The sequence below is a fragment of the Rhopalosiphum maidis genome, chromosome 4 (assembly GCF_003676215.2).
Source record: "Rhopalosiphum maidis isolate BTI-1 chromosome 4, ASM367621v3, whole genome shotgun sequence".
In the NCBI taxonomy this organism is placed as follows: Eukaryota; Metazoa; Arthropoda; class Insecta; order Hemiptera; family Aphididae; genus Rhopalosiphum; species Rhopalosiphum maidis.
In genome coordinates, this window is record NC_040880.1 from 4,111,405 (window position 1) to 4,678,112 (window position 566,708).

The 566,708-nt window shown below is 29.2% G+C and overlaps 13 protein-coding genes across 28 annotated transcripts; 10 read left to right on the top strand and 3 right to left on the bottom strand.

Annotated features, from left to right (window-relative positions):
* The first annotated feature begins 30,739 nt into the window (after positions 1-30,739).
* LOC113556210 (head-specific guanylate cyclase) lies at positions 30,740-268,852 on the top strand. 2 transcript variants are annotated; one of them, XM_026961037.1, is made up of 14 exons: positions 30,740-30,866; positions 42,893-43,035; positions 87,304-87,374; positions 116,069-116,148; positions 129,999-130,159; positions 141,816-142,012; positions 150,572-150,774; positions 161,239-161,378; positions 165,731-165,910; positions 209,716-209,854; positions 229,242-229,408; positions 258,891-259,034; positions 264,914-265,068; positions 267,096-267,291. In XM_026961037.1, exons 2-14 carry the CDS (start codon positions 42,916-42,918, stop codon positions 267,289-267,291), a joined length of 1,953 nt encoding a protein of 650 aa, XP_026816838.1. In that variant the 5' UTR covers positions 30,740-30,866; positions 42,893-42,915. The 2 variants fall into 2 exon arrangements, with proteins under 2 accessions (XP_026816838.1, XP_026816830.1); XM_026961029.1 differs by lacking the exon at positions 30,740-30,866 and adding an exon at positions 40,376-40,503 and having other exon boundaries at positions 267,096-268,852.
* Positions 268,853-403,023: 134,171 nt separating this feature from the next.
* LOC113561132 (ets DNA-binding protein pokkuri-like) lies at positions 403,024-418,434 on the top strand. 3 transcript variants are annotated; one of them, XM_026967366.1, is made up of 6 exons: positions 403,024-403,556; positions 415,723-416,095; positions 416,230-416,697; positions 416,850-417,074; positions 417,146-417,395; positions 417,489-417,810. In XM_026967366.1, exons 2-6 carry the CDS (start codon positions 415,744-415,746, stop codon positions 417,808-417,810), a joined length of 1,617 nt encoding a protein of 538 aa, XP_026823167.1. In that variant the 5' UTR covers positions 403,024-403,556; positions 415,723-415,743. The 3 variants fall into 3 exon arrangements, with proteins under 3 accessions (XP_026823167.1, XP_026823168.1, XP_026823166.1); XM_026967367.1 differs by lacking the exon at positions 403,024-403,556 and adding an exon at positions 405,989-406,078; XM_026967365.1 differs by lacking the exon at positions 403,024-403,556 and adding an exon at positions 410,605-410,787 and having other exon boundaries at positions 417,489-418,434.
* A 7,810-nt stretch (positions 418,435-426,244) lies between these two features.
* On the bottom strand, positions 426,245-427,532 carry LOC113548749 (phosphatidate cytidylyltransferase, mitochondrial). Its single transcript, XM_026949793.1, has one exon. The coding sequence runs from the start codon at positions 427,257-427,259 to the stop codon at positions 426,309-426,311; it is 951 nt and encodes a 316-aa protein (XP_026805594.1). The 5' UTR covers positions 427,260-427,532; the 3' UTR covers positions 426,245-426,308.
* A 43,076-nt stretch (positions 427,533-470,608) lies between these two features.
* On the bottom strand, positions 470,609-474,279 carry LOC113554758 (maltase A3-like). Of its 2 annotated transcripts, none has more exons than XM_026958734.1 (10): positions 474,012-474,279; positions 473,438-473,596; positions 473,134-473,313; positions 472,906-473,060; positions 472,517-472,642; positions 472,230-472,447; positions 471,970-472,162; positions 471,384-471,808; positions 471,178-471,321; positions 470,609-471,097 (listed from the first exon to the last, which is right to left on the bottom strand). In XM_026958734.1, exons 1-10 carry the CDS (start codon positions 474,190-474,192, stop codon positions 471,028-471,030), a joined length of 1,851 nt encoding a protein of 616 aa, XP_026814535.1. In that variant the 5' UTR covers positions 474,193-474,279; the 3' UTR covers positions 470,609-471,027. The 2 variants fall into 2 exon arrangements, with proteins under 2 accessions (XP_026814535.1, XP_026814541.1); XM_026958740.1 differs by having other exon boundaries at positions 470,609-471,113.
* Positions 474,280-480,321: 6,042 nt separating this feature from the next.
* LOC113560640 (helix-loop-helix protein 2-like) lies at positions 480,322-495,443 on the top strand. Of its 2 annotated transcripts, XM_026966642.1 has the most exons (5): positions 480,322-480,629; positions 485,541-485,679; positions 490,225-490,525; positions 494,047-494,149; positions 494,276-495,443. In XM_026966642.1, exons 2-5 carry the CDS (start codon positions 485,565-485,567, stop codon positions 494,417-494,419), a joined length of 663 nt encoding a protein of 220 aa, XP_026822443.1. In that variant the 5' UTR covers positions 480,322-480,629; positions 485,541-485,564; the 3' UTR covers positions 494,420-495,443. The 2 variants fall into 2 exon arrangements, with proteins under 2 accessions (XP_026822443.1, XP_026822444.1); XM_026966643.1 differs by lacking the exons at positions 480,322-480,629; positions 485,541-485,679 and adding an exon at positions 488,731-488,920.
* A 3,090-nt stretch (positions 495,444-498,533) lies between these two features.
* On the top strand, positions 498,534-499,458 carry LOC113547970. The gene is made up of 2 exons (XM_026948576.1): positions 498,534-499,041; positions 499,118-499,458. The coding sequence occupies exons 1-2, from the start codon at positions 498,534-498,536 to the stop codon at positions 499,456-499,458; spliced, it is 849 nt and encodes a 282-aa protein (XP_026804377.1).
* A 16,375-nt stretch (positions 499,459-515,833) lies between these two features.
* LOC113549222 (T-complex protein 11-like protein 1) lies at positions 515,834-521,548 on the top strand. 5 transcript variants are annotated; one of them, XM_026950419.1, is made up of 12 exons: positions 516,010-516,025; positions 516,204-516,234; positions 517,627-517,736; positions 517,803-517,955; positions 518,047-518,167; positions 518,249-518,362; positions 518,439-518,558; positions 520,193-520,316; positions 520,389-520,522; positions 520,589-520,773; positions 520,843-521,009; positions 521,075-521,277. In XM_026950419.1, exons 3-12 carry the CDS (start codon positions 517,657-517,659, stop codon positions 521,275-521,277), a joined length of 1,401 nt encoding a protein of 466 aa, XP_026806220.1. In that variant the 5' UTR covers positions 516,010-516,025; positions 516,204-516,234; positions 517,627-517,656. The 5 variants fall into 5 exon arrangements, with proteins under 5 accessions (XP_026806223.1, XP_026806221.1, XP_026806220.1 ...); XM_026950422.1 differs by lacking the exons at positions 516,010-516,025; positions 516,204-516,234 and adding an exon at positions 515,834-515,965 and having other exon boundaries at positions 521,075-521,548; XM_026950420.1 differs by lacking the exon at positions 516,204-516,234 and having other exon boundaries at positions 515,902-516,025.
* Positions 521,549-524,349: 2,801 nt separating this feature from the next.
* LOC113552144 (probable dolichyl pyrophosphate Glc1Man9GlcNAc2 alpha-1,3-glucosyltransferase) lies at positions 524,350-527,874 on the top strand. Its single transcript, XM_026954858.1, has 8 exons — positions 524,350-524,881; positions 524,999-525,271; positions 525,865-526,066; positions 526,147-526,368; positions 526,430-526,535; positions 526,610-526,743; positions 527,201-527,340; positions 527,406-527,874. The coding sequence occupies exons 1-8, from the start codon at positions 524,823-524,825 to the stop codon at positions 527,761-527,763; spliced, it is 1,494 nt and encodes a 497-aa protein (XP_026810659.1). The 5' UTR covers positions 524,350-524,822; the 3' UTR covers positions 527,764-527,874.
* A 942-nt stretch (positions 527,875-528,816) lies between these two features.
* Positions 528,817-536,941, top strand: LOC113549702 (troponin T-like). Of its 5 annotated transcripts, none has more exons than XM_026951129.1 (12): positions 528,826-528,905; positions 530,117-530,170; positions 531,256-531,273; positions 532,021-532,047; positions 532,670-532,697; positions 532,810-533,154; positions 533,256-533,477; positions 533,857-533,949; positions 534,054-534,134; positions 534,527-534,605; positions 536,412-536,548; positions 536,638-536,941. In XM_026951129.1, exons 2-12 carry the CDS (start codon positions 530,145-530,147, stop codon positions 536,734-536,736), a joined length of 1,155 nt encoding a protein of 384 aa, XP_026806930.1. In that variant the 5' UTR covers positions 528,826-528,905; positions 530,117-530,144; the 3' UTR covers positions 536,737-536,941. The 5 variants fall into 5 exon arrangements, with proteins under 5 accessions (XP_026806932.1, XP_026806930.1, XP_026806931.1 ...); XM_026951130.1 differs by lacking the exon at positions 534,527-534,605 and adding an exon at positions 534,198-534,276 and having other exon boundaries at positions 528,828-528,905; XM_026951131.1 differs by lacking the exon at positions 532,021-532,047 and having other exon boundaries at positions 528,817-528,905; positions 536,638-536,736.
* Positions 536,942-539,290: 2,349 nt separating this feature from the next.
* LOC113548180 (ATP-dependent RNA helicase DDX54-like) lies at positions 539,291-543,807 on the bottom strand. Its single transcript, XM_026948918.1, has 12 exons — positions 543,646-543,807; positions 543,386-543,565; positions 543,136-543,309; positions 542,339-542,547; positions 542,117-542,263; positions 541,827-541,995; positions 541,531-541,741; positions 541,230-541,459; positions 540,939-541,139; positions 540,103-540,434; positions 539,738-540,033; positions 539,291-539,562 (listed from the first exon to the last, which is right to left on the bottom strand). The coding sequence occupies exons 2-12, from the start codon at positions 543,554-543,556 to the stop codon at positions 539,360-539,362; spliced, it is 2,343 nt and encodes a 780-aa protein (XP_026804719.1). The 5' UTR covers positions 543,557-543,565; positions 543,646-543,807; the 3' UTR covers positions 539,291-539,359.
* Positions 543,808-544,000: 193 nt separating this feature from the next.
* LOC113548181 (GPI mannosyltransferase 3-like) lies at positions 544,001-546,069 on the top strand. 3 transcript variants are annotated; one of them, XM_026948920.1, is made up of 2 exons: positions 544,001-544,259; positions 544,434-546,069. In XM_026948920.1, exon 2 carries the CDS (start codon positions 544,505-544,507, stop codon positions 545,993-545,995), a length of 1,491 nt encoding a protein of 496 aa, XP_026804721.1. In that variant the 5' UTR covers positions 544,001-544,259; positions 544,434-544,504; the 3' UTR covers positions 545,996-546,069. The 3 variants fall into 3 exon arrangements, with proteins under 3 accessions (XP_026804721.1, XP_026804722.1, XP_026804720.1); XM_026948921.1 differs by having other exon boundaries at positions 544,001-544,255; XM_026948919.1 differs by having other exon boundaries at positions 544,002-544,245.
* A 1,067-nt stretch (positions 546,070-547,136) lies between these two features.
* LOC113560394 (mitochondrial import inner membrane translocase subunit Tim17-B-like) lies at positions 547,137-552,145 on the top strand. Its single transcript, XM_026966247.1, has 3 exons — positions 547,137-547,285; positions 550,346-550,526; positions 551,581-552,145. The coding sequence occupies exons 2-3, from the start codon at positions 550,380-550,382 to the stop codon at positions 551,914-551,916; spliced, it is 483 nt and encodes a 160-aa protein (XP_026822048.1). The 5' UTR covers positions 547,137-547,285; positions 550,346-550,379; the 3' UTR covers positions 551,917-552,145.
* Positions 548,636-549,843, top strand: LOC113560393 (protein artemis-like). The gene is given in 2 exon segments (XM_026966246.1): positions 548,636-549,005; positions 549,008-549,843. Coding segments are annotated over 2 exon segments (1,206 nt in total).
* Positions 552,146-566,708: the final 14,563 nt, after the last annotated feature.

Consider the following 566,708-nt stretch of genomic DNA (forward strand, 5'->3'; position numbering starts at 1 on the left):
TCTGTAAAATATTGTGGTGAATAAAATGTATTGATTTTCAATAATTTATTTTTAATGAAGAGATACGATAATATAAAGTTGTTTTAAGTAATGTGTAATTTTTTACGAAAACTGAATGTATAAGTCATTAATGCATGATAATTTCAAATATAAACTAGGTATTCACTATTCTCACAGTTGTATTAAAAAAAAAATAATAATAATAATAATTACGTATCCTTCGTATAAATAAACCTATTTAATGTAATTTAAGAAATATTAAATTAGCTAGGTATTTATTTATTTTCTTCACTAAACAAAGCAAATGTTCACTTACTACAAAATTGAACGTGCACAAGTCTCCAGGGATTTTTAGATATAATCTTTGAAAATGGTTTTTAGAAACTTGCAAAGCACGTTTTCAATATCGTTATAATAGTAAAATAAACCGGAAAACCAAATCTCAAAAGAAAAATCTCTACTCAGGGAAGCATACGCCTATATTTTTATTTAAAAAAAATTGTATTTATTTAAAGATTAAAATCACAAAATGTATATATATTTAATATACATTCAATTAATTATACACATTTTTTTTACACTATTTATTTAATTTATCAGGTCATAATATACTCGTATAAAATATATCCCAAATAAAAAATTGAAATAAAGTACTCAGTATATAAAATTATAGTAAAATTAATAATTAATCAGAAATATTCTAACTACATTACAGAAAAAACAGTTTTTATGATACGAAATGTGACACTTAATGACGATAATTTAATTATATTATAAATTATCAAACTTAAGTTACAACATTTTATTTAATTTAAAATTTAAAAGAATTGGTTTCTTCTTTTCAACAATTTAAACCATGATGTTATTATGTAAAGAATTATGTCAATGTCAGTACAATAAGTTAACAAATATCAGAAACATTAAAGTAATTAATAATTAATAAATACATAATGCTGTGAAGTGATGTTATAAATAATACATTTTATTTTTAAGCTTTAGGCCTGAATCGTACACAAATATCTTAAATATAGATACTTAATAAGATTTTAAATTATTGTTGCAGTTTAGGATTAAATTGATCCTGAGTTGACAAACCATCGTCTAAATCCAAAACCATAAAAAAGGCGTAAACCATATATTTTTTTCATATCCTACTGATAAATATGTATACTGTATAGTTTAAAGAGTATTTAACTTTAAAGGGCGCTAATAATAATGTGGCATTTTTACATAAGTGGTCTACGGGTGAAATATAATTTCTCGAAGCAGTAAAGCTTTTAGTCTTTTAAGTTTTAAAGTGCTACATTTCACGCTAAATAAAATATTCTTTCTAATGTTTCTATATTTGATTAACAAATTACAATTTAAATAGTCATTGTAATATATTACCTACATTTTAATAAATCCGTGAATTCGATTGATGTTTCAATTCATTATTGGTTTGGATGCAATTTTACAAAGTATAATGAAAAGTACTCAAATGAATTACATTTTTAAATGTTATATTTACTTTTAAAGATAGGAATTTCATATATTTATCTGATTATTTATATATTTATGTATATTTTGTCTTTTATTTGATATATTATTATCAATAAATTGGAGATAAAATTTGGTTTAAGTTTTTGTGATATCAACTATTAGTGCTCAACCTTAGTCTTAGGTGTCTTACTAAACAATTATATTTTTGCACTAATAATACATATTATACTGTACCTATTGGCTATTATAATTTTTGCGATATTTTTTAAAAATTCTTTCGTGTTATTACTGCGGTAGCTATTCGTTTGTTCGTTGTGATGTGTCTGAGTCACTATTATTTGGTTCAGTGTAGGGATGTTTACTTTTAGGTTATTATTTCATTTTTGTATGAATATTATCGTTAAATATTTATATATTATAATAATAATAATTAATAAAATAAAGGTACTTTTATAATATATTATATAGATACATATTATTATACTTATATGTATATAATGTTTTTTGGGCGTTTAGGACAAGTGAGAATTCATAATTGACTATACAATTCGAAAATGTAATCAAATTCCAAAAAAGGATTAAATAACCTCAAAAGTAGTGGTATAATGATTTGAATACCAATTCAGTTTAGTGAATTGTATACGATTTATGGAGGGTTGTATAAACATTAAACAATCACTAAAAATTCAATGAATCAATAACGAACTAATAGTCCCTTAAAAACATAATTTTATGGCCCATGATTGGTCCATTAAATTTTAGTGAATTATTAAATGAAAATAATTTAATGCAATTCACTCAATGTTTTAATTTTCAATGTAGACTATTTTATTTTTTCAATATACAGTTAAACCACAAAATTATGAATAATAATATTATAATGTTTTTGTGTTTAGTGTAATTGGTTTATATATTTATGTATAAATCTGTAGGTATTTTGTATTTCTATAAAAACAAGTGATTTATAAATGAGTATGATTCGTGGTTTGTGATTTAATACGATAATATTAGATATGCGAAAATTATAATATGAACATTTCAACGTTTTCAACTCACTTTAATAGTTGTCGTCCCTTGTGTAGTTGTTATATTTTATCGTCGAAAAATTAAAAGAAAAATATTAGGAATTTAAAGACATTTTGAAGAATGATGATTTGTTAATTATTATTATCATCCACGGTAATTGGCAAGCGTGAAACCGGTGTTACCTGGTATTGATACAGAAAATACCTATAAACCATACAAGTTAAAGCCGCTATTGGTACCCATACGAAAGTTCTCGGAACATTCCGACCAAATATTGCATAATAAAATAACTCTAGGAATTGTTTCACGTTTCTGGGATTTTAGAAATAAGTAATTAGACATGGGATTAGATTCAGCTAGCAGACGGTGCATAAATAATATTTATTAAATATATCTACTAAATCCTCGCTTGCAGACTTTAATACGTTATTGAGTGTGTACTCTATGTGTTATTTTTTGTTTAGCATAACTCTAATTTTTTTTTTTTTTTTTTTAATGGATGTAATAGTAGCATATGCGTATAAGACACTCGTCGTTTTTGTACTTGAAAAATAAATTTTATTGATTTTTTCATGATTCAATACCACTTTTTTTTTTAAATTATCAATTCTTGATTTTCTAAATAATTACAATCAGGATAATATTGAGTTCAATACAATATTGTAATATCATATCAATACTAAATTATTATTTTTATTTCCGTATAGTAATAATTATATCCTTTTTAAAATTATTTATTTTGTGGTAAACTTTAGTGTCAAACTATTTCGGCTTAGTTAACTAAGTTAAATAATATTATACAATTAATAATTAGGTATGTATCTAATTATTTGTTTAATATATGTAAAAAAAAAAAAAATCACCAGTTTCATATATAATATTATGCATAATATTTTAATTTATAAAAAAACAATAATTTATAATAGTACCTAATAGTGAGTAATTAGTAACGACATATCAATATATTAATATTTTATACAGAAAAAAAATTGTCATCGTTTTTTTACAACCATATAAATTCATAAAAGTAAACATTTTCACGACCAAAAAATTTTAATATTATAACAAATAATACAATTATAACCATCGAATGATGCAGTGAATTTTTTTCTATAATTCACATTGAAATCCAGAGTAACATAAATCAACCTAACCACATCTCTCGTAACTAATAAAAATTGATTAAATGAACTATGTATCAGTATATCAGTATATCGACATTTTATACAGAAAGAAAATGGTCATAATTTTTTCACATTCATAAATTGATAAATGCATAAAAGTAAACATTTCTATGACAAATAGGAATATTATAACAAAATAGAATACAATTATAACCACCGAATGATGCGATGCATTTTTTTCTATAATTCGTATTGAAATCCAGTCTAAGGTACTCAACTTAACCTCATCTCTCTTAAATATTAAAAATAAATTCAATGAATTTGGGTTAGGTTATACTGGACTCAATAATGGCGACGCACTTTCATTTTGGACCACTGTGCGCCGCATAAGAAACTCCTTATTGTGTATGGCGCGTGGCGCAGCCGCAAGTACAAACCGCTCGGAAAATATCCGATAAGCGTTTTTTGGTTCTTCTCCAGAACCCGCGTGGTTTTTTCAAACCGTCGGCACACGTCTCGCGTGGATTTTCCAAATCGTCGCTACACGTCTCGCGTTCGTCCCGACATGCTTGCGAGGCCATCTGCGTCTTTGAGGATGGAAGTGGTTTCCACAAAGAGCGATGCGCCCATGAAACGATGATCGGCGATGGTAGCCCGAACGCAATTATGATGTGGTTGACTTCCAAATCGAGGTTGTCGATAACTGATCGACACCATTTCTCGTGAGCGTTCATTGCTGCACTAGACATTAGGAGTTAGGACACAATAAGCTATAAAGACACTATACGTAATAGGAACTGCTCGTATTGCAGAACATTAATAAACTGTTAATGATTTGAGACGATAAATAAATTCCAAAACTATTGATTTTATTTTCTAGTTTATATTGGCCAGCATAATTAAAATTAAATATTAACACATGCACAAATAACAACAATTTTTATTTTAATAATATAATATTATTATTTTATTTATTATTTTTATTATTAAGAAAAACTTACGAATGTTTTTCAAATTATTATACGATAAATTTTCAAGATACTATTTTAACCATTCTTAAGCATTTATGGTACATAATAAGTGTTACTCAAAGTCCTAACGTATCATTAATGGTTAAAATGATTTATTGATGTGTACTATTATCTATGTATTTATCTGTGTGTCGTTATTGCTTTCGAATAAAATAAAATCAAGGTAATAACTAAAAAATTTATAATTACTGAACGAGAAAAAAAATTGAATAATGCATTATGCACCCTCACAAAATATTTAACTGATCCACTAGATTAAACCTTACCCTTGTGATTGTGCATATCATCATATTTTTTACTATTATATAAATGTTTACTAAAATAGTTACAGACATTTTAATAATTTATATGAATTTAATATATTTTGAGTAAAATTATTGTTTTACTATCTAAATAAAAATGTTTAAAATACAATTAATATAATAAACAATTTTAAATAAAATGTTTGAATTCATTTTTATAACTTAAAGTTTAATATTATTGTGTTCCCAGTACTATGTTGGCCATGATGGTCTAGTGCCTAAATAGTTACGGCACTGCAATACAAAACATAATATAAACAAAATTAATCAGATTTTGTGTTCAGGATTTCTTAACTTGGAAAGATCAACAGTCGATCTAAATTAGTTGATCGTCAACTATATAAGTAATTAGTATAGAGAGTTATCGAATAACTATTTTATATATATTATTACTAACTTTTTTTTATTAAAAATTATTACATAATTAGTCATATTTGAAATTAATTGAAGAGCATAACGATGTAATAAATAATATGTTTAGCTCCATGTAAAAATATAACATATAAATTATAAATGTACTTACACACAGTTTATTATATTTATATAGGTACATTTTTTCTAGTGAACCATAATATGATATAATAATAATATTATTACTGTGTTGTTTACCATGGTCAATATAATTGGCATATCCCGTAGTCCGTATTAGTATTTATTATGTACAGGTTAGGTACATCATTAAAATATATATTATATTATACGTTAACTTATTTTTCATTCAAATGCATTGTACGACTATAGACTACATATTCTTAAATAATATAATAGGATGTGGTCACGGTGTCATTATTGACACGTTGTTATTGCCAGTGTGCAGTGTCGCTATGTTATACAAACATATAATAATAATATTATGTATTTTTCTTGAGGTTATTTCAACAAAAACAAATATTTGATGATCATAAATTTGAAATATTTTCTTTTTAAAAATTAAAATACTTCCTAGTTCTTATATATAGGAATCATAAACTCATAACTCATAAATAATAACAAATTTTAGAGAATTGTTAAACGAAATTAATTATCGGTATTTAAATTATATTGATCTTAGTACATTCTAAAGTTGTTAAATAAAAACATTTCTCAGTGTTTAGTTGGAGTATTTATATTAGTTATATGAAAATATAATATTATAAACTATGTAAAAATGTAATGGTGCTATAACAGCTCATGTTAATACATATATTGTTTCTATAATTGCGCGTTGAAATAATTATGAACTCGACATTACTCTTCATAAATGTGTGATAAAGTTAGGTTAATTTAATCTAATTCTTGAGGTAATTAACTTGTGCATAATTTATGAACTTGTTACAACTTGAATACTACGTTTGTATGATATTTTAACAAAAAGTTATACGATTAAAAGTGTAACTTGTAAGTAGTAAAATAAATGATTATATACATATATATGGCATTTTAGGGTTTAATAATATACAAATATTAAAAATGAGATATGAAATACAACTGAAAAACTTCTTAGATCATTTTGTAAAACTCAATAAATAAATTAAAATACAATACTTTGGTAACAAAAATTATTTTATAGATATATAGATTTTATAGATTTTATATTTACATATTTCAATAAGTATAATAATAATAATACAAAAATATAATTGAGATGAATATAATTTTCATCAAAATGTTGCCTATAACAGTTATTAATCAAAATCAAAAAAATTAAAATATATATTATTACGTGAAGAACTGTGTAATGAGTTTTGAAAATGCGTAATCATAATGTTATTAAAGTGTCATCAAAATTACATCGCGGAAAATAAAAAATATTAATCTGTTGGTACTCTATTTTTTTTTTTTGTATTTAATGACGTTATATTGTGTGTACATAAAATATGTTTTAAAATACGTTGTATATAATATATATTTTGGACAGATGTATTATGACTGGGGAAAAAATGTACTCATACTAAAGAAAAACATGTTAAATTCCATTTAAGACGTTTATGCATGTGTGTATGTTATAATCTTAAGCTTTATAATATATTCGTGTTGCAGGTACTAGTATAAATTCACAAAAACTCATCTCGCAACCCGTTGGAACTCCTTTAAAAGTTTTGCGTATTCAGCTGAAATGATAGAAACGAATGGAACGCGAATAAACAGAAAAAAAATAATGCCGTTAGCACTTTTCCTATAATATATACGTACATATATATATATAATAATAATATAATAATGCAGAGACGCGTATATTATATCTAACCTACAATGTATTATATAATAAAGTAACCGTCGTTACAACTGTGCGATTTTCATCATTTTGGTAGGAGAAGAGGAGTTCCTATATTATGACGTCATTACAATGGAAATAAACAAAATTAAAATTCAAGATACGATTTTTTAAGGATCGACCGCGAGGTACGGTTTACGATTTTAATAGGGTACAGTGTAAGACATATCTACTGTTTTGCAAGTATAACCCCGCGAGTATGCGCCGAAAAGTTTGAATGCAACATAGACGTCGATTATACCTATATATATAATCTTATATAGGACCGGAATTTTTTTCACATCGTGAAACAGCCAACAGGTATAATATTTTATTTAGACGGTTTATGGTTTTGTTTAGTTATTTTTAACTCTTAATGGAATTACTTAAAACACTTTCATTACTTAAATAATGGATAAATAAGTATTGTTAAGAGGTCGCCATAACCGCGTGTGTTGTCATTGTCTTACTAACGTACATTATAACAAATTTGCGTTCAGAAGAATACATTTTGTGATGTGAGCTTTAATATTAGAGTAAATTTACTTATTATCAAATTTAAAAGTAAAAATATTATCTAGAAAATGACATATGCATTTATTGATATTATCATTTTAAATTGAGTTATGAACATTTTAAATTTGTAATATTTTACATAGCTATAACTCACTTTAAAATGATAATATCAATAAAAGAGTATGCCAATTTCTAGATAATATTATTACCTTTAAATTTGATAATAGGTAAATTTACTCTAATATTAAAGCTAATATTACAAAATTTGAACCGGTCATCCGAAATATCCATGTCCTATATTACCATATACGTAAATAATATCACCATGCTGTATATTATGTAATATTATCGTATTTTGATAAGTTTAATATTTTAATAGAAGTGCTAAAAAAAAAATATTTGATTTAGTTTATACATACAAACTAACGTAAAGGTGCTAACGTAGTCTAAATGTTGTTTACAAAATATCTATACGAAAAACGTTATTTATAACAAAAAAGGGTATAGAGTTCATGTTTTGAATGGAAGATTGAAATCAATCAAATAAAATATAGAAGTGAAAATTATCGGCAATCGATCAACGGAAAACTCAGGATGAGATGGAAGTGGGTCGTGATAAAAAATTTAGGGAAAATCCGGAACGTTGTATAAATATAGGAGATATATGATAAAGACTGATGGAATTGTATAGTAGTGGTTGCTGAATCTTAGAGTCCTATCGCTATGAGTTTACTTTAAAGTCCACTAAACTGTTAAGAAGAAGAGACGCATATTCAGATTAAATACCAATAAAGTTTATACTGAATAAAATCTACATTAATAATTATATATTTATTTATGTTCTTATATTTAAATTAAATTTAGTAAATCAATAATAATTATTATAAAAGTGAACCAAATAATGATCCAATATACTTTACACTGTCATATCAATAATTAAATTTTACTATATATACAATTCAATACTTAAACAATAAAATCAGCTATGCTATTTTTAGAAATTTAGTTGAGCTTTAAACTTTTATAAATATTTATTTCTATTAGAATAACATAATTGTCTAGATAATTTGTATAATTGTTTTCTATTCTATTTGTATTATTAATATTTCAAAGTTTTATTTTTAATAAAATGATTAAGTTTGGTCCTTTGTAATTTACCTATAACTGTGGTTTCAGAATAATAGTAAGCTTTATGTGTATGTATATTCAATATTGTATACTGCATAATATAAACAAAAACACACGGCCAATGGGCCAATGCCAGTGCTTAGCCAGTTCAAGCATAACCCAAATTGGTTAGGGGACGTATATGTATTATTCAATATAAAGCTCTCGATACAGACATACATTATTTTGATGTGCGACATCGCTGTGTCATAAATGTAGTAGTATCATCATTGTAGTGTACACGTCACGTCCGTTGAATACAGTGCGATAACGTCAGAACGACAATTATTGTATCGATACAGTATGTGAGGTAGAATGCAGATTCTGATACCAAACTAAATAAACTTGGGTATGAAATAGTACTTAAATTTAATTTAGTCCTCAGAAAAAATTTGTGGATTAGAACTTAATTATTAAGTGCATACACTGATTATGGAAGTGTACAACCGAAAACAAGTAGTTTTTGTATTTTTATTTTATGAAAATCATTTGTCGAAAATATAGACGTTACTGAGTACATTTCTTTACTGACTCAAAACGCTCAAGAGGAAAATTAATATTGACATTGATAACAGTTTTAAATAATAAAAAAGAAAATTTTAAGGTTCAGAGGTTTAAGGATAAGGTTTCAGTTAAGAAGGTTGTGTAGAAGCATAAAAACTACATAGATGATCAACCGTAACATTTCGTTATTTACGTTAAAAATATGTGAAAAATCTTCAGATTATAAAGTTTTTTTTTAAAACTAAACCCAAAATCTTTTAAAAAATCTGTAGTATATTTGAACATGTTGTACAATATATTATATCATTAATTCTAACCCTAACCTTTTATCGACATTTTTGATATATTATAATAACGGAGTTAACCCATTTATAGTTAAATTCCTACAATACTTGCAAGTACACTGTATCAGACCCAATGTTACAACGGTATTATATTCTGCTATAATGTTTTTAGACTGTTACATTCTTATATTCATACCAAAATAAATCTTGGAACGCAAAATATCAACTTCAATATAAATGTATATAAGTACTCGATTGACAAAGTTTATGATTGACTTGTTTTAAAACTCTAAGCCATAATAATTAAAATATAAGATTACAAAATATAAATTAAAATAAGAATAGGAATAAAAAATTATATTTATTTATGGTAAAAAAATAAAATAAATAAATAAAATTTTAATAAAATAAATGCTTATGTTTAAATATTTTTATCTGTATCGATATTAATTTTACAGGTTTATTTAGTCATATTATTTTTAAAATATAAGTATAAAAATAAAAATATAAAGGAGGAAAAGGAAAGTGAGTACCACTCTATTTTACAGTGAGTGTTGAATGGGTCATTGTAATGGATGTATTAAATTTTAATGCAATAATAGATCATTGTAGACGAAAAATTGAAAAAACTGTGTTTATGTATATTTAATATTTTTCAAGCAAATATGCTTACTAAATAAGCTTTACATTTTTATTTGCAATAATTAAAAAAAAAAAAATTATGACTCATAGGCTATGAGTTGTTCAGTTAAAATAATTTGAAAATTGTATTATATTATACACAACATTTTGATATAGGCATTTGGTTAACATTTCTAGGATCAACGGTTATTTTTGTTGAGTGAGTTAAGTACACCAACACATCAAACACGATTTTCTGTAAAAATTCTCATCTTTCCTTAGTTGTTAGTTGTTTTTACTGATTATACCTTTTAAAATATAGAGAATTCTCCTAACGATTCAGGGTGGTGGGTCGACAGATGATCATACTGTTATGAACTAAGAGACAAGTTTTGGTGCTCGACCGACGGCGAATGATTGCGAAAATGAAATATGGATGGGTTATAACTTATTAGTATTGTGCAAAATCGAAAGGGTGAGGCCACTACCGCTTATACAAATCAATACAATTACATGAAAAGCGAAAGAAGTGTTCTGATTGATTTTTTTAACGTCATAAGACAACACATCGTGAACGCTCCCATGATTTTTGCATTAAAATATAAAACAGCAGGACTATTCAAAATATATTTTAATCAATATCATTCCAATATTCCAATATGCTTAGAAGATCATAATAACAACACAATTTTCCGGTATCTCGATGTACTAACTTAACCTCTTATGGCTAATATTGTTATATTTTGTCATTTTAATATTACAATCTGCAACACGTTGTATCGAAATAATAATTCTTAGGTAATCGCGGTATCATTAAACAATGATATAACGGTATCACAACTCACGTCTTATACACGCCACGAGAGTCGATTCGCAGGTGGCCTGTGCGCACCTGTACGCGCCGACTCCCGAAGCTAATCGAATCCAGTTTAGCTGACTCATCACTTTTGTATATCATCTGCACCGTCGACCGTTGCAACTGCCGACGCGCCCGAAACCTACTGACTTTATTGGAAGACGTGTACCGAACGAATATTCGTTATGAGTTACCGTGATCGTTGCCATGCTGATGACTTTTTAATATTTTTCGTCCGTCGAGATTAGAATACTAAATATTACCAAGTGCGAACACACCTCGTTCAAATCCCGAAAGTATACGCCATCGTCCGTACCAGACGATGAGAAATAATGGCCGAAAATAATATTCTCACACGTGAATGCCGAAAGACTTCGTTTTATTTGTCTAGATTGCAGTTGATTTGTTAACTAAATTTTGTGATATTTCAAACAAAAATAAACACGATTCAGTAATGTATTAATATGATGTTTAATCTTATGCACAGGATAATAAAATATGAATTTACAAGTTAAGTATTGCATTTCTGATAATTTATTATTTTTCACGGTAATTACACTATCGATTTTAAAAGCGATATTATTATGTTTTTATTTCAAATTAAAAAAATAAAAATCGTACAATTTTATATGATAATTGAGTTTTCTTGTAAATAAATTATATAGGTATTTGTTTAATATACCACTACTTAATGAGTAATCATTTGAAATGTTATTGAACAGTCTACAAAATCGAGTATATAAAAACGGTGTTTATATCAATATAGGTACAACTAAAACATTATATAATGTATCATGTATAAAAATTGATTTTTCTAAGTATTATTTCTGGATTAAGAACAAATTCATGTTGGGTACTTAAAATTAATATATTTTGTTAAGAAAACTTTTACCAACCAAATAATTGTGATTTTAATTATGTACAAATGCCTAAAATTTAATTATGATATTTACAGTATATTTTAATTATGATCATAATTCTAAGAAAGTTATAATATTAAGTTAGTGAATAGTGGGTAATAATGGTTATTTAATATTTTATTAATTGAAAAACTTAAAACCGTCAACAGAAAATTCGTATATTTGTTACTTTTTTTAAAAAAAAGTATTTATAAATTTAAGATTGCATTACCACTTTTAATAGCAATTTAGACATTAAAAAGTTTTCAGAAGAGTTAAAATATTTATGAATTGTTGTAAGGGAATGAAGATGTGTTTTTCAATTCAGCGGTGTAACCAACTAAAAATTCAAACAATTAACCACAAAAACAATTATTTGTTGTAAACAAATTTAATATTTATTTATTTACAATAATTCATTAAAAAATTAATGTTATAATTGTATATTTTAATTTAGTAAAGAAATAATAATACATTTTAATTTTAATTACTAAAAAAGCAATATTGTTAAACTATAGATAATAAGTATTGTAATTATATATAAGTTCTAAATTTAGATTTAAAAATTAATATTATTTCTTAGCCTAAAATTGGTAATAAATACATTCATTTAAAAATAAAATAAAATAATTAAAATATATAATATGTATTAAAAATCATTTGTTTCTTAAAGTAAATGTATTGTTTACAAATAAATACTGTGAAACAATTTTCTAAATTTTTCAAATATATTTATTATTGTTTATATAAAGTTGATATGTTTTGCTTAATAAATTACTGTTGATACACAGATTGGATAGTTTTTCATGAGATTGATACTAAATGAACACATTACGTAACTGAATTTATTAAATAGACAAACATTCATCAATAGTGTAATAATAATTGTTATTTTGATAAACACATGTATCTAATTTACGTTTCAGGAAAATTATGTTGATAATATTTAGTAGTGAATTATTAAATATTTAAAGATTTTGTTTTTAAAAATCATTATACAAATGTTTTATCTATTTATTTTTTGGTTTTTTTCCTGTATACGTTTTATGTTAACGGTAAAATGTGACACTATCGTGGGATTGCAATTTTATAAAAATGACAAATCTTCTACCAATACCGATTAATGTAAAAGCAACGTTAAAAATACATAACCATTTTTTAGTCAAAATTAATCACAAATATACTTTAAAATTAATTTTGGTTTATTCAGCGGGTAATGATTAATTTTCTTAATTATTGGAACTGGTCGATATTGTCATGATACTGTTTACCGAAATATAAAAATCAATGTTAGAATTTTTGAAAAGGTAATTAATAAAACCGGACCAATATAATAACTAATACGAAACTGAAACATTTTAATATGCATTGAATAAATATAAATATGCATTTAAATATTTTATCCAGACAGAAGGGTTTCATGAATTATTTATCCAATGTTTTAATATAATGGACAAACTATGTGCGTTGTTTTGTTTAGAAGTGTATGCAAAAGTACACAAGATAAAATTCGTGTGTTCTGCAGCAACCATTACCTGACAAACTAAAATTTATGTTCTTTAAACAATTCCATATACAATTTCATACGTGAACATTTTAACTGCTGTTCCTGTATTTTTATGTACGATATTCATTTTTATTTTTAAATGTTTCATTTTACGACTCACTACTGCAGAGGTAATACTTTTAATGCCATTTGTACATAACAATATAACGGTGACTTAATGGCTAATTACATGACGTATTTACGCCATATATTTATAAATTCTGTGCAACTTGTGCATGCGGTTATTTATTTGAGTGCAACCGCGTTCTGAAGTCAAATGGCGAATATCTTCATTGTTGACAAATACTTCCGTATAAATAAATATCAGGAATTCAGGAACATACAAATTAGTATATTGTTATGGGATCGTTAAGGACATTATTCGTAATTTCATGCCATCACATTAATTATATTATGTACCTATACATATTTAAGTATGCGAATATTTTAGTTTAACATCGTATCTTTAATGGGACGTTCCATTTAATGTTCAATATAGTTTTTAAAATGAAACTATTGACTGTAATTTTAATTATCGGGTTACAACACGCCCATTATGGATTTTTCGTCATATTTTCAATAACATTAATGATAAAATCATTAAAATAAATAAATAAAAATGACTTTATAATTAATAGAAATTTTACTGGTCGACTAATGTATTTGAGTCTGACTGAAATAGTGATGCGTACAATAATTTATATAAATAAAAACCATAACATTACGAATCTGGTAGAATTACACGTTAAGCTTTTAGACAATAAAACCGCCATACCATAAGTATTTGAACGGGAAGACAAAATGATAAAATAACAAAATATCGCTACTCGTATTTTATAAATTATCATATCAGTCACACAACGACGGAAACCACTAGCTATATACTGCTACGTATATTAATTATTCGACACTTTAGATGGTGATAATCTCATCTGTTTTACTCCATTATAATTCTCCGAGTTTTTCGACGTAGGTTTACCATGAAATATATAATTTAATTATTATAATATACTGTGTATTATTAGAGTCTTGAGAACACAAAACGACGCACATTGCGTTTGTGTGGCACTTTTTTCTCAGACCTATCGTTCTTACTCGGGACGCCATATTTTCCTATTCGTTTTAGCAAACTTAAAAAATCGTTGGACGTTTGTTTCAATTTCGCTGTCACACTGTTTTTCCCGCTCCGCTCTGGATTGCCTCGCTAGCCGACCTCATTTTATCGATCTGCATCGATCGGATGCCGAATGTTGTACCCCGAATCATCGGAGAAGTTTTTAATTGTTTTTCGCAACACGTGATCGAGTACGATCGCATTATTCGCGATTATATTTGTACCTACAACACTTTTCGACAACGTTTGTCAAGATGATGATGGATGGTAATCATACGAGCTGTGTTTACGCGTGCTAAAACAAATACTATTATTGTGTTAATATTTAGTTTTGCCACATTTGGCGTATCGTATTTTGCCGCATATTGATTTGAATTCGACCCATAACGGACAATAAGTAATCGATTGTTATAGTTTTATATTTTTATATAACTATCGCCTTGATCTATAATTAATAAAACTTGTAGGTTTACTGCAATATTATTGTACTATATTCATATTATGTGTGTATGATAAATATGTTTACATTTATTCGCTATCCGTTTGTATTATCTGGAAATCGTTATCCTTATTAGGTACCTACTCTATTTTAACACACCCAGTTTCGTTACACAACATTGAACATAAATCACAATAAATGTATTTACATTTTACCAAGTTTCCAGGAAAGTAAAAAAGAGCTATTTAAATATACAAGTACCATCAGCAAATAGTGTACATCATATTATACATTGAATAACGTACAAACTTAATGTGATGAATATTATATCTTTAAAATAATAGAATTTAATTGTAGTATTGTAACACAATATTCAATTAAATTAATATAATAAATGTTTATTTGATAATTGTAACTATTTCCATAATAAACATTATTTGATCAAATTTTAGCGAGACTAATAGTTATAATAATAATAATAATAATAAAAATAATAGTCAATACGTTCTTAGATAAACTATATTTATTCAATTTTATTAATTTTTATTTGGTACATACATTTAATTAAGTATGCACAAAAAATAATTTAATGTATAATATTAATTATTAATAAATAATTTATTTTGTTTTAAGAGAAATACTCATTTAAAGAAGGTTAATTAATTTTAATTTTTAAACAAAATAAATTCAATACAATATTATTTTACATTTTCTTTTAATGTATTTGCTATATCACTGAATTAAATTGTCTTTTCTTTAATATAATTTCAAATAATTTAAATATTATTCTTTTTTCATTATTATTTATTAGTATCATTTAAAGTAAACATAAAAGTTTTGAAAGTAGTAAGTTAAGTTGTCTAAGTTTTAGAATGTTAAAACCATCCCGCAGCGTATTTATATCCATAACTTCGAAATTATTTTTTTGTAATGATTATTCAAATAATACATGAATATATTTTTAGTATGTACTGAGTATAAGTATTTTAATCTTTAAAGTATATAAATAACGAAAATAAATAAACTAGCATAAAATAATTAAAAAAAAGATTATGAAAATTTTTTTATTTGAAATATACCTAATTTTTTACAATGATTCAAGAAATGAGGACCATTTGAGTTGGACCAATTAGTTTTAGTAGTTATTGACAATATTATTAAGTTTTAAGTAAAATAATTATAAAATAATTATGAGAAAATAAGATGTTTATATTATATTACCTACTTACCTATGTATAAAACATAATATGTAATGTATACTTTATAATATTGTTCAAATTAGAAATTAATTACAATAATCATTAAAAATCGGTATTAAATTGTATAAATTATATTATGTTAAGCGATAGTTTTTAAATTTGAAGTAAACACAAATGGATACAAAATATATTTTTATTACGCTTTAATAACAAATATATTATGGTTTGAAATTGCAGTCATGGAGTTATGGATACGCGTGTAAATTTTTGTTCTTACATATTTTGTTGAAAATAATTCCGTTATTTCAGTCTTGTAATTTAGTTTGAGGAAATGGGTATTTGTGAATCGTTCTTCCTTCCATGTATGTTTTTGGTTATTGTTGTTTCTTCGCACGAACTGAAAACTTATACATTACATTATAATGAAAAACAAAATAACGGAAATAATTATTTCCGCTAACATAACTATAAAATGTAATATAACACGTACACAATATTAAATAAGCTAAGGCGAAAACCACAAATATTATGATTTATTCTTATGTGTAATAATTTATTAATACTAATGGTTTAAACGTTCAAAATATATTATGTGAGATCTCAATAAGAAACAAATTGGAAAACCTGCGTTACAATACATGTATAGAAAGTAAGTATGCTAGTATGCTATAACATTATACCATATCTACTTTACTAGTGAATTAATATCGTTTTAATGCATTTTAAGACAACGAAAAGCAATTAAAATATTAACTGTTTATAATGTTTATATAAATTTTAAATACAATTATTACGCGTATACTTTTGATTGAGTGGGGTTGTGAGGAGTTAATATTTTATGAATAAAGTTATGATGTACATATTTAAGAGATAATATTATGAACTTTAAAAGGAAATGTCATATTTAAACAGATTGTATGATAGGTATTAAGTACACTTAGTTCAATAATGTAAATCTAAGTAGATTTAAAAATCATTGTAGTAAATTGGAATATAGAGAAGATTACAGTAACTATAGCGAATCATTTAGAATAATTGCAGATAAATAATTTAAAATAATTATTTTTAGAGTAAATAAAATTATCAGGATTCTAAAATGATGTTTTAAAAAATAAAAAAACAAAACCCATTTAATTTATACAAAATTACAAAATAAATATGATTATATTCAAATCAATATTTATTGAACTATTTTTAAAGCTTAGGAGAGTGAACTTTAAGTATTTATTATTTTTTAAAGTGGTGTTTATATATTTTTAATATAGTTTTTAATTAATACGTGTTCTTGAAATAACCTACATAAAATAGTATGTAATTCAATTAAAACCATCAATTTAAGTGAAACGTCGTTTAATTATTTAATGCTCAAGGTTAAATTTAAATTAAACTATTATAAGATCATAAAATGTATTATTATTATTAAATATACATTTTCTGTTTGGATTTTTGTTATTATAAAAACAAAATATGTATATCATTGTTAAATAGGTAAATGTATGGTTTAGATATTTTTAGCTCAAATTAAATGAACATGATAACTTTTTAATTAAAGTTTCTAAAATAATAATATTTTTTGTTAATTGTATTTCATATACTCGTACAAAATACATGGCAATAAATACACATCTAAAAAAAATAACTGTGTTTTATAAATATACTTAATATACACATTATAAAATAGAGCTAACATAGAAAAAAAGATTGACCAGTTGAGGTATAACGTACCACAATAATTGTATGTATCTCATTGACACTTACAATTTTTTGATGATTCATTACACATTATATTCGTATTTATTATTAAACAAAGTTGAATGGATACTATAATAATCAGTTGTCATAAATTAATTATTAGGAAAAGTAATTGATGTGTATTTATATTTTTGATGGAGAACCCTGGGGAAAAAATAAATAAATAAATTTATGCCATGCAGCCAAAAAATTGGTTCATTCACATGTCACGTATGGTCTTTTTCAATAAAACGAAATAAATCCAAAAAGATAGGATATTGTTCTCTACAAACTGAAAGAATAGTACAATTAGTACAAGACGTTCGGAACGTTCATAATTATTTTTATCAAATGATCCGATTTTAACTTCCGACCCGTGACCACAACCCACGAGTTTACAGAAAATTACAAAAATATAGTGTCAAACCATTGTCGACTTATAAAATGTACCGTTAGAAAACGGTTGTCCGTGCACATGCAGTTCTCAGTCCGCAGGAATCGCGGGAAAGTTTTCAATAGTATACTCTCGTTTATGAGGTGAGATTTATACGGGTTATGGTTGAGTTGGTATGGCGTATTCGAGGTGCGCTGGAAATCGACTGTATCTTAGCTCTAAGGTACCCTCTACCGCCTTAGAGTGCACGTTCCACTAGTACGTGGTGGATCAGTTCCCACTGTATCGTCGGAGTCGTCAGTAGTTATAAATCTTCACCACTCTTTTATAGCCCATCGAGCTAATATTATAGAAGGTCCACGATTGTGGGTGACAACCATAAATGGCAGTAGTACACGGGAAATAATAACCTTTTGTGTTTTTGATGAAAACTGCAAGACATATATAGTGAAGGTTTTCATAAACGACAAAGTTTAAGTGTTATACGCGTGTCCACAAAACGTGTAATATGATATAAAAACGAGTGCAATGGAAAATATTTCGAGAGTTCGACTATTCCGCGGGTTTAGCAATTGATTTGTGACGAGCTCTAGATTCCTAAGGGCGAGTCTTACGGGTCGAGTGACAACGACGAAAAACATTATAAAACGATGACAGTGTAGGTCGTAACGTTGTCGTACGAAAGCTCGTTTGCGGCAGGCGAGTCGCGGTAGGTATGTATAATAATAATAGTATAGCACGGAGCGCGCGACAATGAGCTTTTCTTCGAGAGACAATTTTGTCCGGCCGACGTTAAATTAATCAAACCGCTTGCCAAACCGAATTCTTCGACAGCGCAACGTTCTACTCTCTGCAGCGTCCACCGATCCGTGATATCGTCATGGTCTCGACTCGCTCATTTCTCCTTGTCTTTTTATTCTTCTTTTCTCCCATACAAAACCTCCTACAGGTATAATATGTGTGTATGCATAATGACCTCTTCAACGACAGGTCCTCTTAAACGTGCATTTTACACTTTTTTACACTATTAAGATTCCTCGTATTTTCTTCGGCGAGACGTTTGCCGGAACTATCTCAGCGCACTAGGTTCGCCGTCCCTTCTGTTTATACTCCACGGTAATCGTTGATTATACTCGTACCTATATAGTATTATTGTGATGACCAAGCAATATAATATTTTGATTGTTAGGTACGTTTTTGGATATCGAATTTTATATTGGAGGTGTGCGTATGACGGAGAATATATTTTGGAAACGCGTAAAGCACACAGAGTTAAACGATAGGCAGTCGTATAATATTATAGAACACGGTGTCGTCCTCGCACGGTCTTTCTATATTATTTATTTTTAGCTCGGGACGTACGCCTTGCGGCGAGACACATTCTGTTATCCGGAAATTTGTCACCAGACAAAAACTAAATTCGGCAAAGGCATTTTCCCGGGAATGCGTAAACGATTATCATGTGGTGTATGATTTTGCAGGTGCTGGAACCTAGACGAGTATCGGACTGGTATGGTCCACTGGCCGTTAAAACTTTAGGGTAATATTATTATTATTATTAAATCGTTTAACTTAAGAGGACGTAGAACCCGCATGTGTTGTCTCCGTCTTATACATGCGCAACATAGCAAATTTTCGTTCACTATTTTCAATATTGTGCTGTTAGTTTTGATACTAGAGTAAACTGATCTATTATAAAATTTAAAGGTAAGATAATTATCCAGGGCCTCGCGTAGCCTTTTATTGATATTATTATTTTTAAGTAAGTTATGATCATTTTAAAATGTACAGGTTCAAAAATATCATAACTTACTTAAAAATAATAATACCAATAAAAGGCTACGAGGGACTCTGGATAATTATCTTATCTTTAAATTTTATAGTAGGTCAATTTACTCTAATATCAAAACTAACAGCACAATATTGAAAATAATGAACGAACATTTGCTATGTCACACGTGTGTAAGACGGAGACAACATATGACTTTGTACGCAAATTTCAGTATTTGCCCATCACGCGCGATTGCAGTGAAAATCGATATAATAAAATAAATGATAAGTCAGATACATTTCACAATGCCTTTAAACAGTTTAAACACTATATTTTTAATGTGTATAATGTAATACATTAATATTGTTAATATACATATGAATATTTTTCAGTGTTATTTTATTCAAAGCAGGGACGATAAAGCAGTATAAATTTGTCTGTAAAATATGATAAATGCACGTGTTTTACTCGGGAAAACATTTTCGGTATACTGAAAGGGCTAGCGCTCTAAATCATTTATATAATAACAATAAAATTCTTCCATTGATTGGAAGGTTCAAAAATAAATATATATTCGAGAAATATAGAAATTATGAAACAAATTTTTTTTTCTATATTTTTCTCATACATATATTCATCAATAAGAATCAACTAAAATACAGTTGCGATTAATGTTACTTTAAATTTTAATTCAATATTCACACTTACAATTTATGTGCAAATATTTTTTTTTCTTTGTAACTAGAGGATAACATAAAATATTTAAAGAACTATCTATAGATACTTCTTCATACTATAGAAAAAATGTTATCGTTTTAAATGTAAATACAATCAAAGAGCTCTTTGGGTTAACGTATATATTTAAGATTTCAAATTATTTATAAATAGTGACTATTGTCAAAAAACAAAAAAAAAAAAATAAATGTAAAATTGAATACAGTTTTTATTTTTTATTTTTTATTTTTGTTATATGTTTTCTCTGCAGTTTTACTTGTAATATAAACTACAGCTCAAATACGTTTAATCGACTATAAAAAAAAAAAAAAAAACTATCGAGTGTTGATTTCAAGTGGTTCTGTATTTCGATTGATCGGTGGAATAATATATTGCAGGTTTTCGTACCCGTACGCAAACGAAAAATAAATTATCCACTGACTTTTCGGACCGGCCTCGGTAGCTAATCAGTGAAGACTACTTTGAACGTGAACAAATCTCAGATAGCTTTAAATCTACAGTGTTTTTCGTTCGTTTAGAAATACAATAATAACATCGTAATTATTTTGAATACGTTCCATACTATTATTTGTTATTGATATGTTCATCACCTTCCGATGATTAATAATATATTATAAAATATATTGACGCGGTATGATGCGTAAATACGGGTGTGATTATGTTTTATTGATTCGGCCCCCTCTCGTCCGTTCTACATACACTAGAAAACGAAAATTCCTCAGGTGTATGCGAACATCGGCCAATCATTCACGTGCTGATATAAAGTGTAGCGACAAACTATTTTGACGAATAGGTATTATACTGTAGGTATATTATATACGCATCTGAAAAACACCGTTTTTCGAATGAATAGGTGGCGGTAATAATAATAAAAGTAAAATAAATCCTTTTCGAAGAAAATTGCTTATATACGAAAAAAAGGTAAACGGATACAATGGAGTTCATAATACAACTAAATAGTTGATCAGGGGTGGCCAAGCTTGTTTCGGTAAATATATACCTATAATATATTTTACTTTGGAGATCGGATTTTATGTCATTTTGAACAAGTACATAATAAATAATATTATAGACTATATGGTATTAACAACCATTATGTTAAAACTGTATAGGTTTAATAAAATTAAAACATTTATAACTACTTAAATTGCATTAATGTAAGAACTCTGTAGGATATTTAGTACAATGTTTATTTCGATTAGCAGTTAACAAATTTTCTTTGGATTTTAATCTATTTGTCAGCGTGTAATACACTGTAATGTCACGCTTCAATTTCAACTTGACATCGCGTTAATTTGTTTTAAAGTTACATGGGAATTTATTGTATAACACTTGCAATATTAATTCACAAAAAACAGTCTTAGCTTCACCCTCACAAGTCGAGCAAAAAATGAAAAACATTGGAGATCAACTTTGAAATCATTCACAGTCGACCGATTAGTCAGTATTATCACTCAACTCCTCCGTTGTTGATAATAATATTAGGATGAGTTAGTTATGACTATAATAAGAATAGACGTTATTGGAACAATAGTTAATTTAATTTAACGTAGTTGGTTCTATATTTTTAAAACGCAAAATATAGTGTAAAATAAACTTGCCCGTTTACATATTGTATACATATAGACATATAGCTTGGAATTCATGAGAGAAATGAACTCTCCCAGAATTGTTTAAAGTCTACTCTACATTTTTATGTTAAATGCCTGTATACCTATGCAATATTATTAATTTTATTTGTATTATACAATATTATCATATTTTTATATAATTCACATTATTTTAGTGTTATAACTTCAGTATAAGGGTCACTACCCTATTACTAACCTATTATTTTGCTATGAAAAAATGCCTCAATCTATTTTTCAGCTTAATTATAACTATGTATGTACAATAATATTAGTTTGTATCATCGTTCTGCAGTCGGTGGATGTTTTAATATTTTTGAATGCTTATTAATTAGCAGATACTTGTTTTTTAATCTTGAATATATAGGAGAAATGTTGTATTTAATTGATATTATGAACTATACATAATAACTCGCGTTGTTCATACTCAATTATTTGTTTTAAATCCTGGAATATAACAAGTATACTAACAACTAGTTTACAAATTTAATTTATTATTATTTCAAACAAAAACGTAACCAATTTAATATTATCGTTACACATTGTGGTATTATATTATAATTAACTATTTAATAAATTAATATTGATTTAGTATTAATTATGTTTTCGTTAATATGTTTAGTTGTAAACAAATAGCAAATTTAACTTTTGAAATTATATCAAAAGTATAAAATTATGACACAATTATTTCAATGTAGCGCAAACATTTTTTTTCAAAAAGTTTAAAATCTACCTTACCACTTTTGTACATGCGTTTCCCAATTTCTAAAAATGTTTAGTAAATATATTATACAGTCAACGAATAAATTGTGTATAAAATTGTTTCTTTCGATTCTGTTGGAGATAATCTCATTTTAAACATTATAAAAATCGACTGCTTTATAAACAGTATAACATAAGACATAACAATAGACAAGATATAGCGTGCGTGGTGGGAATTAAAAGTGGTCAAAAAGTAATTTTCACTAGTCGATATATCATTCTATAAAATGACCATCTAAAAAGAGTATTTACACTAAGTTTCTGGATAAACACGAAAACGTATTATTATAAACTAACAAATTTTTAGTGTTCACAAGGTCGTGTGTATATTAGTTACGCTCCAATTTATGGAATCTTATCTCAATCATCCCATACCACTATATGGCTTTATTATATAAATAACGAAGTGCTAAGTTATAAATTATCACGGTGATTATTAAAAAATATGTTCTGTACATCTTTTTCTACAATTTCAGACTAAAATGCAGGTGTAAAGTATCAAGTTAACTTTGTAGTATGCTAAAACAGTATATGAAAAATTGATGAGAACTGAATGTTATCGCTCCACTATATATCGTATATAGTTTATCGCTCCACCATTGTGGACTGTTCTTGAATTTGAATTATTTTTATATGTTCACAATTAAAAAACGATCAGATAAAAAAAAAATAATAATAATAGATAGTTTACAATATTTATATTAGAAATTACTTTTTTATTTTTTAAACATTGTTCTTGTGTGTATGTATAGATCATATCATATTTCAGCAGTCCTAAAAATTGTAGACGACCTTCAACAGGGCAACAACCCCTATGTTGAGAACCGTTGGCATATAAAATCTAATATCTATACCTAGTGTTAACTTATTAACAATATCAAATAACAGCACTAAAATGAAGAGTTTATCTTTTCACCTGTCTATCTGTCATAAACATTGCATAATGTGTACCGCACACAGGGGTTTGAAATTTTAAACTTCAAAACATTCACAAAATATGAAATTAATATTGTCATATTTGACAATATGACAGACCCATGCGTACAACCTGGCAAAACCGGGCAACATGGCAACAACAGGATCAAGCTTTTATAATATTATGTGCTACGCGTATTTTTGTTATTTAATAAAAATGTCACTTATACTATATTTAAATTAATTGAATAAGGTATTAAACAGAATAGTTAAAATTTAGTCAATAAGAATGAATATTGTCAGGTTAATGGTTAGTTTTTATTTATTTTTGTTTAAAGCGACTGAATTGATCAAAATAATTGAAAATTATCCTCATTGTCACAAGTCGATTTATTAATAATTTATGAACACTTGAAACTCATTATGAAACTTGAACATATTTTGGAGGCAGGATTTTTCTTTACGGGATGGTAATTTTTAATATTGAGTAGACTTAACTATAATTGCTCACATGTTAATAGTATACCAATGCCGCGGGTGAATAACATTTGAAATTTTTACAGTAACCTTTATACAATTTACAATTTTAACATGGTTACTCCGTTCAAGAAGAGCCGCAGCCCGCTCTTGTCCCTTGGTTATGCCACTATTTGAACGCATTGCATAACTTTAGGACCATCAGCACTTATTAATTTTTTGTAATGCTCATTTAGCAAACCTTCAAATATCAAAAAATCCAAACTAAGTCAAAACCAAGTTACAACGTAAAATCATACGGGGGAATAACACATACAAATGTTTGACGCATAATATTGTTATTGATAGTTGATACCCAATCGATTTATTAAATTGTGTCAATTTATATTATTGTTGTTTTTCGAGACGGTAGTGTACCTATTTTGCCTACACAATGCTCCGTGCGTCGACGTAGAGATCGTGTATCGGAAACTCGTCTTGCTTCGATCACCTCGGTTAAGGTAAGTGTATATTATTGTAAATCGGAATATACATGAAAACGATGACAAACCAACGTGAAAAAAAAAACGTAGGCGTTGGACCTCCGTTCACCGCGTGTAAAAATATTGACATCTGACGTGTCATCAGTTGTACTGTGAACATTTATATCGATTGTTAACATTATGTATATAGGATTTTTGTAATACATCGAGTGTTTAAAAAAAAAATAGTAACAAAAAAATACCTGATAGTAAAACCATTGATGTGGTTTGACCTGTACGTCATAATGAATAATGGTTAGATAATTTTTTTTTTTAAATTTTTGATTAAATTTTAGAATCCTGTAATGAACTTTATATTATTATTAATGTTAAATGCAGCACAATTGACGTACCTTCACTACTGATATATTTTATTTGTTAAAAATAAAATATATTTATTATAATATGGTACTGATCGAGGTATTTCTTTGTAGTAAATAGGATAAATTTATCGTATAGTATTATGGTCTTAATATTGAACAGGTTTCGTATAATATAATATACAATTCCCATAAAAATTCAAATTATGTTCGCATACGGATCCCGTTCAAAACTATGCCCTCGGGACCTGTTTTCAGTATATTATCTTAGATTATCACGATCTGAAGTATATAATAGTTATAGTAATTATTTTTTTCAAGAAATTGAATATATTTCTGAATAATATGTAATATTAAGATTATAATCATAAAAAAAGGGCTAATAAATTATTCTGTTATTTTATTGATCATTGTATAAATAAAATAAAAGCATCTTCTGTGTTACGAGAGAGTAAATGAGCGTCTTATTGTATAAATTATTAAAGAATAAAAACAAAACATGATGATTTTAAATAATTTTTAATTTTAATTTTATTTTTTAAACAAATATAAAAAATAATAAAATTGTAAATGGTTAGTCCATAGCAGATTTTACAATACTTTTTTTATACATTTATCAATTAATTTTTAATGCTACACACCAGAATATTATTATATTTATATTATTTAGTCATTATTCTGTTAAAGCAAGCAAAATTAGATACAATTTTTTTGACCACCTTTATTAATTTATTATCAATATTACTGCAATGAATTAGACTAAGTGTTCCCAAGTGTGTTATAACATAACCGATCAATTTATACATAATATACGTTTTCTATCTATTTATTGCATTAACCATATTGAAATATTATCATCATAATTTAACAACTATATAATATTATATATACCTTTATTTAAATATTTATTAAACGCAAAGTATTTAATGGAAACATAAATTTAAGTTTTTTATCGATACGTTTAATTTAAAATAACATTTCTTATGTGTATATTTTTATTAAATGACATTACAAGTAACGTTAATATTTTATTATTGTTATTATTATTATTATTTTTTATTAACAATGTTTAAAAAAAAGTTATAACTCAGGCAAGACATATTATTATATCAAATAAATGAATACGTTACACAATTTCATCAATAAATTACAATTGTTTTAATTGTATACATAATTGAAAGGATTTTAATTATTTTTTACTTTCATATGTATTTAAAAATTAATAAAAGAAATTAAAGAAGTATAGGCGAATAAAGCGTTTAATTTATTATTATATATATTAAATATATCAAAAAATCAGTAATTTTTATTTTTAATCAATTAATTAAAAATCCAAATAAAATACTTTGTAGCCATAAATAAATAATAATAATACTAATAGTATATATTTAATATCGTGTCTGTTTCTAGAACATTTTATTAATTAAACCCATAAATATTATACGCTGTAACACACAGGTATTTTTTTTGTGTGCAATTAAGTTATTATAATATACAATATTCAAACGCAACATTTATGCAAATATATTTATAATAATATGTCACGGAGAAAGAACCACAAACGATTATTTTTATTTCTAATATGATAATATTAGATGTAGTAGGTTATTGTAGGTATAGCTAGAATATGTTATTATAATATTTTTCTTGCAAAACACATTCAACATACTATGACGTTATCTGAGTTATGTCTGCATGCTTGTATTTATTTATAATCTATTACTATAATTAAATTATTAAAAACAAATAAAATTAAAATGTACTCAACACTCAATTACATTACATAGATTATTTAGTTGATGTATAATATAACGAGCATAAAAAAAATAATATTGTAAAGTGCAAACAGTTAAACAAAAATATTAGACACAAATTGTTACATACTACAGTTATTAAGCCATATAGAATTATACGATGTTATTATCGAATGTACCATGCCACACGTTGTATAACAATAGAAGTTTAATAAATCTTTTAAATTTGAAAAGCTGTCGGATGGAAATGTTTTTTGTTTTTGGCATGCATGGGTTCCGTTTAAATGTTAAGTACTATTGAATTTGTAAGCAGAGTGATCGTATTGTATATAACACAACTTTTTATTTAGGATACACAGTTTTTTACTTTAATCCGGAAACGTTCATGTATATTGTCTGTAGAAAATATTGTAAATCTGTCCGGGGCCGAATAAAATAGATTCTATATTATATTATATGAAAATTAGATTTGTTATTACTTTATTAGTTTTTATGAAATTCACGTAATACAATTAATTTTAGTTATTCTATAATAAGTTATAATAACTTAGTAAAGGTATTGCTTAACTTTTTAATATAATAAATATCTATGCTAAGTAACATAACGGTTAATCAACTTATAATTTTTATTAATAATTAATTAAAAAGTATGAGTTTGTTAAAATCAAAAAAACAATGGAAGCGATAACTTAATATCAATTATTAGTTCCATACAACTGCTATTACTAAACCAATATAAACTTACGAGTATTATACATCTTTGTTGACTTTACTGAATCAAAAAATTCGTAAGGTTAATAATTAAAATTATAGTAAACAACAATGTTTTTTGTTTTATGCATTATACCTACATATTTGTATCTGTTTTCTAAATGAAATTTTAGGCTAACCAAAAAAAACGTCAGAAAGTTAAGGGAAGTATAATTCAATAAATTCAAAAAAGGTAAAAGAATGTTGGGTTACAGTAAAATATTAGTTTTCAGTTTTGTACGTTGTGTTTTACGTCTCAACATCTAAATAACACCAAAAAATATTGTTTTTCATGAACGAGGCAACTTCCAGATTCAATTGACGAAAATTGTCTTTTGTTTCATGGATAACTTTTTGAAAAGATAAATAATATATTTTATTGGTGAACCTGATATTCGGTTTCAAACCATTCAAAGCAATAGATTTTTTTTTTTGAAATATACAGTGTGTCAATGTAACTTTAAATTCGGTCACTTACATTATAAGTTTTACAATATTTGTTAGACGTCAAATACTAAATAAAAAGCTGTTATACAAAATACTTATTATATAAGTACCAATTGTTTATATTTTATAAATAGTACTAAAATACATTTATCTTGAAGATAATTAATGGAAATATTAAGTATTTTTTAATTTTAATTAGAAAACGTTATTTAAACAATATGTGTATGTTAAAAAATTAATTAGGATACAAAAAATTTAAACATAAATCTAGGTATAATATCCATTTTTGTTTATATTACCTTGTAAATATTTTGTAAATAATATTTTTCTAAATTTGAAAACCAATAAGCTTTCTGGCATTAAAAAATAAATGCAAAAGTATTTTTTATTTCTGCTGTAAACACTATAATTACTACTATGGCTTAACAACTCTAAAAGAAACTGTCCCTAATATTATTATACCAATCGATTTATACAACTAAAAAAAAAAATCATTAGATTCTAATCACTCTACTATATATGTAAGTGCATGGGTACTATGGATTTTAGTTCTGAAATTGAATAATAAAAGATTTTCAACCCTAAAGAATTTTGCTTATTTTTTTGTTGTTCAAATATTATATTGTTGAACCCTCACGTATAATGCACATATTTATTTACGATTCTGCAGGTATGGAGAAAATATTATTTATTCTGTGTTATTTGCGGACGGATGGAACAATTAAAAATTACTCAGCAAATAAATTCATTAAAAAAAAAAAAAAACGGATCTAATGTAATCTATTTCTGATTAATTTAAAATATGTATATTATTGACAAACACAGATTTTGAAACAATTATACGTCAAAAATGTAAAACTTTTTTAAATTAAATTTTTTTTTTCAATACAGCACTAGTAGCATACAAATGAAGATTGTGCATTTCTTATAAAACTGATTCTAAAACTAAAACAAAATTGTCATTTATCCATCAATCTTCTATACAATTGTATATTTAATTTAAAAACAGTAAGGATATTATACTATCATAGGCACCAATGAGCATTAGGTACTAGAGTGTAATAATTTAATTATGTATATCGTACGTCTTAATTTTGTATCATCCAAACCGATCTTAGGTGAAAATTAGTTTGGGTGGACTTCCTCAGCTGATAATACGATAGTTTTTAAACACGTTATAAAACCAAATCCGAGCATTCTGACAAAAATACCTTATACAATTATATTTGATATGAAGCTTATAATATTAAATATTATTAAAGCCAGTTTTAAGATTTCTAACGTTTAATTACAGCTACTAGGTGTAGCAGGTGTAATCATTCGATTCAATTATATTTCTTACTAATTTATCTTTGTTATATTTTAAGTGATTCACTGAGATTTTTTCTGTAGTTCGCTGGTCCAATTCGGGCCTGTAGCCAATAACGTATGTTTCAGTTTTCAGCTTCATTGCATCGCTTTTTATTATACAAGTAGATTTTTCAATAAATGATTTATTCGAAAATGTTAATGTATTTAAATTTGAGTGAACCGTTTTATCAATCTCTAAGCAATATTAGTTTATTAGCATTTTATAGTTTTTAAGAAATCCTAAGTTCAATAATATTATTAAAATAAAATGACTATATGTATATATATATCATAAATTATTATACGTATAAACCAAAATATTACATTTATTTTATATTTCACCGATATCATTTTATCTTAAGTGCATTGGTTTAGTTTAATAATTACTCATATTAATTATGAATTATGATTTATTAAGTACCTATTAACATGATTAAAATGATAAAAAAAATATTATATGTTCTATAATAAATTTACTGTAAAAATGTTTGCATTTCCTTAAATAGCATAATAAATCCAAAATATACACTCAAAGAAATCAAAAACTTGGAAAAATGCATTAAATCGGTATATAAGGGGGCAGGAGACGCATGTACGACGAATCACCCTTTATAATATTATTATTTTATTATATTATTGTTATTATTATTATCATCGTCACACGTGTCCGTCGTCCAAATAACGGCAGTGTGGTAATGGGGCTGCAGCGGTAGTGGACCCACACGCTCCGTACGCCGACAACAACTGTTCGGCTGGGTGGTGCAGGGGACCGGCGCAACGCCGTCGACGGGTGTCGTGCCGCCGCCGCCGCCGCCTGCCCACCCGCGCGTTTCGAAAAACAGTGTGCTGCCGAATGGTTCATGTACGGTCGTACGTCCGCTGGTCTCGGTTCGATCCGCTGTCGTGATTGCCGCATGGTCACTCGAATCACTACCACCGCCGCCGCCGCCACCGCCGCCGCCGTAGAGGTAACGTATATGTACAAAATACTGATGTAGTATTACAATGCTTTAGAACAGTACAATTATATCGTAGTAATAGGTAAAACATCATTGAGTCGTAATACATTAATTTAAACGATACTGTATAGTCACGAGTCCAGTCTCGTGGCCAACACAAATTATATTTTTTATTGAGGTGTTAGTAATAAAATTGAGTGATAGTTAGAAACAATAACAATGTTACATTTATTTAATTTTTTTAATTTGTATTTGTACACGTAAAATACAATTGTCTTAATACATTTATGAAAGAGTAAAATGTATCACATCTGAACAGTATCACATACGTTATTAAATTATATTAATAAATTTAATATTTTAGTATAGTTATATAACATTAAGGTATATTATAGAGGCAATTTATAAACCTATAATTTATTGCATAGCTAAAATCTCATAGTGAAAACGTAGTATTAATTCATTTTTAAAAATGTATCGTACAATATATTCACCGATAGAATATATTTTACCTATCGTATAGTGGATATATATGATATAAATATGTGTATATATTTTAACGTCAAAATAGAGTTGAGGGCATAACACTGTTCAGTGGCGTACTTAGGGTTAAATTTTAAAGGGAACTTCCTTCTAAAATTTAATCTTATTATAAAATAAGACGATCTTTCCTTAGTATACGTTACTTACCCTGATTTTCACACAAGCCTTACGATTTCATCATGATCGCGAATTGAATATTGTTTTTACTAAAATCATCGTTTGTTGAATTATGGTTTCTCCGATATCCCACGGAGTCGTAGTATAATGTATGGTAATTTATTTAGAGGTGTTATATATGTAATATAGGTTATATTGGCACGTGGAGTCTCGCAGTACACCTATTCATATACCCAGTTCCGAGAATTCGAACTCTAAACTAAAGCTAAACCCTTACCAGTCACCACCGATCTAATGCCTATTTACACTTTTCAAAACTACTTCGATCACCATCACCGCATAAATTGTTATAGCAATTTCTCGAAAAAAATATCTTTCTTTAGCACGATTTTAAACGTTTATTAAATTAGACATAAGGTTTACTATACGTGTTGATAATGATCTTATGAAATTAATAAAAATATGTGTCCAAAATTTTAAGTAATAAATATCTATCCAACCTCTAGCATTCTAATTATTGACGTACACCGTACAATAAAGTAATATATATTACAAGTAGATATTTATTACTTAAAATTTTGGGCACACGTTTTTACCTATACCTAATACAATATATATGAACTAATAATTACCATAACGAACACAACTTTGTTGATACAATAATATAATATTTGTAATATATATTATTTATATTATATTATTGTATCAACAAAGTTGTGTTCGTTATGGTAATTATTAATCATCTATATTATATTAAATATATATAAATGATCAATTCTTATGATATTATTATTATGTTTACCCTACCCGCTTAGATTACACGTGCTCGATGATTCAACGTTGACTTTTCTCACTCAGGTGACATTAATAATTTGTTAAAAACTTTGGCCACGGCCTTATCTGTATTATACTCCACATTGATTGTATTTTACCGAAAGTTTTATATAATAATTAATAGGCCAATATAACTATATATTATTGTACTTAAAATAATCATTTGTATCGTGTGATAATTAATAAATTAAATTAATATTGCTTGATAAGATTCAATTTTTTCATTGTTGCCGAAACAATGGATATATTTGTTATATATAAAATGATTCCTCGCAGTGATTATTGAACAAACTGCAATGCCTGTTTTCACATTTTTGTTTTTTTATACCTATAATGTGTTTCCTTATAGTATGCACGAAATGTCACTATGGTTGTGCAAAATCATCTAATTGTATTATTATGTTTAGAATCTCAGTTCATATCATATTCGGTATAATATGAAGTTTTAAATTTGGATCGCCTCTATACATATAACTGTATAGATTATCTCTAATATGTATTATTTGTCAATTATTAGTAGTATTGTTTAAATATTTCTATAGATTACAGTTTTATGATCTGAACAATTTCTACATTTACATACAAAATATATGGATAGTTTTTAATAGTGCACCTGTGGCTTCCCTATAAGTATTATATACAAAGTGTTTCATTAAAAAGTCAAATAAAAAAATATTTAAAACATTGCATAACATTGTAAATATATGCTTAAATAACCAAAACGTGATATTGCCAATATTGGCATAAGAGGAAACACCTGTACACGTCGAAAAATGAATTTAAAACTAATCACAAGACTAACTACCATAATCTAAAGATGTTCATCAAATTTTTATATTCTTAATTATATAATATATTTTGTATTGCGTCAGACGTCAGTTGCAACAAACAAGTTGTTGTTAAAATTAAGATTTATAAAATAAAAAAATAATTTTTTGGTCTCTATATAAACGTATAAACGTATAATATTTTGTGGCTTTTTGTTAAATCTATAAATAGTTTAATTAAATTATACAACTCAAGTAAACGTTGTGAGAGAAAGTAAATATAAATCAGTTAATGATTATTTGCAAGTTTTAATAGTTGTTTAATAAATAAACTTCTTAAATACATCACAATAATTATAATTTTATAATGATGTTAGATTTTCTATCATTTAGAAGTATATGTTTTAAAATTGTACAAAATGCAATGTTCTTTAGTTGAAAAAAAAATAATATGTATTTTAGTAACTTATATTTAAATCATTTTTAAAGTGAATCAATTATAAATTAAAAAAATTATTATGGGATAATTTATTATTTAAAACATTTCTAAAACAATTTTCGCTGTTTGCCTTGTATTATTCGACTGTGGAAAAACAAGTTTTTTTTTAAACCATAGTTTAAAAACTGTTTAGTTTTTTAAATAAATGATAAGCCTCCTTCGTCTATACAAATGTTAACTAATGTATTATGATTTTTTTTGGGAAATGGCGTTTTACACTTGAGTGAAGTAAATAATCCTAGTGCAAAAATATCTGTACTTAATGGAAAGTAGTTTGACTACTAAATGGAGAATATGAAGCCCATGAAAGTATATTCAAGTAGACAACGCTATTAGATCATAGTAAATTGTTTAAATAAGTATGTGTATTGCACAGCGTAAAATACAAATAAACTTGTACGTGCTATGTGATAACGCTTAAAGTAGACCATGATGTCTATATGGTTAGAAGAATGATTTATACTAAAATAATATATCTTATGTACTTAAATATCTTAACATATATTTTCTTAAACAATAATATAGATATAGGTAATCAAGAATTCCGTAACACATAATAGGAGATTTAGAAAATATATTGTTTAGTCAAATTTTGATAATTTAAGAAGAATTAAATTAAATTAATTTATTTTCGAAATTGTTTCAACACATCAGTTGACTTAAAACATAATAAAAAAATAGAAACTACAGATTATTGAGACTATATGGTTGAACCACGTTATTTGTTTAAATTTAATTTAACAAAACCAATGAGAGAGAGAGAATAAGTGGTATAATAGGGTTCTTGTTAAGTGTGCAAAATATGAGCTGTTGTATAAATGGCTTGTATGTATATAGTGGTTTTCGTTAATTCTCAAATACCTAGTCTACGCTATTTATTTTAATATGCTATTCATAAGTTTTCGTTGAATGCGTTTTGTTACAAATACCAGACAAGTGTATTTTTAATATATCACACGATTATGTTAAATAAATATTTTGATAGCTCTTGGCGCTAACAGAATACAATTGGAATTCTCAATGATATGTAACATAAATTTAAGTATATACTTGTGTATTTACAATGATTTAAATAAAAGAATACATTTCTATTGTATCAACATTTGTAGACATTCAAAATGGTTAGAAGTAAGTATAATAGTTTAAATTGCAATATGCATTTTTACCACTTAAAAGTATTTCAATGTTCATAAGTAAAATCGTTGAAAAGACCCAAACACATACTTTAGTTATACCTTATACGTAATGTATTACATACCTGTAAATATTTATATGTACAATCTATAATAACAAAAACTAGCAGTTTATACAATTTTAAAATTCTTCCATCATTGAACATTGAATTATTGAACATCAATTGTTTATGATATTACACTAGTTCCATTTAGTTTTTATAATAGCTAAAATAAATATTAAAAATTATAACTATCCACACATAATAAAAATGACATAAATAAACATATTTTTTCGTGGAGATTATAATAACGTTTGAAAATAATTATAATATAATCTGAACGATTATAGTAAACATTAAAATTTACTTTGGTGAAGACGCTTAGACTTACAAAACAATATTACAAGCATTGAATAATGTTATTTATTCATTTGATATATTAATAATTAAATGAAGAGTTTGTTTGTATCTACATACACTCTGTCGTGAGCGTTATTTGAGGTGTAGTGCATATTATATACCACACGTATTACAGTCGGAAATTTTAAGCTTGTTAGCTTCCGCGGTCGAACACATTATGTATGTTACATAAAAGTGGCAGCGATTTTAAAATGTTTATTTGATTGCTTTCAATTAATTTAAAAGCTCGATACCAGCTGTTTTAGACGGCAGTCAATCGTTTATTTCTCCACGCGAGTTTATCAGTTTATTTTACGTATTATATGATATTATAAAAAGTTTAATGAGCAATATTTTTTTTTTACCCGCAATATATAGGTGATATATGTTTTCTTAATAAAATGTTTATTTTATTTTTACGTGTAATGCAGTATATACCTGGGTACAAACAAGTTATTAAAAAAGTTGGATTGCTTTTATATCTTGAATTTTATCTAATTTTTTTAAAAGTATTAGAATTGTAATAGCACAACATTTGATGAATATTTATAAATTAACTTTTAATTTAATGTTTTTTAACAAAAATAATAAGTAAATAAACGTGAAATAAAAATATTTATACATTTAATTTTTACTAATTATTTAAATGCTTATAAAATTAAAATTATGTATTATATTTTTTAATTACATTATATTTTTAACTTTTTAATTATTTATGGCTTAGAAACATAAGAGTTAATATTATTCAAGTAAATAAGATGGTAATTTTATACATTCAGAGTTCAAAATTAATTATTTACTTCGGAAAAATTGTTATGACTAATTTATAATCTGTCAAATATAGAGTTTTCAGGAAGTTTTATTTTTCCGACAAGCTAGAGACTCAAAATTTCATAAGCCTGTTATTCATATTTTGTTTAAAACTATTAAAATGTATTTAGAGAAGTTTTGTTTTAATAGATAGACGCTGATCAGTTGAATATAATAACTAACAAATAATAATTAATGTCTCAAGTAAAAAAATTATTATTTATGATATAATCAGAGACAATTTTATTTATAATTTTAATAATTATTAATGAATAATGAAATAAAATCAATAGTGGATTTATGTTTTTATTTTCTTAAAAAACAAATCTTCCTAGTTTATAGTTCTTATTTGATTTGTTGCAATAGCCAACGTTATAATAAGAAGACTCTACCCTTGAAAGTATTTTCTCATTTTGACAAACATACAACACTGCACTATCCCATGAAAATCTCCAGATAAAAAATTAAGGAATTTAAGTATTTCAAATATTAACAAAAGAATTATTGAAAAAAAAGTTTGATTCAAAATCGTATTGGATTTAAAGTTATTGCAATTTTTATAAATAAGATTTTAAATAAATTTATAAAAAACACATTTATATAACCAATCCGTCAAATAATTTTCACCTAAAAAAGAAAGGATAAAAGAAATATGCTGGTCTTAGTAAAATTCCAGTATAACTTTTTGATTTAAAATTGTAAGAATAGTCATTTATACTATTAAAAATATAACCTAACCATAATGTTTAGATTATGTAAAGTTGGATCTCATAAAACAGGTGACTTTTATTTTATTGTTATTTTGCTATACAAGGTAAAGGTAGAAGTAAGATGAATCACTGTTTATGTAGAATTTGTAGTAATTGTAGTAATTTTCCGTTCACTGAGTATTACAATTTAATTTGGAATAATTATCGTTAGCCCATTTCCACCAGCACGCGCGCATGTGTTACGTCCGCCCACCACCACCCGCGTTTCATTGGCCCGGAACGATATATTCACCAGACACATAAATCATGCAAATTACACCGCCAAGCATTGGCGCTGCGCAGTTCAAATAGCGATTAACCAAAACGACACACATATAATATCATTTACGAAATTATATTATTATAATAAATGTCCAATATACATCTTGTTAAATAATATCACAATAATAAGAGAATATTATTTTCAACTAAAATAATTTTTTATTACACTAAAAAAAAAATATATAATCGTTAATAGTTTATTTTTATACAATTATTTGATAGATAAACACAAAATAGACATTTAGGCATTGAATATTTTTTTTTTAATTGAATTTTATTTATTTTATTGAATTTTATTTGTTTTTATTGTAAAATATGAATTTCAGTAATATTTTAGTTTTATTTTATACTTGCCATTGCATTTTTTATTTCTAGTTAATCGTTATAATCTAAGAAATTTCAAAAAGCTGTGTAGTATGTACCTTATATTTTTTTAAATATTTGATTGATGTGTTTTATAAAACGTAACAATGTGTTGAAAATAAATCTAGTATTAATAATATATTAATTAGTTCAAGTCAAAGCTCAGTGGTTTCATTAATGATCTTTTAAAGTCCCTTTATTACTTATTATATATTTTAATTTTTTAGAGTAAAAAAATATATATAGTGTACGTGCTATATGAAAATAATCTATTATAATGTAACTTGTATAAGAAAAACCAGGTATAAAATTAAGTGTAAATATCGTCCATATACGATGGAATCTCTGTTAGAGAAAGATAGAGGTAGATAATGTAATTCAAATCATAGAGATTTGTATAATAGTTGTGGTTAAAATTTCAAGTTAGATTTGAATTATGATAACTTACCTAATGGCTAATGCACTCACGGCTCACACGCAGATGCATCATGTAGGCATGATATGACAGTTGAGTGTGATTTAATTGTTATAAAATAGAACCTAGTGTCAAGTAACTTAATGTGGAATTCCGTTCACCGTTGCAATGTTAATTAGTGATATTGACATACCTCATTAACTGTTTCCGGAATTAATCAAAAGACAGTTATTCTAATGAAAGAAAATTATATTTATTAAGTATATGGTACACCATGAAAAAATACGGACTAATTGTATTTTTTAAAATATTGTAAAAAAAATAAAATTTATTTTTATTTTAAGTTTCATCACTTCAAACTTTATATAAGATTAAAATATAAATACATTTATGCATAAATATTTAGAAGTTTAAATTAAAAAAGAGCTATTTATTTTTATTTTTTTATTTAAACATAATAATAATAATTATTATTTTCCTTTAAAAATTTTCAAAAGTTTTCAAAAGCTCACATAAGGTTCTTCATAATTAATTTGAAATATTGCATTGAAGAATGAACTATAGTTCGAATTCACAAATGTTCAATCATAATGATATGTTATTTTTAAGATAATTAATATATTGCGTTTATATTTTTTTACTTAATAATATTTATAATTCAATGAATGTATAGTAAAATATTATTTAAATTTTTTACAAATACAAAAATTTTATATGCTTATAAATAACTTAAAGTTACTTTACATTTGACTTTTTTTATAGTCTAATAAACATATTTTACGAGGAACCTTTTTATTTATTTTTAAAGGTTTTCAATTAAGCATAAAATATTTTATTAATATTTATAGACAAAAAATTAAAGTCAATAGTTTTTAATGTCTATAAATTACTTAAAAAAGCCATAATATTTTGAAAATTATTTAATGACGAAAATTGCTAATAAAAATATATTTGGTGAAAATTATAAGTATTCACTAGCTGTTATTTGGTTTTGAATGAATTTAATAAAAGTTGTTGTTGCACGAATATATTTTTAGTTTTTCAGTTTTTTTTTTTATTAGTTATTTTTATTATTTGGAAAAGTGTATGGAATTCTATCCTCGAAAATATTAAAAAGATCTAATTTCATATAGAAAACAACTGTCGAAGTTAAAGATTAAAGCATTTTTTCTGTAAAGACATATACAAAAAAAAAAAAAACAAAAATTATTGCAAAACCAATATATTATTTTATTCATTGTTCCGTGCAGAACCTATAGTATTAAATTTTAATTAATATTAAAATAATATTTGAATATGTCATATAAAATAATATAGAAATTCAGAAAGACTTGAGTGAAGAGACATTGACACTACCAACTACAATTAACTCTAATAAATTGTTAAAGTAGGTACATTACATTATATATAATTTATTATTAATAATATTGAAAAAAGACACGACAAAAAGTCTCATGGTTGAAACACTTGATGGTCTTAAATAATTTAAATTTTTAAGTACTGTTTTAGTTTGTTATCACAATTTAATATTTGTTGTGATTTTCAGGCTGCAGCAAAATAGAAATCTGTGAATTCGTGAAACTGTGTTTAGTGTATATACGTATAACTATAACTGATTACTATTATATACCTACAACTATATTGTAGGTATTTGTGATCTCACAATAATCGCGTGTTTACTAATATTATTATGTTTAGTGCATATGATACTACAATGCCTATACAATGTATATATCTTGCTGATTAGGTACCTTCTATTAGTATATTATTGTTACGTCGTATTATATCCTGCAGAAAACAGATAATTGCCATTAATAATATTAAATAAATTAATGTATAGATATTTATGCAGGCTGTTCGCTGTCATTGTCACGGAATATTATAAGATTCATATTTTCACGCGTGTTATCATCGTGTGTACTTAGAATCAAGAATGTCGTCGGCAGGATATACGCTGAAATCGTATTCGAACGATTCGAGGCCATTTTACGAGTAACTGGCACATCTTAGCAGTTACTACTGGCTGCAGGTCGACCACCACTTTGTTGAGACATCTTTCACTGATTGCCCAAACCTTTTTCCAAGGGTTAGACGTTACGGCGCTCTGGACGTTTCCAGTAAACCAGCGGAGCAAGCTCTCCTCCGTCCGGGGCACGACCGTCCGAAAACTTATAACGACACGTCATTTTTTTTCGTGAATTGCCGCTGTAGGATTTGAAAGTCAAAGTATTTTGTCGCGTGTGCGTTTCTAGCGGTAATCGTGTGAAGAGAATCCGCAAGTCTGCCGTCGGAAAAATAGTCCAATGGTGTTGGACATCGATCGCACTGTAACTGAAGCTCATCGCGATATCGTCGCGCCTTTGCAGTTGTCTGCGTGAGTGACCGCGTGACATTGGCAACATTGCGCGCTCGTGCTTGTACCACGGTATCACACATTCGTGGTATTAACTGTTGACCACAACGGAAATTTTCGTAGTAAAAATATACCACGAAAATCGCCATTATGCACAGTCATTTATTTTGTTGTCTTGTTGTCGTGTTGATGGCCCGTTTTTACCGTTTTATTCGTACTGAGTACACGATTATTCGCGTGTTATAACCGATATGTGTTTGTCATCATGTTTCCGCCGCCGCTGGTTATACATATATTTGTTCTATGCCGAAATTCTCCGCTTCCACAAGTTCTTAAACTATGTAAGTATGCAAACGATCAGAGTATTGATTTCATTAATGATTTATAATATAATCGGCTATAATTACTATTATTATAACATTAATATTGTATTGCGTATTAAATGTTATTGTTTATATACGTACGCCGTAAGATGTTATTAAGGTGTCATTTATTTGTACGAGTCCAACTAATTATACGCCCCCATATTAAAAACATTGTTAGACAATATGCTGTTCTTCTCGTTTTTTTTTTCACTCCATCGTCCCATAACTTTTCTATATCCCTCGTCAATGCTGCTGATAACCTTCCATTAACTCACTGGAAACTTCACGAGAACAACGTTCGTGTGTAAGCCTCTCCTCTATCGCGTTAAAATTAGTTCAAATTATCACGGTTTCCATTAATATTGATTGTACACAATGACATATTAAACGAGCGTTTGGCAGCCGGTCACCGCGATACCATGTCTATCTACATCGCAAAGCCATCGTGTCGAAAAGTCACACGATTTGTTAAATATGATAAATAGTACGATAGTATAAATTGGTAAAAATAAACATTGATAATAAATCGTGTCTGATTTTATTTAATTATATCCTTAACGTGTCGCGCTTTTAGGGGTGGTCATTTTTGCCTCATTCCTAATCTACAAGAACAATTATATCATATATAATATATATATATATTATACTTATATAAATATATTTAGATACAGTTTATACCCACAAATAATTATTACTTTATTTTTAATTAATAATTATACAGTTTAAATGTAAAACCAACATTAAAAAGACTAAAATCCTACTACTATGTCATATAGAAACTTTCAAGTGTATTTCATCATTGAGTAATAGGTCACTTATTGTTGTAGAGAAAATCGTTCATTTACATTTTAATAAGAATTAAATTTCATCAAATTTTCAGTTTATTAACGATTATTAAAATTGTCATGATATATTTTTGAAATTTATGAACTGCTATCATAAAATCATATAAACAATCTTTTAGTAAATTTCTTTTATCAATAATGTGGTAAAAATATTAAACATTTTAAATTGGCTAAAAATGGTCATTTATTTGGAAAATTAAATTATGACTATAAGTAAATAATATTAGATGAATATTTATTTATATTAGGTTTCTACGGCTATTCCTATATTTAATTACATAAAAAAAAATATATATTTCTCCAAAAACCAGTGTTCTCGTTTAAAAAATATTGTCATTTTACTGTTTTTTGTTAGATTTTCTCTAACCTTAATAAAAATACAAAGATTTTTTAACTTTTTATGTTCTAAAGTACCAAATACATCTAATTCAATACCATATATCACCCTAAATGTTTAGGATTGACCATTTCCTAGTTCAAAACGTGACGAACAGATACGAGTACAAAAAAATGTAATATATATATTGCAATATATAAGTTGATATATATTCTTCACTCCTTTAAACATAAAAATATAATTTATCTATGGAGTTATGAGATAATAACCGTGATGATTTCATTATAGAAACTATAATTACCTATTGTAATATGTAAATTGTAAAGTGTTGAGTTTGCATTGTAGACAATAGTAGTCAAGTTAGTATAATATTATTTGAATCAAAAATAATTATTATCTATTAATTTTCATAATCAAATGAGGAAATTATTATGTATTATTATATGTTAAATGAAAGATTATTGCGTCTATAGTAATCGTTAACATGATTTTGTATTAGCAAAAAAAAGTTTAACAATTTATAATTATTGTGTACTATATTATAATATTTATTTTCTATAAATGTGGTCAATCATTAAAATATATTATATAGTATATATAGCTATTGTTATATACCTATAGATACTATAATATTCATCATTGTTTCTGCCGGTGTCGGAGCACGATAATATTTAGACATAATTTTAATAAACAATAGCGCGCATCCGGCAACATTTTTTCTGTTAAAACTACCTAATGTAATAATGTTTTGTAATTTATTTTTTCCATCATTATTTTTTGAACTTGAAGCCGACGTTGTTTCTTTGTCTTTTAAGCATGATTTGCCACTGGGTGGATTATAATTTACTATAGGTCTCTAAGTTACAGTACTGCTAGCGAGGCAAAAACCAGGGTTGTTACATTGCCTCAAATAATCATTCTTTAAATGTTTAAAACAACATAGTAGGTAGTTATATCCTAATTAATATTATAAAAGTGAATTTTTCAGTGTTGCATTTTCGCTATATATTTGTATACCAAATGTATGTCATATATAATAATATATTAATTATGAATTATAAATTAATATTTTGAATACTACGATATTAACAAATTCAGTAGATAGTATAATTTTACCTTATCGTTGAGTGTACCTATATATAATATATGTGTGTGTAATAAAATTAGAATATTTTTTATGCAGATTTAATCGTCAAAATTGCAGAGATGTTTTGCCCGTTCAGCTCCGGTGCTCCGCCAAGAGCCAACGTAACACAGACTGAACAACAACCACCTTTGAATCTGAAGCATCTTAGCGAAGCTGTCAGAACTCTTACTTCGCCACCGGTGAGTACAACATTGACGATTGTATAATAATATATTTTTGTACAATATACGTGCCATGTGTATTGTGTATAGTGACTATACAATATATGCGTATGAGAACGAGGGTAAAAAAAATAGTTCATCTTTTTTGTACATAACTATGACTGTTGCACACAGAACAGAGTGTATAGTTAATGTACACAATAATATTTCTTATCCGTTTTCTCTATTCATCATCATCATATTATTACTATGCTATCGTGGATTCCCATAAGTATTACGATAAAAAAAAAATATAAGAAGTTTGTTAGAGTTCATCATAATAATTACTATATTATTGATATTTAAATGTTTAATTATAAACTTCGAAACTGACTGAAATATGTATTACTGGTTTTGGAATCTTAGTTGTGGTAAAATGCAACACATGCAGTCCACAGGTGATGAGAGATTATTCGTTATATTTTGCTTGATACTCAATTTATCGTTTTAAGAATACTGAACTTTAATATAGCCACTACATAATTCATATTTTGTAAAAATATGAAATTAATAAAGAGAATTGACAAGACTAAAAAAAAATAATAATAAAATAAAACTATTAATATTATACTTAAATACTATGTGAAATATACACTACACCAACCATCCTATAGTAGGGACAGAAGGCAAAGAAAATAAAGAATATATTTGATTCAAATAGAAAATTGTTTATTAAATTTTACCAAAATATTAAAATCCCTTAGGGTCATCATAATTGTATATAGTTTGATATTCATACGTAATTATTGCGATTTATTTATTTATAATATGCATTTACACATGTGAATTCAAATCAAAACCAATAGGTGATATCTTAAAATATCAAACTGTTTAAGATTGTAATTATTTTTTTAATTTCTAATATTCTTAAAATATATTTCATCGTAACGAATGGTTTTTAATGATTGTATAATATAAAAATTGACAGTGCTCTACGATAAATTATAATTTATATTTATTTAAGCAAAACTTAATAGGTATAAACAATTTCTATTGATTTCGCGGTAAGAACTTTAAATTGGTTCCGAATTAAATCTGTGTTTTCTGAGAAGTGAAATTTAGATGAACAAAGAAAAATGTGATGTTATGTTAAAACCAAAATCATATACATACATAATGATACTAATATTTTTAGATTTTTTTTTTTATTTTGTTGATAAAGTATTTAATTATATTGTTTTTTTTATGATTTTTATCAATCACTTATTTATTTTATCGTGTAAATAGACATAATATTGATTTTAACACTGTAGTAAAGAATTAAAAGGTTATATTTACTATTTAGAAATTTAGAGATTGATATTAAATATCAAATTTTATATTTTTACATATTTTTTTAAATTATACGACTAAATAGTTTTTTCGTGAGCTTGAAATAATAAGCATTGATACCTAACCAATATGTTTAGATAAAAATACAATTTTAAAATATCACAAATTAGAAAAATTTGGGTTTTGAGCTCACGAATTTAGTTAAACTAATACAAATGCTTGAATTTTAGCTAAAATATGCAGCTCAATTCTGCAATTTTTGATTATATACATATGAGGGGGCACACTTATTGTTGAATGTTTTGATATACTTATCCCGAAAGGTATATTCATTAATGGTTTTAAATTAAATGCGTGGTGGTTTCCTTAATGTATTATTATTTGTTGTTTATACAATGTCACTAAAATCATTCTCTGCGCGCTCGAAAATACGTAAAACGACAACGACACTGTATAATATTATACCACGCTATTCTTCAGGTAGAGGTAATGGATTGTTAGGTTTGCGCGATGTATGTTGTACACTTAGGTATATACATTTGCTGTGCCGTGGGTTAATAGACACGCCGAAGAAAATTGTTTACAATTAATTCGCCATCACTAATGTTGTTATAAAATATGATATTCTGTACCCGTCTACCACGGCGGTGTTCGTATATGACGTGTCAATTTTCAAAGCTCATGGTGCCGTACACTATTTACAAGTATATATATGTGTACTGCGTGTTATAGATAATAAAAGCATTTATAAAATTTACAATGACGTCAGGTGAACAAGTTGAGTGAGAGGGAGAGAAGTTAGCGCTGCATTTAATATCTATACACAGTTTTAACACTGCACGTCGACGGGTGGCGGAAATGGTGAGTATATAATATAATATACCGAGTAACATTGTTACGACGGTGAATACCACACAATAAACATGTTTGGCATACGCGTAGTCGTTTCCGTGACTGTAATATATACCGTCAAAAATAAGAAAAAATAGTATTAAAAAGCATTTACCATTTATACGTAAAGGTATAATAATATAAGATTATGCATACCTAATAATAATATGCGCCAACTGATGAGTTATACTTCTATCGATACCCTTGCAGTTTTAGAGGTACCATGTATAAAAACTTATTGTATATTAAAATGTATACAGTATAAATATACGTATTATTGGATTTTTTTTACTTAATATAAATTCTACATCACCAAAAAATGTTTGAATAAATTACATTTTCGATTTTTATCGTTATAATTACTTAAGCCATTATTTTTTCAAAAGACAATATACATATTTAATTATATATGTTCGTACACTTCATTGTTAATCTACAGCTAAACAATGTTGTGCTGCGTTCACAAACTATGCAATAAAAAAATATTTATAAAAATATATACTTCAACAGATACAATGTCTGCATACATTATAATTTATAAGAGTGTATAGTGACAATATACTTTGTACACTTACCTACAGCAGCATTGCAGTAGGTAATATGTATATTATAGTACCCGAAATTTACGTACATAACATACTCATATATTGTATTTTTCGTTAGTAAACTTTTTATTATTATCGATTTATATTTTCATAGGCTAAAATTAGTAATTTTACGAAAATATTTCGTATCAAGCTATTTTGTGTTTTTAGTCTAAGTAGGGCTAACCCACTACAGTGAGTGAACCTTGTGGGTTAAAAAATCAATCTAATTTCACACACCTTTCAAAATATATACTGCTAAGTATATTTGATGTTTATAATAAAAAGCTTTCGGATGATTTAATGAAAAAAACTGTATTTTTACATATAACTATTGAGAAAAATAATTAGTTTTTCTTTTCTGGAAGTCATTATTAATGATAATTATTATAAAGTTATTATTATTTAGAATTATCTCACTTCAAAAATAAATGATAACTGCAAAAAATAATGTATATTAATAAAAAAACTTAATATTACTTATCTCAATTCCATGGATTTAGAATAACTTTAATAATTATTCAAGCTAATTTATTAATTCATCATATTATACAGTGGAATTTAGTCATTACTAAAATACTAAACCTACATAAAATATAATTAAATTACAAATTTAACCATTTATTTTTGATTAAATAGGTACCTAACACAAATAAAATATATAACATAGTTTATTGTGTTTTTTAAATGTTTTGTTGGATATAAATGTATGGATTGTAATTTATAATCAATCATGAATATGGATCAAATATTAATTGTATTACAAAATAAATTTGAGTATGTAGGTACTTAAATATTATTATGACATTGGATTGATAAAAGTTTTACTTATAAACATTAGTTTGTGCATAAAATATATATTTTTTTTTGTTACATCACACTTACTCATATATTATTTGTTGAGGAATATTAAACCTACAGCTTAAAATAAGCACGTGATCTCTGTAAACTTTTATCGCGATCGTGGTGATTTCCCACATGTTTTTATGCTTTATTGATAAATCGCGTAGAACATTAATTTGGCTAGATATATTAGGGGTTAAGGATTCGGTGGTCTTATCTGAAATGTCTGTTATTGTTGCGCTAACAAAGGGTATGTGTGCAATCAATATATGGAATAAAGGAATAATAGTGGGGAAAAAAAGGTCGTCCTTTACGTGCTGGTGCTGGTAGAGAGAGTATAGTATAGTTAAAAAAGCAAAAAAAAAAAAGGCGTGGTTAGAGTTATAGTGTAAAACGTGTGTACCTAACGTTAAATATAATTCTAATGTTTCTTTCTATATAAGCTTACGTTTTTTAATTAGATTAGTGAATTTTATACGAACTACTATGGATTTACTATTTAATAATCTATGGTGATAACTAAAAGTATATAAAGAGGGAGAAAGGGTAGTATTTATTTGCGCTACATTTTTCTTTAGTTTATAAAATATGGCCCTATTATATCTTAATATTACATGTGAGTATAATGATAGATTGAAATGTGATTTTATAAGTATGCAATAGAATAAATTACTTTTATACTATTTTTATTTATATAAACTATAAAAGACTATAAATCGTTGCATCAAAATAAGTATGATTTATTAATAATTGTCTAAAAATAAAAGAAAACAATACTAAGCTATTATTGTATTAATATTTTTATTGGAAGAAAAAAAAATATTTGCAATATTATTTACCTTATTATAATTTTTAAATATTAAAAATTTTCATCAAGTACTACAGATAGCTGATCAAAGAGCATTACGTTCATGATATCTTTGAAAATAAATAATAAAATTACTGTGCTGTAAAATAATAAATTATATAACTTGCTGGCTGAACCCATACTGCATTACACATTTATTATAATTTCATAATTTACAATAAATAGTTTAATATTTACAATATTTTCATGGACAGAAATTATAAATTTATATACATTTATTTTATAATCTTTTAATACATTTTAATAAATATTATTTAGATCGTAGAAGTTTGTATTGTTCCAATGTATAACTTCATATACTTATAAAGCATTATCAATTTTTAATTTAATACAAAATATTATTTTGAAAAGCCATTTGGTTAACGTCAACTATCGTGAATATAAAAAAAAATTAACTAATGATGTGAATACGTGGAATATTAGCCACTATTGGCTGACTTAATCAATACTACGAGTCGTTACGTGATTGCAGTGATATAGGAAAAAAATAATACGCGTCTTATCATTATTTTGTATTATGTACATGCATAATAAAAAATGCATCTACAACTATGGTAATATTATTATGTAAAACTGTTGTTTATTCGAAATGATATTGGTAACAGTGCCATTTTAGACGTTCAGATGTAGTTAATTTATTGTGAGATATACCTATCACAAAACACATAGATTAAGTCTGAAATTGTATTGTTTTGATTACTTATTTCCACATAATATATAATATTATACTATTATGAGCAGCGCTTGTCAATGTAATAACGTCAACATAAATGGAGTAATATTACGTAGGATAAATTTTATTATTTACTATAAACATATTTTCAGTCTATATATATAATATATGGTTATTATTTCTTTAAAATTCGTAAATGAAATATTCATGAGAAAATAGTTCGGTTGGTAAGTTTTTAGTTAACCGTATAGTAATGTATTTCCTAATCGGCTCAACAAAAACGTTCGTTTCGTAACTTTTTCCTTGTACCATACATCTATAGCATCCCGAAAAGTTTATCAAGAGAAACAACTATCTTTTAACAATATGTTGAAAAGAAGTTTATGTTGTTTATGCAAACACACCTTACTTGTACTCTGTCTTAAACCTCATATGGATCATAATAATAATATTATACTAGAATAATATCTACTTTTGTTAAGTAATAATATAAATATATATAATATACATTTATCGGGTTATAATTTTATTTATTATGTTTTATTTTTAATAAGTCCACCATAATTTTGAGTTAAGTTTGAATATTAGACGTCCAATCGGAAATATTATTGTCAACTATCGAAAGCGAAAGAACTGTCGGCGTGTATTAAACATTAAATTACAAAACATAGCATACGGGATTTCACTTTTATTTGTAAATTGTACTACGTAGATTCATCTTAAAAATATTGTAACTTACAAGTCCACGCAGGTTTGTTCGATATTTTTCGTAAACATCAAACTGTTACAACAGTTAACGGAAATTTCATAACAGTTTTGATTTAGATTTTTACGAAACGTCTTTAGAAATTTATAGCCAGAATATATTTGTTCATTCTAGCGAACTTCTATGAAACTTCTTAACCGTCATCTCGACACATTAATATTAATATATGTGTTTTAGTATAATTTAATATGATAGGTACATTAAATTTCCCTTTTCAATATTTATTTTTTAAATAATATGCGTGTACTAAATCTAATGTTATATATTTGAACTATTACATTGTTTAATACTAAAAGGTTTACGACTCAAAAATATAAATTTTTGTCTTAGCACTTTTGATCATTTCAACACGGAAAATTTTACAATATAATATACTCTCTCAAAATGTTTACAGCCGCTTACGGATTTTTCGTATTTCTTAAGGAAGGTATGTCCTGTAATTTTTTGTGAACACTAAACCATAATAAATATTGCAGTAAAGGTAGGTACACATATATGCATCCTCGCGCTAAAGGATTTCACTATAAACCATGTACAGGATATCCCTGAACAATATATTGTACGCGGTAGTAGTCACCGTAGTGGTGGAAATAACAAAAAAGGATTGTTAATGGGTTGTTTTAGTATGCTTGATATCTAAGTATATTTAATGCTAATTGTTGTTTGTGTGCGCATTTATGATAACACGATAAATTGAATAGTTATAGACTACGAAATCGTTATTATAATATTTATTATATAATTTTAGTATTGGGAGTCAAATAACTGGCGGAGGCGATCCGTTTGTTTCATAAAATATTATTTAACCTGTCGGTGTACGGTACTCGATCGTCGGACGATCAAAAAATAATCGCTAAAATCTGAATAGACAAATAGGCCGCGATAAAATAGGTGATTCGCATGACACATAAATGATTATACCCAAGAACGGGGATAATATTATGGGGACTTGTTCTAAATGTTTATATGAGCGACACAATAATATATTAGGTGTAATATCTCTCGGGGGGAGACTAAGTACGCGGATCGGTTATATTATCCTTGCCGAATGCCACGACATGATGTGTAAGGCACACGCGGACATATATTTGCATATTAAACCATGGACCAAACAAGGGGAAGTGTTATTTTCTTCGTCTTAACCTCAGTCTTATATTTTACCACCATTACTACTTTTACTATTCATACCACTGCTGCTATTACTACTACTACTACTACTACTACTACTACTACTACTACTACTACTACTACTACTACTACTATTACTACTACTACTACTACTACTACTATTACTACTACTAGTACTACTACTACTACTTCTTCTACAACAAATACTACTAATACTTCGGATCCGTCTCATGTTCTAACTACAGCCACCGAATGTTTTATTACGGTTGCTTTAAGTGTAGCGTCAGATGCCGTGTATTTAGACGCCGCTTTTTGAAAGATGACTAGCAATATAACGCTGTCACGATACGTCATATTATTATTATTATTATTATTATTATCATCGTTGTCTTCGTCGTCCTAAGAAGCACTTTGAGATTTGTTTAGTGCTTTTACTGCGGTAATAACAGCCATTAGTCAGTCCGCGAGGCTATTTGAAATCCGCAGTGAAACATAAGAGGTTGCAGCGTAAAGTGTATTAGCAACTTCGACCCTGGGCCTGATTATCGCGGTTCTATAACATCCTAGTGGTCTTACAGTAATTAATGACAAGAATGGTTTTGTTCTACGTGTACTATGTGCATGTGGAAGCACCGATCTAATTGTGTGTATTTGTACTAGAAATCGTACTATTTTTAAAAAGTTTGTACAAATATTAGGTAATTAAATTAATTGTATGAACTAATGATGTACAGGCATGACAAAAAATTCTGAAACTAAATTACAATATGCGTGGTGAACGTATCAGTTAGTATTAAGTAATACAAACTATACAGGTTAGGTTACGTACTACACAGTTTATTTACTATGTATGAAGTTGTAATTTATATTTAATAAAAAATTGCTCTGACTTCTCATAAAGTCATAATATAATTTGGTTGAAATTTCGAAAACATATTCCTAAGTCACGTGTAAATAAAAAAAATATACTCATTCGTTTGAAAATAAAAAAATGAAACAAAATGTGGTTAACGGATAAAATGTTTTATTGAGATCGGTGTCACGCAAAGTTTAGCCTTTAACTTTTAAAGTTTTTGATTTCTTTTTAAATCTTTCACACCACATATCAGCCTAGACATGTTTACAAATATATTAACGTAAGTACATGTTATAAAACTGCTGTTTCAAGTAGTATTTCTGTTATTGGTTTTTTTTCTTTTATTCTAATTCAATCTTTATATTCTTATTTTATTTTTGCCGAAATTATTAAACACATTTGCTGTACACCATGTTTTTATTAATGATATTTATATGTTTGAGTATTGTTTTGCTATTTTGAATTATAATAATTGTTTGTATTTATAAACAACAAAAAATTTAAAAGTATATATTTATTTATATAGAATATAAGCTTAATTGCCGGAACATACATACTTAGTATCTATACAAAATACAAATAATTTTTAGATCTTAACGGAGTGATGAATGTATTGATTTTAAAATGATGTGTTTTTTTATTTTTTTTTTTGTGTGTGTCTATCATTACGTTTTGGAGTAATAGTGCTTTGATTTTTGACTTCAGACCTTCTTTGAATAGGACAATTTATCTAGTTGGTACTTTGGGGGGTCAAAAGTAAAAAAATTTCAGTAGTTTTCAAAAGCAGCAGGAAAAACCCGTAAAAAGTAACGGATAAACGGGAATTTTTACGCATAACCACTTTTCGACAAAATCGATTTTTTGATTTTTCTGTAACTCATTGTTATCATTGTAAATTCAGCAAATAATTTCTTTTTATATCAATAAATCTACTACTTTTAAAAAAATAACTTCGAAAAATTTCCGATTGAAAGAATGGATATCAGCTGATTTGTTATGCTCTACCCGACATAAACAATTTTTATCTCTAAAATGTAGATCAAATCCAAATAATACTAAATTATCCCTACACTATAAAAAATATAAAAACAACTATATAAAAATCTTGAGGCTTGCAAAAAAGATTTATTATGAGAAAAAATTTAAGAGCGTTTCAGATAGTCCTAAATTAACCTGGAAACTTATAAATGAAATTTCTTGCTCTAAAATTAATAACAAAGATGACATTAAAACTGTAATCTATAATGAACAGAAATACGATGTTAACAATGATCCGAAGAAGGTGTCAAATATTTTTAATAATTTTTTTATAAATATGGGGAAGAAATTAGCTGAGAGCCATAATTTTTCTGCGAATAATTATGTCTTAAATGGGAATAATGAATTGTCTTTCAATAGTCTTTTCTCCAAGAAAATAGTAAATATCGATGTTATCAATATAGTTAATAAATGCAAAGATGATACAGCTGCAGGAATAGACAAAATAACAATTAAATTATTAAAATGTATTATTGAACTTATTGTCAACCACTAGTATATATATATATATATATATATAACGTATGCATACAGCAACATTTTTTCCCAGACAATCTTAAAATAGCATTGATTAAACCAATTTTTAAAGCTTGAGACCGCAAAAATCTAAATAATTATAGGCCAATATCCTTGCTGAATAATTTTGCTAAAATATTTGAAAAAATAATTAAAATTAGATTAATCTCATTCCTAGAGAAAAACAAACTGTTATCTAGAAATCAATATGAATTTAGACCAGATATTGGCACTGAGGATGTCTTATTTAGTACGACCCAATTTATTTTTAATGAGTTAGATAGCAGTAACAAGGTAATTGCTATATTCTTGGACTTAAAAAAAACATTTGATACCGTGAATCACAAAATCTTACTACAGATATTGCCAAATGTTGGTATTAATAATCTCAGTTTAAAATGGTTTAAAAGTTATCTAAAAAATCGAAAACAAATGGTTATAATAAATAATATAATAAAGCAAGAAGGTGTTGTTGAATATGGAGTCCCTCAGGGAAATGTATTAGGTCCGATTCTATTTTTATTATACATAAATTTGGTTAGTGATTTATGTCTTGATGGATTAGTTGTTTTATATGCAGATGATACATGCCTACTCTTTTTCGACAAGTCATGGGATGGGGTTCATAAAAAAGCGACTGTTGGGTTAACCAAAATTTATCAATGCCTATACGACAGAAATTTAACGCTTAATGAACAAAAAACCATGTTTATGACGTTCTTGATTTATAAAAGTTTTCTAAATCTTAACCCCATAAAAATTCATTGATGTGTCGATGGTAGCAATTGTAGTAACGTGAGTAAATGTATAGTTATAAAAGAAGTAAATAGTACCCGATATTTAGGTATCATATTTGATAAAAACTTACAATGGAATCTTCACATTCAAAACCTAGTTGGGAAGTTACGCACAATAACTTATAAATTCCATAAATTAAAAGGTTTAGTGCCCAAGCAACCAATGCGTGTCATTTATTTTGCTCTATATCAATCAATATTCCAATACGGAATGTTAGTATGGGGGGGGGGATTGGGCGATACTATTTTAAACAAACTGTAAATAAATCAGAATAACATAATAAGAATTTGCTTAAATAAGTACTCCCTGCAAGGTTCTACAAATCAAAATTACAAGGAGTTGGGAGTTTTACCGACTAGATTTCTCTATAAAAAAATTGCTATTTTGTTCACTTTTAAAAGGTTCAATCAAAATAAAGATTACAAATTGTTGGATTGTAAAAGAGAAAATATATAGTACAATATACCTGTTAGATATTTTTATAAATCTTTTGGTTAATCTTTTGTAAATTATCTAGGGCCTGTTTATTTTATTATGCCATGCCAATATAAAAAAAATATTCACTGTTCCAAATTTAATATTAAAAAAAAATGTATATCATTGGTTATTTTCTCAATTAATCTAATACCTTCATAATATGTTTCGTTATATTTAATATGTAAAATTATCTCATTATTAAAATTTTTCAATTGTTAATATTATTTTAATTTCTAATGTATTCATCACTTTAGTTTGATAATTATATAATATAAATTATGTTTTTAATTATTAATATTACTCTTTATGTCTAACACAAGCTAATAACTTAAAAGAGATAGATAATCATGTAAAATATCTGAAATTATTTGTATTCTATGTAATTTATGATGAATTAAAAAAAAAAATCATTATAAATACTTGAAATTTACATTAAATGTTTATATTAGCGTTCTCTAGCTATTATATTTAAAATTGTTTTAAACTATTTATAGACCATTGAAATTTTCAATTTTTTTAATATTTATTTTTGAAATGCCAATAAAAAAAAATTGGCTGTCCAAAAAATTTTTAAAATTTAATTCAAGGTTTATAATAAGTTGTTCTTATTGTAGTAAAAAAAAAAAATCAAAAATAGTTAGTCAACATTTTTGTTTATAAGTATTAAAAGTTCAAATGTTTATAAAATATGTCAAAATTGTAAAAATTTGCAAAGAAATTGGAGTTGAAAATTCATAAAATTTTTGTGATTTATATCTAAGGTTAAAATACCCAACACAAGGTTCTCCATAACATTTTCTTCAAATAACTGTAAAAAAATAACTCCAGCGTCAATATAGAAAAAAAAATTATTTTTTTACGAAATTAGTAAAATAACAATATATTACTATTTAAATATAGGTAATAATATAATATATATTCTACTAATTATCCTAGACTGATAAATCATCTCCGTTCAGATTTTTTTGTATACAATGATACCTATCATTGCATTCAAATTGAACACATCCATTATAGAGACCTAGTCATCTCGATCTCTACTATACAATAGAACGATGTCCACTGAACCACTTTTTTTTTAAATTAATTTAATTTACTAACAAAAGCAGTTTTCACCTATTTTTTGATTGGTTTAAAAGATTTATTTCTATTAAATTTATCGTGTTCAATAATTTTTGTTTTCTAATTTATTCAACTGTATATAAGAAAATAATATTATCCAATATTTCTTATTAAGTTATGATTCATATTATATTTTTTATATTATATTTTTATAAGTACACTATAGCAAAGTTAAGATAATATTAAATATATATTAATTTTAAATATTATTTATTTATTAAACCAATCTATGATGGCAGTTATATTATTTTATTAAATCAATTTTGATTGTTTAAATATTAGTACTTAGTATTTTAATATATTTATCCATTATATACATATATACATATAATATATTATACGTGATAATAAGAAGACAAAAAACTTTAATTTGCCTCATATAAAATGTATAGTTCAATATTATCTTAATCATAATTTTGCCATTGTAATATATCGTTTAAAAAAAAAAAAATGTTAACTACATAACTTTATTTTTTCAGCTGAGATTTAATACTGCATTTTATAAACATAATAATTTTATATCTAACTATTATAAATATAAAAAAAAAATCCAGTCAATCCATTCATGTTTATTGTTAATAATTTTAATTAAATTAATACTAGTTATTATTATTTATATTATAGTTCTCAAAAAATAATATTAAGTTAGAAATATTTATTTTATATGATTTATCGTCGTAATAATTTGGGAAATATTTACACGCTACAGTATTTGGTGTTATAATACAAGACAATAGTATTATGCTGCACACTTGGGTTTTTATAACTTATTATATTAATATATTATTGTTGATTTAGCTAATTGAAATTTGTGTGTACCCAATACGATGTAATGCATATTAGACACGTGTACATTATGAGAGGTTTCGGTAAAAACATAATATACCTATGTATACCTACAGATTCTATGCTAAACTCAATAATAATGTACTATATAATAATGGATAAATCATGTTTATTACTATAAATATTTAAATTAAAAAAAAAATGTCCAGTAAACTGCTAACTTACTCAATAACCAAATATATATGAATTTATTTCATGGTAGTAGAAGAAATTCATGTGATAAAAATGTAAAATGTATTTTGACAAAATTATTACTAAAATTAAAGCAAATAAATTTATTTTACTCAAATAAAATATCAGTATTTAAAAGATAGTTAAAAACATAATTATGTAAAGAATTTAAAGAATTTAATTTTTTTCACAAACTACAAACTTGGAAATTAAAATTTACGCATAGCATGACAATCACTGAAAATACATCAAGGAAAAGCTTAAACTTTTAATTTATTTCAAGAATTTATGATTGACTAAAAATATGGTCATGTTTTATAAGATGTAGTATTGAAATATTATATAATATAATAAAGTCCTTTAAATTAAAAATTATATATCACGGAGTGACAATTTTCAATATATATTATATTTTGGGTACTTTTTAATATAAAATATTGACAATTAAAATTCTGTTGTTAGTTATTTATGTCATGTATCTTATATAGCTTCTAAAATTAAAAAAAAAAGTGATTCTAGATTTCAAAAATAAAAATAGGTACCTATTTATAGAAATAATAAAAATCTTAATACCATAAAATAATTAAAAAACTACTGCAAAGCTACGGAATCGATCAATGATAGATAATATCTATTATAACCTTTAAACAAAATGTTATTTCTCAAGTTATATAGATTTTACTCTTATATTACAATAATTGTGTTGTATTTTATGCATTTTTAAACCTATACTATTATTCATAAAATCCTACTTTTTATTTATGCGTATTGTTTGAAAACATTCGTTATTTCTTTTTGTGTTTTATTGTACCTCGGAGAATTCTCATATATCCTTAGAGTACTATTCATCCACCAAATATTTCGCATTCCACCGTTGGTTCGTGTTTGGTTTTATTGATCTCTATTCCTCATTTTTGAAAAATTAACAGCGTACTTCAAAATACCGTTCAATTTTCTCAAAATATCCATTACAACGTTGTAATAATTATAACCACTTTATTTTATATAATTTGAATATATAATCTATATATAAACATATATATATATATATAGATAATATATATTATTTTAAAATTTGGAATTGTAACTATTATACATCATAAAATATATGATGTGAATTTATGATGTTATTTACCAATACAAAGACCATTTCATGTTAAACAATAAATAAATAGTGGCTGTTGAAAAAATTAGTTACACATTATTCATTGATTCATATTGTTTTCTTATATTGATATTAGCAGTAGACAAAATGGCTCAAAATAAGTGGAGAGATGCTTAACAAATCAGATTTCTTGATTTCATTATAACATTCTTCACACTTTATTTAATACATTTTTTTTTTAATTTAGCAATTGATCAACTCACACATGATATACCATACACATACACTTATCAGTTATAAATAAAACAATGTCAGAATTTACATTTAGATATTATAGCATATAGCTGCATCTTAACTTATTGTCATTCATTTCGTTACTGTTCTGTAATTATTTTTTCTGAGATAAAAATATAATCCTAGTAAAAAAAAATTATTTAAATTTAAATGAAATATTTTAAAAATATAAAAATATATACTTCATTCAAAAAAAATATTTTAGGAGAGATGATGTTATTCTGGACTTTTTTGTATAAAGGGATGAAAAATGTAAGTTTAAAAAGTAGAGAGATGTCATCTCCTCTATATCTCCCCTCACTTCAAGTACGGGATATAAGATAGTATTTTTAAAAGTAATTTATATTAAATATTACTTAAATAATTAATAAAATTGTGCAATTTATAATAATATAAAATTTATTATTAACTCGCAGATAAAATATTTTTTTTAAATTTCTATGATAGAATTCATTAAGACAAAATAAATTAATACCAATTTAATTTTATTAAAATATGTTTCATAAATAAATCTTGTGACAATTTTATTTATTTTATCCTATTCATACATAAAATTATATATTTATGAACACAATACTAGTACATATACTATATAAGAATGAAAAATAACAAACTTGAATAAATATTTTGAGAAAATAATTCATTATTTAATTTTGTAAATGCATTTATTTTGATCATTCAAAGTACATGAATACCATACACATACTATATATTGAAAAAAATATTTTATCATCCAAAAATTACGTCGGTACTCTATACATAGTATAAATATTAAGAGGATGTCAGCGCACTGTTTTTTCTTTCTCTAGCCCACGCGCAACATAGAAAAAACGCATTTACGCAGTCTCCGTAGAACTCGCTCAATTTTAGTTCTAGAGTAAATATACCTATCATAAAACTAAATTTTAATAATATTTCTGAGTACAAGACGATAAGTTTTTTCCATTATTCCCAATAAAACGTTAATTATATCGATTAGAAATAGCTATAAATTACAACATTTTTAGATAACCTTTAACTTTTCAAAATATTTTTTTTTTTTTAAAAACTTATCGTCTTGTACTCAGAAATATTGTCAAAATTTAATTTTATAATAGGTATATTTACTCCAGAATTAAAATTGAGCGAATTCTACTCAGACTGTGTAAATCCGTTTTTTTTATGTTGCGCGAGGGTTAGAGAGAGAAAACAAACAGTGCGCTAATATCCTCTTAATAACAAACTTTGGAGGTTAATTTATTTAACTGATTTGTTATATAAATTTATAATTTACAAGTCACCTCATACGATGGAAATCAAAAGAACACATATTAGCATAATACCAAGTATAATAGTATTATGTTTAAATTAAAGATAAAATATAAAATCAAAACAATTTAGCACAACAACAGACTTCATGTATCAATTATATTTTACGCAACTACAGAAATATAGGTGTAGAAAAAATTAAATTATAAATAAAAGAATCGTATATTATATTACTCTGATGTATTTTAGTCATTGAATAGGTCACTCTAATAGATGTATTAAAGTTGAATCCAATAATTAATCATCGCTTACGAAAAACGAGTCTGAACATTACGGTGTAACAGTCTTATTTTGATATATTTATAATTTCATTGTATAACACTTAGTAAGCCGGATGGTAGGTTGATCTAATATTTTCCAATAACATTGTATATTATAATATATTATTATTGTTAAAATTTTGAAGCAAATACAGACGTACCATAGAACGATTTAAATAAGTTCATGGATTAAAATTTTCCCAAAATATTTATAAACAATATATTATATTATAATTTATAACAATAATTATAAAACTATCATGTATAATATATAAACATATGTATAAAAATTTCGTGTCACAGTGCTTGTCCGGAATGAACTCCAAAACTACTGGACAAATCTTGATGAAATTTTTTACACTGTGTGTAATTTGGTCCTAATTAAAAGATAGGATAGTTTTTATCCTGATTAAGGCTCTCAATATTTTTGCATTGCAATAATTTCGAAAAAGAAAGTTATAGAATTATTAAATTGTTAATTATAGTTAACATTTCTTAAAAATAATTAAGTAAATAATGTATATTTTGTATATTATTTTTCATTCTAATATACAACAAAAACAATTATAAAAATGTAAAATAGTCTCAATCTATAAAATAATGTATCTAATATAAAATATAAATAAATCTATAAGTGTATAATATGGTTGAACTATTATTTAAAATAATTATAAATTAAAATTACTCAATCCAACTAATAATATATTAATTATATTATGAATTTAACTACTATATAAATGTGAAATGAAAATCTTTGTATAGGGTAAACTCTGGAACTACTATTATCAATTCTTTTTGATTTTTTTTTTTGAACGGAAAAGTATATCATGGAGAAGGTTTCTATCACGATAGCAATTGTCTAAATTAAAAAACCTCCGAGTTATCTACTAATTAAAATAAACATACATTATTAACGTGTTAATTGTATAACACATAGGCGTAAATTGGGAGGACTTAAGGAGGCTTAGCCTCCTCCACATCTTTTTAAGTTTTTCAAGAAATTTAAGGTTATTTATTAGAGAAAATTGCAAAATTTAAAACGTAATTCCTAATCAGAATTTATTTATATGTGTAAATGTGTTATGTGAACATTTAAGCTTCATGTACGTTTTTTGTATTGTAAATTTATAATAAAATTAAAATGATTGAGCTATACGTTAATATTTTATAACGACAACGATAAAAAATTATGTATTATACATTTATACGCTGTTAAGTAAATAATTTTGAAGTTTTTATATACTTACATCTTTAATATCTTATATAATAAATGTTATAATAAAATTGTAACATTTATATGTAGAGATGCGTGGAGCGAAACCCTCCGAGAGCCTGTTCTATGTTTATAATTTAAGCCCCCCTTCTAATAAGGCAAATTTACACCTATGCATATACATATACATGTTCTCGATGCATTCTGAAACTGCTCAACCGATTTTGATGAAATTATGATCAATATGTGTAATTTTATCTCCGTCATAAGATAGGATAGTTTTTATCCCGGTTAATGACCACAATATATTACCTTTTTATTATGTTTAGGGCTGTGCGATTATTTAATCGACTATTTGAATAATATATTATTTTTAACGAATGATACATAATAGGTTAATCGATTAAAAAAGTGTAACACTAGACGCGGGATAGTTATGTAAAATTGATATGTCAGCGATATCATCTATACACTAAATCAGAAAAACAAAAATAGTTTTTATCCTTTCGCTAAATATTAGCATTGTTAGTATTATAGGCAACTAAACTTAACGCGGGTACATTACTAACGGACGATGAAGTGCACGGGGACAGCTAGTAGCTATATATGGCTGTTTAACATACAATAACATTTTCAAAACAATATTTTTGGCAAATTTAACTCAGTATACTGTATAACTAATAGTAAAATAAATACATTTTATAGCAATATAAATACTATATATATATATATATATATCATTAAATATAAATTTAATATAGGATGATTGTCTTCCCTTGGGATAGTTTTTTGTACTTATACCAGCTATACAATGATTTATCATTGAACTCAAATTTACACATACATCACAGTGACATTTTCAATGCTGAGGTGCACTTAACATCCACTATAAAACAGAGCGGTTACCTACTTTCCCCTTTTTTAAATTGCATTGTATGTATAAAATAATAATAAACGTAATGGCAAAATGTTCCAAGTCCCTAAAACATTACTGTTTTATGAATAACAAATATAAAACCGTTAAAGAATTGTTATTTTTCGTTTAAATATCCAATTTCGTCAAATCTTGGACTTCAAATGACTAAAAAATTGCGCGTATGCATTTTTGATATTTTTAAATTGCTTTATGAAAAACTTATGAAGAAAATAGTTTCTTTTATTTATTTCCAAGTTTTTTTTTATCAAACATAAATATTTTTAACACCATGTATATTGTGTATATAAAAATTAAAAAAAAAAATTAAGTTACAATAGAATGTTTCAAGTTACTGCAATAAATATGTTTTTAGTTAGTCCAATATAACGATAACTGTATTTGGAGGAATATTTATTTCATGTTTGAATATCCTATTCAATTTCGTTAACATTTAAAATTTTTTTTTAGTAAGGTATTTATCTGGAAATGTATATTATTAAAGTTTAAAGTTTTAGTTAGTAAAATTTTAAATGATTGTGATTTTTTTTTTAAAAATACCATTATAATTCTAACATTTCTAACTTAAAATAGTTATAAAAATGTGAATAATATGTACTTTCGATATTTTAAATTTCAATTTACATGGAACATTATTTTATATTTTCTAATATTTTGATTTATAAAGAAAAATTCAAAATACATAAATAAAATAAAAAAAAAAAAAGTGGGAAGTGAGTATCTCTCTGCTGTATGTAGAGATGGAGAGTAGGTAACTGGTCACTATAATGGATGGATTAAATTTGAATGCAATGCGGATATCATTGTATACGAAAAATGATTCTGAACGTAGATGATTTGTCAGTTAATGATAATTAGTTGGATATATTATATTATTACCTATATTTAAATTGTAATATATCGTTATTTTACACGATTTCGTTAAAAATTAATTTTCATACGCTCATAAAATGTTTTTTATATTGACGCTGGATTTTTTTTTACAGTTACTTGAAGGAAAACTTATAGATAACCTTGTATTGGATTTTTGAACCTTGTATTAAATTTTAAAGATTTTTGGATAGCCACATTTTTTTTTTATCGGCATTTTAAGAAAAAAAACTTAGAAAAATCGAAAAATTTCAATTGTCTATAAGTAGCTTAAAAAAGGTCAAAATATTTGATCGTGAATAGATAACCATAATATAAACATTTTGAGAAAATTTCAAGTATTTATAATTATTCGTTTTTGGGTTACAGCAAAATCAAAAAATCGATTTTGCGTAAAAATTCCCGTTTTTCTGTTATTTTTTCAGGGTTTTTCTCGACGCTTTTGAAAACTACTGGAAATTTTTTACTTTTTACCCCCCAAAGTACCAAATAGATGAATTTTCATTTTCAAAGAGGGGCTGGAGTAAAAATCAAAGCATTATTACTACTCCAAAACGTGATAACAGATACACAAAAAAAAATAAAAAAAACACACATCATTGTGGAATCAATACATTCATTACTCCATTCAGAATCTAAAATGTTACGACAAGTTGAACATTTCAAGCCTATAAATAGACAAAAATATTTGAATATTACTAAAAAGTCAAAATATTTTGAAAATGACGCATGTTTACGTAATGATTTTATAAATATTTTGTGAACATTTGAAGTTTCTAGGGTTTTCATTAATGAAAATATGATAAAAAACAAAATATTGTTAAAGCTTGTTTTGTGTAATATTCCCAGTTTTTAATTTTCTGTAGTGTTCTATACATACATTATCTAGAATTATCAAAACAATATTTTTATCTCATCATTAAAAATCTAAAATGTTTAAATATTGAAATGTAATATAAATCCAAGCATGAATGCACAACTACTGTGAAATACAGTCGAATTACCGATACAAATATTTAATCATACAATGCAACCATAAATTAATCCATCTATAAATAAAATATTGTTTATCATAATTTTTGTTACACTACTTATATTTTATTTATAATATAACCGTTATTAAACATAAAAAAGAATCTATATACTTTGAGGTCACATTGATCACTATTTAATAGTATTTTTATAATCACTTAGATTCCGAAAACACATGTTGTATTTGAAAATAATAGATAGTTATTAGTTTATAACACATAATAAAATTTAATAATTATTTCTATTTTTTTCCTTATTAAATTACTCTTATATAATTTAATCCCAGTTTGGAGAAGTCTATATACGTTATATTTGTTTAGAAATATACAATAGATATAATTTAGCTATGTGCACGTATAATATATTTGTCCTTTCTGTCTTATAGCTAATTTATCAATTTATCATAGAGTTTGCGTGCTCAAAAATACGAACACGAACAAACATGTTTTCCATAAGATTAACTTCTAGCTCTATTAAAATCAATATCCTACTATTGCAAATCAAATTAATCAGTAAATCTAGGACTTGATTGATTTTTCATTTTTCATAGAGCATCAGAGAGGCGTAATTTGTATTAGTTGGCTAAAACTATGCGTGCGTCCTAGAGTAGAAGAATCACGGTAAATAGTATTTCTTCAATTTCAAACTTTCAGAATGAAGAGGATGATAAAATATATTATAGAAGAATACCATGTGTTCAAATCGATTACAGTGACTGTAAAACCTCTAAAGTTATGTACAAAAAATAATGATGGTGTTATTTTACAAATGTTATCGGTTTTCAACTTTTCCATTATCCAGTGATCTTTACGTGCGACACGTACTCACGTGTATCGATTTTTAAGATAAGCTTGTTATAACCGGTCATAACTTGACAACATGCCGTATGAAAATGAATTAATATTCTGTGAGATACCAGAGATTATCAAAAATTGTAATTATTTTCCTAGAATTTAAATACTATACAATTATTAATGAATCGTTTAAAACTAGTATTTATTTTAATATGATTAAACGTAAGTTTTATTAATATTATTAGCATATTTATAATAGATATTAAATCAGGTATAATAGAACAAATAAACCAGCTAGATATATCTTGATCTTTTAGAAGTTATTTTAATATTATTGTATCTTTGCCGATTTTTTTTTAATACCGTTACAGTTTTGATCGTAAATTGCCTATTATAGTATATGCGATAATCTGCTTAATAAATTTTCATTATTGGTTTTAAAAAATGTGTCTTATGAATAAAAATAACATTATATTGTTTTAAATACATGTTTAAGATAGAATATAAAAAAAAAAATTCTAAAATTTACATTTGAAAAAAATGGGTAGTCTAAATAATAAAGAAAAAATATTTTCAATTGTATCATTTCATAGAAAGATATCGTTTTCAATTAAATAAAGAGCTATACATTCCATATTATATTGCAGTTAATAAGCGATTAAAATAACAAGAATATCTGAGGTTGAAAGAATATAAGAGGATTACGATGGTTTTACGTAAAAGTAGATTTTTAGTCTTTCACATTAAAATATGGTTATCTCCTTTATTTCTGTGTTCCACCACTCTATTGTTTAGGTTTTTTCACATATGGTCCTTTATGAACATCAAACATATAAGCCTTTATTAATATGAGCATAGGTATGATTATAGTTTTGTTTGTAAAACATTTGACGATAACTGTTTATATCACAAACATAACCATTATGCATGAAAAATATATATTATCAACGTAAAGTTAAATTTAAAGTCACTAAAAGTAAAGTATCTGTAAAAAAATATTACTAAAACTTAGATTTTTCCGTTTTTAAAAAAGTCGAATTCAAAAAATATGGACTAAAAAAAGAAATTTAAGAAAATAATCTAAATATCATAATAATTATTTTACCCTTGTAAGTGTATAACTAACAAATATTGTATGTTTCATATGTAATATATGTATATTACGTATAGATTAAACATTTATATAAATAGTATAACAATTGTAAGATGTTATAGAATTAATAAATACACTTTTTATAATATAATATTTTTTTCTTTTCTATTATAATTTAATTTGAAAAATCCTTGTAGTAAGCACTTAAGTATATTTTAAATATTATATTTTAAGAATTATTGGACAATTTTGAAAAATAAATACTATGTGCAGCATCGATATACTTGTTTCAAAGTTTTTGAACTTAAGTGATAACGAATTTGTATCATTCTAATATTACCAATAAATACAATATTCAATAAAGTTTATATATTTACAATAATTAGTTGACTGCGGGTTTAATAATTTTAATAACAAAGAAATATTTTCTATAGTTTTATATTGATTTATAATTATCCTTCTAATCGAATTATAATAAGTTATTGATAATTGATACATAATACAATATAAAGTTATATATTTTTATATGTTTTACACTGTTTTATAATTACTACGACATAAAAAAAATTAATAACAAAAATAATATTAAAATTTAAGTATTCAATTATAAAATATTTTAGATAAATATCCAAGGGGTTGACAAATTGTAGGGGAGTTGATAATGCCTTCTAGAATTGAAATAAATATTATTCAAAATTCTAATACGATTAAAAATATCTATTATTGTCAATTAACTTATTCTTATTCTTTCGTTTCATTGGATAAATTATTGAAAAAAGTACTAATCTAAAGCAAATACAATATATTTATTTTACATAATAAATAAATAACAATCATTATCTGACATACATCAATAAATAGTTTTTAAATTGTTGTATACACATTATTTTTAATTAAATTATTAAAATTCTTATAATAATGATTTTAATTTTTAATATTTTAGTTACAATATAATATTGATTATTGTAGAAATCATTACTGCTTAGCCAAAAAAATATTATGATTATTGATATTATACTAAATAAAAATTACTACAATCATATTTGTTTACTAAATAATAAAGTTTTTAACCATCATACATTTTGAATAAAACAAAAATTTAAACGCCTGAAACATGTATGTATGAAAACATAAACTAAATAACCGTCACTGTTTCTTACACAAATCAAATATTAATGACGAAACTAATAATAATAATAAAAAAAATTATGTACATTTTATATTATCGCGGTCATGTGCACGGTACTCATTTGAATTGTTATTTTAAAATATACTAGTTATATAATATTTCATTCTTATTACAATCATTGTGTTACAATGGAATACCACATTGGGTTCAGTGTATACGTAGATTCTGTAGAAATTTATGTTGACGTATATAATTTGACAATGTAGGTACATGTCACAATCATTTCTTGACGCAATACACAAAAGTTTCTAATAGCTGGAAGAGGGTTATATTACAAATATTTATGTTTCAAAAATTAATTTTCTACATGAAAAAAAATGCTAGAGAGGTTAACTTAAATCTAACATAACTTTTCATTCACCGCTTTAGCAACACTGGTTCTTGTGATCATGTTTCCGATAAAAACAATGTTTTTAGAAAAATAAAAAATGATTATAATATGACTAGATTTATAATAAAACATTTGTTTTGAGAATAAATAATACCCGCCATGGAATAAAAATGACAATAATAAATAATTTTGTTAATTCAATATTAATATAATGATTATTATGGAAAATAATATAATAAAGGTAGGTACTTCCGTATTATCTCGACTACCAAAATATTTCCAAGACTACCTATCATGATCACCCGTGTTATCTCCACTATCGTAATTTATTAAATAATAAAAAAGTATATATTTTAACCTATTCTAAAACACGATAAAATTTAATTAATACAAATAATGAATTGACATAAAAGTATAAAACATCTAGTAAAAAAAAATATAATAGTATAAAACATTTAGTTAGGTATAATAACTTATTTAGGAGAGAAATAGGTTTTAATATCCATTAAAATTGTGTTAAATAAATAAATGAATGAATTGAAAAGTGTGTGTATTTTGATTTAATTTGTATATTTAATGACTAATAAATTATATTTAAAGAAATTAGAATAACAAATATGCATATTGGTTGTCTATTGTTTTCGTTTATTATTATTATTGTTATTAGAATGAATGAAATATATTTAACTTAAAATAATTTAGCAAAGTTACGTATTATCTCTACATTTTACAGTTTAATGTCTTGAATTACCTACCCGCTTAGCTAATAAGCATAATATTACGGTTTCGATTAACAATATGTGTGTAATAAACAATAGTGTACTGGTTATTTGGAAATGTCTTACAAGCATCACAGAAACAAACAATTGTTGTCCATAAATTTTGTACTTGATTATAATGTAATGGCCAACAAAAAAGAAAAAACCTCGAAAAACGCTCAAGGTTGATAAAAAACTTCATCGACTACAAGTATTATTATGTTTTGTTTTTATTTTATCGTAGAACCTTATATGATTGCGATTTGTGAATGAAAATATTATAAATTATATTTTATATAAATATATAATATCATAATTATAAAATAATATAATATAATATAATTGATTGACTGGTTAAGCAGTAAAAACGTCATAATATATAAGGTGTTTCATTCGATTATTGAGTAGATAATGCTTTTAAATTGAACGGGAAAATAATATTTTATGCTTTGTTCTCATTATTACTTATGAAAATTATTGTCCTTATTTTAATTATTAAAACACCACGCGTACGCCTCTGAAGTTGATTTTTTTCTATTTTAGTAAGGTTCTTATAGGATTTTAAAAGTACGGAAAAATAAAAACACAAACAAAATAATATGCTAATGTAGTATGGTGATTTTCGAACAGTTGCGTGTTCTCTAAGTGTATGATTTATAATAATAGTAATTCAAAAAAAAAATGTAAAATGCCATTAACTATGTTTATTCAACAATGATAACATACATTTACTTGGCATACATTGAAATTTTAATTGAATAAATTGTTTATTTTGTTCATAGGAGATTTTTGTAAAAATTAAAAGCCACTGTTATTAATTAAAGACAATATATTTCAAACATCTTCTTATACGTTATATAAAATTATGTGATAATCATAAGAAGTCGTTCAATAATAAACTATATTTTGAAATGTGTATAGTTTAAAAATTAAAACTAAATTGCGGAATGTTTAAACTAAATCCCAATACATTAATTATTAGATTAATTATATTAATTAAATTATTTTATTCATTTTTCTTTGTACTAATTTTATTCCAACTAGAATCACTTTTCAAATGCATTGATTTATTATGACATCAAAATAATTTATTATAATAATCTGCTTACCACAACTGTCACAGGGACCAAGACAGTAAAATATAAAACATATGCATTATTAAATCAAGTGCTTGTTAGTCATTATTAATCAGATCATTTTTACTAATAATGTTATAAAATATTTATCCAACAATATCTTAATAATATTGACTGATGTAATTATAAAATTTGTCATTTTCCCTTTTCCTCGGTGACCTTATGATATATATATATATATACATTTTTTCATATTAGGAATTGCCGATAAAACAAAATAGTCGGGGGAACTATAAGCAACATAAAAATAGAATTTAAAATTTAGTCAAAAATAAATTAAATTAATAAAAATAATAAATAATTATATAAGATATATAATACATTTTTATATCTAAGGTGAACGTTAAAATTGCACAGCCAGTCTATTGCCTTTTCATCAACCTTATGTAGTCAACTTATGAAATTTTTATATCGGGGGTGGCGAACCTACGGCACATTGGTCAAATTTTAATGAAAAACGTTAAAATATTGAAAATATTTAATATTGGGTAAATTTATAAAATTTTGGTTATAAGAAAGTCAAAGAAATAAATTGTATACATTTTAAAAATTATAATTACAAAACAATATGTGCCTACCTATAATAAATCTGTAACTTTATTTTTATATTTAGAAAATATAATTTTGTTTGAAAAATTTTTAAAATCTTGATTGAAAAAATTTGGCACTTCAGCCAAAAAAAGGTCAACACCCATGCTGTATATCAATAGGATTTCTATGGTATGTGTGATAGTCTGGATTTTACCACAGTCATAGTATATTCCTCATTTGTAAAGGAGGTAGTTACATATTTTATTCTGTTCTGTATGTATAATTAAATAATATAGGTGCCTTGTGTTATAAACCTAATGTATTATCTTCATCATTTTAATCTGACCTAGACATTACTAAATTCAGATTAAAATAAATAATACTAATAATAATAATCTGCTTTATAATTTATGCTAAAAATAGAAGAGCTCATTATAAAAAATAAGTTTGTATCACCTAAAAGTACTAAATTAAGAGTCATGTGAAATTAAAAATATTTTAAAATGTTGTATTTAAGTATAATGAAAAATTTCGAAAATAAAAATTTGTTTAGTTGAATTATTAAAGGAATAAATGGGGATAGTATACTAGGTAAATCGTGAATAGTGAATCATCATGTATAATATATGAACCACAAGCAAACCCATCATACCAAAATGGACTGGACGTTGGCTATCCCTCCTTTATCTTTACCAAATAATATAGTACTGTACAGGATCATACTTAGACCCGGAATATATTTATACATCATAGATAATAGCATAACTGTTGTGTATAAATGTCAGATGAAGACTTCCGTGGTTTGCGGTTACCTGTATATTATATTATTATAATGGCAGACACTAGACACGATAATAATAATATCAAAATTTAAAATAGTGTGTCTGCTCTATATTTAGTTGCTCGGAAGCTATACTTATGGTCCACACTATTCTATATTTTTTTAGAAGAGCATTGTTTTTTAGTTATTTCCTTACGATCTGTGGTATTTTATTATTTTGATGACAGTTAATAACGGTAAAAATGAAAATATTAGGAAGAGCGCAATACAGTTGATGACGCATATATAGTTAAAATTCACTAGGGTATTTTTATGCTCTAGAGAAAAGTAAAATATTCGATTTTTTATGTACTTCATTATGTATCCAATTTGCTGGAGACAATAAAAATAATCGTTTTACCATACATAATACCATACTTATTACTTACACTTCAGTAGTATTTTGAATACTTTTTTAAAATATTAATTTTGCTTTTATTTTTATTCAGACCTTAATTATTAACTTTTACAATAACGAAATTGAACTATACTTAGCACCTCTAAACTTTTATCAAGGATCTAAAAAGTTTAAAGCATTTAAAACATTCTAAATTAAATTATATTTAAAACTGTTATTGAATTAAGTTTTTTTTTTTTATATATAGACAATTAGGTAGCATTACTATTAAAATTATTGAATATTATTAATATATAAATAACATAATATTCTAGACAGTGTATAGTAATTCTACTAAAATAATAATCATTCATTTCCATATTAAAATAGTCTAGAATTCCAATTCATGAATATGTTAAAATTTTATCGTAGAATTTAATAAATAATATAGTTATTGTGTAAATAATTAAAAATTCCCAAACAAAGACTAGTAAAAATATATTTTGATTAACTAATGTGTTTTACAAAAATATCTTGAATATTATTATTTTTTTTTTTTTTAAAGGGTGTTTGAATACTTGTTCTATGCTAAATACTTTTAGAAAGTATTTTATCCAAGTATGCAAAATACCAAGTTATTATAATATTATGAATAAATACTTGGGATGCGTCTATAAATTATATATATATATCAATGTGACCGTATTATAGGTAATTTATATATAAGAATGTATACATCAAATTGTTATTATATTATAAGCATTTAAATTGTGTGTGTGTGTGGGTAATTTGTAAACGAAGCGACGACCTGCAAAACGATCTTTCTTCTTCTCGGAAAGGGTTAGAAACTTGTAAAGAGAGTTATTAGACAACCGAAGAGAATATTAAACGAGTATACATTATACATGGACGTATAATGTATCGATAGCCATAATAACACCATAAGCCGATTACGGGTATGTCCACGCGCGCACGGTCATCGCGGTCAAATCTTATCCGAATGGCAAACGACGTATTGCGAGCGTATTATGATAATATTAAAAGGTCGGCGGCGGCGGTCGCGTATAATAACGGGTTGGCTACGGTCCGGCGACGACGCCATTTCAGAGATATTGCTCGGCCAAGTTTTGTGCGCGTCCAGTAATTCGACTGCGCGCGGTGTCGTTACTGTTATTAATATTATTATTATTATCATCATCATAGAGGTATGGTACCTAACCTACGTATCGCGCGTGTTTCGGACGCAAAATTACACATAGTGTGTATGCACATGAACTGATGTCGCCGCCTCCGCTCCCTCATTACAATATCATACACACCGTCCAGCTTGGCCTTTATTATGTAGGTAATTACAATTATTATGACGTGCACAGCAGGCTATTATGTGCGTAGAGCATAGTGCCACGCCGCGGGTGTGTCTGATGGTCAGAACAAAATTGTTATGCGCGTACATAGTCGTAATAATAATATAATAGTATAGTAAGTAATTACACGCGTACCTGTGTTATAATATTATATAATATTACATATTTATATGAGAAAGTGTGCCTATATAGGTAGCTTAATATTATTACGTGCAGCGGTGCAACTTGTGTTGTGGTGGTGGGAGGAGCTTACGGTGCACATCGGGTAAGACTGCAAGTGATGCGGGAGGGCGCGGTTCGGTATGGGTATGTGACTTCCGTGGTAAATCCGGCACGACAAAAACATCAAGCGAATTCGTTTAAACGCAAAAATTCAGACAGTGGCAGTTCGCCGCTACTGCACTACATGCTGTCATAAAATTGCAGTGTTTTTTAAAATGTTCGACATAGTGACCCACGATCATAATCATTCATGATACTGCCAAGCGACCGACCCGTAAAAAAAATTCTAGTCGTGCCGTTTTATGCGCATTGCGATAATGTGTTCCACATCATATTACATAATATAATTATTTCGTTTAATCTTTTAATCGTATTATTATTATAATTTGCTTGCGGCCCGTCAAAAAACGTCGACCCATAGGTTGAGAGCCCCTGATGTACTTTATCTACATACCTACATATAATAATATTATCGTGTATAGTACGTTAGTACAGGATTTCCGGTAAAGTAACAAAGAGAAGATAATTAGAATTTAAATTATTCTGAAATTGACACAATGGTGTTATTAAAAGTACCTACAGCTTAATAATATAATATTACGTATACAAACAAATTATTGCAGACCGCGTGATCATAAAACGGGCAGTAAATACAATAATTAATAATACATATTACATAACAATACATATTTTATAGCATCATTTTTTGTTTTTGCCATGATCGTAATGATCAACATTTTTTTCGATTTATACGATAATTTTAATTTTGCGAAAGAAAAAAGTGATATTATCGTTGTAAAGTTTGAGTTTTTAAAATTAAATTTCAATTAATTTTCATCCGATTGTAACGATCAGATAAGTATAATGATTTTGGTTTCAAAGAATTGGAACATGACGAAGAATATTGACCACAATGCGACACTTCAATTTTACACATCAAGTCTGATTTAATATAGCTACAATGAAATTAACGTTTTATATAAATTAAATTAACACCAATTTATATTAATCGGTTCGTGTCACCCTCAATATTTAGCATTATCTACGCAAAGTATGAAAAGTTTTGAATAATATTTTTGGATTTCGATTATAAACATTGTTTTTTTATATAATTATTATTATTAATTAGGTACCTAAATGTTAATAATATAGTATAATCAGTTTACATTCGATCTGAATTAAAATTATAAAGTTTCTATGATGATACATTGTACTGCGTGGACATCATTATTTGCATTCCATGTACTTATCGATGAGACTCGCAGAGCTATCGAATATCGTCTGTTTTTTTTTCACAAGGCACGTTTTTCCAACAACTGGTCCTATTCGCGATCAACCGATACAACAATTTCGTTCGAAAACCGTTTAATCCCGTCATCGGCGACGACCGCACTACCGTTTGCTGTATCTCTGTCCAGAGTAGGTATATACATAAGCGCGATACGTCCGAAATCGATGAAATATTGGTATACGTATTGTATTATTATGTGTATAGCTTGTTCGAAAATGCGCGTGTAAACATTGTTTTTTTCGCCCCTATTAATGTCTTTCAGTTATTTTTTGTTATTTTTTCTGTTATTCGTTTTATAATCCAAGTGTATTATGTTGTGTGGCCCGTTCAAACAAAAGAAAATCGATATATTTTATATAACTCCCGATGTATGTCATTTCTGCAGTTCTGTAGTAGGTATATTTGTTTTGCTTTTAACGCCTACGTCAAATCGTCGTTTTTGGTGTTGATTTTTTGCCCGTATGTGTTCAATTTTTCGATTATATATCAATAACACTAAACGCACGTCGCTTATCCAATCATCTCACAAATCTTTGTTTAGCAATCAAACTGCTTTCCCGCGTACACAAACGAAATAAATGAGTTTTGTATTGTACAATCTGCTAGACAAACTATTATTATTCCGTTTGAAAAATTAACGTGAACTTAACTATTTTATACATATTATGTATAAAATTATACTTTCCAATAGACTTGTTAAATGTTTAAAGTTAGCTATACAAAAAGATATCTATCAGCCATCAGATATATTCAAATATATATAAAGCTATACCGGTACAACTTAGGTTTAGTACTGGGTTTGGTCAGTTAACTTCAAAAACTACCGATTGATCTTGGTAAATAATTTCAAGATAACATACGTAATAATTTGATCAATATTTCAATGCTTATTGTATAGCTTAGAATTTCATTTTAGGATTGGTAAATTAGGTCCCAAATGACCCTATCTCAGTTAATTGGGTTCCAGGAACAAAATGATAGTAGGTATGTGAATCTTAGGAAAACACAAAATTATATATTTTTTAGTATATAATAATCTTTATTAGAAGTCAAAACAATAATAGGTTTATTTCATTGTAATTATAGTATAAATTGTATAAATTATTAATTAAAAAATGTAATTCTAATCAAAATTAGTTTCACGTATTTTTCAATTTACGTAATATTAATAATACGGTTTAAATATAAATATAATAATTATTGCAGTATGCATACGATAGGTAGGTTAAGTTTGGTACACTATTTACCTACTACTTTATTTGACGAGATTCAATTTACCACTTTCAAAATGCACAAAAATTATAGCGGACTAAATTTACTTAGTCCCTTTTATATAAACGAGAAATGATAAATCTTAGGATAAAATACCTGTATATTATGACTTAAGTCTGGAAAATAAAAAAAGGTTAAGATGAAATGAGATAAAGTTGAAATTAGTATTTTAATTTATTATTCTAAGTTATTTATATTATTATTTATATGTGTACTAATAAGTATACTTGAAATATATATAATATAATTTAAATAAATACTATCGATGATATACAACTATAGATTTACTTAATTGTTGTATAACTTTAGTAAGAGGTATATTAACTTCATTTTTTAATTAGGTACATACTTTTTTAATTTTGTTTTAATTTTAACACTTTTCGTGTTATTACTACTGTGACATTGATAAGTACATAAGACATAAAAAAAATGTAATTAAATTACGCTGTTAAATGTAATTTATACTATTAGAATACACCATTAAATATATTTTAAAATTTCAGCAATTATAACAATAGTAAATAGTATCATATTTTTATATGTATATTTATCTGTTTTGATAAAATAAGCTTAAATTAATTATGTGGAACAGTATTCATAATATACATATTTTGTTTTTTTTTTTATTTTTGACTTAAACCATACTAGAAAAAGTATTCTATAATCATCATTGATCGTTTGTGAAATACCAAATAATAATCTTCATTCTTCATACACTAGAATAAACAATATATACAAATATATAGTTTTTCATCTTTGCATATTGACCTGTAAACAATTGTTTGAATTATCTAAATAAAAAAAGTAAATCAAGTGGTAATTATTGCTTTTTGTACAATTCAAATTACACTATAGTTATAGTTTAACACATTGCGGCTAAGATATTGCAACTAAGTTTTGTTTTAAATTAATTTAATTTTGCTATGAACGGTCAGATTAAGTTAGATTTAATATTTATTGAGTCATAAATAATTTAGATAATTATAAAAACAAAAGCCAAGTTATTATTTGTTTTTCAGTATACTATACTAATTGAGAACAAAAAATGTTAAAATATTTACTTGGAAGTCGCACTATAATATGACTATTCGAATATTATTCACCGTTGGTTTTTATTTTTTAAAACTAAACTGCGTTTATTTATGGCAACATAAAAAGTGTATATTTTAATTCATGGCTATTTAATTATTAATTAAATTTAGGTAGTAGGTACATCAAGGCAAATTATAGAACTACATAACCAAAAATACAATTATAACCTAATTATTTTTCCTAGAACATTAATTTGAAACATACGTTACTCGTATACATACTGCCAATAGAAATATTATAAATAGGTAGTAATAATACTGCAAATAGTACATTGGAAACAATCGTATTAAGTCCACAGTCTGCCTGATAAATTTCATTAAAAAAAAGGTATGGTAGTTGGGTTTTTGCTTAATCATATCATTCTAAAATATTAATATAGTTAATAAAAAAATTGATATTTTCGAAATAATGAGATGAGTTGAATCAAAGTCTTCAGACGATTGAACGCGATATCGTGTGTCATCAAGACGGGAATAGCCATATAAAGGGACAAACTATTTGTATTATCGCGATAAAAAGGATTCAACGACACAACGGAAACGGTAATTAATGACGACAGCCGTTATTGTAAATACATTGGTTGATAAACACAATTTTAACAAAATTATAAATATATATATATATATAAGGGACGTTGAGCCATTTTTACGGCACGAACATGTCGAGGGGGTAAACGTATTTAACGATCGGCTGACTGTTGTAAAACGATACATTCCGTAAACCTAAGCCGGCCTATAAACAATGGACCGGTAGATGGTAGTACATATTGACAAATTGATATTCGTCCACCTAAGACCTTCTAGTGGAAAAGGGTATAGTATCATATACGTATATATGTGTGATATCCGCCCTTTCAGTCGACTACATTTACTATCATTTGCTACGAATTTTGCAGTGCGTTAGAAAGAAATCGTATACAAACAACTGGTGTTGTTTTTTTTATCACCCTTTTAAACTATTATATACATACATATAGTCTTATCGTGTAAATGCTGTATGCCACACCTACATTTGTTAAGTATTTAAATATAATAGTACTTGTGTTAACTTCGCTGTTTGAAATATTTGTTCATTTATGTTGTCTGCTATTAATTAAAAAAGGAGTAGGTAGGCAACAGCTCTGCTTTACAATCGTACCCCGTCATCAAGAAGTAATAGTCACTGTAATTTACGTGTTAAATTTGTTGTATATGAAAAATGATTCTGAACGAACACGGTTTATCAGCCTGTATATTATTTATTTAGTATAATTTATTATATATTTATAATGCTGTGATAGTAATTTATTTTAATTTTAGAATATGGTTAGTTGAATCAACTTTAGTCCAGATCATGAAGTTCAATACTTTATTAATATTTAATCATTATAATAATATAAATAATTAAATCAAATATTTATTGTTTTTATTGATTTTTGAATCAATAACGACTTACTATACGATTAAATTTGTGGTATAAATAGGCAATACTATAAAATTAATTAAAATGTCGTTAAAATTAAAATTTAATAATATACGATGTGTAAAAATTTCAAACCTCAGCAATAAGTATTCAACCTTCCCCCCTCCCGAAATTGTTTCGTGATATATATTATGTGGTAGTAAAATAACCCATACAATATTATAACACAATTAGAAAACAATTTTCTAGCTTAAAATTTCTCCCGAAACCTAACTAAAATTAATTTCCAGTTCCGGCCTTATATTTATGTACTAAAAAACTTACCTTGACTTATTTTTATGAAAATATTTTACAAAAATCTATATATTTATAAGATAATGAGTAATGACTTTAAAGTGATAAAAATCGTGTGATTAATTATTTAAATGTATGAGGTTTAGTTTGGTAGAATTGGTAGATATTAATGAAAAATTCAAAGTTTCGCGTGTATTTAAGTGGGATGATAGTACCGTATTTAGCTTTCATATGACTATAATTAAGATTATTATTATATTATGTGTATTTACCATTGTGCATCAACCACAAATAAATTATAAAAACTTAATATGCCTTAATTATTCTAGTTTAAAAATTAAGAATTACCTAAAATTATATTTTAATAATAATAAAAACCATTTAAAAGAAAAAAATGGTACTCATATTTATAATTTATTTTATAATATATTATAATTTTATTACGCTAGCCATCAAGTGGTACAGAACCAAAGACGTTTATTTTTATTGTTTTTTATGTTGTTAAGGGTATACAATTTTATAGATCAATTTTTATGGTCTGACATATATATATTTAAAATTACATTGTATTTTCTTATTGTACTATAAATTATAATATATAAACATTATGTTATTTGTTTTTATATATAGTACATAAGACCGTTTTAAATGTTTCCATATTTATTTACTTTATATAATCAGTTGATATAAGAAAATTATTTCTATGTACCTTAATGCACGATGGTTTTTTTTCTAGATATTATGTTCTAAAACGTATTATAGCAAATAATAACAAATAACGTTACAACTTATAACGAAATATAAACTTTTATTATTAAATTATGTATTAATTTTATATAATTTTTAAATATGTTATTTATAATTTGATTGACAAATAAATGTCTAAAAATTATAATATGAAATATATTATACATATTTCATAATTTAATTTCAATAAAAAATTACCTATATTAATTAAGTATTGGATATTAAAATGACGAAATGGAATGCTAATATTTTCAGATGATAACATACCGAGTACTGACCTTTTTATTTTTTGTTCTTTAGTTGACTACCTACTGCAACCTTACTCTACAACTCGAGTCAGATGACAGTTTTAGTACCCTTGACAAATATTTTTTTTTATCATTTTCGATCACGTAAATACGATTTTTTGCTATCCAAACTTTAATGGCTAAATAAAGTACATAGACACGTATAATTAAAATTATATACATTTTTAAGTTTTTATTGCTAGGTTAAAATATGTCTTTTATGATTCCTGCCAGATACTTAACTCAAAAAAATATGATATAGGTAGTCTAATAAACTCATTAGTCAAAAGCTATTTTTATAAATAAAAGACACCATCATATTATACGAGTATTAACTACCTATGTTTGTTATAATACTTAAAATGTACATAATAGTTGATAAATAAGAACCTGCTAGTGTAAAAATTAAATATTGTATGATCAGAATTGAGAAGAATGATACAATGTTTCACGACTAGATACATATAATGCATTATAATATTGAAATTTACATAGTGGAGATGCTTTTGAGTTATTGACAATAATAATGAAATAATCAATATTAATTTATTTGATATTATGAAATAAATTGTTTTGTTGGCACATTTTCACCTTACGAAAATTTATTACTTACGAAAAAACACAGAGCTAAAAATAAGCTTAAAAGAAAAATTCTTATCGTATAAAATTGTGTTACTTGCCATATACTTGTCTTAAATGAATAAAATAGGATATTTTTTAACTCAATACTATCTAGTGAAGACGGTTAAAAATAGTCTTATAAAAACTGATTTTATTAGTTGTGTTTAGAATTTGATTTATGTAAATAAATTGAAACGTACATTGTGTATTGTTTAACAATTCATTCTTACAACTATTAAAATCTTTCAAAAATGAATTATTATAAATCACTAAAAGTTGCGTGTAAATCTTATCTTATTACATAATATTATTGTTCGTCGTATAAACTTTTTTATTCTTAGCTAAATATTATAAAACTATGTAAATAATTAAGGTATATAATAATATTAATTAAATTATAGAAAAAAGACAATATAGTAATAATCTCATTAGATCTTTTCACTTAATTTAATCATTGTCACACATTCATTTATTCTAGCTTAAAATATGAAGTAACGCGTTTATAATAGTACATTAAATATTATCTCTCTCTATGTATGTATATATATTTAAGTTATATACGCATATTTATTTTTTGGGTGCAATTTGTATGCAGTTGGCAAAACATTTGTTCTTAGATGAATATTATTGTATTCAATATGTACATTCAATTTTTACATAACTACAATGAAATTTTTAAATTATGAGTCCGATTTTACAATTTTGGTTTATTACAACAACTTAATTTTAAGTGTATGATTGAATTACACAGACTTGGTAAAAAGTTCATTTAAATGAAAATAGAAATTAGTATTTTTTCAGTTAAGTAACTAATTTATACTATTTTGGGTATAATCGTTTTACAATAAATTGTTGTATAATTTTTTAAGTAAAAAAAAATATAATTTGTAATATATCAGCGTAAACATCTATTTGTTTTTGTAAAAATTTATATACAGTCATATAAATTATTTTTCTTTAAGTACCTAATAATTTATGTTAAAAATAAAATATTATATTATAAATTAAAAAAAAAAAAAGAGTAATACTTTTAAATAAACAATTGTCTCTTACAAAACAGATAAGCATTTCCTTCTTATAAAATAAAAAAATCGTATTGTCCTTCGTCTATTTTACAAGTCAAAACCAACGAAAAAAAAAACACATTTTGACAGCTTCATTTTTTTTTTTGCTACTATTTAAGGTTATTACGTTATGACTCAATTATTTTTAAATTTTTATTTTCGTGTACAGTTCAATTCCCAATTATTTTATCTTACTAACGTTGTATTTTTAATGATTGATATAATACAAGTCAAAGCATGATATTATAAATGCTCAAAAAATATAACTAAATATATATATATATCTTACAAATAAAAGTTACTGATTTTTGTTTTTAAGATAACAGTAAAAACGTTCGTTGTATATTTAAATATTATCTATAGCCCGTCTCAAATTGAACTGTGATATTAATGTATTGTCTAGACTTTATAGAAGCTTGTGGTATTTTTTTTAGTTTAAATTGAAAATTATATTTATTGTTTTAATACAATTTACAATATATCAAGAATTTTGGAATCGGGTCGTTTAAATATTAAAGTGTATATATAATTATCTATCTATATATATATCACAATACTACACATTATGTATACGATCGATACATCACACTGACTACAAACATTTAAAAGTTACGTTTAAATGAATATATAATAATACATGTACGAAATATTTTAAATTGCCTCCTGAAAACTTATTTACTAGTTTCATAACAATAAATATAAATTATTATAAATCAAACTTATATAGTTTGAAGTAAGAATCTAAATATTTTTTTAATATTTCACCGTGATAAGAGTTTAAATAATTGTCTATGTAGTGTGAATAGTGAATGGACATGACTATCAAGTTCAAAACATAACGATAACATTTTTGCAACTAAACTCTGATACGAAAAAGATACAGAGAAAACCTGCTGTAGCCCGTGATGTTATTAATCTTTCCATGATGATGTTAAAAAAACAGTGGTCCACTAGTTTGCATTTCTAATATTATAAAAATCACATAAATATTATGTTTTATGCAGATACTAAACTTATAGCTATGCAATTTGTGTAATTCATAGAACGGAAACGAGAAGATATAGTTTGATAAAAGATTATAAAACTTTGAAATTATTGAACTTATAGAACGAAAAATTAATTAATGTAAGTGATACGAAAGTATTCGTTTAATTTACAGAAGAACTAATTGAAATCTTTAATATCAAATATCCCTTTAAAGTTTGATGTTCACAAACAATGCAAATCAATATTTTCATAATATTTGTGTTGTTCAATTTAGTTCTTCAAATTATACTAATAAAAAATAAACTTTTATATCAATATTGTATAAATTGTATATACCGTGCCAACTATAGTACAAAAATACAATTGTATATTTTAATTTTTGTTGTTATTTTGTTTTAACTATTAATGTCTCAGACTTTTATAATACTAAACACGTTTAAATATAAGATAAAGTTTATTTTGAAAAATCTTGGGAATTATACTGTACCATCGATTTTGTTTTTTCTTGACAAAAAAAAAAACTTTTTTCATGCTTTTATTTATCACGGACACTGGCAAATATAAAAAAAAATCTACAAAGTTTATGGGTAGTAGAACTGAAAGTAATTTTATATGCATTACAATATTATAAAAAAGTCTCACTCTCGGCATAAATTATTATTTTTTTCATTTTACACGGGGAGTCTGGTTGCTCCAATTATTTTGTCTTAAAATATTCGATAGAAACCTACGTATATATAATAAACAAGTTTAAATATATATAGGTATATATTTAAATGCCACTTTTTACATTTAAAAACTTTATTATTTTTAATATATCCAATTTTAATAAAACAAAAACAATAATTCAGTGCATATTTAATACGTATATATTATAATTATACATAAAACAATTATTCCACAATACAGTTTATTGCACAAATGTTTGTTTTGAAGTAAACATTGCTTACATTGTTATATTGACTATTAGTTTATATCTTTTTAGGATTAAATTGTTGAAACTGAATTTCGGGTATCTTGAAAAGGCGTGTCTTTTGTAAAGTGTAAAGGATCGGGTTAGTTCGACTTATCCAGAATTATAGCGGAAAACTTTAATCATTTTATTTTATGACTTTCCTATACTATACATTTTTGTTATAGACATAATATCAGCATTGAAATAATGCTATCTTGCTGAAAAATACAATTTTGTAAACAGAACTTTTTTAATTTGTGTAGTAGTTTCAAAACGTTTGATATTGAATTCATATTTATGTATGAGATTGTACCAAATACACGAAGTCAATGGTTTTGTATCTGCTCGTTTTATTTGTTATTGTTGATATACAAATTATTTTTTATTAGAGCTGACATTTAGAACATAAAATAAATAAAAAGATGATTTGTGTTTTATTTCTATAGAAATGCATTATTTTGGCCTTTTAAAATCTATAATAATATCATGTTGATTCAGAACAATAAACATTATTTTTATTTTTATTTTAATTGTTATATAATAAATATAAACAATATTTTTTAAAATTTTCAATTGTGAATGTTGGTTATAAGGGACCACGGTTATTTAATTTTTGTTGATCAGTATTTAATATTTATAAATATAGGTATATATTAAATAACTGTTTCGCACAATAATATATTTCAGTACAAATGTATTACAAAATTTTTTCTACATAAAAGCACCTACATCAATGCCGTCATTCATTTACCAACATAGTTTATATACAAAACTAGGTACTTACCAAAAAACGTTTTATAAACTCAATGCGATGACCGTAACAATGCTCGAGATATTATACATATTATATTATACGGGTACAATAAAATATTGACATCGTTTCTGTGTTCTGTGTGAACTCGACTTGTGGGGTATGGGTTGCATATAATGTTGTAGGGATGCTCCACTGCTACTATTGGAGAGGATTTACAGTTTACTTGAATAATATTGCCGATGCTTACAATAATAATATTACGAGAAAGTTCTACGACCATATTATAGAATTATATTGTGATAATAGTGGTATAGTTAAAACAACCGTTTTATTATTGAGATACTCGTCTATTCGACCAAATAAACGAAATGAATATATATATTTTTGATTTTTAACATTTCGTTATTTTCTGCTACTCTATTATTCATAAAGAGTTTCCTTTATAAATATTCTTATTTATGCTATTACCATAATACCAAATTAGAAAATTAAATCTATTTATGTACCTATTACGTGTAATAAATTAAATGTAAAATTGTTGTTTACTTATTGCATCAAAAATATTATTTATGTATTACATTACATAGAGTTTGACTTTTGATATATCAATAATGTAATAAAATATGACCTAACTTGGAATACACAGTGTTGTATTTATAATATTTTTTCAATTACAATTAGTGCATACTGAGCACCATCGACTTCTTGGAATTATTTTTTTTAATGGAATCAAAAGGCCGCTATCTAATTAGACAATTAGACAATGTTATAAAACACTACGTTTCTTTAATATACGTTTGCAAACACGATTTTCGTATCTAGTGCCTAAAGTTTTTTAGGGACCATTTCATTGTTAGAGCTGACTTATGTTGAACATTTAATTATTTTCCGTAAATAATATTACCATAAAATGTAAGTTCGCGAATAAGTAATAAGTATAATTACATATTATAATATTTTTTACATATACAAACATAATATTCATAACTTACAGTACCTAATCTATATAATATTATGTGTCCATATGTTTCGTGTGTCACATATGCAATTAACTTCAATAGGAATAAAATATTAAAACATAAATTTGTTCGTAAATTAATTATAGTACAAATATCCTTAACGTTCATCGTGATCGGTCGTGCTAGTCGACTAGAACGTACGCTTATTATGGTATTGTCGAGGAGTGTCATACGGGTGTCATATTAAAGACATCGATGAGTTATGTTATTGGACATTGTTATACGACAAGTACAAGTTGTTCGCCGAGTTGATTGACAGGCACATATGGCAAGAACCGGTAACGGATTATAATAATAATAATTAATAATACACAAACGGCACGTTTGGTGCGTCGTTTAATATTATGTTTGTGTCGTATACTCAGACACACACAATCTAAACATCGTATTAAATTATGTATATGTTATATGTATGGCCCGGTAAGTGGAAGTTTGCAATGTGTTACCCGTAGGACAGACGAAAACAGCACATGCAAATCGTACACACGTATACGGTTAGCACTTCGCTTTTTGTCACTGCGACAATGCTAACGGTTTAGTTAACAGAGTACATCCCTTACTTTCGGGACATTAGAAATCAATGTTATGAAAAAATGTAAGATTAATATGATGATTGAAGTGACGAATCGCAAAATTCGGTGTGAAAAAGGTATATTATGAACGAATGTCTTAAAAATTTTTCAATTTCTAAAGTATTAAAAAGAAACATTTAATTTTCTTGTATAATAATTCCTAATTAAAATAAATAATTAAATTATTTCTGGTATGGTTTTTGCATTAACGTGCTCCATATCGTTAATATCTTAGTGACTATTTCCGTTTCGTTATTATACAAAATAAAAATTATAATATAATAGATATGTAACGCCATGTTTTGGGGAATATAAATTATGTCATCGCTTTAATCATCTTTTACGATAAATTAAAAATGGTATTTGTCATCGTATTCTAGCTCTTTTCAACACGAGAAAAAAAAGTAAAAACTTTTAGTTCACCAAATCGTTTTGTTGTTTTGATAGTGAGACTGAGAGTGAGCAACTATCTCTATTGAAAAATGTACCCAAGTTAGTTTGCATACCGACGGTTTATTTATATAGAAAGTCAGAAATCTTTCAGAATTATACAAAAAATCAATATAACAAGAATATCAAACATAAAATTATAATAAGAGGCTCTTACTAGTTGTCATGTCACCAAATCCAATCCGGGACCATTGGATGTTAACATAGCTGCAGCTCAACCTACAAACAGTATTTTTAATACAATTTATAGTTTCTTGACCAAAATAAAAATTATATTAAGCCCTCTACTTTCTATTCTCTATAAAACTCTATAATTATTATTTAAATCAAATTATTAATACTTAAGTTACTTATGTAACATATTATAATTTAGTTAACATTTACCGGTATTATATTATTATATTTTTTCTTTCTTTCTAAGTTATGTATAATATATACACAGCTATATTATGCAATTGCCAAATATTTCGACGAAATTACTTAATTATTGACTTATAATAGTTTTATACTAGAATTTAATAATAATAAAAATAAATGATTTCCCAATGGATGCTTCAATTGTTCAGTGAACGTGAATGGAGTTTTAAAAAAAGAACAACAATGGTTGTGAACGTAAACAAGTTCAGTTTTAAATTGAATTTTTCTAAACATCGTTTAAATTTAAACATGTATCTTATGTACTTTTAAAATTGTATAACTATAAGGTCTTCTATTCTATAAAGTAGGTTTTTTTCTCTTAATCTTGTTATAGCTATTTTTCATAACCTATTTATAATACTATGTTGGCATATTAAATGTGTTATTTTACAAAAACTATCCGATAATATATACATGGATTTATTGGATATAGATGGGCACTTTAATAGATATTTTTGAACCTAATGTTTTAATTATTTTTGAAATTAATTATGCCAACTCCGCGGTTTGTATTACAATAAATAATAAAGGTTGGAACCTTTCAATAAGCTTCCAAAAATGTTGAAGATGAACTTATTTGACAATGTTGTTGGTTAATAAAACTTCTAAATTAGAAGTTACACATTAAAATTCCATTAAGTGTTTACCGATACCTTTATAAACTCATAAATAAATAAATATGAAATTAACTGGAATAAGACTTTTTTTGCTTATTTCAAAGTGAATATATTTAAATGTCTTATAATTTATGGTTTTACCAACTTCGTGTTCAATGGATATGATTGACAGGTCATTTAATATTGACCTTAAATATGATTTAATTAGTTTCAGCTTAATAAAATTGCATTCATTAGATGCTGATATTACGGGCAATGAAAAAAATGTTTGATATGCCGTTCATGTTATGTTAGGAAACTACTACCCGATAGTTTTTTGAATGTTCCATTATTAAACTAGTAAACATTGAATAATGATAAATGATGTAATTACGATGTTAATATAATAAATATAACTGTTAAACATCAAAAATGCACATGATCATTGCTAATAAATTCATTAATAAGCTGCCTGGTTTTTCTGTATTATCAAGTACTCAAGTGCTGTGTTATTTTTAGCGAGACTTTCATAACGAGAAAATAATATAACATTTTTATTACATCATTATTAATATAATTGTCAATTTAATATTGTTATTTTATGAAAAAGGTGTATAGATGATAAATAATTTAGTTCATTTTTAATAAAATATATGTAATAAAAAGACGTAAGTATGAGTTGAAAATGAATAGCACATTTTTATGCAGTAATTTATTTTTTATTTAATATAATTATCATTAGCACTTACTCAGTGATTAGCGACTTGGCCGCATACCTTGTTTTATCCTCCACCCTCATTCTTAGATCTGTTGATGGATCTAGGATTATTATATATGAACGTCCTAAAAAAGATATTTTATTTATATATGTTTATGAATAATTCAATATACGTTATAATTGCATACATTTTGATATCAGTAAATCAATATGATGCTGTAACGTTATTTCACATTTGTGAAAATGAATAAAAGGATGGATTATAATTTTACGATTAGCTACACCCTACAAAATTGGTCCATTCAAAGGGTAATCGTTGAAGAATTAATGATTTATTATTGTATAAAAAATAATAATAAAAAAAAATTGTCCATTGCGCCTTTCAATCGTTACCGAATTTGTTACTCTTGGGGGTGTTGCATAGTAAAAACATTCCCAAGAGGGTCAGCCAATTGATGTTGGGTTGAGTTTGCAAACGCCACGTCATTGTTCGAATATTCGTACACTCTCGACATATATCCGAAAACCTTTAGTAGTTTCAATAAACTACCAATCGAGTTCTAAGGAACCCTTTTGCGTTGAATTTGAGAGAAATACTCTCTTACAAGATGTTTTATATATGTATATATTATTATGGTATATACAATACAACAATAGTGTGTATAATGTATAATATAATGGAAATGTTTGATCATAAAATGTTGAACAACGAGTATTATAACCTATAGGTACCTATTATACTTTCAAGTCTAGCCCCACAAAATACATACACAAAAATAATTCAGTCAATACATATATGGTATAATATGTTTTTTAGTTTCGATTAATTTTTCATGATTTGATTAATATATATATATATATATATATCATATATATTTACAGTGATTTCATATTAAATTTACGTATATCGATCATATTTGATGAGTATACTCCGTTTATCGGAATAACGGGATATTAATAATGAAAAAAAAAAATAATAATCTGTCATAGACATAACCGTTATTTAATTTTTGTACCCCACGGATCCATTTAAAAGCTAAATGGAGTGCTATTAGAGAAACCGCTTTCAACGGATTAATTAAATAAATTTTGACCCACCGGAGGTTTGCCGGCATAGCTACCTCGTTGTTGTCACCGTTTCATCAACGTTTTTTTTTTTTCATTTTTGGTTTAGTGTTTTAGCATAGTAATTCCATGTTATTTTATTAGATTGTGAACTTACAACTAATTATTGTTATTCAATAATAATTTTTATCGTTATTTGTTTCAGAACGATGTGATTTATTCGGCTTTCAAGTCCATAGTCGAACAAACCGAATGTCCGGCGTATAGTAAAATACTGTGAGTATCTAACTTATCTATTATACAATTTTGTAGCATATGATTTTATTTGGTTTTGAAAGTAACACAAATTATTTTAATGAAATACCGGATTTTATATTGTGTGGAATGTGATACAGCCCTAAATATTTCATTATATTATTATATTAAATTGTAGTGGAGCAACACAAATAATAACAATAACAAAAACATAGCAAACAGTTAGGTTTTTATTTGTGCCAATCGATATTCCGCGTGGCTTTTACCCGTATACGCGTCGAGTGACCACTTAGGTATACACTCGTTCTATGCCTAATGCTTATGACAGACTTTGGGCGTATGTTCATGATTTTGTTGGATTTGTAAACGACGGTGTTTATTTAATAATTCGACATCCTTTACACAGTAGTCACAGTATTGGTCATGTATCGAAAAAAGCCGTTTGATTTACGAAAATATCTAATCTTACTGAACTGTGTATAATAATATATAGTGCGATATCAGCGCCACGACAATTTCGTTATTTGGTATTTGGAATTGGATAAGGCACAAGTGTACAACTACGTATAATGATATGTAAATTGAATTAAATTCGCTTCTAGCAGGTTGACACAATATACATTTCAGCTTTTCGAGAATAACCATACAAATAATATTATTATCGAAATAACTCTTAAACACGAATATTTTACATCACTATCCACTTGTCCGAATATTATTTAAGGTTTTTATTGCCTTTAATACTTACTATGGGTAGTCTAAATTATAATAAATGTATTGTATTTTAATTTATACTTGCCTGGTGTTATATCGATAAATCAATCAAATTTAAATATTAAAAGTTTCACAAATTACCAACATAGGTACTGTCAGTTTAATCCAATTGGATTATAATTTCAAATGTTACAAGTAGAAGGCCATATGACATCAATATGTATGTCAATAAGTTTATTGTATATAATAATAGAAAATTAAATTATTGAAACAGAATTTTAAAATTAGGAAATGCACTATAATGTACTAACTTCAGAGATATTTAATTTTGAAAATAATTAAATTGCTTTATAATAATTGTATTATAATATGAAAAAAATAAATGTTTTTATACAGTTTGATTTTTAAAATATATGGTATTTTTTCACAAATAACATAAATAATATAATATAAACTTACCGTATATAATACAAATATTTTTTTTGTAATATAATTTATTTTTTCGAAATATAAAATCATTTATGACCATAACCATTATTTGTAGTCTGATGAGATTGATAAATTTATTAATGTTAGATAAATTACAATTTCTATAAAAATATTATTACTATAATATAAATTTTTTTTTATGTATATAAAATATCAAAACAATAATTAATAATTTATGGTTTTAACTGATAAAATATATATTTATTAATTAAGCAGTTTTTTTTTAAAATCTAACTTAAGAAGATTAAGTACATACTAACCACTAGATATATTGTTTATTAGAATATGGTAAAATTATAAATTAATTTACCCATATAAATAAAATAAAATATATGGTTATAGAACTACTTACACATCAATTGATTTTCTTAGAATCTAAAAAATATACTACATCATAGTCGGTTTTAAATCACAAATATAAATATGGTTTAGGCCTGAGCATAAATCATGTTTGATATTGTAAACAATTTTGTTTCAAATCTAGGAAAAATTGTTCGTTTCCCCATAACAATAATGGCAAACCAAAAGCTCATTCTAAACACATTAAGATTTTTACCCAATTTATTCGGGTACGCAGTTTTGCTTAGTCATACTTGTTTAACAGTATCGTTATACACAAAATAGTATAACCTCGAAGCAAATGGATGTAACAGTAAAGTAAAAAAGAAATACGTTGTATAAATTGTATTTCAAACAGAGGCATCATTTATGGAAGGACAGGGAGGGGCCACCACACGGATATTTGTCATGCCCCTATAGGTTTATAATGGAAAAACGTCCGTAAAGCGAATCTCTACACACCGTTTGCCAAGTACCATCAGTTTTCATTTTTTTTTTTTTTTACTTTATACCAGATGTACGCTATTGAATTTAAGTGAAACTATTCGTCATATAAGCTCATATTTTGTAAGACTAAAGAATATCTTTTCATAAAATCATAACGCGTAGCATTATAGTAAATTGACACATTATATAATGATTTTTTTTATATCGCGAAAAATTGAAAAAAAAACAATTGACCGTGAGAATCAATTGATTGAATATTAATACTTTAAAAAACTCTATTTTTGATTAGCTACATATAAAATTATTGTTTATTATCTTCCTAGTCAATAAAAATACACAAATATAAGTGAATATTGAAATGTTATTGTCTTTATCTAAGTGCCTATATTATAGTTTATGTTCATCAGGCTGAAAAGTGTAAGATATAACGCAACTGTGTAAATGGTGAGAACAATTTATAATTAACGATTAAAAAATAAAAAAAACAATCTCTGCCGTTCAATCCTTGCGAGTGTTCCTCACTCCTCAAATTCGTCAAGAGCTGATGAAAGAGCGTGCGGGTGGACCGTTAAAACGGTGGATAGGTATTATCGGCGGTGCAGTGGTAAAAACGTTTTGTTTGTCCGGGAAAAACTCGAGCGCACTCACTTAATTACGTGGTCGTGTTATTGAGCCCTTCAATTAGACCTCTTTTTCTCTGTCTGTCTCTCTCTCTCTTTGTCTCTTTTATCTCACTCATTCACTCTCACCACTGCCTACGTCTCTTCTCTCTATTCCGTATTGACTCTCTGTCTCTCTTCTTTTTATATTTCTCTCTCTATCTATCTCTCCACTTATCATGATCACCCACCACCGTCGCTACTAAAACCGCTAAACGTTTGGGTTAATTACACAGTTATAAACAGCCACCATCGCCGTGGGTGTGTATGCCACCGCTGTTAAACTGTGTCAACAAAACTTTACGGGAGATTCATTAGGGTGCACATCATTTAGAAAACAGAAAAACAGTGATGACAGAGAAATAATCATAAAAAAAAAAATACGAAAAACGATATCAAATCGTTCTTAAATTCTACCGAAAAAACCGTTACCATACTTAAACTCTTACAATAATTGTTTCCATTTATTTTGATCTAGATATATTTTATAACTACTCTCATTATCACCGATATAAAGTACGCCTATAGCTGGTTATTTCATAATATAGTATTATCGTTCCTGAGAGATACCGCAGAATGAGCGTATACTTGTTCGGAATTATTTAGTGCAGTATAAATTGATACTCAACTTTGTTTTATAGTATATAGGATGTATGATTGAGTTAATACAATAATTTAACAATCTTATAATCTGATATTTTTTGACAGAAAACAAATAATTAAACCTGTTTTTTTTTTCAAAATACCTTTTTTTTTTTTAAAATTTCGAACTCCAAAATCAAATGTTTGTTGCTATACTCATATCATCATCCAACATTGTACTTAAATATTATTTATATGTTTTTAAAATATAAATGAGCAAAATAGTGGACTGAAATTTGATGACATTTTGTATATCACCACACATTACACCTCATCATTAAATTTTAAATTATTTACCTTTAGTACATCTCTACACGCATTTCCCATAATACTATATAGATACTTACCTTTAGGGCTCATAATAAATACTTGCCATAAAATTTTATTTTATATTTCTGAATATATATATTTTACTTTTAATTTATAATATTATTGTTTTATTATCCTAAATCGAGCGAGGATTTAAAATTAAAAGCAATTGTGTCGAAACACACACATAAACACAACATACAAAATTAAAATATAGTTTTTCTTATATTTTACCGATAATTTTACCGAATTAATTAACAGTATTTTAAAAGTTTAAAAACAAAATCATTTTGTTTTAATTGTAATGATATTATGATAATACATGAAAATTGTTTTCCGATCATCATAGGTATTGATAGCCAATGAAATATAAAACTATGAATGTGTTTGTTCACAATATTTAAAGAACAATAATTATTAATATCGTAATAGTACCTATAACGACTATAACGTACACCAATTCACAAATACCGCCTTCCAATAACATAACTAATGATGTTTTTGGGAAAACGTTTTAAAAATGTATATACGTTTTTATGTTTGGATGCAAAACTATTCAAATTTGTTATCTAACAATATTCTTTCCATTTCAAATCATCAACTAATCCAAAATTAATAGAATTCGAATTCATGTTTGTACGTATACTTAGGTACCTAAACTTGAGAGTGTCCCACGACGATTTACCTGTTTGAAGTAATGTAGATTCCATTATCCCATCGCTTTGAATAACTAAACATTTGCGGAACATAGCATATTAATTCATCCACGAAGAGACCTTTATGAAATAGATTTTAAATTGATATTAAAAATGTATTTATTCTTCGTTATCTGCAGTATTCATCTTAAACTTAAATAAAATAATATTGTAACGCATTTATCGCGTTGCACAAACTGTAGGTTGACACATTTTTAGTGAATAATTATTATTTTTGTATAGTTTAAAATGTTCATTTAGATTATTTAAATGAAGATATTCAAAGTTATTTATTTTGAGTAAAATTTATTTATGTCATGGAATTACGTTATTAAAATGTGACTTGTTGACAATGAGTTTAAGAGAAAAAAATGTGTTGTAATAATATCTGATCTTAGCATCTTAACATACTATTCCAATGTAATTTATAAATTAAATTTTCTAAATTTTTGAGACTTATATTAAGAGTTGAGTACTTATTATGAAACAACTATATTATTGTATGAAAAGTTACACAAATCAATTTACTATAAATCCGATTATAGATTTAAAAAAAATCAGTAAAAAGTAAATCAAGCAAATAAATAATCGTAAAAAAAAAAAAAATGTAAAATACAGTATTTTTTGGACTCATTTCGTACTAAATAATGTTTTATATTATTTAATAAATTGAAATCTTGAATCCACCCTTGAATTGTATATTTAAATGTATACATATACATGTATATACTACCAAATTCATAATTTAACCAGTTGAAATTTAAAAATAATATTCACAGTGCATATATAATACATTTATAACTAACTATGAATAAAATAGTAAGTACCTACTTTTTTACTATAACTTTAAGAACAAAATTCAAAACAAATTATTTTAATTGTATAATATGAATTTGAAGCTTTATTGTAATGTTCTTTACCATCACTAAAAACAAAAAAATACTTTTTGCCTTATCAAAAATTATATTTTGTTCTCTATTAAAAATAAATATGGAAATATTGTGGAATATAAGTTATTGTACGGAAACATCTAGATTAAAAAATTCAAGTTTAACTCAATTATTTTATTTCATTCCACTTAAAGATATATATTTTATAGAAATAATTAAAATATATATAAAATATTGGCATACACCTTATACCATTTTACCAGCTGTATTTAATAAGTTAATGCTTTTCAAGTAATATATTATCAAGAAACTCACATTTTTTTTTAATAATGTAAAATTATATGCGGTATGAATGATATGTTATAAAAAAATATATTTTTTTATAAAATCATAGGAGTGATATTTATGGAAAAAAAAATGTTTTTTCTTTAGTCATAGAGTGTAAATATACTTACCAAGTTTAATGTATACATAATTTCTACTGAGTACACAATTGTTGTTAATGTATTAAAAACATACTAGATGTCGGGTGATACGAATAATTATTTTTCTTAACCTAATTTGGTGTAATTTTGTGTTTTATTTGAGAGATTGTAATAACATGTCAGACAAAAACTCAAATAACTAAAATATTTTTTTTGATTTATTTTTAAATAGCCACAAAAAATATGATAAACTATTGTATATAAAACAAAAACATTGTAAAGATATTTTGTAAATTATATCACGCCAATAAAATATTTAAAAAAAATCAGTATAACAATGCTACAAATGTGTGTTGAATTATTAAAAAGTTGTAACAAAATGCAACAAGTTACTCTTCCCGGTGGGATCGAACCTATGTCATGGCCGAATCCCGAGTCTTACAACGGATTTCCCATAAGGCTTCGGGGTATTGGTTGGTTTCTGCAATTTTCTAGAAAGCTATAAAGATATTTCAAAAATTAAATAATATCATCTTAAGTACCATTTATATAAATGGTGTCATGATATTTTTTAACGCTCTTTAGGTCACGAAAAACGTGATAACAAGCAAACTTAAAAAAATCATAATTTTATAACCAACCTAATCTCCTTGAAATAATTTTCAAAGATAAATCTCAAACGTTTTTCAACGTTAAAGCCCATTCTAGTATAACAAGTCAAGTGATTCAACTTAAATATCTAGGCCGATAATATACAAAATCTCTTCTTTTATCTCATTAAATTTTCTATTAACTAATTCTAACCTCGTTAACTTGAGTATTAACCTTTAAATTTTTACGATCGTTACAAGTCCTTTGATCTACATAAAGTGATAACGTATATGTTATGCGTGTAAATGGATAATACAGCTATTTCAGCACAAGTTTTTCCTCTCTATAAAATACGAATTATTAATCTAAGATACACAATTTGTAAGAAATCTTAAAATAACAAACTCAATAAAGTAAGTTGACAACAAGCGCATTGGACATTCAAATTCTCCGATAGTATTTTATAATTGTATCGATTTATGAGGACACTTTTGGTAATATATTTTTTGGTGATACATTTAGACAATAAATAATATATTTAATTTATTATATACTATATAGTATATACAATCAGTTAATATAATAATAATAATACGACGAGATTTAAATAACGAGTATTCAAATATTTTAAAGTACCTACGCACGATAGTATACAAATAAATTGTCAACTGGAAACATACATTTAGAAGCTTAACCATTTGGAAAATGCAAAATGAAAAATAAAATATACACAAATTCCGCGAAACAATAAATCATTGTACGTTGAACATACGGATGTATACTGGAATGAAACGTACTAAATTATAAAATGAGAGAAAAGAGAAGAAAAGTACATTAAAACGGATAGACGACCAAGTGGGGTGTAAAAAAAACAACAGCCGTACGTGCAAGGATATATATTTATTATACCCATATGATAATATATGTATGAATATTCTATGAAATATTATTCTCGTGAAGGTGTGATTTCATAAAAATCGTTGGGTGTATAATATACATTTCAGGCTCTATTGACAATATTTTTATATTGTATCGGGTAAATAATTTTTCGACTGTCGTATCATTTTCTCTGACAATTATTTTTGTACCTATTTATTTCTTATTCCAATATAATATGATGTTAATATAATACAATGTTTTACACATGTCTGATTTTTTTCTTTCGTGACATTTCACGCATTTCTAAGTTTTTTAAACGAAAACATATTTTCAGTTTTTTATTCTGTAACTAACTACTTGAATTTATTTGTTCATGAATGTATAAAACTTATTTAATATTGAATTATTATTATAAATATTTAACGATGATTTTACGAATGGAGAAGTGAAACTTTTGGAAGCTATTCAATAATAAACGTTTTTGGTTTTTTTTTTTAAAAATGACTAATATTTACGATTAGTAAAAATGTTCATCATTCTGTTACACAAACGTTGTGTAAAATACGTTTGATAGACGTACTCACTTGAAGTCTTGAAATTTTATGAAAGCTAATAAATAAACAGAAAATCGCCATGATATTTTCTGCGAAACATTTTATCTTTGCAACATAAATATAATAAGAAATTATTGAGGTTTTCGACTCGCTTTAACACTGGAGTTCAATACATATACTTTCACAATATTCTGTACGTTTGATCTGTGTGCATTTGTTTCATATATTTCACGCATCGTCAGCTCTGAGGCAGTCTTTTAGTTTATAAATAATACCCATCATACGCGCAGAGAGAAACGATAATTTAATAGTAATGCATTAAATATAGGTGATTTTTATAATATTGTTTATGGTTTTCCTTGGAAAGATGGTGTCGTTCTCTAAACCAATATTAGGTATTGAAATATGATAATATTATTGATGGATACATTGCAATTACTGCTTTTGATAGTAGTTATGCAAAGTTTTCTCTTTTGAAACGTATTACAAGATATATAATTTTGTTTACACATAAAAAATGCACAACTTTTAATCAAAACAATAATTTTATTTTGTACTTCTTACATTTTTCCTTTTAACATTTTAAACATTAGATTTTCATACTTAGGTTATTTAAAATTATTTGTACAGTTGTTTTTATAATAAAATCGGTAGTTATTTTAAGATAAGTTTAATAGTTTGATACAAAAATAAAGGGTAAGATATACAAAGTACTTTGTAGTAAAAAATTTGTAAGGCGCTTAAATAATAATAAAAATATATATATATATATACCTATCCATATTTTTCTAGCTATTATTTAATAATAATGTAATTTAATTATTACATTATAGATATTGTGAATTAATTTAGAAAATTGTAAATATAGAAACACAAAAACTGTATATGATCATATAAAAATTGTATGGTACACATTATTTACGCTTAGTTTATCACCATCACGTATCATTTTACTGTTATATTATAGGATTCTATTGTTATGGCTCGTTCATCGTGGCCATTGTTAGCTATATTACATTATTTCAAATCTTAAACCAATAGTCAATTATATTTAAATTTAAATATATATATTTAGATCTGCACACCATTAATCATCATACTGTAAGTACCTAAAGCTTCAATTATTATTTATTATAATTATTTATTTTTTAATGTGTTACAATCATTATTGATATTGTATAATTATTGTTATATTTGGCTAAGTTGAGAGTGCCTTTGTATTATTGAACTGTGTACTTAAGTTCGTTTTATTCTGTTGAACAAGAGGGCCATTCACTCTTCTATATTATTTCCCATTTTTTTTACCATTTGCCCATATACAGTTGAAATTACTGTTATCATTATTATATTGTACAAACCAAACATTGTTGCCATTTTATATAATACTTAAGTAGGTACACACAAACAAACAAAAATACATGCATAGTATATACACAGTCACATAACTCCAGAGCCCATCAATATTTCCCCAGACATCCCAACTGCAGTTATACTGGTCGATGCATAGATTCACATGATGAAGTAAAATTGACCAAACATACGCCTTGTTAGTACTTGGTCCTTCCAGCAAGGATAAACTAAAGTAGATAACACGATGTAATCAATCGATACATTGTATACAAATACATAAATCGACAAACAGTTAATTAGTAGGTAGGTATTGAATTGATTTATATTCAAGGAGATTAATTAGAATAATAATTTAATGTAAAATCTAAAGTATTCCAATATCAATTAAAGAAATAAATTTAAATTGTTTAATACTGCTTAATTATGTCTTCTGTTTTTCACTAATTGCCGTTTGAATAACTTGCAGGATAATATGATCTTAGGTAATAATTTTTATTTGTAGTGGTATTTATTGACTAATGTTATTTTATATCGTTTAAAATTATATTCTAATGTTTTTAAAAGTATCGGACTAAATTAGTATAATGTTATGTTATAATATTATATTTTCAATCAAATGATTATGTTTCACAAACGACATGTACAGCGACGAGAAGATTTTGTGTTTCATTATTTTTTCTCTCTGTTCGGTTTTCCGAGTTGTCCACCGTGGGGATGTACTCACTTTAATGATTGTGCGCACGTTGTATATAGTATACACTCCACTGGGACAATATTCGTGTCCGTAAATATATTAAAAGGCGTTGCGAAATAATATAATATGTATAACAATGGAATCAAACAAATAATTGGAATTTCAAAACGGTGTTTTATTTTTCAAAACTATTTGCTTTAGATATAGAACGATCGAGTAATCAAACTGAAATGCAATACTAAAAACAATTACAACAACCATCCGGTAGAGAAACAATAACTTTGCGTGACGGGACCTACGATAAGTATTAGATTCGAGTATTTCTAATCGGGTATGGGATTTTTGGAATTGACGCATTTAAGATTAATCGCAGACCATGTATTTGAGTATGTAAGACAGTGCACGTACATTTAAGGATATGTGATGTGTGTTTGTATGCTCTTTGCTCTGTTTTTTTCTTGGAATTAGGAAATGCTGAAAAGGAAGTTTATTTATCAACATCACCGATGCTAGAATAAAGATATTATGCAAGGTTTAATAATAAAAAAAAAAATTCTATACTAGAGAAAAGCAATAATAAAATCACCCAATATCCATTACATTGAAAGGTATATCCTATCTTATATAAAATACGCTCATGCTCACAAATACACATATACGTGTCATGCACAAGTCACAAGGTAACGTATTCAACCAACATATTATGTTTAACTATTCTTATTATTTTCAAGAATTTTGACATATATAGGCAGTTAATGTTATATTGATTCGAAGTTTTCCTTTAAAAACAAAACGTCCAGTTTCCTCCACATAATATTTTAAATTTAAACATGAGTTATTTTGTAAATTTTATATTTTTACTAATAATTTTCGAATAAAAAAAAAATGCATAGTTTAATAATATCCTTTTATTACATTATCTAATATATTTAATCTCAAAATATATAATTAATGTTTTGTACCCTATTAGGTAATACACCTATTGGTAATTAAATTAAATTAGATAATATATTAAGCAAGAGGTTGACCTAAAAAATGTTTTAATATTTTATTATCTAGAATCTGAAATAAATTGTTGATAATAATTTTTAATAAATCTATAAATAGGCAAGTACTCTTAAACTCTCGATTATTAATATTGAACTCTATTTTATAACTGTGTGTATATATATATATATATTAATATTAAAATCATTTTTAAGTATAATAAAAAAAATAGTAACTATAATTAAATTCATACAAGATAATAAAAATTAAATAAAAAAATATTTTTAAACAAGTCATGTCGATATTTTAAACATTTTGAAATTTTTCGTAAGATGATACAAGAACAAAATTGAAAAATCCTATAAAAAAACGCAGGTGACCTTTTCTTTAATAGAATGCTTTTATATTTAATGTACCATTTGCCTCCTTATGTTTTCTTTTAGGACTGAAACTAAACTCAATTATATTAAAAGTATTTTTTATTTATCAATCTATCTAGTTTCCAATATTATCGTAAACAAGATTTTAGGTTTTTATAAGCAATTTTTTTATTATTATTAGGTACTATAATCATATAAAGCTAAAAAAAATTGAAAACTTTTAGTTATAATACAACAATTTAATATAAAAGATATATGTTGAATAATTGTAAAATAGAGAAAAAACCATATTATATAAACGAAAAGTGACAAATTATCATAATAAACATTCGTTTTTGTTACAATCTTTAATATTTATGATAAATTCGTATAATAGTTACGGTTTAGAGATGTCTTGGAAATCAAATAATTTGTTATTAGATCTTAACACATACACTATTAGCCTGATAACTCAGTACCCCGTTAATTATAATATGAATTTTCAAGGTGTTATTTATTATACGCCAGGAAATACTGTTCTTTTTACCTAAAAAATAACGGATAGCAATCAAAATTCTAGAAAATTTACTTTTTGTAAAAGTGGTAATGATTTTCTTGTTCACATATTATATTTTATATTAACACGCAAAATCAACGATTAAATAACCACATTAATAGCTTAAAAGCGTAATACCTTTTTTTTTTAAAAAAAAAAAAGATAAAGTTTTGAGGTATTTTGAGCAAATTTTCAAATAATTTTAATTTATAAAACTATTTTATACGGGCAACTATTATTGAATGGTTCAATTATATTACTAGGTCTCGATAGTATATGTGACCTAAATAAATTACCTACATTTTTGCAATAAAATTTAAAAGCAATAAGAATTCTAATATAAATTATATCTAATTTTTCTAATTAATTAATAATATTTGTAATGAATTTTATTTTATACTTAAATTGAATATTTTTTTTATATTATACTATGTTCTTATATAATATTATAGGTACCACTTTCATACAGCAAAATTAACAGTAAAATTCTATTTTTATGAAAAAGTTTATTCATATTTTGTTAAAACAAATATAAATATTTTATCGAATAAACAGTTTTGAAATGTTATTAAGAATTTATTATCAAAATTACATATAAATCATAAACGAAAAATTGTCTGGAATTAACTTAATATTCGCTGCAAATAATTTAAAATTAGAATAATGTCATTAAAATGTCAAAAAACTAAAAATAGATCAAACGATGGGGAATACAAATGCATTATTTAGAATCCTGCATGGTTGTATAAAAATTTGTATTTTGAAAAGTATTCTGTAATTCTAAGAATTAAAATTAATTCAATCAATATACGTAATAAATTCTTACCCTCATCAAACTGTGTTAATCATTAAAATGACTTCCTGTTTTTTGAAATCTGTAGAGTAGACAAAAAAATTAAACAAATGTATAACTAACATAAATAGGTCATATACTTTAGAGTTTATTGTAATGTTTTAAATTTATATATTTATATACATATATAATACATTTATGTATTATAATTTCATTTATAGTTTTCAGCGTCTTTTATCATTTATAAAAATACACTGTCGCATTATTGTTATTGGGCAAACTGTTGTTCCTTACATTTGCTAATAACTACACGATACCAGTAATTGTGTTTTGATATAATATATCCGTTTTCTGTATTTCTAGTTTCTATGAATGGAATAAAAAGGTTTCATAATTATCCGGTTGAATAATTAGGTAAAAAGTATATTATTATTTAATGATTGTTACACGTTATTTCATGTAAAAAAAAATATCACGTTGATATGTATGGATATAATTTTAAGTTTGTTGATGAACATTGACTGATTGACTTGTAATTACAATACAGACTGAAATATAATTGGTTTTTAAAGATTCTATTTTTTCCCTAAAAACATAAATCGTACATCAATCGATGAAAAGTAATTTTTGTATTGCATACAATTTTTATTTTTATTTCAAAAGAATGTCTATTTCAAATAATCATTTCTGGCTATCACAGAGAATGAAAATTATCTAAAATTCCTGACATTTTTACGGCTAATGTGAAAATAACCTCACGTTAAATCCATATGTAATAATACCTGCATTAGAATATAATTTAAAAAATTGAAAACTTAAAATAGTTCGTAAATAATTACCTAGTAATAATAATTATATATACATTTATTTGCATTTCTTCACATAAAAAAATTAGGAAGAAATGAAATTATTTAAATTTTAATTTTCACAGTAAATTATAATTATTATATAAGTTATTTGATAAAAAAATGAAAATATTAAAATCAAGATCGATTAGTTATATTTTTGTCTACTCATTTTAAATCGTTCAGAAATAACTTCAGAAAATAAATCATGATATTTTTTAATAACACGAGCATATTGTAAAATGCCAACTTAAAATGCCAACTATTATCCCTACTGTAAGGTTAGGTTAGGTTACACATGGTTAGGCATGCCAAACATTGCAGTGGAAATTATTTATAATTTGTACTGTAAAACTACCTGAGCAACGGTTAAGATCGTCAATTGTGATTAGTTAATACATTTACAATAGAAAATTAATTAATATTTAGTATAATTGTATTTGTTTATCGATTTGAGGTGTAGTGATATCAAACAAAAGATGAATATTTAGTATTTTATATTCATATTAAACAACCCTGCCATAGACTAACAAATAGAGGTATAGTTATAGGATGGCAGTATTGTGGTAAACAATTCCCACCCGTTTCTTGTTTTTTTTTGGCGAAAAAAAAAAGAGGTTTAATTATGTTAATTATTGGATACTACTAATAACCATTATATCCCACACAATTGGATGCATCAAAATCACTAGAATCAGAAACGGGCGATCTTGTTCAGAACACGCCAGGTTACTGATGTTAAATCATTAACATATAAAAAACAATTTTAAGTGCGTTTTTGTAATTTTAATCGAATAAAAATGTTCACCTTTTACATTTAATTAATTTATTATAATATAAAAAATAAAAATTATAGAAATGTTATCTCATCCGTAATTTTGATATTGATGTACAAAATAAATATCATTACAATCATATATATATATATATGGTATAGATATAACCATGTCAAGTTGACATTTCAAATTTCTATTAATAATAAAACTATAATGCTTTTAATCATTAATATTACATGGGAACTTGAAACTTCTTGTAGAACTAGATTCGGAACGACGTCAATTACGACACATTATAATAACTAAAATTTTACATATATTATTTATTCTTCTTTTTCTTATAATTTTTTTTCTTCGGTACTGTCTTTGCAGTCATTTCAACAAATACTGATATATCCGTTCGTTCTAATAATCATTGTTACCCGTCAACTGGTGGGGCTGGTAATCTTATATGAATTCGGTCATCAGTGATATGTCATCGTCGTACATACTTTCGGACAACTGTCGTATAAAGTATTGATTAGTGAATAAAAACAACCAGCTGGTCAAATATAAATGTTGACTATTACAACTAAGGGAAATGGAGTAGCTAAAACGTCCTCAATACCATAATCGTTATGAGCTATGTACCTTATTCGATAACAAATAGTAATAATGAAACAATAATATTTTCATATTATTATTGAATGTAGATTTTTGTATAATAAAATAAAGGCTACTTATTACTTACATTTATAAAAAAAGTAAAATTACTATTGCATCTTTTTCAACTATCGAACAATTTAATTATTTATGACTGTTTTTTTATTAACTTCAAATTTTCAAGATAGAAAATTAAAAATGTAATCGTCAAGTGCAAAACGTGGACTGTTGACAAGGATCCGGAATCGCTTACGTATTTTGTTGGCTTTCCCGAAATATATGTGTCGTGCATATAACAGTTATCGAACGAGTTTTACCATCATATTGAATGTAGTTTTAAAGCGATTTTACAAGTTTAAAATACGTGGCGAACATGAACCGTAATTTTCGGGAAAATAATCACGATTTTTGAAAGTTTTCTTGATAAGAGCTGTTGGATTTGTTGAATTTACCGATAATTATATATTATAATTTATAATTTACATCTGAATTAATTAAGTAATATTTCAGTTATTTTTAGTATATATTTAAAACTCAATATTTTCTATTTCCTTTTCGTATTTAATATTCTGTATTTTAAATATTTTCATTATTAACCATCATTTTTTTTTTTTGTTTCGTTGTTTTATGATTATAATTCAATTAATTTACATTAATCTATGATAACAATTATATTTATTTTATATAGTATAAATATTTCATAAAGTTGAATATAAATAAAAAATATAATTAAATCTAAAAATGTTTAATGTTAATTCGTTTTAATATTTTATCTTACACTATGATATGCATTCCTGTTTGAAATAAATTTAAAAAATGCATCACCTATTTGACATACAATTTATAATTTATTAGGTCAATTATTAATGTATGATATCATGTTTTAAGTATTATTATTTTATTATGCATGAAATTGTTTATTTTAAATTTTAACTATTTTTGATACCTATGTCTAATTGAATGTTTATATATATAATCCATTCTTAACGACAAATATAATTGCAATTGATAATTTTGAAAACAAGGCTTTAATTATGATATTATAAAATACAAAATCAAAAGTTAAAATATGTTTTTATTTAAAGTAATCAATGCACATTAACTACTGCTTAATCGCATTTATTAATAGGTGAAATAAATCACACAGAACGTTAAATATAAGCATGACATATTAATATGTAAAAATGGTTTTGACATTTCCATGTCTTGGATTTACCGGAATAATAATACTGCGTGAATACTGAATGCAAAATAGTTCTATCCCGTGTATGCAAAGCACTGTAAAATATTTACTTGACATTTGTATTTTTAGGAAGCTTCTAGGATAAGGTTAAAAAGTGATTTAAGAGAAAGTGCTTGAAAATATATGAACTTTAAGAGCACATCTTTCAGATATAAACATCCGGATTTTTGAATTTAGATGACTTCAAATGGATTATAAAAAAAATAAAAATAAAAACCAATGGAAATGTGATGTTAAAACACTGGAATCAAAACGGAAGGGTGACTGCAGGTTGATGATGTGCCTTGGCAGCCTTTGACAAAACATCCCGAGGGAATGGAAACTGCTTATAAAATCCACCCATGCAGTTGAGTTGAAATTTTATTTAAGAAAAATAATCCGTTTTCCCTTGAAAATCGCATTGTTATTTATTGTTTTGATTCATCACGTTTCTAGAACCTTTGGGCATAAAACATGTGTATGCGAACACGCATTCGCAGTAATTATAACGATCGGTTCACGGGGAACATGTTTCACTACAAAAATATAAATATCATATTGGTAAATCTGTTTCGACTATGAATCATTTGTGTGCATTTTGATTGGACGATTTTAATGATAAAGAATATTGAAGTTTTGGTATTAATTATCTAAATGCTTTCAGCCATCGCATAGCCTTTTCGAAAGCTTCTACGCGCAACTTAAGTGTTGCATGATAACGAGACAAAGCAAGCAAATAATTATTATTTATTGCCCGTTTCTATAATAGAGACGCATGCGAATGCTTTTAGTCGAACAGGCACAATATTATGATACCGTTCGTGACAAAACAAAGTGCGCTCATTATTACGTGCATAAAGCTTGTGATTTAACAATGATTTTAATTTACATATTATATTACTATAGATACTTTATTGAATAATCAATATCATAATATTTGTATTAATAGTATACAAAAGATGTATTAGAGTTGTATATCGTTATTCACCTATCCCATTACTTACTAAACAATTTTTGTTATTGTTATTACGTATCGTATTATAGTTTGTGTATATTATTTGTTTGGTGAAAAAACATCGTTTTCAAAACCATTGTGTCATTATTTTTTCACGAACAAAACAGTTTAAAAGTTTTAAAAATAATTGACTGTTTCGTTACTATATTATTTTAATTCGTTAAAAATTAATATTATTGTTGGGATTTAAATATTATGTGTTTATTTGTATTGTAAAGTTTTAGATAGTTGAATTATGATTATTGCAGGCCCAGTTTAAGTTATTATTTGAAGTTTAATTTTAAGTCTCCAGAATAAATAAAATGTTGGCGTTGGTGGTATATAATATATATCTTTCCTGCCGGCTTAGAAGTTAAGTTCTAATTTATCACATTTTCACAACTAATTGAAGTCGTAAATTTTGGTCGTTTGCTCGTTTTGGGCTTCACACTCATTCTCTTATAGATAATACAATTTTAAAAGTCTAGAGCAAAAAGTGTACACGCAATAATATGTAATTACTACATAACCAAGATTTAATACTCATATCGCAGTATTTAATAATAATAATAATAATAAAACAAGTAAAACGTATATAATAACTAAATTAACGTGGTGTGTAATTGGTATGTAACATAAAATTATATAAATTAGTATATATCTATGCATTTTATTTTAAGAGTTTGACTTTTACACATGTGAATGAATCTTACATCAAGTAAGGAAAAAAACATATTTCTTATGCTGTTAGTCGATTAGATTAACATAGTCGAGTAGTAATATTCTAGAAAAATATAAATACAAATATTTTTGGCTAAATTATTTTGGAACCCTCAACAAATTGAACAAATCAATGAATTTGAGCGAGTTCAGAAAAGATTTGTTGGACATTGAGTTATAAGGTATGCAAGGACTATCATCTAAAACAATGTTAAATTGTTTTATAATTGTCCCTTGAATATTTTTCCCAGTGCCGTTTTATTTTAACTTTTGTTTTTTTTTTTAACTAAATTTCTTAGAGGAAAATAGTCATGTTTTATTTTTTCTTAGCTTAAGTCACTTAAAAAAACTATAATATGGCTTTAAGCGTTCTAGGCGCTTAATATCTTAAAAGTTTTTTGGACATTTTTTAGTAATTGCGTTGGTGTGTAGACCTAATTTTTCATCTCTAGAAATATAGAAACTTCAGTCAACAGATTGCAAATCGACCATCACTGATCTATAAATTGTTTAAAACGTACATATAAAAACAGGCAAATTATATTTGTTATAGGTATCTATAGAAATATTTATCTATTATAAATCGTTTCATTTTATTATTAAACACAGTCCAACATGATTATTCTGTTGATGGAAAATGTCACATTCATTTCTTTGGTTTCTTAACATATTCTTTTGCAGGTTGGTGTATGAGTGGCGAAAAATATGAGTTTAGTGAGAAATATGATTCAATTATTGTTAAATTTTTCTGTAATATTTCAAATCTAAATGAGTTAAAGTGACTATAACTTTATTGACTGTTTAAAAACAAAGTACGTTAATTTTCTGTTAATGCATAAAATATACAAAATTATTCTATCCACATTTTATCGTTTTTTTTTTTTTTTTTTTTTTATATTATATTTATACAATAATGATCTTCAGTCATATACTCCATAACAACTTTTATACTTTGCCCAAATGTATACAAGTATTTCTATGATTCCATTTTCCAATATAGGTACATAGAATAAATCATGAATCTCTTATAGATGGTTATTACTAATGACTCATTAGCATCTATTTGAAATTCGTCAGCACTTTTATCATTTTTGTATAGCTTCAATAGGATCTAAAATTACTAGACTTATAGCATAATTTAATACTATTACAGAAGCAATACGATAAAACGGAAACATTTAGTTTGTTTTTATGTAGCTCATTCTAACTATAAATATATAGAGACGTAATATATATCATATTGGCTATATTATAGCATTGTAATTGAACAGTTACGTCAATTAATTTCAATTTAATTAAATTTATTGTTACACTAGTATTCGTTGAACTAAGCAAAATATAAAATTAAAATTTATCGTATTTTTAAAAATTCCGATTATCTGTCCAAGACTAGATATATTATATTATAGAAAAATTATACTGTGACTTTGACGATGTCAAGCGAGTATAGGATGAAAACTGTGTCGGTTATTGAAATCAAATTAATCTACATAGGCGAGAGTTGTTTTTAAAAACGATATTAGGTTGTCATGATGATAAAATCGGAGAGTAGTATATAAAATTATTATTTTGTCGTTCGCGATCCCTCCTCTTACCATGGTCAAAGCAAAAAAAACGACATGAATTATCATTATTATTATCGTTCGAAATCGACTCGACAGCGTTGTCTGGCGTGACCAAGCGTAACCGCACGTACGAGGACACGCTCGACGTCAAAAGGTTTCGGTGACCCTCGAATAGCCTCCGTGCTTTAAGCTCGGTATTCTATACAAATATAAATGTACTATAGTGCAGCAAGAAATATTATATAATATTGCGAGCAAACGATAAATTGCCGTGGCTGTTCAAACGATTTCCGCCGCAAACGCGCGTCATCCCTGTTAAACATATTATTGTATTTTAGACGCGTGTATGCGAACGCCCCCGAAATACAGATAATAATCACAATACGATCCTACGCAGATAATGTGAGATTAATTTAACATTGTTCAGACATTAAATAGTAATGCAGCTTTCTCTCAAAACATTTGATGGTCGCGATGATTGTAGCAAATCGATAACATACTTTTAAACAATGAATTGGTATTCGGGAATTTTTAAGAATAAATCATGTATGTTATATTATATTAGGGGTCACGAGCTTCGAAAAAAAAAATATTCTATACAAATACATTTTATCATTATATTTTACTTAATTTAATTATATTCGAGTAAAAAACCAATTAGTATGATTTTAACTAATGTGCGTACGTACTATTATCGTAATAATAATATAATGTATTTCGGAAGTTAGTTTGTTGTTTAGGTATGTATTAAGTATATACTTTTTTATTGAATAATTACTCGTGCGTTATTTTAGATTGTATTCGATTTAATAAAACTCATACTTCACATTTATTATTTTATTTTGTGGCATGAAAAATCATAGTCTAATATTATTGTAATGATAATTGATCATGACATAATTTTATTAATTTTGAAACTTCGTTATAATGTTGTCGTAATATCATTAATATTGTAAATTATTGTTGTTTTTTTTTAATATTTTAAAATTCACTGTGAATACAGAATAGTTATAGTCATTATATATGTGTTTATATTATTATATTACGCTTAATACAATCACTTTAGTATCCATGGTAACGGATTTTATAAGGGCATGACGGACAAATGGTCCAGTAGCAAAACCGTGCATCTTTTATATTTATAAGCTAGGAAACCTTAAAAAGTATATTGTAATTTATCATTATTATTTATTCCACAACCGCATTTTGCTAAAATTATAGTGTTAAGAAAAAAAAATATGATACTCAATAGATTACAATTTTTAAATTTCTGAAAGAACTATTCAGTATATTTATATTATTATCTAATATATTTGTATATATATTTCCTCTTAATTATTATTGTTATCGATCCGACTACATAAATTGTAGAAAAAACATTTTTCTCTCACTCTATTATGTTATCGATACATCACGATGTTTTATGTGTATACCTATACTTGTTTGACGCATAATAAATTAACATGGTATTAGCTACTTATATTTTTTACAATACATCTGGGGCGTAATTAGACGTTTTTACGACGGGTTGTCCCAAACTTAACCAATACAAATATTTAACATATAATATAATGATTTTGCTCTGCTCGTAAAAAATATATAAACATATATTTCGTTAAAATAAAGGTATATACAAGACACTACCATTTTTAGGCCTACTCGCTCACTATTTTACTGAGGTTCACAAAATAAAAACCTATATTTTAATCTCAAACAATTAAATAGGAAATATTTTCATTTACGTTCTCCAGGCTGTTTGTGTTAACTCGACATTATCCAGACGATGTCCATTATCATCAAACTCGATACTGCCTGTAATTTATAACTTCTGAATATATGTGCAAATTCCTGGACACTGCTACCTTTTTTTTTTTGTGTGTGAACACCACCAAAAGGTCATCAGTCATTGCCACAAATTATTAATTAACGGCTACCGAAATATTACATAATAGTTTACACTCTGAAGCGGTACTCGACAAAACGTCAACAGAAATATGAGGCGCGTTTGTGACACACGTCTATATTAATGTCGGTTTACAACTACCGATCGATGGCTGCAAGGGTTCGGGTATTCAAGAATCTGGCAAAAAAAATTTGGCTTCCGGAGTAGATAAAAAATAAGGTGCGTTTATTTTTATTCACTGTCTTTCCTTAAAAAAAAAAAAGGTATCACGAAAATGGCGATTTTAACTATAAAATATATATATATATACATAAATAGGACTTAAAACTTATTTTTATTTATTTTTAAGCATAATATAACTATAATAGTAAGGTTGGTGGGTAATTATCAGGCTATAGCTAGTCTGTAGCATATTGTCACTAATATATCAGACGTCAAGACGATTTTATCTGTATACATTCATTGCAACTATGTAGAAAATTATAATTCTTTGTTTTGTCGTTCGATACGGCTACGTAGTGAGCTAAAATTGTGACAATATGATATTGAACAGGTTTAATGAACAAAATAAATTGAACGAAAACCACGCCGACAATAAGACAAGTATTTACTGTTATTTATATTATCCCGTATGATGCGTGCGGCTCAGTATTACCGTTAATATGTTGATTTTTATACGATATAGGTACGTTAAAAGAAAATAATAATTAAAATAATCAATAAAATTATTAGGTGAACGCGTACCTATATATAATTTTGTATATACGTTGTACCTAACGTGAATTTGGCATCTAATTATCCCCAAGGGCGGTTGTGTCCGAAACAGATTAGATGGTGATTATAAATGCAAAACACAAGGTCGGCTATCCTCGACTATTTTATTTATGAAATGTTATTAGTGTTATTAACCGACTATATACGAGCACCCGGGGTGTGCCGAATGCTGATCGAATAAAACCAAAAATAATTCTTCAAACGTGCTGGTTTGTCATTATAATTTCTCTATCAAAGTATCATTATTAGTTATCGACGTTATCGTTCCTTTTTCTTTTCTTAGAAAACGTGTATACTTATTTTTTTTTAACTAAATCAAAAGAGCGTACCAGTTGACCGACTCAAGAAATATTATACAATGACATCGGCTTCCAAGGAATGTTAGAAATTTAAAGAGTATTTTATTTTAAAGGCTTACATTACCAATAAGTGTGATTTGCAAATAAAGATGTAAAAAAATATACATGGCTATGACAAAAAACTTTTATGGATAAAGAAAAGAAAATACAAATTTATATAGAACATAAAAAGTCGATACTCTAAAAATGCTGAAGCTCTATATTTGTCCTGATATTATTATCTTTTAAGAATGTTTACTGAATGAGTACGTTTTTCCGCGAATTTGTATTTGTGACGTATACTTCAAGTGGCAGCTACTTTGTGCTCTCTTCTTTGATATCACGATTTCATGATATTTATATTTTGAATTCTTGTAAATACCGTTTTATTTAATTTAAAGTAAAACTTATTTCGAAAAAATATTAAAAAAACATTCAACACATTGTAAATAAAATAGATCCCAATATATGTATCCGTACAATGTTAACACCAAGCTTTGTTGAAAAATAATATCATATTATCGATTGATATATTGTTGCCATTTTTCATTTTATTTCATTTAACCTTAACCCTAACCTTAAAACTTAATTTTTCATCGAATTTTTACTTGTGAAGTATAGGTACTATCGCAACTATCTTATTTGTAAAATTACATTTTAATACTTTTATCTTGTTTTTTTCCATTTAAATTCCCATACTTATCTAAATATTTCATTTGAATAAGTATTAAATTTTTTTTATTTTTGAATAAATTGTTTTCCTGAATTTTAGGTGTATATGGAAAATAAATGAAGCTTAAAAAGTAGTTCGCTCCAAAGGTTATCGTTCAATAAAATCTTTAATACCCAAATTGTGTATATTAAATTTATGTCTATACACAATATTATGAATTTTTATTTATTATAAAATATAAATTGCTATTATCGAAATGTATAAAATTTAAAGCTCCACACTTCTATAAAAATTTAATTAACCTATATCAAGACAATATAATTATTTTGTATTTGTTTAATATTCCCAAATCAGTGGTTGCGATACATACAAGTTAAACATAATACATCAAGTATTCGATTGAATTATGTAAAATAAAAATAATATATCGTTGATATATTTATTTACTAAGGCTCCTAAATTAATTTGAATTATAAATGTTCCTATAAATTGTGAAATAATAATGATAACAATAATAATTGATAACTATATTATCCTGTTTACATGACAATAAAACGGGCTTTTAGCTTGTATATCGTACCCACCATAAATTCAAATATAGACACCTGTTGTTGGGGGAATATATTCTATCCTTGTTAATCATAACAAATATATATATACATAATATTATCTAATAAATTTAATTTAACTACTACAACAAATAAATAAAATATATCATGCAAATTATTGTAAAACCCGGTCAAATTATTAGCATCAGATCAATTTTATCTTTCGACTACTAATCTCACCGATGTGCAACGGCGACTGTAACTTTAGTTTCTGTGTCAACATTATAGATTAGCTTTGATATATTATAAACGAGATAAGAATATATATTCAGGATATATTACTCATGTTTAATAACTGATCTTATTTTTTAACTATACATTGTATAGTTTATACGCAATTAACAAATTAGATCAGTTATATTATACATGAGTAATACATCCTGAATATATATTTTTATTTCGTTTATAATATATCAAAGCTAATCTATAATTCTGACACATACAGTTAAAGTTATCGTAGCTCATCGGTTAGATTAATAGCCGAAAGATAAAATGTTCGTTAGAATATTAGAGCAACGCATAATCGTTCGGAACGGAACCTCTGCTATTCACATGAATTAATATGTATTATTTTATTCAAATTAATGTTGATAAAATTCGATGTAATTGACGACTAAATTTAAATCATTAAATATTACAATATAAATAATTATTCTTCAGACAGATCGATTCAATGTTTTTATAAAATAAATATAACTAACTAAAATTTATATTTTATTCAATTTACTTTTGTCAATTATAAAATTGTAGTTCGCTTTTTCAATCGTAACAATAATCTTTTAATATTATATAATATATCGTAAATAATTGATTGTTGAGCTGGAAAAATTATTTCGTTTGTAACAATTGATTTATATTTTTTAATATATAATAGTAATAAATAATAATGTATCTAATGAAACACCATGGCCACGTGCTTGTAATTACGGTAGTCATATTTTATAGTTCATATATAATACGTCTTATGATTAAATATATTATGTATTTTTCTTAATAATAAATTAATTAATTTTGTAAATTTAAAATCTTAAAACAAAATTTGTTGTAAATATATAATATTAATGTTTACGACATTTATTAACCTTTAAGTATTTTATAATTTAGAATATTTTATAAACGTTTCGTTTAAAAACCTTAATATTTTTTTTTGCCATTATAATGTAACTTTAAGTTACGTTTTTAAAAACTGGTTTTTTGTTAGTAATTATTTTTTTTGCTGTTGACTAATGTAGACCTTTAATAATTTTAAGATTAAAACGACTATCATTTTTTCATCCCTCGTCATTATAAAAAAATACCCTCCACTACCTCTTTATAATTAGTACTCTACGCATATTAACGTTGGAGAAAGTAATAATAAATCTTTACCTAAACTAAACCCCGTTCAACCATCCATGAAGATTTTCACCTGAAAGTCTAAAAAAAAATAAAAACATAAAACAAAATGAGAAGAACTGTGATTTTAGATGAAAAAAAGGTTAGGTTACTATAATTATTGCTATAACTAATGTAAAAAGAAAAAAATAAACTCTGAGCTCTAAACCTTATAATCTGTGATATTTGAAAATTATATTTTTAATATTTTTTTTTTTTTACGAATATGATTTAAATAATATGTGTTTAAGTCATATAATTTTTTGTTTGGAAATTTAGAAAATAAAAGTATACACATAATAATATAGTTGGACATTATATAAAAGCTATAAAATAGCCAGCGTCACATTGTGACCTGTACGATAACAATGTAACCTACGCATGGGTATTTCCATTACACGGCTATTGTATCATATAAATTGGGTTTATTTGTGTACAACAATTTTTTGTTTAACTATTATTAGTTGTTATAATATTTTATTTGGTTCAAATCTTCAACAATATTTACAATCAGAAAAAAACGGTTCAGGTGAAACTATAGTAATCGGTAGATAGGTTAACAAGGTTTTTTTTTAAATAACCCAAAAACATATTTTTATTTTAAATTATTACTTAATTCATTACATTTGTTTTTTTACAGTTATTAATTTTAGTTTTAACTTTTCGGCTAGACTGTTATTATTTATGATTTTAAAAATATAGGTGCGTATTACTGCCTACTAAAATAAACAACAATATTATTTTTGAAATACATTTTAATATATTTACTGTAAATATATTGGAATGCATAAATGTATCATAATTTTATATTTGTGAGATCTTCCACATTGATGGTTATTAAAATAGTTAACAATATGTACACAATTTAAGTCAATTCAAGGTATATATCTAATGAATTCATTGAGATAAAAATAAAAATAAATTACTATTTCCTTTACAAATAATGATCAATATAATATTTTAAAATAATACAATGATAGAATAATAATGATAGAATAGTTGATTGATGTGTATGGTATTTTTTAAATTTATATACTGCGAATTTTAATTTAAAAAAATATCAAATTATAATATTTCATATTTTTCATTGCAATGTATTGCCTTATTTATTTTATGTGCAATATTAACGTCTTTGAAATATTTAATACCATCTTTGAACAGTACCTGTATTCTGTTTATTTTAATCATAATACATGCAAAATACATTCAATATAATATATATATATATAATATTTATACAAATAAAACTACAAAGAATTTGATACATTTAGATAGTTATTCAAATTAAGATTTTGTTCAGTGTATCATTTTAATTTTAATCCACACATTTTTTCTTTTCATTCTAAGAATCATTTTTAACTACCAGTTAACCTGTTTCATTGTTGTAACCAATTTTGATGAATATAATATTTTTTGATATTAAATAAGATTTTAAATAGAAATATTTCTCAATAATACTAAGTTTAGAAGAAATACATAGTATAAATATATTTTCTTGACACTACTTTACACAAAACAAAAGAATATAACTATTATAATATCATATTATATTACATTAAAATAAATTTCAACCTACCGTTCAACCATGCCACAAAAAATAATAATAATAAAACGATCGAAATGTTGTTAAAAATGTATCAACATTTGCATTTTGAAATTGCTAGAGAAGAAAATAAAAAATATCCCATTTTGTTTCCTTTTATTGTGAACTTCTTATAAACTATTTGGAAATATTTTAAAATAAGGTGTCGATAGTAAAACAATATGTTGAGAGGCAGATGGAAGTTGTTGAGCTATTTTACACACAGAAAGGCAATAAGTATTAATCGTAAAAAGAATGTAAAAAAAATGTACATTAATTTTAAAACCAATAGGTAGTGCCGTCACTCCTACGCTTGGAATCTTAAATTCTTTATTACGTACTACTTATAAAGAATTTATATTGTCCTACAATCCTACAAATTTAGTAAAATTACATACACAATATAACCGTGCTCCTATGCTATAGATCAACTTATTTATAAGTTTCACCATAATTATCTTTTGTCTCTGATCCACAATATTACTTACTATTCAATTAGGTTCAAAAAAAAAATATAAACATATATAGAAAATAGAATAGTTTTTATTTTTATTATTTTGTTATTTCTTAAAACCTTTTATATACCTACACGTATACTATTCCTTTGGGATTTTTTCTGTGAAATTTAAAAACATATTTTTTTCTATAGGCATTTTATTCGTTGGTATAACTCAATTCATTGTTCAATTATTATTTTTAGACTTCAAGGTCTAGCACCTACATACTAGATTGAATTTCTAAAATGTATTTTAGAAAATTAAATAATATATTTTATATCTATTTTAAAGTTTATTTTGCATCAATATTATTATTTGTTGGATTTAAATCCAACGAAAATGAAAAATTGTATTACTATATTCGTTTTTAGACATATTATCATATTTTTAAACAATTCTATATTATAATATTACTTAGTTGCTTTTTTGGATCAATCCTAAAATATAATTAGACACAAATATTGATCGTTGTAGATTTATACGTTTGTTTATAATATATTGGAAGTGAGTACTGTAAGCTTAACCTTGCGGACGATTGATGACTCACAATAATTATTTGTGACATACTTATGAGATGATAGTATATATTGAAATTTGTTTATAGACACCATCTTATCGTGTGAATTGTACATGTATATTACTTATTTATATTAATATAATAATAATAATATATATATTATTATCTCTGTTATACATTTTCCATGATCGAATTTACCTTAATGTTTTATAAAGCCTGGTGACATGTTTTGTGTATACGAAAACATTGCAGTGCACACTTTAGACATGATTAATTATCGTTAAATTAAAACCAGGAAAAAAGTATTCAAAGAAAAGGCAAGGAAAAAACTCGTAAAACTCAAATAAATTACACTTAACAAAAAACAAAAACAAACAGAGAAAACATCATTCATATTAATTGCATTTATGACGCTGCTACACTTTTAACTGTGTGGACGTCTTAGAGAAACTTAATATGTGTGGGAAATTTTAGAGAATGGAGAAAACAAGGGTAGACGACTAGAAAGATATAGAGAAAGACAGGAGATAAAAGAACCAACGAGCCTTTGACACTGATTGATGAGCGTGTTGTTCTCCTTCTTGTTTATCCGCCATTTCTTTTGAAGAATATTGTGCGTAGTGTACTACAGTACCACCTAGAAATTTCAATAACATCCGTTATATGTTTATCTTGATCTGGAGGGTAAAAAATAAATATATATATTTACATCGAATTTATTGCAAAAGATTGTTTCTGTAGCACAATAAACAGCTAAAGAATAGATTGACAAAAATGGGCCAAAGTAATTGAGAATTATTTTTTTAAAACTTATACGAAATTTTTAAATTTTATATTGATTTTAAACTATATAAAATTATAATTAACATTTAAATATAAACACACAAATATTAAAATATTATGCTACATGATTGAATCGTTTTAAACAATCAAAATAATATCCGATTAAAAGTTATTCAGTAGCTAAAATATGTCACGAAACTAATATAATTAAAATAAATTATCAGTTTAAAATTTGATTAATTTAAGATTAATCTTCGACAAGTGAAATCTGCAGTAAGATATATCAGTATACCTTATTTATTTAAAAAAATCTATCTAACCAAAATATATAACGTTTGAATAATATGATTTGTACAAGGAATTTTTCATAACGACATAAAAGTAATATCAAGCTTATTTTTATAATGTTTGTATACAAAAAAACAAAATCACTACAATTAAACATAACAATGAGCAAAATATATAGTTATTATATTTATAATAATTGAGTAACAATAAATAATTAATTGTTATTACTAACTTTTTTACAGGGACGAGCTACCACAAGACTATTCAAGTGGTGATATTAAGTTATTGGATATTTTGTATGATTCTGCACAAATCGTATTTGGTAAGTAAAATATGATTATACCTATAGTTATACTATTATTAAGAATATTATATAAAATATATAAAATTTATTAGTAATAAACTCATATAAAAAGACACATAAAGTAATAAATATAACTTATACTAGAATCGTAAAAAAATATAAGTTTGTATCAGCCAAATATTAAAATTGTATTTGAATAGTTAATTGAATGTAATTCTATAATACTCTAATATTTTACTATACAAAATTATGTAATAATATATATTACTTCATATTTTATACAATTTTAATGGTGTACGTAAACCTTTAAATTATTTTGTTTAAACTCAAATTAGGAGGTTGTGGTAATTGAAAAATAGCAAATATTTATTTAAATCTATATAAAATATTGTTTGTCGTATTATAGGTATATTACAAAAATAATATAATATCCATGTTTTATGAAGTATTTTACACTAAAAACTTATGTAGATTAACATGAGAAAAGGTGTTTAGAAGTGATTTGTAGCGAGCCCAAAATTGTATTTTATTTCTCTGGCACTATTCCATAACAATAAATAGCTTAGTGAGTTGATAATATGTTCATTTAAATAATCCTTAAATTAATAGTTTTCGGCATTAAGATTAAAAAGTTTTTTCTTATCAAAAAATTAAAATTGACGATCAGATTCTAACTCGATTTTTAATCAAACAACACTCATTATCTTAAAATGTAATAATGTTATTGAAAATTTATATTTTATATAATTTACAATCGAAATAAAATAAACATTTTTTTAAAAAATTATTTATTTTATCATTTTTATTTTTATTATTTCGAATGAGAATGAAAACATTCATTTTTAAATTCATACTCTGAAGCAAAATATTTTTCTTAGTAATTCGATACATAAAAATCGAAATTAGGACAAGTAGTTTATGAATTATAAGTTTTAGTTAGGGGAGTGCAGTGGTACTATACGAAGTTACCATGCAAAAATTTTATTTCCTACTTCGCTTACCTAAACTTTAAATACTTAAAGTTTAGAAATAATTATTGTTTAACGATAAAAAAATCACCCTATAAGATATACTCGTAGGTAGTTATAATAGATATACATATAAATATGTATATTGATTAGGCTTTAATTAACACATTTTTTTAGAAGTGATATTAGTCTACAAAAAAAAAAAGATTTTCTTGTATTTTATTTTATTTTTTTTATCGATGTTCAAAGCTAATTTACCTAATATATACGTAGGTAATTCATTTTAATAAATCTATTAAATATTTTGAGTTGATTATACTAAGTATCTATTGTAAATCGTATTACATTACTTTTTGTTTTATATTTTCGGTTTTTTTTTTAATAGTCTGATAATTTTTGATTTTCAAAAAACATACAACGAATTTTAGAGTGAATTATAGTTTATAGTGTTTACACTCATATTATGATATATCTATTTAAATATTAAAATCAAACACATGTGAACAATCCTATAATATCCTTTGTGTTTTGGACACGAGTAGAAATAATATAATTGGTTGTTGAAGAGAAATCACAAATCAACTGACTACGGTGATTAAAGATTCAGTAGAATAATACAAAATAATGATAATTGTTTTCTAAGCGATCTCCTAAAATTTTAGTTAGTAAATGTATATTAATTACATTGCATTATTCGTTCTTGTTATTTATTGTTGCTGTCGTCAATATAAACCAATATTGTTGTATTCGAAAAAATTTGCTAGGATTTGTTTACTATAAACGGATATTGAAAACCATAATATATTACCACCATTCGACACCCAAACTGATCGAAAAACTCAATCATAAAACTATTCCAGTACTGTAGAGAACGTTAAATAAATTACGACGTCGATCCTTAATGGGAATCTGTCGTAATATTTTTTCACTATTACTATCATTAATTTGTTGTTCATCGTTCCTTCTAAGTTCCAGTAATAGTTATTTCTGATTTGTGACACAGACGTTAAAACTAATTTCATTTTGTTAAAGTTATCTTTCGATAAATAATTTTTTTACATTTCCAAAAAGTATACTTGAGAAATTTCCACGAATATAAGGCTATTATAAATCGGTTTTTAAATTTTTAATAAAATAATAACTCGTTGCAAGCGGTTATTATTTGCAACAATTGTTTATTTTATAAACAAATTTGATCATACTTAACTTTTAGGATTACATGTGTAATTGATCAATTTATCGTATTTTTATGTATTTTATAAGATATTATTTACTAAAAATTCTACATAAACTTGATGAATTTTTGCAACATAATTAAAATGCAAGAAACAGTTTATAACATTTGTTTCTATATCTAACTATTGTCTTAACATTTTTAAGATTTTGGTCTCTTGGTAATAATGATTTTAAATGAAACTAACTTATAGTAGATATAAATTATTTTAGAATAATAGTTATACTTAATACTAAATTATGAATATAATTTAAGATATTGTCAATAATAATATTATGTTTATGTGTTGAGTCATCAAATGTGTTTTACCTCATAACACATAATAGACACATTCGTTTTAAATATAATGACATATTTTAAATAGATTGATTTTTCTGTAGTATTATTATTGAAACCTTCAAATAATTATATTACTAAAAGGATGTACTGCGATGCTGTCGAGCTAATTCATCAATATCTGTATTCCCGATAGAAACCAATAAGAATTTATCGATTTTTTATTTGATATATTTTATTCCATAACTATAATATTATTTGTTATAGTCAGTTTATATGACAAATTTAACAGTCGTAGAGGTAGGGCTACGATTCTTCATGATTTTGTGTTTAATGCTCACTTTAAATCTCATATAATAAATCGATTGGAGCGATATCTTACATCGTATTTCCCGTATTCCTTGATCTAAGCCCTAAGTTATAATATTTTAGATTCTTGGAATTTATTATAGTTGTACGGTACAGTTACAAACATTTGACACTATTCACTTGATAGTTATCATCTATTAATTTGACACCATTTAGTCACTAATGTCTTAATTAATATTACGATTAATTGAAAAAAATTATATTATGTTTGACATTATATAGGTAGTAAGTAATCTTGAATTTATCCAATTAATACAATAATAGTTCTGTACAACCATTATAATACGTATTATACTGTTATAATCAGCCGATTCACCACACGTTGCTGTATTTTTTTTTTTTTTTTTAATGAATGAGAATACTGTTTAATTTATTGTTGTCATTCAAACATACAATTAAAAGAAATTCTCTTATGTTCGTATATTATAATAGACTCAAAAACTGCTCAACCAATTTTGACGAAAGTTTCAGAGATTGTTCTTAGCGATATCAGGAAAGTTTAAAAAGTAGTTTGAACCACGTTAAAAAATATAACAAGTATACCAAGTGCTACATGCAATTCACCATAGGCGGATTGCCCATCTCGGTTGAATTAGTTCACAAAGCGAGGCATATCGATACCGATTTTTCATTGAACTGAGGTAAACTAAAACCGAGATACGTCGATGTATGTAGAGCACCGTATTTTATATTTGTTCATTTTTTGTCAATACAATTTGGTTTATACGCGTGTGTGTGTGTATGTGTGTGTATAAGTAAAATTGTTTAATACTGCTAAATACGCTTTAATGTTACCGATGTGAATAACAAATCGATAAGTCGAAGCGGTAATTACTATTTATATTACTTATTTATCTTCAGTATTTTTGTTTATTATCCAACCATAAATATCAACATTAATATATACATTAACATAATAATATCACATGTAATTGGTGTACACCTTATTTCGCTCTTAAGTACAATTCTATTTTTTTAGGTCTTATTATTAATTGTAAAACAAATCAAGCTAACGAGTTTAAAAGAATAATTTTATAATCTTGTTTTAAGTTTGGTATTTAATACATAACTATGAGTACTAATTAACATATAATTATGGAGTAAAGATATATTTTTATTCACGATAAATTAAAATAATTATAAACTTAAATCACTTAAATCCTTAATAGAACCTATAAATATTATAGGAACGCTATATAACTTGTTGTCTGATTTTTGATTTGATTACCACCATAAATATATATAATATTATAGATATTATAAATTATGTAATTTAAAAACATAATATTAATATAATTAATGATAATTTTAAAATAAAACTATATCATTGCAATTGTCTTATTATTCTAAGAACTAGGAGTACGAATTAACTATTACATCATATATATCTACTTTACTCAACGTTGTAACAGTTTTAGTTCATTATTTTATGTAACTTCATAATGTAAGTACGTGATAATCTTACTATGATGAAAGACACATATGATTTATGAATAGAAGTAGAAGTGATGGGACACTGTCCTAATTTGATCCTTAATGGTACGTAAACTGTATAATAATAATATATATTACGTTTTCAACATTTCTCGCTAACTATAAGTTTCATCAATTTTTCATTTTAAAGTTTATGGACTAAAACTTTTGTAAACCGTTAGTGCTATCATTAAAGAACTTGATTCATTACTTTAAACTTAAAAATGGATATAAGTGTTTTTAATTGATATAAAAATAATTGTTTATAGTAGTTGTATTTTATTGTTGTTATTAAATCGACATCATTTTTTATTAGTTATGTTCGAATAAATTGCAAAAACTATAGCTAATACCGTAAGATTGACTTATTAATACAATTGGTTAAAAAAAATAATACATCTTTTTTACATTATATTTAGGTAAATAACTGAAACAATCATTTTCAATATGAACAATAAATTGTTAATATAATTATAAAATACATAGCTTTCTACTTTTGAAATTCAAACATTTTTTTTATATATTAATTTGAAATTATTTATCAGTTAAAAAAATTGAAACATCAATATTGAAGCTAAAAATAAAATACGAAATGTGTTGTGTTACTACTATTAAAGTAAAAGATGCAAAATTGAAAATATAAAGTGTTTAAAATGAAGGATTATAATCATTGAACTTCTTTCTGAATCCTCTTACCAGCAGCTTTATGAAATAATCTTCCAGACATTACAATCCGTAGTCTATTTTATTCCAATGGTGAAAAATAGCATGCATTGAACGTGAATATGTAGTTAATTTAAGAACTATTGTCAAGTGAATAGTAAATACTTTCGTGCATTCACTATTCATTATAATTTTTGTTGCATTTACCAATTGTATTAATATTCAATTAAATTTAAACAAAAATTAATCAACATTAGAAAGTTAGTTTACAATGTTTACATTCATGTATTTATCATGGTTTTAAATAAACTAACCGTAATTCAAACATTAAAAATATTTCTAATCGATCTATTCGTTGATATAAATAAACTAAGACAATTCCACACAATCCTATATAAAGTTATTCGATTAAACTGGATATTATTAATGGTATTTAAATACATTAAATACATTTTATATATTTTATTTTAATACATTAAAAACTTAATCATGGAATGTATTATAATATGCTTTTGTGAATCGTTAATAGTTTTAATATTTATATTTAAAACTCATTATATTACTTATATAATACATGTTAACAATAAGACGTATATTATGGATTTTTTTAAGTCTATCTAATATATTATTAAACATTTATTATGTTTGTAGTCAATAATTTATTCTATAAAATATATTAAAGTGCCTTAATAAAAAAAAAAGTTTTAAATATATAAAAAATAAGAAGAAAAACTACGTATACAAACAATTGATAATTCAAATGTTTTGATTTCATTTAATGATAATTTACAATAAGTTTGCACAAAACAAACTAAAAGTTTTTTACACTAAATATTAAGCTATACCTACCTTAAAATTAACTTAGGTAAGAAAAACTAAAAGGTAAAATCTGTATTTGGTCGAATAAACACGAACAATATCCGAAACCGAACTTTGCCCAAACTTTGCTCATTGGCTTATACATTTTGGTAAAAGTGTACGTCCGTCTTAAACACTTGATGCCGAAATACCGGACTATAATAGGTAATACTAGACACTAACAAGGGTAATAAAACAAAGTGCTCAGAACAACTTGAAATACTTTGTTAAGTTAATGTTCAAAGTAAAATTAATTTTAAATTAAAATAGATTCATTATTTTATTTGATAAATTAATTTGATCATTGGAAAATTATTGTTTAATTTTTATGAAATTGTTCATTTGTGACAAAAACATATCTCAATGGTTTTCATATCGTACCAAAAGTTGTATAACGATTAAAAGATAATTTAAATGAAAAAAAAAAATTAACAACATACTACGTGTATTGCGCATTTAAGGTTGCATCTATAAGCTTGATCTTCCATCTTACCATTCAATAATATTCATACAAATTGCAAATACGTAATTAAAATAAAATTTAGAAATATTTATGATATGTGGGAATAACATTATTTTAGGACTGCAATAGATTATTTAATTCGTGAATTCTATGATTTAAAGGTTGCTAATATACTCGTATTTCACGTTTATACTTAAAGATTTTTTTGTCAGTTTATTGTCATTTTAATTTCCTCAGTAATCATTTAAAATTCCAGTTTCCATATCTTAATCTATCGAAACTTCTCATTTTGGATAGACGAATCGTCGTAATTTCCTAATGCCATAAACAATATTATATAACGTTAAACGTATAATACATAATATTGTGTACGAATTGGTTCTTTTAATATAAATGATTATCTCCAAGCGATACAATCTTAAAATAATTGTTTATATTTCTTTTTTTTTTTTAAATTATATTATTGTATATTTGACCCCTATAATTCAATAAGATATTCATATTTCTGATCATATAAAAAGAAAAAGATTAATATATATAATAATAACGTTGAACGCCTTAAAAATTATACCAAGTTATTTTAAGTCAAATAATGAGAAAATATGATACAATTTTTATTTATTTAAAATTTAAATTATTTTTTTTTTACTTCTGCAATTAAATATTTTAAAGTTTTGAGCTTTGAGGTTGATATTTCAAATAGTAAAAAAATTGATTTTAGAACGTTAACACAATCAAATAAATTATAACTCAAATTATGAAGATAATGATACAAAAACTTACGTTAGCATAAAAAAGATAAATTTAAATTTTTTTGCTTGTAGCTAATACTTCATTTTAAATCAATGTACCTTTATATGCCTAAAAAAAAATCACATTCTCTTATTTATAATATTCAATATATGGTATAAACAGCTTTAAATAAACAAAATGGTATTTTTAAATTCTCATAAAACTTGTATTTATGACCTACTTTATTCAAGTGGTGTATATATTGTAGAATTAAATTGTATTTTTCTTTATCGAACATTTATAGTTGGCTGTAAACATTTTATTAGATTTTAATAGCTAAATAAAGATAAAAGTTGTTTATCATTTTTATGTACTAAATTCATTAACTAATAAAACTTATCTTGACGTTGGGTAAAATTAAAAGATGCCTTAAAAAATATTGTATACTTCAATACTTAAATTTCGGAATCAAAAAAATACATAATGTTTTGATAAGTTCATAAAATTAAAAAAAAAATACTACTATAAAAGTTATATTCTATTAATATTTTTAATTTTATTTTTAAAGTATTAAGAAAAAGAGACCTATAACAATAAAAATTACATAATTATAGTATATTTATTAGGATTTTTTAATTTATCTCTATTTTTACCGTATATAATATTACCAGTAAGGTAAATTTACCAAAACAATTTTACATGATAAATTTGTAAATTTTCTTTACAGTTTGAAAATCAAGTGATCAATTAATTTATTTGATTTTACATGTTGTATGTGTAGATTAAAATTATAATACAAATTTGAAATTTTATGAATTACTAATAACCGATAAGTGATTAAATATATGATTAATGATCAAAGAATATTGTTTCATTTTATATTTTTCTTATCTTTTTCTATAATATTACAATAATAATAATTGTTACAAAATGTAATGGTTATAAATGTATCAATTCACCATAAATTTGTAAATTTTTTAGTAATATTGTCCGGTAAATAAATATATTATGTAAAGTACACAACACTAATTTTGTTTAATTAGATATATAAATTATTTATTTAAATTAAATTAAGATCACAATATGCTTAAATTTGTTTTAGAAAATAAGTTTTGCTTCTAGAGATTAATATTTGTCCTCCTTATGTAATTTCATCCTACAGCTGTCACAATTTAATTGTATTTTTACATAAAATTAAATATTTTTTTCATCACAGATCCTCTTCTCAACTACAACAATATAAATTATTATTATAAATTCTAAAAACAACCGTGTTTTTTTATATAACGTTTCTATATCAAGACAGCGATAAAACGTGATGTCTATAATTATTCTCAATAATATAATATATAAGTGCATTCGAACTTGAGGTGTACATAATTAACATGGATTATGACGCGTTTGTCGTAATTGTGAAATAACGCATGGACAATAATTATTAAAAGGTAGCCTCGTCTTATTTAGGTTTGGTGTGATAAATTCAATAATATACAATAAACATATTAGTATATTACATATAATCATCATTATAGTTCATAGTTTAATAATATTTAAAACAATTAGACGATTCGTATCCATTATAATAGTATAATGATCTTAAGACAATACGACAAACTTTATTATTATTTCCCATTATACTTGCAGTATACGTCATTATGATGTGTTTAATTGCGTTTTATACGCACCGTTTTCAACTATCATAAAGCGAAAATTCCCACTTTAATGGGTAAGAGTACGATTTACTGTGTTATGAACTAAAGCTTAACCGAGTGTGGAGTTGTTTAGTTTACTTATCAGCTTTAGACTTTGTGTAGTTTAACTATATCTGCATGTTCACAATGGATTAGATTTCAATTGGATCGTATATGCATTATGTGCAAATAATGTTCGATGTACGAAATAACGTTTATCGTAATAAACTAGATATTATATATTAAATTTAGTCTTAAGTAATAATAGCTGAGTAATATCGCAAGTATGGATTTATAAAATTATAAGCAAAAATACTGTAAAATATATATTTATAAGCGATATTTCAAAACTATTTTGTAAAATAAGAAGCTTAATAAATAAAAACAATTTTTGTAAACAGTTGTTTATTTTTAAAAACAAATGTAATTTACGTTTAATTGAATTTTTATGAATCAATTATTAGTCATTATAGTTTGTTAACATATGAATTTTTATAATATAAATAATTATTTTAACTTAAAAATAATAACCAATATGAGAAACAGATGTAAACAACTACACAATTGAACTTTGGATAAATATGATAAAAAGAAAATACCATAAAAAACGAGCTATTTTTTTTTTTTTTTAGGACAATATGGAAAAAGAGGAAGTCAAGTTTAAACAAATATTATAGTAAATATATCTATAATAATATATCGTTAGTGGAAGGGACACAACGTGTGTCAGTTTTCACATGTTCGGCCAATATTTTCGTACTAATAATATGGTTGTCCTAAGTATCTACATAGATTTTAGTAGGAAAAAAACATGTATAGTTGGGTACCTAGATATTTTAAATAGATATTTTCATGAACATGGGACGGTCGAGTTATCGACCATATGACTGGAAAATCTCGTTGAAACACGCAGCAGGTGCCCGCAGTGACAACCTGACCGGTCCCAAAAAGCTTGCACCACAGACGAAGCAATAAATAAAACGGTGTCATTGGTGGTTGTAGGGTAAGCGCCGTTTTCAGATTTGTTGATTTATCGGAAACTAAATGGCAAAACAAGATCGGTAGACATAATCCGTTACCACCGCTGCAGCAGGGAACAGCATCGATAGTGATGAGGTCGCCAACCGCGCACGCACACACACATACGTACAAAAGCCACTGACTTTTAATAAATATTTCGTAAAACAAAATTTCGTCACAAACTCCTGCTGCGCGACGGTAAAATACCTATAGTGTACCATACTACCCACCAGTAACCAACTTAAACCAATACGGTGCCCCGTTCTGACCGTAAAATAATTTTACCTCTTAGCTTCCGCCATTATACCAGAATCCATTTTTACGTCGACTGGTCTCTTGCTATCATTACAAAATATAAAACGATAAAATTATGAATTTTGGTTTTTCTGATACGACAATAAATATGATATGATGATTTACGTGCTAGTGAAACCAGCAAAACCGGACAAATATAATATGAATATTACGTATATTATAGCAATGGAAAAAGATTTAGATGTAATGATAAAATATTTTCGATACTATCGATATCGCTAGGTGAACTAACCGATACGTTGAATTCGGTATTATCGATAATATTAAGCTCCACGTTTTGTAAACTATAATAGTAATGTTTATTCTACGTCGCAAAAACTTTGATTTGAAACAAATTGAAATTGTTCTACTTGGAATAAATTCAGAGAGCACTATCAGAAACTCAAAACAACAATACCGATCAAGACAAAATAAAATATGCTTAAATCAAATTGAAAATAGTTTCAGTTTGCATTAGCTATACTAAAATACAAAGTATATCATGTATAGATGTTTTATTTTTAAAAATATAGTAGTTTCGTTATTATTTGTAAGGATATTGGACAAATTTAGATATATATATATATATTAGAAATTATGTCGTTTGCCAATATTTATATTTGAAATACAATAGTATAATATAAGTGGGTACCATAATAATATGTTCTGGGGTCGTGATTTTGGCATACAAACTTAAGTGAGGAAATAAAGAACGACAAAAACTATGCAACGTTGTCGACTTTGTATAGTTAAATATAGAAATTACGAATTTTACTTCCCGTTAAAACATTCAACAATTTAGATATTTTTCATCAGTAACGATAAAGTATAAACACTATAAATAAATGAATTTATTTGCGCAATTTCATATTCAAAGTTTTTGATGAATTTGTGCTTTATAGTTTTCACTTTTAATTTATACTCATTTAAATTGAATAATTAAGTAAACATAACATGTTAATATGTTAAAGTCATTATTTACATAATGATAAACAATTGTATTCATTTTATATTATTACACCTATAAATTATTATCTGTTAATCTATTATAAATTTATATAAAAGAAAATTATACAAAAAGTGTTCATTTTATTTTATTATTTTGTAAAGTTATTTGGAATGTAATTGTATATGTTGTATAAGAAACGTATGAGTTATATACATATCTGAAGTTAAATTTATATATCGCATAACATATTTAAAATTTTTTATTTCTTACGGAGAGAGATGACAATCATGTGAGTTATTATGATTATTAGCCTGAATCACCTATATTTATATCAACAACACCATAATTATTTCCAGTAGATAAATAAAATTGATTTTATATCGAGTTGGTGGTGTCATATATTGAATTCATCTGGTTTTATTTGTTTAGTGTCTTTAAAGACATTTTATGGCAATGATATAAAATACCTATATATACGAAAATAATTATAATTATAATTACTTGTTATGTATAAGAATAAATCACATTTTTTTATGCAACCGTTAAAAAAAATTATTTATTTAGTATAATTTAATGTCAGTCAAACAAAATATGATATTTTTAAAATTTATTATTTGAGAAGAGAATAATTTTTCTAGTTGTTATGAAATTCATAAATACACGATAATAGATTCATATATATATATATATTTATATATATACATGATGTGTCATAGCATTTTATTAATTTAAATTTAAATTTAAATTTATATGCATATGAAAACATTTCTGTTAAATACAATTGTTAGTTACACTTGTACTTTAGCAGACGGTGTTTTTGATTTTTCAAAAATTAAATACCACTAACGAACTAAGGTTTACTTTTTTTCAAAAAAATTCAATATTATAAAAATAAATGAAAACAGAGGTAACTTTTAATTTAGTGTCTGAATAAATAATTACTATAATATTATACATCCACTGTCTGAGTTATGTTTACATGTACAATATATTATTACATGAATTCAAAATTATTATGCGTTGTCTTGTGATATCAGTTATATTTTCACAATGGTGTAATAAAATAAATCAAACAATATTAAAAATAGTTTTAATAAACAATACAAACATTGATAAAAGCACAGATGTTATTATGACATTTACAGCTTAAAGTTTTTAGCTATGTGATTGAATGTAAATGTTTTACTATGATATAGAATCATTATCTTATTAAATACCACATATTGAATTTTGATTGAACCTATAGTTTAAAAAAAAAAATAACTATATACATTCAATATACAATTAATAAACAGGATATTCAAGAACATATACTTTTTAAAAGGATAGAAATAATTGAAATTACAACTTAACTTTGAATAAGTAATACTACTTATTTAAAATAGTTATATAACAATAAATATACTATACAATTTACTCAATGCCTCAATAATCTACGGTCAGATCATATAAATTCCGAACATAAAAAATGTTAAAATTTAACAATATATTTATTTTTCATTAAAATAATTACTATGTATAAAATATTAAAAATTATAAAAACTATATTTTTATAATATTTTTAAATATTGAATTAATTAATTAAAATATTTACAAATAACTAAAGTTTTCCATATTTTTAAATAGTCTATTAGACTATTACTTATAATATTATAACATTAACTTAATGTATAGTATTTTATAAGCAACAAATCAAATAATATTACCTATAAACTAGTTATTAAAATAAATTCAAGTTATACAAGAGAAACATTAACTACAATTTTTAATTTGTATAATATAAATTATTGGTTTTTATATTCAAAATAATAAATTAGTTAATTTAAATTTATTAAAATAAAAGAACTAAACTTAAAGAAAAACTAAAAGAAAATTGATGAATAATTCAGATTTTTTTCAAACCGAAATGTTTTAATAAAAGTATTATTTTTGTTTAAATACGGATTTAATTTTTATTCCAAATGTTCGATTCAACAAATTATGCTACAACTATGAAAGCGAATTTTTATTATAAATTGTATGAAAAAGTACTACGTATTACAGTTTTCTGCTAAATTAAAAAATGAGAGAAGAACATCAATTTTATATTGAGTTCAAAAGTATAAGCTTAAATTTGAAGTGCTTTGATTAAAGTAACACTCCAGCAAGGGTTTATTAGAAAAGATATGTATATTCTCTACTTAAATTCTTGAGAGGCCTTAGAGGTTTATAACTATACAAATAAAAATAAGTAAGTACTTATTCTAGGCAACCAAAAAATAGATGGAATTAAAAAACAATTTTTATGTTTTAATTTAATTTAAAATTATAATTATAGCTAGAGGAGTTAGATCAAATGCTAATTTTGAATTGTATTAATCCATCAGAAAGTTGGCCAAAAACCATAAATCATATTTAAAAAAGTTTTATTTGTATAATTATTTCAAAAAAACAAATTATAATTGTCACGATGAATAAAAATTCATAATATATTATAATTTATAAATAATTATAATAATTGTACGCGTATTATTTTCACAATAAAACAAAAGGCAACGTCTCATATTGTGCATTTAGGCAGCAATCATGACTTAAACGCGTGTTAGCGTTTCTTTCAAATCTGTAAGCAAAATATTCTGACACGCGCTGATAACTCTTATAAAAAATAAATGCATATTATGGTATGGTTTACCATTCTTGCTGGATTTCAAATCATTTTCTGTGCCTTTTGTTATTATTATTATTATTATTATTATTATTATTATATGCAATCTACTTTATTGCACTATTAATATACATTTTTTTCGTTGTGATATTACATTTAAGAAGATAAAATAGAGAAAACTATCTGCCAATGACGTTGTGAATAATTTATTTAATTTTTTTCCCCGCCCGGCAGGTGACGGTGCCAAAGTAATCGAAACCGTGGGCGCGACGCTCATACAAGAATGCCACGACGACCGGCAAATTCGAGCGCTGAAGAGTTTGGGCGGCAATCTGTACCATTTCTTGACCACATTAGATGGTGTGCACGACGTCCTACAAATGGGCGATGACAAGGTAAGTAGTGCTAATAATGATATATTATTATTGTTTAATTTAATACCACAACATTATGCGTAATCGCAAAGTTTCATCTAAAGAACAAAAAAAAAAAAAAAAAAAATGATAATAATCTAAAAATTTACAATAAACAAGTACCTACACTACTTGTCTAAGCGTTAAAAATGCTTAAATGCATATGATATTTTGAGCCTTATTATTTGTTATAATAAGCTATTAATAAAGTATTCGAACGTCATAATATTATTCTGTATTAACTATCCGTTCAATTATCATTATAATATAAAAATGATTACCTAATTAACGATTATATAATCTAAAAAGTTGAACTTATTACTTCAATTATTTCTTTTCATTCGTCGATGCAAATAATCAAATCATTTATTAAAACTCTTTCGGATAAATAAAAACGTAAACATTTTTTAAATAAGACATGCATGTAGAAAACATTAAATAACATAGGTATTTTAGTGTTTAGATTATAAATAATATGTTGTTTATTTTGTACAAAATTTGGGATTGAAAATATTGAAGAAGTATGTAAGATGTGTCACGTTGTTAGGCAAAAAAAAAAAATTATATCGTGAAAAAAAAATAAGTCTATCGAATACCTTCTTTAAAAGTACATAACAATTTTCAAGTGAAGTTGCGAAAAGTTTGGTGTGTAAATAGACAGCTATAGTATACACATTTCTTAAGATTGAGATTGTTGATTGACAAACAGTCAAAATGTCAGAAGAAGGAAACTCAACTACTTCTCATCTAAAAAATAAATCGATTTTCTTTAATTATTGAAACATTGTCGACTAAAATATAATAGCAGAAGTTAACCTTAATTTTTAGACAAAATATAATACACTTTTCGAAACTATTACAATATAGTTATTATTATTATATTAAACAAAACATCCGATAGTATAGCTCAACAATATTTGCAAAATTAACGATGTAATTTTTTTTTTTTATTTTCAAAAACTCAGTTTCCCGTTATTATTATTTATAATGTAGATAAAATATAAATTATCATATTTTATATTGCTTTTGGTGATCTTCAAATAATGAGATCTAGGAGTTCCAAAAAAAGCATAATTTTAATAATTTTAATAACATATTTAAGTCGATTTTCAATAATATTTTAATTATTAGTCTGCAATACCATTTATTATTTTTTTATTACAAAACACTTTTTAAGTACATAGTATTCAAATTAGTATTAGTATGTAGTACAAATTATCAAAATAAAATAAAATTAAATGTATCACATTTTATACACATGAAACTAAAATGTAATATTAATATACAGAGTCTGGGTTTATCTTTGGAACGGCTGAACATATATTTTCAGATAGAATAGTTAACACGGAGTGATTTAGGCTACTATAATTGTATTCCAGAATTTTTTTTTTATATCATGTTCTTTGCGTTAAAATTGGAAAACTTTTTAAATAGACGTTTTAGCAGTAATTATCACATATAAACAAGTAAAAATGGGTATTATTGTCACAAGTTGGCTATGTAAACAATTTATTATCCAATCAACAAGTGGCTTTTTATTTAATTTACAAAAAGTTAGCATCAGAATTTCAATATATTTTTATAGAATTCTAACTTTTGTCCCAGGAAAATTAAACGACGTGGAATTAGGTAAAAGCTCGTCTAACTCATTTCGTATGGTTAACATTTTGTTGTTTATATTCTTTGTTCATTTTCCTGGATATATACTGCTCAACTGGATAAAATAGTTTGCTTATGAATTTATTACACTTGAAATTACTGAAATACATCGAGTGATGAGTGCTATGTTCTATAATTAATCATTTATTGCACGACCAAACATGGAAATTACAGCTGATAATACTATTATTATATTATTATTACTTCACAATATTATTAAACACATATTATTCTATTTTAATATCATGATATAAAAGATAGGTAAAATCGCTGAATTTACAATATTTAATAATACAAGTAGAGTTATTAAAAAAATATGTATACATCAAAATTGTATTATATTGTTAGGTGATTATATACATTATACATTCACCTATAATATTTATAATATGCTGTACGTACTACACCATATTCATTATTATCTTATATTGTCACAATGTAAACATATAAATAAAAAAAATCAGTACGCTGATGCACATCATTATTTGTATATTGTTGTATAATTATCAGATTATTAAATTTAGTTCATTATAAGCTTAATAATATACATAATTCATAAAATATAAATAGGTATATTCATCTGATAATCTTTTTTTAAATTACCCAATATTCCTTCCCTATATATTCGTAACCATATCACCATAGTTGTTTCGCGTGCTTTTCCTATCACGGCCTTCCATGTGTTATTCGATAAGCTGGCCATTGTCGGCTGGTATAGTATAATATAATGGACTTTTAATGTGACTTACATATTTAATGTCCACTCTTTCAGGTTGTGGGTTAGGGGTTGGCGAGGGCGCGAATGACGGTTTTTCGTTTATTACATTTTAACGTTCTTCACACCTCCAACGTTCCTTACACAGTCGATTAAATTCCATTTTGTTTTGCACTGTGACTTCGGAGCAGCGGCGACAGGGTTCGTAGTTATACTTACACATAAATGTATACTCACCATGACTGGTGCTGTTCGCTCATTATTTCTCGCCGTGACGGAGAAATGTTAGGTAGCAAGTACGGTTGTTAGTGCTGCTGAAATTCAACAATATCCTTTAATTAAATCCAGCTACTCGACAAACGGGAAAGCTGCACCCCCTCCCCTTCTACGAAGTGACGAAGTACTAAATATCTTCAAAGAATACCTCTCCACTACTCGTCCAAATAAATTATTTCCGACTGCAATATTATATTGTTATAAGAAAGCTCATAGTTTGTTGCCGCACACTTGTGATATTTTTCCTGGACATTTATACATTTGACCCGCCAACGCAAAAATATTTTACGTGACCCGAATATGCCCGTACGCCTGATCCTCTAAACAAGTGCAATGGCCCTGATGACAGATTATCAATTGCATAGCTTTCTCATAAAGGCATCTGCCTGTTAACATTACTCTCTCAGAACAATATTTTAGTCTGCGCGGGATCTCATATAGTAATCTCTAAAAATAATATCTGGACAGAATGCTTCTGCGTTTAATATAACAGTCATCAGTCATAAATACTCGTATCATAATGCATTATTTCAAAGAGCACTTTCGTACACTTAGAATAGTCCGAATGATCAATAATGAACCATTTGGGGTTAAAGGATTTAGAAGCAATAAAAAGAGTAATGTGTGTGGTATAATGATCAAGCGCTATGTAACATAAGCGCGTTCTCCAAAAAAAAAAAAAATAACGTATCTACCAACAGCGTTATTGACGTATTTATCATCGAGATAATATATTTTTTTTATAAGTATTGTAAATCTTCTGTATAACGAACGATATTTTATTTGACTCCAGTAATCTGAAATGTTGAAATAAAAAATGAAAATTCTAGAAAAATATGTTGTATTGTATAAGGAATAGCAAAAATAAAAATGATTGGTATATAATAGAAATTTGAAGTTTTTAATCATATTTTTAATTTATTTTGCTATGGTTAGCAATCATTCACGTTTTTATTTCTACGTTGAATAAGTATTAAAAAATACAATATAATACCAATTTATATTAAATCTATCTATAGATATTGTTATATAATAATTTTTAAAATCCTTTATAAAATAATTTTTCAAATAATTTTCAAAGATTGACTTTTTTTTTATATATTTCACGATTAAATATTGCCAGGGAATATTGGTATAATATATGATATAAAAAAAAAAAAAAATTAGGATCATTTTCATTTATTTAAAAAGCCAAAAAAGATATCACTGTGTCTTCAGAACTGTATAATAATTAATACTATTGTTATTATTAATGTTATTTGTTTTCAAAATATTTTTATATTTTTAAATACATTCTTATAAAATAAACAACTTATGCATTTATAAGTGTTTAAATATTATTTTAAATTTTTATTTTTAGAATTGTTATTCTTAAAACTTGTACACAACCTCTGTCGTAGTCGGTTTCTATAATATAGACATTATGGTAATTTGAATAACCTTTATTTCTTCAATAATTTAAGATTATAAGATAAATTAATACTTTGATTTTTTTTTTTTTTAAGATAATGATGAAAATATCACATATTTTTTAAGTTTGTGACACTTAATACAAACTCATAACAGCTGACACGACACTTACACGATTTACATGCACTTAAATGTGTACAATACTCACAAAACGTTCCAAAAAATGATTTACTGAGTGCAACTATTATTTGTAAACAAAAAAAAAATATTATCTTATTAAGAACGGATTCGGATATTTCATAACAAATTTCGTTAATTTGTTATGGCTGATTGATTGAATAAATATTTTTTCTGGTAGTTATTTCGCACTGCCTCAATATAATCAATATTGATAATATTTATTTCAAACAAACTATTAGTACAGTTAATGTTGTATGGTATAATGTATAAATGACTAAATTATTTACTTATTTTATGTAAATGACTGAAATTGTAGTTAGTTATTGATACTGGCATACCACAAAAGAACTTTATAAGATATAATTGTATGTTATAAATAATTGGATACTATACTTTTAAGAAATCGTATTTTGTTCGATGCATTATACTTTGTAAGTAATGTAGTTGTTGAAACAACCTTACCTAACACATCATTCTACTTTCTTATAACTATTATTTTTGTCTTAACTATCATCACTGTGGAACTACAGTCAAAAACAAGTTAAATAAAACTTCAAATAAAGTTAAATAGTTTTAAATGAGTTTAGGTTTTTGGAACACGTCCTTTGATTTTATCAAAAAAAAAAAAAAAAACTAAATTGAAACTCTAAACTTCCTGAATCAACTAAATTGCAATGACAGAAATACATTAAAAAAAAAAATAATAATAAAACAAATTACAACTTAAGGTGTACCTATTTGTACAAAATGTAAACAATATGTTTGAAATGAGTTATTATAATAATGAAGTTATAAAAATCTAAAAATGTATGAAATATCTTGATTTACATTGAAACGTATTTTATCCAATTATTTTAAGTGGGTCAGTAAAATTGTTGTTATAGACTATTTTATATTTATAAGTAATATGAAATCACAAATTTTTGGCATGCTTAATCTTAAAAATACTAAACATTTTAACCTAAGCCGGTAATAAAAATAATCAACCATTGAATCTATATATATATAAATATATCATTTATTTACTTAATTTTGTATATACTATATATAATATGTATTATGTATATATTGTATATATATAAATATAAATATTATATAATATATTATAATATCATGTTATTAACGTAATATTTCAACTGGATCACGGTCCTATTGCATTTTCACTATTCCTCAGACTACAACCGTGTTGAATAGGGTTCTTTTTTTTTTAACGAAACCGTCACTCCTCCCTGTCACATATTAAATTCTCTACACTTCATACCATCCACAACTGTAGACCCATCGACCATAGAAATACGATGAGCCACATTCACGAAATTGCAAATGATTCCGCGCCTCGTAAAAATTAATAATTTCCATACCGATGTGGTACTCTATTCTATGACGATCATCATCGTGTATCATAAGACTATAGACAGAAATAAATTCAGAAGAATATTGTTAGTGATGTCCATAACGATGTACATAACTGTAAAATATTATGTATTTACATATTATACATCATTTACGAAAATCCACACTTTACTTCATTAGATTGCACGCTGAGTAGGTACTAACTATGCAATTTACCCGAATTTCCAAGAAAATTATAATACTATAACGTATGGACGACCTGAAGGAAACTGAAATGTTTGACCGTTATCAACTGTTTCAATAAACTCATTGTATAGTATAATATGTTGGAAACGAATATAAAACGTACCTACATAAATACATAGTTCACGACATAAACTAACAAATAACGAACAAAGATAAAACTGGCGTAGCACAAAAATGTCTGAGATTGGTTTTCAGTGAACACATATTTTATGACTAGAATTAAAAAATAAATGTTTTTCTACATAACTCGCTTCGTTTTTAATATTTCAAAAATTTAAAGGCTTAGACGAGAGTAAAAGGTAGGTTAGCTATTACATTATAAATTTTAAATCTAAAATCAATAATTAAGTTTAGGTTTTTGCAAGTAAAATATAATAAACCTGAAAATCAATGATTGTGTATAACTATATCGTGTAACTATTCATAGTTTATAATAAATCATTATTGTATTAATACTAAAATAATATTTTATTTGTGTAGGTTTTTATTCAATACACAGTGTTACGATGTATTCTGATCAAAACGTTTAATATAATAATTCGTTAATTTAAACTACATGAAAATAAGTATTATTTTAATCTTAAAACTAAGTTACGAAGAATAAATTATAAAAAAGTAATATAATTTTATTATGTATTTTTATTTGAGCAACACGTCATATTTAATTTAAATAAGGTGCTCATTATTTTATGCTTAGTATTTAATACGTTATAATCTAAATTATAAACAAAAACAAGTATAAAATATACTATGAATCATAATAATATTATTATAAAAATGGTTTACAGTTTAGACTGTTGTATATTATATTATATTAATAGCTACAATTTTAGACTTAATTTAATATAATATATTACATTTTGGAAAATTAAAAATGTCCGTTTTCATTTAATTAAGGCTACAAATTCTTAAGCGTATCGTACATTCAATGTAAACATTGAATATTTTATATCATATTATATTAAAACTTATTTAGTACATTTTCAAAAATAATTTGAAGTACCTACATTTGTTTGATTCTAACGGGTTATTTACCTTGAACCTACGTATTTAGTAAATAAATTAATAAATATATAAAACAATGTCGAAGTAACAAATTATTTTTAGGTTATTATACCGTTTGATGATTTATACAACGCAAAAACAAGAATGTAGCCAAATTAACGCCCATGTAAAATTATATTGTCTGGGATTTTACGTTTGATGTTGCATCGGTTAAAACGTAATACTATTATCTTTGTATTATTTTTGATGAGTCTGACGTCTATAGGCATAATAGGATTATAACATTTCACGTCGCAAACAGCGCGTCATACTACTATACGGTATACACATCATTATATTATATAATACGTCATCAAAAGTTCCAAAGTCGTGCAAAATAATATCGCGTGTGTTTTTCACAATAATAATGATAATAATAATAATAATAATAATAATATGGACTAGCGTACATAAAATATAATTACACGAAACGTTGCAGATCGAGCAATATTACTGTATTTTCTTGTCCTAGCCGGACTTCCACTAGAGCCAATAGATAATCTATTATTATTGTAACTGTAGAACATTGACGATTCGGTCTCGAGGAAATCCCGGGGACTCGTGAAAGTACGTTTGATTTGCGGACTCGCGATATTATGATAAATTTCGTAAACGGCACTCACCAATACTATTTCACACAAATAAGAGTGTATGTAGCCGGTTTGCTTCTCTCGCACTTACTCTGCCACCAATGCCTTGCAAGCACCTTCATCATAATCAACCATTGACTCAGCTGTACATTGAATAGATTTTTTTTAGCACTACACAGGTCATCAAGGCCTCTTGCCCGTTAACCATCAAGCTTCTCCGCTCACCTCGATATCTTACAGTTTACATTGGCGCGTTGACATCTGACATATCTTTCTTTACTACAATCTTTCCAACAACCACTAGTAGACCACTAATGCCTTTAGTGTTTCTTATTTTTTTTTATCGAGTTTTTACCTAAACTATTTCGTATTATAAGTATTCAACTATCAGATCACCTGTTATTGTCAGCAAACTCTAATCGGTTTACCTTTAAGTAAATTCGAATACTTGATTTGTTGTACGACCTTTCAGTTCAATATTTTTCCATTCATAATAATCTTCTTTTTTATTTCGTATAGGTCCGTGAATTTTCCAAAAAAGATTTCTTTCTAGTACCTGTTTATTTTATCATATCATTTGATAAATTAGACAATTGATTACGAGTAAAGAATTACTGGAAATTTATTTTTTTTATTTTGGTAGATATACCGTAACGTGTATATAGTTAATAGTATGTGGTAAATCACGTCTTATCGCGTTAAAATGTTTCAACATTTGGTAGGACGAAATAGAGATTAAGAGACAACGAAGTATGCAAAAATGCAAGAGGAACATTTAAGGCAAATTAAGAGTAGTAAGCGCAATTAGGGAATCATATTTTTTAAATATGAAAATGGAAAACTAAATTAGTGTAAATATTTTATTATTATAATAGTTCAGATATTTGACTCCACTTTTCTGTTTTCGTATTTCATAAAAGCTTTTATAGTCTGCAATTTACAAATGTTATTTTTATAAATACTATCTTAAAATTTGAATTATTGATTTCTATCAATTATTCAGATATTTTACTTTTGTATAAACGTTAAAAGAGTATAAACTGTAGTCGTATCCATATTTAGTTTACGAGCAAACGATCGGTGAGACACTATATTTGTTTATATAGTATAATATCATACAATATTATTGCTATTAAATTTTAATAATCGTATTTCCCAAGACTGTCAAAAAATATCGTTATTGTTACTGTGTAAATTTAACAAAATAGTTACAATAATAACATATTATAGTGTAATATGATTTTGGTCTACCGAAAGGGATGGTAGCTGTTTCGTTAAAACCGTACGATATCACCACCACGCACCACTTCATTGGAAATAATTTTTATGGTACAGTTCTTTCCCTAATGGGAATTAAAACCCATAGCGGTTTTTGAATTTATTTATTTAGTACTTTATATACTGCGTTGTACACATATGTACTATTATATATTAAAACGTAATGCGGAATCTACCACAAGCTACTATTATACTGACACGCTGTCTATCTGCATACCATATCCATTGTTTTTTTTCACCATTTCAAAAGTTATTTTTTTTTCTTCTACTGTTATATACTTTACAAAAAATACACCACATTCTATACAACTAGTGGACGTTTAAAAAATATATATGAATTTTTCTGAGAGGAAAAATAATCGTTGTTAGAATACTCTCACTGCGTCACACACACACATTTACGTAAAAATACTGTAATATTCATATCAACAGTCTCTTTCGTTATCTGCTTTACAGTCAAGAGTATCAGATTGTAATTTATACAATTTTGATAATTGTAAATTTATCTTAAATTATTTAGAAAAATATATAGTTTGTAATTTTTAAACAGAACGTTTCCATATAAAGTATGCGTTTATAACACATATAAAAGTGCGTACACACACAAATATTTCAATTAACAACAGTGTTTAGTAAAATTAATTAATTAATTTTTTTTTTTTTTTTATTTTACTGTTTTTATCATTGGTTATTATTATTCATATCTGTTGAAAAAAAAATACTTTTACGGCGTAATTTTTGTTTTTCTTTAATGTCTATAAAAAGTATTCTAAGACAAAATAATATGCTATTAATTTGAGATTTATGTTAATAGTCTGTTTACAAATATTTGCTACTTATATTTAAGTTATGATGTTTAAAGTATGAGACTTTTTTGTTTTGACTTATTTATTTAATTTTCAATTTAACTGAAAAAGTAAAATCAATTGTAGTTATTTTATACAGAGAATTTTAAATTACATTTATAGAAATAATAGTTGGTTTAATTTAATTCAAATTTTTATTTTGTATAATTTAATGTAATATAAATAATAAATTTAAACTTATTAAATGCATCGTTTTTGTATATATTTAGGTATTCATATATTTGTGAAATAAAGTTTTCGGAAACATAAAATCTAAAATTGAATCTAATTCATGGTCAGTAGTACATATTTCGTGATTTAATTATTTATAACTTTATAAGTAATTATATTCTACATTAAATTATTAATGTTGCTCACTATACTAGGCATAATAAAAATGATTTCAAAACAGATAAAAACTCAATTTTAATCGTGTTTGAACATAATATATAAATTTATAATACGTATTAAAGCATTAAAAACATTCTTTATATAATTATGTTTTTTTTTTTTTTGTTCAATGAAATGCCAAAATTATTTACTTTCAAAATGAATATACCAAATATAAAATTATTGGCTTATTGGCTGTTTAATATGTATTATACTATAGATAGATATGTATTCTTTATAGTGGATTTGTATACATTCCTGTACACTGTTTTACAATGACCAATTAAAAATATACAAACAAATTTGCTCGAAATACGACCGTTATATAATTATTTATTCATCGAGGTTGAATTAATTTAATTGGAACCGTTTGATTTTATTGTGTTTACATTCAGATCGATTTTCGTTCCATTCGGAATGTCCGTAAACATTGTTTCTATTCTATAAACCGTACCCCTATTTGAAACAACGTATTCAATTATCATCCAAAGAGACGCTTTCTGTTAAGCTTCAAGAAAATTCTTATTTTCCAGCCACCGTCATCCCCTTAGCTTTAGATACATATACACTGACGTCGTAGCCATTTTATGGCTCGAGGATTCGAATCGCATTTCTTTCGTACGGATGCAAACAATTTGCCACACAATTCAAAAGTGCTTCATCGTTTATCACTGCAATGGTTGATAACCATTTTGAGGATCTTATTAGATTATTCACCGGTAACATTGTAAAAGTTTCGCGTCATTATAATTGTTATGGGTGTAAAAAAACAAGCTTCAGACTAGCGAGTACTTATATTATTATAAATGTATCATTTAACGGCATAATCGACCGAACAGTATCATCTCAACGATTTGATTTTCCTATTAAAGATAACAGTCAGTAGGAGATATTAATATAAATGTGAATAATGTTTATATGTTGTCAAAAGCGACATTTCAAAGATAATTGTATTTTAATTTAACTATGAAAATATTTCTGCATAACATTTACATGATGTAATTACCAATATTTTATAATATAATATTGTAATACCATTCTAAAATTTTTCCTTTCTTATTGAATAATTTATTACATTAACTCGATTGTTATATATAATTTCCAATCTTTTAAACAATAAAACTATAAAATGATTTAACAAATGAACAATTAATTAATAATTTAATTTTTCCATCTGAGACAATAATAATTTAATGATAAAATTAAATTAATTATTTCTTAAATACTTTTAATCTTAAAGGACATAATATTGTTTTTATTATTGTCAACGCGCCAAACAAACATTTTTTTAAAAGTCGTTTATTATAACATTTCTTACAAATAGTAATCCGCGGATGGTCGTTTTTGGGCATTAAATCTTATTTGAATTTAAAATGAACAATGTTAGCATAGAAATAAACGTGAGTACAAAAATAATGTTTATGAGATTTGTTTTGCACCAAAATAATAAATATTTAAAATGAAACACAATTCTATTCAAATATTTAAGAATATATTTCGAAACAATATAATTTAACTCATTTATGACGAGTTAGAAATTTTGTACTAGATAAAAAATGAAATTTTTAAATACATTCAAAATATTATTTATTATTTATAATATTAGATTATTTATTTTTCAATACACTCATTAATGTTTTATGTTATTACAGGAGGCCAGCTCGGATTTAACGTGCCGGCCAGGCGATGAGCCAGGTGTGTTGGACTTGACCCTTCGGACTAGTAGACCAGATGGAAAGCGTGTGGCCCACCTGTTGACCGGCACACTGTCCGGTGTCGCAACCAGGTTCTACGGGTCACGACCAGATATCCGACTTGGCATGCACCCAAGTGACCCGTCATTATATAGGTAAGTCGCTTTGTACTCAATAAAAGTTAGTGAAGCAAGTTTAAACAATTTGACAAATAGATTATCTTATAATTTATCGAACAATTTATGAAGAGTATGTATATATAAATTATTGATAAATTGTTCGATGAATTATACTGTATAACTATATAGTTGGTGAATAAGTATATTAATATGTTATTAAGGTGTTAAATTATATTTTTTTTAAATACAATTTCGATAACTTAAACAGCTTATATCAATAATTCATAATTCACAAAATTATTTTGTCATAGTAAATACATTTTTTATATGTCTGTATGACTGTACTCTAATTTAAAAATCTTTGACTTTTGATAACTATTGTTACAAATTTCATATTAACACTGTATTCAAAAATCTATTTTTAATAGGTATAAATAACATATTTATACTTTTGTACTCTCCATATAAAAATAATAATTGTTTTTTTTTAGTTTATAACTGAATTTTATTCGAAAAAAATAATTGCACGAAATAACACTTTGACTTTTTGTTATGACAAATGTGTAGAAAAAAATAAGCTTTACTATCTTTCCAACTATAATAGGTAGTAGGTAGTATACCTAATTAGCTTTATTATTTAAAAAAAAAATTAATAAGATATTATTACCTAGATACGAACATCTGTAAATAAAATTATGAAGTATATGTACGTATATAATTAGAAATATAGACAATATAGACTGTTGTCAATTAATTATTTATATTAATTATTCGAGTAATAAATTTGTATTTAACATAATCGTTTATTTATTTGTATCATTATAATATGATATTACATTATATCACAAATTTACATATTTATAAAAGTGTATATCGAAACGTTATTTCAATAACGTATACTAAAAGTAAAAATAAATACCTCGATAACATTTTGAAATAATTAAATAGGTATATATAATATATTTATCAGAAGTATTTTGAAATGTATATTCCACAATTACAAAACTATAGTTAAATACATAATATGTAGTAGGATTGGGGCTTCCAATAATCCATTATTTCCATTTAACCTTGCACATAAAATTATGATATTATTTTTTTTATTTGCAATGACCATCCCTGAGGGTTGGTGGACTTTCCCATAAATTATTAACACAAAAAGCATTATCAAACTCGCAGTACATTATTATTATTATTATTTTTTTTTCGAAAATTGAAATCGGAGAGATGGAATTTCAATAAACACAAAAACCAATAAGGGAATTTATCGAATTTTACTGTGAAACCACGTTTACAAACAAATAATGGGGTGAGCATTGAAAAAAGAGAATAAAATTATGTATGTGACACACATTTTCAAATTATAGTACACTAAACTTTTGAAGTTTTTACCATTCTGTTATTCATGTTTGACTTGCAACAAATTTCAGTAAAAGTTAGATTATTGATTGATTTTATGGTACAATTTAAGTAGATGTCTTTATTAGCATAAGAGAAACACTACTTGAATATTGTAATAAAAATATAGATAGTTACTAAATAGTTCAACGTAATTATTTGAAATTGTTTAATATATATTTTGAGAATTAGATGATTCGCCTTTTGTTTAAATTATTAATTTAATATCATTAAGTTTCCATTAAAGGATCGAAAATAACTAAAATCACAGAATAGATATCGGTCGTCAAATAGTTTCTACCAATAATTAATATTTTTGATCGAAATTGTGTAATATATTTTTTTTATACAAATGCTTACAATACTCAATACATAACCTACACAATATTTTCTAATTTTTATATAAAAAAAATTTAACAAATTTAGAAGTTTATAAATAATACTCCAAAAATGTAAAAAATACAATTGAACCATAAGAGTTTACTATGGATACCTAAGACAGTAAGACCCAAAGGTTCGAATTGTTAATCATAATATGGATTCTTAGCTATATTATAAAATATATTTTAACATAACCGAAAACAATATTGAAATACAATTAGTTATTTAATATTACAAATAACAACATACTATTGATTGATACATTTAATATTTTAGATATTATAGATCAAATGTATTAAATCGATTTTCTGAAGAAAAAAATAGTTTTTGAAATTTTATTGTCGGTAGTAAATTTATGCCAATATTATTTTGAATAAAAATTATTTCAACTGTCGTATACAGTCAGACCTTTTTTATCTTAAAATACCAAAAATGTTGTGTTAGGAAAGCATGTTTTTATATAATAATATATACGCATAGCCTATACAAACCTCGTAAATCATTTTAAATATGTAATTCCTAGAATATTCATATATTTTCAACACGTTATGATGATAAGAAAATGAATAACGAGACAACATTTGGAATAATAATGGTGACTTCAGTAATACTCGAATAAATTACGTTATACGCACGTAACAAATCCTATATTATATTAAAACATAATTTTCTATTTTATGCATCAGATAATATTAATTTAAAATTATTCAATAATAGATTTTCTTAAAATATTGTATTACATATATTAATTATAAAAAATGTATAATATTATGTTCAGATACAAAAGTCAATATTTCTAAATTCTCGATGTTTTCAACAAAATATTATAAATATCAATGCATATTATTAATAGGTTTGATTCAAATTTGTTCACTCCTCTCTCATATTAGTTAAATATTAATATAACTATTATTAAAATCATAAAATATGAATAAATTTGTATAATTTTATTTTGATTGATGTTATCATCATAGACACTTACTTTTTAATATGATATTAGCCGACTACTAAATGAAAATTTAAATAAAAGTTATGTAACAATAACAACATTATAATACTTTCATATAAGCATAAATCAATTTAAAATCAAAAATAATATTATTATATAATATCCTACAACCTACAAAACATAATTTACTCATATTTATATTAATATATTATATTACATTAATCTGAATGATTCTTGGTTCGTATATTTGATATTAAATTTATTTGAATATCGAATGACAACGTTCAAAATGTATACAATAATATGCTCACATATGATATGACGTACGTGCAGAGTGGATTTGTGCTTATTATTTATTTTATGTTTTGGTTGATATGGATGCATGTTATAATGAACTGGATAAATAAGAACTAACCCAAGAATTTCCCGAAGCTATGAGCCGATAAAAATAAAAAAAAAAAAAATACGAATGAAGTATGGAAATGCATTTATATGTGAGCACGTCCAAAACTTTCTGTGGGGGCACAATAAACTTCACGGGATTCATTATTTTACAGGCCCATTAGACGGCCCTACCCGCTAACGTGTTGGTATTATAAATGCATTTTCAGATTCATCAACGTCACAAAAACAGCGGACTTTGAAAGCCAAAACCTCCCGTTTTTTCCGATTTTGGCCCACCAACCTACCTCCCAAAACTAGGTCATCGTTATAAATTGTTAAACGTTTATGGCTGTCATTGGTTGACTGGTCAGTAAATAATATTTTACGATCTTTTTGTGCATAATAATATTATAATAATCCAATATACACAAAAACTGTTTTGTTTTTTTTATTTGGAACGTGATCAGAATAAAGAAAATTACTATGAATAAAAACTTATTGTGACGACTTATCATCTTTAAATATATATATATATATATATATTTTCACAAAAAATGTTCAATAAACGATTATTTTAAATAACATAGAATAAGTTACTATTCCACGCTATTTCAAGTACTTATTGACGTTATCGAGTTTTCAATTCATTGTATGTAATATCTTAAATGCTAATATACATATTAAACAAAAGTCATGAATACGTTTTTTTTTTTCAATTTTTTAAATATGAACTTTTTGTGAATACTAAAATTAAATTAACTTTTACTTAAAATAAATAAATAACAGATAATGCGAAATAATATTGTGTATTATTTTAAAGATTTTTATGTAATAAAATTGCTAACCAAGTATTCAAGTCTGCTGTTTTTTATGTAATAATGGTGTGTAGAAAATGTATTCTATAATGATATAACTTGGATCTAAGAGGTGGATAATGGATTAAATCATTTAACGCCGTTTTAAAAACAACATAATTTTAAAGATAAATATTTCGCATTGTGTTCTGAGATATAATGCCATTTTACAAAAATACATCAAATAACAAACTCTTATACAATTAATTTAATATTTATATTACTTACTCGAAAGTAATAATTTACTAAATGGACTGATATTTGTACAAATAAATACATATTTACTAAATTCATAATTCAGTTATTATAAGATTAAAAATATTTATTTTTATTTTTGCAATATTTTGCTTTGTTAAAAACAGTTTATACTAATACCAATTGTAATTTTATAATATAAATAGTTATTTTTTAAATATAGAAAAATATTCTAACACAATAATAAATATCTACTTTATATACAAATAAAATTTAACTGGATATGACATAAATATCACGCGTAAATATGTTTTTTTAAGACTTTGATTAGATCTTGGTGGGAAAAATATTAAGCTACGTATAAATAAAATACAATTGAATGAAAATCAAGTAAACCTGATTAGAGGGAATTCATTGATTACAAGTCTGGCTCGTGGCCAAATACGATAATATATTATATGTATATTGTTATATAGGAGTACAGGACACATTGGTGTGTTATTCAATATACTGGCCTACCGTTGTTTAATTATTTCAACCATAGATCATACGATACATTCAAGTTTGTTAATAACAAAATTAACTTATATTCTTGATGAAAACCACTGTTTTAGGTTCTGAGTGGAGTGATTTTATAGTCATATATAATGTAATATTATTATATATTTCTTATGTAACTGTTAAGAGCCACTTATTATAGAAGAAAAAATTCTTTGAATGTCAGATTCAATATTATTTTTGGTAAAAAATTCGTGTATGTAGTTGGTACTTTGGAGGGTCATAAGTAAAAATTTCCAGTAATTGTGACTAAAAAGAAGTAAAAATATACATTTCTACGCGAATTCACTTTTTGGAGAAATCGGTTTATTTATTGTAGCTTAAAAATGAATAACCATAGGTACTACCTATTTTCACAAGATATTTTATATCCAATTTTGATTTTTTTGAGACATCTATACAAGCAATATCGATTTTCGTTTACGTTTTTTTTTTTTTTTTATTTTATTATTGTATCCATAACTTACCGTTCAGTCAAAAATATAAAATAAATTAATATAAGGTTCTTCATACGTTGATATGATAGCTTTTATAGATTAGATTGCAAAGTATAGATGATTTTTTTTTTTGTAAGCATTTTAGTTCATATTTTAACAAAAATAAGACCGAATTTAGTTTTTTTATTGTAATTTAAAAATATTAGTTGTGAGGTCTGGAAACATTTACGCATATTAGTATAATACTATATTTGTCATGCACAATGACATTAAAAAAAAATTTAGATTAATGTTATGCTATTTTATTTCTTATTTAGTATTTATGCCAAAAACCTTTCTATAGTAAGTCAATATTGATTTAAAAGTTAATAACAATAATAAATTATGTAAATATAAATTATTGTGAAAATAAAATACTAATTATAAAATATATTCAAATTTTCCGATAAAAAATAATTGAAATTAATAAAAATAGATAATATATAACACTTTAAATATACATATTATGTTTTTTTCTTTACATACATGTTGTACAATAAATTAAAACATTTCATAACTTATAACTGTGTTAACAGTATAACTTATTAAAATATAGGGGGATTTAATTAAAATACAAATAAATTATGATTTTTCTGATATTTATAATTAAACATTGCTAAAATTGTTTACACATCACTACTAAGTATTAAATCATATTATATTAATTTTCCACGTAAGAAGAGTAATTTGTTTGGAAGGTGTAAACGGTTCCTTTATGAACAAGTTTATTTATTTATTTTGCATAAGTCCCATGATGTCTAGAACACATTCAGTTGTAAACAATATTTTTATTTATAACCCTGACATTTTTAACCCTATAAATTTATTAGTGAAGGTGTTAAACCAGCTATTTCAAAATCAGAGGTTATGTAGTTTGTTCCTTTGGGAATACTATCATAATAAATCGTTTTAATGTCAGATTCATCAGTGGCGATTGCAGGTAACAAAAAAACTTATGTTTTCTGCTTGAACCACTAAAATTTATAATTTTGTGAAATTGAGTTTATGAGTACACGTAGTAATGCAGTGTTTATGAAGAATATATTTTTATTCTAACCGAAATTGCTATTGTATGCAATTATATCATTGTAATTATTTTTTTTTTGCGTGTCATTACTTACAATCACAAAGCTGTTCCTAATCAGTTTCAATAATTTGTAACTTATTTTCCATTAAAATTAACTGAAACTTAATATTTACAATAAAAGCACAATTAACTGGAAAAATTAATAGCACCTCCTTTAGTTGGTTATATTAGCTCTAAACTGTATTATCTGTAAAATTGTTTCAGCAAGTATTTGCAAGTATTAACTGCAATTAAATGTTCTAAATATTTGATACTGACTATCTATTGAGACTCAAGTAGGCACTGATGTCTTTAATATTATTATTTACTAGTTAGTTTTGAATTTTTGAAGAAAAAAAATAATAATAAGAGAAAATTATCAAAAATATAAATGATAATTTAAATTTATTAATAGGAAAGTAATATTATATAATATAATATACATAAAAAAAATGCACTAATGAAAAAATAAAATTATTATACTTTTATTCCAAAATAAATATATTTTACTCTTTAGAGGACGCTATACCCGCATGTGTTGTCTCTGTCTTATACACGCGTAACATAGTTAAAAACTGTTTTGCGCGGGACAACTTTACTCCCTCGATATTTATATCAAAATTATCAAAATTATAAATCCCATTGGGAATAACTTTACCTGTGACGTAGCGTTTTAATTTTTTTGATAGTGGTAACCAATAATTATAATAATTACATGAAAAAAACCTAAAGTTCTCAAACCGATAACTTTAATTTCATTCATGTTATCAAAAAAATTAAAACGCTACGTCACAGGTAAAATTGATCCCAATGGGATACATAATTTTGATTGTTTTGATTAAAATATCGAGGGAGTAAAGTTGTCCCGCGCAAAACAGGTTTTAGCTATGTTACGCGTGTATAAGACAGAGACAATACATACGGGTATAACGTCCTCTTAAACTTTAGCGAAATATCATATCATGTTACACTATAGATGTAATTTAATTTAAGCTATACTATTCGATAACAATGCACTACTAACAAACGTAATTTTATTGATAAAATATGATATTTTATATATTATGTATTATTCATTATTTTAAATCAGTTGTCATATTTCATGTCGTAACAGCGAAATAATAATTTTATAATCACGTAATTTTAACATTCGAGTAGAAAAGCGGAATATATTTTGAACCGTTCGTATGAAATAAAAATGAAATGTTTAAATTGTATTGTATTGTCTTTACCTGGAAAGTTAATTAATTTATACAAAATGTTAGTTTGCGATTATAACAGACCGGTCACGTTTACATAATACTATGTGCATATTATAATATGCAATCAAATTAACACGATTCATTGTAGCATTAGTAATTTGGGTACCCAGATTAAACTTAGTAATAGTGTTACAAGTCTGAAACACATGGGATTCAACAAGCTCGTCGCTGACAATCTTTTGTTATACTGCATTGTGGACCCTACTAGCTATAAAGCAGAAGTTAGGCGACCATCTCTGACGGTTTCTCTCGAGTGTCTGCGTAACTTATACGACGACAAAAGGGCAGTTTTCGCTGTTTTTGGAAAGTAATTAACGTTTAATCTTCGAACAATCTACTCCGTCAGCTCTTCGATTAAACAACACGTCAACGCTGTTAATTGTTCGAGCACACGAATACTGCTTTCCCGTGTGCAGACTATTCAAAGTGTGCCATTAAAATATTCATTATCGTTGGTTCTAAAGATTTTTTCCGGTGGATTACACTCTCAAACTTCACTATAGCCTCGACGACGTTTCTATTCCTATCCCATGTAGTGCACATTAAGCACAGTGCCTACCCTGCGGGACCATATGTTGCCATGGACTATGAGGAGTAGGTTGGGTCAGAAATATCGAAAGAATAATGTTGGAGTAGTCACGCAATAGTGTTGTTTGATTGCTAATGGTTTTGTCCATCATAAAAGATGATTTTTCACACAAATCCCTTTAAACAATAAACTATAGGTAATACATTGCGTCGTTAAACTATGTTTAAGGCCATCAGTCTGCATAAAAGGAATGAAAGTACAAAGAAATCGTTGAACTAATTATTTCACTTTAACACATATACGTTTCGTCATAGTAATATATAATGAGAAAGTACATCGACTAGAATAGAATTTTGTTTTTAAATTTGATAATCCATTAAGAAATATTATAAGAACATTTTTCAAGGTCACAAAATTGAATGACTTATACGTAATGCATATTGGGTAAATAATTTGTTAAACAGTATATCCAAATTTGATATAAAAATAATATATAATACTTTGATAGACGATTTAATAGAACAGTCGTATACAATTTTCCAGGTACACAATAAAGACCACAGTTGACACTGAAGACGTTAAAGACTCTGCTCCATTTTTGTCACATCGAGCCAACGACCTAAAAATGGGTGTAACGAGCTTCTGTAAGGCTTTTCCGTGGCACTTGGTGTTAGATAAACGACTAGAGTTCGTACAATTAGGCTCAGGGTTCATGAAACTTTTCGGAAAATGTCTACAACAATTCGGTAAGTACAATATTTGTTACATTAAAAACCATTATAATCGTAATTATTACGTTTCGATAACTTGCTTTATTGACATTAATTATTAATTAATCAACATAATCGCGTATATTAGTGTGTTAAAATGTAATGAGGTATAAAGAAAATATGTTTTTTGTTTATTTTAATAGTATTGTAAAATACATATTAAGCTTACAGTGGGTAAAAATGTGATTTATGTTTGTTTCTTTGATAATTTGATGGTAGTAAAGGTTTGTTTTCTGATGTATAATTAAATATATCAGGAAAAAAAAATAATACTTAATACCTCAATTTTGATAAACATTTTTATATGATATTTAAATGTACATTTTTTATATAAGTCTTATGACAAATTATTAATTACCATAGCTTAAGTTTCACTACCATTGTAGTTTTTCAGTTATATATTTTTTTTTCAAAAAATAGTTACATTATTACATTTTGCTATCAATTATTATAAACAAAAACTTCAAAAGTTTTAACATAGTATTATAATATACAAATAATAAGCGACCGGTTAATTGGACAAGTTTTACTTTTTCTCAAAGGACAATTCTTCGTATCTTTTCAATTTATGTAGTATACATTGTTGTTTTCAACATTATTCTACACTAAGAAAAGACGAAGTTATAATACACATAAAATATAATATGTAATAATATGACTATACATAATAAAAAAGGGTCCACTGATTTAATTTTGAAAGAAGTCTATGTTATACGTAACATGAGATATCTTTTTTGAGAAATATGATCTAGCAGCAGTGAAGTTTAGGATAGTTGCATCGGTAATTTAACAATCGACGCCTTTCTAATGTCAGATATAAATGATTCACTGGTTTGGTTATTGTATTAAGCAGCCATTGGGGCGGTTTAAACATGAATGACTTAAATTGAGTTTAATTTTCTATGAGCTAATAAATACGTCAACTGGAGGTAGAAAATACAAACCTAAAATCGATTTAGGTAATATTCGCGATGAAATAGCATATTGTGATCGGTAAAGTCTATTGTTGAATATACAATCAGTACCAACCAGCGTTTACAGGTCATCTACCTATAAGACCTACAAATCTAGGCATTTAGTATTTATAATAGATTTTTCAGTGTATGCGCGTGTAGTAAAGGGTAAGAACTGCAGGTAAAAATGACCAGTGAAAAAATAATCCCCTCCCCCCCAAAAAAAAAATAAAAAGGTACTACAAAAAATATATACATTTAAATAGTAGGTTTAATACTATCAAATATTTATATATCAAGTAAAATTATTTTTACTTAAACGCATAATATATATTCACAACTTTAAGTTATAAAATGCCGTCATGACGAAGTGATGATAATGTAATTCATCTTTTTTTATGAGACTTGGTAAAAATATTAACAACAATAAATTATTAAAAAATTATTTAATGATAAAATAATCAATGTAAAAATCAAAATTTCTTTTATGCTAATTCACATTTATTTTTTTTGTTGTTGATTTGTATTTTATCCGACTTATATAGTTTAGTAAAAATAAAAATAGATAATAATGGTGTAATTGACATGAATTATTAAATAAATATTTGCATTTAATGTAAGACTAACATTATTCAGTAGTTATATAATATATTTTATATATTTAAATCAGTTATTGATTATTTTTTTTTAATAATAATTCTTATTGACTTTCCCTTTTTATATTTATTCCTCTTGAGTACATTATTACCAACCCTATTTAAAAAAACTTAACATAATTTGTTTAATTAAATATATTTAGTAATTAAAATTTGTAATAACAACCTCAATCAGCTCAAACTTATTAAATTCATTAAAAAATGTAAAATGTTATTTTTTTATAACATTAAATTGATATAAATTTACCACGAGTGAAAAACACATAGATCTATATATGTTCTCAGTTAAAATTAATGATTCGGAAAAATTACAAAAAGTGTACGTTTCATATAAACTCAAGTACATCTAATAGTTTATCAAGATTTTTGATATTATATAAGTGTTCGCTATTTAGTAAATTTGTTACTTTTTTTCATTAACAAAATAAGATTAAAAATTAGCCTATATATATATATATATATATATATGAATCATAATATGTTTTTACTTGTTTTATGGTAAAACAATTATTTTATATTAGCATGTCCGTTGTTTACTGATACTTTACCAAAGGTTAACTTAGTTGAGACACATTTATCGAAATCTATTCATAAAATCTATATATTTTTTTTAACCTTATTTACTTATACCAATTTTAAGCTATATTTTTTTATTTAAATGTTGAAATCTTCTAATATAACTTTTAATTAAATGTATTGGTTTTTAATATTTTTAACATTAGTATTCAGTTTAAAAATTTAAATAAAAATAACACAAAATGTCAATTAAATAAAACTATATATTATTACTAAGGAAATCACTTTTTTTTTTTTTTTTAATTAAAAACAATCAAATCATATATATATTTCTGAATATTTGGTGAACATTTAAGAAAATTAAAAAAAAAACTGCTTATCATTAATCTCACTAAATAATATCCATTTTACCAAAGTAGCTATAAGAATTGAATTTCAAGAATGTTTTTTTTTTTAGAGCTTAGTTTATACATAATATTTTAACTGAGCGTGATGGTTATTTTTCGGAAATATGGTAGTGTAACATGTTACGAGTCATAAATTGTTTATTTCGTTTGACAAATGTGAACGATATCTTCATATAAAATTACCTTTATTTTTAATGCTGTTGTATTATAATATTTAATATGGATTTGAAACACTTCTTTTGAAATATTTTGCTTTAAAAATATTAAACTTTTGTACAAATTTACAAAATAGGACAAAACTATTCACGCTTTTTCTAAAGGAATTTCTATTTTTTAATGGTAATATAATTTGACCAGGAAGATCTCAATGATCTATTATAATGTATCTTTGGTGTAGCATTGTAGCGTGATGGAAGTTTATCTGAAATATTATTATAGTCGATTACACATCGATAGCCATAATACCATTATGGCGTATAACAACAATTGAGTTTGGGAATTCTCAGGGAAAATTGTCCAAGCGTTTTTTACGAGTGGTTCGAACGATCGTTTTAAGAATCCCATGATCTGTGAACGCACATCCGGTCCCTAGAGATACTTAAAGGTTTTAGTGTCATTCGATTGTGGAATTGGACTTTACTGTAGTACGCAAATGTCGCTTCAATGCGTCCAAAGTATGAAAAAATGCTGATATACCTGTATTATATTATATCCTATAGACTAATCGTATATTAAGAATTAATATATCATACTCATATTTTTACCAGGAAGTTATAGATAGGTATTTTTATATTTTTTCTTATATTCGTTCTTTTCATCAATGTCTTATAATGTATAAATTTATAAATTTTAACTGTAGTATTTTAATACTATATAAGTCATAGTAAATAAATACCACTCTTGACATTATTGCCTCGGCGGCACAACATTAAAATTATATTCTAATTTTTCAATCACACAAAAATCAATTAAAAAGTACTAGCTTTTCCCACTATAAAAACGAGTAAAAAAAAACTAAAAAAAAAAATCTTGGTTTGTTTCTTATTGTACCGTTTATTAAAATAAACATTAAATATCAGACTAGTTCCACATTTCTAAATTAAAACTCAGGATACAATCCGGATTGTCATACTATTGACATTAATATTATGTAATTAAATGAGTTTTAAAAATATCTATATTTTCTAATTATTTTCCAAAATTAATGTAAACAATATTCTCATTTATCACTTGCCATGACCATTTATTTATGTTTATATTTTTATAACTACTTAATGACTACAGTAAATCTTTACAAAGATTGTTTTTCTACAATCTAATTTTACAAATCAAAATGAACTACTTCAAATTGATCCAGTTTCTTTTTATTTATGAGGTTTTATTTTTATTGTAATATTATTAATAAAATTAATTTTATAAAAAAAAAATTATATATATTTCATATTTATTTAGTATCATATAATATGCGTATTTATTGATAACAAATTTCCCAATAAATATATTATACATAAAATTAATTTTATAATATTGGTAATAAAAACATGTATATTATACATACTAAAAATAGTACCTGTGATATGTTTCATTTTCCGGCAACAGTCTTGGGTTCATGAAAAACATATTACCATTAGTTTCGATAATAGTCTTCATTATTTATGTTTGTATTATTATTAGTTATTACTATTTTTAGATAAAAGGTCGGTTACCGTTATTTTTTTTCCACGTAATAATAAATTATTTATTGTTAAAGAAATAAAATACCCTTTTTAAAAGCTGAATGGTTTGTTATTTATACATATTTTTTTATAAAAATTCCAATCGATCACATCATATATTAAAATGTAAATATGTAATAATGTAGTTATGCACTCTACTCCTAATTTTATTGAAACTGAAGATTTTATCAAATTTACTTTAAGTTAAAAAGATATGAATATACACATATGTGCTTTTTATAAATTATAAAACGTCATCCAAATATACCATTCTTAATGATTACAAACAAAAAATATTTATGCTTTATAGAATTTATTTAATATTTTTAAAATTGAAAATAACAATCTAAAAAATAAAATTATTTTACTCTACGGAATATTTTAATGGTACCTTTGTATAATTTAAAATTATAATATTCGTTTAATAATCACTAACGTAGTTGTTACATAAAAAATAATACCTTCTTGAACTTTGTTTGTCAAACAAGATTAATTATTTAAAATGATAGAATATTAAATTATTTTCTATCAGAGTATGCCAGAAATCGATTTCAATATTGCAATATTTCATTGAGATTTTGTGATGAATTTTCCTACAGAGTAAATGAATCAGCCAAGTTATTGACGACCAAACCATAAATAAATTAAGCTATGGTTGATGTACTATCTATTATTTGTTTCGTCTTTTAGTATAACAAGTAGTGGCACTTTTTAAGACAATACTGCTGTCATAAGTCACTATGTCGAAACTCTAAAATTATAGATTTTAAAGAAAAAAGAAAACAGCTTTTAACTATAAATTAGTTTGTAGGGCATAAATAATAAGTTTTTTAAACAATAAAATATGGTAGGTATATTATTATATGGACTATAATATTATATAACTACAAAAAACTATTAACCTAAAAAAAAAGCTTTTTATATATATATATATATATATATAAATATATTTTTAAAGGTTTTAATGTACTTACTAATCATAAGTTCAAATGCATCAAAGTACAAAAACATGTATTTTAAATTACTGCCAAAATATTTCAGATATTATTCAGTTCATCAGTGTGTTCATTATACGTGATGTATAATTTGTGTCTTAGAATTTTATTTATTAATATACATTGTATTGGCATTTAGATACAAAATATTAAATAAACTAAAAAAGGAATTTTCTATTATTTGTATATTTTATAAAAATACTAAGAAGAAGAAAAGGTACAAATATAGTAATTTAAAAATAAAATACTTAATGACACTTGTAAAATAAAATTAAGATGTTAATTATTTATTTTAATTTAATATTATATAACTATTTGTTTCTTGTATAAACTAATTTATGTACATACTTTCTTCTAAGCTACTTTAAATTAAAATTATATACATTTTTAAGAAAACCATAATAATTATTGCGGAAATTAAAAAATCAGAAAATATTTTATTAATAGACACTAAACGTTGATTTTGACTAAAATAGAGTTATGAGTCAGGTAGTTTTTATGACAGCATTATGTATATAAATATGTGTTTAGTTATCGTTTGAACGGTGTTTATCTAATTACTAATATATAATAAAACCCATGTACAAGATTATTAAAGGTCTAACGGTTTCATTGATATTTTAAATGTAAAATGTATTAAATATATGTTCATTATAATAAAATACGTTTTAACTAAAACTTAAAATTTGCAATGCCAAAGCTGTGTAGTTATACTATTTTTTTTTTATAGTTTATAGAACATAATTTACATTGAACGAAATATTTATTTACTATTATAATTGTTTCCGGGAAAAATGCAATAGGTCAATTTTTTTCAGGTAAAAAGTTTGATGTCCGTCACATTTTTCCACGAAATTATAAAGTACCTAGTTATCGTAAAATTAATAAAAATACCTTTTATAAATTCTGAATAGTTCGAAAAATATTGATATATTATTATCATGTGTGATAATAATAACTGTAAAAGTTTACAATAATAATATATACTATTTCATCATCTTGTTCGGTTTTTCAGTTTATAAATATACAACAAAAATGAATCATACTCAAATAAGATTGATCTAATATATAGATGGTTATTTCGAATTTATATCTAAACAATAGAGTTTGAGATTAAAGAAACCCATATATTAGGTTTTATTATAACTCTTTAAAACTAATTTCAGTGTAGTTTCAAGAGTGCATAATAATATTGATTGTATAGTGGATTCCGACTATATTTGGGTGAAAAAAATAACATCAATCACGAAAAATATCATTTGATAACCAATTTTAAATGTACTGAAATAAATGTACACGTATTTATGTAACTTTCATTATAATAATTACAATAACGATTACATTTTTATTGTTTTGTTAAACCTCTAACAAAAGTATTTTGAAATATGAATATAATATCTTATATAAATATTATTATTGCTTTGCACTTCTTGAATTATAATATTAAAGTTTATAAGAAAACCATTATTTATCATTGAGATGTGTCTACAGGCTACAGCAGTATATTATCATTACTATCATTATTATTTATTACTTTATTTTGTTTTTGTACTTTTCACGTGTTACATTACGTCTTATATCATAAAATAATAATTCCATAGTGATAATTCCTGAACAGATGTCATAATAGTGAAAATCGCTTAGATAAAAATGGTAATAACAACAGAATTCCGTTTGTAAAAAATAAAATATTATTACATCTAATTCTATGAATATCGACTAAACAAAGCACTATAGTTATTATAACGAATCAGTGTAATATTATGTCTAGCTTCTATGGCGCTAATACCGTATACTTATTGTATCAGTGATAATGAGATAAATATCTTGTCGCTGTATTATCTTAACAGTGATAGTCTACGGTAAGCTTGTAACTCGTAAGTTATAATGAACATAATATACATAATAATATAAATAGTCTGAAATATTTATTACAAATATCACTAAAGTAAAATTAATAAAAAATATATATCGGTTGCAGTTCTAGTTAGTTATCAGCTATGTTCTACTATTTATTATTTATCTTGTACTAATTTCAAATGTGTTTAAATTTTTAACATCCTTACCTTTTTAAACTAAATTAAATGCTACAAATGTTAACACGATTCTTTACGAGCACTTCGAATTCGATATTTGTTGTAAAAAGTATAAAACTTACAATAATATATTACTTTAATATTTTACGAGTACATAAAAATATATCATTACTACATCAGCCATCTTGTGCTACAATAAATGTGAAATACCTAGTCTACCGATTTATATCAGGTTTTGTAAATTAAGTGATTTTCAAATAATATTTTATATTATTATATATAATATAATTTATAAAGAATCAACCATGTTTAATTATATAATATTGGGAGAATTATATTTAATATAAAAGCTTAATAATTATAATAAATATTTGAGCGTACCGTATTATGTACTCGTATGTTGTCAAATTGTTGATAATATTTTTTTATACATATATTTATTAGGTACTTAGGTTACTATTTCAACGTCTATACTATATGCGTATACATTTCATTTCTGGATATGATGGAGAAGATATATTATTTTTATAATATGTAGTAAAAATTAAAAACACAAGCTTTCAAAATGATTTTGAACCTTATTCATCTATCCTCCAAACTCCATTCAGGTGGTTTTATATATGCCACATGTAGTTACATAAATCGTATCCAAAAGGATAATATCTTATTTTTCAGATTAAAGTATATTAGGATTTACGTAAAATTTTTATGTTAAATGAAACTGGAATGTATAATATAATATAAAATACACAAACTTACGTATAATTATACGCGAGGAGAAAGACTATTCAGTGAAAAAACCCTAAAATATTAATATATCTTATACTATATTTATGAATTTTTAGTTAAGAACCATGCTATTTACGAAACGATTATTTAAATTTAATTTTTAATTTGAATAGAACATTAAATTAGATTGTTTTAGATTCAATAATACACTGTGTTTAAATAAATAATTCTCAGTAACAATGGAGATATTTAAATAACTTTTAAATTAATTAAATAAAATTGTGAGCATTTCTCATGTATACTATATATTATTAATTTCTTTGTGCAATCTAATATAAATTTGATTTAATAATAAATATTCATGAAATATTAATAAATGATCATTAGAATATGTACGCATAATCGTCTGAAAACATATTTATTTATTGAGCAATTACTTATCCTTTACCACGCTTTATGACGTATCTATTGTTCATAATTATTTATCTTATCATTTAAAATTAACGTAATAAAATTATAATATAATGTGAGAATTTTTTGGCTTTACTGTTTTTCATTTTTATAATCGATATTTTTAAAGTCAGTTTTAAGTAAAACAGGCAACAGCAAAAAGCTAAGTAGCATTTGGCTTATTTTAATCAGTTAAGGCAATTCAAATGAGACGTGGCTATTAAATTTTTACAATAACAAAATATTCTTCCCATCGTTTTAGCTTTTAAGCGTTTATGAGGAGTTTAGACTAATTTATTCTTTTAGGCATCAAAATTTTCTATATTATTCAATAATCTTCTTTATTTACTCTAGATATTTTATTTAAATGATCTAAATTTCTTTGTATTTTATAGAGCCGACGATTTTGTAGTCTTTCTTGTGGAAATATCTTATTAGGTTTGGAAACTGGTAAGTATAATGAGTCGTGATATATTTACCAGTTTCTAAACCTAATAAGGTATTAGATACTACGATTCATTATATTATTCTATATTAATAAATTTAGTAACTATACATTTTTTAAAACCCAAATGTAGTTATCTTTAAAAATAATTTTTCAAATTTTTTTAATTAATAAAATCAACTTGTTCACAACCATAGTTTTATGGTTAATTCACTTTTTCTATAATAATATTAAATTTCTGAAATACTTATTTGGTGTAAAATAATATTTTTAACAATAATATCTATTATACCACCTTTAGAACAAAATAAAAACTTCAATATTAGTTAACTAAAAGTTATTATTACTGTTAGATTAAAAAAAATATATTCAAAAAAAAAAAATATAACGATTTAGATTAGTTTGTAGTAATATAATCTAAAAATAACATATTTCATAGCAAACTATTAGAACAAATTGCTACCTGTAGTATATATTATAAAATTAATAATTTAATGGTACATTAAATGGTATATGATTCATGTCAATATTAAACTTTAATTATCTTATAACTAAAAAAACATACTTATTAATTTAATTAAAACTTACTTTTTTGTTGATTTAATAAGAGTACTTAAATATTTATAATGATTAAATTATTCATAATTGAGTTTTAAATTACAAAAAAACTTAAATATTTTGAATTGATTTTAACATCAGGTTTAATAGGATTTTATATTGTGAGTGCACAATATTTTTCAAAGTATATTAGTATTATTGAATAAGATACAATAACATTAGGATAGAGAAAAGTCAATTTTTGTAGAAAGTCACTCAACATAATTAATTTTTTAGAGTTAAGTATTTTTAGAAGATTATTATAATTAATTGTATTTTTATTAAATATGGAATTGTATAAAAAGTAGTATACTTGTTGATAATATTTTATAACATTTTAATTGATTTAATTTTACTTAACAATTAGTATGATTAGTAAATTATTATTTTGAAAAACCCTCTTTAAAAATAAAACAATAAATAAATTACATAAGCTCACAATGGTTCATTAATCTAATATTAATTAATTGTACGTTTTATTTGAAAAAAAAAATCCTATACCAATATTATAAGGACGGCGTTATATTTAAGCAAAAGTGGTACATCGTTACAGCAAAGGACAAACATAAATGATATTATATTACTGTATTTGTTTTTTTTTTTTATTTAAATTTAATAATTTATGGTATTATTATTTCTTGATAAGTGACAACTCAACTTAATATATTATTTATTCATGGGTAGGTATAATTTATTATTTCATAACATAACAACGTAATAACATATTGTAAACAATAATATGTTTCATCATTACAATACAATAATATAATGAATTATAAATTATGTCGGTATACATAGTATGTAACGAATTATTTTTGAAATTTCTCAATCATAATGGCGTTAGTGTATTACAGTATTGTAGTCACCCTAGTATTCACTGACAAAATAATAATATACAATTCAATGAGTTATGGGTTGTTTTTTTTTTTGTGTGTTCTTAGGTCGATCGATTCACACGTATTTCAAGATCAGAAGACCGAAAAACGTTCGTCTCTCGTTCGACGGTATCGTGAACAGGGCAAACTCGCCGTTCGTGTTGACGCTGTGCCTGCCCGAGCCGCTTAATCATAATTCTGCTGAGGTAAATAAGTGTGCACTTTCGTGCAAATATATAGTTGTAGACTGCGCGCCGCCGTTACTTCGTTTTTTTTTCGTCAGAACTTCAGACCTTATTATAAAAAATTAAACATTCACATACTGTACATAAGTACAACCATTACTTTATTGAAGGTTAGGTTTTTATTATAAAATGTAATCGATACGTTACACGCGAGACGCGTACGCAATATGATGACGCGTTTTACAGCTGTTTACGTTCTCGGTATTTTCGCTCCAGATCTTCTCTGCAAATCAAATACCTGTCAACGCGCTCCCGACGGGATCATCGGATTAAGCTCTGATAAGTCATTACGGCGGTCTTCTACGGGCATAGATCTAGTGGGGGCGCGTCGAGAAAATGTCACCAAATCAAATAAATATATTATGGTTTGCCGAGAAAATGGTTTATCGGCTTAACTATAGCAGATGCAGCTGCACACTGCGCAAATACTGTTAGCTAAAACATGCTTGTTTTTAACTTATTGTATTCAAACGTAATTTTTTGTTTGATTGTCGTCGTAGTAAGAAACTAAGAAGACGATATTATGTTTGTATGATACCCATACTTACCCACTGCAGCTTCCATCTATATACATGTTCAAACGGCGAAACGAAATCACGAAAAATCTTGACTACTTACTGCACGGCGTCTTTGTCAGTACTTACTAGATTTTAAACACTATAAACACCATTTTTATAGAGAAAAATATTTTCAATTTAACGTCATTATGATATTGGCATAACGTTTTTCCAAAATCGTTTCTCTGCCTCATGCATATAATTAATATTATATAATATTTATTATTTTTTTACAACATACATGTCTAATTAAATAATACAGTAAATTTGTATTATATCAAACGTCACTATCTCGAATTTTTGTTATTTCAAGCTGCATTAAAATCCTCTTGAAACCATCATTCACTTAAAATCAATTTGCTCTCGATAACTCGAAATAAAGTTAATCGTTTTTCGTTATCTCGAGTACACAAATAATATTTTTTTTACTGTAAGAACAAAAAAATTCGTATAGAATACAGTGAAATGAAATATGAACGTAATTAAATGTCCATAGAATACATTTTTACATTCTTTTAAAAACAAAAATATTATTAAATAAACTTTAATGACAGATTTTTTAAAAAGAATTAATTTGTGCATTATTGAATATTAATATAGTATTAGTATTTTAAGTATTCAAAATATGAATTTTAAACCAATTTTTCAGTTTGTTTAAGAATGTTAATAAAATGTGATATTTCGAACTTTTTCTTGTTTCCGTGAGATTCGACATAACGAGAATCTACTGTTTTCTATGCGAAATATTTTTTGAAATATTTTTTTTTCATCCAGAATTCTGAACAAGCAGTTAATTAGTTATGATAACAATATAAGCGTTTTAAGTTTAGATTAACGGAGTACCCGAGAAATATTAAGTCATAACTGCGTTCATCTTAATTTATATACACCTATTACAGGACTCAAATAAATATTCTGCTTTGGAAAATGAAACAAAAAATTATGTTGCATTAAAAAATTTAAATAAAATATTGTTTTAAAAATACATAAAATTATATGAAAAATAATATCATAATAAACTTTTTGCTATAATGAGTGTATAATACTTAAATGGATCACATAGTATATATATATATATATATATAAGTAATTTTTATACATGGGTAATATATTATTACGCAAAATATAGTGTGCTCAAATGTGTGTAAGTGTGTAGGTTTTAGTTTCTTATATTTATATAAGATAATTATCCTCGAAATTGTCTTGAATACGTAATTAATCTGGTTTATATTAAAGTAACATAGAGTATATAAACGGGTTAATCTGCAGATTATTCCCAAACTTTTCCAAGGTAAAGAACAAATTAATGGGTATCTGGGGTCTGATAATGTTGTTATCATTTACCAAAACTGCATTTTAATTAACAGTAAACCTTCAAATCGGAATAAATAACAACATAAATTACAATATCGATAAGTTACTTGTTAATCTGATTTGTCACTTTTTTCGATTAGGACAGTAAATATTTTATTTTTTTAATATTATATTACATCGGAAATATATTACTCAATGCAAAATGGCTATACAAAAGAGTTAGCGTTATTACCAGGTACCTACCCCATTTGTACATTATAAACCTTTGAATAATATTATTTATATAAAATTTATGCAATATATCGGTATGAAGATTTAATATCCTCATTCCTCATATACGTGTAATGTATACACGTAATACACGATTTATATATATTGTTCAACAATTGCTGGTGGTACCTACTACATACCTACATAATACATAATAATATTACCTTTTTAATAATTTTGTAATTTATTTTTTTTTTTATAAAAATACAGTAAAAAAGTCTATTATTAAGTGTAGAGCACTTTAGTTCTATCGCATAGTAGTTATTAAAGGTAAAGTGTTTATTTTTATTTATTATTATTATTTCGCAAAAAATCAATCAAAAACAATTATTGTTCGTGATAATTAAAAATTGCAATTCAACTTTAGTAATAACTATGTTTTCTAAGTAGTCATTGCAGTGCTTATAGAATTGTGGTTGAGTAATATGTATACATAAATATAGGATTCTATAAGCAATAAATAATACGTCGAACTACACAAGATTCGAAAATCTGTGACGTTGAAAACTCGTCTAATTAGTGTTCTAAAACGTCGAACCATTAAAATACGCGCCTAGGTATACACGTGCGGTTGTGTGCGCGATGGCTGCTCGGTTATTTAACATTCACCAAAAACCCTCATTTGCATGTATACGTGTACATAAACATATAATATGTATTGTACACTCGCCGAATATGTGTACATCTACAATGAATGTTTCAGTATATTATATATTCGCTAGCTGTGAAATAATGACGTGCGATTGAACGCCCTTTGGCGTTTTCTTCGTTCCATTCATACGGGTAGGTAGAGGTACTACCCGTAATTTCGACAAGGACGATGAAAACGAGTGAAGGTATTATATTATTGTACGTACGTAGATCGAAAACTCTCGAGAACCTACAGGTAGGTACTCCATATTAATAATATGTGTGCAGTGTACACTGTTATACACACAAAATGTATAACACGCGTATAAAATAATATATATTATAGTGCACACTCAATAATATAGGTAGGGTTTTTATTTGCGGTAAAAACGTCGTCGTGGTATGTAAAACAGGGGCTCTTCCAGCCCCGCAGTACAATAAAATATACATATACATATATTATAGTCAAACGGGTCAATTATTCAAATTCGGGAATTTCGAAAATGCATTTACGTTAGAGCACCGCGTGACGGCAATTTCAACCATTCCGCGGCGGAACCGAACTCTAAATTTATTTTGGTTTTTTTTTTTTATGCGTTTCGCGCTTATCGCTGTTCCGTTTGCATATTATTACCGCGCGGCGATTGATGCCCACGACGGTTTGTGTGTTGTAGTCAGATGTACGCGTAGATGTGTCGACGTGTCGGAATTTCGCGATAAACGGCGAATCATTAAAATAAAGTCGTCCGATTAATTTACTCCTCGGCGAGGCGCGTACCTACGTGATTTGGTCGTATAGTAGAAGAGGTTGTTAGTGACGAAAACGGGAAACGGGAGAAACGCGCTATAGGAGATCGTTATGGGGCACTATAAACAGAATCGGGTTCGCGATGACATGACGCGCAATATTTGCTGCGGTAGGTGCCGATCATGTTATTGGCCCAGAAGCAGCAGAATAGAGGGAAATAAAAAAATAACAACATAATACCCCATTTGGGCTTAATATTATATTTGTATGTTTTGAGTATGACTCAGACGGCGACAATGGTTTTCGTAATAAAATATTATGTAGGCGCAACGTCTATATACATATTATACACTTTTCTTGAGCTACGTTGTTTGCAATATTGACCAAATATGTGCACACGTGTCTCCTGTTGAAAACGAAATCTTATACTTATACGGCGAAAATGTTTCACTCGTTTTATATATTATATTGTTATATCGATGCGGTGAGAAATATTACGTATTCACGGACGCACGTCCAAATCGTTAACCGACGTGATATATATACAGTACTTATCACTTTATAAGCAAAAATACTGTAGATGAGCGAATACAAATTTTCAGTCATCTATTATACACACAACAACAATAATAATAATATTTCTATACGGATTTATCGACGAATAAACTATACATATATTTACTGTGACAAATTTGCGTTTTCTACGATGATAATAATAATAAAATTAAGAAAAAAAAATGTTGATGTGTTCCATAGTTTTTATTGACAATTTTTTTTTTTTTGCATTTACTAAGGGTTTGGAGTTCAAAGGACAAATGGTTTTGTGCAACGAGTCTGGATCGTTACTGTACGTCGGTTCGCCATTGCTAGACGGACTGGACAGTCTGACCAGCAGAAGCCTGTTCATTTCAGACATACCATTACACGACGCCACCAGAGACGTGATATTAATTGGCGAGCAAGCTAGGGCTCAGGTATGAAACTCACTTAATATATTCGTGTAAACTTAGAATAATATCCGATTTAAAGGGAAATAACTGAAACACGACAATAAAAATTCTATCGATTAATGGCGTTCGACAGATAAATTAAGAACATTAATATAATAATACTGATAGTTATTAACACAATAACACGCATAATTTATAATATGTATTTGCTCGGATCGCATATAATATTATCTATATCTTAGTATAATATTATATAATATTTAAATTTATACATTTATGCAGCGATAATACACCTGGAAACTATTGAACAGATTGGTGTCTAAATTCGCACACATATTCTTTTAGATTTTTTTTTTTTTTTGGGGGGGGGGTACTCATAGATTAATTCTCTAACCCTTATGGGTTTTCATAAGGTGACTTATACACAAAGTTCGTTTTGGGTCACAAAAATTGAAAAATTGTTTGTTTATAATATACAATCTAATATTGGTTATATAAATAAGAATGGACTTTGTATGATATATATAAATTATAAATCATGTTTGTATTATTTTGTAGCTATTGTTTACACAAAATCACTCGACAGATATATTTTGAGAACGATTACAATTTTTTTTAAATATATTAGGAAAGTTAGAAAGAAGTTTGAAATACGTTAAAAAAATATACCATTATATCCAATCCACCACAGGTGAATTGCCCATCACGGTCAAATTAGTTCACAAAGCGAGGTACTTATCCGGAGTCTCTTTGCCTGCGGAGTAGGTATACTTAAGTAGAGATACATGTATAAAGCACCGTATTTTATATACTTCATATTTTTCTTGGGTGGAATCGGGTTATACAGCTAGTATCATACAAAATACAATATACTATAATATATTATATTGAGTCGTTATAATATCACGTGCATCCTAACGACGATATTTCCGGTGAATCGACTTCAGAGTAAAAGCAGTTTAAGTACTTCGGAAAAAAAACGTCAACGACGACTACCTTGGTGCGACAAAACAGTCGTAGCGGGTAGCATAATGTTACGATTTATAAAGAATTTACGTCGAAAAGCCACTTCAACTGATCCGCAACAACAACAACAATAATATAAATAATCGCAATAATAATGATAATAAATGTAATCATGACGATGACGATAATGATGATGATACAATGTCTTGCCGGTGTTTTTCGTACCCCCTCGTCCAGTAACTATTCCCACCGGCTGATATACTCGAACATTAGTTCGCCAGCTAAGTTTCATGTATTTATTCCGATAATGCAACTGTATTGGTGCATATTTTCATTATTTATTTTAATTTTAAATAACCACCCGCCGTATCGAGTGGAATTACTCAATAAAATATACATTATAAGTTATAAAATTTCTAGTTTCTGAAGTCTCTGCGTTGCTTTGAACTAATTATATACTTATACTATGTAGGTTCGAACCAAACTGTCGCGCGTCGCAATCGCTTCGAGATAACGTGGTATAATGATACAGCTATATACATTTACCTTATTAAAAATAAACGAATTCTAGAAAATATTAAAACTTACCACTGTAGGTGGTGATATTATCGTACTCAATTAATGCCCAAGTCAGTTCAGTTTGACGAGTCAGTATTGTTGTTTTGTGTATACCTTGCAATCTTCAAACAATTTGTTATTATTATATTAATATTATTTATAAATAATTATAGTCTATAGACTATATGAGTATAATCATAAACATATTTGTAGAAAATAATTTTTAACTTTGCTTCATTTTTGACCCGATCCGTATCACTTAGGAAATACAATTATTTATTTGTTTTTATTTTATTAAAGGGAGTCAATGAAAATATATCCAATTTTTAATTTTCAAATTGTTTTCATTATATTTACGTTGGAATATGTTTTAAACACGTAAGAATTCTAAAAAATAAAATTTCAGTGTACTTTCTTAATTGTTGACTGCTATTACAGCTGTATTTTTATTGGATTTGGTAACTTGCAGAATAATGATACACTACGATTTGTTTCTGTTAAGTTTTAATTCCACGGGTAAAAATTTAAAACAATTGTTGTATAAGAAATCACATTATTCACCTCACCTATAGACGTAAAATGATTTGCACAATACGACTTTTATGTATAACACTTTTGTATAATTACTATCTCAAGTAAATGAGTTAAGCTTATTAAATTTAAATTTTTTTTTTTAAGGATAGTTTAAAACAGGTAAAAAGTTTTTTTATCGTTTAAGATAAATAATTGTGCTTTTATAAAATCATAAAAAACGTCATTTTTACTTGGGTTTATATAATATATCATTTATAATTATAGTAAAGGTATACGATAACGGCTTAAAATAATTGTTGAAAAAATATATTGTCCAGAGACATATAGGATTAAAGTTGTATCCAGTATTTTATCAGTCACTACAGTTTATGAAATGATATTTTCAAATTATATTCGATGCGGCTTCATAACTGAATATGGATCTCGTTTTTATCATTCTGAAAATATTTTATCAGTTATTTAAATTCAATACTAATTATAATATTTAAAACACACGAAAGCGTATTAAAAAAAAAAAAAATTGTATTAACTTAACTTATCACAGTTATATTATTCATAAAGAAATCCGTATCGTATAATTCGTATAGACTATATTATAGTAATTGTTATCGTATTCATTCATTATAAAATAGTTAAACTCATTATGATAATGTTGTTATTTTATATCGTCGATAATAATATTATATTATTATTATACTAGCTGTCCCTATGCACTTTGTTGCCCGTACAAAATACAACCGTGTAAAGTTTGGTTGACTAATGCTAACATTTAGCGCGAGGATAAAAACTATTTTTGGTTTATACCTATAGTTACTGATTTGGTATATAAATGATATCTCTGACACATCAACTTTACATAACTGTTTTACCTGGCTTTGTCCGTGCAGTATGTTAATACTTAATTATTAATTAAAAAATGGTTACTAAGTAACAGTAGGGACGCACTAATAAAGGATTTTTCAAAATTCGACTTCTAAGGGGGTAAAAGGGTTTTTTTTTATATAGCTATAGATATATGTACTTTTGAATTGTTTAATAATTGTTTGTTATTTCTTCTAAGCGGTTGCTAGCCGCTAGGATGCTAAAAAAAAATATATATATATAAACATATCTAAAGTAATTAGACTTATTACACGTTTATTTTAATTATTAATTTTGTAATTAATAATTAACTTTATCGGACTAAATGTATGCCTATGACCCTCACAAAGAATATGGCTTTCTATTGGTAAAAGAATTTTCAAAATCGGTAAAGTAGATCCAGAGATTACACATAATAACTTCAAAAAACGACTTCTCTTAATATAATATAGTATAGATAACGCTTACCTAGTAACCGTCATAAAAAGATTTTTGAAATCGGTTTGAGAACATTTTACGGTGGTGTGAACAACAACAGCGAGACGTCGTATAACATGATATATATTCTCGATTGCTGGAGATCGTTTGTAACCATTAAACAGCTGATGGCCTATGTAAAATTAACGCAATTAGTTGGGGGGGGGGGGAAGCGGGCTGCTTATCGTCGGTGTAATAATATTATAATGGACCGCCAATTGGGACGGCTCATTTGTCGGTAAATCGTACGGAAAATCTACGCCCAGAAACCAATGACCAGACGCGCACACGACCTGACAACCTCCTGCTCGTCTATTTATGGTTTATTTTGTGATTTTTTTTATATATTTTGCCTACCGTGATTTATACGTCTATCCGCATTTGATTCGCTGCACCGCTAAATATATATATACAATATGCACATACATTATTACAGTAATAATCTTATTACGATCGTACATTCGTACGTCCCGTTAAATCGCGCACCGTCGACAGACAAATTGAAAACGTCTCCATGTAAACGTTATCGTAAAGCGGTTCCGGAAAACTGGTATGAGCGCTAAGTCGTCGTATATGCGCGCCGTTTGCAGTTAAAGGATTTACTGACCTACATAAAATAAGCTATAGAGATAAAGGGTTAAAACTCTTTAAGGATCCTTTAGACCTTTTCAGTAGACGACTTCAGTTACGACGGGGTTTTGTGTTGATGATGGTAGTGGTGGTGGTGGGGTCGTGGTCGTCGTCGTCGTCGTTATAGCGGAAGCGACTCGGACTGAGGCACTCGGATACAGTCGACAACTCCATTATTTACGGTGTCTGGAGCCAAAGTTACTTGACGGATACAAAAACGTTATCTTTAAAACAATAAGCACATTATATACTATTGTTGTTTGCAAATAATAAATACTAATATACCTACGACGTAACTGTTCGTTTGTTTAGGTTAACAACGTTAAAATTAATGCGTGTGTGTGTTTTTGTATAACTCGATTGTATACATTTATTTTCATACATTATGATTTATACAATCATACTATAATATTGGTTGTTCGCTCTATTATTTTACGCAAACTCAAATGTATCTCGAATTAATCAATATAATAAACTCACCAGTTGGTACATAGTGAGCAATCGTAAAATCATAATAACTCCTAGTTGCCTTAAATTTAATTACTAAATATTACAATATTATTATTCACCACTGTCTTTTTAATTACGACGATGAAAAAAAAAATAAATAGTAACCATAACAATATTAACACAAAACTTTAGAGGAGGTTGGCTGCTCGGTGTACGATTATTGCTTGATCTCACTCTTTTGTTTTTAAAAGCAATTAAACATATAAAACCTTTAATAAAATACTATTTTCTCCGTAATAACGATTACAATTTTATTGCAAATTAAAATCTATAACGTTACGATACTTTCCATATGATATACTGTGTGTGTATGTTTATACCTTGCCATAACCCGACTCCAAATAATACTGTGTAATATAATATTTATATTTTATTGTAAATGTAGGTAAATTTATGTAAATTGAAAATATATAATTCGATAAAACTGTAGCATAAACATCCTTAAAACGACCTATAACACCACACAATATAAATAGTGTATGTATATACGTAATAGTTTGTAATACATGTATTATATAAATATATATATGTATCAGTTTCGAAGAAACTCGAATAATCAAATATCAGCAAATAAGATTCAAATACGGTACATATAATCCTTATTGGCATGCATCGTTTCTTCCAAAAACACGTACTTTTTTTTGTCATCAATATTTTTTTCTAAACACAAAAAAAGAATAAAATATGTCTTTAAGAATCACTACGTCATACGAAAATACTTGGTTTAATTCTTATTATTTGAAGCGAAAAAATATTTTCGGTACTTTGTAATGTTATTATAACATTACATTAATCTTTAAAATTAGTTATTATTATCTTCATAACCAAATAGCATTAAAATAAAATATATTTATAAATTGGCCTTGAATACATTATTTATGAACTATTGTCTGTAAATTGGTATCTATTATAGTTAGGAAAATATAAAATTAATTCATAATATTTTCTTATTAAAAACGATTATTGTCGTCTAAGACAGTATATCTGAATGAATAATATTATTTAATTAGGCCGTTTTAAATTAAAATATCGCATAAAATTGTTGAAATGGTTAAAGAATAAAAAGCATACTTTTTAGATGAAATAATAAAAGCCTAATGTTTACTTTTATAAAAATAAATTTATATTTTTTTCTTTTAAAAAACGATTAACATTTGTTGCAGCATATTCAATAAAAAAAAATATTATATTTTAGCCTGAAATATTATATCAGTCCTACAAAGATTTTTATATAATAATAAAAAAAAAAACTTTTCTAACCTAATAAAATAATAGTAAAGTTATATTATTGTCATTCACATGTCAACGATGATTTGTAAAACGCTTTATAATAAATTGTTTATACGTACCGTCACAAAATGCAATAAACGTAGCACGTAGTGTATCACCGGTGATGTATTATTATAACGTAATAATAACAATAATATTGCATCACAGTAACTAGGTACATTAAAAAAGTGCGCAGACTCGTACAATTTTACTGAGATCTAGTAATTTTTGGATGAAACTTTGTCGTGCCCGTATTTTGTTCTGTCGGAGTAAAAATCAGAATTTCGTAATGAATCAAACCGTATTGGAACTGTTCGACGCGATGCCGCTGCGGGTCAAGCACTAAGCCGCCATCGATTCGTCCGGTAAATGGCTGTTAATTTTAAAATCGATCAAGTAAGGAAGCCACACAGAAATTATTATCGTACAAGACTTGTACCAATAAATTTGAATTGACAATATTCCGTTAATAATAAAAACCTAATAATAAGGCAAAAACAACGAAGTAATTCACTATAGAATATTCAATGATTAAGCAATTACTACACGTATATATATATATATTATATAAATAATATATATGTTCAAAACAAATGAACAATTACATATATTATTATTATTATAACGTTATGAGTGAATAAATGCAATTGTTTTATCATTCTAAAATTCTAATTATATATATATATATACATCCAATATTGCGATAACAAGAATAAATAATATTTATTTCAAAAATAAAAACCGTATTGATTGTTTAGATAACCTCGCTATGTCCGGTCCAACACGAAGATAGGTGGTTTTTTTCAACCGAGAAACTTGCTGACAACGTTTTGGCACCGAAACGACACGTACCGTGTGCCACCCATTGAATTGGCTCGTTGTTTATTTATTAACACCACCAACGGTGGTCACGATCTTTGACTCATCAAAACGTGTGCTAAAAATAAATAAACAAATTAACGTTAGATCAACAGTGTAAACAATTATAAATGCTCTTTTCGTCTTAGTGGTCGGTCAGTTGTTAAAAGTTTGTACTATGGCTTAATAGCTTAATTTATTAATCTATACATATAATATAATATTATTGCTGACGATAGAAAAAAATAATAATAATACTCAGAAGGGGACTCGCATTGCGTTGAAACTAGTTACATCTTAAACAATTAGTAGTCATAAAATCATAGATAAGTGTATAACAGATAGAAAATAGCTAGGTCTATACTCAATCGTTTAAAGAATAAACATTTATCGTATTTCCTTAAATAAACTTAAATAGTTTAATTTTTTTGTATTAATTGAATAACTGCATTATCGAGGAAAAAATTAGCTTTAGTATGTTCGAAGAATCACTTTGTATATCAGCTCCTTTGATAGCATACGGCTTTCCAGCAGTTAACCAATCGTATGAAATAATTATATTCACAACTTTCATGTTTTATTTCGAACTCGTTTTCCAGCATGTATAACATATTATATATTGTACACAGTTGAAGATACATCGATGTAAACGTTGGTAATAAATAATAATGTACCTATATGAATTTCAAATACGCATGTCGCATTTGATATTTTACAAAAAATAAAATAACTGAACTTGTAGTGTTTCTCGGGGCTTGCATAATATTCCCATTTAAACAATAGGGTAAAATTACGGCGAACATTTCCCTTCGGCGTATGCGAATAAGTGATCGTGTGTTTGCCTATGTAATTTGACAGTCGAGGTCGAGGAACCAATAATTGTCTAGTGTTCAAAGATTCACGTTTGTAAGTCGAATACGATAAAATATCGTGCGTGTTATCTGATAAGACGTATAAAGCGAATATGTGCGATTTCCAATATTGCTACTCATATGGTTCTGCACCGAAAACAATTGTTGATAAGCGTACTTACCTATAATTCGACGTCCATCAGACGTGATAATTACACAAGCACATCGGTACACCCCTAAATATCTTTTGTACTCAATATTAATTATGACTATGCTTTTAAACTTTACATTTTTTTGTTTTCGCCTGTCGAGTTATTTCTTAACAGACGATTACTCGACTTTTCTTTTTCATTTTTAATAACACCACCGTCAGTTTCTCTGACAATTTATTTTATATTTTGCAGATAAGAATAATTCAATACATTATAAAGTGCGAATATATAAGAAAAAAAAATATATGTATAATATTATACGTTATAATATAATATAATACCGTTATAAAATGTTTACCGTATTCATTTAAAATTGAATAGAACTCTCCATAACGTTAATAACTAATTTTAGATAGATACAAGTATAAATAAAATTAAATTCATAATCAAAATAAAATACCTGTAGGTACGAAAAAAAGTTGCAACATCGCAAAGTTCTAAAATGGATTACCGAGTTCTTGTTTATAATATATATATATACAATAAAATGAAAATGATATTTTTAAAATAATTTGACAGTTGTTTCGTTTTACTCGATACAACTCACAAACTTTTAAAGTATTATCGAAAAATTCTTGACATTCTTTTTTTCAATTTGTCTGATAAAAATAATAATTCCAAACAAACTAAAATTAAAATTCACAGTATATATTGTGGTTTTAAAATGTCTTTAAAGAATATTTATGTATTTATTTTTATCTTCGCGGAACTATAATATATATAGTGTTCATTTAATTGCGTTAAACGAGCTACATCTGAATTATTTTCTTAATATTTTAAACCAATTTAATACATTAACGAATGACTTTAAGTGACTTTCCGTGTACTGTATTTTAGTATTTATCTTTTTCTTAACATCTGACATATTATTGTACTTATGATAAATACTCGAAAATCACAATATGACTGAAATAATGTCGAATTATCTTTAGTGCAAACCTATTTATATTACATAGTAGAGTTAATAATTAAAAGTCAACATTTTATTTCGCGTGTACAAAATTGACACTGCGGTGATTGTTATTATTGTACAATATAATGTACTGTGTATGTATATTGTACATGACAATGTAAACAACATAATACCATGTTTAAATTACTTTTATGAAAATTGTTTGTGTATAAGTACAAAACATGGCCACCATATTTTTAGTGGAGACTTTTAAACAAGTCACCGCCACACCAGCTTACCAAAAATGTTCAAAACTGAAACAATAACCTTTTGTGATACAACTATATAATATTACGTAACACATAAAAATGACGGACGACGTGCATTAAATTTACGATTTCGAGAAACCCTACGAACGCAAACGTCCACATAATATTATGCCGACAATCAATGCCATTCTATAACCCGAACGTTTACATTGACCAACCAATGAGATAAACAACTGTACTTGCCTCTGGGTAAAATGTCCAATTTAAGGGTTTGACCATTATTATGAGCATTGTTATATACGCACATGGTGGTTCATAAAGAATATACCCGTCCTTATTTTTTCATTTAGTAGTAAATTTATTCAAATTATTATGATTTTTAGATATACTTAAATATTATATTTTCCAATCTTTGAGATTTTTTTGTACTACCTAAAGCGTATCGTAAATTATTTAGCAGATATTTTTTCTAAATATTTTCATAGGTATAATTGAAAAACCTTTAGAAGAAAAAAGGCACTTTTTAACATACTTTAGGAATTATCTCATTGTATATATAAAATATGTGCTTAACTACATAATCGATGTACCTAACCAGAAGTTTAAATCTTTGTATTCACATTAGAAAAATGATATATATATATCATTTCATCTGATATTGTGAAATGCAAATAAATACTCTTTTAATATATTATATAGGTTAAGTTTTTCTAGTTCACTATTACTCTCTTTTCTGAGAAGTTAATTTTTACTTCTAGTGGAATGGGCCTGATGGTAATCCCTGCAACCGTAGAGCAATCGTAACGATGGTGGGGGAAAATGGAAAAGTATTATTTTTTTTTGCGCTGTACCGGGGTTCGAACTCATGACTGCCGCGTCATGACCAGCCGTGTGACCGTCGCACCACATCCCCCCACCACAACAACCAATTAATTATTAAAAGTCAGAACGACGTGCATATCATAATATACAATTTTAAATAATACAATCAACAACGCACACATCGCAATAGCATAATGGGATAAACGTGTGTTTATCACATCAGAAGACTGTTCCGACACGCATGCGCCGTCACGTTAAGGCCACCTCCCTTGCCACTACCCGGACGTACGTATATATATTATTATTGTTTTCGGAACGAATTCGAAGGGTAAGTTATGGAGGTAGGCGTAGTGTGTTTGCATGCGCGTGTGGTTAAAGGGTTATGGTGCAAACCCGACTTAGGCCACAATCTCTCCCCGAGTCCTTAATATTCCACCGTTCCACACCACCACCTCTGCAAACACCACCACCCACATTGCCCGCTGATCGACAGTGGCAGAGACGCGTACACGTGGCTTATACGAATATAATAATATAAACACGCCGAGCTTATAGGTACAACGGATTTTTAATTAAAACGTCAAGCCCGCCAATGTAAAATATGCATACGCGCGAGCGCACTTCATCGCAGTTGTTTGTATAATATTGGATATATCATTATGATTTCCTTTTTTTTTTATTTTTTTAAACATATTTCTTCCCGTTTCGCTAGTCGGTCCGTCTTTCGCTATCAATTCTACCGGAACGCATTGGAAACCGAACAACGCGGAAAAAGGACGAAACCGTGCGAACCGCGCGACGAGAAACCATCAATATGATAACGTGTGTATGCCAGTACGTGACCGGCGAACCAACCACGGATCGAAGAGTCGCGCAATAAATAATATCATAATATTATACTACACGTAGCCATAATATATTTATTATTGCGAGTGCTTTTAGTTGGGCTTTTTCGTCCGATATAATGATCTAATTTCACGGCCGTTGTTTTATTAAACCTGCGTCCACTACAGACCTCCACACACAAACGACCCACCAATTTGTATATGTATATATATATATGTGTGTGTGTGTGTGTGTGTGTGTGTGTGTGTGTGTGTATATTTTTTTTCTATTCTACCGTGCAGTTTATTAAACGTTCGTGACAAACCGTTTGATAACGTCGACGACGCCACTGTAATACACACGAAACTACTACATTACATAATATAAGTCCAATATGCTTTTTGACGTTCTAGCTGCACTTTATTATTCGTGATCGCTATTACACTCGCTGCTACAGTACGCTACGTGTCATCGTGCAACTTGAACTAGATTTTTTTTTCATCTCGACTTAAACTTTTAAAAACTATTTTGTTTTAGTCACTCACAGTGCATTAATAATAAAATGGTTGACTTTTTAAAGTCATATTCTTCGGAACACATTATCGGAATTGCTTTCATTTAGTGATGGTACGATTAATAACTGCATGATCTAGTTGCAAAAATATTGTTCGTTCCGCAAGGGAAAAGTATTCTCGTGTTCTCTTTGTCGAAACGACGGAAATACATCAATCGCCGTACAACTATCGCCATTGGCAAATATTGTCACCACTTTTTGACACGCCCCGATATTGTACTTCATATATACACTGGCGCTCGTATTCTACGACGTCCCGTTGTCCTTCAGCGATAATTTTCAAAGAATTTTTGTTTGTGAGTTTAACGTTGCGGGTTAGGGATAATTCATAAATAAAATAATAGGTACATAAACTGTAATAGTTTACAGTGTTTTTACTGACCGATTAAGGTGTTGGCAAAAATTCGTTATCACATATAGAGTTACGCGCAAACATGACTTAATATATTATGTTTATTTATGCGCATTAATTTTCTTTGTTTGTGTTATGAAAACATTGGTTTAACGATGTGCGATAAAATTTCTGCAATATAAAACAGAACGAATAATGGATAATTGTGATTTATTATTTTTTTTTTAGCATTAAGACTCGCTTGTTATTATTATTATTATTATTACTGTTTTATACGCGAATTATTTATATAATTTAGACATATTAATAATATGTACAATCGTTAACCATATTGGACGTGAAAAAAAATAAAAAAACAGATATTTGTACAGCCTTAAACGATATATAAATACGATTTATGTTTGCATATCGTATTTAAATTAATTTGGTTTGTTTACATTCAGGTGTGGTGTTAGAATATAACGTGTACATAATATTATAATGGTTATAAAATAAATACGTGAGTTACGACAACGGTTTTTGGGATATTTATTATGAACAAGCATATAAACAGACAAGTGAACGACGTTAAGCAATGACACCCTTGTGCATATACGTGTTTAAAATTGGTTTTCCGATTCGTTGGACTGTGAAACATTTATCAAAAAAAAAAATTTGATTTTGTTTGCGATTTTTTAATACACAACCATTTATATTATATTTTATGGTGAAAAAATATAAAACAGAAATAATGTCACATTTTAAAATATATAGTACTGCAATATATCATTGTAATGCAATACAAATGTTATTTATTTGCTTACCTTAAATATTATATTCATATTTTGATGACTTGAGTTGGACTGCATAGTCAATTTTTGTTATTTGTGAAAACTCGTCTAGGATAATAAAATCGAATCAAAATATTTATAACACCCATTAAATACTGTAAATCGTTAGTAATTTATTATTGTCTTACGATTTCTATATTTCTATATTTTTATATTACCGTTTTAACCGCCACTACAGTAAATATATGCACGTTTAATAGTTTAGTTCAAATTGATAAAATTAACCCAATATTTTAGGTTTTTTGAAACTAATAATAATTAATAAGGTGTACGAAAATAATACTTGTTTTCAAAAGTGTACGAATTTGATAAATTGTAATTCAACACGAATTCATCAACAAGCATTTTCCGTGAGAATTTTAGTTTTTGAACATTTCATAATTATATGGAATTATCACCACACGTCTTTATCTCGGGCTAAAAGTTAATTTTGAAAATTACTCAGTATGAAAAATATGTTTTCTTTTAAACGATATACACGCGTACACGCATAACACTATAATATTATATTTAGTATATTTTTTAACAGTACTGCGAGTATTTTAATATCCACATGTGCATCATGTGCGTGACGTAGTCTCGATGATTTGTTTGACGATCAAACTATTACTATATTACGTGATATTATGATGCCTATATTGCTTTTGTTTTATATATTATGTACATGCATTTTACAACGCGTTGTTGTGTTCTATTTGAATTTTTAAAACACATATATGACTTTGGCACGCCTTTATTGTTATATTATTCACGACTGAAAATGTGCGCGAAATTCTTACGAGAACCTCTGAGTTATAACGTCGGTTCGATAAAATTCTCGGTGAGCACGAATACAAAATAATATGTACATGTTTTTTTTTGTAGTCGCTTAAAGTACGCAAATAAGATGGCGTAAAATCGAGAATAAAATGATAAAACAAAATACGGAACATATTTTTAATCGTTCTAACAAATTTTTGTTTATGCATCGTCGTGTATACGACTAACCTCGTATGTTATATCATTTGTCCGTTTAAACATTTTTTTATGGAATTTTCTTGAATAATAATTGCACTGCGTTAGATTTTGAAAGTTATTACAATACCGACAGTCCAATACATATTTTTATTATCACTATACCGCAATAATAATGCACCCGACCGATCGGTGTCGATTATTCGGTATTGATGGTCTATTATTATTATCGTTGCGAGACTGACTTTATTGCTTTTGCACAGACGATACAGAGTCTGCGGTAGTTAAACAGAAAATCAAATCATAAATAACCATACAGTGTATTATGGCTGTTGCGCTACAACGAACGGATTGCGTATTTGTTTTCCCCGCAGCTACAAAGAAGACGTGTATAGTTAAGCTGGTAGGTGTACCTACTTTGTAAACGCTTGCATAACTCCTATACACATACTGCGTGTACAGTGAAATTTGGAAAAATCGTTTTGATCATTCGAATACTCAAACGACGCGCATATACTGACTATATTGTGTGCAAGCCAAAAAACCAATACACATAATTAAGACGTAAATACATTTGTATGTACGTATTTTGTGGACTCTATAACGCAACATAAACATCAATCAAAACTACAAACAACCGACCGTGTGGGAATTAAAATTAATAAATCGTATTACGTAGCTGAATATTGAATTATTCTACTCGATGTTTGATATTTTAACGAGAAACATAACGTTTTGAGTGACGCGACTATTTAATTTTATTAATATTATGATTAATAATATTATTATTACAATACAGAAATATTTTTGGTTGTGTATTTCGCTTAGTGTACCTAGTTATTCGAATAATTTTTAAATCGCTCGCACAAAGACAAACGTGAGACTTTTTTTATTTATAAAAAATGCTTTTTTGATAACAATATATCGTTAGACGGCGTGATGTTTAGGCAATTTCGGTACATCTGCGTGTTGGTTATAGCTACGGTATCCGCGGTGTAGTATCTATTATAGGTAACCGAATGTAATAATAGGTATCTTAATCAAATAATAATATGAATATAATAACGCGGTACAAGTTTGAATATATCTCCTGTCCAATAAAAAATTCGACCAGATCCGATAGTGGTATACTCTCAACAAGAGTACTTATATATAACGAACGTATTTCAACAATACACAAACAATATATTATATTTATTTATAATCATAAATACTGAAATATCACGTATTTCACATTTTTTCTTATAATATACTATATCATCGCATTTATCCGACCGTCCAAATCTATTGCAACCATGACTAATTTATTCCTCTTTTTCGATTACGATTTCTCTCTTATTTTAGTACGAATTAAATTATTATATTTCATCAACTAATAAATAATATTACGAACTTCACAGTAAAAAATGTTGAGTCACAAACGCACCATCAACGTTAATATCATCGAATATTGTCAAATGGGTTACCAAATAAATCAGCCAACGTGACATCGTCATAATTCAAAATATATTTAGTAAAAACACCACTCTAATATGCCATTCGTATTTTGCAATTGATCTGCTTGTTTGTAGTATCTGTGTCAACTAAAATACAATTTCTATTGTTTGATATGTTTTCACCGGGGATTGTAAACCAAAATCAATTCATATTTTAATTTAGTTGAATAATAATAAACTATTTATTAATGAACAAAAGCTGCAGTTTTAATGGTGTATTTACTATATAGGTATGCCACAAAATATTTCATCGAAGTTTTAATTTGTTGTTTTGCTGATATTAACATTTATTTTTGTATAATTCGCATAATAATGATTTTATGGTTTTGTTTTAATATTGTAAACATAATATTGTGAATAACTTGCTACTTATTCAAAATCTATACGCGTAATTTATGTCTATAAATACACATGTATACATAATATACCTGTAGTGTTATTGCATGGAATATCATTTGATCACTATAAATTTGCGAATATTTGAACAAAATATATTTTATATGAATCAAATTTAAAAATAATAATTATATTATATTCAACATTACATTTCACGTTTATTATGACAAATTTATAGTATCAAATTAAAATTAATTAAGCGTCGAGATCAATTTTCAGAAATTTACATATCAATATGGATTAGGATCTTTTTATTGTAATTAAATAATCTCATGTAGTCTCCTCAATAAAACTCCTAAAAATCATAAAATTCATATTTCTTGTTTCAAAAAGAATACCTATTATGTATTACGTAATTATACGATATACACAACATTTTAGTTTAAATTTCAATAAATGGATTATTAATTAATCAGTCTTTGGGTGTATAATAATTCAATTTCATGACCAAAATGCATTATCATACACAATAATCAATGCCTACGGCATTCCAATGTCTAATTAATTTCACGGAAATGGGCATAGTACTCCAATAATACTATACAGTATACACAAATATACAAAAGATTTAAAGTTAGTACACATTATCTAAACAATTACCTAGGTATATCAAAGTAATTTTATCATTATTTTGCTCGATTAAAGTTATAATTTAAGTTGTAAAGTGTTCCCGATTCTTAGATTCATGTGTTTTAAATTGTAAAACTAAAAACGTGAAATAGGTTTCATTACATTTAAACTTAATTTGTGGGATTCAAAATAGTTCAAAGATCAAAACAACCTGTATTCTTGAATATTGTCAGGTTTACGGCTGACTTGCTATCTTTGACACCGTGCAGTTTGGTTTACTAGAAACATTGACAAATTCAAGTAAGACGATCCGCAACATTTGGAAATGTCTCTGAGTTACATTTGGAGATAAATAGAAAAAGGTACAAATCGACCATTGTAAACACGAAACATAATAATGTTTGGTAGATTTATAGCACGTAGGAACTTTACATTTTAGTTTTTATGTTCAGATTTTCATTTTGTTATTATATTGACTTTAAAACTTTTGAATTGAATTGTTTAGATAAATAATTTAAATTATTAATTTATTTAAAAATATGATATATATCTATTTATTATCTTACATAAATACTATGAATATTTATATATTTTATATGCATATGGCATTATTCGTAATTATTATTATAAATAATATGTAATGTGCGTAGTTAACAATTCTCTAAGACTATAATTCGTTCGTTTATTGTTGTGTTCAGTATTTGAAGTAAATATATAAATATACATTTACGAAATAAATATATTATTTCTATTGAGTCTAAATTAATGTAAATGTAACAACGAAATGTTGAATAATACAACTATCATTACAGATGGATTTTTTTTTTCATTTTAAAAATTAATAATAAATTTAATAAAAAAATTTACAAACGTTAAACCTTATTTATTATTTTATTTATCTAGTTTAATAACAATGATATTATAATATAAATATAATATGATTAAAGCATTTAAAATCTTTGGTTTAAACGTAAAACATTATTTATTTTCCCAACATATAAGTTAAATTTGACTTCAAAATAATAACAATAATAATTATTATTATTACAATCTAAGTACATTATCATTATATATTCTTGGAAATATCAAATATGTATAGTATTTAATTTAATTGTTTATATTAATTACAATTATTCAAAACATATTGAAAGCAAAATGTTTTGAAAATTACATGTTGTGTTAGTATAACAAAACTACAAAAGTATGAAAACATATAGATATATAGTAAAATAAACTAAAATAAATACATTTAACATTGAATTGCAATCACTCTGAACTGAACAACGTCGCATATTATCTAATATTGGGTTTAATGTGCAATCTAATTTTACAATATAAATACTTAAATTTTATTTTTTTTTTTTTTTATGAATACCAAAATATTTTAAAATTAATAATTATTTAGGTGATATGATATTATACTAATTTAATAAACATTTAAATACATTAGAAGAGTATCAATAGTTTATTTTATTAAAACAATAAACTAAAAATTAAAACTGCCCAACATAATATCATACATAAAACAAAATCGGATTCAATATTAATTAAAAATAAAATTAATTTTTTTTATTTGAAAAATAAATATATTAACAATAGCAGAAATAAACTGGTAATAATAACCAAAGTTTTAGTCATTAAATCAACTACTCAAGTATTCAAGTTTGGTGGTTTCTTTAAAACATATTCATTTTAATAAGTTTCATTAAATTTTAGAAAATCTTGAATAATGTTTCACAAAAAAAAAAAAAATAAATAAATATCTATATGCTAATCATTGCATATCTATTAATTTTTATACAATTCATTAAAAAGTGTAAAAAAATCAATATATTATGTCTTATCAATAAATAAATATATGATTTGTATTATATAGAATTTATTATTATGCTCGTTCACGCATTTAATATTAAATAATTTATAATTATTGACTATGAAACTTTTTCCAAGTTTGTGTATTATTAAATTGCTTTTAGGTTACCCAAATATTATAAAATATTATAATTATTTCGATGAATAATGAATGTTTAAGAATTTTTAGGTAAATAAAACAAAAATGTAATTTGTTATTTTTCTTCCAAATATAATTTAATTAGCGTGTTTTAAGACATTTTCAAGAGGGAATTGTTTTAATGTGTAATTAAATTAATAAATGTCGTGCCCAAAACCTATTATTATAATTATGACTGTTTTTTTTTAATGAAAAATATAAACAGGATAAACATATTATGATAAGGTATTCCTAATGATTTTATTTGATAGTTTTAAACGAAGAAATTTTTTTATAAAATGCGACATCGATTGAAAAATTTAATTGAAAACAATTTAAATGGTCTAAGGATCAAATAAAAAAAAATTTGACTTTATTAATTTATGTTTTGATACATTTTAAAAACAAACCACGGTATAATATGTATTTATCAATATTCATTATGGTCATAGAATAATTCAAAATATTAATTTCTAATGGGTATGTATTAAAATTTAATTATCAATTTACTTCGTAGACTCATCTATTTTAAATTTGCATCGATAAAGTTTAAACAATTAGCAAGGAAGTAAAAAGTAATGATTATAACCTTTAGTAAGCATTAGCAGTAAAGCTAATATGATACAAAATTGATCGCCGAAATTTAAATATCTAAACTCTTTTAAACGATATTCGATAATATGCCAAACACGTATTGTCATTAATTTACAATAATATTTTGTCAAAATGTCAATAATAAATAAAATTTCCAATTTGTCTATATTATTACTTTGTGTGAGCGCGTACGTGTTACAGTTTTTGATTGATTTCTTTTTCAACTCATAATGTTTAAAAAGATTATAGAGAACATAAAAACTCAAAAACTGATAGCTATGTTTGTCAAATGACAAAGTAAGTACTTCATATTTAAATTTGATAAACTTTTTTTTAAATATATCTAATTTTCTATAAGAAATAGTGCAGATAAATTTGAAACAATAGTAATAATATGATATGCCTATCAATCAATAATTTAATGTTTTAAATGTGCATTTTTTTTTTTAATACCATCCGATAAATCAGTGAAACATTTCGATTATTCCTTTAACCCGAGCAATTGTTCTGGGAAAATATAATACAAAATACGAAAACTAATACACTTCATTCGTGCAGTCTATATAGATGCACGTCTTAGTATATTCATCAGAATAACGTCTTATAAATATATATTATGTAAGTATTTCATGAAATATTGAATATGAGATACTATAATTCATAATAATTTACAAAAAAATTATTGGAAATTTTCCCAGTCAATTGCAAAGCCAATAACTAGTTATGTTCAATATAATTGAAATATGTAAAAAAAAAATGCTTCTCGTATATTACTATAAAATAGACTCGCCAAACAAATGTCATATTTCCGGTCTGATTTTTGTATGTGACGGCATGAAAGGACAATGGTTTATGATTAGGAATTTTTTATAGTCACATAATATAATTTAATATACAATTATTATAAGTATATTTTTTTTATAATTTTAAGAAATTAAAGATTGAAACTTAATATTAATGTATTTATGTAACTGTGTAGTTATATTTTGCACTTGTTGTGTTCGAGTTTGAAATTATATAGTGAACTAATTAATTAAAAAATAAAAAGAAGTATTGTTAAACTTAAAATAAACAGTGATTTCGTATTTATTTATAGTTATCAGTACAAAATAATAAACTTTTTAACATTTCTATTTTTTTAAATGCATTACATTGTTACATTTTTAAATTGTTTACTTTATTTTACTAATGAGTAATAAATAAGCTCAATCTACTAAATATTTATACATAGATTATTCTTTTATTTTAAAATATAAAAAATATTATAACAGTAGGTAAGTAAACCGAGTTTGTATCAAACTTAAATAGATGATTAACATCAGAACTTCGTAAAGAATAAAACAAATAGGTTATAATATTTGTGAAAAGAGAATTTGATATATCAATTGTTTTACGTAGATTTTATATAGGAAATTTGTATTACGAGTATGTGTAAATATAAAGAAATTGTTTAGGTATACGAAAAAAATAATAATAGGAGTTTAGAGTTTTGGCCCTAAACTTTAGGGGGAAAAAAATATTTTATGAACTCGGTGGAACGTTATACGAATATTTATTTTATTATATATGCCATTAATTCCACGTATGAAACTCAACAATTTCGAATACAAAAAAAAAAAAGTCTGAAATCCAGTAATAATAATGTTATTGTTTTAAAGTTAATTAGCTAATTAAAAAATCGTTTTTCTTTACACTTGATAAGACAAAAAGCAAATTTGGTAATTAATAAGCAATAAAACATGGCATGAATTATATGATGAGGAAATTACACAATGGACAACGGTAATGCCTTTTGTAGTTAATAGGTCTCTGTGCCTTTTGCATTTCGAACTGAGCAGTAGATTTTGTTAATTTGGAAGGGATATTTGGATAATTAGTTATATGTGTTATATTAGTTTGTTAATTACGGTTGTGAGTAGCGTGACAAGTGGATATATGATTGATTTAGGTTAATTTATAAACAAGGAGAGTTGATTTGTGAAATTGGGAGAGTCATGGTTGTTTTGATAATTACTGGACTGATTAGTAGCACGATAACTTTGCTTGGCTTTGGAATAGGTTTTTGGTATATTTTTAGAGTATAGATAGTTTTTTATGTACAAAGGTATTATATACGAGCACATGGAGACAATATACTATTCTGAAATTTGATTAGCTGTATAGTCGCCAGTCGGATACAAATCTTAGTTTTGCTTAGCTTTTATTGTAGAATATGATTTGTGTTATATGTATTATAGTATTTTATTATATGTATATTATACAGACACAATAATCTTGATAGTTAGCGAGATGCTGTATTTGACACAATATTCACCTGAATGGCCGGTTTGGTACTTTTTGACAGTTTTCAGTCAAAATAAATTCAATGCATTTAATACACGTAGACAATAATATAGTTGATAGTTTCAATAGATTTTCGTATGGCCAACATTTTGGAAACGTTGACAATATTACTATAGGTACAAGGTATTTTAGTTTTAAAGATTGAAATAGGTTTAAAAATATTCGATTGCGTTTATCTGGTTCTTCGGAACCGAAAAACTGAGAAAAGACACAAATGCATTTTTGAACATGGTTAAATTAAACATTGACTACTTCAGTGGTCTTCAAACGGCGGGTCGTGACCTATTTTTGGGTCACGTAAGCTTTAAAATTGGATCGCGATAAGTCTTTTTTTTAGTAATTTTAAATAATTTTATCTTTTTTACAAAGCTTACATGAGTCGCGAAAAATGTAGGCTGTTGCGAGTCCAAAAAGGTTGAAGACCACTGGACTACTTAAACGCGGCTGTGTAACCGTAATGTTTAAGCTCTTATTTTATGAAATCGTTATTGATTTTTAATTTTTCGTCTTTTGGTTGGTGTTCAACTTTTCTGAATAAACCGGATTGATATTTAAGCCATCTATCTGAATAACATTATCAACTGAATTCATTAGAAGCTTAGAAACAGTTACGTTTTGAATACTTTGAAAAAATTAGTGTAGTATTTTATAGATATTATAGTATTGAGAATGGTTATTATACACGTCAAACTTATTCAAATAAATTAATATTGGTGTGATCGTTTTCTATGTTTCTTGGGATATCATAAAAGATTACTTAATGTAAGTTATCTAAGTTGTATTTATGAAGTAAAATCATATTGCTTAGAAGACAAGCCATATGAGATGTTATGTTTTTTAATTTTTTTAGATGAGTCCGAAAATAGCTAAATGTCGTCCCTTTTTGTATATAAAATCTGTGAATAAATCTGTTTGTAAATTGCAAAGGTTGCTTTTTAGATGGAGTTTAGATTACTAATTTTAATGATTGTTATCGGCTGGTAGATAACTGGTTTATTGACTATCAGTGAGAATTGTGGTTTATTAATACATGGCATGATTCAATTTAATGATTAATGACGATTTAGTTAAACGAAATATTTTTTTTTTTATGATATTATATAATTATAAAAGATATATTGTTGAAAACGTAGAAAATAAAATACAAATAGGGCGGCCGTAATAAATACAAGTGAGCGAAATTAACGTTAACACGGCCATGGCATTCAAATTACATTTTTAAAGCGGAAAATAATTCAGGAAATCAGAATAATTCGTTTCTCCTAAGTTCCATTCAATAAACGTCTATGAAGTTGAACCAGGAAATGCTATTATTTTTTTTTTTTTAATTACTTCGTAAAATTCTAAAGAATAAACGTATAATTTATATAATTATATATAATAATAATTAATATTATTAGAATATAAACTATTTTAGCAATTTTCCTTATACGATTTTGTTTTAAATTAATTTAATTTAATACATTATACAATAAGTACTATGATCGTATTGTTATCAAATAAATAATGATGTATACTTAAATTGTTTAATTTATATACAAAAGATTATTACTATGTCGAACGGCGCTATCTCAAACTACATTGAAATCCTCTTGAAACTACCATTCAACTTAAAAGAGTTTTGCTCTCGATAACTCAAAATAAAATTAATCGTTTTTCGTTATCTTGAACACACAAATAATTTTTTTATTACAGAATGAATAAAAATTAATCAGTAAATTTAGTATAGTGAATGTGATTCCACGTATTTGTAGTCAATATTAAATGAAAAATAAGCATAAATTAAAAGTCCTTACAATTAATTATTAAATTCTTACAAAAACAAAAGTATTATTAAACAAACTTTAATAACAGATTTTTAAAAAAAAAATATTTATTCATTATTGTAGTTTATTGATATATATATATATAATATTACTATATAGTATTCAAATTATGTATTTTAAGCATTCAAATTGTTTTTCAATTTTTTTAAGAATTTTAATAAAACTCAATATTTCAATGTTTTTGATATCTTGAACTTTTTCCTCCCCCCACCCCTTTAAATTCGACATAATGAGAATCTATTATATTTAATTTGATAATACAAATATACTTTGTATTGTGTTCATATTAAAATCACCTACATCCTATTTATTAAATTCCTGTTCATATATAAAGTGTTATCTACTTAATAAATTTAACTAAAAAAAGACTTACAGTGAAGAATTTTCAATAGGTATGAACTAAAACAAATACTGATATAACTAATTAAACTGTGATGAAACGAAACGTCCGTCTTTCGTTATAATAACATTGTATTTATACAACTTATTACGAAAAGATAACGTTAAACATGTTTTAATATTTTATCAATAGTATATTATAATAATTAGTAAAACAGTTAAAAAAACAAAAATCATAAAAACGTCATAAATCATGACGTTCACTTCACAATAATAGTCGAACATAAATGTATTGGGATTATACAACGTATTTCAAGTAAATATGATAGTGATGGCTATCTGCTTCATTTTAAATAATATTTTTCACACAGTTTCAAAATAATATATAAAAAACTTAAAATTTTTTGAAACAAAACTATTTATGGAGTATTTTATCATCTATATAATATAATATCAATCATCCTTTATTTATCAGAATAACAGCTGCTCTTGACATTTAAAATAATGAAAATAATTTTGGGTGCCGTACCCTGAGTTGTATTGGTATCGCACTATTGCATAATATGTATTTAAACTTAAACGGCGGTCGTCGAAAAAGTCGCAGGTAATTCGCACTCGGCACTAAAATTCTATTATGTCCGCGCACGTACAGCAATAAGTTGACGGGACGATCATTAAATTGTATCCATCAAATGCGGTATCGATTCCATATCAATTCTTTCGTGTATTTTAACATGTGTGCGTATGACACATCCAAGATTACCTCTGCCAAAGTTGGTCGGTTTGTGCTTCTTCGTAATTCGAATTATTACGGTAGTGCGTCGGAGAACCGGACGGCTACCCGTCACCACGTGCTCTTATTACGAAACGTTATCGCAATCAATTCCCATTGCTGTCAAACTCACGGGAATCGTCTTATTTAATATTTTATTTATTTATTTTTTTTTTTTTTTTTACTCTCATTCAATTCAAATTACGTCTTCTTGGCCGTTTAATCTCACTTTCACGGATTCGTGTTGAGTTTAATAATGGAATTTGAACGAATAAAATACAAATCTAATCAAAATCGTATAAAACCCGAAAAATGAGTTGTGAGTTATTTCCAATAGACCAAATAATACTTATAAGTTGATTTTAAAAATAAAAATATCACTATCTACGTACGTTTATGTATGGAATACTTCAGTAGTAGGTTTTAAATAAATAACTCAACTGGGGTACCTATATATGTTTAAAATTCGATTTAATGTGAATTCGATATTATTTCTGACTTCATTTATACTTACCAGGCCAGAGTATCACTATGATTTGTCACTATATTCATTGAATAAATACACAAATAATGTATTAATAATCAATACCATATTAATGTGTGTATAAAAATTCTTGATTGATAAATTTTTTTTTCTGTTGTTGTTAATATTATAATATTTTTGTTAGGTATCTTTTTATTCATACCGTTTTTAATAAAATAGTTTAACGTATAGTTACAAATTTTTTCAGTCGGTCACCGCAAAACCTTTAAGTTCTCACTATATAGTGAACCATAACATTAATTAATAAATATATTACACGTCTGTACGTCTAACACATACGTAAACCCATGACCACTACCGCTACTAATATAGCGTTATAATACCCATCTCAACAATGAATAAACGTTGTTCGCACACGCCATTATTCCACGGCTCGACAACATTGGCTGTGCGCGTTGACACACATTCACGTTTTAACCTCGTTTTACTCGACTCACCGCCAGAAGTAGGCGTCCGATAAGTCGTGACCAGGGTTTAACATATTATATTAAAACATTAATCTCGCGTGTGATCATTGATCCTATTCGTCCCGTGGTTTACCCGCAGTCGCGGCCGATATGGTGTTATATTTTAGCGACTTAATAATAATAATAATAATATAATGTTATTTTTATGCTCTACCGATATTCAATAAAAAGTCTTCAAAATCTTTTAGTCCGCTTTTTTTCGTGTACATACGAATTATTGTCGTAATAATATTATATTGTGGTGTAACGCGTCAACCACATTCGAAATGTAGACATTTTGTTAGGCATATTAAATTTGATCAGGCTAGCTGCCAGAAGAAATTTAGGTGATGTTAAGTTTTTTTTATAAATAGTTCAATGAATATTATAGGTATGAATAACTGTCCGAAAATACTAAATTGTTATAATGTTTCTGACACTCGTTATCAAACTTGGTCTATAAGAATATTTACATTCCAAAAACTACTCATAGTCAGCTGGCACGTGGAAATATAACGACGAAATTTAGCTAATTTATTTATACATTTCAATTGTATTGGTGTCGTCTTTTAATCATAAATATATTAGGTATTATTCGTAAATCATATTTTATTATTTCCATTGTTATCTATATTATATTATTTTGTATTTAATTTTACTCTTGAAAATGTCTTCATTCCTTGTTATTTTACTAAGTCTTAAGTTCACTATTATTGATTATTGGTCCACCTAAAAATAAATTAATTAATAGTTTAATCTGTAATATTATGATGTTTAAAATAGTTATCGATCGGCGACTGACCTAGATTTGAACAACAATAGTATAGATAAATTCCTAAAAAATATGTCTATGGCTGACCTTTTAAATTTCTTTTTGTTCATATAATTAGCAACAAATAAGAAAAAAAAGAAAAAAACAGTTTTTTTTTTCTTAAAGAAGTATTTTTTTAACGAAATTAACTTACTTGACGAGATTTCGTGTTGAGTTACGTGAATTTTATCACAAACATAATACTATTATTTAGTGTTTTAGTAAAATTAACTGTTTAATTCACACGTAGTTTTAAACCCGTCTTTCAAAAGTAGTTCTCTAATTGGATTGTCTAACATTCTATTTTACGTCTTTATAATCTAAATTTTATCGCTATAAATATATATATATTTATATATTAATGTATAATAATGTTTGTGTTTGTATAAACATGGAAAAGTCGCTTTTGTATTGTGTTATTTTAAATATCATCTACTTGCTCGAATAATTAGTTCTTATATTTATCTTACAAAACATAACATAATATTTATTTATTTATTACTGACCTAAGTCAAATTACAAGATAAAATGCAACAAAAGATTTGGATTATTTTATATATTATGTAGAAAATTAACTAATCTCCTGAACTTACACAGAGATAAACTACAAAAATAAAATAATATCCTAAAATATAAAAAAAAAAAAAAATATTCTTGTTTTTATTTCCTGTAAAAAAGGAAATTACAGTATTTGAAATTCCATTCAAAGTTTTAAATTAAAAATAATGAACATGTTTGTCATTTCCAATAACTTGAAGAGCAGATATTTATCTTTAAAATAAAACTAATTGAATATTCAAATATGAAATAACAAAGTTCATAAATTATAATATTAACATTCAAATGGTGTACATGATAGTAAAATAGTTAATTTCGATTATATAACACCTATATGTATTAATATTATATAATTTCTTTATATATTTAAAAATATACGATAAGCATTAAACAAAAAAAAAATACAAAATATATATATTAAGTTTAATACGTAATACAACTTTACTATACCTACACATTTTTAGTGAATGTCTATACATATTTTAAATATTGTAATATTTCATACGAACGACCTTTAAATAGTAGTCACAATAATACTAAAAATAATTGATTCACCGTTGTATTTTGTACCAATGGAAAAATTTACCTATTACGGAAATGAAAATATAGTATATAACACAAACTCCACGAGTTTGGTTACAATTTATTTATTTTTATTTTATATTAACCGTAAGTTTCGATATTAAATTTCCAACTAGTATCATTCAATAATAACTATGATTACAACTAACAATAATACGAAATCATGGTCATACAATTTTATTAAAAAGTATAACAGAAAAATCTATTCGAAATTTTATAATAAAATTATCACAATATTTGTAAAATTACTATTTTTATATGTAAATAGTATAGAGTTTACCAATACCTACTTGTTTCAAGAAAAAAAATTGATTTTTATTTCGTTCGAAAAATAGTTAAAAGAACTTAGAAAAACAGTTTCGTAACAATTGTCGAATCTTAAATATTATAGATTAACATTATTAATATTTACTTTGATCGAAATTCATTTTTTTTCCTTTTGGCTCCTTAAATAGTGATTAATACTACGTAAATTTTATAGGTTTTAGAATTTCGGTAGATGTATTAAATATTCACTACGTTTAAGTAAAAATCGTAATAATATCGTTTTTGAATGCACTTGATATTATGAGTCAAATATTCCTATATTATGAAATAAAATAAAAATTAAGCAACATGATAACTAATATTGTCATTTCACACAAACACAAACTGCATGTATATTAATCTTTCAGTAATTATAATTGGTAAAAATGATCCAAATAATAAGTTTGAGAAACACTAAATCCAATATTATATCTATTTTATATTATTGTAAAGCTATTTTTAAAGACTTTTATCTTTAGTATTACAATTTTAACATCTAACTAGAAAAATACTTGTTCAAATTTTGAATTAATTTCACATAAATAATTATCCATTAAATAATTTAAAGTAAAAAAGAGAATTCTCAACCGAAAAACAGAAGTATGCATCGTTACATTACAATCCTTAAATAGTATATTATTTAAAGTTATCAGAATAAATCGATTATAAAATTAAAAATTTGAGTGCAAATATGTTCGTTTAATTATCGTATGTATTTGTGTGTAAATTATTTACAGTGCGTTCCTACGATGGTAGCACCGTACTAACTACAACTAAAATATAATAAAATAATAAAAGAGTGGACGAATTATTATTATTATTATAGTACTGAGTGTCGTCTCTCAGTTTGAGTTTCCCGAAATTGGTTGGCATCAGTTTTGCTAAGTAAGTCGTAAAATATACCCACAGCCATGTCCACCCACCTACTTGAACCACATGTCAGTGATCTATTATAGAGTTTACCCAAAAACTGTTTTTACCACGACTATAGTAGTGAATAAAAATAAAAATCGAATATAAGTTACAAGTAGCAGTATATTCAACGTATACGAATATAATTATATTTTAAAATATTTTCTAATTAATCGTACAAACGATAATATTATAGTACGTGACTGTTGACTAACAGTTATGCACTTTTGGGCAGCTAATATAATTCAAATAATATAATAATAGCTACTATACGCAAAATAAAACAATACAGTTATTGTTTTCCTATTTTTTCATGTAAATAAAATATTGATGATTTTCTTGAAATTTGAAATATTCATAATAAATTATATGAAATGTATTCACTATAAAAGATTATAATAAACATATTTTAATTTAATACTAAATAAACAAGATTAATTAAAATATTTAAAAAAAATTGTCTTTCGGATTTATCTACTAACGGTGCACCGGATAAATATTTAATTTTTATGGATACAGAAAACTATGATTAGTTTCGCCAAATCAGAATATTGATAAAAACTCAATATAATATGAAATGTATCTGACCTAGTTTATGATACAACACATTCGTCCTATGAACTAAAATGGAAATTTCATAAGTAAAATAGATTTATTGAAATTGCTCTACTTCCGATCTGAACACATCCGGTGTATCCCAGTGTGGTATAAAATAACAAACTATTTTAGAATAACATTTTTTTCTAAAGAAATAAAATTATTATTATTCAGTAACGGTTGACTTGATTCCATTTAAACTTGTTGCTGTTTATTTTTTTTTACTCCCACGGATTTTTGATCTAAGTGCAACACAGTTATATATAGTATATACATATTTATTATTTTAAGTAGTTTTATATTTATTTTTTTTTATTTCCCAGTGTTTAATAAATTCCTTGTTTTGAATAATTCATGTAGTATATCTTCCATAGAATGTAATTAAAAAATAAAAATAAATTAAGTAAGAAATTACTTTATGTTTACATAACATACGCATAGTATGATGTTTTCGTTCTATAAATGTACTACAATGCAATCAATATATGTTCATCGGAATCTATTTTGTAGTGTTATTTAATGAGAACGACCTGACCTTTAATCAAATATAAAGTTAAAAATATTATGTAGAATAGTTAACTTCAACATGTGAGTTGTAACCAAGTTTTAAATAACTATATATTTTTAATAATATATTACATTTGATTGCACTAATCAAATAAAATCAATATTACTACAATAATATATTAATTAAAAAATATTCCTTTTTCAATCATATAACTATAGTACTATTAATAAATCAATTTTGTTTGTTCAAATATATGAGACACAATAAGTAGGCCACAAAATTATTTAATATATGGGTTTTTACTAAAATGTATTGCGAGTCCATTCAAAATGTCGACTACTCCGTTTCTAAGGTACTTATTTAAAAAGAATAATAAAGATTTTAAAACTATTATACTTTACATAGGTACTTGCAATTTATTTTAAAATAAAATTATTAATAATTGCCTACGGCAAGAAATATATTCTATTAAATATTAAATATATTCATAGCTATAAGTTTGACAGTTTGACAATTCACTATAATATTAAAGCTAATAGCAAGAAATTAATTTTCAGAATTCAAATATGCATATATAATATGTTGTACGTTAGTTTAAAACACATCCGAGTTAGCTCTGAATACCTATTTAGATAGTATAAAATTGTATCCATATGAATGCATGTCTATTCAATAACTGTTAAATTTTGGTTAATTAAATTCAAACAATTAATTAGTGCATATAACTGGTAGTATAATATACCATTAATATATTCTGTCATAAAAAGCCATTTGTAAACACTTTTTTTCATTTCTTTTTAAGTGTATAACGTTATCATTCATGCAGAAATATTTCCACCTTGAGATTTTTTTTTTTTTAATTTTTATTTAACACTTAAATATTAAAAGTTATCACATAAAACACTTTCCATTATAGTCAATCAGCTTTATAAACATGTTGTATATGTGGTTTTCAGTCAAATACTTCACCTACTCTTGAAAAACTAAACATTCATATTATATTTAATAGTTTAAGTAAAGTTCTCAAGAGTTGATAAGATAACTTCACTATTTCCTTCAACATTAAACGACTAAAAATTTACTGTTTTCATATCGGATTTAAGCAAATAGCAAGACATTATAACTACTACTACTACTACTACTACTACTACTACAAAAAAATACAGAAAATAATAAATTTGCGTGGAAACCTTTTATATTAAAATAAAGCAAACACTAAATTCAAGTATACTTATCCATATATCGTATCGTCGCTTACCCTGTCACAACCATCACACACCTCACTACCAATAACTTAACAAAAATGGGAACATTTCTCTCAGTCGCCATGACGGTGGTGTTTTATTACAATCATAATTGTGTGGTTCCGTCATATTTCCTTAATTGTCCTGTCCTATACAAATAATTTAAATTGTTAAAACGTTATTTTTACTAATTATACTATTCAGGTTTTATAAAATATTTATAAATTACTGTGTTAAGTCTACGACACACTTCTGTCGATTCGAGTTTTATTTAAGTATACTTACTCGAAACTTCACACGCTGTTTTATATTATACAGTTTTTAAACTGAATATTTTGATGTTTAAAAAAAAAAATGTAAAATGTATTAAAATATTAATTATGCATTCTGTGAATTGAAATAAATTTCAACTTCTCGAGTTATGTTCTCATTAAGGCTAATATTCAAAAATCAAAAGAAAATATTTTGGCAGTAATATGATTCTCAAAGTGAGTTTATTCTAAAAAGTTGGGTAAAAAAAAGTCCTTATGGAATAAAATATCAGTCTACTCCAAGAATAAGATAATAATGAAACGTTGAAACGTTATAAATGAAAAGAATTCGTTATGTTCAGAAAATGTTCGCACACTAACCTTACACGAGCTGAAACGATGGATAAATAGTAAAAGGAAAAAATGTAAAACGTATCGCCAAACTGTGTGTATATAGAGTATACGTATATTATATAAGACCGTAATAAGTATTCAAACATTCTTACGCATATTTTATTGTAATGTGTTTTTTATTTTTTTTTTTTTTGTTCGATAACAATTCGAAGAGCTGTAAATTTCGGATAAAGGACTAATGATTAACATACTTTTACGCCAAAAGGGATGTCGAACGAACGAACGGATAAAGCCTCAATACGAATATAATAATACTCGGGAACCTACAGCCTCTAATAGTGGGCAAAAAATGGTGATGTAAAAAAGAGGAAAATATTGAAATGAAAAGGGAAAAAATACGGTTCGAAAATATAATATATTGATAAGGGGAAATGTAAAAGACCGTGGTTTAGCGATCGCGAATAAGAAAAACGGAAAAGAAAAGAAATCGGTGAACGAGCCGCGATTACAAGTCGTGGAAGATGATGATTTGTCGGCGAAGTAAAAGTGCATAATACTGTCTATCACTGTAATATATATATATATATATATATATATAAGTATATAAGCATAGGCAAGTTGGTACTCGTCGGAGGAGGAATCTTTTGGGATTACTTCTCTATTCAGACCGTACACGCTCAAAAATAACTCAACATTTGCCTCGCCTTATATTAATAATGCGGTTCTAGTGCTTTTGAATCGAGACATTATCAATGCACTTGTTTTATTCATGATATTATATTCGATAGCGGAAGGTTCACGCGTACAACCGGCGCGCTATTATTAAACTACACGACAACAGTGTGTGTGTGTGTTAAAATCATAATAATATACATTTATACATTAAATTATTATAATTCATAGTTGTATAATACCTATCTGACCAATTAAAAACGTTAAACCGTCACCGTCGTCCGTCGGCGTACGGTTACACGTCAAAACCGTATATTATTTATAAAATGTTCAGGCGTACGTATTTCTGGCAACTGAAATGCTACCGTCATTTTAATAAAAGCAGAAAAATAATGATCCATAAATATTTTTATAACATTTTTAAAACGTTATTTAGTATTTTGCGTTCTATAATATTTTAAAAACGTCTAATAAATTAATAAGTTTAAGAATAAAAAAATAATAATAATAATAAAATAATATAAGTTTACACGCAAAACACTTAAATATTACTACCCCAGTCAACTTTTGTATTTTTTAAATAAATGTTTTTATTTAAAGCACTTCAACAATAACACTAGTTTCTTAACTTTTTTATAATTTGTATTAGTTTCATAATCCAAGGCAGTATATTTCTATGAATGTTTTAATATAACGTTATAAAAAAGCCTATTTTGGTTTAATGGTTTTTCATTTATATGTATTTTTTTTTTTTAGAAGAGTTGAGATGTGTAGCATAATCGAATAAATATATACACTACTACTTAACACGTTTTCTTATCTAAATAACCAAACTATAAAGTTTAAAAAATGAAAATAAAAATGCTGTTTTTCCAATCATTACACGTTTTCTTCATATTTCTATAAAAATATTTAACTATATAATATAGAATCAAAAATATGAGATACCTTGAAAGAATAGATAAAACTGGGTTCATTCATTTATTGTAAAAATATAGGTAGATAAAATAAGCCATTATAATAAATTTATAAATTATTAGTAATTACTTAAAATTATAATATTAAATAATAAAACTTTTTATTTTCAAACAAACTAAAAATTTATAAAAAAAAAAATCCATAAATTACACTTATACAAGTGTATAATATATAACGATATATGTTATATTATGTAAGTTTTAATAGTACCTATCCGTAATATTACTGTAGTTTTTTTAAGCTTAAAAATTAATTTTTCGTACGTAAAAAAACATATTTTGAAAGTATAATGTTCGTTTTAGTACCTATCCCCCAACACATGTTGTGTTTTAATATATTGTTTTTAAGACTCGTTTTTATTCAAGACTGTTGCCTATTTCTCTTGCCAAAACTGAGCAATTTTAGCAGGTCGTGTCAACCGAGTCGAATCATTTCACTCGATTTCACTCGCACACACACACATCCATCCATACATATATACATACATACAAACATACATACATGCATACATACGTACATGCATACATACGTACGTACGGATATTACGCGCGTGCTTGTGTGAAATCGATCGCTAGTGCGGTACATATTATTATGGTTCGTCTTTAACGCAAATCGACGACATGTATTTTGCACACGGCACACCATGTACGTCTATATTATAGTATTATTATATATATCAAATACGACGGCTCGTTTTGCACGCTCTCGATATTCTATTTTTTACTGTCGTACGAACAATCATGGAAAACCGAAAAATCGAAATTTCCGTACGAGTGCGTATATAGTGTACCGAGTGCATCACCAACGTTTGGCAGAGTCGCACGTAATTTCAATGTATAAAACCGTCAGAGTTTCCCGAAACACTGACACTATACGGCTGCTATAATATTATCCCCTTTTGCAGCATGTGAGCTGTTCTGCGAATCGAATATGCGTCGTGCAATCAGCCAGGTCGAGAATGGTATTAGAGTGGATCGCTATTATTTCCTGACTGTCGACTGCGTCGTTATCTCTGGCAACTTTGTTGTATTGCCGGACGTCGTGTATTACGTTTGCTGAGTACAAATACGTGTCCCGAAAATCGTATGCACTTAGCGTTTGGACTTAAAATATTTGTAAATAACTAAAAATTTAAAATAAATGTTAATGTGTTCAAAAACTAAAGACAGATTCTTTTTTTTCTGAATACAAAATTAAATACAGTCGATTCTTATTATGCCGAACATTGCTATCTCAAACTACATTGAAATACCCTTGAAACTTCCATTGCATTACAGAGTTTTGCTCTCGATAACTCGAAATAAAATTAATCATTTATCGTTATATCGAGTACACAAATAATATCAAGTTATTCAGTATAGTTATTGTGATTTCACGTGTTGGTAGTCAATATTTGTAGTTATTCGTCCGATATAGTGATATGAAAAATAAGCGTAAATTAAAATTTGTCCTTACAATTCATTTTTTACATTTTTACACAGACAAAAGGAATGTTAAACAAACCTTAATGACAGATTAAAAAAAAAAAATATATTTATTCATTATTGTCGTTTATATTTTGTATGCATGTAGTATTAGACAACTATTAGAACTTTAAGTATTCAAATTATGTATTTTAAGAATTTAAATTATTTACCAATGTTTTAAATTTTTTAAGAATTCTAATAAAATTCGATACTTCAAAGTTTTGAAAATCCCGAAATTTTCCTGCTACCATTGACATTTGACATATCGAGAATATACTGCATATACGTCGTATTTCAAAATAAATTATACTTAAAATATGATAATGATAAAGAATAAAGATACGATAATTGTAAGAATTTTTTTCAAAAACTTTAATACTCTGGGGATAAATTGTGTTTACTGTTAAAATATTATCCAGTTCATCATGATATTATGAAATAAATGAAACTGTGTAACACTCAGTTTTGGAATACTTGAACAACAATAATACAGAGCATCAGTTAATACAAAAAACCATATTATGCAAACGAACGTGAAACATTGACACCGCCCTTACTACATTATGTCAACCGAAGATATGTAATAACGATTCCGGAGAATAATATTGAGCATAGTGTGACGGTCCTATGGATTGTTGTGACCTACCAAATCATTACACTACGTGCCACCATTATTTCTGGCAGCTGTTCTCGATGTGAAAAGAAATGTACATGTAATATTGTATGAAACGGCGTGGCGTCTTGCGATGTACGAGTATATTACTGTAGTCTGTAACAAACGCTTTCGCGTTTAATTCGTGTAAGTGTAAATGAGTCCGATACGTATGACAACATAATTTGAGTGCATTATTAAGTGCGTAATACCGGACCTTATATTTTTGATCCTAAAAAAAAAATAAGCAATGTGAGATCTATATTCGTTCAATAAAAGTCATAATATGACTGAATTACCTACATGAAAAAAAAATAAATAAATGATAATTAAATTCAAACAAATGTCTAATATTAAAATTTAATATATATTATTATCGGTAATAATTATTAATTGAGGAATGACTCGTTTATCGTTTGGCTTCGTGAACTATTTATAAAATATCGTATCCGTGTAACACGATATTATGTCGTAATATGATATAATATATCTATATGTATGTAATTCCGTTACAGTATGTATACAATATTGTAGCTCAAAATTATTTATTTATTTATTTTTTGTATTTACATTCGTTCTAACCTTACCGTTTGAGAACATTTGTCGACGTCATTACATACTAACAATAAACACGACTTACTATGATAAGTTATTTTTTACTTAGCATGGCACCTGACCATATACGCTCTTGTAATTAACAACTAAGTTATTATCTATACATACTATTTACATGATTGCAGAAGCCATACATTTTAATATCAATATTGTCTTTGCCCCAAACTGTCAGATCATAAACGTTTTTGGCCCAAATATTAATCGTCCGAATTCACGCAATAAACGTTTGGCGTATTTTAGTAATTAAACAGTATCCTAATTCATCATCGATAAGGTATACACACGTGTTTACCTCGATCAACATGCTGGGTTAATCCGAACCTTATTAACGTTTTCTTTGATGTCAGTGCGTGCAATAAATTACATGTACAAGCACAATAGATAGGATACACACTTCAGCGATGGCTTTCACTTTATTGAAGAGTATGAGATAGCTAGTGTGCGATTATGAATAATTTAAAGTATTTCAAAAAAATAAAAAGTTAAAAAAGACTAATTTTTATTATTATTAATATATTAAGTTCTAAAATATTCGTTGGTTACTTTTTAATACGCTATTTTTTTAATCTACGAATTTCTCGGCAATATCACGTTCTGTGTTGTGTGTAATTCTAAAAGACTTTTACACTCGTCTAATGAAATTTTAGAATGGAATTATTTTTATTTTTCTTGATAGAGTATTTGAACAAAAGTCGAAAGTTTTTGGATTTTTATACAATTCTAATATAGTTTAAATGTAAATTCATAGGGCTTTTTTTATTAGTTCTTGATTTTTAATTAATTCATAGTTCTCAAGATATTATTTTAAAACAGTTTATGTTTAACTCTTATACTTAGAATGTAAATATATGACGTGATTTTTTCCACTAAGTTTAAATCGATCAGTAGCCATTATTATATTTCAAGGTTCCGTTTTAATCATTAATTTACGGGGCTTATAATTCATCTTTGCTGTGTTTATGACGTATCTTTGAACTTTCGAAAACTGGCTGAGTGAATTAATTTTAATGAACCTTAGTCTCTATCAATATTAAAACTATATACATTTCACTCCGCGCGTTTGAAACGTTTATGATACCTACGTATTTACGAATTGTCCGTTCTGAAGTCGCTACCCACGATATTATAATAAAATAATAATACGTATGTAAATACGTTTTGCGCTTATAAGGCTATTATTTATACATTAACAATTATTAGTTAGTATTAACATAAATACTCCTTAGATTTAACTTCTTCTCGCCTCGTTCTCATCGCAAACATCAGATGTTCATTGGTAATTATTTTAGTTGAATCCCTTCGTTTGAGACGAATTGTATCTTAAACATTAAATCACGTAATGTATACACTGTGTTATTATTATTATACTGTTATAAAGCTTTGTTTCGACTCAGCATTTTAAGTTTTTTTAATTATAAAAAAGTTATTTATATACTATTTTTATTTTCAATTCGACGTAATCAACAATTAAAATATGCGCTAAAAAAGTTCCCCTCTCCTCATTTATAAGCCAGTAAATTATGAAGTATTTAGTCAAAGAGATGTTTTTAACTTTAATTACGGAATAACTTCAAACTAGACACTTCTGAACATGTACTTTATGATCTCGTGTTAATAATTAAGTTTGACCAGATTTATAATAATTATTGTTGGCGCCATGAAATCTTTTGATAAACGTCACCTAGACAGCTGCCATCTGCCGTAGTGGCTCTGTCATTTTATCAGTAATTATTACAGATTCATAAATAATGTAATATATTATAGCAACTAAATATTGGTGAACAACAAATATCGATTTTGCTAAAATATTATTATAAATTATAATTTATAATATACGGTAATACGCTTTTAAAAATAATTATATTTATATTTTCATTATTTTATTTTTTCTCTAAACATTGAAATAATTTCAATCACACAAATTGATACTTTCGACGTGTTTTAATCTAGAAGACAAGTATTCACATCACACAGACAAGCTTAAGTTATATATATTATGCCTGAACCTTTAGACGTTAATAGTTTCCGTAATCCCCATTTTCGTTTAACTCGCAGAAAACAAAATGGAAAGCAAAAATGAATGGAAAAATTCCATAGTTTTCTTAGCACGTCTCTCAATATTTAATGAAAATAATAATGTTTAATTATGGTAGTCCGTTTTATGTTTGAAAATAATTTTGATTACAATTAATTACAAGTCATTAAATCTCAATACTGCAATGTTTCAAATTCTCTAATAAATGATTCTTTTGCACGAATGGATCTATAGATTTTTGTTATAGTATTGCGTAAAAAATAAAACACAACACAAATCTGAGAAATGAGACGATACCGCCGTTTAAGTAAGTTTGCGTTCGTTTCGTTACCTCAAAAAAGGACCGTTTGTCGGGTCCACCATGTTTCGTTTAAATTCTAAGTGATATTGCAATCAATATTCTTTTGAACCCTTATAATGTGCGCACTCGTTTGTATTGTTTGTGAGCCAGTGTAACATGCCAGTGGTTGAAAAGACTAAAGGCCGTCATGATAATATACTAATGTTTTCACGAAGGCGGCGGACATCTGACGAAAACGGTTGGTTCCGAAGAAAAATCTGTATCAACTCGGAGACGGTCATATTACAATTCTTAGAAAATAATGAGTGCTCACGAATTCCACTCGAGAGGTAATCCAGTGATTACGCGTAAACTTTTAAAGGCCACACAGAAACGTTTAAACGTAACCTCCCGTGAATAATACATTTGTGCGATAAAAGAAAATACTTTGTATGATACATTCCTGTTCCGTATAATAGGCAATAATTATTGAATAGGTGCGTTCTGTTAAATTGTATTGCGTCCAAACGAGAACAATTATAATGGCTTTGTTAATAATTCAATGTACAAACACATGTTATTATTATAATAACGACAACTTAAGGGAATTGGAGAACAATACTGAGTTCGATTAAACAGATAAGAATTATGGTGGGCGTATTATATCAGATCGTACGTGTATAATAACAGAGAAATCGAATCTGCTGAACAACAATTTTGTTTCGAAACTCGAGTGGAATCGAATTAAGTATTTCCCCACATCCCAAAACAAACTTACCTAACCGCCTCTATCACGCCACCAAACTTCAAGTTTCTTTTTCGTTTTAACGAAACAATGAAAAATATAATCACAATTTATTAGAGTGATAATTTTAATAATTTTAAAGTAATCATTATGTTTGGTTTTTTTTTTTTTATTATAATTATATAAATAAAGATACGCTTGCAAGATATTAAGAATGTTTAAAGTGGTAAAACAGAGTAAAAAAGAATTATGTTGTAAACCCAATAGAGTGCAAATATATTTATTCTAAACTGTAATGAATTCGTCATCATGTCGGGGAAAGAATAAAATCAATAAATATTAAAATACATTATTTTTAAATTTAATCTTGAATTTTCATGTAAAATCCGACTTATAAATTATTATAAACATCGAAGCTTGTACAAACGAAAGTATAAACAGAGTATGTATATAGTTTGTTATAAGTAGAAACAACTTATGTGTAGATATAGGTCAAAACAAAATTTTGTTCAATAATCAGGCGTACTTATTTTATAAAACATAATGTATTCTATTCTTGTAGAATATTATGATATAGGACTTATAAATAAAATAATATTTAAAAAAAATGAATAGAAAAAATCTGCTTGTCAAGTTTGTTGCTTATAAGTTATAAATCTTTTGATGCATTAGTTATTAATATATAGAACAATATATTGAATGCATTAACGTTTTTAACAGTTTTATAATAAAATATCCTTTTTTTTAAATAATTAAGTTTATTTCTCTAATAAACTAATAAAAAAACTTTCGTTTTTCAAAACTTTAAAAATGCAATTTATATAAATTATTTTATGTCAGGATTATTTAAATCTTTACTGAAATTTAACTATACTAAATAACAACTATTTTGTTCTTAGCGATCAAATTAAATCAGGTCTAACTCATTCTTATTATATAACTAATTTTTATCTTTTCGTGTTACATTATTAAATTATATCATGTACAAATCTTAACTTTAATGAACTCTAACAAAAATAAATCTGCCTACCTATGTAATTGTATTAAACAATAATATATTGTATGTTTGTTACTTAATTTAAAATGTTTATGTTTTGTGAGGAATAATTGTATGAATAACTTAAATTTTACACGATTGTAAATCCATTGACTAAAATATCTAAAAAAAAAAAAGTATTTCGTTTTAAATAAATTATATATATATTTTCAAAATATTAAATTTACCATTTGATGAGCCAGTCAAGAAGTATTTGTTAAACATTCAATACACAAAAGCAATTTTTGTATTTCTATAATTTAATTGCTGTTTAATGAGATTGAAAAAAGTTGAACCAGTATTATCTCTATTAAGAGACTGAAAATTCTCTCGCTAGGCGATTACCTTAACGCAAATTAATAATGTATTAGTTTTTAAAAATCGTAAATCAATAATAAATCATTGTTTTCATAAAATGAATTCCATCGAGTTTAATTCTCTTCAAATATGATTTTTATAAAAACGAATCAGCTGTTTAGTTCATAATATATGTATTTATTACAATATACACGCCATGTAAAATTGTACAATATTATTTGTATAAATATTATAATTACGTCATAAAACAACATGAACATTTTAAGCTACAAATATATACTTCAAAAAGAGTGATGAAAAAACTGATCCTATAAAAACCAAATACTTCATCATTCCGCTTAGGATTTAATAACGATTTACAATTATTAATATAAAATATGTTCTAGTAGAATTTTACGGATCAAACAATTCACGATTATTTAAGGTTCTAGGAATGAAACCATATTATATTATATGGCGTTTCAGTTCGAATAAAATAAATACAAATAATCGGAATTAAAGTAATTTGCAGTAGGTATTTGTTTTTATGTCAACCGGGGCACATGCAACGAGTGTTTTTCGCTTACAATTTGCATAACTATGATTTAAATTACAATATAAATGCCTTTGTATTTAAATTGTATCCGTTCGGCAAAATTGTCCAAACCGCGTGAACGGTTTATCTAAATTTGTTAATATGACGTATACCAGTCCGTAGGTATAGGGTAATAGACTTTGACCACACGACAACCGATTTTTATTAATAATTACTCGCAATTCATTTAAAGTAGACGATATGATAGTTATTTAAAAATTGCATACCATTTAAAATGTAAGTTTATACGTTCAGACGTTCTTTTTTTTTCACTGTGAAAAAATAAAACAATGCGCATTGCTGTTTATTTTGAATATAAATATAAAGAAAAATTTAATTTATAGTTTGATCGGTGTACATGGAATATAATATGTTTTAAAATATTTATAACACGTGTTTAATTCAGGTACATTGAGTTAAAAATGCTTTGATGATAATCGCAAATATTCATGAGTGATGTTCACTTGAAACGTTTTGCACTAAAACGCAAGTGTTTAAATGTCCGTACAAATTCGTTGCAATCAGATAAAATTTTCGTGAGTAGTATATTCGATTATAAGTATAGAAATGTAATTTATTCTCTGGCATTTAAATATTCTCACACATTCATATTTAAAATTTGTATTCGATTTTTCGACGAATTTATTTCAATGATTGTACAGGGTTTAATTTGAAAAATTATTAACTACGATACTCTCGAAATCGATTACAAAACAGTTATATCGCGTAAAATATAATAATGATGGTGGTGGAAAGATATAATAATAGAATTTGGAAACTCATTACTATGGAAAACGTATTAAATTGTGTGAAATGTCTGCGCCGAGGTGAAATGACTATAATAGCATTATAAAATATCCGTGATAATATTATACTATATATGTATATCACCATATCGTTGTATGTGTAGTCGTGCATTAAAATGCATAATACAACCTACGTACTGTATATGTCACGAGACTACGCGATGTTATCGGGCGGCCTAATTATTTTCTTTGATTTTTTTGTTTAAATATTTCTCGAAATATAATATACTCGCATAAAAAAATCATATGCATCAGTGCAACACAGTACAATGGTAGGGCAAACACTTGTTGAATATCCCTCGCCCACGCCCTCGCCCGACTGGCGCTTGTCTAATTAATATTTTCTTCAGACAGTGACACAAACTTTCATTTTGACTCGACGACATATTATATAAAGATATATATATGTGTGTGTGTGTGTGTGTGTGTGTACGATATGTATAAGTATATTATCATTTATGTATACGATGCGTGCATAATACTGCAAGCGTATTTCATAAATTATTTAAAGAACTACCGGAAAAGCCAAACTTGATAGCAGCTATTATAATACATTATTATCTAATGGACTGCAGATTTATAACGAGTAACGGAATATACATACTGTGCATACACGAATATACCAAATGTATATATATATATATATAAATTAGCTAATTAACCGTTTATATTATTATGTTACGAATATTTTTCATCGGCATCACGATAGTTATTAAGTTATTATTATATTGCAGACATGGTGACCTAGTAATCCTTGAATGAGATATATTATTATAAAAATCGTTTCTGTGCATAGCGTTATAATAGTTAGGCGATTATCGAAACGAAAAGACGATACGCCAAAACGATTTGACGTGAAACGCGGTACTCGTCTTTTAAATGTGAAAATATTCACTGTCTTAAAACGACGAGCGTCCTCGCCGGAGAAACTGTTTAAAAATAGCGTTTGAAAATACTGACCGCGTTTGACTGCAAAACACTCGTCTTGATGGACGTAATAATGCTTTAAAAAACTGTTGTCTCCGGTTTACGAATGAATTTTAATTTTACATATAATTTGTATTATTAGATACTTGGTATTTGTTAAGTTTAACGAATAATCGTAAAACTGCATAAATTCTTTGAGTGATCATCGCGTTTTTTGATACCAAACAAGCCAAGCAGTATTATCGAAAACTCGCTATTAAAACAATATGGAGACGTTGACCGTTTTGACCTTTTATTATAGTTCCATAATCAACTTAATATTACTTCGGTAACCCTTTTCTCAACCTACTGACCAATTACCCCATACCCTTACAGGTTATAAGTAAAAGTGTTAAAACTTATTACAAAAAGTAATACAGATTTTTTTCTCGAATCAAAATTTTCTTATATAAGCCGTATGTACTTCGTTGTTTCACAAGAATCGTGTTTTTACCTCTTTTTTGAGTTAAAACAATAAAAGGATATTTTGGTCAAAATTAAAAGAATAATTATTCATTTTGGGTGACTGCAAGTTCACCACAAGATTAGCAACACCTAACCGGTTCACATGTATGTGTGGATTAATCATACTTCAAGTATAATAACTGTCCATCGTGTTCAATTGTTTTTTTTTATTATTATTTTTAAACATAATAAAACATGTCGGATAAAAATATTGTAGAAGTACATAACAATTTATTATTTAACGCTATTTTCAAAAAAGCTGTAAAAACTACTCGCCACGCTTACGATGAGTTATTCAACATAAGTATTAGATAGTTATATAATATTGATAATTATTAACAGTAAAATAGTAGTGTACAGCGTATACTAGTACTGAAGTTTCATATATGACTCGAGCAAGTACCGTATACAGACCAAATGCGTCACAAAGGGAAAAAAATCAACAATATTCTCAAATAATGACGTTAAATTAACGCATATACACTATTGCACTATACACACGGACATTGTAAACAATATTATATTATTATATACCCGGAAAAGGAATTTACAGTGAAAATTTAGATGGAGAACACAAGAGAGAAGAAATAATGCCAACGAAAAAAAAAACAGTAGATAAAGCTTATTAAAAATATATATCAGGGAAACATCATACGAATATACTTAAAATCATTGAAACAAACAATTAATTGTACTTGCGTATCGATTTTTTTATTTTTCCTTTCCATTTAAATGCTCAAAGAATGGGAAGTCGTTCTAACGCGTTTTCACCCTCCCGCATGTTATGCCGATCTAGACAGCGGAAAAAGTTGCCAAAAGAAAAAATAACACATTTTTTCATCCCCCCACGTTTTATGAGATTAGATTATATTTAATGAAGCATATTATATATTTGTGTTCGTTTTGTTTTAATGCACGCCCATAAACATTGATATGAATAACAGATGAGATATTCAAGACTAAAATATAACCCTTATAAATATTATGTGTGTTTGCATATTAAATAGTTGTACAACACATTATTTATAATATATCATATTTTATGAATACTGAAATTTGAGTACAATGTATTTTTTTATTTTTCTCAAAAGTAAACAACCTTAGAAAAAAAATCAAACAAAATACAAATATCAAAATATATTTCAAAAGTCACATAATATAAATACGATTAATATTTTTCTATGATTTTTTTTTTTTTTAATTACAATGAAATATTTTTTATTATTTATAGTTGAAATAAATAATTCTTGGATTTAGGTAGATAATTTATAGTTATTTTTATTTTCCAACCAAAATAATACGTTCAGAAGTTTAAATCATTGGGAAAATATCTTACATTAACAAAATTCTTATCACTCGTCACACATAATTTATAAGTTATAACATTAGATTAATATTATAAAACTGAAAAATGTTTAAAAATAAATAAAATAATAATCTAAAATTCAGAGGTATTTAATCCAACTATAAATATTGATTTAACTTAAAAAATGTTTTTAATCTTTTCGAATCATGATCACAGTGTGTATTTCTTACAGGATGGGCTTCGGAGAAGAATGGACAAGTTGAAGAGTTCGATCGAAGAAGCCAATTTGGCCGTCGATAAAGAGAGAGAGAAGAACGTCAGTCTTTTGCACACAATTTTTCCACCAAATATCGCCAAAAGGCTTTGGCTCGGTAAATACTAGAATAGTTTGTCATTTTCATATTTTCTTGTTTATAATTAGTTAATTTAGCATCTGCCCAAACCTTACCCTCTTTTAGAAAAAAAGAAAAATCATAATCATAAACCTTTTATGTTGTTCACTTTGATATACAATACTACTTTTGTTTATGCTTCAAAAGTATTTGTTTTATATATTTCAATACTTAAATAGTATTTAGAATACATTTTATATTAAGTATTTTAAATTTATTATTAATACTGTCTGGGCTTATAAGTTTTGAAAAATCAAATACATTTAAAAATCAAAAGAAATATTTGTCATAAAATTTAATATAAGACTCTTTAAAAGATTTTAATCTATTTAAAAAAAATTTCTCCTGAAAAGTTGAATTAATTTTTATGGCCGTTTGAAGCAAGCATTTTTATGATTTTCGATATTTGTCCGTATAATATTTATTTATAATCAAACAATTTTCTTTGTTTTTTGTAATCGAAAAACAAATAATTGAAAATATTTGAAACTTTTACCAAATATTTATATTGTGACTGATTTTCTATACACGGTAAAATTTTAAAATATTTTAATTCGTTTTAAAACGTTAATAAATGAAAAACTATTTTCTGTAAATATGGATTAAAAATTAATTTCCAAGTTGAAATTCTCGTAAATGTAATGAGAAATGTCGAATACGTCTTTTTTTATATGTATAATAATCATTGAAATACATTTTTTTTTTTGCATATGAAGTTTAAATTTTTTAAATTCTCCAAAATCTCGAAAATTTAAAAATTACAAGTATTTTTTAGAATAAAAAATATATGAAATATTAAATTTTGAATGCTGTAGTATGAAATGTAAATACAACGTTACATATAAATAGTCTATAATAGAAATCAAAAATTTAATAAAATATACAAGCTCAATTATTTGTTATACATATTAAGAGCTTAAATATGAACAAAATTATTACATATTTTAACGGTGAATTAGTGATATTAGTTATTGTGTTATAGTTCAAAAAACATTATTCGTAAATACATAAAACTTATATATATATCATACATTTTACTATATATAGTGAAAATTTAGATTAATTTTAAGACATTATCAGTGTATACTATGAATATTTTTACACTATTTTGTAACATTTACAGTAAGGTATTAGTAACTCAAAAGTTAATAACAATAGTAATATAGTAAAAATATGATTAATAGAATTTTTTCAAAACATTTAATGTTACTAAAAGTGAAATAAAAAACTTTAATAGCTATATCGAAAAACATATCATGAAATATACTTAATGATATTGGCTGACCGCAGTCCATTCACATTCACATTCAAATTTAACACACCCATTATAGTGATGCACTTCATGTACAGCAGAGCAATACCAACTTGTCTACTATTTGTTTGTTTTCATTTTTCAGTTCAAAATTAAGTCTATAATAAAAAGTTTTAATGATACTTAAATAAGACATTACAAATTTTAATTAGTAACAAAATTAATATTTTTAACTACTTTTATAATTAAAAAGTATTTAAAATACTTTCTGAATGAATTCATGTGTGCCTTATTTAATTATAACATTTTAAGTGTTTTTTATACCCCTTTTTTTGCCAAATATTATAATATATATATATTACTTCTATGACAAGTTGTTTCTGATCAATAATGGGTTAAGTGTATTGATTTTGGGTTGGGGTGACATTTAATACATTAGGAACATATTATAATATATTAAATAAATAATAGTATATTTATTTAAAATCATAGATAAAACTATAGATATATTATAAGTATCTAATTATTATAAATACACAGAAATGGTGTGGATTAAAATATATATATTTTATTGTACTTTTTATAAAACAATACAGATACAAATACTAAAATATTATGTTATTATAGTTATACATGCATATAGTTAAATATACTTACGTTGTATAATATAATTTGTAAATTTTAATGCCACACATGTGCAATGTTATTTTTAACGCATTGATGATAGTGTTATAGTTTTTAGCTTTGTTAAACGTAATATTTTATATAATTTCGATGAAAGAAATGTAATTCCAAACAATTTTAAATCCAATAAAAACTCTCTGAATTCAAACGCTTCCGTTCTCTATAACAAATATACGAGACAAGGAATTAGATTAATATAAATTAAATTAAATTGTCTTTAAAATTTTCTAAGATGTATTCTTGAAATTTATAAAAACAGATGACTTTCAATATAAATTAATATACTATCGTCGTTCAAAACGAAGTAATAAAATATGCAAGACATGTATGAAACATTAAAGCGACGATATATATTATACATTACATACATTATGTAAACAAATTTATTATTAAATAAAATTATCCTTCATTATTTTATTGCAATACACATGAATATGTCAAGACATATTAACATTTAAAACATGGCGTCATTCGTGACCTACAATGTTTACTAGTATTATAATGACACTAGTAAATATTTCTTATATAATTATTATAAATTATTTTTATTTACATACAATTTAAAACCACACAAGATATAGACATTAAATATTAATTATGAATATTATTAATATTAAATAACTATATTTAGTTAAGTTATTATAAATTTACTTATGCCATGTATTATTTTTCAAGCACGCTGCATTTGAGCCACGACGTTTATCTTAACAATTATATATTAAAAATATAAATATTATGTTTTGCTATTCAAATAGTAAATGAAGTATACCTTTAGGAGTTAAATATCATTTAAATGTTTCACAAAATGCGTTATGTAAGAATAATATTATGTGTTGACTCTACTTCAATCTGTTCGTATTATTCATATGTAACAAAGTACTTAAGTACATGACAACCTAATACAAAAATATATACTTTACTATGCTAAGTCTGAGATTTCAACTCAAATGTTTTTCTTTGTTGGTTTAAGAATTTATACAAGCATTTGGTACATTTTCTTAGTACTTCTTAAGATGCTAGAGGTTTTTTCTATCTAATATATTTCAATATTTCAATATTGTTCAAATATGATGACACGGCGACCTGCATAGACAATTTAGCTACACTCCGGTCTTGGGAGTATTGTTATAATATCACATAACAATATGTTTATAGATTTTTCAATTATTTTATCAAACTATAGTACATTTATTATATTGAAATAAATGTGAAATTAAAAAAAAAAAATCATAATTTATTTTATAAAGATTACACTTTGCTTAGCCTGAGATATCAATTTAATGCAGTATATGTTTTAAGAAATGTCACATTCATAAATGCATTGATAAATAGATATTTTTAAATCTAGAATAATTCGTTATTGTTACGGTTTAATTATAAGTTCATTTTTAGTCAAGTTTATATTTTAAAATAATATAATAAATAAAGTACAACATTAATACTGTAAAAAAACGTAAAAATTATAATTTAATCATTAATCATGTACGCTAGTCCTTAGAAAACACGTGGGTATTCAAATAAAGTATTATTTGATATTAAACGTTATGAGATCATATAACTACGAATAAAACAATATTAAAAGTAGTTGTATCGAATACAATTTTTTGGGAATATTTTATTTAAGAATTGAATAATATAGATACTGCTTAATGCTAAACATTGTTTGTTGACCATCAAATTAAAAAAAAAATAGAAAAGGTAGGCAAGTGAGTACCGCTTTGCTGTGCATTAATTGCCGATTGAGAAATTATTATGTGCGTGTTATATTCAATAAAATATAATTGTACACGAAAAACGATTCTGATCGGAGACGGCCTATATTGCAAACTATATTTCATGATATGTGTTTTTGATATACATAGGCTTTGCCTAAAAATTCTCGTTTTTACTTAATTTTTTTTTACTTTTAACCCCTAACGTATGAACTAGATTCAAATTACTGCCAGAAACAACCTTTATTTTGAAATATCGTAGCATTTTTACTGTCACAAAAGTGATTAAAAATAGAATATAATACATACATTATAAAATCAATATATTCATCGCTCCGCTCACAATTAAAAAAAAAATTTAAACAATAAATTTTATACCGAAATTCACTATCAATGGTAATAATTATTTTTAGTAATATTGTTTTGTGAGTGAAAAATGTCCACATAAGCGCGATAGGTTTGATAAAAGTATCCGTTTTGGATATCTTACGTAGGCATCTGGTCGCTTACTTTGGGTTCGTATATATCTAAATGCTAATCGAAAGTAATTTAATCGATTAATTTATTAATGTTAATCGACTCTAAACCAGATTAATAAAATACAATTTAAAATGATTATATTACATTACACTCGATCAAAATATTGTATTAGATGTATCAACCCGAAACTAAAATAGTACCGCATTACAACTGTTACGAGAATATCATCACGCCTACTCCTCTTTTCGATCATTTCGTCAAAATTACATTTTTTTTTTTTTTTTTAATGTAATTTGTAAAACTTTAATAAAAAATCATATCATTTTAACATACTAAAACTAGGTACGCAATAGAAATAAAATATATATCATGCAGCACTCTGGGCGCGTATTTACTATAATATACTACCCGTGTAAAGTTATCGCATGTCTTGTGCGTGTAACCCGTGGCAACGAGAGTGGAAATAAAGAAAAGAGAAAAACCGCTCCAACAGAGGATATTTCCTACGTATATATGTATATATAATAGGCGGTGGAAATGGCAAGGATACTGCAGAGCTACAACGGCTTAGTCGTGTTCTGTGCGAGTGTATTATAATAATATATCGTTATAGGTGCCATGTGTACAGGATGATTCGCAAGGCATGCCCAAGTCCATTTTACCATTTAATTATTATGCATTTTTCGTATTATCGTTTCTGGAATATGTTACCTAAAAGAGGGTCCTGCGCTGATACTGGCTTTTATTTTCAAATAAGAATCCGCTCCCTCCACGCTAACCCTAAAATATAAATGCGATCTAGGAAGTACTCAATATATATTTTAAGATGATAAAATAAAATTCTTATTTTGAGTATGAATTTATGTATTACCGTAACCGACTACACTATGTGACATAAAAAATCTTTCATATAAAATCTGCATTTGAAAATACAGCCTCATATGTATCATTAAAAATTTCAAAAACCAAAATCAAAATCGATGCACGAGTTTCGTCAAAAAATGAAATTGTAAGAGGTGAACATTCTCGATGAATCGCCCTGTATACGACTATTGGCTGGATCGATAAAAACAAATTCTAAGACGCTCCCTTCGATTATCGACAGTGTGTTATTGCGATATATAATATATATAAAAGTACTCCATCCAGTGTGACAGAAGGTCGAAAAACGCCAAAGTGACGCGTGTATCGTCTGAGCGGACCTAACAATATATTATAATATATCTAGTCGTTGAGTAAGAGTGGTACATTTGACGTGGCGGGGTTCATTCGTGTTTGGACAATAGACATAATGTCATGTGCTCTCTCGTGGCATCAACAAAATTAATACCTGCCTTCTTATGACGAAAGAGTTGGCAATCAATATATTTTAATACTTCAAGCGTCGTTTGACTTTTTTCTAACATACCTGCATCCGACGAACGGTGAACGGTCATGAGATTCAAACTACGGTATGGTAAAACGTTTAATTTGTATGGTACAGTTTGAAATAATAAAAGTAAAAAAAATAAACCGAAATAAAATTAAATAATAATGAAAAATACCTTATCGAATTCAAATTATCGGATTCGATCCTACTAAAGTTTTGTTATTTTGATACATCGACTTAATGTTTTTATACTTGTGTTTTTGGTCCAACATTTATTTGATTCTAAACGAATCGATGAATGTATAGATTTTACAACGACGTGTGTCTTTTTTGTGTGTACATATACATATACATATACATATATACACAAAAAGTATTCGAAATAATGCTTCGATTATCGGCTTTGAAGAATTTCAGATAGCAAATTTAATTTAGATTGTACTTTGACGAGATTAAAATTGAGAATTCCCAGTATTTTTCAAAAAAACCGGAAAAAGTAAATCAAGGACAATTTTAAAAATAACTTAACTGTTTTTATATGTATAGACTTTTGACATTTTTAATGGTTTTTTTTTTTTTAGTTGTATTTCTATAAATGTCGATGAAAAATTATTCACTTGGTTAAAAAACTTGAGAATTAAATACATGATATCATAAACATTTGTTTATAGATGTGTAAAAATATTTAAAATACATTGGCACGATTTATTTTTATAAGCACTTGAACTTTAAATTGTATTAATCTTGACGATTTTCGACAAAATTTGAAAATGGTATTAAGATTGTATACATTATTAAATGTGCAATTTTTATAACGGAGGCTTGACAATTTAATATACAATTTTTCATAAGTAATTTATACTGAAACTTAAAAAGATATATGCTTTTTTTAATATTAGCATTTTAAGTTTAGATTTGGATGAAAATACATATTGAAATATTAAATAACGATATTCATTAACTTGTTATGTTCGAAAACATTTTACAAGCCTATGTGGCTATGTATATTAAAATATTTTATATGCTCAATGTTATTTTGAAAAAATAACAATTTCTTTGCAAAAAATACTCCATCCTATTGTACATTAGTAAAAATAAATTATTTTAACTTATAGCAATATAAAAAAAAGAGAACTAGAAAATATATACTTAGTAATCCATAATGATATAGGCTACTGGCTGATTGACCGATTCCGCTCAAATTCGTTTTTCTATACAATGATATATCATTGAATTGAAATTTAACACATCCATCACAGTGACCCACTCGACACATATAGTACAGCCGAGTGGTATTCACTTGCCCACCCTTTTTATTTCTTTCATTTCAAGTTTTCGATGGACAATAATATATTATTTGGTAATATCTCTGTTATTTTTTTTTTGTGTTGTGCAGCAAGAACGATTTTAAAAAGAAATTATATATATTTTTGACTGATCAACAAATTTGATTTACATTTCCCCATTCCAGCACTGGATTTTGAATATTATTCGATTTTGAATAGTTAGAATGACAAGAGGAAGTGAAAAATACATCTATACGTCTGCAATATTCAATATTGTGAACTATTTATACATTTTAATAACACACGCTGATCCGTAAATAATTGATCACAGTGTCTCCGCAGAGTATGCTGCTATAGCGGTATATATAGTCTGCAGGAAAATTAATAATCTTCCGTCACTTCACTACCTATACATATACCGTATATATGTATAATATTATATATTTATTATTCGATAAATGTGCGCGTCTTGCGGTAAAACGATCACGTCGCAGCTGCGGTTAATAAGTATACAGAGAAGAAAAAACCAACTCGGGAAACGTCGTCATTATAACACTAATAACGCCGATTTTAATTACAACCATAGACTTATCAGTCATATTTGACTCAAAGATAAATCATAAAAACTGTCGGCCCTGTTTCAGTTTATCATACCGCGAACGCTCACTAATAGCCAGCGAATTTAAGGTTTTATTTTTTTATTTTTTATTTTTTTGATAAGAGTTTTCACTGCCTGTAAAAATGTGTTTATCCGATAAAAATGTATTAATTTTAACGGTTCAATTAAAACAGGCATACACTACATACTACTAGTTTATATCGACAATAAAACAGCTATAGTATATTTGGAACTTCATTCAATCATCGAACCATCGTATAAAGTCTACTATTTCAACATAATATATGATTATTTGTATTATTTAATATTTAAATTGGATTAATAAGCATGCACGGGATATTTTGATCTAAAATTTGAATCACGAAGAGGTAATATTGTGTCATATTATAATATGTATATCCATAAATCATACATAACTATGTCACTCCCCTAAAGCAAAATCAATATAGCAGTATAAATATATTCGAAAAAGAACTTAAGGCAGTGAGATTATTTTCCGTCATTAAATAATAACGTTGAAAACAATCATTTATAACCTTCGTGACTTTATCGTCTCGAAAACAACGTTATTACGCACTACAATAATACTAACACAAATTCCAAATCCTGATTAACTAACTAGAGCTCCTATTTTCCTCTGACGAACGCAGTGGCACTAATGTCACCAAATGACATTTAGAAACCTTTAGATAAATTTTGTCAACGAGTAGTTAATTTACAGTGAAGACGTAAGCAATTAATTCTAAGATTCACATCTTACCTAGATAAATAATTTAACGAATAAAACTAGATAAATTGGATGACACTAATTGCTATTAATTAATTATTACGTTATACATTTATAATATTACTTCAGAGTTCACTAAATTAAATAAACCACGAACTTATGGCTAATAAATACTTATCTTACCGATCACCATTAATATGTATTGTACCGCATTATACATTTGCATTTAAAACGTGTCCATAATATAATTTTAGAGTATGGAAAAACAAATTAATTTTTTGTTAAAATATTAAGAGAACCGTTTTGCTGACGTTCTACTATTTACGAGAGATATTTCTCAATTCCATACGAATTCAAAATAATTGATTATTAAATATTTATTTATATGTATACTTTCGCTACTAAGCTATTCATAATAATTAATCAATAAAAATGTCAAATATAGTGTTTATGTTTTAAATTATTAACATTTTTTTACTAAAAATTGACACATAAATATATATAATGCAATACATTTGTTAGAAACATAATGAAATATGCATAAACATTTAAGTTGAAATTTCGAAAGTGTTTCGAATAAAATATAAAAAGAGCATAATAATTCCTGGAAAAATTAATATTATTTAAACTGGTGGACTTTGGTGTTAATAAGTAAACAAGTTATAATAGCTATAACTAAGCTACTTATACGTCACGTGGAGAACATAATAAATAGTTACACATTAAAATACAGGTCACATAAACCAAAAACAATTTTCAAACAATATTCGTTGTATGATATTATTTTATCTCCTGGCAAATATTACGTACGTAAATCAAAACATATTACTAATTTAATATTAGCATTGTGATACTACCATATATGCGTAACTAACGATATATTATGTTATACTAAGCAATAAATAATTGTACGCGAATTATTACAATACGATTTATAAAATTTATCCTTATTACGACTTACTGTTGGTACTTTATAACCTCATAATATATTAACGATACATTTTTTTTTGACGTCAGTTCTTTAAATTTTTATTTATGTTGTGTTTGTCTATCAGCGTTAAAATAATACAACCAATAAAAGTTTTAATGATTAAAGAAAACAAGAAGTGGAAAAACACTAATGAGAAAAAGCGAATATTTTTATTTGTTTGCTTAATGCTTAATAATTATCAGTTATGAATATATTGCGTAACAATTCAGTCTACAGGTAATTTACGGCTCCCAAAGTATCAAAAAAGTTTGAAAATATTTATAAATAAAAATTAAAAAGGAAAAAGTAGGTGACCACTGCAGATAAATCATTGTACACGAAAAAAGATCCCGAGTTAAAATAGTCTATTATATAATATAATATTGTATAAATGTATTGCAATTAATTATTATACTAATAATTTTACTATTATTAAAACAGGTCAAACTATAAATAAGTGATATCATACAATATTAATCGAATTGTTTGTATAAAATATAATTATATATGTTAAGTTTTAAATGATCAAGTAAAATATTTTTTTTTTTTATTTTAAACATTAATTCCCATTCAATTTTGAACTTTAAGCGTCTAAAAATGAAACAAGTTTATACATTTTTTTATTATTATTTGGTTCCAGTATAAACTACTTATGTCAAAGTTTATAATATATTTTCAAATGTCTTATCTATAGACATTAAACACTATACATTTTAAAATACAAAATAATTTTCGAATTTTCGTAATCAACCGACCCCCACACAAGTTTAACTTCAAATTATTATAAAAAAAAATCACGCATTTTTAATATTTTAAAATTATGTACTTTTATATTATGAGGACCTTTGTATTCAATTTTCAATGTTTAATCTAAAAATCTAAAATATCAAATATTTAAGTATAGTACTACATTATTATAAAACTAATTATTTATAGAGAATTCAAATAAAAAAATATTTCAAAAATGTCTAACTCTAGTTTTTTACATTTATAAATTATACCAAAAAAAAAAAAAAACAATTTTATTAAAAACTAGTGTTTTAAATTAAATTTTTTAAATTTTTTTCCAATTATTTTAAAAACAACGGCAATTTTCAAATTTTATTTCTTAAAAGTATGAAATAAGTTCAATTTGCTATCGATGTTCATTTTTTCTCTTATATTTCTATATTAGCATATTGTGTATACTGTATACACCCACATACAATTTTTTACACATATCATTGTAAAATCAACACATTTATCGCTCTATTCATAACTTAAAACAAAAACGAAATTCTTTTCTCGCGACAATTTCTACTCGGGTTTGATAAGTATACAAATAATTTACGTACATGGTAATAATTTTTCTCCGAAAAAATCGTAAATTGTCATAAATACCACACTGGTGTGCAGGCACCACAGAAACTATAAACACGATCATAATATTATTTTACTATGCATTTTGAATTGACACATGTTCGTCATTTATCTTATAGCTGTGTCCAATTAATAGTAAGTATGGTTATCGCAGCTACAGCGGCTGTAGATAGGATTCTCTGAACAATAGCTGATGACGTCTGAAATAAATCGCCACGAACAATTGTCATTGTAATGTCGAGAAACGTATTTGTGTTATAATTTTTAGCGCAGCTGGTTGGATAATGAGCAAGAGAACCGCCATTGTCAGAAGTCACAGTCATCTCGAATATATTTAAATTTACAATATTTCAATATTATATTATAGTAGATAGTGACTCGTTGATTATCCGACTTCTACTTTTTTTCGTTGTCGTCGGATTTTTTGATGTATTACCGAATCCGGTTAAGTGTGCGAGCCAAATCACTGCAGAGCGCCGCTTAAGGACTTACTATTGTCGATTTGAAAAATGTTAATTTTTCGTTTCACCCCATCGTCATTGTTCCATTACGTAATGATATGGGAGGAGTCATTCTGACGAGCGGAGTTCGTTTTTTCTGAAATTTCGGAAAAATAAGATTCTTAATAATACGGCCACTCCCTGAAAATCATAAAATAATAATGACATTCACGAAGTCATGATAAATTACGAAAATATGTGATGATATTATGTTCATAGCTCATATATATCTGTTCCGATGGAACTTAAAACATAAAATTAGATAAATCGATAAAATTATACAAACAACTTTTTACTTCAATGATATTGCTGTCAAAGACACTGAATTATAGTAAACCGAAATAAAAGTTAAAAACGTACAAAAAAATAATTCAAGTAAAATATTTAATACTACATACCTAGCCTTTTTTACAAGCTTCTGTGCGGTTAGCCCTTTTCTCGCCTCACTATTAGACGTTACAGCGTATGTCTACAGATTGTGAAGAAGGTAATCGATTTGTCCCGCCAGCCAGCCCTTATTTCCATTGCCGTCCGCGAGACATCCAACATTGTGCAAACGTAAGGGTTCAATAACATTTCGATTGAATTTTAATCTCGAGGGTCTTGGCCGGTTGCGAACGAATATTAGCCGCAGAGTTCTCCGCTTGACCGTGCATACACGCGTATAGCCCATGCATTTACATTATAATGTTTATTATTACTAAACCAAACATAAAAATATTAATATTGCGCATTGCGTTTGATCGTTAACGCCACAACTATTTCGGTATATCCCAAACTAAATTTACTGTATAGCAATATGTAGATTTTTGATATTTTGTCGTAAAAAAATAAAGTTAAAGGTTATTGTAAGACAGTGGACAATAATTGCTTCAGTCAATGTATGCGTTTTTAAAAAATAAAATATTATTATACTGACCTTTTATAATATTATATCATATATTATATATGATTGTACATAATTATTAGAGAGATGCTTATTTTTAATATCGAAGACCTAATTATACTTAGACAGAATTTGGAATGTAATGTCTCAAAAATATTCAAGTATTATAATGCTTAATTTATCATCTATCATATTTTTATACGTACGAATAGTAATTGAAAATAGACCACAGATTCAAAAATATGTAAAAGTTAAATGTTGTAAATTAACATGTTTTTTTCGAAATAAATATTCTTTTTTGGAATAAAATATTCATGTATTGATAGTTTAAACCAGTAAAAGCTAGAATATATATATATATATATATATATATATATATTAAAAACTATATTTTTTTTTTATATAACTGGTCTTACATTTTTTTATAAATTTAATACCCGACATTATACGCCTTACAAAATAATATTATCTAAAATACATTTTGAAATACAACAGTCGTCCGTTAACGTTTAACGTTTGACGTTTGAAATATCGCTCACAGCCGTGTACAATAATATCACTCGCCCTAGAGTGTTGTTGGTCGAGCAGTGGTTTATTTTACAAAAATACAACGCCCAGACACACATTAAGGTCCAAAAGTATATGTAACATCATATAATACGATTGAGATTTATAGATTTTATTTAATTTTTTTACGTTAACGTCCGGTACAGTGTACCATCACGCCACTCGGTAGAAGGTGTATTTGCGTGCGTGAAAACGACCATGGTATTTTATATTATCATTATTTACACACGCCGTAAATCAGAATTGAGTCGGACGCTCTAAAACGACGTTGAATGTATGCCGCAAAATGGTGTCGAGTCTTCTTGGTTTTTATACCACCCACGTTGAAATATATGTATCACACACACACACACACACACACATATATATATGTATATACTGTTATATAGATATATTATATGTACTTGTACGCCCAAAAAGTTTACTGCACCACATCTCTCAACGCGTATGTGTGCGTATACATATATATCCGTGTGTGCGTACCTATTCGAACGCTGACGTAATGCGTTGTAAATATTTATGTGCACCGCCGGAAGAATCCAAGTGACGTTCTTTTTCGCGCGCGCGAGTGACCGTTTATATATATGGGTTTATTCTGAATACCAAATAACCAATTTGCCCGGGTTTGTTTTTCCCCGAGTCCCGAACTGCCATCGGAATACACGGCCAATAAAAAATATAGAGAGAGAAAACAAAACAAACGCGAAACGCGCTCGAGTTCATTCCGATAGAGTTCGTATTTATACGTATAATATATGATTGTATACGCGTACGGATAAATAAATCGTTGATCGATTTAACAAGACGACGGCCGCGGATGTGTGCGATCGCGTAATAATCTGCGCGCCGTGTGTTCGAATTTTCGCGTGCGTCGCGGATAGAGCACTGTGTCGTCTTTGTATATTCTGTCCGCCTCGCGTGTTTTCCGTGCGAATCCACTCGAGGTTCTCACACGTGACCACAAACGGCACTATAATTTGAAATGTACGCATAATATACATGTAGAGGACGATTTGCTTGCCATGCTCACCGGTGGGGCGTGAGCTAATTATACGGTACAACAAGAAGCATCCTCCGGTGGTAAAAACTTATTTTATTCAATTAAAAACCACTCCGTTCCACTGTGAAACTTCAAAAATAATTACGATTTGAATGAATTTTGGTCGAGGTAAGCATAATCTTTCTGTATACTATACCGAGTGTTCTGGAGTGTTGCGGTTTTGGCGACGTTTATACTGATTCAATTATTTGCGTTGCGTTATTGACACATTTTCGAAAACATTTTTACTCTTGAACGGTTCATGTATTTCATGAAATGAATTTCCATTTATTTGTATTTACGTGTACGTAATTTAATTATTATTATTATTATTATTATTTTTACTTTTTTTAATATAATTTTTAGAAGCAATATTATAATTTATTAAACGATGATAATGAAAAATGGCACCATAGTTTTTTTTTGTAAATAATTATATCATTACAGTACAATTTTATTCATACTTGGAATTTTATAGGATATTACAATTATTTTTAATCATTAGGCCACAGCGTTCTAAGTTTGAAATTCGATTCAGATTTCAAGACGTATAAAGTTGTATACTGTATCTTAAATTTTTCTGTCATTTTTAGTTGTTCGTCTTTCTTATCACTTTTCAGTTTATCTCATAGTATTAATAAAGAAGTTAAAATATACTTTTTTTAGATTTATGTCTTATATAATATTATATTGATAATAGTAATAAATAACAATTGTAATGAAATAAATTAAGTGTGATAATTTGTTTGTAAATACAAATTTAAATACATATCATTTTTTTTTAAACAAGATCTTAAGAAGCTCAACATTTCAAGGGTTAATATAAGGTCTTTGACTCATAAGGTATGGACATTTTTAGGTTTTAATTTATTTATTTTTACCTAATGATGGTTTTTATAAATTGTTTTTTTTTCACTTATTTTTTGCCTCCTACATTTTTTTATTAATTATTAAATCTTAATCAATCCTTAATTTTAGAATTAGTTTTGGAACTTTTAGAAGAAAAGATAACATTGCTTAAAATTGGGTAAGTCGGAATACTAAATATAATTTGTAATTATATGAAAATATATATAGTAAATTTTCTCAAGTAATAAACATCACAGCTAAAAATAATCAATTATTATTATACGTGTTAACATCGATATAAATTAGTTCATTCGACTCTGTTTCAGAGTCATACACGTATTTTAACGATGATCATATACCCTTATACCTAATAACGTGGGACTTTAAGGGGGATTACACAAAAACGTTATTTTTAAGAAAAATTTAATATTGTATATTTTTTAATAAAGTTTGTAACTACGGGTTTATAAAAAAAAAAAATCTTAAAAAACATATTTTATACAATAAATTATATTATACACGTCATATTTAGTAGTCAAATTAATTACATTGTATACATTTTGAATACTGTTTAATCCATTTAAATATTTTTTCACTCTATAGTTTTGAATGTTGACCCGCTGTTAAATTAATTTTTTAAACCGCCACAAACGATGTGAAAAGAATCCAATAAGACAATCGTATTGTTATTTTAATTGTTCGACTTGACGGTTTTTATAACGATTTATGGTTTAAAAATAAACTCTACCAGTTTTTCTTTTACTCTTTTTTATCGTAAACCTATCCCAGTATAAATATTATTCATTAAAAATCTATTCATTTAGCTATTAAATGCTTATAAAAAGAATTATCAATATTTAAATTGAATAACAAAGTTTATCATTCGTATGGAATAACAAAAAAAAAACCCATTCCAGAAATGCAGTTAAATTGCCTATTTATATCGCCTTGCGATCATATTCATTACATAATAAATGAGAATGTGAATTTCTGTAATACAATTTTATTTAAATGCGATTCTGACAGAATGATGATGCACACAAAATTTAAAAACTGAACTTAATTCGTTTTCCCCAGAATTTAGATAATATATTTTTATTGTGGAATTACCTAGGCGGTTGATTATTTTTAAATTTTAACATAATAATATAATGGTAGAATATAATACTATTTCATAAATAATCGTCTTTTAATATATTTATTTTTTTTTTTTTTTTTGGAAACTGTCGATTGCTTATACTTTATTTTTGTTCTCAATTTTGGAAACTAATATCTATTTTTAATTATATTATTATTTGCTGCGATAATAATGGTTTTATTATGTCATAGTACTATTATTACATTAATAATTCCATAGTATCAATATAATAATATTGATAATAATTGTGTTTGCTGAATGTGTATTATTGTGTTCAGGGAATTCCTTATATTTTTTTTTCTTTTGTCATCGTTTATTCTATTGTTGGAAAAACTAGTTTGATAGTAATGAAAAATCGCATGGATTCAATTTCATAATATTGACAGAATAAAATCGATATTAGTAATAGATACAAAACTGACTGCCTTTTGTGGAATTATTATTGATATGCATCAGTTCATCACTGCAATGCTTTGTCATGTTTAGAAAAAGTTTATCATAATCACAATATATGTTTTACTATTTGTTTTTTTTTTATTAATAGAAATATCAAATAAACGATCTTAGTAAAAAATATATTTATACAGTAGACGTCGCTTATAAGGCTCATTTTGTGACCACCACAAAGTGAGTCTTATAACCGAATGAATCTTATAGGCGAAGTAGAAAAAAAAATTAATTACGTATTTATAAATTTTATTTTACTACATATTTTGCTTTAATTTTAATACTTTAACACATATTACATATCACATACTTATTATTGAATAAATTTAATAATTCTGATAAAAAAAAAAAAAAACTAAAATTATAATAGGTAAATATTACATATACAAATATTATAAAAATTATACATTAATAAAAAATTATAAAGGATGTATGTGTAATGTATTTATTATTTATTTTGAAAAAAAATTGTAATTTTAGTTTGTTTTTATTTTGTTCTGATATTCCGAAAATATAATAACGATAATCGTTGCGATAAATGTGAACTTTTAACTGCAATAAAAATTATTATACGTTATAAGGTACCAACAAAAACTAGAAATAATCAACACGAATATTATTTAATTTTTCAATACCAATTTATTTCTAAATTATAACCAAAATGTTTATTTTCTACTATTTATTTTACGAAATTTGAGTCTTATAATCGAAGTGTTGAGTCTTATAACCGATTTTTTTTTTTTTTTTTAATGTATTTTGGTACTTCTGGACCGTTCCAGACGATTTTGAGTCTAATAAGCGACTGAACCTTATATCCATAAGTCTTATAAGTGGCGTCTACTGTATATATTATAAAACCAAAAATTGCATATATCCAAACTAACAAAATTATTAAAATAATATCAATAAGCACGATATATAAATAACAAGATATGAATACATAAAATAAACACGAATTTAAAATGCATAAGGAAAACAATATGCATTGAAATCATTGATATAACGCAAACTTTAGTATGATTTGTTTGTTGCGTCAATATGTAGGTAGGTATGTATTGTTCGATATCTCATATTTTAGATTCTCAGCGGAGCGATGAATGCACATTGGTTTACATGTTTTTTTTATGTATAACAATGTTTTGTTTTGAATCTTCAAGTTGGAGAGTTTCTGAAAACTTTTTAAAATAATAAAAAAAAATTACTTAAAATGGGAATATCTATGGAAAAGCAATTTTTATCAAAATTGATTTTGTGTTTTTTTTTTACTCTAGTTCAAAAATAAATAATTTTAGATAATAATCATTCAATAAATATTTATATTAGCATCCTCTATCTATACGTGATGTCATAGGTTTTAAAATATTTTATATCTTATAGATTTTTTTATTCATAAACAATTAAAATTTTTCTACCGTTTTTCTTTGGATTTGTAGATTATCATAACGTTTTTATTTGTGAGTCAAACACTTAAAGAATTAATAAATCGATTTTACTTTTCTTCTGAATGATGACTGATGAGGTATTTACACTTAAAATCTACTATATAGCTGAAGCATTTCCAATGTTTTTTTTGTTTTTTTTATAATATGTATGTAGGCACTTTTTTTTTAATTGAATTAAGTGTGTTAAGGGGATGAATGGTACTATTAAATTTAATTAAACTCGTATAGGGAATTATTATATATTATATAGTTCACTATTAATAATATAATATGCTAATGTTCATTGTACTGATCTAAAAAATTATAAAAAATTTTGGATAAAATAATAGTTGGAGTTACATATATGCTTTTTTAATTTATTTAATAAATATAAATATTAAAAAATCATAATATTTTACTGATAATTATTTAAAATTAATCCTGAAACACACATTATGTTTGAAAACGATTTTTTCTAAAATTGTTTATAACTGAGAAATTAAGAAAAACAATTACTATAGTTATTCAAAACTATAAGCAATAGATAAAATATTCGGTTTAAGTTTCTTACGAGTTTTAAAATACTTTAAAAAATCAAAAATATTATTTAAAATAGACTAATAGTAAGGGAACTAAATAAATTCCGCGAAGATACAACGTAATGGAATTATGAGAAAATTAGTTTTTAGTAAAATTATATATTACAACTGTTATTCGAAATTTTGGAAATTTTTTCAATTAATTCAATTAGTGACCATACCATAGAATAAATAATGTATATTTATATATGTATATAGATTATCTGTTAGTATTTAATTTAAACATTGGCAAAAATCAAAATGATAAAAAAAAACTTGTTTGAATTTTGAAGTCTTGATCTGAAAGATCGTATAGATTCACAATGATAGTATTATTATAACATCTCTGTTATAATTTATAAGTAAAAAAAAATATATTTTTTTAATATCATATTATGTGTTGTAGTAACAAAACGTAGTCGAGTTTTGACAGTTCTGAGTTTCTGACTGTAGTTTTCCATCGCGTTCTGGAAAAACTGTAAAGAAATATTGTGGGAGTCGATATATAATGTACCGATAAATCGTCTGATCGATAGGTGGCTTACTTTAAACTTTTCGATTTTTTGACTACGCGACAAAATAGTTCACTAGAAAAAAAAATCATTATCATCGTAAAATCCGTTGCACTCGTCGCTTCGCTGGGAATCGAAAACGTTAGCTAAACACTATTGCGTCCATATCGGCGGGGGCGTCTGTCTCGAATAATCCATACTTATCGTCACAGCGCAAATCCCACACATACAAATCGTCTTCCGAATGGACACACAAGCCTCACGTCACACTTAAACATAATAATATTACGTCTTCTGCACGGGTTAGGATTCCGAATGCGAATATTATCGGTACACGCAGACCGTCATTGTCCGGAGCTCGCGTCGGCATGTATAAGCGTTTCTCTGATTATATTAATAATAATAAAAATAATAATAATAATTAATAACAATAATAACAACATAATAATATTATTGTACATTTATACGCAGTGTATGCCAACCACAGATTAAAGTCCCGACTGTCCCTCGGGACTGGACGAACCCGCTTGGCCTACGTTGTGACGCGTCTGATCGCGTATATTATAATTCTATTATCACGTCCATGTACAGTATATGTATATCATGACGACAATACCTGTGCTGTTGTCGTAATAACGGAGCATCGTTATTATTGCTTCTGTAATGAAGCGGACTAAATTTCGAAATTGAATGGCCGGCGGAGCGTATTGTCGATATACTCACGTCACTCACTCGTGTGCATTGCATAGCTTTCTTTGCAGTGCATTAAATCCCAAATGCGTTTTTTAATGACAATCGCATTACTAACGATGATTATTTATTAAACTAGAATAATTAATGTTTATTCTCTATAGATGATGTATATGTATTATTAAATCGGAACAAAATTTCAACGATATAGTTTAAATTATAATCAAAACATATGACAAAAAAGTATTTAATGGTCATACCATTTATTTTGTGGTTTTCAGGAGAGACCATCGAAGCCAAAACGCACGACGAGGTTACCATGTTGTTCAGCGATATTGTCGGCTTCACGTCCATCTGCAGCACCGCTACGCCGTTCATGGTCGTCAACATGTTGGAGTCCTTGTACAACAAGTTTGACGCTTACTGCGGACATTTGGACATATACAAGGTGAGTAACAATATTAAGATCGGCGTTTAATTTAAACTCAGAAGTGGCTGACTTCTGGGTAACTGAAACCGTTATTAAGTAAATATTATGGTGATAATGAGTTAATTTCCGAATTAACCGATGAATGGAAATATTTCGTTATATTAAACGAATCGATATAATTTTTTAAACACTTATCCGAATAAATATGATACGATAGTAATGTATTATTTCTTAATTCAGCATATCACTATATTAATTCACAATTCCAAACACCCTACGCCCAACAAAAATTAATATGTTACTGTGGTAATATAATACTGTGCTTTTAATTTAGCATTGTTATTGCCTATTCCAATGAATACGTCAAACTTTTATTTTTCAAAACTAATTTTATGAAGCCAACGAATGACCTATTATCCGCCATTCTGTAATAACAGTATAATAGTATTATACGGTATGCGTATTATAAGCTGTTAACTTTATTTCTTATAAAAGCGTATATTTCATCGCTCGTGATGAAATATAATAACGTGACACAGAGCCATTTCAAATGAAGTTTATTGCACGTAAAATGTGCGTCTTTAAGAAATGATTCTGGAAATATGTCTGGGAAAAACGGCGTAACAATAAAATGAGATTATAATTTAGTTCAATAATACCATGATCGATATTCAAATCAAACGTATTATTCCAGTTGGTGTTACACATCGTCGGGTATACATAGAGTAAACACAGTCCCTTTAGAACGGTTAACGTTGCGTTATCGTGCATGAAAGAAGTAATTTGCGTAGAATGGTTCCCGAAGGAATTCGACGGCCGACGTGACGGAAAACATTTTTAAAGTCCGTGCGATATTTTATCGGGCGAGAATGTAGAAAAATTGCTCGTGATTTTACGTGAACCCACTGTGGAAGTGTACAAAAAACACGCGCAGTCAATCATCCGAAAAGTCAAAAATAATAATAATATAAAATAACAAATCGATGTTTTTTTACGGTTTTTATTATAACTGATGAGTATATACAGAGTAGTTATTTCGAAAGTAATTTAACTCATTTTCTCAAAAAGTGTTTATTTTTTTAAATTCTTTTTTACATATTTAAGTCATTACAAAAAAAAAAAAATGTATACATTTATATTTGCTATTGGTTAACCGTTATAGTTTTAGTTTTTAAATAATATTATTAATTCAATATTCCTAATTGAAATAATATATCCCGAGAATTTGGATGTATAGAATCACTAACGCTAACACATATAACTTATAAGTGAATTTAAAGTTTTAGTGAGCAGATTGTTGGACACACATTTTGGGAGACGTCAATGGACTACTGCACTCCGCATTTATAAACTTTAAATACTCATAACTAATAAACTACCACCTCCTCGTTTGAAATTTTTTTTTTTTTCATAATATTGTTCCGAGAAAAATGTTTTGCTTTGGAGTACAAAATTAAAAATATATAGTACCTGTAACATTGAAAAAGTAATCAACTTTGAAAGCAACTTTTCCAAGAACTTTTTTGTCACAAATTATAATTATATAGAAAATAAGAAATATCCAAAAACATTTAGATTTTTCGAGAAAACGAATTTACTTAAAAAAAAAAAAAAATGAACTCGTATAAAAAATTAAAAAACACGTTCGCACTAAAGGACACGCGAATATTTTCGGGGACAAAATAAATGTGGACATCGATCAAATCGACGTGAAGTTTCTTTAGTCCGCGGTCAAAATGTACACAAAAGGTTGAACTTACTTTACTCGGATAGTATAACGTGTATCGGGTATGTTGAGTGATTGCGCGAAGGATACTTCTTTTGCAGAGCCGAGTCGAATATCGACGGGTTCTATAACAATGTATGAATATCCGATAGCGATGCTTCCGATAAACCTACACACGAATCAAAACCGTTTTTGGGAAGGGGTGGTGGTTATTTTGAAAAATTTAAACGTTCTTTTATTATTATAATTTTTTTTTTTTTTTATATGACGGTCAGCCCCGACATGTGCCGCTCGCGTAAATCGGCGACCCGCCAGATTATATAACGGCAGAACAAACATTTTAGAAGCAAGACATTACATTATACAATATACCAAAGTGTCCGATCCGAATTCATCGCACGCGCGACGAAAACTTCACCCCCAAACTCCTCTAGTCGCCCCCCCCACCGCCCGACCGCTAGACCATTATTATTACCAGTCCCCGGGACATTATGGTGACGGCAATATCTCTGCCATTCGCCTCTCTCGTCTTCTCTCGCTCGCACGCTCTCGTTCCATTATCTATCTACGTCCCAAAACGCATCATTTCGTTGTTTTTGTTGTTATTATTATTGTTATTCCGAAACTGTATGGCGTTCGTAGTATAACATAACGACCACCACACGAGATGAGTCGAAAATAAGTTAAATTTATTTGATTTTCTTTCTGTTGTTTGAATCGTTTCCGCGTCGTGTTCGTTTAGTAGTCCGCGTAATCGCACTAAGAAGTTTCGGATAATCACGATGCGATCGTTCGTCGTCATATTATATACATGTTTTTTCTAAAATTCGAATATTGTTATTAATATATCAATAAACACACATTTCGTTATAATTTTATAAAACTTAAGGCTTCGCATTAGTTTTATTTGTAAATTAATTTCTACACAGTTATTAAACCTATCGTATAATATAATGCATTAAAAAAAAGAAACTAATCATAAAAATATAAAACCGAAAGATATTATTTGTACGAGTATTTTGATTATATATTAAATATATTTACATACTGATGAATAATTTTTGGGGACGAATAATTCTCATGAAACGTTTGCGTTTCAACCATTTTACCAAAAGCTTAGGTAAAATATTAAAAATGGGGACGCTAACTTATATTACGTTTTCGAATAATATAAAGTTTGTCGGAATGAAAAAACATTTTGAATTTAAATTTAATTTATATATAAAAAATATATTATTATAATATGTATATTGTATTTGAATTTTTGTAATTTAATTTTTTAAAGTAATAATAAAAAAAAGGAAATTATTAAAGTAAAATATATGAAAAACTTCTATAATGACTGAATTAATGTAAGTAAGTAACAACCTAATTCTAAAGAAAAAAACATTCTATATTTCTATGAAATTAATTTATTATATTTTTATACGAATAAAGCATTTTAATTCATTTAAATTTACATAAGCTTACACTGACAAAAAAGTATTCTATAAAAATTTAAATTAACAAACAGTCTTAATGTAATGTTTAAAAATAGTAGGTAAACAAACAAATACGAATGAAAAAAAGTGATTGAAAGCTATGGAAATTAGTTTTAATAAATTAATTCCAAGTATAAATGTTAAAAGACAATTATTCGTTATTTCCTTAAGAACTGAACTTATTTAATCATCGGCACGTTTACAATTACTTGTTAGACAACATTACTTCAAAAATAAATACGAAATCTATTAATTTTATTTTTATGGAAAAAGTTATAAATTTTCTTTATCTCATAAGAGTTTTACAATACATCCCATAGTTTGAAATCAGGAGAGTTACAAATCCTTAGAATTTATACTTGGTTGTGAAAAAAGGATGAAAATAAACAAAAACGGATTGATATTTTTTGGTTGTAAAAACGTGAGTACACAAAAAAAAAAGCAATCGAGTGTAACAATTGAAGAATCTGCCGAAAAAATTCCATGGAAAGATTTCCAAGCATTTTAACCGAAATCAATTTCTATGCATGACCACGTACTATTATTTGATCGTATATTTTTATATACATAATACATACACAATGTATTTACTAATTTTCCATTCATTAACCTTTATAAGGACGTGATATTTAAATATTTACTCGATATGAAATTGATATGTTCTATTTGTTCCAGTGGAGTTTTATCATAAATCCATTATTGTAATTCATAATTTATTGTTTATTGGATTACGACGTCCGAGCGGCAAAATAAATTCAAAACCATAACAACATTCTCCTGCTAAAAATCGAATCATTGCCGAGTTCTACGTCATTTCCTGCAAAATGATTAGTGTTTCCCCGAACTATTCCCCGACTATTATCAATGTTTAGCACGGTCCACACAAAACACTCATTAATTGTTAATACTGTTATAAACCGAAATTTGGACCACTAAAGTTATTTGAATAATAATTTACCTAATGTACAATTGATCTCCAACAATCCGTTGGGTATAATAGAAGTCGAATATTATATAACATATATATATATACTCATAAAATTAATTATTATCACATTAATATTGTGACATTAAATAATATTATATTTGTAAACTCCCTTTGGGTATTTGAATACATATATATATATATATATATTAAAACGAACTGTATTTTGTCCGTCGAAATCATTGTAATAGTTAATTTACAACACACGAGAATATTAATATTTTATAATTCAAATCGCTATTAAAACTTAATCGTGTTTACCTAATATATTTGTCTATACCTAATATATTATTAGGTAATATGTACCTAATAAGAGAATAAATATATTATACGGTGTTAAAGGTATAAACTATACTTGCAAGTACATTATGCATATACTATATGGTACGTATTTAAATAGACATTCATTGTTTCGATGTTAAAATAGTTTTAAATATCTGAACGATGAAGAAATGAAAAAGTATAGTGTTTTGTATTCGTAATTCTCCGTTTGTCCATAATACGCTCACTATAATACCAATGACACAAAGCAAAACGTTAACTCTGATTTGGTTTTCAATACTTTCTTTATAAGAAATAACACGGGTGGAATTAAATTAGTAATATGATTCTCCAGGTAAAATAAAGAAATAAATAGTTATTACTGCGATTCGAAGCGATGAATTATTCATAAGCAAACCATATTTCAACAAACAATATTTACGAGTACGATAATATTTAAATGCGTTTTGGTAATTTTTCTTTGGAATAGAAAAAAATTGTTTATTGAAGCATGATGGCTCTTCGCGATACGTGACATAAGATTTTTGCGCGGAATTTCACGGAAGCTTATGCCGAAATACTAAAAAAAAAAAAAATGCAATACAATAATCATAGACAATTAATTCCAACTTTTCGGTCAGTATTCATAGATGCAATAAAACGCAAATAGTATATTTGTATGACATATTCACTACAAGATAGTAGTAATAATGTTCAATGTCTAATAATTTAATTGAAATATGATTATAATTCATACAATATATTATGGAAAATATTTTCATCGTCGACGGTTTGAGTATTTTTTATTTTATGTTTAATAACCAATTGTTTTAGTTCGTAATATAGACATTAAAAAAACAATCATGACATCTATCCCTTAATTATAACGAATACAATTTTACGTATATATATATATATATTTTGCGCATTGCATTTATCATAGTTCCGTGATAAGTCGTTTTATTTAACAAGTTGGGCGTAGACGCGTAGAACGTTTAAATTAAATATATCGATTAATCGCCCCCGTGCTTTCGTTAATTTGACGTTCCAATAAGTCAAAGTAAATACTGAATTTCAAATTTTCAACCATCACATTTTTTTTTTTTTTTTATATCAATCGATTTTTGTTTCAACGCCGAACACCACGATTCGATTTCGTGGCTGAATCTCGTCAATATATCACAGTATTCTCGGCGAATTTAATTTGTATACGTTCGTAGGTCACCTGTTTCTAAAATAAATTGACCACAATTTTAGTGCATCAAACGAAATATTTTAGCGTATACAGCGTGATATGAGAGATAAGCTTTATTTTTCGCACAATATCAATATAATAAAATCCGAAATAATCATTCGATGGACGAATAACGCATCGATGGGTGCCTAAAATATAGATATAACGCGAAAAAAATTATTCGATGTGAGTGATCAAAAAAAGAGAAACTGATGTTTGATCGCACTGTGATTATCAAGTATAACACTTAGTTTTGTACATCTAATAAGTTTTCTATTAATTTCGAAACGTAATATTAATAGCAATAATACAGTAGTCACTCGATCGTAAACTGTTCACGTAAATAGCCGAAAGTGCTGCTGCTGCTGTAGGTCTTGTCGTTTATTATTTCGTTATTGAAGATATTTTATGTGTTCGCCGGGAGAGTAAATGGATTCGGAGTGTCGGAAACTGATAGTTGATGGTTTATATCGTTGCGCGTAGTTGCGGTTCCTCGCGCAGTTAACCCGAACGGTCACTACAATAACAGAGATAACGGGTACTAATGACCGTATTATGTTATATATATGTGTGTGTGTGTGTGTGTGTTATAAATTGCATATATGTAGTTAGTAATGAAACGCAATATCAACACTCTAAAGAAGAGATGATAATAATAACAATAATAATAATGATATTATAGTCTAAATAATTACGCGCACTACCGTTTTAAATTATCCACTTAAGTCGGTCTATACTTGGCATACGTTTGCGTTTATCCGAAATTATTCGGCAACAAAATCTAAGTAAAACGTGTTAACTGTGTCCATGCGTGAAAATATTATATTTTATTATTATTATTATTATTATTATTATTATTATTATTATCTAACTCTGAATGGGGAAATAGATTTTAAGGCCATTATGAAGCGAAGATGATACTTGTTATAAATTTGATTAGGTATAATATAATTTGTTATTGTCTAAAAACCATGAAAAACCTACGAATTATTTGGAATTTTTCCACGGCCCTATACATAATAGTTTTATATTCATATATACTCAGTTATTAAAAATAAATATTTACAAATCAATGTCCAAAACACTTTTATAATTAGCACACATAGAACGCATTCGTTATTTTTGCATCGTTCACGGACCCATTTGGAGAGTCAGTCGATCGACCATCACAGGACTGTTCAGCACTGATTTCGTTGTACCATTCAAAATCAGTAACCATACATTGGCACTAAGTGGCGAAAAATAAGTACATTGAATGGTAGGTACAAACTTCAGTAATTTCGAGGTCCTGGTAACATTTATCTTTGCTGTTTCCCTCGATCTGAATCTGGCAGGTGGTTAAGTTTGGTTAACAAACTATGGCCGACTTCCATCACACTAATTATAAGTACAAATTAGGCCAAACGAAGATTAAGTGAAGACTTTCGCAGATGCATCCGCAAATGGTATAAATGTCTACAAAACGAAAAAAAAACGTCTAAATTAAACTCGAAAACAAAAACGTTAATTATTTAATAACAATCGTAAAAGTTAGTTTAAAAATAAGGTGACTGGCGGCTTAATATAAATCTTCAAAAGATTTTGATTTCGATTTTTTTCCGAAAAATAATTAATCCGACAAATTACCTATTTTTAAATAATTTTTTGCTCTTATTTGTTTGTTTATTTTCATAAATAAATACGTTATTATGATTATTAAAAACACGGTTTATAAATTGTCCATTGACATTAAGGACATACGATTCGGGATTTATTCTTTAAAAGCTATCGAACTTATTTTGCATGTGATTTGAATGTAGCCATTCCACTTGGCGGGTGAATAACTATTGAGAGCTGAGACTCGAGTCTTCGGGATGGTATAATACTATTATGTACCATATATCATATATTACATAAACACAGCGTACTCGGGGAGATTAATGTGTCCGTATAGGCGTGTGCGTGTGACGTGTGCGTCGAGTGTTAGTACGAAATGCGCTCGGAAACTTAATCTTCGATAATATAACGATGCCCGCGTTCGTTCGATGTTTTAATACCGCTCGTCGAAATACAATATTATGTATACTCTTGAAGAATTTATTATTCTATATATTGCGTCCATGTGTGATTATTGGTGGAGGATCACATGGTGCGGGGCTCGAAGGGACCATTTCTCCACCCCCCCCACCACCTCTTCACAAGACAAATACCTAAAAACGTCGGTAGGATTCTATTGTAATTTCTTACTCGATATAATGGAAGTTGAAAAGGTTCTACCATATTTTTTGTATTTAAACCACAAGAGAACCAATATCAGTATTAACATCATAATATATAATATATTATGTATTTATAATGCTCCGTTATGTTTTCTCATAGTCTAATGCAATATACTTATTATATTGTGTTCAAATGTACAAATTTATATTGTATTTGTTCAAGCCCGTTGGCGATCAGTCCACAGATATAAGCAATTCTCTGAGTGCAACATTTATTAGTCTTATTATTTTAAAAATCTGAAAATATCTTATTATAAATATTAATTTTCAACTTATATAACAACATGACATATTATGTTATAGATATATATTATATTTTTTTCCCAAGGCGACTTAAGCGTAATTGATGCAAAGACCTATTACAATAAAATAAAAAAATGAAAAAAAAAAACAATTACTAAACTAAATAAGTCCTTCGGGATTTAATTCAAACTGAAAGTGTCATCTCCGGGTGGCTTCTTTTCCCAAATTATGTTTTTGATGCTCTATTATATATTATATCAAAAATAAAATTCAATTCAATCACATTAATGTATACTGAAAAATAATTATCTCAACAGTGAATGAGTTTTAATAATTTAAAACAATAATGTAACTTAATAATTCTCTTAGTTTCTCGTAATACTCGTGAACTCGATATTAAATTTTTTAGTTGATTTATCGCTAATAAATAGCTATATTAATATAATATTATTATATACATAATATATCAAAAATTAATGTGGAACTAAATACCTAACCGTAGTGTCGTTACATTTACGCATTTGTTTAAACACCTATGAGGATTCGAGTAAAGTTTATTGAAATATTACAAACTTAAATTTAGTTCAAAAAATATTGACATATTATTAAATAATAACATAGATAAATAATGGATACATTTTAGTAAACTAGTACGATCGTTTTAATAATATTAGCATAAAATATTTAAAATAATAATAAAATTTGGACAATTAACATAACAGTTGGACAGGAATACACGGTTCAATATAATTAAACAAAACGTATAATGTTAAGTACCTGGTTGAGTTATTATTCTCGTATAGTCACTATAATATTACGAGCGAGTACATCTATACAACATTATATTCGATTACCGACTATACATTGAACAGATCGTTTCACTGGATATTCCGCAACGGCGATACAAATACATAATACTATTACGTCGTATCACATAATAATGTAATAAAAGTGACTACTTTTCATTCGGTATTCGGTCTATTGAAAAAGATAAGCGCGCTCAGGATCCCGTGCGTAATCTCTGGATACGACTTCCTGTGCTCGTGTATTGTATGGTTTAGCCTCGTAAATGGCGGGCAACGGATGTCCGTTATTTGTCTTCGGGAGATTTGTCAAGTCCTATAAACCTTGATCCCGGAGTCGAGTGCGGAATACGTTCGAAAAGTAAAATAGATAACGCCGTAATGATCAGATGTAAGAAAAAATAAAAATCAATAAATAGGTCCATGCATCGCGGTGGCCGGAGAATTATTGTCAAAGTTACGATACAAAAGTAACTAGGGATTTGTCGTGTAATGCGGTCATACGTGACTTTTGCGTCTTCATAACTTATCTAATCAATATACAACAAGCTGCTAAAAATAAAATAAAATAAAAAAATTTCGACAACGAAAAGGTAGGTTTTTTTTTTTATATTTTTTTTTTTTCCGCTCGGGGCTTCCGCTTTCCAGAACCATCAATCTTCGAGTTTTGGTACTCGGCAAACTACTTTTAATTTCAAACTTTTTTCTGTTTCGTACCATTACAACAGCGGTACCCTATTAAACATAGGATGACTAACGGGTGTGTATACGCATACCGCACGCAACGCCACTCGACGACCGCGATGCGAGACGGGACGGGGCGATCTATATTCATTATCGGTCGATCCGCGGGCCCGTAAATCCGAGCACACCTGACAGATAACGACGAATGTGTTGTATTATTTTTTTTTTACGTTACAATTTTTCGCCGTCTGGCGACAATATTATTACCGGACGGCGGGCGTTACTCGTGGCAGCGGTGTGCGTGTTTTGATTTAAATGGTTGCCGTGATGATTCGACATCAGACGCGCTTTGAATAATTTCACAATCCACCGCTCACGTTTTACGATAATATTATTATAATTACTATAATCATCCACTACCTATACATAATAATAATAATAATATAATCAATAGTCTCGCGATCAAAATAATAAACCATTATTCGACCACTGCGGCGGGTCTGGCGCAATAATATTTAACAAGACGAAAACTTTAATTGATTTCACTGTAATATTAAGCGAGACGAAATTATTATTATTATACCGCAGTCTATTCATCACGATACACAGTGCAGTTTTTATTGCCCTAATAAAATATATCCTTCGAAGGACATCCCTCGGGAGGAGACCCGGAGAACGGCCGCTGTAGAGATGAATTCATCTATAACATATAAAAATGGGCCTATTTGTATATACAGGATATATTTTATTATAACTACTAAAATTAGATACATTGCCACATTGATATGTTTAAATAAATGAATATTACATTTTTTAACCTTTATTTGTTTTTCGATAAATAACCTTTAAATATTATTTGTTTACAATAAAAAGAAAATTATAATTATGAAGGCATACTCGCGTATAGTCATGGAACATTCGCAATAGAAGAAAACATTACTAGAAACAACGGTCCACAATATTTTATTTGTTTAAACTATTAATTGAAAAACAGGTTAGTTTAAGTATTCTCGGTCATTTGAGAAATACGTGTTTCAACATTCGAACAAATCGTTTTTGAAAATACCTAATACTTATATTGTGTTTACAATTGGTTGCATTAGTGTAAGACTTGCAGAACAAATTGTTTTTATAAAAAATAAATTAAATGATATTTAAACAATAAGTGTAGTCCGGAAGCCTGGCTCGAGAAATTTGCGGGGAACCTGCGACTCGTACATTTTGGAACTAATTTGGAACTACTTATATTATAATATTGCGAGTTGCAGTAAGCTCGATCGGCGCGAAACCGGATCTCGCCGACATTATTTATTATTTTAATTTTTTTTTGTTTCGTGGTTCCGAACTCCACCACAACCTCATTAAAACGATTGCTATAAATATCGTATTATTGCGATTTACCCGTGTGAAGATAATAATAACATCGACGATCGACAATCTCGCTGCATTGTACCTCACGTTATATCATCTTATTTGTACTCGTATTGTGCGTGTTTCTGTATGGCATGCTAAAATCGGTGTTCGAAAACAATCGGGAAAGTTAAAGACCGCGACGGACTATATATTAGGTATATTATACGCAACTATGCGGTGTTCCTGATAATATATCTATATATAATAGGGCCGCATCCGCCGCCCCATAGTTTGGGACTCGTGTATATAATATATATATATATATATACAATACTATTGTTATATTATCGTCGTCGTACCGAAAACACGGCATTTCGTTTCGCGCCCACCGCCATTACCTAATAATAACCGTGATAAACGTGTTGCGCGGTCGACGGCGAGAGCGGTTCGAAAACTTTACGCCGGACACTCGGCGAAATTTAATAAGTACAATGGCGCGAGTATACGCCTAAGTTTCGACACGAACTTCTCTGTGCATATTGTAATATTATATTATCGGTCGAGTCGACGTCGTCGATTACGCTCGCCCGTATACTATTATATCATTATAATAATAACTTGGCGTAATACGTTATGCGCGCATAGCAGTTGTCTCGCCCCCGATCATCGCGATGACGACCCCGCGGCCAGTCTCCTCGGGACACCACTCTAAATAATCGAACGGTCCACTTCCGGGTCATTGTAAATCACTTAAACATATATCCGTACGCTGCACTCCTTCCGTTCGAAACTTTTTTCGGGTTCTTCGCGCGCCCGGCCGTCACTCGGAACTCGGGAAACGCGAAGAAACTTTGCTGTGCTCCTCCCTCCTCCCCCACCGACGACGGCGAGACAGGTCCCAACAGACGTACGTACACGACGTGTGTACGGGTTGTTTTCTCGAGACGAAACAAACGGCTCGCGTGCAACAACTATACTGCTGTTTAACGCCACTTGTCAGACGCATCGCGCGGAGGCGTGCGCCGCGTTCGAAAACATATAACGAGCGCGCGCGTGTGTCGTCGACTTTTTGTCTCTCGATGACGATAAAGTCACCGGCGACCGAGTTTACGCTCGGTCGCGTGGCGTTTCTTCCGCCGGGAAAATAATACTGAGAAAATCGCGTCGGCACACACGCTCCATTCAAACGGTTAAATATTATTTTTATTATTCGTAATGTAAACGTTTTTCGCGTAAGATAAAAACCTTTGTTAGAGTGAAATAATTTCCAATCGATAATCTATCAACTGCGGACAGTATGATAAATTTGAAAACAACAATATTTTGTTTCCGGTTATCTAGTTTTGGCGTTATATAATTATGTGGCCCCCGAAGTACACGCGTCATATTAATACGTTAGTTTCAGACGTTCAAAACGAGTAATATATAGACTTATTATGTAAATGTCTACATAACATTATTAGCATACTGCTCTTTGAATATCGTCTTCATTACACAATATTTCAAAACTTACTACTTAATCGCAAACAATAGATACCTACAACTTACCGTAACCAACTGTAACATTAATAGTGTTTATCTTCAGTGCGAAAAGTGGCAACTCGAGACAAAAAGATACTCTGCAGATGATGAAACGGGAATATTGTTAATTTGCGGATACTGTTAAAAATATTATAAATTACGATAATACACTCAAAGGATTATAGTGTATATTATTATTCTGTTATTGTGCTAACTTTCCAACTAATAACTGACGATACGGGTGGGTGGGTTATCATGCTCGTAACTATTCAATGACTCAGCGCTTATAATTTTCATTAAAAGTTCGTTTTAACCTCAATAGTCATTCTACATAATATTATTATTACAGTCTAGCAATATTGCATTACTGCCAAACAGTTTTCAACATGCTGATGGATAAAAAACTAGTCGTCTGTAAAAAAACTTTGAATCATTTTCTTTAATCTTTACTTTATTAATGTAATGAATAATATGAATATATGAATTATAGTAATTATATTGATACAAATCCTCAAAAACAATAACATTTTAATATTTTCGAGATCATAACTTACTATATTATCATATTTTTAATTTTTTACAAGTAATGGTCAGATTTTAACTGTCTTGTGTTGACTTATAATTTCAATCGGTTATTTTTTATAAAAATATAGATTACTATTCTATATAAACGTACACACACACTAGCCGGTGTTCGCGCGTGTGCCTAATAATTTAACGACATTCAGTAATTACATATTACACTGATATCAGTATAACTTTGATGTTATACTTTACATATATTGACTTATTATAATATGATAAGTTTATGTGTAATACGCATTACGTTAAAAATGTACGTTTAATGTCAAACGCATTATATTCAAGCGAAAATAAAGTATAGAAACGTTTAAACAAGCTATATAGAGTTTTTATTAAAAAAAAAAAAAAAACAAATAAATAAACAATAATAAGACTTTATGCACAATATAAAATTTTGTTTACCGCTCAAAAGTACAGTATTAAATCTTGTGCATCAAAAACATAATACGCGTAGGACGCGGGCGAGTAAGCGCAAGAGATAAGCGTTATGATAGAATGGGAACAAAAAACAGACTGGAAAATACGCTATATTAAAACGGAGTCGGGAAACTCACCGTGCCGGGGCGCATTTATATAATGATCATTAGCGACTCCTCGCAAAAGTCGTGTCGGTAACCCGTAAATTACAACATTATTCAGGACCCGGCCGGACGGCGAGGGGCCGACTGGCGTAATGTATGTATATTCGTGTTATAGTACTGCTCGAGCATGTATACTTTCAGAGACAATGGGTGCAACGGGAGTTTAAAAAAAAAAATACGCATAAATATATCTCATTATCAGTTATACGGCGCGAATAATATTACACACGGCGTGGCGGTTCGGATGCCTAAGACCATTGCGCGGGAAGACACACGACCTCGTGCAGTGTGTGTATAGTAATGATTTAACCGTTTTTAACTGAGCGGCGCTGTCGTTTAGTTTTTTTTGTCCATTGGAATGGCGTCACGTGATCGTGTAACACCTTTTCGGCGATGGGAATATTAATAACAATAATATATTTAGTCGAAAACGATACGGCCAACACGGCGGCGTATTTTACGATATTATATAGTCTACGGGGAAATAAATGTATCGGATTATTACCTATTCGTAGGGACCCGAACGTTACATCATTAAATTATGTCGCCGAACAAACATATTATTATTATTATTATTATCTTTTACACGTCGGAGGCTGTAGATATACCACTATTGCTGTTATTCGCACGCACTACGCGTAACACACGTCATATTTTTGTATCACAATATCACACTTATCGGACTCTCTAACAAGACTCGTAACAACTGATACGCTTTCGTCGCGGCGGCGTCGATCACTGCGCGATGAACAAGTATTGGGGGGATTCTATACCTAATTTAGGCGAGTGGTACCGGCACGGGCGATATGGTAATGGTCCGTAGGATAAAGGTTTACGAGTTATAGATATTTCGATTTTTAACTATACAAGCCTTTTGTCCCGTATTTATTTTGGTAAAACAAATTCACTGTTTACCGGTACCTCTTATCTCGAATCGTATAATTTATACAATACCGTTTAAAACTGACATCTACACCGCTGACTGATCGAAAGTCGTATTTCGAACAAATCGCGTTTTTAATCTAAACAATTTATTCGTCGTGACCCCGAACGATCGATCTAAATAGTTACATATTTACACGGTAAACGCCGTACGAGTGACGTATTTATGCGTTGTCGCTGGTTTTATAGAAATTTGAATTATACGATATTATCAACACGACGAGTTTGTGTAAGAAAAAAAACGCATAATACATTGATAGTACTAATTATACAAGTCGTAGAACATATGAATTCAAAATATATAGGCCATACATGGACCTCTGCCTACATTCTATCATAACTAACTAACATAAACTAAATACCAATTATTTATTATAATAAAAGAATTTAGTATAATGTACCGAAAATTTAACCCGTTTCCATAGTAAATATCATAAGGACGGCTAATAACCACGCAGTTATGCTTTAAAAAATAAAAATAAATGAGGAGTTATTTTTTTATAATTAAAAACAATTCATCTTCGATTTTTGTTTTTAGTATTTATGTTTAAATTGTATAATAAATAGGCACATAATACTATTATATATTATGTTTCTATTTAAAATATTTTTACTATTAATAGAATCAATAAAACTGTATTTTACTGATAAAATAATGTATTTAAATATCGAACTTGCATTCAATTGTGTTATTTAAACATTTAGTCGATAAAAAGTAATAATTGTCATATATTGGAATTGTCAAATACTAATTTATATGCATCTCATGTATATCGTGCATAGTTGAATGCAATAATGTAATTTATGCAATTAAAAATATTTAAATGACAATGACTAATATTTTACATATAGCCAGCTATGTAGTATAAAATAAAAATCCCACTGCAATTGAAAGTTAATATATTATACGGTCGATTTGTACTTATTAAATTTGACGGACTGTGTACGTGACTTTAAGATCTGATTTTTAAAAATATCTCAAATAAATATTAATTGAACATTGTTCTCTGCAAAATTAAAGAATTTATTACTTTTCTCTTTTGTTACTTTCTGATAACAGTTGGAATTACTAATTGAGTTAAATCTCCTCCGTAAAATCCGCTTTCAGAGAATATGAACTATTATAACATACTGTGATAGAACAATATTATGAAGAAACAAAATTTCATCGTAAATGTTAATCTCCGAGTTCAAGTATGGATGATTCCATATTTTGAACACACCATACAATCATAGACGTTTTCGTGAATATTAATAATAATGGTAATGCCATTTTTAAGTTTTTAAAAACTTTTATATAACCAGATTTTCTTGTTTTAAAATAAGACACAGATGAGTAAAATATTCATAACGTTTGGTAATCTGAAATTCCTATTAAATTTTGATGAAAGTACAAAACAATAACAAACTAAGTTTGGACTTTAATTAAATACATATTTAAAAAACGATTTATTGTTAAAATTTAATTTATTTTTTATAAATAAATAATATTAAATACTTACAATAAATATATTTATTCAATATAATATGGTAAAATGTATATGCAATATTTAATCAACGTATAATTCATAATATGAAAAGGCATCTTGTATTTTGGTTATTAGCTAAAATTAGGGTGCGTTAAGTACCTATCTACTGTTATGTATTTACGTAATATAATACACATTTATGGTATATTATAATAATGTGTGTAAAAAAAAGTAATTAATCGATTATAAATCATTTTAAATTAATGTTGTTATGGTTCATAAATTTTAGTAAATTCATAGTATCACTTATGATTAATTATTAAAATTTTAAAACACGCAAGTGCAATACAAATTTAATATTACACATGTTTCAAAATATTTATATTAAATTTAATGAATGTTTAATATTTTATATTGCATTTCTATATTGAAAACACTTCATTACCTACAGCGTTTTACTAATAATAAAACTAAACACTATTCAAAATCATTTTTTATTTGATTTGTTTTTAATTTTATAATTTATTTTAAAATGTAAAAATAAAATTCCAAACTACTTTACAAAACTTAATTAATGACTTAATTAAGTAATGCAGATATTTAATACCTCGTGTACTTTTCTAAACATGTTATATTGTGTTTTAGTTACAGTTTTAAATTATTATTCAAACAATATAGACGTAGTTTGAAACCACTTAGGCAGGTACATATAAGATAAACAGAGATTTTCGTCATAGCTTAAGAATTGATTTATAAATACATTATTGGGGATAAACTAAATTTACTGGAATAATTTAAGTTCAATATCGAATGCTGTAAAAACTAAAATTAAAACAAATATTTACATAATATAACATTTACCTTTATGTATCAACAAACAATTTCAAAGAGCTTAAAAACATTAGGGAGTGCACGAAATTAATCAATTTTTCAATTTCATTTAAGTTGGTTTAAAAAAAAAATATACACATATTTATTTTTATTTCGAGTAATTTTCAATTGTGTAAAACCTTAGAAAACTATAATATAATATAATATAATGGAAGCATAATTATTTTCTCATCTGATCTGTTAAGAATGTTTGATTATTATAATAATCACTGTATGTAAAAGTTCCATCAATTAAAGTTTCTATAGATATTCCGCAAATAGTTTCTTAACAATAGGTAAACGTAAAACAATTTAGTCGTTTTTAAAACTCTTGTACTTATTAGATAAACATTATTGAATCGATCCTACTTAAGGGAAAAGTCTATGGATTTTATTTTTATGTGACTTACGGGCCACGTTAGTCATTTAAACACAGTTTATTAGCATAACACGATCAAATATAAAACGAGACATGAAGTCTACAGCGGTGTACACCACACTCTTACGATGCATCATCTATATCAAATGTGATATGTGAAATACTTATAAAAACGAATTTATAAAATATAATATATCCCATTTTTTGTTTATATTCACCGTGATCACACGACTCGTCCTTAAAAATATCTGTTGGTATTTCTTATAGTACAGTTTTTTTTTTTTAACGACGTTCGTCGCTTATCACGAATCTACTCTGTAGAATAAAAAAAAAAACACTACGTCAGTATTAATATTGTAATTGTATTGTACGTATTCTAATTTTATCGTGGACTTGTACCTTGCCCGAATTAAGACTGTATTTGACACGGAACGAATGTTTTCCGCGATGTGCCGTCATTTCGTGTCACGCGGGACCCGTTAAATTTGAATTATCGTGTAAGCTTCACGCCGAACAAACGTATAATGAGTGTATAATCCATGTCGATCGGACTTGGATGGTACACAATTTTATACTATACGACTAGAAAAATAACAATTATAAGTGTGTTTACAATAATATCGGTAAAACGAAGCGGTTTCGCAACAAGAATATTTAACTTTCACGACTTCGTGTCTATCAAAGTGTCAGCCAAGTATTTATTGTACCAATAAATCGTACGCTTCGATCGAAAACGTTTTTTGACATAATATTTTGGACAGTAATACTGAGCGGTTTCACGTGATATTCAACTCGTCTACTACGTCGTAGTTATTTATTTATACTCCCGACCTAGAAGATCACTTTTAGTAATAACTATTCCCGACATCTGTAGTAGATACTCTCAGCACTCTCATATATTCTACACCATAACTTTATAAAACATTATTGATATTAGCATACCTATCTACCTATATTTGAATTAACACTTACATATCGTAAATCGTTATCAATAATGTTTAACCCTATAATAAGATATTGTATGAAACTTTGTCATTCGCATCGCTGTGATTTCCAATACACACGAAGCGTATTATAAAAAAAAAACTTATTTATACATTCGTCCGTCCTCTAACTTTTTGAATAACATTAAGTCTATATAATGCATATTTTTTTTATAAATATATATATATATATATATACTCTTTATATCTCACGAAATACACTATCATTCACGGTGTACAATATAATATACTGCACTTGAGGGTTACCGTCGTGTAAGTTGTATCCTGAATACAAGACACAACTTCCGTTCGAGTTCGCATTCAACGCGTATCGAAATACCATGTACAGTATATATGCGTGTGTTATTATAAAGTCATGAACTAGACAAACAAATCGAACCATAGTCTACAATAAGCGTCCAAATCGAATAATATAGGAACGAAAGAAATTCAAATTATTGTATATATTTGAACGAGCAATGGCCGTCGGAACTTTTATAAACTTTAAATAACATCTTTGCGGGAAAATAAAAAATGTAAAATATTAAACCCAGTTAAACCGTAAACTCGCTAAACTTTTTTAATATAAATAAACATGCATAATAATATACAGCTCAGATGTATATATCATATAGAACGTATGTAGTACATATAATATTATGTAAATTACATATTAAATATTTCTTACAAAACAAAACCAAGAACGCATTTCGAAGAAAGTCTAGTCCAAAGAGAAAATAATGCGGACAGGACGCGGTATTCGGTGAAATTGATGAAACGGAAAAATATTACATCGGAATCGGTATACTATATTATGATACGCGCATACAAACTTTGCAGAATCCGTAACGTTGATTTGTTACCTATAATAACAGTACACGATTCGGGTGACCCACATATTATGGGAACGCGACGATATTCAAATCTGACATTACGACCAAACTGCAAACCCACGGTTGTGTGATATGTTATATATACACACGGTGTATTCAAACGACTGTCGTCGATACGTCACCCATACAGAATTTTTCGATTGGGCACAAAAGAAGAATATATACGATCTGCTTGTAATATTACGGCTATGCGAGTTTTCTGTCGGAGGGACAACGTTTTTGAAAACCAACCTGCCAAAGTCCTCTGAAATCAAAATTTATGATATTACGGTATCGTAGTACGACGAAAACCACTCGAAATCCATTTTGTCGTAAGCAAATAATATATTATTATAATGTTATTGGTCGCATTTATATATCTTGAATACTTAGCATAACAACTCGCAAACATCTGTTCGAGAATGAACGACCAGAAGAGAGAGGGTTATCCTACCACTAGAAAATTTTGGATAAATTAAGTTTTTATGTGTAATATATTAACCAATACTTACTGCTTATAAACAACCAATATATTTTAATATTTTAACATTTATATATCTTATGTTTACTAATAACCAGATAGTTTGCGCATTTATGCTTTTAGTCGTTTCTTTTTATAGCAGTTTCAAAGCTCAAAAGTTTCACGAATCACGTATACGTACAAACAATGCACTTTCAACAAGTTTCTCAGAAGTTTTGAAAACCATAGAAAAAAATTAATTGTAAGGATGTATATGTATAAGACAATAATACATTTTTTTTTACCAAAGTAAATCTGTTTACATACGTAAACTCTTCTCCATTCATAATCGATTTTCCAATGCGGTGGTTTTTAATAATATTAGTATTTTATAATTTTTAAAAACCTTAATAACTTCAGTTCCTTTTTAGAAATGTTAAAAAAATATATTACATTTTTTTTAAGTATTAAACTTCATTATAGTACCTATATCATTATGTATTATAAAATACATATTATATCAACCATACAGAAAATAACATTATATTTTATAAATGTTCAAGTTATACGTTTGGAATTAGCGAAAGTTTAGGTGCTTTTTAAATTATTAAATTTCGAAAAATGCTTGTACTGTTTGTAGTACATATTTTTGAAATATTACATCACAATTCGCAACGTTATAATTTAATACTATATAGTTAAACAATTAAATTATATGATTATTCCCGATCAGCAGCATTACACGAAACAATTCAAATCGTTAGACGATTAATTGAAAACAAATCTAGTTTACTAACACGAGTTCTTTCGAATACGAATCCCGATGGCAGACACAAATAATATAAAAGTGTTGGAAACAAACAGCTATAAAAAATATATTATATCTATATTATATGGTTATTGTCCGTAAAACAATAATTTTTTTTTCCCTTTCGAATCGTCAGCGCAAACGTGACGATATCGTAACAGTATTTTTTTATCGTACAATAGTAAATTATACATAACAAACAGCATAAGCAAATCATTTTACGTATCGTTTTATCCCGACCACATTGATTTTAGTGTCCTACCGCATGCTAATATATAATATCATATTTTAAGTGATGACGACGATGAAGTCATAGGTTTTTTGTGTCCGCAAACGCGTTGAAAAAAAACACAGTCACCGATGACCGCGTACAGACTAACTAAGTTAAGATTATTATTACGTAGATTTCTTCGTTTTCAGCACCGCAGTCGGTTAGTAGGTGAGCACGAAAATAAAACATTCTTTTAAATGGATAACATATGACAAAATGCGCGTTTTACTGACGCAAACATATTTCAAACGTTTAATACTTCTCGGTGTTGCACGTCGTTCGGTCAGTACCGTTTTAGTAGACACGATAAATCACAATAATATATACGGTATAGGAACTATTTAACTGAAACACTCTTAATTTAAGTCCGTCTGTTTTCTGTGCGTCGTACGCTGTCGTACGGGAATTGCGAAACTTTACAAGATAAAATCGAATTGATAGTAGTTAGGTATTTATGTTTTTCCATTCATCGATAATGGCGCATGGACTTTATTTTTCCCCCAAACGTTCAGACGATAAATACTGAAAACATCGAAACATATCGAACGACATAATATTATCCGAAATAATTCGTAGTTAATAATTTTATTTTCCTTGTCGACTCATTCGGACAAAAACATTTCAACTCGAATACTACTCGGTTCTTCTGGGTCGGCAGTATTGTTTTTAATTTGCAATTTTTTTTTTTTTTTTAAACTTTATTCATTAGGCCTGTACCAAATTAACAACACTATTCAGCTCACAAACAAAAACAATCATTCGTACTTATTGTCGTCGTTCCTGTATTTTTTTGCTATTCTAAAACGCGAGTATTTTAAGTTTTATTTTCTTTGTAATATTCACTCGAAACATGTTAATTAATTATATTAACGACTACCCGACTCGATTATGACGCGGCGAATATGTACTAAATAATAACAATATTAAATTATTTACATCAATTACTATGTACAATACAACATACCTATTGTGTAGTTGTGCAACTAAAATTTAAAGTCATTACCTAGAATTTATCAGCAGAATAATAGTATTATTATATTACTGCTAACTTTTTAATGCGACGACGGACTACTCGTTAATTAATCTAAACGTTACTTAACGATTCATATTATAAAAAATTATTTCTGAATACTTGGCAATATAAATCGTATTACTGTTAGTAAAATTCTTTCAATGCAAATGGTAAATAATTAAAAATACGCTTTAAATAAAGACGTACTAAAAGTATAATACGCATCACAACCATAATTATTGTGCGGAGTCTGCAAGACTTGCGTTTTTTAAAAAAAAAGATAACATTAACTTGTGGGTACGTTCGAATTTAAAAACATTAATTCAGAGTATGCGTTGTGCGACCTTAAAATGGAGTTGACATAAACTAATTAAAAAACGCTATGTATTCATGATAATATTATTTTATATACCTTTTATACTCTGACCGTTACGTATTCGATAATCCCGAATGGAGTACGTTTCCCTCCATGTACCATGGTTAGACAATTTATCGTGTCGTTCTTCCGATCGTTTCAAGTCAATTATTATTCCATTTTCCATACACTTTTATTATTATTATAATAATTAGGTATGTTGCAAGTAGGTACTTCGAAAATAAATGTAGTGAACGCGCCATTTAAGAACGTTCTTGAATAGTACACACGAGTGTCTGAATATTGCATAGCTAAAACGCCGTTTTGGAATTTTTATTAACTATATTATAATATAGAACCTGTAAAATAAATAAAATAACAATGAGTGAAATTTCTTATCGTAAAAATCCATTTAAAAAATCTACGAAGTAACGATCGTTAGGTATAACTGTCACACGATATAGAACGAAATACAACGTTTGTATTAAATGTTCAAACAATTTTACCGGAAATTAGTGTTTAATTATAATATCGTTATACTTTTTCACGCGAACACGTACATAAGATCAAAACAAATCACGATTTATGCGTTACTGTTGAATTATTATACATATTTTAATCGTAACCAACCTTCAATAACTCGGCGAAAGAATGAGTGGAAAAATCGTATTTCAATCCGCTGTCGGAAATAATCGTTTGCTGGTCTCGATAAATGATCGTACTCCAGAGTTGAAAATTGAAACGCATACAGAAAATTATTGTAGTAATATCGGCGTTCTTAAAATTAAAACGACTAATCGTTATTTTTTTTATTTGTTCAACTCGTAATGATATTGCGGTGTAGGTACGCGTGCTCTTATAATACGTCATTTTTACAAGTTCGTCGTCGGTTATTAAAACATCGTTATTGTCACTGTTTCGTGAACAATTGTGATAATCTCGGCACCGTAACTCTACTATATACGTCTGCACATAATACATGAATATATTAATTCGGAAACGGGTGTACACACCACGCGTGCGTTATAATAATATAATAATATTTCACTATATGAAATAACCGTTCGAGCATTATTCGTTTGCGTTGGCGTGATAATATATATATATATATTATATTATATTATATTATATTCAATATTCGTGTTGTGTCGTTAACATTTTAATGTTTCCGTTGTTCCACGCGGTCGTTACGCGGGCCGAACGCGCTGTTAACGCGCAAAACAATAATAATATGTGTATTGTATTCGCGTTCGTTTCGAACATAATAATAACCGCTGCGCGTATAACAGTTCCGTAAAAATTTAGTCTAATGAGCTGACATACATAAAAATGATGTATGGTCAAACATCGCGTACGACCATATCGGGCTCGGAATGGCCTAATGGTTTCGACTTGACGAGAAATCATCTGCCGAGCAATTAATAACGCCTAAAACGTTTTACGCCGCCAAATGACAACGGGTAATGATAGGTACCTAGCTACCTAAATATTGTGTAAAATATAATGTATTGTTGTTTTTGTCGTTGTGTTTCATAAATCTGTGGCACATTTCAAAACTCGACGGAGTGCAAAAAAAAAATAATAATAATAATAATAATCGTTTACGTCGAAATACGTAAATAATGTTGGCAAAAAAAAAGTTTGATTTTCTTTGGGCAGCAAACGATATAATATTTATTTTTATCAAAACGAACTGAACGATTTGAGCAACCGACCGCAAAAAGAGAGAAAAAAGAAAAATTAATTTAACGACTTCCGTATTATAATACGCGTGTAACCATCGTTTGTGGCGCCATATAGTTGGTGTACAGAAGATTCGCACATAAAAATATATTTATAATTATTGTATATTATTGTGTATAAGCACAAACCACTGGCCACAGTAGTAGTAGTTGTGCAAAATAACCATCGGACTTATTTCAAGGGAAACGAGGACGCAGTCGTTTAAGTGACAATATTATTACTATAATGATAATAATATTATGTCACTGATATCCACGAAACTGTTTCCGCTTCGAGACCTCTTCCCCCCCCCTCCTTCCACTATCGATAGTATAACGTTATTATTTTATAAAAATAATAATAACGACGCGGAATAATAGCAATGCGATCGCCATCGACGCCGGCGTTTGTTCGAAACCAAACTTATCGAACCAAATTTGTTTTTACACCTCATAATCTAGACGGTCGGTGAGTATTTATTAAAAGAAAAAAAAACCATCATTTTATTCACCTGTACGTACAATAATATTATAATAATATGCGTTGTAACCTATATATAGAACCATTAATGTTGTTATAAAATTGCAGACGTCCACAGGGAAAATAATAAAAAAAATAAAACAATAATATGAGCCATAACTAAATAATATAACGTATCGAAATATTCAAATATTATTATAAAGTGAATTCCGTTTAATGTGATCACATCGATGAAGGTATTTTTATTCTTGATATTTATATTGTTTTATAATCGATCTTAAATACCATTTCGTTTACTACATTTTTTTTTTTTCAAATTTTGTCAAACACATTAATAGGCGTTTCTTCCTTTGCCATAAATAATCCTCCAAAATCTAGCACGGTTTATTCTCGTTTGATTTAATACAATTTTTTCTTTTCTTTTTACATTCGAGTGTTTTCATTGGAGATAGAAGTTTCGTTTTTAATTAAATTTCTCCATAAATGTTACAATTTTCCTAACACAATTATTTGTATAGTTCTTTTTTTAGTTTCAATTAATTTAAACGATTGATTACATTGATATTTTTCTTTTAATTACCATTCGTTAATATTATTTTCAGAAACACGAGTACCAAACGATTGAAAACTTTTATACGGAACGTATCATCGTATCGCGTTGTTTATTAGTCTCAAAAATATAATAAAAATGTACGCACATAGTCCATACTAAATAATAACTAAGTCAAACTAAGTATAGGACCCAGAGAAACGTTTAACAAATTATTAGACGAATAACATAATTAATTTCGAATATAAATATTTTAAACCATCGAGGAAAAAGTGTTCATAAAAGTAAACCAGAATTAAAAAATTTAAACGATATTATCTATAGATACACAGTTGTTCAAATTAAATATATATTTATTACTGAAAACATATTATTTAAATCTATGAATCGAAAGCATATTGTCATATAATCCTTAATCAGAATGGCCCAACAATATTTCAAAAAGTTTTTAATATTTATTATATCTGCCGTGGTATAGTATACCCTAATATTATCATGTTTTAATAGAGAACGATACACATTTAATAAATTTTATTTAAATAAAGCCGTCGTGATAGGTACTGTTTACATAAATATAATTTTTCTCATATTTTATCCAACAAATTTACTATATACACTTCAAAATGAACTGTGAAAAGATCTGTGAATGTCAATATCCATAGACTATACAAACATTATATTTTTTAGACATTTATAAACAAAAAAAAATACACGATAATATATTATACTATGACATTATTTTAAAAAATTTCACATTTTATATTATCATTTTATACAATTGTTACATTCGACTATAATTGCTATCATAATGATTATTAAGATGGCTTATTTATCTTGCGAGATTAGAGTTTATCACCTAACAAATTTGAGTGTGCTCGAAAAATGTGATCCTTATTTTTTGCTTTTGGAAATGAAAAATGTTTTTATCTAAGTGAACATTTAACAACTTTTGACTCTTCATCTTCGTTAACCCAGATTTTTTAAAGAAAGTTTTAACGTAGTATAAACAAAAAAAAGAACAGAAAAATAATCTTGACTTGTAACCCATAGGACCATACACCTCGTTTTATCCTGACTTTTTTTGAAATATAATTTGTGAACTATGAGTATCGAAAAACCGAGTAGATTAAAGTATATTTTTTAAATAATCGCAATATTCAATGAACAGAATAATAATTTAAACTTTCTGGAACCGTTAAATAATAAATAATACGATTATTCATCGATGTGTATTATTCACCGGCACATAAATTGCGTGATAAGTTCAAATTTTATAATAACGTTTTGTTTTTTTTTTTTAAATATTATGAAGCTGAAAAGCGTATTTTATATTATTTTCGTTAGCATATGCGTACAATAAAGTTTTAAAAAAATTGTCACCAAACCTAGGAAAAAATCATACAATTTTACTTCTTTCGTTTAACTTTTGAACAATTTCAGTATTTATATATATATATATTTTTTTATATAATTCGTAAACGTTTACCAAACCTATTTCCTTCACGACATAAATATTTTTAACCGCAGCACGTTTATATCGAATAGAAGGTTAGCGTGTAGCTAATTTAAGTGTACCTACTTTATACAGCTCTAATTTATAGTTTTAAAGTGACTAAACTGTGAAGAGCGACAAAAAAATGCTATATTTTTCTGGCACGCCTTTTTATCAAAATTACCTCAAAAGTAAAAAAAAAACAACAATAATAATAATAATTTTAATAAAATTGTTTAATATTATACGTTTATACAGATTGGTTTGCGTTAAAAAAAAAAAATCAACTCGCTTTTCATAATAAAACGCTCGTACGACGAATACAACTATATTATTCTTACGATAGCTTAACTACATGTTAAACAGTTTAACTATACAACATTATTATGACTACGCGTATGATTGTAATATCCGATGGTCACTACATATTGTACATATTTCGACTAGAATTTATCGTTAATACCTATTAAGCGTTAACCGAACGCGTTTTGTTTATTGTTGTAGTCTCTCAACAACAACTGCATTGTGTGACTACCTACCTGATGTAAATTATGTAACTATGTGTTGTACTTTGCCATAGTGTTTTTCATCACACTAATGAGGGTGTTGAAATGTTGTCCGACCGCCCAAAAACAACGTCTGTCGAGTTTTGTATAATAATTTGTCATGGGCGCGCGCACGTGTGCAGCGAATAGTGCTTTCGCTGCACCTGACAATTTATTTGGATTAAGCTCAAGACGGACGGTATGCGTTTGGATCGAACAAAAAAAAAAAACTAACCATAAGACTATTTATCAACGCGAAAATATATTATAGTCACTTGTACGCGACGTGGGCATATAAAGGAGGTATACCGCACACGCAGACAACGTTATACGTAATATTATATGCACAATATTATCATCATTTACGTATTTACAGGCGATAACCGTCCGATCGGGACACCGAATCAAGGGTGGATACAAGGGGGAGGGGCAATGTGGGCAATTCCTCCCACCCCCCCCCGTTCACGAAAAAAGTATCATATATTCCAACAGAGTTTTTTTTTTTGAAATAGATGATGTCCTTTTTTAGTTGATAACTAACAAATTACCCCTCCCCCCGTTTAGGGTCACTGTATCCGCCCTTGCACTGAATGTTCACGACACATCGACATCATTATTTTATGCGTTATTAATTATAAACGAAATAGGTAGTACGTTTTACATAATAATAATATTATACGTTTACCTCGCACGCCTTTTACCTTTGCGGCTCTATGTTCGCACGCACAACGAGGCAGACACTACCGACGAGTGGGACTGCAGATTAACATTATTTTAATGAACAATCGTCGGGCACTATACACCGGACAAAAAATTTCACGCACGCAACAATGACTGTCGTTTTTTATGCGTTTCAGCTCTTACGAGTACGCGTATATTATGTCGGGTACACGTGACGATGAAGATAAACGTTTCAGGAAAATCGGTAAACAGTGCGTCTGCGGTGTGTGTGTTTGAGTTGTACTAGTCTCAAGGCGATCGACTAAAATAATATGATAGTATAATGATATCGCATGCGTGTGAACGTAATATGTTTGTTAAATTATATGCGCTGCCAAACAATAATAATAATATTAATATCGTCGTTTCCGCAAAGATCGTGGCGACGAGCGATGGTATCGCGGACATCCGCGTAAATAATCTATCATATTATTATTATAACGATATGATCGCAACCCTGTGGCACGATACGCGTTACTGTTTTTCTTACATAATATGATATTCTAGCAACAATTGTTGTTTATCGTGTCCTTTGTCCAGCACCTGGCGAATACCTACTGACGATGTGCACGCGAACGGATATAGTATTTTCAACGATTTTATTTTTATTTCCGGATTTCTAAGCCAATTCCGCTTCGTTTTCGATTTTCGACTCGTTCGATATTACACCTTCGCGCGCGATATAAACATTCGTCGCGTTACCGGAATAAATTGTACTATGACCAAACCCTAATAAAACAATTCGCATTCAAATGTTTTATGTAAAAAAGGACGACTGGTTCTGTATTGTAATATACTGCATGCTACTAGTGTTTATAAAGCCACATGGTACACTACCTACGAATCTGATTTTTCTTTACAATTTTATTATAATATTATACGAACAATAATATCGCACGTTTATTTATGAATAATACAAGATCGAGATAAATATCGCGAGCAAACCGTAAAACTGTATGCTCGGCTCCGTGTTAATAATTATTTTATTTTATTTTTTTACATAATATTTGACTTATAAATTCGTATTTTGCATAATTTTTATCACAACACTAAGAAACTCGTATTAAAATAATATTTACATTTTAAAAGGTTTTTTAAAAACGCAATAAAATTAATTTCCTTACGATTACTTTGGTAGGTAAAACACTGATCGTAAAATATAATTTATAATAATCTGGAAAAAAATGTACAAACCTAAACATTTCATATTATTGTCGTTTGTCGAGAAGATCAATAGTATTGCGTGTATATATTATAATATGATCGTTTTAAATTGAGTGTACTTATATTACAATAATAATATGGAGTTTTACTTTATTTTAATTTGTATTGTACAAATATAATAATACTATAAACGGTGAAAGTCGTTTATCAGTTAAATAAATTACAAAAATCAGACCATTAAAATGAATACAATTATTAAAAGTGAGTTTTCGAAAAACTGTTTATATTATAATATATTATAAAATAACATTAAAAAAAAAGTAAAATGAAAAGAAACACTAAGTTTTATAGCATAATAATGTATTCATTTTGTAATGTATACAAGTAAAACATATATCAAAAAGACTAAGACATGATAAGACTTTTACGCTGCACACTTAAAAAAAAAAATGAAATAAAATAAAATAAAGGTAAAACAAGTAACAACTTACAGACATATTATTATAATGACTGAGTGTTATAAAATAGCAGTCACCGACACTAAATGATATGAATATTACGTTATCCCATTACCATTACATTATAAAGTATTATATTTTGTATTCAAAAACGTCCGCTCAACACGCGGGTAGAACACGCGGTATTCGATTAATTTTCTCATATTTTTGTTTGTTTGTTTGTTTTTAATTTACAGGTAGAGACAATTGGCGATGCCTACTGCGTGGCTTCGGGCTTACACAAGTTCAGTTCGATACACGCTCAGCAAATCGCATGGATGGCTCTGAAGATGATCGAAACGTGTAAAACTCATCACACACACGACGGGAAACCGATCAGAGTAAATCCATGTTTAATACACGATATATTTTACATTTTTTTTTTTTCTCATAACCTTTATACAATCGATATCCTTGTGAACGTTTAGCTGAAAACGTTATGATATTACACGTCGCACTATACCGATGACGGTCTGTCCGCATATAGCCTGCACGGTTCGAACGATAGCGATTCGGGGTTGCGAAGTGATTAAAATATTTTTTATTTCAACACATATTTTGTTTTAAAAGGTTTTTAATATTAATGTTCAAAACGATTAGGAGTATCGATAAACATTTTTTTTTTTTTTTCATCGTTATAAATAATTTTTTGTCATAAAATGAACTATTAATTTTGTATTTTTTGTTTAACGAAAACGCATTGACATACTATAAAAATAAATAATAATAATATAAATATTAAAATATTTTATAAATATAAAGTATATAAAATTATAATTTTAATTACAAAATAAAATAAAAGAATGTTTAAATCAACAAAACACCATTTTAAATATTTTAAAATAAATAAAAATATACTTCTTTTTTTTTTATTTTCATTTTCGTTTTTGCAACCCCGTGTAACGATATAAAAGTATGAAAATCCTTCCACATCGGTTTCCAGATCATTTAATAGCCTAGGTTTAGTTACGACTGAATTAGTTCTTGGGTGATTTATTTGGCGCAACTGTTTAAATATTTTATTTTATCGTGACGCATAATGACACCTCGAAATCGCACGTAATATATAATATTATATAATATTATGATAGGTAATATCACTACTCGTTCCCGAGCGTTAAACGCGTATTATAATTGTTCGTCAAATCGAGTCCTAACTGGTCGCATTACGCGTAGTGCGTATACTAAAATATTCTCTGGTTTCCATCGAAAGGATAAAAAAACGTACTTCACCGACAGACTTATGAAAACACGGCGTTCCGGTTAGGTCATTTAGCTACAACGCCGTCGTGAGTACTGCATTTTTAAGGCGTCTCGTCGCTCCGCACGCGTATTATAATACGCGCGTTTGCACTTAAAAAAACGCATTGCTCATAAGTATCACATTATCATTATTATTATACCGTTGGAACGACTGCGACGGTAAAAAAAAAATGTTTTCGACACGTTCGCCGCGCGGCTGCCCAAGTACCTCTATACAGGAATTCGAAAAATCCAAAAACTGCATCTACAGCGCATCGTTTTCGGTTTGCCAAAACTCTGTGGTCGGACCCACGCCAGTGCGGTGACGGGGCGGGCGTCTCGCGTGCCCGTTAAACCGTGTATAGTAGCTGTATTACTATACATTATTCGTCGGTTTAATATTTTATACGTTGCACATATTTACAGTGCGTGGCTCGCGTGCGGTCGTCTTTCTCGTCCCGCGGGAACATAATATAATACGGGTATCGGCCGTAATATTATTATTATTATTATTATTATTATACGTAGGTACAGGAGTATTGTTCGCTGTTGTTGTTCATAGTAATAATAATATTATATTATATTATGCGGTACGGTACGCCGCCGCACCGCGACGCGCGCCGCTAACCGGATAATAATAATATTATACAAAGTAATATACGACTCGTTTTCGAGCGACGACTCTAATCGTAATAATAATATCGCGGCGTTGTATATTATTATTATTATTATTATACGCGGGTGTATACCTGTACTGCGCGAGGCCCATGCCGTGCCGGTTGTATTGAATTTTAACTACGCGCGTTCGGTCGGTATCGTAATTTTTTGTCGTCAGATTTCTAGTGAAAAAAAACCCGCTCGGCGGCACCCGATCGTCCGACGAGGGTACGTAGATCAGGTGTGGCCGGCGTGAAGTGACTCGCGAACCACCAAATACATTAATAAATATGGAAGAGCCAAAATGTAACAAGCAAAAAAAAAAAAGTCATACACAAATATAAATATAAATAAATTCATATTAAAAAAAAAAATGTTTGTAAAAACGTAACGATAAGACGCGAGCCGCAAAAGTCTATGACGCGAGCCGCGGTTTGGCCACCCCTGGTATAGATATCATAAATAATACGTCGTCTTATAAAGCCGCCGCGTTTACCACCTCAACCTACACGGTCGTGTCGTGTTATCGTACACACGCGCGTCACGACGTATGAAATTACTGCAGCGACGACTTTTTTATCACCGGACAGTCGTTTTCCGAGTAAATGTCGTGGTTGCGTTTTCAGACCTCATATTATATTATAAATTGTTTACGCGATTTCCAATCGCCATTGTAACGCGAAGTTTTTTAAGAAAAAAAACTCTAAATTTTTCACTTGGAAATGACGACGACGTTCGTTTTTTTGATTTCATATTTTACGAAAAAATATAAATTGAAATTTCAAACACGACGTCAACTGCTAATTATACCAAGTCATATTAGTGTTCATAAAGTTAAGATGTGACGGAAGTAGTGATGAGGATCAACATCGCGCGAAGTACCCGGCCGTTACTAGATGCAACTCGAATCCGCTTATCTATAACGATGTGAATGCTTTTACGACTAAGTGCTAAATAATTACTAATTAACTACCGGTTGGATATTCGTTATATTATATGAGCAATTATTTAAGCGACGTAAAAAAATATTATCGAAAACACATTAATTTACCGAAAAACGACTGTGTATAGCGATAAAGTATAGTCGGCCTGTATGCTTCCGATCTGCGAGAACGCGTATCCGGTATCGACGAGAAGACCCTCCCTCGTGTACAATGTGTATATATATATATATATATATATAACATAACAATTCGTATAATATGTAATACATGGCGCGTACCTACGTGAGTTTCCTTGCGCGGCCGGTACAACACGGCGATCGACCGTCGGATCAAGACCGTTCGTTTTGTATGGACAACACGTGTGCCCCACAAACTCGTGTATAATACATTTTGTACCTACTCTCAGATTGTCCTCTTTTATTTCCCGTTTGGCGTTGGCAAACACCTAAATCTTAAAGACTTTACTGAATAGTTGAGCGCGCCGGAGAACATTTTTTTAAAAATAAAAAAGCTAAAAAAAAACACATAATAAGTACGTAAAAGTACGGAATGTAATTATTGCGAAAACCTCGTCAGTGCCCGTTCGAGGGAGTCGTTTTTTTCTCGTTTCACTCAAATCGAATTCTCTCGACACGAGACACGAGACTTATATAATCGAGTGAACGGTAAAGGTATCACGAACAGACTCGGTGATTAAGAAAAAAGTTACCGGAAGACGTAAAAAACCGACGTTAATTTTTAACGCTAAGAGATTATTTTCGACTTTGGGACATTCGCTAGCTTAGTAAAATGAATGACGGACAACGACTGCGGCGACAAACGAATAAACGAATAAAATAATATACACGACCGCTCGAGTGCAGTGAACAAACCGTCGAAACGCGTACGTACCATATTATTGTATACATATTTAATTATTATTATTCGAGTAGACAATACACGGACACGTCGCATACTTAGAAAACGTCAATTCAGATTAAATTCAACAGCGATTGAACGACCAGAATAGTGGATTTCGTCTGCCGGCTCGACCGCGGTCGCAGATAAAAACGTCGGACACGTATCCCTCGGGGATTTCGGAAAACCTTTGCGGAATAAGAGTCGACAACGGTGTGTGGGCGGCGGCGGCGGCGGGTATAGCCAGAAACGCTGTTCGAGTAATAAATCGGGTAAAAGTCCGAGTATAATATAGCGATTACGGTGAGATAGGGCTGCAAAACACAAAAGATTGCGGAAGAGTAATAATACATAATATAAACGTATATGTACATTGATCATGGCTGAAAATGTATATAATAAATATCGGAACGGTCGCGTACGATTCGGATGCGAATTCTTCGCATATTTCACGTTATCGTCACATTAACGCGGCTTAAATATTATAAAATTTCGTTTAGCTTACGACATTAAAAACTCGTTGACAACGCGGACGGCGTTAAATACCTATACGCCGCCGCATGTCATTGTAATTGCTATTTAATATGCGTGAACATTATACCATATACCTAACGTTGAATTCGGTGTGTAAGTGCGTTTTAATCGAACGGACGCCGCACTAATCGCAATAATAATATTATATTATACAACGTCGAACGTTATACTGTGAACTTTGGTGAAAGTTCCGAGAAAAAATTGCAGACGAACCTATTTGGCGTTACGCCACTTTGACCGGGTATATTAACATTTAAATATTGGTACCTACGCGGTCGTGTGTATACGGTCACTGGTCAACCCACGCGGCGTATAATATAATATTAACGCACGTCTGGCCCAGATAATTCCCGCGAGTGCAGTCTACGACGATAATTAATAATATACTGTAATAATAATTAGCAGTGCATATTATCATTATTATTATTATTATCATCATCATCACCGTAATCGCAAAAATGCGATTCCGCTCGCGTTTATTTTTCGGTATACATCGCGAAAACACTAAACGATATTAATACTGTTATTGCGGTACGCGATCTGCAGGCGCGCGTGTGTGCGATCTATTATATTATATTATTATGAAACGTCGAACTTGTACGAATATATTATAACCGGAGATTACGAGCTTAGGGAATTAAATCTGCGCGTAATCTTTTAATGCTCCAAACTAATAGTTTTCATAATAATGGCGCTAAAGTCTATTTTAATAATATCAGAATAGTACGCGCGCTCAAATACTTAACTGCGGTATAATATGCGATATCATAAATTATGCGGTATGTTATGACTGTATACAGTATATTGGCGTCGTAAAACGAATCTGCTAAAATAGAAACTGCGCGTGTACCGGCCGAAGAACCCGTTTTAATCGGCTAATATCGTTATTGATATAATTTTTCCGGTCCTTCCCTTTTTTTATTATGTTTTCATTTTACGATTCCGGCCAATTTTTTTGTATACCAAAAAAGTTATTATTTCTCTGGCCGACCTATTATTATAATTGTTTTATATACTTTTGATTGGTATTCGAGCGCGGCTTTGGTCTGAGCCATCTTGAACCTCCACTACCCCCAAGACCGTTATGTTAGCCGTAAAACTGTAACCAAAGATTTTTGTTTCTTTTTTTTTTTTTATGTCTTTTTACGTCATTATGAATTAAAACGTTTTCGTGTTTTAGATATGTATAACTCTACTATACGTTTTGCGTTGTTTCATAATATATGCACTGCTGTAGTGCCATTCTTACACTTAAAATTAAACTTAATTTATCATACAATTCCCGTCATTGATTACAAACTTAGTAATCCATCTTTACTCCATCTATTACCGAAATTAAAACTTTGTTCGTACACCGCGATACACATATTTATTCACACGATTATACAAAAATTATACATTTTATTCGGGCTTAGTAACTTTTATGTAGGTACACAGGGTAGGTAATAATATGCTTAATTGCTCGTTTAGCGTTATGTTTTGTTTAATGATATTTTTATTATTTTTTTTTTTCATTTTCGGTTTGCGTTCTAATTACGTTTAAACTGTCAACCGCTTATTCAAAGGATAACATTTTTCAACTCTGGTTCTGGAGATATAATTTGTTTTTCGTCCTCTTTTGGAGAACAGCAACGCCAGACCTAACCTTTGGAACAGCAGTGTATCGTGTATATAAAAACACGAAAATGTTCAAAATTAAACACACAAACGACAGTATACTCGCAATGCACAAACGTATATTTTATTAAAACAGGTGAATGCGCGTGCGTGCGTGTGTTTACGTGCATTTCGTATTGCATATGCGTGCAATACGATCGAAAATATTATACGTGTTTCGTGTTGTACATTCGCAAAACCGTAAACGAAAAACACGCCGTGTGTCCGGTACAACTCGCTATTACGTTAGTCCAGTTCGGTAGACTCATTTTTAATCGTCTCGTTTGCAGATGCGGATCGGATTGCACACCGGATCGATATTGGCCGGCGTGGTGGGCGTAAAAATGCCGAGATATTGTTTGTTCGGCCACAACGTGACAATCGCCAACAAGTTCGAGTCTGGTAGCGAACCGCTCCGGATAAACGTCAGTCCGACTACTCACCAGTAAGTATATAGTATACATTCTATAATATTATTAAACGTTTATTTCCTAGTTTCCTGCTCACTTCTTTTATAATAACCATGGTCGGACATGACGTGATCGTCGAGTTTAAAATTATTGTGGCGCGGGTGTACCTAATATGGGTGACTCGAAGACAGCAGAAAAGAGTTAAATACGCACATTTCTATTTCACCCGAGTTGCCCGAAAAAATTTATTTATTTGCCGAATAACTATACAATCGCGATTTTACATATTTATATTAATAATAATTATTATTATACGATGGGTTAGCCCCGACACATGTTTAATATAATGATTGAGCGTAAGACGACTATTACTTTTCATGATTTTACTAGTATTTTATTTTAGACATTCGTTGGTTCGAGAATATAAAATATGATATTCCTACCTCCTACCTACGTACAACTTTACAAAGTCTCCTCTACGGTTTCAGCAACGATCGAGATGTCTGTAAAACGTTTTATTTTTTTGATAAATCGAACGGTTCGGCATGAATTCTGTAAGAAATAAAACATATCTATAAAAATAATAAATGGTTTATATATGTGTGTGTATACGATATCTTTAAATAGCCGTTTTCACTACCCTTCAGGCCGCACGGATTGTGGAGAAAAAAATATCACATACCAGCATAGACGCAAAATTTTATTTTTCCATCTTTCAATTCGATATCGTTTTACCGCTCGGTCCACTTGGGTCATATATTATTGCACACAGACGACTTGTACTGTCCTTTTTTTATCATTCTCCTTATTATTATCCTGGTTGGTCCCGCGGATATTTCAACCAGCCGACGACTACAATCCAATAACTCTCTCATTCTCTCTCTCTCTCTCTCTCTCACTCTCTCTACACACACACACACACATATATATACACGAGTATGTATTCCTTTTAAAGTGCAGAGCGTATTTCGGCTTCATCACGCGCAACTTGAATAAATCTCTACACGAGTGATTGATACTTGGAATTCCATCATTCCGCCTAATTTATTTATATATATATATATATATATATATATATGGCACCGTCTTCATTTATATATATATTGTTTATTCGCGTAGTATATAATATATTGCAGTTAAACAGTTCTAATCGATACGATAAATTAATATCGAGGTAGCTTCTATCTGCATACGGTTCTCGAATTTCTGAATTATTTAATACTTTAAGACGTATAAATGTATGTCTACGATGTAACATTAAAGGTCTCCCAATTGAATATTATGTTTGTTATATATAGACACAGGTATACTGAGTACTCGGAGCTTTCGATGTGTATAGACGTCAAAACCTTTCATATGACCACCGTCTTATACGTCTTGTATTCGTCCGAAATTCATAAAAGACTATAATATTCGCGTGGCTCAAATTATATTAAATATGAATATATTATGCTTTTAATCCAAACGCATAAAGAATATTGTTTGATAATACGCAATACGTATTGATATTGCGTTATAATATTTAATACTGACGTTTATCTTTCTCCTTCAAACGATTTAGTTTTGATATGAGAAAACCCACTACCCTTAGCACCCCAAATAGGTTAGCGGTCGATCGTTTCACAAATGATTTCTTGTAAAACTTTGTTTATTTACCATCGGTTGAAGTCGTAGTTTCAATTTGATTTCTGAAATTTATTATTTTTATTTTGGTTAGGTTATCTACACTCGTATTCTCTTACCGGTAAATCTTGGACCGATCAGAGATAAATATTATTTAAGGACACCGTGAACTTTGTGTTCTCCATCAATATTTATCGCTTTCAAAAGTTCATAAATCATAGTAGATGTGTATGTACACAGTTAACGCGTCGTATTCGTATGTATGTGCGTAACCCATCAAAATCATGTCGTGAATTTGTAGCAAAAATATTCCCAAAACGTATTCAAACGTTGTACCATGTTATATCATTATCCTCATCATAAGCACACAGTGAGATGACGTTATAGTATATTATTATGAAATACGTTATTAACGCGATCGCGTGCTCGCTGTTCGCAGACTGCTGATGAAGACCCCCGGGTTCTCGTTCGAGGAGAGGAGCCGGTCGTGTCTGCCCGTCGGATTCCCCGAGCACATACCGGGCACGTGCCATTTCCTGTTGTCGTACGCGCACCCCGACTTGTCGCCCGACGACGCCACCGACTTGGACGCTCACGTCACCGCCGGCTTGCGACAGCTCACCTTGGACAGCTGAACAGTTCCACCACCACCACCTACACAGCCGTCACCGTTTCCTCGTAGATGATTACACTATTACACGCGCACCGGCGGAACGACGTCGATTCTTATGAAATTATATTATATTATTGTAATTTTTTGTGTTTTGTGTTTTTTTTTTTTTTTTTTTTTTGTTGTTGCCCACCCGTAGAATTGCACTCACCATAATATTATGCCGATGCGAGGAAAAACGTAAAAAAAGAAAGACAAAAAAAAATATTTTTGTTTGATTATTATATAATATCACAATAATATGTGTATCATAGCTGTAGAGTTCAGCCCTCTCTCTCTCTCTCATATATTATATTATATGTATATGTATATGTATATATATATATATATGTTATTACGATATATAATATCCTTATCCTGTCATCCCGCCAGTCGGATCAACACCGCCGGTTAAAAGCACTCGATTCGTGCATCACGATTCCTACACACACCTCGCTCACCTGAATATAATATATTATAATTACTGTGACATCGCCCGTCGCCGACGGTTAAAATCACGTAAGATGTACGTTATTGTTTGTACAGTTAAATTATTCTCTCGCCTAAAATATTTATATAAACGTAATATTATGTGATCAAAAGCACAACAATTAAAATATAATCTCCGACAGCGGTGATGTTATTATTTCTTTTAAATTTCTCCGTTTATCTCTATATAATATACGCATTATATATATTGAACGCAATATAAAAAAGTCTTTTGAGCGTGGTCTCTTTTTCCGTATTTACCGGCGGCGCAATATCCACTGCGTCTGCGACGATAGACATTAATTTTTTTTTTCTTATGTATAAAATAGAATAATAATAATTATTATTATTATATAAAACGGTTCCGCGATATAATAATACAAAGAATCGGGGGAAAAAAACCATTTTAACGAATGCAAGCGATAATTTTATTCTATATAATCGTTTTGGAAAATACGGCCCAGTGAGACTGGTGGTATTAAATACCCTGTATATCCGTACGCTTTGTTCCACAGTATGGCGGGCAAAAAATTACTGATTTTAGAATTTAAAAAAAAATCGTTTAAATATTTCTGAAACTTAAAGGATTGAGAAAAAAAATCAGTCTCCTCTAATATTATTCTCTAACAAATCTCTTGAGAAATGAAATTTTTAAAAGAATAAACAAAAAACGAATATAATAATAATATTATTATAATATGATCAAAGTAGACCAAGACCAATTTTTTGTAATTATTATAGCATAAAAGAAAAAAATACCTTTAACTAATGAATGGCGCCAAATAATGATGTTTATTAATTCAGTAAATTCAAAAGAACTTAATCTGAAATTTCAATAACAACATTGAACCTTATTTTAATCAATAATATTAAATTCGTAGTCTTATTAAAATTATTTTTAATTTTGTTTTAATTAAAACAACTTCTGCGATCAAACGCTTTTATGACAAATCAATCAGTACAATTATAAATCAACAAATATAAAAAAAAATATGAGCACGATAAAAAAAAAACAAAGCATTAATTTTTTTTTTTTAAACCATTTAAAAATTATAAAAGATAAATAACGATTGAAATTCAATAAAAAATTTCAACAGTGACAAAATTATTACATAGAGTATACGGTTGTGCAAGGAACAATAGATACACCGATCAGATGAATTAATCATTTTTGTATATAATATTTCCGAAAATAAATGTCAGTCATTTTAGCTCTTGTTTCACGTCCTCTTTTTTTTTTAATCTCTTAAATCTTCCTATGGTGTGAAAAATAATTAATATAAACAAAAGGAAAATAAATCTCCTGAAAAAAAAAAACTATTGTGATCAACGTTATTTCATAACGAGTTTTGTGTTCCTAGTGTTTAATGTTTCTATCGTTTATCGTTTTATCACGTGAATATAAATTGTAGTTAAATTAATATTACGTATTAAGAATAATATTATATTATATGTTATAACAATAATAATAATAATTATAATGTTCTATTGGATATTTTATTGCAATTGCGTTATAACACTAAACTTAGTTATAATATTCTATCGATAAGCTTATGTATACACATAACGTACCTAATATCTATATTCTATATATATATATATATATGTATGTATTTTAAACGTTTGCTTTTGTCAAAAAAAAAAAAAACTATTGCGTTACTTGACTAAAAATTATTAACACTATTATAATATTATTGTTTTTTTTTCTTTCTTTCTGTACTGGTGTAATATTATTATGAGCAACTTGAAAAATATGTAATTGCGTTTACGATTTAGATTATCATGTTGACGCGTTTGTAACACGTATAATATTGTCAATTATATGTTACGTTATTTCCGATTGCTTTTACACACACACACACACACACAAAAATTGGATCTATCGAAAATCGTAATCTGCAGTTGTATAAACTGGAGAAAAAAAAAATTATTGATATTACTATGTATAATAATACATACTAAGATTGTTATTTCTTTGTATGTATATTGTGTTATACCTTTATATAATATATATATACATGCGCTATTTGTTTGCATACAGAGTGTTTCGCAAACGGTTGTTACTGATCTCAACTGGTGTGACGGTGTAGTGTTTACATTACACTGTTATCGATTTAAGACGGTAAACATTGGTGGGACACCCTGTATGCCAAAATAAATTCGAATTTCGCCAAATAAACAAAATAAAATCACTTTCGTTCAATCACGTTGTGTGTATATTGTTATACCTGTGCGTATATGTATATTATAATATGTAAATATATATAATATAGTGCGCCGAATTACTCGATCTCTAATCGGACCAAAACCTATTGTCCCACGCTCGCGCCGTCGACGGTAACGACTACTACCGTAATATTATTATTATTATTATACAATACGGTGTTTGTTACGTTCGCTGTACGCTGATAAAACCGCCGGATTTTTCCCTTCCAATTTGTGCGGTCAATTTCGTTTTTCGTTTCTTCGCTTATTATACACCAATATTTGTACTTGGCGTTGCTGCGACACGAAATCAATGCGACGGCGGCGGCGTGGTAGTATTGGCTTTTGAAAGAGTAGTAACCTATACACGACGTTACTGTCAGGACGACAAGTCAACGCCGCTGATTAATTTATTACGGTCGTTATCGATTTTTATTCATTTTTTTATTATTTTTTTTAAATTTTTTTTATTCATAGAATTTTAATTTGTAATTTTTTTGCAATTGGCGCTTTGTTAGTATACAATTTAGACCTACTCGTGTAAGACCACTGCGCGTCGTATTTTGAGTGGAAAAAATGCGCATTTTTTTTTAGAGTGTCTGATTCGTAACTGAAATATAAGACGTAATAACCAAGAAAAATACTTCCCGTAAAATCACTTGAAACGTCTGTGTCCCCGAAAAATGAAGAACCTACTACGTTCCTAGGAAAAAAACCCGCGTTCGTTAGGGGTGAGTTAGGGCAGATTGAGGAGATTGTGAGATAACAATGGACCGAATATAATAATAATAAAAAAAAAAAAAAAAACCCAAAAACGTATAGAAAAATACATACGTAGAGAATACTATATAGTAAACGGTATTGCTGGTTTATTGCAATCGATTTCGTCGGAGCTCTATATAATATTATTACAGTCGAAAACTATACTGAGAAAATTGAAACGTTAATGTTCGTTTCCAGAGTAAACGCCGTGTTCGATTTCCACGTAATACGCGTGTAATGTATTATGTATTAGAACCCGCGAGTTCGACGGGGGGCGACTTGCGAAATTAACTTTTTCGCGATTAAAAAAATATAACGGATATTACGGCTTCCGATGGCTCGGAATCGAATACGAGTCGGTGTTCGTATGAGTGCATAACCTACCGTATACCACGCTGTAACATGTTATTGCGTAGTGTTTTAAAAACGGACGGCTATTGAAAAAAAAAAAAAAAATCGTAAATATTTCGCGAACTCGACCATTCGACCAACCCGTGTTCCCATTACTGCAGGTCCCGTCACTCGACTATTGCGAAAACCGTATAGGCTCTCCACCGCAGACATACAGTATTATAGGTACCAGCGGTATGTACACTGTCTATAACCTACATAATAATAACAATAAATACCGACATACGTATATATATATATATATATATATATATGTATATATTATAAGCATCGTATATCGGGATATCGTATATGATAAATATTATAATGAGCGACAGATCGAACCGAGTCGTTTCGACTTTCGCGAGAACAATGATGTATAGTAATAATAATATAGACATAGTGTAAATGCGACGTGAATTGTGCAAGACTTCTCGGATTGCACTTGATGACAATTATCACGGACGTGCGCGACGATGAATATAACTTTATCTAACCTACTCGCGTTTAAAACGCAAGCTGCCGCGATCACATGCAGCAGTATTATATGTGTCGCACACAGGCGCGTATACAAAAAAAATCGGGGGGGGGGGGTGTTTAGCAATACAAATTGTGCCGCAACATAATACAACAATTTTTTCTCGTTACTCGAAAATATTTCCTAACCCCTCAACCCCCCACCCCTGTATACGTGCCTGGTCGCACACGTCGGCGGAGGATTACAATAATAATATTATTATGTTGTATCTCACTGTATCCGTCGGTAGTGACATTTTTTGTACGTAACAATAATAAAACGTATGTGATGAGCCACATGTGCTCGTTCACGCCGCAATCGCGACACTACACGATTTGGCCTGATTCTGTTCTAAATAATTGTTTTACTTTGCATCGATTTTTTTTCCACGCAGTTCTCGCGATCAAAGTGAGATCTCACACGTCAATATATATATATGGTCTGTTGTACATAATATTCTACTGACGCAGTATTATTAAATATTATATTTCAGTGCGTTACTCGCAGCCGCTATCGACGTTTTTGGAACGTTATCTATTTGATAATAATTTGTTTAGACCAATCTCTTACACACTGTAAATAATAATGCATGCAAATAAACAAACATACTCGCCGCGTATAAACTATACCTACGATTTACTAAAAATGCTCACCCCAATTTAAATTATTTATAATGGATTTATTAAAAATTTTAATTTTTGGAATTTCTGTGTGTGCTCCAAAAGACTTATTGGCCATGTAACGCATCCATAAAAATGGTTTTGTTCGAGTAAAACTTATGGAGACAGTTTTCTCTATCATCAAAAGTTCATAAAAGAAAGAAGAGAACTTTATCTATGTCGTAGTGGTTATTTATTTATTGTTTACTTAAAGACAATCCAAATCATTAATTCATAAAGCTTCTTAAATTCTTGGTTTTTTGTTTTTTATTTGTTTATTACAAATTTGTAAGTATTTATTTAAAAAAAATATAAAAATGCTAAGACAAAAATAATGTTATCTTTTATATAGTGTAAACAATAATTTGAGTAATCTGATATAAATAATGTCCTAAAGCCCCAAAATTTTTCCCACTCGAAACTGTTTTTCTATACTACTTTGTTAGTACCCAAAAACCTTTATTGATTCTGACATGGGAACACTTTTAAAATATTTAAATATATTTAATATATTATTTAAGACATACATTTTAATTCTTCTGAATACTGTATGAGAATTGCCTATAGCAAACCCCTCAAATAGAGAGTATATGATCCTCTCTTAAATAAAGTCATATTATTTTCAAATTATAAATATTATATAGACTTTTGTATCATCTAATCAATTTTAATGGATATACGGGGTGATCCATTTAAAATAAGATACTAATTATTTCAGAAAACTTACGATTTTGAACCTAATTTTTTTTTATATATAATTTCATGTCGTTACATAACATTTTTATTCAAAAACTATATTATTTTTATCATTATAATTTTTTTAAGTTTTTATTTTTTTAATGACAATATACATTTTTAACATTCCAAAACCGAATATTATTCAAAGTATTTCGGTCTATAAAAATCAAATTTTGAACAAGTTATTATTAGTTATATTAAGTATTTAAAGTATATACGAGATGAGTAAACGCTATGTGTAATACTCCTATACCTCAATTATTAATGAGCTGTGACCTAACAAAACTACTAGTACACGAGTTGTGTCCCGATGGAAAAAAATATTCGGGTACACAAGTTATGTACCCGAAATGTAATGTAAATATATATTTTACTTCTTTATAATATTGTATTGTCGTAATGAGATATTGAAGTGTACATAGTAGAACTGCGATGATTATATTTATAATTATCTTGATTATTGAATAATAAGATAACACATTGTATAGATACACTAATGAATAACGGAACAATTCCAATACCATAGTTAAATTCCCCATGAGAATATGAATTAAAAGCTGTCGCTTCTATTTCTGTAAAAGTTGAATCGTGACGAAAATGTCATGAAATAGGTTTATTTGCAGAAAATAAGGACGAATCTTCCGAAATAGGCAAATTTTTAAAGTACATTTTTGGTTTGCCATTGCTCAACCAAAATAAAATAGAAAATACATTTTTTTTATATTCAAATCAGAAATATCTACTGGATGACATCATCAATTTAACGACATATAAATAACATTTTTTTAGTCAAATCAAAATTTAAATGCATATACAAATAACAACATTTTTAAATTTGAATTTATAAAAATAATTTCACTTAAATTTTTGCACAATACACAATGATTTATACTTTTAGTTGTTGTTAATTTTAAATATGATAATATGACAATTTATTTCAATTTCAATTTTTTATTCATTTATGTACATGTATTATTATTATTTAAGAATATTATTAATAACTAGTAAATGACGAAACAAAATGTATTATTTTGTTAAAAAATGCAATTATTATATATTTATCTAACATCGTAATGGGGAATGAACGAATTTCTTGATTTGTGTATATGTAAATTTTTCATCGAGATACAACTCGTTTATCTAAAATACATTTACCAACACAAATCGTGTAACTTAAAAAAATACCTAGGGACACAACTCGTTTGCAGTTCCCTAAGAAACTCCACTCTACTTCACATTACTCCACTCTGTATTACTGAGATATTATTTTAATACAGAAGTTGTGTTGTATTTTTTTTATCAAATGTGATGTTCGTCGTATCAGTTTACTAAAAGTTTTTTAGATGCATGTTTATGGATCATCTGGTTTTCATCGGGTTCGGTTGAAGTTTCCATCTCCTGGAGTACAATTTAAGGATTTTTAGGTCTTCTTAAAATATTTTATCGTATTTGGATTTTTCATTTTCATAATAGATATAAGCTTATCTATTAATCATGTATCAAAATTTTATAATAATATATTTGTAAAAATTTCTCACTGTACCTATAATAAATACTAGATTTAATGTTACATATATTTTATAATTTTTTAAATCCATTTTAAGAGCGTTATGAGAAATCAGAAATTATTAGTTTGTATTTAATGTTGTATATCAAAATGTTCAAAAAAATCATCTCCACTTAACAATTTATAGTGCAAAAAAAATATTGGTTCTCTTTTGAAAAAACAAGTCTATATCACTTCGGGATGCTGCTTGGAATAAAAAAATTTAAATAATAAAAATTATTGTTCTTAAGTATACTTAAAAATTCCAAAATATAAAAATTTGAATAAATTCATTATTGAAGGACAAAATAGGTAATATCATTGAGTGAATCATTCTGTAATAGTTTAATAATTTGTGTTCCATATTTGAAATATGTATATAATATCCTACTTTCTTTTTCGTTGACATAATTTTATTTAAACTCCGGATCTATGAAAAAAAAGCGCCAATCTAAAAAAATTTCTAAAAATCAATCAGGAGTTAAAACAATAATGTATTGTGCACGATAATAATTACTAATGATTTTAAAAATTATACACGGAGAAGAAGTTAAGCTATATACTTGAGAACTATTAATAATTTTCACCTAAAATAATATTTTAAACCAAAATGATTAATGATACAGGCACTTATGTCATGTGAGTTTGTCATTGAACATTTATTTTTATACCTTGTAGCTTAAATTGACATCATTGGACATTTACTAAATGTTTCACATTAATGTTAGAACTTATAACCCGAAACCGATTATCAGGTTACAGTCGTTACGGTGCATATTATAATATACAGCACACACCGCCAATTAAAACGTGCTGTCTGCAGCGTTATTATTTAACATATCAAGTTGTTTTAACAGAGTTTGTATCGGCCAAAATTAAAATTTTCCGAGCAAAAATCAAACACAACGCGAGAAAACAAAAAAAAATCAAAAAATCTGAACGTTTCACACGGTGCTCCTCGAGTTTAACTTATTATAATGTGTATAAAATATAGTTATTACTTATCATTAGATAGTTTGGATAATGGGTAGTTCAAATCTCTGCGTGTCGTCGAATTGATCTAACAAAAAAAAAAAAATAAATAAAACACGCCCGAGCCACGTCGATTGGGACGTAACGATACGACATCATAATACATATTATTATTATTATTATTGTAATGGGAAAAGAGAAATTTCGACGTTTGTTTTCGGTTTTTTCGACGGTGTATACAGACACACACACACGCACATACACACACAGTGCACTGTATGGTTATGCGAAATTAAAGGAAACACAATGTTATTTATGCGTCGTTAATTATTACATTATGCCGAGACGTTTATGTTGAAATCCGTTTCGACCCGTAATAATTATAATGTGCAGGTACTTTACATATTAAGGTGAATATAATATCGTTATACACACACACACACACACACACACACGCGTGTACATCTCGTACGAAAAACGGAGCACACCTCAAACCGCATTTGCATACATACGCAGTCGCGTTTGACATTTTATTTTAACATTGTGTTTGTCCGACGTCGAGGAGACGCCGAAGACGTGCTATTTTTTTAAACGTCCGACGAATATTATAAGCACACCGATTGTCAGGCACGTCGCCCATGGCATACGTACGGACAATTAATAAACCTACACGCATTATAATATATAATAGTCTTTACCGCGTATATGGTAAGGACGACCGTCTATACGCACTGAACCCACAAAATGAACGCGCGCTCGGGTATAATCTGTGATTTTTTTTTTCCGGTTCTGTTTCACTGTCAGTCCGGATAAACACGAGTATTTATAGGCAGACGACATCCACAAAGTACAATATATCGTAATATACAATATTTTTTATTTATATACGGTGTAGCGGGTAGATAGGTGTATCCACCCCGTAACGGCCAAACGCACGACGTCTGAATTTTTTTTTTTTTAACGTATAACCTTTTCTTTTGTGTACACTCGAAGGAAATGTGCAGAGTAGACGGGGACACGCACAATGCGCGTATACCTATTTCAATATACATTATACATTTAGGCGCATAAAGGTCTTATCGGTTATTGTTATTTTATTGTGTATCTTTTACAACAAAAACACTGTAACGCATTATGCAAATGTGCAGAAATTTCATTTATTTTACTCGCGATAACGGCGGGGGCGGACCTGGAGTAGGTCAACTGGGACATATTATTTCGTCCTAGTCCCAGGCCGCATTTTTAGACCTGGTCACCCTCCGAAATAATGAGAAAATTTAATGCGAAAAATATCCCAGCACGTGACAAAGCTATATATTATATCCATGACTTGTGCACGTTAACATTGATAATGGCAATAGTGATGTGACTAATCACAATTCGCATAATATCGTAATGATCATCGGCGACAGCTAATAATTTTAAACGAATCATATTATCGGTATACTGTGTCTGTCCTTTTTACTTGATGATATTTTGTCTATCGCAATGGAATATTAATATTAAACTATTGAAAATTACATAAAACTAACATAATAATAATATTATGTACTTGTAAAATACAAAAGTACCTATATAAATAGCAAATAATATCAAATCGATCAGTCGTATACTGCACATTATTATCATATACATAAATCATTGAGCACAAAGCTAGGATATGAAATACAATTATACAGAAAACATAAAAGAAAATATTGGGATTCTTGTACGAGTGTTCTTGTTGCTGTGTAAACAAAGTCCGCGATAAATAAATTTGCCCTAAGCGCAAAAAAAACTATTAGAGCCAACCCTGAGAAAATAGCACTCCCGCAATATCGTTATAATTATTAGTCGCGTATTATACGTTTTCATTACAAAACGGTCTATGTAGACGCAATGCGATGACTAACCTAACCGTTTGGCTGAATAATTGTGTTTCGGAAGTAAACGCTTCATTTCATATACCAATCAACCGCATTTGTACGCAAACAATAACCGCCATGTATCGTCTTCTCTCCGTATACATAACAAACAAACGGGTAATTTAATGTAATATGCCAGTGTACCAGTGATGTATTTCGCGGGGCGGTAAACGAGGTGACTACCTAAGACTTGTGTTCGAATATCGAACTCGTGTAGTCGTGCATTACTTATAGTATGATCGCGTTGTACAATTGACAAAGTAAATAAAGTAAATATTGTCGTTTTGAAAAAAAAATATTCAAGAATAGACAATTCGTCTGGGACGTATTAAAACTAACCCCTCCCCTCCCTCCTTGCCCCGTGATATTAGGTACTGCAGCACCACAGCGGTAATGTGTTGTATTTTATATTACGACATTATGTACGGAAAAAACGGTGACAGGATTGTATGCGTATACGTTTTGAGTGCACATCGCGAGTTCCCAGCGTATTCCGATGAATAACATACGCATTATTATGGTGACTGTACTATACTCGACGGTACGGTTTTATTACTAATGACACGCGACGGCGGCAGTTCGCGCGTCATTGCAAATAGATTTTAACGTTTCCCGACAGAGATACACTTTCATCAGACCTCCGAGGTGTGACGACTATAGTGTCAGGTCGTGTGTGTGTGTGTGTGTGTGTGTGTGTGTGTGAAATACACTGCACCGCCCGTGCGCGTGTGTAATATTATACACGAACTTCGGGACGTTGGGAATCGGTCGGTTCGGCCCGCGATAATAATAAAATGTAAAAAAAATACGCAATAATATTATATTATGATATGTGCAAATAATACGAATGACGGACGAGGACGAGAAAGCGAATGCGATTCGTGTGACACTCGAGTACACGATATTGTGTTTTTACATTTTTAACCGTCTCGCGAAAATGGGTGTGTGTGTGGTTCACGTGATCGTCGCGGGTTCCGCTCTCGAGCGGGTAGTTTGTACACGACGTCGCATCATAATCGAGTTTTGCCGTTGTAGATAGTGTGAAGATTCCGATAACCGTAAGCCACTACGAGTACTCCGGTCGTTCGAAAACTCCATGTACGTCCGCTTTAGGACTGCTATGCGGACAAGTGTGAAAATACGTTATGATATTTCACCTGAAATTCGTCGTCAAATATTACATAATATAATAACCTATATAGTTATAGGCAACATATTATGTAATTGTTTTTCTGTAACAAGTGTTGTACGCATACACTAGAATAATGTTATGGATAAATTATCGTTATTATTTGTCTAAAGATTTTTGAACGAGAAATAAAATAACGTTAGCACCGTTATCGTCATCTGGTCCGATTGATATAATTTACGCTATAAAGATATATTGAACAAAATAAGTCGATTTAACCGCATAAACATATTATTATAGCTATACATTATATTATTACCATGGCCGATGCAATGCATCCCAAAAAAAGTCCAAATTTCATTTAAGACCTCAAGTATATGAAATCGGAATCGACCGCTGAATGAACCCATCAACTTGACGGATCAAGGACGTAATCGAGACGACGTAATTCACGAAATATTGAAAATTGAGATAATACGTGGAATGTGTTATTATCTGTATGCATAGAATCATCAGGACACGTGGACATTTAAAATAAAATATTTGATTTTAATAATGTGGTTGGACCAAATAAAATGACCAATAAAAAAATCTACTGCCCCTTACTTCCTATCATTTAAAAAAAAATTAAAACAATATTTTAATAATATTATTTTATAGCCTTTTCACACCACGGAGAATCGTGTATTTTTGAAACGATGCAAGTCGAAAACCTTTACACGCACCTCCCCCGAGCTTAAACGTGATATTTTTGTTTTTGAAATTTCGTATCTCACCGAGTCCCTTCCATTAGACTTATCGGTTTATCCATCATATACATACATAACTGGCAGCGTAAAAACTGTTTTTTTATTGTTTTCTTCGAATTTCCTTTTATTGACTTAAGCCGTTTCTGAAAAAGACGGTTCAAATATAACAGGGATGGCTAACCTATGACACTCGAACGCCCTTCGAGTGACACGTAATTCGATAATTCGAATAACGAATAACAAAATTACCGAAAATTTGGTAAACCGAGTTATTGATGACATTCATAATCTTCTATTATCTCACCATGTCTTTTATAACCGTATTTTTTTTTTTATTTCGTTCGTCAACGAAACATCTCACTCGACTGTTTTGAGTGGTGCGGCGGACGAAGACGGGATGTGGTTTTTTTCTTCGTAATTATCGATTTTATAAAGAAACGCTGGTTAACAATAACCGATCACGATTTTTTACTCGACGAGCAGACACAAAAAAATGTTCACCGTCCGCTCTGTTATATACACATTACTATGAACGTAACACGTGATGACGTTAAGTCGTCGATTCGTTTGTCGTTTACCCACCTATAATACGCATACATAATGTGACGGCGACACACTATATATATATGTATGCGACGCTGGTATCTATATATTATACAGGTATATACTGCAGCCGCCGCAGAGTGGTTATAATATTATAGTGCCTATACGACTTCCGGGCGGATTTCACGCGCGTCTGTCTGTATCTCACGCGAGAAATCGACGGTCTTCGCGGATCAACACACGCGCGCGGTACCTATACTGCCTATAATAATATACTCGTTCGCCGTTTTGTATTGTAACACAACTATATGCATACACACGGCTCAGCTACTTCCGATCGACGAAGCCGATACACACTGAGCGAACACAATATTATAATATACAGTCACAACAATATATTCTATATTTTCTTCACGCGAACCAACGCGCGCGTATAATTTACGTACCTATATATATATATATGTGTGTGTGTGCGCGTGTGTGTGTGTATGTACTACATTAAATGTGTATATAATAATATACGGTCGATCGTATTACGCGCGAGTAAGTGTTTGCCTTTCACCGGCGTCGACGCTCTGCGACTCTTTAGCGCGTTCTATAAGGCGACCGAATGTGTCTTACACACACACACACACACACTCACACGCATATGTATATCAATATATTATAATAGTCGTATTATACTTGTGTTTAAAGAGTTTTTTTTTTTATTATTATATTTTATCCGTTATGTAACGACGACGGGCGAGTTGGCGTCGGCGGAGCTCAGCCTTCACTTTCCTCGCGGCACAATAAGTGTCTTACACACCGCATGTAGTTATTATGCGAGCACGTCGGTGTATAATATAGTCTGTGTGTGCGTGTGCTTGTTTACACGTGGATTTGTCGACTCACGAGAGAGCCGAAAAGTCCTTAAAACCATCGCGTTATTTTGTTGACGACGATCACCATAATGTACGGACGATGGCCCGGCCGTGTAATACAGATTCCCGACGTGCGATGAGTTTCGTAAGAACATGACATGTCGTCTGCTTGTGTTGCGCAATGTATGTATAACGTTATAATTTTCGGTACTCGGCAATCGCGCAATAGTTTGTAGTGTGTATATTAAGTTCCGTACGACGCCCAAAGATAAATCGACAACATTTGTGGGTTGAACTTTTTTTTTTTTTTTTTCATCAAATCTATATCACGCCACTGTAAAAAACACAAACACACAATGACTGTACAATAAGGTACGCGTCCCGAGGTCGCTTAATCGTCGTACCTATCGCGCTGTCGGTGAACGAATTCGTTTTTACCAATAAACATAATATAATCAACGACTATATAATAGGTCGATTAGAAAATCGGTTGTACTGTTGCACAGGTATTCACCGTCGTTAAAATATCACGCGCGTTTGGCAAATCGAAATGCACATAGTTAAACGACTCGTGGACTTGAAATTATACTGAAAAAAAACCATCAGTACAGACCACATCGTTCGAGAATATTATTGTACGTACATAAAACCAATAGTGATCGTCCTTAATAACCCAAATTTTACACACAATAATTCAGTAAGAATTTTAATGAATTTATATTCTATAGTTTGTGCTGACAAAATTAATAATAATAATAACTGCGGTCAACTATTAGATAGCAAACTCTGCAGATGAACGTATTTTAAATATGTTTTTGAAACGCCTCCGAGATCACTCCGTCTGTAAGGCGAATACTTTTTCGTCCGGTGTAGAAAGTGATGTACGAATCTCGAGTCGTTAAGCTAAACGACAAAATGTTTACATGCTGGTAAATAAACCGCTTCTTTTGGAATGAAAGTCGTTTCGGTCAAATGTTACGTATAGAAACGGTCGTCAAAATCCTCTCCCGCGGTTGGATCACGACAAACCGTTTACGCGCATTGTTATTAGTAAATAATTACGCAATTTAAAACACATACCTGTATAATACGAATGCACATATATATATATTATAAACTCGATCGTTATTGTTCATTCATTATATTATTATTATTATTATTATTAATTCTTCTCCGGCTTCTTTCTGCGCTCGATAATAATAACAGTATTGTTGGTGAAAACTATTATCATCGTTGCTGTTATTACTATTACACCGAAATCGGCGACGCTAAAGATTATGGTCCACTGTTGTTATATATATATATTACGAGTGAGACGTACACCGCTCTTACGCGGAAAACGATTCTTCCGAAACGTTACACCATCGACCCTAAGCTTTATTCGGTAAAAACGACGACGGCCCATTAAGGCAATAATTGTCTGTGTTTAAACTCATTTTTGATTACACCTTAATGCACGTAAATAGTGCTCGATGTATAATGACAGGTCGTCCCGTGAAAAAAATAATATATCGCTTGTTTGCAATTCTCGCGCGTAGAAACTTGTAACTTGAATACCTACTTTAATTAAGATTCTGTAAATTTACTTATATTTCCTTTGAACGTCATTTTATGTAAAACGTAATAGCCGATTTTTACTCAGCTAAATATTATTTACGAGCAACAAATTCTATCCAGATTCTATCTACTTGTATATTATGGTTATTGTATGACTTTTTATGTTTATTGATCGTTAAATTTTTATTATATTAAGATTGTAATATAGCGTTGTTAGTTCTGTAATACAGTAATATAAAAAACTTCAACATCTAATATTATAATCAAATGCACAGGCTATAAATTATATTAATTGTATAGTTGCATGAGTTGCATGTTATGCAAATATCTAGTGGGTATTTAGAGTTAAAAACATATTGTCTTATACAACTTTGAATTTCAATGTCAAATATATCTGAAATTATTCACCAAATTTACCAAAAGCCTGATGGTGATATATATAAGGCTAACTATGTATATGTTTTATTTACACATAGAATGTCGAAAATAATAAATATAAATATACATAGCTACTGTATACATCGACGTTCGTAACTACTTTTATTTTATTTTTTGTAAAACTATATCTCAACAATAATAATTTCCGGTTCATAATAGTATTAATATTAAATTATCCCTATATAAATTAAATTGCCAATTAGAAAAACAAAAAAAAAAAAAATAGAGTACAAAACTAACGATAATAATAAGATAATTAAAAATGTTCTTCGTCTTACCTATACTAGTCGTCTCTTATAATATAATATCAAATACAGGTATACGGTATAAATTTAATTTGTACAACAACTGACGACGATGTTTTGGTGGTCGGCTGGGGGGGGGATGGTACAGATATGAGATATGCCCATTTCGTCTTGTCCTCGACCAAATAAGTGGTTCCGCCGCCCAGAACGACTTTGCTACCGGCGTATCCAAATAGATATTGTTATTAAATTATTAGTGTAGGATGGCCGTGTTATTATAATCAGACGACACCTGCTTCGTGTTCGGCCGTCTAAAAGTGGTCAGGTGGATATAATATTGACAGACAGGTGAGCGCGTGTGTACAACGACGTAAACGATTCAGCAGCAGCTCGGGAGAAACCGGAAATAGCGGAAACGATTGCGCCTATAGTCATCCCACGGGCAACCGGAAGAGGGTTTAATACCCATACATAAACATAAATTATATATACAGTATATACACGCTTGTGCATATACCTGTTTCTGCATAATGTACAGCGCGAACAGCTGCAGCTGACACATGACCGATCATCCGGCATTTCCGGTGTGCGAAATTCCACTTTATTCGGCTCAGATCAGACCGGCCGGTTACAACCATGGTGCCACCACCTCTAGATACGAAATTACAAACTATACATAGTTACGTCATTAGCTCGGATCACCACCAATCTATAAATCGCCTACAACTACGGTTGAGATATTTAATTTTTTATGGAAAAACAAGAATTACCAAACAAGTTTATTTTTTTGTTTTTTGATTAAAAATATAAATCAATATCCGCGACAAGAGTTACTACTTTTTAGAATTCTATGTTTCTTCGCTAAATCAGTTTCTCCACATAATAAATCGTTCCTGCTGTGTGTTGCAATATTCCGATTTACTTAAAAAACGTCAACTACAATATTATACCAATGGCTGTTACGCCGACGTGACTATACTTATGATATAGGTAGTATTTCGAGTGCACATTTTTAATCTTACATCCGATTCCGTCACGTGATCAGTAATATGTACTTACATTCACGATCACTTTATCGTTGTCTATGTCAATATTTGTATCTTATGATTGTTGTTTACATTGTTTAGCATCGTGAAAATATTTCATTTTTCCCTCGTTATATACTATTATTCCTACCACACCGGAGAATATTAAAAATGTGCAATTATTCAAAGCAGTAATCGTCCACAACGCGCCACTAATAGAGTTTTAAATAGAAAATAGTCGAAAATTCAAAAACTTAAATCAGTATAATAAGAATAATTATTAGCCGTACGATATAATATGCATGTATCTATCTATAACCTATGTGAATAAAGAATTAATATACATTTGCATGGGTATTAAAATTGGAAATTACTCAAACAATTTTCATAAAATTTTGCTCACATATTCCTATAAATTCGGTGAGTGCTCTCTGCTTCATTGCTCAACCACTATAGGTGACTCACACAAGAATTTCGTTTTGATTCACGGAAAATGTACATTATTTTGTTTACCTATGTAATATTGGTTACAGAAATAAAATTGAAAAAAAAAATGGTATACACTAGCTAGCTGACCCGCAATGCATATTACCGTGGGATTATTTTTAAATAAAATAAAATAATATTATACATAATTTACTTTTTGTTATTCAAATGCACATCAAAAGGCAATATCTTCGTGTTTGTAGCTTATAGAATCAAAAACTTCTGGACCGATTTCGACGAACATTTCAGAAATCGTTTTCAGAGGTATTTTCAGAAAATTTGAGAGTATTTTGAACCACGTTCAATAATTATACCAAGTGCTATGCCCGTTCCGTTTAAACTCGGGTTATACAGCTTATATTAATATGATATTACAGTTGCATTATACATGTATTACAATAACGTCATTTAACTATAGAGTTAACAATATCACCAACTATCATATTATTTTCAAATCAAAAGTTTATGTTTACATCAATTATTGACTCCGGCGATTATCGTTTGGAGAACCGTTCAACTGTACACCGTATTTTTGTAATTATTTTGGTACGTGCGTGTACGACACAGATTAATCGAACGATCGTACGGTAATTTAAATACATATGAAAAAAACGACTTTAAACAAACAGATATCGCTGCTCGTATAATTACACGTTATCGTAATATGCTATATATAATAAACGTGTGTCTGGTATACAAAATATGTATTACATTTTTTTCGTTATTCATATTTGACGGACTCTCGGAAAACCGAGTCAGATAACACTGCCGGGTCAATCGTAATTGAATAACAATTCAAGCTTTATGTATTGCTACGTATTATATCGTATTATATGCGTGTGCAATCGCAGGTCAAAATCATTAAATATCGACAAAAGTGTCGACGACGACGTCGTTTTCCTCTCTTTTTTTTCCGTGCACTGTACATATATATGTATATATGTATATACGTCTATCACGTCATATTATATTATATTAAAACAGTTTTGCATTTTTAACGTCGAAACGTCGGCGCACACACACACACGAGTGTAGGCCCATCCGTACGATTACACGACCAATATTGTTATTGCGACGACGCGTAATATGCTCCGACACATAGTCGTGCAAATTAATACATAACGATGAATTTACGTATATTATATCGTAATATGGCGGGTACGATGTGCGCGAGTTCGAGCGATGGCAATAACAACTGCACAATCGTTGTTACTGGCCCGTCGAAGTTTTCGGTGAACCGTATCGCCAAAAGAAGTATTCGTACTGCGCGGTACACACAAAAGTATTTTGAAATGGAAAAAAAAAACATATAATGTTATTGTGTACAGCGGACGCACACGGCGGCAGTGGCGGACGACCGACTATATACGCGCACTTTGAGAATTATAATAATAATAATATCAAACAGGACATCCTTTAGGCAGCCAACCGGCTGTGATGCAATATCTTCGGTCGGGCCCCGTAGCAGGAAACAATTGGCCGTCTCCGTCATCCGTCTCTCTTTAACTCGACAATTGGCCGTAGTTCCTCTTTCGGCGCTCGTTTCCGGCGCGCGGCGATGACGACGACGACGACGAAATGTCACATCGCGAGGTAAATTCATCGTCATAGTGTATCTGCTACCCGTACAGAATACGCCCGACCACAGCGGATAATACACGCGCGCATATAGGCGTATACATTAATATTATAACATTTGTGCTGTACGCTTTATTGCTCGGCAGCTTTTGCGCATCGCGCCGTGTCGATGTAATAATTATAATAATAATCGTGTGATGATTGTGATGATATGTGAAATAATATAATATAATATAAACAGCGGAAGGCGGGACACACGAACGTTTGAAAACCTCCGCGAAATGCACACGCTCACGCGCGCGAACGCTCGCCGGCGACGACGTCGGAAAGACCTTGGCAACGCCAATCCGGTCCCGCGCGGTTATAAAAAAAAATTAAACAAATGAATAAGTAAAATATTATTAATATATAACATTATGCGCGAATACGTGTACGCGCGCGCGTCCAATATACCTTTGCGCCGTCGTTTTTATCATATTTTAGCCATAACTCCTTTTCCCGTTTCGAAAACTCATCTCATCGGTTCTGTAAAAAGTCGACCGTAATAAAAATGTATCATACCGTTCAGACGTGACGCGTGTTCCGCCAGAGTACGATCGGGACGTCCGCTCGAAAATATTAATGTCACGTCGTCGTTTTTGACGCTTAGAACGTTTTACACTAGATGTCGCTGCTGTTCTGTAAAATACATTACTCTGCGAATTCTTCGTGACAGGTATTACCTATGTTCTTTTCTGATTATGTCTTGTACGCAGCAGAATTACGAACTTATAATACGAACCCACCGAGAGACCGGAAGGCTGCTATCACGTTTAATTGTTCAAAGCTATCGCGGTAAACACAAACAACAAGTGAAATGCCACTTGTCTCGTGTGCATTGTGCAACATTATTGTACACGAACGCGAAAACAAACCGCTTAAAAATGTTTCCTATTTTACGAGCTATTCATAGACAACAATACTCACATTATCTGAGACTAGTCGACTTGCTACATACGTTTCGACACCAAACAATGACGGTGATACATCGGAAAAAAATAATTATTATTATGGCCGCAAATCGGTAATTTCAAAACCGAGTAACTGCCCAAACTAAGTAAATAACAATGTATATACAATAATATGAAAGACGATAAAACTATAGACTAATCGAATGAATAATCGAGTTCTGAATCTCTGGTTTCGAATAGTTAAGTGCGAGTCACCAGATAATATTTCCATGTATTGGTCTCGCGTTTAAGGCCGATCGGACCAAGTCCGATGACTAAGACGGTGATTATTTAAGTACAGAGTTTTTAGTCTTTGCGTGAGCTAATATTAACACACGTTTTCGATGTGCAACCAGACAAAACGACAAAACGACGCATTTCTTTGTATACATATAATCCGTATACATAAAATGTATATATATTGAATAAGGTATATATATACCATGTATACTCATTGACGCCTAATTTAGAGGAGTATTAACTGATTAAAATCATTAAGATTTCGTTTCGTTTATTGTCGTGATTTCATCGATGTTTTCCGATCAGAAATATAAAACGAATCTCTGGATTATGAACTGTGTATAGTCAGTTTTAATAAAACAGTTGCGAATTCGCAAATATTTTAGAGACTCTTCGATTTTTATTCGAATAAGATGTGTGTCGAAGGCGAAAAATAAGTTAGCAGTTATTTATTGTCTTACAATCGTGGGAATGACTTCAGATGCTTGGTCCGTAGTCAAAGTGCAAAAAAGTGTACCAATAATAATTTGAGTCTTTATAAAAAGCTTAGATATATTATTTCTGACGATAAACCCAAAAATTGTGACGTGACCCGTTTTGTATGTACCGTTTAAATTTATAATAAAAAATAAAAAAAAAAACAAATTTTTACTTATGAATTTGTTGAAAGTACGAACAAATAACCTTATAAATATAATATAAAATACAATAAACGCACAGTCGCGTTAAAAACTTATAGATATACGAAAAATACTGATATAGGTTTATATACACTTGAAACCCAATTCAATTAACAACAAAATTGGAAATATAAATTTACACATTGTAAATACACATTGAATTGATTTTTCCCAGTTAAATTTTCACTGTACGAGATGGAGTCTCTACGATAAAAAAATTAAGTTTTAGAAGTTATTATTATAATATTATTATGTTTAACAAAAAGGAAATAATGTGCAAAAATCGTTTTGCAATAATTTTCGATGGAAATCCTCCAGCCGTCCGCCTCTTGTTTGCCCGCGACGAGGACAGAGTGATGAAAACGAAGCAAGTACAACTGTGAAAATAGTTATATAGTCTACATTGTAATTAATTTCGAGTCCGGGAAAGCAGCAAATCATAACAATTTCCGCCATAGCCATGAGATTTTCTAAATACGATTTGCTGCATTTCTCAGATTCCACGAAATGTATAGTGCCGTATTCAAAAATTTAACACACCCTTGAACGCATTACAAAGACATTATAGATAAAAGGAGCAGTTGAATGGACCCGCTCGGCGAAATAATAAATCAAAACTTCGATAAGCCGCACTTTCATATGAGTGCTGCAGGCGCGTTAAAGTTGAATTCAAAATCGAAACTTCACTTTAGTCAACAATCGAGTTTCCGGCAGCTCTGCGACGAGTACCGTCGATGTTATATAAGCAAACACGATAAACAAACGAGACCTAAAATATGTTATATACCTATGAATTTATTACATATTATTATATATGTATACAGCCCGAATCCTTTGCCTTTCGTCTGTAGGTTATCCTGCTGTAGGTATGTATCACGATTTCACGGTAAAGTAACGACGTCTGCGGATAATTAAAAAAAAAAAAAAAAAATCGTAATGGTTATTACTTATTACACACAATAATATTATAATATCAATTAAAATATACTATTATCGCACGTATAATTTAAACACATTCGTTTATCATCGCGGTGTGAACATAATTCATGTGGCGTTATAAAAGCGTTATTAAAAAATTGTATTTTTATAGGCAATTCGCTTGCGGCGGACAGTAACGTTTCAATTTTTCATCAGACTATAATAATAATGCATATACAGGGTGATTCCTCCTACGTGTCTGCCCACGGTACTCCTTTTTCGAATCCGCCTCCCGATTATACGCTTTAAAACTCTGAAACTATCGATCGAAACACTCGATGATGATATATATATAGTTACTAATTAATTATTCAACTACAAAACTATTTGCATAAATCGGCAATAGCGATTTAAGAATTTCGTGCGTTAGACAATATAATATTACCGTATTATATAAATAATAAAAGATTTTTTTTCGATTAGTTTTTTAACCGAAATTAAAATAATATTATGACTCTGTAAAAGTTTTCCAAAAGTTCATAAGTATATATAATATCAATAAGAAAAAAATAAATAATATGTTAATGGGAAACAAACGGCGAAACACTCTGTATAATATACAAGGTATATAGTTTTATAGCCGAATTATTGTATGTAGGAAGTATACCTACCTATACAGTTTTGTTTATTCGCACATAAATAATGTATAGGTAATACAATTTCAATATTAATATAATTATTATTGCACGTGCGTCGTGCACGTAATGCATATAGTGATCATTTGAACCACTTAAATCACATAAATATATTAATCTTGTACGATATCGTAGTAGAATTAGCTTTCATAAAACACTTACATTTTTACACTGTACACCTACTGATATAATATGTAAATTCAGTCTATAATATAATCACCGTAAATGTAATTTTCTATGTCGTAAGTACATAAATACCATTATAATATATAATTATACCTATGTTATTAAGGAACTTGATTTGTGTTCAAACGATGTACCTATATAAAACACTATTATGATTTTTAAAGACATGTAAGTACACACGAAAATATTTATGTTAATACAATGTAGTACATGACACATCGCCACCGCTGTACAGTGAAGAAACACTAATTTTAGATTGATGATAATGATGATGATGATTACATAATAATATATAGTTTATTAAAATTTAGTTGATGCTATGAAAATGTATAGCCGTTATGGGACTGTATATGCAGAATAATCTTCTAGTCCCCGAGCCTTGGCTTGGCAGTGAATTAATAAAGAAAGTCGATTATAATTTATAATTAAATCGAATGCGATAAATAATGATTAGGCGTAGTTATAACACAAATATGTACACAGTGTGCATTTTTGTTTTTTCGTTGCTCTTTTTTTAATAGACTAGTGTACTATACTGTCTATGGACTGAGTTACAATGATTCGTAACTGTAGACAGTCGACTACAGAAAATATGATAATAATAAATTTCTCATATGAACGTCGGCGGAGCGTTGTTTAGTTTATATTTTATAAATATTAACTGCTGTTGGAGACGCCGTAAAATCGTACACGCAGATTAGCCGAGCAGAGACAACAATGACATTATATCGCAGCACAATAATTACACGAACAACACAATACTATAATAGCATGTGATATTGTTTTATTTCCATGTACATAATTGCAAATCCGTTTCTACTGTTCTGCTGAGCAGAGAATATAATATATTTTTGTACAATTTAATATTCTAATATTCACGCGTACGTTGGTAACTCGCTATTTGGTTGTGTGTGTGTGTGTGTGTGTGTGTGTGTGTGTGTGTGTGTGTGTTTTTTTTATTTCGTCCTTTGTAAAATAAAAATAAATTTACACGTCATGGAGTGTTGGAGTACGACGTGTAAGAGTAACGCGTCCACCGCCGTCAATCCGATTATTCGCCTACGTGTTTCGCGAATAAAATAAAATAATTTAGCTTTATAGGATTGCTGCAGAATATACCGACTGAAACTCCGATAATATGATACAGCGTCGTGTTCATCACACAATAACAATAATGCAACTAATAATAATGGTCAATAGACATATAGGAAATACAATGGCGATCGTGAAATTAATAGTAAACGTGTAGAATAATGTTACGAATAATACCCTAGGTCAAGGGTGCTCGCACGAAACGAATTATTAAAATAATGTCTATGAGTATGATGGTACACAAGCTCGGACGGTTGGTAAACGAAATATCCGTACACCATGCGGTGAGTGTGTTTTATCCTTCTAGAATATTATAATACGTCCAATAATAAACATGTATACACATCGGTAAAGTGATGATATAATTCGAAATACTCGTGTAGTCATACTTTATTCCTTTTAAAAAGTGAAGTGATCGGTGAGGAGGCGACAAGACGAATAGATGAGTAGTTCAACTTGACCAGTGTTGCACACCTGTTGTATATGTACGACATATTTATATTTTTTACAAATCAAAAGTAATATATTACATACAAATATGTGATAAACGTTTAAACATTTTTAATGTTTACCTTTTTTTAAGTCGTTAAATTGAAAAATTCATTTTTGTTTCTGTTTGATATTTTTTAAAGCGTAGTTATCTGAAAAATGGTGAAATGCATAAAATAAAAGCTCTCAAAACGCAAATTAAGGTGGCTAGTCCCTTTAATTACACCGTTGTTGAAAGGATATTTTTCTTTCATAAAAATGGAAATTGCAATAAGGGAAAAAGTACCAGGTTTTGTTTACCAAAATCCAAACGAGAAAATATGTCGTTGATTAATATTTTATACGAGAATAACAATAATGATGATAAAAGGAAGATAAAAGGAAGATGATATTTTACATTATAAGAGTACTTCGGTTTAGGTACAACACATAAATAAAGATGATTAATATTCGTTGCATTTTGTGGAAAATTCGAATAATAGGTACCTGTTAGTTCGAAAAAAATAATCAAAACAAAAATGTACGATAATATGATATTGTGGCACACCCAGATAACAGAAAACAATTGCAGATAATGGCTCGACGTTATGACGAAAATAAATATTAAGTGACCCGGTCGATTGGCGCCAGTGATGTATTATTTATTGTCGGGTGGTGGGTGTATCGCTCATTTCCTTGAAATATTAGAGTCTTAATTTTATTTCACGTAGGTATTCATAATAAAATTGTGTCTATAGCATAACAATTACCAAATCAGTCGAATAAAATATAAACGTACATCACTGATAACATTTAAAATATGATATTATAATATCAATATAACACCCGTGTTCCCAAATCAAAAGATAAAAAAGATAGGTAAGTGTCGATTGGATCATTGCGGTGTACGTGTTCTATTTATATCCATTGCTATATTATTTTTCAATAAATTTTGGTAAATGGACAACTTATAACGAACCGTATATTTAATTATCAAGTATCTTGTGCCAAAAAAAGTTATTCACTTATGCACAAATGTTTTCGAAATTCCATAATTTTTTTCCCCAGTTATATTCGAAAGACTAGATTTAAAAAACACGCATCATTGTAAAAATCAATACGCTCGTCGACCGGCTCAGAATCTAACACTTATAACACACCGAATAATATTCTATGCTATCCTGGTATGGCAGACTTATGTCATACATATTTTCCAACTTCGACGATTGAAAATTATAAACAAAACTTAACAATTAATAAATAATCACAAATGATAAATAGTTGTAAAGATTATTCTAATAATATATAATATTTTTAACTCGTATATAAACAACAATTTACATTAGAAATAAATAAAATATTCTAGAAATAAATTTTACATTTTTAATAACTCGATCGATTTACACAACCATTGAAATTTTCAATTTACCAAAATGGTTAACGATTATTATAATGTTGGTCATTAACCCACTACGAATAGCTTTTATAAAAGAAAAATGCAATATTTAAATATAATTATTGTGTATATTTTCGATTCAAATTCTTTTTGGTCATTAATCGCTGTAGATAACTTATTTTTTCAATTACGTATACGTTAATAATGTATTAACATTTAGTTGGTTTTTAATAGTCTACATACATATTTTGTCTCAATACAGACATTTAGTTCTCACTTAGTCCTTATTCTTAAAATTGTAATTCCCTACGAATCATATTTTTTAATTATAAAACGTTCTTCTCTATTTAAATATCCAATTTTTTCAAAAATGTAATGTAAAATTGCTGACCTATTTTTTATTTTATATTGTTGGATTTCCAGTTATTTAAATGTTTATAAATAGCTCGAAAAAGTTAAAATATTTTGAAGATTATATCATAAGTCCATATTGACAATGATAAACATGTTTTGATAATTTCAAGCATTTATAATTTCGTAGAAAATTTTTTTATCATTTTGATTTTTTTAAATTATTAAAAAATGTTTGATCTTCTCAAAGTTTGAACCTTCAAACTGTTTTGAACTGTTCAAAAACTAACAAGATACTCTTGCAAATATATCGAAGTTGAAGGTTTCCGCACATGTCATAGATAAATCAACACAATCGTTCATCAGCTCAAATCTAAAACAAATGTGGATAATTTTAGATAATGAATTCCATTCTATATAATTATTTAGTTCTCATATATTAAAAAATAATTATAATTAAAATCTCACATTATAAAATCTATTTTTCTTTATTATTTTTATAAATATTATGACATTTTTATATGAAAAATCTCTACTTATCATATTTTATTTCTATAACCAAACCTAAAGTGTTGATATTAAATATGATAGTGTTGAATACTAACCCATTCCTGGGCACGATAGTTAATTCCTCTATACATGATTATTGGTCGGTCGACCGCTGATGTATTACTTTTTCCATCCAATATGGCGAAAATTCACTTCTTCATACTATTCATGTTTCGAGCTGACGAGCTCCGATCCCAAATTATATATGATATGATACCTGGTATGGAAAGCTGAAATTAGCGTCAGTCTGTCACGTACTTAATACTGACACATGAATCTTGGTTCTAAAATGAAACTTTTAGTAGACCCAAGCGAATAGAATAAAAAATACATGGATGCTGAGTTCTATGTTTTTTGACGGCGTTGTCTTCGTTAATACAAAAACCTGCAGTTTAAATTTAATAAGATTTCAATTGATCGTTAATTTTTTTTTTATCTCAATAACGCATTAAGCATTTTAAATCAAACCAGATAATAACTAATCTATAATGTGTATAGATTTGTTTTACTGTGTATTCTGTTATTACTATTAGAATGACCTAAATAATTTTTCTAATAGTTTTTACTTATAAGATGTTTATTTTATTTTTTATTATAATATACACAGCCACACAGGATCTTTCAGATTTGAGTGACAATAACAACGGTAGTGATTATGTAGGTTTGAACGACCCTTATGTATAGTAGTTTACAACATGTATATAAGTCTTACAATTATTAAGCTATTTATCTTATGAAATTCTTAAAATGAGTTAAAAGTAAATATATACGAAATTTTATACATCGCGATTGCTAGTTGCATTTATTTAAACTTATTCCAACTCTCGCAGAATGGAAATGTCTTAAAAATAAAACTTCAAATGATAAATGATCATGATATATCATATTTTATGTATATGTGAATTCAGATCCCTTTGTATATTGTTTTCATATTAATTGTTATAATACTATACATACATGACATGAATAATATTATTAAAAATTATATTATGTTTAGTCGAAAACATGAAATCTGACATAATGGTTGACCTTTTGTATTAAATAGTTTATTGTACTAATTATCGTACGATGTGTTAAAGGCTATGACAAGTTGTTTTGTAATTACTGCAGTACATATAGTTTCGAGTTTTAATATTAAAACGTGTATGATATGTACGACCGTTTCTTGGTGCGATGATTCTGTTGTAATGGCCATTTGTATTTTTAATTATAAATCTTAATCGACAAAATAATAAAAATAATTACACGCTTGTTTTAGCGTTGATTGTTTGATATTAATTGGGAAATCATATAATAAAAATATTGAAGACCGACGAAAAACACATAACAAAAAAAAATAAATAATTAATTTTTTATCATGAAAAAAAAAACAAAATAACATTTTATTAATATAATAATAATAAATTGTACTTACATCACAGCTAGTATGACATTTTGTCGCATTATCTATTTAATATTTTAATAGCACAATCTGAATTTATTTCCTATGTTAAATATTCAACCGATATTGAAGGAAATTGAATTTGAATAGTAGTAGAAAGAAAACTAACGTTATTGACATTATGAATTTATATAACATGTTCACATACGTAAGCCCAAAACATTGGCGTTAAGAGGACGTTATACTCGCATATGTTGTCTCAATCTTACTAACTTACTTCACAGCAAAGTTGCGTTCAGCAGAACACATTTTTTAATGTTGCTAACATTTAATATTGGAGTCAATTTACCTATTATCAAACTTTAAGACAAGAATATTATCTGGAACATGTCATATGATTTTATTAATATTATTATTTTAAAGTGAGTTATAGGCGTTATTATTATGTAAAATAAGTTAGATAACTAAATAACTCACTTGTTTGAAGCAATAATATTAATAAAAGCATATGACATATCCTAGATAATATTATCACCTTTAAGTCTAATAATAAATAAATTGACTCCAATATTAAAGCTAACAACATAAAATGTGATCTGCTGAACGCAAATTTGTTATGATGTACGTTATTAAGGACAGAGACGTGTTGTCTACGAGTATAACGTCCTTTTAACTATCTCATGATAATATATTAACGACATGATTAATAATACATCTAGATGAAGGAACGTCTAGGATTTTGCTACTCCACGCATAGGGAAAAATAATGAACGATTATTGACATGTCAGTCTTTCGTAGACTATTAAAGCGTTTTGTGCGAGACATTATAATACAAATATACCCATTATATATATTAAATACCAATGCAGCGGCGTGACTAGGATTTACAGTCCTGTGGCAAAAAATATCAATAAGCTCTAATTTTTTAAAAAAAAACGCATTTACCTTATTCTCTCAAAAAATTATTTGATTTTCTTGAAATAGAAAAATATTCAAAATTAATTAAATGTTAATTATGATTTTAATAAGTGTTATACGTTGATTTGGGAAAAAATATATTATTAACTGTCAATACTACATAAGTTATATTTTGAAAAATTGTCAAAATGTCTTCTTTCTAACTTTAGTTTCCATCTGTAAATCGATAATTTCTTTAAAATATATCTTCCGAGCTAAGTTCTTGTTCAATTGAAAATCTTGCTAACAGGGACGTGAACCATAATGATTTTTACGGTTTCGGTTTCGTTTCAGTTCTTAAAAAATGAAAAATTCGTTTCCTGTTTAGGTTTTATACTTCTGTAGGAAAAATTCAATTGTGTTTCGATTTTATAAAAATATTATAAAATATTAGTAGTGTTACAAATATTCGCCCCGTCTGCAATATTGCATAATTTTATGTCTGCGCGCGTCACGATCAATATTTTCTACGAGTAAATTATTAAAAAAGAATGTTCCGTTCACACTACACTATATATATATTATATTGTATAACAAAAAAGACGATAGTATGACTACGTAGTTGTTTAGATAATCATTATATTTAATGCAATCGAACTATACTCTACAACGGCCGTCTCCGTTGCCATCGCGCTCATCACACCGCTGACATTATAATATATTGTATCAAACCACAAACCTAATATATAAATTTAACCATTTCCGCTCGTCCGAATTGCACAATGCGCAAAACACGGACAAAAGTCGGATATCATAAACAAGTCAAAAGTGAAAACAAATTATACAGCACACATGTATTATAGTAGAACTTTAAACCAAACAATGTAACGCGTAAACTGCAGTGAATATGGACATGTTATACGCACGTAGCGGGTATGCGTACAAACTTTGTAAACCCTCGATGTGGCGCGTATAACACGCGAGATTATAATTTAATTTACGTAACGATTAATTCGATTTAATTGACGGTTAATAATGTATTCCACGTGTTAATATAATAATATGTATACAATTTTATATGTTGTACAATATTTTACGGTCAAAATTTGCTATACTGGCCGTATTGGCACTCATCTCGTATTTATAATCGATGCGCGATAAATTTCTCGCGATCCGATGCGTTTATTTATTATTTATAGTGTACGCGTGCATAGGAAGGGGGTTACCAAACTTTGTTGGCACATATCGTACGTTTCCTTAATTTAATGCCACGAAAACTACAGAAATTACACCGAATTCGGATGTACATTATTGGTGTAATAAGTTCCTATATGTGTGTTGTAGCTCTCTGTAATGGGCAGATGATCGAAACAGGAAATCGATTTCGTTTTAAAACCACCGAATCAGTGGCACGGATCACGGTTTTGCCTACTCAAATCATTAACCAAACTAGTCGAGGGTAAAAACGTTCAAAAGAGGTAACACGCGATATTATAATAATGTCATACCGTTATGGTTTGTGTGTTATCGATGCATGTTTTCTCAGCGTTTGCAAGCCAATATGTATAAATGGAATTTAATGAAACATTATGACATTGTTACGATACTATATATACTGTATTATACAGTGTCCGCAATCTGCTAGTAACTGGACTTAAGTGACCGTTTCCGTAGGAAAGGTACATGTTGCATGCATGTCCAAATATTTAATTATATACTACAAACCTATAGGTATAAACACACGTGATAATTCAAAATCCGTATGATATATAAATAATAATATTATATAATACGCCGATATAGTTTGTTTGACGATTGATCGATAAATCTCATTATGAACTCAAAACGATTGAGATTGAAATTTGATTCAAAAGACATTACCATTCTCTATACAAATTCAATTCAAAAGACTTGAGCGTACTCAGTACGAAACCGTACACGACAAATATTAGACGTTAGCGCATAAACAACAAATTAGATACAACATTTAAACATAAACTGAGCTAAAAAAAATATATCGACGAAAATGTCTAATTCAAAACCATTGCACAGCTTCAATAATACAATTTGAGACAAACGGAGTTTCGATGATAATAATATTGTTTACTAATTCGTTGATCATAACCACTAATAGTTCGCTATTATTGAACATAATTATTATTAGTATTTTATTTGAATTGCAAAAATTATAGGTACTTACATCACTTTTAACATTGCGTACCTAATGGTAAATACGAAATATGCATAATCGATTTTGATTAACCATTTCGTTAAATTAATATTGTTATCACCTCAGTCCTCAACGTGTTAAAAATTTACGATTATATACACCTACATAGTACAACGATTAAAATTAATTATTTATAACGGTAGGTATACACTTAAACAAAATTATTACGGGATATTTAAATGCAATTTTTATCACATCGTTAAGTATTTACAAAAAACAATAATACTTATAATTAGATAAGTATAAATACATCTATGGTAAAAAGCTATAATTCGATTTGTTTTTTTTATTATTTATTGAGGTGTTTAACACGAACTTTCGTGCTAAAGTTTAATGTAGGGACCTTTGATGGAACTTAAAAGTTAGTAGTCTCATTCGAATGCCTGATCGTAAAATAAAAACCGGAACGTTATTGCATTGTTTATGCCTATAGTGAGAACATCGTTACACGCGGGCTTCCGAAAATGTATAAATTTATGGAAAAAACATAAAACTAAATAAAAATCACCATTTACAGAATGCATATAGATATACTATATTATCTTATAATTTATAAATTCAAGTCGGTTTAAACGGCACTATAAATATGGTCACCGGCATAATGATATCCAAACGGACGGACGCGTACACTATTACAAACGATATTATTTTAAAGACAGGGGTAAACGACGACTTGACTCGAACGCGTGCGTGGAAATAAAAATAGTCAAGTAGGCACCACCACCGCCAGCCATCGGCCTGCAGCAGGTGTTGTAATAATTTACCGATCTCGTAATGGCGATATTAATTTTATTACCTGCCGCATCAATACAATAGTATATTATACGTCTTCTACTACCGCCCGGCGTAATATTTTATTGCTATTTTTATCACCGATGTATTTCCTGCTCCGACGCCGTGTTACTCGTTTTATTGCCATATCGTAATAGCCGCTCGTCGTAATCTATACGCCGTAGCATTGAATAAATGACTGTATGAAAACATGGTATACGGAGAGTCTGTGACTGAAGAATCGGATGACAAAAATATGCGTCATGATGAATTTCGTAGGACGTCGAATAATCATGCAGTACGTGCAGTGATCGATTATCCCGGAAGAGGCCAAATATCGACAGCCCAGCGCCCCAAATTTAAAATTTCAATCTCAAGCCTTTTTTAGATAATAATCAGTACTTAATTTGTAACAATTTTCGAATTTCGGAGTGCCAGACTGACGTCAGCTGAAATTAACCCTTTTTTTTCGGGGGTTAATCTTGCGTTACAAAGTAGGTACTAATTATCTAAATAGGTTTGAGATCAAAATTTTGAATTCGGAGTACCAGGCTGACGGACCTCATATATCGCCGCGATATTTCGGAATAATAACGCGCGATAAACCGCCGCGGTTGATTAGGTCTGTGAAAGAAAAACGGATACGTCGTCATTGTATTACATTAAAAAAAAACGGTGAAACAGTTCTCTCTCACTATTAATATATACATATAATATTATTCCCGTGAACGGATTTCGAGTCGCGTAAACTACGCAACCGTATGATAATGACATCGTTATAACGTCCGAAGAGACGCGTAGTCTGTCGCGGAAATAGGATTTCGGTGCTCGCGCCGCCCGTCTATGCCGCGTCCGGTCCACGTCGCCTATTCAATATTATTATTCGGTTCTTTTGTCTCGAACGACGTCGTCTCCGGGCAGTAGTCTCGATCGGCGTGCTATAAACGCGATTATTGCGCAACGACTATGCACGGACGCTGTCGATCGCGTTCGGATTTAAGACGATTTATTATTATTCAGAATTTGACGACAGACGCGAACGTCACGCGAAAATCGTAAGTACACACGATTTCCGCCCCAAACTTAACCTACGCAGGTCGGCCGGTTCGAGCGGTCGGCTGGTGCTGCGTGGTGGGGGAGGGTGTCGACGGACAGGTTTTCGTCAGAACCAGTGTGCCGGGAGGACCGCGGAGTCGGAGAGAGAGAGAGGGAGAGTGAAACGTGCACCCACACACCCGCAGAGTTGTGTTAATAACGTTAACTACGATATTTTATTTACACACACACACATGCACCATATGCAGCATACCTACGTACACACGCGTACAACGGTGGCCAGACGAAACCCTCCCCCGGACAGTACTCGGAGACGCCCCTTCCACCCGCCACCCGTACGAGCACAATCCACCCGCACACCGCGGTCGGTCGGAAAACGAAAACGGTATTGTGCGCGGGCGCGCGACCCGGGAACACGTCCGTCGCCATGCCATTTATCACGGGCGGGCAACAAACGTGCGACGCACTTGTCGTGTTCCCGGAACGGCCTCGACCCCGATGGGGGGTGATCCCCCCTCCTCAGTTTTGAGTCGTAAGCCGCAGTAATAATAATATTCGTACGACGTGTTAGTGGGCATTATTATAATGTATATGATGAGTACATCGCGGTGGTGCCGGGGCAGCGTTCCAACCGAACGCGCACACTCGAGGCGGCTAGCTCCTAAGCTCTGAGATGTAATTGTATTAATTTTATCGTTTAATAACATTAGCAATACATGACAGCACGACGACCGCGCTAAACGATAATAATCAATGATACGTGACATGTGTACCTGCGCGGCACAGTTTCCCCGTAGCGACATCGCGGTGGTGCACCACTCTGGACGACTCACGGGTGATGATTGTCGGTGTCGAATAAAATATTTCGTTTCCGTTACAAATCGTTCGAGTTGCAAATAATTTGAAAAAAGCATCAGCTAAGTGGAGTGGCGCAGGAATACCAGCCATTACCACGAAAAAAGTTGATCCACTACTTCGCTTGTACTATAGTGATAATAACGATGTATGTCATTCACGTCCAAAATTCGATTTATAGGCGTTAAAAGTCTCAAAAAAACTATTCTGTTTCGGGTGGAATATAAAATTAAAAATATAAACCGCCTCATTCACAAAAACATTAAACTTAGAAAACGATAACGATAAAAAATAAAAGTTGTCAACATTATATTTTGTAATAACCTAAAAGTACCTAAACGAAAAAAAATTTAAAAAACTTCGAGAACACGAACGTTTACCTTTAATATAACCACCCCGCGTACTCGGTGCTAACAATTCGCGAATATTCAACAGCCATCAGCTATTTCGGGTAGAGAAATTTCGTGCACTTGAATTTCTTACGTGTTTCAAAAATAAAACGTCCAAGTGGCTAAAGATATTATGTCCGATGATTTCTTACGTTTCAAAAATCGAAGATAAGTGAATACAGTGAGCGCCTACGCCACATTCACATTATGTGTAATTCCTATAACTAACGTTTATAGATAAAAACTAAAACTAATAAACATACTATTTGCTATTGCTATTAATACACCGATAACAGTATTTAATGAGGAAATTCAAATATTTACCTTAATTGTATTCAGTGTCAGCTTGTTGAGGAGCAGTTACCGTGTATTATTAATATACACTTTATTGACAAGAAGGTATTAAGATTACGATACTCATAAATTGTACATTTTAATCTAAATTTTACTTCATCCGGCTCTCAAGGTTTTTTTTTTCGTTTTTTATGTACATATAGTTTTATATCATATCGTTGTACAATATGCCCAAGTACATGCGCCCCAATTAGTATAACCATCAGATCGCGCGTACCATCACGGCCGATTAAAGTATTATTATTTATTATAACGTACATTTATGTCGGTAGGTGTCATGAATCGTAATATCTATGTATCTAATATTATGATCATTATTAATTATATATTTAATGCAAATCCGTATTGGTTTTTTAGAAGACTCGCGAGATGTGTGAATGTTTTTTTTTTGGCGAGCTAAGTCGTATTTTCGTCTACAGACACACGCGCACAATATATGCATATTTTACTAACCGTCTCATGTACACAGTCGCATAGGACTGTATATATACTGTATACATATTTCCATTGATTTGCACGAACGCTATAGATGCGGTGAATCGCGTACGTTATTTCTTCTTTCGTCGTCGTGCGAATTCCGTTGCAGAATAATTATTACATAACGTCGGTAGACTCCAACCCGAAATTCCGCCGTAATTAATGACACGTACGCACGAGTATATGTCTGTTACCTCTTGCCTGACCGTCAGTTAAACATCTTCGGGCGTAGGTACTCGAACGAAACGTTGTAATAAAGGCATTCCCCGGCGAGTCGTTTAAACTCGATGATGGTTTTAATATTCAAATTTCACGAAATACGGACACCTACATAATGCATACTCGCTATGTATATATATTTTTTTTTTCCAGAATGTATATTATTCCAATATAATCAGTATAATTTATTCGGTTACGTTATTTTTACTTTTTAGCATATGAATAGCCGCACGATATACGTAGGTATATAAAATATAAATTATATATATTATTCTAAACACATAACCGAATGATTTACAAACTGTATATATATATATATATATATAAAGAAAAAAGGAAAGACACTCATCAAAACGAAATAGTATTATTATATTATTATAAAGCGATGCATATATGTAGTGACGACGAAGTCCGTGACATTACGTCCGCGAAAGTTTTAGCTAAAATAATTTAGGTAGGTATCTATACATAATATATAGACCTTATTGTGTAATATTATATTACACTGTAGTACTGTTCACACACAATCGTCACTTGTCCGAATCATTCTCGTATCGCGTCCACGTGCGGATTTCCTGTACAGATTTTGGCGTTGACGACGATCTGTGTACCTCGTCGTCTTACGCTGTCCCTATTTTCGCGTGCAGCAGTAAATGACGAGTAGACGAAAAAAAACTTAATGTTTACTTAGTTACAGCCCTAAAAAAATAGTTAACAAAAAAATAGGAACTTCCCCAATCCTTATTTGGTCGACGCAACCCCCGCAAACCGAATGACGTTAATATAGTCGTGTTGTATTAATCGGACCAATCGGTTGCTATTAATAATCATAACTACTCGATGGGTTATATTTAAATAAAGGTGAGTATATCATACTATCCACAATGTTACAATGTGTACCGCACTCGACACATCTGCACAATTATGATAATGTCGGATTAATAATAATTATATGCCACCACGAGTAGCGAGTTCAACAACAACACCGTATCGATTATCGGCTCGGGTACGCAATATACGTACATAATATATATATATATAATATGCACGCGCAAGTGAAAAATAAATAAATTATAATACGCGTATAAATGTGTGTAAACAATATATAATAATGTCCATAAACCGTAAACTATGTTTTACGAGCGACCACGTGCATTCGGCGTGATATCGGCGCACTTTTGTACAGTGTACGATCAGTATTATTAATATATTATATCAGTTAAATTCACACAACGTCTGCACACATGTATAGCAAAGATGTCTTCAAACCGTTCGAATTCGTATGTATAGTAAGTTGCATAGGTGCCTATTTTAGAGCGGATACAATGTACAGGATTATTCGTTTCCAAATCTGAAAATCTATAACGAGTCAATTCAATTTCAGGACATAATCCCTATTTTATAATATGATATTATGTGTATACAGAGTTGGACTAGCCCAAACAAACTGCCCGGGAAATAATTGTTTAACAGTCCCCGTTTAACATAATATACAAAAGACCTCGTACTGCTTATTACCGGCGCCAAATAGCCTACTGCAGCCCCCATAGGCTCGTTTTCATGGCAGCCTCCCGGGAAAATCTCGGGGGCCCGGTGGCCAAGTCCAACCATGTAGTATATAGTATCGGGTTTTGTGTCGAATAAGAAAAAAAATATTATAAATACGTCACTACAACGGCGTAACACTATATTATAATATTGTAAACGTCTTATTTTAAATGATCAAATTAGGATACGAAGCGTTTGAAACTTTTTAAATAATGATATTATTTTATCGTTCTTTGAGGAATTGAATACAATGGTAATCATCATTGTAAGTGTGTACCAATCAGCGGATTTTACTAAACGCGAATAATCATAAAAAAAAGAAGTCTCGATATTATTGTTATTGTTATTACTATTATTGTTATTATTATTTTTACTCTATTATTAATAGCATACACGCCACAACTAGGTTGTTAAGATTTATGGATTCGACGTGCGATGCTGTCTGTCTGTCACACTTTACGATCAACTTTATTCTCGACGATTCTGCTAGCTACAGCGTTCATTAATCGACCCGTCTTACACTTCAATTTTTCATCATTCAATCTTAAATAATAAAAACAATTTATTTATAGCTAAAAGTTGGGTTTAGAAAATAGAAAAAGACAAAATGTATTTTACACTGCAACTTTTAAAATCGGAATGAATATCCAATTTTTACCAATTGGACTAAAATATATATTCATCCCTCTAGTGCCTGCCAACGGCTAATCAAAATTCTGTTTTAGTCATTTTTGTTGTTCTCTTATTAAAAAACAATTACCCACCTACTGCAACGATTATAGAACATATATTACACTAAAATTTTAAGCACAATGACACCTATAGAACCTATTGAGATTAACATAATATTTTACTAATGAAATGTTTTTATACCATAAACAAAATTTAAATACTTACATATGACAATTAAGATTTTTGTGTACTTGTGGCATTTATCTGCTTAAAATTCCACGCCTTAATAAAGTCAACAAATTAACAATAGTAAATAATAGAATTTAATGAATGTCTAAACGTATAAATGGCTAGGTCAAGAATTTTCAATTTCAAAATTCCAAAAGTAAAGATGTACGTGCAAGAATTTCCATAAGATAAGCATAATGTACAATACTTAATAAAGCTTAACCCAATAAAGCTGTTCTATTTACATTCATTCTATACGTTATTCTTCTAGTCAGTAATATTGAAGAATATAACTTGATGCATTGATACGAATTCATAAATATGTGTTTATTCCAACACTTCACAAATACCATACCTAAGTGGTATTGTAAATTTAATATTTGAATGATTATCTGCACTAATAATATTAAAATAGCGCTGAGGAATGTAATCAGATAATGATTATTACGCGATCACATTCTTCTAGAGTCTAAAAATGTTTGGTTGTTCTCAATGCACTTGATGGTGCACGCACACTGACGAAAAGTCGACACGGTCGTGTTGACCAGAGGACAAGGAGGAGTGGCTTAATCGAAAGAGTTATATTATACCCTTTCAGAACCGATTTTGTTTACAGAGAGCAAATCGTTTTTTGATAGTTCGGCCTCCTCGATGGCTTGGAAGAAGACCAAACTTTTTAAGTTAAACCGCTACTATATTCTTATGATTGTGTTAATACGTCGAGCCGTTTTCTTAATGTGCGGTCGTATGAAACCGATCGTGACTTTGGTCAGCGTTGTACATTTATTTCTATTAGAGATGACAGTTTCCCGCGGTCGACGATCGGACCGTCATTTATTATTGTGTTAAGTTAATCTCAATATTTATTACAGTAATCGATTGCACCGTGATGTCACATACGTAATAAGAACTTACATACATTTTAATATTTGTAACAATAGGAATAAAAGTGATGTAATGTTGTGAGCATATTATTATCACATTATTTATAAATAAATAATTTTTAATAAATAAACTATTTCTATTCCACGCTTAATTCAAAAACAAGAATTATAAACGTTTTTAAGACTTCATAATAGCGAAAATTCCTTAGTTCTAATAATAAAATTAATAAATTCGTGTAAGTTCCGTTAACTAAATTTAATCATCGCAACGGACGATAAGGGTAAATATATTATTTGTACTTAGAAAGAAGAATTTTCAGGAAACCAACTGCGTAAAATCGATCATTCTTAAAACAAACTATAGTATGATATAACTATTATAATAGTTATACTTATAACTTATAAGTGCATCATAAACTACACGCGTTGTATCGGCTATGCTATATCGGTAGGCACTCCAGATGATATTTAAGCATTAAAAATATTTTTAAAATAAAATATAAGAAACATATTTTTCCACAAAACTTTAAATGACTACAAGAAATCACCATAATAAGAATCAAAATCAATTATTCTCATTTCAACCCACTCATTTGTAATCAACAAAACTCTTCCACTTAGATGCAATATCAAGTTGACTTAAAAAATATAACTAATTAATGTCTATCAATTCCAAAATATCTAAATCAAGACAACTATAGGTACAGAAACAAATTCGTAGATTTTCTCATAAAAACTAAAATTATAAATAAATTCTAAAATCCTTGTATATCAATAATTTATTTAATAAATGTATAATATATTTCATACTGTTTTATTTTTTAAACAGCTTTAAAAATTAAAATGATATTGAACTTCAATACTTTATTGACTGATTCCAGAATAATATATAAAATAAAATATATCAGCATACTGCCAGTAATGTTCTTCAACGTATTTTACCTACATAAATAACCGATAACAGAATGGATCTAAAAATGTATACATAAAAAATGCATTTAATATAATAACTGCTCACCAATCACCGATTTAATAAAACTTTTAGAAGTAAACAGCAAATACAGTTTCTGTAGTATTGTTCTGTCAAAGGTTCGAAAGTAGGTATTAATATTTATTAACTACACTTGCAAATATTAATTTACTCACCTATCTATATATTATGTACCTTCACTAAATTCCTTATTAATATTATTATTAACAGTTCTTATAAATTAGTATTTAATTTCATGTTATATTTTTTGTCTCAAATATTATAATCGTATTTTTTATATTCCAGTGATAAAATAAATTGGATAAATTATATTAAATGGAGATGAATAGCTTATAGAATAATAATCCACCCAAAACTCTCTTAATCCGGTCTTATACAAAATTATTTTAATATTGCAGAAGTGTATTTATACAAAACCCTTAAAATACTCCCATAATAATAATTAATAAAATTAATAATGATAAATATCTGCAGGTAGTTATAATCATCTATTTATTTATAATACCAAACAAGTACGTACAATTATTACTTTCATTTTATCGATAAAATTTTTATTTACCTATAATGCAATGCAATACAACTATTTTACAATGATTCATAATTGTACATTTATACATAGTAAACATAATATTTTAATCTATGAAATATTAACTACCGTCTATGCCAATAATATATGATTTGATCACTACGCAATCTTTTTAATTATATACAGTGTAACTAATATTTCTTAAATATAATTCAAGTGAAACAAAAATAAATATAAAAAATGTTACGTTTATTTTCGTGTGGTCAATATTTCGTAAAAATTGGCAACGTACTCTAATACTCGAAAAAAACTTGCATAAATTTATTAATTTTATTGGGTTTTTTACGTTTATTGGCCGGGTTGAATAACTGTATAAAAAAGAATCGAAAGTACATTTTTTCGAATTTTGAGTATCGATTAAATAGTTTTGAAAAATCTGACGTTTTTCGAACGTGGGTAGGCTAATATTTCGGGTGGTCCACTGATTAGGTTTGGGGCGTGTTGTACATCGTAAATATTTTTATATCGTGTATATATATTATATATATATTTCCATTATTATAATAATATATGCAAGTCATTGGTGATTACTAAATCGCGCATTTAGAAAAAAACCGAACCATATAAAGTATTTAAGTCCACGCTTGAAATCTATGTTTAAATTGATATAGCAGCTGTCGTACTCACAAACTCATTATAATATTGATAAGTGAAAACTCGACGTCATCGCCGGAAAATGTGGCAGCGATGCGTACCAATACATACATAAAAACTTAAAAAAAAAATGTATTTATATTAGTGTTTTATGAAAATACGTATATAATATGATGTCGTTGAATCACTAAAAGTTCACATTATAATGTTATAAGTTGAATTAGATATACCTATACACTTTTTAGTCTAGGCTCTAGGATGCAGATTAGTATGTAGTAAAATATATCGATACTTATGTTATTGTTTTTACCAAAATATGCGTGAAAAGCATGAAATACTCAACATTCATTTTTTAAAAAATTTTTAATCATATAAAATAAAAGTACTAAATAGAAAATAAACGAACGAACGAACAAACGAGATAAACTAGTCGCTAGAATAACAGATAAATAGTATTAAAAACATCGGCAAATATGTAGTTTACCTGGATATTTTATTTTGTTTATTACGACGTTCGCGTTGACGAATTACAACAGGTTGAACATATTTCTCAAAGAATTATGATTGTTGCTAATATGTATTATACTTGTAAATATGTAAATATAAAAATACGAAATATGACGTATTAATTGGTAAAATATTTGAGAAAATGCAAAGTTACGTCAAAGTATGAGAAAATATGTAAATGTCAGTACGTTTTTCGTTTATTAAAGGTGTTATGAAACGTGTTCATTTTTAATCAAATTTAAAAAACCTGAATTCAATAAACTTATGTATTTACATCAAATGCAATACCTAACTTATTAATACAAAAAAGTAATTTCGAATTTCCGGCTTCTGAAATTATACGCATAGAATCATCTGGGGGATTCTATTAACAGAATTAGTTTGTAAAGTTTAAACATATAATTAAACAAGCTTCGGGAAAAACAAGAAATGCAATTTGACAAAATCTTGATGATGTAATGAAAATTGATATTTAAAATTATTATAATAATATCAATTATACTAATGGGCGAAAAATTATCTAAACCAGAAATTTTCGAAGATTCGATTCATTATACATTTGTCCCTATTTTATCAGTTGACGTAAAACGTAGTTTTTAAAATATAAACATATACTTACCCATTGTTTACGATTACAGCAACATTGAGCAGTAAAAATATAATATAAATAAGAAAACAAATTTTCCGAAACCGTTTTTTTTTTTTAAAGGATATTCTAAATCTGTACTTCACTTATCATTATTATGTCATAGCTTTAAGCTACTTATAATTTATGGTCAACCAGTTATGTACCTATATAACATTGATATAAATCGTTACTTACATATTTTCGTATAAAATCGACGACGATTATGTGTGTGCATATCATGCGAGTGTATGTTACATATTGATATGATATACAGGCACGCGAATAATACTCGATCGGAAGGAACTGATGAAACTTAAGAAATCCCTATAGTGAGGCGACCAGTGACATAACTGAGGGCCCGTAGACACCGCGTTGCGGGGGGGGGGCTCACGGTAATTTGTGGCCTTTGGTTAAAGTAAATTTAATTCCCGTGAAAAAAAATTAAATAATTGCTTTTTTTCAAATTAAATTAGTGTTAATCTATGCGCAGTTTAGATATAAACACGTCAGTTGACAAATTTGCACAAAAAAATGCTAGAGGATCGCAAAAATTTAAATAAAATAATTCAGTAAAATTTAGTTATTTATACATAAAGTAACAATAATAGTGTACTATTAAATAAATATTGTTATTTTTTTATCATATCATAACAACATTTTAATTGAAATAAGTGATTTACCTATATCAGATTAATGTTTTTAAACTAATATATACCTACCTAAACAATATTTTAAGGACCCATTTTTTTATTTCTGCGGGGGGTCCAAATTTTTTTGTTACGCCACTGGAGGCGACATTGCAATAACTATATATTATACTATATTGTTAATGGTTGAGTCGATGTTTATTTGTTGTTTGGAAAACTCAAAATGTTCAATAGTTACCATAATACCATAATTAGGTATCGTAATTCGTAATGTTCTGTTGCACGGCTTTAAATTGTTATGAGTAATGCTATTACTTTTCCACGCGTCATCAATGTGGGACTGTGAGAGTCGACCAGACGAGCACGTATAAACATGCTTTAAGGTATCTGAACACAAGACGATCGTTGCAATATCCGTAACGAATTAACGTTAGTAAGTATCCGAATATTATTACGTTATGATAAACGTTCGAGTAGAGTGTTTATTTTTTGTGTGTATGTGCGTACAACAGTTTTTTAAAACACAAATAACGAAATGCCCGTCACGAATATAACTAAGAAATACATTTTTTTTTATTATTTGCTTTAAATGTCAAGCGTGTATATATATGCATTTCGCAGTATTGTCAAATTTAGTTTTGCAATCGTTGCACCGTTCATTTTTTGTAGGATCTAAAAATATAATTTGTTTACACCGAAATTAATAATATGTTTATAACACGATGCGTGTTTTGTAAAGGGAAATTTTTTTTTTTTTATGTTTCGTCTCTGGCCTCGAATAATTTATAAATCTGGTGGTCTGGTGGCGTGGAAAAAAAAAATAGAAACTATGCCTCCGACCGAGGAGCACTTGCCACTTCGGCGACGGGTCCGGAAATAGTGTCTGTGCGTCTGTTGGACACATGTTCATTGTATATGGGCTGCACCTCGCGGGACAAGGCGACGACGTGTGTGTGTGTGTGTGTGTGGTTATTACGAAGAGCACATGCGTCGTACATGTTTTTATGCATATACAGAGCGTTTATTGTCGGCCGACACGATGTCACTGTGTCGACGTCATTTATATAGTGCACTATCCGTTCGCGTTTACAAACATCCAGCTGTATCACAATACGATAGGATTATGGTAGAAAAACAAATAATAGTGCGAGTTGACTTTGTATGTGTGTGTGTGTGTGTGTGTGTGTGTGTGTGTGTGTATAGCTTAATATTGCGCGTCACTCGCTATATAGCTCTATTTATACCTTTAATAACGACGATGGCGATAATAATCATAATAATGCGCGAAGGCGGTGTTGTTACTATTATGGTGCGCATAAAGACACGGTCGTCGACCTCTCGTCGTCGCATCCGTCATCGCCGTCGTGTCCCCCGCAAAGGCTCGCGTGCGTGTATATATATATATGTACTGCCGGGTCGGGTGGATGACTCGGCGACGTACGAGGCCGGAAGTGCGGGCCCGGCGACTGCACCTCTCGATCCGGAAATTCGTTTGAGACGGATTTTTCTCTTATATCTTCGGATAAAATGTTTTATTTATGTCACCCACCATTACATATATACTCGATGCACTCGATCGCGTGGCTTTAACATTGGCTAGATCGGAATAGAGGTAAAAACAAAGACGGCGGTTTGCGAAAAATCCTACTGATTTGAACAATGCGATTCTTCCTGTCATGCAATCCGTAGGACGATTTGAGGCAACCTAATAGTTATCGCGCCGAAAACGGTAGGTATCTGAGAAGTTTGCACGGATCGCAATAGCAGCAGCAATAACGTGAACCATATAATAATAATCATAATTAATAATATTATTACGTCGTTATAATACGGAGAGAGTTAATGCGACCCCAGTGATGGTGTCTAGGTAAAAAGTCATAACTCTTCGGTTTCTGCAACAACAACAAAAAACCTCCGTCGGATAGGGGATATGTGCCATGAAGGTTATTCAATTTTTTTTTATGTATTCTTTTCCTTCTTTCTACCTGAAACTTAATTAGATACCTACGTCACACTCGTTTAATTTTCCTCCAGACATTCCGCACGGAACAATGCAATGCTCAGCCGGTACATAATAATATGCGTACAAGTGTATAACAATAATAATAATGTGATATTTTGGGTAGGAAAAAAAAAAAGGTTACGTGTGTTTTTCGGGCGGCAGTGAACCGAACTGAATCGTATTATGTATAATATTGTTACGTCGGCGTTTATAGTTTAAGTAGGCATCGACTGCATAATTTCAAACGCATTTGCAATTTTTTTGACCGAAAAGTACAATGAATATATTTCCGGGAATTCGTTTTAAACGACCGTCGTCGGCCGGAATAAGACCAAATGATGTAAATGTTTGAATATAAAAACCAGCAGAAAAAAAAAACATTTTTATTTTTTACGCAATTTACTGGCCTATTCTCGGTAACGTCTTATCTCTATCGTTCACCATCAATAATAACACGACGAGTGGACGTTTCGTTTACGAAAACTATGTACGAACGATGATCGTCGTCGTCTATGTGTAATCTACACGATGTAACAGCGAATGTCTGCGGTGTTATTAATTTTTTGTTTTTTTTTTTTGATTTGTGAAACTTATACGGCATTGACGAAACCAAAAGAAAAACCTCGTGGGACACTATTTACGACGCATGACGTAGGTACACATGTCAATTCAAAGTGTAATACTCGTATGCAGTCTAATAGTCTATCGCCATGACTGCACCATGTGCATACAACAATAATATGACGTGTATATAGTGCCTGCAGATTGTATACAAGGTGAGTTTTTCAAAGACGCAGTGCACTCTACTTGTACGACACATGTTGACGTATATAAACATGAAATATACGACCAAAATAATATTGTAATATTTTTAACCGTTTATGAGCGTTTGAAATTTAAACGAGCAGACGGTTGATAATTCGCAGAGTATACTAATTGTGTTTAAACTTTTTTTTTATTATTATTTAAGAAGAATTAATTTACAATCCGTATAGTTTTATAGCGTATAATATAAGCGAGTTTAATGGCGTATAATATTATTATATAGCAGATAATTAATATATTCGAATTCAGAAGTACTTACCACGAATCCTATCTGGAACGTTTTTGGTATTATTGGTTTTTTATTTTATTTTATTTTTTAGTGCTTCGCGTTGATGTCTTTTTAGTCTTCTTTTAAATTATTATTACTGGGATTTGAGATGGAAGATAATTATTGTTTAATTTGTGCACTATTTTACGATAACTTAAATTATTATAAAAAAATTAGAAGAATATAATTTGGCCAATTGATTAAGGATAAGAGTTTTTAGGTCTTTAAGAAGATTTTTGTTGATGAAATACTGAGGTGAGGATGTTTTATTTGTTGCAAGAAGGTATAGATTGTTGGTATAAGAGAACTTTGCGTCTTTGCAGAAACCCATAACTACAGTGGTGATCGTTTGGACTTCAAGATAGGTCTAAACTTTAATTATATTTTATTGATAATGATAATTTTAAAAAAAATAACGCCCAAATGAAATGTTGGTTCTTTGCAAATGTGCGTGTTGTGTTGTGTTTTTAAAAATACACGAAAAATCAAATTCTTTTAACATTTCAAAAAAAAAAATCGATCGAATAACGAGTGCGTTTGAGCCGATTGAGGAAAAAATATCCACTACCTATAATTCGTATAAAATATTATTATAACGATCGCGGGAACCGTTCGTGACGTAAACGAGCTGCAAGTTGCACGGAATGTGATAATGGTCACATTTAATAAAATATATACATATTTAACCACATCATAAGAATATCACACGGCGCGGGAACATATTTTTTTCTCAGTTTCGTTTTCAAATCGTGTACCTATTATATTATATTATATGTTACACGCCGCGTCATAAATGCGTCGAGACACCGCATTACCGTCATAAAATATAATAACATTAAGTGCCTACTTTTGGCTAGGCGTACCTGGGCCGCCGTTTCGATTCTTGTCGAAAAAGAAAACATCCGGTGATGGTTCCTATGGCGTGTATTATACGTTGTTATGATAATATACATAATATAATATTATTGTAAATGTAAATAATCATAAAACGCCGTACAACAGTCTGCAGTCGAAACGGTCAGAACAATATAATATGCATTATCAAAGGCGTACGCAGACCTGAATTTCGGGGGTGTCTACAATTTTTTCGGGCCCGTTTCATAATTTGGGCCCTCTCTTAACAAGACCTATTACTAGTACCAAGTTATATAATATTTCATTAGATAGTTGGATCTAAAATCTATTTTCAAGATAATTGCAATATATTTTATTTATTATTTTTACTTTTGTAGTCAATAACATCTAGCTGTTATAGCCATAATAAGTTTTACCACGCAAATTTAAAATATTTTGAGTTGTATTATTTTTTTTATCCCAAAACATAATTTTTTATAACATATTTTAGAAAAAATATCGTTTTTATTCTAGTAACATTAATTAAAATACGGACCCATATAAACGCTATAGGACTTAAATTTTAGGGTCTCGATTACATGTGGGGGGCTGCCCAGGCACAACCGGAACCCCTCGTGCGCACGCCTACGTGCATTATACGTTTATTGTATATTATTATTGTTATTATTATGTAGCTCACCTATACTATAGCGTTTAGGTAGGTATACATATAATAATAATGATATATCAAACACACGATTATTACTATTATTATTAATAATAACGCGCCGCCGCTGTGTTACGACACGGCTTATATTATATGTATACGTGAAATACATTACGAGATCGCCGCGGCCGTCGTATTAATTTCCTGATGCGTTTATAATATTCTTCCTGTATCTTTACCATACTGGTCGTCGGTCGACGGCGGTGGATCGAGTGGAAACGTTAAAAACCGATTACGACCGACAACCCGTTTTTAACAGCGCGTCCGTGTAAATATATATAAAATGCTATCTATGTGGGCACCTACATATTATTATATGTATACGACACGAGAATAATAATAATATATAAATATATTATTATAACGTTACCCTACGCGAGTTACATATCATATTATTATTATTATTATCATTGTAGTATTGTACATACGCGCGCCGATTACTGTATTATATATGAATAGGTGTTGTATCCTTTAAATTATATAATAATGTTTACAGATTCAAAAAAAAAAAGAAAAAAACTACACGAGTATGAAATACGATCGGCCGTTTTCCGATCGATGTCCCGGACGGTCGTTTTACATCGTTTTGCTGTCTGGGGCGTTGGTAATATATTATAGTAGTGTACCTATTATGATACAGTTTATAGGTTGACACCGAACATTATAAAGTCGGCCGAAGAGGCGAAGAAGAAACGTATGGATTGGCTCCCCCTCGTGAATACTATCATACGAATGATAAACATTATTATTATTATTATTATTATTGATTAATGGTTTATACGCTAGTGCACGGAGAACGAGCTAGGACACAGTGGTCGCTTACGGCGTTCAAGACGGTATTACCTGTACGCGCACGTTTACTCGAGTGTATCTTAAACGCTTAAATATTATTTAAAATGTTGAACAGTGTCCTGACCGATCTTAAATACAATAAGGTGTTTGACTCTTGATGTCTCACGCATCTATACTGTCTATAGAGACAATTATCCAGTGAAATCTTTAAAAAGCGGACACTCTCAATTGCTGAAAATGTGCTCACTATTGGGAGAGTTCGTTTTGTAGAAAGTTTGAAGTTGGTTCCTAAATAAAGTCAAGTATTTTTAGATGTTTGTTAGCTGAGGCATCACAGTATTATATACCACGAATAACACGCTCAAACTGGACTGAGTAAGGAGTAATACTGAATTTTCAATTCTGAAAAAAAAATCTGTAGTTTTAATATTTTTTTAATTTTTCAACTGATCATTGTATTGAATACATATATATAAACTAAAAACAAATCAGTTACTCAAACAGCTGCAGGGTGGTATTTTCCTGTTGCACTCCCGTAATGACTGATTTTAAATATATTTACTGACATTATAATCCTGTTTATCAATTACGTACACAAATGATGGCTTAAAAAAATAACCTGACTTCACTTGAACTGCACACCTTCACATATTTACATAAATACACGATATAACTCATTTGCCAATACATTTTCTTGTACGTTAATGGATATATTATTAATTTAAGTCATGATTAAATCCAATATTATTAACCTGTTACATCCCCGTCGATTTTTTTTTTTTGTACAGTTGGCCTTCAGCCTGAGTGAAGAGATATTAATATAATGACTTATTTGCAAAGCGGAGGAACGAAGTGAGTGTTCGTCACTATAGAATATCGTTGGAGGATTTTTTTTTTCGAGTCATTCATCATTATCTATACGTATTTATAAACGATTAAATTGCAAGTATCGAAAATGAAATGGCCATAGAAGCTTAAGTATGAATAAATACGGCGAATATGTATATCATTTAAACTCGCATTAAAATGATATATGTTTTCAAGTGCTCCGCAAATAGAGTCTAATAATATTATAGCAATTTATTATGGAACACACATATAAATATACTTATATGAGCATACATTAAAATATGCGCGGTGTTTACTTAGGCGCCAACAATATTATGGGTAGGTACACTCTATAGGTGTATAATACTTTGTTTTATCTGTATAGTAAGAGTCCAAACGTGTTCTGTACGCGTTATCGTGCCCAAACTGGTCGCGTTTAACGTCCGAATGTGTGTGTATACTGCACCCATTAATAACGCGTACGTCGAAAATTAAAACCAACCAAAAACGAGTTATATAAACGACGAATTATATATTATACCTATCCGTTCGCGAAAATCGTTTCCTATCACCATACCTATAAAAATATATATGTTCGTAATTAAATATATATATACCTATTTTATGTATTACATAATACGAAGAATTCATATAATATTTCAATAAATTCCCCTGTACCTGCAATGCCACGATGTATGTGATTTTTTTTCTTATCACATAGCCGACGTAAGAATTTTTTCGGAATATCTTTCTCGATTCCCATTATTATCTCACTTGAAATTAAATCGAAAAAATAAATGTTCAAGGTAAATGTTTAAGGCAGTAAAGTTCTATCTCGTGATCCTCCACCAACCATATCCTAACCTACCTTAACGTTAGGTTAGGTTATCACGTGACGCACAATAATATGTTATACCTACGTTTGAAAAATCACGTACATTGCGCAAAGCATTATTGGTTTTTCTTTTTTTATTAAAAATACAATTTTTTTATATTGATAATTAATTTAGCAGCACAAATGACGCGCGATCGCTTATTAGCGAACAACAGCTGCAACTTATTATGCACTCTAAAAATGAATGGAAAAATTTCCATGATAATATGTATAATACTCGTATATTTTTAAATTTTCAAAATCATTTTTTTTCCGTAAAATTATGCTAATTTAATTAAATCGTCTTCAATCTAGTACTTATTCTTGATAGTCTTCGTATACCTGCAGCACCTAATATATTATTCAATCTAAATATTACAAATCTCTCGATTATTTTAAAAATGTTTACACATTTTATTTTTGTATACTTAAAATTATAGATATCAAATTTCATGATGCAAAATAGAAGGTTGGTGTCTGGTGTGTGATTTGAGTCGCAGAGAGCAGAGCCCTTTAGTTTAAACGTTTATTCGTATAACATAATGCAAATAAATTAATATGTTCTATAAAATAAACTATAGTTTAACCACGTTGAAGTATATATACGAGTACACTGTACAAACAATGTAGTGTATAATATTATCGTGCATAATAGTTTGCATAACAGTTTGATCTCGAATTGTAAATCATTCAGTTTTTGTATGATATTATTGTTTAAACGCTTCGTTTAAATGTGTTAAATGTTACAAAAAATTATTTATAAAATGCAATTAGGTACCTATAGTTATTTTTTTGCTGATATATTAACACCTTACGCCCGACGTCTTTATTATTATTTCCTAGTATGCATACTATCACAAAATTCTAGTATAATAATTTACAACACGTCTAAGTGTTATTGTGTCAACACATTATTACAGTATTATTAATAAGTATAATTTATATTTATATAACATTTTATTATACATGTACAGTATATATAAACCTACTCAAAATATTCATCAACAACGATATCGATCGTAAGATTAAAGTTGTTGTACGCAATAATGGTTAAGACTTGACAACCGAATTGTGCTCAATCGATAATCGATACGCCAACTCTTATAATAATATATTAGATACAAAAATCTCAATTATCCTACGACCGACACCCACTACTGTTAGAACAGCTATACGAGAAGATTTTCGGTCAACGGCGCGGTATAGTTATTTTATTATTCATAACACGTTATAGAGTCTTACACAGAATTACGGCCGAAACCGCCCAAAATGAGACGCGTAAACGTGGAACATAGATACTATATAATATGCTGAAACGATTTTGTTTTTCATTGAAGCGAATTTATTACTTTTTACCGTGACTGAAAAATCCATTTTGTCGAATGTACACAAAAGTTTATTTCGTTTAAACTCAATACGAAATAACTTATTTACATTTGATATATAACTCTCCATCACTAACAAAGTCCACAGCGAATATAGGTAAATCCTATATATTAAACTCACAGAATTTAATCTACATCAATTGTAAATAAATAACAGGAACGCCATTTTATCTTTTTAAAATAGTTAATAATTGTCAATAATTAATATTTGAATAAAATATAATAAATAATAATAATCTTATAAATTAAAATAATAATTCATTTTGACATTGAAAACAAATATAATATATTAATGGCATAATAATATTATGATAAATTACAATTGATTTTTATTGTAAACAATTTATAAATACACGTTACTTACCGCCTAAACTCAAAAGTTATTTTCCATTCACACCCAATTTATTTTTATATAATATTGGACATAATATTATGTTATCATAATTCAAAAATTAATATAAAGTGACATTTTTCATACAAGTTTTAGTAAAATTCATTTTTTATTTCGAAGTAACATTAATTTTTCTTCAAACTTACAAAGTAGGTATATTTAAATAAATTGAAAATCGCGTTTAATATTTGAAATAAATACATAAAAACACATTTTTAGCCATTATAGCTAACTTATTTTTATTCTAATTAATAGTAAAATACAATTTTTAATCAAATAAATATACCTAATACTAAAATACTGAATAGATACGATAGAATAAAAGAAAGTTTTTTAACATTTGACCTGAAGACAATGTCATAGATGTTAATATATTTTTTAAATAAAAATTGTTTGATTTAAATAATCCTATTTAAAATTGATAAAAAACAACTTAAATTTTAGGGATGGATAATTCAATAAACATGAGACAAAAGTGTTGTTTATATTATTTTAGGACACTGGGATGCTGAATTTTATGCTTAAAAATTCATACAAATAGCAGCTAAAAATTCACATTATAAAAAATTCAAAAATTTTAATTTATACCATGAAAGAGCTTAAAAGATGTGTTTTTATGCCCCCGCTTAATTTTGATATTTCGGAAAAGGAGTGGTGTACGAATTTCAAAACTAAGTTCGAAAATTAACGGAAATGATAAGCTAAATAGTTTACTACCGACGGAACTGGTGACACCTTAAATTGTCATTTAATTGTAAATACATTGACATTGTGAATTTGACATTGCGTTTTTCAATAAATAAAAAAAAAAGACAAAAAAATGAATAAACAATATGACCTAACCACATTTTGCTTTCACACACGCGAGTACGTGACAAATATATGGCGGAATTAATTAATGTATTATTTTTTTCTTCCTATTTACATAAAAAATATATATAATTTAATTTAAACATAATGTCAATAATTGACAAACTTGATTCCGTTTGCATTAAACGAAGCACAAAATTATACAGCGCGTCTCGGAACCACGTTTTTATTGATATCTGCAACCCTTAGACGAAAATATTATTATAATAGGTGGGTACTATCTAAATATGAAGTTTTCGAAAATATAACATCGACTGTTAATATGATGATAATTCGCGTTAAATATGAAAAGGTGGACGGAATAGCGGCAAATTGTATTTTAATATTTATGTCTCAATTCCGTACGTGTTTATATATAACACCTTACACATTGTGATGTCGTGTAATTCGATCAATGGTAATTAAATCAAAGTTTTCGTTCGCGTGGGGTCATACGGAATAAAATATTCCATCCGAGCTAATAACCCTCGAGAAATCCAATATTGTATGGATATTAATGAAATCCAACAGACGATATATTATATACGCGTAGCCGCGTATGTATAATAAATATTGAATTATGTGAAATATACATTATATTCTGTCTAAAGGTAATATTATAAATATTATCTTATAAAATAGTGAAAACCGATTAAAAAAAAAAACAAACGAGTGTTTCGAAAGCTATAAATCCGCTTAAATACTAAAATCAGTTCCTCCAAAAGTTCAACGTTATTTATAGTGAAGATGTGATTTCATTATGATGGTGTAGTACGGTGCCGGATCTAAAGGGAAGCGATTGAGGCGATCGCTCCCCCCCATCCGTTCACTCAAAAAAAATTGTTTAAGTCCCTGATTTTAGTTTTTCACGTAATTATACTTCAAGGGTAACAAAATTATAGTGATATATTTTTTTATTACTATTATCTACTATAAAATATATTTTTTTTATTCTGTACGAGACTGTGAAGAGTAGCATATGTATATGTACCTAAATAAATACTTTATCAAAATTAATGTGTGCCCTTTAAAAATCGCCCCCCCTGTTATCTTGGTCTGGATCCGCCCCTGGTGTAGTAACAATATGAGTCTGTTTTAATTCTCCCAACTCCTCCAAAATCAAAAATACTAAAATCGCACCTGACGAGGACGTGATATCATGTTGTGAATTGTGTATAAAACCGTCCTAACCTGACTTACAGGTAAACTATATACACGGATTACAATATTTCATGATATTATACGTTATAGTGTCGACGGTTAAGATACTTAAATTCAAACGGAAAATATATGTTATGTATATAGTGCATTGTCGGTGCGTCGTAGTCGTACGTCTAGTTTTCTATCTGTTTGATTTTTGTCGGCGATGGGGTGGGGTGTTTGTAGAAACGCAGCCGCGCTATTGAGCTGCGGTAGATATAGCCGGAATCGTAAAATATCCGGTAATTGTATGTCGTAGAACTCGAACGCTGATTTCACGTGCCTATACGTCGGTATGACAGTCGGAGGCAGGTCTCTCGGTTTTACTATGCGGACGACTCGAATATAATATATAATATCATAGTGTACAAGTAAAGGTATAACACACGCCGTGTTTACAGAAGAGATAACGCGACGTACTCGAAATGTATATCATCGCGGACGACGTATTATCTATACAAAGTGATAAGTACATATATACCTAAAATATTATATGACAACCACCCAACCCCATCTATAAACACACGTCTGTCGAGTGTGCAGAGCCGCGTTGTTCGCTCCGAGAACCTTCGAGGAGGAGATTAGCGCACCGGTTGCCCTACCGCTCTGCTCAGCTCGGTATACATGTATGATATACATGATGTACATGTGTACAATATTGTATAGGTACACGTTTTATTGCTATAAAATACGGGGAACGGAATGAAAAAAAAATTGTCATAGTCGATACATTCGTCGCATAAAAAATGCGTTCGCGTGTACGTTTAACACGCGGAAAAGCGAATTTGGTTTCGGCTTATCGATTGCGGTCCGTCTGCGGTATCGTATTACGCAATCGTAACGTGAAAATGGCTATAGTGTTGTACCTACGTACGTCGGGTACCTCGTGATCACGGAGAGGCGTCCAACTGCAAATGTTTAAAGGCCGAACCACTGACGTTTTTGACAACTCCAATATCAAAACATAAAACGTAAAATAAGAATGAATATAAATTAATAATAACGCCAGACAAACAGATCTTGTCGTTATCGAAATAATTGGAGTGCGACGACTGCGGTATATTATACTGCAGAATATTATATTTTAATAAATATAATGTGTTTAAGACTCGGTGAAAAAAAAAACGTCATCGGAGATTAATGCGCGACGTTTAAATATAAAATCATACACATGTATAATATTATACGCACACGCATGTACATGCGCATACATGCCCACGAACACTTCATATAATAATATTAAAATAATTTATACTATATTACGACTGCACGTGTATGCGACTTGGCGGTGTACTGATGTCGCACGTTTTTCTCGAAAGAAAACGGTCCAAAGTGTGCGAAAAAAATGTTTGGGTTATAATAATAGTAATAATAGTATAATAATAAAACGAAACGTGGATGACGACAAAAGATAAAAAAAAAAAAAAAGAAACCGTTTATTTTTCTCCTCGCCGAAATGCGGTGCAGAACGGCGGCAATTAACGAGAATGAGAGGAAAAGTTTATGATGATAAGAATATTAATACGTATTTTACCACGTCGGGTTTGTCAACCTTGGAACGAATCCGTTCGAATGGCTACACGGAACACGTCGAATTCATAGATGTCCCTCTTTTCGTTTTAGTCAATTGTTTTTTCAAACGTATAGAGTATAGTTTGTTAACGTTTTCGACGAACATGAACTTCTCGGCGTGTTAGTTAATCTCAGTTTCTGCAACAGTTAATTTTGTAGGAATATTAGTCTGTGCGTGTTTTTTTTTTTTTATTTACCTACACTCCTTACTCGGAGAATTTCATTTTCTTAATATTTATTTTTATGTTTGCATAACTGTAGCAAAAACGCATTGTATAAACAATATTAATAACTTTCCATAGTTTACTGATAAATTTATTAGGTAGCAACATATTAATAGTCCGATGGTAAAATAATAATAATATTTGATAAAATAGGTGAAAAGCTAATAATTAACGTTTAAAAATAAACATGAGTCGACGAACCAATCGTGTCTGAGTAAATAAATTGGTTAACAAACTAACTGGTTATCATACTGGTAAACATATCAGTGTTTAATTTGAATAATAACTTTATTATACATAATTATTACTATTCAAAAAATAATAGTCGAATCGAATCTTCAATACCATAATACGATAATATTTACGAATTATTCAATTTATGGACTTTAATTTAAATAGCAATACTCCGAATAATATACGGTATAGCGCAACTAGACCTACATTTTTAAATTAACAGTTGACTAATACCCACCCAACCAATTAATTCTCATTCCAGATGCTCATTTAAATCGTCATGTTAATATTAGATATGAAATTGAATGACAATTATTATTTATTTGTACTTATTTTTTTTTTTGTTTTATTTTTCACTGTATATTACAAATGCATATTATTATATAGAACATATAATACTATAAATTATAATACGAATTAAATGTAAACACTTCGTGTAAGTTTCAATATGCATTATTCTCAAACTATTTTTTTTATACCATATACTTACTAAAACCAAACTGACTTAGAGTTATTTATAATATTTTATAAAATATTTAAAAACAGATAAATCAGAGAATCGTTGCGTTGATGTAACATACTCGTCCTAAACCAATTTTTGATTCACCGCATGCTTGAAAAATAATTGCCTAAAATAATGAAATAGAAAAAATAAAAAACACAATATTTATTAAAATTGAACATTTATGTAAAAACTTAAATTTAGGTATAGCTTAGACTGTTAATGGTATACATTTTGAGCCTAGGGGTGCTAAAGACCCTCATACACATCCGCCCTTAGTTGTCTCTAATAGTAATAATACCTATACTTGTTTATAAATTATTACTATTTACTGTCAATTTGTTTTTTGCAATGCGGGTTTCCTTGACCGGTCTAAAAGTACAATAAGTGCCTACCAATTAAATGTGCGGAGCGTGGCGTGCGGGGGTGAAAAGGACTAATACTTCTTGTGAATTTGGAAATTTTTCGGTTACTATACGATTGAAAAATACGTGCAAACATAATACATTTTCATAGTCAAAATATTTGGGTTTTTTTTCTCATTCACAAAGTATACTGCACAGTCTACGAAGAATCCACAATCTAACGGTCGATACAGGAATAAGATTCGACTTTTTCCACCGAAAAGTAATGCGCGGTTCGAGTCATGATGCCGTCGTACCCGCGCACCGTCTTGACGCTCGTACAAGGCTAGTAACCACACACGTCGATAACAGCAAACGCGCATTACATATAATATATAATTAATTGCGTACAATTTGTACGTATCGCAATACGCGAATTCGGTATTTTGTTTGCAGTTTTCGCGCACCATTGTTCCGGGGGATCGAAAAACCGCTGAACCGACTTTAACAACTCGCGTTTCCCGAGACCCGCCGACTGTTTCGCTGGAAACGTCAGCGCCGCCGCATTATAAATATTATAATATAACAATATATACGATGCGGCGGCGGCTAAAATAATAATAGTAATAATAATACGCCCAGTTTGCATCCTTATTTCGTTATAATAGTAATTTGCCATTGTTGACTTTCATCGTCGTCCAATGAACATGTTGCGTATAATTCAAACTTTGCATAATGAAATATTATATTATATGGTCGTGTTACACAATGGCTGGATGTTACGGCGTACTCTACAAATAAGTTTTTACTCAACCGTCGCCGCCGCCGCCGCCGTTTAATATCGACGAATTTTCGTTGCGTTCCGTTATCGTTTTTAACCAGAATCTTTTTAAATGTTCTCTCTGCTCTCTCGACTCAAATCATTACATATTTATTAATAGCGATTCGCAATATCATCGCATCACGATTGCGTCAATATATTTATTATACAATAAAAATCATTAGGTTAGCTTATGTTAAACGATAATTATTACAATAGTATTTTACATAATAATAGCTTCCGATAGCCGATGTAATCGCCACTTCAAGACTATTATAACTATTTATAACGATATGATATGTACAGACTACAAGGTGACCCACTATTATGTGCCTTTCCGTTGTCCCTTGTCCGCCACCTGAGGAAAACGGGTAAGCACCTTGTAGCGTAGCTCACTAACCTATATATAATGTGTACACACCAAAATGATGTTGATTAGTAAACTACATGAGATTCGTATAAAAAATCAAAGGCAGATTTTTAAGAGATTAGGTACCGAGGGACCAAGAATCTCTAGATCCAAAAAGGATAGATATGTGTCTGCCGAGCGTGATTAACTAACTTCTACGTCACTATACTCATACATAGATGATATATGAAAATTGTTCTTATGACGACTGATGAGATAGGATTTGAAAAAAAGTTGTAGTATTTGACGCTTGTAAAATTAGTATGGGTAGATGGGTATGGCTACTCGGATTTCAAACGGTCAAGCTGTCACTGTATACGCATGGTTACCATACTTAAGTGGTTAACCTACAATACAATTAATTGGTATCACGAGAGCAAAATAACAGAATTCCACGAATAAATCTATTTTCACGAAATACGTGTATGTATCGATGGGTGAAAAAAAACGTGTGGTTAAATGTGACGATTTCGTTTTTCTGCCATCATACTCCAAGACGGGCTTATTCACTATATCATTCTCGTTTTAATCTCGTTTCATACGAGAGTATCGTATTTTGACGTTTTAAAAACACAAAAAAAAAAAAAAACGACAACAAATAAATAACCGTTAATCCTAAGGTTTACTGTTACATTTGTATTATTTGTACAAGCACATTTCGTCGTGTGCACACATTGTAGGTGTTAGAAATCTTATAAATAAGAACACGGACTAAATATAATAATATATACAGAAGGCATTCGATGATATAGTCTTTTGCGCTTCGCGCTAAAATCGACCGTACTAGTGAGATTAAGTGAAAACGTTTTGGTATTAAACTAACACCTTTTCGTTGTATTATAGAACAATATATTATTTTATTAATATTATCAATTGGGTATATTTATTAATAATAATTTAATAGAAATATATAGTCAAAGTAAATGATATAATTTTTTTGTGATTTTTTATTTTAAAAATTTTTAAGAATATTTTAAAAAATTGATAAGGGTTTGATTAAAAATGTAAACAGTCCGGTTTCGGTTAACTAAATTTAAAATAAGTTCAATTTGAATTCGTGTTTTCTCTGAAATAAGTGTTTATACATCTATAATATATTATAAATAGATAGGTATCTACGATTGTATCTTCATTTATATGTAGCTATAAATTATAATATCATAAAGTATAATGTGAAATATAGACTATAGTGTGTACCTACAATTTACGAGTACGTGTAATCGTCACGGTTATGGAATAGTGAGTATACGTGAGTACTGAATTTCTGCACTTATAATCAATTTTTACTAAAGTATGTCATATAATTTATTATAACTAAATAATAAATAAATTAAAATTTGTTTTATCATAAACATAATATTAAATTCACAATAAATAATGAATAAATTAATGACTGCTGCGTGAAAAAAAAAATATAATATAATTGGACACATTGGGGTATAGCCGTACTCGTGATTGCGCCAATAGACTAATATAAATCACTCGATATCTACAATGACAATCTAATAGTCATTACCTATCTAAAGAGTACCTATAGAAGTCTGAAAACAATATTTTTTATTGCAAAATCAACAACTACTCGGATTACAATCAGGAAAAACGCGACTGGTGGACGTGGCACATCATATTAATATGCATAAGTGTATTAGGTATCTATATAATAATATATTATATTAAAAATTTAAATATTAAAATATTAAACGTGTACTTGACGATCGTAGAAAATGTATAATATGTAAACAATTACTACGGATATTTCTACAGTTGTATTAAACTTTTTAAACTGTCATTGTAATTATAATTATTAAAAAACGTATTGCATTATATTTTGTATAACATTCGATACGTAACAACAACAACAACAAAAAATAAAATTAAAATACAGATGCACAGCTATAATATGTCAAAGATAAAAAATAATAATAACCACGAGCGAATTACACTTATATTTTTATTACTCATAGTATTTATTGAGTTTTTTATTTTTATCGACTACTATTATATAATAATATATAGAAGTGTACGGAATAACGTCCACGCACACATAACAACGCGTACTCGTTTACCTACACTATATTATAGTTATACATTTTTTGTAGGTATTAAAATTTAACAAATTTGTAAATTATTTAATTATGATGTGCATTGGAGTGTTGAAATTACAACAGTGTGTGCGTAGAATGAAATACACAAGATTAAACACTAGACGTTTGCTCAAAAGAGCATTTAGGTATAGGAACTCTGATAATAACTCCGAATAGATGTTGTCATGTTGAATAGCTTATTATTACATTATCCGCCAGTGAATAGTTTAACCTATAGTTAAAATAACATCAGCATATTGTTCAACAAATGATTGAATACAATATGTTAAGTTCTTCGTAACTTTTATGCTCAAAAATACGTAGTTACGCATATCTATAAATGTTACATTGATTAGAAATACGAAATTAAATAATTAAATGTTACACTATATTATTAATATACTAGGTATGTGTTGTTAAACTGACATAGATGTATTGCACAAACACTGAGTGCGTATATACATACACAATATGTATTACTTCATGAACATGAAATAAGCAGTCACCAAATGAGCACAAATTATAAATTTAATTGTCCAGATATATTTTTATTTCTGATCATTTGAATTAGATCAGATTTAAATCTCTTCGCCACTTTTTAAAAAGTTTTTCAAGAGAATTGCTTGAAACAGTATCAGAGTCAAGAGCAGATGTCAGAGGATTTGAACTTTTAAGGGTGTGATAGTAGGGAGCGAGAGCATCTGTACATGATTTAGGTCATATTTTTTATATAGTTTTATTTCCACGTGAATAGTTTATACGTAATAAAATATAGAACATTGGTACTTATACGCTACACAAAATTGGTACAATTGATATTTTCTTAAAATACATTTAAAAAATATTAATATTAATATTTACGTACTGCCAAGAATATCTAAATCAACTGCTCAAATAACCACATAGGTATAAAAATATAAAAATAACCTAAAATAGACTTGCCTAATTTTGATTTATTAAAATTAACCGCTGATAGAACTCCAATAAGACTAAATATTCTTAAGCCAACTACAAAGACATTTTTACAATCAGAATTGAATTTAGTAATTAAATAAATCAATGATTGGATAGCATGAACGGCATGAACTCAACATTCTTAAACGTCGTATACTCATCAAAAAAAGTTAACACCTTAAAGATCAAAAATGTTAACTTACAGTCCTTAAAAGTTAAAGAACTTTTTTTTTCAATTAGCTCAACTGATGACATTACCAATATCATACTCTTTTGATCATATTTTTCTACTACCCAATCACAAATGACACATGAATAATATTCTAGACTAGCAAAGCGTTCCTCAAAAACGTCACAAATTACTACTATTAATAGTCAACATCATTGACATTGTAATTATGCTCGTAATTCTAAATGAAACATAATATCTCAACGTTTCAAACTCCCTAATTTCTATTCCAATATCTCATAAAGAGCTTACTAGCCATTTATACATTATCCAGTTCAATTAAAAACACAACTAAACTCATAAACATTCTAAACGAAGAATTTCGTATAGTATATCAGTATAATATTTATATTCCGATATCCTTCTTCTGTAATTCGTATATCAACACAAATTAAGCAAATAACTTATGAATAATTGCTAATTGTATTGTTTTCTACGAATAGTCTTCACTGCAAAACTTTCTCTGGTTAATTATCTAGACGCTGTTAACTCGTTCTCGGGAAATTCATTAAATTTCTGTTGATTGAATAGTGAACTTGATGATTGATGATGAAATTTACAAAGGTCTCCAGTTTCAGCTCCAAAATTATTTGCCGTCGTGGACCTCGCAATGATTTTTAGTGTATGAAGTAATGGTAAAGTTTTAATAAACAAGATTAATTAATTAAAATTTTTTAATTTTTTAATTTCGGTCAAGTCGTATAATCGTAAAACACAAATTTTAATTGAATAATCGGTGTAGAGTGATACTACTAGAGCCTTGTTGACATTAAAACCTTAGTTTTAATCGGTGAAAAATGTCCTCCTTGTAATATACAAAAAATAAGAGTGTCTAAGCATCGGTCGCGGTGGTGTATTTTTTGTACAACCACTTAGAGCTACTCACGGGTCGTGGTAATGCGTACCTCCCGTTAGAACGAGTCGTCGTGGTGCAAGTGTGTATAAGCATCGCATTACATAACGTCTAGTGTCATCTTCATTTTATCTTAAACCCGTCAAATAAGCCGTATTTTCTTGGAAGGCGTTAACATGTTTCGTTCTTTATTTTTTACTGTTCATCCACTTATATTTAATGAGGCAATTAAGTTAAGTAAATATACACCAAAAGTTTTTACACGTTATAACGACTTTGTTTCGGGTTTTCTCAGACATATACACACACACTTCACACTTTCACACAAAGGAAACCATGTGAAACAATGCCCCCAACTTAATTCTCAATTTTCAAAAAAAAAACTATCTATTGAAAGTTGTTTTAATATTTATTTTATAGATATGCCATGTCAAAACGATATTGGTTTCCGGACAACTCAATATCTGATCCCCCCCTTTATTTTCAATTAGACATCGCGCCTGGTTATACGCCACACACTTGGTACATATATATATATGGCGATTGAAACGACATAGGTACTACTACAGTACTACGTAGTTTTGAGTGATATCATCATAAATAGAAATTACATAATACGTATCCGTGTTAATCGGCGTAATATTCGAAAATAATACAATTTACGTTTGTTTGTTACCCGATGTTCATTGGTTTAGTATTATTATTGATTATGTTTTATTAAATTGCAATCGGAATTCCGCCGAGATTGGCTTGTGTGTGTATCGCTGTATTGTATACGTCCGCGGCTTCCGAGAGTATTACGTATATCGCGTGTTTAGATGCACGCGCATTTATCAAAATACAACAAAGTACCGCGTGGTCCAGAGGTTACCCTCGTCGCCGTTTTCACGACGGGCAGTGGTGAGCGCGCGCAGCAGGGTGGAACAGGTTGACCTCGGAATTCCGCGGACGAAAAAAATAACACAAATAAACTGACGAAAAAATTCGTATCCAGCGCCGCGGATTACACGGTAGTATTTTTTGTTGTTGTTGTTGTTTACGTTCGTCGACAACGGTGGGGTAATGGTGGCAGTTGTGTTATCCGCGACCGGGGATATTATATTCGCGAAGAGAAAAGACCTATAACCGCGTTCACCACGATGCACATAATAGGTACCTGTTATATTAAAATGAGCTATTCGGTTATGTAATATAATATTATTAATTATTATCGTTATTTGTTAATAAATCGTCGAAATGTACACGATATAAAAAATATTAATATAGAAATTAATTATTCATCTCTTTTAAGCTAAACCCGAATTCGAGATAGACAACAATGTGTTGAAAAGTAAAAGCGTAGATAGTTTTTAATATCACAATTTTAAATAGACAAGTAGGTGTGATATAAGAAATTTACATGAACATTGTAAATATAAATTGCATAATTTGGGTGGAGTGGCCATAATCTAACAATCCAATTGCAGGTTACAGGACAGTGGACGGGTAAATATAACGTAACGTGGTGAGAACAGGTAAACATTGATCCCTTACATCTAATCTTTGGTTATGTTCCTAGCATATACTGTACAATAAAAATATATTGTAATATTATAGTGTAATATATTACCAGATATGAGTATGTTAGGTTAATACGATTTTGGATTTGAATGCAAATTTAAATTGTTTAATTTTAATTTCAAGACAAGTCCGCCGAGTGCTAACTTTTAAAGGTATATTTTTTCTGAGTTTTTAAATAAGACAATCAGCCATTTTGTTTTGTTTTAGGTTTAAGTATATCTCACGATTTTTCCATGTATGTTCCATACATACTACTATGCATATTGAAAGGTTATTAAGCCCAAAGCTACTGAACGAATTATCGAAAAATCGTAAATAAAAAGGACTTGTTCTAGAACACAATCTACCAAATCGGATCATTTTTTAACCGTAAAAATAAGAAGAATATAGACAATACGCTCTCACAGTAGAAAACATTTGATTTGAATTATTCGATTAAAATACAGTAGGTACTATTGCGAACAATTTACGAAACAATCGCAGCTGTTGAGGTACAAAACAATTTTTTCATTACACGGATACTTGGATTTTCGTTCGGCGCAGTATAATATCATAACGAATGATATAGCATACGATGTCATCTCGCCGCAAATGTAGATACAATGACGATAAATCTAACGTTCGTCGTATATGTTATACGGGTAGGTATGCCCCGCCGGGTCGGCAAAGTCACAGCAGAGCGGCGGCACCACCGTGTGCCGTGTGACGAACAGTGGTGAACACGACGGCTTCTCCGGGCGCCGCGGACGGCGTGAAATCGACGAGAAAAAATGGCATTTTCCCCCCGTAATTTTTCGTACCCGCGCCACCCGGCCCGCTGCACACGCACACGGATATGTCATCCGATCGTCGCGCGCAGGCATATATTGTATATCGTAGTGCACTATACGCGCGCACATAACACAGTACGGCATGGTACTATACGTGTTTTCATAAATACGAACGCTATCCTACGCCGCGCCGCCTATTGTCCGGCGGCGGCCCCCGGTCGGTGCCGTGGGGTGCCCGGATGAAGGATTATACACGCCCGCCCGCCCGCCCGCCGTCGTCGCGATACACAACCGGTTCCAACCCCCGCGCCGCCGAAACCCCTCGCGCATATCATAAGCGCATGATAACAATAATAATAATAATAATATTGTATTTTATACGGTGAAAAAGGGGACGAAAACCTCATCGCCGCCTATAATACTCGCGCGCGCACGCACACATATATATAATTTCCCAGAAGCGTAAAACACATCCAAACCGTACGCACCACACATACATGTGCACAGTATGATATATACACGTACAATAGGAATTCCATCCCGTCGCCACCGCTCCCGCCCCCCCCCCCCGCCCGCGCGCCGACCGCACCGACCCGACGGTGGTATTTCATCGGAAGACGCGCACGCACGCGCAGTAGAGATATGCCTACACCAAGCGCGTATATCATTATATCGTATACGTTTTCTGTGTGCGATGATATTATACGTCGGGCGGTGCAACGCGCCCTTTTAATATTTTCTCGTCCTTACGATATCTTATGACGCGTTCTTTCTTTCATTCTTTCTCTCGTCCGTCGTCCTCCGGAATATCTGTCGCCACACACACACACACACACATATAATAGTATAATACACACCGGTACTGTACGGTGTATCTCACTGTTAAAGGCGTGCTCTGCCGTACGCGAGAGTGTAACGCACTGCTATACATTACTATTACTAATATATATTATACATATATATTTTTATTCTTGTAGTGCCGCACGAAATGATATGCACCGGAAACGGTACGACCGGTAATGGAATTTACTCGGACCGGAGTAGGCGGAAGAGGAGCACCGTCGTCGGCCGTGTGGCCAAAGTCCAAGTGTTTGTTATTTCTCTCTCCCCTTCACTCTCCCACACCGTCACACACGTTCTCTCTCGCCCGACGCCATTCGTCCGAACAAAAGAAACGCATGTGTGTGTGTGTGTGTGTGTGTGTGTGTGTGTGTGGCCGGACGCCAGGGCATTCCTATACTTCCGCAACGCCACTAACGCCGTCCGATTTACGTTTGTGTGTTCTACATTTCTGTGTACGATATTATTTTTGGTCCTACGAACCTTGGCCGCTCGCGTAGCATATGACTATTATACTACTATTACTACTACTACCACCACTACTATGATATACTACTACGATTAAGAAACAGTATTACTAAACGACTATATACCGAGTACTATGTGTGACACTACGACTTCACTGCTGCAGATCGAATGATTATTTATTTTTGCATTTCTATTCTCACGTCTACCCCGCCCGCGCCATCGCGGCTGTTCGATTATTTGGTCTCTTTTGTTTTTTTATACCCAATACACATTTATGTGTCGCACGATCGTTACAAAACCTTCGTGTTAACGTATATATATACATATATATATATATACGTACCTATTCTGTAACACATAAATAAGTCCATGTATGTGCAGCGATACCTTTCCCCGCTTGACACGATCAATCGGACGAAACGCATTTGCTGATTATTATTTTCACTCAGTAAGGCAATACCTACGCTTGGACAATAATGAGTTCTACATTTGGACGAAACCAGTATAGCTGCGACCGATGCTGCAATGTATAAACGTGTATGGTTATCCGGATCAACAAAACGCCACAAAGTCTAGAAACTCACTCGTGGACAAGATCATATTTTTTGTTAATTGCATTTGTTAAGTACGCTCGCCACCTGCGTATGTTTAACACGCACGACGTTTGAGGTATATTTGAAGGAAGAGATAAATACCTATTATCTATAATCCCAATCCATTACGATGGTTGTATACAATACGAAACGTACTGTGTATAATACAAGATGTTAGTGGCTATATTGTACCGAAAATTGCATTTTTAGCTGGACAATTTCGATTTCAATCGATTTCCAAAAACTCACACAATTGAAACGAACAAAATGTGTGTAAACCATGTGCTCTCGAAGAACGTGTGAAAACGACAAACTCGTGTAATAATAATCATTTGCTGTAGTAGTGTAGTTGTTATCGTGATTCGTGATCGCCTATATATAATATTAAAGTATTATATATACTTAATATACATTATACACGGATATTGGCGTCGAGAGTCGCTATTACTATACAGCTCTACAACTCCACTGTAATAACACTATCAAATACTACATACTTACACGTGACCCACGACAATGTTAAAACAAAATTAACATCACTAGTCGATAAATTCGAGAATTATAATATTTTTTTATGATATTTTATTTTCTGAGTGTTTGTAAAAATATCACTCGGTACTTAAAATGAAAAATACAATTTTCTTGTAGGATTTACTGCAACGTATAGTTGCAGAAGCCACATTGTACCTATCTAACATAATATTATATACTTTATTGCAAGGCGTTGAGCACTTCAAAATTCATCCACACTGCAATCGACTAATACGTCATCTGAATACTGAATGACTTGGCTAGTTGACAGTGCAATAATCATAATACATCGCTTCTACTACAGTGTGTAGTCGTATCATATGTTCAGATAACTCTATTGGCTATTGGCTAATATGAGTAGGTACCTACCAATATCAATGCGCATTTCTATGGTTACACATAAATTGTACTAACAATTGAAATTATCGACATTATAAATTTTATATTTTCTCGGTTCTAAGCTTTTAACGCTAATTAAAAACCTATTTACTGTACCAAAAATTAATAAAGATAAACGTTATATCGATATGAGATATACGACAAGATAATATTATCAAAATGGCACAAAAATAGATACGTTATTACAGCATAATGTTGACGGATAACTCATTAACTCATATATGATAATACAAACCTGGAACGTGTTCAACTATGAATAATGATCAACAAAATCCACAACTTGGCAATTGTCTTGACACAAAAAATAATAATTAAAATTCTAAATTATTCAAAATTGAATTGAGCTCAGCCGCTGGCACAACCAGTCTCATATTTTTAAAAATTAATGTTGCATTCGATGTCATAGTATTGTTTATTAATTATTAGGATTATTTATTTTTAAAACAATAAACTTTTTACATATAATTATTTTAATTTGATAAGATCAATAATCATCTAACGATCCACAGTTGTCTTACAGTAAAATGACCCGTTTATTGGAAATACTAAACAAGTCGAAAATTTTTATTCAGTGCCTAATCATATTTGATAATACTTATTTTAATGGTAAACTCGTTTAATTTAAATGAAAGATATATTTTAAAAAGCAACTGTAGAAAAGTGGTTTTAATTATTTTAAAACGATCAATTAAACAATTTGAAAACGATTATAAATTTAATAAATTTAGTATTAATCTTAAGGTTTAGTTAAGTTATAAAAAAACAGACTGAAAAAAATATGACTTTAAAAACAAAATATATAATTTACTTAAATACGCTACACTAGCGTTTATTGTCTCCAACTTTCGATACTTTAGGAAAGTATTTTTTGTACCAAACAGTTTACGGCTGAAATAGTAAATAATGGTATTGCGTCATATAAATAAAATAAAGTAGACTTTAATAGATAAGAATGGTCAAACATTTTTAACATTAACTAGAACGACGTCCAAAATCCTGTTAAATGAAAACGAAAACCGCAGAAAGATTCAATGATAAATGAAAACGAAAACGAAAATCTGGAGATCATTTTGTTGCTCAGCGAAAATTAAGACATACAAAACTATTATCATTAATATTAATGAACAAAAACAAAAATGAAATATCTGAACCGTTTGTGTAATATGAAATTGTGTAAGTAATAATTATGCATCAACTACAACTATTTCGCGCAAAGCATCTCAACTATAGCGATGTAATAAAGTTGTCGAAAACATAATATTGTACATTTCAGAAAAACAATAAAGATCGAGTATGATGATAACATCTGTAGATTATTGTCGGACGGGACGTTGAAATGTATCATATTATTTTTCCATTAGCTTATGCTGCGATATTACATTACATTGTCCGATAAAAAAAAAAAAACTATTAACGAGAATAAAATATTAAGTAAAAATGTCTGTACAACAATAATTTCCGTTGTTTTTTCAATTTAAATGTTGAGTTATTATAAAGATCAATGACCTACACACACACACTAACACAATCGTTATGCTACAATATTCATTTTTTTGTTTTATATAGAGTTTATCGATTTCAAATATATGTACAACAGCCATATGATTTATAATACCAATATTGACAATGTTATAAACATCTACCTATAGCACGCGATCACGCGATCGATATTATTAATTATTGTAAATAGTCCGCGACCGTGGCATCGCTTATAAGGAAAACAAGACGTACTGAAGCCAACTATTTCTTCCTCAAGTCTAACATCAGATCCGCATACAGTTAGGCGAAAAAAAACCACGATTGGTAAGATTATTTTTATTCTCTTTAACTATATATATAGTCCACAGAAGTATACGTCATATGCTTTTCACTATGTACAAAATAGAATCCTTGTAAATATTAGGTGTATTATGTATCCTCTTGGAACATTAAAACCAATCACTTCGAGTTAGTCTAATCGTTTTTACTGATCGCACAGCAATAATATCAATTACAAGAATTTTTAAATTTAAATGAAAAATATAATGTATATCAATATCAAGTTGCAATGGTCGGTTTCGTGTAAACAATAATAAAGGTTTTGAACTAGCATAAAAATAAAAACAATTTAAATATCTATTGTAATAATTTTGATTTTTCCAGCTAATTTGATAATTCATGCTTAAAGTTTAAATCACGTTTATAGTCGTACACACTTATACCTGTGGTTAAAATTAAAAATTAATTTTATACTATTTTGCTCAATTATTGCACTCTACAAGCAGGTAAAATTCTCAAATAAAATGATAAACATTTTTTGATTTAATAATTTAGAAAACAGGAACATTTAATATTATCTACCTAACCTCTATATCGACTTAATGTATATTTATTACATTAAGTTAACATTATTACATTCTTATATTATTTGCAAATATTTGAATATTTTACAGTCACTTTGTTTTACCTAGATGGTAGATGGTAATTAAAAAAATTTGCTAATATAACCCTTTAACTGGGTTAAATCGGTATTTTTCTCCAAATTAGTAATAAACTTTTGGAATAAAATAAATTATTTGTTAACTAATAACTTATATTTTGGAGTTCTTAACGTTGTATTAATTTAACTAACTATAGCCCACCTCAAAAAATAATTATATCAACTCTCACGAACGCGTTATCGATTGGTGGCAACTGGCAATACAATTTATTTAAACGGTATCAACATTATTATGTTACATAAACACTTATTAAACCGACACATACATTTATATAATTGTTATTCAGGTCGTATAGGTACAAAAATAATAAGAATTTGCTATTATAATACTCTTATCGTGGTATAAAAAAGTGACGATAATAATAATAATAATAATAATAATAATAATAAATACGAGTAAACATACCTAATAATAATATATTTCTCCGAAGTGGGTTTCACAACAACTTCAAAAACCTAATCCGCGGTACAACCACGCTGAAGAAATGACGGCCGGATATTCGAGACGAGTGGGTATGACTGCAATAGTAATAATAATGATATATCGTTATAATTTGCTCATCGTTGAAATATAATATTATTGCAATGAAACAATAATATTATACCCCGTAAACACTGACTCGGCGATCGCCTCCGTGTCATAATTTACTACAATGGTTGATGATAATAATTAATTTTGTCGTCGTTTTTGAAGTTGCAAAATAACGATATTGTAATAATCTCATTACTATACTTGAATAGGAATAACGTTATGGCGGGATATTCGAGCCGGTTCTACAGAGCATTCATTATATAGGACCTAAGTCGCCGTCGACGCATCGGACGATTTTTCGCTCTTGAAAATGTAACGAGATACAGAGAGAACAATAAACTAATATGGTAATGTCAGAAACTCAGAACGAGCGAGACGTATTTTAATAACCGTTGGGCTATGAATTTCGGATATTATGGTTTTATAAGTTTCCGATAGCCGAAAGAAATTATAAGCCACTTCTAAAAATAAAATTAAGTTTTTAATAAACTTAAACCTTTAAAGTTTAAATCCACTCAAATGTATTGCTTGCAAATAAACGATGATATTCGTATTTTATATTAAAAGTTATATAATTTAATATAATATTAATATATAAAGAGGTATGTTTTCCTTCCCTACACGTAAAAAAAAAGTTAATTTACTACGTGGCCCAGTGACCCAGCTTAATGTTTCAATCCATACGTGATTGATCAGTGTACTCGTATGGTATATTAATGAAGCTGTAATCGGCAAAAACAGAACAAATCGAAAACATATTTTTTAAATAAGTTCTTATTACAACAGGTTATTCTCAATGTATAGACCTTTTCATTCTTTATCTTTATCTATGTTGTTATTCGACAAATAATATATTTTAGTCTATTGATCGTCATTAATGTGTAATTGTGTAACAAAATCATTAATCTTAAACCTGATGTTAATTTTTGGAAATGAAAATTTTTATACACAATTAACACGTTGGAAATTTAGGTTTTGAAAGATAGACTTATTATATTATTGTAAAGTGTGAGAGTGAAAATTACTTTAATTTGATATGTTCAACAAAAATATAAATGACTTTCCGAGAATATACTGAGGACTAGTATTTTGAAAACTGACCCGTCTGTCTTCCGTAACAACAGAACATGTATGTTAAACATGCTTTAATACATTTTTGTACTTTTTTCCTGTTGTTCTTTATTCCTGTTGTTTTTTTTTAGTTTGTTGTTTTTCCTTATTATTATTTCCTTGGTATTTTTTCTGGTATTTGATAATGTAGCGCATCTCTGATTTCCGGATTTACAAAAGCGTTTTAACGTCCGAGTGATGTGTAATTAATCTTTTACTTCCGCTCAAATACAAGTAAGTCACTATAAGTCAGTGCCTAAGCACATACTAATAATAGTACCTATTTTTATACCACGCAGCCTTAAATCGCGCTCTAAAATCCATCACAACATACATATATCATAAAAATAGTATATATATATATAGGTATACGCATATGGCGTGTATCGCGCGTATATATGTATTATTGTAAAATGAGATATTTTTTAGCACAACGTCGTCCGGCTCATCCGTCTGCGGTTACTGCTGCGCGCGGAGTCGACCGAATGGCATACGCTACTTTTGCTATTGTTGTTGGCTATAAAAAAATATAATATGTAATATAGGTACACGTATATTATTTTTTAGATTCGTATAAAATCCTTCCGACGTGACAGCGAGTTACGGAGCGCCGACGCAATTTTATAACAACTGTTCCGATTATGTAAAGCCGCCGCACAGTTACATCGGCGGTACAGGAAGGTTTATAATAATAATAATATGTGTATATATATATATATATATATAATATTATATTATATTTATTGTGGCGGTGTTGTAATATAACTAGGGCGGTTATGCAACGACCGGTGCGCCGGCAATGTTTTCTGACCTGTGCGCCGGGCGGCGACCGGCGATCGACGCATTTACGGTCCGACTAAAGCCAACTTTGGGATCCGTCCAACGACTATATACATATTATAACACACATCATACACTGCACACATATACACACCGCACAGAGGTACGTAAGTATATATATATATATTATTGTAGGAGGTTATACACAGCGTGATTTTGCAATCATTGTTCCAACGCCCAGACTACGAGTTTTTGCCGTATCCCGTCGGCCTCTTGCAGTAATATAGCCGGTTGCCACTAAGATATTATGTCATCACGACGTGTTCCGTTCACCGCACCGGATCGGAATACGATTTTTTCGACAAAACCTTCAATAGCTATATTATTGTGTTATGTATACAAGTATACATAACACTATCCGTATCTACCGTATATAATGTTATATGTATATACCGTTATCGAGACACTATTATATATGTACGCCGTTGTTGCGACGCCACTGTATAGGCTGCATACCCTGTTGCAGCAGTACACACATGCGTTTATCCGACTGTTGTTGTTGGTAAATGCCTGCACTATAACTACCTGTCGGCCCGTACCTGCCGCAGCGGAACGCAATAGTAATAAACAATAATAATATTATATAATGCGCGTAACGCTGTTTGCAACTCGTACTTATAGGTCGGCGACGGCAATCGGGCTTAACGGAAACGCCCGCGCTCGCGTCTGTTTACACTGTTAACGTCCGAGAAAAAAAGTTCGAATTTACAACTCCGTTGGTATACCCACGTTTATATGGATAACGGGTATGATTATATTATGCTCGTTGTATTATTATGCAACGAAGACATTTTCACTCCTAAATCGCGTTGTTGCAAACACTATACGTACACACGAGTTCGAGCCCCGTTCGCCTCGAAGAGATCGTGATCACTGCACCACTATACCGCGTCCATCGCTGCGGAATACACTATAATATGATATTATAATGATATAATGTTTTTCGTTTCGATTTTGGTCTCGCGTGTCCAATAAATCCCGAAACCGTCGACCCTTTTAATATCGTTATGTGTACATGATATAGGTATAACTACGTATTCCGTGCAGCCTTCGTAGGCGAATAGTGTTACGCTCCCTGTAGATTCGTGTGATGGTGTCCGCTATCGATGTACCGCGTTATATTATGCACGACTTTAATATTATCTTTCGTATACATGATTTACGTCAGTATTTTTATTGGTGTTTTGATTTTTTACCCGATACTTCGTAGAACTATGTAATATAAACAGGTCACGTGTTGGTCTTTGGTGTTATACCGTGTTAGTTTCGCAGCCATTTTTAGACTACCGGTATTTAAAGAAAAAAAAAGATTATATAAACATGAAATAATCATTTTTTTTCTTTCTTCTATTCGTCATTATGCATTAGACACTCTCGCTTTATTTTAGGTTTTATATTCATGATGTGGGAATTAACTTTGTAATGATTTCATAATAATTAAGATATAATATGTAAGTACTTACATTAGAGCGTATATATCTAGTTATAGTTTGCATAATTGCATCGTATATTATATACTATTATACGTATATATATATATATCACTTAAAAAGTGTTGAGTAAATAGGGATTAAAATTTACCGCAATACATGATAACGTTATGCATCCTAAAGTTATATAATGGATTCAACGCTTTATATTTGAATATTTGAGGCTTAAATAAGTCTCAATTGTTATATATATCCCATGGTTTTACACTTTAATGAGGAGCAACACCTGCAGCATAATATGATATATTATATTTTATTATAATTCGCTTTTCACTAAAAATAAGGTTGCACCCTTTTCAAACTATAGCAAATATAGAACCGGTTTTGAGAAAGGATTAAACTATACACGATCGTACACGATTGAATAGCTTTACATGTTACCGGATGGTAGACATTTTTAAGTCCTTCGAAATGTCTACGGTTATAAAAAAATAAAAAATTTAATAAAAAAAATATATAAGCTATAAAGTACTTTTTCAAAAATAAAAATCCTGAGCTTCCGAGTTGTTCAAATGAATTGTATCTGTATGTGTACATGTATAATTTATATTTTATTATACTTTATACTATATATTATAATATTATATACCTAACAATAAATAATGTTTTAATACTTCGAATTTATATTTGGGGTTGTATCTTGTATGTATAAAATCAATTTACACTCGACTCGCATTCGTAGGAATTCCTTTGGGCATTTGAAAGGACGAATTTCGAACAAATGCATATTGTTATTTTTTCGAGAAATAAAATATAATAACAATAACAATATAATACAAAAACCGGTACCCATTGAATGTAGGAAATACCTGTGTTATGATAAATGTTAACTGTCACGGGGACACACAATATTCAATTGGAAAACACATTTATTCCAATATAGTATCGTTGTAACTTGTAAGCAATTCTCCACACCCACCGCATACACGACACTACGGTCCCATGCGCGCCTAAAAAACACCCTCGCAGGTGCAATACGTATGTATAATATTTATTATGTTCAGCAATGCCGAATATTATTAGAACAAAAGTTATTGTCTGACTTTCGTCGAGCAAAAAAAAAAAAAACTGTATAGCACATGAGCAATTTTTCGCACACATAAGTAACTCTGCTTGACGGACTTCGAGCGATGATGGTTATAAAAACACCGTTTAAGAAAAAAAAAATGGCCATAAAACTACGAGGCCGTGATCGATAAACGTCCAAAATATAATATTCGTTTTGGTCTTACGATTTTTACGACTTTGTTTTTCGTACACTTCGTCTATAATAAAATATATCGTGAAACTGCGTTTTGGAATCCGAACAATATAATCGAACGTGTCCGGCTTTTATTGCCTTCGTTGGAATTCTCGTATAACTAACGTTTATATTGTGTACTTACGTTTATTATATAATTATGTGATTCTGTTACGCGAGGGCGTTCTCCAAGAATTGCGTTCCGCTCGCTGATGAGGGTCTGTGTATAATATGCGCAGAAACCAAACACCCGCGAGAATGCCACCAGAAATTCCTGTGGCGATTGTGGAGGGACGGAGGTTTAGTAAATATTTTTGTTTTGCGCTCGACAGATGTTATAGTATACGCGCGTAATACATCAATGATAAATATTATTATTATCAAAATTTGCATTAATTCCGATTATGATTGATCACTTGATACAAAAAGACTCAAATTCAGTTCGAAGAGGATATAATGTCCAGACCAGTAGGATCCCCGTCTTTGGGTACGCACAACAGATTATGTCTTGCGAATACAATCGCCGAAGGTAAGGAATCATAAAAACTGTTCAAAATTTACGAAAACTTCTATGAAAAATAAAATCCTTGTTATAACGTCTGGGGGTTTTAATATCCGATTTTCGATCGTATACCGTCGACACAATTGACGATTGAAGGTTAAGAATAATTCTACATGCAAGGTGTATAGGAGATGGCAATTAAGAAAATTATTTTAATAGAATTACATTATATATGTACAACTCTCGCACGACACATCTCCGCGACGTGAAAAAAACAACATAGAACATCAGTTTATCCGACTAGAATTAAAAATACGAGAAAAATATGCGTAATATTTTAGTATTTCCATATTGCCCATAAAGAGTTCTAGGAAAAACTCAGAATGATACACGTTGCCAAATGAGAGCCCCACCATTTCTATATGTTTGTAACTTATTTATGTATTTTATATGAAAAAAATTGTCTTGTAAAATAATATATGTGTATGTAAATATGTTATACTTCTATAATAGTTACTGTACTCTTAGCCTCGGCCTGCTCGGTAAACAGAATAAAATTAAAATAGAATATAATAATATACTCGCATTTTTTTTTTTTTTTGATTTAAAATAAATGTATTTTTAATTTTCGTTTAAAAAACATTACAGTTCGACTATTATTGTGCGCCTTATCTAAATCATTATTATATATTATGAATTACAAATGAGGTATTATATATAACTCTTTTTACTTCTTTAATTTCTACCGTCCCGGTAAGTAAACTCGGACAAGTATATACTCGGTTAGTATGCTAACTCTATGCACAGTGCATCACCGTAAGCTTGTAAATTTAATAAATAAAAAAATTAAACGCAATTAAACGTAATTAAAGAATAAATACACAGTGACGCCCAAGTACGACGAATAGCGAGAACTTTTTTTATTCGTGCACGTGGTCGGCCGTATATTTACGTTTCGAGATCGTGTTGTTAAACGTGAATCTGCATTAGGTATAATAAGAAGCACTACGCCTTTCAGTCTTTGTGCTTATGTTGCGTCCGTTTGAGCGGGAAAGCCAATTTCTTTTCTTTTCGTTTAACCAATACCCGAACACGTGCAGCATCAGCAGCAGGTCACCAAATATAGCACATTGTACGAGTACGATATACGATATACGATAATAATAATAATAATAATAATAATATAATACACGATTAAATTTTATACGACGCTTTGGAATCGGCGCTGCGGGGGCGATGGGGGCCTATTGTACGTCAATTAGCCATTTCATTACTAAGCCCGACATGCCCCGTGTAGGCACAGTGTTATCGAGGAATCTATCCCGAACATTATCGCGTAGACTGCTGCAGTACTGCACGTATGTACCGTGCACGCGTGTTTTATAGATGGTGCCAACGATCGAACGCAACCCCGCGGCGGGGGTCGCAAACGACAAAAGGGACGGCGCATGTACAATACGGTGATAATAATAACAATAATATTATAATACGAAAATTATAATCGCATGCGAGAGACAACGCCGAACCGGCGGATATATCAATAGCAGTAGGCATACAACCTAACCTATATCGTGTGTCCGCCAAGAACAAACCATCGTATACTATACACGTCCCCGTCGCACTTCCGAACAGATCTCCGGTCCGATTAAACCCCGCTGCGTTATCGGGTGATGCGCGCACATGTCGATTTCGAAAACGCCGAATACAAATGTGCCTACTGCCTGGATAGGGCACACGGCAGCCACGACCCAACATCATTATATTTATTCATAGACGTATTTTGTTCGCTGGGTTTTACCGTCCAAAGTTTTTTTTCGTCTTTCGCGCAGCAGAAACGCGGATTGCTCAGTATATTATCTGCACTGTCGAACCGTGTTCGGCGAAATATTTACGACGAGTGACGGTAACGTTAAATCGCCATCTTACCATATTATCATGTACCCGTCACGGGAGCGCCCGAAATAGGTGCCTATGCATAATTCGTTTAAAGATATTCCTTCTCGGTTCTTCTTCTTTGTTCGACGCATGCGCACGCATCATATATACAATTTCACGACATTATTTGCATAAGAAACCGCACGTATATGACAAGTCGTCGTAACCCGCAATTCCGTTAACGACAATACCTATTTATTTTGTCGTGTAATGGTCGTCGCGGGCAAATAATACACTCGGCTCGACCCGAATAATGTTTTATATTGCTTTTGAAAACGGTTCCTAACAGGAAGTATTATCTCACCGTCTCGTTTCCACTCGATGTCTTATTGCCCACTCTATTATCGTGCATAATACGGCCGACCTACGCGCTGACCTCAATATCCTACATTTTATACTGGATTCGGTTGTCTGAAATACGACGATTCCGTGATTACATTATTACAATATACTCTCCGTCTGTTCCCGACACGAACGATAATGATACTGTTTTCAAGCATATCATTATACTATTAATTATTACCGTTTCATTATTTGAAAACAGGAAGTGCGGTGTTCAAAATATGTAGGATCGTGTCGCAAATGGCTTGAAAATCAGGAAGAAATGAATTTCTGAAAATATCGTAAGCACATTATTATCGTACCATTAGTACACTCGGAGCGATTTGTTGATAATTTTTATATCTCTATTATATAACTATTAATTATGATAGTTTACGATAATTATACAATTTTTAACTTAACAGCAAGATAATCCAGAAATTTGATGTCTAAACCTAATCGAATATGATTTTTTTTATATCAAGTACTTCTAAAATCTTCTTAAATCAATAAGATAAAGTATAAATCGTATGAAATATAACTAGTCAAATAATGTAAGTGGCTATTTTTGGTTAGTACATTTCGTAGCGCACATGTTTACGATTTAGTTTCATCATATTATACATACGAGTGTTATTTGCATAATAATTATTTATTCAACTAAAATTCTCAAATATGTATTGTCCTTTCGGTTGATCCTTTCTTTCAGATTTACCTCGGCAACATTAATGACTGTAGCCAACGCCAAGCCAAGTACAACAATCTTCAAGGGTATGTCGATGTCTTTTATAGTGAGTTTGTATTATACATTTATACAATAAATAAGTTGTACGAGAACTTTATAATTGTATTTTTTTTTTTTTGTAAACTATATTATAACAATCACAACTTGCTTCGAAATCAAAATGCAGATAACCTATGAGATCTGAATATATAATAACCTCTTCCGGGACGTCCTGTATCGTACGATAATTTCGCCGTTAAATTGTATAACAAGTCAATTCACTCTAATTTCAAATATCGTCAGAGTAAAATAATTATTGATTATTGTGAACGTCAAGTTCGCCATCGGGCCGTACGCCTGTAAACGGATAAAACATAAACACATGCGGGTGCGTGGCGGCGTCTCGATGACGGCGTATCACATTCTCAATCAACACATAGCCTACACAATTCCATATATAACTACGCAACTACGTACAAGACGACCGTTACAGCATCGCCGTCGTCGTCGTACACCATATTATCGCCATCACTGCCGGCGTGTCGCAACTATTATCACACGCATTATATTATTATTATTATTATTATTATTATTAACGTACGCAACGCGCGGACTGTTCCTTTTTCGATTGCACGCCCAACTCGCATACATTATTATAAAAACGCGTTTAATAATAGCCGCGCGTGTGCGCGTGTGTGTATCGGAACGGGGCCGACGGGAAAATAAAGCGGACCGTCGACGGCGGCAGCGGCGGGGCGAGCGGTTTTTCGCAATCCGCTCGAGCGCATAATATATTGTAATGTTGTGTTTACGTTTCCGAAACAGACGACTCGTCGGTCGGTCTCGGGGTCACTGGAACGAATGTGCACGTCGCGGCGGCGGTCCGGCGACGACGAGAGAAAGTCGAATCTCCGAGCAGCGGACTTTAACGCGCGCGGGGCAGAGGAACACAGGGGATCGTGCGCGAGAGAGCGAGAAAATTCTGACTGCAGCAGACCTCTTCTGTAATGTATTTATATTTTTTTTTATACGTCTGCGGCCGTCGCTGCGCGTTGTTGTACAGGGCGAACGATTTTTTTTTTGATTTTTCCTCGCCGGCCCGCCCGACCGACCGTCTCCGGCCGCGCAGCGGGGTTTCCTGTAAAATTAATTTCGATCGTTTGTATCGTAATAAAAATAATATTATGTACGCCCGTGAACATGCGGCGCAATTACCATGTTATTAAAAAACCGTTGTTACCGCCGAACAACGCGGACAACCGCCACCAATCACTGCAATATTTCGTACAGAAAAAAAAATAAAATAATAAAAAAACGTATTCCAAAAACGGGATTTACGTTTTTTCTCGAACCCGTCATCAGTATATATTCAAAAAATACAAAATTTTATTATTATTATACTCGTTATGTTTCTACCCGACGCTCATCGATCTACGGCTGCTCTGCGTAATCGTTAAAAAGTAAGTATTGCCTGTGAGAACAGTTTCCTGCAATATCGTGTTCTACTCGGTACAAGCGTAGACGCGAGTAAATAATCAGACTTCGCTCGGACGGCGACAGCGGACACGATCACCCTATATAATAGTAGTGGATATTATATTATTATTATTATTATTATTATGTGGATGGTCGACGTGTACTTATTACTTCATAACTCACATGTACACAGTGTTCAGCGCGGTTACGACGCGACCGTCTTCCTCGACCTAATACTCCGTATAGCAACACTGTGCCCGTCATTAACGATACACGCGTGTCAAATATAATATTTTCGTTTTATTTATACGTCTCATAATATATCATTATACTTATGACGCGGCGGCATTCACTCTCGTCCCATACTGCGACGAAATTTATCATGTAAAACACGTTCTACGCGTCGTAATGATGGTCGTAATGGTTATCGAGAAATCCATTAAATCGCCTCTAATCTAAACTGCATAATATCATTATTATATTATGTAGGTGCATCGATAGGTACGATATTGTGTGTTTGGATAATAGACTTATCTGTAGAGACATACGTGTTAGGAGTTTATGACCGTACAATATTGTACGGGCCGAAAGAAAGCACGTGCTTATCGTGGTTGTAAACACGGTTGTTGTATCGTCCCAGCAAAGATCACGCCGGTCCGATCCAAAACGCAGTCCACAAACCAAACATTATGTATACACTATAATAAAATTGGTAATAATATTATGTTATTACGAAAATTACGATATACCGCCGTCGGTTAAAAAAATACGTTTTTAAGATAATATGTTCCTCGAGAAATTAACCTACGATGTTTTCTGTAATCTCATGTCCAAAACCTCATGCACCGTGACGCGAACGTTCGCTTCCCTCGATTTCACGCGAATTTCGGAAATGCTTCCGACCAGCGCAACGCAATCAACGCATACAATTTTTTTTTTCAGCGCGACAATAACATTATTATACATTCGCACTTAGGAGTAGTTATACTTTACGACACGCCAAACCGTTAAAGTCCCATTGAAGACAACACGTACGCGTTTATGTGTACCTGCCTGATTATTAGTATTCGACGATTATTACGTAACGTCGACACAGTTCGCACTGCACCTCAAAAGAATAATATCATTATGTCACGCGATGGCACAAATTTTGCGCAGGTAAAGTATAAGACCAAAAGTGAATGGATTCTCAGAGATATCGCAAACGGTAATGTCTGTGAAATTGCTTTTTTCGCCGATTAATCACGTTATAATGATACGCCGGTCTGTGCCAGTTGCTATGCGCCGAGGAGAACCACGTGGTCAGATACGCTGTAGAATCGTTATTGTTATTAAGATATTATAATGGATACCTACATTAAATGCTGTATTATGATTATTATTATTCATCGGAAAAACAATTATAATGAAGAAACAGCGATATCAGAAGAGTAATAATATGTTAAAATAATTATAATATATATATATATATATACTATTGTAGTTGACTGTATATTAATAAACGACTACACGCGTATCCGTGGATAGGTAGGTAGTATATACCTGTGAATTATGCATAATGCATAAAATATAATTATATTATATCTGTGCTCGTTTTTTCATTTCACAGCACGAAACCAGTAAAAAAGTATTTTTTTTTTTTTTTAATCGTTCTGATGATGCAAAATAATAATTAGCATCTTATTTAATCAAATCCAATACTATATACCTATTTATATTGAACGACCTGAAAATTATTACAAAATCGGCAATTTGCATCAAATGACTTATCGAATTTCCACTTAATGAACGCAGTTTTTTTACCTAATTCATTTTAAAGATAATAGTGTATGCATCACTTTTCGTACACGAATTCGAACCCCGTCATGTAAATTCCGTCTGGAAACGGTGACTTTTCGTTTCCGGCGATAACGCGCGAGTAACGACCTACTATTGTTGATACACATCCGTGCTATTGTGGCCCGTGGGCTTCAAATACAATACATTATAATCATTTATAACAATTTTCTATCTTCAATATGTGCATATATGCGCACCACCGAACAGCCGACTGGGAGATTGCTCAATTAATTGATCACACGTCCACACGATTATGTTGATAATTTATAATTAAAAATTTCTAATCTTAATAATATGGCGTGCTGGCACATCAGTGGCAATTCGGGAGGCACCTGTACAATAATAATAAGCATCGTTCACTCTACAATAATACGATTTATTTCTAAGCCGCTGTTTCGGTGTCTCGACGAGCTGCGGCTCAAACGGAGATGACCGGCTGCAATTTATTCACAATATAACATGGACTTGTGTCACGCGGTCCGCGCCTTGCGTTCGTCGGGTGTAATATTATATACTAGTTCGGTTGTCACGAACGTATTTTTATCGCTTGCGTTTAACGCTGTATTTCATGCGTTTCTCGAGTACAGAATACAGGTGTTTTTTTTTTTTTTGTGTCATCAACAAGCACCCCGCACTCAGATTATCTCTCGGAAACGAATAAGTGACTCTCGATAAATACTCTAACGCGAACCGATCGCAACACGACGGTGGCCTATATATGTATACACACATTATACAGTAGATAATAGGTATGTGATATTATGTGATGAGTAAGCATTTTGTAATAATATCTTATTTACATTTCAACAGTCCGTACTCCGACGGCAGAATAAAAAAAGCTATTCGAGAGACGGGGACAAATGTTGCACTGTATGTAATAATATATGACACGAGTATTATAAGAGCTTTTTTTTTTTTAATTGGAAGTTCCGGTTTTAGAAACCAGCGTCGGAATGACTGCATATTTATATATTATTATTTATTAGTATACAGTAGGTACCTATATGACCGTAGGCAGGCAGGGTCTAATGCATCTCGCAGATGCGTGTTTCGAACAGGAAATGCGCCATTATGTACATAAGGGTCTTTATTAGGTCGTTTCTCGACAAATCGTTCCCACCATCGACAACTCGTAAAATATACTTATTTTTATTTTCGTTTTATTTTTATATCATATTTATATTATATAATCTGTAAATTTAATATTTACAATAAGGACATTATATGTACGGTTATTATAATAACATGATACGACCTGATAGACGTGCAAAAAAATAATCAAGCCAAACGGTGACATAATTTAAGATACCTTTGTCGTATCACATTGGGTTCGTGTACGTACGATACTTTATATTATTTTTAAGATAAATATAGCGAGTGAATAATAATTTGATATTATGCGTTATTACACGTTTGTACAATCTTAATTCTTAATTAATCTCTATAATTAAACGATGAGTATAAATAGTTAATGTTACGGTGTTCTTATTAGGTTTCAAACGTTTGATAGTTTTTTTTTTTTTCGTAATGGGTGTAAAAAAACTGATAAAAAACACTACGCACTTGATGATTTTTTTTTTTTTAATTTTCAACATAGTATAATAGTATACCTAGTGAAATACTTATATCACTATATAGATACTAAATGGCGTGACACTTGAACATTTTTTTTTTTGTAAATTCTCAAATGCTGTATCTTGAAATATATCTGAAAAATTTGTATGCTCATATAAAACGTACACGATGATTTAAGATTTATTATAGTAATTTTCAATTTCGTCTTTAATATTGTTGATTGTGCCATCAGTAAAATATTAAGTGACCAAATCTAATTACTATACAAATAATTTAGATCTTCAAACTTAATATAAACATTTAGTAAGTACTTATATATGTATGGTATAATTCAAAGTAATAAAAAATACCAAAAATACCGCATTATATAATAGTTATAATGTTCTAATAAAAATTAATTTATAATTCCATTAAAATAATGACTATAACAATTATATGGCAAAACTGTATAGTTTACTATGTAGTTTGATGTTCCACGGCATTTTGCCATAATTTATTCATCGGGCCACTATGCAAGTAGTATTCATACAAACCGTCAGTGGTATAAAATTATATTTCGTTTTTTTTTTTTTTTTTTGTTTTAATTAAAATTAAATAATACAGCTATAAATGTGTACCTTTAATTTAAACATATAATAATAATATATACATAGTATTATATTTGCATTTTCAACATTTCCAGTGATTACTGATTTCATATACAAATCTAGAAATTACATTAGCAGCAATAATTCTGTATTATATGAAATTTAGTCATTTTTTTTTCACACACCTACTTTAACACCGCAACACCAATACTATTGCGGATAACACATTATACTGTATACAAACTTCCAAATAATTATATCAAAAAAATAGTACGTTTGTGGAATATATTAAAATGTAACCAACATACAAAAACATAAAATATCTATTATTATAGGTTAGGTTATGTTATTAAATATTTATACATAAGCAACATTTTTTCAGAAATTGTATAATCGTCATCTGAATAATATCCAATGCACATACCCTCACACCTACGTTGTCTCATCGGAACACTTATTATCGAATAAATAATGCAGCTTGAAATCGTTAAAATAAAATACATCAAATAATTTTTTTTTTTTTTTACTATTTTGGAATTTATTCTGAGCCCCGTAAATCGTACATAACATTATAATATTATGTGGATTCCTGCTTTAAAGACTTGCTATATGCGACAAGATTTAACGAATTATTTTAGTAATCAGCATCATTTTGTATCGTTTCACGATACTAAAAAAATAAATAGTTTCAAGCGTTGTATTTTTCTCTTATCTAAATCGAAAATCTGAAATTACCGCGGTAATTTCTTATGCATATAGTTCACAAGCGTTATTTTCAGTGATTTTTTTTTTAAGCTGAACGCGCTATTCTAAAATGTGCACCGCTGAATAATTTAAACGTTAACGAAACTATAAGGACTCTCTATTATGTGGTCGATTTTATGATATAAACGCACTTTCCTTAATCTACTTGGCTATAATACACACAGCACAAACACATAATATTATAATGTACTGCCGAGACTACCGTCGAGACATTACATGTAATAAAATACGTTAAAACAGTACGACTAAAACGACCCAAAACATAAAGTACGCCAATGCGTTAAACGTATAATTTAACGAGAATATAACCGAAGTGATTTTATACCCTTGAAAACGATCGCATCGCGTGGTATTGTTACGGAGAGAAACAAAATGAACGACGATACCGACGTTTTCCTTACATCGTATTATAGTGCATAACATTATACTACCGTGCATAATATTCATAAAATATTATTTTATAATCGTACGCGGAGAACGAGTGCGGATATGTTACTACATATTCTCCGGTTTTAAGGGCGTAGATAGATGCACGTATAAAAATATATAACATCACAGTGGCGTAGTCACGATTTTGCTTTTTTGGTGCAGACGGGGAAGGGTGATAATTTGTTATACAGGATCAACTTAATAATCCTTAAGGATTCCTAATGTTTCTTAACCTAACCTAAGCTATATAGTTTTTTTCTTTAAGACGTGTTTTTTTACATAGATATAGTGTATAGCAACAAATCGACGAAAATAATTTTACCTAAAATGTCAGGCTTACTATCTAGATTGCCATCTTCTTCCAGACAATGCATCGAGTCTGGGTGACATTCTAATGGCATTTCTTTTCATGCTGTGGTCGTGGCAGTGAGATGCGAAATGTCTATATATCAACTTCAAATCCGATGATCTGCAGCTATACTCATTTCCACTCTCCTTAAACTTCAATATCTATAAATAAAATTCTACTCACACTAACATTGAAGTCTTCAAATGATAACGATTTTATGTCAAACTGCAGATTTATATAGTATGAGTTATACCTACTCATCGTTTAACCAAATCGATTAGGCTTTGCATGTCATTATATAGCCGTACAAAGTATGAAAAAATTTAAAATGAATTCTCATTCTTTACTGAGTATATCTTTTTTATTGTCAGGTCTTGATCAAGACGACTTAAAGTATTTTGATATTTTATATATTTTGTTTAAGTAAATGTTTACGATGACGATGAATGATGATAAAAAGTAAAACAAATCCTGGAACAAAACTCAAAAAAATATATTCTGCCTCTTCAGAGTTGATAATCTCTTATAGATATTAAAATTCAGGCTCGTGCAGTCGTACATATGCGTTTGTCCCGAAGAACAATGTTACAATCGATTGTCATTAATCGGCACTAAGTTCGTTTGGTTAAAACCGATTCGTGTTATACTATCATCGAAAAAATGCACCTATGTGGGTAGCACGCACACCACACGCGTCATATAGATCTCGCGGATTTCTATTTTCGTCGTATTATTATAATGACATATTATACTTGACTATACAAGTCGTTCGCTCTGCTATTCAGCGATGCTTGTCTCTGCGGTCGCCGTCGTCGTAACTCGATATCGACTTTAACGCACTGTCATGATCGAATCACGGCGCCATCGTCATCGTCGATGCCGGTTCTTTGCGGCTATGACGAGGGGAAAACGGAATACTATACATATAACGCATGACGGCGCCAGCCCGCGCATCCGTCGGCCGAGTTAAAAATTATTATTATATTGGAGAAAACAACGATAAGAAATCGGAAAATGTTTCCCACTTCTAACAGGACAAGAGAACGCACGTTTATAACCGTCAAACGAACTTGCAGGTGATCTTTTAATTTTGGGATTATGGAAATGACTACACGTATATTATGCGCTACTACACGTCTTATAGGAATTGTTTCGTATCATATAAATCTCCGTTGTCTGAGGACCGAGTCCGACCTAGCCTCCGTCGTGTACACGATTTTTTTATTTCTCTTATCAAATATAAATATATACTAGCAAATTGTTTGTTAAAAAAAAAATTAATTTAGACGATTTTCTAAAAGTGCCATACCTATTTGAATCTGCCTAGTTTAAATAATAATAACCTAGTATAATGTGGTTATTCACAGTCTGGTGCGTATTCTTATTAAAATTGTATCTGATATCTATTTAAACATCGGTCTCGAATGAGTTCACTTGACTCGCAACCACGCAAAACAAGTGCATGCAAGTATCCCTTCAAACTTCGGATAAACTTAGATTACAACCTTTTAAGATGTTTCACGAAATAATTGTTTAAGTCATTATAATATTTTATACATATATAAAAGTGTTGAGTTAAATCGTATAAGTATAAAATATATGAATGATAAATTACAAAATATTGTAAAATTATTATAGTACACACTAGCTATATGTAAATATTCAAAAAAAATATAATATTCTGGGTTAGAATATGATATTTTTTCACGTTTTAAATAATTCACTCGAAATAACTCTCGTATCCATTGTAATTTACAGAGTTATACACGTAGTAGATTAACGATTGTTATAAAGAAAATCGTTATATCCCTCGACGAAATATTTCTAAAAAAGAAACCGGAAACGTTTAATTCAGATTATCGACGGTGCAGCATATTTTTGATCATAATTATTGCTGCCTGCTGGTCTTTTTCTTCTTATCGTGTCCGGTGCTATACTTAATAAATACTTATTACATTAAAAATAAAAATATAGATATAAACATTAAATGTAAATTAAAAAACCTTTAAAAAAACAAGTAAAATATAAATGTGCTAAATATTTTGCTTCAGCCTTGATATAGCATTTTCATTGGCAAGAGAAATGCGATGTGCTATGACGTGTTCAAGAGACGCACCGGAATGAGGTTAGCCCTCACCAACAATAATTGCTGGTGATCCCGTTTTTTGTAACCATGTTAGCATTTATAGTTGGTTTTTAATAGTCTATATACAAACAGTGTCTCACTTAGTCTTTATATACCTATATATATATGAGTGTATTTAGAAACATTTCAAAAACCGTATTGTTACCTTCGAAGTATTTACAGTATTTACACTGTTTTCAGTATCCCCTAAACATGCCGGAAATAAGTACTGTCGCTGATTTAGTTCTATTATCTCATTATACTCTCAACAATGGCAATACTATACATGTTAGCATCCTTAAATGATATATTAAATTAGTTAAAGATCAATCGTACATAAACTATAAAGCATATAATAAAAATACGCGTATTTATAAATATTTCAAAAACCGTATTGTTACCTTTGATGTGTTTTCAGTATCCTCTGAATATGCCGGAAAGAATTACTGTCGTTGATTTAGTTCTATTATCGCATTATACTCTCAATAATGACAATAGTACTATGTTGTTAGCATACATAAACGATATATTAAATTTATATTATTATGTTTTTGACTGAGTTAAAGATAAATCGTACAAATACTATAAAATATATATAATAAAAATACAAATATTTATAAATATTTCAAAAACCGTATTGTTTGACGTGTTTTCAATATCCTTTAAACATACCGGAAAGAACTATACTGTCAATGATTTAAATTCAAAATCTTATTATTAAGGTTCTCCTAAAAATGACAATATACCTACCAAATAATTATAATATGAATGTATAAGAAAATTTACGATTATTATTTATTTCTGAGACAAAAATTTAAATATTATCATTTTTTATTATACAGAATATATAATATAATATATACGCAAACAACGACTAAAAAAATTAGAAAAATTGAGTACTCGCATTAAGTCGGATGGCATTATTTTTACTTCTATATTTGTGTAGGTACTTAGGAAACAATTTTTTCTTCACATAAGAGGTGGATTGTATTATTTTCGTGAATCCAACATAATATTATAATTATATTGTATCAAATCGAGTCGTCACTGTTCGTCCGATTCAAGCGGCGTTCGCTTTCACTATAGTTAAACTAGTCCGCGAAACCGTGTTTACTAATTGTCATGTGCGATTTTAACCCTAAAATCAATTTCTTCTGGCGATATATCAATCGTGATATTAATCACTTGAGTATAAATAATAAATATCACTTGAAATTAATGAATTATTCCGAGTTCTATTTGGAATTGAAATAGATAAATAATAATCAATAAAAAAAAACTACACTTTGGGTCGTGGTTATATAATACACTTAAATATAATATTACATATTACCTATTTACTGGCAATATTATTTAAATCGCAATATAAAATTATATTATGATAATAATATGTACATTATGAATACTTTTTGGCGTCATATTTAAATATTTAATTATTAAAGAAAGATTAAAAAGAAGAAGCAACGAAAATAGTTAAAATTATCAAAGAAAACATTTTCACTGGTAATACCTATAGGCCACCAGGAAGATTATAAAATTCGAAGTGAAAAGGATTTACCTACCATGGAAAGTAACAGCAGAAGAGAGGTACTGATAAAGATGAATTGGCAGAATGGTTTCAATGACATACAATCCCCACCCCATAAAAAAATGTAAATAATATTAATAAAATTAATAAATGTAATAAAATAGCATATTGCACTGAAATAAATTGGTATTTTGTTTTAACAAATTCTAATTCAGCATGATATGATTCACGATTATTTGTTATACGCACGTCGGTAGCTGCAAATCCACACCAAATATTCGGGGAAAATGTAGCATCAGGGTGAGATATAAGTGTCTAGTCTATAAACGCTAAATATCTGTATTTGCTTATCATTTGGTTGTGTAGGCTATTAAAAATCTTCTATTAAACATTCGCCAACTTCTTCGGGTCTTCGATGGCAAAGTAAAAAAATATTTGAAAAAATTGCTTTTTTCTATATTTAAACTGTTATATAAATATTAAATTTTTAAGTTTTTAATATTTTAGACCTAGTTGCACCGATGGTTTATAGCCGGGATCAAACTTATCTACTACCTTTTTATACCCGGGACTCAACTTACCTCTTTCAAAACGTACACGAATTATCGCGGACCCAATTTACTTAGCCCCCTATAATGTAGAAGCAAGTAGACGAACACATTTAATTATAATTATCCAGTGTCTCGTATATTTTCGATCAAAATTATTTTTGGTCATTAATCGCTGGTGATCTAGTTTTTTATAGTCATTAGTGTCTCGTTTAGTCCTTATTTCGCTATTTTGTATTAAGTAATTTCCAACTCATTAACCACTTATAATATATATATATTAACCTGGATGTGACTTGGTAAAAAATAAAACAGATACCTATAAAATGATCAAAATGTATTATAAAGCTAACAACCATATTAGACATAAGCATAGTTTAAAATAATTTATAATTTATATAATACGTTCTATTAAAAAATCTATACAGACAGCACATAATAATTATTGTTCAACTTTTGTTTTTACAATTACATTAGAATTCTTGTCTCCTGCAGAAGTTTTTAAGTGAGGAGACAATTAATTCCATTAACGAATACGAAATATTATCTAAGTTTTTTTAAAACGAACTAAATAATTCTACGAAACTTAACAACTAGAATGAATACGATTTTGTTAAATTATTTTTGCAAAAGTCATTTATCTCTAATAACTTTTTAGTCGTTCACGAATTTCAAGCTACGACAGGACTTGGTGAACTATTATATGTTTCGCGTACAGCGCTAATATTTGATGCAACGTCTTTTTAAACATATCACTTTTGACACGATGAAAACTCATTTAGATTAACGTTTTTAATTACGTTTTGCCGACCAAGCGGAATATTATTATAAACCGTATATTTTCACGTTGTAAAATATATGAACGAAACGACCAAGCGTCAAATTAAACAAAATTTATCATTTTCAACATAGTTACCCGATAAAATGATGTAGGTACCTACGCGTATTTTATTGTATTTTAAAACGTTCATCAATTAAATATTTGAAGTGTATTATTTTAAATTTATTATATTATATTTTATTTGTATACAAACGCGTTCGATGTGAATAATTCAAATACGTTTCTATAGTAAGATCTATATTCTATGTAATAAATAAAAAAAATATATTGTATATTTGCATTGGTAACAGAAAACAATATATTATTATATTATCTATTATAAGAGTCATTTGTAAGAATATCAGTATTGTTAAGTGTTTATAATATATCTTATAAAGCACGTGCAAATAGCAAATAAATGAATATCGTAATATTACTATACTATATATTATTGTTTGTGTGAACAATATTTTATTTGAATAAGAATATTCATTATTCATTGTTATATAGTTATTATTTACATTTTACCGACATACATTGTTGTTCGATACACCGCAAACACTATAACTGCTATTTAATATCAATACATATTATTATAAATACCTAGTCGTTTTACCGGCCAGAATTTCATTAATATTATTGAGAAATGTCCTAATGCGTGTCGAAATGAAATATTTACACTACCGGACGCAATTACGCGGAGTTCTGTCGCACTAATAATGAAGACATAGAAATTCTAAGGACACTTATAGCAACATGGCTATATTAGTAAACTATAAAATATAATAACGTCATAATATACAGATCGGAACGTCGGCAATTAAATAACCATATAATATTTAATAACATGATGTTTGAAAATAACCTGCAGGTACCTATTAAATTATACATATAAGAATAACGATGACGGTTGCGAGAATTAATCTCTGGTCGTTCGATAACACAATACATATTATTGAATTTCTGTGTACAGCGAAACCTCTAAATAGCGGACACTCTCGGTCGCTGACATTTTATCCGCCGTTCAGTGGCGTTATAGGAGAGGTCTCACAGCACTATAATATCGTAATAATAAGTGATTGAAAATTAAAAATCCAACACAAGCCGCCTGATCAAACTAAACGTCCATCATGTCGGTAGAAAATAAAATGGATACTCGAACATCCGCGTGCGCTGTCGGTTTTTAAACATTAATATCGTGTACAATATCCGGGTTGTCGCTTGTCAGCTCGGGGCACCCGTACCGACAGCCGAAGATGAGCGACTCTGCAGCACACCGTACACACAATAATATACAAATTATACATTATGTGTATTGTGTTTATGGTGACGTTAAATTGACGTAAATTGTCGAATAGGAGCGGCGGAAGGGCCCCCCGCAGGAAACGGCGGCGGATGTTGTGCCAGCCCCGTCGGGTTAGTGTTATATTGGACGTAACTAGCTTTGATTAGATAAGACCCGTGTACGGGTCGAGTTCCGGTAGGTTAGGTGATGGTGTGCAGACGCGAGTGACGGTTTAAATCAGTAATGTTCACAGCCAGACTGGCCAAAATACGTGTATACGCTGTTTAATATATGCAACGCGAACAATATCATGTTATATTGTATTATACTATTATATTATGTATATATTGTGTACATAACTTTACTCGTAACACAAGTACCTAATATAATACGTCGTAACAGGGCATACATAAACTTTTAAAAACCAACACGACTGTATAACGTATATAAAATAATGGACGAGATGCGACTGATACGACGAGGCTTTATATAGCGCAATATCGATTTCTCGCAGCGAACGAAATAATATTGTCACGTCAAAACAATATGTTCTAGAGTCATAATTTAAGCGGCAATACGGTTTTCAGAGCTATATATTATCAAATGTTTATTGCATTGATTGTAACATTAACTTTGAAGGTCCTTCGTAGCAATTATTCGCATGAAAATATCGTGAACGTGTTATTGCGGAATATGATGGTTGCAATAAGTATAGATAAGTATAAAATGTGTATAAATATCTAAATATATGCGTTTTGAAATAAATCATCAAAATCGTCTACAAGGCTATAGTTGACGCGTTCGATTTCTCGATTTCCGTGACCAAATTACATATAATATATGCATAATTTCAGTGCTTAAAATAAATAATCGTTCCCTTTGCGAGTAAAAACAAATCAAGTCCAACCTCTGTTTTATCCAACCACTGGAATAGTTTTATCCAAACAACGAGCGATTTTTTCAATTTAAAATTCTATATTTTAAATCGTCAAAATAAATAAATCCCCTTTTGGCCTTACACTGAAAATATAAATAAACGATATATTGTTACGTATACTATACTATATATACTATCGTGTATAAATTATATACATAAATTGTAACGGTACCGCAGAATCTGCTTAAATATTATAATATAAACGGACCATCACGAGACGGGTCGGCCCGGCTAGGCGATTAGTAGTATCCTCTGCTGCACATCGGAAACAATTGAAAATCTTATCTTGGCCCATCGCCAACACGGCGGAGGCGGTGGTTTATAATATGCACATAATGCGAAGGCATATGAAATGTTTTGGGCTACCGATTCCGTAGACGGTTTCATGAGTGTACTCACGTTCAGCGAGTATAGACGATACAGGGGAAATTCAATTGTGCTTGACCGACCAGTCCGCAGATCATAATTATATGTCGTACATTATAAATATTGTGTTGAAAAAAAGAGAAACAAGTACCAAAGTAAAACGATATCGGAGTATCGGACAAATATAAACATTATGCGATTTTTGTGTACAATTCTCGTGATCGTACATTTGAACTACTAAAGCAAAACACCTGTCATGGTTTACCCCCCCCCCCCATTCCCTAATTTCTTGACGAGCTTATATACTTTTATTGTGCATTATTTTTGTAATTATGTGTACGTTCGATGATGTATATTCTAACTTGACTACTACAGCGCGTATCCCTTTGTATCAGTGTATGGTGTATTATGGATAATTTTAATAATATTTTAATTTTAGATTCCAAGTGTAACGACGGACACGACGATTTTCGCCTACTAAAAAGTACAAGATCGCTATAATAAAGTGAATAGATTTTAACAACATGCGGTACAAGATTAATGAGAATACAACTAAAGAATAATTAAGGTACTGCCGCAGACAGAATAAACACTAAATTATTGGACAAACATGATAATATACAAAAATTTAACTAAATCTTATCGAAAGCGTTGGGTTTCATATAGATAAAATATATATTAAAGTGTTTTTAATTTAAATGAACCCCACGTTTTTATTAAGCGAACGTACGTATTCGACAATAATGATTACATCCAACTCTGTCGATAGACGCTTTTTAAAAACCGCCTCTATCGGCAAATATTATTTTAAACCGTATAACCGGTAGACCAAACTACTTGTTTATTATGATTATATAAAACAGAAATAATACGAAATATAAACAATACTCACGAAAAATAATAGCAAGGTCAGAGTCTTGTAACATAATTATTATTTTTATTTTATTTTATTTTTTTAATAGGAAAAGAAACTGTTTTCTGAAGACATTATCTAATGAACTATATAATTTTTTGTCAACTGAAAAAAAACTTTTTTTGTACAGCAAAATCGACTCGTCATGTCATCTCTGAATTGCGCGTAACGATTTGCGTGTGGTATTCGACAAAATTGATGATATCATTATTTGCAAAGCAAAAAATAAAATACCTTTTCCGGCAGTTTGGTAAACTCGTGTATATGTATAATTATATTGTATCGCGTTCGTCAGTAATATTTAAAAAAAGGTCACGTTCGGGAACTGTTTGACAAACTTTACCACGTCTCCTCCAACATCGATTACTCGTCGTATACGTCAGCTGTAAACTGACTTTATAATTGTTACTGTACAATATATAATTGTTCATCGTGTACTGCACGACGGTGCAGGTTACGAAATTATATAATATTCTGTTTTTGTTTTATTTTATTTTAAACGTTAACAATATAATATTGGCTGTAAAAAAATGCTAACCATTGGTAAGAATTAAATTAAACAAAATATAATTTATCAATTTTTCACACATTTAAATTGATCGACTTATAATATCATTGTTGGGTATTGGTTGTACGTGTACGTGTACCCATTTATAGAACGTTGTCTATCTCTGATATGGTATATCGGTAACACATACATATCAAACTAAAAATGATATGCGAATAAGTAAATAGCATGTTTATTGAAGTGAAATATAAAACAAAATATAAAATTATACATTAATAATTGTAAAAATAACACCGCAGATATTCTATTTAATTTCAACAGATTAAAAGTAATATTCATTTAAATGAATCCGAGTACGCCGAACCGACAGAAAATAAAGTTGCAAGTGTAACAATAAGTAACAACTACTTTCTTACCCAAATCATTATTGTTGTTCGGTGTTGAACATTTTAAAACAGGATGGTATATATAATTGTAAACTGTTTAGTTAACAGCGTGGTATACCAAGAATGTCGGTCCAAAACCTTGTGTTGAACCAAAGTGGAATTGATAAAAATTAATAAAATGTCTTCTCTATTTACAACATGTCATAGCAGGTATTTCGTGTACACATAAACGGAAGCTCGTAAATAAATTATACATGAGGCGTTTAAAAACCTGTGCATTGCGGACTACCGTTATATTTTACGATAATGCACACGTGATTGTACAATAAAGTCACATAATATGCGTATTTTAATTTCCAAATACCAACGCACACACACAAATACCACTTTATGGGTATTCATATGTATATTAGGTATATTGCACACATTATAGTATACATATCGCATACGAATGATGTGTGCATAAGTGTGGGAACGTCAAAGGGGTTGGAGGACCCGAGGAATAGCTTTTAAAAGAGGAGTGTATATCAAATATTAATATAATATTGTACAGTGTCTTTTCTAAACCGTGTGCGAAAAATGTGATGAAGATTACGTTAAATTTGTATTGACGGTACAATTTGTCGCAGAATATGTGAAAGACAATAATACTAAAGTACGGTTGAAAAATCAACAAAAGTTCCACCAAAACATGTATACTCGCGTTAGGTAGTAAGTTGTAGGTTGATTAACTTATTGCTGACTATATATTAAAGATAGTTCGAAAAAGTCTAGTTCTAACTGAATATTCCAGTCAAAATTGTTATTTCTCTGCTCTAAATCGATAACTTAACTTTGAAAAGTTCAAAGTTCATAAAATTATGTGTTTATTGATAACTTTTTATTCAAATACCACACATTCATCACTCGAGCACCTATATTAATATCAGAGCTGTGCAAAATATTATCTAGATAATTATTCGAATGATTTTTTTTAAATTAATCAAACAAAAGTGTAATTGAATGATTTTCAACATAATTCTAATAAAAAATACAAATATATTCGAATTCTTTACTCACTAGTTTCTTTTTTAGATAATTGTATATTTGTTTCATTTATTATGTTTTTCTATTTATTTCAAATAAAAAAAGATTTACAATTGTCAACTTAAAATACTATGCTAACTTTTAACGTAAATGTTTTAACTACCAAAATACCAACCATATTTTAACTAAGATAAAATTACTGAAAATTATTCGAATAACTATGTTTGAAAATTAGTCGAATAATATTGTTTTTGAATAATTTGAATAATTTTCAATTCGAATAATTGTGAAATAATCATTCAAATAATTTTTTATTTGAATAAAATATTATCTAAACAAACATCTAAATAAAATGTTATTCGAATGATACGCCCAACTCTGATCAATATAACTATGTATTACGTGGTGTTAACGGCTGGAAAAAGGTCACAAAAAAATCACAATAATTCCATTTTACTACACACTAATATACTATATAGCCTATGCATTCTCATCGTACCTTAAAAATATCATCAAAATGTATTTGTTTTTGAACGTTTGGCACCTGCATTGCAGCCTTATACAAAACTGACGCTCTCTTAAATCGCTGCGCTCTTATACGCAATCTCGGCTGGATGCATATATAATAATATATGGTTCATAATATTATTATTATATACTCCGCGGTATTCTGCAGCATAACCGCGGCGGGCATTTTAAACCTGCGATAAATGTATATATATATATACCTACTGCAGGTGTTTCGTTCGGTTGAAATGGTTAAATTACACAATAACGTCCGTGCGTCGCAGATCAACTGCCGATACGTGTGTGTGTGTGTATATATATATATATGTACGTGGCGTTAAGGCGACGAACGATCATTTCTGCCACAGTGGCGTCCGTCGTATAATAAGGACACACGCTGCGCACATATTATACGTGTACGATACTTTTTAGAATAACACGCAGGTGCATAGGTATATTATGTATTATACGACACAGGTACATTGTGACCACTGCACTTTGCACGGTGCCGCGAGACGTTCATATTTTATATTATTATTAATATTATTATTATTATACATTGCAGTACCCTGGAGTGTAGTTACAAACATGGTAACGTCGAAATGGACGTATGGAGGTATCGAAGCTGACTCACAGATTTATAAAACCCGATTAGTTCATTATACGAGTATATGTATTATATGTTAATATTGCAATGAGTAATAACTGTCCGGCATTATTGTCACTGTTATTATTTTCACTGTCAATTGTATTTGGGTACCTATTGGTTGCGATCGATTCTCCGACGTTTAGTATAGTATACTATAATTATTTTCGATTATTAATGCTATTGATTTTTATTATTTATAATCAACGCTACTGTATACTCATATAGTACGTACATGAGGAACATCTGGGTGATTTGAAATTTCGATAACAAATGAAATAATTAAGCAGTTTTCAAATCCTCTTACGAGCATTATATTGTACATTGTCTACGCATATAGGTGCCTACACTCGTATACGCTGTAATATCATTATCGTGGTTTTGGTGAAACCGTGTATGCAGCGTCGTTTTTCACTGCAATTTAGTCATTTTAATTTTAGATACTTTAGTCATAACTCATAACAATAGTAATACGTATGGAGCATCTAGCTAATGGCATACTTAAATATTAGTTTCCTCGTGTTCTCTTCTTACAAAAAAATTATATATAATTAAAAAAATACTTTAATTTTGTTTTTGTTTTTTTTAATAATGACAATAGAGTTGTTTAAAATTATAATTGGCAAAATTCTCAGCCCAAATATCCTGACTGACTATGCCTCAAATTCGATTCGATTTTCAGTATAATGAATTACCCTATTATACTATAGCCGTGTATATTTTATCATAGTAAGAACCTATGCCCAAAAAAGCGGAAACGGTATAACGACTTTGCTGTACAATATAACATGTCGATTGCATCTCTTCGTTGAGTAGGATAGAGTTTACACTCTACATTCTTTATGTGTTAAAATATCTGAATTCAATGATAAATCAATACATACGAAAAACGCTTCTGAGTTAAAGTAGATCTGTCAAACTGTGTTATTAAGTATATTTATATATTATATATTACTATAACACTTATTATACAGTAATAATTTATTATACTATTGATAATATAATATGTTGCATTGTAATTATGTCCGAATATATCCCATTTATATTATATTTTAATAGTACATATCATTTATACTTTATACGTATAATGTACTATTATTATTACCTTTAGAATCAATACTGACTTATCGAAGAAGGAAGAACATTGCACTCAAAGTGTTAAAAAAACCCAATGTTCCATACTTTTATTAAATAGTGAAATAATTAATCAAACATAATTTTTTTTATTCACATTTACAGAATAAACACTAAATAAATCGTAAAGAAGCAAAATATTTTAAATAACTTCATGTCAATAAAAAAATGTGGTGACAGTTTCAGATATTTATGATTATTCGTTTAATTACAATAAAATAAATGACTAAATCGATTTTGTCAAAAACTAGTTTTGAGTCAATATTCCCGTTTTAACATAAATTGTTTTATTTTTTTCACAATTATTAAGAAAAGTATTGCGAATTTTTTTATATCCCCCCCTCCTCGTGAGTACCAACAAGATCCACTTTTCTAACAGAAAATATATTGGAGTTGAAGGTTGTAGCATTTTTACTGCTCCAAAAGATGATGAAAGACGAAAAATAAACACATCATTGTAAAATCAATTCGCGTGTTTTCAAAATCCCCTAAAGCTGGTGACACGGTGGAGAGAAATACTGTGACAATACTATATGTTTGTATTAACAAATTATATATTTGTAGTTTTTTTTATAATTTACCTTCAATTTAGAGTAAGCAGTACTATTACAAATATAATACATAAGTATTAAATGGGACACTAAATAAATGTCTGTATATAGACTGCTAAAACCAACTAAATGCTTTAATAATTTTAAAAATTAGATTACAAACGATTGATGACGAAAAAAGAATTTCGATCAAAAATGCAGAGGCAACCCACCGATAATTAGAATTAAATGTTTTCATTTCTTTTCTAATTACTTTAGATCTAGGGTTAATGGTTTCCTTTATACAACGATTGTTAATTGAAATATGTGACCCTGTAAATTACAATAGACGTGAAAGCGAAGTCGAGCAAATTATTTAATAGGTAAGTAAAATATTCTAACCCGGAAAGAAGATATACCTATGAACCAAGAAAATATTTTTAAAAAAAACAGTTAAATTTTAATGTATTATTACAAGACTTATAACATATTTGTTGTAAATTCGATTATTACATGGTAGGTACTTTAGGGTCTAATACTGTAATATTTACTATTTTCTATTAATTGTATATAATATTTATATTTTGTAAATATATTTAAACCAATTTATAATATATATATATATATATATATCAACAAATTGTATCATCCCGTATATTGAGTACAATATTATAGTATATATTTTAATATTAGTATATATTCTAACGCTTAACGGGTCAAAGTTACTAAACATATAATAATGTCAAGTTATCGGCGTCCTTTGACTATTTTATAGTTGGTAGTAAGGGAGATCAATATCATACTGAGATTATGTGTATATACGTATAGTATACCAGTGTCCAGTACAACATCAATATCTTTATAATTTAAGGAACATAAAGATATAGAATTTCATGAAATATAAATATAATAAATATACTTCGAGACGGACGATGACGATCGTTTTAAAGATTGACAAACAGAGAATAGTCCGGTTACTATCGCGTTGGCCACCAGCCTCGGCCGACGAGCTTACCACAGTTTTGTTCACAGGAGATCACGTGGATTTATTGTGGAATTTCAAGCTGAAAACTGCCGAGATTACTGCGGCTGACCATTTAATTGTAAACGGTATAATATGCTCGGCAATTACGACGAGCGGGTAACCGTAATATTTTCCACCGGTCAGTCTTATGAAAGCATGAAACCGTTCTCCAGAGATTCTCGATCGCATTGTTTTATAGTTTTTTTTTTTTTGGCGAATATAATATAATATTTGGCTGTGCGACGAAATTTTGCCAGCAAATCTCGATCTGTAACAACTAACCAAACGTGTTTTTACGTCGTCGTTTCCGAGTGTGTCTAAAATATTATAGTGTTGTACAGTGGGAAAACGAGTCTTGATCGCTTCTGGTCCGATGGCACACGTTTCCTAAAGATTACGCACCATGAGTCGCTAGCGTTAGCGGTAATCGGGAGGGAGAGAGATTTATTTTAGATAAGTGTATTTCCCTAAAAAATTCAAACAAATATGTCCGTCTACACGGTATCGTTTCAAGGTAGGATGCACTCCAAAATGATCGATTTTATTTACATGTATTCCTTTGGAGAATAGACAATTTCATATACTTCTAAGATCAATATTTACATAAATACTATATAAATCTCAATATAGATAAATTTTAAAAAAAACCCAAATAATAAATAATCATATATCAACCGCTCGCAGTATGACAATATTATAATTTATAATAGTATCTAAAATATAAAATCATATAAATATAAATTATATTATTATTGAACGTTATTAGCTGATGATAAATAATATACAACTGTGTGTGTCTAAGAAATAATATTTTATCCAATCGTGGCTCGAAAAATCATTATAATTTCAAGTTCGCGGATTATTTGATTAATCTAAACGGTTCGTGTCTAAATAAAATAAACGTACAGTATATACAATTCGGCGGTACAATTTGAACTTTGCGTTAAAATTTGTCAGCTATGAAGTGTGAGTGCACCTGTTTCATGTACCTACTCAGTGTTAAAAGCCGTACAACCTAGAGAATGCGACGGCCTATGCAGAGGCAGACAGAGTGTAACGTTTGTTTCCGAGCATACATACGTCCGTGGGTCGGGGAAGTGTTGGCGTCGGTTTTCAAAAGTCAATTTTGTCTAATACGAGTAGGTAATCGTTTTTCGTTCTGAGAATCACAGCGCGTTTATACGACGTATTATTATCTGTCGTAGGTATAAATTATGTCTTTCGGAGGCGTTTTTGTCGAGACGAATAAAAAACAATATCATGTTATGAAATAATTGTTTTATGTCATTATAATAAACGACGGCGACAAAAAAAAAAAAAAAAACAAACAAACAAACCGACTGTATTATATTTTTCCAATTTACAAATGATGGATTTATGATGATAACACATAACGCCCCGCGATATGCTTTTGACAGATTTTAGTGGAGTCGAATTTAAATTCCTTAATTCGTGTACTGTGTAAAATACAACATAAGTAATACATATATTATATAAATTAAATAGCAGTGCGTACCGCGTAACCAATACAGTAATCTAACACAATTAATACAATACCATGATGATTTTCACATTTTAATGACTATAATACAGTCACGACGTCATAAATAATAATATATCATTTTTGTTATGATTTTATACGGTTTTTTTTTTTTTATAAAATAAAACGAGAGGATTACTGCTTGTATACCCGTCAAATATATAGTATTACTCATTGCTGGACGCGTTGTCGTTTCGTGGTGATGTACTTACATACATACGTTTTTATGTATGTACCATGTGATATAATATAATAATATAATTTATCCTATGTAGTCCACGGTCTATCCGGTTTCTCGTGCGGTATATATACCATGATACCTTATATACCTACTCGACCGGTTTTTGGTGCGCCGCGCGCGTGTGTGTGCAGGGAAGAAAAAAAAAACGGAATTTTACGCACGTTATTTTTATTTATTTATTTTCTTTTCTTTTTAATATTCCGCCGCGCGACTTCTGACCGTCAGTCGTTAAAAATTGGCAACAAAACGAAATCGTTGATTTATCTCCTCCGTATTGTGCCACGACCATACGACTCCCCCGGTTTAATAATGTTATCCCACCCACCGGGTCGCCATGTCTCCGCTCACTCCTATCTCACTCCCGCCCTCCGGACGCGCCAAAAGTCGAGACGCATTCCTGGGTGGCTCTGCCGTCTTGACAATGCTAAAAACATTACTACTTTTTTTTTCTCTCTCTCTCTCAAATGTATATAGGTACAATAGCCCGAGACAACCACCGTGATACATACGTACGTGTGTATTCAAATATATGTATATGCGTATTTATATATACATATATATATATAAATTTTTAAGGCAAACGCATCGCGTGACAGATCGCGCGGTTCTGCGAGCGCCAACATCTGGAGGCTGCGGCCACCACGAGCGCGAACGGATTTCGACGGATATTGTCGTACACGATATTATATACGCGTACGTGTGTTGTTATTGTTATTTTCATCACACACCGATATTGTGATCGCTGATCACTTTCATATACAAAAGGTTCGAACGCCTATCGTCTTTTTTTTCCCCACCCGGTGTGCGCGTAACGCTTTTATTTTCGATCAACTCAAATCAAGGTGCATTGTTCAAAGGTAAAGCACGGTTTTTACCAAAAAAATAAAAACTGTGTTTTGTGTTTTGTGGTAACGACAACTGTAAACACTGCGCGCCGCACACGCGTCATGACGAAACAAATGGGTACCGTCGTGTTATAATAGTATTGCTGTTAAATAGTTAAATGGCCGGGCGCGAAGAAAAAGTCACAATTTTGTTTGAACAACAATAACACATTGTTTTCGACGAATCTTTGCACACATTCGTGTTTTTATCGTTAACGCGACAAAACCAATTTTACGATTGCAATAATTTTAAAGCGCGAATAAAACTCGTGCTAAAATATATTTTATTTTTAGAAGTAATAAATTATCTCGCAACGCAAAAATAAACGGAACTACGAAAACGTATCTAAATAGGTATAGCTGAGAATTAAGTATACCCGTGTATTATTATACACTTTTGATTTTACAGAGAAAAACGTTTTTGCCACGGTTATTTTTTTTGTAAAAAGATCACAGTATACTGACTTTTGAATATTTATCTCGTGATTGTAACGAACGAAAAATAAACGCCAGCAATTTCCTTATCTATACAGTTTTGTAACAGCAATCAGAAGCGGGTTTAGAATAATTCTATTCGCAGACCGACGTTCTGAACTTTAAGCATAAAATAGAAAAGATAGATATAGACACTTGTAGAGGAAAACCGGATAATAATCAACAAACTCTATACTATGTATAATAAATTCTTGGCCTATAGATGTTCACCCGATAAACGGTTCGTATATGTATAAACCGCGACGCAGAATATAATAATATTATCATGTGTACTATAAAAAACGCAACGAAACCTCAAAAGCCGTACAATCGACTATTACGTATATAATATTATTATTAAAACATTATGTCCGTTATACACGTTGATCGGCTACTCCGATCGGCCGGCTACATCACCTGCAGTACTGGTCTATGTGATTCTATACTACGTATATACGAATAATCACACCACCCATGTACACGTCTGTCCGGGGTGAAAAGTCTCATATTGCCTTATCTATTTCACGAGTGAATTGCTCCGAGACCATCTCACGGGTATTCTTTGTACATAATATTCTATAATAATATGTATATATGTCATCATTAATACGTACACAAGAAGGGACTTTAGTATCTATATATAGTGTACGGTTTCATCCGAATGATCCCGTTGCGATTCGCACCAATAGTGACGACACACCGTGTATAGTATATACGTTGTTATTATTTTTAAAATACGAGTGTTCGGAACATCGCTGAACGATACATATGTGTGTGTGTGTGATATGTCCCTAGAGTATCGGTAAAAAACTATTATTAACACTCCACGCGCAGGCGGCGCTGGCGTTTTAAGATATACCTACCTGTGTATAGTGTGTACACATAAATCAACGCTTATTCGTGTAAATCTGTGTATATTGTAATATTTTCCAATCGTTCGCGGACGGATTATAATAATTTTATACTGTACGGTATATGTAGCTATAATAGGTATATGACAGTCGAATAATAATATGATATGTCGGATTACACGACACGTCGTGAAATCGTTATACTGCGGTGTGGTCGATATAGCAGTATAATATTATATTATATCGACGTAAAGAAATCTCACGATATACCATAATAATAATAATAATAATAATAATAATAATATATGGGTTTGGGGTGCGGGAGTGCGACTGTACATGTAATTCGTGTCGTTTTTATTTTAACATATTTTCTCTGATCGTGAATAATGAAACGAATAAACAAACCGTGAGCACCTAATATACTCGGAATATTAAATGGGAAAATATTAACCTCTATTGTATTATAGTAACAATTGCCGTATTGTACCCAGTAAAACGATTAGTCAATTTTCAAAGTATAAAATTTATAATAATAATAATAATAAAAAAAAACGATTACTATAAAAAAACCGATTGCAATAAAAACCATTCTCGTGTGCTATCATTATGGTCCCATAGAATGTCCATATCAATGTTTACTTAAGCGAACCGTTTTTTGTTTATTTATTTTTAATTTTGTATGCGTCATTGTTTAGAACGTTGTAATTTGTAATAGCATAACAAAATATACATGTGTATAGGTGAACTGATATATTATTTTTTATTATCACAGTCGTGACGACTACATCGGCGACGTATAGCGTATACCATAGACCAGCGTTTCCCAACTGGTGTTCCACGGAACCTAAGGGTTCCGTCAGCCGGTGCCAAGGGTTCCGTGAGAAATTTAGGAAAATATAAATTAATAATATTTTCGATTTGAACACGGAATAGCTCCAAAAATTAAATGGGGTTCCACAAAAGGTTCAAGCTCCTACAAAGGTTCCGCGAGTAAAAGAAGTAGGGAAACACTGCCGTTAGACTATGCGCAGCCCAAAATACACATTTGCGAGGGGGTCCCTACCTGAACATTTGAAATCAATAAAAAACATTGCACCGTCCATATTATATAACCATCTCATTAGTTATCATATTTTGTAACCTCTGTTCGAGCGGAATTTTCGTTTCACTATCGAAGTCAGTTGACGAACCCGTGTGAAATAGGTTATCAGCCAATTAAGAATATTGTGTATAGGTATGGTTTATCATACAATTCAAACACTGGCATAAAATCGCGAGCGCCCGTTCATCGGAATCGAACAATTACATTTATTCGCAAACACGCGTATCCACTACCTATATGTATATTGCTTAGCGGAATACGATTTTTTTTTTACCGCATTGTTCGCTAATACAACAATAGTAATAATATTAGTATAATATATTATACCGTGTGCGTTGCAACTAGCAATAGCTTACGGCTGACTTTAATATAATGTGCGCATACATATTGTTGCCGTTTAATAAATATTCTCCCACGACAATATTATAACGATTTACATATTTTAAACATCGCGGTATAATATTAAAATATAATGGTGTATACATTACAATATCACGTACCTTTACTGAATTGCACTATTTGACTAAGCGATTGACTGAAAAACGTTTTGGCATTTAAGGTAATGCGGTACTATATATACATACATAATATATCATACGGCGGGCCATCGTGAATTCGTGATTTACGGCGTTAGCTTTCTTTGTAAAACAAATATAGTCCATCAGTCATCGCACTCTGTAGGTAAATATATACATATACATGTTATCGCAATGAACGCGCATCAATAAAAGACTTCCGATACCCCCTCTCTACCTGTCGAATGCTAAACGTATGCATCACATTGTGAAGGGATTTGTAATCGAGACATTTGCTATACATTTGACACAGTATAAATTATAACTCGCATCTTCTATAGTCGAGTTTAAGGACAAAAAGTCACGGTAATAAATTCTTGCTTCGAGTTGGCCTCGAAAAACGCTGCACTATCTAGGACTTCCTGCACAACACGGTTGCGGTACACGAGAGATCATCTTGATTGTCTATTTTCTCAGATTTATCTGATCTTCCATCTCCATCTAAAAAGTTTGTAAAATTTACTCGAAACGCGTCATTCGTTTATTTTTAGCTACCTCCCCCCTCCCCTACGTTTGTTTCTGCGTGTGCCCATACATACTGTTTTAACCCGTGCCCGTTTAAAAAACATTACGATTGAATAATTCTCAGAACGATTACAGTTATTGCCTGCGTATAACAGGTCGAAAATAGAAAACGAAATACAATGAAAAATTTCAACCTCAACACCGCACGGATGCAAAAGACTAAAACAACCACTTTCGGTGCAGCATATACTAACGTGCCCGGCCAACGATGCAACGCGAAAGAATCCTAAACAAACGTCCATACCATTATGTAATAATGTATGCGTGGATATGCTGTACACGGACCGCTGTGAAAAAAAAATGAACCGACAGAACTACAGAAGTACGTGAATAATACACACATAGTCAACCATACATATACATGATCTTATAATACCGGTACTCAATATAATGTACGAATCAGGTTCGCGATTTATATTTATTTATATTTTATTTTTTTTTTTAAGGAAACTTATTATCTAAGCAGGAAATACGATTAGACGAGGCGCCCGTCCGGTGACATAACTGCGCGGCGTTGCAGATTATTACAACCACAGACTACCTGTACCTGTATAATAGTAATAACGTACGATATTCGGTGACCGCGGCGGTGTCGAAACGATAACCGACGTTACGGCCGCGGGTCGGCGAGGGGCCATCGAAGGCGGTGGGAGGGGGACCGGTTTCGTGGGCGTGCGGCGGCACGGGATTGCGTCACGCGCGTAACAATCGATGCGGTAAGTTCCCGCGGCGCTCCAGCCCGCTCCGCCGGCCGCCAGCCAAGACACTGCCGGTGTAGGACCCGATTCCGGAATAATTATAATCGTTATTATACATAGTCGTCGTCGTAATCGCTGCGCGCGTGTATATATAATATTACCTGTTACGCCGCCCGCGCCCGTTTCCATTTCGCCAAAGAAGTATAATATAATAATAATATTTTCGTTTCGCCGTCGACCTTAACCCGATAAATTTGACGCTCGTCTTCCGCCGACGTGGGCGTTTTCGCACGACGACGACGACGCCGCACCGATACGCGTATTATGCCTATATACGTCATCACCAGCAGCTTGTGCAACGCGCCCTCCCCCCCACCCTACTTCCCCGCTCGCCGTAATACCTGCAGCGACCCAATAGATAATATTATACCCATAACGTACTCCGCTGCGGGTGTATACGCATAATAATAACGCGCCGGTAATATTGGACGTGTACAGATGAGATTTTTGTTTTCCTTCCACTTCACATCGTTGTAACAACATAACATCGCCGCCGTCGTCGTATTTTCGCCGAGTCCTACGAGCGAACGACCGAAACGTATAGTATATTATTCTCACCGAATCGCTGCAACGAGAAATAACGTAACATGTTTTCTCGTCAGAGTTCCGAACGCCGCCGCCGTGCGACACAAACGCCCTCCGCGTGTTGAGATAATAAATAGCAGTACTATATATCATTATATACAACTATACCTAACCTACCTGCAAGTGTAACACTGTAATGTACGCGTGTCGAAATCTATATTTGTACTTAACATTGTATAATATGCGTTGTACTCGTGCGCATGTACTTTTTACATAAGCGCCGCCTGCCCGTACAGGATATAAATCTGCGTATTATTTATAATATATGCCACATCGCAAGTACACAATAATACAGGGGCGGATCCACACCAAGATAACAGGAGGGGGCGATTTTTAAAGGGCACACATTAATTTTGATAAAGTATTTATTTAGGTACATACATATGTTACTTTCTACAGTTTCGTGCAGAACAAAAAAAATATTTTTTATAGTAGATAATAGTAATAAAAAAATATATCACTATAATTTTGTTACCCTTGAAGTATAATTACGTGAAAAACTAAAATCAGGGACTTGAACTATTTTTTTTGAGAGTACGGGGAGGGGGGCGATCGCCCCAATCGCCCCCCTCTGGATCCGCCACTCCAATAATACGTTATGTGTACATCGCGCCCGATTCTGACGAAACGGTTTTGGTCTTATCATACGCGTATACGGTCACGTTATGCACACATTAATGTGTATTAAATAGTCGCTCTTCGTTTTGCAAAACAAACAGACGCCGCATATACATATACTATATATAATATATGGATATTATACCTTCTATATAAAATACAACAATATGATGAAAATTGGTTTATAGATTATAGTTTTTTAATATATCAGGTTTAGGTATATATATATATATATATATATATACTCTGCAACGGTATATAAGCTGTGTGTATATAGTATTGTATTTTATATTATGTACTCGAGAGCAATTTTATTCCTAACCCGGTGGTTCAATCGGCACGCGTTCGAAATAGGTCGAACGATAAAAGGAATATTTAAGATTATAAATTATAATATAGACGGTAGTGGTAGACGGTAGTGCACGAACGTGGTTCGTGTAAGCGATATGTAATAATACATGATGATAAATATAATATAATATTTGAATACGCGTCGTTGGTCCGAAAAAAATCAAATGTTCTGACTGCGGGGCGACAAATAGGAAATGAGAAACTTGCGTCATTTTGTTAGCAGACCGAGTATAATATGTATACCGTAATACGACGTGACTACGTTTAAGATCGACAACATGTAGAGTACCATTATACGCATTACGCACAATACACACTCGTATAGTGTATTTATTAATAAGTAGTCGTAAGTACGTATATTATATTATTATATATCAGTTGCGTCGCCATTTTGCGATTTTTACATATTATAATAACAATAAGATTTTATACATATACAGAGGTGCACGATCCTATGTCGACTATATAGTGAAAGTTACGATTCTTCTGAGGTTATGACGTCAAACCGCGAACAAGGAATAGAACACATTTCTATTATATTATGCGTATTATAGTGTTTGGTAATATTTAACGTTTCGAGAGACAGTAAACGCATGTGCTTACCTATACGCGTCGTTAAACAATAATCGTTTTACACTATTTACGGGGTATGTCACTTACTATAATGTTATTTTATTTTTTAACACCTACTACGAACTACTTCATCCATTTGACGTAATGAAATTTCCAATATTAATCTAATAATATTTTTTATTTGTTTTAATAGTATATTTCTAAAACCGATAAATATGACTTTTGAAATATATAACATATATGTATATGTAGATTATACAAAAGACGTTTCTTATTTCTGTAAGCAGTTGCCACCCTTCACGCAAACAAAATATTATTCAATTTTTGTGAGCCAAAATGAAAATTATGTATTAGCTACCCTATGAAAATCTTTAAGAGTATAAAAACAGAAGCTTTATGAACACTTTCAAAATCTCAAAGAATACGTGTGTAACATTTGGAGCTAATTGGTTCGGTAATTTCTATTTTTCCAAGTCTATAAGTCCCGTTCAACCGAACATTCATCATTTTTATGTTTAAATACTTGATACACTCGACACTCGGTTTTAATACTTTTAAAGTCGTGCTTTGATGTAATAAAATGTTTATGGTCTTTAATGATAGTATAACGAACACTATGTTATGATATTATGTTTATAATATAATTCATTTGGAGTTCTGAGAACTTTTGATCATTAAAAAAAATACTGAAATAATAATATCACATTTTTCACAAATCACAACACGCGAATCCACTCTCTATCCTATTACCGCTGTGCTCTATTATCCTCCTGGGGCAAATACCCGTAACGCGCTGGAATACGTCGTAATAACATAACATAATATTTTACCGTCCCGCGTAATAGTTTTCGTAATACTTTTCCGGGCCGATTCAATCGGACTCGCAAACGTTCCAGAAACATAAAAACAAAACCTTACCGAGCGCGGACGGTCGCACGATTTCCGTATTCGACAAGTCCCACGACAATACAACGCAATAAAAATAATAATATAATACATGGTAAATCGTCTATCACCGTTCGTTAAACACCGGAACAACATCGCTCCGTCAATAATTGACCGCACGTCCGCGCACGATACTAATTTATTAATGTAACATGTGCACACACCGCACATACGTCATGTTATAAGTAACGCACAACACACAATTTACAGGTATATAAACATTGTATAGCATTACAATTAATGATTGTCATTTTTAGTTTTAACGTATCCTCAAATGGTAACGTCATCTCTCTCGCTTGGTCGTGATATTGTGATGGTGCTGAATAGTAAGTTGTGGACGTATATATCGTATATTTTATTATTATAATATAAACCGCGTGTACGAATGAAATTCGTGGGTTGTAGGTAGTAGGCCAGTCCAATAAAATGTATTTACTGTTCATAATTGCAAATAGATATTGAATTGTACAGTTCTAAACGAAACGCGTTGAGAGCATACTATTATAGCTCCATGTCATACATCTTTAATGCTGAGCTCTATGTTTAATAGAATTATTCTAAATCAAATTCCAATTTGTTGAAATAATTAAGCGCTTTAACGAACCGTATTTATTAGGGTTCATATTTTCTCACAATAAAGGTACGTTATACTATTGAGCACACGTTTATAGGCACATTGTTTTCTAGTCATTGGTTTATTCTCTTGGTCGCATTATTTCGCTCCATATTTTATAACATATTTTTTATTTGATAACATTACATTTTCCGTCTGCGTTATTACTTATTAGCTGTCACCATCATCGACGAACGTTATCGTGTTCACCAAAAATGTCCGTATAAAAGGTTAAATACATAACATTTTACATTAGACATACGTGTATTCAATGTTTTCGTTACGCTTTGATTTCTCGACGTTTCAAACGTCCGGACATAATGTTACAATGTCTTATTTTAAAAATATTATTACCATCCGCAGTGAGCATAGCCGAATAGCTATATAACATAATATATATATATATCGCGTTGTTGTGTAACTTTTCCTGCTCGAGTTGTATTTGGTAATAATCGACCTGCTTGAATGGAATATTATATAGGCAGTGAGAGGAGTAGAGGGCTATATATATATATATTTGTTTGATGATTTAAATACACAATTTATAACTTCCACGTAACACAACAATTAATATTAACAAAACGTTTCTTACTAATGAACCTGTCACACTATCACTTTTGTAGGTAAATCATAGAAAACAAAACTTAAAGTCTGCGACAACAAAGAACATCATGATTATTATTTTACGTATCGATGTTATATATGTATGCGTGTGTATAACATATATATTTTATATTACGATTTATACTGTGTTGTACACGTCGTAACGTCGACAGGATTTTAAAAGGAACGCATCCGCGTGCCGAAACGTCATTTTTGATGACGACCGTATAACCTAATCACATTTTGCTGGTTCGACAATATTATTGTTCATTTATACAAACAAATTGAATATATGTAATACACAATATGTGCTACGCGTGTAATATAATATACCGTTATATAGCAGCGTACCACTGTATCGTCGTAGAACAATACTGCTTGTTTACGAAAAACAATTGAATACAAAAATAAATTGTCGAACAGAATTTATTATGACACGATGACGATCCGGTGGAGTATCTGCAGTGGCGTTCCTAGACAAATTTCCATAGGTGAACTTGGTATAATATATATTTATAATGATACATTTGATATTATGTTATTATATTGCACGACAAAAATAAAGTAGATCATGTTTGGCGAGAGTCGACCCCCTCCTCGAGGATGACCCTAAGACTATAGTCATATTTTACTCTGTAGTCGTCAACGTGGTTTTTATTTGATTGAGTAAGAATTCTTACTGTATATTTGCTATTTCCATTTATGTATACTAGCGTTTATGCACTTGACATTAAAATAAACTGCAGTGGTCCTTGCGGAGCAAGGACTTCCCGTAAGAAAACCTTTAATCTATTCTACGATAAACGAATACTATATAGTATATACTATAATTCGGAGGAATTGGGCTACGGAAAAATGCGGAAATCGGAAAATTCCCGACGGGCCACGTACTAACGAGTATCTCACCGCACTCCACTGTAGCAACGATTACTTATAAACTGTTTTTTCTCGTAGGTTTATTGTATTTATTTTTTATAACGAGCGGTGTAAAGAAAAATACCTAATAGGAGTATAAGAGCCAAAATTATAAAATATTATAATAGAGTAGTTCTGGTGGACAGGATGACGTATATTTTAAATATTTTAGTTATTAATTAATATTATGACATATACATAGTAAAATTGTACCTTATTGTTATGCCGAGTGTCTTGGTTATGTTTTTCATGTCTATAATATTTTTTTCAAATAGTAAATCTAGTGGTGGGCCGAGTATTAAATTTCCCGGGCTAGTCCGAAATTCAAATCCGTTCCAAAATAGTAAATAAGTGCTCACTTTGCCACCCTTAATAAGGACACGATGCACGCGGATCTCACGCAAAACGTACAAAACAATATGTATATGGGTAACCTCAAGTCACTGTACGACTGCATATACGACTGACGAACATGCCAATATTAGCACTAATCTGCAACAATAACAACCATAATAATCAGGTATATACGATGTCCGATGAATAATTTATGGGACAAGTCGAAATAAGTGTCTTATTTCTACGGTGTGCAAACCTTGACATGATGCAGTCTACACTCGTTTTCAAATACTTAGTCATCGGTACGCAGTCGATTTCGCCGGCAAATACGAAAACAAAAGTGGTGATAATAACGAAATCGTTGATTATATTTTTTTGTTTAGCTATCTCCACTATAATATGTCTATATATACATATATATGTATGTATTATATACCTGCGTGTGGCTGTGTATTAATCTCCTCTCATTATGTTATCAGCTTTTTTTTAATTATGTCGACCCCGAGCGTTTTGTTTAAATGTACGTAGAACATCCGCTCATATTTCCTCACACAAAACAACCGTCTACTTCTTTGTTGGTCGGAATTCTTCTGTACGACGTCGGCATCTCTGTGAATCATCCAATCATCTGATATTATATTAAATTTCTATTATGACCGGTGGGTATGCGAAATTAGTTAAAAATTTTCATCCACGTCAAAATCAACAGTGAAGTACCTATACATATACTGTTAACGTTTACAGTCGAGTCAAACATATTATAAAATAAATATAATCTTATTTTAGTTTTCTGCAAAGGAAACCAGAGTGGATCGGGGAAAAAATAAGTTTTTTGATTGTAAAGTAAAACATGTTGCACGAGCTGTATTATATTTAATCATCAAAAGGAATTATTGTTTATGTTGTCATTCATGTGCTTTTAAAACATTTTTAAGTATTTAAACTAATTACTAATATCGGACAAATATACACACGAAATACGTTTTTTTAAACTATCCCTCTGACAAACCGGTATATATATCAATTACAAATACCCTATAGATGAGTGATATAACTCTAAAGAAAAGTATTGAAATACAATAAATAATTGAAGAATACAAGCATTGTGTAATTACGTTGCACTTGGAAGTTTAAAAAAACATGACCGTTTAATTTCATTGACAGTTATTTTAATCAATAATAGAATAATTGACGGAATAGTTGAATTTTTAAATATATGCAACAAATCTTTGTACCATTATTATGTAAATAATAATATTTATTAACGGGTATTAGTATATTGATTATAAAATAGTCTGTTCTATAATCAATGGTATTAGAGACTGTGTACTTAGAATAACGAATTGTAAACTATATTAAAAGGGTCGTATGTATATAATATAATATGCTTGTGAGTTTAGAGGTTTAAATTTCGATGAAACTTTTTAGTCATTTTTAGGTCTGTTTTAGTAAGTAACTGAAGTCGTGTAGGAATTTTTCTGTAAATCAACGGATATGATTCATTCTGATTTGTAAATGACATAGTACAATACATATTATTAGTACACTATAATGTAATCATAAATAAATATTCGTTGAGTCATCACTATATATTGAGGTAACCAGTGTAATAAAACAACATTATATCAATTTGTATAACCAATGGCTTATGACTGTAACAAAAATAATAAATAATAATCAAAATTATTCGACCACAGTGATAATAATATATAGCTTAAAAACAAATACTTACGTATTTAATATGTATAGACAAATTATGTGTTGAATCAATTGTAAACAACAGTTTTAGTGATTCTATATATAATCATAAATTTGTTTTTGTTTGTTCCAATGCAATATCTATTTGACTGACATAGTATAGATTATAGAGTTATATATATACACGAATATTTTGTTTAAAACAATTACATAATATTATCAAACATTAATTGTCGGGACTTTAAAACGTTTCATAATTATAATGATAAACTGATTAGCAAAACAACGGTCTATGCACTAATTACACTAATCAAAAGATGTGTGTACTCAACAATAAAATTCGTCCATCTGCAGTTTTAATTGTATGAATCGTACGTCTTTTTTTTAGTCCATAAAAACCATATAGTTTGTAATTACTTGTTACTTGATTATACAATTTTTTTCAGCGTATTTGATAAATTGACGCAAATTATATGCACAATATGCATTATGATCCCCAACAATTATTCAATTGTTATTATTATGCCGCTTTCAAAATACATACGCGATAATAAAATCTTGCAAACACGAGGATTTAAAAGTGTATAGCAGTATATGACCAATATTGATCAATGTCAATAGATACATTATAGGATTTCGACGAACCGTTTCCAACGGATGTATACACCAAATGAGTTTATTTGAGTTATAAATCATAAAATACGATTTTTCATTTTGAATTACGCAATTACTACGACATTTTTATATCACGTTTTTATGGATTCAGTGGTGCAAGTATTTTGTATTTATCTATTTGATACAACAAAAAGGATTTATTAGTTAATTTTAAAATCACTTTTGTATACTATATACCTTATAACCTTATACCCATTTATTATAATTTTATAATAATTAGATTAGATAATAGTGTTATTTAAACAAGAGTAACGTATCTATGTCACGTAAATATGCAATATGGGTATCTTATGTAAGTCACTAAGTTTGACTCTTGATTTCTCGAAGCATGACCAAAACCAGTTGATTATTATTATTTAGTTGAACAAAGATTATAGAACAATTGTAATAGGTACAGTTGATTCTTGTAGCAGCAAACTTTCAGCTTTTGAAGTGTACCTAATATGAACATTTCCACTATTTGAGAATGATATATGTATAATGATATGAATTATTAAGAAAACATATTTTTTCCGCTCAGGATTAAGAATTGGATGAGCATACTAGTTAAATCACTTTATACGTGTTTACAGTTTGGATTTTAACGTCAATATCATGATGGAAAAACGTTTCGTTATTGGCGAGTGAGGCGTTGAATGATATGTATCTGCAGTCAGATTGAAGGACTCTAACCTATAGTAGATAAACTTTTGTATATTATAGATACTCTATATAGTAGTCTATAACATCTGTGAATAACGACTACAATACGATATGATATGTCCATTATTGAAAGGGTGAAATGTACACGACCAATAATTATCATCTACGTCGGACATAAGGCCTTATGGCTGTGAGGGAATAGGAAGTTGGTCGTGTATAGTTTAATATATATATATATATATATATATATATATGTGTGTGTGTGTGTGTGTGTGTGTGTTGTATATTGTGCTATACATCTATGTGGCTATACATACGACGCATATAATTGCTGTTTAATACGACGAGGTTTCACAACAGAGCTTTTAGTCGAGACGAATGGATATTATATATGTTGCATTATCCATGTCGTATGTGTAATATGAAATCGAAATGAATCCGATAATACTCGCGGTCGGCGAGAGGAGGAACAACAAAACTACTGATAGTGTCGGGTATATATATAATATAATAATAATCATCATAATAATATGTGTAGCTCTAGCAGTTGTATACTGAAGTATTATATTATATCCGCGACCCGAGAGGAATATGATGAGGTGGTCTATACCTGTCTTGTGCACACGCGCATTACAAAACGGCATCATCGTGACGCAATATATATAATATTCGCTGTACCGGTCTCACATTGCATAAAACCCTGTTCACCACTAGGTATACCTATATAGTATAGCATAGTTAAATATTCTGTATAATAATATCATCTATAATAATAATATGTGAGACTACCATAATATAATTATATCGTGTAATATACTTGTATATATATATATATATTATATAATATACCTACGCGATATGCGCCAACACCGCGAGAGTCGAATAAACCGCGGGCGCGTAAGTTATGGTAATTAGCAGAGAGACCGTTTATTAGACAATATTTTTTAATTTTCTTAGCCTAGGTATCGTCGGCGATGTCGATGGGTCATTCGCAAACCTATTGAGTAATCCGGTGGAATGTATTATATTATTATGTAGGTACACGTGAGAAGTATGCGCTCGATAATAAATATCAAGCACGGATGATAAATAATAACTATATAATATATATATATATATATATATTAGACGTCTATAGTCTATACACGTGTACCTATACACAGCAACAACGACTTTAGCGGCGGCCGCGTTGATGATGATGATGATAATAATAATAATAATAATAATAATATACACGTTACAGCCAATAGGTCCGTATTTCTCCGGTTAACGTGTTATTATGATGCGTATTACGTATCGCAGGTAAACTTATTATATGTATATAACAACTGGAATACATATCTATATATAATAGTGATAATAATATTATGTATTCTCGCTGCTGCCGCCCCGCCACAGCCTCTCGGACTCGAGCGCCGCCGTCATGTCATGTTACATTTATTATATATAAATAATAAACATATATATGCTTCGGCGTATCCTCCTCCCACAGGGAAGTTTGCGCACAAATGATAATAAAAAAAAAAAAAAAAATTGTTCAACTAGGTCGTGTGTGCGCGGAATGGTTATATATTGCGATTATCATTTAAGCCGTATGTATATACATATATACACAAGTATAATGCAATATAAACGCAAGCGACGTCGTAAAAGCGTATATTCTCGCAGATATATATGGAGCGACGAGTGGGTTTTAGATCGCACAGTTATAGCTGCAGGTCACCGTTTAGTAATACAGTGTTTTTCGTTCCTGAACGTCTTGTGTAGAACTCAAGCCGGTTACGACGGAATCGACTGAGAAAACTTAATTTCACAATTTTTAACAATTTCACCAACTTTAACCTACATAATATTATTGTACACACGATTATATGTACCTTAACAAATTAAAAAATAGATGGGCACTATACGTCTACACATATCATATTGTTATTTATATTACTGTTGAATATTATTATAATATTATTCGCGAATTTGTAAATAACATGTAAAATAAAAATGTTATACTTACTGATCTTTGTCATGATACAAGTTTTATTTTATTTTTTGTAATACTCGTAACATTGAAGTATATAAAACATTTAAGTCTTATATTACTACGAAATGGGAATCGACGTAAAATATTTTCCATTGTGTTTTCAAATTATCTGATATTATTGTCTTTGTCTGAACGAAATTCCGTTCAAAAGCATGTCAAGACGTATTGAATATCTCTTCAATCGACAATAAGAATGTACATACTTATTACATTGTACCAATTTGATAGTTTATTTCCTTTTTATCGCATACAGCGTTCTTCATCCGCATGATAATCTCAGTTTTTTTTTCACTCAGTGGCCTTATCGGATTTACTATAAGTTATTCAATAATCGAAATGAATTTAAATCATTTTTTTCCCCATCCTGAATACCAAAATACCAAAAACAATACATAATATGGTTGGATTGCTGTCGTGGCCCAAAATTATTTATTACCACAACAGTGTACATTTATCCGGTTTAATACATGTAGAATTTGCAGACTATGCATATATTATAGACTATATACTATAATATATTAATCAACCGATTAGTATATATATATATAAGTCTCGTTGTTGGTAAACATCCACTATCTTTCGCTCGCCACTTATGTTTATGTATGATATTATAGTTCACTAGTGGCAATAGATTATATGCATCATAATACAGACGTCAAGGTTCATGATATGGAACCCTGTGCCCCGTTGAGATCATATAATATATAAATATATATAATAAGCATGATACATAGAATAGAGGAGAAAAAACAATGTGTGTAAAAAAACTGATTAGTCATCGGTATTAAAAATCAATAAAATAATGCATAATATTAAAATATTGTTCTCCGCCTTCGATTAGTTTGAGCCAACTTCAGTCGACATTTGTAGAGCATACAGCTACAGCGTACAGAGTTGTTATCGCGTCTACACGACTGCCTATAACGATTGCATACAGAAATATCGTACTTAATACCTATGTATTTTATAATATACCTACGTACATATAACTATGAAAGCGAAATACTTTTGTACGGAATTTATGTATTTTAAAACTGTAATCAGTTGGTACTAAACTTGGTAGTTTGACGCTTATTCTTTGGGTCTCATCAGAAAGTGTTCTTTATTTTTTTTTTAGTGAATCATCACACACGTCATTCGTTTTGATTTACGAAAATCGAATAATTTTTATTTATATATTATAATAAGGTTGCAACTGATTACCCGTAAGTCGCAATACGTTGCTATTGGACTTTTTTTTTAAATAAAATAAAATATGTTTTAATTGTCTGTCTGTATACGCGTGAGCTACGTGTGAAAATATGCCAAGCGCTATAATGTATTTTTATTATACATCATCGAGATCAGCCACACACACATAATTTCCGCTGCGGAAAATCCGAGACATTCTTTAGTGAGCGGAGATGAGGACTGCGTGAGGCAAATAAAATGTTTATTGTGCATTTTATACATTCGATCGTTTATTATTATTTATATGTGTCGACAATATAATATACTGTACGCCACACAACCGCGGGATCATATAATATGGTGTGCACAGCAGCCGGACGCGTTAACGGGGACCACGGAAAAATATGCAGAAGAAAATCCACCTGTGCCTCTTCGGTCGTGTCATTATATTATTTCGTAGCCGTGTGTAATACGTTGTATAGTGCGTGCCCCCCCCCCCCCCCCGAGATCAGATTTCTGAGAATATATGCGATGGACGGCTACAAAATAACATAATATAAAAACGCGTGTCGGCGCGAAATTATTATTACAAAACGATAAACGCACATAAAAGAGCTTAAAAAAAAAACTCGTTTTTAGACAGTCGTATATATATACAATAATGCGCGTACGATACACACGCAGAATAAACACACTCACCGACTCGACGGTGCTAAAGGGACGAGGTGCGTCGAAACACGTGAACTGGGCCCCGAGACGTTTTACTCATTTCTACCCGCCGCCGCCGCCGCCGCCGCCGCCACCGTCTCCCCCGATAAGAATCTTAAGAGCGATCCATTATTATATTATATTGTTCCTTCGCCGTCTCTCGCCGCATACACCTACATATATGTATAGTACATAATGCACGAGCACATACATGTTATAAGCATAATATGGGCACAGGCGGTAGGTATATATATGTATACGCACATTGTAGCCGCCGCGCTGCAGTCCCGTCAGCGGTAACGGTTCTGCCGATACAATATCGGATCGTATTGTTCGGGCGGGCTGCAGTTTCGGGTCCCGAAAACTGTTTCCACCACAATATAATATTATAATACCCGACGCGCCGTCGCCCTCGCCCGTTCGCATCACAATGGACCGCAGCAGAATAATAATAATAATATGTTTTATATTTATTCACATTTATATATTTCGTACGAAATTTATGGATTTCCGAGTACCTTTATATGTACGTGCGTGCGTGCGTGTGCAAACGCCACGACGACGACGGTTCTCGGGGACGAACAATATTTCTTTTTTTACAATGCTCGTGGGAACCGTGCGCGGTGCAGTGTGTTCGCCGCCCACGCGTTCTGTTGTAAAAATTCTGCTAAAAATTACTCGGAAACGTATTCATATCATATCCCGGAGTATATTGTAAGGCAGAGGTGCATCGATCGCTTCGCGACGGTGACGGGATACACCGCACAAGTGTCGGTGTGACACGTTGTGCTTAAATAATACTAACAATCTATTTCATAAGATATGGTATGCTACACTGTAATATGTAGGTGTAGACAATTTCGAAACAAAGACATCGCTCCCCGTGACCTAAATATATCGCCGAATGTCGTCGGAGTCAAAACGAGACGACGATGAACAATAATTGTAATCGTTTAATTTATTTATTTTCAACCTAGCAGTAATAATCATCTTGTTTTGATGGTGCATCATCGAGAGATCAAGAGTCAAACAACTTACACATCATGTTTTGTCCTTTTTTAACAACTATATATATATATATATGTATATAATATAGTCAGCTGTTCCTATTGTCTCAAATAGGTGCATATTATACTATATGGATGACACGCGTGTATATATATATATACTTAGATAAAATATACTAATAACGGAACACCACGAAATTGCGACACTTAGACCATTTTATATGTATATCTAATATGAAATATATAAGTGTATAAAATATAATATATTTATACTCTAATACACTTTAATAATGTCAATATTTTTTATATCAGCTAATGTCTAATTACATGCAAATGACGTGCAGGCTAACACAAAAAAAGGAATGTTTAATTTATTAAAAAAAAAAAAAAAAAAAACTAGGAATAAATTTGCTTGCAGTGCCGTAGTCAATTTATAGGTTTATAGCGTAACTCGTCATTGAGTGGTCAATGCAACTATTAAGTTTAAATTATATAGTAAATAGTTACGTTATTTGAGAAATTATATAATATCAAATTATTTTATAAGCATTTAGAATTAAAATTTTGAAAAAATTTGATTTTAATTTATTTTGTTCTAATAAGAGAAATATTATTTGTAAGGTAATTAAAACTCTTTGCATTACTTTTATCATATTTTAGTAGATACGAAATATATCTTATACACAACGGTTAATATATTTAGATAAATTTTTAGCTATCTATATCATGAACTGATTCATAACGTTTTTGAAGTATTGATCCATAAGAAATGATATTAAAATTATTTTTGTATAATATATTATTATGCTATTTTAATTTATTTTTTTGTCAAAAATCAACCTACTGTATATTGCTAATAATAATATAAATATAAAGTAAGATATCCTTAGAAATATAGGATGACAGGCTGTCTCCGCTCAACCATAATTCTTTTTCGTAAATCCACATTGATTTATTATAAAATTTAAATTTAACACACCCATTAATCATTATAGTAATCCACTTAGTGACGAATGACGATGTACAATTAACACTTACTCTACATGACAAAACGACTATCCGTTTTATTTTTTCTCCAATTATTTTGAAAAGTATTGAGAAGTAGGAATTATTTATTTTTGCTCTACCGCTGTACCATTTAAGTTCAAATTTACTATCAGAAACCACACTTGAATATGACTATAGAATCATTTTTCTGCTCTAAAAAGCGACGACAAACGCAAAATTAAAAATTAAAACATTGTTAATTAATACATTTATCGCATAGGTTAGTATCAAAAATCGTTTACATGTTCAGTGATAGCAAATTATAGCATTTTTTTTTTAGATAGTTAAAAACAATAAGAACGTTTATTTATATTTTTTTTCAACATTTACAATTATTTAAATAAATAATTATTTTATACCCCCGATATTTTAATAAATATTTCCATTACAATATGAACTTAACTTCATACCTTGAAAATTATATTTAAAAAACTTGTTTAAATTTTTTTTAATCATGATAACTTTATCAACATTAATGTATTACTAAGAAAGCTATAAAAAAATGTATATATATTTAATGTTTATAAAATAAAGTAATGTAAATTATAAGCATTATTATAAATTGGTAGAAATTAGTTATGAAAGATAGATTTTACTCTTTAAGTATTTCCATATTATGATAATTACAAATTACAACAAAAACTTAATTAAAATTTAAAGAAAATGTTGAAAAAATATTTTCAATGTCATTTATTATGAAGGAGAAGTTATTTTAAAGACGCTACGGTGACAAAAAGTGAATCACGTGCGTAACCCACAACTATAGTATATCAACTAACTATCGACAATGTCGAATGTCGTAAGCCACAACTTAACCCTCAACATTTTAATAATTTTATTGGCATTCTGATTTTATTTAATCTATTACATTTTTTTTTTTTTTTTTTTTAATAGGTATAGGCATAGATTAAATATACTATATAGTAATCAATGGTATAGGTAGGTATAATTCTATTCGAAATTCATCAAGTTATATAAATTAGGTAATCATAAATCGAAACACGTATAGACTTTATTATTTAGCGTTTTTTTAATTTTAAATTAATTACTATTTAGAACTCTATAATATAAATAGATAAATCACATATTCAATACAACAGTTGTATTCTAGTTACTATTAAATATTGGATGTCGGAAAAAAAAATTAAAAACTTGATAACACGTTAAAATTGACACAATAATAATATTTTAGTTTATCATCTGCACAGTAACATATATAATATAATACCTACTATACTTGATAGTATATTATAATATACGCAATCATACTTAATTTAGGATAATATGATAAGACGTGTGTAATCGAGAGATTGCAAGGACGGAAATGGCTGTTACAGGAACGCAAAAATAATTCTAGCTGAAATATTAAAATGTATTGGCTGACTGTAGAGTTGATGCGATAGCTATGTACATGATGCGTTGCGCGGATTATGTAACTTGCCGTGTGTATATATTATAATATAATTATACGAAGAAAAAATATTTGCATCTTTTAATTTCCACGTGTATGTTTATCAAATCGTAAACTAAAACCTTATACATATATCAAATATATAATTATGCATAGCCACATCCCGCTTATCCCTCATCGAGATAATTAAAACAAAATCCGAAGGAAATGACGTTTTGTACTTATATATATATACACTATATAACTATATATGCAAACACGGCAGCTCCTAGGACAGCTAATTGGCGAGCACGCTGAACATAATTAACCCACATTCAAGTATATCGAGCGAACTAGAGCACACGGTATCAAACTTTTAAGCGGTGTGGATTACAATATATAAGTCACAAATAATGTGCATTTACATGTATGACCACAATAATTATAGGCAAATCAAAATTATAGCGTTTCGTAATTATTCATCTGTGCCGATTATGTGAATGTGTCATTACCTGCAGAGAAACACTACAAATATAATAACTGTTTACATAGATAAATATATACATTGTATACTCTAATGGTATTATATTTTATACAGCCGTTCGTCTAAATCATCATCAATATCAAACTTCACTGTGGATTTATAACAGCAGCGCCATATTAATGATAGAAAAAAAAAAGGCAAACCGTATATTTCATTGAACAATATTTTGAAACTTTTGCAAAGATTTTGTTTCGAGTATATATATATAAATGATTAATTTGATATTAATACCAAATGTATATCATAAAATGTAGGCATTGGTTTATTAACTACAGTACACACTCTACAGTATGTTGTATGTTTTTTTTTTCATATAGGTAAAATGTATTCGTGTAAACCTGCAGTTGTTTGTACAGACAGTGTGGAAATGTTAACATCATAAAATTCAATAAATCGGCTAGCGTTGAGACGACGAAAACTATTTTTTAACAATCTATATTTTTTTTTGTATAATAAGTATAAATGAAGCTAGAGTTAACACTAGTTAAGTATCTATAACTCTATAAGAAAGGAACACTGTTAAATTTGTTTTATTAGAATATTTTACAGTGATTAGTAATTTGTGGTGACGTGTTTAAGACAATAGCAATCATGAATTCAATTTTAGATAATATGATAAGTGCAGTATTCAATTAAGATATATATAAGGGTGCATATTTGTTATTAAATGAAAATATTTTTTTTGAGTTAAGCGTTTATAATTTTTATTTAGTTTGAGTGAAAATTTTGATTTTGGTTTAAAAAAATTTTAAAAATATGAAAACAAGGATAACGTTTATTTTCGTGAATATATAGTGAATCTAGGTAATTATTTTTATCAAAATTAATACTGAGGTATTTTGTAATAAGTAAAGTTGGAATTTATAAATTATTAATGTAATTCAAAGCTAAGTGCACCGTGTTTGAATGCAAACAAACATGTGGTTGGATTTTTTTTGTTAATTTTCCTTTACAGTTTTGTAACCAAATTTCAACATGAGTAGGATGAGATTAAAAATAATTCGATGCAGTGATAAAATGTTCATAAACTAAAGAAAATCGCTTCATCATCGGAATATTCAGTGACAAAAGTATAAGGATTTAGTTCAAGAGAAGTGGGTTGATCCACTTTAAAAAATATTAAACAGAAGAACGAATTAGTTAGTGAAAAAGTAAGATATTTTTTATTTTAAAAAGTTACACTCATCCAAGCACTTGTGTAACATTGAGAGAAACTGCGAAGCAATATTATTCTTTTCCATTTAGAGATGAGGTGACTTATGTATGTAATACAGTTTGTTTGGAGATTTGTAGAATGATGGACTGTGAAACCTGAGTTGTATGTTTGGAATAATTTTGGAGTAGTTTATGATTGAGTTTAGTTTTTTGGAAACTAGTTTTTGAACACATTCGAGAAGAAAGGTATAATTATGAGTAGTCTATATGATTAAATATTATCAGAAAGTTTGGCGGATTTTGGTATTACTATAACAATTTAACAATTTAAAATTTTTATTGTATTGGAAAATATGTTTCACGAATAATTACATTAAAAATATAAATGAAATTATAAGTTTTTCTCTGGAAGTGTTTGGAGGTTTCAAATATTCTGAGATAGAATCTGCGAGGTATAGGGTAATTTATGTTAATGTTTTTGATAAAGTGAAAGAAATCTGATTGCTCTGAAGATATGGAGGGTGTTTAGATGTTTACTTGAAAAAGAGAGGGCAGTAAGTTGGATCGGAGTAAGGAGAGTGAATTTTGTATCGTACATAGAACACATTATGTAAAATGTTATTATATCGGGAGTTGTCGGTTTAATAGAATCGAAAATTGGTGACGAAAAAAATTGGTATTATTTTACATAAAATATCGTTTTCCAAACAATTAGGCGTTTTCTAATATCCAACATTTTTTTATAATTTGCATCAAATAACTACCAAACGATAACTTTTGTGTTTATAATTTTTGAAAAATATTAATTATATGTTCTCAAACTGTAAGGATTTTTTAGTGTGCGTCATCATTTAAAAATAATTCACGTCTATACAAATCATGCATATAATTATTATCTATGCAATACATTATAATAATTTAAAAATTATTCGTACTATATACATTATATTTTTATTACACGATAAATTATTTATTTTAAATTTCGCACAGGAAATATAATATTGCGTATCGCCATATGTGATATGTGTTGATATTTGTTTAGCACGTTAACCTGTAGATACACATAATGAGCCGATCATTGTAATTACGATTTACTAACCGATTTCCGCATTTTTAACTTTTAAGCTCACCGCTGCTCACATGTAGATAATATTATGCGTATTATTATTATAATATATAAGTATAACATAATCCATACAGCGTATATTATAAATTATAATATAACACCTGCGACCTGTACTCATCGCGGTTATTGTTTTTACTCATACCGTATATAAGTACATTATCGAAAAATGAATACGTGTGACATATATAATATATATGTATATATTAGTTCATAGTATATTATAATATATGTGCATATGATGTAGCAGGTACCTACGCCTTTTTTACTTCCAAAACTCACATGAGTCATCCGGTCGTTCGTATTCGCGGGACCGCGTTTATAAAAATGTCTACGGCATTCCAAAATAAACTGTGTACTGTGCAATAATAAAACAAGGTCGTTCAACCCGTAAAAACATCCTCGTTTAGTTCTCGAAATAAAAACTCGCACAGTTTCGAATCGTTATATATATATATATATATCGTTACATGTGTATGTGTGTGTGTGTTTTCGGTTTTAACGAGATAAATATATGTATCATATACTTCACACACATTTGATTTCATCTCGTTTCCTCGATCTTTGAGAACAACGATTATTGCGTCAAATGCTATTCCATTTCGTTTAAAAATTCAAAAACAAAAATCAACGACCTGTGGTAATATATTGAACATGCGCATTCTTCATTTTATGGAGTATAAAATGTTTAATGTATCAATTTTACAAAGACGTTATTTATTTTCTTCTATACGTATACCTACATAATCATGTTATATACCCCTAGTGAGGTAACTGTCTAATTTAAAATACTTAAATATACATTCCCAACATTTAATTATTATACATAGGTAATATTATGACATACCAAAAAAAACTGTCATGTATGTCAAATAATCATCATTAATATATATTATATGCGTTATAAGGTTTATTATTCAGTGAAAATAAATAGTTTTGGAATACTAAGTTAACATTGTTAATATGTTTTAAATAGTGGGATTTAATAAATTATAATAGTATTTTATCAGTTATTATACTAATTAACAATTATAATTATCGCGTTTTTAAATGATCACATTTATCTTGTTTTTAACAATTTCATTAATGTTTCAGATAAAAAACAAAGAAAAATATAAATATTGAGTAATATAATAATGGTTTTTCTGTTTTTGGTCAAAAATATTCAACAAGTTAAAGCATTTCACAATGTTTAATGAAATAGAATCTAGTTTGATGTTTCATAGCGTATATAGTACATGAAAAGTATGTTAGCATAAACGGTATATCATAGCAAATATTTTTAAAGCACACAAACCATATAAGTTTCACAATTATTTTCTGAAATAAAAATGTTTTACTCCATAATAATATGCGAAATAATAATCTTAATTATTCTTCTCAATAGTTATATTTAAAGGAAAAAAACATTATGGTGTTACATTAAAATATAATTTTATACTTCTTAATTAATCAAAACCGGTGATTAAAATAATCGTACATACCTAACACAATAATAAGAATATATTATATTATATACATATACCAGTATACCACTCATGATATATTATATTATATGTGTTTTTCTAATCAGATTTAAACGAGTTTAATAACTAATGAGCTAGGTAATTGAGGATGAAAACATATACCTACACGTAGTTCAGCGTTAATGTGTTTAAAATACGCATTTAGAAAAACAATATTGAGGAACAAATTATATTTTAAAATGTTATCAATATTATCATTATGAATATTTTATACTGTACGTCCGCGGTACTATAAAACTACAATATAATTATTTTTAAATAAATATAATAGGCAATTTATATCAGTAAACGGCATGACCATAAATTTTTCAAAATTAATTCGCATCATCGTTATAATATTATGTAATACAATATTATCATGATTGTCGAGTGTTTTGTCATGCGAGAATCGAGCTCCCCCTACGGGTTTCATATATTATAGGTATTATATTTTATTATTTCGTACGTGATATTATTATACTTGGGCGCGCAACAAGTGTATAGTAGTTATAGGCACTGCAGCAGACGATATCGGAACGGAAACCAATATAAAGTTTAATATTTGTAGGTTTACACGACGCGCCATTTGTGTATTCGTTGCGGACGTTGAGACGGCAGAGAATGGGAAGGTCCGTCATAAATTATTCAAATTCCGAGCGCACAGAAAGAAAAAAATGTATTTTTGTTTTAAACAAAAAAATTTCCATTTACACCGTCGGAATGTACGAGCACGGGCTCGACGATTTGAATTTAAAATCGACTGTCGCCGCCGTCATCAGTTAGAACATAATTATTTCCAACGCATACCACAGCTGTATAGTACAGGTACGATATGTACTATGATAAAGCGTTATTCGAACTTGCCATTTCGTTTATTGTTATTATTGTTGTCAATACGTTATTGTACTTCGCGAGTGGATATATTATTATTATATCCCCACCGACGTCGTCACCGTTCATCAGACGGACAAAGAGGAAACCACACCATGCCCAACACCGTCGCCACTGCCACCGCCATCACCAGTTGTTCCAGCAGTATGATCGACCATTAGGTCTTCCAGGCAACCGGTTTTGTAAACGAAAGAAAAAATAATACTAAAACTATCCGGTTCGTCTTCACTGTCGATTTCTGCACCCTCCACCGCAGGATTCGCGAATTTTCGTCTCAAATAAATACAAGAAAACCCTAACCAACGCGATAATGTTACAATCCTTCTAGATGTAACACGCTATTATCATATTTTAGTCGGTGCTAATAATAATAACGTATACGCTCAACCTGCTGAATTTTTTATTGCGTATTTACTATTTACTTATACACCTATATTATATATGCGCATTTATATACAATGGACGTTGTACGTTTTTTAGTAGATTTGGCCTGGAAGCATCGATAATATTACAAAACAATAAATTGTAGATATGAAATGAATTTATTATTTTTAATTCGATTAAATGTATATATCATAGATTGGTAAATTACACGTGAATAATATCTAATATCTATATTTATATCATATATTCTATAGGGTTATTTTTTTATTATAAATTTTACTATAACCGGATAACTCGGCTTCGCTTGTGAAAATAATATATTGTTTTAAAATTCTTAAAATGCGTCATCAAAAATATAGCACATTGAAATACATGTGTGCCCCCTCTCCTCTTCATCCTCTGCCCAAAAATGGAAATAGGATGACTCTGAGATGAATCTGGGGAGGGAATAAAAATGCTAAAAAAGTTGAATAGTGTCGTATGACAGTAACGTCGTATTAACTACAAATAAATGGTCTACATGTTCTTATATATACATATACCTAAACCTAACCTACATAATATACAAAAGAATAAGGATTATACACATATCATAATAAGTAACATTAGTAACAATAATTAATAGTTAATAGTATAAAAGCGGTACGTTATTTAAAATATTGTGGTACCATCCGGAAAACCGACTTAGTGAAAATATTCGAGTTCCTTATTAACTATATATATAACATATTGTAATGTACTAAAATATGGCCATGTTGAGAGTGTTATGCAAACCTATTCCGCCCAAGGTTAAATGTTAATGAGTTATACCTTCTACTAACTACTGTCTACTAAATATAAGCCAAATGCATTTTAACAATAGTCAATTACATAACTATAGTTTTGATTTTTCGACAACAGGGCGACGGACACGTCAACATGATGTCGATATTAAAACAAAATAAAATTGGTAGAATATTTTATGTACCTATACAAGGTAAACATCGAATGTCGGTTAGTATACTGTTAACTACTAATAATAATATTTTCAGTATAATTATCGCGGTATAATTATATATCATCAACTATGCAGTCTGTACAATGTGCCGCGTTAGTTCGCATGAAGTGACGTCATGGGAAAAATCTTATCGGCCGTATTCTCAACCGATAATGCAGTACCTATGTCCGGTATCCGTCTGTAATAATATCATATTTTTGATATAATACGTATAATGTGACGTAAAATATTGTAATGCGATAATAATCCTTTATCGCCCATATGGTCAAAAGGCCGGATGTTTCCAAAAATGTTTGTTCGACATTTTATTGATTTGATATCATCTAGCTAGTTATATACTACATATGTATAATTATTTTAAATATATGTACTATAATACTAATAACACGTTATTTAAAAACGATATTTAAAATTTAAATGAGTCAAAATACATAAAACATAATTCAGCGGTGTATAGTTTTATTGAGGGGGCTGTGGAAATGTAAATCTATACCCTTCCATAATACAAATCGTGGATTTTAATTTTAGTTTATATACAATATCAGAGGTGTAGCCAGATTTTTTTATGGGGAGAGCTAAATACTTTTAACTTGAATTATTGAAAATCAAAATCAAAACAAAACAAAAATACTAATTACATTTTAACGTTGATTTGCCGTTAACGTATTTACTATTTTAAATAATTACAATTTGTAAGACAATTTCTATATTTAAATTTAAATATTGCAAAACAATATAAAAAATACGGCCAATGGGGGAGGCTATAACCCCTTTAGCCCCCCCCCCTCTTGGCTATGCCACTGTACAATATATATGTGATCATAAGATTTTGATCGGAACAAAAGCGCATTTGATCATAATGTTAAAATTCAAATCTTCAATCTCCATATTTTCAGCAGTCACCTCAGAGAAGCTTAAAACGTTTAAAACAATATGTTTTTAACTTTTTATGCACACAATTTATTAAAAAATATTATATTATGTATATATACCTATTAATTATTATCTATATAATTACACAACGATCTTAAATCAAATTCACATCGTATATTATTGTAAGAATATAAATTTTCAATTGGAACTATAAGTACCCATCATATGGCCATATTTCATTACTTTATGGTGACATCCCTCAATCGGTTCATATCTGTTCAGAGTAGGTAAGATATTGAGTAAATCCGATAATTTGAAACGTCTGTCATAAAATACCCCGCGGGGGAGGGCATTATGATTGTCACTTTGCCTCTCCAGGAAAGTAGATATCATCACAATGTTGATAGAGAAAAAGTAACGCAGCTCCGATTCTCTGTGTGAAGGGGGGGGGAGTAAAGGGAGTCGACATGACACGCGTATAATTTAAGTACCTATGTATACAATATAAATATAGGAAACCCGTGAAGTGCGGAACCTTCGGCGGCGACGGCGGCGGATGACGTTAACGCGACGAGACCAGCGTGCGAATAACGATCACGTCAAGTGTGAAGAATGCGCGCGCATATAATAATATTATATTAAACATATACATAATATATGGTATAGTACACGACCGGGTAGGGCTTCCCGGATGGACCGAGTTATTTACAGACGACGGATGCGCGAGGTCGTAAGTCTCCCGCGGGCGTGATGGAACAAGGAATGGATATGGTGGAGGGGTGTAGAGGGGAAATATCTTCACGCGCCACGCCAGCAGATATTATGTCGCTATAGGTATATTTTATTCTCGTATACATAGAAATAATGTATGCGGACGCGCGTCCGAAAAACCCGACACTACTTCCGGACCGGGATGTTGTATAGCACATCACTCAGTGCGAGCCTATAAACTGTAGGCGAGACAAAAACGGTTTTAACGGATAACGCGGTTAGCTATACGTATACGGGGGACATGATCCAGATGGGCAAAATATGCGAAATTAACGGTGAAGACATGCAGAGGTGTTAAGCGAGGCCTGTCCCACTGTAGCTACAATACCAGAAACGTTAAAAAGTGTAAACACTTATCGAGGGTATCTATAATAATACGGTGTGTTATTGTATATATATGTGACGATGCAGCGTGAGAGGAAATAGCAGCCCCCCCCTCCCGCGGAACAATTCAAAATCAGAAAAAAAAGTATACATACGGTGTATGCATGTATTATTTTATTATAATGGTAGTACAAGTGTATCGGCGGCAGTAGCATTGACTAGTATATAATATTATGGTAACAGTAGTAAAAAGTTATAGACGTTATAGTAGTAGTAATAGTAATAATAAGTATAGCAATGATAGTAATAGTTGTAATAGTTGTATAATAATAGTATACGCTTCTGCTTCGTATATATAGATATTTGATATATATATATATACATTTATATTACAGTGATAGATTTATATATTATGTTGTACGGCAGCGGCAGCGGTAGTGGTAACGACAGGCGGTTGCGGTGGTGCCCAGGAAATTGTTTTCAAACGGAGAGAATCGTTAAACCGTGACAGAAAACTATATGCCGGTCCAAGGACTCTTGTCGCGTTTTGATGCGGATGAGGAAAGAAATTACTATATTTTTTTTTTTAAAACATATAATATATATTTTCTACTTCCTTTTATGTTCGTCGCGACGTTCGATCGGTTTTATCGTCGTAACGATTTCGTTGTATACGAGTACGTTATATATTATTGTATGCTGTATACTAAGCGTGGTCGTCATCCGTGTACGTCGGTGGCAATAATAATATCGATATTATAATATTATATCGTTACCGTATATCAGGCTTATTATAATATTATAATAAATTGTTTTTTTGCACGTGCAATTCGCACCACGGCAGCACGAAAATAACACTCTCAATGTACGTTCATCACCTATATAGACACGAGAAACTGCCAGCACACTATAGATGTGAGTTTTGCCAGCGCGCCAATAAACCGATAGAGGCGCAAACTATACATGTTATTTTTATTACTATTATTACTGAGATTTCGGTAGAGACGGTCGACATCGATTAGTATAGTCAATGACAATATAAGAACACTAACGACAACATTAATAGAGCTGTAAAATAAAACAAACTTCTGTCGTACCGCACTCGTAGGGAACACGGTTTTCTATATTTTATAAAATATATGATATGTTTAATACATATTTGGGATAAATATACTTCTGGAAAGTATGATGTTTTCATGTCATTTGTATATTATTCATGTTATAAAATACGCACCTATCTCAAGTATCACAATACATGATGATATGGTGGATTTCACTATTTTTATAGTCAATAGTCACTACTCATATATACACGTCCACTATACGTATTATGTCCGGATTGCAGATGTTGGTATTTTCTATGCGGCACTTCATACACGGATTCCACACATCGGTTAGGTACACATGACATTGTACACCCGTGTAGCTAATGACGTTTTGAGTTTTCTCGTCAAATGTTGTTTCTTTATAGTTTCCGGCATCTATGCGGTGGTAGTGATTAGTGAATATAAAATAATGTATGTGTATTAAACACCTATCATAATTAATGTATATTTAAATATTTTATAGTACCACTATGGTACATGCAGTACCGCGTATGCCTACATGCACATAGATATATGTATTTTTTTCTTAACTTGGAAAAAATTTACATTTTACCAATGTATTGCAATGTACATTGTATATAGTTAATTATAATCAACCATATATACAGCACGTCTATGCATATAGGTACGTGGAAATGTATATTTCAATAAAAATAATGCCAAACCTTTTCGTAAGTACGAATTGAATCTGTAATTTAGGTATCCGTAGAAATACGCCACAATCTTAAAGGGACATGATAAAATAAAACTTATAATAAATAAATTGAAAAAATAATATATATACTTTCAAAAATCTAGCAGATATCTTAGAATTTATGAAAATTAGAGTAGTGTATTAATCATTAATAAAATCTAAGTTATTATTTTGATATTTCTACATGGATATATACTATATAGGTTCGTTTGAAAAAACTATTATATATTTATATTTAATATTTATAATAGAAACATTGAAAAAAATACTAAATAAAATTACCCTAGTTTTAATAGTTTTAACCTCGGTATTTTAAATAGTTAAAAATAATCTTACATTTAAAACTGAACACGGATATGATGCTAGACAAATATCTATTATTATAGTATCAACCATGACATAAGCTCATGCTCGATCCACATATTTGAATATTCATATTGGTTAAAAAATGTACAATATATTAACATTGGAAACTAAACACAACTTAGGCTACCTACTATAAGAACAATTTTAATATTATTTTATAACATAGAATATATAAAATATCTATTTATTTATATCGATATTTTTAACAGTCTTGCGCGAGAAAAAGATATTGTTATTATTTAATTGTATTAACTATTTAATGCATTTGTACTTAAAACCGTGAACTCCTGGGCTCCCACAAACAGTGGGGTCTATTATTATTTTTAAAATAAATAATCATAAAAAAAAAAAAATTGTATGATAGATATATGTAATAACACTCGACGATAATATTATATAGTTTTAAAAATTGTCTGATATATCATTCGTCTGACCGCCACATTACTATAGAATGTTATAATACGACGTGGCGACAGAGTTTACAGTACACACAGACATAATATTATATTATTATTATAATGCATACGTAACGTACGGTGGTCACATCGTGGATACCGACGGAACTCGGGTACGACGTCCGCGGGTCGTGTGCAGCTCTGCTTATATATTACACGTATACTCGTATAATGACAATATACATGACGTCGTAAATCGTTAATCGACACGTTCCAGCAATACACATACTATCATTGTATTACATAATACGATATCGTTATTATTTTGTGTTTTATGATGTATGCGCGAGTCGTTAATTAACGGGTTATATTGGCGTGAATTTTTGTACTATACACTCCATAGGCGTTCGGTAATAATTTAATAACTATGTAAATCGGTCATCGATACATTCGCGGGCGTTCATTCCGCCCAAGTACGACGGGTGTCGGGCACGCCGAATAATATTATTATTATTACCGTCGCGGTTATAATAATATTATCATCATCTATCGACAGGTACCTACTACATTACGGTCTACGGCCGTAATAAATTATTATTATTATTATTATTCGGACCGTATACGCGCCGCGCACAGCACAGACCCGTACCTGCAGCAATGTCGAATGTAAGTGTGATACCTGCGCATATTAATAATAAATATAATAATCACGCATAATACGAAACGCGCGCGCGTGTGTGTATTTATATGTAACCACCTGTAGGTACGCGCGTAACGTACTGCACGTTCTAATTCCGCGAAACCGACAATTTAATCTCAATCCGTGTAATATTGTTCCGTGTGGTACGCGTATGATCGGCGCTCTCGCGAATCATTCCCCGCACACCAATAATACAATAATTAATAATATATACATCGTGTCGTGGTAATATTATATTAAATATTGTGCGTACTGCGAGTACGCAGCGGGCGTATAATAGTGTAATAATATACACATAATATGAATCGAGTGGACGAGTAATGCGAATGCGAGTGTGCTGTTCTCGAGTGTGCAAAATCGGGCCATCGCGTTACGGCTGCGACGACGACGACGAGTCGTTGTTTGTGCGAAATACTTTTACACGGTATGACTATAGAGGTATAGAGGTATAACACCAAAGTAATAAAAAAATATAATAATATATCGCCGGGTATCGTTTGTCTAGCCTCTAGCACATAATTCATAATTTTATACGGTTTTTTTTTTTTCTGTTGTTTATACTCTATATTATAATATATTACGTGGCGCGCTGCAACGACCGTATAATAATTATACAGTCTCGGGCTGCAGACGCTCTAATAAAATAATAATAATATGTACCTACGTATCATATAATGGCTAGTAGGTCTGTTTTTTTCAGTGATTACGATGTGTTACACTGTTACATCATCGCAATATATATGCGCATCTTAGACGGCGGTTTCGTGACCGGACGATCGATGCGAAAAAATACTACACCTATATGTGCATAATACAATATTTTCAGTTGTGAAAAGTGTACACTATATACAAGAATAGTAAAGGTATAAGCTGGCTAACACACATTGCACCGGTCTGTGTTGAAGACATAGTTTATACTGTTTATACTGTTTATAGTCACTAATATATTGTACGAGTGTTGTTACCAAAACATTGTAATTCGACGTGACCAGAAGCGTCGAACTAGGACTTACGAGTTTTTCGAAATCCCGCGGTTATATGATATTTAAACTGCTGTATAGTTCTAGGTATAATAAATAACAATGGAAAAAAACGGCGTACTTTTCACCGAAGTTATACCCTCTCCCGTTACTCGATTTGAATTATAGATTTATTTTCGTGCGAGTAGACAATACGGAATACTGATTATTGTAAGTATTTTTAAACTTGAAATAAGTAATACGACCAACAGCTGTATTATTAGGTAGGTACGTACTATGAAAAATAAACAACTAAATAAAATACAACGATACGACGGACACGATTTCGTTTGAAGGTTCGTTAAAAACAACTCGTCTCATAATAATTAACATTACAAGCTTAAAAGTCAAAATAGCGGCGGACGTAGAACAGTGTAAAATTGCAAATCGTTTGTCAAAAGCACCTAATATTATTATTAATCGTTATTTTTAAACTGTTTTTGCCGTTTACAACGAAAGTACGAGACCGAGTAATATATAATTGGCAATTCGCGATGACCACACTGTTTACCACAAAATAATAGTCGGAAAAAAAAACAATATATTATGTAAAAAAATTAATAATATATAAGAGACGTTTCGCAAATTACCTACACACACACACACACACACACACACATCAGTAGCTTAACGAACAAATACGTTACTACTACTACTACTACTACTACTACTACTACTACTACTACTACTACTACTACTATTACTATATAATAATAATAATAATAATAATACTATAGTAGTACTACTATTACTACTAGTTGCACGCAGCGTTGAGCGTACGACGTGCGCGCGCAACACAGTACGATAATTATTGCGTGGAAGGGGCAACACTGAGAGCGATCCACCGCCACGGTCTGTCGTATCACGCGTTCTGCACGACGCCCATACAATTATCAGCCGCAGCCGCGTCCGATTTTGTTGCCGTCAGGTTGCCGGTAGAGCATGTAGTGTCGTTCTCTCGTTCCGCGCACGACGACGTGATAATAATAACTAACATATTATAATAATTATTATTTTTCAATCCGTAGACGTAAAAATATTACGACCCGAATTCAGTTGTACACATTTACGGTAGCCATTTTCGTTTCGTTCGCGTAGCTAAAACAAAAATTAAATAACGCTCGTTCGACTGTGTTCACGCGGTGCGGTGCGTATTATAATTTTTTTTCCGTCTTCCAAACCCGGGAAAATCGCGTTTTCCGCGTCTCCGTGATTTTTTGTTCGTATCGTGCGGTATTAAAAAAACAAAAACAAGTTCGTCGCCGTCGTTACCTCTGTGTGCTCGTGCCGTGTGTGATATTACGCGCGTCGATGCATCGCCGTACGAACAACGTCGCAGACAACACGCTAGCGTCGTCTTGACACGGACAAAAACGGATTTCCTACTGCCCAGTTCGTCATCGATCACAGCGAACGTAAAAACTAAAAGGTACGGGCTTTTAATATTTACCGAGCACAACGTCCGTAGCAGAAGAGTTTTATTTAATTTTTTTCATTTTAACGATATCGTCGCGAAAAGTTATAAAAAAATAATATTAAACCAGTAGGTAGTGAGTCAACAACAGTCCTTTGCGAAAAATAAAATGTGGTTACATAATGCTTACACATAGCATAACATTTCTCTGCCCACATAATATAATATGTATACATAATAATATTATCATCAACACCGTCGTTAAATACGTAATACACGTTAGGTTTGAAGGCTTTACATAACATCCCCGGACTCGTAACACGGTTCGGACAGATTACGAGTTTTTTTCGCTGCTTTTACTGCTCTTAAATTTTTTTGTATTTAAATAATGTTTGCGTCTTCGACCACCGCAAGATACGACAGGTAGTACATAACGTAACACAATCGAAACGATTATAATATAAGCGATCGAAGGGTGCCGCCGGTCGCCGGTGTCAGATGGGGGGGTGCACCTTACACACACCGGGTGACGGCGTGGTCCCGAACAGGTGTCCATCCCGTTGACGTGCGATAAATAGGGGTCCGTCTGTAGTTGTATAATAGGTATGCAGCAATAATAATAACAATAATAACAATATTGTCGTCGATTGGACGAGGAAACTGTACCGTCGGGGAAGTCGTTTTGCGGTTTTACGACAGTGTTTTTGTTTTTTTAATTTTTTTCCGCTCCGCCTCCGCGTACGGCGAAAAAACGAAATGGAATAACCGCGCGCACGCACACACGCATAACGTCGCGGCGCGCGCGTCGAAAGGGTTGGCCGCACTGGTTATTGGTCACGCACGTCACACGAGTTGCAGCAGTCTGTGGCGTCGCCGCCGCCGCTTGTATTTCCTGTTCCGCGATCATAACGATTGTGTCGTATATAATAATAATAATATAAGCAGTCGTAATGTGTGTGTGTGTTTGCCTGAAGCAGCTTCGGCGGCTGTTGCCGTAGAGGATGAGTGGTTAGGACGCGCGGCGTGTGGTGTATTCGGTTGCGTCGGCGGTGTGGTGCGCACAGGAGAAGGAGTAGCGTGTGTGTGTGCGGGACACGGACTAGGCGACCGGCGCGAGAGGAGGGCTCCCGGAGACGACGACGACGACGAGATGCGTTCTTTTCCGCCACCGCCTCCCTTTCTCGTCGAACGCTATTGTCCTACGGTTGACCTTGACTACACACACACACACACACACACACGCATTTATACACACGACCGGATTCCGGACGGACTTCCACGACTCAGACACACTAACACACGCACACAAACACAGCCGAAGTCGGTATATGGTCGTTGTACGTGTGTAAAAAAAAAAATACATAATAATAATAAACTCAAACGATATTTTATTACGCGTATTTCCCGGCTGCGGCGAACGTCGTTTGGGAATTTATTTTTCCTACCATTCGTTTCGGGGGGAGGGTCAAGGTTTGTTTTCGCATTCCGTCGCCGCGTACGACACTTCCCGTGTTTGCGTTGTTTTCGCAAATTCTCGGGGATAGGGGGAAGAGGTTTTTTTTTTTACAGGTTTTCCGTTTCCAATAATATAATAATAATAACAGCAGAACACTCGCCGCCGCAATACTCGATGATCAGGATTTATCTGTAACGACGACGACGACGACGATAACCCCGGTTTGAGTTATGCGCTCTTTCTTGTAACGACCGTGATAATAATTTAATATTTTTATTGTTGCCGCGCGCGCCAAGAAGGAAAATATTCGTCCGTCGGATCGTTATACAAACTCCCGTGCACATTATGGAGGAAGTGGGAGAGATGACAAAGAAGAAGCACTTGGTTTGTGTGCGTGTGTGTGCGCGTGCGTCGTGTTTTTGGGAAGCTGCCGCCGCAGCCGGTGGAATGTTAAGATGGGTCTACGGCTACGGGTGTGCGAGGGGGTATGGAGATGACGGGTGGAATGGATGGTCGTCTTGTTGCGGTGCGGTGGTGGCGGTGGAGGGACGACGAAAAAAAAAGGAAACGGCCCCGTTCCCACGGTTCGGTGTCTGGGGCGCCCGTCAGTGTGAGTGTGTGTGTGTGCGTGTGTACCTCTCCGGTGTTGTATCGGGTGGTGCGAGTGTGTGTGAAGGGAGAGGACAAGGGATTCCTTATTTATTTTTTTTTTCACTTCTTTTTTCTTTCTATCGCCGCCGCCGCCGCAATCACCGCACCCCTACGACACCCGACGACGACACGGAACACCTGCTCACTGCTTTCTCTCTCTCTCACCCGTCATAGTGTACAAAAGGGACGCCCCCGCCGCGGCGCGTAAATCGTGGGGGAGAAAAATCTTCACGAGATGACACATATTTTTCTTGTATAATATTTTCGTTCCCCCTCGTCGCCGTTATACACCGTACGGTGTTTTGATTTTTATTCGTTTCCGAACGTCGGTCGTGACCGGGTCGTCGTTTTTCCAACAAAACTTATAACCACCGTAGTTGCCGCCGCCATTGACCACGCTTGCAGGTGGCCGACATTTTAGTCTCTCTGGGTACGTGCATATTTTTTTTTATTTTTATTTAAATCGTCGAATAAAATAATCGTATTGTGAAGCGCCGTCCGCAGGATATCGGATGTGCGCGCGGTTAATAAGGTCAATTTTTCCATTTCACAATCGACGTCCGCGAATTATACATTTATTTATTTTACCTTATACATATTTAATTAAATAAATTATAATTATGATTAATTAAATGTTAATGTTTTCGCTTCCGGCGATCCGATGTCGGGCCATAGCCCACGTGTACACAATAGTGTCACACAACACGACATAGTTTGTCACGAAATATATTCTAAATTATAACGATTTGGTTTTTGGCGAACGGATCGTGGAGGGCATCCAGTTTTTCCTTATTTCGCTCCACCGGGTTAGGTTACGCCGCCAACCGGCCACAGCAGCATCGCAGATCGTTTTTGTCGTGCACGCAAAGCAACGACATGGAAACGCCGCCACACGAGCCAAGTGAAACCCGTTTCTGTCTCCTCTCTCGACATATGGCGACGGCGGCGGGGTAACATGACCTGTTGCTGCGCGCGCCGCAGAGCGGAAGTTCCTATTACGCGCTCGCGCGCGTGTGTGTGTGTAGTCCCGGGACAAAGAACCGCGTTTGCCGCCTCCGTTCAAGGTTAACCGCCGACGCGTCTCGGTTTTCCTTCTGTGTGCATATTATAATATGACGCGCGCGCGTGTGTGTGTGTTCCGTAAGTATTAAAGGAAACGAAAATCAAAAAGTTTCCACCAGAATTCGATATACATCCTATTGCGCCGATAGGGAATACCGACGTGTGCATATTGGTGACGATCAAACAGCAGTGCTGCCGACTGCTGTTTGAGAACATAATTTTAATAATATGTTAACGATATTCGACGACAATAATTATTAATATAATACAGTTGCAGTCGATTTTATTATTATTTATTAGAAGTAATGAATATTCTCGTCTTATTTTTTTTTTTTATCGCAATGTCGCGGACGCACATAAATTTATTATGGCGTGTATGCGACGACGGTCGTGTTCCACAACGGAAGAATATTATAATATTACACTAAAAGAGGGCACGCACATACAACAAAGACGGTCGCGGTGACGGTGTTGTGCGGTCGAAAAGACGTATAATGTATTATAATATTGTTAAAATACCGGCCATGGTCCGCGCACGCGTTTCCCGTAAGACCGGAAGTGTGTTACTACCGCGGCGCTGGCGGTGATACGTAACACGGTTTATTATGTTCGATACATTGCGTGTACGAATTTTTTATTTTATTTTTGGTGGCCAACGACGGGAAGTGCACGCCAAGAAGTTTTCGTGGTACGCCGCCGTTGTTTTACCGTTCTATTTTTACGATCCGTGCGTGTCTAAAACCGTCGTCGTCTTCGTTGTGTGGTGTTGATCATCGTCGTCGCCGTGTCTATTATGAAAATAATAATAATAATAATAAATAATGTGAGACGACGACGACTATTTTATTATTCCGCCTAAAAACGGGCGCACTGCGAAAAATCCTATAAATAACAATAAAATTAATCTCGTTCGTAGACACGTACACGTTACAATAATCATCGAGTATAAGCGACATAATATCACAGAACATTATTATGATATTATGACAAACGAAGCTACGTTTACAAACTTCGATTTCCGTACCATTTATAGTACGACCGATGGATATTATATTATTATTATTATTTACGTTTGAACGAGAAGCTAATAGATAATACAATCGCATTGTTCGCAGAAAAATATTTTTGTCCTAAAAATAAATTTTAATAAAAGTAAAAAACGAACAACTTATTATAATAATAAGATAGTCTGCTCGAACACGCTAAGGACCATTGTTCCGAACTTTCGACCATCGCTGACGATGGCTAGACGTTTTTTCGGCGGCGTGCCCGAAATACGAACCATCCAATGAGTTTTTTCTCAAAAATTGCGCTATTATAAAACGATTTCTCTCCACGATATAATGGTACAATTATATTCATCGTGTACATTCTTCCGCGTTTTACGGAGGTTAACCTACGTCGGTTAACCTACTAACGACGATACGACGTACAATCAAACGCGTTGTTGTTAACGCGCGGGGTCTATTATTATTAAAATATCGTACGAAAACGATTGTTATTTATTGATAACAATGGTATACGTTTATAATAACGTTGTGCTATAGTTCGACAGCCGTCCGATTACTGTGTTGTAAAATAATGTTATAAATTATAATATAATATTATAACTTAATACGGTTTTTATCGACATGTACACGCCCGTCGTCGTCGTCTTTCCACGTCAGCCCGTCGGCGTCGCGTCGTCGTTTAATAATAATTACCATATTTACGTTATTATTTATAATTCTAGGAATTACTCGTTATTTTTAACCAATCATAAATGTTAATTTATTAGATAAAACTGTCGATTTTCTTTATGTTTCGCGCAATCTCTAGTCCGTTTCTTGTCATCTTTATGTTTTAGTTGTACTTTTTATCTAATCGGGTTTAATTTTTTTCTTCTTTTAATTCGGTGAACTTAAAAATAACTAATTGAGGTCAAATCGTTGTTAATCGTTCAGACTTCCAATATATCCTCAGTGTTTTATAAAAAAATCGACTACGATGAAACTATTTCCAAGTAAAACAAATCGTTTATCTTTGAGTCCGAATCGGCGTATTGTACTGTATCACATTATTTACGTTTATTGTTTTAAGTATCTCATAATATTTTTACACTAATATCGTTGAAATGATTTAGCAGATGAAATTACCAACTTTCGATGCACTCAAAGATCATCTGGTTGTTTGATACATTGGTCCATAGAAGATAAAGTAGACGTAGTTTGAGTAGGTATGTAGATTCTATTATTATCGGTCGATACTCTCGCGGTTTAATGTCCGGAAGAAGGGTTTATTTTGTATTTATTTTTAACCGTCCAATTTTTTTTTTGTAACTTTACCCCATTGCACCGGAAGAACGTAAACGAAACGATATCGCTCTATAATATATTATAGTTTATTCTTATACATCTTTTTTAATAAATATCTGTCAGTTTCCGAATAGGGTTTTACTGAAATTTTTTATTCGGTGTAAAAAAATCACTCCATCTATAATAGGAAGTAGTAATATGTGTTATGTATTAACTTGTATACGGAAGATTAATTATAATTTTAATTAGTTCCGAGAAGTCCAAGTTATAAGAACGAGAAATGTTAATTTGTAGGTACCAAACAAATAATTTTATCATTTATCATCGATGACTCGTTTATGAAATAATGTGTTGTGCAATTAAAGTAGAGTATAATCTATTATTTCGCCGGCTCACAAAAACTTGTTTTGAATTTGGGTGACGGAGAATTACGTACTATTTATCTATATTATTTATTTTATTATTTTTTCTGTTCCATTTCCTCTTCATGGCGGCGGTTCAAGGTTTTTTTTGAAGGTTCTTATTTTTGACAAACACCGGAAATCCCGTTATTTTGTTTGCGCGTTCCCTCGTCTTACCTGCTACCATACCTAGATTTAAGTTCGAGGGCAATTTTCGCGCTGTCGTAGAAAATTCATTCCGGAAATCTTATCGGTGGCGGTACAGGATGCGATGCGCACCGTACATGACGACCTCCGGTCGTCTATAAGGGGAACGAAAAGAAAAAAAATACTAATAACGTGCATAATAATGACAAAGTATACATAATATTGTTAATACCGGAAGTACCGGAACGGAAACACCGCACAATGTGGTTATACACCTACTGTTGGCGGTTGGTAAATTACAATAATTATTTTTACAGTCAAAGTTAAGACGGTTGAAAATATGTATGCTACGATGTATCTCAACGTTAGTCGTGTAATATTAGTTGAATTTGGTGTTATAGATAACAATTATTATTTATTATTGTTACAGTATTATTGATATCGCACTCAATACTGTTTTAGAACAGTGGGCTTGCCTCCGAAAATTCAATGAGTTTGGTAAAATTATCTAGCATTTAAAATAATGTTGACTAGTCCGTGTTTGTAGACTATTGGTTGGTCGAATGGTTTCTTATTTTTGTTTTTTTACAGTGAACATATTATTATTGTTAGTTATTAGTGTTATTACTATTACTACTGTAGTACTGGTATATTGCATTATCGCATTTCCGTTTTGACGATTTCCGCGTAGACGATCACCTTGCGAGACGAACACGCCCACACCGTGTGTGCGTGCGTGTGTGTATCCCCTCCGGAGACTGCTTGAAAAAATAAAAAACCGACACGTCGAGTACGCGTGCAAACCGGCGGCGCTGTTCGTGTTCGTCGAAATTACGTCACGCGTTGGTTTTTTCCCTTTAAAATTGTCTTTACCCGGAAAACGACGATGACGACGACTATCAAGTATCGGGTGGTTGAACGTGAAAATGCCTCGTTTATTTTCTAACGTATACTCGTTCTCGTTTAATAATAATTTTTTTTGTCATATTTTCGGATAATTTTTTTCCGCATAATCAGTCTGGACGTCATTTATATTACACGCAGTAGTCGTCGACGTTGCCCGCCTGTCATCACTACCGTAAAAAACCAATAGATGGTCGGTCTGTTTTCTTTTTCTTTCCACTTACAGAACGTATTGCTGTTTTTTTTATTACTCGTGTATGTGTGATTCGTGTAGAATATCGATCGACAACAACGAGAGGTCGTACGCTTCGAATAGTAATAATAAATCTTCGGTACGTATACATTTTTTTTTTAAATCTCGAGAGAAACAATTTTGTTAAAACAACACACTTGATTTTTATCTTTTTTTTCCGTATGGGCGACGCTCAAGTTACGCGATCGGAAATAATATTATTATATTATATAGTTTAAACTACGTTTCGTTGTCTAAATCTGTTTTAATAATATACAATATTTTTACCGCCGTTAATATAATATTATTAGTATTATTTTCTTAACTGCACGTCCCAGCGAAAACTTTGTTGTTTAATCAGAAACGTACCACCCGCCACTGTTTGTAAAACAAACTTGCATGTACTTGGCGGCGTCGGCGGTCATCGTCCGCTTACTTATAAACAAAAGGCTGGCAAACATTTCCGAAAACGCACGAATTCCAATTTACTCGCGCTAACGAAAAACAGCTGCAGTTTTACGACGACTATGATGATGATAGCGTAATGGTCGTATTTATTTTGTAAAATGTAAATAATTACATTACGTTAGTATCGAACAATAATAATTAAAATACCGTATACGCGCTTTTCTTCTATATTATTTTGTTGACGACGCTATTTGAAAATGAAATGTAATACTATTATAATGTACCTAATTATGTTTAAAATAACATAATATAGTGTAGATAAAATTCGATAAGCATATTACGATGTATAACGAAATATAGGAGGAAAAGGTCGGAAGAATGTAATTACCTCGCCGTCGCGTAAGAAATAGCGTTTCCGGCTGCGCCCGTTTCCCGCAAACACACACATAACACAACACACATTGCCATATTATGCATACGCATAACAACACACACGTACATTATAATGCACAAACGTGTATAATATGGTAATCAATTCGTTTGACCTTCCTACCGGGTGTACCCGGATCCTGGTTCGGGCTTGAAGAGCATACCGAATTCATATACGAGCGCGAGTTTGAATAATAGCCAACGGCCATTTTAAGTTCCCCTGAGCCTGTGCAACGGTTTTCAACGCGATGCTATAAATTCGTTAGACTGTTTTGTTTTTCAATCGTTTGAATTATTATTATAGATTCGTTACAATATTATAGAGAATTACTGTTCGGGTTATTATTATTGTTGGAAACTGCTTCCTTCTCACTCTCTCTCTCTCTCTCTCTCTCTCTTTCTCTGTCTCTGTCTCTCCGTCTTTCCGAGATTAACGCGAGTAACGAATATATATATTATAATATGATAAAGTAGTAGTAATAATAGTTAAGTAATATTTCGTTATCGTCGCAATTATTATTGTGTTCGACCTTTACCACTCGTCTGTGTGTGCGCGATCGATAGCGGACCGAGCGCAAACTATCAAATTTTTATAATAATAATTAATTATTAATTATTGTTGTGTGATATCTTGGCGATGTACGAAAACAACATTATTTCACGCATGTTTTGTTGCACCGCGTAATAATCGTATAGCATAATATTCTCGGTGAGTACGTTTGGAATGACGACAGCAGGTGTATTTTTTTATAGTCTGTGGCATTCGAAACGCGATAATGTTAAAAAAAATAAAACCCTAGTATATAGGCGTTTTGTAAGTACCACAACTGCTTAGTATAGATAAATATGTGCAATGTGCCCCCCTCGTATAGTGTACACAAAGTTATACGTTTCCTCCCCCCCAGTCATGAGTAATTATCATTAGACGTTAGAGATCGACGTGCTCGGAGGCTGTTTCGGCATTACGTCCGAGTTACAGCGGTACGCACTATACTGTTCACACAACAACAATAATAAATTGTTATCCCCGATTTTATAACGTGTGCTATGCTGTTTACCAACGACTTGTTGGACCTAACCATGTTCGTCATATACTAATAAATAGTAATAATTATTATTGTAATGCATACACACACGCACACATACATTCGACACGATCGTTCCGCTATCGTAAGGTTGAGCCGCGCATGATACAACAATATAATAATATGACCGGTTCAGTCGGGAAACGACAAAAAATAAAAAAATAAAATAATGAGCCGTCGTCGTTGTCTCGTTAATACTAAACGAGTTTCGCGATATGAAGACGAGGACGGCGACGGCGAAGGCATTTTAATAATAATAATTGGATTGCTGATAAAATTAATTGTATGCAATGTTCAATTTCGGCGAACGTTTCGTCGGTCAATAATAATATATTGGAATATCAGTTTACGTCCAAAAGACGACACCATTAACGGCATTAACACTGCGATAGTTTAATATTATTATATTGTTGACGTTCAAGGAAACGGGAGAACGGTATTTTTCCGTGTTAAAACGCGCTTTGTGGTTTTCTGGTTTCTTGATAGAACAACAACCCAGCGACGGCGTGTATTTCAAAATCGATGACACATGAAATAAATAATAATTAAAAATTATTATTATCATTATTATTTATTTCGAATACGCACAACCACTCTTCCCACCACTCCCACATTCACACATATTTCGTGCGTAAAATATTATGCACGTATAAGACCCGTACATAAAAATACAATATAACGTATCATACATTTCATGTACACCGTACATTAATGTCACATTTTTTGTCACTGCATTTCTCTCCGCCACGGTGCTTACATACAGTGTGTGAGTGTGTGTTTGTTCCGGGGACGACGTGAACGTATACGCAAAATCCCACGCGGAACTACACAGAGCGGTGCTCGTGGTGTCTATCGGCGCAACATGTAAGGTCCTGAACTGGTGTATTCGAAAAACGGAACTCTACATACTAGATAATATCAAACATTTAAAACAATACAATTTTTTTTAAACAAAAGTTCTGAGCTTAAATAACGCGATATTCTTGATGTACAGAGTGGTGGGTGGGACATTGTGTTTAACCACGAGTTATAGTACAGAAAAACGGATAACGGTGGTCACCAGACACTCCGGACATATATTTTTATATATCTAGAGCATTTTATCGAATTTGAACATGTCTTTTCTACGCGCGTATGATATGATTTATGACGTGTACGTTTACCGATCTTCTCAAGTCTGTCGCTCTGTATACGGGCGAGTGTGGTAGAAAATATGTTTTTCGTTCGTACACTACGACACGTGTATAAAAACGATTTCGGTGCCATTACGGGTTATCGACCATCGGGGGTTATCATAATCGTAGCAACAACTGTTCGCTTATCACGTTCCGTTTGTGAATAGTTCGTCGTCGACTCGACAGTACCTACTAAACGACACACCTGTGGTAACTGGTACTGCGCTGTTGTCTAGGAATTTACTGTAATGGTACAAATTCACACATCGACGTGCATTTCCGTCTTTAGATATTATTATCAGTAGTAATTAATCGGTTTCGCACACACGTAGGTACGTGAGTACTCTTACAATCTCGTTTCCGCACAAAACGTTGTCGCGTAAACCTCTTGCCATTCGCACGATACGTAATTCCACGTGTAAAACTGGATTTAGTTGTCCCGGCGGTGATTTTATTCTCTTTTTCTCTTTCAAACAGACTCTTAATATTATGTGATGACCTACACGAAGTATTAAATATGTTTCGCATACCTCTTTACATATTCTGTTAGTTTCAAATTTTTTCGATTGAAATCTGCACCTTACATGGAAATCAGACAAAAGTCTTTTGAAACAGTAGCTACTTTTTTTCGTCAGAAGATTATGGTACCTGCTGTGGTGCACCCCGTCGCGTGTTGCGCAATAGCCGCATGGCAGAGCGCCTTATTATTTCGAACGCATTTTTCGTTTTTTTTTTTTTACAATGTATCTTGTTAGTTATAGGTAGTACAATAAAATTGTCGTCTACCGCCGTGGCCGTCGTCGTGTTGTGTTGATTTCGTTTACGATGTGATTCTTCTTTATACCAGCATGTTCGACCGACAATAGGATTTAATAGCTGCGTGGTACCTGTATATTGTGTAATAAACGTGCACGGTATTTGGTGTATAATATGTAATTTGTGTGGTCTATCGAAGATCCGTTTGCATGGGCTGTAACGGAACGTGAAAAAAAAACCACAGTCTGCTACGGCACAGACGACTAACGAACTGTTCTTACAGTATAATACAGCGGTTCCTAAACTTTTTCAGTTCACGCCACCCTAAAAATTAAAAAAAATAATTTCGCCTCCCATAAAAAATTAAATTACAAATTTTTAGTATTTAAATATACAAACATTTTTATTTTTATGACAATATAAGTTAACAGTAAATATTCTCGTGCCTCCCCTGTCAAAAGCTTGCGCCTCCCAAGGGAGGCGCGCCTTACAGTTTGGGAACCGCTGATATAATACATATATATATATATATATATATATATATATAAGTAGAACCGCAGGTAAACACGGCAGTATATGACACCTATATACGTGGAGGTATTATAAAAAAAAATAACCCACAAACATATACATGTATTATACGGATGCGCACAATATATAGACCGCGAGCCAACACAGCAATCATCAGCACCCGGCGAGACCGTTATGGAAATAGGTACAAACGCAACGCGCGTTTTGGCAACAACACCGCGGTGGATTGCTGTCGCGATCTCGGGCGCCAGAATATCCGTTTTGTTTTTCTTTTCTAATAATGTATTATTTGTTGAATTATTAACCGTCCGATTTCGCAATGTTGCTGATTTTCGCCGTTTTTCTCACCGTGTCCTCCTGATAAATATTCATGACCTTTTCTGCCCTCGATCAATTCCCATAATTTTATTGTTCTTTTTTTTTTATTAGGTTAGGTCTTATCCGAAACCACTATAATAATATACAATACAACTATCTTTATATGCGTGTATAACCTAACCGCGGTATTGCAGTATTAATCTCGGTCGTGTATATTAGTTTTTATGGCTATGTAAAAATAGTTTTTAACAATAATATGCAAAGCGGAATAATATATTACCGCGGTCGTCATTGACAGGTGTAATAAATTCGTAATTATTGTTTACGTTTCAGATCCGATCCTCTAAAGGCATCATGAAATTGATGCCCCTGACTCCGGGTCAGGTGTCAACGATAACGCGGCACGGCGGTGGCGTCGGCGTCGGCGGCGGCCTAGGCAGTGGCCTAAGCGGTGGTGCGGCAGTCGGCGGCGGCGGAGCGACCAACGGGGGCACCACCGGCGGCCCAGGCATGACCAACAACGCAGCCGCCGCGGCGTTTGTGTTCAACAGCGGTGCAGCGGCGGCCGCCGACCTGTTCTGGCGTTACCACCATCACCATCCGCACCACGGTGGTGCCTTTAACTTCCCGCCTTCGCCGACACTGTTGCCGCCCACTCCGTTCCCGTCTCCACTCGACTTCAAACACCACTTACCGGCCAACTTGAGTGAGTTTACTGTTTTACACTCGTTATCGAAAACGTTTCGTTTTTTTGTTTTGTTTAAAAACCAAAAAAATACATCCCGTTTTACTTTTTTTAACACCACCCGTATTTGATCGTTACGTTTTTTCGTTGCACAGTTACCGACCCGAGAATTTGGACCAAAGAAGACGTGGCCGCGTTCATACAGTGGGCCGAAATCGAATTCGACTTGCCGCGGTTCGACACCGAATTGTTCCAGATGAACGGCAAAGCGCTTTGTCTGTTGACCAAACAGGACTTGGGCGAACGGTGTCCGGGCGCCGGCGACCTGCTCTACAACGTGCTGCAACTTCTGCGGCGCGGCGGTGACATGATGAGCGCCGGAAGTGCCGGACACCTGCCCGGCAGCCCGGTCGCCTCGCACTTCCCTTTCAGTCCCACGTGGTGTCTGCCGGCACCGTCTTCGCCGGCCGTCCTTAGCCCGGCCCCGTCCATAGACAGCCAGTCGGACAGCCCCCGGCACATGGACTACCACCAACAGCAGCCGCCGGTCGCCTCCTCCACGTCCACGGTCGGCCACCACCTCACGCCCAGCGTGTCCATATTCCCGACGACTCCGACAATTGGTAAGTGGTGAATCGTAAATTATTGTACAGGTCCTATACACGATGTGTGTCGGGATGATAATCAACATTGAGAGATCTCAATTAGGCGTTTACATACCCGACGTGTGTAATTTTCAACAAAAATTGATGATCGTATTTTTTTTTGCTTTCAGGATACTCGAACAACGGCGGCACCAGCTCTGGCGGCAGCAATCAGTCTGATTCTGACCCAGAAGAATCGTCTGCTAGCAGTGGCACACTGAACTTACCGCCACCCACGCCCACCACCCCGTCTTCGTCAACGTCACCTCCGCCATACTCTCCTTCCACGCCCAAACAGTCTAACGGAAATATATTCTTCCCGTCCGGCGATTCAAACTCAATTGAACCAAATACAAGTACGTAGCTGTTGTTTACAAAACAAACGTGTACGACAGACTGATTAACACGCGCTTCATATTGTTTACAGATGGTCGACTCTTGTGGGATTTCCTACAGCAATTGCTAAACGACACCCATCAACGTTTCACTGGCTTCATAGCGTGGAAAAACCAAGAAATGGGAGTTTTCAAGATTGTCGATCCCCCGGGTCTTGCCAAACTGTGGGGCATACAGAAGAACCACTTGTCCATGAATTACGACAAGATGTCCAGGGCCTTGCGTTACTATTACAGGGTAAACATCCTCAGGAAGGTGCAGGGTGAAAGACACTGTTACCAGTAAGTTCATGTTTTTTTTATTTTTGCATTTTATGTCTATGTGACATTTTTAATCGTCATGATTTTAATTTTTTTTTTTTAATTTTTGTATAGGTTTCTTCGCAACCCCAGTGAATTGAAATGCATAAAAAATATATCTCTATTGCGTCAGCAAATGGCGTCATCGCCTCAAACTCCGACTACAACTACTCCTAAACTCGAATCATCAGCGGGAGATGTATCTGATGAAGACTATAAACCAACTGACTTAAGCATGTCATGTCCACCCAGCTCGTGGCAAGATGGACCTCAGGACTTGTCGACTGCGTCGACTAGTTCATCAATGCAACTGCAGCTCAACATGTCTACTTCGATGACCCCCCCAGTGTCTTCTGGAATGACTAAGGCGGCTCTTAAACTTGAACAAGCATCATAGAGTAGTCGTCAGAATCCTCCCTCCCCCCACCGTGCGCCTTTATTTAATCAGCGTATACAAATTTACTCAAGAAAAAAGTTTTTATTATATATATATTTTTTTCTTAATATGTTACCATGTCGAATGTTTTATTTTGTACGCTAACCACGAACTGTTTCCATACATATTTCCTAATGGTATGTTCGGGGTGCAATCCACACAGGGTATTCTTATTATATCCAAAATAATAATAATAATAATAATAACAAGATTTAGTTGTACTAAACATGTCAAGAGTTATTAACAGTCTCCGACTGCGCCAATGGCACATCCCTTAAGACTGTCGCACAACGAAATATACACAGCGCAACGAATATGATGCTTGCATCTGAAGAATGTTACGTTACCAGTAGTATATTATGAATTTTTTTTATAATTAATTTAAAAAAAAAAATTGACTGACATTATTAAACGCAGTTGACTAGTAAAAGTTTGTGCGAGAAAAACACATCTGAGACTTTGGATTTTATTTTTATACAGTAATATTTAGCCCAATATATTTTAAGATTTAAATTTTTTATTATGTATAAGCAAATAGGTGATTGATAAAAACAAAAGTGTCTTCCTCAATATAGAAAATTAAAAATTGATAAGAAAAGATAGTAATTAAAAAATATGTTGTTATAATTTGTTGAATCATGTACATATGTCTATTTAAATAAATTTATTATTATTATATTATTATTATTTTATTATTATTATACATACATAATGAGTAAATAAATATAAAATATATATATATATATATTTTAAGTGTATTAACTTAATCAAATACCTCGATAAGTTTTATTACTAAATAGGTTATTAACTTGTTAAAAAATAAAAAAAAAAATAAATTAATTTTACTTCATTGCCCGAATTGTTTAATATGCCGTTATGTCTTTCAATCACGTACGGCCGAATCCGTACATATTTATGTATTATATTATAATTATTTATAACAATTACACATCAAAAATGTGATGCCCAAATTTGTTCAAACACAGATTAAGTTAATTAGATTTGACTTGTGTTGGGTAATTAAAAGAAAAAAATATGTTTAATTTTTTTTTTATTTACTTTAACAAGACTTGTTGTTTTTGATGTTCATTATATATAATAATATATAAAAATATAAATAACTGTTTTCTTTTCGATACATTTTTAATTTTAAGCTAACATTCCTCATAAATCGTAATCCTTTAAATAGTTTTTTTTTTTTAATATTATAAATTTTTTTTTTCAAAATTGCATATCAATCATTTCTTAGTAAAACCTAAATATTATTATATAACAGTTATATAAATTTTTATTTTTCAAAATTTTGTATTGCAATAATGTCAGCAAAGAGGAATGTGTTAATTTTATTTGTAACACGACTGTGTAATTGACTTGCTATTCGTGGATAGTTCAATTTTGTATTAATAACATTAATAATTATTAATATTTTTTTTCTCGTTGTATTTTGTAGTAGTATTATTATATGATGTGGTCTCATAATCAGGGTTTAAAGAAAATACATTTTATATAATATTTTATTTTAGAGTTTATGTACATTAAGCTCACTTGTTGTAAACTCACGGGTAAAATTTTTAAGAATTTGTTTTTTTTCTTTTTGGAAACGATTTTCATTGCTTGTATGTTGTTTTGTAGAGGTTTAAAATTATTACAAATTGATCTCTAAAATAAAAGAAAAAATTAAAAATTATTAAAACCCTAAAAATACATAGTTATTTTATAGTACATAGTACATACTATATTATGTATAAATATTATTAAATATATTAATTTTCTTTTATAGTAGCAAGTACAGAATCAAAGACCTAATATGTTTGTTGTCTACGATTAAATGAAAATAAATTAAGATATTTTGTTGTACATAATTTATAAATAAAAAAATATAAAATATTGTGAAATATTTTTGAAACAGAAATTGTTTATTTGTTTAGTTTTGCAAATCATGTCATAGTAGGTACATACATTTTTCAATTGCACAAAATATTAAATAACACATGAGCCATACTTGTGTGGAAATAAAATGTGTTGGTATACAATTGAATAATACATGTTATATCATGTACTCTTAGTAAACCACAAAAGTTGGTCACTTACTAGTTACTAGTTGACAAGAAATGTTAGAAAATAACATTAACTAGTTATAATTTTTGGCAACTTCTAACCTGAACTGATTATTTATTTATAATTATCCCTGCAGTGACTGATATAGCTAGTTTCTATACAGTATTTTACATGTAACAACTGATAACTTTTTATATTTTAGAGGTATACTAAAAAAGTAAAAATGTTGAATGCAGTTCTAGGGTTTTCAGCGAAATACAAATTAAAAAATTATGCATTTTAAGGAAAATAAAATGATCTTTTAAAATACTGTACATTTTGTTAATCGATTTAATTTAAACTGACCATTTCGTTTGATTTTGTCGAGTCATTTTATTGACAACAAATGTGATTGCCACAGCTTACAGAGTAGGTACCAACAGACAACGATGTATAGTTAATAATAATATGATGTTCACATGTCCATGCGTTTATGTACCTAGGTACGCAATCATAATCTAATATTACTAATAGTAAAATACATCAGGGGCATACCCTTTGAGGAGGGGGTGGTCGTGTCTAGACCCCTTCCAATTTGACAGAATTTAAAATTAATAAAATTAAATACAGACAGATACTCCATTTATACATCAGTGATTATAATAATTAATCATACTTATTAGAATATTTTTGGGGTGGAGAACTGTTTTTTTTCTAGGAATATTAATAACTGTGCGGATCTATCTACAAAACGTTATATAAAATAGGAACTGCAGTATGACGACGACCTTGGCCCATTCCGTTATAATAATATTATACATATTAATATTATTATAATCGAACATTTCGCGGTGCAGCGTCGCGGTTAATGCTCAGGTCCAACAGTATAATATTGTTTTCGTCATTGAAAAACGGTCGCGTGTTTTTAATAATATCATTTGTTTTTTTCGCATCACTCGACCGCGTGATAAGGCAGACAACGGGTCGTTTTAGTTTAAGGAAGCAGAGTTATGTGGCGGGAGGAGAGGAGCTGGACCACGACACCTGGCCCGGTACCAACAGAGCTCGCGAGCTGCTGCGGCCGTTCCGCTGCGATAGGAATCCGTTGATTGCGGCCAAGTAGACCGCGACCGGACCTTCGGCCCGTTCTACTTACTGGCCCTTCGCCTTCCCGGGCATACTTAATGTAGAACGTCCGTTTTATCCTCCTCTATCTCATCTCGTGTAAGTACCGCTTTGGCGACACTGAGTGGACAAAAAAGTCGGTGTCGCCGAAGTCAACTAAAAAAAAAAAAAAGATTTAACATTGTTAATAATATTTTTGACAAAATACAGACGCGGACACTAAAAAAGTCAAAAAGGTATTCAAATTACAACTGGATTACATGATATTTCAAATTATGCTGTTTAAGACTGAAACAACACAAAAAAGAAAATTTTTCAAGAGAGTGATTTTAAACTACAATGAATATTTTAGTCAAGTATAAAACATAAAAAAAATGATTATAAATATTTTTTTGCCTATAAATGCATAACATGCATATTAGTTCTCTATAATTTTAAATTGATTTTATTTACTTATATGCAGACTGCTTAATCTGACACAATGATCAATGAGTGTAAGTGGATAACTTCTATCGTTTTTACATTACTTTTATCAAAATTAATAGATTATATGTATACACTAATTTTCAAATACATAATATTATTGCCAGTTATATGATTATAATATTATGTTCATTGCATAATAAATTATATTATTTATTTACTAATTTATGTATAGAGCATTAGATCGAACATAGCTAATTAAAAAAAAAAAACTTTTTATTACGATACGTACTTTTATAATTTATTTCTTCAATTCAGGTACTTTTTTACGTTGTACACAAATATTGTACCTACATCAATTAAAATACATTTTATTCAAATTATAGATAGACATTTAGTTCCATTTAAAGGCGTGATCTATTTCTATTATCAACTGGCATGGTTATTGCTACGATTTCCGAAAAATTTGTTAAGTTATAGTGTACATATTATGATATCTGAACTATTTCATGATACTAAGCTGTAAATTTCGTAATAATGATTTATATATTCGATTATACAAAAAAAAAAACAATTTTTTGCATGAATAATTTTTAATTTTACTAATTTTAACAACAACAATATTGTGAACATATTCAAAATGAAATGTATAAAAAAGTATAAAATTACTAAAATATAAATATAATTAGCTTTTTTTTAAAAAAAAAAAAAAAAAAATACAAAATATGGCTCAAGGGTTTCAATAACATATTAAGTACATTTAATTGAAAAAAAAACAGCGTTTAAAATATTATGTAGTTTTGATTGAGCAAACCACGGTGTTAACCTTGTTTAGTGAATTGTTTTTTCTGATTTTAAATATCGATTTTTTTTATACCGGTTACCTAACCTAACCTAACCGTGCACTATGAGTGCTAATATCGGTATGCAATAAAATTATATTCCTTTGGTACAATTTATTACTACTTGTGTTTAAATAGTTCAATTACGTTTGAATCGACAGCTTATACGGTGTTTATTAGTTATTAGTGTTACAACAGTCCAATGTTTAATATTTTAACCATGTATACACGTAGGATATACACTATACATAATAAATTATATTAGCAATGGAATTTTGTAAAATATAAAATATTCTCTGTTGAATTATCGGTTTACTTGGCCTGCTATAAACCGAGAGCAACAACATACAACTCCTAAAACTTCCTAGTCGCGCAGACTAATAAATCGCCTAGCACGTTCTCGGGCCACCTGCAGCGGCGCGACGTCAGTTATTGACAGACGCGGTCGGCTTTGGTCTAGCAAGGTGTGACATATATTATAATAATATGCGACGCCGATACGGCAAAGTACGGTTTCGGCGACGGTGACTTATTATGGCGGCGCAGATTGCACACTGCACAGGGCGTGTTTTAAACATATGTTACACGTGTTTTTTGGCTGGATACAGATATTTTGATTTTCTGACACTGACTGACCGATTTTGGATAACGCTAAATATCACTTTTTAATTATTTGCAAACTTGACAGTTGACACCCGTAGCGACACTACCTAAAACATTTATGTGATTCGTACGTTTTCCTGCTTGAAGTGCTATAGCGTATTGCGTTTTTACAAGAATACAAGATAATATCGAATATTTTAGGAAAAATATGTGCGCGACATCGGAGGCTTCTACGTTTGGCCGGGTTGAAAATTATACGACTTGGTACTCGGTAAAATTTACGTTTATATTTAAAATATGAGCGATAGTTTTTTTTCATTAATTTTGTAACTGTTTTTCCAAATACATCGTATAATATTGTGGCAAACAAACGCATACTAACAATATAATTACCACATTTACGATCAATTATAGTCACAAGGAATATTATATTGAAATATATTTGAAACATGTATAATATAATATAAGATTGACGGAGTAACGACATCAACAATAATTACAATCCACTCAAAACACTAAATAGTTATCATTACTAAATATAAATTGACAACACTTTTGTTGCATTCATTTATTTATTTACAACTTTCGAGTATAGCCCGCAGTAGCGTACAATATTTTTTTTTAGATTTTTAGACTCGAAAATACTTTTCGCGCGACGAACAGTCAATACTTTCTGTTTTTAGATATAGGTAACCAAACGTATACACTACTTATCGCGGGGGTACTCGCACAAAAAATTGTGAAAAATCTGTTATTTGCTAAAGCCGCTAAAGGCGAGGGCGGAGAAATGTGTTCTCAACCACTAGAACATATTTTTTTTTTTTAGTCCGATTTTTTCGAGTATAAAAATTATATGATACCTGTCGTAGGAATTTACGGCATCGGCGTACTGATATTGTTCGCTAAACAAAAAAAGTGTGTAATATTAAATGGGTGCGGTGCTGGGTACTAAAATGTTTCGTAATCGTGATTTTATGACTTTATGTATCGATGCAAAACTACAGTATTACGTTTAATCGGAGCAAGTCTGTAACCAGTTTACTGTTAAACCGTTGCAGCCTGCTTTAGTAATATCTAATTTTGTCGTTCTTCTCAGAACAAAGATTTGTTCCTACGTGACAAATAACTCTATAATAATATCTTGACTAGGACACACGAGTATCTAGGTACTTACAGTTAAATATTCGAATTAATATGGTGTTGATTTTTAAAGAGACAAGAAGACGGATTTTTTAAAATCAATCTAATGTCAAGAATTAAGACTATAAGTATAATGACAGTCCTCCTTCGGAAATAGGACACTAATTACGCGTTCAGATAGAAAATGAAGCTTGAAAGAAGACATTAATTGTATCAAAATTTAAAACCGTGTATCATAAGCACAATTTGAGGGGGGCTTGGGGGTCTAAATCCCTTCAAAATCAATCATAGCCCCCCCCCAAATGGTTTGTATGTTCCCTTCTATAGCCCCCCTCCCCCCAAATTTAAAACTCAAATCGCACTTATGCCGTGTATAAGTACGCATATTAAATTGGATAATACAGTAAACGATTAGCAATAATACCGCATCAAATCTGGAAAAAAGAAATTATTACCACCATTATAGGTCAAATAAGATTTCAATAAAACATTTTATTCGTATTAGTTTGGACTTGATTTTAAATACGAAGTTTTTACTCAAGATCATTATCCGGCGGATAATTTATGTTTTCACTCTCAAACACGTCTCGGAACGTTCTGTTGCTGACGATTGACATCGGATCGTCCAAAAAATATAATTTTCACTTGTCAGTCGTCATTATAAATAACATTATACTATACTTTAGTAGTTTGGTTTAGTCACAACTCACAATTAACGTCTGCAGTGGTAGCGTGGTACAGACTACTGCTGGGACGAGCGAGAACGAGACGCGCCGAGCTCGAGTTCTAAAAGATTCGGTCCATCATACGTCGTCCGAACGATAACAACGGCGCCATCTACTGTTGCCGCTGGGTTCACTACCGATAAAACATCCGGCGAAACTGCTGTTTACTTTAACCGAAAGACATCGCTGTCGTATACGATTTTAGTCTTAATGGATATAATTTTCAGGCTTTTGATTCTTTGCCAATTAATAACTCTGTTACTTTTTAGTTTTTAGCATTGATTATAGAATCGATTCTATTCTATTCTTCATCTTTAGTTTTACCTTGTACGATCATTTTACATCACAGATAATATGAATATATTTTTATTTAAGATGGTATTCATTTTTTTTTTTTTTTTTAATTTCAAGCAATGCAATATATTTGATATATTATTTGTATTATGTAATAGTATTTAAAGAGTATTTTAAACACATTCATATAAGAGCAAATAAAACTTGACACTTGATTTGCACACCATAACCAATGACCATTGATCATTATGAATTATGACATGTATTAATGTATTATTGAAAATAATGTTTGATTGGTATATTAAAAGCCTTTGATCTCGATTATGACCGCTGCATATTGCATTTTTGCAACTAATTTACAACTGAGATTGGAAACAAATGAAATTCCATACAAATATTGTATTCTTAATATCATTTATTATTTTTATTTTGATGTAATTAAATAATAGCTGAGATTTTTATTAAATTATTCAATATTTTTTCAATTCTAGTACTGCATAGATTTGTCAATATAGGTATCCAATAATAGAGTTAAAAGTAGTTGTATTAATTTCAGTCCACACTTCGAGCTTTATTCTTAAGTTGTCAATCATATACTAAACATATTTTCAAACTATGATTTATTGTTTAATCAAAACAAATTGATTAAGTAAGCTATTATTCAATTAATATGGTGTCTGTGAGAAATATGTTGTACAATAAAGATAATATATTTTCTTTGGAGCAAAATGATTTATAGGAATAAAACAATTTAACCATTTATTAAATGATTCAAATGTATATAAGCTATAACAATATTCACAGTCCATTTAAAATCTCAATTTCTATGCGTAAGGATTATACATTTTTCTAATTATCAATTTATAATACAACACTTACGATTATATAACACTCAGATTAAATTACAAGTTATTTAGTTATTTCTTATGTTTTGATTAAAATATAAGGATCTTGAATTAAAAAAATTAAGTTTTAAATGCTTATTTTATTTTGTCACATTTAGAACACTTATATGTATATTATATTATTTAATTACAGACATAGATAGTTCAAATATTTGTAATAATAAATTAAAATACAAATCATTATTGTTACAAAATAAAATTGTTTTTATGCATGAATACAACAACATTTTGATAAATAAATAATATATTTTCAATTGTATTTTATATCAATATTCAATAATATAAAGTTTAATTTCATTTATCTAATACAAATACAATTATATAACAACAAAACAATACTATTTTTATTTAAGTAATCAGATTAGCTATAAAAACATAGATTTAACCATTTTGTTTAATTTGCTATAGCTATAGACAACAGACTTTAGTAAGCCGGCTGTTGGTATTCCTTTTATACTTTGCATTAGACTTGAATAAAATACTATTCTGTAAATACCATTGCGCACAATTGTACTAACATCATCTCGCTTTGCTAATTCTTCTAATATTCTATCATCATTCAATTTGTTCTTATAAGATCTGAATAAAATATTCTTCAAGTTTTGTGGTAACCTCTGCAAATGATACAATTTGCTCTCCAAACTTTTGTCTTGTTCTACAAATGAATTTATAGATAGTTTATCACTCATTGATTTAAACACTGGTGTATATAATGTCCTAAATTTATCTATTTGAGGTTGTACAATATTGGCCACTTTGTTCTTGTCCTCGCCAATAATCATACGAAAATCTCCTCGATACGATAGACCTGCAATAGCAATATATAAATCTATTTCTGTAAATTTTTCAGGTAACTGAAGAAGAGCAGCATGCATAGCGCTTCTTAAGTTATGCATGACCAAATCACTTAATCCTTCATCACGTAACATTAACACGGGCTTGTGAAGTCGACCCGCTATATAAAGTGTATACCATGACTGTAAGTCTTGACAAAAATCTTTCATATCTATAACTCCATACTTGAATATTAAATTGTCTACTGTGATATGAGTATTAAAATAAACATTAGCACCAAATGAAGTTTGAATATTTGATAAGATAGATGGTCCTAAATAACGGATTGATGAATAATGATTTGGATTAGCCGCTAAATTATCCCGATGAAAGTTGTGTGTATTGTTTACTACAAATATTAGGTCCACCATTGCACGATCAGTACGACCGGCCTGTTGAAATACACCAGATCCATAAGCAAAGCAGTACATCAAGTGTTGAGTAGGGAATCTAGTGAGAATCCGATTTAAATCCACAATCATGGTTATATTAATAGTTAAAATTGCATACAACAATAATATCTATGCAATGTAAATAAATAATTTCAAATTAAATAACTAATATTTACATTTTTACGATGAGTAATGGATTTATATATCTACATAGAACCCAACATCTTAAGTTTTCTAAAAAATTCAAACCTGCTTATTATGGCCGTTTGCGTACTGAGTAAAGTTTTAAACACCGAACGAGTACTTGAAGTACTTCATTTTTTATGTTTTTACTAAATCCGAAGTAAGGATTTAGATTTTTGATTTATCAATAATCAACACCTTGTACTGTTATCTTTCTATTGGTTTATTCAATGACAGATAACATTATCTATAGCCGTGTAACGAAGTATCCAATCTGCTATCTGTTGGTAAAACGAAAAGTAATATTACTATCAAGTATCAATAACATATAACTGACAGCAGCACTAGTAATAGAATTTAAAGAATTGAACAATATTATTTTATATCAAAGCATGTATTATTCATAATGCTCCCACAGACCTATAATCACTAGCGTAACTGGGGAAAATTCTAGTGGGGGGCAATATAATGTATTTATTATTATCAAAACTCTAACACTCCTCCCTTCCCTGGTTTAAATATATAACTACATCCCTTAAAAAATTGTCGGGGGGTGGAGTGCCCCCTTGCCACCCCCCAAAATTACGCCACTGCCTACAACGATACCTATTATGCAATATATGAAAATAGAGTATAACTATCTATAATAATATACAAATTAAATGGTTAGTTGCTTAAATTTGTAATAAATAAATAATTAATTTATACGGGAAGTTATCTACCTCGTACGTAGTATATACTTATATTTATTTTCTTTAACTCAACATTTTTGGGACTCCCGTCTCCCAAATTAACTATCAAGTGCATTAATTTGTTATTTTGTGAACTTATTGATAATAACTAAATAATGTAGCAATTTATCGAAGTAATTGAATTTTTAATTAAAAAGCATTAAATATTTTTCATCGTTTTTGCAACGATGATCAACTGAGGCTTGAGACCATAGATAGTACCTATTCATAATATATTTATACTAAATCAGAAAAATAATTTATATTTTATACGATTAATACATCGTATGTATCGCCATTTGGTAGGTAGTAATAGGCACAACGCAATGTACAAACAGTAAATACAATTATTTAATCATAATATATTTCTCAAACTTAAAGTATAATTTTCTTCACAATTTTCAATTCTCATATCAAATTTGGTGTATGTCCTCATCACACCGTCATTATAATGTGCCGTAACCGAACTAAATAGGTTTTTATTTTTTTTTATTCAGTCATTCAGACACACAAGTTATTTTCATAATAAAAATTGTTACTATGTAACTTACTATTAAATGTTATTTAAATTTTGAATAATTAACCGAAAAATATAATTACACAGGATAAGCCACCGTGTTTTCATTTAAGTATTTAACTAAAAGAGAAAAATGGGAAGTCACGGTAGGCCACTCATCGTTATTTTATAGGAATGTACAATAACTAGCGTGAGTATATAATTATACTGCAAATTAGGCAGGATTAGGGCCGTTAGGGGGTGCTTAGCACCCTCAAATATTATGTTAACACTCACAAGCAACTTGTTTATTTTTGAACCACTAATTTGTATAATGCAAAGAATGAAAAAAATAGCTATGAACCAAGATAATGATTTTCAAATGTACCTAATATCGTTGTTTAATATCGTCTATTTAAATACCTAATATCGGTTATTAATATTGTTAAAAACATTGTCAACAAAGGAATAAAGTAATTTATATCGAAGCTTTGTGTACAGTTTTAGTGCCAACCCAAAATTTACGGTCTAATTATTGTGCTTGTGCTGAGCAGTAATCCTCTCCGCAGCAGTAACCGAGGTAAAGACGGTTTTGATATGTTTACATCAAGTCATCGCGAGTGCATTTTTTCTTCCACAGGTAGATACATTATTATGAATATTTCCGTGTATTTTCACTCGTCTTGTAAATGAAAATACTACCACCTATGATGTATTATACTTATTAAGTTTCTAATAACACGTTTAATTTGATTTAACGACTTGGAGCTATTATATATATATATATATACGTTTGCAAAAATAAAATGTTATTATAAATTTATACAAATTCCATTAATTTACGTTCCGGAACGAATAGTCTAAAGTTTATTTATAATAATATGTTGTTCCGTATGATTGCGTAATAGAATTATTAACAACGTTCTGGAACAATTGGTTATATTTTTCCGTTACGGGCACATGCTTATAGCTACTTATATTTAGTGTAAAACCCGTGTAAGTACGATATTAATCTTTATTCTTTATTATTTTTTGTTTAGTTTTGTTGTGGTATTTTAGATTGGAATAGAACTAAACGACTATCCCATAAATCGTTATTAGACGTTAATAATACAATAATACATTATCACCGTCCAGCATAAATAGATAATCTATATACTTTATAGTATTATGTGTACACTAAAATTAATTAAATGTATTATAAATTATGCTTAAATTCATTAATATTGTATACATTCTGATAAAACAAAATTTACTTAACCCATATCTATTGAAGATCAAATGGAAAATAATAAAATATCTTAAGTCTATAAGAGTATTTCGTATAGTTAGGTATCTAGTAATTAAAACTATATATTATGGGTTTTATAAACACTCATTTTTTAATGAAAAATATCTTATCTCAATATTGTTTACAAATCTTTAAACACAAATACATAATAATGAAACTTAACAACAGCTGTCCAGTTTAGTGACATGTCGGTGTGTGGCATGCATAATATAGTATAATAACCTTTAAAATTCGGTAAATTTTATGTCTGTGCGAAAAAAAAATTTTAAATATATTTTATTCAACAAATTATGTAATTGTCATTTTATTTTAAGAATATTTTAAATACTTACCTAAGATTATTAATTAGATAGGCACCTACTAGATAGTTCATAGATGAAATTGGTTTGAAGATTTGATACTTGATTAAAAATCATAAAACATTATATAATAACATGAAAAAAAGCTAATAAAAATCTAACCTAACCTGATTTAAGTTTGTGGTAAATGTTTATAGCCATGATTTTATAGAAAAATATGTATATAATATAGCTAGGTACATTTGTAATGCATAGTTTTTGATTATTCAACTATTATTGCAATAAATAAATACTAAATGCACAGTTTTTATTTTATTTTATATCTATCCAGCTTGTTTTGTTAGTACCTATTATTTTACGAGTAGTTATAAATGACGTATATCAGAGTTAACATTTGAACATGAATATTAAAATTAATTATACCTATTATAGTAACTTTGATGATAGCATGCGTATCTACATACCTACTGTATAGATAGTTTGATAGGTACATGTTTTTTTACACTGAACTCTGAAGGATCGTTTTTTATATAATTTATATTTGTTATCAAATAACTCTAATTTTAATTGCTGAAATTGTATGTAAATGTAATATGTACAGCTGAAACTTTGCAATATATACATGTGGAATATAGATTTTGATATAGATAATTACTAGACATTAATAGGTAGTAAACCTAGTAGATAATACAATTGTATAATGGCGGCCAATACAAGTTGTATGATTTATTTTTTTTTCAAAATCAAATACAGAAGAATTAACAAATAGGAATAATATTTTTTCAGATACTCTGTGGTGGTTTTAGATATTGACAAAGTGGCAGTTTTGTCGAATGTTATTTTCTGAATATCAAGATAAGAGAACATACAAAAAATACAATCAACACTGATGCATTTCTCGTAAAAATTTTTACTAGCGCAACATACTGTAAGTAGATTTCTTATTTTATATTTATTTTGAACGATATTTTACGAGTGTAAATGTAGTCCGAAGCACGTTTCACGCAGACCTGACCTACGATCAGTTTTTAATTTTGTATTTTATTGTGTTTTCAATACACTTGGTTATAATATACTTACAGCCAACAGTTATGTACGGAACGTGCCACTGGACGCTTTTACGCACATAAGCACGTTGGAGCCGTTCATGTGGCAAAGTCTACATACTTATTTGTTTTAACAAAATTCTTTGCGATCGCATAAATTCCAGCCAACCTTGTTAACATTATATTATATTGGTCGAAGTAGACTGTTTGTCTGTATCTGTAAATAATAATATATAGGTATGTGACATAGCAACATGGGGACTAAAAGAGAAAACCAGAAAACATTAATTTTTTTTTATAAAGTTCTCCATTTGTTAACATAATATATACTAAAATTGTATTAAAAAATAGTAAAATAAAAACCTAAATATATTATAGTATAGGTTATCGAACTTCCTACCGCTTATACGGATATTTTAAAACTGCAATAAGTCAGTTATTTTTATTGTAAGTAATACTAAGAAAAAATGTACAAAACGATTTTCAAAGTAGAGGATTATATAGAAAACTATTCTTTATAGTCATTAGATAAGTAATTCAATGCATTTTATAATGTTCAGGAATTGCTGTGTTTTTGTTTTATAAAATATCCAGTAGCATATATGAATTCATGCAGTATTAATGTGCCTAAAATATCCATTAGAAATCAGATTGACTGAACAACATGGTTTATTAATCGATTGTTTCGAATCCCACGTAAAAAACTTTATCGAAGTTATTGAATTGGTAAACGACATGCATTTGTATAATACACATAATATGCATGGAAATAAACAAATTAACTGTATAATAATGTTTATCCACTATCCAGTAATATATTTTATATAAAAAAAGATAAGCTGTGTATAAAATAAATATAAATTTATAAATATATATTAATTAATGATCATACAAAGATGTCCACCTACCAGTATTTAACTTGCACAAAAATTGGAATTTACAAATCTAAAGGTAAATCCCATGTTGACATTGTTAAAATATGTTATATAGGTATATCTCTAGGAATTAGGATTTTGTATAAAATTAAATCGGTATCGTATTCATCCCCTCTAAATTTCTGTTCATATCGTTTATATTATTATGTACGAATAATGAATATGAAAAGAGTTGGGTGAAATTATTATTTCCAAAAATATGAGAGCAACGGGGGCACTCATGAAAATCCACGGGGACCCAGTAACACGACTCTGCAGTGGTTCATTTTTCAAAAGAATAATACTGTACGTGTATACTGTAAATTGTACACGGAATACATACTTATTTTTTTCCATACATTTTTATGCTACCGAACGAGTGGGTTTTGGTGCCTTTTATGTCCACATACAATAACCCTTTCATATTTCAAGTCTTTTTCAATAATACATCTGGAGCTAGATATTGTTACTGTCGGACTGCGGTGAAAACACCAAACATTATTGTTATTATCCGAAACCATCTGTCATAAAAAAACCTATTTTACATGATTTTTCAATGATTGTTAATATTATTGTTCATTTTAAAACGAAAATATATGATTTGGAATAAAAGTTGATTTGTGATTACAATACGTATATAATTATAATGTGAAATAACTATGAATAATACTAATTTTATAATAATATGGTATATTTTATATGTTAGAAAAATTATTTTATAAAACTTTTCAAATTCTTTGTAATATAATTTAAAACAAACTTCATAAATGTAATTCTCTTAAAAGCTTATTATTCATAGAATTCTTATTAAATTTAAATGCCTTAATTAACTTATTGTTGACCAAGAAACATTGCTTATTTCTCTGGGATCTTCAACAAATTATGTATATAATATATATAATATACAGTCGACTCTCGATAATTCGAAGTAATATCAAAGTCTACCTAATAAGAAATGTTTTTTATTTTTTGTATTTGAGTTTCCATTCGTTCATATTTATTTATTTGTTTATTATAAATTTAAACGGGATGAACCTATTTATAATTGTAATAGCTATTATAATAGTAACTTTATTCTGTTAGATTTAATGACAATAAAAATAATCACAAAACAATTAAAAATATAATATTAATATCGAGATAATAAGATAATCAAAAAATAAATATGTAGTATGTACCTATAATACGTAATATAATGAGGTGAAAAAAGAATCAAGAGTAAAAAAAATAAATAATTCAACCTGAACGTTATTGCCATTAGCTAATTTCATTGATCTGTTCATAGGCGAACCAAGAAATCATTAACTATATATAGAAACTTTAAATCAATTACTTTTCTCATTTTAGCTAGATTGGTAGTATTGAATTGGATTAATAACGGTGTATATTGTGAATGAGGCTGACGATGAATATCACATTTATAAAAAATAAATCGATTTTGAATAGCTTCAAGGCTTGCTTTGTATATAAACAGCATTAGAGGGTGACTATATAATACAATTATATTCTTAGAGTAAAACGAAATAGAGAGGAATACAGAATTTTTAAGGCATCGAAATTAGTAAAATCTTTACATATCTTATTTTTGAATCCGAATGTAGCAACTAGTAGATGTTTTTTTTGTATTGTCAAATAAATAATGCTTGTCGAAAGAAAAAGTTGAGTCAAATGTAACGCCCAAAGTACAAATTCCATAAACCTGCTGAAGTACAATATTATTTATGGTTAATCATTTATAGTTTTTATAAATTTATAAATTATAAAACAATAAAATTAAAAAAGTTAAGAGTTTAATGATTGAATAATAGAAAATTAATATACGGATATTAAAAATACATCAGATCTATAAAGCTTTATCCATCTCCATAAATATTATATTCAATCAATTCAAGATGGAAAAAATTGGTTATATAACATAATAAACAGATACAATTTCTAATAAATTTCAGAGATACATATTCTTTTGTTATTTTGTCATTCATCAACAAATAGATTTTCATCTAAATATGTTTAGTGTGAAATGTTCCCAGGCTTACTCGACAAAGTAAAAAGTTATAAAATAGCGCTGTTTAGATGGGATAATCGTATCATAACCTTATATACATTATCTTAGCTTAAAAATCGATGTTTCTTTTGAAATAAAAACCTTGATTTAATCGTTTACCATCAGTAATATGTAATCTGATTGACAGCAAGGTGCTTCTGGTCCAACTGTCAATTCTATCGACGAAAAGGGGTGAATTCCATTGTTCATGGTGTGTTGCTTAAGATAATAACACGATAAAAAGACGACAATTTCCACAAATTTTATCGACGTCGATATAACAAAACACTTTTTTTTTTAAGGGAAATAAATTGTATTGACATATTTGTTTAATCTTGCATTTATCTTTTATTTTATATTTTCTGTATTCATTATATTTACAAATTTCAAGCTATTAAATTTAAATAACTACAAACTAATTTTACGTTAATTAGTAGACAACATTGAATAATCTATTAGAACTCTTTTTAAAAGTATATCTTATTATATCTTAATTTTATCGTACCTAAGTTTGTAACGATTCAAAGTTTTAGATCTCTTTTATTTTCTAATCAAATATATGTATTTTATATCAACAAATGAATAACTGTGCAGAGCTGCAGTTTAGGTTAATTTGTTTGCAGATAATATTGTCAATTTTATAAATGTTTTAATAATAACCCTGCTAGGCTAGGCTAAAGACTATTATTTTGGTTTTGGTTTTTTTTCTTGTGTAATTCTATAGTAATAGACGGTATTCATTTTAACGACTATATTGAGTTCAGGTTCTATTATTTAATTTTTTTGCAGTTTTTATTGTGTATGATTACATAGTAAGAAAATCATATAGGTTCTGCGACCCACGCGTTTTTAATAAAATACTTTTGTGTATACTATATTATTACCTATAGAGTACAGATAAATTAAAAGTCTCAAAAAATGACTTAGGTTCGGAAACTTATTAAATTTTGATATTTTGTTAGTTAAAAATTATAATTATCAATAGTAATAATATCTCAAAAGCTATTTTATAGTTATTTTATAAAAGTATCTATAGTATTATATTGCTCATAATATTATGATTTACGACAAAATTACGTTTGGCCTATGATTGATTTTGTTTTTTATTCAAAAATGAATACTATTTATATCCATTTATCAACAGGTGATAAGTGTTATTTAATTGCCCGTGTCTTGTAGATCGTCTAGTGAATACCTATATATAGATACTGGCGCCTATATGGCTGAACCCTAATAATTATTATTAAACACCCACTGCTCGTCACGCTCCAGTGAATTGTTATACTTAAAATTTATTATTAATCTTTTTTTTTTTTAAATAAACAACAAAAATAATTAAAAGCTCACATTAAATGTGAGTGTTAAATAACTGGTTGAAAATCTATTATATTACATGATTTAAATTAAAGAAATTAATATGCAGTATACTTATTACCTGGTTATTTCACTTATTAGTACTTATTACTAATCTTTATAATTAATGTAAATCATACGTTCTTCGCTAGGAGTTTAACGATGGATTTTTGGTATCTATTATATATTATATAGATGAAAGATCTAGTCTATGTACTCGAAATGTATTAAATACTTTTTTTTAAGAATTGAAACATGATTAAATTTAAATGTTAATAATATTCATTAGGTAATAAAATAACTATAGTTTAAAGTTGAAATACTGCAATACAATTTTCCTATAAAATATCGTAGATAAATATATAACACCTAAATTGTATTAATTAATACGAAAATAGTTATTTATTATTCGATATCAATACATCAACATTTATAGAAAAGTATTCTGAATTCTTATTTCAAATTGTAAATACAGGGTAATCCGATAATACTCAGATAATTTACTAGAATGATTATCGTTTTTCATTATTTGGCGTCGAGTCTAAATATCGTTTTCAATTAGTCCTTATATGTATTGAAATTATAGAAATACAATTTTATAATTCATTTTTGGATTATTTAATTTATAAGGATAAAAATGAAATGATAAAATTAATACTACATTACTACATTATTATAGGTAATAATATTATAACAACTATATTAATATTATTTTTATCGTTCATCTGTTTTATTTTCCAACTATAGGTAAGTAGTCTAAAAAAATGTAAAAATATAGAGTATTCAGTTTAGTTCTAAATTCTAATGCAAATTATAGTATAATCTATTAATCTATATTATTTTTTTCTTACTATTCAATATTTGACGTATATGTTTATTTAAAATAAAAATTGTCTACAGAAATAAATGCAATATGATAATAAAACTTTGTATATATTCATATAAAAAATTTGTTCGTAAAAGACACTTTTGTCTGCATTCGTTTTGCTAGTATAGTATTCATTGTATCTTGTTCTTTTATTTGCACGTCAGACGTCCGTAGGTAATCAACTCGTCGTTGAACGCTTTTCGGACAGGTCCTACCCGTTTACTACATTATAATATGCATCCGGCGCTGCGCGTAATGATGCGAGGAGAACAACAACGGCCAATACGGTGGACCACTCTTCTATAATACGACGGTCCGTAGCAATATCGTGTCACTGTTAATTGGCGTGTGCCGAAATTCCCGTCGCGGGGGGCATAAAAAAAAAAATCGGTTACAATCGTATAATGTAATACAACTATAACTATAACTGAAGAATAAAAATCGTCGTCGTTGCCGTAGAGTTAACGACCTACGCCGAACAAAACAAATACACACATAATACGCATTATAACATGCAGTTATAATATACCTACAGTCGAGCAATACACAGAAAAGAGTAGTAAAAAATAAATAATAATAAAACCCGTCCCAAATGATAACATCGTTATTTTTTCGGGTCGTAGGTAAAAAAATACAAAATAATATAAAAAAAAAATTGGGAAAAAATGAACACAGAATAACCGAGTTTTTGTTGCGGGGGCCAGGTGGGAAATGATGAGCACGCGGGTCATTGTCTTTAGGTTTGGGCCGCCAACAACCCCTCTCCTCATCGTGTGGGATTCTTTAGCGATGCAGCCGGTAAGTTTTTTTGCCAAATTTCCCCCCGGGGGCTGGGATGGTTTAAGCTTATACTTGTATAGTGGGAGGAAGTGCTTAAAAACAAACGTAAAAAACAGCCTCTACGACATCAGAGGTAGGTATATGTATATTATACCTATATATTGGTATTTGTTATACATAATATATAAATATATACCGTATAATATATAATGTATAATAATATAATAATATTGTAACATGGATATTATTATAATAAGCCGGCTGTGTTGTAAATTTTAAAACGTAATATTAAATCGCGCATATAACAACATTATTTTAGACATAAACCACATGCGTATATCATAATCAATATGGCAGTAAAAAAAAATCTGTAAATCACGATCAATACCTAAATTGGCCCCTTTATAGTTTATAGCAACGCCATGATTTCTTTATTATTTCGGTGCTCAGGCGCTCTTGTCTCGCAGCTATATGGCATCATCGATAAGCCACTTGCTCACTTAAACAATGCAAAACAAAAAAATATCTCGTTTTTAGAATTATTTCTCATTCGTGTTTCTATGTTTCTACATTTTTGCAAAATACCACTGTCAGTTAGACATTTTAGTCTATATTATAAATAAATAAATAACAATTGGAAACTTCAAATAATATTCACATAGATTTCACCAACAACACATTTTTTATGTACAGCACAGGTATAATAAATTTTTTAAATTTTTGTCATAACACATTTTGAGAATTTAATATGTTTAAATATAAGACTTTCAAAATATTAATAAACAGTGATATTATAAAACGGATATTGAGTACAATCAAACCTTAATAATACACAATTGCTTCAGTTGAAAAAACAGAAATGAGTAAACCACGTGTTTGAAATTCGAATATAATATTTTGGAACGTTGTGTTAGATAGGACAGCTTATTACATTTAACAAAATGTATTTTTTTATGATGTAGACCATGTATTTAATAATATTGATTATTTTATACTTCTTAAATAGTAAAGATAAGTCGTATTAATTTTAATAATATATTAGGTACATTTTTATACATATTTTCACGCGCGTATTAAATGGTTTTTGGCTGATTGTATACAATATATATAATATAAAAGGATAGTTAAATTTTATTTCATTTAAGATTCTACCTGTTATTATTACTACTCGTTTTAGAAGTGCCTATTAATTTTTCATACTATATTTTTTAACGATTTATACAGTAGCTAAAATTGTTAATGTTTTTTTTTTTACATATTATACTGCCACCGGTATTTAATGTGTGTTTCTTCAATACATGCACATTTTTGAAACTCCACATATGATTATAAATTATAATAACTATTAGTAATCTGTAACAAATTAGCATTGATGATATTTAGTCACAGTTTGATGATCCATAATAATCGACTTACTTTAAACTCTACCAATAATATTATCAATCAATGACGTCAATACCAGTAATAAATATGAAAACTTAATTAGGTATCAAAACCTGCAGTGAACTTAAAAATCTAATATAATTTTAAAAAAAATCGAATAAGTCATAAGTCCCTCTGATACATAGAAGATGTCGAATTTTACTTCAATGAGTAGGCCAGTGTAATGGATGTGTTAAATTTGATACTTACAATGTTAGAATTAGTGATAAATTACGTTGTAATATAAAAAAAGAAAGTTGAAAATTGCATCGTGTATAAACCAGTGGTAAAAACTAAAATGTTTTAAATTCCTAGTAGGAATTAAAAAATGTCTATAAAAAGAAAACGAGCATACATATTTTTAAGATTATTTATTTCTGTAAGAATAACTATTATAAATAATTTTGTATTTCATTTTTAAGCCTCAGGTGTTAAAATAAAATATTTTATACATTTTTAACTACAAATTAATTTACGTATATATTCATAATTTTAAATGATAATAAAAAATTGTAACTATGTATTTTTAATATTATTTGAATTACAATGAGAACAATTTATGAGGAACTTTGTATTAAATGTTCAAACTTTTTAATGTTTAAACAAATATGTTGTCATACACGTGTCAAAAAAAAAAAATAAAATAAAATAAAAATATAACATTTCAAATATCTATAAATAGGACAAAATATTTTCAAAATTATATCATATTTAGAAAATGCTATTTTAAATATTTGATAAAAATTTAAGTCTTTACTGTTTTTAATTTTTGAATAAGAACAAAAAGACAAAATCGATTACATCAAAAACTAGTTTTGCGTTAAGATTCCCATACCTTTTTTTTGTTCTTCCTGTTTATTTTGTTAAGTACTGAGAATTTATTATACCTCCTAAAGCACTAACTTAATCCGATTTGCCATTCCAAACCATTCTTGATGTTGTTGATTGAAGTATTTTTCTACAAAATAAAAACTCACACATTGTAAAACCAATATATTTATTGCTCAGCACCATTCAGAATCTAAAATATTATTCTCAATCCCAGAGGGGTAAATAAATGTTTATTGAATGCAATACACTTATCAAATACACATATAAAAATAATGTTCTAGTTATAAAATATAGTCTTCTAATAAAATTAAACTTCAGGAATATAATTTGAAAAAACTGGTTTTTCTAAAAATAATAGAAGATTGGAAAACCAACTGTTTTTAGTATGTAGACATAATATAGTAGATACTTGAAGAACTTAAATATTCAGAAAAAGTATAAATTATAAGAGTAATGAAAGTAGTATTGCCTGGGTCGAAACACATTTACATCAAGTCTCAAAATGTATGTATAAAGACTTAAAAAAAGCAGGTGTAAAAATTAAAAAGTAGTATCTTTTAGACTCAATACAGACATTACATGCAACAGCATACATTTCATAAAAAAAAATACAATTGTGTTTATGTGCTTCAATTTTCTAACCATATATAACTATCTAGCATCGTAAAAACATTAGAACATAAAGTACAGTGGATAATTTTAGGGATGAAATACAAATAAATATTACAAATCATAAAATTGATATGTACCTATACCTGTAATATGGATAGCAGGTACTAAAATTACATTATTAGAAGTGATAGTGAGGAATAAGGATATAGATAAAATGTAAAGGAATATCGAATAATATTGTGTAGTATACAAGTATACTATTATGTATAAATACGCTCACGTTAAATAAATGATAATTATGAATAAAGAATTTTATTAATTTGTTTTTAGAAGAAAGAAAAGAAATAATATTGTTCTCATCACGATTGACGTGATTGATAGTACCTATACTGGCTACTATACCTACACCAGTATACCACTATGTTACGCGTCTGCTAGATTTATTGCTTGCGAGTTGCGAGGCGACGATGAGAAGTATTAATTTGATCGTTCACTATTTATTTTTTTTATTTCCCTACTCGTTCTACTGGGTGGTGACTGGTGACACGTGCGTCAACGTTTCGCGTTGGAAATCAAACCGATTAGCTTTGCGCGAGTATTACACTTACCAGTTACCACACGCTGCGCCGCCACCGCCGCCGGTGGATTTTATCGGTTTGAATAATATTCTAACCGCCACCGAATGTGAAGAAAAAAGTAACAAGTAGATAATATTATACACACACACACACACACACACAAACGCACATATATTCATATCAAAACACATCTATAGGTATATAGCAGCCAGCAGGTCGATCTATTACAGACTTGTCCATTAACGCGTGTGAAATAAACACGCCGCCACTGTCGAAATCCAGTTTTCTGATCGTTTTTTTTCCTCCGTCTTCTTCGTACTTCGTCTACAGTCCGTGTCCTCCGGACCTCTGCGATGACGACAATGGCGCGCACGAGAATTTGGCAAAACAGGAATTAAAAGTATTATTATCTTATAGGAACGTCTTTCCATCGGATTCCGTTAAGTATAAATATATATATATATATAAACTGCCGAATAAATTGGACGAGATTAATATATCGAAAATACTTTTTTTTTACACACATAACGATATTTCTGACAAACTGGTTTGGTCCGTGCGCGCTGAAGCCGCCGTCCAGCGCGTGCCTCGAATCGTCGTCATATACACGGCCCGTCGCCATTACTTTTATCTCGTATGAATTAATTTCTTGTTATTTATTTACTTTTTTTCACAGAAATCTCTGCACATATGTAATATATTTTTTTTATCGCCACTTTTTTATAACTATTCCACCTCTTGATCTATGTCGATAATAGATGTATCATCTGAATCTTATATATACGTTTATACGACTATACCGACAGATCGTCCAATTGTTTTTATTTAATGAGAAACCACAGGTTATATTTCATTCCCCAATGACAAACCTTAATATTATCATAAAAAATATATTTTCGTTCTTTTTAGTGATTGAGTTGTCCTTATTTGTAGTATGTACCTATACGGCTACCAATACCATCTATAGTATATTATTTAAAATTTATTTATTTTTACTTTTTAGTTTATACATATTACATGGTATGCTGTGTTTAATGAAACAATATTGTTAAATTAAAATTGATATTATGAAATTATTATGAGTATCCACTTTTAAGCTTTAATAGTTAATTATTATTGTTCATTATTTCATTAATATAAGTAATACGTTATTTATAATTTGAATGTTATTATTAATCTATCGAGTGAAAATAATGATTAAAATTTATGATGTGAAAAAACTACATCACCAATACTAAAATATAACTATAAGTAATACAAGTAAATATAAGTATTCGTTTTATATTTTGTAAAGTATTTAATCTTAGAAAGAGACTTTAACGCTTCCGTAATGCTGTCAAAGTTTTCTAAATAGTATTATGTTAATATTTTATAATAATCCTATAATATCAATATCTTTAATTCTGACATAAAGTGACTTAGAATCTCATAAGCCCCATGTCAATTTGATACTTGATCCATGATTTGGTTAAATCAAACATTTCTGTTACTACTGATTTTTTTAAATAATGTTAATATTATAGATGTCTATGTATATTATACCTTCGTCACACTGTATTATAAAATGTGCAGGATCATATTTTTAAAGATTAATAATTATTTAGTTTATATGGTTTCCAAAATATTTTTAAAATAGATTTAACTATAAGTCATAAGTATTTTACTTTTTTAAATCTTTTTAAAAACGTTAATATTCATTTTGTATTATAAAATCATGCAAAACAAAACTATTTATCTACAATAATATATAAGTAAATACCTTATGCATTATTTTATTTATGTAGTATAAAGTTATTTTTATATCAGAGATATTTTTAATTGCTTAGATATTATTAAAACGTTCAATATCACATAATTTATAGTTCCTTCACACAATTATTGTTTGTAAATTATGCAACAAGGAGATTAAAAGATAAAAAATTATCAGTATTTTTATATTTGTTGTAATTTAAATTTATAATAATATGCTAATATTTATTTTTGTCAAAAATACCTTTTCTATTTTCAATAATATTCACAATATACTCATTAGTCGTCATAAACTGACAGTACTTATAAAATATTATATGCTCGTTAGTAATAAGTATTTATACCTAGCTATAAATAAAAATATTTGCTAATATAACTTTTTATCTGTCGTAATAAAAGTTACATATATATTTATTTTGTTCAACAGATATAATAATAGTCAATATATATAGTAATATGTTTCTTTAAAATCTTATACCAAAATGTGCTGATATCAAATCATTAATTTAATGTGCTACTGCACCGGATATTCTCAATACGCTCAGCAGGATACTTTTCCAAAATGTATTGTCTAAAAGTATAGCCACTATAGAATTTTTTTTTCAAAATGATTTGATCGAATTATTATTTTTACGTTTATGTATTTCCTCTATTAACACCACCAATGAGCATGCCATAAGCAGCTGCCGCGAAAACGCAAAAAGTTGAAACAGCTGTCCGTCCACCACATGAATCTTGCATATAGATTATCACAATTAATTAAAACATATATTTATGTTTATTCTGAATTTTGTTTAAAGTATGTGATATGCATACAATTATTATTATTTAATATGACAAGGGTTATAACAATTGAATTATTAAAGTAATTTAACTTCGGATTATATCATAACAGGGTAAAAATAACAAATAATAACACAATAAGTCTCTCAACTTTTGTAAAAAGTGTGTGAATGACTCCTATAGATATTTTAGTATTTATTAATTGTCCATTTTATATTTTGAATAATTCATCTGACTTTTTAGATTTTGTCTTCAGTTTTTGAGTATTTAATTATTATATAATTATAAATTTATCATTTTACTCTGGATATTTTAACATAAAAAAATAATTATTTTATAGTAATTTGATACATTTAAATACCATTCGTATAATTATTATTACGTATTAATTTGTATTTTATCAGAATTTTAAGGTAATTTACTATTTTATAATACATAATGTATAATGTACATTGTACATACATACCCATATTTATATTTTTATTTATATATACATTCAATGTTTATAGGCACCTAAATATTAAATTTAAACGAATTATATATGTATGTTTTTAATTTAAAGAAAGATATTTTAATACTTTGACACTTATACCTATACTCTACAATAGCATTAATATAATATAATATACATGTTTCCAAAACATGTATGTGCACTTTAAGACATGCGAGTATAATAATTATCATTTAAAATATTAAACATAAACAGAATAATACCGGGCTTGGCAGGTGCGTTAGAACTAGATTAATTAAAAACTTCAAAACAAGTTTTTCAATATAGAGGGGATGATTTTTATTGTGAATGAATATAGTAATAATACGCCTCTTTGTAAATTATTTCATAAATAAATACAACTCATAAGTCATAATAGACATTTTTATGCTGGCAATGGTCAATAGTATAATATATTAGTTAGCGAAAGAACGCTTGGCGTACATAGACGAAGTAAGTGTATATTTTTATAAAATATAGATGACACCTTAAATGAAATTACTACTTTTATTTAAGAAAAATTTAATGAACATAGTAGGTATATATTGTACAATTTCAATTGGTATTAAAGTGATATTAATTATGTTATTAATTTTGTTTATACTTACATTAAACATTCTATACAATTACAAAGGTTTGAAACATTACAATTATATGTATAACATATATATAACAAGAATTAATAAAATAAATTGGTATTGGCAGTGAAGGATCTGGATGGTCTGTAACGCTAAACAAAAGTATATTGTAATATTTAGATATTATTAGGTAAAAATATAAAATAGTTTCTTCATTTTAAATTTTCTTTGAATTTATGAAATTTGGAATGCTTACTGAAAATGACAAAACTAGGCCGTTGCATGTATAGTAAATTCAATAAACCGAATATCAAATCCGTCTACAGCAATCACACCACATTATTATTCGTTTCCAATCTTATACGTTTGCGAGGTAAATACACAATATAGTGTATTATATTTAATATTGGCATAACAAAACGACTTTGAACGTCTTCACAAACCTATAGGTATCTCTAAAAACTTAAAACCATCAATATAAGGTATTTTATAAGAAATATAAATATCTAATAATTGATATGTATATTATTTAATACATAGTTATTACTAATTTATCATTAGAAAAGTGCTTACGTATAGATGTATTGTATATAGTTAGTAGGTAGTAATGAATTATATGAACGTCAAGTAAAAATAACGCGTATAGACAGTATACCGTACTTAGGCGATGTTATTATAATATTATATTGTTTGGTGTGTGGACACACGTCGTCGGCGGCTGCAGACAGAGCCTGCAGGAGTTGGTCCGCCGAGCTATGATGTACACAGATATACAAGAGAGATATAGAGAGACGTGTCTGCGTCGTAGCCCAAAAAATGTACTACGCACATACACACACACTCGTGTAGGTACATACAAAGATACAGACACACAGCCGACGGGAGTATATTATAAAACTTTGCACCTGCTCTCGGGGCGGCAGCGGCAGTATCGAGCAGCCGCCAGCGGGTAAACGCAGGGAGAGCTCGCGCGACTGGCGCACGCCACCGATCGGTCGGGTAATCTCGCCGCCGCCGCCACCCACTACGAGTCGTTCGCGCGCGAGGTACCTATCCAATACCAATACATGTGCGCACGAAAATATAACAATAATAATAATAATAATAAATAATATTAAAATATATAAAATCATGTGTGTGTGTGTGTATGTGTGCTTGCGTGTGGGTACACATTATGCGCTGCATATCATATTATACGCGTATACATTGTTATTTCCACGCACATTGTCCGGGTGCAGCAGTCCGTGTGCGCCTGGCCTAGGCCAATATCACATATTCCGCGACGGTGGCACGTTTTAGTGTATGGAAAAGGGTTGTGCGTTTTGTTGTCGCGCGCGCTTGGTTGTTATATTATATTATATTATATTATATTAAATCGCGATGATGATGATGATGACCGGTGGCACGCGAAATCCGTTTCACACCGGTCGTCTCATTTCATAATAATAATAATGTGTATAGCATACATTATTGTATAGTGTGCATCCGCTATAAACGACTATAATATGTGCACCATTGCTACTGCTGCAACAGTTGCACCGCTCGGTATTATATCTATATCATTCGATGTATTTACATAATGTTGTATAGGTGCGCGTATTGCACTATTGTAGTATAGTGTATATACCTATAGTCATATATATTATGTATTATTATTTTCGTCAGCGTGATAAATACAAATGATCGTACAAAAATTACGTTTTCCGATTTCGACGTGGTCGACTGTAGCTTTTCGTTGTCTCACTTGTAAGCGATTTTGGGTACTTAGTAATTTTGTAAAATTACATTTTTTGTAAGACTTTTTTCGTTCATTTTCGGTAAAAGTTTAAGTAACAGTTTCCTACACTTCTTTTAATTTACTCTTGTCCTTAATATCAACGAACACCGTGCATTATAAGTATTCATCCTGATTATATATTCTACGAAAATGCACGTGAAACATATTATTTGTTATAGTTAACGTTTTAAAATGATTAATTGTAATGATTGTACAGTAGTAACCAGTCAATACATTGTTGTTGTATATAATATTAATTTTTTTTGATATTTGGCAAATCAATTAGATGCGGGAATAGAATTTCTGGTTGAAAATTCATCGCAAATATTATTTATTCTTCATTGTTATTGATTTTAAACACAATAGATCTATTTCATTTCATTAGGTATATTATATAATATACCATTGTAAATATTAATGTATTTAAAAAAAAATCTTTGATGATGACCATCGTCAGTTGGCAGGTCAGACTATCGGATTTATCAAATATCACCTGGTATATAAACCTACGAGAGTTTCTATACATATTATATAATGTAACGTTATGTATATAAATCAATATGATCCCTGACTTCCTATAAGTGAATGTAAAAAACATCAATAATTTTAATTTTTAGAGAAACATATTTTATTTTAAATCAGTTGAAAAGAATTAATTAGTATTTATAAATTTGTTATTGACATCTGATAGGTAATTATTTAAAATAAATTGAAAATTTTTAACAGTACATTTTATTGTATTAAGAATAATCGTATTTTTTCGTTAAAATATTCAAAACAATGTCGGACTCTCCCCTTCCTAAATTTGTTTTCGGCTACGATCATGGTACAGTTTATACTAGTGTTTTTTATGTATATGGCACAATTAAAAACCCGTATTAAATTACTAGCAAAAATACAAACAAATATTACACCCTTTTTTAAATTCATCAGATACATAATATATTATATTATTATAGGTACATAACCTATATGACAACTTACAAAAACATTCAATTAGTTTAGCTGAGTCATCAAGTATAATTGTATGTAAAATAAACCCGATCATCTCCATTTTACTGTATTTGGTTAGCATTAACAATAAGTAATTTTCTTAATTGAGAGACCAGTGAAATATAAGTTTTAAAATAGAGTGGAAAGTAGTGCCAGGGAAATAGAATATCTGTTGATGGGGGCGTTAAAGTTTTTGGATCATTTCCAAAATATACGTCCTAAGTATATAAAATTAGATGAACATTTACATTTAGACATATTAATTTTACTAAATTATTTCACTTATATTTATATTTAAAAAAGTTAAAATACTATTTCAAATGTTTTGATTTAATTTCAAATGTATATTAACTGGTACGTATATACACACAGAACACCAATCAGTATATGGTACAACGAAATCACATAAAAAAAACTTAATTAAAATATTAGGTTTATTGCTATTTATTCTTTTTCAAAGATAGCTCTTTTTCTAGTGTTTCAATTTATTGTTAGTTATTATACAATTTAGAGTAAATGTAACTATAAATATAAAATATAGTAAACTAAATTTTTTTATTTTTTACTTAATATGCTGTGCATAAATTTACGAGCAAGTATATTTATGAAAAATAATAACAACTATATATGTAATTATATATATATTATGTAATTGTGTATTAATAGTGTCTAAATTATAAATGTAACTCAGAGTAAATATGTAATCATACAGTATACACTATATTTTAATAAATTTTACATAACTATATAATGGTTATTTTTATCAAATTCTACTAAATATTTTGATAATTTTAATTTTTTGTGTTTTTACAAAGTATTCTAAATACTTCATAACAATGTTTCGATACTATGAATAAATTATAATTTTGAAAGTATATTTTAATACTGATATTTATATAGTAATATATACCTAATAAATATTTTTACAGTATTTTTAAAATTAAATGTAAAACATATATCATGTAAATTCATAAAATGTAATTAATAATTATATATTATTAATAGCTAATTAGTTAATAAATTGTAAATTCAATATTTTTTATCATTTTCATTTTTTTAACGGGTATTTTAAATTTTAGTAATTTAAAATTAAACATTAATTTGATTATTTTGATTATATAATCTCGTAGTATCTTGTCATCTAAATACAGGTAGTTAAATATTATTTGACTTTTATAGGATCAATCGTAGTAATGGCTAGTTCAAGTTGATTATAATATTGTGAAATAAGTTGTTTTACTTAATTTTGTTAAAAAATAAAATAATATATTATATAGACACAACTGTACAAGGACACGGCTAATGCCTCAGGACAAAGCGATAAGTATTTCTTCAAAACAAGATTTTTTAGAAGAAACTTAATTCTCAATTGTTTAAGTAGTTTAAAATGGTTAAATATATATATATGTATATATACTAGCTGTCTCCGTGCACTTCGCCGCCCGTACAAAATGCATCCGTGTTAAGTTTTGTTGTCTAATAACGCTAACAATGCTATCATTTAGCGTAAAGATAAAAACTATTTTTGGTTTTCTGATTTGGTGTACAATTATATGATATATCTGACATTCTGACATGTCAATTTTACATAACTGTCCCACCTAAAGTTGCATTTTTTCAATCAATTAACCTATTATCATTATGTATCATTTGTTAAAATAATCTATTATTCAAATAATCGATTAAATAATCGTACAGCCCTAAATATAATAAAGAGGTAATGCATTGAGGTCATTAACCGGGATAAAAACTATCCTGTCTCATGATGGAGATCATAATTTCATTAAAATCGATTGAGTAGTTTCGAAATGGATCGAGAACATCGTACTCGTCGTACACCAAATTTTAATGTATAATATGTATTAGTTAGGTGTTTTCATATTAGTAGGTATCTATTTTTATTGAATATTACTTAGACTTAATATGATAAACGATACAGTTTGAGTTTTATAATAAAATAAATTATAATATAAATATATCAATATATCACTTTGTGATTGTTTGAGTATATAGTAGTCACCGACACCGAATCGCCGTCTATACATAGATATACAATTTACACGTTCAATATTTAAAAATATTGTGTAAAGCCACCCTTTACACCTAAGGATACGAAAAATAGTTAACATCACTCTCTCAGAGCTACTGAATATACACACAAAATTTCATGAAAATTGGTCAAGCCGTTTCGGAGGAGTTTGGCGACATACATTTTCCATTGTGACACGAGATTTTTATATATTAGATATGTCATAGGCATATAGTCAAAGAATTTAATTTGTATGCAATTTCACTATCCTTCTAGACATGTAGTTGGCAAAAAATTAAAAATTAAAAGTTTTGTATTATTTTAACAATTTAACTATATTTTCTATTAATTATTTATTGCTATTTTATATTAAAAAAAAAACTATGTTTTATTTATTAATATGTAAAACATATAGGTATATGAAATATGTTTAATTTCGTGCCCATCTATTGTTTTAACTTGGTACTATTGTTTTAAAACTTAAATCATAAATATAATATATATACAGTCGAGTTGCGATAACTCAGAGTTGAAGGGAGATTAAAATTTGTTTCGAAATAATATGTACTATTCGAAATATCTAAATGACTAAATTAAAAAAAATCAAACTAATTTGCATTGATTGCGAGTCAAATTATTAATCAATAATAGTCTCTGAAAGATAAATTGTAATTTTTGTAAAATGTTAATGAATATATTATATTGTATATTTTAAATTTCTATGTCTGTAACTAAATTGTTCAAATTACTAATACATTTTCTTTAAATTTTAATTAATTAATTCGTATACTATATTATAATATAGCATATATTTTGTTACTATCATTGATTTTTATTAAATTAAATATAAAATTAAAAGTGGCATCTTAGACACATACGTCTTATTTAAAACCAATGCTAGAAACAACAATAATTTGTATTCTAACATAGGTCAATTTTCTGTTAAAATATTATTTTCAACTGTGAGATGGGGAGGTAGTAACCTATTTTTACTTATTTTGTAGAATAAATATGATGCATATTATAATATAGGTGGAAGTTTAGGTCATGGTGGGCGGTGAACTCATAACGTACAGTTAAGTGTGTTTTTCATTTGATGATGAGTAGGTACCCGACAACAGCCTTAGGTAGTATATACAATGCTCATAGGCCGTATGTCATCATATTATTATAAAAACCACAAATTAATCGAATACGTATATTATTATATGAGTACCGCACTATATAGGTGTTGGTCCAAACACCTATATACCTAAATGTGAAGGTGCCCCTATTGTTTTTATTTTTTACCAAAAACATTAAATTATGCTCGAAATAAGTATTAGATTTATCGTTTTTTTTTCGAAAAATTACCGTTTATTAGTAAACATGTATATATTTTTTATTATTGAAAAAACACAACACTACGTGGTTACAACTACAATGAGTCTAATAGCGCCCGTGGTTATGGAACAATTTAAATTAATTTAAAATTATTACTCCATAAGGTGTTGTATGCACGCGTACAAAAAGGTGTTGGCGTATACACTTTTTAATACAACATGATTCCATACATTATTCACACTCCCTTAGACGGTGTATATAGTATTATAATAGTAATTGCCACCCGTCGAAAATTTCAGAGGTCTGGGCTTTGACAAGAAAAAAAGTGGAATAAAAGTAAAAAAAACCAAGTGGCAATGGAAACTGTTCTTCTTTATATTGAAAAAAAAACGGTATCGTTAATGTTAAATTACAGAATAAAAATTAATTATATATAGTTTTGATGTACTATTTAAAAAAATTTGGAAATCATATATATGTATGATTTAAAAATTACTTATGTTATAAAAATCATAGATAATTAAATAACAGTAGATAATTATTATACATTTTAGAGATATCAAATAATATTTTTTTATTTTCAACAATAATAATATTATGTAGATAGTTAATAATTTTTCAAAAATGTCAATTTTATAAATATTAAGGTATAATTATAATTGCGTGTATATTAAAGTTATTTTTATGTAATTTATATATTCTTCTAACCTAACCTAATCTTCTATTCTTCTATACAAAAAAATTAAAGCAAAAATGTATGTATTTTCTTGTTTTGAAAATCTGTATTTTTTAAAAAAAAAATTCAGATATAAAATAATATATCAAAAGAACGTATTCATTTATTTTTACTTTTTTAAGCAGGTTCTACCATTATTTATGTAAAAAAAAGAATATCTTGTAATGCAATTAGTTTAATAACATATCATGTTTAATGTAATTGCATACAATCATTTTGATATTTCATTATTTTTCAGTGGCAGACGGTAGAGCTGAATTTAATGGTAATATGATATTAAAAATAAAAGAACTAAAAAATCTCGTAATATGCAAATTTATTTATTTTCTTCTTCATCAATTATTATAAAATATCATAGTTTTAGGTTAGGCAATTTACACTTTCTCCAATCAAAATTGTTTATAAAAATAAATATAATAAGACACAATGACAATTATATAACTTATAAACAAATTCATCATTCATAACACATTATAAGTTCTATTAATGAAATTATTTTAAAATTACTCATATTGTGATATTTTGTTTATTAAATAAATTCATAACTAAACCTTTTATTTTATATATTTTGAGTTGTGTCAGTGTATTATTACTATCCAAAATATTCTGCAGTTAGTATACGAATATAACATTGTTATATATCGTATTTTCATATTGTATTTATATATATATATATACTTATATTTATAATATAATAGTGCAGCCATTTTCAGAATGAATTTTTGTGCATGGGGTTTTGTGTATATCGTATATGATTCACAAAAATACTTGACTTCACCCTTTCTTATAATCGATTTTAATACAATTGACATTTCAGGATCGGGCATTGAGACAGTATTTTTATTGCAGTCGATTTTCGTTTCACTAGACATTTCTACTAGCGTTGCAAAATGCGTATACAATCATTATTGCAGTGCCAAATCCCGAATATTCCATTATGTTACTCTTCGGGATATGGATGTTTTCTTCGTCTGGTAAATACATATATTTATTATACCATGTTCCATGTTTCATTTTTGTCCAGACTACCTACCTACCTGCCTACCTACCTGAACCGCTCGTACCCAAAGGTGGATTATTATATTGGATGCTTTGTATTGTGTCTCGTTCCCAGGGTATAAGATCTAGTTGTTTTTTTTGTTGTTCATCTCTTATATTGCACGTACGTATAATAATATATATATTGTGTTCTCTTCCATCTGAAACTGGTCGGAAGTCGCCCAGGAAGCCCGGTTTCTTGTTCAAATAACAAGAAAAGTATAGGATTTCATTTAGACGCGCTGTTTACTCGGTTAATGGATCGAATTATATTATTTTTTTGGCATTTCCTTTGCACTTAACGTTTGTCAAAAAAAAAAAAAAAAATCGTCGATATTTGCTCTATTATTCAAACGTAAGGCTTTTACCCTCGGAGAAAATAAAAAGGAAAGATTGTTAATTAGATCAGCCCGGTAAGATGTGTGCGAAGAACGTCTGATATTTTTATTTATTGTTATTAATTTCGTTTTTTTTTTGCGCCGGCTGCTGTGACTAAATATCGTGTTTTCAACCGTTGTCATTGGCGCGCGGCGGTGGCGCGGCAAAAACCATATAATAAATAAAAAACAATCAGATGTGTTTATCTACATACGATTGTACGCGAGCAACTATAGATGGATGTATTTGATAAAAAAACATATTTATATACATACCTCGATATCTATAGGTACGTGTATGTATACGGCATATACGCATTCGGAAAATCAAAAATTCTATCAGCATATATATATTATACATATACGTGTATGGCGGCGACGATGATAATAACGTCCTATTACAATAGCCCGGTAATAACTACCTACGTGCGCTCATAAATAACACCCTTAACGAGACAGCTGTCCCGCAGTAAGACTGTATAGGGGGCGTTTTGAAGGTGTCGGAGATTGCGTTTTCGCCGTCATCCCCGCATATACAGCATAGTACGCGCCATCACACCGGGTCATAGTCATATACGTCACATATGATTATTAAGCGTGTACATATAATGTGTGTATACTTTTAGTGACGAAAAATGATTCGTGTGTCTTGTGTACATCTGGTACAATGGTGCATGTTATCTAAAGGTCTAGAATGGAAAAATAATATTTATAACTTTAAGACATAATAAAATAATAATATTTAAAAGAGGATATATTGTTTTATTTTGATTATTCACGAAGAAAATTTAAATTTTCATATATTCAAGCATTTAGTATTATTTGTTCTAACTTATTTATATTATAAAGATGTAAGAGTATATTTTTTCAAAACATTTAAAACAACATAATTTATATCTTTTTCTACTTTGTAACTGCTATAGTTTATCACTATAGTATGGATTTATTGATTTATTAAACAAAATTTTGGTCAACGAATATGATTATATACCTAATACCTACATAATTATTATATAAGTATATTTTCGTTCCCGAGGAAAGAATTTTTGAATAGAAATCTTATTTAAGTGTCAAAAAATATCATATGTGTTCGTGGTATTCGCCTGAGTATATTATGTTATTATTGTATATTATGTTTAATATTCGTGGCCCGAGGATGTCTGACAAGAGCTTGTCTCGCTCATAAGGCCTCCTGCGTGTTTTTGTTATTGCAGGTCAATTCCGATTTGTTTATTCTTTCGCAAAAATCAATGTTATTTTTCGATATGAGAACGTTATCCGAAACCTTATACACGTCTTTACTGGGCGTAGTCGACTGTTATTTGTGCTACAGACCGCGGGTGGCCGGATGTCGGATTTACATGGTTTCACTGTAGATCTCGAAGAAATATCGCCGACGTTTCCGGCCCGATCATAAAAAGTCCGAAAAGAATTCTCTCCGACAAAATAGAATATCACAAAATATTATATCTAATTCACCCTTAAATTACATGTTATGTGGTTGTCATTACGGGCCCTGGTCTGAGCGCGCGTTCATAATCGGACACGAGCATCCATATAATAATTACGTCTGGAGTCCCGTAGGGACGTCTCGTTCACCTGTCTTATTTCATCTCATTCCACTTTTTTCTCTTTTTTTTCCCCACTAATTTCCATCAGAGATTTAGAGATTTGTGAAGGACGTCCCATTCAAACGTTAATCGTCATTCGATGCCGACTATTCGAAATTTACAAACGAAAAGAGCCGCTCGTTCGATGACCATCAATCGTGTAAGAGCCGCAACCCTTTATATAGTTTTCTTTATACATAATTTTTTTTGCCCGTGAACCGTGATGTAGTGTATGAACATTTTACCAATATCTATAGTACTTCAAAACTGTATCGAACGATATGTATGTACATATTATAAGAGTGTGAATTTATACATTTATACAACACCTATAAAACGTGTTTTTGAAATTCTATGATTTAATATAAACACAATTATTTTTCATTTTTAAATCATATAGTATTTTATTCTTTGAAATATCACGATTTATGATAATATATAATATGTTTATACAAGTATAACTAACTACGTTTAGATTTTCTTCATGAGTTCTTACACGAATACCAAACAACATTATTCACATAGCCCGATTATTTATGAATAGATAATACCTCCGGCACTGAAATTGCCTAATATAATATCGCGTATAAATTCGCAATTTATTAAAATTGAATAGCTTGAAAATATAAATCTGAAATAAAATTGAAAATGTAAAATATTTTAACAATGTAGGAAATAAAACTATATTTGATAGATGATGGTTTTATTTTAACATGTATGCCTTGGAGGGATTAGTCTAAAACAAATATGAATAATGAATGAGTCAAAAATAAAAATAATAATGATATCCTAACATATTTTAATGTATTAATTTACGACCAAAGATATAATATTCATAATTCCCTAACATAAGACCCACGTCAAAAAGTAATGTGTACGATATATTTTTAGTAATACATTTTTAAATTTTTATAAGAACTAAAAAATACGTAGGTATCTCCAATCGGCAATAATAATTTAAAATAGCATATACTACCCAATATTATATACTGGAAACAAATGCTACTTATTGTAAATAGTCATTAGTTAATAATAATAACTATTGAAAACTATTGGAGACTATTATTGACTATTTCTATTCATTGTATAATTAAACATCAATGAAACTTCATATTTTTATATTTTAATTACATACAATTTTAACATAGGTACATTAACATTCTTCTGATTTTAAGACGGTATTTTTTATTTTGAAGACTATAGTTAGTCATGTGTAAATCAATTTTGAACTAAAATTTATTTAAATTTTAAATAGACTAATATTTAGACCTAGTTAATTAATACTTAGATATTTATAAATGTAATTATACATTTCTATCGCACCATAAGTATTTTTTAAAACATTATGTTTAACATAATATTATTTTATTCATCGAAAGTGAAATTATTGTTATTTTTACTAAGTATTGTTATTTTAAGGTTTTTATTTATGAAATCGATTGATTTCTCCTATTTATTTTGTCTTAAAAATACATTTATTGTTATCTAACTTTCAGTTTCGTTTAGGAATATACTGTAATTGGTTAAAAGATTTTCGAAACAAGTTTTATGTGTATGAATAAATATTAATTTAAACAATGTCACGGACGGTATATCACTGACGTGGTGACGCATTTAACATTTCGTTCATCGGCCTTATAAATATTTTAATAACCATATTTATATTTTATAAATTATAAGCATATAGATTATAATGTGTGTAGGTACTGTAGGTATAACATTATTATTATATTATCGACCCATCCGTTAAGTTTTCGGCGTTTGAAACCGGTCCTTTTATGACTTTGGAATTTAATGCGTGTAAAAAATATACACTTTTACATACGCGCACATAATATTATATACGTGGTAGTCATTATTTATAATTTTTAAATAATAAAAAAAAATTACTGCCGATGACCAAAACGATTTTTCAAGAACCGAACAAAAAATAATATAATTTTATATGAAATAGCTGCGCGAGAGAGACCGGGTGATGCGATGGTGGCGAGCGAGAAACGATGAATAATGTGAAATAAAATAATATAATACAAATGAATATATATACGCGTATAGGTATACAATATTATTATATATACATATTCGCCCCTCGTACGTCGGATCGCGACGATGACGACTACTACAACAATGGACGTGTTCGCGCCGAAAAGTTGTTGGGGTCCGCGAGGCGGACAATGAGATATTTCGCGCATAACGTCCCCCTACCCCTACCCCTAGTGCCGCCGCCGTGCACCAAACTGCCGGCTCCCCTGTAACCGCCATTGAAACGGAATGAGAGACGCGCGAGCTGATGTATATATGCGATATAAAAATATTTGTGAGCGAGTCGTGCGCGCGCGGTAAGACGAGTAGTGGAGAAAAATAAATAATAAAAACCTTTTTGCGCCCCGCGCGATTTTATATTTCACGTTATTATTATTAAAGTAGTATGTGTGTGTGTGTGTGTGTGTGTGCGGCGGAAGAATGTCCTGCACCGGGGGCGAGAACGGTGCAGCAGAGTTTGTGCGCGCGCGTAACCGGTTTTCGTATTTATGTCGCGCGCACAGTCGCCTCTGCAGTTCATCCCTCTGCACCGGTGCACATATACTATTATTGTATATAGGTACGCGTATATAAATGGCATACCTATATACAATATTATATTATGTACTCGGATCGCTGTAATGCCGTATATTTATATAGGTCCCCGTGCGTGCGTGTGTGCAGCATATATACGTTACACGACGAAATTCACCCTCTGTGGCGAAATCCCTCGGGTACAGGGCGGCGCGTTTGTACGGTGTATACTGTATAATATTATGTTGTGTAATGTGCATATCGTACATATATAATGTGCACGTCGATAGTCATACGGTAGTAGTGAGTATAACGATATAGGTAGATATATGTATGTATACACGAGCGAGTATTTGAATTTCGCCGCCGACCTCTCGAGACTGGTCATGTGCGGCGCGACAAACGACACCGCGTGATAATCATAATTATACGCATATTATAACACTGCATCAGTGACTCTGGAAATTTCATATGGCCTGGTATATCGATAAAGTGGTATATAGTCGTCGTGTGTTGTGAGTCGCGGTAGGCGTCCTATTAATATTTGATATACATATGTAATAAGTATACTTAAAAGTACTTATTAATTATTGCCAATATTGGAGCCACGATGTCGTCGATTTCAGCAAAGCACCTCACGCCACCGTCGTCGCGTCGCCTGAGAGTGGTCCGATACTATTATATAGCTGGAGTATACCAGTGGATGCGAACGTACCTATGTAACATTAATATACGATAGTATCATGAGCGATTATCTCGTGTACGTCCTTTGTTGAATAAATATATTCGTCTATTTTCCGCCTTGCCTAAAACTATGCGATTTTGCATATATCGTATAATAATAAATAATAACACTTAAACGTCATATTATTATTTTATTACACCACACCGGCTCTACGAGTATATCATTATATATTATATAACTGCTAGACCAGGACCAGGTCTATACGTTCTCATAAAATCTCTATATCAACATAATAATATGCGTATATTACTATAATATAATAATGGGTATACGCGTTTTATATATAGGCAGACACTAGACGTACTTATATGTATATATGCATATTTTTATATGAGGTGGTAGTGATTTGTTCATAGATCCAGGACTGAACAATACACGTGCATATTATTATGTATAAGCAGGCATAATTTATAATGAATTATTAAAGGGCATTCCTGTTCCTGTTTCTTGTTATCTTATATCCTATACGTATACAGTATTATTGCCACCAGTCACCCTTCGTTTTATTATTTTTTTTTGCATTCTACATGGATTTTGCTTATTGTTGATGAAATACCAAGAAATTCAAAACGAACGACAAAAAATATTTTTCGTTTTTCCTTTAACTGGGCAATAATAAGCAAAAATGCAAAAAAACCGTATTTTTGTTTGATTTCCGGTGTTTTTTTTTATTATGTTCAAGTTATAAGATGCTGATAATTTGAGACCCTATTTTTTATTCATTGTTCGTTCACTTGTAGATTAAGTTTTAATTTTTATTGTCAGAATTTGTGATAGAAAATAAATAATAATATATCTAACGTGAATACATATTTCTTTCTTTTCTCTTAGTACCGTATACTTAATATGTATAATATATTTTATATTTTAAATTTAGTATCTAATAAAGAATAGCGATTATATTCTACAATAAAAGTACTGTTTGGATACTTCCATGAATTCCATACTTTATTAAATTAATTATCTAGTTTTTAATATGTTAAAAGGAATTACCAATATTATATAACTTGAACGTAATCTAAAGTAGGTAGAATTGAAATTAATCTTGAAACACTCTAAATGTATAATGTATTGATATTATATGAAATATTGTAATTTGTTTAATTTGATATTTTAGTATCAATGAATGATCGTCAACCTAATTACGAGATCATTGACCGAGACTATAGTTCGTAATTTATATTTTTAAACAAAAAAAGTTATAAATGTGTGTTTTTAGATGAAGATATTAAAACTGCAATTTTCGAGCGCTTTGTTATACTTGTTAGTAAGTGTTAAGGTTATAATAAAATAAGCATAGCGACTAGCGATTAACGACGAATGACGATAGAACGATAGATGTATGACGTATTACGTGATAAGAAAATAACAGAATCTATGTATATTTGAGATGAGAAAAGTATAAAAAGTTATACAGTTCATAACTTTTTAACAGTTTTCATTGATACTTATAAACGTTTAACATTATTACGACGTGGGTTTCATTCATTATTGTGTATAATTCTGCACCCCACCTGGTTATACAACTTATATATTACACTACTCGCATTCTAAAAATGGTTTTCAATTTAACATTGGAACGTTATAAATGAGGTTTCGCAAACGTCTCGTACAGGTAGATTTTGCAGTGTATACATTTTACGTATATCTATAATATAATATACACATTTTCAAATGTAAAAATGTATCTACATAATACATGTATATTGTCATATTTATGATTTATACGTATAATTTGATATTATATGATATACGTATCTGCAGTTTATATTATATACATGAACATTTGATAATTGAAAAACGTTTATTGGTAAAATGCCAATTTATAAGACTTATGTTTAACAAATATGTACCGTTTTCAAAAGATCCCAATGTTTGTTCGACTTTTTGCTCAAATTGAGATGTCTATCAGCGATTGGAGAGGAAAGGGTTTGCTGTGTGGGAACTCGAAATAACATCCCGTGAAAATCCTTTCAAAATCCTCCGATGCGCTTAAATTGATGTGACCCGAACGGGTAACAGTGATATTTTGAATTCATACGATTTCGGTTGATTTTTTTCAAAATGACCGACCCCCATTGTCAATGTCGCGAATCGCGCCCACCTGCATTCTCAACGATGATCGTATGGAAAAAAATGATTTATATATTCAGCCACCCCAGGAATTTTGGTAAAAACGATATTTGCGAACTGGTTTATAACGCATAATATATTTTAGTGTATACATATATATATATAGGTACAACGAAGTATTTTTTCGATTTTAGAATTTTGTAAAACCTCCATTTGTGTTTTATTCTATATATATCCACATTGTTCGTAGTACAGACTTAATATCACATTCAATATAATATATAATAATAACCATAAATCCAAACGTTTTCTTCCCGTGTATAATATGATATAGTCATAGTGAACAGTGTGCACATAAATTGTATTATATTTATCGATACGTTCTTAGATATTTCGAAGAGGGGCGTGTACAACAGTGTATACCGATATAAAACGTTAACCACGGTTCCCGTCTGATAGACGGTTATCGGAACGGACCGTGAAGATTTCCAGAGTCACAAATTTAGACGGCGTGAATATCATCATCGCGACCACCGCGAGGACGTGCGGTATAGTAGTGGCAGTAATAATCTATGCGCTCCTCAATTGGCCGCCGTGCCAGACAGGTGTGCATCGTGTTAATATATATATATAATGTACTTGACGCGAGCCCGAAAACTATATACTGTATAATCGCTGTGTACGACGCGTTAATATACCGTGTTCGGGTTAGGTCGCCGATAGGTTTTTATATGTATATTTTTTTTTCGTCGCGGCTGAACGGTTGGCGTGCACCAAAATTCTCGATCGACCGTCTCGTCTCGAATGCCATGAACTCGAATGAAATCAATAATATAATAATAATAAGAAGAAAAATGCCCAATGTAAATCCATACTCCGCGGAGCGAACGGAAACGATTTAAATTTCAACGCCACTGATTATGTTTATCCGGTAAATAAACGCTGTAACGGATTGCGATAATTTGACAGAATTCAATACAGCTGCAGCTGTCGTTATTGCGCGAGTTTGAGGCCGAAAATACGTAAAACGGGATCGTCTCGGGATACCGTTTCCATTGCAGTTCTATATTTATTATTATTAAAATTATTTTACTTTTAGAGTACTCATATTTACAACATATACTGATGACTCAACAATATACTTTCGTGAATATATTTTCAATACTTATTCAAACGAATCACTCATTTTTTGCGATTCTAATTAATCGACAATGTCGGACCGACATCATTTTTGTAATATAAGTCATGCTGCAATTTTGATTAACTACATAACTATTTATAGGTTTTTTTAAAAATATTTTTATAATAATATTATGTATGTAGATGTGCATAATATTCCATTTTTTTTTTTTTTAATAAAAATGATGTATGACGTGGTCATTTTTACTTCGTATCTTTTACACAATGCGTTTGGTAAGTAATTGATTGTGCGTTATGAAAAATTGAGCGACTGTCCTTCGGGGACGACAAATCTCCTGATTGTCAATGTCGATTGTATCCAATAGTTTATCCTGTGACGTGTTTGATTTTTATCTGACATTGTCACAAAGAAACAAGAGGGAACGCGCTACTGTCGACTGGTTCTGGTATATAGTAGCCAGTTTGACAGGATCATACACCGAATTCCCTCTGTTATGCGAAAATTGTAATACAATATTAGCGTATATAATGTATATATACAAATAAATATAAATTGGAAGTAATGTGAATATATGTCTTGTCAAAATATATTATGATTAAAAACTACATCAGACGATGAAAAAATCTAAGCCGAATATATTAAACGTATGTTGAAACGTTATACATTATGATTATTGTTTACATTTAGAATCCCAATTTTAAGACAGTATGTAATTATTACAAAAATATATAAGCATGTATAAGTCAATACACATCTACAATATTTATATAATTGATGCGAAAGACTTCAATTTGGATGTATTTTTGTATAGTAGGTATTATTATTTAAATATATCTAAATAAATATATATATTATTTATTAATAATTTAAAAATAAAATCATTGGATTGTGGGTACTGGGTACCGTCCAATATCTATAGTAATCAAAAACCTATTATGAAGTATATCTCGTAGTATAATGTATTTACAAACTTGAAAAAAAATAGATAATCCAGTGAAAATGAAAAAACTATTTTTTTTAAATATCACCCTTCGGCTATTTTTTTTTTATTATAGGCTAGGTGTTCTTGTGCTACCCTTGTATACGCATTTACTAATATGCGTTCAACGGGCGCTGATTTAAAGGGTGGTAAATAATAGCAATGATTAGATGACTCGTCGATTTTTGCACCTTTTTTAATTAAAAAATCTAACAAGGGTATTTATTTCATAAATCATCAGGTCCTATCTATATTTTTTTAACCGTCACAGGATCTTGTTATCCCGTCAGTTTTTAGTCCTTTAATTATTTCTTGTAAAACCGTTTAGTTCCAAGCATCTTTTCGATTGTTCCAATAATGCACAGTCACAGCGTAGCGCCGTATTTTATATTTCCTAAAGGCATAACAATAATAATAGTAATTTATTTGTTTACTTACTTTGAAACGAAACTAAATCATCATGTGGTCGCATGTTAATTTTGAAAAATAATAATATTATTATTTACATAAAATAATTATTTCTATATTTTCATGTCGAGATTTAAGATATTCGATTATTTATTATATACTTATACAAAATTTCCTTGAAATTGTTTTGTATAATTAAATAAAACATATTTAATTATTATTAGTAAATATTATTTTGTTAATAAAAACAAAATATAATAGGATTATTATCATGATAATATTTGTACTTTAAATTTATGGTTATTTAAAAGAAAGAAGTATTTAATCCTCTTTTTGTAAAAATATACCTAGTTACTTTTTTCAAATATAGAATATTTATGCTGCAGATGATTTTTATAAATTATGTAATTACGTTTTACTTTTTATAGTTTTATCATTTTAAAATGTAAACCACAGAGTATTCACATAAAAGAACTATTTCTCTAAGTTTAAATAATTACGGTAGCAAAAACAAAAACTAAAAGTGATTTAGTGTAGACATCGTTTACTTAATTAATTGTAATGTTGTAAATGTGCAGCAACAGTTTTTATTAGTTATATCAATCATTACTGTATATTGCTTAGAGCTATTTAAAATTTAATAAACATAAATTTACTTACGTCAAACTAAATACAAGAAACTTAATAGAATTAATGTTTTTTTAATACGAATTAGAGCTATAGATAATCTATAAAATGGAATACAAAAATAATGTACATAGTATAAATACATACCTATAGTTATTAGTGTTGTTAAAATTATTGCATATTTATATGGTTGGTATTTATAAATCAATCAATAAAAAATGCATAGATATATAATATAATTTTATAATTAGGACTTACAGTTAATAATGTTAATAAATAGTAATAATTTAAACTGAATTCGAAAAATACTTTTAAGATATTTAAATTTGGTCTAAGTTTTTAATTATATATTACTTTTTAATAATCTAGTATATAATCTCCCCCCATAAACATCGAATTGATTAGATTTATTCATTTATTATACTGTATACATTAATATTACAGAATCATAAATGATAATAACTTAATTCTATTAATTTATTCATCAAAACACAGCATTTAAGAATTTAAATTTAAGTATTTGAATGTTGTTATAGGTACTAAAAACATTAATATACTTATGAAAAATATCTCCCAACAAAAAATTAAATATCTTACATTTTGTAAGAGATTTTCTCTTACAGTTCTTTTAACACATCATTTGATATTATTACAATTTTTTATAGAACAACTTTATATAGAAACAATCATTCAAAATAAAGACCAAACTTATATTTTAATTATATAATATGCACTGACCAATAATATTCAAAACCCAATCACAATTTTTTTGTTTTTATATTGGTATAATTGATTTAAAATAGAGAATACATTTTAATTTTACTTGCTTCAGTTGTTTATCTAAATTTTAAATTGTCTATTAAATATCCTAGTTATAACTCAGTAATTTTGTTTTGGTTATTAACTAAATACGCGACTTCAAAAAATTTAAAACTTAATTCTTAACTTAAAATATATCTTATACTTACTATAATTATAATTTTATGGAATTTCTGAATCCTCATTAATTTGTGTAACGTATTAAATATTTAATGGCCAATTAAAATATAATATGATAATACATAATGTTATGTATCCAAGTAGGTATATTATATCTGTAAAGATTATTATTCACTTAGGTATTTTCATAAAATACTTTTTTGGATTTTTGACAATATATTAGACGCTATATTTATGACGTTAAATGAACATATTTATTTATTAACTATTACTAAGTATCGAACAAATAATATAAAAAATATCCTTTCAATATTTTGAAAAATTATTTTTTCAAGTACTTAATAACAAAATAGAAATTTATTGTCTTAAATCGTAAAATATATCTAAACAAATTGAATTTAAAAATGCAAATTATGCTTAATTAATAAACATAGATTTTTTGTCCTACAACTCTTACGATGATTTTTTTTAAATACATTTTCATACAAGGATTAATTATTTTTCAAAATCAATCTTCTAAAAATCTAAGGAAACTTATTTTTTATGGACACTATCGTAAAAAGATCCTAATTAGTTGTAATAAAATTATAGTTTAATTTATAATAATTAACTATAATTTTGACATTAATATCAATTTATTATATATTATTAATTTTATATTTAGAACCCTTTTAAGCAGACTTAACTTTGATCATTAAAGGATATTATCCTTTTTTCAAGTAAATTGATATAAATCATCATTTAATTATTATTAATGAATGAATTATGAAATAATAAATTATATACAAGACATTGTATTACAGAAATTTTAAATCAATAATAAATTGTGTAAAGTAGGTACGATATCTTTAATTAATTGTTAAGCCCTTTGCATTGATTGATTTAAGTAGTTTTAAAAAGTATAATTTATTTTTAAAATTGGCTTTTTACAATTAATTCGAAGTTTATCTAAAAGTTATTCCTCTTAGCAATATTTCTCTAGGTTATAATTCGTGAAAAATAGTATAGTATTATTTAGTAGTTACTAAATATTTATGACCTAATTAATAAAACGTTGAATCTAAAAATTCTACACATAAGATACATATTATTATGAATGCTGCTTATTACGCTATGTATTTAGTTCTAAAAATTAACAGAGCAAACAATAAAAAACAAATAATGTTTCATTTATCATGTCATGTAAAAATATTATAGTTAGAATTAAATTTTATTTTTGAAATCCCTCCACAAAAAAAAAAATGGCCAAAAACTGTGTGTTTTGATTGGTAGAAGAAGGTTATAAATCGATTATACATTTTTTTATTTTGATTATTCATATATTTTCCTGTATACACACATACACTAAACAAGAGTTATTAATTTTATAACAAAATACAATAATATTTTATATTGGCACGTATAAATAAGGTATAATAATAATATTCTTTGACCACCAAGTAAACAATAATATTAATGTCGACTATGGTGAATGTGGTGATGTAAAATATAACACAGTATACATCCTATGTTATGTAAATAATATTATATTACATAATATTATTATTATACATCAATAATAAATAATATATAATTAACGGAACAGTAGCTGCAAATAACAAACTGAAAACCGATATAAGTACACACACACTCGTATTTGTCGGGCAGGAATAAACTCGTGTTTTGACTTCGTCGTCATAAGTCGTATGCATACATAATAATATACGTCATATACAGTAATGTAATATGACGTTTAGTAATTACGCATACTTATACAGACACGCGCGTACACAATATACACATATTAGGAACTCATATACATATATATATATTATAGGTACAGATATTTACAACTCGTTGTCGCGACGTATACTATATAACGTATAATACACTATAATAATTTATTATGCTCGTACGTGTGTGGCATAGTTTCGTTTATACTATACGGTCGTGTGTGCGGCGGCTGCCGAGAGTGGTCCAGAGGCGGCGGCGGCGGCGGCGGTTGCAGGAGTAGTGTCGGTCGCACGCGCTAGACACGCGTCTCGGGCGGCCCGCAGCCTCCTCTGCTCACGTACACGGACCCGATGGCATGGCGGAGCCTGAGGAAGGAGGACGGCGGTGCCGAGAAAACCAGGTGCAGATCCCGTGCGAGTAAATACAAAACGCGCGCGCGTCCTACACTTACGATGTTATAATACATATTAGATATATGTATGTATAAAATTATGCATCGTTGATATAGGTACGTATGGGTATGCGCATAGATATAACTACGATGTAATAGTTAAGAGGCGTTAGAAAACTAAAATTTAGAATAAGACATGGGAGCAAAGATCTCTATACCCGCCATCATGATGAGTGTCACTAGAGCTTAGCAATCACAGGAAGCCCTGTAAAATCAAAGTTTAAAATAATCCATAATATAAAAGCCACTTCTCCATGTCATTAAAAATAAAATGTAAACAACAAAATGAGTATGATGTATGACTCCGTATTTGCTTATAGTTATACGAAAATGTCTATGAAAAATCATTATCGATAATTTTATTAGGTAATATTCGATTTATACTTAATATTGCCAGATACCTGAATTTATTTTACCTATTTAGAAGACTTGAAGTATTTATTTCATTTCTTCCTATATCATATACTCATAATCGATATTTACATCCGTAATATTAATGTAATAATAAATTATTTATTATTTTACACTTTGAACCGACGAACTTTTTTTTAAAGAAGGATTTGAACTTAAATCAAGATGGAGTATAAAAAGTTCTAGAGTAAGCCCCCCTCGTCTCCTAATTATGCCGACGGAGTTACACTGCAGCTGTTATAGACGTTCGCTATCGTTTCCTTTGACACCTTCGTTCGGGTTGGATTTTGAAGTGCCACGCGACCGCGGGTTCTTCCGCACCAACCGTATAGGTTGTGTATTGGCGCTCACCGTGCGGGCTACCGGCGACAAATGCTACAGTCCCTTCGTCCGGATTTAATCGAGCTGCCAGTAAACCTGTTGTGCTCTGAAAAGGGGGATGCACCGCGCGGCACCCTAGGGCGAACGTCTCTCGGAGGTGGCTTCCCAACAACGACGACGACGACGACGAAAACGACGAAGGCGATGACGATAATAATAATTAATGTTGAATGGGCCGATGAGCAACAACCCCCGTATATGTGACGACCAAGGTCAACGTAGAAACGAATACCTACACTGATCTCTGCGATACGACTCACGGCAGCCCGTCATCGTGTGCCTATATAATATTACAACGATTAACTGTATACCGTTTAATATTATAATACACATTATATGATGGACTTAACTATTAAACACATAATAGGTATTATCGGGTGAAATAAGCGCATTGGTATACCTATAAATTATTATATGCTACGTACAACAACTTTAAGAGAAGACCATAACATTGTTAAACAATAGTGCAGCCTACGGGTTTCACGTGATGAACGTATCTAACGAGTAACGATACGACGTACGTCTATAATAAACTATAATAATAAATACTAAAAACATGTTCGCGCAGATGTAAAGTAAATTATTGAACACTTATATAGGTATTGTAAAAATAAATTAATAATAATATCAAACGTTAGTAGCTATTCCGCAAAATCTGAAAAATATAGGTGTGACTGCTATTAATTATGTAAGAAAATTAATTAAAATACACTAAACTTCGTATTCAAATTTTCTTCTATGCGATTCGTATATTATGTACATAAATTGCTGCAATATTTTCACGAATAAATATTTAAAAATAACTGTGAAATACCCTCAAGTTTAACACTTACACAATAATTGCAGCTATTACGCGGGCGTGCGTTCGCGACGAAGTGTCCATCGTGAGCTACGCGTATGAAACGATCGGCAGTAATCGTACACAACATGACGTATAGACGCTGTTAATCGAATACGATCAGAAAATTGCACGTGCCAAAATTTATATTTTTCGAGAGTTGTGTCAATGGTGGCTGACGGAATTGTGCCACGTGTTCACAATTTTAATATCAGTAGATCTTGACGTCGTTAGTATGACGTATAATAGTTCCCGTATAACCTATTATAGTAGTTTTTGCTGTTTTAATATTTATTATACTTTTTTATTCGTTTCGAACAGAATTATTCATCATAGTCTGAACTATATAAATAATTTTTTATATGCAGAACGATTACGAACCAGTTTCAAAATCCTAAAGTATATACAAAATGATACATTTAAGTGTCAACCCTCGTTAATTCGAAAAGTTGTTATTTTTTTTTGAAATTGTATAACTACATAATTTGATATTATTTCAAAATACAAATTCTATTTTTTTCCGTGTAGATAGTTAGCTATAACTTGTAACTCTCAACTATATACAGTATGTATGCTTATAAGTTGTAAGTAATTAACTATTCATTGACATTTTGAAACAACGAATATCCTAAAAAATATCTTGCTACTCAACGTGAAATATATATATTATGTTGTCATTCAAAAAAATAAAATACTTCAAAAAATTATAAAAAATTATGAAATTACAATTTTTTAAAAAAAAAAAAAACGATGTTTTGTATCAAATTAAATATGAAAAATAGTTATTTTCAAAAATTAAAAATAAAAACTGAAATAATGATTAGATACATCTTAATTATACATTTGGTTATAATAGTATAAAATTTTGCGATGTAGGGTCGAATTATAGTTATTATCTAAAATTAATATTCATTATTTATAGGTATTTAGGTTTAATAGCTGATGAATGATTTTAGTACATTTTTACTATGCAAGAGTGTAAATAAATTATAATTATAATATGTGTGATTATAATATTAATTAAAAATCAAATTACTATACTTTTTTAGTTGAACTTTCATTAATGTATGATAAAAATAATGTTTGGTTTAATATTATTTATTTATAATTTATTATACAACTTGTACTTTTCGTTCATCATTTTATTAATAAACCATGCCTTCTATTATTTATGGTCAGTCTCGTGTATTATATTTTATTATTTTGTTATATTTTTTTATACCTATTTCATAAAAGTAATGGATTAATAAAAGATTTTTAAAAAGGTTAATTATGTTTTTCATATTTCTAAATATCGAAACGGTTTAAATATAATTTAGATTTTAGTATATTTTTATACAAGGAACTCTTTCTAATAAGATATTGATGCTAACCCTTTTACCATTTTTTAAATTACAGAACATGTATAGACAATGAAAGTGAATCCAATTAAAGAAATCGTTTCAGGTATACCTACAATATGTATGTATATGTATATACATATATATACACGACCAATTCGAATTTTGAAAAGTGAAATTACAATAGGTAAATTGTTTTTTGTCCCAGCCTATATTTATAACAATAACATGTAGATCAATTTTTTGGAGTGAAAACGTGATTGTCTTCAACATAATATACTGATTTTTTTTTAAAGAATATCGCTTATTCGTTATATCATAATTTGTTTGAATTAAATTTCATAATTTTTTTATTCAATAATTATATGAATCCGGAATTTCCTCGTGTTGTGTACAAGTATCACAGACATACTAAAAGGATCTCGATCATCTTCTGTACTGCCGGTCTTGTTAGAAAATTATAGGGGCAAAACTAATATGAGGTCTTGTTCTCTACACACGTGGCACGCAACCGTGCATCGCATCGAAATGTTCACATTAATAACTACTTTATAATTTTACGTTCAGTACGGGTTTCTTCTTCAACTTCAACTTAAATATATATATATAAATATTGATGTTCTCGATGTATGGCATCGCGAGTAGTTCGAAAGTAAAAAAAAAAACACCTGTATTTATACAATATTTATTTCATACAATTATAATAGTACAGTAGTATGCATGGTGGCAGTAGCCGTTGCAGTGCCTTCATATGCCCAAAATTAATATTATATTATTAATATTTTATTCGTTATTAGGTCAATAATTATTGTTTAAGTAATATTTTAAACAAAGAAAACACGCAATATAAAAAATGCTGTTGTATAAATTATAAATACCGAGTAAAAAAATATATATTTAAGTACTTCATAATATTTATATATTATCGAATAATGAAATTGATAAATATTTAAAACAAATAGGTATGTTTTTTTAAAATAATGTTCATTATAAATAGGACTGGGATTTTAATTCCTTAAAAAATATCAAAAAATGCATTATAAGAATAAATTAAAATGTATTAAAAAATATATTACAAGCGTATATTTATTTTTTTAAATAGGTAATAGTAGTATTAGTATAAGTTGTGAAAAAAAAGTTGTGCAGAAAGCTAGATCTCATCTCATGGTTTTAAATAAACCACGTTAGTTTTATCATAGACGTCGTCTAGACTCATTGTATAAGTTTTGACATTTCGACTATTGTCCCATAATATAATATGAATCATGAGAACATACTTTATAATCTGTTATATTTATAAAAAATCATGTTGGTGTGTAAAAATCTTAAAATAAAATTTCAAATTTCCTTTCTGAAAACTCTAAAATGCCCTAAAAAATTAAGAAATAACCTAAAATTTAAACAATTTCAAAAAATGCAAAATAAACTTTCTTATTTTTATTTAAAAGTATGTAATAAACAAATTCGTGACAATACTAGCATCGCACAGTAACTTATGGAAAACAATGCAAAATATTTCGAAATATCCCAGCCACAGTATTAAGAAATTAAAAATTATAATATTTTGTCATGTACAAATATAATAGTCATGACTTGCAATAATCAAATATTATATGTTCATGTGTATCACATATGCAATTAAGTTCAATAGGAATAAAATATTTAAACATATTAAATTTGTTTATAAATTAATTAGGTATAGTATAAATAACGTGCATCGTGCTTGATCGTGCTAGTAGACTAGAGCGTACTCATTGCACATACGTTTATTATAAAATTGTCGAGACGACATTGGTGTCATATTAAAGACATCGATGAATTGTGTTATTGGACGTTTTAATATGGCAAGTATAGAAGTCGTTCGCCGATGATAATATAATTAATAATACTAATACACAAATGGTACTTCAGTCATCGACTAATATTATATTTTTGTCGTATATTTAGACACATTTAATTTAAATATTGTATTAAATATTTGATATGTATGGACCAGTAAGTGGAAGTTTACAATGTCTTACCCATAGCATAAACGAAAACAGAACAATATGTAAAGTATCCACACGGACCACACGTAATATACGGTTAACACGTCGTTTTTTGTCACTGTGCATAATGTCAAAAAATGTAATAAATGTTTATACTATGTAATTGCGTATTCATTCGTTATTATCAGTTTTTTGCAAACATAAATTAAACATGTAGAGTTTAATTTAAACAATAATAATAACTTAAATTTTATTTACATTATATTATTCTTTGTTTTTAAAATATCTTGTCTAAAAATATTATCATTATTATTATTTATTCACTAAAAATTATTAATTAAAAAAATGACTCCAAAACAAGTGCTGCCGAAGGTCTCAAAGTAAACGATTTAGCACTAACAATATCTCTGTAAATTGTATAAACTATTCATTATATTTTATAATATATTTTAAAGACTAATTTAATATATATATAAGCTATATTTACCCATTATTTTGTTCAGCATACAAACTAGAAATTTTCACAACCAGTTTAGGAAATAGACTCTTTTTGAATTTTTGAAGGTTAATATTTTCCAATTCTGATCCAAGGTTAATGACAATAAAGTAAGTCTTTGAAGATGTATTACTTCTAAAAATTAATACTAAAATGATAGTGATATTTTATGATGATTTTCATTTCAATATTTTTACCTTGAAAAAGCAAATACGTATTCTGATATTTCATACAATTCTAAGTTTCCCGTACAGAATATTTCCAACTTTCTCAGATTTTCAATTTCTTTGAATATTTTCAAATGACTACGTTTAGCGTTTCGTTCAGATTTGACGTTCACAGTTACATAATTTGGATTAATAGGTAACCATGTCTTTGTCTTATTGGAAAATCCAGCTTGAGGTGAGGAATCCCATTGAAAAGGTGTACGACCTGCTTCACGACGAATAAAAAGCTGTTTATTTAAAATCTGATCATCTCTCAAATAAGTATTCGTCATTCCCAACTCATCACCCATATAAATAACGGGTGTTCCTGGTAAGAGCATTTGTAACATGTGAATACCATCTATCAATTCCAATCCAAATTTCGATGTTGCTCGATGTGTATCATGATTTCCAATCTAAGCCATAACATTATTTTACAAAGTATTTTTTTTATTTTTATTTAATTGATTAAAATTCCTAAACAAATTATATTTCTTATAAAACTTATGATATTATATCACGGTGCTTGTAATTTGTCTGTATCAATAGAAGTGTCTTATATATTATTTTTACTTACAAGCCAACTTGACCATGCTCCAGATGGCAAATTTGATATCCATTCTGTTATAATCTCAACATATTCTTTTGCAGATCGATGAGTTAAACGTAAAAGACATATATTTAGTGGGAAATGGGCTCCAATATTTGTTTCATTTCCATAAAATTTCATCGTATAAGTATTATTTAAATAAGATTCAATAGTCATAAATCTGTGAATTGTGTATAACCAATTTAAATTACTATCTTTTAGTTTTTACATTTGCTTATATTGTGTACCTTGTTTGGCCATCCTTTTTCTTATACTCGTCTAATAAAGATCTCCAGTCATTTACTTCATAAAAACATTCGTCTAATGCCTGTGTATAACCAGCTTTTTCTATTTTTCCATCGTTTAATATAGGTGCATCTAATAAATCCTGCCTCTCGTGTAGGTGTGTAATTGCATCCATTCGAAATCCGTCAACACCTTTATCCAACCAGAAGCGCAGCATATCCTTATAAAACATAATCAATAAGTTGATTAAATAATTTTTTTTATCTTTTGTTCGTAAAATTGTATGTACTTTTATATCTTTGCGGACTAATGGATTCCAAAAATTCAAATCTGGTTGTTGCTTATAGAACTGATGTAAATAATACTGCTGCCGTTTTTCATTCCACTCCCACATACTATTTCCAAATATTGACATCTAAGTAGTAAATTTACACAAAACTATAACATATTATCTTTAAAATCATTTATTTTGTCTTTAATACAACAATAATTAATTATATATATATTTTTTAATTACTTAAGCTGTTTACTGTATTTTATTAGTCTTAATAACTGATATGCACACCAAAAATTTAAAGATTTATATTTTTAGAACTTATAGTATCACATGTCATTAGTAAAATAAATTACTTGCGTAAATTAGCATTCAATTATTAGTTTTCTATAATTTTTACTCACCCAATTATTTGGAACTTGTCTACTCCCATTTACATATATTGCATCGGCCCATACGTAATAATCTGTATACGGTTCTTTTCTTTGTACAGATTTAATAAACCATTCATGTTCATCACTTGTATGGTTTGGTACCATATCTAGTATAATTTTAATTCCTGTAAAATTTAAATTTATTAGTAAATATAATTTTCTATTTAATATTACAAAATAACTTAAAATTATATAAACCATTTTCGTGGAGTTTATTTTTTAACTCATTAAAATCTTCCATTGTGCCCATAATTTCATTAATTCCTCTGTATTCCGATATGTCATAACCCATATCAATTCCTGGTGAAGGGTATATTGGAGTTAACCAGACAGCACATACTCCTAAATACTTAAGGTATGGAATTTTTTCAATAATTCCTAAAATATGTAATTTAAATGACAATTAAGACATATTGTAAAATGTATAGTGTACTATATAAAAATACATAATATTATAATCTAATGGTAAACAAATAAAATATTGTTAAATATCTTATATTACCACGCAAATCTCCAACGCCAGTGCCAGTTGAGTCCTTAAAAGATCGAGGGTATATTTCATATATGATGCATGTTTGCCACCAATCTAATTTTTTTTTATTTTTCTTGCTCGAAATGTCTTCCTTTATGAATTTTTTTTTTCCTAGACAGTTTGAAATACCTTGTTGGACATTTAAAAATAAAAATATAGGTATTAATGGTATTATAAACATTAATGTTTCAGTTGTAAAATAATGTATTTTGAGTGTATGTTTTTGGTTTTGAAAAATTAAAATTCAATTGTTAACTTTGTTTAAATAATTGGGAAAAACTAACAAACAATAATTAATTTTTCTATTAGAAATAATGGTTAATACGTAATTTCCGCTCAGAATTATGGTTTAACACATTTAACAATGTAATTAATTTGTTACAGTGGCCTACAAAACTATGAAGTACCTCAAAACCTTATAACACATAGTAAGAAAATTCTTTTGTTTTTTATTATTTGTTCAAAGTTACTCTCGAAAACATTGAAATTTGGGTGTGATTTATAGACTTGTTTGTAGGTTTATATTACATAAAAATTGATTTACTTTCAACTCTCTTGTTTTTATCTTCGTGTTCTAAATTTGTTTGATCTTTGAAAATATTAGTAAAGCTACTGTTCAATTCCAGTTGAATGCTTGATTTTTCTTCATTCCAAAGGTCAATTAATTCCTTGTTACGAGCTTCAACACCAAGTATAATGAAACATAAAAATATTAAAAATAACATTGTTCAATATATAGAATAATTAACTAAATCATAAGTGACTTAGACATCATTATATGCACGAGTGAATGGCTGTTCTAAGAAGTTATGTAGAAATTAATTTAAATAATAAATAAATAACATTTATAAGTACATAATTTAATTGTTTTTTTGTATTTATTATTTTATGATTATAATATATGTATGATATTTTAATTAATCCTTAAACTGTCACGAATTAATCATATAAGCTAATCACGTGTCATATGTATTTCAAAATCATGATTCGTACATGAATCGTATATTGGTATACTTGATAATTAATTTTTTTCTTCTATTTTAGAAAATATCTTTGTAATTTAATTTCTTCAATACCTGATGTATAATAAGCTTAGTTATGATTATAGTGATTATACTATAAATAATAAACCACGTTAGTTTAACCGTACACATCATCTAGACTCGTTATCTAGGTCTCGACACTTTAACTATTGCCTAATAATATAATATGAATGACGAGTACTATTACTTTATAATCTGTTATGTTTATATAAAATAATATCGGTGTGTAAAAATCTTAAGATAAAATTTAAAATTTACAAGTTCTTTCCAAAACTCTAAAATGGCCTAAGAAAATAACAAAAAAACTAAATAATTTCAAAAAAGGCAAATTAAACTTTCTTATTCTCATTTAAAAGTATATAAAACAAATTGGTATAAATCTTGGTAATACAAGCATTGCACAGTAAGCTTTGGAAAACAATGCAAAGTGCATCAAAATCCCGCTCTTTTTAACATTTTGCTTTTAAATTTCTAAATTTACATTAACATAATGCTAGGAATAATATGAACATCGAAGTTCTAACCATGTTAAAAGTTGTATAAGACTGAATTTGATTTCCCAAATTTTAAACTTTTTTTCAAGAAAAAAACTATAGTTTTTAAAATCTTTAGCAATACGTTTATTAATAATGCACTTATTTATTCTTTGTAAAGATTAAGTTAAGGTCTAATGATGCTTTAAAAGTTTAAACTATAAAATATAAGTCTGCAACGTTATTTTTAAATAACTATATATGTTCGGAATATATAGTATACGTATATACGGTGAATTTGACATTAATAGATACTATAGCTGATAATAATACAATATGATACGGCCGTTGTCCGTCGATATGGAGATTTTATAACTTTAGTATACGTGTGACTGCGACATCCAATGTTCGGTGTTAAATGCAAAATTATACTCGAAAATAATTTCTAAAATACATATACTTAATAAATGGTGCTATATAAAATGTAAGTGAATTTATATTTATAATCTTTTGTTTATTATACTTAATTCAAAAAATAACTAAAATAATTTTTTGTGATATATAAAAAAAATCTTTAATATATTATTATAATACAAAATAAAAGTGTAAACGTGCAAACTTAAAAAACTTATACTTAATTTCCCGTTCCACAAATTAAACAATATACCTAAATAACTTAATATTTAATTGTTTTAAAAATCTTAAAATATGCTTGCTTCTTATTTTGACTATTTATTACTACCATATTACATTTATAGCAATTTTTTTTTCTTTATAAAGACACGAAATTATTCGAATCATTAAAATTATTTTTAACCTCTACGTATAAAATTTGCAATACATACATTATTAAAATTGTAACTTTGTTAAAAAAACATTTAAACTCATTGTTTATCCATTTATAAGAATTTAAATTTTAACTATATATCTTCATTTTTTTTGTATTAACTATTATTCGATTTTATGTAGTTTCTGAATTAATTATTTATAATATAAGTAGATATCTATAGGTATAATATGTTATTGCATTGCGATTTACGTCATGCTAAAGTGTCATTATTAAGGTAATATATACCGGATATGTTTATAATTTATAATTTTATATACTTTCATAGTAAATATTACACCTGCACTATACACTTACATACGCTTCATATTCATACTGCAGCTGGCTTGAGATTCCTATCAGTGACTTCAGCATATTTTTTATATCTGCACATCAAAGGATTTGAAAAACATTATATGGCCAACAAATTAGTTTTAGATGTATACCTAAATGTTGTACTTCAATACTAAATATATTTACTAAGTATACTTCCCATTTTCCTCAGTAAAATGTTTTTTTAGTGGAATGTACTATGTATCATTATTTTTATTATGAAAATAGTTTATTTAAATTTATTTAGTTTAAAATTTAAAATTTAAAATCATAAAAAATGTATCTTTTTTACCTGAAATACTAACACAAAATGATTCCCGGTGACTTTAACGCTTAGTCATTCAGTCTTCTATTTAAAAATTATTATACGAGATAATTTTCTACAATAACAACTATTTTCAATTTACGCTATCATAATATACTTTATAAACGTTATATTACATATGTTTATAATGTTAATAATATGTTGTAGTATCATAATTTTTGAAACGTTTATCATTTATAAATATATTATATAATAAGACTCGAAAGTTATCCCTGTCCATTTCACCCTATTATTGTTATTATAGTGTGGCATTGCCTGCCGCCGCCAACGGGCGTTCAAGTCACTATATACTGATGCACGCGCCTTCGTTAAGTACGTTGTTTAATGAATAGGCGGTGGCGGCGGTCAGTGTGTTTTATATAAGACTTCATAAAAAACATCGACCATTATATCCTCAATATAAATGGATCCAGCGTTAAGGGTGGTCGGTCGGGTGAACAAACTAAAAAAAAAAAAACAACCCATCACTAGATGACCATTTATATATCTTCTAATTATATTCTAATTTTAAATCATCATTTATCTTGATAAAAAAATGTATGCGTATAAAAAAAACCTCAACCACCGCCCCGCCGGGCTTTTCATGTTATAGGTAGGTATGTATAGAGGTAGTTTTTTTTACGTGTACCTATATAGGTACTCTTCCGTTAGGCAGATGCATTTTGAACATCGTAAAATATTCGAATGTTATACGAAGTAATGAGAAATAATTGTTTGTGTAAAATGTTTTGACAATGAACGCGATAAATGGTTTTTCGTTTTGTTTAAGGGTAAATCGTATCATAAAGTATTTTAAAATTAAAAATACATATTGGAAATAAGTAACAACCCTATTTATCCAATGTTCAATAAAAACCATATAAGCAAAATTATATTATTTTGAATTCAAAATTGAAAATGTATTTAGCGATTATTGCACAATTATGTATTTTTTTATTTTTATATTGTTCATAAAATGTTGAGTTTTATTATTATATAGGTGTTAAAAATTTTTTTACCAGAAAATAAATTAATTTTAGTTCTGAAGAAACATTGAAAAAAATCCCATAGACATTGTATTCTCGTTATCGTATAGTACTATCTGTGTTGGTTTTCTAAAAATTTAACAATACAATATTTTGTTACACTGCAAAGGCGTTAATGGAAAATTGAAAACGATAGATCGTTATTCATATCAATTGTGTTCGTGAACCCTGGGAATAAGACTATAAAGGAGCCAAGATATTTACTTAAGATTTTTAAATCGGTTTTTTGAACAATAACGATTATAATGTAGACCTTTACACCCTGGTGAGTGTAATTTATAGTATTTTATTGATACATTTTTTTCATCATTATTATTAAGGCAATTCCAAGTACTCGAAGATAAATACTTTTTAATAAAATCGATTAATAACCTCAATTAAAACGCCGACATTGTCGAATGCTATTATTTTATTGTTATCATTATTATTATTCAAGTAAACACTTGTATACAAATATCGAATGTATCATACTATCATTATATTATTATATTTATCAATGAATTTACTTTTTACCTCATTAAATTGTTTATATGGTGATGCAAACTTAAATGAGTTTATTTAAATGTATACAATTTAAGCCAATGATCATAGAAACAACATATAATTATTGTTGATCAATAATGATGGCCTTTTTCACTTATTATTTAAAATGCTAATACCGGACATTATAATTTACTCAAAAATTATTAGGATGATAAGGGAATCTATTTTACTATTAAGTAAATATACCAAATTTCTCATGATTAAAATTTCCTTAGATTGCTAATAGAAAAACTCCACACGTTATTTATTACCTACCTAGCTATTTATTTGATTTGTATCAATAAATTTGAATATTAGAATAAATCACAATAATTTATTGTATACGTATAAAATTAATTAAAATAATTATACGTACAATTTTGAAAATTTAATCTGTAGAACACAATATATTTTAATAAAATGATTTTTATTAATCGTATATGTTCAAATTATTTGATCTTTTACTTCTAAATTATTGTATATTTTACGAAATTATTATTTTATTAAACATATTTAAATTATCTGAATCTGATTAAAGAGCTGATGTTTGACAAAATGCTATATAGTTGTATTCCGGTATTGGCGTTTTATGCATTTTAATTTTTAACCATCACGTGTTCTTATTAATTGCATCTGACCATCGCGTAGTCATTTAGTATATACTGTTCAACTAGTTTGGAAAATTAAATTAGTATACTTCAGCGTTTTGGTAGGACTAATAACCATCAGTAGCCCATAACTGTTATCTATTTCTTATTTTTAAAACCTGTTTAAACGGTTGCTAAAAATGATCTATTTACCGTTTATCCAAAAATGATCTATTTATCTCGAGAAGCACATGTTCGACGTGAGATTGTACCTACTGGTAAACAGGTTCTGTCTGGATGATTTCAAAACTAAGCTTCAGAAGTTGTTATAAACAGCTTAACAGCATCTCATCTGGGAAATAAATTAGAATATTGATGGACGTTTATGGTTTGTATTTACATTTATTTACATCGGCTTAATAATATATTAGTAAATAAAATACATTTTATGAATCTAACCAGTATTAATGTGTGTATCATATATACGTAGATACCACTTCAGCCTGCGGGGTTACACTTAAATCGATTAAACGTGCACATTTATAATTCGATACTTTAATCTATATTTTTCACATTTTTTACTTTGGATTTAAACGTTGCGGATACGTCCACAGACGTGTCCTCCCAATACGCGCGGAAATGGAATTTATTATTTGTTCGGTTTGCGACCATTGCGACTCCGCTGTCCGCGTATTTTTTTAAATGTAAAAGAAATCGGTCGATTCGTGAGCCGGGGAACAAAATTAATCGCGAGACGCGTAGAATTCGGGTTCGGTGCGGGATGGGACTCAACGACGCGTCCGGAGACTTTGATGAACGTCGACGCAAAACGCGTTTTCTCCGACAACGACTTGGACGACTTATGTAGAGCGAACCGATACTATACAAACACACACACACACATACACATACGTTCGTGTTTAAGTATACGCGTTTTGCGCGGCTCGTGCTCGGACAAAGGATTTTCGCCAGTCGACTCCTATTACGATACACTTATAAACAAAACACACACACACACACACACACACACTTTATTACGTATATGTATATATAAATACATTTCGAGACGGTGGCGGTGGCCTTCGACGGTAGTCTGGTAACCGGAGGCATGGTGGCGGCGGCGGCGGCGGCGGCGACGACTAGAGAAGTGCACCGAAAAAACGACGAAAAAAAACCGGTTGGCGTTTTAAGTTCCCACGAGCTGCTGCCCGCCCGCAGCAACAGAGTGCTCAATGCGCGCGCGCGCGCGAGTGTGTGCGTGTGTATGTGTGTAATAAATACTCGTCTCTTGGGTCGTTGTTTTTTTTTTTCGTGGGTACAATTCTTTGCCGCCGCCGTCGCCGCCACCCGGCGGTGGGGATGGCGCGTGCCTTCGGTGTATATGCTCGCCGCGCGCCGCGTTTCCAGGTGTCCGGTCGGGCGCGCGCGCGCGCGAGCCACCGGCGGCGTTGGCGCGGCAGTGGGGATGACAAGAGCCGCCGTCGCCGCCGCCGCCGCCGACATGGCCGCGCGCTGTTCCCCTATATATATATATATATATATATATATTATATACAGCGCTGCTATTATAATATATACATATATATATATACGTACGTGCGTATGTGTGTATAGTGATATTGTATAGACGCGAACTGCGGCGCGGCTCACCCCCGTCGGCGTGTCGTCTCTCTCTCGCTCGCCGTCCCGTCGAACAGCGTATACTCCGCGGCGACACCGGCGCCGCAACCCCTGAACACGATCAGTCGCGTTTCGAACCGCACACGTACACGACGCTCGCTTCCCAGCTTACCCACACGGCCAAGCTGCACTTCCACACGCCGCACGGGTATCACGACAATACTGTAGTATTATCATCGTCGTATATACCTAACCGATCCTCTTCCGACGCAGCCGGCGGCTTCAGCTCGCTGCTCTCGTCCACTGCTGCCGCGGGAGTTTTCCACCGCCGCGGATCGCGTTCGATTATAACACAACTGCACACTGTGTTATTTGCCGTACTACCCGATCGTTTTTTTTTTTTTTAAGGTAATTTTTATTCCATTTACGATGCGTAGTTATTATATTATATATTGTTCGCTTATTGTCTATTATTATTCACGACTATATTATGTTATTGTTATTTATTTATTTTTATTATTATTATTGCTTTTTGTGTTATATTTACGTTGTGACTATAGTCAATGTTGTTTCTAACCGTTGTCGTATCGCTAAAAAATTCGATTGAAATTTCACGTCTAGGCCATATAATCTATGGCAAAGTATCAATACGCGCTAATATAATACATACATATTATATACTATTCTTGTCTGTTTTGATAAGTTCTCTTTCACCGGTGGAAATCATGAATTCCGTTATTTATAATTTATAAAATATTAATTTTATACTAAAATTAAATAAATTTTCAAGTAAACATCTCATAAATATCTTAAGTTGATTAAAAAATATTTTTCACATTTTCATTTATTTATTTTACATAATAATTATACTTAATTTTAATTTTTTAAACTTTCCCGAAAAATATTAAAATAATATTTATATATTTCAAATCCGTATTTATAACGGTCAATTTTATTCATTTAAAAGTCCGTCATACTACAAGATCTAAAGAGTATTCACCAAATAAATTGTGATCCCTCTCACCCCCGTTGTTAAAAAAAAATGCATTGAGTTTCACTGTTTTCGTATTGTTATAGTTCAATATCACAAAACTTTACGGTTAAAATTTTTTTGACAAAAAACTTTAAATTTATTTTATAAAATATTATAGTGTACCTATATTTATATATAGTTATACATACATATAATTTTATTCATTATCTACGTATATTAAAAGTCTGCTATACACTAAATATATAATAAAAGTATACATTTAATAAAAGTGTCGGTTCTTCATACATGGTTTTCAAATTTCCCGACAGTTAAACAATTATAAATCATTCACTCCAACCTCTCCCCTCGACCTCGTTTTCTTGGGGCTACTCTGCCCTTCGGCAGTGGTTAATTCTACTCGCGTTGTTGCTACGTTTTGTTATTGTAAATTAAATCGCTCAGTATGAATGGGCGAAGGGGTGATGGAGAGAGAAATACATCGAAAAGCAATTTTTCTGTTTCCGCTTCGCACGGGTTGTTTTTACGCGGCGTATCCGGTGGAGTAAGTAATAACTGGTATACTCAAATGGCGGGAACTCTGTTTCACTCAGCGGGGAAAAAAGGGGTACCACACGTACGCGTCCGGTATAATATTTGTATTATTATTTATTTATTATAATATATTGTGTGCCCGTTTTACTGTGTACGGATTTATAACTCGTGTATAGACGTAGGTAGGTATATAGAGTAACTATATAATATATACGTATATGTATAAGGCCGATGCGGGCCTACCGAACACGTACGCGGGAGCGAATAAATAATGTCATGCGCGGTCACGATCCCGTATTATACATATTGTATCGTATTATGAATTTATTTTATTTTAACGCGAAATTTACAGCTCCGCCAGGTTTACGACGAGAGTACCACCTATTATAATGTACACGGCCACCGGGGGACCGCACGTGAATTTCTTTTTATTTCGATATACGATCGATAAACTTTTCGTCTATATAGGTGTATACAAACAATGCGCGCGCGTTTAATACGGCGACGCGTGAGTATAAAATAGTATTATAATATATTTCATAGTCGTAAAACCGAATGCGCGGAGACGGTCTTTCGTTTCTCTCGCCAAAGTCATTGGCCAATACGCATCGTCGACAACGACAATAATAATACATGATGATAATAATATTATATTATATATCCGATATCACGTTCGGATTAAACCGCGATCCGTGCCGCGGTGACGACTTCTACGGTGGCGGCGCGGGGGCACCCATAATCCGTATTACAGATACGTGTCATTAATCGTCCAAGTAATTTGTCATGTCGCTGTAGGCTGTACCTCGTGTGACTGTGTGTGTTTGCGTATAAGTGGCTGTTCCTTTGTGCACGCACAATGCGGGTTGAGCTCCTAAACAGAAGACACTGTCTAGTAGTTTAACATAAATATATTTGTTTTTGTTTTTTTTTTTCATTATTATTATTATTTTATTTCGCTGTAGATCGCTGCAATTTATCTTTATGTGTAAATTACCCGTGTGCGTCCCGTATAATATATCACACGTACCGAAAATATATATAGTCACATAATATTATTGTAGGTATTGTTTATTATTATGTAGTATGTACCTATACGCCATATACCTAATGATATTTCTGGCCCAAGAAAATGCGCGACAACGGTATCGTGTGTCACACGCAGCACGCGCGCCGGTACTTAACCGTCGGCGACGGGCGAGGTGAAAATAATGCATATACATCATGTCCTTCGGCAGACATATTTTAAGGATACGGGATCCAGACACTATAATATGCATGTTTCATGCTGGTACTCGTAAGACGTTTGGTTATGAATAACAATATATATAATATAATAATCGTATTCGGTAAACCTATATATTAATATGCTCGTATATGTATATAATAATATTGTCTATATTGGGTTTTTGGGGTTATCGTGCGTGTGTATTTGAGTCAACACTTTTTTTTAAGTCTATGCAGGTAGTCGTTATGCTAAACATGTAGATTACCATTGTTATTTGGCGTTCTACAACTACGGTTGTCGTAGTCGTAATCGTCCGTTTTTATCCATTGCATGCACGATGCGAATGACGTTAATTGTAACAACTATATAAAAAAAACAACTTACATATTCTGCTATAATGATAATCTATCCATTATAATATAACGACAAAAATATACGGAAATTTATCGAGTTATAAGCTTATAAATACGCAATTCGATTCTACAGTACTTTGAACTTCCTATCAACGACAATCCTTGAACAGTCAGATGGATTTCCGAATGTTTGATAAAACGTAACTTGCTTTTATTTTCACTATTCTTTTCTGAAGGAATAATCGTCAAACTATTCTTATTATTTTCAACCGAATATTATTTTTTATTGCTTTTATAAGTGTCTAGTAAATCGCGTAGTTCACATCAGCACCACAGTACATATGTATTCTTATTTATCATATAACTAAATCAAATTCAGTCACCGTGTGTAATTTCAATCCGTTTAAACGAAATTATACTTTTTCATGTATTGTTAATCCTGTCGTCAAATCTCGAACCTACCGCACTAACCAGTAAACACGGTTTTTAGGCCACGAGAAGTTCTATTTTAAAATTAGGCTACCCATATATAGAGAATATAACCTAGATAAACCCGCCAGAACGGAATTTCAACATTTGTCAAATCGTTTAAGTATATAATATTATAAACCCGTCGTGAACAACTACCACCCTTGCAAAATGGGAGACACGCAGGGTTGACGTGCGTGCGTTTATAATGTACGAGTGTATCGGTGAATAATTTTCCCCCAAACGGTTTTCGTAGTATTATACTTGTGACGCTGCTGCCGTTGGTGCGCGATGTAGAAAAATAGAAAGAGAGCGTAGAAATGGTGGTGTGGTGGAGGGAAACGGGGCGGCAGCGTACGATCGCACTCGAGCATGAAACTGAAAAAAAATATATGTATATACAAAACCATTAACCAACCCTCCATTATAATAAGCCCTTTACGCACGCACGCAGGCACAACCCCCTGTAGAATGCGTGTATAGAGAACCGGTTTTCGTGGGGCGCGCACAAATCCCGGGCCCGTCGAAGTGTACGAAAAAAGAAAAAATTATTATGCATTCGTATATATAAAAAGCCGCCGCGCGAGTTATTCAACCGACCGCGGTCGTAATGATATATTCCAACGAATTATATTCAAATAAAAAACAAGTACCCCGACCGCGATTACCGAGCATATATTAAAATATTTATATGATTATCATAAAATAAAATTAGAATACATCTGTATACACTTATATAATACCGAGTTCGATTTGTGGTGTGAGACATTATCGTCAAAAAACGTTCCGATGAATGAACTAACGAAAAACAATACGTCACCTTATTATGTTGTACGTGTAAAGGCGGTACGACGGCGACAGATCCGAAGCTATGATTAACGTTTTGGAATAATAAAGCTTGTAAAACCAGTTGTTGTTTTAAAAACGTGCCGCGGCCAATTATTTATATTATATTGTTTCTAATGGGTTTTATTTTTTAAACCAACTGACGTTTACCTACAATTCTCGACGACGAACTCGCCGACAAATTGTTTAGTTTGCGATAAGGCATATACAGTGTACACACACGATGTATCGAGCGCAAAGCAATAATTGTATTTATCTAATATTATATACCTAATCTATGTAGATCTTGCGTATAGGTCGTTCGCGTGTTTGGGAAGGTAATATCTCTAGTGCCGCGCGGTTGTATATTATTATTATTGTTTAGGTTACGACCACGGTTGTATATTGAGGGTTGATTGGAAAACTAGTAAATCGATTATACGACCGTCGTAAAACCACGCAACGAGGGTAATATAGACCATAGACGTGTTATATATATATATGTATAGGCGCACACACGCGACATTGCAGCTTGCGCGTAAAGCAACAGGCTTGTGGTTAAAGGCAGGCGATTTTTTTTTTTATATTTTGTTTATTAAAAGCAGATGCGACTCGCACGCGTGCATATATAATAAACATCTTGTTTATCAGTACAAATATTGGGACCAAAGACAATAATTAATAATCCAAACCGGCGGTGGCGCCCCGGGGAGGTGCAGGTTGAAACAATATCTGACCCTAAAAACGAAGCTTCATATACCGCAATGCGTCTTTTACGATATTATATTATCATAAACGACACCGCAGTAATATTAGTATATAATATTATTATCTTTATCATATGTCAATTTGTGATGTGCTACAATATTATATTCTCTCAGTATATATCAACAAACGTCCTAATTCCATTTGTACCGTTTCAGGTTTTGATCACAAAAGGCTATGCAATGATGAGCATTGGCGAAGAATTGAAATCCACCATGCCGTCCTTCATGCAATTCTGCTCCAGAGTTGACCAAGGAAACGTACAGGAAGACTGGTGGACCGCCGGATCCGACGCAGGTAAGGGTCGACATTACCGTTGCAGTAATATAATATTATAATATTTTAATAATTTATTTGATTGTGGTGTAAGTACGTTTACTCTATATACACGCTATATGTGGTAAAAATATTATGATATATGCATATATATATATATATATGTATATAAAGTGGGGGGAGAGGGAAACGAAAATTCGTTACAGATTTGTCTGTTTTGCCTAGCGATAATACACAATAACGAGACAAGAGCTCAACCGCCGGAACTCGAAGGTTTGTGTTGTATTTTATTTATTGTTTTGGTTCTCACACACTAGGAAATGAGTTGTTACAATGTTACGCGGACCGTGAACATTTTGCCTAGTCTCCCCACGCACCACAGTACATTGCAGAGTTCTCGTCACCGCTCGGGGGTGAAAAATTCAAATAATTCGCTCAGGTGCGGAGTAATAATTATTATACACTATAGCAGCAACCCTTCTGTATAATACCTTTATACTATATACACGCTTTACATGTCCGACAGGGTTGCCGCGCATTAAATCGAGATTATCCGTAGGTATACGGCGTGAGACATAATAACGTAATAAACAGCCCGGAAGTAAATTCGGTTCGGGTGAAATTATTTAATTTGACGGTTGGTCAGTTTTTCAGCTCAGGTGGCAGCGCCCACTACTGCGATGCAACTGTTGTTCTGTTCATAGCGTTTCATTTGTATGCAATATAGTCTGCGAACATAACGCGCAGCATATATTACATACTAATATACATTTGTCGTGTACGAAAATCGTTCGGCAAAACGAACTGTATTATGCATTTGTTTATAATATATATTATTATTTATTACGATGTTTTGACCAAATGTGCGCGTCAAGTCCGCGAAATGTCCAGACCGTACCGTTACCAGACAGATCGAGAGGGTGGAAAAAGGTGAACGCCTTTCATTAACGTCTTTGGGCACCATATGTTGCGTGTTTGCGTCGCGTTCCCGTTCTCGTCTAGTCTAGAGAGACCATATGGGCTATATATACGCGCGGTCTGTTCCCAAGGAATTGAAATATATGTACGTCATATGGTCCACGACATAAGGTGTATGAATGCTCGCGAGTACCTATATAGTAATATCTACTATTTATACCTTGGAAAAAAATCGTCTACCCGCTCGACGTTATATTGTTTTCCAAGTTTCTATTGATCTCACGTGTATTATTATATTACAGGCGACGACTTATGTCCGAAACTTAAATATATACATAATACAGAGTGATTATTTTAACACTAAACACGTATTGTCTTGAAAAGTATTATATTTTTGAAAATATTTTTTTTCATAATTTAACTACACCACTTTTGTAAAATATTAAGAAAAATAGTATTTGTTTTCATCATTATTATTTTTAAAATTTTTAATTATTATTCATTGACAATATACCTACATTTTTAATTATTTATAATATCTTAGACTCGAATATATTTCTAAGAATTTTGATACATATAAATCGAATTTTAATCTTAAAGTTAATTAGTTGTAGCATTATAACTTATAAGTATTTTAAGTTAAGATTAGTAGTGTATACTGGCGTACATAGTGAAACATGGCTTTGGTACCCCAAAACCATGCAAAATGTTGCAGTCTACTAAATTCCACTCATTTTAATTTGAATACTCAGAATAAATTTAATATTAGGTTAAATACGGAGCAATCCGATTTTTTGTATAAATATATTATATATGTATCAGAAATATATTCTGCTTAGGAAAACGAAATTAACTATGTATATTATGCTGTCATTCAAAAAATAATTAATATACTTATATGATTATGAAACGATAAGAAATAGGAAAGAATATTACTTTTTTTATTCAAAACTGTTTTTTTTACTTGGTTCAAATCATTCTTTGAACGAAATAAAAAAAAATATTTTCAATAACTAATATTTTTTCTAGATAATGAGTATTAAAATAATCACTGTATTATAATATATTATACAATATATGTAGGTAACTATAATATAATAGAGCTAAAGGTAATACACGCACAGTCACCGCGAGGGCAAAAATCTCAGTGAACATTATATAATTTATAATCATAATATATATATAATCTATTAATACGATGTATTATTATTATACACATATAATACTTGCGTACATATGTATAGGTGTATTATATAGTGCACAATGCACATAAACGCACATAAATTCGATTTCCGACGGTTTGACCCGATTGTTTAATTTTTTTTTTTCACGAAATAATAAATTATTTCACTCTGGACATACGTAAATGTACTATCACGTTGGAACCACGTGAGGTCCGCCGAAGAAAAAAAATATTGTCTACGGAACATAATAGGCGACGCAAACGTGTAACTCCGGTAGTGCAGGTATATATAATAATATATAGAATACAACGCGGCCTTACGTAATCGGGGTGCTCGGTCGTTTGTGCGTCTATTGTCCGCTCGTCTCTCTTTTACCCCTCCCGGCGTGCACATCACGAATTCCCTTGGACGAAGGGTGCTCCAACGCAATTTGAAAAAAAAAATTTGTTACATTTGCCCCTTTGGCGTGCATAACATTTATTATATTATATATATATATATATATATATATTCATGACGAATACCGTACTTAACCGACGTTCTTTGTGTACACGGTCGGAATCCCTGTGGCAAACTCTTACGACGCACACACGGGCGAATACACAAACGCGCGCATACACTCATACGCACACATATACACATACGCACACATACACTCACGCACGCACACAACAACCCTATAGGCCCTCTCCATTGTGCGCCGCCCAGACCTTTAGGCGGCTTTGCACAGCACAACATCCCCGTGTATAGTGCTGTGTGTGCATCGACAGTGGTGGAGAGCACAAAAAGAAGAAAAAAACTGGTTTAAAACACAAAAGGTTATACCTTATACCCTATATCTACATATATATATATATTTATGTGCGCGTACCTGGCGCGCGATGTTTGTACGATAAAATGCGATCTCGAAATTCTTCGGAGCCCAAATACCTATTCGCCGCTCGTATGCGATCCAGTTTCGTACCGGCCACCATATTGTCCGCCGGTACGTTTACCTAGTTCGTTTTCGTGCTCGCGCGGTCGTGTAACAAAAGCGAAAAACGCTTTTCTCCGCGCGTAAAGGCGCCTATACGTATATACATATCGTTGCAGGCTGTATTTCGCACTTATGGAGGCTTCAAGTCCACCGTCGCCGACTGATTCTTCTAGTCAACAACGGGGTGAGTTTCGAAACGCGTTTCTACCCGTATACACATTATAATAATATGCAAATCACCCCTATATAAATACAACGTTATTGTGTATCGTCCGCGTATTATTATCGCGGTGATTTCGACCCACGACGATAGATAAATTACAATATATTATTATTATTCCACCGCTATCATATATGATAATAATTAATAATAAATAATAACATATACTATATCATATACCTATTGGCTATCAATATTAATGAGTATAATATAACGACGATAATATCTGTCGATTATGATCAGAACCAGTTTTCGTCTGAAATTAAACTGTTCGTTGGCGCGAACGGTCGCGCGTCGAACATCATCAAGACGATGATGACGAAAACCGTCCACATAATAACGTGCGTCGTCGCCGCCTTGCCGTCGCGTATTTATATTATATTATGTTTATATCTTTATAATAATATGGAATATATATTATTCGGGAATTTTTTTATTTAAAAATGTTCGACTGGCGTCGGATGTAGACGATGTAGTTCTTATATCACTCTGAACTCGGGCACCGTTTCAATGGAATAAAATAATTTTAATAATAATAAAACGAATACTCGACGTTGAGTGTGCCTATTGTTTGACGGCAATACAGAAGAAGGGCCGTGTTAGCGTTTCCGGTTTTGTTTTCCGAGCGGACTAAATAACCACCGATGACGACTCGCCCCGTTTTAAAACCTAAAAAAGTAAAAATCCAAATACACAACGCGTGGTCGATGGGTCGGTTGTTAATGGTTGGAGGGGGTAAGGGTGAGGAAAGTGGTTGCCTAATGGAACGATGACTATATATATATATATCATATTATAAAATAAGTACACAACAACAACAACAACAACAACTATAATAATAATAATAATAATATACACTTAATTGGTCGGTTTGTATGCAAATACGCGTACATCGCGTCACTACTATAAGCCGCGTGCACACAAAACGAGAGAGATAATACATATAGGTATATCTAATGACAATGACGGTTCTTATCGCTAGTGCGTGAGCTCTTCAAATTCGGTTTTTTCTCTTCTGTTTTTTTTTTAACTAATAGACATAGGTACATTATTATATTTGTATTATCTGCTTCGCATTATAAATTACAATAAGATACTAAACAAGTGTACTCACACACATACACTCACACATATATTATAAATTATAATATACAATAATATTGTATAACTTATACTTGTACAACTCTATTTACTATTTTATGTATAAATACGGACTGTTCTCGTCGCTATCCTTAAACCAAAAAATAATACGTTATTTCTACTTTCAGAAGCATTCGCACACAGCCAAAAGGAAGAATGGCTATCGGACTCGGATAGTCAAAACACCATTATTTGTAGCACGACCAGCTCGTCGCCCGGGCCTTCGTCATTGTTGTCCACGTCCACTGGTGGTGGCCAGAAGGCCGGTTCATCCAAAGCCAAGCAAGGCGGTCGATCTAAAGATACGCCGGCCGGACAAAAACCCGCTCAAGTGGTGGCAAGGCGAAACGCGCGCGAGAGACGCCGAGTGCAGGCGGTCAACTGGGCATTCGCCAGACTCCGGAAAGTCGTTCCACTGGAAGAAAACAAGTAAGCGCAATATACCATTATATACTATATTTTGAGGAAAAACATTACATTATTATTATGATATATTTATCGCGAACAAATTGGGCGATCTGATTTATTAATTGGTTCTGATTGACAAATTTTCACGATAAACCATAAAAAAAATTATTTCAATGATAATTTGTAATTAAACATAGATACGTAATTTATTATCTAAGAGTCTAAATTATTCCAACACAATATAATATATTTTATTTTGCGAATATTTTTAATATAATTCTGAACTCTGCGGTCCGTGGTTTCATTGTATACCGAACACAGAAAGCAAAAATACGCACGCCCTTCGGCGTGTTTTATAATACTCGTATAAATAAGTGATATAAAATGATCGATCAAAAAAAAAAAAATAATAATAATAATAAATATTTATAGGTGCATAAAATATTGACGTTTTCTTCGCATACATCATGATTATACCCTTTTCGTGTAAAAAAATATATAATTTTTATTACACAGACATTGCCAAATATTATAATATGATATGATAATAATCCACTAAATATTGTAGGTTATGTAACTAACAATTAATGTTGTATAAATTAGTTAAAATGTGTGATATTACAAAATTAATTCTTGAATTGTGATAAAATTAATCGAAGTTTTTTTTTTTATTCCGTCGAGTTCGAAATGTATAAGTAACAACAACAAGATTTTTATGGTTACCAGATTACTCTTCTTCGATACGTAAAACAACAACAAAATTAGTTTCAATAACAGTAGTTTTCGAGTACTTGAAATTCGTTCAATGGCTGACCTTAATTCGATAGTTACATGTTATATAGCATCTAAACATAATATTGTCACATGCACCCTCTCGCGTATGGTCTCACGTATATCTAAACCATAATAGAATATGGTAGATATGTCTTTCTACATGTTATAATATCTCATTTTTGTTCTCAAGGCCCTCCTAATCACCGTCGTTAACCCGCGTCCGTGCACTGTTCATGAACCGAAATGTTTGTTTAAAAAATTAAACCTTCCCTTCCGACTATTCACGGACGTTTAGTCGTATTTTTAGATTATATTACATTATATGTATGCTATGCGCGGGGCTGTAAAATCCTTTCACATTCGTATATAGTGTATACTGTAACAAAAAACAAACCCTGCACCACGGTCCCGACCACATATTATCTCGGAAATTCTCGGAAGTCCGTTTGGTTAGGTATAAAACAAACGATTTTCTTTCTGTATGATTATCACTACACACGCCGGTTATGTAGAATGGTGGATATCCGGAGTAGTGTAATGTTTAACGACCGAAAAACTGTATGTATATTAAATACGCATATTATTGTATTAACATATGAAATCTACTTAAGTTTTATATGGCGTCATTATAAAATATACTTATCTATATGGCTATAATATATATAAATGTAAGTAAATATCTAAATTGTACATATAAGACTTAACAAAACCTGCGCTTACCTTGATAAGTAATATATAGCTTAACAATACACAGCAGACCCGAGAAGTTTCACGATAAAAATACTAATATTTTTAAGCAGTTTTTGATTTATCGAAAACAAATTTAATGACTCCGTTGCACCCGGCGAAAAGCGTTCGATCGAACTATCGAAAAGTTCCCTCGCCTACTGTCAACGGTATTATATTATGTAAAAACAAAGGAGAGATAAAATTATAATATAATATATATTTATGCGTAATGTGTAAAATAATAATTTAATATAAAAGAAGGAACCACCGGACCGCCACCGATAATAAAATGGAATAATAATAATAAAAACTGGTCGTAATAATTAGTGTTAGCGTGCGGCGGCGGCAATTTTATACTAATATAAGTAATAACGTCTTCTCGAGCGGCACTTGAGGTCAAACTATATACGACGACGACGACGGGACAGGTGATGCGGTGGCGTGTCCCGTGGCACGAGTCGCCCAAAAAAAACCAAAAAAGCACCTGCAACAAGACGCGGTCGTCGTCACCGTCTTCGTCTTCATCGTCGGTAGCAGTTCGACTCGTTCCTTCTTCCTTGTCCTAGTCCTCCTATGTATAATACATATTATGACCGACGACCGAATCGTCTACTCCTCCGCCGCCGGTCCCCGTTATTAATAATAATATTACACTGCACATACACGCGTCTCATCAATATTATATTATATACCTATATATACACGAGACGTGCGCCGGCTAAGAGGAAGAGATTAAAAAACATTTCGGGTGGAACCGGTACACGGCGGCGAATGTACATATTATTATAATATTTTGACCAGCTTTTCACTCTCCCTCCGTGCCGCCCCTTCGCCGGCGCCGCTGTCTTATTTTTCGGCAAACTGGTTTTTTTTTACACTTAGTAGTCGTGTGCCACCAATGAAAGAATTGGATAAAAAAAAAAAACAACAGGTGCTTCTGGACCGCCGACACCAGTCAATTATTATTGGCGATCGCACCTACTTTACGACGTCCGTATAGTATTAATGTACATAATATGTATGTACGTATGTATGTGTGTGTGTATTATAGGTATCATATATAATATATGGTATATATACACAAGTTTAAATGATGCGCGCGTCCGGCGCGTGCCTGGCTCGATTTTTGTTTTAATAACTGTATACACGCGTTTTCCGTCGTCCGGCGGCTAATGCCACGCGCGGATTTCGAAATTGTTATACTCATCCCGCCGCGGTCACGTAAGAATACGATTACGCGCTAAAACACATAATATTATTATACCACCACGACCACTGCTGCTGCGGGTTACACTCCACGTAAACAATTTTTCCTTCGTGTTTAACACGCGATTTTCCCGCGAATGTATTAAATATGATATGAACGTTTCTTTTGCAGACGTGCTAGCCTCATCCCCAACCCCTCTCCCCAAATTGTATTCGAGATTTATTCAACTCATTCAGATTTTCGAAATTTCTAGAAGTATATATATAATATATAATACTATTATTATAACATCATATTCAAGGTTCCACGTGCAGTAATCGAGTACGTCTGTCTAGCGAGACCAGAAAGTGTGTAACATAATAAATTATTATAAAAACACTAATATAATAATAATAGTAATAATAAATATAATTTAAGTCACATGTCGCCAATATTGCGCTCGTCTCGGCCCATTTGTGTGCTCGCGAGTCGTCATCGTCTTCGTCGCCGTCGCCACAGATGTTGTTTCCGCACCCTCGTTAAGAACTTCCTGTGCACCAGAGCGTCGTCTCGCGTAGCACCTACATACAATCCGTCTGCTCTGCAGCCGCGTATAAACCGTTCAGTGCCGTTTCAGGGGGCGGCAAATCACTTTTCGGGGTCAAAAACGGGAAAATGTGTGCGCATACTCTTTACAGACGCGCGTATATAACACACACATACACACACACATACACGTGTTTGATAATTAAATACATAATAGTGGTTTCTGCACCGTTTTATACTATACATCGTAAAAACCTAGTGAAACGCTTTGGACGTAAACTATAATGTGCTCGTTTGCTTGTTACAGGAGCAAGAGAATGAGTAAAGTGAAGACCCTACAAATGGCCATTGAATACATTAACCAACTGCAAGGTGTTCTATCTTTGCAGAGTCCACTGCATAACAATCACGTGAGTATATTATAATTGCTTATTCCATCACCAATTCCAAAATAAAGTTTTAAATACACTATGAGTTATTTTACCTTTATTTTGTTATTCTCATTTTTAACAAGTTATTTATATTGTTTTTTATAGCCCGAACCCGAACATCATCAATTGCTAACGACGGCCGACATCAACCTGTTCTCCGACATACAATACAAGATCGAACCCGGCGAGCTTCAATTTCGCATGCCTCCCAATTTCTACACCCAACTATTGACTGACCATCAAAATTGACATGGAATTTCTTCGTGTGATTTTTTTAAAAATTTTTATACATCATGTATTATTATAGTTAAAAATAATTGTCTACTGGCTTAAATCAATCATGAATGACGAGAGTCTCAAGCCTGTTTGTTTCTTTTATTATTATATTATTATTATTAATAACATCATTATTATTATTATTATTATTATTATTATTAGACAATGATATTTTATTTTTGTCACGGTAAATTTTCTTCTAAACATGTTATTGCCACTTTAGAACAGATTATTATTATTAAGGTGGTCAAATACTGTAATGATTACGAATTGTTTTATTCGAATTTCAACATTCATTTTTTTTTTTTTTATATGACTCATAATATTTATTATGTTTTTGTTAACTTTTGTTTGTACATTTAAAGTCTAGTCATTACGCTTTTAAGTTGATTACAATTAGGTACACTTTTTTCTCTCTTTATTTCATCATTATCTCCAAAGGTACGTTTTCTCTGCAGCGTCAAACAGTGGAACAGCTCGGCATTTAAACACCGAATATAGTCTGAACCAGTAGTTATAACGCTGCAGAGAAAACGTACCTTTAATAATATACATGTAATATATGAATGTCATCTAAATTATACCGTATATATTGCTAAATTATAAAACTATTATTTTATTATTTTTATAATTTTTTTGATATCAACGAAATTTTAATTATTTTTTATACGCATTATATTTGCTAAATATTTTTTTAAGGTATTTTTATAACGAATTTTTTACTTTTCTAAAATATTGTTACCTACCTAAGTAAATATATATTATTAGGCTATGACTATTGACTTTTTGAAATTGCTCATTTTAAAACCACTACGGTTACAGGGATAAAAGTTTAAATGTTTTTAAACATTTTGTTGAATTATATGTAATTTATAATGCTCCTGTCTGTACAAAGGCATATTGTATTATTTTTAAGTGCCTTATTTCCATTTTAGTGTTAAGTTTATATTGTAAATTATTTTTACTAAAAAAAAAATATATTTTTTTTTTGTACATATCAAAATGTGTGTTATCCATTCTTTACCAAGTTCAATGTATTGCGAACTTGATCATGATAGCGATGATTTACCTTTCTAGGTTTACAAGATTGCATGCAAAAAAAGCTCCAACATTGCCAAATTTATAATTATAAAATTGTTAAAACAATACGATCTAAAATTTACATATTTTTTATCAACTTCAAAAAACAAATACTGATTAGTTTATGCCTTGCCCAGAGGGTTAAGGGCTCAAATCCTCTACCCCGATCACCGGCGATCTATTTTGAGTACGACCTTGTGATCAACCAACGGTAAAATATAAAATATTTTGGAAGCGATTAGTAATGTAATTATAATTGTATTATTCGTTTCTAGTGTCGTCTATAATAGCCAAAATAGACGAAAGTGTATTATATAAATGTACAATATACGCCATCGTGATTTACCAGTAAACGTTGGCCAAAAATAACAATAATTAATTCGTTTACATTCGTTAGTTTTTTTTATTTGTATAATAATTATATAATACTTTATTATTATAATCATTGAGTATATTATCCATATTTAATAATTATTTTATAACTGTCGAATCAAATTACCAAAAAAATAAAAATGTCCCATATCACTGAAGTGTAGGTGACAATTTTCTTCTAGGTATTCATAATGAAAATTTAGTTTTTTTAAAAGAATAAATACGTATTGCTAAGTGCGATGTTGGAACGCGCAACATAATTTTAATTGTTTTCTATAATATAATTATGTAAATACGTAAAAAAGCAATAGTGCAATTTAAATTCGCTCTCTTATATAATTGTAATTGTCAACACTTCGTTTAAACCTCTTAAAAAAACGGGTTAGCCTTGATATTATGCTCTTATCGACCATTGTCAACGCAGCGGTACGATATCGTTCACTGTTCAGTCGTTAACTATTAGCTAACGGAACTGGAAGTATAATACTTATTGTTTGCGTTTAAAAAAAAAATAATATGTATACATACACATATGTGCGTACTACAGTGGCGCCAATCTGATGGTTCACTTATAACCAGGTCTTTTAGATTTATTCGTTTAACAACAATATTTAGGCGTGGGTAAAGCGGTCAAATATATTGAATAAAATAAAATACATAATAGAACTTACAGAACTTATGTTACATAATATTTACAAGCCTAAACATTTATACCTAATATTAATTTGATAAGTGCTGTGTAATGTACAATGGTCTACACAAACACAAACCCGCAAGTATTGTAAACATAACTTAATTGCATAATGTTCAATACATTACACTGCAGTTCAAAACGCATACCATTTACCTACTATCAGCAGCATAACCAGAATTTTTCAAGGAAGTGCAGAGAGTCGATACTTCGTTGGATGGACTTTACGAAATATCCATCATAATTCATAACTAGTTGTGTTATCGTAATGCGAACTACTACAAATACAGAATAGACAATAATAGTTATTAGTTGATAATATTTCATCCATAACCCATGTTATAATATTACCGGTTAAATAACTATATACTTTATATTTTATATACTATCCATTTGGGGGGGAGGGATTCTCCTGACTGTGCTTGATTTGATTTACCTACAATACCGTGTATATAATATAGGATCATTATGCTGCAAATACCAGCAGTTGCAAGAGTGCACGCGGATAATGTAATCATTGTGATCGCACGGGTAATGACACAGTGTTATAGAATAGAAATGATTTACAAATTTGTGAAAATTGTCGTAGGCACCGCAAACAATTAATGGATTTATTTATTAACTTGTCGGTTAGATCGATCGACGACAGACGACGAGACGGTATTATGTAGGCGCATCAGTTCACGTACAATGGGTTCCGGCGGCTAATCGCCCTTTTTTCGGGGATCGAATTAATTCACGAAAACTATATAATAGGGACTATCCCCTATATATTTTATACGTATATGTGTTCGGTATATATATATATACAATACATATAAGCGCGTGTATAATTCCATTGTAATAACATTCACTGTTATAAACTTACCTAGGACAATATATTACATAGAATATAATATATATATATATATATACGGCGTGACTAAGAACATTATATATATCACGTATATGTTATATACATAAGTGGTGACATATTATACTTTTATAATTTGCAGGAAGAAAATATATAATGGATTACGTACGGTGCAAATCTGATATAGATTTTTTTTTTATTTTCATTTGTCTAACTGACAAATGCGCTCGGGCTATAAATCATTTCACTAAAAATAGTGTTTCACGCCTACGCGTACGTTTCACTGAATCCTCATAGACCGCCGGCGTCTCGGCAAACAGCAAATGAATACGCGCACCCTTGCAGTTATGCAACATCCCTCTATACGGACAGTATTATTTAAAACAACCCGGTGCGCATATAATATACCAACAAGTCCCACGAGAAAATAGTGCACCGCAGCGCCCGTTGGTATTAGTGGTCTTGTTTAATATTATACTGTATTACTATGTATACATATAAACATATATGTTTCTATGAAATGTAGGCCCATACCTTATGCACATGATGATAGTTTAAGTAAATTATGTAATACTCTCGCATGCCACTGCATGCAACACGTTTATACAACGAGTGACGAAGAGTGATAATGTATACCTAAAAAATGTTCAATTTTTAGAGAAAATGTGTTTATGCCGTTTATCGGAATCCCCGAATAAAAGTCCGAGAGTAAAAGCCCCAAATTAAATAGTTATTAAGTAAAGTCACCTGATAATATTTGCTTAGGTCTAAGGACTATAACCATATTATATTATGTTATAGATTATCACTTTAATTCGAAAGTCGTAAATTACAAATGTATTACACACATTGTCTTTACTTATCTTTCTTTAATTTTAAAAGTGAATTTCCCTGGATAATAGTTTGGTTATTTTGGCTAACACTCAGTCTGGGTCATCTGTCACCTGTGTCTGTGAAATCCTTAAAGTGTATTTAATAACTTTTATTCGTGGACTTTTATGTCATAATGTACAAGGCCGGGCTGGCACACTGTGCTACTTTGATTAAATTTTGAAGATATTCTAAAGGTATCTAAAGATTTTGCTTTAAAAATGAATGACAGCTTTGTCAAAACTAAAATACCTGAAGAAATAACTGTTGAAGATGACTTCCCTGAAACGAGGATCAGACGTAAGAAACGGATGTTTGATGAAATGTGTAATGATGAAGCACCAACTGACCCAAAACTTAAATTCAAAATTGAAGTAATTCAAAGCATTTTTGACCAATTGCAAACTAGTTTAAATGACAAATTTGTCAATAATAAATGTATTATTGCTGATATACAATATCTTTTACCAAAATACTACAACGATGTAAAAAACAAATTAATTCCTGAGTCAGTATTAAATCAACTTTCAATACTGTCATCAGTTAATCGATCAAAATTAATTGATGAATTGAAACATTTTGCTATAATACATAGTCAGTTAGTGGAACCTTTGTGCAAAAAAACAAGTCATATGTACAACACTTCTAATGAAGACAATGATTTTATACAAAATGATATTGATTATGAAGACCTTAACCTTGAATGGGATTGTGAAATATCCAAGACAAGTATGTATATTATGTTATTTAGGTATATAAAAATGGTCGGTAAGTGATGGTTGATTATAAACATTTTTTTTTTTAGAATTTGAACATAACACAAATGTTATACATAACCGTGATAATTGCTTGCTATATGTATATAAACTGCTTCATTCGCTTAATTTGCATTTGTCAACATATTCTAATTTATGTGCTACTATTGAATATGTTCTAACTTTATCCATAAGCCAAGTGAATTGCGAACGGGTTTTCAGTAAGTTGAAAATAATAAAAAATCGTCTTAGGGCATTAATATTGAATAATCATTTGGAGGCTTTCATTCTTATGTCAGTTGAAAAAGAAATATTAGATCAAATATCATTAGAAGATATTATAGAATATTTAAAATTTTCATCGTCACATATGTCTAAATTATTATCTTAAGCATACTTAAAATGATTATTATTTCTTTTTTATTATTACTAAACTAAATACAATAAATAATTATTAGTATATTTTCAATTTTGTGTTATAAATTAGTATTATTTATAATTATGTTTTAAATATTTTCAATATTTTTTTAATATTTAATGTAGGTACGTTTAATATTTGTTATACACCTTTAAAACAAAGATATTTTCAATTATTATTTCGAAATAAAATAAATTAGTTCACAAAAAATAATATTGTATTTTTATTAAACTCCACTAATTCTTTGTGTATTATTTTAAAGCATATACTTTTAGTACAAAATAAATTTATTTTGTATAGTATCATGGGACATGGATTATGGATAACATCACATAACTAATCACGGTTGTTGAATATAAAGGTTATAAGAAAGTGCCTCCCTCTAACCTCTTTAAATCCTACCAAATATCAATTTTGTGAAACAGATACATTTAAAAATTCCCGAAATAATACATTGTGGGCCGCCTGCTTCCCTAGAATAGTAGGCCAGTCCGGGTCTGATATTTTTAATTTTTATTGTATTATTAGGTTATTATTAATAATTTATTACTGTGTAAATTCCAACCAGATTTGTCTTTATAAGTAAATCAAACACGAGTTCCAATTTCACATTAAAAATAATTGTAAAACATATTTATTATCTATATATTTTATTATTATTATTGTATTTTTGGGATATTTAAAAGAATTCAAAAATTAACAAAAATCGTATTTTGTAATAATTGTACTGTTTTTTGAATATTTTGTTTTATTTAGGTATGTAAAAATGTAAATAACTTTTAAAAAAATGTATAACCGTAATTAATTACAATAATCCAATATTATAATTTAGGTAAGCAAATATTTGTAAATGGTTATTCTTATTTCATTAATTATTAATGTAAATCGAATTAGTGTTCATTAAAAAATATATATATATATTAATATAATTTTTAAAAATAAATTTTTATCGGACTTTTTTTTTGCCGATCTTTTAAGTATAATACCCGTTTATCGGTGTCGGTTTTGTGAATTGGAGACAATATCATTTATAAGAATACAATTCCAATTAGTTAATTTTTTTATTTTAGATTATTTTAAGTGATAATTTTACAATATAAGAATAATAATTTTGTGAGGTTGTGGACTGTTGAATGTATAATTTATATACATTAAATATAAGTTGTATTTGAATATATTAAGAAACAGATATGTTGTAATTTGTAATACGATAACATTATTATAATTTAAAACTAGTTTAAGCAAACATTTATTTATGCAACATATTATAATTTTAGTGTTTAGTAAGAATTCAATTAATATTAGTAGGATAAAGACAATTATTAATCAACAAATAAAACTAGGTGAGTTATCATGTATAAGGTACTGTAGTATGTATAAGGTGGAAAAGAGTTCTTTAGTAGATATGAACTCAGTTTTTTGGTCAAAACAGAACAAAACAGTAAATAAAATGCTAATATTTCAATAATCAGATGTTTCTTGTTTTATTTATATATATTACATCTGAAGAAATTAGTGTAGGTAAACGAAAAATAATATAATGTATGAGATATGAGGACATGTATAATTCATTTTAATAAGTAAATATTAAAATTTATTTTAAAATATAACATTATACATTAGTACATAATATGTGGACGGTCTTCGGTAAGAGGATGAAAATAATTTTTGTTGTGCCATGGTACTAAATTAAACTTCTACCCCTTGAAATGTTTTTAATACCACTACTGTCACTATATAGATACTATATTTATGTATAAAATAATAATGATATAATACAAATATAATATTTTTCAAAACAAAAATGTTAAAAGAAGGTAATGAACATACAAAAAGCCTCTAGCGGTTATGCAAAACAAAATTAAGGTACAACTATTACGGTTTTACATGTTATACTTTTGGATCAATTTCCTATTATTATATTTAAAATATATTATTTATTGATTATATGTATATGCATATATTAATTTTTATCTTCCGGACAACCTATTATATATTTATAATACAATGCCTAATATAATATAATATTAAACTATATTTTCGCGTGAAAAATCAAAGGGACACATTGTGGCCTGTGGGACATTGTACCTGTATAATATAAAATAATACACACTCATCGTATTATAACTCTACACAGAGAGGGTCGCGACCCCAATGAACCATTTTGATGTATTCGTTAACCCTTTGACGTTATCCCAGTACCACTCGTACGCGCGAGCTCCGAAATCATACAATATAATATTAAGAAAATATAATACGCACATTTTCGCGATCAAATCAAGTACTATCGAATATAGACATGTGTCATTGAATTTACTAAATAAATCAAACTTAATAATTAATCTGATAGAATGGTAATTTCATATAAATGAAAGTTTTCATATTTTAGTGCAATTTTTAAATTGTTTACATCTTTTAGGTATCTATCATTTCAATGGTTTTCTTAAAATAAAATAGTTTAAAAATAGGTTTATAATATTTAAAATAAATGATAATGAGCAATTGAAAGTTTTAATAATATGTTAAACGGGTTTAACTAAAATGTATGAATTATGATTATAGGTGATTAATTTTATTTTATTTCGCACGATGATAATGTGTGATTTTAAAGCTCTGACAAACTTTTTAAATTTAAATATTAATCAGGTATCTTATGATAATATCCATTATTTGGAATTATAACAAAGCTATCTAAATTATTTGATCAAAATATGTTGTATGACTTATGTCTTACACGGTTACACGTTACATTTTGAAAAACCTACAACAAACAACAACCGTATATGGCGTGCTTGTGTTACTACAGAATTAAAATGTAAAACTTTATCGTTAATAAGAATTTTGAATTCCTCATATTGTGTTGTTCATTATTAACCAAATTGAATAATTTATTTTGAAAAAAAATATATTGCCTGTATAAATAGAACCTTTGTGCCAAAATTCGAGACTTCAATCATATGATACTATGAAAACTTACCAGGACCTAACCAGATTTTAAAAATATCTATCCTGAATCCCGATATTAGTTATCGCTATATAGATAAACTACATCAGTTGTAGTGATGTAGTTAAGAGTTTTCAAATACATTTCAGTACTTGAATTGGGAGAAGGGAGAGTACCTCTTCTATTTTAAACATATTAGTGTGTTCCTTTATATTATATCCTAACCAATATTCAGATACGCGCAATATTTAAATCTTTTACAACCCCTTTGGATTTTTTTCAATTCAAACAAAAATAAATTCTTTACTGCATTCCCGGTATTGATATACGAGTAGGTACACTTAGTCACTAAGCTCTATATGTATACATAATTTTAATATTATAGATAAAAAAATGTATCCACGCATTGTGCGTACTATACATTACATATATATGTATGATTTATGAAACGAACGTTTCAAGTGGTCCATATACATATATATATTATATAATTATTGTGTATTAATATGCGCGATGTCGCGTCTTCTCCACGGGTCACGCAATATATTTCGTGTAACAAAATGACACACATTATACTCTCGTAGGAATAAGTATATTGTATTTTAAAACGCGCGGTTCCAATATAATATATGTATACTGTACCATGCATTGTACAATATATCATATTGTATAGGTACAGAGAAAAATGAGAGTATCGTCGTCGTCGGGGTACCTTTTTATAATATATGTATATATATATAATAATAATAATAATAATAATTGTGCGTGCAGGGCGGCAATACGATACCACGATACGCATAAATATATATAGCGTTCAGTATATTATGTATAGGTATAGTGTATGTGTATGTGGAGCAAAGGACGAAGGGTGCATTGTTGAATAAACCGTAATGACCACCGCTGCCGATATATTGTAGGAGAAAAACGGACCGCGATCGACAAAGGATCTTTATATGTATTAAACATATATAAGTATACAGCGGGGCACAAATCGTACATGCGAGTACAATATGTATATAATGCTGTACAACAATATAATACATTGGACACCGCGGATTTTTGCTGACTCGGCTAGGCGTATATAATAATATATTATACCTATATATGTATGTGCTCATATTATATACGCATTGTACGATATATATATGTATATAATAATAATAATAATAATGTAATTTTGCAGTACCTACCGTGTGAATGCTATAATATGCTATAGAAAGAGCGCATGTCGGTGTTGTGAATAATATTTTGTGCAAAAAAACTCATCAACCATCGCCACGTGACGGGGGGTGGGAGTGGGAAGATTCTGAGTATGAAATTGATTTCATATCCAACCGAAATTTTCTCCAGAGGAGAGCAATGGTTGTATTGAGACTTGATAAAATGTATGACGTATAAGATACTAAAATGATGTATCTTATAGTGTACGAATTCAATCATTTTTCATGTATCTATAGTATCTATACTACAATAATAATAATAATACATAACTTCAACGGTATAATATTATGTTCAATAATATGATACCTTTACATTTGAATTTAAAGTCACATATTTATTTTCTTGTGTACATGTTATAACTATAAGTTAAATATACAAGCGAGTGTGTATCTATGACACATTTTTTTTAAACAAATCCTATTATTATACAAAGGTATACATTTTTTATTCGGTGAAATCTTTATTTAAGGTTAGAACTATTTGCTGGAGTGTAGTGTCACCGTATATAATTATAATAACGACCGTTACTTGTCGAAGTATAAATACTATATTATAGTATTCTCCATTCGCCCTGCAAAACTGCATATTTTTATTTTTTATACTGCAGAGACATATTCACGGTAGAAGATCACTCTGTCCGTCCCCTCGAACAAAACCCATACATGAATCTTAATCATATTATAACAAAACAAATTAAAATTTTTTTCTGTGGTATATATCTACTGCGATTTATATTGAATAATAAATATGAATGAGATCATCCCTTCCCTCTTTGAAAAATTCTAATCGCGCTAAGGTCATATCTTTTGTATATATTCTTGTATAATATTATATAATGTAAAACTACTCTAATTACAAAACCAAATAAACGAATTTCAATATAAAACTTCTAAACGATTTGTAAACTATACGCCACAAATAATAAATGTATAATGCACATCATGTAGCCGCGGCCTGTGTGGCTATACCGTTTACAATTTATTTTGTACGCGATTGTGTAATATAATTCAATCTACTCGAAAATCAGTCTCACGCCGTTCGCGAGTAAGGTGTATGATGTGTATCCATGTTGGACCAACACTAAAGCTTAAATTATTTCCTCAAAACTGCAGTAAAATATAAAGGTAAATACTAATTGCCAATAAGCACTTAAAAATATTTTTTTCATTGGTATTAAATATTAATGATGATGCTGAAGTTGGTTTTGCAGGACAATCGCTCATACAGATTGTATTTTGCATGGCTGCATATAACACATTTCAAAAGGAAACTAGGTACTATAATAATGTCTTATATAAACATATAGTATAGATGAGTATATAGACTATATAGAGTGCAGTCGCATTTAAGTATGTTAGATAATATGTATAGTTACACAGTGCAACTTACACTGCCTGAAATTAATGAAATTATAGTATGATACACAGAAAATAAAAATAATTAACAAATACTGTAAATATTAATAATATAGCTTTAATAGAAAAATTCCATTTATAGTCTTTTGTTAAATTGTATACCGCATGTATTAATAATAAATAATAATTAATACAATAACACCTCATACATTATTAACGCATACATTTTGTTTTCTGTGAGGGTTGAGTGAGTTCAAGTATACGCTTACATCAAAACGTAATGACATCTATCGAAGAATAGACTATAGCAGGGGAGGGGTGGCCACTAACCTTAACTTTGGGAGCCACAAATTTATAAAGTTGATTCGAGGTGAGCCACATTGTAAAGCAATGTTTATTAAATGGAGATACATTTTTCATTTTAAATCAAATGAAGGAACATTTATTTACATTTAATTTTAGTCTAAGCTTGATTCAAGAGCCGCATGAAATTAATTTAAGAGCCGCTGCGGCTCGCGAGCCTCGTTGTAGCCACCCCTGGACTATAGTAACGCATTATACCGTTAATGCTTAATTATCTCACACTAAAATAATATATATTATACGAATGAATGAATAATTTTCATAAAAAAATAAAGGTATACAATATCATATATTATAATATATTTACATTTTAGTTATTATTATATGATTATACTTCTGGTCCATTTTTGCGATCAGCCTTAATAAATACTATATATATATATTACCAAAACATTTTGTACTATGAAATTAATCAATTATTTTCACATTGAATAATATAAGTTCATAGGTAGGTACTAGCTACAACAGTATAGCCTAAGGTTATGCTCAATTTAAATTGAAAAAATTGTGTTTTTTCAACCCCTATTTTGGTTTTGTATCATGTATAATATATTATAAATATAATTGTTATTGTAACGTATTATCTGCAGACATTGTGTAATATAATATAATAGTGTATTATACTTTTATATATAATATACTAATATAAACTGAGCCCGGCCGCGTACTCGACAATATATCCTGCGTCGTGTAGTTGTACGAAGAGCGCACCGTTTCGAATACTTCAACCAGGAAGACAGCTGCAACCAGCGCTGTTTTTATAGATTATTTATTTTTCTGGTTCGTCTAACGATTCTATACGTTTCGTCATTATAGGCGGGTTTTGATCGAAAACGATATGTTAAAGGTTTTTTGGTCAATCCATATCCGTCTTATCTTCATTCATATATAAATATTAGTAGGTCTGGTGTGTATATATATATATATATATAAATATATATTTAATCGTACGTTATACATATTATATATTATATAAGACGAGGCCTGAGATATATAGTATTCTACGCTACTATCCACGTAATGTTATATTATATACATTTTTATTTTTCCTTTTTTTATATCAATAATTTAATAGATTTTTATTTAGCTGAACAAGTATATCAGTAAAACATTTGAGCACATCTCAGGTTCGATTAAATCCTTTAAAATTAATTTTAATGAAATGATATTGGAGATGAACTTTACTACCCACCCAATGTCACCAAAATTACGTAAACGGATATTTTTGTATCAATTGCATATCAATATGGATCATATAATTCAAATAATATATCAGGTATACTAAATGTACAACAAGTGGATAATAATGTAACTATTTAAACATACATAAATAAAAAGTTTGTAATTATTTTTTTCATAACTTTAAACTATATATACATGTTTTGTAGTCCATCTTAGACTGTACAGTCAGACTATTAGCCAGTGCTCGATTGGAGCGGGATGCGAAAAAACTGAGTTGTTTTCCTTTTAAAATTATTTTAGCGTATCCTACTCAATTTTAAATTTAAATCTTCAATAACAATTTTTTTTTTTTACTTTTATATCCCCCTACTATTTTTTCCAATTTAAGCACTGCCGGCACAGGCTGTAGTTTACTATATAGCAACATCATATTATGGTTAGATAGGTTAAGTTATAAACCACATTGAGTATGTAATTTTTAAGTCAAGTTATTATATTCACCTGTTCATGAATTACAACTATACGATACGTCATAAAAAGTGACATACGGATATCGATATGGTACCATTGTGGCATTGTACCAACAATAAATAATAGTAGAGGTATTATCTGCATGGCTGCGTATTATAATACTTACTATACTTACTATCACGGTTCCTTTGCGTATCATCGCACGTTGCAGTTAACATAATTGAATGGTCAATTGTTTTTTTTTTTTTTTTATTGTTTGAAAAATCAACTAACCATTAAATGGAATTTACATTAAATTAACCTTTTATGAAGTTATGCATTTAATTTGTTTAGCATGGTAAGGTTACTCTTTTGAGTTTTTACATCTGAAAATCATTTTATACATAGATTGTTTAGAATGTTGAGTTGTTAATTTCTGACTTAGGATGAAATTTGAACAGTTTACAATAATAATGTATATACATATATTTTCAAGGTGGTTCTGTGTATTCGTTCGAATGATCCGTATTCATGGGGTAAATATACATTATTATAAAGTTATTATTACCCAATTAAATCCCGATGACAGTTAATCCACTATCCACTCGCTTAAATGTAAATTAAGACTTCGCGAAACCGTTTGGATTATTGTTTCGGATGTGCACACGGTTTATATAATGGCTTTATTAAAATAATATAGTATTACATTCATTCTATTTTATATACGTCTTTATACATATCGTATAATGTTTATTATAGGTATATAATATAATGATACGTATAGGTTATTTATTAAGATGGGAAGGATTCATAGCATATGATATACAATTATTTATTGGCCACTAATTTAACGTTTACCTCTATACCTATATAAGTATCTATCTAATACAAGTCGTATGCGATTATAATTATTTTGTATAATGTATATGTGTATATATAGACATAATATAGTTGACTATATTATGTACACGGTCGCGGCGGTCACCGGTATTTATGACCTATAAACGTTTTACTTAATAAACTATATAAATTTCGAGTGCAATTAACGCACACCCGGTGGCCGGTGTGTATAATAATATAATATATATATTATATTATAGTATGGACTATAGTGTATTTTAAAATGTATTATAAATGGATCTAATAAAGAGAAAATAAAAAAAATTGCAAATAATTTGGCATACCTACTTATTATAATATAATATACACCTGTTATACGCTCGCAGGACATTGTTTTTTTATGATCTCGCCTAGCGCACGTGCTTATACAGGTATACACAATACACGTATAAACTTTTAGTATCTATATTATATTATAGGTATACATTCAGAGAGAATCCCATCGTTATCAATGATTGACCATTACGCACTGTTTTCACTTGTCATAACTCAATCGCTTAATAAAATAATTTGTTGCCATTTTAGCATTTTTTTTTTTCATAAATAAACAAAATAACTTACAACTTACAAATAACCTAGGCAAAAGGATCGTAGATAAAACTTATGAAAAATATTAACAAAAATATTTTCAAACATTTTAGATACAGTCGTATAATATTTACATTACATTATACTAGTAAATCCTTCATATAATTTTACATCAGTAAACATAATAGTTTTTGAAAAATTTGCCGATGACCTCAAGTGTCGGTATCTCGATTTCAGAGCAAATATATAATAGAACAAACTGCTAATAGTATAACATGTTAATCACAGCGCTGAAAACATGATAATAATTCAATGCCATGTAATAGACGTGTTCAGCGGAAAACTTCTATAATTATTATACAACTGAATCGCGTAAATTATTTCTCTCTCAATAAACACCTATTTGCCTATTTGGTCACAAACGCTATACGGACGTATATTATTATATCGTAAAATATAGATTGTATGGGTATACAAAATAAATGTATATTATATGTATATGTAGGTACGTACCTATCGAATATAATATAGACAATATGCGTTTCCTTTAAAACGTCCCCGTTATTTATGCGTTTATAAACTGGTTTCGGTAATTTTTTTGGTATCGAGAAAATCGCCGTTGAAATAATTTATTACCTATCCGATGTTAAGTGTATTACGATTCCGTGATATTATTATATTAAAACCATATTTTCGGACACAGAACACAACCATATATATTATATTATATACGTTCGCTCCACGAGTGGTTTAATTGGATAATGACTAATTTCGAACCGATAAAAATATTTCTTACGGGTTTGTCACGCGCACGCACTTGCAAGACATATCCTACCTAATATATACATATAGAATTGATCTTACGCACTATAATAACATATTATAATAATAATATCATCAATGATAATTTATATCATATACAAAATATTTCACCATATAAATTATATTATTTAGGTGTATTGAGTATATATTATAGACACGCATGCGCTATTACTTATTCTCTATGTCTACAACCTAAAACATATTTCATAAATTGTTATTTTCATTTACACCGCTCAAAATCTGAATGTAATGTTATTTCTGTTGGACACACGCACAATTGAGCCCAACATTTTGAAAGGGTAATAGGTAGTAAAATAATAAATCCAACAATAAAATGGCTGCAGGCCGGGGAAACAGTTTTTTATATTTTTTATTAAAAAAAATTATGTACGACTATAACTACAGTGTTAGATCTTTCCAAAAAATTGTTTTCAATACTAATACAGTGTACTCTCGATTATCCGCGAGCAGACTATCCGTTATCTTCCGCGGAATCATCTACGTACCTTTATGTATACAAAAAAAAATGTATTTCTTTACATTATACATAATTATCAGTTTAATTGGGTTGTGATAGCCAATTACTCGATAACGACGTAAAATACAATACGCTTGTTTAATACATATTAATACTTTTTGGTAATTGTTGATATGTTTAATTAGTAATTTTAATTTTTCGGATTATCCGCGGAATTCCCTTATCAGTTGATGCCTTGCCACCCTATTCCGTGGATAATCGAGAGAACACTGTAGTTTCATTTTACAAAATATATATCATAATTTAAAGCTCTATAGTTTAAGACGTTCAAGTATAATGCCTAATAAAGTAATAACAGTAATAACCATAGGCGTGCGCAGACATTTGTGGCAGGATGGACTAAGTCAATAAATATTAAGAAACCTGAACTCTGATGGAAGAAACAATTAAAATGTCACTTACTTTAATTTACCTACTCATAATCATCCACTATTTAAGGCATAAATCATTCATATGATTAAAAATAGATATATATATATTTTTAATTAAATAAATGTAATAATTGCCAACACAGTTTAATACAATTTCGCAATCTGTAATGGTAATATGACATAATATGTTATCAATTTTATTTTTAAAGACATTTAATTTATTATTATTTATTATCATTATGTATCAGTTATTTTTCACCAACTTATTTAATGTTTTATGATTTTTTTTAAATCAGGGCCTCCCCTGTGCGCACGCTTATGAGTAGGAATACAGAAGATTCTTATTATTTTGACAAAGTTGTGTAAAAATTAAAATCAGCTTATAGTCTTGATACATAAAGTAGGATTAATATTTCAACCATTTTGTTACTTCCTTAATATTTTCTATTTATTAGAAACATAGAAATCCAACAATCCCGAACACATTATACCAACATGAGTATAAAGTGAATCGCCACTGCAAACATCAAAAATGATATTCTATGCGTTTTATTAAATAATTTGTAGGTATGTTAAAAATAATAACGTTTTAAAGGTAAAGCAGGAATTCTGCACGGCAATTTTATGTCAGTAAATTTATTACCGTATTGTTTGGGGGTTCCGGTCGTTTCATAGATTCTATTTGGCACATAGATGGCCAAATATAACTGTGAAAGACTTCTCGAAGTCTTCGGAGATATGTATATATATAATATATAAGGCCGTAAGTATACTAAGGGCCTCTAAAATTATGATTTTCCTGGGTTGTTGTTTTCTCCTAGTCCGCCACTGTTTATATATATATTTAACAAAAATATATATAATACAAATATGGTCTTAAAACATACTCCAAAAACGGCAAAAACTATAAATTAATTAAATGTATTATAAAATGATTTTTATGAGAAAAATGAATACAAAGTAATAATATGTGTTATACTATTATGATACTATTTTTCGTATTTCTTTTATTTACTGGCCATTTTTTGTCAAAAATAATAACGTTGCTATCGTTGCTTTATTGTTTATTTCATGAGTGTAAAATACAAACATTTATAAATAATGTCTCATTACCAATTCAGAAGTGTGCCGGATAACTACTAACTGCCATATCATATTTTTTATTGAATCTTTATCTTAGTTTATTTTCATTTTTTTATTTTTCTACTTTGTACCTATCTAAAATTATATTAACGTTTTGTGGTCACAATGAACAAAATTAACTTTGTAAGTTTACCTAACATCTCATCGGAATCAGGAGTAAACAATTTGAATTACCTACGCCGCGATGCCATTTCCATGCCGAATATATCAATTACGGAAAATTCTAGCAGTTTGTTGAAGGATGTGATCGCTACAATTGTTCTATCGAATGAGTCGGATCAGCTGAAAACAATCATGAATGGCATGAACCTAATCAAATGTAAGTCCATACCCAACATGTCTACATCAGTAGATGAGTCTGACCAGTTGTCAGAATTGAAAACAATGAAATGTCTACGCCACACTGCTTTTTCTATGCCAAATTTATATATTATAGTAGCCGATGGCAAAGAAGAGCAAAGTGATTTAACTGGTGGTCAGGAGCTGACACCAGCACCGGTACCACCCACAACGGATACGACACGTCGTAAATGTAAATCTTTATGGTGTAGAACAAAAAAAATTATGAGACGAATGCTATGCTGTGCTGCGCATAGTTAAAGCCGTTTCAGTCGCTGTTTTAAACGTATAAATATTATATATATATAATAATAATATGTTTGTTTGTTTATGCTCATGTTTGTTTATGTTAATATTTGTTTGTTTGTTTATATTTGTTTATGCTTATATTTTTAATGTTCATGATAACCTATCTTGAATAAATGTTTTTGTTAACTTATTTCATATTGGTTTTTACTTTGTATATTATTAAAAAATTACAAAATGGTATTGTAAAATTAATTTATACAATATAAAAATTATGGCTGAATTTTTGAATTGTAAAAAAACGCACAGAAAATCTTGTGTGGAATGACTGTCAATTTTTTTGACCAAGAAACAAAAAATGTATTCACAACATATATCGAACTATATTTATTTATTTATTTATTAAAAATACGGTCTAGTATCTCTACAGTGCTGGTTATATTACAAGTAACATTTAAAAATTAAAATATTATAAAACAATTAAAAGATAAAATAAGAAAAAATGTACAATGGACTACAAAGAAAATATAAAATATGTATAATAAAATACAGCAAGTTAATTAGAAGAGTGAGTCGGTTCAGTATTGAAATTTTCATCATTATTATAAGTGGCTCATTACTCATTAGCATTAGCAATATAGTTCGTGTTATAAAAAGAAATATAAAACCGATAATTATTACATTTGACCAAAGTACGAACACAGTGGATTCCGTTTAATGTAGGCACGTTGGGACCAGTCCTGTTTGCCCACATTAAGCGGTTGCCCATAAAAATCGAAATGGTTAAAAAAAGAAATTATAATATTAAAAAAAGTCAACAAAATCCCTTTCCGTATGAATTTTTATTTTTTTCTAATTAAAATGTACTTATTGTAAAAAAACACCAGGATGATGGGAAAATATTTAAAAAAATATTCAAGTGAAACTACCCCTAAAAGTTGATAAAGACAGATCAAGGGTTAATTTAGGCATAAAATTAGTTTATGATACATTTCAATAAGTATATTATACTTAAAAATCTATACTTATTTTTAAAATATTCTGGACAAAAAGTACTAAAAGTATTTTTTTTATCTAAGATCGGTAGTATTATTAGTATTAAATTGTTATTGTTGTAAGTGGGTAGTTTTTCACTTTGCACAACAATAATATTTTCAGTCATTTATTTTTCATCTGAAATTCACAATTTTTCCGCTAGGTAGATGTACACTACATCAAAATGTTCGCCTTTTTGTGTCGAACGGCTGACTTTATTTTCAACAATAGAAACTACGAAAAACTAATTTGTGCCTTTTTTGGGATTTGAGGAGCCATTTTTTTATGTGGAAATGTGTAGTTGTGTATACGTCTTGGGATTTAGTTTAACAAATAAACTTGTTTAGAATATTGTCGCTCACTGCCGTGGAAGATGATTTTGAAAATCACCCGGACGATGAGCCAGCAAATACCTGTATATTCATCAATTCTAATCGCGGTCGACATTAGGATTTTGCGGGCAATCACAGATCGTATCTTTTTAGGAATTATAATTAAATCTTAATGTAATTTTGGTTACGAATTTACGAAAGATTAAATTATTGTAGGTATAATGATTATTACTAATAAGTAATAAGTAATAAACGTTTAGGAAGACGCTTTACCCATTATGTATATCTCTCTACTATCTTTATGTCTCCGTCTTATAAATGCAGAATAACATTAAAACTAACCACAGTACAACATATAACCGATACTAATAAATAATAATTAACATAAATTTGCTATGCCGTGCGATTGTAAGATGTATAAGTCATTTTTATTTCTTAACCGTGGTTCAAAAATCAAAATTGACTGAATGACAACGAGCAAATGTTTTAATTTAAATATTAAATTTTTTGACGATTGTCCTATGATTTTACAAATTTCCGTGCAATTCCACCTATTTTTTTCACTCATAATATTATGTTTATAGACACTAAGTCATAACATCGTATTATTTAGTAAATAATATCAATTAAATATCGTTCAAAATTAAATTAAATTACCTATATAGAAATAATAACTAGATTACTAAACTTGTAATCTCTAAAATTATTTTATTTTAGTTTTGTTAAATAAACAAAATGTTATCTATCGACTATCGTATGCTAAGATGCTAAGAATAACAGCTATTTAATAATAATAATAAAATACAACACTCGATTAAATGTGGTTATTAAAATACATAACATGTTATTAATTCATATGTGATACATGTCATTACAATTTCAATTAATTTAACTAATTTAAAATGCCGCGTAACAATGAAAAAGTTGACATGATTTTAGTTTATGGGAAATGCAAGCGTAATAATACACGGGCTGCTGCTAGATTATATGCAGAACAATATCCTGATCGATTTCACCCTCCTCACAATTATTTTATCCAAGCTTAATCGTCTTTGAAAAATAGTGGTGACTGTGGTGAGCTACACGCACAGACCGTAAGACAGGAAGATGATTGGTGTATTCAATGTACCTTGTACCACTGGTTATAGAATAGTCTATCCTAGTATCCTATAATCAATGCTTGTTCCTGCAATACAGTGATGGTGGGCTAGCCGCTAGTGTATTTAATGTTCAATCACAATGAACGCGAATCGTCGTCGTGCAGTTTAGCAGTTGTACTTTAACGGACGATAGATAGGTTATAGTCCTATACTGTCGTGTATAATATTATATTCTTTTGTTCTCACAACACGATACCAGGTTATAAGTAAAAAAAGATAGGTCTCTTTTCTTATATTTTAGCCGGTCGCCAGCTGCACTATAGTGTTATTATAGGTACCTACATCATAACATTATTCACTTATACCTATATATTGTTATGTATATTGTATGTATATGTATAGGAATATCGATACTTGTTCGCGGTGTATTGAACGTAATATGCATATATTATGAATACAATTAATTCTAGTTTATTACATATAGTATATTATATGTTTGTAGTCGAAGATCCAAAGGGTTAAGGGGCTTTAAAGGTCCCCACTATTTAGACATATTATGTAATATTATTATGTATTCATAGCACATAATATATTATTATACATAATTATATTAGACTACAATTTATAGATTTAAATTTTTTTCAGAAAAAAAATGCATACATTTATGGATTTCAATGTTTGTCCTCGTTACATTTTATGCCCATATTATTATATGTGGCGTGCACATCAAACGGCGAAAAACAAAAGTAGGTAGACGCAGAAAATAAAAAAAATAATTAAAAAGACGACAAAGTACCTCAATACCTGTATAATATTCCTATAGTCATAAGGTGTATTAGATAAATATAATATACATTAAATGTAATAAATATCAATATATAATTATCTAATACCTAATGCAGAGTAAAACAACTAAAAAGACAAAATATTTTATAGGTATTATAGGTAGATGCGATAATATACCTAATCAATATATTATGAAATTGTTCAATACTTATATTATTTATGTATTTTGCTGTGCACCGTCTATAGAAAAAACAGGAAATATGTTCTAAAAAAACTCACCTGTACCTTGTTGATACATACTCGGCAGTCGGCTGATTAAGGATATTAATATTTACATTATTATATAACCAAAGTTATAGAAATGTTGAGCAAGTTATAGTGTAAAACACAACATAACATGCCATATTACAACAATTAACATTAAAACAACTTTAAAACATTTTGAATGTGAGTTATTTAAATTAAAAAAAATAATAAAATAATAATATTTTAGGTTTTAACTGTCAATATCTTATTTTATGATTTCGTCCTGCTGTCGCGATGTGTCGTTCAATAATTTTTCAAACAACTACTGGCTACACTGTCCAGTACACCATTTTATGGTGGATTGGTATCAAGTATTTACCTTCGGTAATCTAGCTATTGGTATGAACCACGAACTGAGATGAAATAAATGAGAATCATCGTAGGTAAATCTATAGTGAAAACAATAGTATAGGTAATAATATTATTATTTATTTTATCTTTATCAACAGCTGTAGCCTGTAGCTGTTACGGAGTGTGGACGACATAAACAATAATATTGTCCTGAACTTACGATTTAAGGTATTGAAGAGGTGTAAAGGCATTATATAATTTTTATTATAATAATATATTAAATACAAGGTAACAACACGATAATCATGTATATAAATAGTAGTTTACAATATATCTTTTAAAATATCTATTTTCATTTTAGTAAAAAAATATTACAATAAATTGTATGAAAACAATTCACAAACTCGATTACTTTTTTTATTTTATTTTGTACTATAAAAGTATACATTTTTCAATTTCGCTATAGGTAATTTTCCGGGAAATTTACAGCTCGGAAGGTGAGTAATATACTCATATCACTTAAATATAACCATCGTAATAACTATTTATGACGTTTTTGTGTAGAAGCCATCGATTGACGACCCGGAAATTTGGCTTGACGTTATTCACGTCTCTACTAGTTATAATATACGTAAATGCATACAAATTCCATATTTTATAATATACAACTCCGGATTCGTGTTCTGTATCCAATTATATTGTGTAACTAAGGATTTTGGTTAGTTTTGATGGTTTAAATACGTGGGGTAGTTGTTGACGAAGTAGTAAATTTCCGTGTATTGAAAATTCTAAAAACATTTGTAGGAAGGTCTATGACCATAAAAGGTGTATTAATGTATTATATAGTATATACATCATATTATCAACATTTACAGTATCGAATCTATTCCTGGTTCATTGATTGCCAGTCCTTGGTCAATTCTTTTGTGACTGCTAAAACGACACCACATTTTGTTCTCGTATAAATTTCATTTTCCATTCAGTTTTGATACATTTTTTTGTTTAATTTTATTAATTTTCTCTCCGCTTTTCTCAAAAACTACAAAGTATTTTTTGTGTGTGTACTTTTTAAGACTGTAATTTTTTTTACTATTTTGTTATTTCTTGTCATCTAATTTCATTTACCTACTATGTAAGTACTTGATATATTAATTAATCGTCAAAAAGGTACTAAATATTATACATCATTTTGGATTATATCTAGATAGTAATAAATCTAAAGTAATTTTAATATTTTGTTTGTTTTATAAAATATAATTTAGTTTATTTCCTCATATGTGGTGTCAATTTATTAATAATTTTTAGTTAACTGCTTAGGAAAATTTAAAAATATTTTTTTGATTTTGGTTGTTTAAACTGATAAAATTTTACATAATTTATATTTTATACATAAATATTGTTACGGGAAAGGTGTAACTATTATGATGAATGCTTTCTAAAAAATATGTCTAGTTATAGTATTATTTCTAATTTGTAGTATTTGATTGGTTAAATTTTATTATTGATACTTATTATACTAAAAAGCTATTATTATCCATTATTAAATTATTATATAGTTAAAATTAAAAAATTCTTCCCGAAGGTAATAATGTAATATCATATTGAACATTTATGTAATGAAATGCATAAAAATGAGTATTGGGTTATTATCATTTATTCTATTAGAGCTATTTGTTTTGAACAATATTACTATTAACTTGAAAAACGTCATGACCAAATCTATGTACAATGCACATAGATATAGGTACCTTAAAATATATAATGGTTATTGGCTTACTTTGAAAAGTTTTAGACTTATTTATTTTATAATAATTTAATTTACTAAAACATTTTTTAAATATAGATAAATAATTTATTTTAAAATTTTTTAATTTTTTTTTTTCTTACAGTTATTAAATCTCATTATACACACATTTAAAATGAGTTCAGAAAATACATCCAATAATGATGAAGATAAATCAACACCAAATAGACCTATTCCTGGAGTTCGTCAAGAAATGTAATAGTTTAACATAATAGTATTTTTATTTTTTATTTATTTTATATCTTTTATTGTAATCTTCAGGTTAAATAATATAACTGCCGCTTCACCTCCAAGGTTCTTATCATTACCTGAGATTATGGTAGCTGCAAAAAAATTGGAAGATATTGCTCTGGTCCACGAGATAGCTGTTAATGAAAATTTTAAGTTGGAACCTCAAGAACCACCAAATAATAGGTAAAACTAGTAATTAATTGAACATAGTATTATAAACACACCATATATAATTCTTTTATGTTTTTTTTATGAATGTGTTTTATTCTATCAGTTTAATGAAACAAGTCAAAGACACAATGCACAAAGCATTTTGGGAGTTGTTGCGTGAGCAATTAAACAATGATCCCCCCGAATACACTCAAGCTATGACACTTTTATCTGAAATACGAACAGTAAGTAACATTGTTTGTTTACTATTAAAGTTCTACTAATTTAGTAATTTTACTAATTTTAAGAAAATACAATGTTTATAGAGCTTATCAAATTTGTTGTTGGACCAGCATACTAAATTAAAAGAAGAAATTAGTCAAGTTTTAGATGTAGAGCTTATACAAACACAGATAGACAATAACTCTTTGGATTTTGACGTAACTATAAAATAACATAACCAACAAAGTTAAAAAAATATTGATTGTCTTAACTTATATATTTTCTTGTCATTAGTATTATACAAAATTTATTCTGAATTTGATGTCAAAAATATGTGCTCCAGTACGAGATGATTCAATACGTGCACTAACACAATTAAATGATCCTGTTGATATATTTAAAGGAATAACAGAGGTAAATTACTAAATTTTAGAATCAAATAATTACTTGAATGTTTGCAACTGATAAAATAATATTTACTCGTCTACATATTATTTTATTTAATTTGGTTAAGTAATTTTAATAATTTGTTATTATAATAATAGTTGCAATAATTAATTTAATTAGTAAAATGTATTAATAAGTGCCTATATGATAGTCTGAATAATTAATCAAATAATTAATGTTTTATTATACCACAGAATAAATTATGAGATAACATATTGTTATTAGTAACAGTTTTGTAAGGTTAACAATTATAATATTTAATTAATGCAAAATTATTTTAATTGGCATATTTAATACAATAAATTGTTAGAAATAGTCTTTTAAATACAATATATAGTCTTAAATAGTTGGAAATAATTGTCATTGACAAAATTCCTATGATTTAGATTGTTTAATACAATTATCTAAAAAAAAAAAATAGGTGAAAACTGTTATATTATGTATGAAGATAGAAGATATATAACATAAAAAAAGGTAAATTTTCTTATTCTATTATTTTTTATATTAGTTTGAAATTAAAGCAGATTAATAATTATATTACAATTTTAATAAAAATAAAAATTAGTGCTATATTATAAAATAAATGTCAGTTCTAAAATATTTATTCAATACGCTGTGGCTTATTTTTATTAAATTATATTTTAAATGCATACATTTATTCGTTGTAGCATTATAGTCCTATGTAATTTATTTTATTTTTTGATGAGGGTTCTCTGATTGAATGGTATTGTGGTTAAAACACTTTTGAAATTCTGCTTTTCAGTATATGTAGCAATTACAATTTACTAAAATTATTTTAACATCTTCAATCATATGATAATCATTAAAAATTTAAGTAATAAAATAAATTATAAATAAGTCTTATACTTGTATGCATAGTCTGACACTTTAAGGGCACTGCAAATTGCTTAGGTCATATGTAACTACGGGACACCTAAGTGATATGTAATTTTTGGTTGCATAGTTGAAATTTAAGTAATCTGTATATTATGTATATTTACATCATTATTTTAAATAAATTAAAAATGTATTATTATTTTTTTTAACAAATTCCTTATGCAAAATATTTAATAAAAAATAATCATATAAAGATTTAGAAAAATTAATCTTATAATATAAGGTTGAAGGCAGTTAGATTATTCTAATACGGAATTTGGTCAAATGATCTAATAGTGTTAAAAGCAAATAATAGATTAAGTTTATTTGCAAAGTACTTATAATTTGAAATAATTTAATGTGTACTTTTTATACAACATTTATATTTTATACGTATTTTTTATTTTTAACTTTCACTCATAGACTATAGTCTATAACTATTAACATTTTTAAGTAAATCAAATTTCTATTCATTTTTGAAAACATAATACTAATTATTAGATACCTATTTTAAAAATGTAATATTTTGTAGTACTACTATTAGTGCTTTAGTAGACTGTTGTTTAGATTAACAGTTGTTTAAGTTAAGATATCCACTTATTAATTTAAATATTGGTATTTAAAAATTAATAAATATATGTTGAATGCCATTGGTATTTATTTTATTTAAAAATTAGTAACTATCTGAGTTCTTGTATATTATATTAATAAATATTTGTTGTTAGAATTTGAGTTTGATGAAACTTGACATGGCAAATTTCACAATAACTGCACAGCGACGAGCACTAAACGCCTGTAGTGCTGATTATGAACGAGAGAAATTTGAAGAGTATTTAAGTGTTAAGCCAGGTAAATCCCAATTTTTTATTTTGTGTAATATTCAACTAAAATTTTTTTTTATTCATTGAAAATTATTAACAGATGCCTTAAATCTGACTGCTGAGTGGTTAAAACGCCATATTAATTTTGAAAAGATTACAGAATCTTATCACGATATAGTCGTTCGAGCTTATATGGAAATATTTGATTGGGATGAAAATGTTCTGTTCCCAGAGGTAATAAAGTTACAATACTATGCATTATTAAGGTTATGTTTTTAAAATAGTTGATATTATTTTCAGGCTTTATCATTGGATAAAGATCGATATTTGGCAACTAATAAAATGCTAAATCTTTTGATTCTCGCAGCATCTACATTTATTGTGACAATATCAACAACTACATCTATTATTCCTAATAACATGGAATTCAAAAAAAATTTAAAAAATCTTATTTTATCTGTCCTGAAAGAAAATGATTTCAACAAGTATTGATTACTTTATTGACTATTAATTTGTGAATAGTTTATTAACTGCATTAATTTTTTGTTTTTTAGTAAAAATGTCTTGTCAAATATTGTAGAACATATTGTTCTTTGCTGTAATAAGCATTTGTGCATATTTAATCCAGATGGACCACCTGTTTTACCAGATATGGTTAATACACTTGAGACTCAAGTTTTGTTAATCCAAAATCCTGACAATAAAATAAGAACTCTAGTTGGTAATATATTTGTGATTCAATATAAATAATAGTGTTATAATTTTTATCTCATATGATTATTTTAGAGAAGCGTTTCAAGGAGTTTATTACTGCAGTTATCAGTTCTGACAATGCAGTTCCTCAGCAATGCCCACTTGGTTTGTCTGCATTCAAAGATGAATTGGCAGCCGTTACTGGCAGTTTTTTGCATCTTATCACATACAATAGAAAAGTATTCTCCAAATTTTATGATGATATATTGAAAAATCTTTTGAATCAATGTGATTAAATTTAATTGTCTCTCAAATCAAGTAAACTAAAAATTAATATTAGCTTTTATTTTATCTAACTTTTAAACTAATACTTTTTTTAAATCATTGATTTATTTTTATGGAACATGAATTGTGACCAAATTAAAATCTAGAACATTATGGGATCACATTTTATTACTGTAGCATAATATAATACTAATATTATTTTACAGTTTAATCCTCCAATGTGTATAAAAATCATTATTTATTAGCACTATATCTAATATCACTTATACTATAATTTCTACTAATGGCTATTATAAAATATTATTAAACTATTATAATATATATATATTATAATTATTTTTAGTGAGCTAAACATTCTAAAATTATCTTTGTAAAATATTTACAGACAAAATACATTTATATACATACTAGCTTGTTATACAATAATTCTGTTAAATTTATTTTATATTGTTTGAATGATCAGTTATTGATAAATGGAACTATACTCTGTACACTTGAATCCCTTTAAACTAATTTGAATAATTTAGGAATATACAATTGTTATTTATTATTGAAAATTTTAGTAATAATATTGTAATCATTTAATAACTATAATATTATATATTAACCCTGACTGATATTTTCAATATTGTTCTAAAGTTTATAAGCTCAAGTATTGTTATACTAATTTAATTTTAGTAAATAGATATACACATTTAATTTTATACAGAAACTAATGTGTACTGAATTTTAAAAAACATGATTTATTTCATAATTATTAATTATTATTATTGAGTATTAATTAAGGAATTTTCAAAATATATTAATTTGTGTAATTAAATTAAAAATGTTGGTATGAATTAAGGATTTTTAGTGACTAAAATTGTATTTATAATATCTGTCGATAAGTGCTGTTGTATGAATGAACATTTTATTATTGTGATTGATGACAAATAAAACATATTCCTAGACTGGTTTATGACGGTGACAGAAACATCAATAAGCCGATATTTTCTTAGTATTGCCACAATTAATATATAATACACTAATACATTGTGCCATACGTAACCAGAGGGTAATTATTTATTTTATTACAATATGTCACAATTCACTAAAAACTGTTTTTTTTTTTTTTTTTTTACTGGACTATAGGTACAGTAGAAGTAGATTCATACAATTATGACAATAAATAGAACAAATCAGTTAATTGAAATTTGATTTTCTTTTTGTGTAAATATTTTTATAATTTTTTATGTCATCAAATTAAATTATATTATTATCACCTTTTATGTAACATGCATATTTCTTACATTTTTAAGTGAATGTGGTACCTCAAACAAATAAAATATTTTATTGTTGTTAAAAAAATATGGCCTATCTTCAGAAATATTTAATAATTTTAAAGTACTTTAATTGTTTGTGCCTTGATCATACACTTTAAATTTTAGACACAATTCAACATTAAATCAGTTTTTAAGAATATCTTGTATCAAATTTTTAAAATTATTTGTTTACTCCAGAATGAAAAAGAAAATATGTAATCGGAATTGTCCACTGTAAATAAATATTTGAAACACTGTTAGCACTTTTTTGGTCCTTCCGTTATAACTGCAAAGTCTTAAAAAACTTTTAATGAGGTCAAATTCTTTGTAATATTCTACTAATTCTTTTAAATATATCGCATCAAAACAAACAGGAGACATTTTGTTTATAATCCGCAATCAGATAACAAAATATTTTTTTTCAAAGTTGATTAAAAAAAATTTACTGAAACCAGGTTCAACATTTTGTTTATATATTATATCGAATAGTAAATGGTTTGTGAACATAAAAATTTGTATGCTGCTGGTAATTTATAATATAAATTTAAAGCTAATTATTTTTCATTTAATGTTCATGAACGACACCTATCTTTTAATTGCATAGTCACCATCGCTTTGGAATTTATAGAAGAAAATGTATGTATATTTATTAAGTTTTTAAAACTATTTTTTTTTTAATTTTGAAATATGAACAAGTTTTTTATGAATTATTTTGATTTTGTTAAAATTTTTGTTTTAAATTCAATTTTCTAGGATTATCTATTTCAATTGAATCAATTTTTTTTTTTAATTCGGGTTAGGCATTTATATTGTATTTGTTATATTAGTTTTTTGAGTAATAGTGAGAGCAGAGAGTTAAGAAGGTATATTTGAGAAAACTAACTTTACCATATTTGATTTTGTGTGTGAATATGTCTTAGCCGGAATTGATATTTAAAAAAATTTTTGTTCAGATTAATGTTTTTTACCAAAGTTTGAAGATATGTATGATTGTTGCTCAAATTTATCATTATAATTATATGGAATAGCAGTGTTTATTAAACAGCATTTAATAGAAAAATATGTGAAGCTATCAGGTGGGAAATGTTCATGACAAATTTACTTATTGTGAAGTTTTTCCAGTTCAATTGTAAATAAAATTTTGCCCTTCAAAATTATTGCTAGAAGAATATTTTATAACTATGTAAATGTTTTGACAATTTAAACTATTGAAGTAAATCAAAATTAGGAATGTCAAACCTTATTCCAATTTTAAAGTTAATTGATTAAATTTTCTTTTCATTAATCATTATAATTAGGTATTTATATAGGTACTTTTCTATTTTATAGAGATACAATTAAAAATTATATACTAATAAATCAAGTGTTATAAAAATTAGACACCTATATGATTAGCATCAAATTTTTTTCTATATTTTAAATAAAGAAAATCAATTATTATTATTATATTTTTTAATTTCTCTTCTCTCATCTTTTGGAAAGCGATAAAGTTCGTCTTCGATTTACGACAATTTACATATTGACACTTTCCGCCAGACATTTTTCAATTGATTTAATAGACGCGATATAATAAAAATGACTTGGTCATAAAACCACTAATCGCGGTAACAGAAAATTTTCCACTGACACTAGTTTGACAGACAACAGTAAATGTGACAATACTGACAATTAATGATATCGGATTTTGAACGGCAGTAGTTATGTGGTACTGTGGTAATTATTGCAGCTTTGACATAGTCTTGTCTTAAATAACGTAACCGCTTTCGTCGTTTTAAAAAAACATTTCTTGATTTCTTCTAAATTGAAACTCTGACTTGATAAATGGGACAAGTGATAACAATATTACTTTATCATTAATCGTTATACCGGTAACGTTTAGAGTTTAGACTTGACGACTACGTGAAACGCGTCTCAATAAAGATTAAAAATGTTTCGTGGCTACTCGTTGGTCGTACGTAGGTACTAAGTACTCGATACATAAATATTAAATACGTTAAATCAATAAATCGTAATAATTATTAATTATTACTGGCTTTACGGACAATTGTAATGTAGTCATCGTGGCTTTGTCGTTTTGAAATAGATATACGCCGTCGCTTTTGAACATGTTTTCAAACTATGCTCGGGGTTCATTACCGTCATTATTATTATTAAAATGAATACATTATTCTGTCCGGAATTACACAATTTGTCTTTCACGCCGACTATGGATTTTCAGTGATGTCTTGACCTAGTCAGTAGTCTTCAAATTCAAAATGACAATTTCCTTGCACGTCGTTATAACGTGCGTGAAGTTGCTCCTGTTGCCATCATAGTGAGTGAAAATCCAATGTGGGATCATCATTTTTATTCGCCTTCTTAAAAAATTTTGTTTTTTTCATTATTTATCCACAATTATGTTCATTAAATTGTTCTTATTCTGTTTTGACAGTTTTTCAACCGATTTCGAGGTGCATCGCAACTGGCTAGCCACCACGTACAGTCTACCCATATCGCAGTGGTATTCAGCTAAACATTCGGAATGGACAATCGACTATCCACCATTGTTTGCGTGGTTTGAATACTTCTTAGCTCAAATTGCTGCCTTTGTTGATATTGACATGTTGTCGATACACAATCGTAACTATTCGTCAAATGCCACTGTATTCTTTCAACGACTCAGCGTCATTATTACTGATTTTGTGTTTTATTATGGATCTCGAAAGTAAATATCATTCAAATTGAATGACAATGTTTTATGTTTTTAGCTATTAAATTCTTATTGTATGTTAAGATATTATTTCATTTTATTAAGTCTAATAGTATATTTTTTTCTATTGATTGAAATTAAATTATAAATATTAGTATTTACATAGAATATAATATTATTCAAATTTAAGAAGTACCCAATATAAACAATAAAAATGTATTTTAAAATTTCCTCTCAAATTTCCTATTTTAGATTTATTTATTGTTGTCCTAAATATTTTCAATAATTACTTTATGAATATTTATTGTAAACATAACATTTTAATTAATTTTTGTTTTTAGGTATACATAACTTAAATTCTCATATACCTAACCCACAATGTATTGTATTAAATGAAACAATAGCTTGTTAAGTAAACTAGTATAAAACTATGAGTTGTTTTTTATTAGTTATTTAAATTTGAAAATGTAAATAATAACATTTCTTTAACAACTAAAATAATTTAATAGTTTTTAACTAGTAATATATAATGGAATAATGTGATGGATAAACATTTTCAAAACATCTGATATACTATATAATAAGTATGAAATTTATATTATTTTTAGATGTGCTCAGTCAATTGCATTACTTGTGAAATCAACAAAGACTAAAAAGAAAAAACCTATGGATGAAAGTAAAATTTCTGTTTTTGTCATTGAACTCTTGTTAATAGCTAATGTAACATTATTGCTCATTGACCAAATACACTTTCAGTACAATGGCTTTCTTTTCGGTATCTTACTTATATCAATATCTCACATTTTAAAGGTAAAAAATATTACTTTTAAATTATAGTTTCAATTTCTAATAGATTGTATTATTTTGGTTTATGTTGTTGCTTTTTCTAGGGTGAAAACTATCGAGGTGCATTTTGGTTTACGGTTTTGTTAAATTTCAAACATATTTATTTATACTTGGCACCAGCATTTTTTGTTTACTTATTAAGACACTTTTGTCTTCAAAAAAATATACAATTTGCATTGAAAAGACTTATAAAATTAGGTTTAATTGTTCTCGGTGTATCCAGTATCTCATTTGGCCCTTTTATATTCAATGGTCAAATTTTACAGGTATTATTAGAATATTAACTATATATAAATCTTAATTCTAATAATTTAATTTATTTTTTAGGTTTTTAAACAGTTATTTCCATTCAAACGAGGTTTATCACATGCTTATTGGGCACCAAATTTTTGGGCTTTGTATAATACAGCTGATATTGGTGCTAAAATTACATGTATTTATAAATTCAATTTTTTGATATTAATTTTTATATTCCTATACTGATTTTCTAATTGAGAATTTTTTCAGATAAAGACTACGATTTAATAAAAAACAATAATTCAGCATCAATGACGAGAGGTTTAGTTCAAGAATTCGAACATACTGTTTTTCCATCAATAACTCCTCAGATTACTTTTATTTTAACAATAATTTTTATGTTGGTAAGTTTTGGGTTATTTCTTGTTTTTTCTAAACTTAAAAAGTAAACATTTTTCTGTAGAAATATACTCTGTTTAAAATGAGATCATTACTGGGTGGCTAAGTTGTGCGCATGAGTGAGTGTGGCTCACTACACGGTAGTATAATAGTACAGATAGTTACTTCGACCAAACAGAGGTTATTTGATCTTTGCCTGCCAAAAATTGTTTGCTGTCTGGTACTGATCTTATCTTCAGCAGATTATAGTTATACTTAAATTAAATTTCTATTATAAAGAAAGTTTTAACTATCAATGGTCAAATGGTGTATAATGTGTTTATAATACACTTTAATAAATAATAATAAACTATAGATGATGGTTAAGATTCTATTGATTCTAATATTCTATTTTTGATTTTTTTGTTTATAAGATATATATTGACCATTGCATTTATTAAAATATTGATTTGTCATTTTCAGCCATGTTTATATAAACTTTGGAAATCCAATAGAAATCCAATTGATTTTGTCCGATGCCTTGTGTTGTGTGGTTTGACTTCATTTATGTTTGGTTGGCATGTTCACGAGAAAGCATTATTGCTAGCTGTCATACCATTAACGTAAGCCATTCAATGTTTCTTTTTATCTAATACTTAAATAGATACATGTTTATTTTTATTTACAGACTTCTAGTATTTTCCTCTACAAATGATTGTTCCATGTTTACAATGCTATCAACCATATCTACATATTCTGTTTTTCCATTATTGTTTAAACCATTTGAATTCATTACTAAATCACTATTACTTTTAGTTAATGTTTCATTTTTGTATAATACTGGTAAATTTAAATCATTGAATCGTATAGAAAAATTGTATTTAATAAGTCTAGGACCATTGTTGTTATTGACCGAGGTTGGATGGATGGTTTTAAGGTTTGATCAAAGATATCCATTTCTCCCATTGATGCTTACTTCATTCCATAATAGTATAGGTGTTTTTTATTGTTGGATAAAGTACTACTTATATTATATTTGGCAATAAATTATATAATTTTAATAATTTACATGTGTGCTGTAAAGAAAGAGGGCATTTTATAAATAAGGATTTATCAATATTTGATTAAGAAATGTGTTAAAATTTTTCAATAATGTGATTATAAAGTTCAAATCTATTGTTCTTATGTTTATTATTTAACTAAAAATATATTTATACATGTTATTGTGGTATTGCACATTTGCACAGTAGAAAATTACTTACATTTTCATAAATTCATGTTTATATTTTTCTCTATTTTGTTAACTACTATGTAAACATATAAAATACAAAACAATACTAGTTATTAAGTAATTGTAAATTATTTAGCTGTTAATAAATTAGTACTATTTTAATTTTAACAAAAAAACCCACATACGACATACCAAGCCTTATATAGTTATATGTATTGTAAAAAATGTGTGACATTCATGAATTCTGCTTGAATATAATTAGATTTTCATCTATGATTGTTCTATATATAGGTATATAATACATATATGTATGAAGGTATAATAAATAATTATACAATATACATATGAATTGTGAATGTAAAATGGCTATCGCCTGTTCCTATCTAATATAAAGAGCCAGCTATACCTACATATACAAATTATACTATACATCTGCATAATGCATAAAGATGAATGACATAAAATGTCATTTAAGGTGTAAATTATTAATCATTCGTCGGCAAAGATTCGTAACATTCTGGGTGACGGATAATAATACGTTCGTGTACGCTGGGAATTCTAAAATAAACCACAGATATACTCCTAATGTAATAATAAATTCCTACGGCGAGTGCGTTAATATTTTTGACACACTTTTGAAAGCCTCCCCCCACCACCGACCCGTCAGTTAGGATCAAATGGTCTTTTTCGTCGTCTTCTCGTTATTACCATTATTATTATCGTTTTTTTTCCTACCGCGTTTTCCATACGCAAAACATTATGATATCTATATCTAGTATGCACGTATTTATATACGATACAACTGGAAAATGCCAAAAATATCCCGGATAGATTTCCTGTCCGCGAGCTCCGGTTTGGTGGGGACGAGCTTAATTGCCGATCTCGAATCCGAACGGCGAACAGTCGTCCGGAGACGTTAGTGGGACCTCCGTCGCGTTATACATATATTATATTTTTGTAAGTACACCATCCATACATAATATAAATTATAACACAATACTATAACTTACTGTACTCTAAATTTCGTTGATGTATCGTTGTAAATGCGTCCGCCAGACGCTTAATAATGAAATCTACTTGTTAATTTACTATATGTGTATGTATATTCACAAACATCGGGAGATTTCGTGACGGTGTGAAGGTACCCACCAAAAATCACACGTTGGCGTATTCGTGATTCGATCGAGGGTATAGGTGATGAAGGACGACATCAGAAATAAATATAACATTTTCCGATGAAATCGATAACCTAGTGTTCGTTCATCGGGTTAACGTCGTTCCGCCTTTGAATAATATACCTAAAAATATGCGTTTCATGTTGGCTGCTTCAGAATAGAAGAGTTTTTCTGTTTTCGTCCACGCGTCGGAAAACGATATATTTCGATCATATACCATGACCATGTTTAATATCCTTGTTAAATTAGATTGTAGCAGCAGTTTTAAATTTTTCTTGAGTATTTATTCAGACCGTCACTATCGCGAGGGGCCTCAACAGTCACCACATTCATTCGGTGCAGAAAATCTGCAGCGGGACTGTTGGATGCGTATTATGTGTTAGAGAATTTTTTCGCAATGCCCGTGTGAAATTGTCTGCTTTAGTATACCCATATAGTGAAATATTATTAATCATATAGTTTTTTGTTGAGAAAAAAAAATCGTTATTGCTGGTTATTTTAAGGTGATTGGTGTATACTGTTATATTTGATAGGTATTTATTTATGTTTCGATATTGAATCTGATAGATTTCCCGGCGATAGTTTAGAAAACCGATCCGCGAATCGCGCATCCAACTATATAAAATAATGGACCATTAATATGTGTTTTACTATATTATATTACTGTTGAAATCCCGAACGATTTGTCTCTCTGCATAATACTATATACGCACTGGTATACTATGCGCGTTTTATATAAATAGATGCGTTAGGATTTTGTGGGTCGTAAAAAGGCAATGTTGGCAGCCCGAACCGGCAGCAGCTATTAATATCAACGGGATACACTGCCGCCGATCCCTCCCACATATTTTCAGAATTAACGTCTACCGGTCGTTTCTCCGCGAGAAATACATTTTCAAATAAAACCGCTAGGGATAGGGTGAACGAGATACCTACCCATTCCGTAACCTAGTGATTTACACGGGTTTTCATTTGGATTTTATTTGTTTACAGAGACTAGGCCCTAGACACACGCTTAATCATGTCTGACGAAGAAGAAGTGTACACGTAAGTCGTTTTATAAAGTTAAATAATAATATTTCTATTGTAGATGAATATAGTATTATATTAGCAGGTATACAACAGGATGGGTTGGATAATTAAACTGTTTTTGTAATAAGGAATACGTTAGTAAACGATATTCACGAATATAATTGTTTGTCTGGGACCTGAGTTATGATTAAATTCGTTTAACATATTAAATACATCGCATATATTTTATAATTTACGCTAAAGTATTTTAAACAATTTCACTCCCTGAATAATGGGTTGACAAGTTAGTAAATTTGCATTATCTATGTAAAATGAACAGACAGTTATAATAAAACTGTATTTTGCTGTTTAGATCAAGTTTTATTCCAATATACTATTACAAATTGCTATGATCTATTGTAATATTTACACATTTTTCGACGACCTTGTTATTTTATTTACCAGGCTATATTATTATTATTATTTATATGTTTTAAATTACTCGAAAATCACGACGTTCTTAGTATTTATATGGCAGTAAATCGAATTGATTTTTCATATAAAAAGTTGACTTGTGCATGATTGTCCATTTCTAACAAAGTAATAAAATATTTATAAATATTGTGTAGTATAAGCTGCCAATAGAATTAGATAATAGATTCTACATCGATATTTCTATTATACTGTAATTGCGTTCATTGTCTTTAGTGTATACTTATTATTGTTTTTAAATCTATGCATTTTCTATTATCTAAGATAAATTTGTTTTCTCTTACCTAATTTATTACCTTTACTTATATTTTTGTAATAACTCGCACGTGAAAAATAACTTTAAAAATCGTGATAACGTCTGGATAACTACACTTTTTATTAAACAAGTTGATACAATTTTTCTTGTAAACATTCTTTTAAAAACATTTATACAAACTACTATCTTACATATTATAAGTACGGACGTTTTCACAATTTTTTTTATAAATATTATTTTGGAATATTTATGGTTAGTGCAGATATAAGTGATATAAATAGGAAAATTTTTAAATATTATAGGCTTTATCAATGTAATTAGGTACACATAAATATTTTATACATTTTACATTTAACTTACTATTATTTTTCAGTGATTCCGAAGAGGAAACGTAAGTTTCAAAATATTAAATCATTTTTGCGCTTTTAAATTGCTACTGCAAAAGCATTTGAAAAAGATTAGCGAGTAAACATGTAAATGTAGGAGATACAAAAAAAATGTCTGTAGAGAGTAAAGAGTTTGAAAGAACAATTTCAAATGCATTGTACATATATATAAATGTTGAGCTAGAAATGAAGTCTGTGACAAGAACTTAAAATTTATAGCGTTATATAAACGATTTATTAATAAATGTTTGCCAAGGAATTCACTTGCAATTTTAATTTCGATTTTCAGTCACTTGATTTTATTTCATTAGCTTCAACTTGCTTATTTTTGCACGCTTTTCAAAATTGTAAATACGTTATAAGCCAAATGATTTTGTGTATGAGCACCCGAATTGTTTATTTGGCTTATTCCTTATTAATAGAGTGTACAACGTAATGTGGTCGTAATTATTTTTACATTTCATTATAAATATACCTATATATTTAATAATAATTTATATAATATATAAATTCTACAAAATGTTAAATATTTTGTACATTGCACTTTGATTATATAATTATTTATAACTATTTCGTAGTTATATATAGGTAGTTTAAAATGCAATCATATACGATTTCATAGTTAATATAATAGCTATACAAAGTAGCTACTGAAAGAAAGTAAAATTTTTAAATATAAATTAACGTCTGTACACTCTATACATGTTTGTGATATTCTTGGAATTTGTCTAAATCGTCAATTTTTGGCGCAGGCAACCGGAGCCTGAAAAAAGCAAAGAGTAAGTTTACTGCAGTGGGAGTTAAAGTAAAAATATGTACTGAGTTGATTCTAAAGTAGAAAGTAGAAAAGGCTTAGTGCAGACAATCCATACAATAAGCCTTTAGTTTATGCAGTATTTTGTTTAGTAGAAAAATTAGAATGTAGACAAAATGGTATTAATTTTATTAGTTCATTGGAAATTAGAAACTTTAGATTTTTATTCTAAAATATTAGATATAGTAATATTAAGATGTTTTGTATGTTTAGATATAGAACGATTAAAAAACGAAGTTTTACTTGACTAATTTAATATGTTTTTTGAAGTATAAACATACATAAAACTGATTTTGTGTGCAAATTTTTTTAACAATAAATTTTGCGTGTCTTTACTATTTATTCATTTTGCCTGGCTATAGGCCACATGGCATCGTTACTAAAAATTATTTTTATTCTGACAATATATCCTGTTACAGTTAACTGGTGCCAAATTTCAAATGACCCATTTATTAATCACACATTATAAATAACAAGCCCCCCGCAGGGGAAAATAACATCAGTGTCATCAACCCATAAAAAACAATGTATTGATATCGAAACTAATATATATTTTTTCTTTTACTTTTTCTTTTTGCAAACTTTAGTGGAGATGGAGATCCCGAATTCGTTAAGGTAATTGCTCTATTTTCTGTTAATATTTTATGTAATTTCATAAATATTTACATTTTTCCTAGCTGTATTGAATTATTTTTATAATTTACTAATGATTTTTGATTTTAATCAGAGGCAAGAATTAAAATCTTCAGCCTTAGACGAGCAGCTTAAAGAGTACATTCAAGAATGGCGCAAACAGCGGTCAAAGGAAGAAGACGACTTGAAAAAGTTGAAGGAAAAACAGGCCAAGCGCAAGGTTATGCGAGCGGAAGAAGAGAAAAGAATGGCCGAGAGAAAGAAGCAAGAAGAAGAACGCAGACAGAGAGAAGTCGAGGAAAAGAAACAGAAAGACATCGAAGAAAAACGTAAACGCTTAGAAGAGGCCGAGAAAAAACGGCAAGCTATGATGGCTGCTCTTAAGGAACAAACCAACAAATCAAAAGGACCCAACTTCACCATCAGCAAAAAAGAAGGCGTAAGTGTCCAATTCAATCGTTGTCGAGGAACTTGATTTGTTTTCTTACAGTAATGTAATTTGAATTATTTTGTTTAATATTTCATAATATTATATTATAGGCATTGAGTATGACATCTGCCCAACTTGAACGCAACAAAACCAGAGAACAGATCGAAGAAGAAAAGAAAATATCGTTGAGCTTCAGAATCAAACCATTGAACATCGAAGGATTCTCTGTGCAAAAACTCCAATTCAAAGCCACCGAACTCTGGGACCAGATCATCAAGCTGGAAACAGAAAAGTACGATTTGGAGGAAAGACAGAAGAGACAAGATTACGACGTGAGTATTTATCATCTGTAGATGATCAGACGCGTAGCCAGGAATTTCAAAGGGGGGGGGGGTGTTATTAAAAATTAATTGATAAAATTATACATACAAAATTAATAACTTTATGTATACTTTATTAAACGCATTACAAGTGAATAGATAATGCTTTATGAGAAAAAATGTAAATATTATTATTATTAATAAAAAAAATTGTAAATCTATGAGTATATACGACGGCTGAGGGGGGTGTTACTACATCTGTATAACACTCCCCTGGCTACGCGCATGGGTTATATAATATTTTGTATTTTGTATGTATATTTTAAGCTCCCATATATTAGTAGTCGTAATATTTTGGTATCTAATGCAGTAATAATTATTTGCATTTCAGTTGAAAGAGTTGAAAGAACGTCAGAAGCAACAACTCCGCCACAAGGCTTTGAAGAAGGGTCTCGACCCTGAAGCCCTTACCGGCAAATACCCAGTAAGTTTGCATTATATAACATAATGACCGTATATATTTTGTATATTATATGACTCTACTATTTGGTTGTCGTTAGCTTAACATGTTTGTATTCGTTTACTTAGCCCAAGATCCAAGTCGCTTCCAAGTACGAGAGGCGAGTGGATACGAGGTCTTATGATGACAAAAAGAAACTGTTCGAAGGAGTAAGTGTACACGTATATTATATAAACGTATAATCTATACAGAGATGTTAACGAAATAAATAGGGTCTGGAAGAGTTGATAGGCGAAAAGTCCGAGTCTAACTGGAATCGTAAATACGAACAATTCATGAAAAGAAGTAGAAGTACGTAAATATGTAGCGAATTTCGGCATGCTTTTCCCTTACAGCCAAAAAGAACCTGTCATATTTCATAACTGTCCATCAAGAGTAATGCAAAATCTGTATATTCTCTCTCGTTTCCCTACCCAGCCTATTGGCTATTACACCCGATTATATAGATTTCCATGTTTATAACACTTAGTTTTGGCCAAATTTGTGTTTTTTCTTACCTGCATGCACGAACCTTTTCCTATTTTTTGTTTGAATTTTTTAGGGTTATATGGAAACCACTAAAGAATCGATGGAAAAACAATGGACAGAAAAAAGTGACCAATTCGGTGGCCGCGCTAAGGGTAAGTAATAAACCAGCTTTTATATAGTCTGTATATACAATATACTAGAGGTTAATCGTCGTATTATTTAATTTCAAAGTTATTTAGATTTCGTTCTAAAGTTACTTATGACTTATGAGTTATGAATCACTGTAACCGAGTAATTTTGGCCGTGATTATTTTGATTATTCACGCTGCTAAATTCCATCTCACTTTTAAGTGTATGTGTTTACGTATATTAATCACAATATATCGTATAAGATATAAGCTATAAAGATTTTACAGCTTGTTTAAACTGTTCGGTGATTCTCAAAATCGTTATATCTTCAGTTGTTAAATTCCTACGCATATTATTATTTATATTATACGCACATAATATGATACATCATATATTTTCTGTTATATATTTAGCTTGCCAAATTATAGCTGATTTCAAATAAAAATATTATTTGATGTTTATGCAGAAAAGATTTTCTTAGACAATTTTAATTAAGAATTTTTTTCACAATCCTTGATCTATTAATAATTCTAAATACTTTGATTGTTATACAATAATTGATCGTTTACCTAACCTACCTACTGTGTTTATAAAAACAGACATGTAAACATTTACTGTTTACCACTTTCAACTACAAGGTAAAGTCATAACAATATTATTATAGTAGTTTCTCGACGTCTCAACAGTATAATGCAAGCCCGGATTAAGGGGGGCCAAGTGTGTCACGGTCCTAGGACCCATCTTTATTTCCAAAATATATTTTTTTAATTTGTTTAAAAGAGTTCTAAAAAAAATTATTTTAGTGGATATGTAGGTAATTAATAATTATAAAATAAAAATTTTCTTAATTTTATATCATAAAAAATTACTAAATGATAATAAATATTAAATTGATATCCTAATTTCTAATAGTTGATAGCGTAGTAATAATTGATGTTAGATAATCTTGATCTATTTATATGAGATATTACTCAAACATAATAATAAAATGATTTTCCAAAAAATCATTGCAAGAAGTATTTCAAAACATTTTAATTACTCTGATTATATTTAACTATCCCAGTGGCCAATTGTTTGACCTAAAGAACATTTTCCAAGTTAACAAGAACAAAAAATAAAAATAGAGCAAACTAGATTCAAGAAAATTTAACTTCATTAATGATAGTGAACTCAAAAAATGATATTTTGCAATTGATCGATTTTAATGAAACTATACAACAATTTGCCAAAGAAGAAAATTTAAAGCTATAATTCTTTAGTAACAAATACAGCGTTTTTATATATATAAATAAAATATGTGTACAATAAATTATTAATTTATATAGCCTTATAATTGACTTACACATATATGTATGTATATTGTATATTGTATTGTACATAATTATACAACAATATACGGTCTTTACTCTTCAAAATTTAGTAATACAATTTTTTTGAAATTAAAATTTTAAGGGGGCCCGCTAAGTTTATGGTATCCTAGGGCCTAATCGATTCTTAATCCGGGTTTGGTATAATGTAAAGATTTATATGTAAGTAGTAACTAGCTATTGTATATCAGCTATCCACAAAGGATTATAACTAAATTAAATTGTTCGTCTCTCACTTAATTATTGAGAAGTCGAGAATTTACTAGAATTATTCACCTTTTAGTGCTTTTTTTGCCATTCTATGTATTTCACGTTAATTATGAATGAATATGTCCCCTACCATCTAACTTACCTATATATACCTATCTACCTATTTTCATCAATAATTTTACGAAACCAGAAAAAATCGTGTTTCTCTGTTCTAAACGTGTTAGTTAAACTTCTTGCGTGCCGTTTTCGCAGGACGGTTACCGAAATGGTTCGGCGAACGTCCGGGTAAGAAGAAGGATGACCCAGACACACCCGAAGAAGAAGAGCTCAAGAAAAACGAGGAAGACGAAGAACCGTTTGGCCTCGACGACGAAGAAGCTGAAGAAGAAGTAAATATACCTGTGATATTTACTACAATATTAGTTTATGATTGTCTGTTAAATGTTATTTATTAATTCATTGCGATTGTTTTTTATAGGTCGAAGAGGAAGAAGAGGAGGAAGAAGAAGAGGAAGAGGAGGAAGAAGAGGAGGAAGAGGAAGAAGAAGAGGAAGAGGAAGAAGAAGAGGAAGAATAATAACTATAATTCCGCAATTAAAAAATATCTGAAAGACCAATATTTCAAAAAAAAAAAAAATCACGAATGAAATGAATTTAACTTATATACTTCTGCCTCAATGTAAAAAATATATATTAAATGAAAATTGTACCATTTAAATACTGTTTGTTTGTACAGGACAAAAGATTAACAATAAACATTTGAGGATGAAGTTTATAGATTATTAAGTATTTAAGTATAATATATAGGAATTTATTTATATGGACGACAATTGGCGATACTATTGGCGCGGACGGGACATATTATTATTGTCAATCCCGTTATTGTCCTTAATATAATTTATTGAAAAAAAAAACTTGTGAATTTAAACGAGTCGTATTTAATTTAATTTTAAATGTTTTATATAAATTTATTGACTTCTATAGTTGAAGTTTGTTTGATATTTTTAAATTTATAACCGACATTAAAAACGTCTTGTTTAATATTATTATATTATATTTATTTGTGTATATACAATTATACAATCTTATATTATACGTTAAACGTATATATATATATATATAAAAGGGTACCTAAAATACCGTGTTCAGTATCTAAAATTTATATATGAATTTTGGATTTTGTTTAGTGCATTAAAAAAATTAATATATTATTGATGGAAAAAAGTAATTTTATCTCAAACGGTTATAATATATAAAAGTATAATATAATATTATACTTATATCTAATTAGGAATGATGTGAAAATAATGATTATTGAATAGCTACACTGATAATTGCATATAGTTACTCTCTATATATGTATATTATATTTAGTTATTTAAAATTATAATTTTATTGTCTTAATATATTTTCTAAGGCATTGATTAGGGCTTGAAACGTGTGGCTTTACCCGCTTTACGAGTACTCAAAGAGACTATATTTATTAATTAGTTAAGTAATATACTTACCTACATACCTAATAAATCGCTTATGACTTATAAGTTTTAGACATGGTTGTTAGTTTGTTACGAAATAGCATCAAATTAAATAGGACCAAAAGCCTATTAAGCCTAATCGATACACGAAAACCAAACGTAATATTTGATTAATATATTGCAGGAGTTATTAAACGGGCAGTCCCGCAACTTAAATGTAGAAATGGTGGTGGATTCTGAGGCGTAATTATTTCCATCGTAATTATTAAAATGTTGGGATTTTCATCAACGCGATTCCTGTAGTATTTACCGACTTATTAAGTTATATTGGATTTCCAAACCTTTTTAAGTGTACTTTATAACAGTACCTAAAAAAAAAATATTATCAATACAATTTTAGTTATGATAAAACTGACTGTAAAATAAGGAACGATGGATCATCCATTAGCAAACCTCATCACCATGCGTGTGACTTGTGAAAGGTTAGTTTTTCGAATATGGTTATGCAAACGGGAATTGAAAAGATGTGTAGTACCTAAGTTAATAAAAATAAAGTACAAATGAAATAAATTATTTCAATAAAATTAGAATCATAAGTGTAGTTTTACAAAGTCTAATCTAACACCATATTATACTTGTTTTATAATATTTTCAACTCATTTTTTTTTTTTTGTTTAATCACTTAATGTGAGTGAATTAAATTAATTGTTATTATAATAATTGATTTGTTTGATATTTCAGAGGCAAGAATTACATATTAATCAAGCGGAAACCTTTAACGGGCTTTAATTTTACCATGGCTCGGAGAAAAGTTTATAAGTAGTAATGTTTTTGATGCTTAGTTAAACTTATACCGCTAGTTTGGTGGACAAATAAGGTGTCGTGGGCTTATAGCCAAGCATGGTACTCTGGCACTCCTACTTGAAATCTGCAACTTCTAGGATTTTTATTTTTATACTATTATGACTTGTTAGTTATTTAGAAAAATAAGAAGGTAGAAGTTTAAGATTTTTCAGAAGGTTTAAAAAAATTATTTTACAATAAAAAATGTATCACCTATACTTAGTATGAATCATTATAACTAAATAAAAACATCTCTACGGTCTTACTGCAGTTATCTACACCGCGTGGATAACCGTGGCTCTTACCTATACCATGGGTTCATTAAAATAAAATTATACCTTTACAACTCACTAGTCACTATTGTTGAATCCAATACTATTATACATTTATACTAAGTGACTTTTGTGTTTAAAATAAATTAATTTTATTCTTATGCAGTCATGCCTGTTATATAATGGTAACTAAACTGACTACTTATGTCTAAGAGATCTTAAAATTTAACATCGACATTATACTTTTCCTCGAGTTTTGTAATTAGAATGGACTGGCATAATAATTACACAACTATATCATACAAATTGTCTGGAAATCATCATACTTTATAGAAAAAATACTAAATTGTCGTGTATTATATAATAATAATTTTAATAGAATATATTCATATTATATTAGGCACTCCAACGCTGACCTACAAATATTTTTGTACACATTTAGATACCAACAATTAATCTCAAATCATACATGAAATAGTTATTAATATACAGTGTTGTAATAACAGTAGGTTATGAAGGTAAAATGACAATTCGTTCACCGTAATTTAAAATAGTTAATATTTAATATTTTTATAATACGTAATTATACCACAACAATGACTTTTTAAAATTAAAATTTGTTAAACTTCGCACTCTTCTTACGGATCTTGTCTTTTTTCACAGGTTTCCTGCCATTTTTCTTTCTACGGTGTTCTTTAATTATTCTCTGTTTTAGAATGTGTTTGGTGTCTAATTTCAGACGGTGTTCAGATTGCTGTTCCCGCAATTTAGCGTTGTGACGACCCCAACGAGTGTCCAATTTAAACCGGAACACTAAAAGGACAAAATGCAAAGTTAACATAATTAATACATTAGTTGTTAAATTATATGATAACAAGAAAATGGATAAAAAAAAATTGGCAGATTATAATATTTTAGGAATAATTACTATTATTATTATTAATTTAATGGTAATGTTTTCCAGTAAGATTACATTTATTGTACTTACAAGGTGCAATTTTCTTTTGTTCTTCTTCATCATTTCCTTCTGCCGCAGAATTCTTCAATTTTGATTTCTCCTGCCATTTTTCATACCTATCACTTTTGTATGTAATTGGTATCCAATGCCCAGACTCGGATTTGATTTTTTTCACTTGATTTTTTTCAAGACTCTGTTTACTTACATATTTATGACTCACTGGGTCCCATTTACGTTTATTTGAATTTTGTTTAGCTAAAGATTGTTCTGAATCTCCCATTAAATCCAATATTCCTTCACTCGATTTTAAATTATCAACAGCCAATCTGAATAATACAACATGTTAAGTCACACGTTTAAAAAAGTTATAAAATGTTTATTTTTCATTTACTTACCCCTCTTCTGTATAACAATCAGCTGGTTGATATGGTATGAAATGTTCAGACTTAACTGGTTGTTTTGGTTGTTTTGTTTTTTTAAGATTTTTTTTCTTTTTTTGACCAGTTACACGAGGTCTTTGAGTGATAATATCGTTAAATGTTTCTTGAATTTCAGTTTGATTACTCGATGGCAAATCAACTTTTTTCAATCTTACTCCTTCAGGATCACTGAGTTGTTCACGCTTTTTACGATGATAGTTAATAACACTGGGCATATTTCGTTCTCTTAGTAATTTCATCTGAAGTAATGGTATTGAGTTTGTAGACTGGCCCATTTCAAAAACGGTCTACAAAAGAATATGATATTAATATTATTACAAAACTTAGTTGGTATTTAAAATTGGTTTGGATTAATAGGCACTTTTAGTAAAATAGGTCTACAAAAATATTTAAAATATTGTATTAAATATAAATTATATTCATACAAATTAAATGTTGTTTGTTTATCTTAATAAATAGCATACAATATTTGGTAGGTACATTGATAAAAGGGAATAAATGAATAAGTTAATTTTGAATATTTTTTGATCATTGAATTGTAAAAATACTCATTTTACTAACATTTTTTATAAAAATAAAAAAATAATTATTAACTTATCAGTTGTCTTTAATAAACTGTGAAAAATGTAATAAGTAGCAGTGATATTTTACTATGTATGGAAAAAATGGAATAAATAGACTTATTATATATTATAAAATATTATATTTGGTTTTTAGAAAAGTAGTGAATTTTAAGTTATTGAATTTATTCCCTTTTATTGTGCATCATACAATTGCAAACAATAACTTACAGTTTCTGGTCTAAAGTTTTTAATACGGCTAACAAAATCAATACGTCCCATATCTGCTGCAATTATTTTTTGAAACATTGGATGCTCTGCAATAACTGTTAAGTCAATTTTCTTAGCTCTACGAACACTATCAACTGAAGCACCTGGCCTAGACTTGATATAGTTTTTATAACCATTTGTACATGTTTTCAGAGAGTTGATCTAGAATAATATATAAAATATATTATAATCTATATAATAAATAAAGAAATAATATATTATTTGATTAAATATGTACAACATTTAACTTACCACATCAATGGATGATGTATACCAATTTGTCAGTTGTCCTAATTCTTCTTCCAACAACAATTGGGGCACTATACCGAAAAGGCCATCAGTATCATCTTCGGACTTGGGCGTTTCGAGCACAGGACTAAATGGACGGCCCAAAAACAAATGTAAATCTAATAAGTAACACATTTCATCACGTGTCACTAAACTATAGGCTTGACCAACTTTTCCAGCTCGAGCACACCGCCCTATAAAATTATAATGGGCAATGGTTATAATATAATAATAAAAATAAATTTTATATTTGCTGTTTACTTACCAACTCTGTGCACAAATAATTTAGACTTTGCTGGGAATGTGTAGTTAATAACTACATCCAACTGTGGAATATCTATACCACGTGCTGCTATATCAGTTGTTATGAGAGTTTTTACACTGCCAGTCTGAAATTTACTAGCATTTATTTTCCTGGCTGTTGGGTCCAAATCAGAATAAATGAATGTATTTGGTATATCTTGAAAATCCAGAAGCTAAAACATAGATGGACATGAAATATTATTTATGTAACAAGAATATACCTCAAAGATATTGAAATAATTTTTCAAGAGAACTTACTAAATGAATATAATCAACATGATGTTTGGTTGGAGCAAAAATTATAGTCATAGAATCTGGTTTGACCACATACTTCAAAAGGCATAAAAGAGCACCATCTCGTTCTTCAGGTCGTACATTTAGAAATCCTAATCCTAGTGTATCGGGTATTTTTGATTCCACATCCAATCTAAAGTTTAAAAAATTTAAGACTTATACTTAAGACAATGTTAACAACATTCAAAAGGTTAAATGGTTGAATAAAATCAAATTTTTATCAATATTACACTAAGAACAATAAAAATCTTAACCTTATGAGAACAGGATCAGAAAGTCCTGCTCGAGCAAATTGAACTAAAACTTTTGGCAAAGTAGCTGAAAAAAGTAAAGTTTGTCGAGTCTCTGGTAGACGAGCAATAATTTCTGTTAATTGTTCACCGAAACCCATTTCGAAAAGCCTAAAAAACAACAATATATTGGCTATAATATAGTAAATCGATTAAATAAATAGGAAACTGAATTGAGTAACTTACCTATCTGCTTCATCAAAAACAACATATTGAATATATGGCAACTTCAAAGACATTTCTACACATAAATGCAAAAATCGACCCGGAGTAGCTACAATAATATCTGGAGCACTGTGCATTATACTAAACTGGGCCTCCATTGGATCACCTCCTAATATAACGGCTGATTTCAAATTAGTAAACTTTCCTATTTCTTTTAAAAACTTCAATGTCTGAAATCATATTAATTTTATAAATTAATTTTTTTTGTAAATGAACATTACAAAGTTTTGTTCATTTATATTGATATACTATAAATGTATTCACTTACAAAAATCATACAGGCTTTACTATTTAGATTAAAGTAGTAATTTAACGTAATATTATTAGGTACTTAGCCACATTTATTAGTTATTATTATATTAATTTATTTTTTGATGAGAGTTATTATATAAGAACACAGTTATTAATTAATTTTACAAACATCAAGTAATTCAATACATAACATTGATTAACTAATGAATGTTTAAACGTTAATGGAATGATGGAACCACAAAAAAATATTATGGAATACTTCTTTCAAACAATTTAAAGAAGTATCAGGTACATACTATCAAATTAATTTCAAACACATTTAATTCATCGACTTCTAGTGCTATTCAATATATAAGATAAAATACACACATAAAGCTACAAATATAGTTAAATTAGTTAGGTAGTTTTAATTTTTTTTTTTTATAATGTCTATATGTGTTGGATACTAAGGATTTTAAAATATTGTATTCTCCAGTAATTAAAATTAAATTTTTAAAAAATATTACCTGAACAGCAAGTTCTCGAGTTGGTGATAAAATTAAAGCCCGTATTCCTCTGTGTCCATTTACAGTGTGCTGAGTCAATTTTTCAAACATTGGTATCAAAAAACAAGCTGTTTTACCACTACCGGTCCGAGCCATAGCTACAACATCACGGTTTTCCAAAGCAATAGGGATTGTCTAAAAGAAAAACAATAATGTCAAGAAATGCAAATAAATAATGTCAAGAATAACATAGTTTTAAATTTGGCCATACTTTTCTCTGTATAGGAGTGGGTACTTTGTAACCCCTTTTGAGTACTCCTTTTAGCACAGGGAAACTCAATCCCATGGCTTGGAAACCTCCAGATCTTTTGCCAGTTTTTTGTTTGACCTCTGGTTTTAATGTGGCTATATCATTAAAGCCAATTAACGTTTCTTCCTCCATTTTTCCAATCTGAATTCAAATGAAAAAACACATTATATTAAGTAGTTAACAGTTATCATCAAGCTACAATATTAAACGAATATACTCACTCGAATAAAGAAATAATTAAGAAATCACGATCCTCAGAAATATTTTTGGCTATATTCGATATTATAATGATTAATATTACGCTATGGCCTACGAATATTGTTGTTACTTGTTTCCTAAACCACGTGCCCTTTGATAATAATATTATTGATATAGAGCACGAGATTAAGATATCTCAATTCGTGATATAAAGATATCTTAATCTTATATTTATTATCTGTTATCAGTAAATTAATTTGAAGGTGGACCTTATTTGAATAGCACTCATTTTATAAGTCGGTGGTTGGTACTCGTCATATTATAATATAAATATTATCTATTATTGTGCCACACATGAGCCGTAAGCTCATGTAAACATTAGATAAGATGAGATTTGAATTCTAAATTCTTATACATTGACAACTTAACTGACTGTACAGTAGTACAGTACTCAGTAAAACACTTAAAGTACCATGAAACTTACAAAATGCAAAATGCGGATACTAAATAATTATATTTCATTAAATAAACTCTCCAAAGTCTCAGTAATTCTCTTTAAAGCCTAAATGTATTATTAATTTAATTCATATTAATTAATGATCGTGTTTGTATTTTACAATTAGGTAATAGTTAGTAGGTATTTAATATTAATATGTTATAATATATTTACTCATTATTACTTATGTGTAATGAGTTTATATAAAAATTAATCATCTTTAAATTAAATGTTAAACAAATATAATAGTAAAATAAATTATCCTTTGGAATTTCTATGTCACAAACACTGATTAATACTTAATGTATTTTTCAGACTGATGATCAAAAAAAAAAGAAGACTACCTAATTAAGAAAAAGAAATGTGCAATTGTCCATTGTTGAAACATGAAATATCCAACATTGCTGACTGTTGTTACATCTTTATTGATCATAAGATTGTTCCATCTATACATAGTTCGTTCATGGTATGTCCCAGATGAATACTGGCAGTCTTTGGAAATAGCTCATTACGTTACTTTTGGTTATGGATATCGCACTTGGGAATGGATCGTTGGTATAAGAAGTTATATTTCCATCTCATGGATTGTAATACTATATAAAATTTTAAAATATTTCTCACTGGACACGTTACAACTTTTAATATGGAGTCCACGCTTTCTACAAACACTTTTTTCAACATTCTCAGATTATTGTTTTGTGTGCTGGATACAAAAACACGCTAAATGTTCAAATGTATTTTGGCCAGTAGTATGTTATATGTCAAATCCGTTTTTGGCATATTGTTCAACACGTACCTTAGTTAATACATTGGAAACCAACTTGACAACAATTGCATTGTATTACTACCCTTGGTCATTGAAAAATAAAGATGTGAAATTCTTATGGATAGTTGCTCTTGCTTGTATTATACGCCCAACCGCAATAATAGTTTGGTTTCCATTAATTGTGTTTGATTTTTTTGCTCATAAACGTTACACTGTAAATAATCTTATAAGATATATTTGTATTGGTTTGATGTCACTTATATTTTCTATAACGTTAGATTCTTACCTTCACGGTTCTTTTGTTGTTACACAGTGGAATTTTTTGTATTATAATATTATAAAAAAGGTCAATGCTCATTATTCTGTTGAACATTGTTATTGGTATTTTGTCAGTGGACTACCACCAGTGTTGGGACCAATATTTTTTATATTAATTTATTGTTTTATCAAAAAATTAAGGCACATTAATCTTTATGATACTGATTCCAAGTTGGCAATTACAATATTTTGGTCTTTGTCAGTGTTAAGTATGGTTTCTCATAAAGAACAACGATTTCTATTGCCATTGTTTCCAATGATATTCTTTATTACATCTCAACAAATTTCTATAGTTTGTAAAAAGTTTATAAAATTAGGAATTTTTACGATCATATTAAATATCATAATATTAATTTATTTGGGACGGTATCATCAAATAGGGTCTACCAAAGTTATGTCACATTTAGCTGAGATACCTCAAAATTCAACATTATTATTTCTAATGCCATGTCATTCAACTCCACTTTACAGTCACCTTCATTTGAATATAACTACAAGGATCTTAACATGTGAGCCAAATCTTCATGGCATATCAAATTATACTGATGAAGCAGATATATTTTTTGAAAATCCAAAGAAGTGGCTTGAAGAGTCGTATTCAGTTAAAAGTAATAATAGTTTTCCCACTCACATAGTTATGTTTGATAAACTATTAAACAAAGTACAAGGATTTTTAACTAAAGGAAAATATAAAAGTATTTTATCAATATTTCACACTGACTTTCCTTCTGTCAGAACTGGGCATTACATATATGTGTTTTCATGCATTGAATACCCTAATTATATAGTATAATTATTTTAAATTTTGTTTTCAGTAAAATATGAAATTTATTGTTTGATTATATTTTCATTAACAATGTTATCATTTTAGTTCTGTTATAAAAATATTGAAGTTTACATTAATTAATTGAAAATTATAAAATTATGTTAAATATATGTTACCAAATCATGTAAAATTTTGTTTTTAATCGTAAATTGTTAAGTTATCTTATTTTATATTACAATAATTGCAAATTTACAAAGTTAATACTTAATGGTTTTTTTTAAATTAAATACCTTGTATACATAATATATTGTAAATATGTAGTAAAATTATAACGGTTACTATGTTTCATTGTGAACATTGCTGTAATTTTTACTTATTTACAACCCAGAATAAATGCAAAAATTAAATGTCAATATAATCACAAAAAAAAAAATAATTTAAAACTCAACAGTGCAATTGTCCAATACATTATTTCATTAAGGTAATCATTAATAAAAAATTATTTAATATAATATAATATAGTGTAATTATTTTTTTAACTGTGAACAATTGTTAAATAATTTTTTTTTAATTTTATTAGAAAATTTTAAATATTCAATTATAAGTAATAAGTTAAACTTATAACATATAATTTCTAAATTAATTTTAATCTATTCATTTTTATTTATTGTACTTCGTATTTTGATTTTTCTCTATTGAAATATATTTCTATTCTAATTATAAATTATCTTATATGAAAATATGATAGTAATTTGGACTTATTTATTTATTTTATTTATTTACAAAGAAATACTATAATAATAAGTAAAAACTGAGTGTATGTAATTAATAAATGTATTTTGGTAGGTATAAATAGTTTTTAATAAATTCCGGTTCAAACTGATTTTGGGCATTAACTGCAAACATGATGTTGTATTTTGTATAGTATCACCATTGGATATAGTATTTATAACCAATGGTATTACATATTGAATCTGTAATATTTGGCGTGACATACTTTTACAATACATATAGATAGACAGATAGTCCTCATTTTGTTATTGATCGTACGACGTACAAACAAGATTAAACAATTTATTAATTATTTTTGGGTTAAATAAATATATTTTTATCTCATAATTTTGAGTTTATGGCGGGAATTATACATTCCTTACAACCTCCTTGAAATCGAGAATGTTTGAATAATATTAATTTCTCACCTAACCATCAAATTATTAAATATCATTGATAAAAATATTATAAATATTAAATAAAATCCACAGAATAGAAATAATGGAATAAGAATAATTCTCTTCAACCTTTGTCGTTCTACTAAACGTAAGTAAAACATTAATAGTTGCACGTGCTAGACATATATTTTTTAAATTACATTAAAATAAAATACATTGATAGATATACTATTATACCTATATAATTTATCATTGTACCTCCAAAATTGTCAATGTAATATCAATATTCACTATTCAGTGGTTATTCAATGATTACAAAGGTTATTTATTAGCTTAAATTGGGTAAATGTTATTTTAAACTTGTTAGAGGTTATTAGTTACTTCTCAAGTTTAATCCTTATCCAACATATTAAATAAGTGGTGTTCTTAAAAAAAAGTAAAATTTAAGTGTTGTCACTGTCAAACAAACTTTTTGTTTGATAATGGATATACATATCTTTAATCAGCCACATTTAAACTTGATTTTAAATTATTTAATTTTGATGATTATCAATAAATGTGAAAATAAAGTTAAACATACATAAAACAAATTATTTTATTTAGATCATTAGTAAAAATATGTTAAATATTCTTTTAATACTTAAATTCTCTATACATTAAAATAATAACTGCAATATATTACTGGTTTTTCTTCATCCAAATACCAATTCTTAATTGGTTGGTATACCTAATAACTTTTTTCAATATTTTGAATTTTAGATTTAAAAATTATGAGTAGATAGGTTGAATCAATTGATATAATACAAAATATAATTTAAACATTATCATAAATTTATAAACTAATTAAAAATAATTAGGTATTTAAAAAAAAAAATTTAAAAATATATTTATACTGTGTTTAATACCATAATTAAGCTATAACCATAATATATTGAGTAATCTTTAAAATTTAAATTAAGTGGATGTTGGCAAATATTTGTTTACTCTCTTTGACCAACATCCTACACACAATTTAGCAAATTTGAGTTCATCAGCCAATAGGTATAATTTTATGTTTTATGTTTATGTTATATTGGAGATATTTTACTTATTTATTACTGTTATATAATATTAATCAAATTTGTCATGTTACGTGTAGGTTAGAGGTAGCAAATAATGCATTGACATTTTAAATAAATACTTTCATAGTTACCCCCAGTATAGATGTATAGTGACATAATGTATTTCTATGTACTTATTTATAATTAACCACAATATTTAAAAATGTATATATTCTCTGTTTAACAACTAAGTATTATTAATTAATTTTTTAATGTATATTTTAAGATACTTAAAATAAATTTTAAACTGTTTTTATGACTGTATGAAACTAGTTAGTAGTATAAAAATATGTATATTATTTAAAACTATTTATTATTAATATTATTTAAAATACTGAATTGAAAATGGAGTGTTATGATTTCCTGGGTTTTCTTAAATATTTTGCTATTCCAGGAAAATGTCTACCTTTTGTGGAAAATTAGAAGATAAGGAATTATCATTCATTGGCATTGATTCTTTTGAGTCACATCTTCTGAATTGTTCTATTTTTATGTTGTCTCATATTCATAAAGACCACATGCGTGGAATTCAAGATCATTCTTTTCAAGTGACATTCAATAATACTAAAAACATGATGCTTTATACATCACCGTTGACAATAACATTTTTAAAACGAAACAAAACCATTAATCTTAGAGAAGATAAACTTATATCTCTTGAAATTGGTTTCCCTAATTTATTGAAAGTATATTCTGATATTTTTGAATACATTTGTGTGACTCTCTTACCAGCTGGACATTGTCCAGGATCAGTCATGTTTTTAATTGAACTGGTGCACATCACATTTTATATACTGGAGATTTCCAAATACAATTACAAGATTTCAAACTATTTAAACCACTTTTGATAAATAATGAAGGTAGTCGTGGTCCAAAGAATATATCTGCTTTGTATTTAGACACTACTTTTGCATCAAAAAAATATTATGAATTTCTAATGAGAAAAGAGAGTAGTGCTAACTTGATAAAAGTATTTGAAGAATGGTTACATCAAGACCTTAATAATAAAATTTGTTTGTGAATGCCTGGATATATAGGTATAGAATATGCCATAATTGAAGTTGCCAAACATTTCAAATGCTCTGTTCATGTGCATAAACAAAAATACGAAGAATCGTATAGTTCAATAGCAGAATTAGACAACTTTGTAACTCCAATTTATACTAATAATAGAATACATGCATGTTCAAAAAATGAATGTGACACTGATAATATTAACTGTATGGAATTAAATAAAAATGTTAAATGTGTACATATTAATGCCCTAGCATTTACTAAAGATGTGATAAACACTGGGGGTCATGGAATTGTTAAAAATAATATAACCAGAGTTTGTTATTCTAGCCATCCTAGTTGTAAGGAATTAAGAGAAATTGTCAAGTTCCTTAATACAGAAAAATTATATTTTATTGTAATAGTTAATCAAACACATAAAGAGATATATGATATTTTAACCGAAAATAATTGGACTCCTAGGGCAGTAAAGGAAGATATTATAGAAAATCTAAAAGTGGTTTTAAAACTCTCCAATAAATTTAAAAACAATCTAAATAGAACAGAAGTTTTAAACAAAAGACCAAGACTTGAATCTCCTGAAAGAGAATGAATCTTAAACCTAATTAATTATAATTTTTAAATAATAAGATATTTTATAAAATACCTACTATTATTTGCTTAGTATAATTCTATTAATCAAATGTTGAGTTACTATCTTTAAATTTGTGTATGTATGTGTGTATATATATAATCATATTTGCATATTTGCCATGTTAAATATTTTGATTTTTAGTTTGTAAACAAATAAGGTTTTTACTAAGTGGTTCACAATATAAAATTATTATCAAGAAACTTGTAAAAACTATTTCTGAAAATAAATAAACAAATTAAATTATAAAATAATGGTTTTAAAGATAAATATCTATTGGTTATAAAATTAGACTTAGTATATTATTTATAATTACCTACAATGATATTGCTATTTATAATAACTACGTTTTTGAATAATAATTTTGTATTAAAAATCTCCCAACAAACATTTTATAATTTATAAATGCTTAGGATTTTATTTTCATGGACATTTTAACAATATACATTACTCGGCTTTTCAGATATTTTAAAAACCTGGTACAGCTATAAAAAACCATGGAAGAATTTGGAAGAGAACCATGTCCAATGAGAATATTAGAAGATCTTGGTGGAGCTTTTGCAATGGGTCTCATTGGTGGTGGTATTTTTCAAGGTATAAAAGGCTTCCGTAATGCTCCCACTGGAGTTAACAGACGTTTTAATGTAAGTTCAATTTTTTTTATTTTAGAAAATTCTAAATAATACAGAAAAATCTTGATTGGTCACATTTGTATAGGATGTACTATGATTTATAAATTAAGTTTATTTCTCACATTTATATATTTTTTCTATGTATAAATGATATATAACTAAATATTTAAATCCAAATTTTTATATTTAATATTTAACTAATAAATTTGTTGAGTTTTTCAACTTTAAACTTCTAGCCAATAATAAATGTTATTTTAATTTATAAACAAGATTCAAGCAAAATAAAAATAATTAATAATATATACTTTAAAATTCAAATGTCAAATTTTAAGAATATTATATTATACAACTTTAAGAATTGATAACAGCATTCAGCAGTTTGGTTTATCCATGAACTGTTTATATTTTTATGCATAAAAATACTGTGGATAATTTAATAATATTCAATATTGATTAAACTATAGTTTAGATTTTACAAGTCTATAAAACTATAAAAGCACTAAAAATATTTTCTAAAGTTATAACAACCTATTATTTAACATGTTTTATTATATTATATTAGCAGCTTATAAAACTATTAAATGTTAGGGTTATTTAAAAATTTTGAATTATAAAATTAGTAACTGTTTTGTAAGCTTACACTAAAATAATTATTAAAAAAAAAAAAAAACTGGAAGTCTGCTGTAGTCAACTGTGATGGGGGTGTATTCAATTTTAATTAAATTATAAATTAGTGTATACTTTGAAAACAGTTCTTTGTAAATATTTAAATTATTTTTGCTATAAATAATTCATTTTTATTTAAGCATTATGATAGGTTATATTTATTTTTTTCAAAAAGTAAATTGTATATTTAGCAGGTATAATATAACTCCATATGAACTTGTTGTTAAACTTAAAATCAATACTGAAGCTTCATAGAATGTAGTATGATTAAGAGCTGGCGGTATTTTTTGTTATTACATCCAAATTGTTATGAATTATTATGTATGATTTAATTAATTTAATTATATTATTTTAATTTTTGTCAGTATACTAACTATAAACCAATTTTGGTATTTTTTAGGGAGCTTTTCATTCTGTTGCAACCAAAGCACCCAACATAGGTGGTAGTTTTGCCATATGGGGAGGATTATTTTCAACCATTGATTGTTCACTAGTTGCCATCAGAAAAAAAGAAGACCCGTGGAATTCTATAGCTAGCGGTGCTTTGACCGGTGGTATATTAGCAGCACGTAATGGAATACCAGCTATGACAGCTAGTGCTGTTTTTGGAGGATTACTATTGGCAATGATCGAAGGATTTGGATTATTTTTTATGCATATGTCAGCCGAACAATTCAGACCTCAACCACCAGTATTTGAAGATCCAACTCAAATTAACCAACCTAACGCTAGTTAATTCAACAAGCCTATAAATATTTCTTTTAGAGTTATGTATAATATTCTTATATGTAGTTATGCAATCAATATACTTGTTACTTTTTACCTAATTATACAGAATTTATGTGGACAAATGATAAAAAGAAATGGCCTTCTACGATGACATTTTCATGTTGGCCTTAGTCAATAAATCATAATATTGTCATTAATTGTTTCTCATTGAAATAAAAATTAATTTTTATTATGAATTTACATCATATTAACTAATAAGACTTGAATACTATAAGTATGCATATTAAACATGCCAGTTGGCAGTTAATTTGTTATACTATAATATATATATACACAGAGTGTATTACGAAGTTCTGACAAATTAAATAACTTGTGTTCTAATCACTAATTTTTTATTTTATATTTCAAAATAGTCAATTTATAAATATATTGAACAAAATAGTTTTAAAGTTTACAGTATTTAATTTGAATAATCTGTTTACGACTTGAATGTTTATATATTCATTCAACTTTCTGCTACTGGGTAATTTAACATAACCAAAAATAAAAACCAGTAGTCAAAACAAAATTTTTATCTGGAGTTAATGATAGCCATATTTGAATACTGATGTCTGATAATAATATGAACATTTAATACAATAGACATGGTGGCGAATATTTAAACCTTCATAAGTCGCAAACGGATTACTCAAATTAAATACTGTAAACATTATAACTATTTTTTTCAATATGTTTATAAATTGGCTATTTTTAATTTTTTAATTTCTGTACAAAAAAATAAAAATAAAAACATTTAAATACATGTAGTATAAGCGTCTATTAATTTTAAGAAAAAATAAAAAAAAATATTGAGTAGAATTCAAATTATTTCATTTGTTCGAATTTCGTGATACACCTTGTATATATAAATAATTGTCTGCAAGTTAATATCTATGTTGTATACCTATTTAATTTTGTATAATATTGTTATAAGAAAACGAGCTAAAAGTGTGTAGTTGTAGTTTAGTCAAATTGACTAAGTCAATAGTCATTATTATATATACGGTCATACTTAAATTCATAAATAAATGTAGGTAAATTATAAATTACATTTTTAGCTGTAAAATTAGAGGTATTACATTTTTCTTGTGCTCATAATTAATATGTAAATTGTAATGTTCTAAAAAACAACGACTAACGACAAAATATTATTTTAGATTTTATAGTCACACGCCAATATACTCAATAAATGGCAACGTTGCACGATTTTCACTTGATCTGAATCGGGCGCAAATGGGCTAAGATAAATGGGTTGCGTCGATTTTACAAATAATTATTTTTTATGGTATGTTAATATATATTATATACGTATATGATATATAAAAAGGTAAATAAAATGTTAAAACGTCAAAATTTTCAGAAAAATAAACTAAAAAATGGCTATTTTTGATTTTTTTGAAAATAATTAAATAAACAATAATTTTTTTAAACTTTTTTACCAAAACATTAAATTAAAATATGAAATCAGAAATATTGAAGTACTTGTAGTCCTTGTCCCGGTGAGTCTTTTAAAATAAAACAACTATTATCCATGATTTCAAGAGATATCGCAATGGGTAAATCCTCGTGGGATATTTTGTACTTATATAGTAGCATATTATTTTGGTTGATTTTTCGGTGGGGTGTCCAAAACGTCCCTTAATGACACGGTGAAATTCAAATAATTCGTAGACACCTATTCTAGACAAACTGTATACTATTAGCTTAAAAATATACATCGAAACGTGACGAGTTTCGTCGGATCGAATAAAATTAATTTCACTTTTGCAGTGGATATAAATATTTCTATAGGCACAAATAAAATAATAATAAACTGGGCTATTTTTTCGATTTTGTGGAGGAGAGGTGTACGGAAATCGGAGAACAACACCCTCACCCACGACTTACCAAAATACCCCGCCGACGCCCGACAGACACCAGTGACCAGTCGTTTGCGAAAGTATATCGTCGCGCGTCATCACGATTGACGAGCCGCAGTGAATTAGTGTGAGGAACACGTCAGGGCAAGTGGCAGGTCGGCTGGCATCGACCGTTAGGAATAGTGTTATTGCTACCACTGACCAGCACCACAAACAGCGGTTGCTCCCTTATGGAGGGCGATGGATCCAGAAAGCTGTGGTATAAGAGAGTGTAACACGGCGATCTGCACGTCGACGTTTCGAATAGCACTGCCCTTCCAGGCCCATCACGTTAACCGATACAGGAACGACGCACGACGAGGACCGGCAGTGTTTTGGCGTACGCGAAACAAGAGCGCCGATCGGTGACCGGTGGTGGTAACTGGTAAGTCGCCTCGCACGTTCTCCGGCCGACGCGACGTGATCGCGAGCGTCATATTTTACTCAGGTGCACACGTGCCACTAGACACTCTGGCGGCCCCGGCGGGCGCTGTCAGCTTTGATCGCGCGGTGCGACAGACAACTGCGACAACGCTGCTTCCGGTATGCCGATGGTGGTGATGGCGATTGCTTATTGCGGCGGCGCAGAATTCACGGGCCGTGTTTTGTTTAGGAAATAATCGTCAGCAGTGCCGACCCGTGGCAGACGTGGTTTCCGGGCACTGTGCTGATGCGCGACCGCATGATGAAAATTAAACAATATGCGGCGGTTGACCGTTGGCCACCGATTTCACATCACTTCACTCTTGTTTACGTCGTCATCGCCTTCGCGCGCTAAAGCCGCTCGCCGTCCGTCGCTTCTCGATCGGCAGCCGTCACAGCAGTCACCACGCACCGGCCCGTACAAACAGGATAGGATTTAGGAATGCGGAGGTGTTGGGTCCGTTCTTAGGACCCTTAGTGATGTGGCTATTATTTTACAATTTCACGTAATAATATAATGTTTTAAAATTATTTACAGCAAACAATTAATATTTTAATCAAAAGTAGTGTAGAAAAAATGTAACAACATTAAAAACAATTAACACGAAAATTAAATAATATAATATAAATACAAATAGTCGATTATTTGAAATCATATTCAGATTATATTTATACTCGTGCAATTTAGAGTGGTCCGGGGTGCGTATTACCCGCCGGCTACCGCACGGCACACATCATCACTCGTCGCGCAACATATATGCATGCAACACAATGCATTATGTTGCACTATTGCACTTTTACTCCGCGGCCCGTATTATTTTATCGCTTTATCAGTTATATTACATAAATCTTCAGTCTTCCAGGCATAATAATTACCCACGGGCCACTACTGATGAGGACTGTATAATCTGCGTGCGTTCGCTATACCCATTACGTGCACAGATAACATGAATAATAAACATTTATTATTTTACATATCTGTATATGATTGCGTGCACGGTGCAACTATTCAAGATTGTCAGTCGTTCAAGTCATCGAACTCTTATTAAGTACCTACCTAATAACAATGTATCAAAATACTATACGAAGGGTTTCACGGTTGTCCGAAAAACCTATTTTATGCATTAATATATTTTGTAATAGGTATTATACTATTATACCATACGGTATTACAGTTTTTTGGAATAGTAAACTGCTGTAAAAACTTAAACAATATAAATAATATATTATGTATATCTACGCACTACGTAAATATACGTTGCGCATGTTGAGTAATGTAGGTAGTGCCTTTTCTGAACAACAATACTATATGTCATATAGGAACAATGGCGTGTCCAGGAATTTTAATAGGAGGCTATGTTGTAAGTAATTCCAGCGGATTGTGTGGGGTAGGGCCGGTAGGGGGTGGGGCTGAACTAAAGATGGAAATAAGTTATAAGTGTGTTATATTCCGAGCTTATAATATTGTATTGTATTGTATGTAAATGGGTTGATTTTAGATCATTGTCTATACTATAAATATAAGCCTTGAGGAAAAACTTCGAAGCAGCTGTTGATAACCTATAGTCTATACTACCGAACTACATTTTGTACAAGCGCTGTCCCGTGTATAGTTGATAATAAAGTATAAGTATGTATAGTAATAGTAGCACGGAGTCAAAAAAAATATCAATTTTATTATTTCTAGGATATATAGCGCTGGAAATACAAATTTCTAGTTACTTATTGAAGACGTAAGTTTTGAATTTTGAAACTTCCATTCACGATTAAGTGTGTTGGTGAAACGATATACCTACACATGTAGTAAAAGTGAATTTTTATTCTCATATGGGCCACGGTCACTTGTAGACAGTTTTTTGAAAAAAAAAACTATTTTTACGTCTTTTTAAGAGTGAATGGTATTCGCGAGACTTCCAAAAAAAGATTAGAATGTATATAGAAAACAAAAATATTTAAATCTTTCAAAACAAAAATAATTTCAATGATCTAAAAATTCATTACGAAAGGCCTCGAAAACCCGTTTTTTTTTAAAATCACTACGTTAGATATATGCATTATCTGGGTGAAGGAAAACATTTTTAATTTCGAAACTTCACACACACACACATCATATAATATTCACATCTGCGCATTAGGCGAAGTAATTGCGGTAGGTACGACAAAAATATGGATTTGCGTAGTAACATAATAAAGTAAATGTAATCATTACACATTATTTGACACTATTTTTTTGAGTTTATCTCAAATCGAATTCGTACTGCGTAATTATAATGAATTCAAAAATATTAATTAGTGTGCAATTACTATTTACTAATACCCGCTACCGCCGAAGTTGCCAAAAAGATGTTTTAGTACAACTAGTACAAGCAACTATAGCAACGTTCGAAAAGTTTGAGTTCAGCACGATGTGAAATGTATGGAGTACCTATACCTATACTAATGTTGTAAATCAAAAGTGTCAACTAAAAATTCGTCTACAAATAATAAATAAGAATAATAAATGTAATCGTACACACAGGGCTCCCACAAGGGGGGGGGCCGTTGAAATTTAATCGTTATTTTTGAAATGGGCCCGGACAAACGTTTAGTACCGGAGCCCGAGATCGTGTGTGGGGGCCCTGCTGCATACACGTGCACACATTGCAGTTTTGCACTGTACGACATGTTTAGCACGGTTATTGTCATTCAGCAGTGGCCGCAAGCACGGTGTAATCGAACGACAAGGCACGCGGGACGCCGAACGTAATAATAATAATAATAAAAAAACTCGCGTGTGTGTTACCAGTACGCGCGCGGGAAGTTAAACTTCTTTTGAACGGTACTCGCTGAGTGAGTGAAAAAGAAAGTAAGGCATGGATAGAATGGGGCAATGAGGATAATAAAGAAAGAAAAGAAATTATAATACGTAATATCATTATTATTATGTGATATTATGTATATGACGCACTGATACGCTTCGCACCGCCGCCCCGACGACCGTATGAAATCATCTCGGACGATCATTCCGTTTTTATCTAAATATTTATCTCATTAATATTATTGTTGAGTATTCTTTGTTTAATAACCCAACCGAAAATACTGTCGCTTAAACCCATGTTTACAAAATACAGCTACGACAATCCGCGGCTGCGCACAACGACATGTCCGTGTTTGCGTTCGTACGGCCGCCCGTTCGCTTTTTTTTTCCTCACTACCCTGCGTAAAGAGGTTTAACTTCAATAATAATAACGGTAACGATAATGCGCGCGGTCGGTTTTCGCAATCGGAGACGGCCGACGACGGCGCGCGAGAGGTGACGAGACAGCCGCCGCTGGCAGCCAGGCGACCACCGCGGTGGCCAGTGACGGCCGCGTCAACGTGATCGCGTCGTCGCGCGCTACCTGCTGGCCGGCTGCCAGTTCTGCGCGCGCTGTATTCGCGCGTACGCGTCCCAGCGACCCGCCCCTATGCAGACGACCGCCCGCGGCTGCAGATCTCGCCGACGGACCGGCGTTTACCTGCACCCGACGTAAATCGTAAATCACCATCGCGGTCACACGACCGCCGTCTGCCGGCGAACAGGTTTCCGGCGACGGTCCGTGGTCGCGGCAAGACGTCCACAATAAAATATGATATAGTACTCTGACTTCGGCAGCGGCCGGACGGACTCACGCAGAGTCAATACGGTGATTTCACAACACGCGCGTTTCTCGCGCAGACCCAAACCGCCGACGACGGCGCTTTTTATTCGATCGTCTCCGCCGCTAACGATGGTATCTCGGTACGGCTCGTTGCTGACGATGCCAGTGACGTGCTCAGCTTTTTTGAAAGGGGGGGGGATATTCGTTTTTGACTTGTCACATACCCTAAATTTTTTTTTTCATGTAGACAATATATCATTACAAAAAAATCCAGAGGGGGGATATGACTCCCTGATCCATGTACTAGGGCGAGTAGCTTATGAGTTGTACGTATTTAAAGTTTAGACAAGCGGAGTAGTGGACGAAAATTTTGCGGGGTAACCCCGTACCACTCCACTCCGAGCATCTAAACTTTAAATAATTATAACTCATAAACTACTCGCCCTAAACGTATCAAAAAACTCAAAAAAATATTTAAAAACAAAACTGTTTAGTAAAAACGTTGTTTTTTAACAACTTGAAACTATGTAAAAATCAAAATTTGGATATGTGCATAATTTAAGCTTAATAATGGGGTGAGCATGCTTAAAACAATCACCTCGTATATACACATATTATTTAAAATAAAAGATTTTGGGGTGGGCTCTAGCCCAAACCATCCCCCCCCTGGATACGGAACTGGTTACTCGTAAATTGAGTCCGAAATACCGTTTTTATGGTAAACTGAGTCCCCGGTTATAATAGGCTTATAGTTTCCAAAACAGCACGTCATTTTCCTTCTCGCTTTTACAGGCTGAGTACTATCTGTTATGTTGACATAACTGGCGTGGTTAAAAATGTGTTTTTTTTTTGTTTTTAATAATACCTAATATAATTCACTACTTGTACATAAAAATCACAATTAATTAAATATATAATATACAAATTCAATTATTCTTTCGAAAAATATTATTATTTGGGACTCAGTTTACCACTCCCGCTCGATAATCGGTGAAAAACGTTAATTCGTGTTAAAAGTTATAAAATATTATTTTAATTACTAAATGTTTTTAAATATATGTATAGAAATTCGAAAGCATCACGTTTATAGAAATAAACTTTACATTTATATTAATTTTTACACTTACGGTTTTGATTTAATACCTATATTAATTAAGTAATAATTTGTAAGTTAAATTTGTTAATGCAATGATACCTGAGTGTGAACTATTCGATAACTACGGTTTATTGTTATTATTATTTATACTTTAACTATTATTTGGAATTTTAAAGTAAAATGCATTTGATGTTTTTTACCGTTTCGTTTTTTCATAGGGTACCATATTTTCAGGAAAGTATTGCTAAAAATGTTTTGGTTATAATAATAATATAATAATATATGTTATATTTCTAAATAAATAATCAAAAAATATATCTAATTTATTATTATCATACTACAAATGTACTATACAGTAAAGCTTCAAATTTCCTCCGTTTTCTTTATTAATACCAATTTACAACTTATTTATTTACTTGCATATTTTAAACATTAAATTATAGGGGGGGGGAAATGGAGTGGCAAAATCGAATGTTGGCGGGGCACTTGCCCACTCTGGCCCCCGTGTAGCATCCGCGACTTCTCACGTCGCCGAAACCCAATTTGCTGAATCCCAATTCGCCGACACCCCAGTTCGCCGACTATTTATTTACATGTTCCCAATTTGCCGACTTATTAAAAAATAAAAGTAAATATAAATTTGTCATGTATAAATGATTATTAATACATTGTCAGTAGATATATTATAAAAAATAAAAGTAGGTTATGATATATTCAGTGCTTGATTTGAAAAAAAAACTAGAAGGGGGACTCGGTGGATGTTGGACGAACGAACGTTCCACACAAAATTCAATATCACATTACTGTGCGGAATTGCGGAGCAAAGTCCTCCACATCGCCTTCAGCAACCCATAGTCCCTAAGAATCATTAAATTTATTATAAAAAAATATTTTAAAATAAAGAAACATTTGTTTATTACACATCATCCAATGACATTACAGTTTAAATTACGATTTATAAAGATACATAACATGTTAATATAATAACTCATCAATACACCTACGAAAAACTTAAGATCTATTATTACACATATACACCAATATACCCATGTACACGAATACAGTATCGTGAGAAACGCTTTTATGGTACACAGCACAACCCGTGGTCGAAGATGACGTAAAAGTTTAGCTACCGAGAACAACAAAAATAATATAAATATGTAATGCAATTTATTGAATAATATTAATAAAAAAAAAAAACAGTATTGTACATCGACAAATGGGCTTCGAATCAAACGCATATTATATACGTGTACATTTAAGGAATAATAACAATCGAATAATGCGATCCTATGTTGCGAAAATAAAAATAACGAAGAAAAACGTCCAGGGGACTGTCGTCGGCGGTCGTACTCGTTACCGCAACCGCTGTGAACGCAAACGGCGAAAAAATCGTATATACGCACGGCTTTCAAAAGACGCAAACTACGCGAACACGAAGAGAACGGGTTGGAAAAAACTCTGGAAAAGTCTTAAAATCCCGTAAAAAGTTTGTGCTTGATAAATGATTGTTTAATATTTTAACTTTTAATTTTCTGTCTGAGAGGGGGGGATTTTTCCGTTCGGCGTGCGAGGGATGCACGGGATAAGGTTCTAGATTCTTCTCATTCCTAATCTTATTATTATTATTACTATTTTTATTATTATTATTATAATTATTTTATTCTTATAATAACTTTTATTTAAACTGTGCGTTTATCGGCGATTGCACTATTGGGGTTTCTAGTCTTGTGTAATCGCTACAATGAACCGGGTATAAAAGGCCCGGCGAAACGACAAGCATTGACATTCACTGTCTGTCCTCCGTCGTAGCAAGACCCACCCCGGGGCAGACTTGCGCGATTAGGGAAGGCATCTGGTATCCATATTTTTTGATCTTTAACATAACGTGTTGCCTGCACATTACATTGCTTGTACTCGCATTATTAAATAGTGATTTTATTCATACCTATTCGCAGCTCTAACATTTCCTTAGCCCAAGCTCTGGTGTGTACAAACAAAATTCGACCTTGGCCTTGTTCCGTGGCATATAATATAAGTCTTACACCGTTCGGGCAGTGCGTCAGTGGTCGGTTTTGTTGCGTTTGCGCGCTCACTGATCGTCACATCTGTATTAAATATTTGCGTTAATGCATATTTTATTTTTTCTGTTTCCGTGTTATGCGGTAAACAGTCATTCGTAGGAATACGTTATTTGTAAATCGTAAGTGTTCAAGTATGTTTCCCAAGCAGAACGTATATTCGTAAAACCCCGTTTCCCTGTGCGTTATCGTCATTGTCGACTTATGCGCAGAGCTCCGGCGGATAACGTTCCGCAGAAATGACGATTCGCGCGTACGTCGGATCTAGCGAGCATATGGCACAGTCTCAGTGACTCGTCAGAGTTCCGCGTTACGGGTGTATCGCTCTCGTTTGAGCTGCCCGTCGCGTGTGCCGCTGTAATGACCTCACAACGCGTGCGATTTGATTCTGATCCGATTATTCGGTGGCTGTGACGTCGTTGAATGACATACGAATGTGTTCGAAACATTGTACACATTACGAAAACGTTAATTTTTTTTTTGTTGTGTTTGTAAAATTGTAACGTATAATAATTGTCTATTATACAAGAAATATAAATAAAAGGGGTATGCTAAAAAAAAAAATAAGAAGGCGGACTCCGTTCCCCCAAGTCCACCCCCAATTCAAGCACTGGATATTATTATATATAGAGCTAAGGCACATATTCTTCGAACAGTTTTTTTCTTCATCATTGTGTATAATAATCGTGCACTAATCCAAATTTTGGTACTTGACGCCATATAGATATCCCAAAATGAAAAGGCGTTCTTTTATTTCTATGTTATATCCAAATAGATCTCTATTGGCGACAATCATTTCTATTTCAAAATCAATTTGAAATGTTTTTGGTTTAAAAGCCAAATAATTTATTAGTGCGTCATAGACATGCAAATATGCGTATAATAATATACAGCACAGCGGGTAGTTAATTTATTGGTCAAGTATAAAGGTGCTATGCTGCTACGTGCAAGTTTCCTCACCACCTTAGCACATAAAACGACACCATTGTATGGATGTCGTTTATAAGCTTGAGGTATTGCACTTGGCGCGTTTTTTTTATTGTGGTGTCCCCGTTAAGGCCTAATCCACACGTACATACAAAGCGTTAATTTTATTCACACTTTAATCGCAAAGTCATTAACTGTTAAATCGGTATAATCTATATTTATATAAAAATTAATCGTTTAAATATAAGCCGAGTTTGGAGAAGGCGCAGGTGCTTTTTTTATTTATCCTGAGGCCATCTATCCTTTTATAACTAATTATATTTACAATTATAAAATAATATTAACGCTATTAAAATAGAGTCTAATAAACTAGATACAAATATAGCATACGACCTGCAAGCTGAATCTTAATCGTTTGATATTACTACTCTTAATCGCACTGTTGGTTTTTTGATTTGTAGAAAAAAAATAACTAATCGACATTACTTAATTTAAACACTATACAAATATAAACTTAGATTAAAAAAAATTTAAAACTTATTGGATATAGTTAAAATAATATTCACTGTCTAAATATTAAGATATAAATAAACAAATTCTATTTATTTAAACATTTTCATTTTACACAATGTAGGTATACAAAGTCTGTGTAAACATAATAACAAATAACAATATATTTATTTTATTATAATAATAATATTTATAGCCAGCGCAGTATTAAAAATGTTTTTATTAACAAACTAACATCATATAATATAAATTTTATTTATAAATTGAGTGTATTGTAGACTGTAGTTCATCATTAGTTTTTTATTTTATTTTACAAACTCCTTCTTAGGCCCATTTGGACTTATGGGATCCAACCGTGGGGCGTTGCCAAACCTTCCAAAATCAACCACATTCAAAGATTTCAATCAAAAACCCTACGTACAATTCTAAAAGCACCATTCTATGTCTCTAACCACACCCTCCACTCTGATCTCAAAATACCATTTGTCTCTGAGTTAGCCAAAACTCACTACAAACGTTTCAATAGCCGCTTAGCACACCATAAGCATCCTCTAATCTCCAATCTATCATCTGCTTCTATTCCTGGCAACCCGATTTAAAGACTTAAAAGACAGTGGTATCTTGACCTGCTATAGCCTAAAATTCTCTACTATGTCGTAGTACCTCCACTGGGAGGCTTCTACAGTCTGTCTAATCTGCTTTTTTATTTTTATTTATTTTAGCTTATTTACCATCGATTGTTCTTATTGAACTTTTTGCACATTGTTCACATTTTTCTTATTAACGATATTAAATAAAATTTAAGTTTAAAAATGTTATGTACTTATACCTATTAATGTATCAACTCTGTTGACGTATAGTGATAACTTTCAGTTAAGAAGATTTCTTGTTAAATCATCGTAGGTCATTTAAATTTAATAAAATTCTACAAAATCACCATAGTTTAATATAATTCTGATTTTTAAAATATTTATTTAGTAAAAATTATCGTGTACCAGTGGATGTTGCATAAAACATAATGTATACCGATGGTCTATTATATATAATCATGACAGCTTTATAGAAAATATTAATTCATAAATATATATTATATTCAATAAAAATCGACCAAATCGCGCACTGATGATAATAATAGTAATAATAAAATATAATATAGTTCAAATGTTGAAGTTGAACCTATAACACTGGCACAAGTACTTCGGATCATTTATTTTAACGGAAAAGATAATACATATAAGAGTTAAGGTATGATTCGTTTTAAAAATTTAAGTGGTCATCGCGGAGATCTTATTAGAGGATTATTAACGATTTGTTGACAGATAAAATACTAAAAGATCACTTATTCACGTCGCGCTTCATAGGCTTAGACAACATGATACACAAGTAATACACTACATTATACAATTAAAATAGCAACAATAGCTTTATTTTAGATAAAATAATATGATAATAACATAATAATTATATTCACAATTTGCTTAAACATAGACATCTAATAATAAAAAAACACCCTGCGTTATGACGATTTATGAGTATTGTTGGGCGATTATTGTACACGAATGTGTTTGCATATTTCGACAGGTAATTTTTTGGCACAAAATATTCAGTCGCCATTTGTGTGTATGCATAGAGTATATGTATTCAGGTTCTAAATTAAATTAAATTTTCATTGAGTATGAAACGTGTAGATATTGTCACACATATCAACAAGTTGTACACATTAAGTAAACAGTTTATAGTATTATATTTCACTATACATATTAATTATCCAGTTATGAATTATTTTCAAACACAGATATGCTCATTCCATTTCATACTTTTGCCATAAAATACCACAAATTTATAATATCAAAACTAGATTTGTCTTGTCTATTGTTAAATAGCAATGAAAAAATAAAATAGTGTGACTATGAACATATTATATTATAATTAAGTTATAGTAATGATTTTGAATCAATATATGTATATTATAATATTATAAATAAAAACAATAACGATGATATAATATGATAATCTATTAATTATGACATTATGAAAACACTAGGGTTAGTTATAATTTTATTTTTATTTATTTAAATGTATATTTCAGTAGACGGTTAAAAACGATAACGATAATATTATCCAAACACTGTAAACCAACCCGGATACAATGCTGGAACCTCATTCTTTTTATAGATACAAAATACAAAATGATAATTGGAATAAATAAAAATGGAAAAAATTGTTACCTTTATTAAAATTAAAATTTAATTTATTCATCCGTGTTTACTTTGAGTGTAATGTATAATGTTTGTATTTAATTGAGAGATGTTTATATTGAAATCGTGTAAAGTGTCGCTTGACATATTATAATTTCTCAATGGAAAACTACTGATGTAAGATAAATTATAATTTATTTTTATTACCTATATAATTTATTGAAACATTTACATTTCAAAAGATTTATATAGTTTCAACATCTTCACGGTTCGGTTAAAGCGGCTATATACGGACAGACGGGTAATTTTATTAATGATCATACGTAATGACTGCATGATATAAATGTACAAAACATAATATACACATATAAAAGGTAACGGATTAAAAGTTTCCGTCGTTATTCATCAATAATATCACTTGTAAAAAAATATTTTAAAAAGCTTCGACTTTTTACACGCGCGATTTGGTGTTGTCAGTCTTCCAAGTCGCTTGGAGTTATTTATTGCCACAGAATAGCATGTTGACGTAGGTATTCCTAGGTCTATAGTTGTCAACCTTTTTAACCACGCGGCACACTTCAAATTTTCGCGGCACACCAATCCATATAATATGTGAAGCATATTTTATTTATTATATACTTATATATACGTCATGTGAATACATACTAATAAAACTATTAACAGATTTTTCGCGGCACACTTTACGAGCGTTCACGGCACACCGGTTGAAAACCACTGACCTAGGTATACCTATACAAAGCGTTGAATGCTAGAATGCGCCGTCATTGATGTCACCAAACAAATTATAACAATAACAATATAACACGACTTAGTGAATACAATTATATATCATATTATTGTTTGCTCTAGTTTTCGGCTATGTAAATATTGAAAACCAAAACATATTACTGTTGCCCATCTTGTATACATCTAATGTTTTGCGTTCATCAATGTAATACTTCGATTGTGAAAAAAAATATATTGGAATAACGTCGTATTTGTATAATGTATAAGTGGTGCAAATAATATTATAATTTCAACCTATTTTTGTTTATTGAACATATACATTATTTATTTTTCGTAAATCTTCATCACCCTGGAGGCGAACGGCCAAGCACCTATACACGAGTAATGTATTACATACAAACATTCAGCATAATTGATGAGTATTACAAAATTAGACATAACACTATAACCTTGATTCTACGCCGACGATAGTTTATGGTCACGACTCGCAGAGTCGCATTCTGTACGCGTGTCGTAAATAAATTATGTGACAAATGAGAAAAAGTGCAACTGAAGTCGTACTACGGTGTGTGATAGGTGAAGCCGTGAAGGGCGACGCTGGAAATCAACATAACATTTTCTGATGAAATCGATAACCTAGTCCTAGTGTGTGCTTTCATCGGATTGATGGCGTTCCGTTTTGGAAAAATATATACCCAATATTATATGTGTTTCATGTCGGCGGCTTCAGGATAGAGGGGTTTTTCTGTTTTCGTACATGCGTCGGAAAACGACATCTTTCGATCATAATATAGTGTCAATATATACCATGTATCGTGTTCAATATCCTTGTTAAATTTGACGGTACCAGTAGTTTTGAATTTTTCTCGAGTATTTATTCAAACCGTCGAAATCGCGATGGGCCTCACATGAGGCCACATGCACCAAATGAGGTGCAGAAAACCTGCAGCAAACGTCGGGACTGTTGGTTGCACGTATATTATGTGTTAGAGAATTTTTTCGCAGTGCCAATATGAACCCGTCTGCTTTTTAATACATCCATATACAGGTGGTCGCCGCTTATCGGACACACGGTTAATTGACTCATTTGGCATGTACTGGAGTCAAAACGACTGAACCCGATTTTCACATAATAATGTATAATATGTACTAACACACACCAAAAAATTTGTTTATTCAACTCACAAACCGGTCAGTTAATGACAATAATATTTATATGATATAAGAGAGTGTTTAATAAAGTAAAAGTGCCTTTAAAAG

What these genes read in the sequence shown, in the direction of transcription:
- LOC113556210 (XM_026961029.1), top strand. Translation starts at nt 40,428, where the DNA reads ATGTTTCCGCCGCCGCTGGTTATACATATATTTGTTCTATGCCGAAAT. An exon ending in CCGGCGTATAGTAAAATACT is followed by an intron (nt 87,375 to 116,068) that starts GTGAGTATCTAA and finishes ACTTTTTTACAG; the next exon opens with GGACGAGCTACCACAAGACT. An exon ending in TTCTGCACAAATCGTATTTG is followed by an intron (nt 116,149 to 129,998) that starts GTAAGTAAAATA and finishes CCCGCCCGGCAG; the next exon opens with GTGACGGTGCCAAAGTAATC.
- LOC113561132 (XM_026967365.1), top strand. Translation starts at nt 410,713, where the DNA reads ATGTGTGATTCGTGTAGAATATCGATCGACAACAACGAGAGGTCGTAC. An exon ending in CCACTTACCGGCCAACTTGA is followed by an intron (nt 416,096 to 416,229) that starts GTGAGTTTACTG and finishes TTCGTTGCACAG; the next exon opens with TTACCGACCCGAGAATTTGG. An exon ending in GGTGAAAGACACTGTTACCA is followed by an intron (nt 417,396 to 417,488) that starts GTAAGTTCATGT and finishes ATTTTTGTATAG; the next exon opens with GTTTCTTCGCAACCCCAGTG.
- LOC113548749 (XM_026949793.1), bottom strand. Translation starts at nt 427,259, where the DNA reads ATGATTGTGGATTTAAATCGGATTCTCACTAGATTCCCTACTCAACAC.
- LOC113554758 (XM_026958734.1), bottom strand. Translation starts at nt 474,192, where the DNA reads ATGTTATTTTTAATATTTTTATGTTTCATTATACTTGGTGTTGAAGCT. An exon ending in AAATAAACTCCACGAAAATG is followed by an intron (nt 473,061 to 473,133) that starts GTTTATATAATT and finishes TAAATTTTACAG; the next exon opens with GAATTAAAATTATACTAGAT. An exon ending in AAAAAGGATGGCCAAACAAG is followed by an intron (nt 472,163 to 472,229) that starts GTACACAATATA and finishes CACAATTCACAG; the next exon opens with ATTTATGACTATTGAATCTT.
- LOC113560640 (XM_026966642.1), top strand. Translation starts at nt 485,565, where the DNA reads ATGATGAGCATTGGCGAAGAATTGAAATCCACCATGCCGTCCTTCATG. An exon ending in GACCGCCGGATCCGACGCAG is followed by an intron (nt 485,680 to 490,224) that starts GTAAGGGTCGAC and finishes TTCTACTTTCAG; the next exon opens with AAGCATTCGCACACAGCCAA. An exon ending in GTCCACTGCATAACAATCAC is followed by an intron (nt 494,150 to 494,275) that starts GTGAGTATATTA and finishes TGTTTTTTATAG; the next exon opens with CCCGAACCCGAACATCATCA.
- LOC113547970 (XM_026948576.1), top strand. Translation starts at nt 498,534, where the DNA reads ATGAATGACAGCTTTGTCAAAACTAAAATACCTGAAGAAATAACTGTT. An exon ending in TTGTGAAATATCCAAGACAA is followed by an intron (nt 499,042 to 499,117) that starts GTATGTATATTA and finishes TTTTTTTTTTAG; the next exon opens with AATTTGAACATAACACAAAT.
- LOC113549222 (XM_026950422.1), top strand. Translation starts at nt 517,657, where the DNA reads ATGAGTTCAGAAAATACATCCAATAATGATGAAGATAAATCAACACCA. An exon ending in CCTGGAGTTCGTCAAGAAAT is followed by an intron (nt 517,737 to 517,802) that starts GTAATAGTTTAA and finishes TGTAATCTTCAG; the next exon opens with GTTAAATAATATAACTGCCG. An exon ending in GTATTTAAGTGTTAAGCCAG is followed by an intron (nt 520,317 to 520,388) that starts GTAAATCCCAAT and finishes AATTATTAACAG; the next exon opens with ATGCCTTAAATCTGACTGCT.
- LOC113552144 (XM_026954858.1), top strand. Translation starts at nt 524,823, where the DNA reads ATGACAATTTCCTTGCACGTCGTTATAACGTGCGTGAAGTTGCTCCTG. An exon ending in TTGCTCCTGTTGCCATCATA is followed by an intron (nt 524,882 to 524,998) that starts GTGAGTGAAAAT and finishes CTGTTTTGACAG; the next exon opens with TTTTTCAACCGATTTCGAGG. An exon ending in CAATATCTCACATTTTAAAG is followed by an intron (nt 526,067 to 526,146) that starts GTAAAAAATATT and finishes TGCTTTTTCTAG; the next exon opens with GGTGAAAACTATCGAGGTGC.
- LOC113549702 (XM_026951129.1), top strand. Translation starts at nt 530,145, where the DNA reads ATGTCTGACGAAGAAGAAGTGTACAC. An exon ending in CCATCAGCAAAAAAGAAGGC is followed by an intron (nt 533,155 to 533,255) that starts GTAAGTGTCCAA and finishes ATTATATTATAG; the next exon opens with GCATTGAGTATGACATCTGC. An exon ending in CCCTTACCGGCAAATACCCA is followed by an intron (nt 533,950 to 534,053) that starts GTAAGTTTGCAT and finishes TCGTTTACTTAG; the next exon opens with CCCAAGATCCAAGTCGCTTC.
- LOC113548180 (XM_026948918.1), bottom strand. Translation starts at nt 543,556, where the DNA reads ATGGAGGAAGAAACGTTAATTGGCTTTAATGATATAGCCACATTAAAA. An exon ending in ATTATTTGTGCACAGAGTTG is followed by an intron (nt 541,460 to 541,530) that starts GTAAGTAAACAG and finishes ATAATTTTATAG; the next exon opens with GGCGGTGTGCTCGAGCTGGA. An exon ending in GATTGTTATACAGAAGAGGG is followed by an intron (nt 540,034 to 540,102) that starts GTAAGTAAATGA and finishes TGTATTATTCAG; the next exon opens with ATTGGCTGTTGATAATTTAA.
- LOC113548181 (XM_026948920.1), top strand. Translation starts at nt 544,505, where the DNA reads ATGAAATATCCAACATTGCTGACTGTTGTTACATCTTTATTGATCATA.
- LOC113560394 (XM_026966247.1), top strand. Translation starts at nt 550,380, where the DNA reads ATGGAAGAATTTGGAAGAGAACCATGTCCAATGAGAATATTAGAAGAT. An exon ending in GAGTTAACAGACGTTTTAAT is followed by an intron (nt 550,527 to 551,580) that starts GTAAGTTCAATT and finishes GGTATTTTTTAG; the next exon opens with GGAGCTTTTCATTCTGTTGC.